The sequence below is a fragment of the Drosophila yakuba genome, chromosome 3R, assembly GCF_016746365.2.
Source record: "Drosophila yakuba strain Tai18E2 chromosome 3R, Prin_Dyak_Tai18E2_2.1, whole genome shotgun sequence".
In the NCBI taxonomy this organism is placed as follows: domain Eukaryota; kingdom Metazoa; phylum Arthropoda; class Insecta; order Diptera; family Drosophilidae; genus Drosophila; species Drosophila yakuba.
The window spans coordinates 3397720-3954887 of NC_052530.2; the positions used below are offsets into that span (position 1 = coordinate 3397720).

At 41.6% G+C, this 557168-nt stretch overlaps 62 protein-coding genes, 4 long non-coding RNA genes and 2 other non-coding genes across 154 annotated transcripts in view; 28 read left to right on the forward strand and 40 right to left on the reverse strand.

Moving 5' to 3' along the window:
* The first annotated feature begins 246 nt into the window (after positions 1 to 246).
* Positions 247 to 2115, forward strand: LOC6535360 (geranylgeranyl transferase type-2 subunit alpha). The gene has a single exon (XM_002095975.4). The coding sequence runs from the start codon at positions 326 to 328 to the stop codon at positions 1877 to 1879; it is 1554 nt and encodes a 517-aa protein (XP_002096011.1). The 5' UTR covers positions 247 to 325; the 3' UTR covers positions 1880 to 2115.
* Positions 2116 to 9144: 7029 nt separating this feature from the next.
* On the reverse strand, positions 9145 to 9723 carry LOC6535362. Its single transcript, XM_015191597.3, has one exon. It carries the CDS (start codon positions 9721 to 9723, stop codon positions 9433 to 9435), a length of 291 nt encoding a protein of 96 aa, XP_015047083.1. The 3' UTR covers positions 9145 to 9432.
* Positions 9724 to 23530: 13807 nt separating this feature from the next.
* Positions 23531 to 44656, forward strand: LOC6535365. 4 transcript variants are annotated; one of them, XM_015191600.3, is made up of 7 exons: positions 23532 to 23873; positions 25852 to 26045; positions 41786 to 42282; positions 42486 to 42834; positions 43243 to 43469; positions 43531 to 43636; positions 43925 to 44656. In XM_015191600.3, the coding sequence occupies exons 1-7, from the start codon at positions 23758 to 23760 to the stop codon at positions 44041 to 44043; spliced, it is 1608 nt and encodes a 535-aa protein (XP_015047086.1). In that variant the 5' UTR covers positions 23532 to 23757; the 3' UTR covers positions 44044 to 44656. The 4 variants fall into 4 exon arrangements, with proteins under 4 accessions (XP_039232032.1, XP_015047086.1, XP_039232031.1 ...); XM_039376097.1 differs by having other exon boundaries at positions 25867 to 26045; XM_015191598.3 differs by having other exon boundaries at positions 23533 to 23873; positions 25490 to 26045.
* LOC6535364 lies at positions 30351 to 33438 on the forward strand. The gene is made up of 2 exons (XM_002095979.3): positions 30351 to 31707; positions 31776 to 33438. Exon 2 carries the CDS (start codon positions 31904 to 31906, stop codon positions 32897 to 32899), a length of 996 nt encoding a protein of 331 aa, XP_002096015.2. The 5' UTR covers positions 30351 to 31707; positions 31776 to 31903; the 3' UTR covers positions 32900 to 33438.
* Positions 44657 to 46588: 1932 nt separating the features above from the next.
* Positions 46589 to 96427, reverse strand: LOC6535367 (afadin). 7 transcript variants are annotated; one of them, XM_039376091.2, is made up of 20 exons: positions 95936 to 96417; positions 80929 to 81145; positions 80755 to 80863; positions 79887 to 80080; positions 79294 to 79812; positions 77247 to 77328; positions 62291 to 62643; positions 59305 to 59426; positions 58624 to 58681; positions 58331 to 58566; positions 57838 to 58044; positions 56486 to 56951; positions 55470 to 55994; positions 55158 to 55405; positions 54979 to 55097; positions 51686 to 51934; positions 51344 to 51560; positions 48393 to 50355; positions 48190 to 48311; positions 46589 to 48124 (listed from the first exon to the last, which is right to left on the reverse strand). In XM_039376091.2, the coding sequence occupies exons 2-20, from the start codon at positions 81031 to 81033 to the stop codon at positions 47932 to 47934; spliced, it is 6087 nt and encodes a 2028-aa protein (XP_039232025.1). In that variant the 5' UTR covers positions 81034 to 81145; positions 95936 to 96417; the 3' UTR covers positions 46589 to 47931. The 7 variants fall into 7 exon arrangements, with proteins under 7 accessions (XP_039232025.1, XP_039232026.1, XP_039232027.1 ...); XM_039376092.2 differs by lacking the exon at positions 51686 to 51934 and having other exon boundaries at positions 95936 to 96418; XM_039376093.2 differs by lacking the exons at positions 58331 to 58566; positions 58624 to 58681.
* Positions 70192 to 70315, reverse strand: LOC6540381. The gene has a single exon (XR_005561871.1). It is a non-coding gene; the product is annotated as a U4atac minor spliceosomal RNA (small nuclear RNA).
* A 552-nt stretch (positions 96428 to 96979) lies between the features above and the next one.
* On the reverse strand, positions 96980 to 98879 carry LOC6535369 (proteasome subunit beta type-2). 2 transcript variants are annotated; one of them, XM_002095983.4, is made up of 3 exons: positions 98672 to 98879; positions 97993 to 98172; positions 96980 to 97889 (listed from the first exon to the last, which is right to left on the reverse strand). In XM_002095983.4, exons 1-3 carry the CDS (start codon positions 98761 to 98763, stop codon positions 97187 to 97189), a joined length of 975 nt encoding a protein of 324 aa, XP_002096019.1. In that variant the 5' UTR covers positions 98764 to 98879; the 3' UTR covers positions 96980 to 97186. The 2 variants fall into 2 exon arrangements, with proteins under 2 accessions (XP_002096019.1, XP_015047089.1); XM_015191603.3 differs by lacking the exon at positions 97993 to 98172 and having other exon boundaries at positions 98672 to 98763.
* Positions 98880 to 99036: 157 nt separating this feature from the next.
* Positions 99037 to 100972, forward strand: LOC6535370 (RAB6A-GEF complex partner protein 2). Of its 4 annotated transcripts, none has more exons than XM_015191604.3 (5): positions 99037 to 99185; positions 99243 to 99460; positions 99588 to 99859; positions 99920 to 100069; positions 100171 to 100972. In XM_015191604.3, exons 1-5 carry the CDS (start codon positions 99040 to 99042, stop codon positions 100711 to 100713), a joined length of 1329 nt encoding a protein of 442 aa, XP_015047090.2. In that variant the 5' UTR covers positions 99037 to 99039; the 3' UTR covers positions 100714 to 100972. The 4 variants fall into 4 exon arrangements, with proteins under 4 accessions (XP_015047090.2, XP_002096020.2, XP_039232033.1 ...); XM_002095984.4 differs by having other exon boundaries at positions 99246 to 99460; XM_039376099.2 differs by having other exon boundaries at positions 99588 to 100069.
* A 1170-nt stretch (positions 100973 to 102142) lies between these two features.
* LOC6535371 (saccharopine dehydrogenase-like oxidoreductase) lies at positions 102143 to 103774 on the reverse strand. The gene is made up of 2 exons (XM_002095985.3): positions 103638 to 103774; positions 102143 to 103587 (listed from the first exon to the last, which is right to left on the reverse strand). The coding sequence occupies exon 2, from the start codon at positions 103532 to 103534 to the stop codon at positions 102242 to 102244; it is 1293 nt and encodes a 430-aa protein (XP_002096021.2). The 5' UTR covers positions 103535 to 103587; positions 103638 to 103774; the 3' UTR covers positions 102143 to 102241.
* Positions 103775 to 103801: 27 nt separating this feature from the next.
* Positions 103802 to 104774, forward strand: LOC26536037. The gene has a single exon (XM_015191605.2). The coding sequence runs from the start codon at positions 104472 to 104474 to the stop codon at positions 104772 to 104774; it is 303 nt and encodes a 100-aa protein (XP_015047091.1). The 5' UTR covers positions 103802 to 104471.
* Positions 104775 to 105735: 961 nt separating this feature from the next.
* LOC6535372 (vacuolar protein sorting-associated protein 37B) lies at positions 105736 to 107109 on the forward strand. 2 transcript variants are annotated; one of them, XM_015191606.3, is made up of 2 exons: positions 105736 to 106513; positions 106877 to 107109. In XM_015191606.3, exon 1 carries the CDS (start codon positions 105814 to 105816, stop codon positions 106453 to 106455), a length of 642 nt encoding a protein of 213 aa, XP_015047092.1. In that variant the 5' UTR covers positions 105736 to 105813; the 3' UTR covers positions 106456 to 106513; positions 106877 to 107109. The 2 variants fall into 2 exon arrangements, with proteins under 2 accessions (XP_015047092.1, XP_002096022.1); XM_002095986.4 differs by having other exon boundaries at positions 106926 to 107109.
* On the reverse strand, positions 106833 to 111506 carry LOC6535373 (katanin p60 ATPase-containing subunit A-like 1). 2 transcript variants are annotated; one of them, XM_039376532.1, is made up of 6 exons: positions 111348 to 111506; positions 110348 to 110602; positions 109252 to 109855; positions 109001 to 109122; positions 107838 to 108397; positions 106833 to 107725 (listed from the first exon to the last, which is right to left on the reverse strand). In XM_039376532.1, the coding sequence occupies exons 1-6, from the start codon at positions 111357 to 111359 to the stop codon at positions 107527 to 107529; spliced, it is 1752 nt and encodes a 583-aa protein (XP_039232466.1). In that variant the 5' UTR covers positions 111360 to 111506; the 3' UTR covers positions 106833 to 107526. The 2 variants fall into 2 exon arrangements, with proteins under 2 accessions (XP_039232466.1, XP_002096023.1); XM_002095987.3 differs by having other exon boundaries at positions 110348 to 110569; positions 111348 to 111505.
* A 744-nt stretch (positions 111507 to 112250) lies between these two features.
* On the forward strand, positions 112251 to 116001 carry LOC6535374 (MMS19 nucleotide excision repair protein). The gene is made up of 6 exons (XM_002095988.3): positions 112251 to 112424; positions 112490 to 112873; positions 113268 to 113617; positions 113682 to 115127; positions 115195 to 115617; positions 115744 to 116001. The coding sequence occupies exons 1-6, from the start codon at positions 112340 to 112342 to the stop codon at positions 115933 to 115935; spliced, it is 2880 nt and encodes a 959-aa protein (XP_002096024.1). The 5' UTR covers positions 112251 to 112339; the 3' UTR covers positions 115936 to 116001.
* LOC6535375 (MORN repeat-containing protein 4 homolog) lies at positions 115992 to 117541 on the reverse strand. Its single transcript, XM_002095989.4, has 3 exons — positions 117368 to 117541; positions 117009 to 117309; positions 115992 to 116722 (listed from the first exon to the last, which is right to left on the reverse strand). The coding sequence occupies exons 1-3, from the start codon at positions 117393 to 117395 to the stop codon at positions 116455 to 116457; spliced, it is 597 nt and encodes a 198-aa protein (XP_002096025.1). The 5' UTR covers positions 117396 to 117541; the 3' UTR covers positions 115992 to 116454.
* A 248-nt stretch (positions 117542 to 117789) lies between these two features.
* Positions 117790 to 136136, reverse strand: LOC6535376 (putative cysteine proteinase CG12163). 2 transcript variants are annotated; one of them, XM_002095990.4, is made up of 6 exons: positions 135824 to 136136; positions 128493 to 128909; positions 121350 to 121477; positions 118595 to 119341; positions 118356 to 118537; positions 117790 to 118299 (listed from the first exon to the last, which is right to left on the reverse strand). In XM_002095990.4, exons 1-6 carry the CDS (start codon positions 135929 to 135931, stop codon positions 118034 to 118036), a joined length of 1848 nt encoding a protein of 615 aa, XP_002096026.1. In that variant the 5' UTR covers positions 135932 to 136136; the 3' UTR covers positions 117790 to 118033. The 2 variants fall into 2 exon arrangements, with proteins under 2 accessions (XP_002096026.1, XP_015047094.1); XM_015191608.3 differs by lacking the exon at positions 128493 to 128909 and having other exon boundaries at positions 135824 to 136132.
* On the reverse strand, positions 123656 to 124449 carry LOC26536268. 2 transcript variants are annotated; one of them, XM_015191610.3, is made up of 2 exons: positions 124330 to 124449; positions 123656 to 124257 (listed from the first exon to the last, which is right to left on the reverse strand). In XM_015191610.3, exon 2 carries the CDS (start codon positions 124244 to 124246, stop codon positions 123986 to 123988), a length of 261 nt encoding a protein of 86 aa, XP_015047096.1. In that variant the 5' UTR covers positions 124247 to 124257; positions 124330 to 124449; the 3' UTR covers positions 123656 to 123985. The 2 variants fall into 2 exon arrangements, with proteins under 2 accessions (XP_015047096.1, XP_039232467.1); XM_039376533.2 differs by having other exon boundaries at positions 124326 to 124446.
* Positions 136137 to 137617: 1481 nt separating the features above from the next.
* On the forward strand, positions 137618 to 139785 carry LOC6535377. The gene is made up of 3 exons (XM_002095991.4): positions 137618 to 138041; positions 138215 to 139244; positions 139299 to 139785. Exons 1-3 carry the CDS (start codon positions 137828 to 137830, stop codon positions 139726 to 139728), a joined length of 1674 nt encoding a protein of 557 aa, XP_002096027.1. The 5' UTR covers positions 137618 to 137827; the 3' UTR covers positions 139729 to 139785.
* Positions 139770 to 141135, reverse strand: LOC6535378 (enolase-phosphatase E1). Its single transcript, XM_015191611.2, has 4 exons — positions 141041 to 141135; positions 140505 to 140960; positions 140004 to 140260; positions 139770 to 139944 (listed from the first exon to the last, which is right to left on the reverse strand). Exons 2-4 carry the CDS (start codon positions 140858 to 140860, stop codon positions 139787 to 139789), a joined length of 771 nt encoding a protein of 256 aa, XP_015047097.1. The 5' UTR covers positions 140861 to 140960; positions 141041 to 141135; the 3' UTR covers positions 139770 to 139786.
* A 755-nt stretch (positions 141136 to 141890) lies between these two features.
* Positions 141891 to 152028, forward strand: LOC6535380 (egl nine homolog 1). Of its 3 annotated transcripts, none has more exons than XM_015191612.2 (5): positions 141891 to 142896; positions 150289 to 150568; positions 150695 to 150775; positions 150837 to 150976; positions 151036 to 152028. In XM_015191612.2, the coding sequence occupies exons 1-5, from the start codon at positions 142370 to 142372 to the stop codon at positions 151412 to 151414; spliced, it is 1407 nt and encodes a 468-aa protein (XP_015047098.1). In that variant the 5' UTR covers positions 141891 to 142369; the 3' UTR covers positions 151415 to 152028. The 3 variants fall into 3 exon arrangements, with proteins under 3 accessions (XP_015047098.1, XP_015047099.1, XP_002096030.1); XM_015191613.3 differs by lacking the exon at positions 141891 to 142896 and adding an exon at positions 143235 to 143707; XM_002095994.3 differs by lacking the exon at positions 141891 to 142896 and adding an exon at positions 148647 to 149152.
* Positions 146695 to 148370, reverse strand: LOC120321746. Its single transcript, XR_005561459.2, has 2 exons — positions 147232 to 148370; positions 146695 to 147161 (listed from the first exon to the last, which is right to left on the reverse strand). It is a non-coding gene; the product is annotated as an uncharacterized LOC120321746 (long non-coding RNA).
* A 5340-nt stretch (positions 152029 to 157368) lies between the features above and the next one.
* LOC6535385 (TLD domain-containing protein 2) lies at positions 157369 to 241838 on the reverse strand. Of its 35 annotated transcripts, none has more exons than XM_039375571.2 (20): positions 241343 to 241838; positions 226084 to 226791; positions 225927 to 226030; positions 224645 to 224899; positions 183910 to 184013; positions 182553 to 182840; positions 180503 to 180967; positions 180228 to 180331; positions 180012 to 180166; positions 178774 to 179332; positions 178428 to 178600; positions 178007 to 178138; positions 177572 to 177723; positions 177351 to 177513; positions 176813 to 177014; positions 176186 to 176275; positions 159279 to 159400; positions 159025 to 159184; positions 158505 to 158674; positions 157369 to 158441 (listed from the first exon to the last, which is right to left on the reverse strand). In XM_039375571.2, the coding sequence occupies exons 4-20, from the start codon at positions 224800 to 224802 to the stop codon at positions 158306 to 158308; spliced, it is 3333 nt and encodes a 1110-aa protein (XP_039231505.1). In that variant the 5' UTR covers positions 224803 to 224899; positions 225927 to 226030; positions 226084 to 226791; positions 241343 to 241838; the 3' UTR covers positions 157369 to 158305. The 35 variants fall into 35 exon arrangements, with proteins under 35 accessions (XP_039231505.1, XP_015047125.1, XP_015047110.1 ...); XM_015191639.2 differs by lacking the exons at positions 224645 to 224899; positions 225927 to 226030; positions 226084 to 226791; positions 241343 to 241838 and adding exons at positions 188631 to 188702; positions 198442 to 198944; positions 199239 to 199606; positions 208395 to 208570; XM_015191624.3 differs by lacking the exons at positions 224645 to 224899; positions 225927 to 226030; positions 226084 to 226791; positions 241343 to 241838 and adding exons at positions 188631 to 188702; positions 198442 to 198944; positions 199239 to 199606; positions 208395 to 208568 and having other exon boundaries at positions 178774 to 179308.
* Positions 159970 to 162275, reverse strand: LOC6535382. Its single transcript, XM_002095996.4, has one exon. It carries the CDS (start codon positions 161891 to 161893, stop codon positions 160193 to 160195), a length of 1701 nt encoding a protein of 566 aa, XP_002096032.2. The 5' UTR covers positions 161894 to 162275; the 3' UTR covers positions 159970 to 160192.
* LOC120321765 lies at positions 168150 to 171669 on the forward strand. Its single transcript, XR_005561491.2, has 2 exons — positions 168150 to 168718; positions 168779 to 171669. It is a non-coding gene; the product is annotated as an uncharacterized LOC120321765 (long non-coding RNA).
* LOC6535386 (probable mitochondrial import inner membrane translocase subunit Tim17 1) lies at positions 184062 to 185977 on the forward strand. Of its 3 annotated transcripts, none has more exons than XM_015191645.3 (3): positions 184062 to 184967; positions 185239 to 185435; positions 185717 to 185977. In XM_015191645.3, exons 1-3 carry the CDS (start codon positions 184646 to 184648, stop codon positions 185771 to 185773), a joined length of 576 nt encoding a protein of 191 aa, XP_015047131.1. In that variant the 5' UTR covers positions 184062 to 184645; the 3' UTR covers positions 185774 to 185977. The 3 variants fall into 3 exon arrangements, with proteins under 3 accessions (XP_015047131.1, XP_039231510.1, XP_002096036.1); XM_002096000.4 differs by having other exon boundaries at positions 184069 to 184967; positions 185499 to 185977; XM_039375576.1 differs by having other exon boundaries at positions 185239 to 185977.
* Positions 199805 to 208114, forward strand: LOC120321764. Its single transcript, XR_005561490.2, has 2 exons — positions 199805 to 202755; positions 202938 to 208114. It is a non-coding gene; the product is annotated as an uncharacterized LOC120321764 (long non-coding RNA).
* Positions 241839 to 245958: 4120 nt separating the features above from the next.
* LOC6535388 (stromal cell-derived factor 2) lies at positions 245959 to 247027 on the reverse strand. Its single transcript, XM_002096002.4, has 2 exons — positions 246825 to 247027; positions 245959 to 246696 (listed from the first exon to the last, which is right to left on the reverse strand). The coding sequence occupies exons 1-2, from the start codon at positions 246883 to 246885 to the stop codon at positions 246107 to 246109; spliced, it is 651 nt and encodes a 216-aa protein (XP_002096038.1). The 5' UTR covers positions 246886 to 247027; the 3' UTR covers positions 245959 to 246106.
* Positions 247028 to 247352: 325 nt separating this feature from the next.
* Positions 247353 to 249097, forward strand: LOC6535389 (uncharacterized protein CG1161). The gene is made up of 5 exons (XM_002096003.4): positions 247353 to 247519; positions 247611 to 247843; positions 248196 to 248304; positions 248363 to 248488; positions 248784 to 249097. Exons 1-5 carry the CDS (start codon positions 247451 to 247453, stop codon positions 248937 to 248939), a joined length of 693 nt encoding a protein of 230 aa, XP_002096039.2. The 5' UTR covers positions 247353 to 247450; the 3' UTR covers positions 248940 to 249097.
* A 401-nt stretch (positions 249098 to 249498) lies between these two features.
* Positions 249499 to 250696, reverse strand: LOC6535390 (proteasome subunit beta type-4). The gene is made up of 3 exons (XM_002096004.4): positions 250441 to 250696; positions 249877 to 250378; positions 249499 to 249751 (listed from the first exon to the last, which is right to left on the reverse strand). Exons 1-3 carry the CDS (start codon positions 250590 to 250592, stop codon positions 249599 to 249601), a joined length of 807 nt encoding a protein of 268 aa, XP_002096040.1. The 5' UTR covers positions 250593 to 250696; the 3' UTR covers positions 249499 to 249598.
* Positions 250697 to 251623: 927 nt separating this feature from the next.
* On the reverse strand, positions 251624 to 259934 carry LOC6535391 (ceramide kinase). The gene is made up of 4 exons (XM_002096005.4): positions 259558 to 259934; positions 253563 to 255323; positions 252106 to 252308; positions 251624 to 252045 (listed from the first exon to the last, which is right to left on the reverse strand). The coding sequence occupies exons 2-4, from the start codon at positions 255270 to 255272 to the stop codon at positions 251916 to 251918; spliced, it is 2043 nt and encodes a 680-aa protein (XP_002096041.1). The 5' UTR covers positions 255273 to 255323; positions 259558 to 259934; the 3' UTR covers positions 251624 to 251915.
* Positions 259935 to 261536: 1602 nt separating this feature from the next.
* LOC6535392 (trithorax group protein osa) lies at positions 261537 to 262489 on the forward strand. The gene is made up of 2 exons (XM_002096006.3): positions 261537 to 261645; positions 261705 to 262489. Exons 1-2 carry the CDS (start codon positions 261642 to 261644, stop codon positions 262307 to 262309), a joined length of 609 nt encoding a protein of 202 aa, XP_002096042.2. The 5' UTR covers positions 261537 to 261641; the 3' UTR covers positions 262310 to 262489.
* Positions 262380 to 264056, forward strand: LOC6539828. The gene is made up of 4 exons (XM_039376341.2): positions 262380 to 262480; positions 262539 to 263579; positions 263638 to 263704; positions 263892 to 264056. Exons 1-3 carry the CDS (start codon positions 262477 to 262479, stop codon positions 263676 to 263678), a joined length of 1086 nt encoding a protein of 361 aa, XP_039232275.1. The 5' UTR covers positions 262380 to 262476; the 3' UTR covers positions 263679 to 263704; positions 263892 to 264056.
* On the forward strand, positions 263945 to 264548 carry LOC6535394 (DNA-directed RNA polymerases I, II, and III subunit RPABC2). The gene is made up of 2 exons (XM_002096008.4): positions 263945 to 264067; positions 264129 to 264548. Exons 1-2 carry the CDS (start codon positions 264039 to 264041, stop codon positions 264493 to 264495), a joined length of 396 nt encoding a protein of 131 aa, XP_002096044.1. The 5' UTR covers positions 263945 to 264038; the 3' UTR covers positions 264496 to 264548.
* Positions 264549 to 264777: 229 nt separating this feature from the next.
* On the reverse strand, positions 264778 to 266807 carry LOC6535395 (protein downstream neighbor of son homolog). Its single transcript, XM_002096009.4, has 3 exons — positions 266631 to 266807; positions 266414 to 266571; positions 264778 to 266362 (listed from the first exon to the last, which is right to left on the reverse strand). Exons 1-3 carry the CDS (start codon positions 266676 to 266678, stop codon positions 264871 to 264873), a joined length of 1698 nt encoding a protein of 565 aa, XP_002096045.1. The 5' UTR covers positions 266679 to 266807; the 3' UTR covers positions 264778 to 264870.
* A 591-nt stretch (positions 266808 to 267398) lies between these two features.
* LOC6535396 (transcription factor Ouib) lies at positions 267399 to 268874 on the forward strand. The gene is made up of 4 exons (XM_002096010.4): positions 267399 to 267596; positions 267660 to 268297; positions 268360 to 268473; positions 268528 to 268874. Exons 1-4 carry the CDS (start codon positions 267471 to 267473, stop codon positions 268658 to 268660), a joined length of 1011 nt encoding a protein of 336 aa, XP_002096046.2. The 5' UTR covers positions 267399 to 267470; the 3' UTR covers positions 268661 to 268874.
* A 340-nt stretch (positions 268875 to 269214) lies between these two features.
* Positions 269215 to 270390, forward strand: LOC6535397 (neuroendocrine protein 7B2). The gene is made up of 2 exons (XM_002096011.3): positions 269215 to 269377; positions 269437 to 270390. Exons 1-2 carry the CDS (start codon positions 269359 to 269361, stop codon positions 270225 to 270227), a joined length of 810 nt encoding a protein of 269 aa, XP_002096047.1. The 5' UTR covers positions 269215 to 269358; the 3' UTR covers positions 270228 to 270390.
* A 102-nt stretch (positions 270391 to 270492) lies between these two features.
* LOC6535398 (chitin synthase chs-2) lies at positions 270493 to 287011 on the reverse strand. Of its 3 annotated transcripts, XM_039376340.1 has the most exons (12): positions 286920 to 287011; positions 278402 to 278595; positions 277685 to 277928; positions 276357 to 277586; positions 276026 to 276296; positions 274041 to 275971; positions 273061 to 273237; positions 271970 to 272170; positions 271485 to 271850; positions 271319 to 271420; positions 271023 to 271209; positions 270493 to 270964 (listed from the first exon to the last, which is right to left on the reverse strand). In XM_039376340.1, exons 2-11 carry the CDS (start codon positions 278542 to 278544, stop codon positions 271030 to 271032), a joined length of 4845 nt encoding a protein of 1614 aa, XP_039232274.1. In that variant the 5' UTR covers positions 278545 to 278595; positions 286920 to 287011; the 3' UTR covers positions 270493 to 270964; positions 271023 to 271029. The 3 variants fall into 3 exon arrangements, with proteins under 3 accessions (XP_039232274.1, XP_002096048.2, XP_015047134.1); XM_002096012.4 differs by lacking the exon at positions 273061 to 273237 and adding an exon at positions 272790 to 272966 and having other exon boundaries at positions 270493 to 271209; XM_015191648.3 differs by having other exon boundaries at positions 270493 to 271209.
* Positions 280070 to 281090, reverse strand: LOC6535399. The gene has a single exon (XM_002096013.4). The coding sequence runs from the start codon at positions 280911 to 280913 to the stop codon at positions 280104 to 280106; it is 810 nt and encodes a 269-aa protein (XP_002096049.2). The 5' UTR covers positions 280914 to 281090; the 3' UTR covers positions 280070 to 280103.
* On the forward strand, positions 281719 to 281791 carry Trnar-ucg. Its single transcript has one exon. It is a non-coding gene; the product is annotated as a tRNA-Arg (tRNA).
* Positions 287012 to 287967: 956 nt separating the features above from the next.
* On the forward strand, positions 287968 to 290880 carry LOC6535401 (ubiquitin domain-containing protein 1). The gene is made up of 5 exons (XM_002096014.4): positions 287968 to 288134; positions 288262 to 288404; positions 288460 to 288709; positions 289526 to 289766; positions 290020 to 290880. Exons 2-5 carry the CDS (start codon positions 288320 to 288322, stop codon positions 290191 to 290193), a joined length of 750 nt encoding a protein of 249 aa, XP_002096050.1. The 5' UTR covers positions 287968 to 288134; positions 288262 to 288319; the 3' UTR covers positions 290194 to 290880.
* A 505-nt stretch (positions 290881 to 291385) lies between these two features.
* On the reverse strand, positions 291386 to 293301 carry LOC6535402 (odorant receptor 83a). Its single transcript, XM_002096015.4, has 4 exons — positions 292637 to 293301; positions 292381 to 292580; positions 291755 to 292295; positions 291386 to 291683 (listed from the first exon to the last, which is right to left on the reverse strand). The coding sequence occupies exons 1-4, from the start codon at positions 293195 to 293197 to the stop codon at positions 291624 to 291626; spliced, it is 1362 nt and encodes a 453-aa protein (XP_002096051.1). The 5' UTR covers positions 293198 to 293301; the 3' UTR covers positions 291386 to 291623.
* A 1790-nt stretch (positions 293302 to 295091) lies between these two features.
* On the reverse strand, positions 295092 to 299414 carry LOC6535403 (alpha-tocopherol transfer protein-like). Its single transcript, XM_002096016.4, has 3 exons — positions 299295 to 299414; positions 296047 to 296351; positions 295092 to 295940 (listed from the first exon to the last, which is right to left on the reverse strand). The coding sequence occupies exons 2-3, from the start codon at positions 296349 to 296351 to the stop codon at positions 295319 to 295321; spliced, it is 927 nt and encodes a 308-aa protein (XP_002096052.1). The 5' UTR covers positions 299295 to 299414; the 3' UTR covers positions 295092 to 295318.
* A 2556-nt stretch (positions 299415 to 301970) lies between these two features.
* Positions 301971 to 305748, reverse strand: LOC6535404 (odorant receptor coreceptor). 2 transcript variants are annotated; one of them, XM_002096017.4, is made up of 7 exons: positions 305497 to 305723; positions 304774 to 305082; positions 304164 to 304678; positions 303592 to 303817; positions 302943 to 303147; positions 302388 to 302543; positions 301971 to 302316 (listed from the first exon to the last, which is right to left on the reverse strand). In XM_002096017.4, the coding sequence occupies exons 2-7, from the start codon at positions 305079 to 305081 to the stop codon at positions 302266 to 302268; spliced, it is 1461 nt and encodes a 486-aa protein (XP_002096053.1). In that variant the 5' UTR covers position 305082; positions 305497 to 305723; the 3' UTR covers positions 301971 to 302265. The 2 variants fall into 2 exon arrangements, with proteins under 2 accessions (XP_002096053.1, XP_015047136.1); XM_015191650.3 differs by lacking the exons at positions 301971 to 302316; positions 302388 to 302543; positions 302943 to 303147 and adding an exon at positions 303194 to 303329 and having other exon boundaries at positions 305497 to 305748.
* Positions 305749 to 310100: 4352 nt separating this feature from the next.
* On the forward strand, positions 310101 to 350315 carry LOC6535407 (ras-like protein family member 10B). The gene is given in 7 exon segments (XM_002096020.3): positions 310101 to 312518; positions 331521 to 332058; positions 337429 to 337551; positions 345916 to 346029; positions 346096 to 346209; positions 347122 to 347189; positions 347265 to 350315. Coding segments are annotated over 6 exon segments (966 nt in total). The 5' UTR covers positions 310101 to 312518; positions 331521 to 331671; the 3' UTR covers positions 347425 to 350315.
* Positions 320332 to 322155, reverse strand: LOC6535405 (casein kinase I). Its single transcript, XM_015191651.3, has 2 exons — positions 320579 to 322155; positions 320332 to 320516 (listed from the first exon to the last, which is right to left on the reverse strand). The coding sequence occupies exon 1, from the start codon at positions 322032 to 322034 to the stop codon at positions 320592 to 320594; it is 1443 nt and encodes a 480-aa protein (XP_015047137.2). The 5' UTR covers positions 322035 to 322155; the 3' UTR covers positions 320332 to 320516; positions 320579 to 320591.
* A 692-nt stretch (positions 350316 to 351007) lies between the features above and the next one.
* LOC6535408 (eukaryotic translation initiation factor 2-alpha kinase) lies at positions 351008 to 356832 on the reverse strand. Of its 2 annotated transcripts, none has more exons than XM_002096021.4 (4): positions 356323 to 356832; positions 354123 to 354858; positions 352903 to 354063; positions 351008 to 352818 (listed from the first exon to the last, which is right to left on the reverse strand). In XM_002096021.4, exons 1-4 carry the CDS (start codon positions 356544 to 356546, stop codon positions 351448 to 351450), a joined length of 3492 nt encoding a protein of 1163 aa, XP_002096057.2. In that variant the 5' UTR covers positions 356547 to 356832; the 3' UTR covers positions 351008 to 351447. The 2 variants fall into 2 exon arrangements, with proteins under 2 accessions (XP_002096057.2, XP_039231544.1); XM_039375610.2 differs by lacking the exon at positions 356323 to 356832 and adding an exon at positions 355862 to 356183.
* Positions 356833 to 357739: 907 nt separating this feature from the next.
* Positions 357740 to 359387, reverse strand: LOC6535409 (60S ribosomal protein L35a). Of its 2 annotated transcripts, XM_002096022.4 has the most exons (5): positions 359310 to 359387; positions 359220 to 359248; positions 358309 to 358537; positions 357907 to 358134; positions 357740 to 357841 (listed from the first exon to the last, which is right to left on the reverse strand). In XM_002096022.4, the coding sequence occupies exons 3-5, from the start codon at positions 358528 to 358530 to the stop codon at positions 357818 to 357820; spliced, it is 474 nt and encodes a 157-aa protein (XP_002096058.1). In that variant the 5' UTR covers positions 358531 to 358537; positions 359220 to 359248; positions 359310 to 359387; the 3' UTR covers positions 357740 to 357817. The 2 variants fall into 2 exon arrangements, with proteins under 2 accessions (XP_002096058.1, XP_039231549.1); XM_039375615.2 differs by lacking the exon at positions 359220 to 359248 and having other exon boundaries at positions 359310 to 359330.
* Positions 359388 to 360032: 645 nt separating this feature from the next.
* On the forward strand, positions 360033 to 361766 carry LOC6535410 (polymerase delta-interacting protein 2). The gene is made up of 4 exons (XM_002096023.4): positions 360033 to 360381; positions 360435 to 360855; positions 360915 to 361256; positions 361312 to 361766. The coding sequence occupies exons 1-4, from the start codon at positions 360272 to 360274 to the stop codon at positions 361663 to 361665; spliced, it is 1227 nt and encodes a 408-aa protein (XP_002096059.1). The 5' UTR covers positions 360033 to 360271; the 3' UTR covers positions 361666 to 361766.
* LOC6535411 (39S ribosomal protein L44, mitochondrial) lies at positions 361710 to 362897 on the reverse strand. Of its 2 annotated transcripts, XM_039375614.1 has the most exons (3): positions 362738 to 362897; positions 362228 to 362685; positions 361710 to 362107 (listed from the first exon to the last, which is right to left on the reverse strand). In XM_039375614.1, the coding sequence occupies exons 1-3, from the start codon at positions 362802 to 362804 to the stop codon at positions 361787 to 361789; spliced, it is 846 nt and encodes a 281-aa protein (XP_039231548.1). In that variant the 5' UTR covers positions 362805 to 362897; the 3' UTR covers positions 361710 to 361786. The 2 variants fall into 2 exon arrangements, with proteins under 2 accessions (XP_039231548.1, XP_002096060.1); XM_002096024.3 differs by having other exon boundaries at positions 361710 to 362685.
* Positions 362898 to 363221: 324 nt separating this feature from the next.
* Positions 363222 to 365109, forward strand: LOC6535412 (SWI/SNF-related matrix-associated actin-dependent regulator of chromatin subfamily B member 1). Its single transcript, XM_002096025.4, has 2 exons — positions 363222 to 363613; positions 364180 to 365109. The coding sequence occupies exons 1-2, from the start codon at positions 363342 to 363344 to the stop codon at positions 365018 to 365020; spliced, it is 1113 nt and encodes a 370-aa protein (XP_002096061.1). The 5' UTR covers positions 363222 to 363341; the 3' UTR covers positions 365021 to 365109.
* A 73-nt stretch (positions 365110 to 365182) lies between these two features.
* On the reverse strand, positions 365183 to 366715 carry LOC6535413 (histone deacetylase 3). Its single transcript, XM_002096026.4, has 3 exons — positions 366558 to 366715; positions 366412 to 366500; positions 365183 to 366330 (listed from the first exon to the last, which is right to left on the reverse strand). Exons 1-3 carry the CDS (start codon positions 366713 to 366715, stop codon positions 365261 to 365263), a joined length of 1317 nt encoding a protein of 438 aa, XP_002096062.1. The 3' UTR covers positions 365183 to 365260.
* Positions 366666 to 367017, reverse strand: LOC120321771. The gene has a single exon (XM_039375616.1). The coding sequence runs from the start codon at positions 366881 to 366883 to the stop codon at positions 366767 to 366769; it is 117 nt and encodes a 38-aa protein (XP_039231550.1). The 5' UTR covers positions 366884 to 367017; the 3' UTR covers positions 366666 to 366766.
* Positions 367018 to 367354: 337 nt separating this feature from the next.
* LOC6535414 (biotin--protein ligase) lies at positions 367355 to 378261 on the forward strand. 6 transcript variants are annotated; one of them, XM_015191653.3, is made up of 12 exons: positions 367377 to 367870; positions 367935 to 368272; positions 369432 to 369444; positions 369665 to 370659; positions 370715 to 370863; positions 372144 to 372300; positions 372363 to 372566; positions 372634 to 372819; positions 372878 to 373027; positions 373091 to 373234; positions 377455 to 377786; positions 377855 to 378261. In XM_015191653.3, exons 1-12 carry the CDS (start codon positions 367729 to 367731, stop codon positions 378030 to 378032), a joined length of 2988 nt encoding a protein of 995 aa, XP_015047139.1. In that variant the 5' UTR covers positions 367377 to 367728; the 3' UTR covers positions 378033 to 378261. The 6 variants fall into 6 exon arrangements, with proteins under 6 accessions (XP_039231547.1, XP_015047138.1, XP_015047139.1 ...); XM_015191655.3 differs by having other exon boundaries at positions 372162 to 372300; XM_015191654.2 differs by having other exon boundaries at positions 367381 to 367870; positions 369432 to 369588.
* Positions 373380 to 377103, reverse strand: LOC6535415 (kinase suppressor of Ras 1). Its single transcript, XM_002096028.4, has one exon. It carries the CDS (start codon positions 376832 to 376834, stop codon positions 373931 to 373933), a length of 2904 nt encoding a protein of 967 aa, XP_002096064.2. The 5' UTR covers positions 376835 to 377103; the 3' UTR covers positions 373380 to 373930.
* A 266-nt stretch (positions 378262 to 378527) lies between the features above and the next one.
* LOC6535416 (SURP and G-patch domain-containing protein 1) lies at positions 378528 to 382785 on the forward strand. Of its 2 annotated transcripts, XM_002096029.3 has the most exons (7): positions 378528 to 379233; positions 379285 to 379925; positions 380098 to 380224; positions 381122 to 381573; positions 381829 to 382387; positions 382438 to 382567; positions 382661 to 382785. In XM_002096029.3, exons 1-7 carry the CDS (start codon positions 378683 to 378685, stop codon positions 382685 to 382687), a joined length of 2487 nt encoding a protein of 828 aa, XP_002096065.3. In that variant the 5' UTR covers positions 378528 to 378682; the 3' UTR covers positions 382688 to 382785. The 2 variants fall into 2 exon arrangements, with proteins under 2 accessions (XP_002096065.3, XP_015047143.2); XM_015191657.3 differs by lacking the exons at positions 380098 to 380224; positions 381829 to 382387; positions 382438 to 382567; positions 382661 to 382785 and having other exon boundaries at positions 381122 to 381351.
* Positions 382786 to 382794: 9 nt separating this feature from the next.
* Positions 382795 to 396773, reverse strand: LOC6535417 (bumetanide-sensitive sodium-(potassium)-chloride cotransporter). Of its 2 annotated transcripts, none has more exons than XM_002096030.4 (10): positions 395878 to 396773; positions 392011 to 392104; positions 386667 to 387051; positions 386082 to 386315; positions 384971 to 386022; positions 384550 to 384791; positions 384054 to 384490; positions 383882 to 383993; positions 383327 to 383600; positions 382795 to 383259 (listed from the first exon to the last, which is right to left on the reverse strand). In XM_002096030.4, the coding sequence occupies exons 1-10, from the start codon at positions 396135 to 396137 to the stop codon at positions 383143 to 383145; spliced, it is 3207 nt and encodes a 1068-aa protein (XP_002096066.1). In that variant the 5' UTR covers positions 396138 to 396773; the 3' UTR covers positions 382795 to 383142. The 2 variants fall into 2 exon arrangements, with proteins under 2 accessions (XP_002096066.1, XP_039231545.1); XM_039375611.1 differs by lacking the exon at positions 395878 to 396773 and adding an exon at positions 392175 to 392230.
* LOC120321772 lies at positions 392116 to 395867 on the forward strand. Its single transcript, XR_005561495.1, has 3 exons — positions 392116 to 393834; positions 395090 to 395172; positions 395243 to 395867. It is a non-coding gene; the product is annotated as an uncharacterized LOC120321772 (long non-coding RNA).
* A 7718-nt stretch (positions 396774 to 404491) lies between the features above and the next one.
* Positions 404492 to 419174, reverse strand: LOC6535418 (glutamate [NMDA] receptor subunit 1). 2 transcript variants are annotated; one of them, XM_015191659.3, is made up of 15 exons: positions 419025 to 419174; positions 411617 to 411883; positions 411423 to 411545; positions 409872 to 410096; positions 409563 to 409765; positions 408253 to 408418; positions 408082 to 408187; positions 407849 to 408009; positions 407571 to 407787; positions 407244 to 407439; positions 406974 to 407186; positions 406377 to 406805; positions 405374 to 405546; positions 405063 to 405319; positions 404492 to 405007 (listed from the first exon to the last, which is right to left on the reverse strand). In XM_015191659.3, the coding sequence occupies exons 2-15, from the start codon at positions 411791 to 411793 to the stop codon at positions 404660 to 404662; spliced, it is 2994 nt and encodes a 997-aa protein (XP_015047145.1). In that variant the 5' UTR covers positions 411794 to 411883; positions 419025 to 419174; the 3' UTR covers positions 404492 to 404659. The 2 variants fall into 2 exon arrangements, with proteins under 2 accessions (XP_015047145.1, XP_015047146.1); XM_015191660.3 differs by lacking the exon at positions 419025 to 419174 and adding an exon at positions 418639 to 418776.
* Positions 412530 to 435092, forward strand: LOC6535420 (inositol 1,4,5-trisphosphate receptor). Of its 9 annotated transcripts, none has more exons than XM_039376309.2 (21): positions 420497 to 421126; positions 422614 to 422738; positions 422936 to 423267; positions 423343 to 423413; positions 423474 to 423589; positions 423658 to 424456; positions 424518 to 425737; positions 425857 to 426026; positions 426082 to 426237; positions 426293 to 426446; positions 426507 to 426648; positions 426719 to 426745; positions 426993 to 427639; positions 428218 to 428709; positions 429522 to 432287; positions 432346 to 432538; positions 432607 to 432729; positions 432789 to 432961; positions 433022 to 433186; positions 433247 to 433672; positions 433724 to 435092. In XM_039376309.2, exons 3-21 carry the CDS (start codon positions 423167 to 423169, stop codon positions 434288 to 434290), a joined length of 8508 nt encoding a protein of 2835 aa, XP_039232243.1. In that variant the 5' UTR covers positions 420497 to 421126; positions 422614 to 422738; positions 422936 to 423166; the 3' UTR covers positions 434291 to 435092. The 9 variants fall into 9 exon arrangements, with proteins under 9 accessions (XP_002096069.3, XP_039232243.1, XP_039232242.1 ...); XM_039376308.2 differs by having other exon boundaries at positions 422614 to 422725; XM_039376310.2 differs by having other exon boundaries at positions 422617 to 422738.
* On the reverse strand, positions 418265 to 418762 carry LOC120321953. Of its 2 annotated transcripts, none has more exons than XM_039376317.1 (2): positions 418639 to 418762; positions 418265 to 418582 (listed from the first exon to the last, which is right to left on the reverse strand). In XM_039376317.1, exons 1-2 carry the CDS (start codon positions 418652 to 418654, stop codon positions 418332 to 418334), a joined length of 267 nt encoding a protein of 88 aa, XP_039232251.1. In that variant the 5' UTR covers positions 418655 to 418762; the 3' UTR covers positions 418265 to 418331. The 2 variants fall into 2 exon arrangements, with proteins under 2 accessions (XP_039232251.1, XP_039232252.1); XM_039376318.1 differs by having other exon boundaries at positions 418265 to 418579; positions 418639 to 418743.
* A 181-nt stretch (positions 435093 to 435273) lies between the features above and the next one.
* LOC6535421 lies at positions 435274 to 443890 on the reverse strand. Of its 3 annotated transcripts, none has more exons than XM_002096034.3 (13): positions 443735 to 443890; positions 442374 to 442685; positions 442111 to 442318; positions 441601 to 441672; positions 440310 to 440631; positions 438940 to 440149; positions 438519 to 438878; positions 438004 to 438461; positions 437854 to 437952; positions 437483 to 437793; positions 437146 to 437428; positions 436918 to 437082; positions 435274 to 436829 (listed from the first exon to the last, which is right to left on the reverse strand). In XM_002096034.3, the coding sequence occupies exons 2-13, from the start codon at positions 442609 to 442611 to the stop codon at positions 436623 to 436625; spliced, it is 3933 nt and encodes a 1310-aa protein (XP_002096070.2). In that variant the 5' UTR covers positions 442612 to 442685; positions 443735 to 443890; the 3' UTR covers positions 435274 to 436622. The 3 variants fall into 3 exon arrangements, with proteins under 3 accessions (XP_002096070.2, XP_015047147.2, XP_039232250.1); XM_039376316.1 differs by having other exon boundaries at positions 436726 to 436864; XM_015191661.2 differs by lacking the exon at positions 441601 to 441672.
* A 461-nt stretch (positions 443891 to 444351) lies between these two features.
* On the reverse strand, positions 444352 to 445075 carry LOC6535422. Its single transcript, XM_002096035.4, has 2 exons — positions 444984 to 445075; positions 444352 to 444919 (listed from the first exon to the last, which is right to left on the reverse strand). Exons 1-2 carry the CDS (start codon positions 445012 to 445014, stop codon positions 444465 to 444467), a joined length of 486 nt encoding a protein of 161 aa, XP_002096071.2. The 5' UTR covers positions 445015 to 445075; the 3' UTR covers positions 444352 to 444464.
* Positions 445076 to 450013: 4938 nt separating this feature from the next.
* LOC6535423 (peroxidase) lies at positions 450014 to 471667 on the forward strand. Its single transcript, XM_002096036.3, has 10 exons — positions 450014 to 450473; positions 460909 to 461067; positions 465946 to 466028; positions 466320 to 466410; positions 468940 to 469328; positions 469475 to 469648; positions 469757 to 470687; positions 470742 to 471020; positions 471083 to 471179; positions 471251 to 471667. The coding sequence occupies exons 1-10, from the start codon at positions 450463 to 450465 to the stop codon at positions 471296 to 471298; spliced, it is 2262 nt and encodes a 753-aa protein (XP_002096072.1). The 5' UTR covers positions 450014 to 450462; the 3' UTR covers positions 471299 to 471667.
* On the reverse strand, positions 459076 to 459436 carry LOC26534758 (turripeptide Gsg9.2). Its single transcript, XM_015191663.2, has 2 exons — positions 459223 to 459436; positions 459076 to 459155 (listed from the first exon to the last, which is right to left on the reverse strand). Exons 1-2 carry the CDS (start codon positions 459434 to 459436, stop codon positions 459076 to 459078), a joined length of 294 nt encoding a protein of 97 aa, XP_015047149.1.
* Positions 463992 to 465758, reverse strand: LOC6535424. The gene is made up of 5 exons (XM_002096037.3): positions 465498 to 465758; positions 465212 to 465403; positions 464841 to 465152; positions 464319 to 464448; positions 463992 to 464258 (listed from the first exon to the last, which is right to left on the reverse strand). Exons 1-5 carry the CDS (start codon positions 465714 to 465716, stop codon positions 464173 to 464175), a joined length of 939 nt encoding a protein of 312 aa, XP_002096073.2. The 5' UTR covers positions 465717 to 465758; the 3' UTR covers positions 463992 to 464172.
* A 165-nt stretch (positions 471668 to 471832) lies between the features above and the next one.
* LOC6535425 (eclosion hormone) lies at positions 471833 to 474067 on the reverse strand. 2 transcript variants are annotated; one of them, XM_039375646.2, is made up of 4 exons: positions 473984 to 474067; positions 472558 to 472733; positions 472453 to 472481; positions 471833 to 472241 (listed from the first exon to the last, which is right to left on the reverse strand). In XM_039375646.2, the coding sequence occupies exons 2-4, from the start codon at positions 472664 to 472666 to the stop codon at positions 472086 to 472088; spliced, it is 294 nt and encodes a 97-aa protein (XP_039231580.1). In that variant the 5' UTR covers positions 472667 to 472733; positions 473984 to 474067; the 3' UTR covers positions 471833 to 472085. The 2 variants fall into 2 exon arrangements, with proteins under 2 accessions (XP_039231580.1, XP_002096074.1); XM_002096038.4 differs by having other exon boundaries at positions 472558 to 472737.
* Positions 474068 to 481259: 7192 nt separating this feature from the next.
* On the reverse strand, positions 481260 to 481760 carry LOC6535426. The gene has a single exon (XM_002096039.4). The coding sequence runs from the start codon at positions 481678 to 481680 to the stop codon at positions 481402 to 481404; it is 279 nt and encodes a 92-aa protein (XP_002096075.1). The 5' UTR covers positions 481681 to 481760; the 3' UTR covers positions 481260 to 481401.
* Positions 481761 to 490624: 8864 nt separating this feature from the next.
* Positions 490625 to 531720, reverse strand: LOC6535427 (Down syndrome cell adhesion molecule-like protein Dscam2). Of its 6 annotated transcripts, XM_039375420.2 has the most exons (35): positions 531646 to 531720; positions 530101 to 530252; positions 524336 to 524620; positions 523448 to 523667; positions 520156 to 520298; positions 518477 to 518638; positions 518064 to 518213; positions 517704 to 517824; positions 516236 to 516353; positions 515509 to 515732; positions 513841 to 513968; positions 513639 to 513739; positions 512682 to 512886; positions 510652 to 510783; positions 510430 to 510579; positions 510190 to 510335; positions 509674 to 509809; positions 509243 to 509362; positions 508698 to 508850; positions 508110 to 508632; positions 507550 to 507760; positions 507140 to 507395; positions 506907 to 507050; positions 505912 to 506220; positions 505680 to 505835; positions 505161 to 505340; positions 504501 to 504875; positions 504045 to 504170; positions 503033 to 503348; positions 502395 to 502558; positions 501931 to 502179; positions 501552 to 501779; positions 501142 to 501415; positions 500539 to 500802; positions 490625 to 500484 (listed from the first exon to the last, which is right to left on the reverse strand). In XM_039375420.2, the coding sequence occupies exons 3-35, from the start codon at positions 524373 to 524375 to the stop codon at positions 500388 to 500390; spliced, it is 6321 nt and encodes a 2106-aa protein (XP_039231354.1). In that variant the 5' UTR covers positions 524376 to 524620; positions 530101 to 530252; positions 531646 to 531720; the 3' UTR covers positions 490625 to 500387. The 6 variants fall into 6 exon arrangements, with proteins under 6 accessions (XP_039231354.1, XP_039231356.1, XP_015047150.2 ...); XM_039375422.2 differs by lacking the exon at positions 530101 to 530252 and having other exon boundaries at positions 531646 to 531663; XM_015191664.3 differs by lacking the exon at positions 531646 to 531720 and having other exon boundaries at positions 490625 to 500387; positions 530101 to 530342.
* Positions 531721 to 556829: 25109 nt separating this feature from the next.
* Positions 556830 to 557168, reverse strand: part of LOC6535428 (ubiquitin-conjugating enzyme E2 J2) — a 2375-nt gene continuing 2036 nt past the window's right edge. The window contains exon 4 of the mRNA XM_002096041.4: positions 556830 to 557168. This exon is cut by the window's right edge and continues 514 nt beyond it. The gene's annotated coding sequence lies outside the window, so the exon portion shown is untranslated.

Consider the following 557168-nt stretch of genomic DNA (forward strand, 5'->3'; position numbering starts at 1 on the left):
ATATGTTTTGGGTAAATTGTCCAGTTGTATTCCTTCAATTTTGCTCCCTGATATATATATTTTGAGCAAAAGGATGATATAGTTGGAAAATTTCAGCTATTGGGCTTATTTTTAAATGGTTGAACGAATTTTTTGATGTAATTTTTTGATAAAAAGATGGGCATTCAAATGTGTGTATTTTAGCAGAGGCAGCAAAATTATTTTCCTATTTGAATGGTATTTATTTTTGTGCCGTTTGGTATTTTCATCGTTTCCAGCGCGGCCACACTGATGACTAATTATTTTCGTGTTTTGTAAATATTGGACTTTTATACAATTCAAGGCAATGCACGGACGCGTAAAAGTCAGGACCACAGAGGAGGAACGCGAGCGGAAGAAGAAGGAGCAGGCTCTGAAAGTCCGGTCCTACCGTGCAGCTATGGGAAGGATTCAGAAAAAGAGGGAAGCAGGGGAGCTGGACAACGAAATGCTCAGCCTAACGGTTCAGATCTTGCTGCGAAATCCGGATGTGAGTACCCTGTGGAATATCCGCAGGGAGTGCGTCCTGGAGAAGCTGTCCAAGCTGAAGGAAGAGGAGGCCACATACGAGACGCCCACCGACGAGAAGCTAGAAGAGGAAAAACAAACCGGTGAAGAGAAGGATAAGGCGAGTGAAAAGAAGACCCTTCCAGAGGACAAGGCCCATTCCTATTTCACATGCGAACTGGATCTCACCGAACAGTGCCTAATGGTCAACCCGAAGTCCTACAACGCGTGGCACCACCGCAGCTGGATCCTGGAAAAGAATCCTCGAGCGGACTGGCAGCGGGAGGTGCACCTGTGCAACAAGTACCTCAAGTTTGACGAGCGCAACTTCCACACCTGGGACTACAGACGCTATGTGACCGAAAAAGCCATGGTGCCAGCTGCCCAGGAGCTGGACTTCTGCACCGATAAGATCAAGGTAAACTTCTCGAACTACTCAAGCTGGCACCACCGTAGTCTCCTGCTTCCGGGGCTATATCCAAACCAGCAAAGAGACCGGCCTATGAGTGAGGAAAAGTTGCAAAAGGAACTTGAAATGGTGCTGACAGCTGCTTTCACGGATCCCAACGACAGCAGTGCTTGGTTCTACCAGCGGTGGTTGCTGGGCAGCGGCGCCCAGTTAGATCGGGCTCCGAGGATAGCTGCTTTTCGACTGGAGTCACACGGAGCAGTCCTCGCCCTAGATAAGCCATACCCAGATATCAAACAATTGAGGACTGAGCTAGTTGGTGGAGAGAAGACAGTTTTACTGAACTCTTGGCTACCATTGGACAAGCTCGGAACCAGCTGGAAGTGCCAGCAAAACTTCGATTACCAAAGAAACTCATCTTACTCTCTGTGGCTTTCCGACCAAATCGTGAACCTTTCGCCTATGTCAGGCTCGGAAAACGGAGCCCATTACTTTGCGCCACCACATGGCACCACGACTTGCAGTAAGGATCTTCTGGCGGAGTTGCAAACGCAGCTGCAATCCTGCCTAGATCTTCTGGAGTTTGAGCCGGACAGCAAGTGGACCCTACTAACAAGTGCCCTTTTAATGCGTGCTATCGATTTTTCAGCCAATCACGAAACGAGTTTGACGAACTTGGCCAAGCTAGAAAAGGTGGATTCCTTAAGGCAGGGTTACTACAAGGACCTCGCTGCCAGGTGGACCTTGGAGTCGGAGCTGGCGAGGTGGCCTCAATCTGCCGGATTTCCCAAGACTTTCGACATCGCGGATAAAGTACTGCTGGAATCGCTTCCTTATGGTCAATACTTGGTCATCGCTGATGAAATAACCCTACCCAGCAAACTAAGAGAGAAATTGGGGGATTCACTGCCCAAAACGTTTGCAGACTTGAAGAGGCTGTCGTAGACTATCGGTGAATTCCATAATTCCATAAATAACCAATATTCAAAATTTGGTACTGAACCGTGTTTGGCGATTGGGTGCTCTAAAACTAAAAAGGATACAACCAATAGTTAAATTCAACTTTCAATTTTTCCTATTTATTCTTTAGTATGAGAATAAATGTTATGTATAAACATTATGATACCTAATTTTACGCTTTTTGTATATTGCTATGAAATAATACAAATAGTAAAAATGTGCATGTTTATTTTTCCAGTAAATTGTTACAATAAGGAAATAACCAAATCGGGATAGAAGTCCGCATACACCTACAAGCTTATTATTTCTAAATCTCATATAAAAAAAAATGAATATGAATTTTAGAAAAAAATGTTAAAGAGGTCGAAATTCACAGAACACATGTTTGCATATGTTCGCGGGGAGTGGCAAGTGAAATCGCTGACATCCGCGGCCATCCATTATCGAATGTTTCACGAGTTAAATGGGAAAACCACCAATACTGCTGCATGGAACCGCTGGGTACTTTAAGCGGTCCCAGAATCTGCCACAATGCTGGGGGTTTCTGCCGCGACGCTGCACTTGCTGCAGTTGCTGCTGCTTCTGTTGTTGCTCCTGCTGCCACTGATGTCGCGAGCTTTGCGAGGAGCTGCGAGATTTGCGGTTTTTTGGCGGCTCTCGTGGTTGTATAAATTATGCAAGACCCTCGAGATGGAGATACACTGCGACGGAATGGCGATGCGAGGAGCTCAATGTGCGTCCACAACATTGGCAGCCGCATGTTATTACGTGCCGCAGCTGCACGACGGAGACTCACTAACAGAAAAATCGGCCATTTTGGGAGTCTCGAGGAATTTTTATACAAAGTAAAATGAATCCAATACTTTATATAGACCGTAAATGTATTAAATTTATTCACAATTGTTCAGAACGTTTTGAATGATCGTGCAAACAGAGGGATCATTTGCTAACTATTCGCTACGCTAAATTTGTTTCAGATTCATCAAAACCGGGTGAAATCTGCCAGTTTTGTTAGGTGCATCGGGCAGCAAAGTGGGCGAGGAGGGGACTTTCAAGGCGGAAAGGCGTTTGACAGGCATGGGACAGGCTGCCAGACGTGCCTGGAGCTAAGCTCCTAGGAGGCGTCATACTCTCTTGCAGGTGCCCGGACAGGTGGGAGGGACTGAAGGTGCAGCTGTCAGCTGGCAGGCCACACTAGCACACATGTCGTATGCGCAATGTTTGGGCATGAGAATTTAATGGAGCCAGTCGAGTGGATGGTTATATCCTGCTATCATATTAACATTAGCAGACGCCTTGGCATTCAAATTTCCGCCTCACCCAGTCGACACCACATCCGATGTTGCACCACTCGACTGCAGCCCGTATGCAGACATAATCTTAATTATGCCAATGCCATTTCTTGCAAATATTTTGCGACGACTGCGGAAAACGTGACGCTGCCAAGATGCTGCTCATTAAAATGTCCGGGGCCAATTACTAAGCCAATGGCATGGCTACAGGCGTAGGGGTGGCACGTGGGAGGGGTGCCGCTGCAGTTTTCATTTAAATGCACAGAGTCGCAAACTAAATTAATGGGACAAGTCAATGAGAAAGGTCAGGAAACATGGCGGGGGAAAAGAAGCTAACAGATAGATACCCGTCAAGATGCAATCTCGGTGGTGGCCTAATAAATGACTTTGCGAGCCGAAACTCGCAGTTCACAGGTCACTATACGGGCACTGTCATAGTACATTAACAAGAGAGAACGCTATAGTCGAGTTCCCCGACTATCTGATACCCGTTACTCAGCTAGTGGAAGGGAGAAGGAGAGTCTTAAACACAGTTTTTGGTGGTTTGTAGGCGTTATAGTGGGCGTGGCAGAAAGTTTTTTGGCAAATCGATAGAAACTAATACAAAAATGAAAAAATATCAAAACATTTTTCAAAAGTGTGGGCGTGGCAGTTTTGGGCGGTTTGTGGGCGTTAGAGTGGGCGTGGCAACATGAATCGACAAACTTGCGCTGCTTCTATGTCCCTGGAGTCTGTATGCTTAATCTCAACTTTCTAGCTTTTGTAGTTCCTGAGATCTCGACGTTCATACGGACGGACAGACGAACGGACAGACGGACATGGCCAGATCGACTCGGCTATTGATCCTGATCAAGAATATATATACTTCATATGGTCGGAAACGCTTCCTTCTGCCTGTTACATACTTTTCAACGAATCTAGTATACCCTTTTACTCTACGAGTAACGGGTATAATAACATCATCAGAATAACATCAGATAGTACGAAAATGTTTAGTTGTTGAATAACCCACATATCAGGCTCCCTGTATTATGGCGTTTCAATGTAATATATTAAAAGGCAAAAAGATTCAACAACAATAAAAGAGTATGATGAGTTTTCAAAAACATAAATATTATAAAAAAGTCACAAGAGTCTACAATTAATCGAATTCATTCATCTTCAGATGATGCCAATCGACAACATTTTTTTGAGCGTGTCAAACTTTTGACACAAACTTGGACTGCGTCCAGTTCAATAGAATCTTCACATCCTACGTTTTACATGTAATTCCCGAGATCACAGCGTTCATACGGACAGACATCGGCTCTGCTATTGATCCTGATCAAGAATATATATTCTTGATAGGTAGTAAACGCTCCTCTAACCTCTTACGGGCTTTTCAACGAACCTAGTATGCGCTTCTACTCCACGAGTGTAAAGGTATACAAATATCTTTTGATCTCACTGAATCAATTCTACCCACACATTCCTCTCTTAAACTTAATGACAAGAGCAGAACGTGATTCCGATCTTTGGAAATGTACATATTTTGGCATAAAATAAATATGAATATAAATTGATGACGTCAATAACAGGTACTCACCAGCACTTGTGGCGAATTTGGGTTTCGCATGATTGCAGCGTCTTTCAGGCTTCTGCGACCGTAACTACACGCGCTCGTCCTACTAAAATTGACTTGAAATTTGTATTTGTTTACCAAGTTTGGACACTTGCCCCACGTAACTGGATCTGGCAAACTGTGCCACATACATATCTTCAACCAAGTCAAGTCATGTCGCCTCAGCTCTTATAATTTATTCGCCTACCATAGCAACTAGTGAAGTCTTCCTCCCCTGTTTTGCTCCTAAATTATGTTTATATATTGCCCGAGTACCCTGCTCTTCCCCCCGCCCCATCGAATAGACACTGGCAATGGCCTTAAGTCCAGACAGTGCACACAATCCACATGTTCCACTAGTAGACAGTTTTTAGACGTGATAATGCAAGTGGAAAATCAGAAAAATATCACGTGACTGCCTTGCCAGTCACCAGCAGTAGACATCGCAGAATGGAAAACAAAGGAGACCCTCCAATGCAAGGAAAAGAGTGCCACATGTACTATAAATACACCTGCAACAATTACGCTACACGAGAATGGAAAAGTGTATCCAAATTAGCTACTGACTGAAAAAGCTGATCATACATATTTTTACAAAATATTTCTAAAAAAAAAATGAAAATTTTGATATCAAAAATGACACATCTTGGTATTTAGCGCATTTATTTAACGTATTATTTGTTTTTTTAATGTGTTTAGTGTGGTGGTTCTTGGGTTTTTGGCCATCCCGTAAGCATATGCAGCATGGTTTCGTCCGCGCCGTTCGCTTCATTGGGACGGATGGGATGGATGTGTCGGATGGGATGGATATGTCGGATAGGATGGATGGCACATAGAAGGGCTCGAAATGATTTCTGTCTGCAGCTGTCACATAATGTTAACTTGGGGCTCTGTCTCGGCGGCCCGGCGCATGCATGAAAAACTCATTACGAGCAGCTGCAGCTGTGGTCACCCGAGCTTTTCATCCGATTTTCCCAAACCGGTTGATCCTTAAATAAGTTGCGGCAAATTGGCCTGCCGGTGGCCAATTGAATATCCGCATCGATTGGGCTTAGGGCCGCTTGCACTTTTAATTGCATAACACATAGTTTCACGCTTCTTGCTTACACTTCACTCCACTGCCGGCAACTTGGCAGCTCAAAAGTTCGCTTTTACAAGTGAACAACTTTCAATGGGCAATTAAAAGGGCACACAAACCGGGGACAACAAGAGTTCTGTGCTGTGGTGTGGTGTGGTGTTGTGTTGCGGAAGAGGTGGTCTCCAGCGCGAAGTCACCGGAAACGTTAACAAAATGCATAGCAGCACAGATTCTGCTAAAGTTTTCGGCCCGAAAGGCAATTAAAGTTTTGGCACCGACACAACAGAAAAGCAAGTTGTGCACTGGCCAAAATAATTTTGCCGTTTTACGTTATTATGCTGCAAATAAAACTTTTGAATATGTTCCATTGAGCTGCTGGTGGGTTCGAGTTATAATTAAAATAATCGAAATTTTCAAATATCTAGTACTGGTTTATCCCAAAGTTTCCTACGATTGGTTGCTGTGGAGAAGGTCGGGCAGGATAGCAGAATTTGAGATCCTTGACTGCTGACCGCCAGTTGCCGCACCTAAGGCTATAAATTTTGGTGCCGAAGCGCAGCAAGATCTGGCGATTGAGGATCTGCGATTGAGGATCTGCGATTGAGGATCTGCGATTGAGGATCTGCGATTGCTCTTCATTGATACACAGCAGATGCCCCAAATTACATGAAACGGTATTGTTCTGTGCTCTCCACCCATATAACTTATTAATATTTACGCTCAATTCAACCAGAACATGGCGCCACAAAGTCTGAGTCCGGTGACGTCACCACACACACACACGCACACGGATGGCAGGAGGAGCGGAGCTTATAAATTGCATATTTATGCACTATAAACATTAATTTACTTGCCATTTAGCTAGACGCATAGTTAATTGAAAACAACAATACCAAAGCAACGCAGCAAAGGCAGTGGCCACCACACACGCCCCCATTCCGCCTCTTTTGGGCATAATGCAAAAGCGGCAGCAGAGCAAACAACTTTAAATTATGCAAGGAATAGGAAAATTCAGGGTACAAAAATTGCAGCCATCGTTGCACAGGCGGAGGGAAACGGAATGCAAGGGGTTTTGGGAGAGGGCGGGAGAGTAATGCCAAATTTAATTTCAATTAATGCGCAGTAAAGCGGAAGTGCCGTAGAAACAGGGCACTTCCGGGTGGCGCCACGTTGGAGCCGGGTGGTTTGAAGTGGCAAGTCGAGTGGTGGCAAGTCCGATTCATAATAAGGAATGCTCTGTTCTTCAGCAACAGAGGTTATACAAATTGGGTAATGAGCACAGTGTGTGCTTTCCAGCAGGTGTTTAATCATCTTCCTTTTTTTTTATTGACCTAATTGTTTTTCGAACAAAATAAAGACCCATTTCAACCTTAAAACAGGAAGAATGGAAAGCGTAAGTCCTATTTCCGGACCAATAGGAGTAGAAGTACGTGAGAAGGTCGATGTTCTTCAAAACATAATGATTGTCATTAATCAGTTATTAAAAATTATATTTTTTCTTAACTTGTGAATACTGCAAAATATACATAATAATACAAATATATGTAGTAACTGACTTATCTTACAACATAACAGCGAATGTATAAAGTATTAAAATCTATAGTTTTTATCAAAAGGCCACAGTTAAATAAAATAACTGGAAATGAGCATCCAAAGCATCAACGCTCCAAAGATGAAGTAACCTATACAAACATAGAATGAGAGAAAGGGATGCACAAAGTAAAAAACCAAGTTTAAAGTGTCCTGCCATTTTGCAACATCGGGCCGACCGCGTGACAACCGATAGAGGGGATAGAGGGGCAAGTCCGAGTTACATGCTACCTGGTTTCATTTACCTGGCGCCGTCGTGAAATTCAATTACTCGTGCACCATAAACCGATTAACTTATATAAATATTTATATCGCTGAAATGCAGTCGGTCGCCAATGGCTTTATGGTTCGCGCCGCCCGTTTAAAGGGCGCTTCCGGTAGCCAGTGGAGGGGGCGGGGTACCGGGGGCGTGGCATATCTGTGGGCGTGCGCCTGCATATGCAAACAGTTCCAGCGCGATGTCGGGACTGTTGGTCGGCCATTCAGAGAACTGAAGCTGCGGCGGCAATAATTTCATTTGCATTTGCATTTGTTGCCGTTTATGGTCTACTCAAGTGATGTCAGTTGACCGGATCGCCCACTCGCACACCACTGCGGTCCACTTTCCGAGTGATAATGATAACACCCTAGGTGTCATCCACAGGCAAGGACCCTCGAGGCCACGACATAACTGAATTGAACTTAACTGAACAGAACTGTGAAGAACAAAAGCAGCAGCCCAGAAGGCATATCATTACAAAGCGACGATTGTGGCTGTTGCAGTTGCAGTTCCTTTGTACTGGAAAAAACCACTCATGGAGTAATCATTTATTACGAAACAGACATATGCCATAGGTATTCCATTTCATTTTAGGGTGGGATCTCTCGCTATCAATCCCAGATTCTCTCAGTGCACTGTAAAGCATGTAGGTGGCAAGTGACAACTAATTGTCTCCATAAATAGTTGCTAAACAGCAATGGGCCCGTGTAAGTGGCTGATGAGACGAGGAGCAAGAGGGTTCCATCCCCCATCATGCCGCACATGATTGGAAGGGACAGGACGAGGACGGGCCAGTCAATTAACCCTTGACTTAAGTTAAGTGATGCACTCGACCTCCGCTGGTGTCTGGTTAATTGAGTTACGCATTGTAAGGCGAGCTATGATTGCCATTACCCCAGAGCTTTGGTCTATTTGTTGTCGAGCTATGAGGACTATGCCGCGCACAGTGCACAGAGTGGTGTGAGTTAGTTGCATGACTTATGCACGCACTTAGGCACAAGTTTGTTCAACAATTATGATTGTGTGGACCACAAATCTGACCTTCCCGTTTGGCTGGGTCTTTGAAATATTGTGAAATATATATATTAAATCGTATATTGAGAAAATACTAGTGTGTAACGAATTGTTCGATTATTCATATGGCAGGAATATGATATAGTAGTCCGAGCAGCGCCGTTCCGCTTTAATACTAGCAAAAATAAAACGAAAACTTGTGGGAAAGTCATGCAGATGGCTTTAAAACAAAGAGACTGATTTGCGTTAGAAACGAATAGATGGATATGGCTATATCGACTTGGCTGTTGATACTGATCAAGAATATATATACCTTAAATTTTCGCAAACGTCTTCTTTACTGCGTCGTTAACTTAAATCAATATAACCTCTGCAAGGGTATAATATTTATACAAAGGAATAAATAAAGGACCTTCATTACGGTAGTTATGTACACGCTAAAATCTTTATAAGCCCATTCTTCAGTCAATTTCGTTGAAGGGTCTTACGTTTAACCAAAGTTTTAAAATTTAATATTGTTTTATAATGAATCTTGCTACAGTAACCTTTTAAAACCCTAATAACATTCGCGTCGTACAATTTGAGATCATCATGCCATCATTTTGATTCCTTTGTCATTAAGGATCCTCTGTACTTTAGAGCGTTCTTCACATCATCCTAAAGTGTTGGCACCCGAATTCCGAGCTCCATTATCCTTTGATTCCCCTACAGTGCCCACTGGCGTCCGTATTTCACCTGCAAATTCAGCAGGAGTCGCTGCAACCGCTCCTTTCCCTCGTAGAGGCTTCTTTGCCTGTCCAACCGAAGAGTCACCAGGCGGCGATGTAGGTGAGTCAACTGCTCCCGGATCCACACATGGTTCGCCTGCAGGCGCCGAACCATCGCTACCAAATACTCAGGCTGACTCACTTTCCCCAATACTCCGTGCTCATCCATATCCTCGCCGAAATCCAGTTCCATATCTATTATGGCGACGGCTGTGGAATGCGCGCCCATTTTGCAACCGATGGGTGCTACACAGTAAAGGTAAATTAGTATACAAAATAATAAATGAACACTTGTAAATAATTAAAATGAAAATATTTGATAAAATTTGAAAGACATGAATGTAATCGGGTGTTGGAAGCTAAGCAAATTCCTATACATTTTGCTGCGCGGGTTTCATTTTTTTCAGTGTGCAAAGCTGCTGGCGACAGAAGCGGAAACTTGGAATAATTTATGCGTGCCAACTGGGTGTAAACTTCCATCTAATCGCTTGATTCCGCGTTGTAAGAACTTTGGGCCCATAATCCAGCATTCCATGACGGAAACCTATACGCAAAGTAGTGACGCAACGAGTGAGTGCAACTTTTTTCTAGTTGATTGACTTAGAAATTCTACATTTGTTTCGTGTTTGGGTAAAACGTTTTATATTTTTTGCCCAGCTAATGCCCTCGATTGGTTGTGTGCCTTGGTAAAATTTGCAAATCGTTTGGGCTGGCCCTCGTCGGGAAGGGTAGAAAAGCGGCTGCTACTTGAGGTGGCTCAGAGCGAAATTGCTTTTCCGCTCCCTGGGTCGACCAAGCAGAAAAATGCCTGCCCCGCTCACGTTGCCCTCGGAGTTCGATTTCGCACTATCGATTCGTTTGGTATTCATTGGCCTTGCTCGCTTCCCACAGCTTTAAGCGCACATGTCGCCGCAACTTAGTGCCTTTGGTTCCTTTGTACGAGTACGAGTTGCATTGCACCGGCCGATCTAGTGGCATCGTTTGGGGTTTCTTTTCGGGAACGCAGCGCCCTCTGAATCGTAAACTGAAAGCACATTCCACACGGCAAAAATATTTGGATGCAGGCATCCACTAACGAAATTAAAGTAAAGTTCAAAAGAAACTTCTAAAACATAATGGTTTCCTAAGATACCTGAAGGTATTTAAGCACGTATTAAAATTTGCTTAAGTATATGTGGCACACAATATAAATTTAAACGAGAATTACGAAATCATGAATTGATTTCACCGAGTGCGCACTGCATTGCATAGCAATTTGCTGCGACTTCGCCACGGCTTTGATGCTAATGATGGGGCATCTCATCAAGAGACAAGGCCAGCGGCTTTTGTCAAAAGAATGTCAACAGGGAGGAAAGCTGGTGAAAACTGCAGCAGTTTTCACTTTTCTTTTACTCGGCTCACCAGACTACAAAGCGGGCTAACAGAAGCGACATTTAATGCACAGAAAAGACCTCAGTTGCGGTGTTGTGGCTGCCAGCCGTGCGTATGCGTAATATATGTACGAGGAATGTTTCGCATTTCCTTCTAACCGAAAAGTTCGACAAGCTGTCTATTTCCGAGGGAGTGGGTGTATAGGCGTGATTACTGTTTGTTTTCTATTTGTGGTGAAGGAACTTGGGGATATTTCTGGATATTTCTCAGCCGAGACGTCGTCAAGGCGACAGACAAAGGCTGATTTCTCACCCTTGACGTTTAACAATTTTCCAAACGGCGTTTTAAATGAATTTTAAAAACCGAGCACAGTAAAAACAACGCCTGCTGCTGATCCTGACAATTGCTGTCTAATTGAAAAGGTTTGAATCTAAGTGCATGCCTGCAACCCCTGTTCATTACCAACTACATATCTATTATATCTTGGCTGTCTCTGGATCGCTGTTGATAGTCTGCCTGCCGAGATTGGCAACTTAATTATTTCAGCGGCACGTCGCCGGCAACTGGCGCTTAAGCCAAACCCCTCGACGGCTGCAATAGCGAAAAACTGGCGGGACATAGAAAACGAATAAGAAAAGCTGCGAATAAACAGCGCTTTCAGAATGAACGTCAGTGAAGGAGATGAAGAACAACAGCTGCTTCTGAGAATCCGCGCCGAAAGATAAAGTTGCCAGCCAAAGGATTTAGCTGCACAACTGGCCAAAGAAACAGCACAAGAAAAACTCAGCGAACGATTGTATGTGTATATGTATGTGCGTGTGTGCGACTCCCCATTAGCACCAACCGACTTCTGCCACGCGCACTTACTTCCGGCCCACCGCACATTGCCATGCCACAGCAAAAGTAGAAAAAAGACCCACTTGCGGCTTTATTCATGGACTTGATTCATTAAGAGACATTCACATGCGAGCATTCCTATTTACGAACAGTGAAGCTTCCGTGAAAACCTATTTCAAATTGTGGGAGGAAAGGTTTAATGTATGTATGTGGTTTAATGCAAATATGACATTTAGATATCAATACTTAGGTTCTGCAGCAGGTTTTAAGAATAAAAGGTAAAATGTTTTATAATCGGGAGCAGGCTATTGTTTTATTTAATTCAACATGTTTTTTATTTACGGGTTAATGACAAAAAACATTTAAGAATGCTGTATCATAAACCGGAAATTAACCCCTCTTCAAAGATCAACCACTTTTTATGATAGCTGACAAATTGATTTCCGGAACACACCCACTCGTAGTTGACGAGTTTTTCATATTTGTCGCGTAATATCTGCGCTCCCGCTTTTCCAATGACTGAGGGAACTAGGACGGTGCAAAAGTAATTAATTTTCGGCAGCTAACTCAAAAAGGCACCAGGCGCTCGAAAAAAATCTGAAAAAAGCCAATACAGGCGGCACAATTAACGCCTGCAACTTTAATTGCGTTTTAATGTGCATCAGGCCGCAGAAAACCCGCCTGTTTGGATGGTTTCTCGATGGCTATATGGGCGGGGCGGCGGGTGGCTAAGTGCACGACTCGAACCCCAAACGGAATGGGTGGTTCAACGTGCTCTGTCAACCGCAGGCGGTGGCTCAAAAGCGTAACAGGCATTTGCCGCGCCTCAGCAACATGCCCGTCGTCCTGCACTCACACTCACACACTTTCACACGCTCTTGTTCCCAAAGAGATGACACAAACGCGCACGTGAATTCGTCCTGTGACTATGGGCTCTGACTATGTGAGTACGGGACTCGGGATGCTCCTGTGTGTGGTCGGGCCTGTACCTGAGTGCCTGCCTCAAAAGCGGCTTAGCAAACTCACACCGACCAACATGCAGCCACAAAGCAGCGCGCACTCGAAGGAAAAGAGACGATGGTCGTTAGTCATATTTTGGTCAAAACTTCATTTATAAAATACCTTTGAAATATTTAGACACTTAATGGATAGTATTTTGTGAAGCCTGATCAGAGCTATAAACTCCATTGTTAGGTGCTTGTTCTAATATAGTTTTGCTTGAAGTTTTATTTGCGGAGGGGAATTGCCTTAATAAAAGGATACGGAACTTAAATGTCTAAGACTAAACTGCCCATCTAGTTAAAAACGTACAAAAACACAACACAGCAGTATATTATGCTTTTTAGGCAGGTGTAACGTTGGTGTACTAATAAATGTTACAAGCGACTTTCTTATTTTTTGTTTGCCCCACTTATAATGAGGCCAAAAATCCGCCGTTTTCCTAAGTGCACGGCCTCGATTCCGCATCCGGAAATGGGGCAAAACCGTGCGCCTCTGTCTGAGCAGACTATTTACATGGAACCCATAAAGTCCGGACTTGTAGATGCTTCTTTGTGATGTCGCCAGCCTGGTTCCCCTTCCAATCGCCCGTTCTAATGACGTGATTTAAATTTGTATGCCGTTTTGAAATCTTGCTCCGCTTATCGCTGCGTGGATGCAGCCGTCTTTCCCCGTCTGGGTGTCCGTGGCTCCTGTACCGATGTGCTTCCGGCGGGCACGGGACAAATCACGTAATCTGGCCTTAGCGGGTCAAGCAGCTGAAGCGGCAGTAAACTGTGAACCATAGCCGTAGTGTAGCAGCCGCGCGGAGAGATACAAAGATACTTGGCTGTAGAAGTAAATAGATGTAAAGATACACGACATGAAAACCACTATCAACATGGAGTCAGATGCTGGTATTGTCAAGTGTGGACATGCGGACTAGCCCAATTCCCGAGCACATCCAGCAAATCGAGAGTGCTTCCATTCAAGGGTATTCGACCTAAAAATACTCTCTAACATAAAACGGATTTGATGGTCGCCGCAGTAACCAGATGTGCACAAGTAAAACAGCGAAAGTTTTATTGACCTACATCTTTTGGATAGAATTGAATAATAATATTAAAATATTAATAAAGAAAAGTTCAAAATGATATTGTTGCAAGGATTATTATTATTATTTATTAACCCAATTTAAAACCTCCCACACTATTACATTTACTCATTTGCAACATATTAGTTTTTAGACCGCATCGAATTACTTATTTTAATTCCCCTTATATTCATTGTGACATTCCGAGCATAGAAATTATTTCTTTGTAAGAAATTATTTCTTCTCTGAAAAGACCCCGCCTGTTCAATAGAAACTATTCCCCTTGGTTGTCATCCCTTTACGTTGTTATGTTTCTGAAGAAATCATCTTTGAAAAGAAAGTGATTTTCCTGCGTAATTGCTTTATGCGATGTTTTTTGGCTTTCCACGGTCTTTGAAGTGCGTACTTTACCAGCAAATAGTTGTGAATTAATCCGATTACTAACATGTCATTTGTTGTCAATTGAACCTCAATTAAAGAGTGACTTTGGAAAGAAACGTGCAGCGGGTTTAAACCGCGAATAGTTATAGTTAATATTATATACAGTAGGCAGCACTGATAGACAGACATGTCTAGACAGTTTATACCTGCTTAGTTTCAGCTTAAGTGTCCCAATGATTACTTACTGGGTCCCTAGGCATCCGTTTACCGCGCAGTTACTTACATTGAGTTCCTATTACAAGATTAATCTCTTCGGTTTCCGGCAGGACAAACATCATCATCGCCCCGAGTATCAGTAACTGTCGTCACGTCCGCTTGAAGCCCCGAGCAAAGTGACATACCAACAAACCAACAAACCAGCAAACCAGGAAACCAACAAACCAGGTGAGAGCAAACACCAACGAGGGCCGCCTGTTCTCGAGGGCCACTGGGCGAGGGCAGACAGGTGCAAAGTGCAAAGGACGACTGATTGAACTGCGCTGACAATGCCTCTTCAGTCGATTATCTACTAGCCACCTCGCCAGTTCGCGCCAAGGACGCGTTTTGGGCTGCGACTTTAAGCTGAAGTGTTTAAAATTGTTGGCCATTAGCAGCGGCTGTCAATAAGCGCATTAAAACATTTTTGCATGTCGCAGACACGCGGCTGTCAGGCAGCCGAGGAAACTGGAAAGCGTAAAGTGCAAGCGCAGAGCTGCTGCACTAACGAGTCCCATTGATTTTCCCTCGCCGGAAGGGCGGCGGCACGCGAGAGGGATGGGAAATGTGCGCACGCTGCGTATGAGTAATGGGAAAATTCTTAATGGGCGAAGAAAATTGGTTGGGCATAAACAATGAGATTCCTGCGAGCGGGGAGGATAATGAGTTCGCCGAGCAGGGACCACCGGAAAGTGTGCGATGGAGTTCGTGTGCCAAACGCACCAAATATTCTATTATAGACTTTTCAATCTTATTCAATATTCAACGCATCGGGAAGAATTTTCCTTTTTCTTAAGAGCCTTATTTGAGAAAACACTGGTGGCTGCGAGATATTAAAAAAAAAGCACCTACTTGCTTAATTTACATTTATGAAACCAAAGAATTGTTTATATTGTGTCTGTGTCAGTCAAGTATTGTACATATAACACGCTATCATATTAGATACGATTTTAATTGACCACCAGTCCCTCCACAGAGTTTTGTATGTTAATTCGTCAGATGCATGCTCTTTTGAGTCGCACCAGAGTCTCTTTAATGCGTTGGTATCTTTACGCAATCAAAAAATTATGATTCATATTAATGCCGCATCGAAGCACTTATTGCAGCTCTCTGTCCTCTGCGTCGCATACTCACCGTTGTAATCCTTTATTGATGCTATATTTAATCAGCATTTTCCAGGGAGCTCGACCGTCCTTCTTCTCCGCCTTCTTTATTTAATTGTTTAAATTTCTTTCAAAGTCCCAGCAGTCCCGCATATTTATCGGCCCCTTGTTGACCCAACGATTATCGAAGCCGTTTCCACGAAAAATTGTGCGTTATTCGAATAAATTCACGCAGGACTAAGTGGCGCAGAACCTGATTTCCATAACAAATAAAAGATAATAGGGCGATTCGCCGAAGGACTTATCAGCCAATGTGGACGTGGGACATTCAAAGTAATTACGTGAACTGCTAATTGTACACGAAGTAAGAGGTTTATAAAACTCAGGAGAACTAACTCAGGAAACTAAGGAGTAAGAAAACAAGAGAGAATGCTATAGTCGAGTTTTCCCTACTATCAGGTACCAGTTACTCAGATAGTGGAAAAGGAAATAAGAAATTTTCACATTAGGGAAAGAAAAGAAATTAAATGAAAAAAAAATTAAAATGTTGCGTCTATGTCTCTGGAATCTGCATTCTTAATCTTAACTTTTTAGCTTTTATAGTTATCTCAGGAACTCGACGTTCATACGAAGGGAGAGACGGATATGACCGCATTCGCTCCTCAATTGATCCTGATCATGAATATGTATATTTTACTTTTCCTGAACGAGTAACGGTTATAATTAGCATTGGCATTTTTGATTTTATTTTTTTAAAAAAAAGTTCATTTGTGAGAAGTCTGTAAACGCTTAAAAAACACAAAACTGCGAAAAACACAGCGACACCTGGAAACAAAATTGCGCAAAAGATAAGAGATTATTCATTAAAATTAGTTAAAAAGTCTTTTGCAACATTATGACGCTTCTAAAGAACTTCAAATAAACAATATGAACACTTGATTTTATTTCTAATGTTTTAGAGTTGAAAGGTTTTATACAAAGCACGGCCACATTACCTTTACTCGCGCCAGAAGTGTATCCCACTATGTGCCACCTACTATCACCCGGAATTTATGCTGAACAGTGTAATATTTTATTTAAATGCGCTGCTGATGTTTGTCCTGCCTATTTGTCCTCTTCGCCAATATATCATTTGGGGAGCTGCCGAAAAAAGACACTGACAGACGACAAATTTGTACGCTATTTATGCGACGGCAAGCAGGAGGACATCGACCATCCGCCATCGGGGCCTCGACCCATCGGATCCCAAGTAGGTAAACATATTTAACATACACATGGGCTACATGTGTTTATAAAAACATATATGCAAATTGTCATGGCTTGCCTTTGTCCCTCTGCGCTTCGCACGGACAATTCGCATTATTTATAATGGACAATTCTCGTGTTGTTGTTTATAATTTATTTATGCAAATTTTTATATGGACAAGCCACCGCACTGCAGCTAGAATCCAGAAAGAGGAGAGGGGAATGGCTGTATAAATAGTTATAACCAGCGAAATCAAAACTAAAGCAATTCCAAATATAATTAATTGCAATTGACCCGATTTGATATTTATTTATTTAATCCGCGCATATACTCCAGGGAGCAAATAAAAAATGCATTAATATTAATTTACATGTGCGCAAGGCGCAGCATTTTATTCCTATTTTCCAAACTAGTTCTCCTCTAACAGCACCTTTGGGAACTAAACAGGGCAAATTAAACATTTTCCTTGGCAAGGAGGGATTCCCACCATATTGCTCTTCCAGCTCCATTGACGGGGATATAATTAGTGTCAACTATTCAAGTGAGACATTTAAACAGGCACATTGAAAGCCTTTAAATTCTGACTTTTCGTGGGGCATTCAGACGGATTCCCCTGAATTTGGGGATTCATACGCATGCCAAGAGATGAAGTCCCCGAAAATATGAGAGAGTCGCAATTGATAATTAATACAAAAGACCTTGCAAGGGTCTAAGGCCTAAACAAGGCTTTAAGCACGAGCAGTAACAACACAGCTTCTTGTACATTGTATTATATGTTTAAATGTGTTATGGTTGCACCTACTGGCTACACATGTTACATTTAACTGACTGTTCGTTCATATGCGGTATGTATGATTTAGCAGCTCGACGTTCGCCACTTGGCCACAACTCACTAAGTGCCTGGTCCTGCCACAAATGGCCATAATATTCCAGCATCACCAGGCAGGAGCAGAGGCAGGAAGGAATGGGGATCAGCAGCGGATGGGATGGAGTGCCAGAGGTGGCTCAAGCGAATTTATTGCAGCCCCATCCCAGAAGTCGGGCAAAGCCAACTCGGTGTCTGGTCTCGAAGGGCTTTTGTATTGAAACAAACCTGACACAGACCAAGGCAATCAGAAGACTTTAAGAGTTGGCCACAATTTCCGCAACATTTGATTGGCCCTTGCACCGGAACAAAAATCGTTTAAAATGGGCTGCGGCTAGAAGGAAACCCAACATAAAAAACATAATTTTGAAAATCATAAATATTCAAAAAAGTCTGTTAACGAATTTTCGAATATTTTAGCAATAGCATGCATATTTAACCCATATAAATACACAAAATACATTAAGGAAAATCGTCACCAATAGCTTGTTCTCCCAAGAACTTTGTTTTTCCACTCATTACTTTTTTAAGACTCAAACAATGAATTGCTGGAGTGGGGTGCCTATCATTTTGCTATTTTAAACTCTGCATCAAACATCTCAACTTTAATTAATTTTCGGGTCCACTCTGTGAGGCTGCTTAAAGCAAAGCACCCTCGAATTCAAATACATTCGGCAGCAGGAACTGACTGGGGTCTGGTCAAAGGGGAACAAGGATCGGGAACTGGAAATCTGGCTACCCGCAACACTCTGGAGTGTGTCATAAAATGCCAAAACAAATATACATTTTCACACAATTCAATTTATATGCCCGAAGCACAGCTCGAGCTCAAGCACCGAGAAAGGATTCCGGATTCGGGATACGGGATACGGTTTCAAGAGCCCGGCTGTATCGACAGCTCCGAAGTAGTCCCAAGTCGGTTGGGGGATCCTCCCATCGACTATCGCTACTTCTGCTCCTGTCAGCTCCTTTTGCCGGCTTTCGCCAGCCATTTACTACTCATTTTACCACTTGATTGTGTTTGCACAACATTTCAGCAAGCGTCGCGGCATGGGCATTTTGCACTGCAGCAAGCCAGCAACCCAAAAATGAAACAACAAACCACAGAAATTTGAATCGCAAAGGCGTCACGGGGAGCCAACATTTGAAGATGTGAATTGGAGAATAATATAAATTTTCGGTAATGTATCGGTAATATCTAAAACTGTATATTTACATTTTTGCTGATGGCAAGATGAATATGTACCAATTTTCTGATGACCCGTTTCACAGTCATTACCTTTTTTTATACTTACGCAATAAGTTGTTTTAAATTATAACTTTAAGCAACACATTATGTTATTATGTACATAGTAGGTTATTATGTTAAAATAAAAAACTATAATCCCATTCACTCATTCAATTGCAATCAGTTAAAAAAAGTTAATTTGCGTTTAGTTACCTTTCCCTATTTTGCTTACGTTTATTGCTCATCAAACATAGACATCGAAATTTAACCAGGAAAATTAGTGTTAAAAGATTTGCCTTGACCAATATCTCGACACGCACCATTCATCACCATTCACTTACGTGTGTATAAATACAAACTTAAACACATGTCTTAATGACGGAAAACGAAAACAAAATTCAATCAGAACTCGAGCTCTGTCGGTAAATCAAATAAAATCCAAAAACATAGCAAAACCAGCCGGTAAAAGCGTAAAGTCGCAGACCAAAGTTTGAATCAACCGCTAGTCCACAAGATGAATCAAAATAGATTTGTTTGTTAGCTGAAAGCCAGCATATAAAAATAAAACAAGAGAGAATGCTATAGTCAAGTTACACGACTATCTGATACCCGTGACTCAGCTTGTGGTAGTGCGACGGAGAAATTTCAACACTACAGGTTTTGGCAGTTTGTGGGCGTTAGAGTTGGCGTGGCAGTTTGTCTAACAAAAATGTGAAAAAATATCAAAACATTTTTCAAAAGTCTGGGCGTGGCAGTTTTGGCGTTAGAGTGGGGGTGGTAACACGAATCGACAAACTTGCGCTGCGTCTGTGTCTCTAAAGTCTGCATATTTAATCTCAACTTTCTAGCATTTAAAGTTCCTGAGATCTCAACGTTCATACGACAGACGGACATGGTCAGATCAAATCTTTTATTAATCCCGATCAAGAATATATATACTTTATATGGTCGGAACCGCTTCTTTCTGCCTGTTACATACTTTTTAACGAATGTTACTCTACAAGTAACGTGTATGATAACGGCCAGGCCTACTTCAATCATTTTGTAGGGAGTACAAAACTCTGAGTTTTTGAAATGTTTGCCATTTTTAATAAATAATTTTTATTATTACCTGAAAAAATACATTTCGTATGATTATTTGCCTCCAGTTCTTAAAGTAAAAGCAGCATTCGCATTGCGCATTCTTTGTTTTGTCAAGCAATCATCAATAGGCATTTTTAAGTAAATATGGAAATTACGATGTTTCCCCAAACTTTGACCTTGTGGTGATAATAAACTAGGAGCAAAGTCAGGAGTTTTAATTAAATTTGCATGCCAATTTATGCAGTAGTATCATCAAAAGTTATGGCAATTGCACGGCTCCAATTGTTAAATTGAACGGAAATGCACTGCCATTTGGCCTTCTTAAATGGACAGGTGCGACAGGTGCGGGGGGATCGAATAGCTCATATGGTTTGGCTCATCATAAAATGCAATGGCTCAGGACATTGCGTATACGCAGCGTGCGACGCGACCTATTTAAAATGCTTTTAATGACGGCGCGGGTAGTTTCAATGTGAGTCACTGACTGGGTGTAAGCTGCCGACAATCAAACAGAACATGATCCAGACATATAGTGCATATATCATCAGAGATTGTAGGAAGAAGCTGCTCCTTTCCATTTCCCCCCACTTGGTGTTTTTATACCCGTTACTAGTAGAGCATAAAGGTATACTGGATATTTTGAAAAGTATGTAACATGCAGAAGGAAGCGTTTCCGATCATATAAAGTATATATATTCTTAATCAGGATCAATAGCCGAGTCGATCTGGACCTGTCCGTCTATCCGTCTGTATGTCTGTCCGGACGGACAGTTTACATGATGTGCTCGATAGGGATTCAAAAAACGACTAACCAAAGGACGTACTTACTGGATTGACAATACCCTTTGTAAAGGTATGCAAAACCTCTTTGGTGGCTTAAGTTTCAGCGACTGCCATTTCAGCTTTTGTTTTGTGATGCCAATAAAACATGCATTTCCCTTTCAAACCAACCGTTGGCAAACAATGGCGAACGGTGGGAACCCAGGGGCGGGCCAGGACGTATCACAAAAATATTCTTACCATTGCAAAGCGTGGATCCTTTGTAAAGCGCGCACTCAATTATTTGGTCGTTACTTGTTTCTTATTACCTTTTGCCTACCGACACTACGAAACATAATAACTGCGTCCCAAAAGAATGAAGAGATGGCTTTGTTTGTTCGGGCCGGCAATGCAATTGAGTTGCGGAATTGCGGAAATAAATGCGAATTTAATATGCAAAGGAATTGGAAGGAGCCAGCACGAGTTTACTCAACGAATATGAGTTTAAGTTTACTCTACAAAACGATTTTGCCACGCATAGAGGCGAATATTAAAAGAAAACAATTTTTAAACAAGAGAGAACGCTATAGTCGAGTTCCCCGACTATCTGATACCCGTTACTCAGCTAGTGGAAGGGAGAAGAAGAGTCTTAAACACAGTTTTTGGCGGTTTGTAGGCGTTATAGTGGGCGTGGCAGAAAGTTTTTTGGCAAATCGATAGAAATTTACAAGACCAATATAAAAATAAAAAAATTTCAAAACATTTTTAAAATGTGTGGGCGTGGCAGTTTTGGGCGGTTTGTGGGCGTAGCAATATGAATCGACAAACTTGCGCTGCTTCTATGTCTCTGGAGTCTGTATGCTTAATCTCAACTTTCTAGCTTTTGTAGTTCCTGAGATCTCGACGTTCATACGGACGGACAGACAGACGGACATGGTCATTTCGACTCGGCTATTGGTCCTGATCAAGAATATATATACTTCAATGGTCGGAAACGCTTCCTTCTGCCCTGTTACATACTTTTCAACGAATCTAGTATACCCTTTTACTCTACCAGTAACGGGTATAATTACATAATTACGCATCAATTTATTTCTAATAGAAATAATGATTAATACTTAAAAAAAGAAGAAAATACTTTGCTATCACTCTAATGACAAATACTGCGGTTCTCTGAACAAGGAAGAACGCTATAGATAGAGATTTGAAAAAAAAATTTAAGTTACAGCACATTTTACAAAACTGTGGGCGTAGCATTTTTGTGGGCGTGGCAATATGGGTCAATGCGTTTATGTCTCTGGAATCTGCATGCTAACCTAAACTTTCTAGCTTTTAAAGTTCTTAAGATCTCGTTCATAGGGACGGACAAACGAACAGAAATGCGGACGGATAGACGGATTTGGCCATATTGACTACGCTAGTGATCCTGATCAAGAAGGTAAGATAAGATAAGATTAGATTTTTAGGGTCGAAAACGCTTGCTTATATCTGTAACAAAAGTTTCTAGGGTCTCCCACATTCAAAAAACCATTTACGCTTTGAGTTCAATCAATTCAGATCCACTGATGTAAAGTAGTGTGGTCGCCATTTTCAAAAACCGTTTTTAAGATGTAATACTTTATCCATTGTTTAAATGATATGTATAATATCTATCCAGCTTTTTAGCTGTAGTATATGTACCGTTTTTATCAACTAATAGAATTTACACAGATTCAGTTCCCCCAGTACTTCTATGCAAAACGAAACAAATTCAATAAACTTATTAAGGATCAAAATCATAATTGGTCAAGACTTCTTTTATATATTGTTAACGTAAGAAATAAAGAAATTAAAAACCTAAAAACACTATAAAGCTACCCGTTAATCAGCTAGTAGAAGTGCGAACGAGAAATTTCATCATCATCAGTTTTTGGCGGCTTGTGGGCGTTAGGGTGGGCGTGGTAACGTGAATCGACAAACTTGCGCAAACTTGTGCATAGACGCAGCCTCTGTCTCTGGAGTCTGCATGCTGAATCTCAACTTACTTGCTGCTTTTTCAGTTCCTGAAATCTCGACGTTCATACGGACAAACAGACAGACGGATAGACGAACGGACATAGCCACACCGACTCGAATTTAGTATTTATTTAGTTTATTAAACCTTACCTTACCTTATACATTAAACGCATTAATATTTACTTGAGAAACTGTACAAGAGGAACAAATCATTTCGTTTCTGTGATGCACATGTGGTTGTCCAGATTGCACGGCCAATGAAATTAAACTTCTTAATGAATTAAGAAGAAAAATGGAAATTGCAACCTGTAAGTTTTTCATTAAACATTGGGTTGATACATTTCTTTGAGTTCGTTTTTACAAGATATTATTAAAAATTTTATCATCAAGCCTCCGTTTATAAGTAAAAGTCAGAAAATACTGGTTTTAACTGCCTGTTGATTCGAAACGGTTAACAGATTTCCTTAACAGCAGACTGAGAACAGCGACCAGACTTACTGTCCTTCGTCCCTGCCACATCGTTATTCGTGGCGCTCCCCTGCCGAAAACGAGAAGATGGAACACATCGAAGACATGCGGGAACAGGACCACAGGGGAAGTCCTCTGTTCCGATTCCCACATCTTCCTGCAGGACGGTGCAGAACGTCCGGGCCTGCAAAACTTGAAGTAAGCAATAGGAGACATGTGGGAAGAGGTCCACAGGGGAAGATGGGAACACTGAAAATCGGAACTATGAGGGACGGAACGAACGAATCGCGAAGGACGAAACGTTCCGAATCAGGAGGAGCATAATCATCCCAGTTGAAATGGACTATTTGGCACAGGCACACTTCGAATCGCGAAATAGTCCGCATTCAGTTTTAAATTTGCATGCCGTAGTGGCGAACGTAGAGCGGGAAAAAGCGCATAGTTCGGAAATCTTTTAAAAGAAGGCATAAGTTTGGATCACTTCGCGTTCGCGTGATTGTGATTGCGGGCTCCGAGAGTGAATGCACTTTTCCCGTATTCAAAACCTGATTCTAATGTATCGGTGGCCGGTATTTGTTTGTGCGTATCTGTGCCAACCAGAATGTGGGCGTGTCCGCCCCCGTCGCGCTATAAAGTAAAAGTGTCGCGAAGTGAAGTGCGAGAATGTCCGCCCCCCGATTTCCGAAAGGGCGCTGTAAAATCCTGTGAGCTACGATTGTGAGTGCAATGTGTCTTTTGTAAATCAAGGAAAATCACATTTTAAATTGCTGCGCATTAGAACGAATACAGATACAAAGACAGGGCCACAAGGAGGCAGCCAGGCAAGATCGAAAGTCAAACGCCGTCAAGCATTGATTGCGTTGTCGTCTATCCACGAAACGTGGGGAATAAAAAAAATAACGAATGAGGATGTGAACCATTTGACTGATGTGAATGGAGTGAAAGATGTGACCTGGCCAAGGTTCCACCTCTTCCCTTGCATGGTGGCACGTGCTATTGTCTGCCCCCATTTATTTCAATTTGATTATATTGAAGAGCATATGATGTAATATATGGAAATTTAATCTGATTAGAGGCTGGCTAAGCTAAGCCTCACCTTGGAATCGTGCTCCTCCATGGATTTAAAAACTCATTAATGCACAAAAACATTAGTCCTCCCATCTTTGGTATCATTACTCAGGCAGAAGGTCGCAAACCAAAGGAAGGTTGGAGTTAGCAACGCTGCCAGCAAAGCAATAAGGTGTTGAAACAGGTGCCGTTATTGGCCCCGATATTGGATATTGGAAAACGCAAAATGGATTTGATGCTTGCCAGCGCAAAGAAATTCGGGAAAAGTATCAAATATCACAAGGTTGAATTTCAAGAACTCTTAAGTATTTCTTTAGAAATTCAGCTAGAAAAGAACACTTTGCCTGATAGAACGACAGTTTCAGTACAGTTTAAATGTCAATAGTGAAGGAGTGGGCGGTCAAGGTTCCTCAGTATTTCGGAAAGTCGATATTGATGATTCGGGAACATTTTAAAATTAAAAGGCAATCAAGTTACGAATTGTTTAAGGCAGGATTTTAAACAACATTTTAAGGCATTGAAACGATATTTTTGAAACTTTTGCTTTGTTGAGTAAAGCGTATAGCCAGTAATGTATTACAAAAACTTTAAATTTGCATTGTTGTGTTTATATTTAATATTTCATATTTGTATTCATTGAGTAAATAATCGTCTTAAGATCCTAGATTCGTTGAGGTCAAAAAAAGCGGCTTAAAATACATGTTTAGAGTTCGTCGACCAGAGTAGTCTGTGTACCTCCCTAAGAAATGTTTTTTATTTGTTGAGTTTTGCGGCTTAGCTACCCTAATTACACAATGGTCAGCATCGCCTGACATCCTTCTAATCGTCCCGTGTTATGGAGTGCAATAATGCATAAGGATTTTGTAATTTTTTGCCATTTAGGGACTTTGATTTGGATGCTCGGGTGACTCTGAGCTGGATAAATGGGGATCTGGCATTCATTTAGAGAAGTCGACACAGATTTGTGAGCAAAACGACTATTTGGCCAACAAAAAATAACGAGCAAGCCATTAAAAATTTGCCAAACTCAGCAGAAGTGGAGAAACTAGAACTCATGGAAGGTGCAAGGGAAGAGAATTGGGGCCATGCAATTCATTAATTTATTGACTTTTAATCAAGCCAGCCCGAAACTTACGCCCAGAGCCATAAGCGGATAAATATCCATTTATCACATAAATAGAATGCCAAGAGTAGTGAATCCTGCTAGTTTCCTCTTTTCTGCTCTTTGTGCTTCTCGAACCAAACTTATTCTTTTGCGTTTCTAGTCTGGCTGCTGCGGTTGGCCTGCCAAATAAAGCAAGAAATAAGTTAAAACATACGTTCTGTGCGGTCTGACTCGGTGGAATAAAACAAATCCTGGCCAACTGGCGGAGCAGCCCCAGTCACGTCCGCACTACCACAACTACTGCTCCGCCGGCACAGTGCGGTATGCAAATTCAACCGACAAGACTTCATAAAAGCAAGGCAAATAATTAAATAACAGCCCGGCAGCAAACAGCACGCAGCAGCATGACATTCTACTTGAGCCGAAGAAACTTGCATTAACTAGCTGCGCGAAATAAATACGAAATACCAAGTACCAAGTGCCAAATACGAAATCCGAACGTTAATCTCAAACCAATCCCAGCTCCGTTTTGCCCAGGTGCGACATCCGACAGATGCCCACTCCCAGCGGAATGTCCTGGCGGCAGAAGGAGCGCAGCGCGGGAGGAGCAATTGCACAAGGGGCAGGCATCCTGGACGGGACCGGGAGGAGCTCGGGATATGCCAGCATACTGCTGGCGTTTCTGGCAGCTGCCAGCTTTCGTGGCATGCGAGCGCGTAAGTGTAAACTTCTTTTACTTGAGGTGATGCTGATACGACATTCCGGGATACACATCTACGAACGGATTTCGCGAAAAGTGGTGGCCGAATTATATTCTAAAAAAAACATATATTGAGTTTATAGAAGTAACTAGATAAATACTACATTTTATCTGTTTTACAATAATACCATTGATACCATTGATAATGGTTTGCTGAACTTCTTTGTATTTACTAGGAGCACTTAATCTAATATTGGACCATATAAATCATGCGGTTTTGAATTAAGAAGCAAACTTTTTATGATCTCACGTTAGTTTTTCAAGAAACCAATTATAATCGCATGCGATCATAGGGCGCAAATCGATGTTATGAAACACCTGATTTCCCACCGTTCGCACAAGGAACTAGCCGGTATAGGTTGATCCCTTTGGCATTCAAGTCATTCAAGTCCGCGGGAAAATCGCTTCCAGGAAGGCCCCAGAGAACTGGTGTTTACCATGGGAGTCCGTCCCAAGTCCCATATACTAAACACTGAACACCGAACACAGAATCCCTGCACCCTTGTCCAACTTTTGGCTACGTGCTCGGCTCCTTTCCGAACTGCTGAGTTGAGTTGAGTTTCATGTTTCATGGCTTTGCTGTTCTGTGTGGCGCTAAGCTTTTGTTTTTGCATGCATAGTTAATTCAATTTCGCACATTTTTGTGCAAGTGTCGAGTGAAGCGTTTGCCAAATTTAATTTACATGATGAGATTTGCTTGGCTGCATTGTCGTTGGCAACTCGTTGGCACGATTTTTATAAGCTTGTCGAGTTAATTTAATCGTGCAGTGCAAATTTTCATTTAGAAGAGCTCACACACGCGCTCCTATGAATGTCAGACACCTGTCACGCGAGAGGAAATCTTGCTTTCGGTGCCAGGAACTCATTACGCATACGCAGCGTGTAGAGATTTTGATTTTTGCTTAGTTTATGAAAATGCCTGGCATATTTCTAGGCCATCCTAAACGGAAGGGGTCGGCTAACCCGTCCCTGTTTCTGAGTCTCCAGTTGATTAAATTTCATGCGTGCATGGGGGGAGCGGGGTGTCCGTTCAACATGTCGGATGCGTCAAGGAACTCCTCTCCCTTGTAAAATTACAACTGGTCCTGGCCGACTGTGCAAATAGCTTTCATAAAATTGTCGAATTCATGCTTTGGTTTTACCTTGATTCTCGATTTTTCCCGAGGTTTTGATACAATAAATTATAAGAGTTTTCTTTTTCAGCCTGAAAGAAGGCTTGCCTCGGATTGTTTCCCCTTCCGAGAAAACCCTTTAATATTGCAGCCTCACATATTTATTACTTATTCACTAACAACTCCAAACAGTACACTTAAGGCGACAGCAAGCTTTAAGTTCCTGGGGTTGTGTAATTGTTTAATAGTATTTATTATATTTTTTTGTGCTGCCACATCTAATCAATCTCAGTTGAACTGCTGGCAATGCGAAGGCAATATCATTAACAACACATGACCCAGTCCCCGCATCCGGGCTCATATGTTATATAATTAAATTGGGCACCAGCAAAAACGCACAGGACCACCCACACACTCACACACACTCAAGTAGACCGAGAGAGGGTGAAATTTGTGGGAGACAGTGGGACAACGCGAGAACAGAAATAAGTAGACACTCAAATAACACTTAAGCCATCAATCAGCGCACTAGCCAAGGTCAAAAGCCCAGCCACGCCCATGTCCATCTCCGTTAATTATGCCACGACCATACCGCATACAAAACAACAGCGGGCGAATCAACTGTTTTATATAAGAGATACAAGCAATTTCCATAGGACGCTGCTTCCAAGACAAATGGCGGTCAAATGTCACGTTTAATTTATTTATGGCCAAAACACATAACCGTTGGAAGGACCGCAGTAAAAATAGGCACTCGCCCAATGGGCAGTCGAGGGAGGAAGATGGGCGTGGCACAAGGACCGAGCTTTAATTAAATAACTGCGCTAAGTGGAGCCAAAGAGTTGGCGTTGCTAATACAGCCATTAGCTAAATTCGCTGAGAGCCCATAAATTTCACGGTGCAACTCAGGAATCACAAAATAATTCCCGTGCCCTGTACTCCCTTGAATAAATTCTGGCTTACCCAATGCGGAGCTTGGCGATACTTCAGATAAATAAATAGCTCCTGGCAGTAATTAATGAAGTCCGGATTGTTGTCCTGCCTCAGTTTTTATATGCAAGCCATATGTTTTGCTCTAAAGGTGGCCTCACCGACATTTTCGCCTGGAGCATTGGTTTTAAGTAAGCTTATAAATCATAATAGAATATATATACGAAAACCGTTTATTATCCAGCATTGGCAGAATTCACTGAAGTAAATTTGTAAAAAAAAAAGGTTTCCGAGTAACTATACACTCATTGGCATTTCCGGCAGCATATATAAAAATTGTTATATAATTGTTATATTCATTTCGAGTTTCTATAATAGCAGTGCAAGGCTAAACTACATTATATGTTGAATGCTACTCCAATTAAAGAGGATCCACAGGATTCTTTTCCTCGTTTTGATAGTAATACACCCTTTAACACCTCCACTTATTTCGAATATTTACTGAGGCACTAAATTCGGTTCCGGACAAGTGGACTATACATAGTTGTACTTAATCGGCCCACACGAGAATGTTTGGGCCGCGTTTCGCATGAAGTCAGTAATGAGCACCCGGCCTAACTCGATTGTTTCGCGTTGAATAGTTCCTGTGTGCAAATTATGAGCAATATCAATGCGATAGAAACAATCGTCAATCAGGAGACGCGGTGGCGAAGTGCTGTGAAAATTCGGGGAAAAAAGCTGTACAGCATGTCGAGTTTTAAATGGGCGGGCCCTGCCACGCCCCACCGCTCAACGCCCCGCCCCCATACTCTCCATTTAAGCCCTGTAATTGCTGTGTACGAGAACTGAATACCGCAAAATGGCGAGGCGGCCAATGTCGGCAAGTAAGCGATACGACGTGTTACCATTTGGCTAAAACAAAAAATGAAACGTACTCTTAAGGTAGCGATGTATGAAACAAGGATTGCGATGGGACACTCACATTCACTGTCTTCAGAATTCATTAGGATCTGAAGAACTTAGTTAATACTTTCATAATTTCCATGTAACCAAGAATAAGAAATATTAATAGACCTCTAGACTTTTACTGACGTACTGATCGCCGTCGACTATACATCAGAACCTGTACCCTTGTCAGAAATCAGCTGTTATCGGGACTACATGGCCAAGATGCCGAGGTGGCCAGTCGCAGTAAAAGGGTAACCGCAAGAAAACGTGCCACCGTTGATAAAATGTGCGACGGCTGCTGATGTAGGTCGGATCCGGACATATTGTGCCGGATTGGAGTGGCGTTGAGCGCGGCACGGGTAGGTGATGTAGGACATGGCCTATCCCAATGCAGGACCTGGAATTTATGATTCCATTTTTACGTCTCTGCTCGTTCTTGCAAAGAGCCTTCAACCATGTGAAGAGTTTCTTTGGGAATGCGGGCGGTAAAACTGTGTGGGGAATGCAAATGGTTGTGGCTTGTGAATTTCTCTCGCAACAATGAGCAATGCTTCCCCGTGGCCGGAACCCAATCCAATCCAACTGCGCCCATGCTAACTGTCCCCATACACATGGAATCAGATGGTTTCATAAAAATTAAATGGTTTTAAATGATGACCGCCTTTATTGAATGAAGTTAAGAAGAATTAAAGTAAAGTCGACTTATTAAATAGTTTAAATAATGTGCAAGTGAAAAATAATCATTATCCACCTCCATATATGGGCTAGAATAATTGGTTAGATACCTCCATTGTCAAACACATTGGAACATAACATGTTTCTTATTATACACGTTACTCGTAGAGTAAACGGGTATACTAGATTCGTTGAAAAGTATGTAACAGGCAGAAGGAAGCGTTTCCGACCATATAAAGTATATATATTCTTGATCAGGATCAAGCCGAGTCGATTTGGCCATGTCCGTCTGTCCGTCCGTCTGTCTGTCCGTATGAACGTCGAGATCTCAGGAACTACAAAACTAGAAAGTTGAGATTAAGCATACAGACTCCAGGGACATAGACGCAGCGACAGTTGTCGAATCATGCTGCCATCCCACTCTAACGCCTACAAACCGCCCAAAACTGCCACGTCCACACTTTTAAATAATGTTTTGATATTTTTTCATTTTTGTATTAGTCTTGTAAATTTCTATCGATTTGCCAAATAACTTTTTGCCACGCCCACTCTAACGCCCACAAACCGCCAAAAACTGTCAGTGTTGAAGACCTCCTTCGCACTTTCACTAGCTGAGTAACGGGTATCAGATAGTCGGGGAACTCGACTATAGCGTTCTCTCTTGTTTTGAATTAATTTTCGTAGCATACTTGCCTCTTTTTCTCTGCGTGCGTGTGACAGCCATTTGAATAGATCGATTGTGCATGTTTTGAGTCTGGAGCGACATAAGAGGATTAAGGAGTTGCTAATATTTGCTGAATGCTGCGAACCAATAAATGACATGTTATGCCCTCTAATTAATGCGCCTCGACATGCGACACGCGTGTGCGGCTTCTGACCAAATGATTCTGACTAGTCCCTTCTGGGTCTTGACCCAGCCTGCACATCCCAAAACAGGCGCTGTCGGCTTAATTTATGCACATACATAAATACCAATGAGCCACACCTCGAAGGCGCCATCGCAAGAAACCGGGTGAGAAGCCAATTCTTGTGGCCCCATCCTGGCCGGTCCGGCGTTTCATTTTTCAACTGTCGCCTACCACAAAGCCAGTGACACCTTCGACTCCCCGCCTGAAGATGGTGCAGAAGGGGTTATCTGGAGGCACTTCGGGCGTGAATACATACATGGAAATTAAAATGTTGTTAGGTCAGGCGATGGTTCCATTATTTTTTTCAGATTTAATTCTATGAAAGTAACTGTGGAAATTTATCTTTAACGGACACTAGCTCCAGGCAAGGAGAGGTACGGATTCCTAACAGTTTATAATAAATCAAAAGCGATACAAATCTGAACAAATGGCACACGAAGTCAAATAAGTGAGGTCCAACATTCGACAGCAACTTAAGTCACTGTATATTCTCAAAACTTCTACCCAGGCAATCAAAGTAAAATATGGCGTCAGATTTGAACTCCAATTCCAATGTATATGCAGTGTTAAAATGGAGATTTTAACTTTGTTGTAAGCCAACACGTATCATAATCCTGTAAAATGCTTAACCTACCTTCTACAGATTGTCATATATTTAATATATTACACAATTTCATTTTCAGCGTATTGCTTTTGTATTTTTAAAAGACTAAACAGTCACAGGCTTAAAGAAACAAACTTTGTTCCTAATACTAAAACACTGTGAATCAAAAACAGTTAAAAAATACAGCCATGAGTTCCGATCAAAGTTATTGCCCTAATTGGTTCCGAATCGGATCTAGTTCGTTAGACCTGACACCTATTTTGTTTACACAAACCCGACTGGTGTGGCTTAAGAATGTTAATGTTAATATTAACTGTTAAGAATTGATAATAAATTAAAATAGTAATTAATCGATATTAAGAACCAACATTCACACTCATTTCATCTTGACAACCCTAAAGAGCTGGATAATTACTAGGAGTTTAACAAGCGCTATTACAGGTATTATGTTTGAGATTATTGGATAAAAGCCGAATGCAAATTATTTACTCTTATCGTGGGTACTTCAGGCTGGACTTGCTTTTAAATTAAACAGACTGATTTGGATTAGCAAACGGGTAAACAGTCATAAACATTTTAGCTTAGTGATTCCTGGAAACAGCTGATCTAAGAAAGTTCGAGAACGCAACCGCTCAGAATGGCCGATAAACTTAGTGCGCAGAGGAATGATTCCCGGTTAAGGACGCAGTGCCGCATTCTCCATTCAAAGCAGACGGACCTGCTCAGTCAACTGCTGCCCAACACCCAAGTGCTGCGAAAACTGCGTTCCCTCTCCATCGGGAGCATTTCCCAAGCAGCTCTGGAGGAGATCTTTGCTAACTGCAGTCAGCTGGAGAGCCTACTTCTGTGCGACAGGACGGGTTCCGGAGTCCTTTATGATATTCGGAGCATAGGGCTCTGCTGGATGTTGAAGGTGCTGCTACTGCCGCTGAATGTAGGGACGCCACTGGCCATCTGCTCTCTGGTGAACCTCACCCATCTAACCCTTCAGCGCCAGAAACTTAGTCAGGAAACGGACTGGATGCCTACCGTCCTGGCCATCATCCATGCCAAGCGATTCAATCTTCAAGGACTCAGCTTTGATGGCTCCTGGCTGATCGCTCCTCTGAATCTGTCCCACCTTCAGCTGGCTCAATGTACAGCCCTCACCGATCTGAAACTGAGCAACTGCAAACTGGGTGAGGCAGACAGCCCCCCATTGCCCTTCTCCTGCCAAAGGATCAGCTTCCGGCGATGCTCCATGGGCAAACCCCTTTGTTACATAGGGACCCATCCGCTATTAAAGAAACTGGAGCTGTTTGACTGCCGGATTTTGTCTGAAATTCCCATTCTAAGTCGCATCTTAAACGTAAGGAGGCACCAGCCTGTCGACGGACCACTCCTGCTCACTTTTAGCCAGTCCATAAGACTACATTCTGAGCTCACGAAGTGGACCCATGAGGATGTGAGTGCCCACAGCAAGTGGCTGCAAGTAAAGGAACTGGAGCCCCACCAGGCAGATACATGGCACCAACCAGTCGGCACAGTTTCCATGAAGTTTGCCCGTTCCATAAATTATCTGCCCAATCTCAAGCTCCCAGAGGAGAGTATCCCAAATGCGGCTGATGTTGTCAGGAAGCTGGATCCTTTATAAGGAGTTAAATCCGAGTAGTAATTACAAAAATATATAAAAGGGTAATGGCTGAACATCTTAAAAACTTGGTATGGTGAAAATGTAGGTATTAGCATTAGCAACCTCCAGCTGTGCATCACTGAAAAAGTATTTTTATCAAGTTGTAATCAAAATGGAATGCAGTACAACTTTCATAATGGAATTTTCCAATTTAATTGTGGAATTTTTGAGGAAAGCACCTATAACCCCTGCTCTCTTCAAATAACAAATTTCTTTACTCCCACAATTTAATGCATGCAAATCCCACGTGAAATACCTTCAGTCGACATATGCCCCCAATCCCTTCAAGTGGCACACAACATATTAAATTTATCAAATATAAACTCGAAAGGCTTCGCCATGTTAGCCCCATATTAGCATTAGGATTGCCATTATTCCAGTCGGATGAGTTTTGTTTATCATCGAGCACATAAATTACAAAAAGTTGCCAAAAACAAGGACTAAAGTGAAATTTATGTGTACCGCATGTAATTAATAATAAAAGAAATCGCGCAAACGAATTAAATGGTTCTGTGTGTGTTTAACTTGCTTGTTAGCCCGTCCAGAACGGCGCTTAATTAGACCAAGTCCCCGCTGCCCCAGTCCTCCCATCACTAACTTTATGTTTGAGCCAACTTAATTGGGTCCGAGCAGCAGTGCACCAGCTAATAAGGTTAACCAATTCCAGCAGCAATGGGTACTTGGGCGAAGGAAATTGAATCGTACAGGTGGAGATGGAGGATAGATGGTGGTACAAAGCAAAGATCGTAAATGGTATTGATGGGCTGCGGAGTTCGTTGAGATTGATTCGCTGTCTTCCTTCCGTTTCCAAATGCCAATGATTTAATTCTTAAATTAATTGTCGTAAGCTATAAGAAAAGTCAAAACTGATTTTTAAATAAAAGGAAGATCATTTTAATTCGAAATAGATTAACTTAAACAAAACATAAGTTAGAATATGTCTAGAACTTACTCACAGTAATGTGAAATGCAAAAAAAGCAAACTTTTAAATACTATTTAAGTCATTTAATAACCGCAAATATCGTTCTCAGTAAAGAATTTCGGAATTACCTAACTATTAAAGGTGATTTAAAAGTTTTAATACTTTATTAATTAATAACAAGAATAGGAGAAGTCGTTAAACGTTCCGACGTAATCCCTAAAATTTTAATTTCTGCAGAATTGAAATGGTTGTTTAGTTTCCAAACGATATAATCCATGCATCATCTCATGGCAGCAGTCCGATTAGACATGAACCCCTGACTGGGTTTTTCCTTTTTCAACTTTGCACTCGAATGAATACGAAATTCACGCGAAATTCCCTGACAGAAACCACGACAATGATAAAGTTACCCCAGCAGCCCCACGCCTAAAAGCTCCCACTTGAATTATTATGTTATAGCCATTGGGTGGAGGTCTCCATACTCTACATACTATACTCGGTTTTCTGAGCTCTGAGTTCTGAGCTTAGGGTCCTGTGTTCCGAAGCCGAAAAGTTTGCACCAATCATTGCTCAACCATTTGAGCACAAATTTTAAATTTATTGCCCAAACAATGCGACAGCAAACAATAACATTAACAAACTAATAATTCAAGACCCTTTAAATGGTTTCAATTATGTGCCCAAAGTGTGTGACGAGTGCCGGAAAAAGGAAAGGGATGGAATGGATGGGGAGGTAGTCAGCCCCATGGCAGAAACCAAAAACCTAAATCAGTTTATTTGATTTACTGAACAGTTAAACTAATTACCGCACAACAAAACTGCGGCTCTCACTTACCGGTGTTGTTCTTTCACTTGTGCTGCTGGTTGTTGTCGACTACTGTCTATATAAAGCCTTGTGTGCAAATAGTTATACCCGTTACTCGTAGAGTAAAAGGGTATACTAGATTCGTTGAAAAGTATGTAACAGGCAGAAGGAAGCGTTTCCGACCATATAAAGTATATATATTCTTGATCAGGATCAATAGCGGAGTCGATTTGGCCATGTCCGTCTGTCCGTCCGTCTGTCCGTCTGTCCGTCCGTCCGTCTGTCCGTCTGTCTGTCCGTATGAACGTCGAGATCTCAGGAACTACAAAAGCTAGAAAGTTGAGATTAAGCATACAGACTCCAGAGACATAGACGCAGCGCAAGTTTGTCGATTCATGTTGCCACGCCCACTCTAACGCCCACAAACCGCCCAAAACTGCCACGCCCACACTTTTGAAAAATGTTTTGATATTTTTTCATTTTTGTATTGGTCTTGTAAATTTCTATCGATTTGTCAAAAAAATTTTTGCCACGCCCACTCTAACGCCCACAAACCGCCCAAAGCTGCCACGCCCACACTTTTGAAAAATGTTTTGAAATTTTTTCATTTTTTTATTAGTCTTGTAAAATTCTATCGATTTGCCAAAATACTTTCTGCCACGCCCAATACAACGCCCACAAACCGCCCAAAGCTGCTACGCCCACACTTTTGAAAAATGTTTTGAAATTTTTTCATTTTTGTATTGGTCTTGTAAATTTCTATCGATTTGCCAAAAAACTTTTTGCCACGCCCACTCTAACGCCCACAAACGGCGAAAAACTGTGTTTAAGACTCTCCTTCTCCCTTCCACTAACTGAGTAACGGGTATCAGATAGTCGGGGAACTCGACTATAGCGTTCTCTCTTGTTTTTAATTTTTGTACTGGTCTTGTAAATTTCTATCGATTTGCCAAAAAACTTTTTGCCACGCCCACTCTAACGCCCACAAACCGCCCAAAGCTGCCACGCCCACATTTTTGATAAATGTTTCGATATTTATACCCGTTACTCGTAGAGTAAAAGGGTATACTAGATTCGTTGAAAAGTATGTAACAGGCAGAAGGAAGCGTTTCCGACCATATAAAGTATATATATTCTTGATCAGGATCAATAGCCGAGTCGATTTGGCCATGTCCGTCTGTCCGTCTGTCCGTCTGTCTGTCCGTATGAACGTCGAGATCTCAGGAACTACAAAAGCTAGAAAGTTGAGACTAAGCACACAGACTCCAGAGACATAGACGCAGTGCAAGTTTGTCGATTCATGTTGCCACGCCCACTCTAACGCCCACAAACCGCCCAAAACTGCGACGCCCACACTTTTGAAAAATGTTTTAATATTTTTTCATTTTTGTATTGGTATGGTAAATTTCTATCGATTTGCAAAAAAACTTTTTGCCACGCCCACTCTAACGCCCACAAATTGCCAAAAACTGTCAGTGTTTAAGACTCTCCTTCGCACTTCCACCAGCTGAGTAACGGGTATCAGATAGTCGGGGAACTCGACTATAGCGTTCTCTCTTGTTTTTTATTTGAAAGCTCCATCTAACGAGGAAAAAAGTTTAAAGCTGTTGAACTCGTTTGCCCAGTGACCGATTGGCCCAGACTACATTTAGTTCAAAGCTTGTCTCCTTGAAGGTGTAGGTAAATGAAAGGTGTAACTGCCTTTCTATCCAGAATAAATAGTATTGACTACCTTAATTGGAGAAGTATCCTTTTGTTTAATAAAAACATATTTAGATTTACGACACGCAAGCAGGCAGAAGGAAGCGTTTCCGACCATATAAAGTATATATATTCTTGATCGAAATCAATAGAGAAGTCGATCCGGTAATGTTCGTCAGTTCGTCCGTTCGTAGATCTTAGGAACTATAAAAGCTAGAATGTTGAGATTAAGCATGCAGATTTGAGAGACATAGACACAGCGCAAGTTTCCACGCCCACTCTAACCCTCACAAACCGCCCGAAACGTCCACGTACGCACTTTTAAAAAATGTTTCGATATCTTCTTACTTTTGTATTAAATGGTTTTAAGGGCGCTTGACCTTTGAAATGAAAAATGATACCCGTTACTCAGCTAGTGAAAGTGCGAGTGTCTTCAACTCTGACAGTTTTTGGCGGTTTGTGCGCGTTGGAGTGGGTGTGGCAAATTTTTTTTTGGCAAACACCTATAGCAGAGATATATGCGAAATTTTTATACCCGTTACTCGTAGAGTAAAATGGTATACTAGATTCGTTGAAAAGTATGTAACAGGCAGAAGGAAGCGTTTCCGACCATATAGAGTATATATATTCTTGATCATATATATATTCTTGATCTGTCCGTCTGTCCGTCTGTCTGTCCGTCCGTATGAACGCTGTGATCTCAGGAACTACAAAAGCTACAAAGTTGAGATTAAGCATACAGACTCCAGAGACATAGACGCAGCGCAAGTTTGTCGATTCATGTTGCCACGCCCACTCTAACGCCCATACACCGCCCAAAACTGCCACGCCCACACTTTTGAAAAATGTTTTGATATTTTTTCATTTTTATATTGGTCTTGTAAATTTCTATCGATTTGCCAAAAAACTTTTTGCCACGCCCACTCTAACGCCCACAAACCGCCCAAAGCTGCTACGCCCACACTTTTGAAAAATGTTTTGAAATTTTTTCATTTTTGTATTGGTCTTGTAAATTTCTATCGATTTGCCAAAAAACTTTTTGCCACGCCCACTCTAACGCCCACAAACCGCGAAAAACTGTGTTTAAGACTCTCCTTCTCCCTTCCACTAACTGAGTAACGGGTATCAGATAGTCGGGGAACTCGACTATAGCGTTCTCTCTTGTTTTTCATTTTTTTATTAGTCTTGTAAATTTCTATCGATTTGCCAAATAACTTTTTGCCACGCCCACTCTAACGCCCACAAACCGCCCAAAGCTGCCACGCCCACATTTTTGATAAATGTTTCGATATTTATACCCGTTACTCGTAGAGTAAAAGGGTATACTAGATTCGTTGAAAAGTATGTAACAGGCAGAAGGAAGCGTTTCCGACCATATAAAGTATATATATTCTTGATCAGGATCAATAGCCGAGTCGATTTGGCCATGTCCGTCTGTCCGTCTGTCCGTCTGTCTGTCCGTATGAACGTCGAGATCTCAGGAACTACAAAAGCTAGAAAGTTGAGACTAAGCACACAGACTCCAGAGACATAGACGCAGTGCAAGTTTGTCGATTCATGTTGCCACGCCCACTCTAACGCCCACAAACCGCCCAAAACTGCGACGCCCACACTTTTGAAAAATGTTTTCATATTTTTTCATTTTTGTATTGGTATGGTAAATTTCTATCGATTTGCAAAAAAACTTTTTGCCACGCCCACTCTAACGCCCACAAATTGCCAAAAACTGTCAGTGTTTAAGACTCTCCTTCGCACTTCCACCAGCTGAGTAACGGGTATCAGATAGTCGGGGAACTCGACTATAGCGTTCTCTCTTGTTTTTTATTTGAAAGCTCCATCTACCCCATTTTGAATGGAATATGAAATCATTCAAATGGCCACGTCTTCGGTTGGTGGCGCGCACACGAAAGGTCCTTCTTTTGATGACTCTGTCAAACAAATCGGGCTGTATTTGATCGATGGCGTGGGGTATGTTAACTTTGAGGGCATCGGTGGTTTGCAGCTTGTTGGCATAGACCTGTGCCTTAAGAAAACCCCACAAGAAAAAGTCCAACGGGATCAAATCGCACGATCTCGGTGACCAGTTCAAGAGCGAGATGACCATGGCCGGAAATGGCTCGTGCAGAATATCCATCGTAGCGTGTGCTGTGTGGCACGTAATGCCTGTTGAAACCACATGTTGTCCAGATCCATATTCTCGATTTCAGGCCAAATAAAAGTTGGTTATCATCAACAGGTATCGCTCACCATTGGTACCGGCCACACCATTATCGTTTATGAAAAAATACGGACCAATCCGCACCAGACAGTCCCTTTTTAAAAATGCATTGCCACTTGGTGATCCACGTGTGGATTGGTCTCGTCCCGAATACGGAAATTTTGCTTGTGGACATAGCCATTCATCCAAAATTGCCGCTGAAGGTGATTTTTTTTTGCCAATCGGTGTCAAATTCCAACTGCTGTAATGCCTAGTCAGCGATCACACGGCGCTGTCTATGGTCATTTACCTTAAGCTCCTGGGTCAGCTGGATCCTGTACGGGTGCAGGCCCAAGTCCCGACGCAAAATTCGCCAAGTTGTCGTCTGCGAACTGAAGACCCATTTTCATAAACAATGTGCACGTGCTGCTCGACACTGTAACCTGCCATGTTGGCTCGGGAGGACGGAATGAATATAACCCACTGCATTTGACATACATATGTCACACAACATGGCCGCGATGAGCAAGCGTTCCTATTGGATAACCCTTTAGTTATGTCAATTTTTATCGATTTGCCAAACAACTGTTTGCCACGCCCACTCTCACGCCTACAAACTGGCCAAGCTTCCACTCTCACAGTTTCTAAAAAATGTGTTAATCGTGACTATAGAATTCTCAATTGTTTTTAAATTAGACTGCTTAGGCGCATATACATATCTGAGAAACATTAACATATTTCGACCTGATCGTAGGGGTGAGGCACACCCTGGAACTAATCGATTTAGAACTTACGGCAACAACTTTGCACAAAATTATGTTACTTAAAGCCACCTGCAGCGGCTACTAAGGCGGAGCAAATGCATGCAGCTGTGCAGCTCGCAAGTGGAAAAAGGAAACTATTTCTGCAAATTGTTCTCGAGCGAATCGTTTAATAAAAATGTAAGCTTGAGTGGAACTTCTCTGCAGTCTCCGCTCACTTTATGTTCGCATTTGGCATACTATTATTTACGCCCGAGGCGCAACCGTGGAACGGGGGGCGACGTCCGATGGTAGGCAAGCCACTGATGGGGATGGAAGGTGGATCTTTGGAGGATGGGTGCGTGGATAGGTGGTTGGGTGACCCCAGTCCCCACCGAGAGTACAATGTGGAGGGCATGACTCCGTATTTCAAGGCCCATCTGCGGCATAAGCTCTAATAAAATCGCAATGTGGCCGCGAGCTTAATTGGATCAGGAAAGGGACCAGGGACAGTGACCAGTCCGCCATTGTTTCATTGAGATTTCCAGAAGAGTCGAGTACAGTAAATACCCCAAAGAATAAATTCTTATTGACGACAATCTGTGCTGCAGAAAGCTTAAATCAATGCTTATTAAATGGTCCCTTCTTGCTATTCATTCTATAAACCATAAAAAGATCCTGAGAGTTTTAGAGCCTTTAATATAGTTTAATTGAATCAATCATAATTGATTGATGGACGCATTTCACACAGTGAGAACTAATTAAAGGCACAAGGTAGCCAATCGGGTGCGATAGCCCATTACGACGAAGGACATAAGGAATAGGCCAAAGGAGTTCAGGACAATCGCAGAAACGCTGAAAACCAGCTGAAACAAAGTCAGATACATAGGGAACTGGAAGATCCGTCCGTCGAACTTCATCAGTTGCTCCTGCTCCGAAGATGCGGCAGGCCTAAGCCTCCTTGTCCTCCACATGCAGGAGCAGAAGGAGCCAAGGAGCGATAGTTTTAGCTGCAGTGTCACTTCGTATCTGTTAGCCTGTGTAATACTAAATTTAATGGGGCAGGCTGAGCTCACGACTCCAAACTTAACTGAAGCAGAACTACGAGTATACCGGCCTGTAGGAGTAGGACCAGACCGCTGACCCAACATATTGAGCAGGACTACTGCCGCCGGTGGAGCACTGGATCTGGTCCTGCAGAAAGACCAGCTGTTCCACCCACTGGACCACATGCGCAGCGCGCCTTCGAAGAAGGTGGCCACCAGGCAGAGATGAAACACCATGAGCGGGGAGACGGCCCCGCCGGTTGACTTGCCCCATATCCACCGCCCTTTCTAGAATGGGGTCCCAGCCTGCGTCAGGAGCATGCTCTCAGATTCCGACTCCAAGCCGCAAGTTCACTTTAAGCTATGAGTATGACAGTCGTGGCAGTGATAACAAACGGCCCACGCCAGGCTGAGTAATCGGTACGGTCTGCCTCTAGTTTGTGGCACATCCTGAAAAGATTGCTGCGTTACGAGCCGTCCTAAGTAGTCCTTTTCCGGGCACAGCTGTCGTTTCGGGAATTTCACTTCGTAATGCGTTCCTGCCCTATTAACACACATATTTTATCATAGAAAAAATGGGTTATTAGTATTGTATTTAAACGAACATTTTTTAATATGAAATTTAAATTGTGTACTAGACTTTCTTGGACAACCATCATAACATAAAAAACGAAAATACAACTTTTAAACCCCTATACACTTGACCTCAATGCAATTGACCAGATGCTCAGAGTAAAAAAATTTGCATTTTCCATGATATATTGCAATATGCTGCTGGAAAATGTATATTTTCTATAATATCTTGCAATTTTACAATTAAAATACAAAAAGCTTTCCTAATGCGCACAATTTATGGAAGGTGACAAACAAACAGTTTCGGTGGGCTATATGCAAAATAACTTTACCCTTTGCATTGACCTATTAAATATTATACTAAAAATGCTTTATATTACATTTAAGACTTTAACAAGTATGTATGCGTTCGAACATGCAACATGTAGGAAGGCGAGTTTTCGACTTTATTCAGTATATATTTATATAATTATCCCCTTTATAGTTCCTAGTTTTTCCAACTGAAACAGCTTTACTGTTGTAGCAATCAGTTGAAAAAAACTGCTGAGGCTCATTAGACTTTACAAATGAAACTTTAAGGTAAATTGTATTGTCAGGTAAAAATTATCCATTTGATAAATTGTAATTATCCATTTGATAAGTGTAAGCCGACATATTGTAATTGTATAATTGTATGTACATATAAATGAATACATCAGAGGCAAAAGGTAGTTCCGAAAAAACTTCCTATTTAACTCAATTGACAGCTGCATATCGATTGTCAGTTTGTCTAAACTAAAAGCGTAAAACAATTATTTGTCCAGCAAAAACTTCGATAGGGTCCGCCAGCTCATGTGCCCATCATTCTTGACCTATTTTGCAGCACTGGCAGCCACGGCCACTCCGATGGAGAACACCTCCCTAATTTCCTCGCCTGCCAGGGGCACAACCACTATGGAATCGGCAGGATCTCCTGTCCTGATGCTGGGCAATGACCAACAGCAGCAGGAGGACGACACAACGGTGGTCGATCCCTGGAGCGACAGGCCCGACACTGCGACGCTGACAAGGGGTTTCTCGATTCCCACGTACTTGCCGCCCTTTCCGGAATTCATGCCAGCCGATTTGCCGCACATGCTGCGGAATGCCTCCTCTAAAGCAGCTCACCCCGCGGACATCAGCCCGTCTGGCGGTCCGATGCCATCTAAACCCAACGAGCAGTCCCGTCTCTACGCCTACGACAGCGAACAAAAGGCCCAGCAGCTGCGGCGCGAAAAGGAGCTGGCCAAGGAGCGGGAGCTCCTGCCCCGGCGCCAGCTTAGCCTACTCCCGCTGAACGCCACCGTCCAAGCTGGCCAACATGCCTATTTGCCGTGCAAGGTGAGTGAAGGACTGGGATTGGGGTTTTTTCAGAGTGGGTTCAACATCCAGTTGACTGGATTGAAAGTTATTGAAAGCTCCTAGTGGGAAATCGGTTTCTAAATCACATAATTTTAATTCTTGTTTGTGACACGAAATGCAGCAATAATGAATACATATCAAACAATATACAAATAATATCCATGACAATTTGCCCCTTGCAGCTCAACCAGCACTCCGGAAAACCGCTCTCATGGGTTCGGTTGCGGGATGAACATATCATTGCTGTGGATCACACAACCTTCATCAACGATGCTCGGTTCGCCTCGCTGCTCCAGTCTTCCACATCGACAACACTTGTATCCGGAGGGTTCCTTTCCACCACTGCGACGGCCCCGGCTGTCCTGGAAAACTCCTCCCACGCTATTCCTGGGGGTCACGAGAGGGGCAATAGCAGCAGCCTCAGCTGGACGCTGCAAATCAAGTATGTAAAGCTGGAGGACGCCGGCTGGTACGAGTGTCAGCTGGCAACGGAGCCCAAAATGAGCGCCAAGGTGCAGCTGTTTGTGATAAGTAAGTGAAACCACTGCTAACCTACAAATCCTCATACACCACAAGAAAAAATTAAGTAAAAAGATAATAGTTTAGATCAGAGCCGTATAACATGCATCCAACATAATGAATACCATATTCATACTAAAATATTGAGTTTTAAAATTAATAGGTAAGATAAGTTTTTCTGTCTGGTTAAATCTATTATATATTTCCAAATACGAAAGCTAGTTTCAAACGTAACCCTCAACCAAATGTAACTTCTGTGAACATCTAACAATCAGAAACCTACAATGCTGCACATTTCAACTCAAGCTCAATAGAAAGTGGGTTGACTTTTGGTTGAATTAATTTCCTGCGCAAGCCGCGATAATCTCTTTTATTTAATAAAATGAAACACCCATATACTACTCCTATCCCAAACCACAGCACCCCGAACCGAGCTAATCGGCGATCGGCAGCGCTTCGTGAAGGCCGGCAGCAGGGTGGAACTGCACTGCATCGTGCGTGGCACCCTGGAGGCCCCAAAGTATATATTCTGGTACCGCGGCGACCAACAAGTGACTGCCGAAAACGAGGCCAGCGGCGCCCAGAGCGGATGGTACACGCAAATCGACCGGAATATCTTCGGCAGCACCGAGCACAATCGGAACACAGTGAGCAGATTATGCAGATCCAAAATTCTTAAGCGGATTTCTCACGATATAAATTTTGCAGATTGGTTCCCTGATCATTCCTCTTGTGCGCAAGATTCACTCCGGCAACTATACGTGTGAGCCGGAAAACAGTGCGGCCGCTTCTATGCAACTGCACGTCCTGAGCGGTAGGTGACGAAAATTTTTGCAGGTCAGCTCTCCAGCCGATGTTACTACTATGGGTTCAGAATGGGTTTATGGAAGAGTTATTTTGTTCAAAACCGAAAGAGCTTATCAAAAATGAGACAGGACATACAGTTACCTTCAATACCAGTTACTTACCATACAGTTCCAGTAAACAGACGGACATAGCCAAATCGACTTTGCTGGTGATCGTTGCCTTTTCCATACATTCAACTAAATCGTCTACTAGCTCGATTCATCTGAAGTAATTAATTATTTATATCTTATTTCAGGGGAGTACTCCGCCTCCGCCATAAAATCGACTGCTACTGGGCGACATAGACTGGGCCACGGATACACCAGTCTACACCAGTGGCTAATCTTTCTTTTGGTGGCCCTAAACAAGACATGAGTAATCCTGGGAGAAGTCCTGCCATGCAGAGCGCTGGAATTATATGATCGGGTGTTTTGTCTAAGACATTAGTTCTATCTCTAGATAAAATGCACTTACACTCAAGCGATTACATTGTTTATTAAGCTTACTTCTTAAAGTCTAAGCCGAACTTAGGAAAAAAAAACTTTTTTATACAAATTCTAGACTTAACAATGTTTCCTTTCCTCTGGTAATAGGCCTTCATCACTAAGTATTAAAATAAGCATAAAATTCTGAATACTATTTATTTGTTATTTGCGTTAATAAATCCAAAGGCATATTATTTTCAAATTTTTGAGGATTTAATTTCTTTGCAGGTTTTCATAATATATATTCATTTGTATTGTGTTTATTAAGAAATCCTATAAATCATAAATAACATTCAATCATATATAAAATTGGACTCAAAAAGGCAGCACTTTCTACATAATACTTAATTTTCCCCATTTGTAAAAATAACAAAACTTAAAGAACTTAGCAAGAACTTATTTTATGGATGTAAAGCAACTGATACTTATTAAAAAACTAATTGTTAAAATATATATTTTTTAAATTTTTTTCCTTTTTTAAATAAAAGAATTTTTACCATTTCTGCATAACCTTTTTTTTTGTTGAGTCTCTCAGATTGGTTTACATTTTACATGGGCCCACTAATGCTAATTTGTAGACATTTAAACTGCGCCTCTAAGTTCCTGCCATATTCTCTTACCCCTTTCAAAGTAAGTTTCTTACCCTAATCCTCACTTATTTTTCATCCCATGAAGGCCTAACCCTCTCTTAAATTCCAGAAAACAATATTTTGAAATGCAAATACGAGTACTTGTCATAACTCATAGGAAGATGAATAAGTGTGAAGGCGTTTACTTAGCCACACGTAAATAAAAACCAAGAAAAGGGGAACATTTTCTTGGCCATTGTTTTATGGCCTGGCCAACTATAATTTTTTGCGATATTTCTGATTGCTCGCGGACTTTACGCTGCTCATTTATCTAGCCGCTAGTGAATAGAAAATGGAGCCTCAGTAACCATGGCCAAGATGCGGCGAAAGTTTTGTGGCCAAGTTTGAATCCTCCGGCCAAAGCTGGCCCACATTTCAAGTTCGCACACCTTGGTCTCCTGCCCTCACCCTGCTGCATCGGCAACTCAACAGACAATTTACAACTGGACGGATGGCGTGAGAAAGCCAGGAGTGGCTGTGAAGGTGGGAAAAGGATAGGCGGAAGAGGAGACTGGGCTAATCACTTTTTGATTTATTCGCCATGGCCGCCGCTGCCTAAAACTTTTCCCCACAGTTCATATTTTTCTTTTCACTCTGTGGCTGTTCCGCATTTTTCCTGCAGTTTTCCCCGTTGCTTCTGCGGTGTGGCCACTGTCAGCTGGGGGATATTGACAGCGGCGGATCGGAAGTCTGCAGGGGATTAGCTCTCGCCAATATTAAAAAATTCCGCGGCTGGCTATCCGAATGCCTCGCAGCAAACTGTCAACAATTTCTTAAAGTTCATTCCGCCCAGCCAACTGATTATGACCCAATCCCCAGGGGTTGTGCTGTATCAAAGAGATTGGCGCATTTTAATAATTCACATGGCACACTGCTGAAATATAAATTTCGGCCGCGCACGCAACGCCGAGAGGGATGCGTTTTAAAGACACCCACGCTTTTACATCGGCAATTCACCTTACCGTAAGCACAGACTTCGCATTTCGGGTCCTCGCCCGGTTAGTTATTCTTGTTTGAGCAAGTGGTTTAAGTTTGACAGCTGATTTTTAAATTATATTGTAGTAGGCCTGTGAAACCATCTATAACATACTTGTCGAAGCGGCCTTAAGCCTAATATTACTGAAGTAAAATGTTTCTAACCAATGCTGAGGTAGTAATACTTGATGCTAGTTCTAATGCACTGAGCCAGCGTAATTCAAATAATACAATTTTTCACAAATAATTTGTTTATTTTATTATAATACTAAGACTTACCGTGTAGTTTTTCTTTTCTAAAGTTTAGATAAGTCACGTTTTAGCTATAGGGATTAAACAAATATTGTGTATTATTTAAACAAATTCTTAAACACTAAAGCTAATAATTCAATCACAAAAAATGTAACTTTTTCTTTTCTATTTGAAAGTTTTGGCATGAATCCTGTTACCTGGACACTGGAAGTAATGTAAGAAGTTTTTCCTTAGTGTTGATTTTAAATTTGAGTAATTTTTTGGAAAATCAAACCAAGAGTATTTAGGAAGGTTGATGGCCGGGAACGGCTGAGTAGGTGCGTAGTGCGCAGGACTCTAAAAATTGAAATTTTTCTGGGCGCGAAACTAAAACTGTTCCCATGAAACAGCTGGTTATACAATTTTGTCACACAAATAAAAATTATAATAAACGGATTATTGCCCCATTTAAGTTGGTTTCGTTGCTCTGCAACATTGGTCCAAAAACTTTTGTGCAAATATGTAAACACCAAAACTTAATATTTAACTTTCTAACAACAAAATAGATTTGCGTTTAAAACTTCGTGGTAACTCAGAGTGTTTAATGTTGATGTAATTAACGTTTATTTCTCATAAATATGCACAATCGCGTTACAGAACTAATTTGGGTTTTGATATACATATGTAACTGTATTATGTAACCCTAAATGCGTTTACCATAAAACTAAACGCATTTCTTTTTACAGCATTTTTTCGAAGATCGATTACATTTTGTTTTACTTTTATATTAAATTAAAAAAATATTTTTGATTTTTTTTAAATAAATCTCGTTTTATGAATTAAAGTTTAGTCTCGATTTAAAATACTTGGAATGCACAAAAATATTTTGTCACCTGTGCGGTCGGTTTTTAAATACATTTTAATTTTTTATAGCCTTTCAATGTTTTTTCCTGAACATTTAGTAAATATATTTTTCTTGTAGTTTCCTAAGTTTTTTGACCAAATGGAAGCAAATAGTGTACCATATTCGACCTACTCGGTTGCAGGAAAATGGTCCTAAGTTTTGGACATATCGGACTCCTACATCATAAATTGATCTGATTTGTTGCAAGGATATATACTCCTCGGCCTGCCGATGATACACTTTTATTATAATTTTAAAGCCATTAGGGTATCGTGTAATGAAATCCTATTTAGTTTGAATTGGCTACTCTCTATTCGTATTCGAACCTTACTCGCTCTTGGTTTTGCCATTGTCGCATTCAAAAGATGTTTAAAATGGTTGCAGCAATTAAAAATATATACGTGTGCTCTAAATTTGTTATTACTTGTTAGTTCTTGGTTTGTAAATATAATTTTAATAATTGAATAATTGGACCATTTGTTTTACCATTGTTGTAGCTTTTAGTTTTCTAATGGATACAGTTTATATATATCTATATAACGTTTCTTGTTCCGCGCGGTTCCCAGGTAAGTATATGAATATCTAAACTAACTTTGCTCATTTACATTGCCGTTTAATCATAAATTTTATGTTGTCTGATGTAACAAATTGTTAATCGTAGGGTTAAGTTTAAAGTTACTTGTTTCAAACGCTTTACAAATGTGGCTCGCTTTGCTTTTGTTGCCCTGTCTAGGCTCGTTAAAGTTTTGTATATATAAACATAGTTTATATAGACTTATGAATATAAACTGACATTTCTTAATAATTGAAATCAGTTACCATTTTGTGTATCGTAATTAACTCTGAAATGCGATAACCATGGTATTGCCTTGTTTGTTTCTAAAGTTTTTCGACATATGTAACATTACCTATATGTGTGTCTATATGTGTGTTGTGTTATGTAGAGCTAACGTAACAACTTGGACCCCAATATATTGAAGTGTAAGCTTTGTGGGTTCGGATATGTATATACATAGCAATAGGCAACCATCTCTTTTGCTTAGTGCACCGCGTCTATATCTCGTTGGGCTCGCGATATTTTCAGTTTGTCCTTGGGCGTGTTATCTTCCCCCGACTCCAGGGCAAACATTTTCATCTTCTCCTTGAACGATAGCTTCTCGGGCACCGCATCTCCAGCACGTTGTTGCTGTTGCTGCTGCTGTTTCTCCGCCAGTCGACGCGTACGAGGATCTCTGCGTAAACGGATAAAATCCATCAGTGAAACCCTTATGGACCTCGAAGTTGAAAAATATCATACCTATACACTTCTTGAGCTCCAATGACGCCTGGAGTGGATTGCACTGAGGTGTTCCAGAGGGCAGCATCTGGAGTGGCTGGCATTGATGGCAGTATGGAGGCATCGAGATTGTGTTGCAGATACTACATAATAAAAAATTTTAATTGGTTTAATTCATTTCAGAACACATACTATGACGGCTTCTAAGGAACCAATTTACTTACACCTGGATCTTCTCTGATGGTGTCCAAATCGTGATGCTCTATACCATAACTTTCGATGATATATTGCTGCTGCAGCTGTTGTTGCTGGCTATTCCCGCTCATAAAATTATTATCTTCATCATGGAAGCTCACTCGTTTGTTGTCCCTTTGCATCAACGGGGGCGGAGGAGGTGGTGTCCCCACTCCTCCAATTGTTCCTGTTCCCGTGGCCGAAACATAGGCTGCATTTAGTTCCATGGCGCTGAGTGGTGATCCCTGTATGTTGTTGTTGTTGTTTAAGCTGCCACTCAAATTATTGTTTTTATTGGTTTGATTGTTCAGAAGAGATGTCTTAATCTCCACGGTAGTTGCGGCCTGATTGCTAGTGGCTGTTTTCTGTAGGCTCATGGACGAGATTGCGCTTCCAGTGCTACCCCGCAGTTTCTGCTGTGACATGATTAAATAAGAGCTGTTCCTTTCTGGTGGAGGAGGTGGAGGCACAACAGCATCCAGAGTCTCGTTGTTATTATCTTTATCAAGCAATGTGAGCTGATTGAGCTCTTTTGCCAGATTGGATACCGAATGCTCAGTGTGCAGGTGTCGTTCGTCCGCAAAACTTGCGGATTTCTGTGACTTCGATGGCGACGAGGGTGCCCCACTGGGACCAACCCCGCCTTCGGAATACCGATTATGCTTAAGTATGCTCTTCGGCTGCTGGGTGTTGCTGCTCAGCGACTGAGCAGTTGGTGCTGGTGGTTGTGGTGGCACTGAGTCCAACATACTGTTGCTGTCCGTCATCTCCGCCAGTTTTATATCCGTTTGTCGGTAACTAGTAATGGGTGTTTGTATGGCACTCACCTGACCGCCACCAGACAGTCTGATCAACTCTTGGACGTTTTCCTTGTCGTACTGCTGTTCTTGATCCTGTTCCTCTTGCTCTTGTAGTTCTTGTGCTCTTCGTTCAAAATCGCGCTCGAGGATCAGGGTTTTTAGTTGTTCCTCTTGCATAGCGGAACGGGGTAAAATTTGGGAAAGCTCTGATATCTGCTGCTCCCGCCACTGGCGAATGTGTTCGCGCCGCATCTCTAGATCCTTTTCACGTTCCTCTCTTTCCCATGGATTGCTACCGCTGTGAAGAGGACGGTTGCTCGCTTGATTAGACGCCACATAGCTGCCCTTTGGCGGATCCAATGTACTGGCTACGTAATTTATTCCCGGACCAATCTGCTGCGTAGCTTTAAATAGCGGATGTGTTGCGTTGGGCGGTAGAGGAGGTTTGTCCTCTGCCTGCAGGGATTGTCCTAGATATCGCTGTTGTTGCTGCTGCGGTTTTGGTGCTGTACTTGGTGGAACATTTGTTTTATTGGGAGACTGTAAGCTACCCAATGGTTTCGGCGGCAGGGCTATAAAATTCGGTGATGCCTGTTGCTGCTGAATTTCGTAGAGCGTGGATGGATCATGAAGCTGACTGCGCCTGTACTCCAGACTGCCATTCTGATAGCCACCCGTGAAATCGTTGACATTCTGCATGCTCTGACTGCTGCTCATTAGAGGTTGCTGCTGTTGCTGCAGTGGCAGCGGTTGCTGTTGTTGCTGCTGGTGATGGTACATGTTGCTAATGTTGGGCATGGATGGAGCCATCATCTGCTGCATGCGAAGAGTGTGCTGGAAATTCTGCTGGCTCTTGGTGCGGTTGTTCAAGGTAAGCTGGTGCTGTTGCTGCTGGCCATTGAGATTGCTGCTGCTGAGTGCGAACTGCTGCTGCTGCAGGGAGTGTTGTTGTTGTTGTGTCTGCTGTTGCTGCAGCTGCTGCTGCGTTGACTGCTGACTGTGGTAATAAGCTGAGACGGGTCGCGTGGGCGGGAGGTTAGCATTGGCTTGCACGTTTTGCTGCTGCTGGTACGGCGATTGCTGTGGCGGCAGCGGTGCAAGCGGGGAATTGCCATTGTAGGCGTTCATGGCGGCATGTGCGGCGATCGGGGGTCTAAAAAAAAGGAAATTAAAATAAATGAAAGCAAAGTATTTGGAGTAATTTATAGTTGCTTTAACTCCCAATCGTTTACACTTATTAACATAAACGTGTCGAGTGCTGCAAAAACAATTGCTTACGCTCTGTCCTCCTCCTGTGCAATTAGTTTGTGTTTATTGCAAAGGTGGGTGCTCTGTACACCAGCAACATTTAATAGGGAAGGACAAGAGTTAATTACTCACGTACTTTGGACATTTCTACAATTTCATATTGTTTTTTAATGGGTATAAAGCCATAAAGTAATTTCTTTAAACGCAATGTCATCCTTACACACACGAGAGCTAGTAAAATTGGAAGCCAGCTATATTTCTACATTTTTGTGGTCACACATAAACACCTAGCCTCAAGCCACATCTCCAAAATACATACTTAAAATTGTTTTAAATTATTAATATGACCCTTTGCTTGATGCCTCCTTAAAGTTTGTGGTTGCGATATTACACACCTGAACTTACTGCTACCCAAAATAAGCTTTTTTAAAGTTTGATAAAATAAATTGAAAAATTAATTAATAATTACATAGAGTAATTGTAGATTGTAGTTAGTTACTACAAACTATTTTTGAATTTCTTTCCTCTTTCTTTTTAAATTTAATTTTAATTTAATTTAAGAGCGATAGAAACTTACAGGACCAACACAAAAATGAAAAAATATCAAAACATTTTTCAAAAAGACTTAGTATACATTTTTACTCTACGAGTAACGGGTATAATTACAATTTTAAGTCATTATATATGTATGTGCATTAACAAAATAAACCACAGTACCGGTCGAATCAGTAGAAAAAAAAGGTTGTAGTAGATATAGTTTGACAGGATTTGAACAAACGTGGTAAAAAACGCATTAATAATGCATCCTTAATATAATCGGTTGACTTCTAGCGTTCCGAAACTCATCCACATATGTACATATGTACTTATATGTATGGGACTGATAGTCTTACCTCTCGTTTAAAATCGCTTGGCTCTGATTTTGCGCCCGATACACGCTGAGATTCTGGTAGAACCCCTGCTCGTTGCCGTTGCCATTTCCATTTGCGTTGTTGTGGCTGCCATTCGGCTGTCCCAGCATTCCTCCTGCTGCTGCTCCGCCGATTCCGACCATGCCAGATGAATTGTTATGCAAACTGTGCGTGCTGCGTGACTTGGAATTGGCCAGAGCTATTTGGAAAACGAGATGGATGCGGGTTGAACAAAGTGAATTAGTCTCGGGCTTACAAATCGATTGGATTGTGCTTCGATTACAAGGATAGGAGGCAATGATAAGGGGTGTGCAATTCACTTACATATGGTACCCGATCCCGTGTGGTGATGCAGAGCCGGCACCGATTTACTGTTGGGCAGGTGTGCAGCTAGGGGATTGATAATGCTACTATTGTTGCTATTGCCTAAGGTATTGTTGTGGCTGTTGTTCAGATGTTGGCTAAGACTAAGGCTATGATTCGGATGACTGTTGGCTATCAGTGGACCCAGAGATTTGGTCGATTCGGCACCGCCCATACGCGTCAAATCACGTTCGGACATGCGGCGATTACCTGCGGTTTCCATATTCCCAGCAACAAATCATTATCAACGTCAGCGAATTGAGTGCATAATTCGGGGTTTGGTGGTGGAGTTTAGTTCGATTGGTGCGCATAGGGAGAGAGAAAAGTTGTTAGATAGGCATATTGACATTTTAATTTTCTTTCGATTTGAACATTTTAAATGTGGGCAGTATCTAATTAAAAGACTACAACAAATTTAAAACGAAGATATAAAACCAGGGGATACAGCTATTCAATTGTATTTACACACATAAATATGCACAAAACCAATAAACATTGCTCGTGCTCTTTACAAACTTGTATTTCATCGAAAATAAGAGAAAAGGGTAAACAATTGAGTTTGGCAACGCCGCTGCAAAATAAAATTAAATAGCACATACATACACCAAATACGTAAAAAATAAATACAAGTATGCAGTTGAACAACTAACTAAATATGAGTATTTTTACAGGTTTGGTTTTCCTATGACTGCATAATCTAATACGGTTTTATAAAATGATTATATCTTTAATATTAAAAATGCTAATAATAATGTTAGGAAGAGGAGAATGTATTTATATAAAAGTGCAGAAACACAAATATAATACACAATCGAAAAACTTTAAGTAAGTTACCCTAATAATAAATAAAACCTGAACAAAAAACAGATCGACGCAATGTTTCAACTAACTAGCCAAAATAAATATAAATTGCGGGAAAACTGAATGCCTAATATGTACATCTACGAAGAGAACAACATGAACCTCGGTGCATCTTGGTTGGGTTGTCATCTGTGTGTCGGAAACACTGTTGTAGATGTGGTTCCCGTTGAACCGGGCAATGGTCTTTTGACGCAGTGCCCCGTGCTGCCGTCATTGCCACCACCACCCTCATAGTCATCATTATCATCACTCAGAGAATGTCCACGAATTTCCAGATCTTCGCAATGAGCAACACAACAGGTGGAGGGGGAATCACAAGACTCGACTTTGCTGCAGCTGCAGGAGTGGCAATCATCAAGGGCATCTCCCCATTTTAAATAGCTCCGTGAATTCCGCACGTTGGCGCTGCATTTGGTTTTGTCCGTGGCTGGCACCCGAGAACGTGGCTGCTTATGACAGTGATGATGATGATGGCGAGATTGTGAGCTTGGCTTAGGTCTGAGTTGCACATGCTTTTGCTGTTTGTTGCGCTTCAGTTGCCGCACACTGTGAGATTGGCGATTGCTGCACATGACACTTTGTCGGTAGGATGCATATCGGTATAATTCCGGCTCCTGTTTGGTCGTCTCTGCCTCATCGTCCTGGCAACTGTCGTAGCATTTAAAGGTAGCAACTACCTGGTGTTGCTCCTGTTTCCCATGCTGTTGCTCTCGCTTGCCACGACAATGAGCGCAGCATGGGCACTCGCAACTGACTTTATCGCCGACTTTTTCCGCTTCATCAAAGTCCTTTCCCGCACTGCCATTCAGACTCCACTCCTTCAGCTGCATAAGGATCCGCCCCTGTTCCGCCATTGAAAGCTTGGCACACGGCTTGCTACCTGTTTCATCCAATTCCGAGGTGGATCGTGATTTATTAATTTTAGGCGGGAAATTCTTGTTCGCATTAAAGTACTCTGCCATCTCTCGGACTTTTCCCTGACCCAGTGGCAACAAAAAGCGGGGACTGAGATTGACCTGGCTCGAGGCCCTTCGACTGTTAGTTTCTGTAGTAGTGCTGGGGTTGGTTTTGGTTTGGAAGGTGGTGCTGGCACAATATTGATTACTTTTATTTACAGTAGGAGAACGGGTGGAGGAACTTTCGATTTCACACACACTAGGAACTTGGATGCTGACAATTGGGGCACTTGTACCGACTCCTGACCTTTTGTGTGAACGCTGGGTGTTCAATTGCCGCTGAAAAGGTGAATGATTCTGCCGGAGCAGCGGCATGCGTTCGATGGATTCGCTGGATGAACGCTGGCTATTGGATCCCGATCCTCCTGAACTAAAACCATCAGCTGAGCAATTTGTTGCTCTCTTGCTATTTAACTCCCTACGTATTTTTTGTATCAAAGGAATCTTTTCGGATTGCTCTGTCATCAGAGATTCCGTCGAGGAGGCACTGGCTGCGAAATGGCTGATGGCTTCATGGGTATGGTACTTTCTCTCTATTCCAATGGCATCTGGTTCGCCGTCTTCTGCTTGTTCCAGGTCAAAACTTACTGTTTTTCTATATCTATATGCAGGATTTCTTTTCCCGGTGGAGGAACAACTAGATGCGGACATGCACGGTCGCTGCATGCACTGTTTCTCCTCCTCTTCGTCATCTATAAAAGGAATCTCATCTGATAGCGCCATGGACGCTATACCTTCTTCATTCAGCGGCTGATGGGCATCACTATACGAGGCAAAGTTTCCAAACGACTCCTGTGAATCCTTGGCCGGCTCTTCCTGGTACTCCTCAATATAGATGGAAGGTGGTGGAGTTTTCCTCAACGGTCTCATGGAACTAAAGTGGGTGACAGAGGGTGCTATCGGAGGCGGATAGTACCCACCCTGATCGTTACCCAAATACAAACTGCTGGCAGATCGAGCAATGGGTCTCGTATCCCGATACCTAGGGTCAATGTGCAATTGGTGACCCAGTGCACATAGTTCCTCCTGCAGACATGAGGCACTTAAACGTCTAACCGGCGGCGAGGAAGATCGCATGCAGGCAAAAGATTCACGACGACTGCGATTGAGACTATCGTCCGAGATTGAGTTGTTGTAGTACCGAGCCTGCTGTTGGAACGAGGAGTGACGACGCTGCTGGCCAGTATTTAGAGGCTGCAGAAAGTTGCTGGGGGAGGCTTCTAGCGATTCGAGCGGAGCAGCATGGGGGATGGGTTTGTTACTTGGTTAGCTTACACAACGTGAGTACGGTAGAGTAGAGTAGTGGGTAAATATCTTGGTTGTTTGAGTGAGTTGAGTGTTTCTAGCGTCCTACCCAGCACCTGGAGTCGCTCTAATATGTGTGTTTTGTTTTGATATGTGTGTCTCTACGTATGGGCTCCTTTGGGAGCTACTCACCACGCTGAATGACCGGACTAGGTTGCTGCAGTAGCGTAGCCAGCCCATGATAGATGGCTCCCTGTTTCGCCACTTCCAAGCTGACTACAGGACCTGTTCGCACCAGGTAGTCCGCAGCCCTAAATCAAGAAGTGAGGGAATAAACCATGATCTCCCTTAAAGTTCACTAATATACATACCTCTCTTGGGTGATGCCAATCAAACTCTGTCCATCCACGCGCAGCAGCTGATCACCAGCTTGCAGACGTCCATCTGCATCTGCCGCTCCGCCAGGCACCACACTCTTGATGTAAATACCCAGCTTCTCTTGACCAGCTCCCTTGGCAGCGACGATGGATAAGCCCATGCCGTTGCTGTTCTTGTGCAGTTTAATGAGCTGCAATTCCGGTTGCGAAAGTTTGTTAGACATGGCACTGGAACTGCGAGCCTGCAATAGTTAAATAATTAATATCATCTACCATAAATTAATAAATGATCCATGAGTAACTCACATTAAACTGATGCATATAGACCGTCCAAAGGCCAATGGAGGTGGGCTGGGCCGCCAGACGGCACATGCCCTGCTGCTGGAGAGGGTTGAGGAAGTCGACGAGACCGGTGGGAATGCCTCGCACTACATCACAGCTGAATCCATCGTCGGGAAGCAGAAGCGCCAAATGAAGCTCTGGTGATTCTTCCAACCGAACCTCTCGTCCATCGGCACGGGTTAGTTCGTCAGCCACCGATTCCGCCATCCTAATAGCTGTATCAACAAGGTTGCGGGGAAGCTTTTCCTGCTGCAGAAGCGCAGACATTTGAAGAGAGTTTAAACGAAAGCAGGAGCAGGCTAACTGCTGGATCTCCTCCACAGAGGATTTCGGTGCTTGCAAAAACTGAGCACACTGATTAATCTTGGCCAAATGGCAATCTGCCGCCAATTCCAATCCTTGCCGTTCTGCCCACAGCTCCAGCAACTGAAGCCGCTCTGTCATTACCTTGCCCCAGTCAGCTGTGCACATTTGAGAGTTTGACACAATCTGGGAAAGCGGGAACAACGAAATAAGTGGATTTGGACGTGAAAGTTGTAAAACAGTGGTGCCAATAGATATTTCACGAAAGAGGTATATTATATTTTTTAGAAAAACAACTGCTATTAATTAAATTAAGAATCAACTTGAGTAGCGATTTCATAGAAATGGATATGAAACGTTCTTATGAACAACAAAACAGAACCCTATAGTCGAGTTAACCGACTATCAGATACCGGTTTCTCAGCTAGTGGAAGTGTGAAAGAGAAATTATAAAATAAAAATATTCAAGTTAATTACAAACTACTTTCTTCTTAAATGCTTTCGAATTTTTAAGAATAATAATTTTTCGAAAATGGCTAACATTATTCTTACATATTTTACTTTATACACTTTTCTTAGAACAGCCTTATTTGCTCACATCAAAATACTTTAATCTATTTTAAAAGCTATATTGGCACCGCTGTATGCACATAGCCTGGCCATTTTAGGCCGCTCACCGTATTGAAACATATGACATTGATGTAGTGGAACAGCTGCGAAAACAACTGGATCGTTAAGGCTGCATTTACACGGCATCGTCTGAGAAGGGCCATTGCCGATCCCAGGACGGTCAGTACGAGACCCGCCGCGGAGTCGTGATCAATGTTCTCGGAAAGAAACTGGTTGAGGGTTTGCGAGAGTTCCAATCGGAAGCAGTTGACCACGTTTCGAAACGCAGTCTGCACAGCCTCGGCTAAAACCTCTTGAGCCTGAACGCTAAATGCGCTTATGTGGCGATCTGATTTAAGGAAGTGCAGGAACTCGGAGCTGTTGGCCATCCAAAAGGCTAGGATTCGGGGATCTGTGTACTGCTCCTGGACTACGCTGTAGACCAGATTAGCCACATGGTGCAGGAACATGGTCAGCTTGTGAGCACGCTCCGTGGGCTGTAACTCCGGGCGGTAGTGTGTGGAAGCTCGATATCTGAGAAAAAATATGTTATTATATGCTTAATCAGTCGCTATCAAAGAGCCCTGTAGCCCCACTTGATTGTATCTATTGATTTTCAAACGCGCCAAATGTCAAAGCTCCCTTTTCCCCAAAAGATTTGCCAACTTCCTGCTCCAGTTGTTTCTGCTAGGCCAATTCCTGTTACTCCACATCCCGCTGTCAGAATACATTAATATTAATAGCTTACTAATTGGGTCAGCAGCCAAGATAAATCATCATAATTGATAATGAATTGTTGATACTGGCTGCGGCTCTTCAAGGTTGTGTTTGAGGGCAAAAGGATTTGGAACTACAGCTCTCAAGTACATGTCTTTCCACTCTATATCTGGACATTTGTCAGCTAGTGTAAGCTGGTTGCAATTTATCAGTAATTTGCCATGTCCGGGGGGTCTTGCTAAATGAAGCCCTGACTGGAATTAAAATATATAGGATGCCAGAGTGCTTATGCAATGTGGCACAAGTTACATATCAGCATCGGGTGATGTAGGTGAAATACACATCAATTTCAAATAATATTATAATAAATAATGTGAAATGTCTATAAATTAACTCAAACCCTACCTCAATGACTACCATGTTGTGGCTTTTAAATAACTGAAAGCTAAATATAATTTACTTATTCGATTACCAAAGGTCCTAAAACAAGTATATTTAGTTCTTTATTTGTTGTAGGTTATTGGCGGTGGTCTGGTCTGGTGGTCCAAAAACTTTCGGTATTTGAACAACGCATTATATGGTGAGCGATAACAAATTTCAGTATTCAACACCCAAACATTCAAACAAATAAAGCCAAACAAACGCAGTCGCGGCTGCATTCATGCTGCTCCCCACATCAATGGCCCCATAACAAATTACCCACCTAGCACACAGGTAGAGCGAGTAGACGGGTGCCAGCTTAAAGTGCGGAACGTTTACGTCCAGTTCGCTGATAATGTGACGCAGGAAAAGTTCCTGGTGAGTTTCGGGGAACTCTAGGACAGCCGGCAGGATGGGCTCCTGTCCCTGGGTTTCTCCAGAGCCGCTGCCACCTCCGGCTAAAATGCCAGAGCCGGTCATTTTGGGCGACCTATATAACGAAGAGGGTTAATCGATTAGTAGCACTGTACAACAGAAGATCAGATAATTTAGGAGTTAGAAAAGCAGTTGAGACAGTGCATGGGGAAAGTATACTATGGCATAACTTTAAAGCGCACACGAACACTAAACAAAATTAAAATTAATTAGACAGTGATGCAAATGCAAATATGCGTATGCTTGATAGTTAAGTGTAGGGAAGTTGTGTTGGCTTTCCTGTTTTGTTTGAAGACAGAATTTAAAATTTTTAAGTTAGATCGATTGACTCCGAATCTTACCGATCTTGACTGTTGGAACCACCTGATTTCAAGCTGGAAATCGACTTGGTTTCGTTTTCCAGGTTACCCTCCAGGCTTTGACCGTCGTAGTTGCCAGAATTGGCGCCCTGGTCCTGTCCTGCCTTGTCCACCACGTCCCGCTGCGTGCTGCTGAGGGGATCACTGGAGTTATTATTATTGTGGTAGGCGCTGGAATGGTTCGCTTGCTGGTGGTGGTCGTAGTCGCCTTTGTGAGTCTACGAATATGCTACCTATTTTAGTACAAATAGAAAACGTTTTAATAAAGTACCCACCGAACTCAAGCCTCCTCCATCCTCGTCGTTCCAAGATCCCGGGGAAGTGGGCGAGCGGCTGTCATTGTTTAAGAGCCATTTGCATCGTTCAGTCGGTGGATGGTGTTGTTCAGGTGAGTGTGTGGGTTTGTGCAATTTTTTTTGCATATTTGTTGGGTAATTTTTTCGGTTTGGTGAGTGCATGAGATTAATGTATTACACAAACAATAAAAACAACCAACACGTAACGAGACATTAATAAACAGCACAATAAGTCGTGTAAATAAAAACAAAAAAAAACATGAATATACATAAATAGCACGATATTAAGAGAATTATCCTCGAATGAATTTAAAGTTCTTTGAATGACCCACATAACGTGAATTAATATGTTTGAAATTTACAACCTAAGTATGCAAATTCTAAAGTCATATATTAGGACACTCATTTTAATAATGAGTTCCCGAAACATTTCCCACTAAGCAGATGTGAAATGTTCGAAGTCATTTTACACTTGTAACCTACTTTAAAAAATGTTGTCAAAATAAAATCTATCTACTTTTAATAGCAAGAAAACTTAAATAAATATATAAATAATATTACTCAACATTTGCTGACAAAGCATTGGCGATATAAGCACTGGCTTAGCATAAATGCTTGCTCTTAAATCAGGAAATTTTTTATATTAGCCGGATTACTCACCTTTCATATAGACATGCCGAGTCCAGCTGGGATTGCGACAGGGCCAGGTTGTAGCGCCCATCGGTGGGAGAATCGAGGAATCGGTACGAGGCCACCCGTCCAAACATTACAACCGATCCGTTCTGCAGATGGAAAACGCGAAACATATATAAATGAATTATATTTGCATGGTTAAAGTGTTAAGGTGACTCATTACTAATTTTAATTGAGATCTGCTATTACTTAAATATTTTTACTGCGAGAGAAGAGTGAAGCACACCGACTGACGGATTCTGGGGCACTAAGTCAGCGATGGGAAATATTTTGGGGCGTTTTGAAATCAAAACAGGCCAACAGAGACGCCCCTCTCTGGGGGAAAATTCGAGTGGAGGACAGTATTAATTATACCCGTGACTCGTAGAGTAAAAGGGTATACTAGATTTGTTGAAAATTACAGGCAGAAAGAAGCCTTTCCGACCATATAAAGTATTAGTATTATTGATCAGTATCAATACCCGAGTCGATCTGGCCATGTCCGTCTGTCTGTCCGTCCGTACGAACGTTGAGATCTTAGGAACCATAAAAGCTAGAAAGTTAAGACTCAGCATGCAGACTCTAGGTACATAAAAGCAGCGCAAGTCTGTTGATTAATGTTCACAAACCGCCAAAAACTGTCAGTGAGGAAATTTCTGCTTCTAGCTGGGTAAAGGGTATCAGATAGTCGGGATTCTCAACGATATTCCCTCTTGTTTTTTTATGTTTTTGTTACTGCCTATCTCTTTCAGGGTTTGTTTACGTTTTTCTCTAATGCTGATTAGCTCGGTAAACAAATCTTTGACACACAAGAGAAAACTCGATTTGCATTATTTTTGTTCAGGTTCATCGGACCGCAGCCAACCCTAGTTTCCCAATTTGAAAACTAAAACTAACACAGCCGAAGTCAAAAATGAAAAAGTAAATTTCCGTTCTTTAATTTGAGCAAGAGACATCTTTGTTTTCTTTTTTTCCAAATATTCTCCAGAGACTCTTTGAGGGTAGTGCCGTTATGAGAGCTCAACTTTGCTTTGGTCTTTAGCAGAATATTTGAGGAACTGTTCATTTCGCATCGATTTCATCAAGCGGAAAACCAAATACAACAGAGGACAGAATACATAACCCTGCGAAATTTCAGATTTTGATTTGGTGGCGTTTGCTTTGACTTTTTCGTTAATGCGTGAGAGTTCAGAGCCCCAATTGGATTCAGCTGCTGTACTTGTCGCTAGCTTTTTGTTTGTGTTTCCGTTGTGTGTCGAAAAGTTGTCAAAACAAAAGATAAATCCCCGGCGATTTAAAGCCTGTGGGACGTGCACACACACCCGTCACATTGGTATCTGCGGATTTATTGCCTTTCGAACTAAAAATTCAAAGGTGGTTATGAACTTGAAGTGCAGATGAATGGGAATTGAAAAGCGGAGCTTGCTATAGATTGCAAACGTCCCATGGCGATATTTACACTCAGAAAAAACATTTTTAAATATATGCAGCTAGATAGATGTTCTATATATAATTAAACTTTAAATGTGGTTTCACTTTCAGACCCATTTCCCTCAATCCCGATGTTCATTTATCTTTCAGTTGACTCTAAGCCAGTGCGATTATTGGCTTGGGCCTGCTCTGACAGTTGGAGCCACAAAATCCGCAAGGGCAAGGAAGACAAAAACAGGCGGTGCAAATAGGCAGCTTTTAAACCCTTTAAACTTTAGCCGGGTCAAGGTCGATGGTAAAACTTTTCCTTGCCACACAGCCAGCCGCTGTCAAATTAAGCACAAGCGTCGGTGATGGGCACAAAAATTCAACTAATTAAAACGAATTATTTGCAATTAGGCAATGAGGGGGTACATTAAAGGTCACCCTCAGAACAGCACACTTTTATGTAGTGCAGGGAAGCTGCAAATATCTGCTTGAAACTCAACATTTTACATATTTTAAACAAGAGAGAACGCTATAGTCGAGTTCCCCGACTATCTGATACCCGTTACTCAGCTAGTGTAAGTGCGAAGGACAGTTTTTGGCGGTTTGTGGGCGTTAGAGTGGGCGTGGCCAAAAGTTTTTTGGCGAATAGATAGAAATTTACAAGACTAATACAAAAATGAAAAAATATCAAAACATTTTTCAAAAGTGTGGGCGTGGCAGCTTTTGGCGGTTTGTGGGCGTTAGAGTGGGCGTGGCAAAAAGTTTTTTTTGCAAATCGATAGAAATTTTCAAGACCAATACAAAAATGAAAAAATATTAAAACATTTTTCAAAAGTGTGGGCGTGGCAGTTTTGGGCGGTTTGTGGGCGTTAGAGTGGGCGTGGCAAAAAGTTTTTTTTGCAAATCGGTAGAAAATTACAAGACCAATACAAAAATGAAAAAATATTAAAACATTTTTCAAAAGTGTGGGCGTCGCAGTTTTGGGCGGTTTGTGGGCGTTAGAGTGGGCGTGGCAGCATGATTCGACAAACTTGCGCTGCGTCTATGTCCCTGGAGTCTGTATGCCTAATCTCAACTTTCTAGCTTTTGTAGTTTCTGAGATCTCGACGTTCATACGGACAGACAGACGGACAGACGGACGGACAGACGGACATGGCCAAATCGACTCGGCTATTGATCCTGATCAAGAATATATATACTTTATATGGTCGGAAACGCTTCCTTCTCCCTGTTACATACTTTTCAACGAATCTAGTATACCCTTTTACTCTACGAGTAACGGGTATAAAAATAAGCCAATATGCGCGAATAAAGCCTATCGGAAACTAGAACAATCAGACTTTCGGAGTAGGAGCTAAATGTGTATTATCCCTAGACACATTTCATATATACATATGTACATATAGACCTAGACGCACTTCATATCGTGTGCCTTAAATAGCAGTAGAATCTTAGCAGGATAAATTCTCTAGTTCGATGATTTCGGGATGCGCAGATTTCGACAGAATGTACAATTTTAAATTAGACTATATTTTGAACCGCTTTTTAAACTTACATGCAAAATGGTCGGTTGACTAATGTGGTGGCCGTTGACAAAGGTCAGGGCATCGGTGTGCAGCGGGGTCACGGTGCAAACCCCCTCCAGCAGCGAAATGAGACAGTGCCTCGGCTGGATTGAGGGTCCGAAAAGCTGCAGGCAGTTAGTGTTGGCCGACCCCACCTCCACCGGGTCGCTGCCCAACTTAATCCGCCGACCGCCGTCGCCGCTATGAGTCACTTCTACTAGGACAGGTCCCTCACGATCTCCGGATATGTGGTTGGCACCATTGGCTGCCCCCAGTGGTTTTTTCTTTCGTCTCCGGGGCTGTGAGTCCGCCGGACGCCTCCGTACATGGAACATAATGGAGCCTGAAAATATAATAAAATATAAGTTAACAAAACAATGAATATTGGCTAGGACTTAATTTTAGTTAGAGGTATATTTACTCGTTACATTCATAGTTCGGTAAATGGTATTCGAATACGTAAACAACGATAGAAAACAAAAATTATGCAACCGCAGTTTTTTAGCCGCCTTTTGTATTTTGTGTCTCGCTGGGAAATGCAGTTTAGGCTGAATGAGGCAAAATTGTAAATCTCTGTCGTGCAAAGGAATGATGACTGACAATGGCAAAAATCAATGACGTGCGCTTATTAAAATACTTATTTCAATATACTTGTAACTTTTCTTGCTTAATATTATGTAATTCAAATTGAAATAGTTTCTATAAATCTTCCAAGGAAACTATATGGTACAATATGGTATAAAGTTCTGCCCACTAGTGTTGGAACCTCGAAAACGCTCTGTGCAATCGCAACCCATCTGTTCGCGTCGGAAGTATGTAACTCAGAAAACGAAATCCACTTCGGACTGCATCATCAATCTCATTTCGATATTAGATGTTCATATTAGATGTGAGCCAACGAAAAACAATATATATTCCAGGCGGGGGTTACTTGGGGAATATATGTACAATATACCCAAATAGCATTCCTGAACCCAGACTGAACCGACTGACTAGTTGCCAGCTGCCTGAATATCTGGGCGATGTCAGACGACAGCCCAGTGGAAAAACGTCGCTTGCTGGTTCTTTGATAAAAAAAATGTATATACATTTCGTAACTTTTCATAGACGACAACTGCAACACCAATCACAGCAGGCACACACACAATTTTTTACTCTGAAACGTATTACCATGAAGTGGGTTACTACTTGAGTTAGCTACAAATGGTCCTGTTAGAGGGTCTAACAATTTTAAAATTACAAACATTGGTATCTATTATTTTGTTAGTGATTTAAATATAATATAATAAATTATTATCGAGATTTCATCGAATCCAATAAATCGAACTATACTCCTCGGTCTCCCTTCGTACCCTAATCTCGGATGCTGCTGCTGGAGCTGTTGTTTATTGTACAGAATGCTTAACGAAGCATGCAAAATGCGATGGCAGCTACTGCAGCACATCTCCCCCTGGTGCGACATAACCCACTTTTGTCCCATGGTTTTGGGGCAAATTGCAGCAGATGATGGCGAAATGCAAGACCAGACTTGGCATGTGCCAAAGGCATTTGAGCAATGCAGGCTAAATAACCCATGGCAGGGCGTGGTATGTGCAACATATTGGAAGGCAAGGGGGAACCCTAGGGAAAGTTAGTCTCCTTTTCAACTAGAAAAAAAGGGAGGTGAGAAAGAACAATTTGTTAAAGAACAACGTATAGCCAATTGAACTATGTTTTCGTTTCATAATACCTTTCTGCGATCCCAATAAACCCCAGCTGCATTTCTGGCGTTGTTGATACACACGTGTAATTATTTCATGGCTGACACAATGAATTTAAAGTGCGAACTTCGTTTTGATGGCGTTGGGCAAAACTTTTTTCAGAATAATCTATTCCAGAATGTGTGCTGCCACCAATCGAAAAGCAAACAATAAAGCAGCCTAAGCTCAAGGAAAAAATAAGAATGTACACGCTTCGTATACTTGGTATAGAGAAAGCCTTGAGTGGGATGACTGAATAATTTCCTTGTTTGAATTGTAGCTTGATTAGAGTTGAGTTTAGAGTTAGTTGAAGGCTAAGAATTTGATCACAGATAAAAAGGGGTTGAATTTTTGGGCTGAAATTACGCTTCGGAATTTGCCTTCAAACTAACTTGCTGCACGGAATTTATTTTAATAACTTAGAATAAAAATCATTTCCATGAATCCATATAGTAGCTATATCAATTATGTTTTGCATTTGAAACGAAGCGATTTAAATTGCCATTCAAATAAAGGAGATGTTATTTCCCAACTCTTTTTTAACCCTAAACTTTCTTTTTCAACTGCAGATGACAGTTCCCATAACCGTCTTCACCAAACCATGTAATTTATAACCGAACCATGCACAACATACAATTGTTAATCAATCAGTATATGGACAAGTTCGACATTTAAAGACAGCTCAGCAACGAGACTGGCAATCAAAGTATGCATATGGACACATGCACAAAAAATATTAATCTTAACCTTTGCTTGTGAACATATTTAAAAAATTTTTGTTCCAATCAATAAAATTATTATCGTACATAAATAATAAATAGGCTTAAATAATAAACAAAACATATTAATTTCAAACATTATAAAACTTTTTTCAGTGCACTTGCGACTTTATTTCTAGCAAGGGAACGAAAGCCAACAACGTTTCGTCCTTGGCAGTTGACATTTGGAAAGCAGAAAGGAGGGTCACATTGATAAAGTGCAGTGCCAAACGGATGCCAGAAAAATCGTTTTAATTGTTCCTACTTGGTCAACAGCTTGACCGTTCCAAAGGTAGCACCACCAACCCATCCTCTCGCCTACGCACCACCAGTACCATTGTTGACATAAGAAAACGGGCAAATTGCAAAAACCATCAAAAACAGGTGGTGAGGAAACGACAGGTGACCAGGTGGAGGTGTAGTTAGGTGGATGGGTTTGGGTGGGAGGATGGTTCGGGCGTAGACGAACGAGCCATGAAATTGATTCGGCCAACAACGTGCCAGGATCATGTGTGTAGCCTCCGACTGTCCTTGTGTGCGGCTGTATTGACGTGGCTGTATGCACGTGCATAAGTGCGAATAAATTGGCAACAGAACACAAGGGATGGGAGGTGGTGGCACATTTTACAGACTGAAAAACAATGCAGGGAAATTGCATAACGAGTTGAGTGACTGAATCTGTACCAGGACAGGAATGACCACCCATCGCCGCCCGTTGGGTAATCCACAAAATGCGGAATCTGGGGTCAACAAGCGCTGGGCGCATTCATTTTTATTAGCTCAGCTTGTGCTCTAATGGTCAAAGCGATTAGAAAGAGAAAAGTGGGTTGCCAAAGTGTCCCATTCGGGTTGGTTAGAAAGGCATTTTGCACGCATAGGCAATAGAAACTATCTTGACAATCATAACCTATACGCAGTGATGGCTTTATTGAGCTGTTCCTAACTAATATATTTCTACTAAATATTTAAAACACACCCTTTTTGGGAAAGTCCATTCCTTTCTAAGACCGATATTTTGTTTTATAGAGCTGTTTTCAATTAGCCCTCAAACTTCGCATCAGACCATGCAAAATAGCGAACAGAACACAAACATGCATTTAATTAAAAGTGTAGTATGTAAAAAAGATACTTTAGAAAAACAAACTTTTCACAGTTTTTTTGAACTACATTCTCAAACGCAGGGCCCTTGCTCAAATTAGCCAAATTAGTCGTAAAACGTGGCGGCTTTGATTGTAAAAACCTAAGGAACCTATGCAACCACATCTCCGCCAATGCACGTCCACATAGAGAACTCCAGCTACATAACCGCTCTCTTTACAGACCAACCTCCATTTTCCTGTTCCACAAAGGGCGAGATTGTGCAGAAGGCAGCTTTTAACGTTGTGCAAATTAAAACAATGAAAATTTAATGAACAAAGTTTTCCTCTTGTGCAAGAAGTTTCCTCCTTTGACCAGAATCCGACGCCTGCAATAAACAGGCGGTACCGAGAATAGTTTTATCCTCGTGTAAGCCTCAACGCAGATTGTGTAAACACCCCTTTATCGGACGGCCATTTTGCCATACAAATTTTTTATAGATGTCACTTCTGCGCTGGACTAAAACAAGGTGGAGACTTAAAGTCTAAATGGGATGAACAGCTTGGCAAATCAAAACATAGTATTTAACTTAAACAAACACAGATACGGATCTAAATCACTAAATGCTTTTTAAGTGATTATTCTGGATTATTCCCATTCAGTTATTCTATTTACGTTTATTTTTCTACTACCTCAAATGCAATTCAGCTATGGACAAATATGTTTTTCAATATTTGTCCCACAATGTGAACCCCTGTCAGCGGCCCAAACTAGATATTCATAAGGAAGTTCTAATCGTAATCGATGCACAAAATCAAATTATTCTGCGGCTTCTCATTGTGCCCAAAAACAACTCCTTTCAAGCTGGGCGTCAGCCAACATTCAAGTCAAGTGCTGCCCAAGGTGGCTATCAGCATTTTTTGCTAGACAATTTGGCAACAATAAAGATATAATTGCCACATTAAATGTTAAGCAAGAGAGAACGCTATAGTTGAGTTCCCCGACTATCTGATAGACGTTACTCAGCTAGTGTAAGTGCAACACTGATAGTTTTGGCGTTTTGTGTGCGTTAGAGTGGGCGTGGCAACATGAAAAGACTAATTTGCGCTGCGTCTATGTCTCTGGAGTCTGCATGCTGAAACTTAACTTTCTCGCGTTTATTGTTCCTAAGATTTCGAAGTTCATACGAACGGACGGACAGACACACTTGGCCAGATCGACTAGGCTATTGATCCTGATCAAGAATATATATGGTCGGAAATCACAGCAGCTGAGAGCGGGAAATCGCGGGCTGTGAAAAGTCGAGAATGGAAGTGGAAAGTGAGACCAGCTGATGGCTTGATTGGATTTTCCATGTTATCCGTGACTGCGAGTGAGTCCTTCTACTTCAAGTACTATTCCTTAAGGAGCGTTTAAAAAGAAATAAAATGAATATTAAACTGGATGAGATGATTGGGGTATATTTAAAGACATTATAATAATAATTATAATTATAATGTCTTTGGTATATCGGTGTATGAAGTAAGACCTACAAACTAAAACATATTTAATGCGTAGTAAATACACTGACAATTTATGAGCTCCACTTTGTTGTAATCGCAGAATACTAATGGGTACACCAAATGCTTGGGTTGTACTTCGTACGTTTCGGTTTGACTGATTTTACTTTAATCATTATTTAATATGTTGTGCACCATTGGTGACGACAGACAAGGCAGGACATCGTGTCCTTTTATACCTTGCAGCAGCGTCCTTGTCATGCCCATTGAAATTAAAGCCCATAATGGCCAACACACACATGGGACCACGAGAAAAAACGTTTAGCTTTTGTAAATAACTCCTGAAATTTATCGATTTTTGTCTGTTTGTTTTGGCAGGGTCCTCAGGAACTGAGCAATCGCCGTTGAGACCGACATTTTTCCTTTGGATGTACATACATATATGTACATATAAGTACACAATTATATTATATTGATGTAAGGGTTTTCTAAAAAATTATGTGTTTTATGGTTGGCTCTCATTCCTCGAAAAAAGGACAGAACCAAAACGAAAAAGCCAGCTACGTGTGAAAGTTCAATTTGCGCACTTGGTAATGCAGCAAGAAAGTACAAATCGAAATCAAAGTACGGCAGACTGCGTAAATAATGAAATCAAATAAATTGCCATCAAATTGAAAGGCAGAACGCACGGACACACACCACACTCCGGAATAACCGCAAACGCGTCGACCGATGAAAATCGTCCCAAAAAGGCACAGTTTAAATTCATTTTTTTCAATAATATTGTAACTAACTAACCGTATGGAGACCGAGGAAGTCAGGTCTGGGCCGCAGCTGCCAGGCGCCGGGTGCCCACAACAATGCTTTGACAACGCGCAAGGATAACTGAGAGCACACTGAGCGTATGAGCAATGCCACAAACGCGAGTCCTTCGCCGACTAGCTCACTGTCGGACTGGGTGCGTGAATGAATGAATAAGACACGAAAAATCCAATAAGAACACTGAGCTAAGGTCTTTCAACTAACAAATACCCTGGAAATTTTGATTTTGTTGTTGCTTTAAAGAGAAAAAAATCACTAAAAGGATCGCATGTTAAAAAAGTATAACGTGACATAAAATGTGTAATTTATAACAATATAATCTTATGTCTATACAATATATACAATGACAAATATACAAAATATACAATTACAAAATATTGTGTGTCTGTTCCCTATTTTAATTTTCAATAAGGTACGTGTACACTTTTTTCTTTTTCGATATCAACCTTTTTCGTTTTATTTTTCAAGTCCAATATATTCTCTTTTTTTGCGTAAAACTGCACAAGCACGCCCTAAAGCACCCATAAAGCAAGCAGAGTAAATTATGACTGTGTTGGTGAGTGAGTGGTGTATAAAACAACATTTAGTTTACAATGTTTTCAACGGGCGTATGCTGTGTGTTCGCCTGCAAGTGTTTGAGCTCGGCGCTGGTATTAGTGCTGGTGTGTCTAACTGCGTTTGCTCTTTGGTCCTTGCATGACACACCAGCACCATTACCATTACGCCCCCAGTGGCATTGGCAACTTAGGCATACAGGATACAAAACGGGGAAGGAACTGGCACACATCCTTTCGATTGCCATCCAGCAGCGACATGCGACCAGCCCAACCAAATGGATGCACTGACGTCCTGCCGAAAAGCCTGCTCGAAACCCGGACATGGTCGTGGTTCGCTGTCCGATTTAGTGGGGTGCGATAAGCGGAGCTTAAGGTGCTGTGTAACTATGCACTGAGTCATTTAAAATATATTTACGTTTAATTACAATTTAAAAAGAATCCGCTAACTGCATACAGTGCACAAACTGTATGGATTTCGGAAGAATCGCGGTATGAAGGACTTTTTATTGACCTTTTGTTTAGTTTCAAACCAATAATTGCAACGAAAATTGAAATACAGCCACATTTTAAGGATAAATAATTCAAAGTACTGCATTCCGAAAAAAAAGGATACAAACAATAAAGAAAAATCAAAAACTACTTAATATTTCAGTACGTGAAGCAACATTCTAAACTTTTAAATAAGCTGAATTGTATATGGTATGGCCAAGTATTGAACACAAGTTAATAGTAATAGAATGCTAAACCGAAAACTAGTCAAAGATGAAGATGGGACCGTCTCCAAAATACCTATCGAATTACGAAAGCAAAACAGAAATAATGGGCTTTTACCGGGTAAACCACAAACGCCCGACAATCATTTTTCTCACATTTCCACTTTTATTTCCATACGCATTACCGCACAAATCCACTCCATCAATCGGGCCCCAAACATTATCTCCTCCCCCACTTTTTCTCTTATTGAGGCAATCAATACGCCCAACCGACTCACACCGGCAGCAAAAAGAGCACAAGTGTAAGACAAAGGATATGTGTGTTCTGTGAACACATAAAAACATAAGATATACTTGAAGCTACTTTTCAGCTAACGAGCATCGCACAGTCAACGTCTTTATTGTTGCCCAACTTGCGATTTTTTGCCTTCACTTTCCTGAGTTTGAGGTTCTCGCGGGTTGCCTTTGGTCTGAATGGATGCCTGGGAAATGAAAAAAGAAGCCATTTAACCGAAACGCAAGCTTAAGTCTGCAACATCAGCGGGAGCAGGATTTTTACCATAGCTTACATAGCTCACGAGTATCCATAAAATACAGCCTTTACGTTTATGTATTTTATACCAAATCCTAGGCATTCCATTCCATGATCAGTCCACGAAAATAACTACTTTCAACATCTAGTTTTATATGCATTAAAGAGGCGGCTCCCTGTAAAGTAAGGAAGCCTAGTCCAAAAATTCCGAACTCCAATCGCGAACGATCGACGAGCGGGGGTAATATCATTGGTGTCAGCAACAATGTCCTCACTAGACGTTCATTGAACATTTCTGCTCCCCAAGACAAGGAAGGTGGAGTGCTGGAATGCGCCTTCACGTCAACCAAGTGTGGCCAGTACTAGTTGGGAATTATAGGAGCACCAACTTAAAATCTGCAAAAGCAAATCTTGCGATCGCAAAAGCGAGCTTAAAGGGTTTCAAACCGGTTTTCTGCAACGTCCGTTTTTTCGCGGAAGTGGGGTAATTTCAAGAGCAACCCTTATCTGAAAGATTTATGACGACTAGTTCAGGAATGCACGACTTATTCAGCTGTGATGCCTGACTGGCGACTCGTGGTAATATGATTAATTTCCGTTTTGGCATCTTTTTGGATCCTAATCGAATTAGACATATAAATAAATGGGAAATTTCCTTTTAGTAAGAAACCTCAAGGACGCTCGGAGGGAGTTAAGTAAAATCACGAAGCTGAATAATTCACTTGAAGAATGGAATGCAGAATACGGCATACACATTCATCCTGGCAAGGAGCCAGCTTCCCCCTACCAAAGCACTGTGACATGTGTGTCTGCTCCTAAGTGCTGCCTTTGTCTCTAATATTTAGGAGCCCTGAGAGGAGAGCTCACTTGCATTTTCCGTTCGCACTGGCTGACTATCTGCCAACTTGTGAGGCAAATGGCTGGGGAAAGTAAAAAGTTGGGTGAGGCAATCGAGAGGCGGTATCATGTAAGTAACGATGATTACTGCTTCGGGCTGTGGATGACTGTGGATTCTGATGTGATTCGGCTGTGGCGCTACGTTGCCAATTGAAAATGTCAACAGAAATAGGAAATATCAAACTGGAAATGAAAATCGCTTTTCAGATTTGTCTTTTGTTTGCAAGTAAAATATTGCATGCACTAAAACATCGTTTGTAAATAAAGTGTAATAAACAATGTTCAGTCGAACTTTTGAATGGTTAATATCCTATAACGAAAATATAGTGTAAGCATATGGCAACCTTGCCTGTCAAGTACGGTGGTAGCCCGGGAGAACAGATGGCCACGCTAATGTGTGTTCGCTCAGTCGTCGTCGAAGAGCAAGCCGTCGCGGAGCGTCTGTACGCGTGATTATATTTAATTAATTTAATATTTCATATATCTAATTTCATTTAATAAACTTATATTTGCTCAATCTCATTGCCTCACCACTCCTAAAGCCATTCCTCCATACAATAGCAAATATTATAAATGTAGCTTTCTAGTGGCTATTTAAAGTATTTTTCCAGTGATACATACCCGAAAAGACATGAAAATTAAATACCTAAAACTATAGCTTTAAAGATCCATATATATAGAAGCTTCTAGCTTGCTGAAAATTCACATAATAACTTCTAGCTCTCATTTTATACATAACCGAATTCCCTAATGAAAAGAGTAGGGCCAGCAATAAAACAAAAAGCGAACAAATTGCCAACCCAATTTTGAATGACGTTTCCCACCCTCATGTGGGATGGAAAGGACAACAACCATGACCAGGGATGACCTTCAGGCTTTCAGTATCTGACGGCGACGCTTGCCTCGAAATAAACTGCACTTCTCGGGCTTCGGTTGGAGCCGTTAAGACCGTGGCGTGAAATAAAGTCGACAGCTCCCAAGTTCCGAAAAAGATTCAGGCAGCAAATTATGCTCTGCAGTTTGCAAACTTTATGAAGAACTTATCTCACAGAGAGGTGGAAAAAGAAGGGCAATATAGTGAATGTCGTGTCGGCGGGCGGGGCACAATTATTTATGAGCAGCCATGGACCAAAGTCTACCAAGCAGGCGTTTGAGCTTCATTAGGTTTGACCTTTTCTGACCGAAATGATTATTGTTCCTGTCGACAGTTTCCTTATATTTTTTATTGGAAAAACAAATGTAGCGTTAATTCCGTGCCGTTCGAAAGGTAAATGTCATCGAGACAATCATCAGGACAATGTTCCGCTCGGTATCCGGGAATAATATAAACATTCGTTCAAGGAACGAAACACGATAGCCAAAATTATTAGGTATTTCCCAAAATGTATATTTACAGGAGGATATCTCGTCACAAACTTAGTAGTTCCTATTTACGATTCCGATCAATTGTGATTAGCCCATAATACTTTCAAGCACTACAATAATAACTTAACCCGTACATTGAATAATTTCTTATCTTTTACCTTAAAATATTCGTTTTTACGAATGTTTTTATTGCGATACCTACATGTAGCAAAACGGTATTGAATGTAACATACATACATATATGTCATATATTGTATACAGAAAAAGGCACTTCACATTTATGCACGATTAATAATTAATTACTGGGTTGTGATAGGTGTAATGCTTTTTTAAGTTTTTAGGTCTGGGCTGTGAGAGAAATTATTTGTTTAAATATAGAAATGCGACATAGGGGTAAAATTAAATGTAGTTACTGTAATTCATTGCTTTTATTAGGTAATTTAAATCTATCTGTGAAGAAAATCGATCGAATTTTATTACCATAGTTCCAAATCGAATTAATAACACGTTTAAAATGTTCCTTTAAAACATCGAGGACACAAGGAATGGAGCCCCTTCTGTATGAGTGTTTATAATGCACTCCAAGCGACACTCTCCCCATTAAAAACATCGTTTTGACGGTCTCAAGCTTTTAATGCCAAGCCCAATCAATCTGGCAATCAATGAATGCTGCTGAGAGCCGGAAAATTGCCAGCTAAGTTTACACGATAAAATTCCAAATACGCAACCGCTTAATAACTCACAGTGACCAAACACGAAAATCGAAAAAGTTGTGACAAAAGTATTTGCAAAATATTGCCAACGAAGTTCAAGGGGAAGCTTTCTATGACGGATTCCGTGGCATACTTTTTAGGTCGCTCTGGGAATACTTGATTGTCCCACCACTCATTGCCGGTGGTGGAAATATAAATAAATAGGTAGATCCCTCTGGAAAAATAACTTACGTCGTATGCCCCAATCCATCATCTTGCAGGCTTCCCGCAGTAATTTCTTCTTTGATTATTGTTACTACTACTTTTTCTAATTGGACCACATAGATTGCCCTTGTCGGGACAAAATCACTTGCTTGTACACAGCAAATTGAATTGAACGACTCTTATTTTGACAATTTTCTGTATGTATGGTGGGCGGTGGAGGACGAAGCGCGGCGGCACCCAACGATGGGCGCCCAGCCATTACCCGACCATCGTTTTATCTTTGTGAAAAACTGCTGTCGCCGTAGCTGGTTCAACGTTTTCTCAAATACAACGGCGACGTGTCGCGGGTTTCCCGATAGCGCAGCGTCGTGCTTTCCCGAGCAGCATTATTTCATGACTGAATCTAGCGCTGGGTGTGAACCCATTGCCTTCGCTGTGGGCCCAAACACAATGCGGAAAATACTGAATTCGGCTTCTCGTCGGAAAACTCTGTCGGCCAATGGAATCGGCACCACAGTTTGAGAGTGTCCAGAGAGAATAAAATTTGGGACTGAAAGCCGCCACAACAATAGACTATTAGAAAAACCCCAAACAGGGTTGCTCAGCTTCAACGACAGTTTCCTTCTCAAAAACTCTTGTCAAAAACAAAACAATATGTTTTTATAGCATAAATGTCACTAAACTTCTTTTCGAGTGCAAGTGCGCGTGTCTGTGTGACTCCTGTGACATGCGACGTTGAAGTGCACGGCGTAGACAATGAACAATGGGATATGTGTTGATGGGGAATCCCCATTACGCCACCTTTGCCTCTTCTACCGGCAGTAGGTCGACATTGCAAAGGACTCTGACAGCGGGTGGAAAACAACTATAACAGGAATCAGTAGAATCCAACCACAACCAACAACATTAGTCAATCTTATCAGGCTAAAAACCATTTCACTTAATTTCCTTTGATGCAGAAATCTGTTTTTTAATTATTTGATTAAAATCTCTTACAAAAAAAAATAAAATTAAAAGATTTGCATGGTAACCCCATTAACTTTAGTCGATCCCGAAATTCCTGATATCGACGCTGCACCGTACATCGAACTTATAATCACATTCGCTTCTACCATTGGTAAACGGTGAGTGCCCAAGACTGTGGGATTTCTGTTGCCGACCCACCAAAAGTATGCAATTATCCTTGACAGGACGTACACAGGGAAATAAACGGACGCCAGAGACACCAAAAGAAACCGAAAAGGCTGGACTGGGTGACTGGTAAAGTCACCCTGCAGGGAGCTCCACACAGACACGCATAGTTTGAAGTTTATATTCTATTAAAAATGAGAAATACAATTTAAAAAAGCGCGCGTTCATGAGAATAAGCACATCCAAAGAATCTTCATAATAGTATAAATAAAATATATTCCCTACTATCACCTTTAAGTAGTATACTCTGCGTGCATAGATTAAATAATTAGTAATTAATTAATTGAGTTACAAGTTAAGATGAAAACAAAAAATGTATAAGTTTGCTCCTAAATATGTAATTAGAATTCATTTCTAAATATTATTGTCATGACTGGTGTTGAGTTATTGCCAAATTATAATTTGTATTATTATTATCATCCACTGTGCAGTAGAAGCACTGACAAACAAACATAAATATAATTGAATCGAGGGCGAAACTCAAAACGATAAAACCGAGACACAAAAGATACGAGCGGAATAGACTCCACAACAGAGAGTCAAAATTTCCAATTTCTCTTTTAGCTATAGATATTGAAAGTGAATTAAGAGAGCGTAATGGCCCACTTTCCGCACAAGAGAAATACTGTATCAAATCGACAAAGGCATCAAACTTAGGCTGATATTAAAAGGAAATAAAGTTATGGACAGCGAAGGACTTTCTTTATCCAATAATTAAAAAAAAAGGTGCATTGCGAAACGTTAAAACCTGACCTGGGGCCTTTACATCTCATTTAGTGACAAGAAAATTAACGAAATAGCTCACACGTTCTTGGTTCTCGTTGTATGGTAACCCACATTGATTGTCCACAGAAAAGTACAGATAAACCATAACCTACGGCGGTAAACATTCGCTAGGTTACACTAACACGCAGAACGAGGTAGCGGGGAAAATCGACCAACAATTAGCAGTTTCAAAAGGCAAAGTCAAGTAAAGTAAAGTGCGGTTGTTATTTACATTTTACACCTCTCGAATGGCCAGTGGACCAGGCATAGAAAGAGAAAAAGGCAGAACGAGGAGCACACTCATGTAGCTACCAAGGTCTGGAAGCTCGCATCCCAACACTTAAGCCATGCAACAGGGGGAAAAAAAAGAAAAGAAACCCCTGCCAATGCCGTCATCATAAGCGATGTGAGGATGTCGCATATACACCGACAAAAAAAATATTTTTGGCAAATCTAAAATAATTTAAAATTAAATAAGAAGTAAAAAAAAATTAAAAATATGAAAACATTTTTCTAAAGTATGGGCGTGGCAGCTTTGGCCGATTTATGGGTGTGGCCAAAAGTTTTACTGCAAATCGATGTAAATTTACAAGACATAAAAAAATTAAAAAATATCAAAACATTTTTCTAAAGTATGGGCGTGGCAGATTTGGGTGTTTTGTGGGCGTTACAGTGGTCGTGGCTAAAAGATTTTTGTTAAGTCAAGAGAAATTTACAAGACTAGCAAAACTGTGAAAAAATATCAAAACATTTTTCAAAAGTGCCTATGTTTCTGGAGTCGTCATGCTTAATATCAAACTTTCTAGCTCTTATAGTTTCTGAGATCTCGACGTTCATACGGACAGACAGACGGGCAGACGGACATGGCCGGATCCCCTATTGATCCTGATCAAGAATATATATACTTTATAGGGTCGGAAACGCTTCCTTCTGTCATTACATTCTTTTCAACGAATCTAATATACCCTTTTAATCTACGAGTAACGGGTATAAACACATTTTTAAGTTTTAGCAAATGCATGGTTTAGAATGTTTTTATAACAGCTATGAAATATATACTTTCCGGTTTGATCTGTTTTTAAGAGAAGAGTCCGTTTACTAAGGCACATAGCTAAGTTCTAAGCGTCGGATCGTCTTGCCTAGTTGTGCTGTTCAAAATATTAAAACAAAACTTCTGTTTACATTTGCAGAGATTCAATATCCTAAATTACACAATCCACCTTTGAATATTGTCCTTGCTAACGTGGTTTATGAATGCACTAAATGCTTTGTCCCACGAATGAAGGAAAGTTTGCGGCAGTATGAGTATAAGTCTAATAAGCTATATTCCGAGGCAGGTTGACTAGAGTCCGCAAGAACATGGAGAGTTTTGTAAACTTAATAAGAAAGCTTTATTCTTGAAAAAACCGAAAGTTTGACTTAATTAAAAGTATGTTAGTTGTATATAGTTTCTAGTTTTCCATTCGTAAATGAATTGCATTGATGTTTCCTTTTTTCCAAACCTGAAAATTGCTTTTACGCAGTTTAGTTAAGGTTTAAACGGCTCGTTAACGCAAAGATTTGATTTTTAATTGAATTTCGGAATTTTCGGTTTCCGTAAACTTATCATAAATATGTTTAAATTATTATAAATTTCTTTGATTTGTGCACTTGTGCACAACTAAAGGTAAATATATATTATGCACTTACTTAGTTTTTCACAAAAATTGTCTTTCATCTTAAATATAGTTAAAAGATTCTTAAACACTTAAGAAACCACTTGTATTCTCTATATGCATTTATATACTTTTCTATTGAAAAAATACAGTTTTTTCCAATAACAGATCAAATTTTTCAAGTGAAAAAATACTTAGCCCCAAAAAAAATTCCGTCGCGACGATAAGAATTGCCAACCGATACAGAGCCACACAGAATTTATGAAATAACAAAATATCAACAGTGAATGTGCTTTTTTATTGCCTTTCTTGTTGTTGTCAGTTTGTTGAACAGTGAGGTAGCATAGTTATTGATAAAACAAGTCTTTACCTAGACAATTGCGTGAATATTTATAGAAGAAGTGGCAATTCCTCACAAAAGAAAATTGATTTTAAATAGTTATATCAAACAGCACTTACCTCGCGACGTAGGATGGTTCATTAGTATCGATAGCGGGCACTCGTCGTCGTCGAGTATATATTCTGTTCCGTCGCTGTTGACCTGCATTTCGTAAAAAAAAAATTAAACTGACTTCCAACGATACATAACTAAATGGTTGCGATGCTACACATTACAGCTAGGGGTTATATAGGGATTATTATTATTTGAGTTCTGACGGATGTCTGATAAGTAAACCATATTGGCAAATTCCCAATAATAGTTAATAAACTTTACAAGATAGAACAGCATGTGATAATTAATTCAATCAAAGATTACAAATATCTTCAGGAAAAAAACCAAAAAAACCTATACTCCGTCAGTATACTATATACAGCTGCGAAAAAAAAAATAGCACCACTTGCCCAGTAAAACTTTGAATAAGTCTCCTACCTACAATTTTGGGTTTAAAAAGATCTGAAATACCTTTTTAGAAAGGTTAAACAATTCACTTTTTAGGAAATAAAAAAAAATCACAATTGTTCTATGAATTCTTAACTTATTTAAGGAACTTTATGAAAAATGACAAAAAAGGGCGAAAAAAATAATAGCACCACTTCATAAAAAATGCTTTAAACATAAAATATAAACTTAACAGTAACAAATTCATTAATAACAAGTGATTGTATATTAAAACTACGCCGATCCCATTAATTTAGTGTTTGGTAGTGTATCCTTTATTAGCAATAACACCTGCGCAACGCTTTGGCATGGAGTCAACCAGGTGCTGGCACCGTTTTGGGGTTATATTGTTCCAGGACTCCTTAATCACGGTCCATAGGCTTTCGTTATTAGTTGGCTTAAAAGCTGCAACTGCCTTTTTAATATTCGACCAAAGGTTTTCGATGGGATTGAGGTCTGGCGACTGCGCAGGCCACTCCAGAACATGAACTGATCTATTTTGGAACCATTCCTTGGCTTTCCTGCTGGTATGCTTGGGATCTTTGTCTTGTTGGAAGACCTATTTTAGCGGCATATCATATTCAGCAAAGGGTAGCATAACCGTTTCCAAAATATCCACATACACATGCTGATCCATTATGGTTTTATCCAATGTATTGTCCCAACTCCATAGTAAGAAAAACATGCCCATACCATTACACTGGATCCGCCGTGTTTTATTGCTTCTACTGTGTCGTTTGGCTTATATTCGGTGTTCCTAGGGCGCCTTACATTCGATCAAGATCCATTGCCACCAAAAAAAACCACCTTGCTCTCATCTGACAATAAAAAGTTCGTCCATCTTTCGCATGGCCAATTTAAAGGTTCCTTGACGAACTTAATGCGCTTGGGTATGTGTCTCCCATTTAAAAAAAGGACCTTACCTTGGACTACAGCCTTTTAAACTATGTTCCCTTAGACATGTGTGAACTGTTTGCACTGTTGCGGATATGTTCAGATCCTTTTTCAGTTCGGTAGGAGCTTTAAATGGATCCTTCTTGCTCTCGGGCACTAGCCTTTTGAAGAGATGGGTGCCCAATGATTGTTTTTTCCCACGTTTTTCGGGATTCTCGTTGTAGGTGATTACATTTCCTATAATTTTGTTTGAGCATTGAAGGATTTGGCCAATATTTCTAAAAGATTTTCCTTCAGAAATGAGTTTTTTGATCAAGTCACGTTTTTCTTCAGTGCAGTGCTTTCCACGTCCCATTTTAATGATTTTTTAAAGGAAATTGTTTAAAAATCATTTTCGAAATAATAGATTAAGTGTCAAGTTTAATAACCACATGCTTTTTACCAAAGCAATCCTTCGATAATTATTGATTATTTGAAAAAATCGATAGTGGTGCTATTTTTTTTTTCGCCTCATTTTAGACCTTGCCGCGCAAAAAAAATTATAAAAAATTAAGGTATAAACAATTCAAATTTTTTTTTTCATTTTTGGATGGGAAAAATATCTAGCATTATGCGAAAAATCAGTATTTGGTTCTATCGGTACCTCAACCTTAATTTATTTGATCAAAAACAAAAAAAGGTGTGGTGGTGCTATTATTTTTTTCGCAACTGTATATAATTTACTCATCCCACCTGAACCAGGCAATAGTGCAGAGGATCGGCCCTTTCTAGACCGTATTTTGCAAGCATTTCTCGAACAACAGCCTGCGCACAGTCCCGGATGGAAAGCAACAGCGTTTTGTAGGGCACGTCCTGGCAGAGGCTTTCGCCGTAAATCTTCAACGTGCCCCCGGTATCCGGACCACCATCCCTGGAACGGAACTGCTGCAGCTTCTTTTCGAGCTTCTGCTGTCGACGGCGCCGCATCACGGCCTCCGGGTTTGAGATCGATCGGGTGAACGAGGTTTCTGGCAGTTCCGTGTACAGTTTTCCTGCCACGGCATCGCTGCCGTCGCCGCCGCTTTCACCGGCGTTGCCATTCATGTGAGCAGATCCCGAGGAGGCTCCAACACCATTTCCCAAGCCCAGTTGACTGGCACTGGAGTTTGGCGGATCGGAGCTCAGCTTTGACATCTTCTCTTTTTTTTTCTGTTCTTTTTTTTCTCGCTTCGAAAGTTTTCTCTTAAAGTTTAGATCTGTCTGCTCGATGGGCTGTGGATGGTGGCATTATTATATAAGTTTTAGTAATAAATAAATCTTAATGTAAATAATATTAATTTACTTACAGTGGTCTTCTGGTCTATGTTCTTGAGCAGAAATCGACCTTCCCGATCGTCAATATGCCAATTCAGCTGCACTAGCAGTGGCTTCTCATCGGCATTAAGCCGACGCTCCTCACCATTAGCATGAACTTCGTAAAGAGCGTAGTTAGGCACGGATAGCATCCGCATATCGGGACGGAATTTTTCAATGAGTGTGTCTAAGGAAGAGAAATTGATTTAGATATTTAAAAAGGTGTGAAATGTATTTGTAAAACTTTTTAAATCTTTATTTAAATTAAAATACTAGCAATTACAACAATAAACTATTATTATATATTATTATTATATCCGTTACTCGTATACGAGGTCGAGATCTCAGGAACTATAAAAGCTGGAATGTTGAGATTCAGCATACAGACTCCAGGGACATAAACGCATCGCAAGTTTGTTGACCGATGGTGCCACGCCCACTCTAACGCCCAAAAACCGCCCAAAACTATCCCGTCCACACTTTTGAAAAATGTTTGAATATTTTTTTGATAGTATTGTACATTTCTATCGATTTGACAAAATGTATTTGCCACGCCCACCTTAACGCCCACACTTTTCAAAAATGTTTAGATATTTTTTCACCGTTTTGTTGGTCTTGTAAATTTCTATTGACTTGAAAATAACATTTTTGCCACGCATACAAACCTCGTTCGCACTTCCGCTAGCTAAGTAACGGGTATCACATATTCGGGGAAGAAGACGATAGCGTTCTCTATTGTTTTATATTAAAAGAAGCTTAAACTCTTTAAAATATGTTTTCAAGGAATTTCAAGTTTTTAAATTAAATTTTCCTTATATTTAAAAATATTGAATAATTTAAAGTTGCTCAAAAAATCAATACCTATGACATCTGTGACGGTGGCGTCCGAAGCCACGCGAATGCATTTGGTGGCCACTTTCTGGCCAGCATCTTGGAAGTAGAAGCGCATGACGCCATGGAAGAGCAGGTTCTGCAGTTAGAACAATTAAAATGATAATTAAATAAACTTATTTATTTATTCATAACATAACTCACCTCGTCTGGCTCGGAGAGCGCAAAAAGATCCAAACGATTGGCGTTCCATTGCTGTATCACTGAACGTACTGCCTCGCGATCCAACATCTTCTTATCATGTGACATACTGTACAGGTTATATTCAAGGTGGGGGAAGTCACGTCTCAGTTCCGGGAAAATAGATCGTGTTGTGACTCCAGTGTGACGTCGTTAAGGTTTCGTTAGAGCTATGAACTATCTGTAAACAATAAAGCATACATTTTTGATAAAATTAGATTCTGGGTTTACAGCTTCCATGAAAGCATCGTAAACGAAGACGGAATCAGAAGCGAAAAGTAAAAACTAGACGCAGATGTGGCAAACATTAACTTTTCGTTGCCAAATATAAACACCGATGCATCAAGGGGTCACAATACTAAGAGACAATGTAAATGTTCGTCTGTTTACCTACAAACTTTAACGAGAAAATAACAAATATTTTCTACATTTCACAAAAGAAATTTGAGTGCATAATATGTATGGTACTGATAGAAATATTTGTACCTTATTATAAGCACACACACCCAAATAATTCAAAATAAAATAAATATGCTTAATTGTATGATCAACATCACAGGCTAAGTAAACCTAAGATTTTTTATTTCCTAACACAACTTTTAATGATATCAAGTGAAAGGGACAGTTTTGATTACTGGTCGGGACAACTTTTCCGAAGAGTTGGCCGCTTGCCATCTACACATACATATGTATATGACAGTATCCTGTTCCTCTTCTAACCAATAGAAAGTTCCATTACATGATCATATCCACCAGAATTTCCCTCAGCGACCCTAAACAAATAACTTCATCAAAGCAGAAAATTTCAGACGTTATTTAGGGCGTGTTCTCTGTTGGCTTGTGACGAGTGGAAAGAAACGATTAGAGTTCAGCAAAGTTATTTCGAAGAGAAGTGATGTCAAAGAGCGGAACTATGCCTGAACTAAACTATTCCAACCCTATTTTCTTTTTCAGTTCTTTAATAGTTCAGTTCTTTTGGCATTATATTCCCCCACTACGGTGCACTGTACTGTTTCTGTTTCTATGTTCTTGTTTCGTCTTATATAGGCAGTTTAATAATTTTCAGAGGTTCCGCCTGGGAAAACACGTCGTTTGAGTACTAAAACTTGTCGATATACAGGCTACTCGCTCCTTATAGAGGTCTACAGAATGGTAACCATATAAGTAAAGCTATTTCAACAATTTCCGCGAGGGCGTGCGTAGTCAGCTGAAATTGCATTTCGCAATGTTTAAGTATTGTGCTTCTAGAGTTTACATTGAATGTGTGTGTAGAAAGGTCCTCGGTGCATTCAGGCATAACCAAAAAAGGGTTCTGGTAAAGCGCTCGGGTATTTTTCGCTGTCTGTTTTAAAAATTGCATTTTAATGGTTGCAATGGGCATTTTTGTTTTTAGGGTTGATTCGGCAATAAGGAGAAAGGTTGTATCGATATGGGAATTTACTGTTCTAGAGGGAAGTTGAAATGATTTCAAACTATATTCGAAAACATGAGTATAATTTCTACAAAGAAGTTTGAGTTAACAATTTATATTTTTTGTTAATTTAAGAGATAAACTTTTTCAGTTAGAGAAGAAGAAACTTAACTATATAATCGCTGCACACCATATTAAAAAGACATAAAGGTGATTTTTCAAGAAGATTAAATTTCTGTGCAACTGATTTGGGAGGAACAATGCCGTCAAAAAGATCGCAAGGGGAAAGAAAATAAAAAACAACAAAAAAAAGAACGCTCTAGTCGAGTTTCCCGACTATCTGATACCCGTTACTCAGCTAGTGGAAGTGCGAAGAGAAATTTTAACACTGACAGTTATTGGTGGTTCGTGGGCGGTTTGTGGGCGTGGCAACATCGTCAAACTTGCGCTGCGTGTATGTCCACTGTCTGTATAAATATTCGAAAAACAGCAGGGAAATAGAAGTGTGTTTTGATGGCTAAAATGAGACGAAGAGTGAGAAGCCCAAAAGGGAAGTACCGTAATACAACGCGAATGAACAAAACAAAGCCCATTAACCGAAGAAGAGGTGAATGTACGAAGACAGCAAACTGCAAGACCCAGATACTTTATCATGCTCAGATACAGAAACAGCTGAGCTTAAGATAGCGACAGACCAGTATGTATTAAATAATATTATGAAGCATTACGCGATTTTTCTTATTGTTAACAACTGAAAACGCTTGTATTATCGTCCATATTAAAAGCACACATTACAAAATCAAAGCATAGGATGTTTTATATCAAATATAATTTTTAACAAGTAGTATCTTTTAAATAAGTATAATTCAACCACATCTGCGAGTTTTCGGATACAGATGCAAAGTTTCTGAGAAGCTCCAAACCTCACGAAGTGGGTCTGGGACATGTAAAATTGTTGCTGGCCTAGGCATAACTACAAGTTTTTTCTCTTGCAGCTTTTTGTTTCTTGTGCAGCTGTCGTTTTGGCACCTGCACCTCACATGACTTGCTCCTCCCCTTTGACACCCCTTCTTTTTCCACGGTGCATGTTTGCAAAACTTGTAGCCGGTTGCAGTTTTTGTTTGGAGTGTGTTTGTGTTCTCGTGTTTCTTTGTGTTTCAATTAATTTCGGGGTCGATGGGTTTGTGAAACAACCGGAAACAGCCGGAGGATGGACAATTTTTAATACTCACGATGTGGGGAAATTGCTAATCTGCAGTTCCCCAAGCAAAACTTCCGAAACAGTATCTGCCCAGAAAAAGGAAGTCATCTAAGAGCTGAGAACTTATCTTACTATCTGAAACTAAAGCGATTCATTTTAGAAAATACCGTGCAACCGAAGACGAGATAGTTATGTGGACTAGGTAGATTTCAACTAATTATACCTGTTATTTGAAGGGTACACGACCCAATAAAGTATAAATACTAATAGTCAGGATCACTATCTGAATAGATCAGGCTAAGACAATCTGTCCCTCTTTCTTTTTATACACGTTACTCGTAGAGTAAAAGGGTACACTAGATTCGTTGAGAAGTATGTAGTATGCTGAAGAAAGCTTTTCCGACCGTATAAAGTATATATATTCTTGATCATGTCCGTTCGTGTGTCCGTCTGTCTGTCTATGAACGTCGAGATCTTAGGAACTATAAAAGCTACAGAGTTGTTGAGAGTTTCCAGAGGCAAAGCTGCAGCGCAAGTTTGTTGACCCATGCTTCCACGCCCACTCTAACGCCCACAAACCGCACAAAACTGCCACACCCACATTTTAAACAAATTTTGAATTACTTTTTCTAATTTTTGTAAGTCTTGTAAATTTCTTTCGATTTGCAAAAAATCTTTTTGCCCACCGCCAGAAACTGTCAACTTTTAAGTCGGGAAATCCAACTACGCAGTTCCTTCCCGTCTTGTTTGTCTTTCGGTCGATTGCTTTTGCTAGCCCTTTTTTCCTGGTCACTTTGAGCTGCCCTTTTGGGGTTTCCTACATTTTGGTTATGACTTGGTTTTGCCTCTTAAGACGGCGATTCCTTTACCATACACAAATTACGAAAAGTATTCAAATTAATTCCTTTTAGGGCTTAAAAAAAGTATTAAAATTGACAGGAGTTTTAGAAAAGTATATGAGTCGAGCTTATTTATTTAATGCCTGAAATACGTTCATATGTGACGGATAAAACTAATTGTCATATTTATAATTGTACATACATATATCTTAAAGACATTACTAAAAATCGTTATTAGAGAATTTCAAATTGTACCGCTTTTAGTGCGGGGACTTTCTAGCTTTTAATAAGAAGTGCTTAGAAATTTTTTAAATCTTTTGGCAAAAATACAAAAACAGTTTTCCCCGAGAGAGGGAAAGAAAACAATAACTTGACAAACGGCGTCAATAGGCATACCAACGTGGTTAGTGACTCATATTTTCTATTTGTTGCTGATTCTGTTATTGTTATTATTTGCTTAACGCTTTTGCGTTTGGCTCGGGCTTGTTAACCACTGAACTGAGCAGGAAGCGAGTGATGAGACCCAAGAGGCACACAAAAGTCCAAACACAGCCACTATAAGTCAAGTTGGTGGTCATTGTTGTGGCTGAATTTTCTCCGCTATTGGGCCACGCTTAATTGCTCGGTGAATTTGGGTTGAACGCAATTTTTAATGATCTCCGAATAGCTGCTAGACGAAGTGTGGCGAGGGATTGGCCGCCTGAGCCAGCGTAGGTGTACAAGAGCACACAGAAATATATCAAATAAATCAGAACCATTCCAGAGGAAGCTATGGCGAAGACACTGATGGCATGATAAACTCTTAGGAGTTGGAAATCAAGTAAAGGCAATTAGTCATGCCACTTAATAAATAAAATGTATCACAATTAGAAAAACTATCTTTACCAGATAATCAGTTTGACTTGAATCATGGGGTTAGAATCCGATTGCCAATGAAAACTTCAATCAAGTGCCGCAGCAATAAAGATAAACACAAATATAAGCCAGATCACGATAAGACCACAGTCCGTAGTATCAGTCAATAACCTATTGCCTTATTAACAAAGCCGTTAGCGATGGAGAAAATTGTGGTCAAAGCATATTTAATATTTGGCCCAGTGTGGGCAAACTCCACTAATTAACACACAAACAGGGCTAAGGCCCTAAAATGTCGTATGATTCAAAGGCATAATCACGTTATCATTTCTAAATCATAGCTGCACCAACAGCATCAATAGAATGGGAAAAGAAGCTACAAATAAACTACAAGTGAAAGTTTACTAATAGTTTCCGCTTTGGTGAAGTGGTTTCTTTATCAAAATATCAATGATTTTTTGTCTCACATTTTCTGTTTCAACAAAAAAACTATAAATTTTTTTCTCGTAATTAGCACAACGAGCACTCGACTCAAAAATCGAATGAGTAAGGGGAAAAGAAAAGAGGGCTCTCTCCCCAGTTATTCATTGTTTAAAATGTATGGATATTTGTGCTTGTAATTTCTCTTATTTATACGGTGCGTGTTGGCAAAATGTAGGTCATGGTTATAACCAAAAATATACCCTTTAATATAACGTAAGTGTTGAAGAAACTTAACAAACGACATTTTTGGGATATGCTGATGCTAAAACTATTACGACCATATGAAACACTTGACTGAGGATTTGATCTAGGCATTACGTTTAAGTACCTCCGTGTGAACAATTGCATGTTATCACGAACGAAACCGGCACACCCGGACACCTAAGCAGAAATGTAAGAAAAATTAACTAATTAAGTATGCATGGATCATCGTGAGGGGCGCGGCATTAAGGGTATACTATGGATGATCTGGCATACATAATATTGACTTGCTGTTACTGGCGAATGCAGAGAATCTTGGGGATCTCAAAAATGGTTACCATATCCACACCGCCCAAGGATTGGATAAGCACGCTTAAGCTTAACTTCTGTAATTCATATTGTAAGATAAAAGATAACGATTTATAGAAAATGCTTTTTTTTTAACTTAATATAAGGACGGTAAGTTACTATAAGATTTTGTTCATACAACAAAATGAATTATCTTGACCGCGTTTGAAATAAAAGATTTCTCCGCATAAACCGATTACGATTTTATGAATATTCCAAAAGGTTTGCTCAGGTGAAAACGAACAAAAGAAAAGAGCTTTCATCTTTCTCTGCGTAATGTGACCGAATGAATGAAAAGTTTTTCTTCCCGCTGGTCAAATGGGGTCCAAGCCGTCCGGTTTTGGCCACCATTCGGGCTATTAACTAGCCTCGAGTGTGGTTATATATCATGTTGCCATTTTGCATACCATTGAGTTTGTTGTGACTGTCGGTTTTCTAATTAGGCCAGGAAGCAATTAACCGGTTAACAGAGGCGACTGCCAACGCTTTGTTTAATGCATCCGATGTGCAGAGTGGCCTACAGTGAGCGAGAGAAGTGAAGACCACGTATCTTAAAAATCGGATGCAAGAGATTTTATTTAAAATTACTATTACGTTCATATACATTACAAAAGTATAAGTCTTTAGAAATGGGTAATTCCAAGAAAAGACACTCACCAAAACTGTAAGCAAACATAGTCTGAAGGTTTTAAGGTGTACAGACTCATTCTCTGCGTAAAGTAAGTCAGCTTAGAGTACATATTTAATGTGGAAAAAAAATTCCGGGGCAGAACTTGATCCTCCCTGATTGTCCTAATCCAAGAAATAGGTAATGTAGCAACAATTGCGGTTGCTAAATGATCGTGTACTTGCTTCTAATGGCAAGAACGACTCAGAGGCATATTTCAGGGCGTACTTCTTGGAATTTAGAGCTTTCACTCGACCGAATATCGCCCATAAAAGCAACACACGATACAAACTACGAAGAGTACTAATTAAAGATGACGATAAAGACGACATCGGCAATCGCATTACAATTTGCAATATAATTCCAATTATCGGGAAAACGTTGTGTTTAGAAAGGAAATAAAAACCATAAAAGTTAAAAGGGAAATTGTTTTACAATATATAAATGCTTTTCGCCCACTTTCTAAGATGGAATTCGAATTCAGAAATTCATGAAGGGAAATGACTATATGAAAAATCATTTTAACATATATATATATGTATACATATCGTTTTAAGCCAAATGAAAGCAAACTCAAATATTTCATTCAAAATATTTTTCAATAATAAATCTATTACAACCATCCATGTTTCTCGAATTCGGTCCTAAATCTAGTTTCTGCCTTTAACAAATTCCATCGATAAAGTGGCAGCTTTAAATATTACAATCCAGCCGCATACTGAATATCCCAACAGTCCCACAGTCGCAAGCAGCTTTGCTTGGGAAACTTAATTAAATGTCATAAACAATTTGTAAGCCGGTCGCTTGACCAATCACCAAACAGACGCAAGCCGCCATGTCACAGCTCAAAGAAGCTGAGTCCGCAAAAATCGAATTTTTGAAATTTGAAAGTTGGAATCGTTTGCCCATTGTTTGCCCACCAATTAGTTTTTTTTGCCCACGTCCAGTTTTCAAGATATGAAATTTCGAAAATTTTCGAAAATTTTCGAACTTTAAAAAGTTGAGTTTTTTGAACTTTTTTTTTTTTAAATCGCAATAACTTCGTTTGCCCACGTTTGCCCACCCTTTAGAATTTTGAAAAAACTTTTAGTTTAGAAAATATAAGCACTTAAAGAATTAAGCATTTTCCATACCCCAAAACTAAAAATTTTCAAACAAAATCGTTTGCCCACCCTCTAAAAATGCTTTTTATCGTTTGCCCACCCTTTAAAAATTGTTTTTTTTCGTTTGCCCACCTCTTAAAACTAAATATTTTTAAACAAAATCGTTTGCCCACCCTCTAAAAATGCTTTTTATCGTTTGCCCACCCTTTAAAAATTGTTTTTTTCGTTTGCCCACCCTTAAAAAAAAATATTTTCGTTTGCCCACCTCTTAAAACTAAATATTTTTAAACAAAATCGTTTGCCCACCCTCTAAAAATGCTTTTTATCGTTTGCCCATTTGCTTGCCCGATTTTGTTTGAAAATTTTTAGTTTTGGGGTATGGAAAATGCTTAATTCTTTAAGTGCTTATATTTTCTAAACTAAAAGTTTTTTCAAAATTCTAAAGGGTGGGCAAACAAAGTTATTGCGATTTAAAAAAAAAAAAAGTTCAAAAAACTCAACTTTTTGAAGTTCGAAAATTTTCGAAATTTCATATCTTGAAAACTGGACGTGGGCAAAAAAAACTAATTGGTGGGCAAACATGGGCAAACGATTCCAACTTTCAAATTTCAAAAATTCGATTTTTGCGGAGCTCCATGTCACTCATAAATGCAGATATATTGTGGGAGAAAATCGGGAAACACGGTGCAAGATGCACAGTGCACGAGTTAGCAGTGCGGAATGCCACATGGATTCGACGATTGGCATGTCTATTTTTTAATCGTGCTGCGTTGTTCATTGCGCAGGCGCAGCTGTCAACTGCCAGCGATGGCAATTCAATTATGTGAGTTTGGGCAATTTATGTAGTTTGGGTCATTTGGAGGTGTTCTCTCACAAGACACTCCCCTTTCTAACATTTTACAAATGCTTCTGACCGCATTGACCTGCGCTTGGTTGATGGAAATTACCTAGCTCAGCAGTTAACATTTAATTAACAATTGTAAACCTTCACTTCCCTTCACTGTTAACATTTTTTAAGGCTTTCCCTACTTAAGCACATACATACATATGTAGGTATTGGGAACTCAAAAGTTTTGGATGTCTGAAGTGAATAAGTACAATTATTTAATAATTACGAATTACCAATTACATTTGGTAATGTTAAAAAAACAAATTCAATTTTGTTTCAAAAAATTTTATGTCTCAAAAAAATTGAGCTCTAATTTTAAGGTTTTTACCACTATTAAACTTTTTGCATTTAATGAATAATTTCATGATTTTATCAGAAGTATTTAAATAAAATTCAATATGGCTGGAACATTGCGAAATTATGCAAGCAAGACGGCCCGAAAAACAGCTACTGTTTAAAATAAATCTCATAAAATCTTCGACAACATCTCACAACATCTTTGTAATTACGGGCACAAGCAACCAAAAAAAACAGCAACCGATGTAGAAAGGCGTTAAATTAGCAGCCGTTAAAATAGGACACAGACATGGCCAAAAGACCGCCGCCATGTGAAAACCAAAACAAATAGCTGGTAATCAGCTGTCGCGGCTCACAGATTCAAAGACGACAAATAACTAGTTTCAATGTTGCGGTACTTAAAAAAGGTATAGAAGCAATTTCTTTCAAACTCTTAGATATTCAGGCAGACAGACGTAATGACAGGCCGTCGTAGACACATTAAAACTCCATTATACATTCATTTGTGTGACAGTCGGAGAAGTCTGAGTGCCTGCGAATCCCATCCTGCTCAAATAATAAAAACAATTCGAAAATCCACCAAACAAAAGGCGCCAAGACAAAACTGAAACATTACCGAATTCCGCATAATCTTCGTGCCACAAAAAATCATCTGAAGTCACTCGACTTTGATGTGCCACTGTAGGCACATTTCTTATTTTCTTGCTTTCATAAATGTATGGTTTAATTATCTTAGTTATTACTTCCATAGCTGAAAATAAATCTACTGAAATAGTGATAGTTTTTTAACTTTTATGTTTAACAATACAATCCCATAAATCTTCTAATCATATTCCCGAATAATCCGCCCAAATCACCCTCAAATAACTATCCCTTGAACCGGGTACTGGCTTGTTGCCAAGCGCATTCTAATGGTATTTCTCGGTATGCTTACGCCAGGGGTGGAATTGTGTTGCACCAACACCCCTTATATGTATGTACATACGTACGACAACGGATTCGAGAGCATTCCCAATTCCCATACTCCTATATAGACAAAGGGGCTAACAGTCCAAACCAGGTAACAAAATCAAGATCATGCAAAGCAGGTAGCTAGCTAAGGGCAACACACGCACAGGACAGCTTGGGCTCATGGGTGCACTGCAAAAAACAATGCTGATCTATAGAATAAATTTAATTTAATGTAAACATGTTTTGAATCTTGAGACAGTATGCTGACTTTAAAATAAGCAACTTTTGATTTAAAAACAAGAGAGAACGCTATAGTCGAGTTCCCCGACTATCTGATGCCCGTTACTCAGCTAGTGAAAGTGCGAAATGAATTTTCAACACAGACCGTTTTTGGCGTTTTGTGGGCGTTAGAGTGGGCATGGCATGTCTTTACAAGACTAATATCAAGAAAACTAATATCTATCAAAAGTTAGAATGGGCGTAGCAAATTGATAGAAATTTACAATACGGCCCCCTCAGTTCGTTAATTTGTTCAAATGGAACTTAATGTTTTCAATGTATGCCCCGGGGCACAGAGTTGTGCACTGGCCCAGAACGCGGTTGAAAAACAGTTTTCCCTTACGAACTACGCCAATTGACAAATTCCATCTCAAACTCCTGGCTCACGGTTCAATAAAACCGCGAGAGAAATTTAGAAAATGTACAGTCAGCTCGCGGAGGACTGCCCTTTGTTGCACCTCTATGTTACTAGTATGTAAGGCATTTCTGAACATCGATTGCAAGGGTAGCTTGTCAATAAGCGTCGAAAAGGACAAAGGCCAAAAAAATGGATCTTCTTGATCTAGAGAGGAAAAGTCAAAGAGTTCAGGATTGTGGGCAAATGAATCTTCTTTGTTTTGCGCGCAGGTTTCCATGTCGGGTTATTATGCGATAGGAATGCATAAGCGGTTGGTTTGTCGGGTTGATGTAGCGATCACAAAATGCAGATTAACACGGGTAGGCGTTTCCATTGCACTATGGGAAATTTGACCACTTTTTCTGGCCTAAATTAATAACTCCAGAACGGGGAGAGATATTCAATTGGTGTTTTTTGTATGGGGTTACACTAGTCCATATCTTTTATGGTACCAAAAATTGTGGGCGTGGCACCGCCCTTTCTATTATTTGTAATTTATAACTCCAGAACGAATAAAGATATTTCATTTTTTTTTTTTGCAATAATTTGCACTAGACCATATTTAAACGTACCCCAAAAACTGGGGGCGTGGCACAGTCCCTTATATTTATATTATTAATTTTCGAAGAGGCTTTCTTTCTTTTTGTATGCTTTTTCTAATCTCAGCAAAAACAACTGATTTCGTGATAGAGTTTATATACTTAATTATTTCACAGAAGTTAACAACAATAGTACTAATAAAAATAACGAAACAATTCAGCAACCGCCTTGTTTAACTCCCGTTTAGCATGAGATTACTCTGAATTTGGAAAAGTAGGGTTAAGTCTAAAATCTATAAATTCTCCCAGAATCGGTAAAAGTGGTTTTTAAAATTACAATAATCTGAACAAGAATTAAATAAGCTACAATATGAGGTATATTTTATTGATGCAATCTGCTGCAATCACTTTAAATCTCTATTCAAAGTTAGGCATTATAAAAAAAAATACTTTTGTAAAGCAACTAAGATTTTTTACCAAATTACTGGGACAACACTAGTTTTTTTTTCTATTGAATGTTGCAAACGCCTAATAGAAGGCCCACTGATTAAAATACTTTTTACAGAATGAAAATTAACGCTTTGGTTCCAAAGATATTAGAGCTTTTGTAACGAAAGAAAAACTTAATGTTGCAGATTGTTGTTTTGCGTACGCGCAACAGCTGTTTTAAACAGCTGATTTCTTTGTTGTGGCGCCATCTATTAAAATTTCTGGTATGCACCACTAAAGATTGGTCAATTATGAATGCGTACACTAAATATTATTGTAATATTCCGACTTTCAGAAAATGGGTTTTGGCCAGAAAAAGGGGTCAAATTTCCCATAGTGCATTGGCCCAAGTGTCAGATAATAATAACATCATGATTGAGGAATTCCTGCATTGCACCGCGATTTGGAAAAAAAACTGCAGCGGCGCTTTTATAGATGATGTGGACGGATTGGCATGCCTTTAAAGGTTATTTTGAGATAGCGACAAAGCAGAGCCAAATATTCAGATAAATCTTCCTAAACTTTTATTGATCAGGCAACATGCGATCTGGCCGATTCTTCTGATGGTTCTCGATAGATTCACTATGAAAGCCAAGTACGTTTTTCTCCCTACATTTTATGGTTTAGCTAGAGTTGACCGCGTGCAAATGTACGGGAAGGCGCACGAAACCGGCAGCTAATGTGGGAAGTTTCTGCAGGCAGTACGAGTATACAGGCGTGGGCCAGCGGGAAATTCGAACTCCAACTGGACTACAAACTTTCTCACATTAATTGCAAACAAAGTGGAACATACTCTTCTCGGCACACACACACACCAGCACTCATGTTTGATTGCTCTACAATAACAATAACTCACTCGCAAAAATAACAAAAGCACAAAACACAAACATAAACAGAAAAAGAGCACGCTGCAGAAACGGCAGCAAAAAGCACACAAAACCAAAATAGAATCACGGTCAGGCGGAGAAGAAAACGAGTTTCTTGGCCTATCGAGCGAGTGAGCCATAGGCCACTACTCGGCAATAGTGAGTGGCTGGCGCGGTATTCGATTTGCAAAACGGGTTTCCGCACGTTTAACACTGGCAAGGGGCGGTATTAAACGCGGCCCAAAGATGGGCGTGCCAGACCGCACCCTATGGATCAGCGGGAAACCCCGTCTAGTCCCAGTCTTATTTGAGAATCATATTTGTAATTTGGGAATAACAATTAGCTATTGCAAGCTTGATCTTGATTCCCGGTCTTGAGCAACTAATAATGTGATTTTAAATTGTGCTTCAGATGCATATCAAGCTTATTGACTACCTAATCTAAAATGTCCCAAAACAGCATTTTCAAAGTTCAAAACATGAAAATTATACACATTGTTCGAAGATTATGGGTACAGGAAATCAAATTTTTGACATTTGCCCATAAATTTTCAGTTTTAAAGTTTTTTGATTTCTTCTTCTTCGTTAAAAGATAACATAATTTTAACTATGATTTTATTTTGCTCCGATTATAATTAAACTATAGCTTGTTCACATGTATAATCCAACGCCTTCTCCGATTAAAAAACTAATATTTATGATACCCTAGAAGTACTATTAGCACATCAATTGGAACACATGCTTTAATTACGCATAATATCCGAGCATCAAGAAAACAACTCCAAAACAGCTGCACGGACAAAAGCTCGGGTTTCCAGTTAAAACTAGAAATGTGCGCAAAGCGAATGCGCCGGGGCAGAACCCCGAAAGAATCGCTGAAACGCTGAAAAGAAAAGTAAACAAAAGGAGGAACAGGGGGCGGCGAACGTGCGAACACAAAGCCACAGCCAAAAATATACATTTAGGATTTGGAAACACAGAATCGCAAAAGGAGTTCAATTACGCTCCAAGCGGCAAATGGGGAATTGCCGAATAGGCGCAAATAAAAGATCGGACGGTAATTTAAGTGGGGGACTGGGGGATTATGGGGTTGTTTGGACGCTACATTGCAGCAGCGCCAGCGGACTGCGAATGCAGATTAGCCAATACAGAACCCTAGCTAATTCGAACTTACCACTTCCCACACAGAAATATAATACCAGAGACATTTTTAAACAGTTTTAAAAACTCTCATTTCAAGAACTGCCTAAACGGAGAACTAATGTAAGATTTTTAAAGTATGTATTAACTATGTATGTGGAGCTGATGACGTTTTATTTCTAATTAATGGGTCAAGTATGGCTCTTCCTAGTACCGGATACACATTATAAAGTTTGTACCAATAGTAAGGATTGCGACCTTAAATCTTCACTAAATAATGCCCTATATTTATAAGAAATTGTTTGATCTTCTATTTATTTATAAATTTGATTTTGGAAGTACATAGTTTAATTTTCATTATAACGGATCCTAAAAATGCCTGTTTTTGAGGAAAAACATTTAAAGAACGAACCCCATTATAAACCGACGCCCTGATCTACGTTAATTTTAGGGCCGCTGTTATCGGGGGCCCAATATTCCACTTGCTGTTTGGATTGCGGCTCCTTTGCCGTGGCGTAATTAGAATTTCTTGCACCTGTGCTCGCGGCCCAGTTTCCCCATCTCTTTCGCTCTGCATGGGCGGTTGGGGATCGACGTCCCACATTCAGTTTCTCTCCGCACTGGTTTTTGGTTTTGGTACTTGTTTGCCTTGTTTGCTTGGCCCTTGGTATTGCTTTAGTGCATTTTTTGAGGAGTGGTAATTTGTTGGCTGCTCTCATTTGGCCCTTATCAGCCGATGTCAATGCAACTGCATTGTACCATTACAATTTTGGTTTATCTCGCTCGGCTGTTTGTGGAGCAAGAGAGCCAGCGATAAGTTCATTGGAATGTGGAGCGTGCCCATTGATAACACTGGCATCAGGTAACTCTGTTTACACCCAAAAATCTAGCTCATTCAAACTCGGGTAACACGAACCAAAATAAAGAAGGAGCATGAGTCATGTGAGACAAAAAGTGCAATTCAGCTGCACAAATTTTCAGTCGCATGCTTGAGGTGTCCGAATAAGGCGATAATGGAGCTGACGCGAACGAAAAACAGAGAAAAAGAGAAACAAGCTTCAATAAGTCAACTTAATTAATTGTAAACAGTGATGTCTACTTATCACTATATCAAAGTCAAAAAAATACCGTATACAAATTTCAAACCCGAAAAATAAGATTTTTTTAAACAACACTTTTATGACAAACAACAAATATTCAATTATCAATTAGTACACTTGAAAGGCGAAATCACACCTGAAAGACAAATCAAAATTATAGGTTCTTGTATGGACTGCCCCACTGTACATCGCTATCCGTGTTTCTCCAATTGTTTTTGTTCTCTTGAAGGGCGGGCAAGACAACAACAGTACAATGACCGAAAGTAGCCATGCAAAAACTGAGAGAGGGAGTGGAAAAACAGAATTGTTGGCCACGACAAAAAGTCGTATTAGAAAAGTAAGCACTACTACTAAAACCTGTTAGTCGGAGCAGAGCTCTAAAAATTCCGATCTTCCAGTAGCGCTCTCCACTGGAGATTTTTCTGTTGCTTGGTTTTATCACCCTCTCTCTCTCTCGCGCACGCTCTTTGTGAAAACAGGTATAACTGTTTGGCTCGAGGGAGCACGAAACTCCCTCCAGTGGAGACTTCTTCTCGGCAGCGAAACAAACGATCAAAGTAAACACTCTGATAACGTGTGAAGGTGAGCAACAAAATAAAGTATAAGAAAAGTAAAGTATACCGTCACAAAAACAACAACAATAGAACTGTCGACGCACCCTTTTTTTTCTCAGAGAGCCAGGGAATGGACAAGAAGCGCAAAACCACATCCCGCAGCAAGCGTCCCTTTCCACCGCTGGAACGAAAGGCAGCTTGAAGAGGAGCGGGTGGCTTCGAGTATATGGAAAACAAAGTAGACGACGCTGGAATGCCGTCGTTGTTTTTGTTGTTGTTAAGCCGGACATGGCAATTTTTGCTTATGTTTTCAAGAGGGGTGGCGAAACTCATAAAGATCAAGAGGTCTTTGTGTGCCGTACCTTTAATTCCTTGTCGCCCGGTTTAATCCAATTTATCCAGCTTTGAATTCCAGGTGGGAGCGCAGAATGAGCAGCGTTTTCCTTCTTTTACCTTTTCCGTTTTTTTGCACTGCACTGTGGGGCTGCTAATTAAATTATGCCCGCAATTAAATATTTGTTAGCTTTGCCGATGTGTTGCTGCTATGTAGTTGCTGTTTAACTTGTTGCACATTTCGCGTCGCGGCAGCTGCGCAGTCGACGGCGGCGTCGAAGAAATCCAAGAGCGCAGGGGAAATGAAAGGTTGCGCAGAAGTCGCGCGGCTGACCAAATCAAATCGGAAAACAAATTTCACTTTTCACAGACTATTATTTCAATGCGGGCGATGCACAAAGAATATCCAAGATCACCGCACTTGTTGCAAATTCGTTTTCGTTTGAAATCAGAATTCAACAAACGCGAGCGACGCCCGCCTTCGACGTTTTTCCGCGGTGTGACCACAGATAGGCTTGCGTAGAATGCAGGCAGTATGACCGCACTGCCATTTGTGATAAATGTCAAATGTTTGCATGTCCTAAATTTGCCACTAAGGGATAGCCCTCAACTACTCAGCAAAGACTACAACCCACCGATCTAAGCCGCTAGCAACACTATAAAAGTTTGAAGATTTCCACAAGATTTCTATTATCTATTTTTGTATAACACAGTATTCATTCACGTTAAACAAGAGAGAACGCTGCAGTCGAGTTCCCCAACTATCTGATACACATTACTCAGTTGGAAGTGCGAAGGATTAATTTCTACGTTGACCGTTTTTGGCTGTTTGTGGTCGTGAAAAAATTAACAATACTAATAATAAAATGAAAAAATATGAAAGCATTTTTTAAAAGCCTTTTATTTCGTTGATAGCTTGTATCTTTATTGCCTTTATTGATGGTGATTTTTTGAACGAATTTGCTCTTTTATAAATTTATACTCTTAAACTTGGAAGTACTCCACTGTCCAATCCCTCTACGTACAAATCTCCTTTCGAAAATTCAGCTTTTCCTCCTCGAAAACAAAAAATGTATAATTAGCACAAAATTTGTTGGTACTTCATCAAAATGTTTAAGGCTTCAAGTACAGATATTTTTCGTTTTCCTATCGCAACAACCGGATTGCTTAAGTCCCTATATAGTTCAGACGCAATTTCAAGGTCTGAAAGTTCAAAATCACATCCTTAGCCCAATGAAACTCATGCAAATCAGAATCCTCATCAAGGACATTTTCTGTCTTTAACTCCCTTCCTCCCTCCCTTCCCCTTTCCACCTTTTGGCCCCAGGGGGAGACAGACTGGGCGGTCTGCGCCGGGCCTCCTCCTCTCTGGAGGCTCTGCCACTCCCTGGCACTGGACACTGACTGCCTCCTGGCTTAGGCCCAGCTGGGGCGCCTTGCCACGGAACCACCTGGTGCACGATAGTGGACAGGACGGTGGTGCAGCCCGGCTTGATTGTCATGCGGTTGGTCCGACTAGGGGAGTCCTTGAGGGGGAAGTGCTCCTCCCATTGCACAGAGAAGTCGCGGCGCACGATGCAGAGGTTGACCATTCCGCCAGAGTTTAGGTCGTTCTTCATGCCCACGGCCACGGCGTCGCACGCCAGAGCACAGGCGGACTTCTCGGAAAGATCCTCCGACCACCGCGACTCCAGTATGGACATGGCCGACAGGTTGCCGGAGCCAAGTGACGTGAAGGGCGCTGGGTCAGTGGTGCCATCGAACCGGGTGCAGAATAGGTGAGCTCCGCTTGCGTCAACGCCGCCTATGATCACGTTGGCCTGCATATTCCCGTTGAAGCGGAACAGCAGCTGCCTCATCATCTGGTTGGCACAGCGCACAGGCACCCTCCGGAAACCAGTGTTCATCCGATGTAGCGCAAGCTGCGCACGCGTCAGTTCCATCAGGGCGTTCGTGTCCCGAGCGACTCCAGCACCACTCGCACTGAGGGGTTTATAGTAAGCCCAATTAAAAAAAAAAAAAAAAAAAAAAAAAAATGGATAAAAGGAAATTAAAGGAATGCTCAAGTGGATAGCTGAATTCTTACAAAATGTTGGTCTGCAGCTCGCAAACTTTGCGGCTTTTCTTCGAGGGTATTATGTTGCCGTTGGTTGCCCTGGATTCGGCGCCAATAATGACGCCGCCATCGAAGACGATGCCAACTAAAGTGGTGCCAGTGTTAATGCGATTCGGCTCCGAAAGGCCATTCTCTATCAGTCTTTTGTTGCTGTGGGCAAGGAATTAGTTCCTTCGTGGTAGCATATAATCAAAAAAAGCTGCTAAAGCCGGTGCCTGGACTATAAGATACCCAGCATTGCGCACGAACTACACCTAGCGGTGGTCACACTAACTGCAAATACAGCGATTCCAACACGTACATACATAGGTACATATTGATTGGCAAAAATAAATGCGATTTACTTTACGTCTTCAACCAAATGAGTGTCAGATGAATTTAAGGGGAGTCAAAAGCATTTCTCGAGGAAAAAAGGATCGATTTAAAATCAAATCATTCGGCAATGTTTTGAAACAAACGTGCTGTGAAAGCGCCACTAGAATTTGCGTGCCTAGTTGTTGTAAGTAATGTTTTCCGTCGCAAGTTTCTTGGTTATCTTGGACGAGGAGGTTCAGTTTGTGTATGGTTCTGTATGGAATGTGGATGTGTAAAGTAAGTTTGTCTTCCAATTGATTTTAAAGCGCTGTAGGTACAAACACAATCAACTCACCGCAAACAATTGTCGAAACTAAAACCGCTTGGACCGCACAGATAGGGCGAACGTGCAGGGTATTGCATCAGGGTTGGTATTCCGTTGAACATTATCGGTGGAGTATATAAAATATAGAAGTATATAATTAGGATCGAATGACAATGTTTAGATTTTATACCCAAGGCCTATTTGGCATTCGTTTAAAGTAAAAATAAATTTGAATAAAACCCAAGTCCCATCAGAGATGGGACATTTAAAAATGGTTGGCGAATGCGACCTGGCTGCTATCGCTATCGGCGGGAATATCGAACTGTGCCTACGCGACATTCCGACTTATTCCACAAACGGTCACTTTGCGGGTGTCCCGACAAAATAAACGTAAATAAATGATTGAAATTAAGGCGAAACTGCTGCGGGCGGACTCGGCCATTTACGCTACTGGCGAAAAAGTCGAGTGTCTGATCGAGTTCACCAACAAAGTCTTCTGCGACGAGCAAACCGCGTCTCAGGCCCGCGATGCCAACGAAGCAAAGTGAGCCGATCTCTTGACTTGTTTACTCCCCTTGATTCACCATATAAATCCGATCAGCAGCCGGGAAAACCTGGCATGGGCCTCGGCACAGCTGCACTGCTACCGGAAAACCAGCTACTCCACTTCCGCTTCCGACAAAGCCGCGGAGCTCACGGAGATGATCGGCAGGACGGCCTTAGATGCAGTGACCCAGGCGCCGGGAGATGTGATTGTGGCCACTAAGCCCAAGATCCTCTTCTGCGACCTCCGCCTACTCCCCGGAGAGACCAAGATGTGTGAGTAAGCCAAAGATGAGTGATCGGCTTGCCCTTCTTTAAATGCGTTTAAGAACCCATCTGCGGACCCAAAATCTGTGCTTACGTTTAGTCATTTAGTTCTATTCACGAGTACGAACCCTTGCAGATTTTTTTAATGAATTCGTTCCACGCGATGGCCCACCCACATACAGAGGTCACAACATCAGGTACTTCTACAAGATCACCATTGCTACCCAACGTGTCAAGTCCAAGGTGCAAACTTTGACCGTTCCCATCCGGGTGTTGCCCATTCCCATAATTTCCCGGCCCGATGAGCTTCCCGTAACCGTAGAGACTAACGAGGAGCTGGCGCCCACTAATCCATTCCTGGAGAAGCGCGAGATTAGCGAACTGGAGATATCTTGGCACCACCTTAAGGTTAGAAAATCATTAATATTTAGTGTTGATAGCCTTTCCCGTTTTATATGTGTTTTTCAGAACGTAACCGCTCGGCGGGCACCGAAGTTCTATCGCATCTCGAACAAGCATGGCTTTGTTGGTCGCTTTTGTTTGTTTAAGCCTGCCTATAAACTTGGCGAGGACATTGTAGGTAGCCTGGACTTTGCTCCTGGCGTAAACCCCCAAAAGGTTAGTGGTATATTTCGGCTTTCTTTTTTATTACCCTTATTATTATTTATATTGTTTTTATTATTTATTTCGCTCTTTAACGTCTTATTGCATATTACCAGGTGCGCTGCGTCCAGTTCTCGGTAAAGCTGCAGCAGCAGGAACTTTCTATCCGACCGCAGTCAGTGCATAATCACCAGCTACAATCCCAATCCTCGACGGGCGATGATGGCTCCTCGATTAACTCCTTTGATATGGCCAGCATAGCTAGCGGAGTGGTTGCCGATAACCTCCAGAAGTCGGCCACATCGGCGAGCTCACGGGATAAGGAGGCGCCTGAGCCAACAGGGAAACTTTCGACCATTTCCACCTCCCACCAAGTGTGCTACGCCACAATCCAGACCCAAGTCGTGGTACCTATTCCGCTGCATGTAACACCCACATTCTGCACTGACCTCGTCGACGTCCGGTGGCGACTGCATTTTGAGTTTGTGACCACCACTTTGATGGACTTTGGCATTCCAAATCCGGAGTTTGGAGAGCTAAAAGCACCGGCCGAAATACCCGTGGAAACGATGGTATGGAATCTGCCCGTGACCGTCTACGCTGCGAATCCTCTCCAGATTAATGCTCCAAACCAGACATTTAACCTGCTTATAAAATGAAAGCAAGGCACTGTTACGATACAGAATTGGTTGGGCTAAATTTATGTAAAACTTTTTCCTTTCTTTACGTAACTAAATAGTAAGAAGTATGGTTTAAAAATATAAGAGAATTAATTAAAATGTTATTTCAAGCAGTGGGTACATTACTTTTACCGAAGTTTTTTTTTAAAGTCTTCTTAAACCGCGTCCATCCGCGTCTTTTTTAAATACAATAATCGTTATTAAATAAAATCAGCTGCCGCTACACAGTTAGTAGAAATGCGTGAATACTGTACAGCCGTATTCTTAGACGTTTCCCAAGCACTCGACTTAGTCTGGCTTGGCGGCTTAATGTTTAAACCTAAAACAGCTTTACCCGAAAGCACACATAAACGTCTAGGGTCATACCTCCATGACAGAAAGATTGCAGTTAAAATTGATGGTGGAGTACGCCAAGGCAGCGCTCTTGGTCCTACTTTGTAACTCATCCCGACATCCCTACAAAGGTCCGTTCATGGTCCACAATCGAAGCTACAGTACATCTGGCACTGCACCTCATAGACATTGAGAAGTCGCTCTCTGACTGGCGAATTGAAGTAAACGAGGAAAAATGCAAGCACGTGAAACAGACAAGATTGCCCACCACTCTTTTAAACAACATACCACTCCCAAAAGCAGACGAGGTAACGTACCTAGGTGTACACCTTGACAGAAGACTCACATGGCGCAGGCACATTGAAACCAAAAAAATGCCTCTTAAACTTAAAGCCAACAACTTACACCGGCTCATCATCGCTGACTCTCCGCCTACAGGGGTTACTCTATAATTCTGTATTGAAACCCATCTGGACCTATGGCTCACAGCTAAAGTGCAACGCCAGCAACAGCAATATAGACATCATACAGCGAGCACAATCAAAGGTTCGGAATGAAAATATCCAAAGAGACTTAAATATTCCACCAGTCATCAATGCAATTACCGAACTTAAGGAAAACTAGAGAGAACGCTATAGTCGATTTCCCCGACTATCTGATACCCGTTACTCAGCTAGTGGAAGTGCGAAGAAGAGACTTCAACACTAACAGTTTTTGGCGGTTTGTGGGGGTTAGAGTGGGCGTGTCAAACAGTTTTTTTTAACAATTCGATTTGCTAAATTTGCATAAATAAAAAATGAAAAATATCAAAACCATTTTTAAAAGTGTGGGCGTGACACCTTTGGGCGGTTGGTGGGAGTTAGAGTGATCAACAAACTTGCGCTGTAACGCCAAACGCTTCGGTAACCAGAATCAAACAGTCATGTCCATATTGACTATCGTCTGACTATGTTAACCATGATAATATTTACCTTGTACGGTCAGAAAATTTGTTTCCCGCATCTCAATTTATAATAAGGTGCAAAATTCACTGAAAATTATCTAACCTGTTTCTTCTGAACTTTGAAATCGGCAATTATTTTAGAGGTACACAACCGCAGCGGATGTGTGGGTAAATTTAATAAGTGCTTAATTACAGTTCAAACCGCCATTGTGTGAAGGTGGATTCTGGGTTTCACTTGTTCGCTAGAATCTCAAACTTGATACCGTGGTCATGCTTCTCCAACTCGCTAATTAGGCCGGTCTTAGAAAAGGCAGCAGCTGGAGTCAGCACTCCGCCTGTGCTAGGCATCTTGTCTGACTCACGAAGAATGGTCAGTGCCGTGGAGAGCAAAGCAACGCAGGTGGCACCATATCCAGGATTCATGCCCGACACACGGACCATTAGCGTCTTGGTCGGGTATTCCGTGTATTGGTCTGAGCACTCGGCCAGACGATCGCTTTTGGGCCAGCCGGTGGCCTTGAAAGTCATCTTAAAATAGGTGCGACTCATCGACTCCTCGCTTGGGCCGGAACGAGAGGCCAGTCCTCCGGAAAATAGGCCGGGGTAATTAAGCAGCAGCGTACGCCCCAGCCGGAACTTTGATAGCAGACCAAAGATGCTGGCAAAGAGGATCACAACGCCAGCGACCACCCAAGAAGGAAAGCCCACGTAAGTGTGCATCTGGACCGGCCTCTTCTTGTCCTGCTCGTAGAGAAAACGCTGGGACCTCATCACCACCGAGCGGTCAGAGCCGGGGAAAGGTAAACACACTTTGTCAACCTCAGTGGAGCGAAAGACCAGCGGTCGTGGCTGGAGGACGGGAAAAAATTTGGGCAGTCTCTGGGAATAGAGCTGCGTCCGGATGCCGCGCAGCTCGTCAGAGTGAGCCAGCCCATAGACGGCGCTCTCCCAGGTTCCGTAGTTAAGTCCGGCAGTGCCTCCGCCACTGTCGCCCTCTTTGATTCCGCTCTCCAAGAAGATTTCCACAGAGTTAACCACGCCGTCGAAGTTCTTTTCCACAAAAATGACCCCCATGTCGGCGGGGATGGAGTCAAAACCACAGGCGCTGACCACGTAAACGCCTTTTTCCTTTGCCCGCTGGTCGTACTTCAGCTGCATGGTCTCCATGTACTGGGGCTCTCCGCTAACGTCCACATGGTGCGTGCCCGATTCTATGCAGCACTTCACGACGTTTTCGCCGTGAAACCGATATGGTCCTGCTGTGTTTACCACAATACGACACTTTCTGGCCATCTCCAGCAGGGAAGTCTCGTCGTTGACGTCCGCGATAAAGATGGGCACCTGTGAGAGGTCCTTCTTGGCCTTGGCGCCCATCTCCTTTAAAACCGCCTCCAGCTTCTCACGGTTTCTGCCCGCGATTCCCCATCGCAACCCTCGCAGCACGGTGACCGCCTCGAAAACCGTATACTTGCCGGTGAAGCCACTAGCCCCAAAGATAATCACATCCAGACGATCACCAGACATTTCGCAGAAAGTAGCTTCCAAAGATTCGTTATCAGATTGCGCGATATTGCGCCCTAGAAATGCAGGTGTGATTTAACGCGCTGTATAGAATAGACTTGCTCACCTGAATCGCTGAATACTTGTTCCGCCTACTGAACTGTAAATCGGCGTTTTATTCAATATGTACATATGTAAGTTTTATTCAAATACATATGCGTATACATACATAGATGAAAAACCCAACCGGCCAAAGTCGAAGCTATGTATGTTGTATTGAGTTAGGGGTATTCCTGGAAGAGCTTTATAGTCCAACTTCACTAATTCTAAGGTTTGAATGCGTGTCTCCACCGCGTGGGATTTTTCGGAGTCGGAATGTGAATGCTTAATTCGATTTAATTTTTACTCTTCTGTAAATTCTATGACTCAAATATATAAATCAGTTAGAAATAGGGTATAAAGATGAAAGCAATGTGTTTCATCTGCAGGTGTGTGAACAAAGCCAGTGCTTTTATTTAATGAAATAAAGGCGGCAGATTAACTTTTCAAAATTTCGAACTTACAATTGAAGCGACTCCATTCTACTGCAGGAACTAAGAATCACATATGTAGGCGGTCCCCTGCGATGCCTTTGATTTAAAATACTTGCATATATAAGGACATACATATATTGGATATCCTTCTGTGAGTTGTCCAACATATGTAGGTATGTCGCCATCCAAGTACTCCTCCCGGGACTTTGCGTTCGACAGGTTCCTGTGTTTGTACATCAATTAGATGACATTTCGTTAGCAAATTACTGAAGTATGAGGTCTGGCCATTAACATTACGTATGCCAAATCCAGTATCGACTGCGTAACCGGTTGAGCGGATATGAGCAGATGTAATTAAGAATTGCAGATCAATCACCCCATGCTTGCGGAAAGAAGGGGACTTCCGAAAATTCCTGGATAAGTATAAAATGTGGAGTTACAAGTCAGACATAAGCATTCTGCTGCATCAACTCAAAATGAGGCTACAAATTATACTACTGGTCGGGCTCCTGGCGCTGATTATGGTTCAATCCCAAGTACTCCTCCCGGGACTTCGCGTTCAACAGGTTCCTGTGCTTGAAAATGCCAAGATTCGAGTAGTGCAGTACCTGGACGCGGCGTCCACAGTCACACCTGACTTGGTAAAGAATCAATTCAGTAGGCGATTCACTACGCTGGCCAAACCTTTAGTTAGTGGTGCTGCACCCCAAACTCGCCTCCCAAATTTGTAATTTATTAAAAGTCATCCTGTGATAACTTTTGGTAAGCGATTATATAAACAATATAGGTATCTTTAAACATGCATCTTCATGTCATTAACTCTAGTTCCTAAGCTCCTTGTAACCTACTTTAAATTTACTCCATTTATTACGAAAAAACTGAAAAGTCGTGTTAAATTATCAGAAACTTACAAAAAAATAAGTGTTTATCTCGTGTTCAAGCACAGTGGGTGGTATGCATAAACATTTGAATGGCGGATATAAACGCGTTTTTAAATGAAGATAAAATGATTGGAAGACTACAGGTGTGTGCTAATCCAGGATTAGTAAGCTCTCTGAAATGCGAAGGTAAGACTTAATAACGATGCAAGTTGAAATATCTGATACTCGCCGTAAAGCGATTAGGTTCATTCTATCATCTGCTAAGTAAAGAGATGAAATGTATCTTCTTTGGGATCAAACGCAGCCGTTCTTATCGGAAAACGTAATTCAAGTTTACCGAATAAGGCACGGTGATAATGCATCTCGGTACCATAATCAGCGGTCATGTAAAATTCAGAATATTCAGTTGGCAAGAGCACAGAAACGGCAACGAAACAGCACTACAAGCTCTGTGGTGGAAGAAAAATGCAATTTGAGCAATTGCAACACATCTGCCCAAATTATGCAAGCTAGAACACCTGCAAAAACGACTGGCCAAACTGAAGAGCTCAGTGGTCAAAGTAATGTATTTCTATACGGCATCATAAACTGCATAAGCAAAAGCACCTATACTGGTTTTTTGTTTTATGTTCGCCGTGGGCGATACCACATTGAAAGCCAGTGTTTTAGTTGATTTTAAACGTATTTTTAACACGTATAAATTAACACTGGAGGTATACCCCAAGCGTTTAAATTTTAAAACCATATTTGAATGTGCGCTCGGAACTGAATTATTTAGTGATAACTTGGTGGAAAAATTGGAGCATCTGGTCACACTGCTTAGTAATAGTCATTGAATTGAGTGAAAATAAAGTCGCACTCTTGTCGAGAAGTTACAGAGTCAGCGAAGATGTACCAGGAATACCTCAACCAATTGCAGGCCTCTATCGCTCCAATGGGCTCCGAGGAGCTAAAGGAATTGCTGAACAACGATGACAAGCTGGACGAGAAGGTTGACGAAGTTCTCCAGGGGCTCCGAACACAGAAGACTAGTGTTTTCGAGGACAACAGGAGTCGGGCGGAACGCAACATCGAGCGGGAGCCCCAGATCATCGAGCTGCGGAGCCGGCTGGCGGAACTCTCGGAGGAGGGACGCTCCAAGTGCTCCTCTGTCCAGGAAAAACTTTCCCAGCTTAAGGAGAAGTCGGGCGCAGTGGGTCCGGATACGGCACTGGCCCTGCTGCAGACAGCTGCCTCCGAGAGCGAGGAGCAGACCGAGGAGATGGTCAAGAAGTTCAACGACAGCGATATTGGGGTGGAGACCTTTCTGGAAGAGTTCCTCGCCAGACGGCGGACCATGCACCTTCGTCGCCTCAAGGCCGAGAAAATGCAGGAATTGATGCGGAAACAGCGACAGGGTCCGTCAAATACTTCATTGCCAGCCTACGGAAACGTGCCCTCCGGCGGATTTTATCCCGTGGCGGGGGGCTCTGCCCCTTACCCAATGATGGGTCCCCTGATGCCCATGCCACCGCCATCCAGACCCTACTGAGATCTCGGCCAAATTAGATCTCTCAAATTAACTGTCATGGCGCATCAATCTGCAGCAGGCAAGTTTTTGCAGTTGATAAACTGTGCACAAAGGGTGCTTTTATCAGAAAAATGTTTTTGGATATCATAATAAAGTGTTTTTCCTTTTTTTTTTGTTAACGTAACTATTTTTTCGCGTTTACTAGACAAGATTGAAAATTGCTGTGTCATACCAATGTATATTATGGTATCTTATTTCTCTTTGACCACTGGAATCCATATAACTGGCATCAAACGATTTTATTGTAACTTCACTCAACCATTTTTGATTATCACCACCATTTGTATGAGATCTGTATGATTTATTTTTGCAGATAGCATCCAAATAAGTCACAAAACTTATGCCTTATAGTTAAAAACTGCTTTATTGTTTAAAATTTCAGAATCCCCACTTTAAGTACACATTGCTTCAGTTTCATCTTCTGATTACAGGGGGTGAATTGCAGATCAGAGGAAGCTCTCCGGTGCACACATCTGCCTGCACTAAACTATGATATATATATATATGTATAAATTAAGCGAAAATTAACATTTCTATTAGACAGTGGACATTTCTTGTTAAAATATAAACTTTTTGGATAAAAAATTAAACGGATTGGATTGGAGTGTGCTTATATTGGAAGTATGAGGCCAAGGCTAGGCGGCGATTAAAGCGATTCCTTATGCATAGTATGATTGTGGGTTAACGATTAGTTGGAAGGATTGTGCTCATGGAGTGTGTGGGTGTTTGTTATGTATACATAAACGTATTGCCTATCTCTCGATTTCGATTCAATTTTAGTTTTGCATTTGTGTTTCCTCTTTGAGAACGGTTAGTCTTTTTTATTTCCAGCGGCCTCCGATTCAATATATATATGTAAATATATAGATTGTATTGTGTTTGCAAAATGTTATATATAAAATATGTTCAATTCTTCCATTCGGCTTGGGTCGGTTCGGTTCTCACTTAAAAAGCTTTATGACTTAAGCAAGTGTTTAAGGCTATTCAAAAATATATTTCTACAATCGCAAGCCATTCTCGTGGGCAACACCATCATGATGATCCAAACTCCTTCATCCACTTTTCGTATTTGTCCAAGTCCGCCCGGGACACGCTTTTGTTGCAGCGACTCATGGCCTCGTTAAAATCCTTGTTGGAGACGGGCAAATCCACCTCTTCCGTAGCCAGCTGCCGAATCTGCTCTGGTGTGAGTCCCGCAATCTTTCTCCGCATCGACATCATGCTGGCCTCCCTGGAAAAATAAGAAAACACATTACATTAATTTTTAATGATATATGTACATAAGATTTGCTAGAAACCTGAATTTGATTAAGCCAGTTTAAATAAGACCACGCTGAACTCACCTGCACACGTTTGTGATGTCAGCTCCGGAATAGCCTTTCAGCTCATTGGCTACGTAGGTAAGATCAACGCTATCATCCACCTTAACCTCGCGGAGATTAATCTTAAGCAGCGCCTCGCGACCTTCATCCGATGGCAGTGGTATGTAAATTCGTTTTTCCAAACGACGCCTAAGAGCTTCATCGATGTCCCAGGGAAAGTTGGTGGCGGCCAGCACCATCACAACCTTGGCCTGTTCCTCTCCGCCACCCACGCCGTCCATTTGGACCAGCAGCTCCGACTTCACTCGTCGCGAGGCCTCGTGCTCTGATTCCGATCCTCTGCGAGAGCACAGGGAGTCGATCTCGTCGATAAAAATTGTGCTGGGCGCATAGAACCTAGCCATCTCAAACAGAAGCCGCACCATCTTTTCTGACTCACCGCGGTACTTGGATGTTAGCGTGGCCGAGCTCACGTTGAAGAAGGTTGTTCCGCATTCGGTTGCCACCGCCTTGGCGAGCATTGTCTTGCCTGTACCTGGAGGTCCCACCATTAACACACCCTTCCAAGGTCGCCGGATACCCTGTTTTTAGAATAGAAAAAGTAATCATTTAATATTGCTAGAAATGATTTGCCAATAACGAGAATAAATTTTTATTACACATTCCTATTGCTTTGATCTGCACCACTTTTTAAGGCTACCATCCATGTTCAATGGTTTTGCTATGGTTCAGTAGGTTCAGGTTTTACATGGGAAATTAGTTGAATATATGGTACAAAGTAGTCAGCATAGAAGTCGAGTGCAGACTCAGGTGTTTGGATCAGTGAATTTTAATGGTGTTTGATGGCGTTAGAAACATATGGTCAGCAAACCAATTTGAAATTACCTTCACTTTGGATGAAATAAACAAAATATTCTTTTGAGCACACTACATAGTTTGATAAGATAGCATACATAGAAGTACATTATAATCAACATCATTTTATCAATGGAAACTTTCAAACTGTCTCAAATAATAATAGAATGGGCTGACAAGTGCCCACCACCTAGTTAAGAGGGATACAAATGCAATCCTATCAGACGCAGCACTTCGAAATATAGCCCGTTTGTTGACCCATCGCCGGACGAGATAAACATTTGACAAAATGTGATTCACATCTGCAAGCAAACAGCGAAGTGACGCACCTTGAAGTAGTCCGGCATGAGCATTGGCAGCACGACAGCCTCCTCCAGCAAACGCTTGGCGTCGTGCAGGTCAGCAATGTCGCTCCAGCGCACTTTGGGATCCTTTTGAAGAATATCACGTTCTGAAAAAAGAATGTTGGCCTGTATAAACTTTGAACTTTTTTAAGTGATCTTTATTACTACAGAAATCGCCACAAATTTTAATGAAACCTTGCGGCAACGATTTCGTTATAAATACATAGGGCACGTACCAAGAATGTCGACTAGCTCTGCTTCGATGTGGTTATTGGGCTGAAACTTGCGCTCGTCCTCCTGGGCAGCCTGCGGTTCGCCGTTTTCTCCGTCGCCGGCCGCTCCACCATTGATGCCTGCAGCGGTGGAGTCGTCGTCCCTGGCCTCGTTGGTGTTCGATGTGGACAACTTGCGACCGCCAGCTCTTCCGTTGGTCGTGCGTGCTCCGCTGTTCGATGCTGCGGCGGACGTTGAGATGCGGGAGTTGCGTGTAGAGGACGGCCCGTTTCTGGCAGTGCTCTGTGTGATTGTACTGTTTGGGCGACTGTTTTGAGTTGCCGGAGTGGTGCGGCGGTTGTTCGGTGCAGCTCGACGGCCAACAACCTGTGTGGGGAGTGCTGGTTTCGGCGGACCCCACACATCTGGGTCCTTGGGCGGAGGCGTCCAAATGTCGGGGTCCGGTTTGAACCAGGCGGAAGGATCTTTACGGGTGGTGCTTTCTTCGCTGAGCTGGTGTCGCAGCTTGTGAGCAAATTTGGTTGACTGCAGGTCCAGCGAGATGTCTTGTAAGCTTTTCTGAAGGGCCTTGATTTTGGCGTGTTCCTGGCTAATCTGCTGGTTGATCTGCAAATCGATAGTTAGTTAAAGGTATCATTGGAATCGTTGAGGTCGAATGCTATGCAACCTTTTGAAACTTATTGTTACAAAAGTTCAGTATGGCATGAATATATATTATTATGCTATAAAAAATGGGCTGTCTTAAAATATTAACAATAAATAATAACTGGAGGGCAATGTGATGATGAATATATAAAATTTTACTGTGATTCGTTGAACTCTAATAAATTTTGGTTTTAGACTAATAATTTAACACCTTTTTTTCACATATAATAGAGCTTTAGCTGGTGTAGTACAAGTAATGTGCTTCCTGCCCAAGATCTATTTTAATCATTCGGTAAGATTTGGAGTTCTTATGCAGCGTTGTCATTTAGGTATTAATGCAATGGGTATATAAAACGATGCCATAACTAGGTCCTTTGTTCTAACAGTCATTACACGCTCTATTAAGAGGGTAGTTCGCAGTACTCGTTAAAGGTGGTGATAGGAATGTCTTACCATGGTCCACTTGCCCTTGCGCAGCGGATCCGCGGTGGCCTTTAGTTGGCGAGCAAGCAGCCCCTGAAGGCCCTCGTAGTAGATGCAGGCCGAGTCGTAGTTGCCCGTCAGAGCCATATCCCGTGCTAATTTGGCATTCTCGCATATTTCTTCGAACGTAGTTTTGGCCATTACGGTCATTCCTACGCAAGTGGATGTCTTTTGCTTGCCACCTCGCAGTAACTGGCGATCGGAACAGGTTGTCGTCATTGTGGCCAAAAACGAGAGACAGAGAATAGTTCCAATTAAAGCGTTAAAGTGCGTGAGTTTCTCCAAGTGTTTCTGGGTGGAAAGGGGAACAATAGAACGGAAGCGACTTCGTTGGCTCGCCTTGCAGGTAAAAATGGAAAGTGCGCCTCCGAGCAAGAAAAGTATAAAGTGGAAAACCAGGCGACAGTTGCGAATAATAGAAGATACCAGTGGCAACGACCCAAGTGCGCTGCTAAATATAAATTATCAAGCGCACAGCCGCCGAGTTGTCACCAAATCTAAGCGCAACGCGCTCCCATTTTAAATTCCGCCTTCAAGGCGGGACGTGGGCCAAATGCCGATTGGAAAATGTTTGAGTAGTTATGAGCCTAATAAGGCGCTCGACCTTGTTGGCGTTCAATAATTCTTTCAACTCAAATCGTCGTATGCAAAAAACAAAAGCCAAAACCAACAAAATTATCGCTCGCACACGCACACGCAGCTCAGGTTTCAGCGGCACACAAAACGCTCGCACACAAGCACACGAGCGCACAATGAGGAGAATTAATGCGATCTAAATAGATTTTGGGTTAACTTCAAGCCTTTGGTGACCGCAAACTGCACGTTGCATCGGCACTTCGTCACATTTCTTATTTTTCCTATTTTAATTCCAGCTACGTGGGGGCGTCTGCAGCTGCAGCAACAAAATCAGCGCTATCTTCTCGCCGCCGCACAACTACAATTGCAGCTGAGCGATTCGCGGACGACTTACGGTTATGGACATTAGTGTTCTGGCTTTGTTACGCGGCGTTCCGAGCGCAAAACGAATGCGTAAACTATTTACTTAAGAGTTTAAGGCGCTGCGGTATCTAAAACAAACTGCTGTCTGACTGTTTTTGTAATACTAGCGATGTGACTGCTCTGGTGATGCGCGGCTTATTGATTCATCGGTCCAGACACTTGACCACCCTGTTGCGTCAGGGTAGTGCAACAGTCGGCGGTTATCGATAGTTTCCAGGAGGGGCCGAAAATAATGAATATTATTATAATTATTATTAATCTATAAATATTTTGTAAGTCATTGATCCGTTTTTTTAGGGGTGGAAAATAAAAATCAATTACGCTTTCCGCAGTGGACTTCATTAGATTTCATTAAAATAAAATGTATTTTAAGCAAGCAGTAACCATGTAACAAAACCATTAATTAAACGATTGAAAATTTGTTGTTAGTGTCCGCTTCGTTCTACTGGTGTGTTCCTAGAAATATTTGTATTATTATTTATTTAGGCAATGGATCTTTTTTGTCTTACCATAATAATTGGAAGAATGAAAAGAATAAAAACAGGGGAAACAAAACTATTCGTGTGAGAATGATTGGAAATCAAGACCTTTAAACGCACTTGTATCATTGGGACCCTCATCTAGTTTACATATATGTAGGTACATTTTTTTTACCAAATCTCAGGCATTACATTTAAGATAAGAATTGAGTAGAAATAAATACAAAAACATATATGTATGCATATTTTTCAATAATTCAGTTGTCATGTTTTGCACATAAATAATCCATGAGGACGTTGCCATCTCTAAGCGACTCTTTCAATAAATAGGTATAAATTTTGCAATACGTTAACAGCAGTCTGGCATCGCTGCAATATAGATAAGGCTAGTACGGCAATTCATCGGTTATCGGTTCTTAACATTTCGGCTTAACGTGCTTAAACTCATTTAAATTTAGACTCCACGCCAGCGACGGTGCCTGCAATGACAACGCCCACGCGTGATACCCTGGAGAAAGCTCTGAAGAGCGACCAGAAGCTTGCGAAGGCAGCCACACAGATAGCCAAGGGCAGGTTTATACCGGTATCCGAACCGAGACTACCCTTCTCACATAGATTCCTTTGTTTCCTCCAGATCTGACTTCCAAGGCGTACGACATATCTGATCTGGCCCTCGCACTGGGCTTCGCCTTGTCCTCTCCGGACATGGAGGAGCGAGTTGCCGGAACCAACCTGCTATCCGCCGTATTGATAGTAATACCGCAGGATCTGCTTCAGGAGCGGCAGCTGGAGTTCCTAATCTCATTTTACATGGACCGACTTCGCGACCATCACAACGTAATGCCAGCAATCATCGATGGAATCGACGCCCTAGTCCATATGAAAGCTATACCGCACGCCCAGATTTCCCTGATTCTGGAGTCATTCTTCGAGCACACCACCTGCCAGTCGCAGACGCGGGGCGACCGCACCAAGCTGTTCCATATTTTTCGGTACCTGACGACAAACTTTAAGGACGGTGAGCCCTTATTTTCCCTAGTAGGAATGATAGTTTGTTTGAAACCACATGATTTGCTTTTATCTGATTTTAGCAATGAGTGCATTCATTTTAGTTTGCAATAAAATAGTTAAAAGTTGATTGAAACTCATAAAAGAGATACTTACGACAATGTTACGTAAACATGATGGAGCTTAAAATTTGTATTGATATCTGAAGATTTTTACTGTCACCCACTTAGTCCGTGCGTTGCTGTATTTAAAGTATATAAACAATAATTTATTTTAATTTCGCTGAATATGAATATGTAAAAGATCACAAAATTAGAAACTCAAAGTAATGGTTGTTTCCCTACGAATTAGCAAAAAGGACATAATATTATAAAATAATAAAATCCATTTTCTTCTCTATACAGAGCTTCAGGCGATGGCCGGTGACTTCGTTTACGGCCTGATCAATTCCATTGACGGCGAGCGTGATCCCCGCAACCTCGATATAATTTTCAGTTTCATGCCCGAGTTCTTGTCTACGTATCCGCTGCTGCATTTGGCCGAAGAGATGTTTGAGATCTTTGCGTGTTACTTTCCAATTGACTTTAACCCCAGCAAGCAGGATCCGGCGGCCATAACCCGCGATGAATTAGCAATGAAGTTAACCAACTGCCTGGTAGCAAACAACGAATTTGCAGAGGGCACAGTGGTACTGGCCATAGAAAAGCTGGAGAGTGAGCTGCTGGTTGCCAAACTGGACTCCATAGAACTGCTGGCAAGAAAATATAACATTTTAAACATTATTAGTCTTTTGTTATAATTGCTATTTGTTGTTACAGCACCAAGCTGCCTTGAAGTTTCCGCCTTCCGTTCTGGAGCCGCACTTCGACCAGATCTGGCAGGCTATAAAAACAGAGACATTTCCGGGAAATGACAATGAGGAGATATTAAAGTCCTCCCTTAAGGCTTTGTCTGCGCTCCTGGAGAGAGCTTCTCACATACCCGATATAAGCCACAACTACCAGAGCTCTATTCTTGGCGTAATCCTGCCGCACCTTAGCGATGTCAATCAGCGGCTCTTTCATCCTGCCACCGGCATTGCCTTAGTTTGCGTATCGGGAGATGCGCCCTATGCAGCGGACAAAATCCTCAACAGCTTTTTGCTCAAGCTTCAGGCCGCAGATGCCAGCTCTGAACAACGAATCAAGATCTATTACATAGTTAGCCAAGTCTATAAGCTGTCTGCGCTGCGTGGCTCTCTGCAGAAATTGAACACCACGATACGTGAGTCTGTGCAGGACGATGTAATCGCCTCCTTGCGCCTAATCGAACAGGAAGAGTTTGATGCCGAAAAGGAGGACTTGGAGTTGCAGAAGGCAGCCCTTTCTGTGCTAAATGAAAGTGCTCCCGTTCTCAGTGAAAAACAACGCGCTTTGATTTACAAAGCTCTGGTTCAGCTTATCACCCATCCGTCAATTGACATTGATTTCACCACACTGACAATCAGTCTTGGAGCCCTGCAACCGGTGGAAGTGCAGTCAAATTTCATTGATGTTTGTGTGCGGAATTTCGAGATTTTCTCCACATTTGTCAAACGAAAGATATACACCAATTTGTTGCCGCTCATGCCTCAAATAGCGTTTACTCAGCGCATTCTAGATCTGGTTATCACACAGACGTTTAACGATAATACTGCAGAGCCCGTGCGTTTATTGGCCCTGGAAGCTTTAAACAAACTGCTTCTTCTACAGGACCAGCGCTTTATCGTGGACCTGCAGCAGGAATCCAATCTTCTTCACAAGCTTATCGAACTGGGCCAGAGGACCGAGGGTCTGTCTCTGCAGTCGCTAGAACAGATTGCGGGTGCTTTGAGCCGTATCACCCAGCAGCTCCCGCTCTCCGAACAGAGCGCTATAGTAAGCGAGTACCTTCCTGGACTCAACCTGAGTCAATCCGCTGATTTGTACATTACCAAGGGGCTCCTTGGCTACCTTCATAAAGACATAACCCTTGATGATCACTTTGAGCGGCTTTTGACCGATTTGACACAGCTTTCTCTTAATACGGATAACGAACAGTCGCGTGTAATTGCTCACCATCTGCTTTGTAGCATGGTCAACAAGATGGAGTATAACCCAGCTAACCTAAGCAAGGTAAAAAAAATCACGGATCAGCTGAAAGTGGCAATTAAAAAGGGCGATGTGCGAGCTGTGGAGATCCTTGCCTGGGTGGGGAAGGGATTAGTAGTCGCAGGATTTGATGAGGCTGCCGATATTGTTGGCGATGTATGTACCACTATAAACTTCTTGATTCTCCAGATTATATACGTGAATTAACATTGCCTCATTAAAGCTCTCGGATCTACTGAAACATCCCAGCTTGAGCACTGCCGCTGCTTTAGGATTTGACATCATTGCCGCCGAGTACCCGGAACTCGATTTGCCCGTCGTTAAATTCCTCTACAAGCAGAAGCTTTTCCACACTATCATGGGAAAAATGGGCAGCAAACTGGCCAACTACTGTGTGCACCATTTAAAGGCTTTTGTCTACGTACTAAAAGCCACGCCACAGGCGGTTATTAAACTAAACATTGAGCAGCTCGGGCCGCTGCTTTTTAAGAGCTTAGAGGAGCACAACGAGGCGCATTCGCTGTGCATTGCACTGGGCATCTGTGAAAAGTTTGTGGCGCAGCAGGATACGTACTTCCAAGGGCACTTGGCCCACCTCATACCCAGCTGCCTGGAGCTATCAAAATACAAGGCTCAACATACAATGGTAAGTTCAATATATATGTAAAAGGGATCGCAACGATTGCTCTTAAGACTCGATGCTTATTGAAGAGTTTCTTAACTTTTCAAACTCAATATTAAAAAACAACACTAAAGTTCATCTTTCTTATAGCAAGTTCGAATTGCGGCACTGCAGTTGCTTTACGATGTTACCAAGTATCCTACCTTCGTCCTGTTGCCCCACAAAGTGGATGTTACTCTGGCCCTGGCCGCCGCCTTGGATGATCCCAAGCGACTGGTGCGGAACACTGCGGTTAAGGCCAGGAATGCTTGGTACCTGGTCGGTGCGCCTAGTACAAATTAGTAAAATAACAATCCCATTCTTGTTAATACTTGAAATCCAAAAAGCGAACGCACAAATTCTTCATAATTTCCTTGTTGTTTTTATTAGGGTTCGTTGAAGAACATTGGAGGAGCATTGAATGGTGCTAAATGATCAAGGTCTATCAAAATGACAGTAAACGCGAAATTCTATGCGTTGTATATTTCTTAAATACACTTACAAATGTATTGACTCAAATCTATTTAAGATTAAAAAGTTAGGAAAGAAATGCTAAGGCGAACAAATTCCCATTGGAAAATGGTATACATTTTTAAATACTCGTGCTTTTTTTAAAGCTAGAGCAAAACTTATTCCTTTTGTAAGACTTGAGACTCATGTGTCGGTTGCTTAAATTTGTATTTTTAAACTCTTTATACAGATGAGTGAGCCTATTTAATTTTCTTTCGCTATATTTAAGTGTTCGATTAAATCTACAAGAATTTTGTATAGATTATTTATGTGTGTTCATGAATTCCAACTGGTAATTACTCTGAACTCTGTTCAGTAGGGGTGTTCGCATTGGGAACGGGCCATAAGAGCGCACTTTTGAGCACGCTGCACCACCTCGGGACATCGACGTCGTCTCATAAAGCGACAGTCTTGAAAGAATCCCTCGTTTCTGGGGAAGCCGTGCGTAAAGTCTTGGAACGTCAGCAATCCCAGGCCCCAAATCTTGCCGCCTCGAAACTCACCCTCGTACTTCATTCCATCAGCTCTCCAGAAGATCCCATTACCATGGAACCAGCCCTGATAAAACTCTCCTTCGTATCTGCATTAAAAATGTGCAAGAAGAATCGTAATATACAATTTTTTTGATTTGAAGCAAGCCATAGTAAAATTATAGGTAACACATTTGTTTGCAAAAAGACAATTAAGAATAAAGAATATAGAGATACGTTATGGTTCCAGTTATCCCGACGTACATACGGAATGGTTAGATCGATTCGAGAAGTGGTTTCGATCAAGAATATGTGCACTAGCATACCCTATTACTCTACGAATAATGGCTAAATATTTGCAGCGTTAAGGTTTGCATCATTATTATAAAAACTGACTTTGCTCCATCCGCGAACCAGAGGCAGCCCACTCCTTGAGTAAGACCTTCCTGAAACTGGCCATCGTAGCGGGTGCCATCGGCAAACTGCAGATGCCCGACGCCGTGTTTTTGGCCACGCTGGTTCCACTCGCCGATGTAGCGACTGGCGTCCTCGTATCGCCATCCTCCCACTTTTACTGCCCCTGCGCTGTACTGGCTTTGAGCCTGGCCCAGTTGGTGGTGTACATGCTGACCCTGCTGGTGATGGTGTGGCTGATGTTGATTTTCGATTCGGGCCGTGGTCACGCCCACGCTGCTCACTGGGTAATATTTTAAAGCAGTTTTCTATCTGCATCCTTTTGTCCTTCGTTCACTTACTGTCATCATCATAGTCGTCCATGGCCATTGCTCCGCTACCGCACGCGATGCGCTTCAAGCTGCTACTGAGCTTGCTTATTCTGCACCAGAATCCAACACTTTGTATGGCTTCCAACGGTGCGACGGCCCTGTTCTAAATCTAATTAACATATTTCACTTTTGCACAGTGAGAAAGGGTTTACAAATGATTTACCAAAAACACCGGCCCAATTGTACCAATAATTGGGAAAATTATAATTATTTCGTAACTTTCAATCATACAGTAAGCCTTAAAACCGAATAGTTTTAACACTACTGTATAAATACTTACTTTATACACATTTTAAATACTGTTTGATCCAATTTTCTATGACTAACTGTTGCTGCGGCCAAGGCTGCCTTTGATTCAACCTCTTTTGTGCCAAAAAAAAACCCCTTTCAAGTTTAAGTTCTTTTACAATTTGTTATTTCAATTTAAAGCGGAATATTTGGATGTAGATTTTTTCGTGAGATTACAGATGCCAGAAATGATTATACTATATAGGCGAAGCCTTAAAATTTACCGACTCCCTCATCGTGTCGGTTAAAGAACAATAAAACGGAATTGCACACAAAGATAATGACTGAATTGAATATATTAACCTAGATGTAGTCGTATGTATGTATATAATTGGACTCAAATCAAGTCTAGGCAAGCACAGCCGAAGTGGCCATTTCACTGACCCCGCAAGTGTTGTCACCACGATAGACGCGATAATAGCCCTGCTCTCCCCAGCGCGGACCCCACGAGTTTTTCACAATCCAGTAGGGCAGGGTTTTATGGAAGTTCGGATATTCGGAGACGCCATACCCCACAACCAAAACTCCGTGGTCTAGGTTTTTCTTAGAACACAGGGCTTTCCACGGATGGGACACACCGCCGCGATAGAACTGCATAGCATTCGCATTAATGCCTAGAAATATCAACTGTTTTAGTGGGCTTCAGAGCTTATCTTTGTCATCGATTTACCGATCGAAATGGGACCATTGGTGAGCAGCCACTCCTGCATGGCGGTCTCATTTCCCTTGGGCAGATCCACAAAACCAGCAACCTGAACGTGAGACAAAGTCCTGTTGAAGTGGCACTGATTCTTTTTGGCCTTGTATGGATACTCAGCTTCGTATTCTAGGCCGCCAATATCCTTAATGGCTCTGTAAAAAAGTATTGCATAAGTAGTACATTATAACGTCCATTTGCGCATAACTTACTTGTAAGCATTATCCATGAGGCCGCCGTTGCAGGCACTATCAGTGGTATCACAGTCAAGCAGCTCCTGCTCGGAGAACTCTTTTAAATCGCCTGTTTTCACGGCGTGCAGACCTTCAATGTTTCCCGTCACACTAAACGCCCAGCATGAACCGCAGGATCCCTGGTTTTTTACCTGGGTGACAGCATTCTTCTGCCGCCAGTCAAATTCCTTTGGCAGTTCACCATGGTAAGCCGGTACGACAGCCACTGATCCGCCAGTGGCCTTTGCTTCATTGCGCTGCCAGAGTCCCGTGCGTTCCTTATATTCCGAGCTGGTCATGTCAGCAAACTCCGTGATGCCGTACTTGGCGCTGCCCATCTCGTTGACGTTTAGCTGCTCGATAGTCTTTAGGTTCTGACGGAAAATGCGCAGGCGCATCTGGCGCTCGGCGGTGCTCACGTAGCGACGGCCAAACCGCACCTGAAACTTATGAAAGAGGTGGTCCGCCTTGTCAAGAGCACGATGGCTGTGCTTCTTGTGGGTTTTTTTTTCGGCCCACTCCGCGGATCGCGTGTGTCGGGCCTGGACCACCGGTTGGTTGCGGCACTTAAAGGTGATTTCGTGTTCATCCTTTCTCACCCAGACCTGTGTCCAGATATCCACGACGCATCGGTGCTGCTCTTCCGAGCCATCGATTAGATCCGCATCGATACGAGTCAAGATGCCCGAAGCCACTTGTCGCGAAGCTGAGTATACTTTAACGATTCTAAAATACACAAAATGGGCGAATCAATTATAATCGTAAATTATAATGAAGCAAATATAAAAGCATTCTATAAAATTTTAAAAATAAATCTAAACATTTTTAAAATGTTTGGACGCGTTATATAGTCAGCTCAAAGAAGCTGGGTACGCAAAAATCGAATTTTTGAAATTTGAAAGGTGGAATCGTTTGACCATGTTTGACCACCAATTACTTTTTTTTGACCACGTCCAGTTTTGAAGATATGGAATTTCGAAAATTTTCGAACTTAAAAAAGTTGACTTTTTTGAACTTTTTTTTTTTAAATCGCAATAACTTCGTTTGACCACCCTTTAGAATTTTTAAAAACAAAATCGTTTGACCATCCTTTAAAAATGCTTTTTATCGTTTGACCACCCTTTAATATTTTTTTTTTATTTGCTTACCCTTAAAAAAAATATTTTTGTTTGCCCAACTCTTGAAACTAAATATTTTCAAAAAAAAAATCGTTTGACCATCCTTTAAAATTGCATTCTATCGTTTGACCACCCTTCAAAAATTATTTTTTTCGTTTGCTTACCATTAAAAAAAACATTTTCAAACAAAATTTAAATCTCATAATTTAGGCAAAATACTCTCTCTTTCTCTTTCTTTCCCCAAGAAACGAATAAGGACCGGAGGTGTATTTGCATAGAACCAACACATGCATATAAATAAAACCCAAATACACGTTTTCGGTTCTGCACTGAAAAAATCAAATTGAATAAAAAATGAAATGCTTATGAAAACTCCAAATTATGTTGGATAACAATATGGTAAAGCAAACACAATTGTTTTTTTTCTGGTTCATATAAAATTACTTTCAGTAAGCTGTGGCGCCAATTCACACGCACACGTGGTACTTGCCGCTTTGACAATGCATACATACGTACATATGTATGTATTACAAAAACATTATTGTGTATTCTGCTTATTCTTCACTAGTTCCTTATGCTGAGCAACAACAATTTCATATGAAACAATAAAATTAATAATAAAAACAATTTGTAGAAGTGGGCAAACGATAAAAAGCAATTTTAAAGGATGGTCGAACGATTTTTTTTTGAAAATATTTAGTTTTAAGAGGTGGAAAATCGTTTTAATTTTTTTTAAGGGTAAGCAAACAAAAAAAATAATTTTTGAAGGGTGGTCAAGCGATAGAATGCAATTTTAAAGGATGGTCAAACGATTTTTTTTGAAAATATTTAGTTTTAAGAGGTGGGAAATCGTTTTTATTTTTTTTAAAGGGTAAGCAAACGAAAAAAATAATTTTTGAAGGGTGGTCAAATCATAGAATGGAATTTTAAAGAATGGTCAAACGATTTTTTTTGAAAATATTTAGTTTTAAGAGGTGGGAAATTGTTTCTATTTTTTTTAATGGTAAGCAAACGAAAAAAATAATTTTTGAAGGGTGGTCAAACGATAGAATGCAATTTTAAAGGATGGTCAAACGATTTTTTTTTGAAAATATTTAGTTTCAAGAGTTGGGCAAACAAAAATATTTTTTTTTAAGGGTAAGCAAATAAAAAAAAAATATTAAAGGGTGGTCAAACGATAAAAAGCATTTTTAAAGGATGGTCAAACGATTTTGTTTGAAAATATTTAGTTTTGAGGTATGAAAAATGCCTAATTGCTTAAGTGCTTATATTTTCTAAACTAAAAGTTTTTTTTTTAATTCTAAAGGGTGGTTAAACGAAGTAATTGCGATTAAAAAAAAAAAGTTCAAAAAAGTCAACTTTTTTAAGTTCGAAAATTTTTGAAATTCCATATCTTCAAAACTGGACGTGGTCAAAAAAAAGTAATTGGTGGTCAAACATGGTCAAACGATTCCACCTTTCAAATTTCAAAAATTCGATTTTTGCGGACCCAGCTTCTTTGAGCTTATATAGTCATATGGTCGGGAACGCTTTCTTTTACGCTGTTTGTAAGAAATCTAGCATACCCTTTTACTCTACAGAATACATTAATACAAACATTTAGGATGGTGACTTACTTGTAATGGGGACCCTCACCCGCGGTCAGTTTGTCAAGAGATTTTTGCAGCTGCGCCTTCGCCGCCTCTTCATCGTAAGCCTTATGCCCACCAAAGATATCGTTTGCGCTACGTCTACTGCGATGGACCTGGAAAAAAAATGTATACATAAAAAACTGGGATAATGGGCTCAGACTGTAAACATATTATTCTAGCTTATTTATATAAGCAGTAACAGCATCGTCGTATATCACTTTCAATTTATAAAACATAATTTGGTTACAGCGATATAACATTTAGAGATTCTATTATTTTCCGACTATTTCTAGTATAACTTTATATTATATGAGCAAATGCTTGAACTTTTTTGGTTTATGTTTTATAGAGTTACTTGATAGTAATCACTATCACAGTATACAGTATCACTAGTCGATTCGATCTGAATATGTCCGTCAGCAGGTCCATCCGTCCGTATGTCCGTAAGAACGTCGAAATCTTCGGAACAAAAAGCTAGAATGTTTAGTTTGGGCATCCACATTCCATTGACGTAGCACAAGCTTATTACCTCCATTACACATTACAATTACAATAAATGTAAACGCCACCAGGTTCATATTTTCTAGGTCAATTGATAAGTCCCCGGACTACCACAGTAAAACGTATTTTATAAAATCAATCCATATGATTTTTACTGAACCCCAAACTTTAAAAAGCATGTTTATGAATTTGTCAGCTGTGGGTTCATTAGTATGTGAGATATAGCATTTTGAGTGCTATTGTGAAGAAAATGGATAAAAAAGAATTTCGAGTTCCCCGACTATCTGATACCCGTTACTCAGCTAGTGGAAGTGCGAAGGAGAGTCTTCTTGGGGTTTTTGGTCATGAGAGTGGGCGTAGCAAAAAGTTTTTTGGCAAATCGATAGAAATTTACAAGACTAATACAAAAATGAAAAAATATCAAAACCTTTTTCAAAAGTGTGGGCGTGGCAGCTTTGGGCGGTTTGTGGGCGTTAGAGTGGGCGTGGCAAAAAGTTTTTTTGCAAATCGATAGAATATTACAAGACCAATACAAAAATGAAAAAATATCGACTCGGCTGTTGATCCTGATCAAGAATATATATACTTTATATGGTCGGAAAAGCTTCCTTCTGCCTGTTACATACTTTTCAACGAATTTAGTATACCCTTTTACTCTACGAGTACCGGGTATAAAAATACTTTTTTTGAAGGGAAAAAATACAGCTGATACAAAAACTTGGCTTGATAATGAGTTTTGAGGCACTGCCCTAGAAAAATTAACCATTTGGTATTGGTATACTAAGTTTTGACGTGGTAAAATGAGTCAGTCATCCGAGTGGACTGCACACGATGAACCCTTTCCAAAGCGAGATGGGAAGACATTTTCATTGAATAACAAGAGAGAACGCTATAGTCGAGTTCCCCGACTATCTGATACCCGTTACTCAGCTAGTGGAAGGGAGAAGGAGAGTCTTAAACACAGTTTTTGGCGGTTTGTAGGCGTTATAGTGGGCGTGGCAGAAAGTTTTTTGGCAAATCGATAGAAGTTTACAAGACCAATACAAAAATGAAAAAATATCAAAACATTTTTCAAAAGTGTGGGCGTAGCAGCTTTGGGCGGTTTGTGGGCGTGGCAAAAAGTTTTTTGGCAAATCGATAGATATTTACAAGACCAATACAAAAATGAAAAAATATCAAAACATTTTTCAAAAGTGTGGGCGTGGCAGTTTTAGGCGGTTTGTGGGCGTTAGAGTGGGCGTGGCAACATGAATCGACAAACTTGCGCTGCGTCTATGTCCCTGGAGTCTGTATACTCAATCTCAACTTTCTAGCTTTTGTAGTTCCTGAGATCTCGACGTTCATACGGACAGACGGACAGACAGACGGACGGACAGACGGACATGGCCAGATCGACTCGGCTACTGATCCTGATCAAGAATATATATACTTTATATGGTCGGAATCGCTTCCTTCTGCCTGTTACATACTTTTCAACGAATCTAGTATACCCTTTTACTCTACGAGTAACGGGTATAAAAAGATGATTACCAAAACTGAGGTCTATTTTGAAGCAAAGGACAAATCGTACTACAAAAATGGTATCGAAAAATGGGAGGGTCGCTATATTCAGTGTATCACTCTTGAAGGGAACTGTTTTGAATAAAAAAACAATTTTGCCAAAAATATATTTTTTCCTATGGTAGGCCGGGTACATCATGGTTGCACTTCCACTAGATGAGTGGAATGGAATCTAATAAACGAGGGCTTTGAAGGCGTTTTTAATTGTCATTAGTTTAAATGGTTAAAAATTTAGTTCATACTGACAGACACATGCCATTTAATTCTGGGCTAATTCCAAATTTGAAAATGGAATAGCAGAACTATTTTAATCACAACTGAGAAACTATTATTGTTTAATTTTGAATTCGCTAACGCGAACTTATTTTGAAAATATAAACTGTACATTAACAAGGACTGATATTTTTTTGACTATTTTTTCGATTAAAATTTATGTTATGTTATGTAAATTTGGAAAAATGGTTTTACGAATCAGACCATCGAACTAATTCGAATGCGTAATTAACTAACTACGCTCTAGCGCACAACCAGATCGGTGAACAGGAGTTGCAGATCAAGAATCAAACACCACATTCAAAGGGCAGGATGTAGTCGTCTAGCAGCCGCACACGCCGTAGTCTTCCTTGCGAGTCGACACCCACGTCGCCGCCACTGGGTGCAGCCTGCTGTCCGACTTCGAGCTCCTCCTTCTGCTCCGTCAGTTCGACCTGATGTCGCTGCACCACCAACATGCCTGCTGCTATTGCCGCCTCCTGGCGCAGCCATCCGGACATGATCCAGATGCGACGAATGCAGGTTGTCAGTGCGTATTGCTTCATCATGGAAGGAATTTCTGCACAAACCGTATTTATAAAAATAAATTTATCAATCTATACAAATTTAAGAAAATAGATATCTTACCCACCTTATAAAATAATAGAAAAAGTATTGTCTAGTGGCTTCGGATTGAGTTTACCGAGTAATGTGGACTGAATTTGGACTGGGACGCAAACGACACTGACAACTGCTTTCGCCCTACTTTGACCTTTATTTTCGAAATATTTTGCTATATGGAAATGAGGGGGTCCTTATATCTAATTTTTTTTTAATATTGGAAAAGAAACAGTTTAGTGAAGATTTCGATAAGCCTTAGAATATTATCCACACAGGCATTTTGCGGATCAAGGCAAAAGACAGGCCGAATCAACCCTTTGCTTGCTGTCTAAAAGTTCGTTGATCTTTTCCTAATTACGGAACACGGAAACAAACAGTAACACAGCTGTCACCACATCTGAGCATCGACACCAAGGGGAGTGGGGTTATGAAGGAAACATAAACAAGAGAGAACGATTTACTCGAGTTTCTTGACTATCAGATACCCATTACTCAGCTAGAGGGAGTGCGAACGAGAAAGCTCATCAATATTTTTGACATGTTGATAGAAATTGGCAAAAGACAAGTAATAATTAAAAAATAAATCAAAAAAATTCAACACATTTTTCAAAACTGTGGGCGTGGCAGTTTTGGGCAGTTTGTGGGCATTAGAGTGGGCGTGGCAAACAGTTTTTTCTGCAATTGTGGTATCGTGGGTCAACATATAACAACAAACGTCAATTTGAATGCTTAATTATAGCATGCTTAATTAATGCATTCAAGCTTTTATAGTTTGTGAGACCCCGACGTTCATACGGACGGACAGACGGACATAGCCAGACCGACGTCGCTATTGATCCTGATCAAGAATATATGTACATATATACTTTATATGGTCGGAAGCGTTTCCATTTACCTGTTACATACTTATCAACGAGTATAGTATACCCTTTTAACTTACTCTACTGTATAATTATATACGAATGTAGATGAAACAAGGACATGTCTGAATTTACATTACTGAATCTGACAAAACGACCCATCGTTCTAGTACACGTGGCTGGAAGAGTTGGGGCGAGGAACATGACGGTCCAAAGACATCCCCCAAAATTGTGATATACGGCAACAGAAACATCGACAGACACATGTGACCCATAAACCATTCAATGCGGAACACAAAACCAATTAAACCAAACATTTTGGCTGGATATTCGTTCGCCGATTTGTGTCTCTGACACATCCACAGCCAGGAGCCAAATGTCTGCTCCTGCTGACGCATCCGATCAACGGGAATGGCGAATGCGAATGAGGACTGCAGATAGAATGACACTAAAAACATGGCCTACAAGGGCTAGAAAAACATATATGTTGGGGAAAAGGTAGAATTATAATTTTTACATTATAATATTTTGAAAAATGTTTTACAATTTTTTTATACTTGTAAATTTTTCTCGATTTGCCAAAATCCTGTTTGCCACTAGCTGAGTAACGGGTATCAGATATCCGGGGAACTCGACTATAGCGTTCTCCCTTGGTTTTAATGTATTTGCGACTTTGTATACTTTCTAACGGAAATGCAGTGGAAGAATTTTTGGAGTACAGGTCTCCTAGCTGCGACAACAACACCGAATGGAATGTAATGGCCATGACGTGTGTATAATTAACAAGAGAGAACGCTATAGTCGAGTTCCCCGACTATCTGATACCCGTTACTCAGTTAGTGGAAGGGAGAAGGAGAGTCTTAAACACAGTTTTTGGAGGTTTGTGGGCGTTAGAGTGGGCGTGGAAAAAAGTTTTTTGGCAAATCGATAGAAATTTACAAGACCAATACAAAAATGAAAAAATTTCAAAACATTTTTCAAAAGTGTGGGCGTAGCAGCTTTGGGCGGTTTGTGGGCGTTAGAGTGGGCGTGGCAAAAAGTTTTTTGACAAATCGATAGAAATTTACAAGACCAATACAAAAATGAAAAAATATCAAAACATTTTTCAAAAGTGTGGGCGTGGCAGTTTTGGGCGGTTTGTGGGCGTTAGAGTGGGCGTGGCAACATGAATCGACAAACTTGCGCTGCGTCTATGTCCCTGGAGTCTGTATACTTAATCTTAACTTTCTCGCTTTTGTAGTTCCTGAGATCTCGACGTTCATACGGACGGACAGACGGACAGACGGACATGGTCATATCGACTCGGCTATTGGTCCTGATCAAGAATATATATACTTTATATGGTCGGAAACCCTTCCTTCTGCCTGTTACATACTTTTCAACGAATCTAGTATACCCTTTTACTCTACGAGTAACGGCTATAAAAATACAGGAACACAAGTCCCTGCGAGTCACTGTGCCCGACCATGAATTCATTAAGCTGCCTGTTCACCACTCCCTTTTCCAGCCTCAATTCAACTGGCCTGGCCTACTACTCGTATTCAACCCGTTCCAGCCCATCACATCCCAGCGCTGCTGATATCCCAGCATCGACACGAGAACTGTTAGTTCAAATCTGTATTTTAATTAGAATTATATCGTAAATGATGTTTCCTCGGTCCTGGGGCCACAGGGGATAGACTAGGTGGCTCCTGTGGTTGGGAGCAGTGTGCAATGATCCGTAAAATTTATTTGGATGTATAGACAGTTAAGTGCTATACTTCCTGACATTTGCCATAAATCCAATTGAATGGTTCTCGTTTTCAAAGCACTTTATTAATTTATTTCGCGATGACTTTTCCAAGAGCTCATTAGGCACTCATATGGGTTGGAAATAATGTGGCTAAAGGAATTTCCGATTGTTGAACATGTCCAACACAGATTAAAACGAGTTACCGCGTTCAGATATAATTTATATTTATATATAATTTAGGTATGTGAATTTAAACAAAGTAATTAAATGATGTTAAAGTTTCAGTGATTAAGTATTAAATTACTAAATCTGGTCATGACCAAATGCCCTTTTAGTTTGAATTCAATATGCTGCAATGTAAATACTTTTGCTCACATTTTTGCAATCTATTGATTGCGATGAAATGGCTCACACATAGAAAACCCATGCGCTAGAGTAGTGTCGTTACTATTAAATTTTCAGATTGGGTCATTAATTTTTTAACCCCTTATGCTCTCACCGTTAAGTCGGGTGGAAAGTAGCCACCGCCGGGGACAAATCGCCCAGACCCACTGTGCGTGGCATCACAGAGTCAACCGCTGAAAAAGTAGAGCACGAGGATAATGAGAACACTTGCCTCGCACTCGGTGTATTTCTGCTTCTGTCGACACCGTGGGCACTACACGACGAGCAGGAGGGGAATCCTGAGCCTCCAAACGCTTAACTTTTCATACATAGCGACACTTGAAATCCCTCTCCCTAGCCAACACATATAGACAGGTGCAGATGGCCCCTACACAGGTGCCACGAATACAGCTAAGATACGGCGGGTTAAACAGATTGCGGCCGTAATTTGAGAGCAAAAACTCATTTGATTATTAAGGTGAAATAAGTGTTCTGCGGGGAGCTAAAACGCGCAATGCCGACGAACACAACCCTCATCATCGTCATCAGGTGAAAAGGCAAGCTTAAATAAATTCAATTAAATAACATTTTCCTTTTTTATTGTTCGCTTTAAGGTGAGTATGTATAAAATATGGGTATTTACGTGTAAAAGACAGATACTTTGCACAATGGGACTGTGTGTGTTTGGGATGATAATGAGGATATTTATGATAATGCTGTTGGTATGGTAGTAGCCTCCACATCATGGTCCTTCTGCTCCCGGGAGGTCTCCTCCTGTTGCTGCCCCTTCTCTTGGCTTTTCTCAAAATTATACGCACCGACCGATAGGAAATCGTCGAGCCAACGCTTCTCATTTTCTTTTAGCTCCATGGCGGTTGCGGTGGTGGCTACGACATTCTCCGCCTCATATCTCTTTTCTTCCACATCACCATTGCTAATTGCCGTGGCCATCTTATTATTGTCATCAGGTGGACTAAGCTTTGTGACTGTTATGGTTGCGGTTAGGGCAACAGGACCTGCGGAATTCAGAGAGTCAACCTCACCAGGAGAAGGAGCAGCAGGAAAAGGCACAGGAACAGGAGCCGTTGGAGCAGATTTGATAGGACTGACCTTCCGCTTCATAGATCCCAGGTTAGTGAGAATCTGTGACTCCAGATTGGTCATCTCTGCGTCGTTTAGTTCTTTCCTCTGACCGCCATTAAAGATGCTATTACTCACGTATTTCTCGTTAAGCAGTCGTGCCTTCTCTGCTGGATCTGCGGCCACCGAGTTCTCCGCCGTGTCGGTGCAATTGGAGGTGACCAGTTCGCGGTGCTTGTCTCCCCATTGGGTGTGCAGCCAAGGCTTTTCCAGGATGACCAGGCGGCAGATTATGTCCGCATCCGTCGGCTGCATAGTCTTTGTGTTTACCGCATTTAGCAGGATCTCATAGCGCACTCCGGCGGTGATTTCCCGAAAGGCATCGATGATATTCACAAAGTTCATCGACAGGGGCAGGAAGGTCATAGCAATGTTCTGGACACCAATCAGGTTGGGCGACAAATACTCCCGCTCGCCGGGATTCAGAACATGGACCAGCGTAATCGGGGGCTCACTGACCGTCTGATCCGTTGTCGTTTCAGAAGTTTCCGTGCTCTATTTATTCGGGTTTCGATGATTTGAACGGATTGTGGAGTTTGCGTATTGGTGTGTGGTGTAGGAAAGGACGAAACAAAAGGCAAAACTCATTTGAGGATACACACATAGAGAATTCGGTTGGAATTGTAGCGTTGGTGTCCAGATGCCAAATTGGAGTTAGTGCGTCTTTGTAAAGGTGTGGGTGATGTTTTAATGGTGTAAGCCAAACCGTGTGGTGATTGTACTATACAGTGTGGCTAACCAGCTTAAGCCAGTTTTCCAACACGGTTAATCGAAAGATTCCAAGTTATTATACCAGTCAAACCAAATTAGTTCGCAATTCAAGCAAGGAATAAAACAGGCATGGTTTTTGTTAAATTAAACACTTGATTATCATTATGATTTCTAATGCAAAATAAATAACATACAGATTTCTTATTGATAGGAATGGTATTCTGGTGGGACTAAAGTGACTAAAACTGATTAATGCGCGTTACACCTTATAAGCATCCAAATGCGAGAAAATCCCCTTAATTTCTAATTCAGGAGAGAATTACGCCACATGGGGGTTTTAGGTTAGTTTTAGATGAAACCACATGACTACCTCCCCCAAAAGCCCGTTAATCGATGTACACCTGCTCGGTCAGCCGGTCCTAAAGCCTAATGAACTCCGCATGATTGCAACTGCAATTGCGGTCAAGCTGCAGCAATAGATCGGGACATCCGACGACCAATCAGGTCAATCACTGGCCAACGCTTGACTGGGCTTTTCAGGTCACAAAAACTAATTAACCGCCGTAACGAAACTTAAATTAAGTGTGCCACACCAAACCCGTTGGGTAGCATTGCAGCACAATCCATCGATAAATGATGAGACACAAATGCAGAAAGCCTTTGACAGACAGTTAGTCAATAATTTTTAAAAGTGGAAATCACAATAAGGCAGCCAACTATCTTTTAGTGTTGCTTCGGTTGGACCACTTAAAAAATTAAATATCTTAAAGTATAGTGACAGTACGGCTTAATGGCTGATGTGAAAACCCCTAATTATACCCTTTACTCGTAGAGTAAAAGGGTATACTAGATTCGTTGAAAAGTATGTAACAGGCAGAAGGAAGCGTTTCCATATATTCTTGATCAGGATCAATAGCCGAGTCGATCTGGCCATGTCCGTCTGTCCGTCCGTATGAACGTCTAGATCTCAGGAACTACAAAAGCTAGAAAGTTGAGATTAAGCCATCCAGAGACATAGAAGCAGCGCAAGTTTGTCGATTCATGTTGCCACGCCCACACTTACGCCCAATAACCGCCCAAAGATGCCACGCCCACACTTTTGAAAAATGTTTTGATATTTTTTCATTTTTGTTTTAGTCTTGTAAATTTCTATCTATTTGCCAAAAAACTTTTTGCCACGCGCACTCCAACACCCACAAACCGCCAAAAACTGTCAGTGTTGAAAACTTTCCATCGCACTTTCACTAGCTGAGTAGCGGGTATCAGATAGTCGGGGAACTCGACTATAGCCTTCTCTCTTGTTTTCTGAGTGTATTTCTGTTATTGCTGCTGAAACAGTGCAGTTGACAGCAGCCGGCAGGGTATGAGGATAAGATGTGGGACGGGGTCATCGGGTGGTTCGGGGGACTGGAAAACTAGGCGTCTTGTTGACATTTTGGTCGTTCATCCTCATTGCCGCTGACGTCGTGACAAAAACCGAAAAATGCATAAAAACTTTTGACAGCGGTTGCGTCACTGCAAGCGACGTTGATGCCTGCCTGATGCTGATTATGTTGAGTCGGTGAATTGAGGGACCGGGGATAAAAACAATAGGACGATAGAGGGATGGAGCAATGGAAGGTTTGTGTTATGTACTGTTCTGCCGGAGTTTGTTTTTCAATTAAACTTTATGGTATTTTAAAGAACATCACAAGCCATTCAAAAACATTATAATAGGTTTTTAAGTTCTGCGCAGCGCCCACTGGTCACTTTGATCCGTTTGTTGTCCTGGCAACTCCTTGGTATAAGAGCAACCAATTTATGCAATACTCAGTTGGGCGTAAGCCTGTTGCCATCTTGTAGCACACTCGTCTGCACTGAGCGCATCTAGGGATTATAGATAGTGGTGACTGTCACCCGACCATTCTGGTTGATGCCAGAAAGTGTTCCAAGTACTCATTCGGTAATGGTACAATGGATAAAAAGGTTAGGGCTCGATGCTTAGACGCAGTGCATTTCGTGTTGCCGACCAGTGTAAAAAAGTGTCTTCTTAAAAACTGAAAGTTTTATTTCATTTCACTCAGTTATTCAGTAACTCAAATATAATGCAATAAATCAATAAATATAGTGCAATAGTGCAAACCTAAATTATGCAAAATTGATTTAACTGAGAAGCGCTTTTAAAGTCCCCACCCGCCATAAGCCGTATATGTACTTAATGCGTGAGTTTTGGTGCGCTTTCCGAAACACTTTCCATCAATCAGCCCATTGAATTCCCTGATCTGGGCAACACATCGTGCCAACACCATAAGCTCCTGTCCAGTCAGAGGCTTACTGAACTCGCGTGTAAACACAAAATCTGCCGGAGGAAACGGTTCCGGGTAAGCATTAAACGAAATGCCCTCGGAACGAGGGGACTTGGTATTAACCCAGTGTTGAAAAACTTTAATTGAATCATTGCAAACATTAGCGAACAAACACTAGTAGCGGCGCAGTCGCTGAGTTGCTTTTAATTAAAGTTTAATTAAAGCGATTGGCCCGCTCGGCGTGCAAATAAATGCAGCGCTGCATCATCATTGCGGCGATATTCTGTCATCGGCGACATAATTTTTTCACGCAACCCACTAAAAATTTTGAAATCCACTTGCGCACGACCGGCTCTGTGATTCCCATCTCCACCCCACATATTCACAAGTCGAGAAACCGGTATGAGAATAACATTTTCGGGGGGTTTGGTTAGCTTACTAAATCCGTATCTGAGTAGGAGTCTGAGTATATGCGTTGTGCAACACACTTGAGCCCAAGGTGAAGACGCTACGCTTTTGGGCTTTGATGAGATGCGCACGGTGTGGGAGTGTTTTAGTGTTAGTAAAGACATTAACCATGAAAGGAGGTCTCTTCCGTAACCTGCTGTGAATCTGAATTTACATAATACTGTGCTGTTTTTTTAATAAAATCTAGGTTTTTGCTGCTTGTGCTGGGCTCTGAATACATTTTGGATGCAGTGGATCCTTATAGAGTAGTTTTCATTTTCTTTTGCCTAACTCATTTGCTTAACTCATTCATGTTTGTTAGGGATAAGAAAACAAAATGCTAAATATAAGAGAGTTTTTTTCATTGCCGTTTTTGTACACGTAAGCAACCATAGCTGTTCAATTCAACTCAGTTACTTCTCAGCTGATACATACTATACATAGATGTCTGGAAATATACGATATATACATCGATTCCGGACTAATACATTTTACTTTTTGACCATAAATCAATCCCTTCGAAAATCTTATTTTCTCCAGGCAACTCCGCCAGAAATAACACATTTTATGTACTGATTTGGGAAATTCTATACGTTGCACCAACTAATAACAGATAATGAAATTTTAAATTCCGTCCACGCCTCACTCAACCATCTATGGAATGATATTGGCATAATTGGCTGCTCTCAGGCATCAGGAGCCCTGCAGATTCATACCTGCATACCTGCCACCCCATGATAGCATAATGGCATGAGGGCACGGCAACCCAACCCTCAGTCAATAGACTCCGACTCCTCCACTCATAGTTTTAAGCTTATGCATTAACCATTGCAATCCGAGTAGCTCCACCACGGCACAATGGCACAGTGCTGGCAGAAATTAAGAGGTGGATATAGCAAAACTTTTTTAGTAACCCAACAATTAAATTTACATATATAAGAAGATATAAGCAATAGGAGTCTTTCAGATAAACAAATCTAAACTTTGTTAAGATTCTATATATTCAATTATATAGCTTATGTAACAGCACAAGGGATGCCTGCTTAAATTTCCAATCAATTAATGGAGACACAAGCGCACACATGCCGCACTCCCCTTCATTTAACCAAAGATGGACCCCCCTGGCCAAGCTCATTATAAACTTTGCCTTAACAGTTCCACTGGGTAGTAATTTGCGCCCTCTGTATAGGGGCGGCGTTGCTATAATGAGAGGGATTGGGGCTCGTTATCTTGGGTTGACCAAATCATTTAGTGAGTCCAGTGCCGTAATTTTCTTTGACATTTCTATTAGGCGACAAATCATGCTCAAAATTATACGAAGGATGTCCAGAAAATGGATGGATCAATGGATGGTCCTCGACGAGCGGATTCAGCACTTCCAGGGCTGATTTGAATAAGGCCAAACGACAGAAAGAAGAAGCCCAATTGACAACCGCCGACAATTTGCTGGCAGAGCCGTCGATAGATCCACCGCATCTTTTTTTTTTTTTTAATTGTTTTTGTGGTTTGTGAATCATCCAATTTGATTTTTTAAATGACAGCACCCAACCACTCCAGTCCGCTGGCAGAGTTTGATAGACAATAGTGGCCCGTAAGTAAGTAAACATGTTTTGTGCGAATCTTGCCGCTAATTTGACTGAATGAATATGTATATTATGTACGCATATTAAACTCGTGTGTACCCATAAGTATTTGCGCAAATGTGTTATATGTGCCTCTTTATACGCGTATATAGTTCCGCAATAATATTCATTTATGCAAATTTTTCCATGCATTCTTTCTAGTCTCCGTGCTTGCTTTATCGTGCATACCATTTGAATTCAGCACACGGGGAATCTTGAACGAGTGCCAAAACCATAATATATATTTAATTCTAGTCCTAAAAATGTAACGTAGTCAACATACAAGTCAAGGCAATGCGGTAGAAAGAATATCTAGACAGCATAATTATTTATTGTTCTTTTAGGAAACTTGTTATGTTTGTAAATGGTCTTTTTCATACATTTTTTGGATTGACATAGTTTCTAGCATGAGAATATAGTTGAGCGATGGGTAATACTCTGTTGACTCCAACACCGCTAGCTCTCAAACTCCGTTTATTTAAACTTATTTTGGCTATCATTGAGGCATGCGTCAAATTAAAATTCAACATTTTAAATGCAACGCTTGAAATTAATACAAGTGTCCGAACTATTGCAACCCCTCACACCAACAATGCTGTGGCTTTAATTCGTTGAACCATTTTTACGTTATATTTAATTATTTGCATATACAAATATTTTGCTTGTCGGAGTATGATGAATGCTATTTTTATTTTGTTTTTTGGTTTTCGTTCTCGCCCTGCTGGATACCGGCAATTTAATTGATATTGATGACGATGCTCCAAATGGCATAACCCCAAAGCCCGGCCAGTTTTCCTTCGATGGTAAGGGGCACCATGCGGTGCTCTCTCTTAGTCATTAATCTGGCCCATTACTTGGTGGCACAGGGGCGGGGAAACGGTCATTTTTAAGTATCACAAACCGAAAGTTTAATTTATTTAAATTGAAATCTGTGCCCCATCTGAATCATGGATCGGTTAATTACAGTTCCAAATCTGTTCAGGTTTTCGCAATAGTGTGCCGATAAGTTTGGACAAATTTCTCGAATTATTTATTTTAGTTGATATCATAACTTCGGTCATATTTACTACCTTATTAGCAGTCAATTGGCTGCCGTTCAGACTGCCTAATAAAGGTTACCCCTCTATTTAAATTTCTACGAAAAATAAATTTATACTTTAAAATGAAATAATACTAAAGTTCAAATGTTACAGACAGAGAAGATTAGCCAAAGGAATTCTTTTAGATTTATACAAAACATAAGTTGCATATCATATAAAAAAGTTAAAAATATTATTTATCCACAAAAATCTAAGTGTTTTCTATTATTTATTTATTTCATTTCCGCTTAAGTTTAAAATTAGCTGCAAAATTTATGTTCAGCCTGTATTATCATTGTATTTATTAATGCAAACAAGAAACACTAATAGTAGGTGACGGTTGCGAAACTAAAAAAAAGCCTATTGTTTGGTGAGATACTCATGGCTTTCTAAATACATTTGTTTACGTAACAATTTACTGTAGAAGCTCCGGACTTTAAACAAAGATATATTAAATACGCTCATTCAGCTAAAAAAAACTTTAAAATAATCAGTTGAATCGGTGAGTATGCTAAAGAATTGCTAACCTTATATACATACATACATATATTGAGGTAGCAATTAAGACAATAAATATATATAGATTGTTCGATTTTAAATTCCTTTTTCGTTTGTGGGAAAGTGCACTTACAGGCAGACATTAAAACGCAATTCCGGGGACACAAAGCAATTTGAAAATACCTCGATAAGAAGCAGTTGCAAAAACAACGCAGTCTGGGGATCATTAGGTTTTTGTCGGTAAAAAATAAGCAAACAGCTGATATGTCGCAAAATAAACAAAGGCATAGATAAGCGGAACAATAAAAGCACTGAATAGAAAAAAAAAAAAAAATAGAGCCCATCAGAGAAATACAGTTAAAAGAATGGAATATTCTTAAAACAAGCAATTAAACATTTTTTTTTAATTTTATCGCAGATTTTAAAACGTGAAAATCATTGTTCAAATGAAACTTCAGACACTGAGGCTGGACAGTTGACGTTTTTTTTGTCCGTGTAAACGAGGAAAAAAACAAGGGACATCAGCCAATATGGCGAATTTGTGTGAGTATGGGTGTGTTCGGTGTGGGTGAGCAGGTAAACTTATGTGTATGTGATTTTCAGCAAGCGGGTGAGAGCAAATGAGAGTTAACTGTAAAATTGCATATTTTCCGCCTAATGTCGAACCGTTATCCCGTCTCCCAAATCTTAGTCATTTTGAGGGGATTACGTTACTTCTTTTTCCTCACAAAAGCTGAATCATAACAAAACAACACACGCACACTCACCTCCGCATCGCCCTGTGCCTGTCCCGCTCGCTCCTCCGCGAGCTCCTCGCCAGCTGCTTGGCACAGAAGCAATACAAGCGCAACTGTTGCTGCCGCAAACAGCCTCATTTTAGCGTGTGAGTGGCTGCGATGGGGCTTCAAAAATATCCGTCAGAAAATTCGCCGATTTTCGGTGCGCTCGTTTCAGAATGACGTTAGCACAAATCACGCGCACAGGTGAAGTCGATTGTTTCACGTTCCGCTTACGAAATACGCCGCCTTTGCTGTTTAGTGGTTTTTGACCTTTGTTTTCAGCGAGTCAGGGGTGGACCGATGATGATTGTTACTCAAATTATCGATTTCTTGAGCATCGATGTATTCTCTAAAGTATCGATTGCGTCGGATTTTAGGATATTTTTAGATCTATTTAGCTATCGATATTTCTAGCGTCCTTTTTTGATTTGATAGTGTTTTTTATATTCTTGATCAAGATCAATAGTCGAGTCGATTTGCCCACGTCCGGCCGTGCGTATGAACGTCGAGATCTCAGGAACTATAACAGTTGGAAAGTTGAGATTAAGCATGCAGACTCCAGAGATATAGATGCAGCGCAAGTGTGTTGACACGCCTATAAACCGCCCTAAACTGCCACGACCACACTTTTGAAAATTGTTTTGATATTTTTTAATTTTTGTATTGGTTTGGTAAATTCCTATCGATTTGCAAAATATTCTTGGCCACGCCCACACTTGAAAAATGTTTTGATATTTTTTCACATTTTAACTAGTCTTGTAAATATCTCTCGATTTGTCAAAAAACTTTTTGTCACGCCCACTCTAACGCCCAATAGAGTAAGTAACGGGTATCAGATAGTCGGGGAACTTGACTATAAGCGTTCTCTCTTGTTATACCCGTTACTCGTAGAGTAAAAGGGTATACTAGATTCGTTGAAAAGTATGTAACAGGCAGAAGGAAGGGTCTCCGACCATATAAAGTATATATATTCTTGATCAGGACCAATAGCCGAGTCGTTATGACCATGTCCGTCTGTCCGTCTGTCTGTCCGTCCGTATGAACGCTGTGATCTCAGGAACTACAAAAGCTAGAAAGTTGAGATTAAGCATACAGACTCCAGAGACATAGACGCAGCGCAAGTTTGTCGATTCATGTTGCCACGCCCACTCTAACGCCCACAAACCGCCCAAAACTGCCACGCCCACACTTTTGAAAAATGTTTTGATATTTTTTCATTTTTGTATTGGTCTTGTGAATTTCTAGCGATTTGCCAAAAAACTTTTTGCCACGCCCACTCTAACGCCCACAAACCGCCCAAAGCTGCTACGCCCACACTTTTGAAAAATGTTTTGAAATTGTTTCATTTTTGTATTGGCCTTGTAAATTTCTATCGATTTGCCATAAAACTTTCTGCCACGCCCACTATAGCGCCTACAAACCGCCAAAAACTGTGTTTAAGACTCTCCTTCTCCCTTCAACTAGCTGAGTAACGGGTATCAGATAGTCGGGGAACTCGACTATAGCGTTCTCTCTTGTTTTTATTTCTGAACCATATAATTTCGTAAAGACTTGGTAAGCTTAGATTTTACGCTACTCCACGACGATTGGTGTATAACTATTTAGCGCCATAACAGATTTTCGTTTTTTCGTGTATATATAGTAGAATCCTTGTAGAATCCTTTCTGTACAACTAGGTCTGCTTTCCAGATGGATAGCCCGTGAAACATTTAAAAACATTATTATATCGATCAATGAATATATTCTAGGGAAGGGTATATAACTTTCTGGGACCTTAACTAAGGTTTTCCCAGCCCTTGCGACTGCGCAGACGAAGTGCATTCGAAACCAGGACAGCAATGTGGTGCGTGACCTGGCGAATGGTGTGCCCAAAACGGAAGTGCACAAAAACAAACAGTGCAGGGTTACCGCTGGCAACAACTGTATATTGTGGCTGATATTGATAAAGCGGGTTGAAGCAATTCCAGTGGTAACTCTTTGGCTTCTCGCAGCATGAACTCGCACATTCTGAATTCCTGTGTGAAAGTGCCCATCGATCCGTGCAATAACTGTCCGGCGCCGGTATACAATCGCCCCAAGCTTTGCTCCTTTGGTGGAAGGAAGCCGTCTGATAAGGCTCCCACTTCACAGGCGGATGCAGAGACTCCTGCTTGGAGAAGCCATATGGGGGTCAGGTCCCTAGCTAAATTTTACGACAGTATACCTGGTGAGTTCGACTTATTTTTTTGAAATTGTTTTGTCAAAAAGAATGTTGAACTTTCTCGTTCGCAGTCCCATTAGCTTAGGGTATTTGATAGTTGAGCAACTCCGCTTGTTTTAAATCATAACTATAGATAATTAGAAAGTTCACAATTCTCACATTTTTTTTGGTTTTTCTAGACTACTGTGATGTTAAGCACCTGCACCAAGCTGAGTTCTACTCAACTCTGGAGAGCCTGCGAAGCACCAGCCGAGAATTGCGATCTCAGTCAGCAACTGCTCCAATTTTAGAGCAAAGTGCTAGTGTCAGCAGCAGTTCTGTCTGTCATGGAAAGTCTAAAAAGCGGCCTTCCAAGGTGAAAAAGATAAGAAAACGTCCTTTGGTGCTGGATTCTGCTCCTTCGCCAGAAATTTTAGTGATCCCCAATCAACAGGATAGATGCGTTACGCATCCAGTTGTGCATACTCCCAGTTGTCTAAGCGATGAGTACGACAAGTGCCTTAGGGACTTGAGTCGCCTAAAAAGCTTTAAAGAGGATTTTGCTGTGGAGGTTGCAGATTTCAAGAGGTCCCTTAAGAACTTTGAAGCGGAGTTCCGCAGGCCAAAGTCCACAAGCAGCAATGGGACTCAAACACAACCCAACAAGCAGAGTCAGACACAAAACCGCTGTCAGAAGACTGCCAATCCTCCCCAGAACACGGCAGAACGGGCGAAGTGCCGGAGGGAAATGCTACGCAGGTGCTTCAGTGTCAACGATCTTCAAGGAATTAGCTCAGAGGTTCATTCGAAGCCTTCCAAACTAGTTCAGCCTGCGCGAAGCAACTACTTTCCGCCCAGTAAGCAGGAGGAAGTTCCCAAGATTCAATCGCCCTCCTCAACGAAGCGAAGTAGTAGTGCTTCCACCGCAGCAAGAGGTCGAGAAAGACGCGGCAGAATAAGGAAACCAAAGCCAGCGCCTAACGCAAGGGATGAGAAACCACTACCTCCGCTGTACATCTATGAGTTGCCAGAGGGATCGGTCCAGAGGAGAACGCCCAGTGTGTCACCGCTGCACCCAGTATCTCGTCCTAATCTAGCGGCAACTTTGAGAGCTGAAGTCTCTAGGAAAAAGGTTAAGGAGCTGAAAAACAACTGCACTTATCATGATCCTCGTCCGCAATTCGATTGGGAGGTGAGAAAAACTCCTGCTTGGAAATCGCTGTCCTTGAAGTAAGTAGTTCGGAAATATTAAGTTTCCCACAATTTCATTGTTTTATTCTTTAGCGAATCTCACAAAGCTTTGTTATCCATCCGACTGGCCACCCGGAGGGCAGAGCAGGCTTTTCAGGAGCGCCAGTACGAACTACATATGGAAATGATGCGCCAACGGGTAAAATCCGCTCCGCTTCTTCTTGAAGGTCCCACATTCTGGGGCCCGGAAGTGGGCAAGCTCACCCACACCTGCCGGAGTGAGGAATTGCGTCATTCCTGTGAGGAAAGCCGGCAACGTAGAAAGAAAAAGTCCGACTGTCCAGTTCCAGATGCGGATACTAAGCTGCAGCAGCTGCGCAAGATCTATGGTTCTGAAAAGTCTTGTTCGAGGCAGTCTCAAAGAAGCAAGCGGTCCGGACGACGACCGCAAGGGCTGACGACTGACACGCCCATCCATGATAGCGGTGACGACCTGTGCAGCGTAGATCGAGCTTTCCTCTAGAGATTCACATAATTTCCAAGCACATAGTCACAATATATATATACTCTTTTGAAATGACCTAAGCCTGGTATTTATTGATCGGCAGTTTCAGATTTTGAAGTGATTTAAAGTCCGGCATCAATTCAAAACTAGCTTTTTGATCGTCCGCTAAGGCGGCGTTTCCAGGACGCTGCAGAATGACGGCTTGCAATCCCGCAGATCGAGCGGCAGCCGCTTCTGAAATATAATTTAATGTAAATATTGTTATGGGGAGTCCGCGTCGATCAGCCACAAACCTCCTGGAATATCCGTGAGAAATAGAATCTGCTTCGGGTCCTCCTTTAATAGGTTGGCAATGTTTTCATAAGATTTTTGATCCTGTTTGTGGCCCACATGGGTATCGAAATAAGCACTCAAGTGCGGCTGCAGGTTCCCCACTAAACTATGTCCGAATATCAGCTTTTGGGCAGCCACACTGCCACTGGAGTAGACGGCAATCTGAAGACCAGCAGCACGCCAGGCCTCAAAAGCTGCGGGAACATCTTCGTATACACTATAATACAAATTATAGATAATTAATTAAAAACGAGTAGATATTTATTATTAATAATATGTCGATGTCAATATTAAGTACAAATATGTGTGTTATAATTTAATTAGGGTTTAATTATTTTTGGTGAACTTGGAAAGACTGAAGTTATTTTTAAGTAAGAATTTTTTGATAACCATTGAGAGATCGGATTGTTAAGCTTATATGGCCATGATAGGAACATATTGAATGGTTTTAGTAAACTTACTGGCCCTTCAACTCTCCATTAGTGTAGCCCTGCTCCCAAATTAGGCCCTGAAGCGTTTTCATTGGCGTGACCTTCAGGTCCTGATCAATTAGATAGCGCACAAAGCCTGCAATCAGTTCAACATCCACTTCCGCTGGTGGAGCTCTTAACAGGACCTTGTATTCCTCAAACTGGGGCAGTTGCTGCATATCCTGGACAATGCGCTGTATATCATCTACCTTCCAGGAATCCCTCAGGAACTTTTCCACATTCTGCTTGGCGTAGGGAAACAGGACTTCGTGCACAAAGCTAATCGAAGTGGTGGTGCCCTCGATGTCCACCAGTACCACTTTGGCCACTCGTTCACTGGACGTCATTGCTCTTATCAGTGGGATTACGTTACCCGGAACCAGTTGATTTTCCAGCACAGCATCTGTTTGTGTGTCTGATAATAAAGATGGTAAATCGCGTGATCAACTATCGACAAGAAAAGGAATCGGTCACTGAAATAAATACATGGAAACAAACGATAAGGGTATTTGCAAGACATAAAGTACCTTCTCAACTGTATTGAAGAACTTCATTCTTCATTCTCTTTGAGTTAATTGAATTTCTAGATAACTTTTTTGTTTTCTAAGGCTTGTGTAATCAAATATTTAAGCTAGTAAATGAAAATGTGCGTCAAATTAGCGTCGATGAGTTAGCGGCGATGGCGGAACGGTGGAATTTGGAATATGGGGATTTTTATTTATTTATTTTTTTGTTATTTAGATATGAATTCCAAAGAATAAAAATGTAAAAATGTAAAGAAAAGAAAGATCTAACTATCTATGTGCGACTTAAGTTTATAAAAGTTCATAAAAGTATACAAAATATGCAATTAAAAAATTTGCTCCCCACTAAGTAAGGAATATCTCCACTCGCAGAGCGTGTTCCATAATGCACGCCAGACCACCGTAAATGACATTGCCTTCAGGAAAATTTCATAAAAAAATGATCCCCAGTTTTTGAGACATGCCATACATAAATATGACCTTAAATTTCATTTCATATTGTGGCTGTTTACAGAGCGTGTCCCAGAATGCCGTGCTTATAGGCTTATGTAGGCCTAATTAAGTAATGATTCTGGAAATCCCCACTTTTGCAGAAAATCGCGTAACAGTGGGAGGAGTTTTAAGGCATTTGCCGCCTTCTATCATGAACCGCTTTATTAACAATGCGCAAACTCATCGCGCTAATTTGACGTACATTCAATGGGTATAATAATGAAATAATAAACTTTGATATCCGTTCCCAGAAATGGGTGGTATTTAAGTGTCGGTATAAAATTATCACCACTAGCGTTATCGAAACCGATTGCCAGCCAGTAACAGTGCTGTACAACGATTACATTTAAATGGTTCCACTATGGTTATCGGTTGACGCCCATCGCTAGAAAATATAAATTTTATTGCTGAGCTAAGAATTCTCCCTTTTCTGCACAGTGCGCTTTCTTTTTTATCAATTGTAGTCCAAGACAAAGCATTAAACAGTATTTAGGGTGAAAAGGTCCAACCTAAAAACGGCTTGCAAATTTGCATATTCGCAGGCAAAACCAACAACACCGCACTTATAGCTGCGTCTGTGTGTGTGCGTTGTGTGTTTTTTTTGTTTATTTCGCTAATTCGGTGGCCTACGTGATTAAAATAAGCGCAAGCGGACCTAACTGAAATGTTGGCTAAAACGTCCAAGTGCAGTAAATCGCATTGATAACAATTAGTTATAATCTGAGAGCGCGTGTGTGTGATTACCTCAGTGTCAGAAGGCGAGGAGGGGTAAACAAGCTGGGAGAGCTTACAAGGTTAAAATCGGTCGTCGCCTTTGGCTCTCCTCTTCCACAAAATGCTATGAGCAGGGGTCGCGGAAAGGACAGGGATTCAGTTAACCATTCCGGATCCAAATCGGCAATGGACCCGCCGCGCTGTTCCATTTGCAGCACTCAACAGCAGCTGCTGCGCTGCGCCAAGTGCAAGGCTGTCTATTACTGCTCCCCCGCCCACCAGCTCCTCCATTGGCCCGATCACCGCACCGAGTGTCGCCTCCTGACCCGCCAAAAACTCAACAGTAGCAACAACAACAAGCAGCAGCAACTCCAGCCACTGCCACAAGTGGTGGCATCTGCTAATCTGGAGGGCAGCGGCGCCGGCGCCAACTGCTCCACCGCCCAGATGATGACGCCTGCCCACCAGGCGCAGAGTTGGCCCGCCGAAGTAGACAATCTGCTGAATCTCCTCGGACAGCCGGGCATCCAGGAGAAGGCGGCCGCAGCAGAAACGGAAGCTGGTCAAAGGCAGCAGCAGCAACACCATCATGGCGAAAAGAGCTCCAGCTATCAAATCGGACTTGCGGATGCCAGCTTCATGGGATCAGGAAGGTACATATGTTAGATGTTTTAGTATAATATCAGACTGACACAAATACTTATCGGATAGTTCATATTTTCAGAGTTTACCATATTTTTAGCACAGCAAGTCCCGAGCACGGCAAAATTTAAATCCAAGTGTCTCGCCATTGTCTCTAATCCGTAAATGAGAACATGTTTCTTTTCCCTCTTTGCTATCATCTTCTCTTTCTCTTGCGCGACCAGGCCTCACTCGACGATTATGGCTCTCCATTTTAGAGCTGGCAACACCGTAACGTAACTTTGTTACCTTCTAGGAATTGCGATGCAGCAGCGTTACTTAGCTACTCACCGCCAAATAATTCAACGGTTCTCAGAATTTTAAAAATGCAAGGAGTGCATTGGCTTCTTCAGTTGACCCAGTTCCTTATTCTCAACTGCATACATACATACCGCATGTACTGCAGCGTCTTGATCTCGACCCTGTATGCCCGACATTTATCCAGCACCCAGTTCGATTCTGAGTCAAGGGAGTAGCTGACTTTTTCGAACTCATTACGGATGTCTCCCACTGGGATCTCTGCATTTGCTGGTCATCAATGATTAATTAGCGATTCCTCCGGTTTGGCTCCTCTATCCGATGCATCCGATGCTCCTCCAGCTTCTTCAAGCATGTCCAAAATAAGGCAGCACTGTTGGCCATGGCCCGATTTCCTTGAGATACTCGGACAACGATCCTCCCAAGGTGCCAATCATCTAAGCGCAGCCGCAAACCTCTACAATCCTTACAGGACACGGATGGCGTTCGTACTCCAAGTTCGGGTTACCGATCCAAAGACTCCGTGTATGTAATGAAATTAATGTAGAATGTAATTACAATGTTACAATGTAATGTTACAATAGTATGAACATTTCAAGCAAAAAACAAGAGAGAACGCTATAGTCGAGTTCCCCGACTATCTGATACCCGTTACTCAGCTAGTGGAAGGAGAAGGAGAGTCTTAAACACAGTTTTTGGCGGTTTGTAGGCGTTATAGTGGGCGTGGCAAAAAGTTTTTTGGCAAATCGATAGAAATTTACAAGACTAATACAAAAATGAAAAAATATCAAAACATTTTTCAAAAGTGTGGGCGTAGCAGCTTTGGGCGGTTTGTGGGCGTTAGAGTGGGCGTGGCAAAAAGTTTTTTGGCAAATCAATAGAAATTTACAAGACCAATACAAAAATGAAAAAATATCAAAACATTTTTCAAAAGTGTGGGCGTGGCAGTTTTGGGCGGTTTGTGGGCGTTAGAGTGGGCGTGGCAACATGATTCGACAAACTTGCGCTGCGTCTATGTCTCTGGAGTCTGTATGCTTAATCTCAACTTTCTAGCTTTTGTATTTCCTGAGATCACAGCGTTCATACGGACGGACAGACAGACGGACAGACGGACATGGTCATATCGACTCGTCTATTGGTCCTGATCAAGAATATATATACTTTATATGGTCGGAAACCCTTCCTTCTGCCTGTTACATACTTTTCAACGAATCTAGTATACCCTTTTACTCTACGAGTAACGGGTATAAAAATAGCAAAATGTTAATCAGATATTGATGTCTTATGTTCAAAATCAGTTGGGGCATCATTTTTTGCATACTTGAAAACACTTAAACGACAAAGCTGGCTCCGGTAAAATCGAATTTTTGAAATTTGATATCTGGAATCGTTTGCCTATCTTACTCCTATACTTGCAACCAATTAGTTCTTCATAAATCAAAACGTTGACTTTTTAAAATATTGTTTTATTCGAACGTTGAACGTGCTTATTTTGTATTCAATCACCTATTATTTTAAATAATAACTAACCAACTAAAACAAACGCCTCGATTAGAAAGCCGACCGTTTACTTAGAAGTTGCGTTTGCAATCAATTAACGATAAGCATTTACGTGCCCACTTCAGAAAAACCACTCGAATCAAAAGCAAAACATCACAAAGATGGTGGCGGCATATCGCTCATATGTGGTTGCAGTTTATGGCTTTTGTGATCCTTAAGCTTCTTAGCACCTAATTTCTTTGTTGTTGACATTCAGCGTGTACCTTCTAAAAAGGTTATATAATGCAAAGCAGAAGTTTGGAAACACTCATTGAACATAACTATCTGATGTTACCACGTTTGCGTGCTTACTCAAATAGTTTTAAAACTCTCACAATCGGCTTTGATTGTCTGGGTAGACTAGTATAACAGTAAAGGTTATTTTTTTCTTTTCGAATAGTGAAAATATTAGTATTCTCTCGTTTTCGGAACTGCTGTAGAAAGACATACAGATCATTATTGTGCTATGGGTGTTCAATACAATTGGGAACTTGGAAAGCACTCATTAGAAGACAAAGACTAATATCAATATCTAAAATAAATTAATATCAGAACAATTCACCAATCTGTCCCGAGATGGCAGCTCTCAAGTCGAGTATTAACCTTTGGCATTACGTGCCCAGCCGCATAGTGCATATGGCGCCCATGCCCGATCTAAAAGCACCTGTAATCGCAGTCGGAGACGCATTCTTCCGGGCGGAGGGTGCTGACTTTGTAATTATTCTGTTGCGCAGTTTGTTGCGTCTAAAGTTTCGATACTCGCTTATTTATTTTTGCTTTGCACCGGCATTAACAAATATAACAAAAATGAACTGAAAATGATGAAAAATAAGTGAAACATTTATGAATCTAAGATTAGGTAAATTTCCCCTCCAACAGTTTCGATATTTTTTTTCTACTGGTATCCTTCATAATTTTGGTTTACTGTCCTAAATCGGTTTCGTCAGGTGCAGTGTAGCCGCATTGTTTTCTACCTTCTTATCGCCAGAAGTGGGTGGTCCGTTCCGCAGGGAGGTCTGGAGCGTTTTGCCTACGTGCCGGGTATACGCAAGCGGATCGTTTAAATCGTGTTATCAAAGTTAAGCGCTTAACTTAGCTCATGGATTTCAATCTGCGGCGGGATTTGTTGTTCTTTATCAAACAATTAGTGCAGTCACCCCGACGTATTCTCATTTTGAGGGGCTTGCAAAATTCCGGCATTGTTTATAAATTTGCTGGTCTGCCTGTCAAGCAACTCTCTGGGGAAAAACAAACAATACTGTTGCGCATTTAATCCATTCTCAGGTGGTTATATTTGCTCTAGGACTTTATAATTATACCCGTTACTCGTAGAGTAAAAGGGTATACTAGATTCGTTGAAAAGTATGTAACAGGCAGAAGGAAGAATAAAGTATATATATTCTTGATCAGGATCAATAGCCGAGTCGATCTGGCCATGTCCGTCTGTCCGTCCGTCTGTCCGTCTGTCTGTCCGTATGAACGTCGAGATCTCAGGAACTACAAAAGCTAGAAAGTTGAGATTAGGCATACAGACTCCAGGGAAATAGACGCAGCGCAAGTTTGTCGAATCATGCTGCCACGCCCACTCTAACGCCCACAAACCGCCCAAAACGGCCACGCCCACACTTTTGACAAATGTTTTAATATTTTTTCATTTTTGTATTTGTCTTGAAAATTTCTATCGATTTGCAAAAAAAACTTTTTGCCACGCCCACTCTAACGCCCACAAACCACCCAAAGCTGCCACGCCCACACTTTTGAAAAATGTTTTGATATTTTTTCATTTTTGTATTAGTCTTGTAAATTTCTACCTATTTGCCAAAAAACTTTTGGCCACGCCCACTCTAACGCCCACAAACCGCCAAAAACTGTCCTTCGCACTTACACTAGCTGAGTAACGGGTATCAGATAGTCGGGGATAGTTGTTCAACTTAAAGCTTAGTCGCGTATTTTTCAGTCTTTTTTGAACTTTCTTGGATGTTTAATGTAGTTTTTAATGAAGGTGAAAGTATTTTCCAGTATAAATCTAATCAAGTTTACTCAGATCAAAATAAATTCTGTCGATTATCCATTTATCCAAGAAAGAACCTTTTTGTTGCAATTTCTTTTATCTATGTACATGCATACATCTGTATGTAATCCAGTTCCAATTGCGTGGAAAGTATTGCCTTTAGTCTCCCGAAGCGAGCCAGAGCGAGCTATATACATACGTAGGCAGACGCACGTCACCAAGGTCGCCCAGCTGGTTCTCCGCCCACTAAAAGGGCTGCGAGCTGGTGTGGTACACGTGCCCGAGTCGACGTTGTCGCACGTAATACATTACAGACGAAACGGGCGCCAATCGATCATTACAATGTACACGGAAATATGTATGTATGCATGCCCTTAAAGAAATCAGTTTAGTGGCCATAGTGCTTGTGGTCTTATGGTTGTTGCGATGCTAAGGGTAGAACCAAAAAATAAAGTATAGAAAGAACTGAAAATAGAAGGGTCTTTATTCCATAACATACTTCTGATCTTAACTTTTATCGTCACCAATTGCATAACTGATTTAAGACGTCTTTGTCGACTTTATATTGGCTTTAGCAAGTTGGCAGATTTCAGAGAAGTTTATTTATTTCATGGTGAATTGAAAGGTCTCCCCATTTTCTCCGTGTGCACTTTGTTTGGCATCGACTTTGAACTGGGCCGTTGACCCAATTGTGTGGTTTTTGTACATTCGCCAAGCTTCCGCCGTTCTGTAGCTCTTCTTTCTTAGTGTGTCTTTAAATCATTTTTAGCAAATATTTGTATCAACCTATTTAAATATCTATAGTATCTCTGACCTCCTCGCACTCCCTTAGCTGGCGACCTTCTCTTTCTGACTCACTTGGCTATCGCATTAACGCTTGTGCGTGTGGCTTCTTTGCGTTTGTGTGTGTCGCTCGCATGTGCGTGTGCCAATTGCGCATTGGTGTGTGTGCTGGGCTACGTGACGATTGTTGCGCTTGTCTTTCTGCCTTATTGTTTGCTTTTCCGCTTGCATTTGCTTTGCATTGGCAGAGAGTGTTTGAACTCTCTTGAAGGGCAAGCGGGACGAGTAGCTTCCCTCGCTTCCTGGAACCTTGCGAGTATCGGATCCTTAAATTTGCTCATAAAGCATGGCATTTAGCTATCTGCAGCTGCCTTTTATCTATGTACGTACATACGAATTTTCCTTATTTTTCGTTATTTGCTCACACCTTGAAGGTGCTGCTTATCGCATCAAGCGACTGCTTCTCCTCCAATTTTTTAGCTGCTTCCCAGGCTCTGGGAGGCGGTTAGAGAATAGCTAAAGCAAATTAACTTAAATTAAAGCTTTTTCTACGGGTCTGGATGTTATCATATTAAATGATCGTATTCTAAAATCCTAAGATTTACAATATATGGGCGGAATGGGGACATAAAATTAAAAAAGGGTGACAAGTATTAAGATTGTACATATATTCCATTTGAAACCAATATACTAACTAACAAATACTGGCTTAGTTTTAAGCTATTAATAAAAATTTAATATACAGTTACCTTTCCCAATTCTCAACCGTCTTTTTAAAACATCGAGGGGTATTGCTTGCACATACATATGTATTAATTCAATTTATGGAACGTTAACTACAAACAAAAGTGAAATCGAGCACTTGTATACTATTTTTGGCCATAAAATAGCTAAATTCATTTCACCAGCTCTCAAAACTCTCTGGCTCTTTCTTTTGTTACAAACGATATCGGGCGAGAGCAACCTGCGGTGCTACCGCATTCGGAAAACGAACGGCGACGAGTGCGGTTCGTTTTAGCTGCTTCAAATTTTCACTTATGTATATTAGTTAACCGAAGCTGACCGATAAACAAACGTGACTAACTGTGCATAAACCAAGGCAAATCAAAACAAACATATGCTAGTGAAACAAAGCAAAAATTAAAATACGCATATAGGCAGCTGGCCCCAACAAATGCAAACTGCAATTATTTGTACCTGCCCACCAACACGACTGCACCAATATACGATATAGCCGCCGGTATCCCTCTAACTTGTTCTCTTTCACTCTTGTAATCGAGACTCCCGTTTGCATAAAAGTCGCGGGTAATTTCAGTTTCTTCATTTGTGCGTGAACTTCTTGAAAACCCCTTTGTAGAAAAGCCACCAATTCGGAGTATCGAAAAGGGATTATGGAACAATTTAAATGCTAGAAATTTAATTCACTACCCTTTTTCTGCTCAACAACGACCGAGACCTCTGTGAAGATACAAAAATATTCTTCAGACTTAAGAAATTCTTGTGATAACAGTGAAAAGCAAGCTGACTAATCAGGACAAAATGATAACCTCCACGACCACGGACTATAAAAACTTTTTTAAACACTCTGCACATCCTGCCAATGCTGAGCAGTACTTTCGGGAACTTCTGGACAAGCGGTAATGATCTTTGAAATATTGAAATAAAGTTTCTAAGCAACAAATGTATAATGAGGCTAGAATTTATGGGAGCAACTAGCGAAAGAAATAATAGTTGCCACATGATAGTTAAGGATATTAATATTTATTTTCCTTAGGTAATCAAATTTAAATTAGTTAAGTTTAAATTTGAATAATACTTTTAGAGTTATAGGGCTAATAAAAACGGTTTTTGTAAAAAAAAATTTTCAATACTCATTGTATAACATTTTAAAATCCCTACCAACATGCTTATAAATGCACATCATATTTGTTAATGGTTGTGTTTGTCTTGGCTGAAGTCGCCGCACATGCTTGATACATTTAAATCTAAGGTCACAAACTTTTATAAGAATAACTGCTTATAGCGCTGAGTATCAATTATTTTCTCTTCTGGATTATACACCTCTTATAAACTGTTAATTATTATTTGCATTAGCCTGGACACTGCGAATGTCAATAAAACCGGTTAAGATCTTTGTGATCTTCAATGTCGTCTTTCGTGTATCTTAAGCTTTAGACATATATTGATTTGGAATTCGTATATTAATACATTGGTGAGACCGAATTTGATTTCTTGCGTTGGGTGCTTAAAGTTCTTTCCTTTCCCATTCCGGGATTCTTAAAAATATTTGTGTTTTTGCAACAACGATTTGACTTTATGCTTTAATTTAGCCTGTGTGTTTATTTCGAAATGTGTAGTTTTGCTTTGCTTATCCAGAATTTTGTGATAGTCTGGGACAATCGGCGGGGTGGGTCAGTTTACTTTTGGATGGCCTACGTGACTGGGACCCACCGACATGTATGAAAATATTGGTTTTATGGGCGCATCATAAAAGGGTTGTAAAATTGTATGCATTGTAGTACCAGTTTCTCAAATGCGTGTAAAAAAGCTTAAGCGCTATTGAACTTTTGTGCTAAAAATAGCGAAGAAAAGCGTCTAGATTAATTAGATGCAGGGGTTTCCCCTTACTCACATCGGCATCTCTAATTCTTTTACAGATTATCGGCCTTGAATAGTTAATATACTTTTTTCACTTCGTCTCTCTACTAAAAGGGAACGTTATTGAAATGCTTGGACTGACTTAATATCTATTTTTCCTTCCGATTTTTTACAGTGAGCGCCGCTATGAGGATCTGTGCCGCAACATCATCAGCGACATGAACCAGTATGGCCTGTCCGTTGTGGACGACTTCTTGGGCATGGAGACGGGTCTGAAGATCCTCAACGAGGTTCGAAGCATGTATAACGCAGGAGCCTTCCAAGATGGACAAGTGGTGACCAACCAGACGCCCGATGTTCCCGCGGTGCGCGGTGACAAGATCCGAGGCGATAAGATCAAGTGGGTTGGTGGCAATGAGCCGGGCTGCAGCAATGTTTGGTATTTGACCAATCAGGTGAGCAACGAAAAAAAATACTACTTACTCGTGCTTACTTAAGTCAGAAAGCAGCTACAAGAGCTGATTTTTTTTTATTATTAACTCTGAATGCCGAAATATGTTTAATCTAATTTTTCTTTTCAGATTGACTCTGTGGTGTACCGTGTAAACACGATGAAGGATAATGGCATTTTGGGCAACTACCACATCAGGGAGCGCACGAGGGTAAGCGTAAGCGAAGGAAATACAATTGGGAAAAAGCTGATATATGATTCCTTAATCTTAGGCAATGGTCGCCTGTTATCCAGGATCTGGAACTCACTACGTCATGCATGTAGACAATCCTCAAAAGGATGGTCGCGTTATAACGGCCATATACTACCTGAATATAAACTGGGATGCGCGGGAAAGTGGCGGCATTCTGCGGTAGGATTAATCAACTTATCTGTGCCTTGAACATCAACCTAACTCTTATCTATGAACAGAATTCGACCAACACCTGGAACCACAGTGGCGGATATTGAGCCCAAGTTTGATCGCCTGATATTCTTCTGGTCCGACATTCGAAATCCCCACGAAGTGCAGCCCGCTCACCGTACCCGCTATGCCATCACCGTTTGGTATTTCGATGCCAAGGAGCGCGAGGAGGCCCTAATTAGGGCCAAGCTGGAAAACAGCAAGACGAACAATCTGGTAGCTCAAGTCCAAGCCCAACGGACTGAACCAGACTCCACCACCACACCACCTGCAGCCATAGCTTCATCCTCACCCAGTCTACCGGCTAGCATGTCCACGGGAACAGGAGCGCTGAACGCGAATGTGTCGAGTAATTCCTGCGCCACCAGCAACGAAATATGCACGTAACCCAAGCCAGCAGCTCAGCTATAGGGCAACCAAGAAGTGTAAATTATTTCCAACCAAACACACATGTATATAAAGCTAGTTAAAAACTATTTATAGCGCCGTACAGGTCGCAGCGCCAAGCCCGCATTGCGAAAGTTATTCAAAGCTCCTTTAATCGTAAAGCCTCCTAGCTTAGTCTCTAAGTCGTTCCCTTAGTCATTCTCGCATTAACCATTAGCTTACTGCCATGTCAGCGTCCGAGTTGGTTGTTTATTAATTTTACGTTGTTGCATCTTTGTCAGGACCTGCCAAAGTATTATACCTAAAAAGAAGTTAACTAGATGCAATCACATATGCAACTGCTTCGACGCTCATTGCATCTTATCTCAAAATTATTTAAAAAGCTAGTAAATCGTGTGGAAATTCGGTTACTGGCTACCTCTAAGTCTTTAGACTCTTATGCATCTTGTTAGGCATATTCTTGATATCGTTTACAAATAATAACACACCGAAATAAATGTTACTCCGTAACATGTTCTCTTGTTATTTGTAAATCATGAAATAAGTATATCTATGTCATATACATATTGTATGTGTATTTTTTATATTAAACAAAAGCTTGAGCTAATAAATCACGTGTGGCCTACCTTTTTTGTATATGGTTGGAGAGGTTTAGATTTTAAAAGAGGTTTAATTTGGTGCACGTCTTAAAGTTAAACGTCGAGTCTTAAATTCAACATCTTTAAAACTGGCCCACTCTTATTTTCGCACATATACATTTTTTTTGTATTATAGTTTCTTTAATGAAATGTACATACATATGTATATACATACACCGCCAAAAAGACGTCTTTTGAAAATTTTGTTCTAAGCAAAAGCTTGAATGTAAAAAACTTTAAAAAACTTTTACATACTTACTTTTTTGATTAGTCATGTAAATTTATAACGATTTCTCCCCCCTTTTCTTACACCGACAAACTGCCCAAAACCTAACCTAACCTATACCCGTAGAGCAAAAGGGTATACTAGATTTGTTAAAAAATATGTAACAGGCAAAAGGAAGTGTTCCGACCATATAATCAATAGGGTAAATTGCCGAGTCGATCTGGCCATGTCCATCTGTATGAACGACGATTTAGAATTAGAAAGATAAGATTCAGTAAGCAGACTCCAGAGACATACACGCCGCGCATGTTGACCCATTTTGCCTAACGCACTATGGGAAATTAAACCACTTTTTCTGGTGTAAATAAATAACTACAGAACGGTTGGTTTTTATACCCGTTACTCGTAGAGTAAAAGGGTATACTAGATTCGTTGAAAAGTATGTAACAGGCAGAAGGAAGCGTTTCCGACCATATAAAGTATATATATTCTTGATCAGGATCAATAGCCGAGTCGATTTGGCCATGTCCGTCTGTCCGTCCGTCTGTCCGTCCGTCCGTCTGTCCGTCTGTCTGTCCGTATGAACGTCGAGATCTCAGGAACTACAAAAGCTAGAAAGTTGAGATTAGGCATACAGACTCCAGGGACATAGACGCAGCGCAAGTTTGTCGATTCATGTTGCCACGCCCACTCTAACGCCCACAAACCGCCCAAAACTGCGACGCCCACATTTTTGAAAAATGTTTTAATATTTTTTCATTTTTGTATTGGTCTTGTAAATTTCTATTGATTTGCCAAAAAACTTTTTGCCACGCCCACTCTAACGCCCACAAACCGCCCAAAACTGCCACGCCCACACTTTTGAAAAATGTCTTGATATTTTTTCATTTTTGTATTAGTCTTGTAAATTTCTATCTAGTGTTGAAGACTCTCCTTCTCCTTCCACTAGCTGAGTAACGGGTATCAGATAGTCGGGGAACTCGACTATAGCGTTCTCTCTTGTTTTTGTATGGGGTTAAACTAGTCCATATCTTTAATGGTACCAAAAATTGTGTGTGCCCGCAAACCGTCCAAAACTGCCGCGCCCACACTTTTGAAAAATGTTTCGGCTTTTATACCCGTTACTCGTAGAGTAAAAGGGTATACTAGATTCGTTGAAAAGTATGTAACAGGCAGAAGGAAGCGTTTCCGACCATATAAAGTATATATATTCTTGATCAGGATCAATAGCCGAATCGATCTGGCCATGTCCGCCTGTCCGTCCGTCTGTCCGTTCGTCTGTCTGTCCGTATGAACGTCGAGATCTCAGGAACTATAAAAGCTAGAATGTTGAGATTGGGCATACAGACTCCAGAGACATAGACGCAGCGCAAGTTTGTTGATTCATGTTGCCACACCCACAATTTTTTTGCCACGCCCACTCTAACAAACCGCCAAAAACTGTCAGTATGGAAATTTCTCCTTTGCACTTCCACTAGCTAAGTAACTGTTATCAGAAACTCGACTATAGCGTTTTCACTCGTTTTAACATTGCATTAAGGACATACATTAAATTACTACCATAACGTATAATTAAGCGGAAATTTTTCCTATGAAATCTGTTTCCGCCACCATGCAAACGATCTTCATTAACTTAATTTTGTTTTGAATTACATTAACCTTGGGAGTGCCAAAGAGAAATACACATCATTTGTGATTTCTGGTAAATAATAATACACAAATCCCTGATAAATTAAACCCCTGCTAACCGACATTTTCTCAGTCATTAATTCATTATTATCTATTTATTTCTAATGCTCTAATGAAACCGACATATATACTTGTCTGTTAACCCGAACCCTTTTTATTAGGATATATGACGATTACTGCAGCTTCGGAGCTGATGTAAGTTGGAATCCGAACTGGTGAGCTTCGACCGAGGAATTCGACGCTGTGGCTGGGTACTTAAAAATCAAGAGAGATCATAGGGCATAGGGCATCTGGAAATGGTCTGAGGAAATAAGGCACTCACACTTGATTTATAGATGCTACACCTATTAAGAGATCAAAACATTGAAGTCACTTATAGGTATTTGGCGTCAGTTGGAATAAGAGATGGTTATTAAAATATTTAAGCCCTTATATACTTACCAAATTACTTCAATAGTTATACCCGTTACTCGTAGAGTAAATATATATAGTATATATGGCAACAAACTTGCGTTGCGTCTTTGTCTCAGGAATCTGCATGGCTAATCTCAACTTTCTAATATTTATAGTTTCCGAGATCAAGCGGAGGGACAGGCGTTCATACGGACAGACAGACGGACATGGCCAGATCGACTAGGCTAGTGATCCTGATATACAGTTGTATACTTTATATGGTCGGAAACGCTTCATTCCACCTGTAACATACTTCTCTTCGAATCCAGTATACCCTTTTACTCTACAACTAACGGGTATAGTGAGAATTGTAATACTGAAAGTGCACACTAAGTTGATATTTGAATATACAATTTATTTTTCAGAAAAGTTCATTTTTTTAATGATTTTACATTTACATATAGGATATATTTATATATATTCTCTTGCGTTCTGCTAATTTGTTTTTCTTTCTTATTCAGTTTGCTTTTGTTGGAATGCAATATAATAGATACGATACAAGTTGCACACATGAATTAATCCGATATCTGTAAAATGTGTTAAGTATAAGTGAAAACAACAAATGCATTCCATTCAAACGAAACAACCAAGGCAAACTTTCCAATTCTCTTATTATTTTAAACATTTACTCTGATCACTATCCATTGCAAATATGCATACTTAGTACTTGGCCGCGGCCTGAATACAGCTAGCCGATATCATCGAGACACACTAGATTCGCTTTCCAAAAATATATATATATATGTATGCATTTAGGTAGATATATGCCTCTCGTATATATACCACGATTAAGGTAATGGCTGCTGTTCGTGTAGTAATCAACTGTGTTCTCAATTGCTTGCAATCTGTCGGTAGAAAAATAAACCACCTGCTGCACTAACATCTTTCTCTGTCAATATCGTTTGTAAAATCCTCCCTTTCGTCAAGTCATAGCTATGTGGCATGGACCTTTAGTTATGGCCTGGGTAGAGTGGTGGTCTCTAGTAAGTGGAGTTTATACAATCGCGCGGTTCTACAATCAGCATTCTATTAGGTGGAATCGCAAATCTATCTCTAAGATGGTGTATATGGTAATGCCAGCATCTTCCTTGAATTGTGCGAATTATATTGTGTTTAATTTTCGGTGCACAACAACTAGAAACGTTTGCAATCTACTCAACATTGTAATGGGCAAGAGCACTATAAATGCGGACACTAAGTGCAAAAATCATTCGCAAGGGCTTGGATAATTCCACACCAATTAACTAACCATGAGGTTTGATATACATCTGGGTACTTATTTATGAATTACACATTACACCAATACTAAGCACTTATTGAACTCACAACAAAACTGAAGGGAGCAAAACTATCGTCATCAATAAATCATGCATTGATGGCTTAAACAAGTGCCTGCTGCAACAACTATATATGCGGCATATGTGACGCTTGGTATATGCACCAGTCTACAATTTAATTGACAGAAGTTACAATATAAAATTATCTCCATTCATTTCTTCTCCATATGGTTTGCATATTCACTTTATTACTGCTTAACGCACAACAAAATACATAGCTATGAATTCATCAACAAAGTTTCATAGTCTAAGGAAATAAACACTTCTTGACTTCATATGTATATTCCATAAAGCTTTTAGGTCGCGTATGTGAGTTTTGTTTGGGACATAATTGACTGGTAGTCAACAAACTATTATGCTCGACCCAGTACGAAAGTGTTAGCGGGTAGTTCGACAACATGCTATATTTTGTAGTGAACGTATTTTGGTCTCAAGTTTTTAAATGAAGTTTGCCTATAGTAAAAGATGATCGATCTGTCGATTTCAGGTTATCGTAACTTTCGATCAGTAAACAAGCCTTTACATTGCTTGGTTTGCATTCTGTCTAGAGTCCTCAAAAGAAAGTGATTTGGTTTAATGCGTGCTGAGAGTTTTATATCCCACTCTTAGAGAGATTAATGTTTGTAGGTGTGTGCGCATGCAAACTACACAAAAATTGTTGGCCAATGTCATTTAAATAACATCTAAAACATCTTCACGGGCGTGTGTTGCATGGTTCACCATTTTCTTAATTTTCATATGTATATTTCCATTTTTAGGGTAGAGGTGCGTGCAAATTTTCAGCTAAAAATTTCTCTAAAGTGTTGCATGCTTAGATGATTCTCTGGGTTTCGGTTTGGGATTATCTTTACATTTAATATTTTCAATCTCTTAGTAATTTCACAATTTTCTTGGCTTGTGTGCGTTGATTTGTGACTTTGTTTCACTTTTAAACCAGTAAAAACTTGAACTCCGATGAAAAGTTTTTAATACCTTACTTTTTGTTAGTTTCGAACTCTGTTCTGTGTAAAATATCAGCAATATTGTTTCGTTTGTTCTTTGAAATGTACCTCCCAGCGTCTCGTGTGTATTTGAATATTTAGAATATGTTTCTGAGTCGGCTGTGGTGGCCGTAAGGTTTTTGGGAGGTCACAATACAATCGATTGGAGGAGCTGGGGCTTGGGGAGACCGGGGTTTTGAATTGGGTCGCAAATACACTACAAAAATTACACTTACATATACCTATGTTTGTTTCTACCATTGTACACTTATATATTAGCGTATTTATGTATATACATATATGTATATAATTTATTTATATATAATTATACTGAAATTGTATCTCAAAAGGGATATAAAGCCATTTAAGTTTGTTGGTTTGATTTCCCCAAAACCTATTACACCAGCATCGAGCCAACGTTCCTGATTCTGATTTTGCTGTGGAAATATCTGCGTATATGTATGTGACCCATATTTGCAAAGAAAAGTTACGACTACAAAACAAATGTGCGCCTGCTTGGGACCCTCATATCATATCAAAATAGGTGGTGGGGCGATCAAATTATTTTGAAGAGATCTATTGGGAGCTAAATTTCTGGGTCTCGGAGGAAGTAAAACCTCTGTTTGGCCAGTTTGGTTGTATAATAATGTGTATTTCATTCTGGTGTTGTTTCTGTTTTAGTTTTAGTATAATTGCGTAGAAGTCAACATCATTAGCATAAAAATAATCATAATTAAATATATGTATATCGTGTAAAACTAAAAAATAAAACGCTCGCTCTCATCTTCTTTTTTACATATACATAAGTGTCAAATTGTTTAAAGTTATCTTTGCTTTAGTTTTACTTGCAATCAGCATTTTTGCACTAAAAATATATCGACATTCTTTTTATTTTTCTCATCTCCTTGGCTTGCTCTTTCACAATGTTCTCAATAACTTTAGCAAGTAATCGGTCGAAACTAAATTCAAACTGAAATCAAACAAGAGAAATTTACACGATAAATGATAAAAACCTGCTTTTTGCTATAAGTTTCTTCTCAAAATTTGTTGTTTATAATTTTCGTTAATAAGAACTAAACTTAATGTGTTTGTGTGAGCGTATGTGGGTGTAAGCGTGTGCCATATTATTCATGGAGATGTGTGATGACCTCTAATTTTATCCTCAACTGTTTTCGCTAGTCTGCCTTTTCGGTTTTTTCATGTTTTGTTTTGTTTAAGTCTAACACATAATTTAGTTGCTTTTGTTTAATAATATATGATATAAAAACTAAATAATTAATACGTTCCAACGCATAGCTAACTCGCATTTGCTTCCGAGAAGCGAATTTTCAGAAGCATTTTTCTTTAAAGCAGATCCTTTTTTGATGTGGTGTTGGTGTATTCAAGTGATTTAGGGTTCGGGCTGTGTGGACCGCTCCGACGGATTCTTGGACGCACACCAGCTTTTGACATCTTTCTCAGGTTGTTGGTTTTTAGTACAAGTACATATAATTATTTAGATAGATAGGTCGACAGGAGGCCCTCGCTCCCATCCTTAAATATGTTTGTTGACGACAACAGAAATTCACTTAAACAAATGCCCAGCATTCGAGTGTTTTGATAACAAAGTCTTCTTGTGGCGCCAGAGGTTCATTGCCGTATGTGCTGCATTGCTGCGATCGTCCCTGGTTCAGGTCCCCATCCAGCCAAAGGCCAAAACGACCGCTGAAAATAGATTCAACAACAAATTAGCACTTGCCAGGAGTGCATCAAGTGCATCAAACTCACTCTCCAGCGCCAATCGAAAGGCTTTCCATGTTGCCTTTGATGAAGTACATATTCTCACCAGTCCAATGGAACACCTTGAAGCTCGGGTTAAACTTGTAGAGCAGGGACTCACCGGTGCCGTAAAAGTGGTCCGACACATGCAGTGAGCAGGAGGTCAAGGCACCAAATACCTAAATTAGAAAAAAGAATTTGTGAAATCGATATGACTTGCTTTTATAAAACAATTTGTGTAACATTTCTTAACTGCTCTCATCTTTACTACACTAAGCTTGAGTTCGATTAATTACCACTTCAGACTGAATAATCAATCAAAGCCATTTTGTAATTTATTAAAAAAAGAAACTAACTAATGGCGAGAAAATTATTCATATTCTATATTTAAAAGAGCGCTGATTTATGATCTAATACACTTTCAACTGTGGAACTTGACTAACATGTAATAGTTGTTCTTTTAAACAGGACAGTAAACTTCCTGACCTTTTAAAATGTCATTCTACTATGAGGTTGGGATTGAACTTACGTTGTGCTCCGTATCCTCAATGACAATCAGAACTGGACTCTCCAGACGAGCCATTTTGCGGTACAGGGAGTTCAGTGCGAAACCATGTTGTGAGGTGCTGAAGATCAGGGACCAGGAGTATCCCTCGGCTCTAGCCGGCAGATGTGAGCAGAGCTTCTCGCTGTAGAGCAGCATTAGTTAAGAATCAAAAGGGTTTAATAAAGGCATTTGAAAGTCAACAAAACGTGAAAAAATCTAACCAAGTGACAACTTACCGATGTTCCTCTGTAAGAATTTCTGTCTTGCCGATCAGGTCTGGTATGGGGAAGTCCAAGTCGAAGGATCCTGTGGCAAAGAGTGAGGTCTTGCGATATTCATCTGTGCTCATTGACAGCACCTAAAGAACGATTTATGAAAAACGCAGATATTAGCAAAACAAGCAAGACATGAATGTACAACTATTAAACATTATCTAGTAAGTAAAGTAATCAAATCCAAATCAAAATAAAAATACATATTTAAGAGGTATTTAAATAAGTTTCTGCTGTTTTTTGGAAAGGGTTTTTGGGATTTAGCATTTTAAGATTGGTGCTTTGATTTGGTTGTTGGATTTTCAATTGAATGTAATATACTTTTATACTTGGAGTGCAGTGCCAGTTTTTTGAGTCTGCCGTCTTTGTGGGTGTCTCTTGTTGTGATTTAAAACTTAACTACAAATTAAAACGGCTCGACGATGCCAAGGCACTAGCGGAGTGAAGAAAAGTAAAAGATAACACAAGTCCACGAGAAAATGGTTATTTTACAATGCTGAAAGATGTTTCGGATAATTTAACCCGATTTTCTAAAAGACAGGGTTCAGAAGAAGCCTGTACAGAAAAGATTGGTTCGAAACAACGAAACTCAATCTAGAGACGACGTTGCGATAATTGAAAACTTTCTTGACAGAGCAGAAATTAAAGGTTGTCCTTACAGTAATTTACGCAACAGTAATCAATTTTATTTAAATTACTTAAGGTTTGCGGGGGATATACTACACTTGGCGGACAAGATTTCCAGGCCTCAATTTGGTTGACTTTTATGGATTTTGATACCGAATTTGAATTTCCAAATGGCTAGGCGGCTATCTATTGTGGACGATGGTCGAAATTAAAGTGAACTTTCAGAAGTGCTGAGGTCGTGCCACAACTGCTTAGTAGCTGTTGAAGGCGCGGCTGTTGTGTTTGGAAGAAGCACTTCCCAGGCGTTGGACGGCCGACTCCTTTTTGTAACCCGGCGGCATCGCGATTTCGTTGTCCTCCACGGCAGGTTCAGTGGCCGCCGACTTTTTGGGGCCCCGCTTCTCGCCCATGACATTCCGACAACGCGACCTGTTCTCCGTTTGTAGGCGAGAATCGCTTCGAGAGGATATCGGGAGCACTGAGTTACTGGGCGACGGCCAATTGGACTCCCTGAAATCCTCTTTATCGACATCATCTTTCGCAGCTGGTTGGCTGTCACCCCCAACAAACCGAGGTGCAGCCTGTCGTTCGATGCCCTGTTTCGCAGTTCCGCGTCTTCTTCGCGTATCCCGGGGCTCCGACATGGCTCTTTGATGAGGCTTGAGCTGCGGTGTCGGATTCACCGACTCTATAATTTGCTTCTGATTGCCCCTTGCCGACATGCGGAAGCCGGCGAACTTTTGGTTAATCACCTGCTGGGAGGCACTAATCTGGGCCGTATTGTCGGCCGCCTCGTAATGGGGTTCGTCCAACTGGGGTTGTCCCAACTTCCGGCGACTCCTGGCTCCGCCGAGGAAGTTCTGCTTTAAGAATTCTCGCTCTGCTTTGGGCTGCTCGTACCACGAATCCGTTTCGGCGGGTGCGTCCTCCCCGGACTTCCAGAGACCCCTGGCCACTGTGATATCTGGGCGTTCTGCTCGGACCATAGACACGTCCATAAGCCGATCCTCGGGATTGTCCTCGGCGACTGGCTTTGGGCTGTGCCAACTTGTCTGCGGACGCAGTTCGCTGCGCTGCTCCGAGAACATCTCCTTAGCATTGGAGGTATGCATCTCGAACCTGGGTCCGGAAGTGTGCTGAAGCGGGAGATGGGATAGGACATCGAAATTGCGAGTGGCATGACCCATGATCATCTGGCGGCGACGGGGCCTCACTTGCCGTTGGGCTTCCTCCTCGGGTTGGACTGCCGGGCTACTGGTACTTCTCTCGGCCGGGAGATTGGAGAGATACTTGAGGTTCTTTGGATGCTTCCAACCCTGCATGGGGTCGACAGAGTTTTTTGACCGCTGGGTCATCTGGTCGTGGTAGTCGCGCAGCGCCTTGCGACTGGGATCGCAGTTAAGCATGTCGCGCGTGTCGGCGTCCACAACCATTAGTTCCTCCTGAATGGACTGGCTGATGTCTTTGGCCGTTTGCATGGCTATGCCCTTGCCGAATCCTGCCGCCTGACTGTACCGCCGCTGGGTGGCGGACAAAGAGGCCGTGGTGTGCGGGGGCTGGGAAACCCGGCCCGAGTACTCCTCCTCGTCCTCCTCTTGCTCTAGCTGCTCTTGCTGCAAGCGACTTTTAAGGCTGCTTGAGGAGGAGAACAGCCGCGACTTGCCGTAGAGCTTGTAGGGCGCCACCTTGTCATGTCCCAGGCTGGGGCCCATGCCCTGCATCTGGTTGGACATCGTCTTCCTCACCCCGGCGATCTTTCGCACCCGGCTTCGCTCAAAGTTGCAGGGCTGCGCCGCTGGCTTCGAACGTTGGCCTAGCTGACCCATGCTCTGGGCCACATATGGCCTACTCCGTGTGTGGTATAGACTCCGCATCGTAGCGGCCAAAGGAGTGATCTGCAGGCTGGCACCTCGGCGGGCCAGCTTACCCAGGCTGCACTGATGGGTACTCATAATTGGAACCAATAAATACACGCACAATTTAGCAAAAACCTGCGAAAACGAAGCACGCTTCTTCACGGACTAAAGAACTCACTTTCACGAATTCGCAAGACCAACAAAACACGGATTAAACCCCAGAGTTGGGAAAATAAATTCGAATTTTCTACTTTAGAGAGCTCTGTACGAAACGAAATAAAACAACAACTGGCAACGAAATGAAACTGCTCAACGAACCCCCAGATAAAAACCGATGAAGGCAAGGGCAACGCCTGCTTGATAGCAAACCATACATAATACCTGTTTTCAGCTAGAGGCTTACCACAGCTACCACAGAGTTTTGGGAATTTTGTATTATTTTGCGTATATGTATGTTGCATGCAAATGCTTCTTCAGAACCCCAAAATGTAAAATTTAAAATAGAACCACATTCTTCGTTTCCAATAGGTATTTAATTAATTACATCGCCTATTATTAGGCATGATCATAAAATATGGAATTTTCAAAATGATAGCAATTGGAGATAACTATCTAGATCCCCTAAGCTCACTCTAAAATTCGCTGGCAGGAACCTCTGTGATGATGGTGAAACTTTCGTAGCTTTTCGTGCAATCCCATGATGGACAACCGATTAATGGGGGCTGTTTTATTGAACTGAGCCATATCACTGCAAAACTGGGTGCTAGTGTCCCTTATTTAATTTCAATGAAATCTTATCCGCAAGGAATCTTAGTGATAGGGCGACGCTGCTTATGCTGCCACCGATTAATAGCAGCAAAACTACGCCATCATGTGAAATTGATTTCATTTGGGCCCATTGATCCACGGCTAATTTTGCGTGCGGACTTTTTTTTTACCTGTTACATTTACCAGTACATTGTGCTTTGAATTGCTTCTGGGTGTGACAATGTCGTCTTTCCCAGCGTGTGAACATTTTGCTTGTGACGTCAATGATTGTGCTAATTGTATTCGTGGTGATCGAGTATGAATTACCAAAACAAGCTCTCCCTTATTTCAGACATTTGCATGTTTTGCACACAAGTAGCATTACTAATAGTTAGGAGGTAGATAGGAGTTATCAGACAGCACCCACACTTTAGTTACCAACCCACACCTGCTGCTATTCAGATGTGAGATCATTCGCATTGCTAAAATCATCCAAATTCAAGGCAGTGCCTCGCATGTCTCTCGGTCTTTAAAGGCCGTGATTCAACCATTAGCAAGTCTCGATAAGGCCCAAAAACAAAACCAGCTCGAAAAATACTACACCGTTTATATCAGAGCAGCAGTTGTAGTCATATGTATATGTAATTCGGCGTCGCAGCTGGTGGTTTGATTAAATCTTGATAATCTCCGGATGATTGATTACCTTTTTGCCAACACTCGAGTTGAAGAGCCCCTGAGTGGCGCTCTGCGAGTATTGCGCCATGACTTTGATTCGCCATCGAGTGTCGAAATACTAGGGTTCAATATAAATTTAATTAGAAATGAATTCGCGAGCAATCTCAACAACGATACACGGCCTTGCTGGCAATTAGTCTGATTTAAAATCTGCTTTAAAATCGTTCGTCGAAGATACCTAATCCGTATGAAAGGTCGAGAGATCTGTGAGCTTTCAGATCAATTTGGGTCAGTGAAACAGATCGCCAACTCATTTTGATCACCAGACTGCGCCAATTTTACAGATGTATGCGCGGTTTTTTGCGACAACTCAATGGGAACAAGAGTCTGGTAATTGAAGCGTGACTGCAATTTTCAGAGGACCCCTAAAAATGAAAATACAGAACGCAATTTCACAGACTCCGCAATAAAATAAAAAGCAATTTTTAACGCACTTCAACGAGGGTCCTCGCTCAATCGCAGATCGGAGCGGGTTTTTTGAAGAGGATAGCCAAAGTCAAACGTCAATGACAGTAAGGCTGGTACATTGCATATAGCTTTATATATTTGCACAGCACTTAAAAACACGATCTCAGTTAAGCTTAAGTTGAGCTTAACTGATGAGCGAAAAGTAACCGCTTTCGAAACTAATGAAAAACAAGAGAGAACGTTATAGTCGAGTTCCCCGACTATCTGATACCCGTTACTCAGCTAGTGGAAGTGCGAAGGAGTCTTCAACACTGACAGTTTTGGCGGTTTGTGGGCGTTATAGTGGGCGTGGCAAAAAGTTTTTTGGCAAATCGATAGAAATTTACAAGACCAATACAAAAATAAAAAAATATCAAAACATTTTTCAAAAGTGTGGGTGTGGCAGTTTTAGGCTGTTTGTGGACGTTAGAGTGGGCGTGGCAACATGAATCGACAAACTTGCGCTGCGTCTATGCCTCTGGAGTCTGTATGCTTAGTCTCAGCTTTCTAGCTTGTGTAGTTCCTGAGATCTCGACGTTCATACGGACAGACGGACAGACAGACAGACGGGCGGACAGACGGACATGGCCAAATCGACTCGGCTATTGATCCTGATCAAGAATATATATACTTTATATGGCCTGTTACATACTTTTCAACGAATCTAGTATACCCTTTTACTCTACGAGTAACGGGTATAACCAGAACAGCTGGAAAATCACATGAATCATGTGTTCGTGCCTGCAATAATGATGTTTATACCTCGCGGTCGAGTCCATGACTGACCATTAATTCGCACATCTTCATTTAGTTTGGCACTGAGTTTGTTGTCACTTTCAATTGATCTTTTCACACACACGACGGCGCATATAGTTATGCTCAAAATCAAGGCACTTATTAAGCCACTTGGGCACGTTCTCGGCACAATTGTTAACCTGAATCTGAATCAGAATCAGTATCAGAATTAGTATCGTTCGTTGCTCTGAATGAACAGAGATGCTGGGGAGATTAACTCAGCCGACTTGGCGTAGCGCGTTCAAAAGCCAACTGCGAACGGGTTCAGTCCAACCGTTTTTTTGGCCGTCAGCGAAAATATATTTATTTGCCGCTCGCTCAATTTGCTCAGCTCAAGTCGTGAGTTTGCTCGGCGAAAGAGAGAGCCAGGCATATTATATTATTTATAATATATGCAGAGAGGGCTAATATCGGGTTTGTGCTTTTCGAGATCGCATCCCTCCGATCTAAAATAGAATATATTACAAAGAGTAGACAGTGACGAACTGTCACGCTTGATTCTTTCACTTCAAACGCAGTTCTTTCGTGTAGTTCTTAGTTTTTAATCAGTTTCTTTACAAATTTTGTTAAATATATTTACAGTTGTGACATTAAACTTCTGCGACTGCTGTTCAACTTCAATTAACCCCACTCTGTCTTCCTTAAATAAGAAGTTAACCCCGGAATCACCGCACAATCTGCACTGCGATGAAATTAGAAATAATTGGTTTAGTTAGTGATAATATTCAGTGTCATTTTGTTACTGGGCAAACTTTGACATTTAGCCATCATTGGCCTGATAAGTCCGTTCAAACATCTTTACAATGTTTGCTGGAAATCATTGCATCCATGAAACGGTAGCACTCCGGAAAAGTTCATATGGTACTCATATACAAGGGACTAATGTTTTCGACCTCTTGTTTAGTCGAGAGTAGTAAACACAGTCGGCCAGGGAAAAAAATAATTCCCAAGGGAGTTTCCCTCGGCCATTCAGTCACGACACGAAGGTTTGAGATTCATTTGAACAGAATTATATGCATAACAAAATTTGCAATTTGTTTTCGCTTTCTCCACGGTTAAGATAAGATAGTTGCATTACCAGCTAACTGTTTTTAGTAATTAGTTAAGAGCTTGGTAAAGCAAAAGTCGAGTCCCTCGACTACAAACTGTTGGAAAATGTTTTTTTAAATTTTTTTTTAGTTTTGTATTCTTCTGTAAGATTCTATCGATATGCCAAAAATTTGATACGCCCACAAATCGCCCAAAGCTGCCACGTCTACACCTTTCAAAAATGTTTTGTTATTTGTTATTGATATGTGACAGTCGTGGAACTCGACTTTCTCTCTTGTTGTTTTTGTTTGTTAGATCGATTAACTTATTTAAAGCCCTTTTCGAACATATAGAATTATAAAGACAGCGTACTTCAGCTGGGGGACCGGCGGCGAACATATTCCGCAACGGCTATGCGTCAACTGGTTTCTTTGCGCCCAAACAATTTTAAAGTGTTTGGCAGACAGTCAAATCCACAGAACCGGCCTCAATACAAAAAGAGGTAAAAACAGCAAAACATACAAAGGGCGAAGAGCAGCTACAGAAAAGAGCTTACTGGCCAAACGGGTATTGAAACCTGATACGCGCGAAGGAGCCAGCAAAACAAAAAGCAGAAAGTTAGTAGGTAAGCAAAAGAATAAACACGTAAGAAATTCTTAGCTTAAATGTGAAGGGCTGAAGGGGTAGTTAAATCTGCGGTGGGATTGGGTGGTAATTAAGGTGTGTAAGAGGCTTGGCACAGGTGCGAATGAAAGGCAGGGTAAAAAATCGCCTCGTTTGTGCCTGGTTTGCCAAAATGAGCAAAATAAGAAATTTGAATGGAAACCTTTCATAGCTCTACCTAAACAGTTTGTATTATTTATACACCTATTCAATTAATTTTTCTAAAGCTATACGTTTACTATCATTTTCTCTGACCAATAAATTTTCCATTCCATGTGTAAAGCTCCAGAGAATTAGCTAACTCCATGGGCAGTATTGAAGTTTGATAACCTAATTATAACCAGAGCTAATATCGTTTTTATTTTTCCGTTTTTTTTCCGCATTCCTTATCAGTTCATGTTACTTCAACCACGCTATTTAAATATATTCGTTTTTGTGACTTTAAGGCTTTTTATATATTTTCTAATTATTTCGCCTGAATGCATAAAAACAGCAAAAAAAGAATTTTTGCGCAATTTATCATTTTGAAGGTTTGTTTAGATATTGCATGTCCATTTTTGCGGTGTGCTTTTTAATTTGTATGTCTAAGCAAATATTTCGTTGCTCGCACAGAATAACTTAGGTTAGTTATCATGTGTTGTGATGCCACATTGCTCAACTAAAACAAGAGACGTGTTTGCCAATGTTAAATAGCAACTAGCAAATCTTTGAGGGGAGCCGCGACTTTGGGAAGTGTCAACCCATTACTTGTAATGCTTGGGATTGAGATTCCTCCGAAAAGATCGTTAACCCGAGGCAAGCACCAAAGTTCAAAAACCTGACAGATAGATAAATGACGTTCGCTCGAGATGATCCGACTCTTAGCCACATTTGTATCTTATAATGTTGTTAAAGTTGCAAATCGGTTCGAGCAATTAATAGTAGTTTGGAATAGGAGAAACGTGTGCGATAATGGGTCAATAATAGACGTAACCCTAATATTCTTGACACTAATTACTAACCGCACTATACTACAAAGCTTAGCCTCAGAAACGGGGAATTTAATTTATAAAAATGGGGTGCCAAAAAAGTTAAAAAAATGATTCTTATTTCGATATACATATGTATAATTATTTAACCTTCTTATGGAAATAGTTTTTGAAAAATAAAAAAAAAAACCCTGCCTTATAAATTGGTACATTCACACTGATCTCCTTTGGATACTTTGCCAGATCCGATCCTGATCGGCACTCACCGTTTCGTGCATTTCGCCGCTCTCGTCGAGGAGAGCCTCCAGGCTCTGGTCGTCCTTGGTGGGCGAGAGGGGGGGCGTGGGGGCGCGGTTCTTGGCCGAGAGGAGGGAGCGCGGCAGCAGGTGGCGGCCGTAGTGCAGGTAGAGGTAGCGACCCCACCTGCGGCCGGCCAGCCCGCAAACGGCCAAAATGGCGAACACAGAAATTGCGAACCACATGTTGCTGATGGCTAACAGTGGCGGTAGCAGCTGCAAAAGCTTTCGTGTGGGGATGTCCCACTTTTTGGGCTAGCACTGTGAGAAAGCTTTGGCGCTCCACATATCGCTTCTCTGTCTCTCTTTTGTCTCTCTTTCGCTTTTCTGAATGGTCTTGTGACCCACGATATTTGCTTCAACTTTTTCTCCGATTATTTGCGTTTCTGTTGTCGCCACCGCTTTTATCACGCTATACGTTTTCCGCTCTCCGCCTTGCAGTACTGCTTTTGGCCTTTCTTTGTTACACGTAAACACTTTGTTCCTAGTTGGAACATTCAAATTTGTTTACTTTTCATCGTGTTCTCTGCAGATGTTTTATTATATCTTACATCTTTTCTTTCACATTAAAAGCTACTTTTGGGGGCGGCTGTGTGTGTTTTCAAACAAGTTGCTCGACCGACTAAAACTTATTGGACTCTCTTTGGAGCCTCGAAAAAACGGGCCGCTGCTAACACGCAACCTACAGTGAGTCACGTCACACTTTGGCCAGCCCACAGCCACACACTTTATAGCCTATAAAACCAGAACTGAACTAATCAGTCCTAATAAAGCGCTCTCCTTTTTGTTCTGTGGAGTTTGCGAAAATTACATGAAAAATTTTCGACCTATGTGGTTCTGCTTATTACTTTGAATAAAAATATTTCTTTACCATTTTGGAAGTGAAAAGTTTCCATCATGAATTAAGTAAGGCAAGTACTACATTATTATATTAAATAGTCTTGGCACACAATAAATAGTAATAACTGTGACACCACATAAGTTTGTAAATCTCTTTAGTCAAGTTTTTACAAACTAGACAGTGCAGGTCGATATATTATGATTGCCACTGTTGGTACATTATGTTAGCAACGCTGTTAATCGTGTTTAACAGTCTAGTGTTGAGAAACTTTGTTTCTGCAACATGTTGCTAGGATTATTCCAACTAGAAGTTGCGTATGCGTAATATTTACTTTTGTGCTTTATTTTTCTTCGAGGTTTTATGTATTGCCCACTACGTCTGCATCTGCGGTTTAAACAAGGTATTTACCTTTTTTTGGGTTGAGTGCGTAATTTTACTAACGGGTTTTGCATGTCTGCAGCTCGGATGAAGAGAAACTGGATGAGTTTTATTTAAAAACAAGAGAGAACACTATAGTCGAATAGAAGAATATATAAACTTTATATGGTCGGAAACGCTTCCATCTGCCTGTTACATACTTCTCAACGAATCTAGTATACCCTATTTGCTCTACGAGTAACGAGTATAAGAATACAGATGAACTTAATAAATATCAAATATGTTGCTACAAACTTTTTATACAATGCGCATTTTGAAGTTATTGGTTTTATTTTCGGAAGTTTGACTGTAGTAAACGCTTTGTACAAGTCGGAGGAAGAAGAGGACAAGGGGCCATACTTAAACGGATTAGTGGGCGTGTTAAACGCGGCGACAACGGCAGCAGGCGAACAAAATACCAAGACGAAAACAGCATGAGTTAAACTACTCCCCATGTAGTTCGTATTCTAATTAGTTACGCAGCAAACCGGCTAAAGTATGTTTTTCAAATCGCGTAAGCAAGCCCCTCAAATCGTTGGTGTAGAGGGTACATAAAAAATACTGAAACCGGAATCGCTTTTCCCAACGTTGCTCTACTCTGGAATGTATGTGATATTTTAAAGAGACCAATCAACTGTGAACCGGTTAAAAACAGATAACTTTTTAAATTGCTCTTGCTTCAGAGTCCACAGATGCTTTTGATCACATGATCGTACCAAAGATTAAGTTTGCATCACCCACAGCTGTTTGAAATATGGCTTATAATTCCGATCCTGGGTCAGCCTACTTGCAATTGGTCCTCTCCGGTTAATATTTGCGTCTGGTTAAAAACACCGCAGATAACAGCAATCGGTAGGTAATTCAAATCTTAGATTCCCTTAAATTTCTTGATTGGCTTAACCTTTATCCAATTAATTTTAATAAACAAATTTTTGAGATGTCCATTTGTGTCCAACCAAAACATAGTTACCAAGTTGTCTAACGCCTTTTCTGCTCCTCAATTTGTATACTACAACAAAATTACTACACGCAATTACTTTTTGGCGACCTAAATGATGAAACAATCACGTGTCTGCGAGTATCTTTATATCGCAGCCGTCGATGTGTGCGATTTGATTTGTTTGTTAAAGTGGGCTCGATGTGTGGCCACTTGTCGCATGTTTGTTGTTACGGGAGTACGTAAAACGCCCTCTCGACAATGGCCTGGTAGTCGGTATTGTGTTACCAAAACAACCATGCTCATAATGAGGCAATAGTTGTAGCTAGATGCTCGTAATCCAATATCCCGAATAGGGGGACAGAAATAGGAACTTAAAAGTCTGTGAAAGCATTCACTCAGCGCTGAAGTTCCACTACATAATATGTATAATATATGGTTATTAACAAAGAAGTATTACGATTTGGGAAAAGTAAAGTTACTAACTAAACTTATCATTTTGATCTCTCGTAATCCATTACAGAGCATCTCCTGTTTTTGATTCGTTTCTTAGCTGCTAGTTAGCCAGATCTCAACTAAATTAAATACAAAACAGACTGTATAGTTCCAGTCAACCATTTGAAACCCAAGTGGGAAAGCAAAGTCTACATGGTTATATATATGGCTCTTCACAACTGGCTGATTTCTTTCCCCCAAACAGAGCCCGTTGTCGCATTGAATTTCGATTCGAGCAAACACAAAAAGTGTTTATATACTTAGTACATTTTTTTTTTTCAATGAAAAGACCTATTAAAAAGTGGGGCCGACCTGGGCAATGCATTTTGAATTAAACCTAACTACAGACAAAGGTGGGTAATTAAAGAAAGGTGACCCCGACCCCTAAAACAATGCCGAAAGGTGAAAGTAATGTCAAATGTGCCGCGATATTGTGGCCGAAATAAAATCTAGCTTGTAATGCAAATTAAAATGAAACCGAAAATATTTCGGTGTTTTTTAGACCGAAAGAAAATTAGGAATTCCTAGACAATCGTAAAATGTCATGAAATAGGTGCTTAGCAGCTGAGAAAAGGGGTAGCCCAGGCTAACAATAGTTCCACTTGGTTGTCGTTTTTTCCCATCATCATTTAAATTTCTTCGAAATATAAAATTCATTTAAACGGTTCCGCGCACAATCAAAACCCTCGGATCAATCGAGGGTGGGAGATAAGAGTTACAAGTGCGTCTGATAACCGTGTTGTATGTGTCGAAGAAGTCGAGGAACTCCATATGTTTCTTAAGGCTCCTTCGGCAAGAAAACCGTATTCTGAGCTTGGATGGTTCAGACTTTGCAATCACTGAATTCCGAGTGGAAAAGTTTTTCGCTTAACTGAGCTCAGATTCGAATCACTGTCTTTTACAGAAATCCTCGTACAGAATGAGTTTATATGAACAACTGCTTGGCGGACATCAATTTGCCGGGCAATTTGACCAATTTTACTAACAATTCACATTTATTTCTCAGATAATTTACGAGCACACACAAGGATTGCCCAGATCATCTGGTATGCAATATAGTGGCTACTGTGGCATCGATTCACATTCCACCTTCGTGGCAGCGGCATTTACATGATCATTATTGTCGGGGCTGGATTTTTTCGGTAGAATCGGACCCTTTGGGCGGCAATTGGGAACTTTTTCGATCGATATGGCCATCGTTTATGGCCGTGGCATTGAATACGTTTGGTTTTTGGTTTTGGACGCGCGCGGATTACAAATCTAACTGCACTTTGGTTTTTTATGCGATTTCGCTTTCGGTTTCACATTTTTTCTGTCTTCTGCAAACACTTTCACCCCGGGCAGAAGTGTCTTACGTCCCGCAGAAGACTAATATTTTGCTGGCCTTTGTTGATTCATTAATATTTACCCTTTTCTTGATGTATTTTGCTATTTTTGAGATTTTTATTGTTTTGGCGCTCATTTTGGCAACGTTTTCAGATTGCGGCCGCAGAAGAATCGCAGAATCGTGGACAGCTGAAGATAGAGAGAAGAGTGAGTCGCTTCTCTCGCACTCTTTCTTCTTCTATTTTTCGCCGTATCTAATTTTGAACACTCTTCTCTGCGCGGAAAAACCCGAATGCTGTTTGCCCGACTGCAGTTATATTTCTATATTTTTTTGTTTAAAATAGAGTCACATTTTCGGTAGACTTCTAGACTTCTATCATCTGGATCGAATTCGAATTTTAAATATTCAGAATGGGACTCGACGGCGACTGTCCGGCTTGGAAGTGTTGCGAAAACTAAAAAATCAGCCATAGCTGGCTCAGTCGACACGGTCGCAGTCGTAGCAGGCGCCGCAGCCGCAGCAGCAGCAGCAACAAATAAAACAACATTGCCAGTAGAAACAATAACAATAACAACAAAACGGGGCTCAGCTGCTCGCGGGCTCGACGTTGCTGCTGCTTTTCAGCTGATATATGGAGCTGTGGCTGTGGTCCGTAGACTATGACGATCCGAGGGACGCGACTGTAGGTGGCCCGGATGATCTTACATTTGAAATGCATGGAAATCGTGGGGTTCCAGTGCCATAGGGGCCACACTGGAGCTTTCCGACGACTTTCGACTCTTTTGTGGATACACTTTGTTATTACAATCAAACAACACAGGGAGGCCTTTTCGTTTTCTGTCTTGGTTTGTTCTATGGTTTAGTCTAGTCTTCAGCTCGGCTTCCTGCCATCATATGTTTTAAGGCTAAAGCACTTGCGATTTTCCGGGCAGGCAGTCGTATTGATTATTGATCATTAGCATGATAATTCTCTGTACAAGTAGTTCTTTGAATAATACAAGTTTGATCGAATAAGATGAATTACGATTAAATCATAGAAATCACAATCTGTGATTTAAAACTATAGATCGATTGTAGCGTTCAAAAGTTTATCTATTTCGTTATAGAGTCGGTCTTTTGAGAGTGGCCCTGCCCGCTTTCCCCCGGCGCGGTAATTGCTTTTCAGGTGTTTGCTGCGCTTTGCTTTACAGCTATGCAAACATATTAACTGTCATGCTAATCAATCGATTGCACACCGCCTATATGAGTGTATTTGTTGCCTGCCGAGCGATTTGTTTGCCGCATTTTAGCGGCTTGCCAAGTGTGCGCGTACACCTTTTGTATGCATTCCCTGTAAGGCAATCAAAACGGCTGCACAAATTTCCCGCATGCAGCTGCTAAGGACTTACGACACACCTTGTACCAAAGGGAAAATTCTAGATCGAATCGCAGAAACAACGTGTATGTGGATCAGTCACTTGCAAATAATCAGGATCAAGACAATCAAGATCGAGACAGGTTAAAGATGCTTTTTGTGTTTTAGTTATTATTTACTTATTATTTATAGATGAGATTAAGGTCGTTGCAATCTAATAAAACCTCTGATTTAAGCAAGTACTACTTTTTAAGCAAACGAGTTATCATCGACTTTATTCCGGTTCCAATTAATTAAATTTCTTTTTGTGAGTTAGAGATCATAAAAAGTACATGAAGCTCCCTCAGTTTATTTTTATTAAACGTTTCTATTGGAAGAGCATAAATAAATTTATATTTAGGATTATTACCTATTAATTCGGGTTATTATTTGTTTGAATTGAATCAATACCGCATATATCTTATTTAAATCAGTAATTTGAATGGGACATTTTGATTACTATCCTAAGTACTGGCGTCCATCACAAAAATCCATTTTAGCATCTCCTTAATAAATGTTCCACGGTAAAAATAAACTTTCAAACAATATCAGTGCGGCAACTTAGCAGATTTTATGTATTGAAAGCCGCACCCACGATTCATAACTTATATGAGAGAGAAATTAAATTGTCCAGCAGGAATACTAAACACCCTTTACCACTCCCACTTCACCGCCACCCCACAAAAGTTAAGTAAGTGTTTATGGAACCGCAGTAATAAAGTGCGCAATTTAATACAAGAGTGCACTTACGGTGAACCGTTTTTTGATAACCCGAGAGATAGAGGGAAGATGCTGAGCGAGGGAAATGCAAGTTGGAAGAATATTACGATGGGGTTGGAGGTGGACTTGCGAGGAGGCCTCTGAGCAATACAATTTCAATTGTCCTCCCAGCTCGTTCGTAAAAATTCATTGAAGCCAATTGATGGTACAAGTACTCTACCAGGCCTACCAAGCCTACAGACATACATACGTACAAACATATGTACGAAAAAGCATGAGGCGTCAAGCAATTGGAGACGATGTTCATTTGGCTGGCGTCACCGGCCCCTGAGAATTGGGGGCGGGGCTAGAGAGCTCCACCGTTTAGGATTTGGCATCTTGTCCGCTAATTGAGCGTTAAAGCAAGGCGCATCGCGCTTTATTTTTCACATGGTTTTATTCTGATATTTGAATTCACCCGAGCCGGATTTAGATGATGAGACCCACCAATCAACTCGCTGAGCAAACAAAATAAAACAGAAATCTCAAACCGGCTAAATGGCAATCGCTGTGGAGCGCTTTAAGTACGTATTTAATTAGAATATACTTGTAGTTAAATGTAGTTGGCAGTCAGCCGTTGCTCCACCTGATGCGACATATGTTTAAACTGTGTTTATATTAATTGATTTATAATTGAAACATCTAACGCGAGGCACGCGCTCAGCGGTTTGCAATCTAAGCTAATCCAACCGGTTAGGGATAGTGACAAACTGATTTGTGTAAAAGGGTAGCATAGTTATGTATGTGTGCAAATGAATCATGTCAATTACTTTTCTAATTTAAGGCAATAATTTGCTTATAGTTTTAGGTGCAGTAAAATGTCAGACGAAATATATTATACGAAATTTTTATATCCTTAGAAAGATAATCCACAATGAGGACTTCTTTGCTCATTATGAGCTCATCCATCAAAAATGCTGCAAGATACTTTTAAGTATTACGCAATTGATATGCATTATCTCCGAGCGGTCATTTTCGATTAACCCAAATATGACACAAAACACTCAGCGCATTTAACCATTTCTGACTGAACTTTAGGCACATCTATCGCTTGAGGTAGTTCCGGCCCAGCGGAAGTTTTTATAAGCCAAGTTTGCATCGGTACCGATTTGGTCACTCAAGGCCACCATGGGTTTTTGTTTACGAGAGATAACCTTTGAGTGGCAAGATCTATTGATAGCTTTCTGCTGTGGGTCTCTGTTTTTACGATTATTGATGTTTTGATGCGGCGCTAATGAGGAAACAATTTGCCGGTGCACTGCTACACTGGCGGCTGATAAGACAGTAAAAGTAACCATTCCGGCGATAAAGGAAAATTCAATTCGGACTTGGACAGTGTCTACTGAAAGTCGAGTGCCAGGCCCTCAAGTCACTGGAGTTACTCATCCATCGTGATCCCAAAACTGCACTTGGCACGCTTTCAGAAATGTGAAAACGTGCCCATAAATATTGAGCAAACAAATAACAAACAAAAAAGCGCTAATCGCTGTAAAATGCCGATGAATTAAAATGTGTCTACATATAGCAGGTGGCTTTTAAAATTGTAAGTATTGCGAAATAGACCCCCATCGAATCAGTCTAATTAGCATATCAATTCGGAGGTTCGAATACAGACCAGGAGAATGTGGTTAGTTCACAAGGGGCAGAATATCAAGGGGCCGGCTCTAGATTGGCTCATTGGTTTGTAATACTTGTCGATCGCAGGCAAGGTTGGACTTAGCTGTGGTCGTATATAATATATTACGCATGTAAATTGGTTACTTCGGCTGTTGGGCTAGGTAAGGTAATACGACCATGCATCTGCAATGATAAGGTATTCGTTGTGGTTGCTCTGCATTTGCTAGCTTTGTATTCAAAGCTTATTTGTAAATATACAATAGGTTCAAAAGTCCTTTGTATTGGTAGCTATGTTAATCCTTTCAATCTTTTTCAATCCTTTAAATATTCGTTTTTTAATCTTATTTTTTGTTTTAGGGTATGAATTTTCGTTGGTCGTTCTCTGTCCTTTTTTTATATTTTCAATATGAATTCGATTGAAATTTCGATGCAAAGAAAATGTTTGAATTTAAGATGCTCACTGAAAAAATATGAATATTTAAATTTTCCAATCTAGAAAAGATAATTTGTTGACTTTTTAGCAAATGTCGATATTAAATGCTCGCTTGATATCGAAATGAGCCAATGCAATTTATATTAAGATCCCGATGGATAATATATCAATGATGGGCGATTATAAACGAGTGCAGCAAACCAGTGCTTAAATAGGTGCAAAGATTTTTCGTGGAAAATGGTTGGTGATTAAAACACAACTAAATAAAGAAAAGTGCAACAGTACTTAGTTTTCAAAACTACACAAACATAAGGACCAGCGAGCACAAACTATTGAAATCAAAGATAACCAAATAGAAATATAAGTTTTCAAAAATTCAACATTTTCACACAATTTTGGTTTTAAGTTGTTTTTTTATATTTAGTTTGGTGCGGACAACACAGTTAGGTTTAGGTGAAGAATTCTTATAAAAGGGTTTTTGGTCCTAACCTCGCCGCCCAGCATTTCCAGGTCATGCGATGCGGCATGCGATGCCGTTTTAATGATCTTGTAGGTCTTGGCGAACGGTGCCTTTATAAGCTGTTGTAGTCATAGGAGGTTAAATATTATACGGTACAGATTTGCGTTAGGGCGAATGGAAGACTCATTTCGATGGATATTGTTTGTAGGTTTGGTTTTCAGTATCGATTCGATTTCGTTTGATATTATTTCAGTTGGAAAGTAAATGCAAATCAAATTTCAATACAAGAAAGGAAGAAGAAAAACAAGAAAAGGAGGAGAAGAAAGCGCATGTACAAAACACGAGGGGAAAAAATGTAAACAAGATTTACGATTATATAAGTATGTATAGAAAAAATTTTGCATATAAATTTCCTTATTTAGTAATCATTAAATCGATTTCTGAGGCATAACCTAAAGAAGCAGATGTATTATCGATTCGGTTCGTAATTCAAAAATATCGTGGAAAGGCTCGAGAGAATCTAAAAAAAATATATGTAGAACAAGTCGAGGAAAAAACTCAGAGCAAAGAGTTAAACGATATGAAATGGTGGATAAAGACATAGACGCGCATGGGGAGCCTCGGGTCAGGCCGGCAGTGAATCGATATGGACTCACCTCCCAGGACTCGCGGGTCAGATCGCTTATCTCCTCGCCATCCTGGCTGCCGCTTCCCATGCCGGCTTTGGTAGTGCCGCTTTTAGTCCACTCGGTGTCCTCTTGAATCAGCTCAAAACCACGCGCCTTGATCTGCTCTTCGTCCAGCTCACCGTACAAGTGTTTAACCCAGGTGTTTATGAAGCGATAGAGCTCATCAACGCTGCAATTGAAAAATATAATATTATATACACTGTTGGACAAGTTCCAGGGTTTCCCCGCTATTTAAACTAGAGGCGTTAAAAAAGTTTTCACAGGCTATGAAATCATCCGAATACTTTTTGTGTTGGGCATAGCTATTATTAACTAGATTAAGTCAGTATTCAAGTTTTGGTTGCCCAGTAATTTGGTTTATTAAACCGATATACTTATGACCTTTCTGATCGTGGAAATCGGTGTACTAGTGCCACGAGATTAGAGGCCACCGCTGCATCGTTTATAATAAGCTCTCCATAAATACGGAAATGCGTTCTTAGTTTGAAGATAACTCCTAACTCACCGATTCTTTGGCACACTGAACCAGTACTCAGCGCGCAACTTGTTCTTCCCGTAGGACATGACAGAGGTTGGCAGCGGAATGGCCTTGCCAATGGGCTTGCCCATGCGCAGGCGTAGATACAATGGTGGGTCAAGGCAGGCTCGAGCCGGTCGTGGGATGAGTTCTGTGTAGGATACAACATTAGTAGGCGTCTCATAACTTGGAAATCATATCCATCTTACTGTCCACACTAATAAAGAGTTCCGGTTTGTCGTCCATGGAGACCATGGAGCGGTAGTCCAGTTTGGGCGCCTGCTTGGCCTCCTTCAGCTTAGTGCTGGACGAAGTGCCCTCTGAAGAGTGAGGACGAATAAAGGTACCGATTGAGGAACGTCTGGGGAAGTACAACATAAATGTATTAGCATAGATCATAACAACATGGATCTAAATGTACGACTTGTGAACGATTATTGGAATTTACACTCAGAACTAAGGAATGAAGCTGACGAATCAATTTAAACCAAAAATGCGTAAAAGTGCTCGGGTGACTTCGTACTTCTTTGCGATTCAACACTACAACATCTATATCACTAGCAATGAAAAGAGCAACAACAACGGAAACGAATGGTGGAACACATCAAGAAAGTGGTGACAGCTGATCAGAGATCCGTCCTTACCCATAGGTCATGTGACCCTCGGAATGAGTCGAATGCGGAGTCAATGGCGGCACAGGTGAGCCACCAGAGTCCTCGGACGGTGTTTTCGAAAAAAGATTCCCGCCCAGCTCTGAAACCAGAGTAATGGGCGAGCTAAATGGTACGTAAGTGTTTTAAGTATATGTAGGCGGGATATCGGGTGTTGTATGTCGTGTTATGTTATGCCGTGTGGTGTAGTTGATGTTGTGGGATTTGGGGTGTGGAGTCATAAGCGAGAACAAGTGGGGTGTATATATTTAGCAAAGCAGCCGATCCGCATAAAACGAAGGTAAGCATTTGCGTTTTCGTTTTTTTATGTTTCGAAACGAAATAAACAAAATTTGGTACCAATTATAGTAAGAGATTGCTAAATGTGTACTCGTTGAGTTCGGGCTCTACTCACCTTGAGAATACTTTCGAAAATACACTTTGGTTGGAGTCACCCGTGTTGGGTGCCGAGTCTGTGTCTCCTGACTTGTTCAGGCTTCCAATACCCACGCCCCCGGGCGGCACGGCTCCACCCTCCCCAGTCAAGCCCTCCACCCATGTCAGGGGGTATGAGAGACGTTTTAGCATCTGAAGAGCAAGGAATGTATTAGTCAAGTGGTTGCGAAAGTATTCAATATTTCGATTCTCTACGTAAAATTCAATAATTTGTTTAACGTATATTGCCTTTAATTGTTACCTTTCTTGGAGTATAAATACAGTATTTTTAAACAAGCTGCATATCGAATAAATAAACACTTTACCTTGCTCTTTTTCTCCGCCTGCTTGTCAGTGACAGCCAGTGCAGCCGCCTGGGCCTGAGCCTGTTGAGCGGCCTCGTCGTCGACGCTAAAGCTCACGCTTGAGGTCTTTTTACGGACGCCTCCTGTGCCGGCGTCGAGACTCTGCCCGAGAACGGTGCTGCGAGGCGGGGACTCGCTGAAGTGCGTCGGCACAATGGTTTTCGGTGGTACCCAGTCGGAGCTGAGAACAATGTCCGCATCGCTGTAGACGGCTTTCTTTGGTATCGGGTGTACGTTCGGAACGGGCTCGCGGATATCGATGCCCGAGTCGTAGCACGACTGCTTGGATAGCTGCTCTAAATGCTCCAGGTCGATGCCCGAGGGAGGCAGAGGAGCAACGGCGGGTCCAACCGCTGCGTCAGCTGCAACAGCAGCCACAGGGGGTTGGCTAAGCGGTACTCCGCTGACCGAGCTATTGGCCGAGTGCAGATCCTTGACTCTTGCACCGCTGTCCACGGTTACGTTAGACTCGTTGTCGCCCTCATCTTCCGAGGATCTTCGGAAATTAGACAAACAATAGCTGAGTAATATTTTCGTGCGCGGCACACACAGATTTATGTACAAGTGGTTGGGGGTGTAATGCGATAGGTGTTTGGTGTAAAGCGGTTGGTTTATTAACACAAATTGCAATTATAGGTATGGTTTTTGGCGTAGCGTAGTCAAAATATGAAAATAAAACGCAAAAAAAGAACAAACAGCAAGTTATTAAAACAATTACAAATGGTCTTTGGCCAGCCAAAGTCTTATCTAAATGATTTTCATTGATTGAATAGTTCACCTAGTTGTCTTCCAAGTACTTAACTTTATGAAAACTACTTAAGATAATAGTTTCATGAAAGGAAGCTTTTTATTGTATTGAAAAAAATGCGTTTATAGTCCTAAGACAACAAATTAATTAGATTTATGGTAGCCATGAAAAACAGTTCAGATTTAAATCGCATTTTAATCAAAAGGTATTAATAGAAACTAAAGTGTTCTATCTTGTTACGCGTTACTCAGTTGAATAAAGTAGTAAAATTATGTAGATGAATAGATTCTGACTACTTTAAAATCGAATATTTATATAGATTCATAAAAAATTAAAAAAATGTGTAGCAACTGTACAATACCACACAAAATGTACATTATAAATGGATCAACAAAAAAAATTTCTGGATAATGTGTGAACACAAGCGTAAGGCAGCTGGGCAAACACTAACCGGTCTTTGCTCGGAATGGCCCAGTGGTGATCCAACAAACTCTTGCGCCGCTCCTCAAGGGTGGAGCGGGTGCTGGAAAGGCCGAGACCGGCCTTCTTGTCTTCATCGTCTAGACCGTCAGTCTTAGAGCTATCTTTGGCTTCCGTAGAAGAGTCCTGCAGAAAATCAATGGGGAATAAGTTGGGACACAGGAACAATATGATTAAAGTGCCTTACCTCTACACGTTCGCGGTCGAAGGCTTTGGGAAACGCGTCGCCATCGCGTCCAGTGCTGGAGCAAAGCGACTCTTGGTCGTCAGCGATCTCCAGCGACCCTATGTCTGCAGTTGTTAGATAAGAAAAAAAGCATTAGTACGCCAATCTCTTCTAAAGGGAAATTTTGTTAACGCTTTCTATACTTCTGTTTCCGATTGATCTTAGACAAGTTAAGCAGTTTATCATCTTACATGGATTTGTATTGAAACTTGATTATAGAAATGACCCGAACTTACCATCCAAGCGTTTATTACCGTCTTCGCCCAGCTCCTTGGAGTCTTCTTCGATTAATACTGGTTTGGGAAAGTAAATCTCCGGCTTCTCCGCGTCACCCGAGCCGGAGTTCAGGCTCTGACCTGCTCCTCCGGCCACTCTCATGTGTGCAATATCATGGAAAATGGCGGCGTTGACCACCAGCTCCATTGGCGCAATGACGCCGTAACTCTCCGGGCCGTGCTCGATGACCAGCGGATCGCTGACGTTGGGATCGAACATAACGGCGTTGGGCGTGACCAGAAGGACGCCGCCCACAACGCCTTGTCCGTCCGTGATGTGGCGCACATTGATCTTCAGGAAGCGCTGGGTGATCACCGGGTCGTCGCTTTTGTTGGCCTCCTCCTCCGCCTGCTGCTGGCTACTGCCGCCCACGCGCTCAATGTGTCCAGGTTTTGGGGATCCGGGGCGCAGGCCCTCGAGTATGTCTGCAAGGAGAGGCATTTAGTTAATATATTTGCTGGTTAGGTGCAAAAACGGCATTTGGTTATTATATTATATTGGGCGCTAGTGGTTTTAAGGTGCTTCTGCTGGGCTGTGATTTTATCAACTACACCCGTGGCCGCGATAAGATTGTGAAAGCAAAATTGATATATGAGATATTTTAAACTAAATCTACGCCTTGTGACCTCCCTTCGTTGTTTTAGGTGTTACGACCAGTAAATGGGAACGGCATATAAGGCTTTTCCAAACTAGTTCGGTTTGTGAGGGGATGTCGTAAAACGATTTCCTAAAGGGTGCAGCTTTTTCGCAGCGCCATGGGATTGGAAGAACGATTTTAGAAAAAAGGGTTTTAAATAAATAAGTCTAACTAAGTATATAACTTTTTAACGTTTATAGTGTAGTAACAAAAACTTGCATAGCTGGTTCTAGTTCTAACTAGTTTCGATCAACCTCGTGTACTAGGTGCTTAGAATCTTTTAGTTGTATGGGTCGTCACCCGCCCAGTTTTCTGGTGCAACTGCTGCATCTCCCATATCGAAGATGCGGTTTCCAGGGATTGAGAATGGTCAACGCGACCCTTGATTAACCAAAGGTTATATCGTAAAACGCCTTGACCTTCAATGCCAAAATTTTGTCAACCGTAATTAGCACTTATTCGAAGATCGGAGCGACAACAAAGGTAGGAAAAACAAACAATAACCTCCATTGCGCCAGAAGACAGCAGTGTGCATGCTGAAAGTTAGGATCTTGAGTACGTTCCGGCGCACTCTACGTCGTGGAATATCCGGTTCTCAGTACGTGGCTTTCCGCACTTGACCGATTCGATTTTATCGCCTTTTTAAAGTGAAAAACAGCGGAAAACACGTTCTATGAATAAGAAAACATTAGCCAGAAGTGTGGCCGCAGCTCGGTTCTTCATATATACCTCACGTTAACGGAATATACTGAAATATTCCCGTCAGCAATATGGGTATTCCTGAAACTGCAAAGCTCTACTTTTGGAGAAAGTAGAGTCAAATTTCGTGAAGTTATTACAGAATGGGGTCAAACATTAATTTCCCATATAAAAATACACATTTTTTTAACTGCTTTAAATAACTGAATATGGTTCCCTTATTTTAGAATTAACATATTGTAGCATTCTATTCTAAACATTTTTGAGATCTTCGAGTGTGTGTCTTTTAAGTGGTTTTTAAAGTATTTTAAAATGTAATGCAATAAACAAGAATGTACGAGTAATATTTTTTCCAAAATAATAAGGAGCATATAACTTCAATTTAGTAAATTTTCCCAAACACTTCAATTGCATTAAAACATTATTAGTAAAACGACGAAATTTAAATAAATAAAATCAAATAAGCAAAATGTTATCAATCGCGCGTCTAGTTATGTATGTATGTATGTACATAAAAGTATAAGAGTTTGGACTTTTAATTCTGAATATAGGAACACGCATGTTAAACTCGTGCAACAAAAAACTCAAGCAGCGATGATGGCAAACGCTTCACTATCGACGCACCAATTGCACCATTTCCACGGAGCAGCGCCTGGGTTAGCTTCCGTTCTTACCTTTCTCGCGGCTCTCGTCGGCGGACAGCTTGCGCTCGACCGGACTTGATTTTCCGGACAGACTGGCCCCGTCCGCGTCGTTGGTGGAGCTGCTGAAGGCGTCGTCCTTGGCGCTCTTGTCCGGCACCAGCAGCTGCTGGCCCGGGTAGATGAAAGAGCTGTTCAGCCGGTTCAGATGGGTCAGCTCCGAGGGCGTGGTGTCGAACCGGGCGGCCACGGAGGTCAGGGTGTCGCGATTGCCCACGGTGTAGGAAATGGTGGGTATGGTGGGCAATGAAGACTTTTGCCCTGCGGAACGAAAAGAAATAATAATTAATAAGGGTATAGCTGGAGGCACGTGCTCGCAGTTCTGTACTCGCAGGATCGGGCTCTTTTGGGGCACGCTGCTGGAAGACCTCGAAATAGTTGCCATCGGGTCGCAGTTGGGAGTAAATCACACTTGTGGGCGAAACTTGTTGCCGGCAGAGATAGATAACAGAAAACTCGTTGGTTGGCAGGTGCCAGTATATCTCAATCGCTTCCACCATTTCTGGCCTGGCATCACAAGATATCTTCTATCCTTCAAAGTGCTGCCTCATCTCTTTTTTCGAACTGTCACAACAATCAGCGCTGTTAGTTTGGGCGCGCATTTTCAAACCCTAACATTCTGCAACCGTGCCGTGCGAGTTTCAAAGCTCACTAGCTCGGCAAAAAGACAATCGCAGCCAAAACACTGTGTTATCAAGTTAACTATTCACTATTGATACGGAAAGGAGCGATAAGAATTTAGTTTATAGGTACCCCCACCTGCACTTAGATAACGATCGATAACAGGAAAGGTCGAATATTGATGTTGCCACTTAACCCTTACGTTTGTATGCTTTGACGCAGTAAGTAAAAATTATTATATAAAAAAATAATTATTGAATTAAATAAAACTATTTAATAATTTGATGAGAAATGCAAATGTGATTTTGTAAAATAATTAAAAATGTTTCATTACATTTGCAATTTACACCTATTTTACATAGAAAGTGAGCCTCAGCGGCACCTGGCGGCAGAATATCCTACCCGATTCGTCTTTACCTCTAGTGTAAGGTTGAAAAATCTACACACATTTTACATTCTGTCTTATTGGATAAGTTTAAAGCGAACTATTTTAAATTGAAAATTGTGGATACGAGGGGATTAAGCTGGGCAAGGTTCCTACCAGAAATAAGTATCAGTTTTCAGAAATACAAAGAAAATATTGTACAATTCGGAAAGGTCGCCTTGCATTACTCTACATACGTCTGCTGCTGCCCCAACCTAATTTATTCCTACCGAGCCTCATCGGTTTATTTATGTTAGTTTGTTAGTTGACGCGTGAAACACTTACTTGATAGTTTGTCGACGCTCTCGAAGCGCTGCTCCACTTTGGAGCGGAGCGAGTCCAAGTCGAATGGAGCCGCCAGGCCGTGATCCACGCTTCGCGATTTGCTCCTGGAAAAGTCAGAAATCGGTTTTAAAATCGAGAGGAACGGAATATTTGATCTTGTGGCGATCGGAGCGCAGTCTATTGCGATCGTTATCACTTACAAATTTCCAGCTCGAATTGTGACCATAACCGGTTAAAAACAATTTATTTATTGGCGGCCTGTTTGCCTTTTTAATTCAGCCTTTTTGTTGTGAATTTGCTATCGTTTTGTAAAGATTATCTAGACGATCAGCGTGTGTCCAAATAGGGCAAAACGACGCATTAAATATGTTCTTTTTAAACGATTTTTTTGATTAGCATTTATGGTTTAGCGAGAATTATAGAATAAGATTTTTCATGTGACTTGTCCTTAAGTGATTGATAGAATTAACTCAGAAAAGCATACAAAAATTTGTTGTGAAGGAAAATACGTTTATAAACATACATACTTGTCGAGTGTTTCTAATTTCTGATCTCATCTCAAAATGTTCGACAGAAAAAAATTAATTGCCTAATAAGTTTCTATTGGCCTTACATTTGGTAGTGAAAGTCTGAATTTATGCATTATTAAATATGCTTTGACTTGGCAATCTATACAGCTGGCTAGTTGGTGTCTGTCACCCTATCAATTTTATCCTGAATCCTATAATCAACTGACATGGCGGAGTACAGTCGGGAGCCTTGTCCCTTTCGCATAGTAGAGGATTGTGGTGGAGCCTTCGGAATGGGTGCCCTGGGCGGAGGAGTCTTCCAGGCGATCAAGGGTTTCCGGAACGCTCCCTCCGGCCTGAAATACCGGTTAAGCGGAGGATTGGCGGCGGTACGAGCTCGATCCGGCTTGGTGGGAGGTAACTTTGCGGTATGGGGCGCAACCTTTAGCGCCATCGACTGTTCACTGGTTCACTTCCGGAAGAAGGAGGATCCGTGGAACGCTATAATTAGTGGTGCGACCACCGGGGGCATTCTCGCTGCTCGAACTGGTGAGTTTTTTACATTTCATTAGCATTGAGTAATAAAGACTGGGTTTTGAAAATGATTTTAGTATCAGTGTTTTTTCTTAGATACCTTTTTGTCTTGTTTTTCTTTCTGATGTATTATTATTGCTATAAATTGTTTTTAAATCGGCATTATAATAAACAAATAATTGCTTTCTTGCTCATCTCTAGAGGAAGTTATTAATAGTTTTCTATGTTATGGCATTTGGAAATAGATAGTTGAGATATATTGAGATATATATGATCTCTTCCGCAGGACTAACCTCTATGCTAAGTAGTGCTTTGGTGGGCGGAGCGCTTCTGGCCCTTATAGAGGGCGTGGGCATTGCGGCGTCCCGTTATTCGGCGTATTCCTACCGCCAGGTGTCGCCCGTAGAGCGACAGGACTTGCATAAGCAGGAGTTTTTACGGCAGCATAGTGGCGATTCTTCTTTTGTAGCGAATTATGGACCGGTAAGTGAAATCTCCTGCTCAGTAATAGCCCTTTTTCCACCACTCGCACTCTTTTATTTATAGATTGATTCTTCGGCATTGTAGAATTCTTCGCTGCGTCATCGCCTAGTCGTCGTTATCCATCCGCGAACGTGGATCGACGATTGCATACCAATTTATAAAAGATTGCTTTGATTGTTGAAATCTGATACTGGCGGCATTCCCATTTCAATTTAAATTCAATTGTCGTACAGTGCAAGTTTTAGAATCATTAATATATTTTTTTCTTCGTTTATTGTTAGGTTCGGCACATTTATATCCACAGTCTGAAGTCCAGCCGAAGTATTGTGGCTTTTTGAGAGGCGCGTGTGCTTCAAAGCTCCATAATTGAAATTCCATATTTATTCAGGGCTTCCTCCTCCAAAGTTCCTTGGATCAAGCCTGAAGTTGGCCAGCAAGAATAATTTCAGTACCGCCTTGATAAATGATCAGATTGGCTCCTTTATGGATGAGCAAGGCTTTCGCACCTAAGCATTAATATATCTGGATATTCTACTTTATAATCCAAACTGAAGTTTTCATACCCGTTACTCGTAGTGTGGTTAAGGGCCTTACTAGATAACAGATAAAAGAAAGCGTTTCCGTTTTTTCATTTTTTATTTGCTCCCTACAATCGATATGCGAACATTTTGAAATTTTTACCTCGCACTCCCACTAGTTAAGTCACGATAAGTAAGGTAGTTGAAAAATTCGACTATAGAGTTCTCTCTTGTTGTTATCTAATGTTATGCCGAAAAGAAACCTGGTAAATTGTATAATATTACATTCTAATAAATTGAAAATTGAATCGTTCCTGTTTTAAAATGTTGCAATTTATTTTATCTTAATTACATCGATTTAGCACTACTTTCTTTTTTCTGCCTTTTTCTATATTATTGCGTTCTCGTTTGATTGGCAAAACTAATTTCCGTTAGAATTTCGGGCGGGTTTTCCGTTGCCAAGATAGTTTAGTTTGCTTTACAGCAAAGTGAATGACAACCAAATGCCCGAATCGACATATTCATAATAAATATTCATATTGATAAATATGAGTTTAAGAAACCTTCCTTCTGCCGATCACGGGTCTCCTCTTTTCCTTTCCACTGAGAGTAAAAAAAGTTTATTTGTGCGTGTCTCTTCACTGTGTCGCCAATTAGCGCAATTGGCGATAACCATAATTGAATATCAATGATAAAAAATAAATACGCGAGCGCGTAGAATAATTGTGGACTGAAGTTTTCAACTGGCAGCAGGCGCATGCAAAGTGCCTTTGTTCGCAGATAAACAACGGCGGCAAATACTAAATAATTATTTAACGCATATTTGTCGCCACTCGATATTTGCCTTCCACATTTTTAATTCCTAGCCATATTTACCCACGTTCGCCAATGAGAATTTTCCATGGAATGTCGTTAAGTAGCTGCGCAGCTGAAAAAACCTTTCTAGGCTTCGTTCTAGCACCGAGAATAGGCCTTTTCGCGTGGAAAACCATTGCAAAAACACGAGTCTGGTTGGAACAACTGTGTTTGATTTTAACTATTGAGTTCTACTGAGGCTTTGGAATCTATTTGCACAGTTGGCTTTCGCGCTCAAATGGCATGTATAGATATTTCGCTTTTGCTCGGCAAGTAAACATGAATAATTATTAAATAATTGTAAATGACACACATATTATTTTCAGAGGTCGAATCATTTTTTGCATTCTTCTATTTTTCTGACGAGGAGGTCAGCAAAAGATAGGTTGCGCAGGCTTCTATAAGAACAAAAATGCGTTTTCTTAACCATAATAAGGAATATTTATAAGGTAAGACATCTTTTTCTGCGACCTCTGCATGCCGTGTCACTGGGCAATTCCCAACATCTACCATCTACCTTTACTAATCACTGTAACCAATTGCCAACGAGTAGTTAAAGTGCTACAGACACGCTTCCGCATAAAGCAGTTGGACACACAAAATGGATGATATGGTAAAACAACCTATGGGTGCTTTGAGTAATCCCCTTATGTTTTCCATATTTCCCATAAGCCTCAATACAAAGTATGTGCACTTATACGAGTTGCACACGAAATACGAGTATCAGCAATGCGACGAGTCATATTTGGCCAGGGGGTCTTGAACAAGTCTGCCGAGTGGAAGTCAATCAGGGCTCGATCGCTGGGCCATACATATGTACATAGTACATGTATCTTATCGCTCTTGAGTATTGTTTACCTTCGGGAATGTGGCCCTGGGCGGCGATCAGTGGCATGAGCACCGAAAAAACAGAAGTGGCAGTAGCATTTTACTGGCACAATTCCACCGGGCCAAGTGTCAACAACCCACGGGGGTGTTACCTAGAGTGTTTACTTTACTTATATTTTCCCCACGCATCGAGTGACTCAGTTTCGCTACGTATACGTAATGTGCGACGAACAAAAACATGAATTATTTGCGATTATTGCAGTTGTGAAATGGTAAATAAAGCGAGTGCGCTCAATATTTATGTCTTCTTGTTCGGCATGAGTCATCAAAAGTTGCGGCCTCTTCTTGTGAGTAGGCCGAGAGAATATTCCCATCCTGGCAATTCTATTTATTATCAAAATGGAATACGTACTCTCATGTGTTTCCAAAACTTCCTTATCTGACACCCTTCAAACTGCTGATTTTATCTGTCGATATCACTTGAACATCAGCCATTTATTTACGCTTATACGCGACTAATAAATTATCAAATTTCGTTAATAAGACGCTGGCCGCCCTCCTTATAAATTATAAATATTTGCGGCCTGCCGATTTCGATTTAGTTTGTTGGCCCTCCTTACTTACAGACCGCAAAATAAATTTACTGTGGCAATCGGTTTTTTGAATGTTCATAAATTGGGCTGCTCAGTTATGGTTACAATTCGCTGAAATTCAGATAAATCGTTATTTCTTAAATCTACTTACAAATGGGTTATCAAATGTGTGTTAAATTCAGTCGGGCCATTCAACATTCAACATAGATACATAGATTCACAAAACATAAGGAGGCGGTAAGCGCTATAGTTATGTCATGCAGGTGCGTCAAAGGCTCTTTCTACATACATACATGCTATGTACTGATGCGGCTCTGGCTCATTTGCATTTGTATGGATGGGTGTTTTGAGTGGGGAGAGGTGGACTTAGGTGGAATCGTTAGGTGTTAGTTGCAACTTACCTGCGCACGGGAATCGCCAAATTGTCAACGCTGCGTGACAAACTGGAAACATCTTGACTAGCCCTACGTGACCTGGCACGTTTGAAAATCATAAGGAGCACATCGGGGCAGGCGAACAAAACCAATTAAATGGAAAATTGTGCCAAAACAAAACGGGAGGTCCAAAGAAATAAATGGAGAAACAATAAGGTAAATAAATATGTAATTACGAAATGGTAAATTTAAAATACACCCACACTGCAGCAAAAGAGTCTATCTGGCCTGTTCGCGCTGTTTAACAAACGCCGATTCACGGAATGTACACGTAGTATTGGGAACTCAATAATCCCAACCCCAAGCCCTCCTGTCAATTAGCTTTCTGCCGCTGGATATGTTTATGGATACATGTACTCGACATGAGCTTATTGCTTCGGAATCGTCACGTTCAGAAAACAGTCGGGTAAGGTCGTAGAAATAGGTAGGAAGGAATTAAGGGACACTTGGCTTATCTATTTTAATTTATATATGTATATATTTAACAACATCTTACATGATTGACTAGTTTGTATTTTCCCTGGAAAATGAATTTTCGGAAATGCTAAGAACCAGTACTCAGAAAAATGCTCTTGAGAATTACCATTTGTACGCAATCAGTTGATACTATCAGTTTGGTTCTACGCACTCGAAATCTTGTTGAAAACAAGAGAGAACGCTATAGTCGAGTTCCCCGACTATCTGATACCCGTTATTCAGCTAGTGTACACTGGTAGGCACAATTGTTTTGACGAAATGATCTTTCGTGTTTCTCAGTACTCTTTGATCAGCTTGAACTAAAACTCTTGCTACTTTTTTTTATATGCTATTAATAATATGCTATTTATGAACTTTTGTGCACTATTTGAAAGCTGCTGATCAAAGAGTACTGAGGAACACGATAGAACATTTCGTCAAAATAATTGTGCCTACCAGTGTAAGTGCGAAGGACAGTTTTTGGCGGTTTGTGGGCGTTAGAGTGGGCGTGGCCAAAAGTTTTTTGGCGAATAGATAGAAATTTACAAGACCAATACAAAAATGAAAAAATATTAAAACATTTTTCAAAAGTGTGGGCGTCGCAGTTTTGGGCGGTTTGTGGGCGTTAGAGTGGGCGTGGCAGCATGATTCGACAAACTTGCGCTGCGTCTATGTCCCTGGAGTCTGTATGCCTAATCTCAACTTTCTAGCTTTTGTAGTTCCTGAGATCTCGACGTTCATACGGACAGACAGACGGACAGACGGACAGACGGACGGACAGACGGACATGGCCAGATCGACTCGGCTACTGATCCTGATCAAGAATATATATACTTTATATGGTCGGAAACGCTTCCTTCTGCCTGTTACATACTTTTCAACGAATCTAGTATACCCTTTTACTCTACGAGTAACGGGTATAACAATGTCCAACTCGACGTGCAAATATACTTTAGCTTGTCAAGGGTATTCAATTTATATACCGATATGATATGAGTGCAAATAAAATTCCCACAATTCGCGACTATTTCAGTTGAGATTGTCAGAACTGAAGGTTTTGCATAAGTATGTTACAATCCGAAGCGCCTAAAAGTCTATGATATAGGCCACGGTCAAACCGTTTGGCATAGACAGTTTATCTAAATTTGGGGCAATTATGAGCAGCGAAAATAAATAGGAACTCTTCACGAAAGGCATTGTTAAATGGGACAATGAAATGGCCGGCACTTCAATCAACCGAAAACAGAAATATATATACAGCCGATTTATAGGTTGGACTTGTAATTGTTTGTAATGAAAAACAAGAGGAATTGCTATAGTCGAGTTTCCCGACTATTTGAAACCCGTTACTAGCTAGTGAAAGTTCAAAGGAGAACATTCAACACTGACAGTTTTTGGCGTTTTGTGGGCGTGGCAAACGGGTTTCTTTTTTTGGCAAATTGAGAGAAATTTACATGAGTAACAAAAAAATTAAAAAATATCAACGTATTTTTCAAATGTGTGTGGGTAGCATTTGGGCGGCTTGTGGGCGTTAGAGTGGGCGTGGCAATCGACAAACTTGCGCTGCGTCTATGTCACTGGAGTCTAAATCTAAACTTTCTAACTTTTATAGTTCCTGAGATCTCGGCGTTCATACGGACGGACAGACAGACGGGCATGGCCAAATCGACTCGGCTATCGATCCTGATCGAGAATATATATACTTTATATGGTCGGAAACGCTTCCTTCTGCCTGTTACATACTTTTCATCGAATCTAGTACTACTCTACTCTAGTTTTACTCTACGAGTAACGGGTATAATAATCAGCCAGTCTATTCAATGAATCCAAAATTTACAAAACTTGTAGGATTGGCCTAGCATTGACCCACAATGCCAAAAAGGGGAAACTCAATAAGCAAAAAAAGGGGATTCCATGATGGCCTAGTGGGGAATATGTGTACGTACTTAAGATCATGTTTATACTGCGTAATTATAATGGTCTCTGGTTTTTAACCACAGGAAGTTGGCTCAACATATTTACTTTTATCGTAAGACATACTTTTGGATTTACTTTTATCGTAAGACATACTTTCTGGTTTGTTTCTAGATCTTACGATATAGTGTAATGGTCCCCGAATTAAAGACTAGTTAAATTTTGTAGTCCGCATTTATAGATGACCTCACGCACCTAGCAAACAATTTGTCAAACTTGGCTGAACAAAATGTTTGCCATCTTATCAAAGGATCGGGATCTTATCGAATCAGTCATCATAAAGATACGAATTCAGAGCAAAGGCTGCCAATCAATTCGCGATTTTTAGTCATACGATTTTTGAATTAAAACCCCTTAAAGATCTTTAATGGAACTGTTTGATAAACGCATGTGGGCTTACCAATAATATTGCGATGTAAGTATAACGTTTTGCATTGTGTATTCAAATGACTTTAGGTATTCGCACTGAGTTCATTACTTTGTTTACACTAAAGTAGAGACCGTATCAACCCAAACTAAATGCAATTTCTGTAGACTAGGGCTAAAATAATTACAGGAAATTGATGTATGTTTTGTGAAAATATCGGATACCGATTAACTAGGCGATCAATCATAGCCCCGCCATTTGACAGATGAGTTAGAGAAAAGGGGTGGGTGACTAGAACAAGCAAAAGATAAATTCACTTGACACTGTTGACTTTTAATGATTCAATTTGGCTGTCACCGCTATGGGAGGTGGAAAATATTGATGACAAAATTAATTAGCTTGTCGAAGGAGCCGTAGAGCAAGGAAATACAAATATAAAACCCCAAAGTCGGCCCTTATCAGCAACCAAACACAGCTGACATCAACTGCAGCGGCTGTCTTCTAAACAGTGTCACGTGAATTAATTTCGTCTTTGATTTTGATATTACTCTATATTACGCTTTGCCTACAGCCCAACTTTTGATTGTCATATTTAAATTGCCTCTTTGGGCTCCACCCCCCTCTCACCATCCGCCTTATAATTAGAATTTTTATGCCGCATTGTTATCTCTGTTTGCCTTGGCTTTCGGCTGCTCTGGAAAAATAAAACGAGTGAAATGTTGTTTGTATTTGCCCGTCCGTTGCTACCAACTCAACGGCAAAGAAAAAGGTTAATTGGATTTGCTGACACTTTTTGCTTTTGTCTTGCTATTCTTTTTGCATCAGAAAATGTGTCATATTCAAGGGCAAGTCAGCACGTGAGGATTGCGTAATGGAAGTAGTTTGACTCAGAGTGGTTTTGCTAAAAAGTTAGAGAGCATGATGGTATTGTGCGAAAACATCCATGAATTTAAAGAATATCTAGTGGCGATGATATCCAAAAACCTAATTTAATCTGCTCTTGAAATAAATCCTCCTCCGAAAAATCAACATGAATCACATGGATGTGGGTTAAGGTTGGCCTTCACCCGCTGCCAGGGAGAAAGAAAGTTAAAAAGTCAACGACGAGGCCTCTTATTTGGATATAAACTTTTTTTTTTGCAAATATTTAAATTAGCGGGCGGGTTCTTAGTCATGTGCAGATGAGGAAACAGTCGTCGCACTTTTATATTGCAAGGCAGCGCTTTTGGACTGGCCTTAATTGAAACGATTAATTGCATTTTATATCACTTTTGTAATACCCACGGGTGTGAGCACGACTGATTGTGGTCAGTTGCCTTTAAATTCTCGGCGCCAGCGGCGTCGTATATAAAAACATCAGCAACTCGTTTGATACTTTTTTGTATCTGAGTATACGCGTATATCAGTCCACCCGATCGGTATTCAAATAAGTTTAGTTTGGATGTGTCGTGTTTGCCAGCTATTTAGCATGGAAGCCATAATTTTGCTTTACAATTTGTTAGAATCGTCAGCCCGTCTTCATTAGCGGCTCATTCAGGCAATTGCTATGGACACCTGGCCAAAGAGTTCGGGATTTGGATGGACAGACGAGCCCCTTGATGTAGCAATTCAAAAAAAGAGAGTCTACGCACTAGAAGCTGTTTGAGCTGCTGTTTCGACTGACTTAACTGACCTTCACTTTGTAAATTCCACGAGCAAAATACAGAATTAGAAGCGCACACACTAATTTCAATAAACCAGTTTGGGCAAAACTCAAAATATTTACACAAACTGACGCGGCAACAACACGGCTGAGAACTGTTATCTTTCATTTGAATTGAAACTTGCTTTACGTAAATTAAGATAAGAGCCGCGTTATCATGAGGAAAAACACGAGCAGCCAATAAACAAGGCATCGAACAAAGCGGGAATCTAATTGAAGCGAATGCAAAGCCCGATCCGAATGGGACAAATTTTCCTCAATCAACAATGAATTCTAATTTGAACGAGTACATCGAGTAAATGATTTTCACTTGAGGCTTCCATCTTGAGCGAGAGGCTCTAAGAAATTGCATTTGATTGGTTTTAAAGAGCGTCGTTAAATGTAATGAATATTTATTCATTGCTTTGCACATCTTGCAATAAATACATAGCAATTTGTATTGTATATAAATTATGAGTTATAATTAAGTCAGTTAAACACTTTGCCACTTAGCATTTGCATAAAATTACGATTTTTCGATATTTCGGGAGCGCTTCGATATAGCCGCGAATTCTGGAGAGATCGGTTCAAATGTCTCACGTCGCGAGTTTCATTTCCAACTGACAGACGCAAAATAAAAATCATCCCATGGGTCTGGGGCTCTGTCATTGTTAATGCCATGAGCTCTGGATGTTATCATTCTGGATGGAGACTAATGTGCTCCACTGCCCTCTTGTTCCGACATTTTACATACATACATATGTATACGTACCTATACCCATTCATTTATCAAATCAGCAGCCAGCGGAGCGCAATAAAGGCCTCTCCGTCCGCGGACTTTGTGCACTCACGCACGTAATCATTCAGACTGGAATTTAAGTTGGGAAAAATTCGAATACCCCGCCGATATACATACTAAATATCTATAAATAGATATCTATAAATCATAGGTCTTAATTGACCGCAGCTCAAAGATACATCGTTTATTTCAATCTCAATTTTGTTTTAGTTATTATGCTTAATAGGAAATGACAATAATCTAAGTAGTCTATCTGATCAAAAGAACAGTTTCTGACTTATGTTAGTGAATGACTTTCATGTTGATATTGCGGCAGTTTCGCAAAAATATGAGGTTACGTTTTCCTTAATTGTTACCATATGTTTAATATAAGCAAACATTTGCTAAAATAATTTAGAACCCCCGTTTTGTTGCCCAACTAACGTGAGAAGGGAATTTCGTTTTATAATGTCAAATAGCGATATGAACTAGGATGTTTAAGTAACTTTAGTTAGTTTACAGTGGAATAGCTTGACTATTCGGTTTTAATAAGTTGCCAAGTAACTTCCTGGTGAAAGGTTAGAATAATAGTTCTTAGGTCACAGCGACTTAGTTTCAATATGTCCCCTCACTTAAATAACACTTAACTCGATTGTAATTTTTCGGGTTAATTGCCGCATTTCTGGAAAATTAGCATATACGTCAAAAACCCAAGCGGTTCTTTCTGATCAATTATCCCATTACACCTGATCATCACTGGAGACCCGCCTGACAACGTCGAGCTGTCTGGGCCCTCATTCGAACTTAAGTGTATTACCTAGTTGCAATATTAATTATCTGGAAGAATTTCTCCGCTTGGGAGTTGGGTAATTAATATCCCAGAGATCATCGATTAGCACTAAAGCAAATCAGCTTATTGGATAACATTAACTTGTTTAGACTCTTATATACTCGTATGTATGGGAGAAGGCTTAAAATTCCCAGTGTAAACAAATGACGAATACGTATAGTATGTACATGTGGTGGGGGCAGGGTCGGGCTCAGGTGCTGGTCTAAAAATGAATTACGATTTAATTGGGTTTATATTGGGCGTCTATAAAGAGAAAAATGCTGATACCAAAATGTCAGGCCAGCCGAACCCGAGCCCCCATAAATCGTTTGATTATAAACAATATAATAAAGTGTACTTTATTAGGCATCGTGTTTGCCAAGTACCTGTCACAAAATTTGAGTTAACTTTTTCGTTCGACTCTACTGTTTTCCCTTGCATTTACTTTTGTTTGTGTTCTTCTATAAAACCCTCGACGTGTTTAAAATGGGCGTTACGAGTAGTGGATTTATATATACGAACTTGTAACCGAACATTGTGCTAAAGGGTTCCCGTGTTGGTTTTATTGCCGGTTGTTTTTGTGCTAGTTTGCTAAGCTAAAGTACTTTCGGGTTGAGAATGCGTTGGCTTTCTCAAATCTGATACTGAGACACTTTCAAGAGTGGAGTTGACGGGCTCTTTCCACCAACAAACGTTTCTTGATCTATGTATGTACCTTATAGAGAAATGAGTCAGGACATCTTATGCGTGAGGTCTTAGTTTGGAGAGTGAATCAGACCAAAGGTAGAATCCCAAGTTTAAACAATCTACTTATAATGTAAGTAACAGGTGTTAATGCTCATGACAAGGTGTTAAATGTTTAGCGCACGGTTATAATAAAGGGTTCTGCAAAGTGCTGTTTAAGTTATTTATTTTTATGGCTTAATTTTTTGGTACTTGATTTGATTTATTACTTAATTTGTAAGCAGAAAACTAACATGTTTTACTGTGACAACTTTATAGTTTAAAAAGGGCAGGGCGAATTGTTGTGTAGTTAAGCTGTATGTCACACCAAACGGTCACTTGCAGAAAAAAACACAAACCCCTTTATTCAGTGAAGTACTGCACCTTTGCACTACAGCTCTACGGTTGTTATTATGCAGTCGATTTGATTTTATTGCTTTGTTTTCTAAAACACCGTGCACAATAGAGGTAAAGTCAGAAGAACCTCTACATATCTATATCACACGATCTATGTAGTTTTCACACAGTCGCACAAGCATATAAACCGATCAAATATTTGCTGATAGTTTTGTGATAGTTAACTGTGTACTGTGAGGGCATTATCCAGGCTTGAGCTCGGAAAGACTGAGTCCAAGTCTAGACATCATATGGGACGATTGCCCGTGAGTGATAGCCCGACTGATGGAACTCGTATTTGTATAAACAGCGGGCTGAAACAGAAGCCAAGTTGGCACCACAAAGACACTCAGTCTCCAAGCTAAGCAAATATTCACGTGATCCGAATTCTGCCTTGTGACTGGAAGCTGTTGGATTCGTTGGGACCAGGCCTTAATTAACAATTTCGAGTGGGCAGCTTGTGGGAGCTTGTCGGTATTTTCAACGGATGCTGATGAAAAAAGTCGACAAAAGTACCAGTACTGTCGATTGGCATGATTGGATATTTTTCAAGCTTAGCTTCTAAAGTTGGTCATATACCAACTTATATTTTTGAAGTGCGGTTGCTTATATTAGTCTATTGAAAAAAATATGAAAAAATTTATAATTTTATCTAACCTCAAAAGCCTGATAACCAATAGATCATAGAATTCGAAAAGCTGGTGCCATTGGGCCTTTGCTTAAATTGAACGCCTTTTCAAGTGTAAACTATATATCAATCAGATCTATATCGCGTGCAATAAAAACGTGCTGCCATGGCAGTTAAAAATCGAGCTACTATATATATATACAAGTATTTGTACCGACGTGATGTGGGAAAAGGGGCGACCAATGCGGCAAATATGGCCAATTAATGTTATTGCCTTTGCTTACATTCCGTTGGACTGTTCGCTAAATTTTTGCGCTTCGTTAATTCTCTTTACAAGTTTTATTGACATTGCGAATTGTAAAACGCTGCTTTTTATTTATTCCCGAGTGCTTACGTAAAACAGAGAAATATACAAAAGACATAAGCCCTATCTGATTTGTAACTAATTTGCATTACTGGGTGGCAAGGTTTCCATTTATAGGAATAAGTAATATCCAACATTTGCTCTTTGCTAATTTGGCAACAAAGAAAAATGCTTGCAATCGTTTCGTATCGTTTGCTCATCAATTTTTTTTACCGAAAAGGTTTGTTTACCATGCCTTTCGGGCAATAATTGTCATTGTATCTGGTTTTTAATTAAAGAAAATGAAAACAAAACAATCACAAATAATCAAAAATAATTAAAATGCAACCAAGGCAGTTGCACAGGCTGAAGCACAGGCAAAGTCTCAAATTGAATTCGAGATGTGAGCAAAGTATGACAAGGAACGGAAAAACAATATGCTGGGTAATTAAAAGTAAGATATGGCGAGAACAACCGAAAAATTGTGTGCTTTCAAGGAAGCACAAATTGCTCCAAAAATACCAATTTCGATGTGCAATATTTATAATCTGATGCTCACAATTCCAGCGCTGATCATCAGCCAATTTAGATCAGGAGATTCCGGCTCTAATTGCCTTGCCGGCGGCCAAGACTCGAGCACCATTAAAATAATAATTATACTAATAATGTTCATAATGACGCTCATATTCCGATCCGTCCGTCAAAGAACCCGTTGGGCGTCTGAGCAACGGCAATGACTTGACCTAGTCGGCGGGTCGCAGTTAGTAAATGAACCCTACAGAGCCCCAGTGAAGGTCTCCAAGAGAAGGTATTTTTAAAGGGGAAGAGGAGAAGGTGCTAGGAGTTGCCTATATCACCGAAGCAACAATTCTCCTTTCTTTCTATTTTTGTTTGCGAACTAGGAAGTCGAATCGATTGTACTATATAGTTGAACAATTGTAATGGAATATAGTGGAATATTAATTTAGAGTCAGGATTGGATTTGGTGATTTTTAAACTATTAGGAAACTTGTTAATTGTTTATACCCATTTTTTCGCGTTTGTTAATTTAAATACTTTTACAAAGGATAGATTCAATCGAATGGTTAACGTGAATTGACTTGGCGATTGGTTCGTTGGTCAGTTGCGAGCTGTTGTGGCTATAAGCCATCGAAACCCGTTCAAAAAGTACGAATCGGAAATTTTTAATTAGAACCCTCGACGGTGATGAATGACTTTCGGAGAGTGAGTGAATCGTTATATTCAATTCCCAAATCAAGAGTTTCTGCCGGCAATGATCCGGCTGCGAGGAAGAGCTCCCCTGAGGAAATGTCTCCCCTTCCGACGCCTCGCATTAATTAAAGTTAGGCCCAGGGGCAGGGGCACCGGAAATGTAACTGAAAGAGTGAGTTTCGGGGGTAGGAGTGTTTCAAGCCGGCAATTAATCACACTTTCGACGGGTGTTAGTTCATTCGCAGCGAGAGCAGATTGGGTGGGTGGGTTGGTTGGTTGGTTGGTTGGTTTGGGGCAGTCATACGCAATCGATGCATTTTAGTCACTTGGCAAGGCGCTTGTTAAACACTCAGACGGTTTGGTTAAAATCAAACGAACGGAGAGGGCGCACCTGTTTTTAAAATTGTCGGGCACAAAGATGTTCCACCAGGAGTGGCGCTTCTCGCGTGGAAAGTACTCCCCGTGGCTGGGATCGATGATGTCGTCCTCGTCGTCGTTTCCGTTTCCGTTAGCAAAGCTGCCGGACGCCTCGGCCAAGCTTTCGTTGGTCAGGTCGCTCTGGGACTCGCTGCACATCATGCCGGAGTCCAGGCTCCTCTGGTTGATGTACTCCATCTTCTTGCGGCGATGCCGGTCCAGCTTGGTCTGCAGAGAGCTGCGCCTGCGCCTCTGGCGGTCATTTTGAGGTCCCTCGTACGAGGTGTTCAGCCCCTGGAGCACTGGACGCGGCGATTGGCTGCCGTCCTCAAAGAAGGTCTGCTTGCCCGGATCGTTTGGGGAGCTGGCCCGGATATTTTCCTCGGAGCTGTACACGATCTCCGGGCTGGTGGGTGTGCCGGAGCCATCGGACTTCTCGCTGCGCACAGCCGATTCATACGAGTCTTTGGTGGAGTTCTGCAAGGGATGAAGGAATGGGTTAGTTGATATGCATCTTTTTGGTGGAGCCAAGGCGAGTATAGGGAATAAAAAATCTAAATTATATAAAATTTGTTCCTTAACAGCTTAGATTACAAATTTACAAAAAAATCACATCGGAAACTTATTGAATATTTTTTAATATATATGTATGTATTTGTTCTTTAAATCGACTTTATCAAGGATTGCCGATTTGTGCGTGACTCTCAAAAATGTAGTTTCATGTGCTATATAATAATACTATTAATATTACTATAAGAGCATCCTACTCACCTTACTACTATCCCGCCGCAGGAAGGAGACGGCTATGGAGCTGCGGCGCTTTTGGTTCTTGTCAGATTTGCTGGAAAACAGTCCGAGGGCCAGGGAGCTGCGCCGCGGGGGCTTCTGTGGAGGCAGAGGGGCCGTGGCATTGAGGCTGACCTCCGTGTCCCCGGAGTCGCCGTCGTGCTCGTCGATGTTCACCAAGGACGGGATGGAGGCGCTGGCCCAGTCCTTGCGCAAGCGGTACTTTCCGCTGTCGATGATGCTCATGGCGGGGCGCTAAGTTCTCGATTCGGATGCAATCGGAGGGCAATTATCGGGCGGATAAATTGGTAACTGGGTACTAACTGCTAACTTAGACCGTTAGCCGTTAGGCGCTGCAAGTACTCCAACCGATTAATTATCGTCGAAAACATGGCTATGGCATTTTGGCTGTTAATTGCCGCGCTCCAATTACTTCCAAGCGTTGCCCCGTCTCTTTCTATCTCTCTCTTTCCCATTTTCCCTGCGCTTGCAAAACTTTTACTTTCAGTGAACTCTATTGAACCGGCATCAGCGTGGTAATTAACAGGTCGTTGTCGGTCGAGCGGAACGCTGTCGTCGTCGTCACTCAGCCAGCAACCGCTATGGAAAACAGGCAATAACAAACCTGCGCTGGAATTATTGTCTGTTTTTTATTGCATTGGGTAAAGGCTGTACAAAGCTGTATCCAACTACCGGGACGACTTGGGATTGTCATGGGAAGAATATTTAGAGGCCGATTCATTTCGGGTAGAACAGGGCGAGATCAACATTTGACAAATGTATTACATCGTAAAACGTTAAATGTTGGACCATTTTAACTCGTGCGAAAAAAATTTTTGGAAATCGATTGATAATAACTAGAAATCATTAATAGACGCACTAAATATTTCCTTTTATATTGAGCAAGTATATCTCGTCTACCACTAATCGCCACTTAGCTGCTTATCACTTTCAGCCCGCTTGGCTGCCCATTCCACAATAGTACTCGTACTTACATCGCGGCAGCAACCAGCAAAGCAGTTAATTATGCAAATTAACTCACAACTTCATGACATCATGGCGAGTAACAATGGGCAACAACCTACGACAACAAAACAGCAGGCCATACAGCACGGGTTATTACAGAAACCAGCACAAAAATCCAATGATGACGTTCGCTGTGATGATGATGATAATGTCGGCGATGACTGACTTGAATCAGGCGATGGGATACAGGGACTGCGGTACCTAAGGGGGCAGATACGCCACTTGATTGTGAAATTGAAAGTATCACACAATTTAAGGGGCGGGCGACCCCGGCATATGTTTTTGTAAACAGAAAAACTTTACAATTTAACGCCAGATCAAGTCGTGTGAGGCTGTTTAGACATCCAATTCTCACCCGTTCGGACCAATTATAGTTAATGCTTGGGGGAACAGGGGTAGCTAATTGAAATGAGTTATAATGACCCCACACGATTGTAAATCGTGCTAGGCCTGGCACCTAGAAATACGTTTTGTCAAATGGGACAGCCTGAAGCGCAAGGAATTTAATACATAGTGTCTAGAAGGATAGTACATTCAAAGGATGACATTGTCTTAATAATTGAGTTCTTATGACACTTCAACACAGTCAAGTGTCCTTAGTCACGATAGCTTCTTCCCACTTTGAAAGCAGGGGGTCAGAAGTGCTCCCAATTCCAGGTGATTAGATCACTGAAGTGGGCCAGACTGCTTACATGTGTCCCTGTCCTTATCTCTGAAGGAGCTGTTGGCCGGGAGTCTGTGTGTTTGTGCAGAAAAACTTGCCAGAGCGCAAGTACGCGCCGTCTTATCGGGCCGAATATATAGGAAGAGAGTAATTTGAATATACTGGTGGCTTACGGTGGAAAAAACGCCAACCTTGTCCGCTTGACAAGTGAGCGGAGCGGGAACTCAAACTGAGCGCAACCGGTCGAGCTCAAGGCGCTTACATGTAAGTCCAAGCCGACTTCAGTCGAGTCGAATCAAGTGCAGGTTCCGCTGGATCAGAGTGGACTGGAGTTCACTCTTCACGGCCGGGCACGTACACAAGTCACGGGTCTAGGTCTAGGTCTCGGTTTCGGCTTCGATTTCGGTTTCGGTCTGGATCGGGGCTGGGGCTTATGATTGGGTCTAGGTCTAGGTCTCCAGTGAGCCGCGAAGGTGGGATCCACTCCGCAATTTATGGCTCACATTAATAACCCATTGGGGATTCTATTATTCATTTGGTTGTCGCCTGATCAATTGTGCAATGCTCGCATAAATAAATAAACACAAACCTGCAGCCAAAGTCCGAATTCAAAGTCTTACTGTGTCAATGTCATGGCTAGTCAAGCGAAAAAACTGGTTGCCGGTAGCGGATCCCTAATAAATTTAAATAAATAGAAAATTAAGGGACTTACAAGAAATTAAAAACTAGTTGTTTGCTCCATAAAATATATACCTTTTTCTTTAGCCTTTCGGAACCCCCATTTGACCACTTTAGCCTACTTTTTAGAATTTTGGAGAATACCTTTAAAATTTTTTGGCATTTTCAAACATATGAAATGGGATTTTTTCAATACTTGTTCTTGTAGGAATAAAATTATCAAAGTAGCCAAAATTTTACTTCAAAATTTGGAAAATTAAAAAAGGTTTTCCCAAAGTATACATTTTTCTAAATTTTTAACAGTGGGCAAAGGTGCAGAAATTGTAAATTAAATTTTTATCGACCCATAAGATAGAATACTTGATCTCTAGATAACTATATGTTGATATCGAAAGCATGGAAATCGATGCACTTCAACAAATTTTCAATGCTTTTTCTTATTATTGTCTTATTCAGTTTTTCTGCAAAGTGCAATCTGTGTGAAACGAAACTTTCCATGCAAAACGCAGAAGAACGGAAAACTACAGCACGTGATAAGCGGGAGCTGCGCCTGATAAGGCGGCAAACCTCCTCGCACGAGAGCATAGACCTAAAAATACCCCGATGGGGTATCGGATTGGTTCTGGTTCAGACAAGAGCCCATAAAGCACACGATGACGAGGCCAACTGTCACATGGCAGAGGCTGCAGCTGCAATTTGCAGTGCATGGCGAGGTCCAGTGAAAACGTTGATAAACTTTGATGTGCACAAGTGTGAAAATTTTCCATAGTCTATGCTAGAACGCAATGGTAAATAAAATCAGCTCTGAGAATAGATTATAGCATCACAGGAAGTTTGAGGGAGCAAAGTGTGGGAAACACTTTTGGCTTAAAGCGAAACTTTGGACGGTTAAACTGTTCACCAATTTTGATTTATGGCCCACTTGATGTTACTAATCTTGAGGATTTGGCTTTACGATTGGGAAATCATAGGAATAATAACAGCGATAAAACGAAATTGATGATATGCCCACCCTAGATTTTGCTTTCAAGTGCAAGTCTGAAATATAATTTATTTATAGGTGCAATAGGACTATCTCTATCCGTAGGCTTTTCCCAGGGACGATCGTTGAACTACACTTACAAGATTTTTTACGTAGGTGCCATTTCATAAAACCTATATATTATTGACAATAATTTGTGAACTCATTATAACGCGACTTGAAAACATTACAAAATTCTTTCCTTAGGAAATAAAAAGGAAAACTGTCCTCTTTTGGATTTTATTCATTGTAGAATCGAGAAATCGTATTTAATATTTCTTGTTTATATTACTAGGAACGCAACCGATTTCAGGAATATTGAGTATATACACTGTGTAAGCTCCAAGAACAATAACCTTGTTGGCAATGCATTTCCATTGGGCTGCGAGGACGTAAAACTGCACTTTCGATTTCGATAGATACCGACCGGCAGCAAATGTATCTCGTAGATACACACGTTGGTTGTGCAGACACGTTATGGGGCCAAACGAAATGAAATGCGAAAAGGTAGAAGAGGCAACATACAACCGAACAGAAACTGAAACAGAATCGAAACAAGAGCCACACGATATAAATAAACCACTCAGACGTCGCAACAATGGTCACTGTGAGAAACAAATGTATCTACACACGACGCGATGTATCCGCCACATCGCGTGTGCATGGCATGTAAACGATATGTCTGCCGTTGTGTTCGGCAATTTGCTACAGTAAAGCCGATGTGCAGTAAAGTAGATGAAAGGGAAAACGAGCAGAAATTACAGTTTTAAAAAATGTATCGGAAATGCACAAGGCTTGAAACTAAGCAGGATTTCATTTCTTTTAAGTGATGATGATCTGCGAAGGCTTTAGAACTCTGCCCTTCTATTCTATTAGCAAGCCGGTCACCAAATAATCGTACTAAGTTCATAAACTTATACGTCAAGAAAATTCCAAGCCATTTGTCAAGCGCCCTTCATCACTAGTGCATGGGGTGTAGGCTGTCGCGAGCTCGAGTCAATAAATCACAAGCTGAAATAATTAATTCCTGTTACTGTTGTCTTTTTCGAAACGAAAACGAAACTGGTCGCCGGGAGTCGTTGAACTGACGAGTGGTGACACATGTATCTACGTGTGCGGCAAAGATACAAATGTATCTGCGTGTGCCACCGTTTCAGCAAGCATTGTCACTAGCGAAAGTGTCAAGTGGTCAACGTTTCTGCAAGATATTACTGCGTATACGTTCTGTTCACCCAATATCTCGGATTTTCTTTTCTGAATAGCCCGTTTTTTTTTAAGCCCAGTTTCACATGACAAGACGGCTGCGGCTTTATTAATAGACTCTGCTCGCATTGCTCATACGTGTTTGCTCACTGGCGAATTCCTGCCTGTCCATTGGATCATTAACAAACCAGTTTACACCTGGCCGACTTGCACACCTAATGCAGATTGTTGGGTGGGGTCGATCTACATCAATATGACGGTATTGCAGGCGAGGGCGTGTTCAGCGGCTCTGTGTTGCTATCAATGAGTGCTGGATAATGTATTAGTATACCTTCCCATGTACCTTCCCACATACATTTCCATATACCGTTGCATATACCATCCCATAATAACTTCTTGTTTGTTTTTTCTTTAGTCTTTTAAAGACACTCCTTTAAAAGACAGTTCGTTGTGCAAGTAGCGCTCTTGTGCACGATATATTATTTTATACTGACTATTATTATGTAAAATGTATGTACATGTTATGTAAAATAATATTAGAAGCACAATTTTTTCGATCAGTATTCATTGCTAGAATACATTTGACTCATTAATTGATTAACAGACTAGATATTTCCTCAATGGGAGCAAGTTCCCTTTTCCGGTGCAAGTTATTAGATAAATATATTTTTCTCCCCTAAAACTGTGGCTCAGATAAGCGTTTCCAGAAATACAAGTTAGGATACCTCCGCTCCCATCAGTAATTCAATATGTACACAACAAACATCTAAAAAAAAACAACGAAAATACTGATGTTTGCAAACAAAATAGATACCCAGTTCGATGACATAAGAAAATAATCTTTCGGAATGTTTAGAATAAAACCCAGCCACTTGGCTAAACAGACCACGTATGCCATATAAAATATAAAAATTCCAGAAAGGATTACGTAATCACAAACAATGTATACCCCGCGATAAGCTAAAATACTTAGACTCATCTCGAATTCAACGATTTTATACCAAAGTAGCTGATAATTGAGTATTATGTAAAGAGTAAACAACATATCTTCAGTTTTTTTCTAAGATTCCAACCACACCAGTCTCCCTGCTTAGCCTGCTTATCGTTTGACAAACAACCGATCAAACGACCAAACGACGTTAAAAGTCCGGCTTAGAATCAGCAAGCTAAATATACACAAATATCGGGTAATGTAACCAGAGAGCAGACAGATGTGGCGACATGAAGTGACATAATATAATCCGTAACCGTGACAGCTGAGCCCATATTTGTGTGAACCGCAGATGGACGGCAGACATGGTCTGGACATCCGAGTCCGGCTCTTGCCCGATATTAGTGCCTCAGCAATCAAAGTGTTCTGACGAATGTGGTTTGATTTGTCTGGTGCCTCGGCTCGATAATTACTTGCCGCACTGGAAACAAAACAAAGTGTCTTTCCATGGCGGAAGTAGCGCCGCCTTTGTGGGGAAACCAGTTCCACTGTCTACCCGCTCAATCAAACCCAATCAATCGTCAACTTTGTTTTCCGCAAAATGTGAACAGCTTAGAAAACAAATTACAAGTGCTCCGATCAAACCAAGACGGAACCGAATCACATGGGTGGGCCTAACGCCCCGAATCGCCGAGCCTGGAAAGACTATAAAAATATAGTCACCTGCCTGCGCTGATCAATATGCAAATCGGAATCGGCCGGCCATAAAAACGCAAAAAGCGTTGATTTGATGGGTTATGAGTGCGGTATATTGATTAATGATCGGCGGGGACCAGAGTCTGAATTCTACCTAGATAGGTGGGCGCGACGCACAGGAAGTGGAAGTGAGATTTTGAAACTATGTATTTAAAACTAGAACGTTCTAATTTATGTATTAATAGCGGATCTAAGCCGTGTGAATAATAATGAACAGTATAGTAAATTTTTAAATCAGTTAAGTAAAGCACATTTCATAATGTAACAATTTCCTACAATATTCAAAAACTTAGGTACATTTGTTCAATGCCCAAGCATGTGTTTACTGGTCAAATTCTAAGGCGTATTATATTTAATTGGTTTATCTGTCCAAGTCTTAAATATATACATTAAGAATTTATTGGGCATATTGCCGGAAAAGTTTCTTGGCAGCAGCTTTTGACAATTTGGCACACTTTGGGCGACCGAATCGTAAATGTGTAATAAACATTTTATAGACACTTCTTCTTAGTACATAAACTGGGAATTTATTAAATCATCGATTGTAGGCAACAACTTAAAATATAGTATTTGATATTCGAGAGTACTTTTTTGGTCTCGAATATCTGAATAAGATTTTACTGACATCTCGAGTGTCTTTGTTTGAATTTCGGCGCACCGACAGGTATGTGTATGTACCTATAAATATCTATAGATTTATATTTATTTGTTTAATTATGACACTGTTTTCACGCCGACTTGAGCAAACAAATAGCAGTAAGGCTCTTTGTCCGGGCCAACGAAGTAATGTACAGTGGGCAGGGCGAACAAAAGACCATAAGTAAATCACATGAAAAGACAACACTGCAAAAAGTACCTTATAAAAGTACGCATATATTTAATTATTGAGCCGGCAGATTTAAATATTCTGTCCTGTGACAAGCCTCCTTTAGGCAGCCATAATTATGTACCATAATACAAAGGCCACGTGACTCAGAGACTTCCTCGTTCAACCGCGTGGATGTGGACGTATCATTTAAAATCAATAAAAGTTATAACCAGATGCGGCTATGCGTAGATACCCAATGGGAATTTGCATTTCCGTGTTGATTTTTTTAAATTATTAGGTAATTGCGCATGCGTTTCGTTTCCAATATTCCTTTCTTCTCGTTGAATTTTCCAATTCTATTTTCTCTTCAACGCTTCCTGACAGTTTTAATTGATTTGCATAGTCAATCGCACTTTTACAAGAGCCACCCCGCCTTTTTTTAGATATTACTAACTAAATAGGTATAGAACTTTCTATTCGTTTGGTTTCACTATCTATACTGATGTCGGGCGACATCACGGGGACCCAAATTTATGCACACCTGACATCGTGACAAATGGCTTTGTCAATAAATATTATACGAACGCTTTGTGCTGAGTTGCGTCGAAATAGAAGCTGAAAAGTTAATCCGTTTAAATTATGCTATCAAGTGTTGATGAAGCTGGGATATGCCATAGATATAGTATTCATTTTGCGATGCATTTAATTGAAAATGCTTTACATTGTCTGATCCAAACCACACGATTTGACTTGAACGAGATATATTCTTGCATGCCCAGTTGTATTACCTATTTCTATTACATATGTAAACTTAAGCTTAAAATTTATTCTAATTATACTTTGTTTTTGCCTACTCTTTTTTATCGATTTTTGAGCTATTTATAAAAAAACATAAACTAGCGCACAAGTAAGACAAACCAAAGACATCGATTATTCTTCACCATTTTTCTCGTCGGAAAACCAAAGCATCTGGCGCTGTTGCCTTTCAGTCTGCGGGATTTTCAGCACTGGTTCGGATCTGCATAGATTTGCATTCATAGTTGGGACTTTGGAAATTTCTCTTAGTATGTGGATTCCAATAATTTTAATTATTTATTTAAGTTTTGGGCTACTTGTCTGCTAGTATACGAAATTTCACACCTCCCTCTTTACGTTTTGTAATAGAACTCATCAAATAGAAAATGGCGGTTTTGAAAATTGCAGCCGCAATTAAATGGTTAAATTCTAGAATAATATACATAGGTATAGGCTGTACCATCAACGCTGATTACAGTCCCAAAATGTTTCGTTGGTTTTCTAGGTTTCCTTTCCTTTCCAATTATTTGCGAGTATGGCAACTTTTTGCTGATCGAGGCGAGGAGGCTTTTAGGAGGGGAGCTGATCGAGCTTTTAGGAGGGGAGCAACAGTTCTTTGGATGTACAAGCATATATACATTAATGAGTGTGTGTGCGATCGTTACTTTTTATGCCATCGCCTGTTAATTCTCCACTCAAATGGCATGGAAGGGCCGTGTAGACAAATTCAGAAAACCCGAGGAAAAAAAATTCAGAGAAACTTGTTGTTGTCATAAGCACTAAATGCTGCTTCTTCCTCTGTCTATTGTAATTGTTGTTGTTTTACTGTGCTGATGACCTTAAATTAGGCGTAGGTCTTCGCTTCTTGTGTTCGCCTTATTCGTCATTGTTGGCCAAGTTTTTTCGTTTGTTTCTTTTGACGTGGTCAACTGCTTTTTATATGTTTTTTCAACTGCTGCAGTCGTTGATATAAGCGATATAAAGAAGTTATTACTCGAATGTCATGACCTGCAGCTAATGCTAAATAAATCTGAGATTATGCCGATTGAAATGGTTTTCTAAACCCAAGCGACTTTAGTAATACCGTTCGCTTCACCAAGAATCCGAAAAAAAACCGCAAGCAGCGCCTAATACAATCGCAAAACAGAATGGCAAAAGAGAGAAGCAGAGAGTCGAAATAAAGTCGAGCTTGTCCAAAAAACTAAATTGCAAGCGTAGCCATTAATTATTGCATCACATAGTGGCAAATATTTCTCTACCTTTTTTAATTTGTTGTCTTTCAACGAGGTTTGGCACAATAGATTTCCTTTGGTTTTTTAGTCACATTTCTCATTGGTATTGATTTCACAGTATTGACACTTGTTTGCTCTCAGAACAGCACCCGCGTACAATTATATTTTTTATTTTATTTGTATATTCTGTGGACATTTTTCGGTTAAAGACAATATATATACATTATCTTTTTTAACTACTTTTATGCACTCGGATTTATAGGCAGTCCAGAACTCAACGAAAATTTAGTCAGTTGTTCAAAAAATGGCTTTCAAAATGTATGCTTTGAATTAATTTATTGGTGAAAGGGTCTTTATGAACTCAAATGACTTTAATGTTAAACTTAATTTTGACAAGGCGTTAGATTTAAGCCTTTAAAAATGGTGTGCATTGTTATTTACAGTTGCAGCAAGATTTTTCGTAGAGACATTTCTGTCTCATTTTAAAAACTCGAAATTTATTCGCAGTACGGATGGTAATTTAAACAACTTAATATATTTCTTTTGCCAGAAAAACGGACACCAATAGCCGAATTGCAACAGACAATCGCGAAATGAGTGCAGAAAAATAATTAGCGTACTACATTGTTCGTCGTCGCACACGAGTCGAACATATTTTTAAAAATTATTTTACAATATTTATCGCCGATGCTCCACATACATATGTAGTATATGGTATATCTTATTATCAAGCACTGACTTTGAGCGCGCGTTGCTTTCGGTGCAAATGAAAAACTTAAACTGATCGAATCGAACGAAATTTTTACGTTTGCGTCTCACAATACAAATGCTTGGCAATGTTTAGACACATGTTGCCAGCGAGAGAATATGTTGCGAGGCAACATGAAAGATACTCTAACTTTATCACAGTTGAAGCGGACGGAGTACAAATGTTACAAATAATACGTTCATATGTCGTGGCTCGCGGGGCAGCAACCACAACCACATTCCCTCCCAACCACATCATGTGCTGCAACAAACTCGTTTTTGTTTTGTTGCAGGCTAAAAACCTGAACCTGCTTGGGCTGAGCTTATTTCCGTTTATTTCCACTTTGTGTGTGTTTCTGCTTGGGGATGTTTAGATACATGTTGCCAGCGAAACCTACGACTGCCTCTTGAAGTTGAAGTTTGGGTCGCTAATTTAATACCCTTTCGAGGAGGAGGGATTTGACACTGTGGTCAGTTTGCAGAGAAGCTTAAAAACACTTTATCTTATCTTATATATGTGTTACAAATAAAAACTTATATACAAATTATAATCTTTCAAATAGGATTAGTTTGATCCTTTGTTAATTTTATCAGTGCAAGTTGCCACAAATAGTTATGGTCTACTCCAATCCAAAAAGTGTATCAAAGTTTTGTTAAGTTTCCCATTGGATTTGTTGCTTCTAATGTTGGTGCGCATGTGCAATGAACTTGTTTTGAATTGCAATTGCAATACACTTATTGCTATTATTTTTTGGAGGTTAGTCAGTTGCGGCGACTTTGCAATTTCATTTAAATTACTCATACGCAATGTGACGCCGCTGTAATTATTTGATTTTACTCAAAGCTCCTCGGCCGCAAATGCATTTCCTTAACATTAATGTAGGTCACTGTTGAGGGGGTGAAAGTGCTGCAATTATCTGGACAACTCTCAGCCACCTGTGTTTTTCACCTGACAGGGAAATTACCGCCAAGGCCAGCAATTGCGCAGAGAGTTCGCCATAAGGTGAACTGCATTTCAGCACGGAGAAACAGAAAAAATGAAATTTCCAATCCGACCTTGAGAATTTCTTCCATTTAGTTGGCAACCTCTGACTTTTTCCTCTTTCTTTGGCTCATAAAAGACGCATGACTGGGCTCGAATTGCAAATTATGCAAATTTCAAAGTACGCAACTCGTCGAAATCAGAAAAGTGCAACATCATTTCGCTGCCGTTCGTTCTCCGTCCCGTTCGCACCCTCCATCTTCCCTCCCCGTCTGACTATTTACAGTTTTTCGGACTCGGACGCTTATAATTTTCAGCCTTCAATATTATTACACAATCATAAATTGTCTGAACTAAAATGTAAATGTTTCGAATGCGCCTTGGGGGCCACTAAAAACACTTTTGCATTTATAGCCAGCGCTTTGACTATAGTTATGAACGTGGATAAATCTAGGGCTATGGCTATGGGTAGTCTTATGAGGGTCTCTAATCAATCCACTCCCAGGCGGGATAATAATCATAAAACACCACTTACGAAAAATGCAAGAGCAATTCTAATGTTCATATTTTTACTGAATAAAGTTTGAGATATTACGAACTGAATTATCGAAGTAACAAATGTTAATCTGTAATTAGGCATTGGTGCTATTGAATTATAATAAGCCAGCTAATGTCACTCTACATTTATTAAGACTGTATGACACTATGCGTTTTGTTAAAACCCTTTAAACTTTTTTATTTTTCTCCTCGGTGTGCAAATAACTAATAATATTATTTAAATACATCCTCGATTAGCATTCAGCGGTTATGTTTCCGCCGAGTGATTTCCATAAAAAAATAAATAAAAGGAGCAACAATATTCTCTTTTAAGCAGCTTCATTTATATAACGAATGACAATTTCGCCGCTCAGCTTTGCGAACTGATGGAATCTTCAACCACTGCCTCCATCTAGCAGGCGAAATGCTAAGTCCATTGCCGCTAAGCTGTTGAATAGGTGAAAAAAAAAGTTCTTCATTTTCGATGAGATTTCCACTTCCCAGTTTGTGGCTGGATCCCCGGAAAATGACGGAAGGTACAGCCAAATCCGAATGGCAAAGTATCTGTCCACAATGTTTTGCGGGTTGTCGTTGCAGCTGCTAAAAATAGCCAGGTTGCAAGTGGTTTGGCTTGCCAAATGGCAACAGCATGTGTGTGCTGGTGTGGTCCAATAATCAAAAGTCGGCGGCAAAGCAAAAAAAAGGCTGGAAAACCGGCTTGACAGGAAAATGCTAATTTTGTTTAAATAAGGAAAAATTCAAACGATTTCGTTGTCGCCGTCGGCAGTTGAAAAACTCAAATTTTTGGGCCTCAGATCCCCTCTTTCGAAGTATCTCCATCGTCGTCCCCACCTACTAACCCGAAAAGTGTGGTTGGAGTCCATGCTAACCGGTTCGTTTCCCTGCTAAATTAGTATTATAAATTAGTATAATTAGTAGTATAAATTAGTATTTTCCTCCATTAACTTTTTATTTTGCCGCTTAATTGATCGCATGTATTAAAATTGAATTTATATGGATGCACTAACGGCTATTCTGCTGCTTTAATCAAATTTTTTATTTGTTTACTCCATTCTATTCTCTGCTGGCTGTACTTGTTGATTTGGCTTTTTCAATTAAACAAGTCGCTTGGGACTTGCCATTTGATTTTTCATAATAATAAAGGTACCTACAAATTCGCAAAGCAATTGCAAAACGTGCTGGAATTTGCCTGGATTCTTAAATGCCCTGTATATATATTGTATGTATGTCATATTGTGGAAAATTTAAAAAAAAAAACAATCAAATGAGAGAACTATTGGTGTTTAAATTGCAATGGGACTCGAGTTCCGCAACTAACTTCAAACTGCAAAATAACTTCGGTAAATATTATGTTGATTTTGGTTTTAATACATCGCGTTACAATTTCCAGGTCATTTTGTTTATTTATCAGCTTGAACATAAGTTTCGAACCTTTTTATTAAAACGTATTTAATATATTTATTGGCCTAACAAAATTTAAATTGTTCTTATTAAAATCTTGCGGCTGTTAGTAAGCTCGTTACTCAAGTAAAATAGTGCTCCATTTTCCATCAAATTTTGTAATAACAAAACCAGATTGTAATTAATAAATTTGTTCCATTCAAAAACAATGTCAGAGGCTGCCTTCTGAGTCATAAATTTTAAACTTAAACCGATACTGAATTCGAGTTGCCAAAGGAGTGACACCCCGATTGACATTTGCCGTTGGGGAGGATGGGGGAATGGAAGGCGATAGTGCTAAAACATTTGTCATAGAAGATTTAAATATTCATCCATTATTGTCCGGTTGGTGGAAAACTCAATTTCAATTCCAATTATTCAATTGGAATTGCACAGAAAGTTTGCTCGCCAAAAACGCATACAAAACAAGAGAGAACGCTATAGTCGAGTTCCCCGACTATCTGATACCCGTTACTCAGCTAGTGGAAGTGCGAAAGAAAGTCTTCAACGCTGGCAGTTTTTGGCGGCTTGTGGGCGTGGCAAAAAGTTTTTTCGCAAATCGATAGAAACTCACAAGACTAATACAAAAATGAAAAAATATCAAAACATTTTTCAAAAGTGTGGGCGTGGCAGCTTAAGGCGGTTTGTGGGCGTTAGAGTGAGCGTGGCAAAAAGTTTTTTGGCAAATCGATTTAAATTTATAAGACCAATACAAAAATGGAAAAATATCAAAACATTTTTCAAAAGAGTGGGCGTGGCAGCTTCGGGCGGTGTTTGGGCGTTAGAGTGGGCGTGGCAAAAAGTTTTTTGGCAAATCGATAGAAATTTACAAGACCAATACAAAAATGAAATGATCAAAACATTTTTCATAAGTGTGGGCGTGGCAGTTTTGGGCGGTTTGTGGGCGTTAGAGTGGGCGTGGCAGCATGATTCGACAAACTTGCGCTGCGTCTATGTCCCTGGAGTCTGTATGCTTAATCTCAACTTTCTAGCTTTTGTAGTTCCTGAGATCTCGACGTTCATACGGACAGACAGACGGACGGACAGACGGACATGGTCAAATCGACTCGGCTATTGATCCTGATCAAGAATATATATACTTTATATGGTCGGAAACGCTTCCTTCTGCCTGTTACATACTTTTCAACGAATCTAGTATATCCTTTTACTCTACGAGTAACGGGTATAAAAACCAACATGTTTTTTCCCCCTGGGGGGCATATGAATAATAAGTTATTTACATGGTAAATAAAAATCGTAGGAATGGTTGTTATTGTGCTATCAATATTTTTCGTATTTTTCCAACGGTTTTGCCTACATGAGGCAACGTAATTGGGGTCAATGTCAGGCGCGGTACACTCTTTCTTGCTTATTTAGTCTAGCCTGCTTTTGTGTTTATATGACAGGCTGAAGACTAGATAAACATTTGGTTTTTAATAAAATATTGTATTTTTATTTACGAGTCGAAACAAAAGATCGATAAGAGAACAACAAGATTCAACAATAAATTAATAATGTATCACCTTAATGACCGAATAGAAAAGTCTAGGAGAAAGAAAATAGTGGGCTAAAGTGACGAGATAAGGTAGTCATACCCGTTACTCGTAGAGTAAAAGGGTACACTAGATTCGTTGAAAAGTATATAACAGGCAGAAGGAAGCTATTCCGACTATATAAAGTATATATATTCTTGTCGATCTGGCAATGTCCGTCCGTCTGTGCGTATAAACGCCAAGATCTCAGGAACAATAAAAGATAGAAAGTTGAAGTTTAGCATGCAGACTTCAGAGACATAGACGCAGCGCATGTAGACCCATGTTACCACGCCCACTCTAACTTTTGAAAATTACCACGCCCACCCTAACGCCCAAAAACCACCCAAAACTGATACGCCCACACTTTTGAAAAATGTTTTGATATTTTTTCGAGTTGGCGTTCTATCTTGTTTTAAGTTTAAATGGTTATTTGAGCACAACTTATAGCACGGAGATATAACTACGATATTATCGAGTTGCGTTAAGCGCTTTTTAAAAACTTCTAGGAAACTTTAAAAGTAAAAGATTAACAATAACGTTAACGTTATTAAAACTTACCTTTGAAGTCCACCTTATAGAAATTATTTGGTAATAGTAGCAACTTATTTATGAGAAGACATTTTGGATTCAATTGCAACAGTGTTCTTTTTGGACTTTCTGCAAAATTTTGTGTACTGCATCAACTCATTTGAAAACTTTGTCTCTCAAGTCTAGTAATTATACCCGTTACTCGTAGAGTAAAAGGGTATACTAGATTTGTTGAAAAGTATGTAACAGGCAGAAGGAAGCGTTTCCGACCATATAAAGTATATATATTCTTGATCAGGATCAATAGCCGAGTCGATTTGACCATGTCCGTCTGTCCGTCCGTCCGTTCGTCTGTCCGTCCGTCTGTCTGTCCGTATGAACGTCGAGATCTCAGGAACTACAAAAGCTCCAGGGACATAGACGCAGCGCAAGTTTGTCGAATCATGCTGCCACGCCCACTCTAACGCCCACAAACCGCCCAAAACTGCCACGCCCACACTTTTGAAAAATGTTTTGATATTTTTTAATTTTTGTATTGGTGTTGTAAATTTCTATCGATTTGTCAAAAAACTTTTTGTCACGCCCACTCTAACGCCCACAAACCGCCCAAAACTGCAATGTTTTGATATTTTTTCATTTTTGTATTAGTCTTGTAAATTTCTATCGATTTGCCAAAAAACTTTTTGCACACGCTCACTCTAACGCCCACAAACCGCCAAAAACTGTCAGTGTTGAAGACCTCCTTCGCACTTTCACTAGCTGAGTAACGGGTATCAGACAGTCGGGGAACTCGACTATAGCGTTCTCTCTTGTTTTCCATTACTGACTCGCGAATGAAATATTTAAAAGTGTGCAAGCACTGAAAACAAGGAAACATCTTCTACTTAACTATCTTCACTGTATTCAAGAAAAGGTCAGCCTAGCTAGAACAAACGATTTTATGAGCTATGTAATTAGTGTCTTGGTTGGAATTTTCCCCGTAATTACAATGGAGATTCCGCGGAGAGTGAGGAGAGTTGGGTTTCTTATCGGCGGCCTTCTTTGCTTTGAATGGGTGGCTCATTATAAATACTGGCGAATATCAGGTAGCCAACGCGATAAGCAGCCCATGGATTTATAATTGAATAAAGTCAAGTGAGACAACGTAGGAGAAGATTAATAAACACCGATCCAAAAATCAGTACACAATCTTTCCGCAATACAAACGGAAAGCAAATAATGTTTTCAAATAGGATTTGTTTTGAGGTCGCATGTCAATAAATTATGCTGTCGTGCCGTGCTTAATTTCACATGTTTAGGCCGATTTCCAAAGCAAATCACAATGCGGATTTCGATTAGCAAGGACGACAGAACGAACAACAACCTGAACACAGATCCGAGAAAATCGATAACATAATTTGCTCGGTTTAACAATAATGACAGATAATTATTGATATATATGAGCAATTTCGTAGATTGAATGCCAAATTGATTGGTGGGGCAACTCATATGGCATGTGGCATTGAAATGGCCAGTGGAAAGGGTGTGAAAATCGATTATACAGTTTCAAACACATGCAGAATTCATCCCTGCGAGACTGCTGGAAAATTAATGCCCTTTCCTTTAAGGTATATTACTTTTAATTGCCATTTATTGTTTTTGATTAAGCCTACAAAGCCTTCATAAGTTAGTTAATCATTCACTGATTTCCCATTTGCGAAAATTACTCATGAGGCAAAGATAATTCCACCGAATTTACCACCGCATAAAAGTCCCAAAAAGCCATTTAGAAATGTTCTCGCCGTTATTAAAAATTAATAGGGACAATTTGCCTAAGTGCATTTGCCTAAGTGCATTCGCCTTCGTTTGGCGCGCACTAGTACGTATACATTTGCATGTCTTGTGCTTGGATAACAAATTTAATTCGTCGCAATTCATGAAAAGAATACGAAAATTGTTTGTTTACAAAGTATAAGCAAATGTCGGTACCAACAATGCGAGCAGACTTAGTGGCTTACACACTATAAACAGATACTGTATCGGAACGTCATATTTATGCATAAGTGCATGCTAGAACTTTCCGTAGAATATGTGATGCTTCTTGAGAGCCAAAGGCCAGACAAGTCTTTCGGTAATTGGGCTTATAAATACCAAAATTCCGAGAAAAGCGAATGCAGAGAAATTGAAATTGCGAAATTGCTGCTTAGTTTTCCGGCTTTAGGTGTTCCATTATTTTAAGCCATAGGTTGCAGTTGTAATATGTCTACTAAAAATAAAATACCTCTCCCCCAACATATCGGCTAATTTAGCACGATTTGCACGATGGCAATTAATATAAGCAATTATGGCATATTAAAAAGCCACGATAAAAAGACGCCTCGTCAAACAGGGGGTAGCTGGGCTTCTGTTTGACTTGACTGCCACTAATTTAATGAGGCGTAATTTCATAATCATTATGAAGAACCCAGTACCCATAACTGGTAGCCAAGCTACGGCAACGCCCACGTCGAATCTGCCGTTGAGAATGAGCAGTCCGAGGACGAGAAGCAGGAGCAGGACCCAGCGAAGACAAGACCACAGTAACAACCCCAAACGCGTAATGGAAATGCTCATCGGATTAGGGCTTTTATCGGCGGGCACTGTGGTGCAGGACGCAAATTTTGTGGATTAGATTTAATATCTGCCAAGGTCGAACGCGTGTAAGTAGGCCCAACACATTCATTTTTACATTACAGAATGAAATTGAGGACTGATGATGGTCTCTAAATAAGTTGGTTCCACAATTTACCTCTCGTATCGAAGCAAATTTTTTTAGAGAATACAAGGACCTGGATACTTTTTTTTGTATGTTCTTTCTTTTTTTTTATTATATACATCCTTGAAGTTTTCTATAAAATTATCTGGTGTTTTCCAAATATTTTTAAAATTATTTTTCACCTAAAGGTCTGTGAGTTCGAATCGACATAAGCAACTAATTACTATTTTGACAAACTCTTGAAAATTGCATTAAAGCACACTATAATTTTACAGCCTTTAACCTCAAACTTTCGACTACTGTGCGAGCAGGAGGGCAGAGGGGTGGAAAGGGGTGCACAAGGGGCGGAGATTCTCTTGTGCACCATTTCAGGGTCAACAGTTGTTTGCAGTCAATGCCAGCACAAGGTACACCAAAAAAAGGATTGTTCCCATTTTAAATATTACTTAGAGCTGGCAAATTGATACGACTAATTGTGATATCCCACAAACACAGATTGTGCATAAAATGAAGAAGCAAAGAGGCACAATTAAGTGCCTATGGCCTAAGTCGATTTTGCGAGTGAATCGAAATCAGGAGAGTACGCTTTGGTTGATTTTTTCGACAGATACCCATTACTCAACTAGTGGAAGTGCGAACGATAAAAATCATCTTCTATATATCGAATGAACTTGGCTACGGACAGAAGGACATGGCCGGATTCACTCGATTAGTTATCGTGATAAAAATTCCTGTTTTTTTTTTTTTTAATTTGATGCAAGGATTGGTGGCTTATGTGGATTGGCCTTTAAGTTCTATCTTTTGCACCATGCAACTAGAGTAGTAAGATACTTTTGGAGGCCACGTGCTGCCTCAGTGCCAGAACTGGAGCTGTACAACAGTGCAATATCGTCAGCGTATGTAGCGAGTAGGGCCATCCAGGGAGCTTCCATATAATACATATTTGGGCGAGGCAAATCTACAGTATAAATTGTGTAGAGCAGCGGTCCAAGGACGCTGCCCTGCGGAACTCCAACTTTCATGTAGCAAGGGGTCGAGTAGGTGTTTTTAACCCTGACCATGAACTTCCTTTCTTCCAAGTAAGACTTCAGGACACCATAGTATGACGCGGGAGCAATAATTTAATTTAGCAAAGAAGGCCGATATGCCAGACTCTGTCAAATGCTTACTGCATATCAATGAATCCAGCGTTACCTTATTCCAAATCCTCAAAGGCCAGTACTATGTGTTTAGTCACGATTCTGGATCCTCTTAAGGTTTCCCAGGTTCATGTATCACTAAAATTGCTGCCATTTTCCAATGCTTTGGGAAGGACTGCACCCTAAATATGGCGTTAAGTATTAGATAAGGGTATCTCGAGGCTCTAAGGCGTCTCTCGATGCTGCTCCATTGTAGCGAATTTGTAATGGGTGAGCCTAGTCTTCAAATGATTTTCCTCATTTTTAGCAAGTTTGCCTCCCGGACATCTAATGGGAACCTGTCTAAATGGTTGTCTTTTAAGCGAGTCGGTGGACTTCCAGAGCGAATATACTCCAAAGAAGCCAGCTTCTGCTCAAAAAAGTTACTTCCAAGTTCTCTTAATACAATTCAAAGTTGTTTTGCAGTACGGTTCCATAAAATACGGTCCAGGGGTCTTGAGATCGGATTGCTCGCCTTCTGAGCCTCTCTTGTTAGGGAAAGAATACCTGTAACATACTTTTCAAAGAATCTAGAATAACCTTTTATTTTACGAATAATTATTATATTACTGTGGTTTTAGTAATGAGTATATGACCAAAATTAAATATATCAAAATATTTTATATTAACTATATCTGCCTCAAAAACTATTTTATTTAAGTTATGCTATACTTAAAATCTAACAAATTTCTTGAACTCATAAGGTCATAAGCCTATACAAATAATTTAATAAAACTGCCAGAAATGCAGTCAGTCAACAGCTTTTGGGGAAAACGCCCACACATCCATTACCAATCATTCATTTTGGCCATTATCGTAATTATCAGCCACCAACACTGCGCTCCGGAACGTGCCCGGCATCGCCATAGTTTCTAATGCGAAATCCGAAAGTTAGCTGAGCCGCATGCCGTTTTGGCCCGACTTTATGGACGATCTTCGGAGCCCGTCGAAAGTATTTGCTCAGGCTTTTGCCTTTTGTGCGACTGTCTCGATTCTTTATGATTTTATTGGCATTGTTCTCTTTTCTCACTTGGGCTTGTGGCGGAATAAAAGACACAAGCTCCTGAAATTTCAATTAGCAGTTGAGTGAATCGATCGTATGTGGGCGTGAATTCAAGACCAGAACGAATTTTTTTCGGTTTCAGACAGTCATGCAAACTCAAAGACCAGGTCAAGGTCGAGTTAATATACGGATATTTATACCCGTTACTCGTAGAGTAAAAGGGCGTACTAGATTCGTTGAAATATATGTAACAAGCAGAAGGAAGCGTTTCCCACCATGTAAAGTATATATATTCTTGATCAGGTTAAATAGACACGTCGATCTGGCCATGTCCGTCCGTCTGTCTGTCCGTCCGTATGAAAGTCGAGATGTCAGAAACTATAAAAACTAGATTTCAGTTAGGTTGAGATTCAGCATACAAATTCTAGAGACAAAGACGCAGTGCAAATTTGTTGACCCATGCTGCAACGCCTACTCTATTTGCTTAACGCCACGCATCAGGTTCTGCACAAACACCTTGGTATCCCCACGTATGGCACGCATCCAGTTTTTTTTAATTTCTTCCATGTTTTCGGAGAGACTACAATTCTTCTTCAAATTAACAATAGCTTAATATCTCTCAATTGGACGAAGTTCTGGACAATTTTGTGGATTCTTCTGACACAAAATTGATGTTTTTTGTATGTAGTAAGGCCAAAGAGGAATGAGCATAGTGAGCTGTCGCAACAGCTGGCCTAAAATTGTTGAGACATTGCGATTTTCATAAAATTGAATCAAACGATTGTTAAACACTCCCTCATGTAAAGATCTGGGTTTATTGTGTCTTTCTGTACAAATTTTTATACCCGTTACTCGTAGAGTAAAAGGGTATACTAGATTCGTTGAAAAGTATGTAACTGGCAGAAGAAAGCGTTTCCGACCATATAAAGTATATATATTCTTGATCAGGATCGATAGCCACGTTCGTCTGTCCGTCCGTCTGTCCGTCCGTCTGTCCGTCTGTCCGTCTGTCTGTCCGTATGAACGTCGAGATCTCAGGAACTACAAAAGCTAGAAAGTTGAGATTAGGCATACAGACTCCAGGGACATAGACACAGCGCAAGTTTGTCGAATCATGCTGCCACGCCCACTCTAACGCCCACAAACCGCCCAAAGCTGCCACGCCCACACTTTTGAACAATTTTTTTATATTTTTCCATTTTTGTATAAGTTTTGTAAATTTCTATCGATTTGCCAAAAAACTTTTTGCCACGCCCACAAACCGCCAAAAACTGTGTGTTGAAGACTCTTCTTCGCACTTTCACTAGCTGAGTAACGGGTATCAGATAGTCGGTGAACTCGACTATAGCGTTACCTCTTGTTCTACTTCAATTTTAGACACGGACTCGGCAACGGTTTTTTAGTTTTGGTATAAAATTAAGGGCCGGGTAAAGTTCTCGAGTCCAATTTTACATAAGTTTTATCGTCCATAATAACGCATTGAACTTTATCAGAGAGCAATCGATCATAGAGCTTTCGCAAATCTCGTACTGACATCGACCTGTTTTTGGTGATCAAGACTTAAATATTTGTATCAATATCTTTATCCTTGGGACCAGTTATTCTTCCTCTTTTTGGCTTATCTTTCAAAAAATATGTGTCTTCAAACTACATTATTATGTTTTTAACACTATTGACACAAACTTTGTACCGTTTAGCCAATTCTGCATTGTTGAGAGTGAACAGCGAATAGTCAAAAGAGAATATGATAATTACGCAGAATTTATTAAGCTTTCTAACCTTGCACTGCGAGAAATTAGCAATTAAAAGTGTGCAGTTTATTTTAGGGACACTCCTTAGTTACCACAGTGGTATATTATTTTGCGTAAGGGAGGCAGAGTAGGTAGTGTAGTTATTTAATTAAATATAAACAAATTAGGTATATGTTAATATTTTTAAATAAGTGTGATAATCTAATTTAACAATTCATTCTTAGTTATTTAATTTAAAAATAACAATATCTATAGAAAAAGCTAGTTTGAGCGGCTAAGTGTTTTGTACATATGTATGTATATGAGGCATATATATTGTTTTTTTAATTTAGCTGCTGAGTAACGGGTATCTAATAGTCGCGGAACTCGACTATAGCGTAATCTATTGTTTTTATAAGTATTGTCAATTTCTACAAATTTGCCAAAAAGTTTTTGCCACGCCCACCCCAACTTTTGAAAAATGTTTGGATATTTTTCACAGGTCTTGTAAATTTCTCTTTCTCCCACGCCCACTCTAACGCCCACAAGCCGCCAAAACAGTCAGTGTTGAAATTTTCCTTCTTACTTCCACTAGTAACGGGTATCAGATAGTCGGGGACTCGACTATATTGTATTTGTTAAATTTGAGAGGAAATGCCACTCAGACCGAATTTTAAAACATAAACTTATATTCAAAATGGCATCGAACCACCAATAATAACAAATGCGAGAAACATACAGATCTAACCTGAAGTAACTCTGAACATATAATAGCGATACGTCGCACTGAACTTTGGATTTCGGTATGAGAGCAGTTTTTACTTCTAGGGTGTTTCCTTGTTAGTTTATTTGCAATCTTTCCAAAAAGTGTCCATTTATACTCGTTACGCGTGGAGTAAGAGGGTATACTAGATTCGTCGAACAGTATGTAACAGGCAGAAGAAAGCGTTTCCGACCATATAACGTATACATATTCTTGTTCAGGTTCAATAGCCGAGTCGAACTGGCCATGTCCATCCCTGTGTCCGACTATCCGCCGTAGCAATTTTATACTAAAAAGTTTCTACTTATTTTCCAAAAAGTATATATAAGTACAGACGGAGGAATACTACTGATGCTGTTCATAAGTATATGGGCATACCTCTTACTTAAAAATACGATGCATGAAATGTCGCCAAAAACAGCCTCAAATCAACAAGGGTTGATGTCTTTACCTGACATAAAAGAAGGAGTTGGAAGAGGAAGCCACAGGGCAGCAGGTAAACCAAAAAGCAAGGCCAGCTGAAAAGGGTTTCAAGGTTGTAAATAACCAGCTCAAAGTGGTTAAAGGAACTGCTCAGATCCAATCTGAAATCGCAGCTGTCTGCGCGAAGAACGAGTTTGAGGAGTATCAGATACAAGATACAAGTGTGTATTGGGTATAACCACTATGCAGGCTGTGGATGAAGTGAAAGTGCACATTGCTGGCAAAACTTTGAAGGTCAAATTGCTCAGGCGCTATTGCCGACGATAACTACTCTAGGGTCTACATAAAAATGTTATATTATGAAAATAAAAAAATTTTGTAGCATTTTTTTGGACAACGGAAAAATTGGCAACCAACTTTCCTTAACCCGGCAAATGAAATGGACAAGTTTGCCAAATCATTATTGTTAGCCCAACTGACTTTATAACAACTTTTTGCTTTAATTGTTTTGTAAATAAATTGCAGGTTTCCCTTTGTTCTCCGCTGTTTCGACTTATGGAAATATTTTGAAAAACTTACTAATGGGGGAAAAGTTCTCCAAAGGCAGAAGGTATTTATTGAAGGTATTCATTCTTTCTCTGAGAGGCAGAAGCTTTTAAGACTAAAACAAGAGAGAACGCTATAGTCGAGTTCCCCGACTATATGATACCCGTTACTCAGCTAGTGGAAGTGCGAAGGAGGTCTTCAACACTGACAGTTTTTGGCGGTTTGTGGGCGTTAGAGTGGGCGTTGCAAAAAGTTTTTTCGCAAATCGATAGAAACTCACAAGACTAATAAAAAATGAAAAAATATCAAAACATTTTTCAAAAGTGTGGGCGTGGCAGCTTAAGGTGGTTTGTGGGCGTTAGAGTGAGCGTGGCAAAAAGTTTTTTGGCAAATCGATATAAATTTATAAGACCAATACAAAAATGAAAAAATATCAAAACATTTTTCAAAAGTGTGGGCGTGGCAGCTTTGGGCGGTTTGTGGGCGTGGCAAAAAGTTTTTTGACAAATCGATACAAATTTTCAACACCAATACAAAAATGAAAAAATATTAAAACATTTTTCAAAAGTGTGGGCGTGGCAGTTTTGGGCGGTTTGTGGGCGTTAGAGTGGGCGTGGCAGCATGATTCGATAAACTTGCGCTGCGTCTATGTCCCTGGAGTCTGTATGCTTAATCTCAACTTTCTAGCTTTTATAGTTCCTGAGATCTCGACGTTCATACGGACGGACAGACGGACATGGCCAAATCGACTCGGCTATTGATCCTGATCAAGAATATATATACTTCATATGGTCGGAAACGTTTCCTTCTGCCTGTTACATACTTTTCAACGAATCTAGTATACCCTTTTTTAAAAAAATAGTGAAGATAAAAAGGATTCATATTTAACACATGTTTAAATCATAAATCGTTTTGCCATTACCACATTTGAACGGAACCTAAGATTATAAATTTAATTGTGCAGATTTCATACAACACCAAGTATTTTAATCATTTAGGATATATGTTTTAAGTGAATCCACTTGTATTTCCTGTTTGTAATTTTGCTTTTCCATGTTCTCTTTTGCTTATTTTCCCACCTCAATTGGGAAGTGAATTGCAATGATATTGAATATGTCACCCTTCCATCCCTCAATGAGCAACCTCCTCTTGATTTCTCGCCTTCTCTGACCGCTGCCTTCCTTAGTATACCATATTGTATTTATTTTTAAATTAATTATGCAATTTTTTGATCCTCTTTGGGTGATCGTGTACGCTTTAGTTCCCTTTGGTACGATGGAGAAGCTTGCGAAATTAAATTTGTCAAATTTAATTGATTTATGACCTGTGATTCATTATGTCAGTAAAAAGTTCACACGTGCTTTGTTTTTGCTAAAGATAATTTTTGTAATGTCAGGAATATTGTGTTTCAGCTTTCGCTTTTAAAGTTTTTGTATGTCTATCATCAGAAAAAACGGAATTAATCTGGAAGTAATCGTACAAAAAAATGGATTTGATATCTTACTGGGTTGCAGTTTAATGATGACTAAGTAACTGCTGTAATAATAAAAGGAAACTGAAGAAACGAAGAAGCATTAAAAAAACCATTATATAAATGTATAAGGAAACAAATTAAAAATTAAGTCCCAAAAGTATTTTTTTCCAATGCAGTACAAATTTTACCGAATAAAATATTAATACAACTATAATACTTTTTTTAACTATTGAACTTAAAGTAACACCTTTTTATACCCGATAAGCGAATTGCACTTCGTACAGAATATATATGCTTGATCCAAGTCCGTCCGTCTGTTTGGGATTTCAGCTGATGATTTTATACAAAAGGTGTTGTGCAGTCTAATTAGTAAATCCTTCACTCTGGCAAGAGATCATTTTGGATTTTAATTGCTTACTTATACGTTGTGCATTTATAAATCGTGTGGGTACTAACTAAATCGAATTCAAGTCTTGAAAGAAAGTTTTAACATACATTGGGGATTAGGCTACTAAAAAATAGGTCTACGGAAAAGAAAGAATTTCAATATTGGGAGCGTTAAATAAGAGTGGTAATAAATTTCACACATAAGTGGTACGAAAGAAGCATCAAAACTTCGATCTTGGCGTGACTTACTGCCAGGAAAAGCTACCGGTGATGCCGTCCTTGAGCCGATCCCTCAGAGATCTTTGGCGACTGGGTCCAGATCCTGTCAAGGGCGGCAGCTGCTGATCCTCCAGCACGGTGGCTATGTTCGAGGCGGACGTGGAGATCTGCGCGCCGGCGTGCTCCATGATCGGCGGCTGGTGGTGGTGGTAGTGCTGGTTGGACTGCTGGTGATGTGACGATCCCGCTCCCGATCCGGAGCCCGGCGTCCCTGCCGACGGATCTCTGCTATTGAGAGTGCGGCGGAAGGAGCCGTGACGAGGGGAGTTTTCGCGAGACATTACGGATCGATTTCAATTTGAATTGTGCGGTTTGGTTTGGCGGTTAGTTATCGATAGAAATTTCGCATAAAACAATTAGAAGCATAAAACAATTAGTTCAATTGGAGCCAATTATCTGAAGCTTGCTCTTTTTTGCTTTCGGTTAGGTATTAGATGAAGAAAACGAGCGAGCGAGTTGAACTTGCTTTGATACCTTGGTTTTAGTTTAATTTTGTTGCTTAGGTGGTGCGTTTATTGAGATTTTAATTGCACATAGAGCCAAAAAGTATTAACGGTGTGTAAAAGTTGGCTATTCGAGGGGTAGACATGTACCAAAGTAAAATATTAAAAAGAGCACAGTTAAAACAGTAGAGAAAAACGATTCTTAAAATATTGACTTTGCATACGCGACACTTAGAGATAAACATTCGTTGGGATATTCTTTTATGGATAGGGAGATAGTGCTGAGGCAATAATATTTATTAGCATTAATGTTCTTTGGTGTAGGATAGTAATAGTTTGTTATGGAATTCAAAGCAAATTGTATAGTAGGAGGATAACAGAGTTGGAAATATAACATTTAGAGGTTGTAAGAAATATTAAAAGGTATAAGGAATGTGTTGGTATTAAATATCTGTATATTGTGTAAAACTAAACTAAATAAATATTCTAAGGTGAGTAGTTTACGCACTTGTATGTTCAAAGCCCAAAGGAATAAAATAGGAAAGTATTTAAACTTGATATATATGTTATGCTTTCTTTAAGATGTAGAGTAGACTTTTATCTGGCTTTACAAGGTTAATATATGAACGGATTATAAAGTGTTATTAGAGCCGAATAAGAACCATAAGCGATCGCAAGCAGCATGCCTTTTATAGCTATAGTATAGTATAATTCTTGGGGGAGGAAAATATTTTGGAGAAATGTGGGAGACTGAAAGTTGATACAGGTGGTGGAAAATACTTCAAGTTTTGAAGGAAGGAAAAACGCACATTTCAGCTCTTGTGTCGTCGCCTTTCGCGGGAGTTCAGGATTCTGGGCTCGGAATGTGTGAGTGTATCGGTATCGGGAAATCCAATGGCTGAGAACTCAAGAACTGAAAATTGATCTATGATCTGATCTGTTCGGGTAGGTGTAGTCTGTATTTACATGTGGCTGCCTGGTCGAGTAGCTGCAGTCGGGTTAGCTATAGGTGGCATAGAAGATGTTAGGCATAGCGTGCTCGGCCGATGCAGAAGCTGCATTTACTGCACATTCGAAGGCACACAGATAGCAGGATTGGATGTTCATTACTTTCAATACGGGTTAAAACAATCAACATCTAGGTAGACATTTATACGGGGAGCAAGGCAATCTAGTTTGATATTGGTAATTCGGTTTTAACATCTATGTTCTCCTCCCGTGTTTGCTAAGTATGTTCTGTTTAGTGTTGTGGGCTTGCTGCTTAAAGTGGCGGTATACTGCAAGTTTATCTATGTTATTTAGCTGGGGCGAACGAGTTTTGGAAGGTAGGACTGGATATACGCTAGCCATGTGTGTGTCTGTTGTATTGTTGCTTAATTAGCTTTATCTATTTGTAATTTAATTAGCAATATGCACATTTGTTCTATTTGATATTTGTTCAGTGTGGATCTGTATTTGTGTTCTTATTCTAATTTGATAGTGCCGCAATTGGTTTTTGTTTTGAGGTCTGGGTTCGGTGTTGTCTCTGTAGCATGTTCGAGTTGGGTTCTGGTTATTTGTGTGCGTTATTTTGTCTTATTAGAAGCATCATCGTAAATTCATATTCTTATCAATTTATATCAATATTATATTATTATTTATTATTAGATATTGGGTATCTGATGGGAGACGAACCTGTAAAAAAAAACAATGAAAGAAAGTTATTGTTAGGTTTTTCGATAGAAATTTCAACATTATCTCAAAGAAAACAAGAGAGAACGCTGTAGTCGAGTCCCCGACTATCTGATACCCGTTACTCAGCTAGTGAAAGTGCGAAGGAGGTCTTCAACACTGACAGTTTTTGGCGGTTTGTGGGCGTTTTTTTGGCAAATCGATAGATATTTACAAGACTAATAAAAAAATGAAAAAATATCAAAACATTTTTCAAAAGTGGGGGCGTGGCAGTTTTGGGCGGTTTCTGGGCGTTAGAGTGGGCGTGGAAAAAAGTTTTTTGACAAATCGATAGAAATTTACAACACCAATACAAAAATGAAAAAATATCAAAGCATTTTTCAAAAGTGTGGGCGTGGCAGTTTTGGGCGGTTTGTGGGCGTGGCAGCATGATTCGACAAACTTGCACTGCGTCTATGTCCCTGGAGTCTGTATGCTTAATCTCAACTTTCTAGCTTTTGTAGTTCCTGAGATCTCGACGTTCATACGGACAGACAGACGGACGGACGGACAGACGGACGGACAGACGGACGTGGCTATTGATCCTGATCAAGAATATATATACTTTATATGGTCGGAAACGCTTCCTTCTGCCTGTTACATACTTTTCAACGAATCTAGTATACCCTTTTACTCTACGAGTAACGGGTATAACAAGAGAGAACGCTATAGTCGAGTTCCCCGACTATCTGATACCCGTTACTCAGCTAGTGAAAGTGCGAAGGAGGCCTTCGACACTGACAGTTTTTGGCGGTTTGTGGTCGTTAGAGTAAGCGTGGCAAAAAGTTTTTTGGCAAATCGATAGAAATTTACAAGACTAATACAAAAATGAAAATATATAAAACATTGCCGTTTTGGGCGGTTTGTGGGCGTTAGAGTGGGCGTGGCAAAAAGTTTTTTGACAAATCGATAGAAATTTACAACACCAATACAAAAATTAAAAAATATAAAAATAAAAACATTTTTGAAAAGTGTGGACGTGGCAGTTTTGGGCGGTTTGTGGGCGTTAGAGTGGGCGTGGCAGCATGATTCGAAAAACTTGCGCTGAGTCTATGTCTCTGGAGTCTGTATGCTTAATCTCAACTTTCTAGCTTTTGTAGTTCCTGAGATCTCGACGGACAGACGGACGGACAGACGGACATGGCCAGATCGACTCGGCTATTGATCCTGATCAAGAATATATATACTTTATATGGTCGAAACGCTTCCTTCTGCGTTACATACTTTTCAACGAATCTAGTATACCCTTTTACTCTACGAGTAACGGGTATAAATATAAATATAATCGTTTTAGAAAGATGCAGTGGGACTCCATTTGTGCTACAGTAAACAAATTAAGAGTTCATTTTTGTAGTCGAATTAATCTCGTTCATTAATAACCTGAATATGTTGAAAATTACTCAATGTCATGGCTCTGCTGCCGGGAAAAATACGCCTTTTAGTCTGGTGTCCTTTGGTTGAAATTACGCCCACATCAACGTCACTGCGTACGCCCCAGAAATGAGCTTTGTCTTGAACGCAGATACACGGCCAAGAGAGAAGGAGGAGCGGAACTGGCAGTCCTTCCCAAAGCATTTCATCTGTCTGCACTCGCACACTCCATTATGATTATTATGTGTGTTCTGAAATGTTGCATTCTGATGGATGCCGTTTCAAAAACCGGTGAGCATGGAAGGGGAGGTGGGGAAAGGTGCGGGAGTGATGGTGACAGTGCCATAATATGAGCATCGAGCCAAAAATTTAATAGTAATACTGAAAGTTGATGAGAATGGTAAGTAGATATATAAAAGAAATATGCTTCGACGCATTATAACACCATTTCGCTTGAGGGGTACTGACTGATTTTTACAATCCTATCAAATCCAAATCCAAAAACTGGAACCATTACTGATTGCCCATGTGACTGTGTTTTGAAATTACCAAAACCACTCTACAAGAATTTCCCTACAAGTATTTTCTTCCCGTATGCACTGTGCTGTCCTACGAGTTCTGTGAATTTCGTAGTCCTTTGCGCTTGCATGCATGTATCCGTTAGCAGCAGGAAAACGTGCACACTCACAGCCCTCGCAGGGCACAAAGGTAAATATGTGTGCATATCTTCAGCGGGACTCTGCACATGTGTGAGCGTGTGGGGGTGGATGCGGAATGAATAATGACTGCCTTCACCCAACGCGTTTCAGCAGTTGAACATTTCAGCATTGGCAGGGCGCTCCAATGTCCTTACACAGACAGTCGTCCGCTTGCTCTGAAGGCCATGCACTCAGGCGAGGTCATAAATATGCGGCGCAGGGGAATGGAGGTGCCAGAACGAAAGGGAGAGTACTAAAACGTTATGTAAAGTGTGTTAGCCAGCTTTAAGCCTTTAATAACCTCTAATTATTTAATATTCTAAAACCTCTCACATAACCTGTAACTATTTATAAAAACTTAAAATACAGGGTTTTTTTCCGAGTGCCATCAGAAAAAGGACATTTGTATGGCGACCGCGTGCCACTTCCGCAAACTCATTCGCTTGTGGCTGGCTAGCTTTCTCTTTTGGGGTTTCGCTAGCTTGGCATTCATTCATAATTGCAGGATGCAGTTTTGAGCACCACCCAAACAGTCCTTCCTCTGCAGATATCCTTGAGTTGGCCCTAAAAAAATATTTGCACTCTCCCAGCTGTTTTATTTCCTCGAGCTTCTCCAGCTATGCTTTGCCACTTGTCGTCCTTTCACGTAATTCCAACGCACAAATGCCAACTATTTGGCACAATTAAGCCCGCGGACAGAAAGTGTGCGACGCTTAATTTAGTTACTCTTGGCCCAGACTGCGCTGTGCCAGTGTCCACTATCGTGCGAATGCAAATTGCGTTAACATATTTTAAGCGCCCAAAGGGCCAACCGGGCTTGGCGTATACGTAATGAAATTGACAGCGCAGAAAATCGGAAACTCTAGTTCTGCTGCACAAATTGAACTGACGACCCAGTGGCTAGATGTGCCTGTAATTTATGCCTCATATGGTGCTCTGTCTCCGCGATGCGGCCTTTGTTTCCCCTTGCAGGAAAGAAGGAGACAAGTGACACATAGATAGGGACGATCAGCCAGCTTATGCTCTGAAATTGACTCCATTGAGCCGCGAATTAAAGTGGCTTCCGAGTGACTTTCAGTGATCACCCCGTAGTCATTGGATACAGCTAAAAAGTTATCATAAATAGTGTTGACTTTACCCAAGCACTAAAAAAATGTCCAATAAATTATCTTATCTATTTTTCATAAAAAATCCAAATGGTATAAAGAGGAATAATATATATATATATTACTTGTGCAGTTATTGAAAGTCCCATTGGAAGTATTCATACTGTAATATTTATCATACCAAGGGATATGCCGATTGTACACATAAAACAGCGATCCCCTTATATTTCAAAGGCTTCCAGTTAAATAAGTTTGTAAAAAATGATTGTTTAAAGAGGCAGCTTGTTGGTAAATAACTTGCAGTCGAGTATAAGTATAAGTATAAATTGCCCAGTAGCTAAGTAGAAAGAACGGAATTCAGCCAAATTAAGGTGTCGGGAACACAGCGTAATTAAAATGTTTGTTAGATAACAAGGCCAATACATTAGATGATTCGTGTCCGAAGGATCGGCAAGAAAGTTACGCAGCTGCAGAGCTCAACGCATTATACTGTACTGAGGCAGGACCCTCAATTTTCTTGGCAGGAGGATTCAAGAGACTAAAGGAAGGCAAACAATCGGCTGCAGGATAATGGAGCACTCCGCTCGCCCACTGGCTTAATCTCTTGCATTAATGCCAGCCTTGACACAATCCGAACAATGAAATAAAGCAGTCACATTACCAGACTTAGCCAACGTTGTCATGACTCTTCCTGGATTTTCATTTTCAATTCTTTCTGCATATGCATACTGGGTCTTGTCAACTATTCCCAGAGTCTGAAGCTGCGCTTTGTAAGTAGAATAGAGAAGGCGGGGAAATAAAGAAATAAAATGAATAAGAAATAGCAAGAGCGCATTACAAGTGTATTTAATTGGAGACTTAGTTTGTCGCACTGCGCACTGTTTGCCCAGCGACAGTGGCTCCACCTGAGGGCGAGTGTTTGTCTGTCAGGCAACGGGTGAGCCAACTAGTTAGTTCGTTATGCATTTGAAGGTGATAATATTATTTGCTATCAGCACAGTCTTAACAAGGTAGTCTTTCAAGGTAGGGCAGCCCAGGCCACAGCAAGAACTGAGTTGCATTACATACTCTTACGTATGTGGAAAATAGCAGGAGAAAGTGGTTGACTAACATTGATTTGTTCTAGTCAACTTGGTTGATATATGTGGATTGAATACGTGACTTCGTTTCTATGCAAGATAATTGGGATATGATCGGAAATCATTTGATATGATTTAGTCAAGGTCTGCTTTCGAGATCAGTTAGTTTTATTTTTTTCTTCAGTCATCCTTCACTTCATAGGTAATCATTCGCTGTTCTGCAAACACGTACACTTTGCACCCTGAGTGCCTGTTAATGCGACAATTAATCAACGTATTAATAAACATGCCTGGCTAGTACTAAAAACAAATTTTAAGCGGAAATTGCTTTAGAATGCGAATGGGCCTTAGAATTTTACTATCCCACAAAGGGTCACGTGCCGTGTAATTAAAGGTGCGATCTGTGAGTAGATACAAGAATGGGTCATTGCATTACGACTTTGGCTTTTGGGTACAAATAATTGACTATAATTTTCGAAGCCCCAAAAAAAGCGAAGGAAGATGGACCTCACACGGAAACACACATACAAACCATTCACCAGAAGCGTTTTCGCCTAGGAAAAGGTCAGCTTCCTCTCCTTTTTTTCTGAATGAAAATGGCGTAACCAGCGAAAAGCTGTGTTCTCTACCACGGCTTTCATTTCCTTCTCTATCTATCGCCATCTCCGTACTCAGCTCTCTGGAGAGCTGTCTCGTTTCTCCCCACCCAGGAAAATATGAAAAATGCTGAAAAACAAAACCTTGTCAAGGACAAAGCACTCAACACGGCCAGCAAACAGCTGAGCTGCATTTTGTTGCTGTGTGCGTGCTTTCTTTCCCGCTCTCTCTCGCTCCTCCTTTTTTGTACTAAAATGAAATGTAGGGCCTGCGCATGTTAACTTAAAAGGTTTTCCCTAGGCTGTAAACTGCTCTGTGGTTTTCGCTGCTGTTGCTGCTAGCCTGCTCATTTCCACGTATCTATTGATTTTCGGCATTCGCCATCGGGCCAATACTGTGAGGCCTGACTACAAGGTCCGGAATCCAAAACGTAGATATAGAGAGTATATTTATTTTCTATGAGATGCTTGCTGTCTAACATAGTTTCGCCCGTTATTTCTAAATTTAAAGAGTATAACTTCCGATTGTACCAACCCCATATCTAAAATCTATACATGTTAAAGAAAACAACAGAGAACTTTATAGTCGAGTTGACCGACTATCTGATACCCGTTACTCAGGTAGTGGAAGTACGAAGCTTGTGGGCGTAGCAAATAAATTTTTGGCGAATAGAGAGATATAAGTTAACACAAGCCAACGAACTAGAACAGTTGGCTCAGTGTGCGAAATATAATATCAAAATGTAAAAGTGCTGACCCAGCATTGGGCCGGAAACCCGTGCGCAGCCGGCAAACACAGCATATTTGCGTGGCCGCTGCGAGTCTTTGTTAGCTTTAAGTTTCAGTTTGTTTTTGACATTAATAAAGAGCGGCTGCTCGTCAATCCTATTACTCCGACTGAACGTCGTAAAATATATTTGTTTTAATTACTCTGCCAGACCACAAGGCTGGCAGTTAAAAGAGGAAAGTTCCTCTCAACATAAAATCCGTGACTGCAGCGAGGATCCCCCAGCCACACTTACGTTAATTGGCGCTCAACTAGTGGTAAAAACCACCACCCACCACCACCACCATCACCAACACCGCCCACACAGCTTCTAAATTTGCGGCAAAGCAAAAGACAGCGGCGCGGGAAAAGTGAAGGGAATTAGTGATAAAATAACACACACACCGAAAAAAATCATGTGAGTGGGAACCGATGCTAAACGCATTTTAAGTCTGTTAATATTTTTATGTACCACAAACCGCTGCACAGAAGCGTTTTTTTTAATAAAGCAATTGTTAATCAACGCCAATGTTACAGTAAAAAAAAATTATTTTCAGCAGAAATTATTTCAAACAAAAAATTATTTCCAACAAAAGTTAATAAAAAGAAATTATTTTCAACAGAAATTATTTTGAACAAAAAATTATTTTCAACAGAAAATAATTTAAACAAAAAAATATATTTTCAGCAAAAATTATTATGAACAAAAACAAATTATTAATCCAGCAGATACACTAAAACGTGGTCTCATATCAGTGTGAATAAGAACAAAAATCATGTAATTATTTTTTACAACAGCGCATACGTTAGCTTTTCATTTTTTATTGTTGTTTTATGTTTCCATTCGATTCAAGCGTGACACTTGACGCTGCAGCCTTTGTCTTTATTTATTGTTTGTTTGTCTGTGGTCAACTGCTACCCACACAGGCAGTCTCTGCATGCCTAGGCGAATTAAAACGCTCATGCAGCCCGGGTTCTCACAATATAGGAATAAAAAACCATACTCCAGCGACTCAGAGTCCGACAGCGAAAATCTAGCTTCTTCTCTAAGACGTGTAACCGCGAATCCCCCCGAAATGTCGATAGATCCAGAACAACTCAAAGCTATAATACAGGCAATTGTGACCAACGCTTTAGCGGACGAGGCCGCCAAAAACCAACTCGTACAAAATGAACTGCGTCAGACAATTCAGGGACTGGCCAGCCAGTTGGCAGCAACACATGTCGCGCCCACCTCAGCTGTGGCCCCCGTAATTAAAGCCTACGAGCCCATAGACATAACTAATAATTCTCAATGTGGCGTGACTTTAGACGCCGTTAAATATTTGCCTGAATTCTCGGGGTCACAGGAATCATATGTTTCGTGGCGACAAGCGGCGATTGCTGCGTATCGCATATTTAAAAATTTCAACGGCACCTCTCGCCATTATGAGGCAGTGACAATTATTAGAAACAAAGTTAGGGGCGCGGCCGATAACGTTTTATCCTCGTTTGGCACTGTACTGAATTTCGATGCTATTATAAATCGGCTCGATTTCACTTACAGTGACAAGCGTCCAATGCATGTCATTGAACAGGACATGAGCACTTTAAGACAGGGACACAACATGACCCTGCTACAGTATTATGATGAGGTCGAGAAAAAACTCACCTTACTCACAAATAAAGCTCATATGTCTCACGAGCCATCGACGGCAAAAATATTGTGCGAAAAATTCCGAGAGGACGCCTTGCGTATTTTCATCTCGGGACTTAAACGCAGCCTCACTGATGTGCTTTTCGCGGCAAAGCCGAAAGACATGCCGTCAGCTCTGGCCTTAGCGCAAGAAGTGGAATCTAACCACGAGAGATATGTTTTTGCAGCCAGTTTTGCAAGAAGTCAAGAAGATAAAGATCGCAAACCTACTGCAAAAGCGCAGGGTCGTCAACTTGACAAGCACGACCACCATGACCCACAACCTAATAATACCAAAAACCCATATTTCAATAGGCAGCATAAGGCACAGGTTCACGCCGAACCGCAAAGTACCAAAAATTACAAGAACAACGGCACACCAGAACCTATGGAGGTCGATCCCTCATTTTCTAGAGTGCTGCAGCCGACCCAGGCAAACGCCTACCAGAACAGAAGACCAGCCACCTCTGAGCGCACAGGCGCCGTGAGGAAACAACAACAAATTAACTTCATTACGCGGAATACGGAAGAAAAGACAGGAGCGTATGCCGCCGCCGCCTCCAAAGCGGAATCAAAAATAGACGACGATGCCATCGCCGAGTATGATTCTGACTACGTCAATTTTTTAGGGGAAAATCCCTGTTACCCGTCATCAGACGAAGAGTAGCAGGGGTACCAATGAATTTCCTTTTAGACACCGGCGCGTCAAAAAATTTCATCCGACCTCGCAAAGAGCTAAAGGGTATCCGCCCGGTGGACTCTCCTTTCGAAATTCACTCAATTCACGGCACCACCACTGTTACAAAAAAATGCTTCGTCTCGATTTTTAATCTGAAAGCGACTTTTTTCATTTTACCAGATTTTACAACATTCGACGGGATAATCGGGGCCGATCTGTTAACACAGGCCGGCACATCACTTTGCCTCGCTTCCGCCCAGCTCAAATGGGGTAACGAAGTTGAGAAGATTTCATTCCATAAATGCACTGACGTCAACTTCACTAACGTGGAGTGCGCAGATGCACCACCTTTGGTGAAGAAGGCATTTCTGGGAATGATAAAGAGCCGAAAAAACGCCTTCGCAGATCCCAACGAGGCCCTGCCATATAACACATCGGTAGTGGCCACGATTAGGACGACTAGCGAAGAGCCCATTTACGCCAAATTATATCCATACCCCATGGGGGCAGCAGATTTCGTCAACAACGAAATCCAAGACCTGCTTAAAAATGGTATAATTCAAAGGTCGGTGTCTCCTTATAACAACCCAATATGGGTGGTTGATAAAAAAGGAACCGACGAGGCCGGCAATCAAAATAGACGATTAGTCATAGACTTTCGTAAGCTAAACGAAAGAACTATCCCAGACAAATACCCGATGCCAGATATCTCCATGATACTGGGCAACTTGGGCAAGGCCAAATTCTTTACGACATTGGACCTCAAGTCCGGGTATCACCAGATCGTCTTAGCGGAAAATGACCGCGAAAAAACTTCCTTCTCCGTAAGCGGAGGGAAGTACGAATTCAAGAGGCTTCCCTTTGGCTTGAGAAATGCTGCCAGCATCTTCCAGAGAGCCATTGATGACATTCTCAGAGAGCAAATCGGCAAGACTTGCTATGTCTACGTCGATGATGTAATAATCTTCTCAGAAAATGAGAATGCTCATGTCAAGCACGTGGATTGGGTTTTAAAAACCATAAGCGATGCAAATATGAGGGTCTCAGTAAAAAAGTCAAGTTTTTTTAAAAAAAGCGTAAACTTTCTTGGCTTTATAGTCACCAGTGATGGCACTACCACCGATCCAGAAAAGGTCAGGGCCATAAAAGAGTTCCCCGAACCAAAAACAATATTTGAGGTTAGATCATTCCTAGGTCTCGCGAGCTATTACAGATGCTTTATTAGGGACTTTGCAGCCATAGCAAGGCCTATTTCGGACATCTTAAAGGGCGAAAATGGAAGTGTAAGCAGACATAGATCGCGACACATCCAAGTACAATTCAATGAGGCGCAAAAAAATTCTTTCGAAAAACTGCGCAACATTTTGGCATCCGAAGATGTTATGCTCAGATACCCGGATTACAAGAAGCCATTCCATCTAACGACGGATGCTTCAGCCTACGGTATTGGAGCAGTGCTTTCACAAGAGAATCGTCCTATTACAATGATCTCGAGGACATTAAAAGATAGGGAAATAAACTACGCCACAAATGAAAGGGAATTATTAGCCATCGTTTGGGCGTTGGCCAAGCTGCGACACTATTTATATGCGGTGAAAGATATAACTATCTTCACTGACCATCAGCCATTGTCATTCTCGGTATCAGATTCTAACCCTAACGCGAAAATCAAAAGGTGGAAGGGTCGCATCGAGGAAACGGGTGCGAAGGTAGTCTATAAACCGGGAAAAGAAAATTTGGTTGCTGATGCCCTGTCTAGGCAGCAAATTAACGCCATAGAAGAACAGGATGCAGAATCATGCGTTGCGACCATTCACAGTGAGATTTCCCTCACTCACACCATAGAAACAACGGATAAGCCCCTAAATTGCTTCCAGAACCAACTAATTCTAGAAGAGGCCCGCTTTCCGCTAAAACGCTCTTTCGTTCTCTTTAAAAATAAGAAACGACATTCGATCAACTTCACCGACAAGAAGTCATTACTCGATGACCTTGCGGATGCAATAGTCCCCAAGGGCGTAAACGCCCTCCATTGCGATTTGCACACGCTAGCAACGGTGCAGGACGACTTAGTCCGGAGATTCCCGACTACAAAATTCTGGCACTGCAAAAACCGTGTTACAGACATTTTTGGGGTCGAAGAAAGAAGGGAAGTCATATTAGCAGAACACAATAGGGCCCACCGGTCGGCCCAAGAAAATGTGAAGCAGGTTCTCACAGAGTACTACTTCCCAAAAATGGCCAAACTGGCCAATGAAATTGTCCAAAACTGCAAAACGTGCGCGAAAGCTAAATATGATAGGCATCCGAAGAAACAAGAGATTGGCGAGTCACCGATTCCCTCTCATGTAGGAGAAATGCTACACATAGACATTTTCTCAACGGATAAAAAGTATTTCCTCACTTGCATCGACAAGTTTTCGAAATTCGCCGTCGTACAGCATGTGCCGTCAAGAACAATCGAGGATTTGAAACCAGCCTTATTACAGGTCATGAATTTCTTCCCAAAGGCCAAAGTGATTTACTGCGACAACGAGCCATCGCTAAATTCGCACACGATCACGGCCATGCTAGACAACCATTTTGGCGTCAGCATCACGAATGCGCCACCCCTTCACAGTGTCTCAAACGGGCAAGTGGAACGTTTTCACAGCACTCTACTAGAGCTCGCCAGGTGCCTAAAAATCGACAAGGGCATAAGTGATACTGTGGAAGTAATCTTGTTAGCCACTACCAGATATAACAAGTCAATCCATTCGGTCATCGATAAGAGGCCAGTCGACGCAATACAAGAATGCACGGACGACACACAAGAACGGATTGCTGACAAAATTAAGAATGCCCAAGACGCGCTAAGGTCTCGAGAGAATGCTTCTCGACAAAACAGAGTCTTCGAAGTGGGCGAAAAGGTTTTGGTCAAAACTAATAGAAGGCTCGGCAATAAACTCACTCCCTTGTGTGAGGAAAAAGCCATACAGGCAGACCTGGGGACCACGGTCCTCATTGAAGGGAGGGTGGTCCACAAGGACAACTTAAAATGACTCTCTCGCTTAATTTTAAATTTTTTATTATTACTACCTATCATCAGCCGTTTGGCAAACTTCCATTTAGTAGACATTAAGTCCGTTGCCAAAGGCACGATGTTTTAGTTTATTATAAAATTAATTGGTGATGGGATAAACCTCAGCGAACAAGAAAAAGCGACTAAAAGAATACATTTCCACAGGTGCAGAATTTTCATCCTCCTTTCACTGTCATTGGTGTCAGCGCACATCACTAACTATTCACAAGCAAGGTATATCCCCATCATAGATGGAGAGATCCTGGTGTGGGAGGAGCTCGCGTATGTGACCCACTCGGCAAATCTTTCGGAATACATGCGCGTAATAGAAGAAACAAGCAGCATGAACGAGATGTTTCCACAGTCTCATATGAGGAAATTGCTAGAAGTGGATACCTCGCACCTTCGGGACACGCTGGATTCGTTAAAAGTCCACCACAGAATCGCAAGGAGTTTAGATTTTCTGGGCTCAATGCTAAAGGTAGTAGCGGGGACGCCGGATGCCGGCGATCTAGAAAGAATAAGATTCACAGAGTGGCAGTTGACACAGTCAAACAATAGGCAAATCAAAATTAATACTAGAATACAAAGTCGAATCAACCAATTAACAACAACTGTAAATCAAATCTTGCAAACACATAAAAATACACAAATTGACACCGGCCATTTATATGAGACACTGCTGGCTAGGAATAGAATACTAATGATGGAGTTACAGAATTTAATGTTGGCTGTAACACTGGCGAAAAACAATATTGTCAGTCCAAATATCCTAGATCATGCAGACTTAAAATCAGTTTGGTTGAAAGAACCCACAGATACCCCCATAGGGGATCTTATGTCCGCATCGTCTGTAAAAATACTACAATCCTCTAACATGATACACTTTATTATCAAATTTCCCAAAATAAAATTGTCTTGTAAGAAGGTCACTATTTTCCCAGTAGCTTGCAAAGGAGTTATGCTGCGGATAACCGACAACATGGTAGCAAAGTGTGGAGAAGAAGTCCATAAAATCAAAAACTGCACCCCAACACCGGGGGCTACCTTTTGCCAACTATCAACGGAAAGCTCATGCGCCAGGGAACTACACACAGGCGTCATAGCGCATTGCGAGTCGCAACCAAGCGACCTACACCCGCTTACCCGCGTGGACGAGGGAATCATCATCATCAATGACCGGCCAGCCAGGGTCACGGTGGACAACGGAACAGAAGTCTACCTACGTGGCACTCATCTCATCACCTTCAATGATCGCGTCGTGATAAATGACACCACCTTTATAAATCACGACAAGGCCCAAATACGAGCTCCAGGGGTAGCGAGTTCCCCATCATTGAATATCACCGCCAACAGAGATATTCTGAGTCTCCCCTATCTTCACCAGCTGAGTGAACGTAACTTGGAGTTCATCAAAGAGTTCGGGAGAGAAATTGATACTAATCATTCACATCGCATAATATTTATCGCAGCAGCGATTTGTTGTGCATTGATTTGCATTGGTATCACCTGTCTACGGTTCCTCGGAGCGCGGAGATCTGCAATCCAATTAAACGGGATGATCGCCGAATTAGGACCAGCCGAGGACGGCCGTAATCTTGAAGGGGGAGTAGTTAACACAAGCCAACGAACTAGAACAGTTGGCTCAGTGTGCGAAATATAATATCAAAATGTAAAAGTGCTGACCCAGCATTGGGCCGGAAACCCGTGCGCAGCCGGCAAACACAGCATATTTGCGTGGCCGCTGCGAGTCTTTGTTAGCTTTAAGTTTCAGTTTGTTTTTGACATTAATAAAGAGCGGCTGCTCGTCAATCCTATTACTCCGACTGAACGTCGTAAAATATATTTGTTTTAATTACTCTGCCAGACCACAAGGCTGGCAGTTAAAAGAGGAAAGTTCCTCTCAACATAAAATCCGTGACTGCAGCGAGGATCCCCCCAGCCACACTTACGTTAATTTATATACAAGGCTAATCAAAATTAGAAAATATATCAAATCAATTTTCAAAAGTGTGGGCGTGGCAGTTTTGGGCGGGTTGTGGGCGTTAGGGTGGGCGTTGCAAATTTTTTTTTGGCAAATCGATCGAACTTACAATACTAATAAAAAATTAACAAACATCAAAACTTTTTTTAAAACTTTGCGTGAGTGGGCGTGGCAATTAGATTTTTGGCAAATCGATAGAAATTTGCAAGTTTAAAATAAAATTAAAACGATTTCAAACCAATTTTAAAAATTGTGCGTGTAGCAGTTTTGGCTGGTTTGTGGTCGTTTGAGTGGGCGTGACAACATGGCAACTATGTCTCTGAAGTCTGCCACTTAATCTCAACTTTCTAGCTTATATGTAGTTCCTGAGATCGCGACGTTCATACGGACAGACAAGGGGACGGACTGACGGATTAATTCAAAGATTTAAATAGGTTTAATTTGACTTTTTTATTTGGCAGTTTTGCTTAATAATTTCAGTCGATAAGCCAACGACCATAGCGTGCTCTTGCTTTATATTGTACATAATTTAAAGATTTTGTTTCATTTGTTTAATATATAAATTACATTTCTTTTTAATCTTAATAAGAGAACTGACTTTTTTTATTTACGTTACAGTTATTAAATTAAAATGTAGTTCTTAAAATAATATCTCTGCTACTTTACACCTTTAAAAAACAACAAAGAAGCCATTGGTAAATCGATCTATCTATAGAATTGGGTCTTACTCTTCACCCATTCCTTACATTGACGGATGATAATCATTGGCCCGGGTGAGGAGCCTTAGGAGCCCCCCTCAAATCAATCAAACTCCTTTGGGATACAATTTTCTTCTCTACAACAAGATATTCAATATGGTGCTTCGACAAGAAGATTTTGGCCCATTCGGGTCACAAAGATTACAAGAAGCGGAACTAGAGATACCGAGAGTAAAGTGGGAGTGGCAAGCAAATAGCAAAAATACGGCAGAAATATATAAAAAGACGAGAAGAAACGAGCAGCTGCGTGCGTGGCGCTCAAGGAAAAGAGCAAAAAACGGTGCAGCCGAAAAGGCCAAAACGAAATTAACAAAGTTGGGACACAAAACAAAACGCAAAACGCCAAGTGTGCGGCTATTAAATTTTGCAAGCAATTGACTTGACCAAAAGCAAATTGGAGGTGGCGTTTGGTAGTTGGTAGGTGGGTGGGCGCCGATAATCGATAAATGTTGTGAAAATTGTAGCGCTGGGAAATTCCTACACATATTGCAGCTGATGACAGAAATTTACAAAAAGTGAAAAAACGATGCGGTTCAAGTTTCAATGGCAGTCGATTGGTCGAGGTCAGGCCCATAAACGGATGGATTTCTATATCATGCGGTGGTGGTTACCTAGTAAAAGGAAAAGTAGGCATTAACCCAGTGATGAAGTGGGGCAATGAGAACTTTTAGAACTTATTTTACTTTCGATATTTCTGTGTATTAGAGGAAATAAACATGATTCTACATTTTATTTGGCTTACATTGCTTCGACTGGCTGCTTGGCTGATTTCTAAGTGGTTGTTTCTCAGTACTCTTTTGAGTAGTAACTTTCTCGTAATTGACACCGAAACAGCTACTGGGCTCGTACCCAATTGACTAAGCATAAAGAATATACCGAAATCGGGAAGTTGCTCTTCTATAATTTTTAGGAAATTTTTATATTTTAGCTGCGGTTGCTGTGAGTCGCACACACACACACATGAGCACTCTCTCGCACACTAACACAATCACTGAGATTTATGTAACACACAGCTGGGGAACCGAAAAAACTTTGCGAACTCAAGAATGAAACCCCGTGTTCTTTACTAAGCGTGTTTTGAGGTTATTGAGCTGGCATTTTGATTTTTTTTCTTGCAAAAATCTTGAGCGCTATTTCTTTGCTCTTTTTCTATGTTTTGATTTATATTTGTTAGCCTTTCTGATATAATCGGCAGGCGTTTCTGGTTGCTCAAACATCCACGCTCAAAGGTCCACGATGTACTGTCCTAACGGTATTTACGTCGCTTCAGCCAGCAGGGCCCAAATACATGGCTAAAAGAGAGAGCGAGAGAACTCTCTCTTCCTCGCTCTTTCGTGACCATCACTTTTTTTAGTCTAGCTCATTTAACAGAGCTTCTGCTCTGCTTCTTTTTAAAAATGATTTAATGATTTTTGTAATATTTGCTTCACAAATTTATGAGCGATCGGTAATTGTTACGGAAAGTACCTTGAGATTTGTGAAGGCAAATGGCAATTATAAGCCCTTTTCTTTCATTTTGCTTAATTCACCTAAAGATGTTAAGGCACGAAATGTCAATTATTGTACAATACTTATTCTTTATTTATTCTTTAGTTTACATTTTTAATCGATGTTCTGCAACTTTATTAAAATATATTTATTTTAAATGGGGAATTTTATTTAAATCATATCACATTCAAACACCGATGAACAACAAAAATATAATTGCTGTTCAAAACGTGTTCCCCACTTCTTCGCCATTATCAAGTGTCTGTAAAAGAGTATTGCATACTGCTAGGGCGCCTGTCGTGTCTAAAAGATCTACTGTAAACTTCAAAACTTATGGACGATTGTTGTTGCCATAAAACTTTCACTATCACGATTCTATAGGTATGCGCCATAAATTTAAGGCCCTCTTTCTCGCCTTGCCCCGTGAGCTTGCACAGTGCGCGCGCGCAGAGAGAGATAGCTTTTATTCTTCTTTTTGGCGGATGGCATGCCTTTGTGGCCACTTGGGGGCTTGTTTTCGGTTTTCAATGTTAAGTGCGTAGGAGGCGCTTCGAGTGAGAGTAACAGAATGGTAGGCAGGGGGGTGGCGGGACCAGGGACAACGGAGAGAATGCGCAACACCAGCGATAACGGCCATCGGAGGCGATAACAGAGACCCAGACAGGCGAAAAGGGGAAAAGTGATGGCAGAGGATAAAAAGGCGTGTGGCAAAGCTGAGCGGGCTCACCAGCCGAATTTCAAGTCGACAATTCTTGGTTTTTGCCATATCCTATAGTTGCAATCAAGGCAAATATGTTTTATATGATTTTTGAATTGTTGCCGAGAATCGTGTTTCTGCGATTATAAATATGAGTATTTGGTAAATGGTTTTTAGTTTCTAGCCAACGTCCTTTTCCGAATATTAAAACCTCTCAAAAGTTTTCTAATCGTTCTGCAAGTTTCTTAATGATATTTGACCACGTTGGTTATAGAGTTTTAAGCTTTCCAGTCGCTCGTGCGTATACACAACGTACTTTTCGTTCAAAATGTTGCTGAAAAAGTAAAAGGCGACCCACTCGCAAACAAACAAAAATTGGAGTATTCAAACATTTCGTTTCAATCTTTTAGTCACTTAAGTATCGAGTCTGTTCCCAGTTTAAAGCGCATTAAACTTTGGCCGCTGTTGATTAAAATGAATCGATAAGGGCTAACGGACGCAAAACTATATACTCGTATGTACATATATTTCTTATTTGTGTTATCGAACGATTACTAAACACATACACATCAATGCATGGAGAAAAGGAGATTTTCCTTTAAAAAAAAACAATATAATTCATTTTTAGATTTATTTGCAGTAATACCCAACTGTATTAAATGCCGCTTGGCTGGCAATTTCTTGCCAGATTACAGAATTCTGCTTGGTTGTCCTAGAATATTTTCCTGTACCTAGGCGGATTTATATATGTACATAGATCTCTAAAAAAGCGTAATGGGTATTATTAATAGTGTAAATGTAAATCGTTGGTCACAAAGGAAGCGCAATACAAAAGGATACGATGAATACACGGATGAGCCACCGCTTAGCAATGGAATTCGGGAGGGAAAGACCTTCGAGCAGCGACACTTCCATATATGTATGGGTATTTGTTATGCGCGGAGAGAGTTTGGCGTTAACGCTTTAAGGGTAAATCAATAAACGCACAGAGCGGAAATAATCAACACCTGTAAGGGATAATTGATATGATATTATGTTGACACAGCAGGTGCAGTGCAGGTAAGACGTTCGTTGTAAAACAATATAACCAATAAGACTAACCTCTAGATAAACATTTGGTTCTTTATCAAAACTTCAGGTATTTTTTCTCAATTGCTAATTAAGAATTACAGTGTTGTACTCTGTGATACGTCCTTTTGCAAGAAAACTATGTTGTGCCAATATGACATCGTGAACAGTGTGCTATTCATATTCAATATGCATTTTATTTACATAGACGGGTCTTAAAAGATTGCTGTACAAATAAGTACTAAATTTTCAATTAGGAACAGTTGACACAAGCCAAAATTAAAGTGCATCGAATCAAAACTGGGTTGTTCCAGTATTTGTATCGTAAATGACATGAAATGACTAAATCGACTCTTCTCTTCAGATGGTGTATCTTTTCAGTGATTTCATGCTGGCGCAACATTGCTCATCAGAAGAACGAGTATCCTTGTTTCCATTTCTTATTTGTGCAAAATGGTTACAAGGACAAACCGATTACGAGAATCTATAAACGACTTTACGCTGGGTAGGGTCTTGCTAACACTTTGACCTTACGGGGCTCACAATCAGTTTGGGTTACGGGGATGGGAAGAAGGCGGTTGATGAGGACAAGGCCCGGAGGATGAGCAGACAAAGCGTTGACAATGTCCCAAACAAAAGAAACACAAAACAGACTAGCAGATAATGGACTTGACGATATTGTGCCAGCAAGGGAGCGGAAACCGCGAGCAATGGCAATTTGTATTTACATAGCTTGTATGGTCGGGATAAGCTCCTTTGTTTTATGCATGCAAACAAAAACAAGAGAGGACGCTTTAGTCGAGTTTCCCGACTATCTGATACCCGTTACTCAGCTAGTGCAAGTACGAAGGAGAGTCTTCCACACTGACAGTTTTTGGTGGTTTGTGGGCGTTAGAGTGGGCGTGGCAAAAAGTTTTTTGGCAAATCGATAGAAATTTACAAGACTAATACAATAATGAAAAAATATAAAAACATTTTTTAAAAGTGTGGGCGTGGCAGCTTTGGGCGGTTTCTGGGCGTCGGAGTGGGCGTGGCAAAAGTTTTTTGGCAAATCGATAGAAATTTATAAGACTAATGAAAAATGAAAAAATATCAACACATTGTGGGCGTGGCAAAAAGTTTTTTGGCAGATCGATAAAAATTTATAAGACTAATAAAAAAATGAAAAAATATCAAAACATTTTTCAAAATTGTGGGCAATGCAGTTTTTGGCTGTTTGTGGGCGTTAGAGTGGGCGTGGCAACATGAATCAACAAACTTGCGCTGCGTCTATGTCTCTGGAGACTGTATGCCTAATATCAACTTTCTAGCTTTTATAGTTCCTGAGATCTCGACGTCCATACGGACAGACAGACGGACATGGCCAGATCGACTCGGCTATTGATCCTGATCAAAAATATATATACTTTCAATGGTCGGAAACGCTCCCTCCTGCCTGTTACATACTTTTTAACGAATCTAGTATACCCTTTTACTCTACGAGTAACGGGTATAACAATCGGAAGGACTGGGAAGCACCTTTCGTGTAATGCGAGTGACGCTCTACGGCTGCATCTGCAAGGATACTTTCTTACTGCCAAACTTGCATGGGTTACCTTCTTTTGGATGGCAGTTCAAAGATATCGGCCTTCTACGCTCAGGCTAAATGCATTTTTCAAATTACAATCAATCTTAACCAGTTTATTTCTTAGAAGAAAAGTAACAAGAGCACTCTATGAGCTCTTAGGAGCGATAGAAACCTACACATGCCTTTCACCTCAGTATTTGTTAAGATCTACATTAAATAGATACATCACCCCTTCTATTGGACTTACCGGGATCGGAATACACCTTAAAAATATAAATACAAAAAAAATGTTTGAAGGCATTTGTGTGCGTTTTTAGGTTGGTTGAAATCTGCAAAATACTGCAATTAAGAAAAGTTAGATTGCTAGGTTAATAGTTAGGTTGGTCTGAACTAAGACGGCTTTATATACGCCCCCCATATTGCTCCTTTGCTGCACTGCATTAAACCTGACTGCTCCTTTGCTGCACTGCATTAAACCTGACTAGTCTATGCGGAATGAAAGCCATTCCCAGTGGTACTTAATATGAAAGCTTAGAAGTACCCTGAGTTTAAATAATTTTAATTTGATGGTTTGCTGTTTGGGTCTTCAATAAGAATTCAACTTAGTTATAAATTACTATAATTATTATAATTATTACTATTAGTTCAGTAGTACGAAGCTGCAGCAGTCAAGACCCGTAAGCACACTACAGCTCCGAGTGGGCGTACTCCTCGTGCGTTGAGCTTTTTTCCTTGGTCACGATGAAGAGTCCCTCCGCAGTGGTCCAGCGTGTCCCGTGCTGCGGTTTGTGGACGCCAACGATTTCCATTTGGCCGGAGATGGGTCTGCCGTAAGAGCGGCCGGACATGCCTAGGTACATGCCGGTGTCAATGTGGCGCAGTCTCACGTGGGCGCTCCGCATCCAGTTCTCGTTGGAGCAGACCACCTCCCAATGGTCGCCGGTGTCCCCGAGTCCATCCGTTCCGTAGGCGGACACCTCCTGCTCACCAGAAAGCGGTGAAGAAAAGTGGTGCGAGTGCAGGTTCTTCTTAGTGGAAAGGTGCTCCAGTCGGACGGTGGATCCGCAGGTGATGGGCTCGCCCCTTTCGCACATCTCGCCGGTTTGCGCCTTTATCACCCAGTGGCTGTTCACGTCCTCCTTCTGCTCCACGCCCGTCACCGATTGCTGCCCGGATCCGGATCCGTACTTGACGTCGTGGGAGTGCAGGCGGAAGGAGTAGTCCGAGTTAAGTAGCTTCAGGATGGAGCCACAGGTGACCACGTTGGATTCCGTGGCTGTTTTCAGCAGGGACAAGATGGAGTACGAAGATAAACATTACTGATAGCCACGAAAGGCTCAGAAAGAGGGGCGGCCAATCACAGAAGACCACATAGACGCGACCTTTCTTGAAGTCGAAACTTACCGGCACCGCTGGGAATTCTGACCACCAACAAAAGTCCTGCGAGAAGTATTGCGTGATGCATAGTGTCCCGTTCTAGTTATCCTATCCTAACCCTTGGACTTAAGTCAGCCAATATGTGCCGGTTGTGTGCAATTACGGTTGAAATCCGTGTTGAACACGCAAACAATTGGTTCTTTGACAGTACAGGTGTGACCAGACGGCAGTAAAATCTGTTTTATGGATTCACCACATACTAATAATACTGTATACATGGCGCTGAAAGTATTTACATAAACGCTTTAAACTTTTAGTATCTAATAAATGTTGGGAAGAGGAAAAATATTGGTAGTCAACAGTTCACGAATTTAAAATCTCTGTTTTGATCCTATTTTGAGAGACTGGAATCTATTTCTTGATTAATTCAAAATTTATTCATGTTTTATCGTAAAGCGAATAAATCTTTATTAAATATGTTTTTTAAAAGTTCTTTTAAAACTATATGTATCAAAATAAACTAGTTCAGAAAAAGAATGTTCGTTAGTATTTTCTATACACTAGTCAAGTGCGGTCACTCTGCGAAATTGCAAAGTAATTTTATACAATAAAAGGCAAGAAAACTGAGGAAAATTAAATTTAAAGAAAAATTAATGGCACACAAGCGCCTCTTCGTCTACGCTGTGCTACTGGCGATATGTTATTTGGTTGGCGTGACATGGGTAAGATGATTGGCCACATCCCGTGACTGCCCCACTAATCCGGTTGCATTCCCTCCTTCACCCCCTGCGCAAAAAAAAACAATCAACAAAGGCTGAGACTGCGGCGCAGACACTGCCAGTGATCGGCACAAACAGCAATAGTAATGTCAGCCAGATAGGCGCTTCACCTGTTCCAGTGGCTGCAACTGCAGCTCCAGCGGTCGCAGTAACACCAGCCCAGCAAGATCCAGCACCCACTGCGGGCTCTCCGCCTAAAATCATCGGCCAGCCTGAGCGCACTGCTCTTGGCCAGAGTTCTTCCAATTCAAGCAGCACAACCGATTGGTAAGTGCTGGTGCACCATCAAAAATCGCAATCTAGAAACTTACAGCCAGGTCCATTGTAATATTTATTATGATCACAATACAAAATGTAGTTTTAATCGTGCAATCTCTTTTATCAAAGTTGATTTTTCTACTTTGCAATACGATTAGTATTTAAAAAATTAATAATTTAAGGTGTGCTTTAATTTACGTGGCTTGCCAAAAATTACATATTTCAAAATTTTACCTTACAATTAAAACTTTAAAAATTACCTAACATTGATAAGTAGCCATGATTCGTAACACTAAACATTGTTCTACTATTAATATGGAGTTCATTTTTCTTAATCATCTGCTAAACATGACCATTTTAGCGTCTGTGCCGGTGCCCTGTTGCCACGCTTGGATGCCAATGGCAAGGAACTACCCATCTGTGCCGAGTGCAAGTGCTCCCATGTGGCGAGAAATACAACGCTGATAAAGGTTGGCCATTCGAATGTGCAAATCCATCCGTAATTAACTAGCGCTCTCCTCTATCCAGGTCGTGGTCATTATTGTGATTTGGATCATCTCCCTTTTAGTGATATACATGCTCTTCCTGATGTGCCTGGACCCGTTGCTGAACAAGCGAGTGAAGGCAAACTACCAGGAGCACACCAACGAAGATGTACATAACAAGAATTATAGATACAAGGGCATTCAGTATAGCCTCCTAGTTACAGCCCAAGGCGAAGATGATGAAGATAACGATGTTGATGCCGATGCGGCTCAACTAGTTGGCAATAAAGAAGCACCACTCTTTTAAATAGATTTTAATTTCCACAACCCCCTTTGTTTCATTTTATGTTTTAGATTTCATTAACTTCTTAACCAACACCGTCAATTCATTAAGACACTAACCACATAGCCAGATCTTGGACCACCTTGACTAATTCCAAATTTCTCCACCCCTTTCTAACCAGGACGAACCAGCCCCGCCTTTGCCCTCCGTTAACAACCAGGAGCTCAGTGCCAGAGCCAATGTCCTTAATCGTGTGGGCCATCAGCAGGACAAGTGGAAACGGCAGGTGCGCGAGCAGAGACGCCACATCTACGACAGGCACACTATGCTTAATTAACAAGGGGGTCAGTTTGCAGCTGGAAGAGATTGGAAGGAGCATGGGCGACTTAAGACACGTATTCCAAGCAGTTATCCTTAGCAAAATTCGCCTTTGTATCAAATTGATTATCTGTATATTTAGCCAGATTTTATGTTAATTAAATTATGTAACCAGAATATGATTAACAAGTTAGTTGTGGGAGGAATGAGCCAACAAATGAAATTAAATGTTCTTCAATATTTTCCGAATAAAATCTTTAAATGATAATAATAGATGTGTTTAATTTGGGTTGAGGAACCTTCATTTTAATCTGCATTGTTAAAACATAGATAGCTTTTATTTAAGGACTAAAATTTCGAACGTTAAGACGTACGACTCTAAGTTACAGGAAGAATCTGTCCTAGAACTGAAGTTTTGAACCCGTTTGCTGTTCCCAATGGTAAGTCCAAGGTAGATTTGGAATTACGGCCTAAACTAGGAGGCAACTGATTATTTCTATCAGCACAGTTTAACGCAGCTCCAAAACGATAGAAATAGTTTCTATCACATCAAATAATTAACATATTAAATATATATATAATTTTCAGCCGCATTTATTTTTAATCAATCATGTACTTAGAGAAGTGTGTTTTTATCCAAAACCGCCGGGCTAGACATAAACTAAGTTTATTCAGAATCTAGTATCCCTTTATGGTTTCGGCAAACGTCCAGTTTTCGTTAACCTGGAAGGGCCCCTCCACGCCGCATCCGTTGAGGCTGCATACGCCCACAGTGTATTGGGAAATGTTACGAGTATCGCGGTAGTATAGCACCTCCATGCATGTGCGAATCTAAAATAGAAAGAAAATGGTTAATGAAATCCATTTATGATTACTAATTATAAATCAAACGCAGACACATTTTGTAGAAACGCATGGAATCCCTAAACTATGTTTCGGAGTTCGGAATTACTTACCAGTTCAGCAGCTTCTACAACGGTAAAGTCTCTATCCTTGGGCTTCTTCTCACGAACCAGCGGAATGGCCAGATGGCGAGCAAAACCAGTGGCCACCACGTAGTCTTCGTGGGAGCGTCCACGAAGATCCACGTTGGCCAGGTACGGAGTTCCCTCGTTGTCCACGCCACCGACCACCACGTCAATGTAGAGGGGGTTCATGCGGGATCGACGGTTGTAGAGGACACGAGTCATCCAACTGGCCAAGGACTTGGGCTTCATCTCAATGTTGTCGTCGCAGCACTGGTCCTCGATCATCTTCTGGTCGATGTTGCGCTTGATTGACTGGATGTCAGCGAAGTCGCCGCTACCGCCGAGCAGTATGTTCTTGTTGATCTTGAAGACGCGCTCAATGTTTTGGTAGCGGGCCAGGGATCCGTAGGACACCAGGGTGTCGGCGGCGAGCATCACGCCTTCATCGTAGCGAATGCCCAAAACAGAGGAACCCGTGGTGATGGCAGCACTGCGGAATAAGTAAAGGGGTATAAACAAGTGGTACCACTAGAACTTATCCTCAGTCCCTACGTGCTGTGCTTGGTTCCATAGGGTCCCACTGTGGTCAGTTCCCGCGGCAGCTGCTGGACCGGCATCTGTCCGCCAGTAAACTTGTAGAACTCGCCGGGAGCGGGTCCGTTTTGCCACAGAGGCTGCGCCAGGCTGTTGTAGTTGTTCAACATGGTAATTTATTTTAGGACTGGTTTAATGCAAAAGTTTTAAATGTTTGTCGCTGCCGGAGAATGACGGGCACAAATAAAATACAGAGTCAGCGCAGTGTGGACAGACTTCGTGCAGCCGGCAATACCACTGTCGGCAAACCGTACCTAAAAATACCGGACATACGAATGCTGGATCTAATGCTAGCTTGGTCACATCCTTTTAAATTTATTTCAGTTATTATACCCGTTACTCCTAGAATAATAAGGCATATTAGATTCGTTAAAAAGTGTGTAACAGGTGGGACGAAGCGTTTCCAACCTATGAAGTATATATATTCTTGATCAGGATAATAGCGGAGTCGATCATACGATTTCCGTCTGTCCGTCCGCATGAACGTCAATTCTTAGCAATTGACAGTAAACGTGGCAGCATCAGTTAACAAACTTGCGCTGCGTATATGTCTCCGGAATCTGCTTGCAAAATCCCAACTTTCTAGCTTTTATAGTTCCTGAGATCAGGAACGGACAGACTTGGCCAGATCTTCCCTGCTATTGATCCTAATCAAGAATATATACGGAAAGGAGGAAACGCTTCCTTCTGTCTTTTACATACTTTTCAACGTACTACTCTGCGAGTAACGGGTATATTAATGGGCTGTCTGTAATCGGTATTTTTTAAAATTAAACGATTCATGCAGACCCCTTACAATTTGGTATTTTCTACTCCTTAAAACATATGTACATATGTTGGTCAAAATTTAATGAAACATAAAATAGCTGTTATTTGTTTTTGGGGCGTTCCATGGTCAATGGAGTCAGAGAAAGCAATAAATGTAAACGCCACTTGGTAGTGTTCCTGGTCAATCTAGGAAATAAATACCTCCATTGTAAAGCATAGCATAGCGACTTCCCATAGTTTTTATTGATAATATAATATACTTATCTTACTGATACTTCATATACCAATTAATATCTATATTAATTCATATTGGTGGGAACCCAAAGAAAAGGGTTTTATCATTATTTATTAATTAATAATAAGTAATTATGAATTTGAATACATAAAAACACATCTTTATTGCCAATATACCAGTACACAATTTGTAAATATATACATAGGTGTGTGAATAATGCTTCTGAGGGGAATGCTTAGGTTGCTGCCGCATCTTTTAGATGCCATAATACAGTCGATTATATCAGTTGCTTTATTGAGCTATGCTACAAACAATGACAGGGAGACCCGCTCTTTAATATGGTACATATACGAATAAGGATACCCTACGCAAAACTAAGAGCTACATGTCACGGCCAATGCTTGATGCTAATTCTATGGGGTTAAAGCTTTTAGTCTTTGCAGCAGCAGTAAACATTATCGCTAGAGCTAGCTGGAGTTGCCGGCATGGTGCCGCCCTTGAGGGGCTTGCTGTAGAAATTGGGACCCCGCATGAAGACCTCGATGAGCTGACAATGTGATCTGCAAATTATGGAACTGTTAGAAAGCGATTTATTGGATATAAATGTGCAAATAACTCACCTCATTGTTATGTTCAGGTCAGTAACCACCTCTCCATCACAGTTCCAGCTCGAAAACTCCGTCGAGGAGGAGTTGGTGGCCATTTCTTCAGGTGGAGTTATCGGCTGGCAAGAGCCTGCCAAGCTGTAGTCTTCCTCGCTAGCAGAAAACGTTCTGAACTGGAATTCCCTTGTGCGATATACCTCTACAAACGGCAAATTGCGCTGGAATTGAAAGATATTATTAGTATTTTTTGTTTTTGTTTTTTTTTTTTTTTTAATTTCAATTGGGTTCTTTCAATTTGTATTTATATATTTTACAGAAATGATAAAATCAGTATTAAATAGGTACAATATTAAATTGTTCAAACTGATCAATCACTAGGATCGTGTAACAGGTTGTTGTAACAGGTTGTTTTGATGATGACTAGTAGCTCAACGTAAAATAATTTATCATTCACAGGCTACCCTCGCTGGTTGCTGTATATAAGTTTGTTGTTTAAAAAGTACCACCACAATCTTTTGTATTTATTTTGCTCAAGTGTTTTTGCTATACACGAATTAAGTGAAGTTAGTCTACGAGTATAAGATTTGGGTTCGGTTAGGGGTTATTATACGTGCTATTCGAAGAGTAAAAGGGTATACTAGATTTATTTTTCACATTTTTGTTAGTCTTGTAAATATTTCTTTATAAATTAAATATCTTGAGTTGTGGGATTGTTGGTGGTGTTTTCTTGCATGCAGTGAGATATGCGGCCTAGTTCTGGGGTGTAGGGCAGATAAGAATTCTTTAAAGGAAATGTTGTTTACAAAGATGGTTGAAAAGATGTGACTATCTTTAGCTTCCTTGACCATATTCTTTCAAAAGTGTTGCATATTTCTGTTGGGCCTTTAATTATACCCGTTACTCGTAGAGTATAATGAACACTAGATTCGTTTAAAAGTATGTAACAGAGAAAAGAAAGGCGTTTCCGACAATATAAAGTATACAAATTCTTGATCAGGATCAGTTTTATTTTATTTTTATAATTTTATTTTTTATATATATATAGTTTAGCCAATTTTTATCGGTATACGAAGACCACTTCGGCCACACCCCGCCCACAAACTGCCCAAAACTGTTTAATTTGTTTCCATTTTATTATTGTTTGTCCCCATTTCTAGCAATGTCCGAGAAACATGTTGAAACTTCTCGTTTCTCATTAGCGTTTTAATCGTAATTGGAAGGTTTTTGTTTTACTAAGGACCTACACAAGGGCGAGTAAAGATAGTGATTTGGGTATGGGTAAATACGTGCTTTGGATTATGAAATCCATTCTTTTTGGCAGCTTCTTTATTTGCGTTATTGCTGGGGTGGCAATAGTGTTGATATCATTGATTATTTTGTTGTAAAGTTGGCAGCTTACTTCAAACAATTTAAAGAATTGCTTGAGTGTAAAAGTTGGAGGGTTTGCATGCCCATTTTAAAATAGTACTCACTATATCACCGCTCCTGCCCGCTGTGTTGAGCAGGAAACGCACGTTGTTGAGCAACGAGGTCTTTTTCACCAGAATCAGGTCCAGGCAACCATCACCCAGGTGACTGTAGCGGGAGATGCCATTGGGACTCCTGGCGCAGGCGCAGGTGATGTTTGCTCCGCAGATCATAAAGAAATTGCCGCGAACAACCTTCCACTGATCGTTGCCGAGGTTCTTCATTGATGAAATGGAGCCAGTGGGCAATCGAAGACGAGGCCTCAGCAATGCAGCTTCACTAGCGGTTAGATGAGAGTCCTCTGTTTCCTCTTGCGGGTTGCGCTCCGCCTCTCTGTACTCCTCTTGTATGAGAAATGAAGATCGCTGCTCCTGTATGCTGCTAGCGAAGCTGCAGCGCTGGCAATTCGCATAGCAGACGGAGGGCACTGACTCTCCCAGCGAACACACGCTGTCCGGACTCTGTGGAACGTCCTCCAGCGGCGTGGTCAGAAGGAGATCGGGCTCTTCCAACATTCTCAGTTCGGCGTCATAGCCACGATTATTCAGAAAGGCCTTGACGCCACTGTACTCGTACCGGCGCGGTCCCATCCAGCGGTAGTTCTCGCTTTGGGCTGCCACATCGCCCAGGTACCCGTAGCTCAAAACACTTGCACAGAATCTGAGCAGGGACTGGCCATTGGACACACTGCACACATCTAGGCCTCGATGCTGGCCCAGAATCACATGGATGGCCGCAGTCCTCACATCCGCCGTACCGTGCATACTATAAGCTATGGTGTCGGTGCTGCCAGCGGGGATTACGCCCACTGGCAGTGCCGGTCTTGGAATGTAAGGTGGCCGCTGTTCGTCCAGTCCCAACTCCCTCATTTGCCGGAAAATCAATCCGTTGATGACCTCTGCCACGGTGCCATCCCCTCCGACACAGCAAACCGCATCGTATACTCCCAGATCATGGCTCAGAAGTATGTCTTTCACTTGGTTTGCCCTCTGAGTGGTGATGCATGTGGCGTCCACGCCAGCAAGCTGGAAAATAGGTCTTACGTGGCGCTCATAGGTCTGAGCTCCCGCCTTGCGACCTCCATAGGGGTTTATAAAAACCAAAAGGCGACGCACTCGCATCCGTGTGGGGGAGGAACTTTGCAGACGGATTTGCAGCTCCTGGTCCCACTGCCTCACTATGTACGGATCCGAGTTAAAGAGAGTGAGTCTCTTTAGCTCCCACCGATTGCAATCCGTTTGGGACTTGCTCAGCCTCATGGCATAGTTAATGGTCAGGTACTGACTGGTTGGCTTCCCTGGCACAAGATCGCCACTGCATCCAGAACTGCGCTCCGAGCCTGGTGGCGAAGGCGGTTTAAGGGAACTCGCCTTGGTATCCGCGCTCCTTATGCTAACCACATCGTCTAGGTGGAGCACCTTGCTTTGTGGCCCATAAGAGTATATTCCGCTAGGTTGAGAAGGCGAGTCCGGTGGTAACGGTGCCTTGGTCTCGTTTCCTTGGGGCGGCTGATTTATCTTCTGCAGACGCTCCCACACCAACTGCTGGCCATGTAGCAGTACTTTGTAGCTCTTTTTCTTTAGCTGGAAGTTGTTCAGCAGAACATCGTGGGCGGAGGCGGAGCCGTGTGAGAACTTGGATGCACTCGTGGAGCTAACAGGGGCCACAAAATCCCCGGTCGAGGTGGACGACCGCCCTGCTGGCTGCTTGGTCATCTTGACTGGCCCTCGTCTCCGTGTCCCGCTATGGCGTCGGCTTTGTCGGTACTAAAAGAAGAAAACAGGTTTCCGTTAAAAATACAGTGAAACATCCTCAGGTCAACCTTAAGAAATTAAAAAAAAAAACTAAAAACTGTCAAAATTAAAAAAAAAATTTTTAATTTAGTTAAAGACTCTTTCATATTTGGGCACACAGGATCAAAGATAACGTTTTATTAAATGAATGTCCGATAATTGTGTTTATTTAGTTGAAGTTAAGGTGGAGGAAGCAGTGGAGTTGGGGGTTGGTAGTTACTCCTCAAAATAAATCTGAGCTGCGACGCTCCATTCTCTTTCCGTTCAATGTTCGGCCTTTGTGACTTTTGCAGTTCACGTAGAGGTGGGATTTTAAGCTCTTAGTTACTTACTGAGAGGTGTCGACTATGGAAATAGGACGGAAAACGCAGAGGGGACTGAGGGACAGGCGGGGGAAGCGGAAAGACTCAATCAACTCCACGGAGTCATATTCAAAACTCTGCCACGGTCCCCCGCACCTGATGTTTTTTTCATTAGGATAGACTCGTTAATATTTCTAAGAGATTTGAATTTTTTTTTGAGATAATGATGAGTAATTGATTAGGCCATTAGTAATAGTATAGTTGCAGACACAAATATGGCCCAATATCGCAACAAACTGATTGCGCAAATATTCTTTTAGTCTGAACATAGCTTAAAGTATTTTAAATGCTTATGATTCATAAACCGATAAAAATAATCGCTAGGAATTTAAAATGCTAGTAATTACGATAACGCTCCAATGCAATCATAAAGTAATTTAACGACAAATATTTTAAGGATTGTTTTCGTCAATAATAGATCTTCTATGAACCTCTATTAAATCGGGGCTTTGTGCCCATTCTTCTTGCAAAATACTTTTCGAAATACTGTTCAAAGGGTTCTTTGTTAATGGGTTTTCAATAGCAGATACATAAGTGCACATGTTCAAAAACGTATGCCTAGATTTATAGGTACCTTGGTACCTTCATATATGTACAAATATTGCGCGATTCGTGTTCATAGTCAAGTGCAAAAAATGGTTTGAAGTGTATGCCACTCAATGAGAAGGGAAAACAAAAAGTACAATACAGTAGGTACCAGTTTAAATGAGTTAAATGAACTCTTGATTGCAGTTTTCGAGGCTTTGGGCAGAGAAAAAGCTTTCGAGAGGTATAAATAAACAAAGATCGAGATAAACGTGTCAGAAGCCAAAGTTATAAAATACTTTAAAGTTGCAGTGTGAATCATAGCCCACTTAACCAGAACCAAACAGGTTTTAATCTCAATTCAATTCTTCGTAAACTTTACGGCACCTCTTTTACTGACACTGAACAATTGTTTTGAACTTGCCAAAGAGAATGAAAGCCACCATGCTCCTTAAAATTCAATATTCTCATCATATAGCAATAGACAAATCCTCTCCGACCAGTGTTCTTTATCAAAGAACGTCTATATTTCTCAACCGCGGAGAACAGTCCCCGCACCTTCAAACATGACTTATGTATGCAAATTAGTCTTTAGTTAGCTGACTAGCAAGGCAGACTGTGTTGTTGCTAATTATTGTCGCACACAAAAAGCAGAACTCGCGCAAACAAAGCCCGTCTCACGCGGCGAATGAGCAACGAATTGTCTCAAGGTCAACGACGATCGAAGGCACCCAAAACACGCGAAATCGGTTGTAGAATTGGAGTCAAAAATGCTGACCGGGGAAGCTGTGGCCGATTCCGAGGCACTTGGAAAACAGGTTCTGCCCGGTAGAGTTGCGTGCAGCCGGCGTGCGACCTTCGCCTTGAATCACTCAAGTGATCTTGGCCAGACTGCAATAACCGGCTGTTTGTTAAAATCTGGCATTAAAACCACCTCGTACCTTGCCCACCTTGCACCCGAGCTGCAGGCTGGTCAACGTCGCACTTCCTACCTTTACATCTTGACATTGGCGAAGGAGAACCGCTTTTGAGTTTGCTAATGGCTGGAAAATTGTTTACTTAATTAAAGTTGAGTAGGTTATTAAAACCTTTAAAACTTGAATTTTATATAACTAAAACATAAAGATGTCTCATGAATTTGGCTTATTTTCAACCCAAAGGTAATTCTTCATACCATTTATAGAACTCGCTTAGCGGCATACTTTTCCCTGTTCGATGCCAAAATTGAATTAACTTTTAGTTTTACACACTCGATAGAATTTATAAATATAAATTAAAATAATCATCAAAATACCAACATATGTACGTATGTACATATATGAATTAAACAAATATTCATCTCCCACTTCTGAGAGCAAATCATTTATAAAACAAATGAAATTAACACAAATTCCACTCACCCGAAAACAGGAAAGCAGACAAAAAACATAAGGCATTAATTTATAAATTTAATAAAATTATAGTACTAAACTTAAGACGATAAAAATTTTGCTATAACGAATCGTAACCAAGGAATTGAAGCGTTTTTCCTGGGTTGCAACGGTCTTGCTGTGCACAACACTGTAAGTTGTAAGACATTGAACTCGAGTGTGGGTTATAAATGTTAACAGTATAACAATTATAATACAGACCCTTTTGTTTTACTGATTCATTATAATTACCGTCAACTACTTGCGTGCCGCTAATGGCCTACACGAAAGTTTGCTGTTAGTTATAAGTATCATCCTAAATTGTGCTAAGTGGAAACGATTTGTATTTTGTACTTATTTCCTGAAACCCATTAGTTTTTCGCCCTATTATCTACACTGGCTTATCAGAAATTCAAACAATAACAATTGAGTGCTTTAGTACCCTATGTATAGACTGGGCTATCTTGCAAAATAGTACCGGCATCATGACACGTTGAGTTAAACTGGACAGCACTACAGGTACGAACACTTTTTAGTATATGCTATATAAGGATCGATAAGATTGATGACATCACGTCTTGGTTAACTTGAAACGTGGGAGTTATAAAGCCGTATTTTATATCAGAGCTTTGAAGTCCTAATCAATATTTTCATTTATCTATAGACCGATTTAAATGCCTGTACAATAGGACCTTTGCCATAAACAAAACTCAAAGAGCGGTGTCTAAATTCATATAACTTTGAGCTCGTTGACGCACTATAATATTTGAGCGAATGACAGCAGAAATATGTTAACAAAGCGAAAAAGTATAATACATGTACATATGTAGGTCCAACTCGGGTAATCCATGTGGAGAAATAAAAAACAGCTACATAGCAAAAATGTGAACTACATTCAGCGTGTAAATTGATAACCAGACAGAAAATTCGGTTGGAATGGAAGGGGACTATTGTCGGAATAAATATCAGTATGAAATACGAACAAACAAATACGTCAACCGTAAATTCAAGAAGTACTGTTGTTATTAAGCTTCTAGCATCGCCAGTCCCACTCCTTGAACCTATTTTTACCCTTTTGGGCGTTATCCAATCTTGGCCCGCTTTGTCGGCTATATCAACCCACGTCTGACCTTTTCACCGAAAAACCGCAAAAGCAGGTCTTCAATATATTATAAATAACGTGTGGTGAGTTACCTTTGACACGTGAAGGGTCATTAATCAAAATAAGACGTAAACAAAGTGGCTTTCTGCCAATAGGCATGCATATTATAATTTCCAGCAAGAAAATTCTTTCGAGTGCAATGGATTTGCAAAAGGAAAAAAATGCTAGAGTAGGTACTCTACTAAGGAAAATTTTATATTTTTGTTTAAGTATATCAAAATGAACTATTATTGTATGAGAAAAAATTAAATACAGGTAAATACTTCATAAACTAACGTACAGTTAAATTAAAAATTTATGCATAAAATCTTGTGCTCACAAGTGTGGACCTAGTAAACTTTTTTGCCCTGAGCTTCATGAAATCCAATTTAACCCATGAAAATTTATGGCACCTATTCATGGGTGGCAACACCCCCCAAAAAACCACCAAAACAATAACAATGCACCTATACACCGAAAAGTCCGGTTCTCTTGCTCTACCCGCAGTGCGTCAGAAGAAAATCACAGTCACAAGGGACATACTTTGAGTGCCGTTATCAGAACGCAATACAGCTGTGGAGCAGCAACCACTCAGCTGTTGACAAGAATATGAGTGTATGCAAGCGTGTGTGCGTGAGTGCGGGGGTATAAGCGTCTGGCTTGAGTTTCTGCGTTTAATTCCAACTTAGGTACTGGTGCACTGAAGCCCTATTTTCGTTCTTCCAATTGCCGTTCCGGTCTGAACTGTTCGTTCTGGTTGGAATACTTACCAGGTAGACAGGTAGATCCGTTTATCCATACAATTGCAGCACCTTTTTCGGATCAGTTGCACTGTTTTTCCTCCTTTTTATGGGGAAATCAAGAAAACTCGATACGGATGGGCATTGCAGTATCACACACTTGCACTTTTTCGATTGCACAGAAACACATACACACAATTGAAAAATCGGCGACCTGTAATGGGAGCTAATGGCGTTTCGGAAGAGAATTTCCCGCTCTTCAGCCAAAGTTTCAATCCCCTTTCCGCTGGAGCACAAAGAATTTACAAGAGCTCCAGAAATCCACTTTCGCGGCCGTTACAAAAAACACAAGTGTACTAATCGAAGCGAAGTGTACGTCCGCTCGCCAGTGTGACCGCACTGATAACTGTAGGAAATACAGTTATCACACATTTGGGTGTCCGGTATTCTCAAATCCACTAAACTAGGGCTGCAATAAAAATCATGGCAACTTAACTCACTTTACGCGATACTTTTTTTTAAAAGTTTGGATAAATATTTACTATTGTTGACTGTAGAAAATAACTAGGAATGAGAATTTTTGTAATTTTAGATTTTCGCTTTGGCTGAAGAGCGGGAAATTCTCCTCCGAAACGCCATTAGCTCCCATTACAGGTCGCCGATTTTCCAATTGTGTGTATGTGTTTCTGTGCAATCGAAAAAGTGCAATTGTGTGATACTGCAATGCACATCCATACTGAGTTTTCATGAATTCCCCATAAAAAGAATGTAGAGATGCAATTACATCATTTTAAGCAACCGTTAAATTCCAAAAAAATAATTGCTGACAGATTTGTTCGTCCCCAGCAGTTTACTATGTATGTCCAGATCAAATGCGCTCGGTCACACATTGTGGCTCCATGTTCATAAGTTACGCCGTGCGTGTTTCTCCCCAGGATGAAGTTAGTCTTCCTAGCATCAACAACATCCCTGGACCCCACTGCAGAGAGATTCCCCGGTGCCCAGATCCTGCCGCTTTTTGATTAAGTCCACTCTTCAATGTTATCAGTTTCGCAGTGAAAGTTAGGAACAACCTTAGTCTATTAGAAAAAAAAATAATAATCGTTACACATACATTGTACATTAATTCCCGAGGACTTTCTCTGCATTTATTTTTTATATTCCTCAAGGAATATAAAATTTCTCGAGAAAAAATCCTTGTTTTTTTCGATATTTCCCAGGACTACCCCTCTTCCAGAGGACTTCTTCGACAACTTCGAATTCTTCTCCACGAACATTCCTTGCCTTTTTGAATGGAAAGTACCCTAGGAATTCTGGAAGATTTCTGTGGATTCCTTAAGGAGTTCTTGGGGAATCCATAGGGATTGGTACTGAAGGGAAAAATTACAGTTTTTGAGATAAATTTTAAGATACATAAAGTATATTCAATCTATTAAATCTGTAATTTTAAAAGCTCGTTCGGACAATATTGTCCATTACTTTTGTAATTGTTTATTGTAGATTCACTACATCTTACCGTCCCAAACGCCTGTAGATTTTAAATACGTCATGGTGTTTCTGTAGTTCAGTATCACCACGAGGTTGAGAGTGATCGGGAAATCCCAAAGGCGGAAATCAGAAGGCCGACGGTGTCAGCCGCAAATAGCGCGCCCCTCCATGTCGGCGAGTCTAGAATCGTGGTGTCTGAAAAGCCGTAAGATTTTATCAATGCATTGAAGGACAGAACCAGGCACCACTTCTCCATCTACAAGTTTGGAATTCAGCTAATCTGTTTTTGGTATATTGTAAGCCTAATTATGTAGTAAGCTATTTAAACAGTAAATGGCCTTGACTTAAGACGTGGATAGGGAGCATATCTGCATGTATGTATATGTAATTAATTGGTCTGATCGAATGCTGTTAAAATTTAAACATGATTACCAATTTTCAGAAGTTAAATACAGTGGTTTATTTGTATTGCTATAGATATAAGGTACAAGGTATAAACTTAGGAAAGGTAAGTAAAACAGTAAAACCCGATTAGAGATCTCGACCCGGAATTGTCAGTTTAGATTTACCAGCTTGTAGGAAAGCCTGTGTCCCCCCAATTACATCTAAACCTTTACTATCAGAAAATGTGTGAGTATCAAATGGACTGTAGATGGCCATCCACAGAACGCTAATCCTTCCGCCGGCAGCGTCTCCGTGTGGCAAGTGCAACAACTGTCCTTGCGGCACAAGCGGCGGAGCCCCGTCCCCACAGCAGCCGCCCCACCGCCCACCCCCCTCTTACGCTCACCAGCCACAGCAGCAGCCAGATAGCTGTCCCTATCCGGGTCCCCAGGGTCAAGGAGCAGGCGGTTGCCAGGTTAACTTGCCCCAGCCGCAAGGAGAACCCGCAGCATGCAGCCTTTATCAAAGCCGAGGAGCCCCCACCGTGGAGTGCACGTGCACCCAGAACCGCAACCGGCCCCCTCCGCCCTCCATCCAGGCGGACCACATCACGTGCAGCCGGGGTCCGCGGGAACAGCCGCCTGTCCTGGAGACCCGCTGCAACTGTCGCGAGAAGCCCGCCAAAATGGAGTGCCACTGCTCCCCGCCGGTTGCCCCGCCCCCCAATCAACAGCAGCAGCAGGCGATGGCCCAGCCCACCTACGCCAACGTGACCTGTGGCCAGAGCCTGCCCAGAGGTCCGCAACCCTATCGCCCGCATCATGGCCACCACAGCCAGAACCAGAACTCCTGCGGTCACTGCCAATCGCAAAAGAAGCACAAGAAGCAGAAGAAGTGCGTCATTCAGTGATGTTAAGGTCGAGCCACGGGAGAACGTTGAGATCCCAGCAGGCACAACGGAGCAGGCTACACAGATTACTACACCACTCACAACATGACAGAACTCCAAAATTTCGGGATAGCCAAATTACCAGTTTTGCCCTGATTTCCGGGTCAATAAAGCCAATGTGACCGCTAATGGGCAAGTTAAGCAGGTAGCCGTGTGTCCGTTTAATACATCAGTATCTCCTTCCGGATAGGGAACAGTCCGAGCGCCGGTCAAGTGGGTCGAAGGCCATCGCAACCCTGCTGCGAGGAGGGCATTTTCCACGGAAGCCATCGGAATGCGGAGCGGAATCGCAGTCGCCACTGCTTCGTGATTCGCTCACAAAGGCCTCCTAAGAACGTGGCTATCCTTGGTGCAGAAACTCGGTGCTGCTGTTCTCCACCAACGACGATATGCCCATGCTCATCTGCGCCTGCTAAGCCCCGCCAGCGATGCTGCTGTTCCTCAGCTACGGAGCCTGGAAGGCAACGCGTTTGCTGCTCCTCCGGGAACAAGCCGCAGAGATGCATTAGCAACTGCCCTGGCAACGGACATGGCGGACCAGCGGCGCGGAGGATACAGATGTGCCATCCGGATGCATACCCCGTGCCTGAGCCTCTGAAGACGAAGCCGATGTGCTTTCATCCCATTGGTGCTAGATGCAATGGTGAGAATCAGAAAGCGGAGCAGCCCAGGCCGGCAGTGGCTTCGGAGGAGCTAATTCTCCTACAGCCAGACCCACAGTCTGAGATTCCAAACAGCGACTCCATACGATCCTTTCAGCCCGCTGTTCACGCGATAAATGAAAACTGCCAGGATCCCCATGATCCCTACTATCCATATCCCCCTAGAAGCAGGCGTCTGCAGGAAGTGGATCCTCTAGTCAACTTTGATCTGAATCGCTTCGATAGGGATGCTACCCGTCGAGGTCCCGCAGGCAGGAGAAGAAACGTCTCCATACGCACCTGCGTAGACTACGATTACGAACCGGGATATCCAGCTCGAGAGAACATATATTTAGTTCCAAATAGTCCACCCGGAAATCGTCATCCACAAACTTATTCCGGTCATGCTCGTCCTCAGGCTCCCTCCAAATATTCACCATTAAGATCACGACCCCCTCCGGCATACCAACCTTTATATGAATCGAACCCCCCTAGTTGTTCATCCCCTCCCGCTGCATGTCCACCCAGAACCCGACCACCCGCAAAAATGCAGCGTCAATATCATCCCAGAACTCTACCGGGATCATATGGTTTGTATTTTCCATATTATCCGAGCGCAGGCGATTGATTTTTCCATTCTCCATTAAGAAAATTCTGGGATCGACTACGTTAAGTGTCCGTATAGATGACAGGCCAAAATAGGACAAACTAATAAGTAAGTGTTTTAATTGTGGCATAAGGTTTTTATTACATTTTATTAACTAAAGAATCTAAAATTGGTTGGATATTGTGTATTCAGATTTTAATGTTCTACGCTTTACAATAATCGTTCCAATATCAAATATTCGCGGCACAGACAATTATTCGATATATATTCACTTTTACATTTGGTAAAAATGCAGCCCTGAAAGTTTGAGAAGTACTGGTAGGGCTGCGCACTGTGCTTAGTGTTGGAAACCGCAAGTCACAGTGCGGAAGAAGAAGACCTCGCGTGCAAAACACGCCGCAATATATTATTTTATTTCAATTATAATAAAATAAAGCCAGTCATGGATGATGCAGACTACGATAACGACGAGTTAGTGCAGGCGTTACATATGATTACCGTACCCTTTACTTACATACTCCACCAATTGCAGTGTTGGCGGGGATGACTTTGACGATGTCGACGAGGACGTGGACGAGGACATTAACCAGGAGGAGGAGGCGGACAACATCGAAATCATAGCCCCCGGCGGAGCGGGTGGCGGAGGTGTGCCCAAGTCCAAGCGAATCACCACCAAGTACATGACGAAATACGAGCGCGCAAGAGTCCTGGGCACACGAGCGCTCCAGATCGCCATGTGTGCACCTATCATGGTGGAGCTGGACGGGGAAACAGATCCCTTGCAGATAGCCATGAAGGAGCTCAAGCAAAAGAAAATCCCCATCATCATCCGCCGATACCTGCCGGATCACTCCTACGAGGACTGGAGCATAGACGAGCTTATCATGGTGGACAATTAGCTAGTACTCAACCCCTTTATCCATAATAAAACAAATCGACTAAGTACAATCTACATATGTGGTTGTTGAATTCCCCGTAATGACGAATGTCAATGGACAACATACTCCGTTTTTCCTGCATGCAATCCCTAATATGTACACTATAGTCTGCTTAATGGCCCATCTTTAATGAAATTTGTTCGCTTTAAACCTATTTTATACTAGTATATGAATATGGTGTGGACCAATGACTGGATAATATTGCTGCCATGCGTTTAGTACCAAGCAATAAGACCACGCTACTGTAGTACAATATTTTATTTCACGTAACAAATGTATAGATTTAGTAAACAGCTGCTTTTGAACACAAACCCATATTTGAGGAACTCTTGGTTTCTAGCTCCAAGCATATCCCTCATCCCTTTGATAGCAAACGCGCTCCAGAAGACCGACGGCATGCTTGCCAGTGCGGCAAATCGACCCCACTACTCCTGGCAGTAGACCACACTCCGAAAGATTCTGTTCGCCAAAGACCTGCCCGGCGGCATCTTCTCCTTCTGTATCTGACTGGGGCGTCTCCGAGCTCTCGAGCAGCTTTTGTGTGGCCTTGCTAAAGGCCAACGTATTGGTGTTACTGGCCAGCGTAGCGCTAAACATCTGACGCGTCTCGGACAGCAGCTCAGCCACGCTGGGTAGGAATGTAGGTAGCATCAGGCCCTTCATATCTATGCTGAAGTAGTCGACGCCGTCTAGGCGCACTTTCTTGGACCGCGGAACCAAGTGCTGCATGGTGGCCTTGGGAAAGGCCACTGGCGACAGCAGAGTGGGAGGCACTCCGGCCAGACGGCCCACTGTGCTGATGGCACTCTTGGCATTAAGGAGATAGCTAAAAAAGCCTTGGCACTCCACGCCGTCGACCAGCAGTAGAGAGTTGTCGCTAAAGTCCTCTCGCATTTCGGCAGCTTGTTGCTTCCTGGCATGAGAGGACTGAATACGTCGCAGCTCGCGCTCATCTACGCCCAAGCTCTCCAGCCAGTCCTCATCATCGTCCTCGTCTATCTGGGCCGGTGGAAGAGCATCTTCCCCCGCATCTAAGCCCAAGGTGGTCTCCTCGGTAAAACTGTTGTCGTGAACGTTTCCACTGGTCTCGCTTTTAAGAGGCATGCTGAACTCGATCCCCTCCTGTCGGAGAGCTTGCCGCATTCCCCGAGTCGAGGGCGTGACCAAGGCGTGGCTCTCCGCCCGACCCCCCACTCCTGCAGCTCGGAACAAGACCGTAAAGGTGTTGGCACATAGGTAGAAGTACGGGCACTGGCGGGCACGAAGCAGCTGGAATAGTCCCCGGAAGCTGTAGTCCCACTCCTCCGCCAAAGCCTTGCGCTCCCGCTCGCCCACCACCACGCCCACGTTCTCCTTGGAGGTGCGTGGAAAGAGAGTCAACCATGGCAGGTGCGGATGCTGCCAGTAGTAGTTACATTGATTAAACCGCGTGGCGTCCGAGATATCCAGCGTGCTTTCCGTCCGCTGCGGGTCCATGCAGCGCACGAAGCTGGTAAGTCCGCTGGCCAACTGCGAGGTTTTCAGTTGGATGGCCGGCAGCTCCGTAGGACAAAAAAAACGGGTCCTCGTCTTCAGGGACCAGTCCACAGGTAGGTGGGCGGTGTGCTTCTGCCGGGCGGCCAACTCCGCGTCATCTTCGTCCTCAGCGTTGATTTGGGGCTGCTGAAAGAGCTTGGCAAAGGCCTGGGGGTCGTATTTCTGCAGCACAAACTTGGTGGGCGGCGGGCGCGTGGGCGTTTCCCGCACAAAGCAGGAGGAGGCAGTGGCCACCGGTTCGAGGCCCGGCCGGTGCGGATCAACGCAGAATTTCTTGGCATCATCTGTGGATCTGGGGAAAGGATTGAATAATTGGGTTTTCGGGAGAGAGAGAGAAACTGACTTCGCGAACGGATTCTTTCGCTTCTGGGCGAGCTTAGCCTCTAGTAGTGTGCTCTTATCCGTCTCATCCAATTTATATCCTGGCCGCCTATTGTTGTTGTTGCTCACGCGGGCGGCCAATTTGTTCTTCTTCTGCTTAAGCCGCTGCAGTTTGATGAACTGGAAAACGAAACAGTAACATCAGTGGCGGGCATTTGCTCCTCCGGGTCCATACCTACGTCATCTGGCCGCGTCCATTTGGAAGCTACACTCGCTTCGCTGGACATGCTCAATGGCTTAGTTGCCCGCACTGGACCTTTACGGATTCTTAAAGTACTTTGCGGACTCGAAGTCTTCGAAGCCTTTGCAAATATCACAAAAATTAAGGCGCGCAATTAGGGATGTGAGATCTTTCGATTGATTAGCTCGTTATTCGCTATTTTCGCCAATGTTCAACCCTCGAAAATATCGTTAGTCGACAACTGAAACGAACCCCAAAATTTTACTGTGCGGGCTATGAATTTAATTGGAACATTTTTAAGGCTCTGTTACTTGGCCACTTAAAATATATAATTATCTCAAGCAGAAAATGTAATTAACAGACTGGTAAAAATAACAGAAAAATGAAAATTTCAAATATTTTTTTAAGCAATAAATTTTTTTAAATGCAAAGGAATAACCCTATTTTACAGTAACAGAATTTTTTTTAATTTTTAAATTATTAAATTGCATTTAAAGAAATTTAAATATTAAAAAAGCTTTAAGTCTTCATTGCTTTCTTTTGCATTTATTAATCCTTCGAAAAATGTAAAGTTGTTACGTTTAACCCTTAATACCGTTAAGTCTGAGTCCTTAGATGATGGGTTAGATATACTTTTTTTTAAGAAATAATAATAAAATCATGTCAATAAATAAAAATATTTTGCGCTATAAAAAATGTACTTGATTATGAAATCGCTTTTCTATGCATATGGGGAGGGGTGGTCGAATACATGATTTGTAAAAGCTGTTGCAGCATCTGGTAACACTGGCCGTCGCTACGTTTTATGTGATACGTAAACAAATCAATTTGATAAACAATGAGCCTCACCGATGTCTGTCGCATTTGTGCCAACAAAATCAAGGGCCACAAGCGTGATCGCAACATATTCAAGTACATGCGCGGAAGGTTGCTGGAGCAACTGAAGCTAATCACGGGAGTGGAGGTAAGTGGTTTGGAATCAGCTTCTGGCTTTGAAACCATTTGTTATAAACTTGGTTTTCTCCAGTTAACAAGGAACCAGGGACTGCCGGAGTTCGTTTGCGAACGCTGTTTCTCCGAGCTGGACCTGGCCATAAAGTTCCGCGAGCGGTGCATCTTCTCGCAAAAGTACCTGCTGGAGATCAGGAAGAAATCCAGGGTTCAGAGCATTGTTCACATAGACCTGAGTCCCGAACCACTGGACGAGCAAATGATCGATGCGGATCAGTTGAAGACGGACGACGACGAAGAGTTCGTGTGTTATCAAGGCACGGAAGAAGAAGACCCCCAAGATCTAGAGGAATTCCAGCCGGTTGACGACCCCGCCCCGGCCTCGGTGATCGCAGCAGCAGAGGCAGCGCACCAAATGGATCAACAGGAGCAGCATATGGAACGGGCCGCCAAGAGGCGCAGAAACTTCTTTATCTGCGACGAGTGTGGGACCCTGTTCCACGATGAGTACCTGTACAACGAGCATCTGAATGGTCACCAAGATCGGCGGGAGATGAACCAGTTCTTCCCCTGCTCGGAGTGCCCAGAGACATTCAAAAAGAAGGCACTGCTGAAGCTTCATCGTGCCCAGTGTCACTCATCCCAGCGCAAGTTCAAGTGCGCCATCTGCAACGAGGTTTTCTCGGCTCTGGGGGCCAAGCTGCGGCACGACAAGTAAGGATGCTGGGAGTTAATTGCTAAGTGGAGCCCTCTCTGCAACTTCTAATTAATTTCAGAGCCCATGAGAACGAAAGACCTTATCCATGCCTAGAATGCGGAATGATTTTCAGCAGCGTTTCCGAATTGCAGAACCACTGCTTGACCCACTCAGAGGAAAACCGGAAGTTCAGGTAATCCCACAACTTGCACAGCTTTACATATATCTTCATTTCGTGTCTTTTAAGGTGTGAACCTTGCAACAAGAATTTTATAACTCGCAGGGATCTGGTGGCCCATACAAAAACAGCACCGCACAAGCGTTTCGCTAAATATATGCAGGATGAATTCGATTTAAGCGAATTGTTAACCTACTCCTAATTATTACCACCCGTTTTTATAAATAAATTTTAAGGTCAGAATTAATAAATAAATTATAATTACAATGGCCTAGTTTACTTATTCGTAAGGTCCATATTCAATGATGGAGAACAACCTGCATATTATTTTTTATAAGTGTTCAAAATTGTAGTTTTAATTTATTTAACATAAAATTACTTCTGTTGTACTTTCAAGTAAGATACATTTTCTTAAATATTGATTCTTTTAAATGAAGGAGGGAATGCAATTGTAAAAGGGCGGTATTTTAAATGAATTACGGTGTAGGATGATTGGAACAATTTTCCGTAAACCGCTCTGTAAATTTCAATTTAAAAAAATAATATTTCCCTTAGCGATTAAATTTTCTTTATTTTGTTTCAGCATTTTGGACTAATATTGTTCAAAGAGGTCAGAAAAACTCAACTCCAGCAGCTTGGCGCTAATCTAATTCTCGGCCTCTAAAGAACCGGTCCAACTTAAAAGAGCTTTCGAATACGGCGCATGCGTCCTTTCAGCTGAAGCTGCCTTATATAGAGGTCTTCGATTGGGTTTCTGTATATACCGCGAATTCAACTGGTAGCTGCCGCACGAACCACAGAGTCCTACGTCACATTGGTATACACACGGAATCGGAGCATCTGCCGCCGAAAAATCAATATCTTACAAAACACCTACGTGTACGGTTGAAATCGGGCAATATGTTGTTCTGTTCGCAAAGTAAGTCTATTAAAATAATATTTATGGGAGGATCAGGTGGACAGTCTATGTTTTTCAAGATGTGTACATGATGGTTGCGATGCTTGTGGTCGCCTTAAGTGGCTACCAGGTTCAGTCCTATGGCTCCAAGGATATTTTGGCCGATGCCCTGCTGACGGATCTGCTCAATCGCATGGACAACGACATGCAGGTAGGCTACTACGATGTTGGCAACGAGGCAGCTGCTGGCTCCAAGGACAATGTGGACCTGGTCTCCCGATCGGAATACGCGAGGCTGTGTGATGGGGGAAGCGACTGCATCTTGCAATCGGGATCGGGAGCAGCCTCCCATCCTTCGTTGAGGGACCACGAGTTCCTGCAGCACAGCTCCCTGTGGGGTCACCAGTTCATCTCCGGCGGAATGGGAGAGGGTCCCAATAGGTATCCTACCATAGCGAAGAATGACGCCGGTCTGCCTGCATACTGCAACCCTCCAAACCCTTGCCCCGAGGGCTATGACATGGAGACCCAAGGTGGCAGCTGCATCGTGGACTTCGAAAACACGGCCATCTTCAGCCGGGAGTTCCAGGCTGCACAGGACTGCACCTGCGATAACGAACATATGTTCGACTGCTCGGAACAAGATAGTGCCGATACCGGCTCCGAGAAGGGTGACCTGAACTCCGCCGTGGAGCAGTACATCCTGCAGATGGGCCAGGAGAACAGCCTGAACAACGTGAACAGCCTGGTTAAGAAGGGCGGGTACCCAGTGATGCCCGATCCTCGTCTGGATGACGCGGTTATGAACCCGTTTCTCCAGGGCGATCGCTTGCCCATAGCCGCCAAAAAGGGCAACCTTCTATTCCACTAAGCTGGCTCGATGATTCTTTGAGCATACACGACCATACCTACATTGTTTTCCATATGGGTGTCTAATACTATTACCTATCATAGCAGGTTATTAATGTTGTCCCGCAAGCGAAGTCTAGTAATGTTTCTACCCGTTCCCCGCAAATAAAGTTATTATTACCGAATTTGCCTTCGGATTTAGCTTATCTTTTGCATATTCGTAGCCTAAGATTGGTGGCCCGAAAGAACCCGTCTTTGATAAATATTGAACTTATTGACACAATGTCTTCTGTATCTATTTCTATTTATTTATTGTATCAAAATATTCACATTTCATCAAATCATCAATCATCATTTATTTAAAAATAACTATTCTCGATAAGTCGAGTGCATAAATAGATCATTAACTCTCTGCTGCACTCAGCTGCGAATTAGCTCCACTTTGAGTATTTTGAGTCAGCATGCACTGGCCGCGTGTCCCTAAGGATACACGCGGGAATTGACTTAAACATAACCTAAGAAATGATAGTTATAGTACATCGTATGAATGTTGCTGCCACAATGGGCGATTACCCACGCACACGCATACATCGTTACTGGCAGTGTGATTAGCTAATTATTATGTTCGTTGTGTCGCCAGGATGCCTCCTGAACCCCAGTATATCTTGGATCTCTCTCGCGTCCCTATGTATACTTTACAACACAATCCCTTCTGACTACAACTCTATGTATTGGCTTAGTCTTAAGAGTAGGCAGTTTCTAAAAAGAGGCGGAATTCGTTAACAAGGTCTAACTTAGCACTACGTCTAGGATGTACGGGTATTTTATAGGTGGCCTGTGCCGTTGCCGCCGCCATTGGTATTCTGGCTCCAGGAGACCTGGTGATGCGGGTGGGGATGGGGGTTCCTGGTGGTCAACCGCAGGGAGTTGCCGTCGCCGTCCTCGTCAATCACGTGCTCATAACCCTGGTTGATCGTGCCGCCCCCATTCGAGCCGTAAATTTGCTGCAAGAGTAAGCGGACTCGTTAAATTTGGAATACGATAATCACAAAAAATAAATATTAGGAGTTATGATCATTTCATGAATAGATTTTTATATAAATTGGCTTTTACCTCTGCTGCGCCGCCGTTTACATTAAATACATCCTTGATGCTGATTCCCGCATTTGAAACTCGGGCGCTTCGCTGATTCGGCAGAGCTCCATTGTTGTTAGTCTATATACATTAGGAATTTATATCAATTTTTCTCAAATTTCTCCAAACGCTTTTGTAATCTCACCGGCGCCCCAGTCGTAATCCCGTACTCGTTCTTCGCTCCCAGAGTTTGCATCGCGGACTTCCGCCTTTCGGCCATCACCGAATTCTTGCGCACTTCCAGTGCCCGGATAGTCTCCGCCCGCATTGTCAGGCGGCGGGTGAGAATGGGCGTGGCTGGATTGTTCTCCGCGTCGGCAGTGAGTTTCAGGAAGCGCTTTTTGAAAGCCACATCCAGGGTGCCGATTTGGCGACGCGGCTGTCGCGCCTTCTCCAGATTTTGAATGGTCTTCCGTCTGGCTATGCGGTCTGGCCCGGAACCGGAGTCATTGTCGTAGTCCCCATCGATTCCCTGTAGCCTCTGCAAGTTTTTGACGATCTCCACAGCATGCTAAATAATAGAACATTGAATACATGTATTTTTTTAAATGTATATATCATATTATATAATTTGTTTATTATTCGTATTATTTCTAATGCATAAGGCTTTGTCAATTGCAAGCTACCTACTTTATCTATTAGTTGATCCTGTGTTAGATCCTCGGACTTCTTCTTGCAGAAGTTAAGTTCAGTTGAGGCCAAGATGTGCGAAATGGTTCCAAATCGATGGAACAGCATGGCCGTAAACTGAATTATCAAAATAAGAGCAAAGAAGAACACGAATACCAGTCCAATGGGCTCTAGCTGAAGGTACTCCTTTGAGATGTGCACCTATAGGATAAGTAATACGATTAGTGTGGCTCTGGAGGACTTGGGTTTGGGTTAGTGACACTGAACGATTTGGTTGGTTTGGGCTTTGATAATGGCTGATCTTGATACCAGTTGTCGGTGATTGTGGCATGTTGAGGTTTAGGTGTGATACCATTTGGGAGGTATGTTATATGTCGGGCTGGTTTATATTTATATATTTATTGAACATATTGATGTCGGAGGAACAATGAACATGCTTGCCGAAACAGTGTACAGAACAGTGATTACTCAGAAGGGGACTTATGTATGTGGCTTACAGTTTACCGTGTTTTCATTTTAGGGCTAACTATTAGACCCGCGAAAATTCCAAGATGTTGTTCTGTTGTTTTTACATGATGTATTTGTATGATACAGCCTGAACCATTAGAATGGGGCTAACAAAATAAACGGGAGTACCGCGAACATAGAACATCATTGGTGATGCGACATGTTGGACGGGAAGGGTATCAAACATTTAGAGTGAAACAGAGGACAGGTAGGAAGTTAGAGGACCCCACCGGAGGTTTTAGGATAAGACAAACACTGACACTGACAGTTGTGGTAGTTGTGGTATAACATCAAATAAAGCTTGTTTATAAACCTCAGATGTCTCTTCGATATAGGTAATGTTGGTTTTGACGCCCAACGGCCAAATAATGTGTAGCTTGTCCTTGTTTAGTTGCAACAAGAAGACAATCAGCACGAACAATGCGTTGGCCATGAAAAAAGCAAAGACCGACTTGTTTCGCAGCTCAATCAGGTCAGAGGCAATGCGGGCCTTCGTTTCGTTTCAGTTCATATTCATATCGTGGTGCCAAAGAAAGAAAAAGACCAAAATAGTTGTGTTAGTTTGGCTTGAAACCAGCAATTACCTCCTGGGTGGACTCGTCGTAGGTGATGTTCGTCCGCACTCCAAATGGCCACTTTACGTGAATGTTGTCCTTGTTCAGCTGCAGCAGGAACACGATCAGCACGAACAGCGCGTTGATCATAAAGAACGCGAACACTGACGAGTCGCGCAGCTCCTTCAGATCCTTAGCTATGCGGGCCTACAAGAGCGTTATCCGATCCGGCGATGGGGTTAAGATATGTTTGGTTCTCTTAAAATGATGGCTTTTCCGGAGAAAATACTCACAGCGAACAACGAGGCTGGCTTCGGCGGGCCGAAGTTGAAATACTCTTCATACTCTATAAATATACTTATGTTATATTATATAAATAATATATAAAAATACTCTATTCGAATTCCTGTATGGCTACCTATACATATCTTTATATATGTATTATTTAATATCGTTCAAGGACCTTTATTATGCAGAAATAGACCCATCCTCTCTAAAAGTAAATATCTACTTATCTTATTCGATGAACTTCCTAACTGCTTTTAAAACATTAATTCATTTCTCTTAATTTGCAATAAAATATCTAGCCTTTGTTTTGCAAATTCAAGTCGTATTTACTCAAGTTGTTTATGGTCTCTAAATCTACGGCGCCAATAGTGCTTAATCTCAACTCTCTAGCTTTTACAGCTCCAGAGATCTCGACGTTCATACAGACAGACGGACGTACAGAGGGACACGGCCAGATGGACTAGGCTATTTATCCTGATCAAGAATATATACACTTTAAATGGTCGCAAACGCTTCCTTCTGCCTGTTACATACTTTTCAACGAGCCTAGTATACCCTTTTACTCTACGAGTAACGGGATATATGTGCTATCTATGACGTTACTGAACGACGTAGGAAACTGACCACAGCTTAAAATATAAGATTACATATTACATACATACATATTACATAACAACAAAGAATGTTTAGTTTAAAATTAATAAGATGTAGGGGTATCTTACCTGTTCCACGGGATCGTTGTCGATAGGGTAGAGATACTGGTCGATGAGATCCTTCCAGAACTGGATTTCGGTGCTGGAAAGGAAGTCCACCTCGCCCTTACGCACATCTGGATCCTCGATCCAGTAGGGGTTGGTAAGAAAATCTCGCTCCTGCTTTGGTTCCGCCGAAGTGTCTGAGTCTGACTCGTCCGATTCATCTCCTGACTTCTCCGCCACCGAGGTCAGCAAGTGGTGATCCTTGGAGCCACTGGATGTGGTTCTCCTCCTTCCATGTCTGGAGGCATGGTGACCATGGGGATCCACAGCACTCTCGATGGTGTCCATTCGATTTTTGATCGTGTCCAGCGATTCCGCGATGGAAGTCAGCTGCTGTTTCTCATCGGAGGTTTTTCCGTGGGTGCAGAATATGCAGCGAAAGAGCCCAGCCAGGGAGAACTCCACGGAGCCCTCCTCGTCGCCATTATCCCCGATTCCACTCTGAAGAAAGCTCAGCATGCTCTTCTGCTTCACTCTCTTCTTAGCCTCCTCGGCGGCCTTCTTCTCCGCCTCGAGTTCTTTCTTGGTTTTCTTGGCAACCACTTCGCGGGTTCCCCAGGAGACGACGTTCAGGTTGATGATCGAGTACAAAATGAGCAGCAGGTACATGGACGGAATGGATAGCAAATAGATTAGGCCGCATGTAATGCACCAGAACTCTTGTGGATGCAAACATGCGGCTATGAAGAATGAGCCCACCATGGATATCAGGAAAATGGCCGAAGGGGAGCCTATTCCATCCTCTCCCAACTGCAAGGCCGTACCCACAATCACCGCCATCATGATCAAGGCATATGCCGTCGAAAGGACTTGGGCCACGAACAACTGGATATTCGATTTACAGGTGAAGCAGATGACCATGAAAGCCAGGATAGGCACGATGTTGTAGTGAAAGGAGGTCCAGTTATCGATGCGGAAGGCTGCGACGAAGGCACCCACCAACATAAGGAAAATGGTTCCGGGTCCCAGGATAGTGCCCCCCATCAACATCATCTGGTAGAAGATGTACAGCAGGGAAATGTTATCATTGATCTTGATCGTGCGCTTCGCATCCGCCAACAGATCCATGATGTTAGCAATGGTCGAGGGCACCCATCTGCGCCGCTGGTTGTAGAACTCATTAAATCCCTCAGGACAGTGGGTGTACGCATCACTGGCAGCCGAATACTCCACTCGGTATCCCCTCTGGAGGAGCAATGTGCACAACCATCGATCTTCGCCCTGATCGTACTGCACATAGTGACGAGCCTCATCCGACCGCGTAGTGTATTTCTTCATTACATTGTCATCCATGAGGGCCTTGCCCCTGAACAGGGAAAAGCATCCAGGTGAACAGAGCACGCAGCCAATCATGTGCTCCGTGGCCTTTTGTAGCCAATGACCTATTGCGTACTCGAAGAGCTGGTACCAAACCATGGGTCCAGATCCCACCGGATGAATGCGACCACAGGCGGCACCTAGGTTCTTGTTCTTCTTCATTAGATCCACCAAAAGAGTCACCGCATTCGGCTTGAAGTCAATGTCTCCGTCCAGGGTCAGGAGGTAAGTGTTTTCCGCAATCGCATCCTTGCGATCCACCGAAATGGGCAGCTCCATGAGGCGATGTCCTAGCAGGTAGTACATGTACATCACCTGAGACCAACGCTTTCTGTGACGAATGCGGTCCTTGTCCTTTAAGTGCGTAATGAACTTGGTCTTTCCCGGAAGGGTCCACACCAGGCGGCCTCCGTAGGGAGTCGGATACTTCTTTGGCGGACGCAGTCTGATCGTGGTCTGATGGATCTCGGAGGCAGCCTCGTCCATGGTGGCTATTAAAAGCTTGACGAAGCGATTGCATTGGATATCGTCGTCGCTGTGATCGGAGATTTCGAAGGCGTCATCGAAGAAGATGTGGGCTGCAACGTAGTTGTGGTTGTTGAATCTCTAACTGAATTAGCAATCTTACTCACTCTCAAATTCGTAGTAATCCGGATCGAGAACCCTCAGATACTTTTGAGCCACACGACGAGCACACTGGTCCTCGTCCATTCGCATGATGCTCTTCAAGAACTCTATCATCTCGTCTTTCGTCTCATGCCACATAGTCGCGCAGGAGTAGATTCTTGTGATGTTATCGGAGGACTTAATCGATGGCTTGTTGGGTGCCGAAGAACGATCAGTGTGCACAGAAATAGTCTCGTAGTACTCATCGCCTTTTTCCTTTTCGATCTCTGAAAGATCCTGTAAAAGAGGAATTAGGTATTTTTTTGGATTAAACGAGATTCTCTGTAGAAAAGTTACCTCTGTTTTCACATCTGCCTGGTCATCGCGCCTTCGGTTGAGGGCCATCGACTGATCGATCAGCAGAGAGGAGTACATGGGTTGGACAAACAGCTTTTCGGTGGTGGCCAGGCGCTCGCACTTTGGTGTCCAGATGTGCAGTGCTATCCAGGTCTGACTCAGGAGCCAAAGGATCCAGGCCCACGCCATTTGCTCGGTGACAAAGTTGTTGAAACGGAAGTTTGAGGGGCTCGTAAAAAACAGGTAGTCTGGAATGGTGTCATGGAAGAAGCAGGGATCGTCGATTCGTATTCCACAGGCTGCGATCAGGAATGTGACAGAGAGCGGAACAGTTAGACTGACGGGAAACGCGTAGCTGAATCCCTGGATAAGGATCTTGCAGGCGAACTTTCCGAAGATGTAGCACAAGTAGGCGCCGAAAATCTGTAGAAGCAGAACATACACCACTGTATTGTAGGCGGCATCCACATCCACAGTGTCAATGTTGGCCGATTCCAGGGTATCTGGAAGCACACCGCCCAGTCCCGCTGGCAGTTCGTAGACTATGATCTTGTGAGGTCCAAAAGCGTCCCCGTACATGGCAAACAGATTGCCGGGTTCCTCGCCTTCCGCCCAGTAGATACACAGTGTGACGGTGAAGAAAAGTAGGATCTTCCAAATGGAAAGAAATATGTGGCAGAAGTAGCGAGTGTACTTCATCTCCTCCTTTATGCGACCCAGAGCACGAACCAGGCCGAGTGGGGACTGTGGCGATACGTAATTCTCCCACCAGCCGCACGAGATCATGACACAGGCCACTGGGATGACCCACAGCTCCCGGCGGTTCTCCAGTAGCGGCCAGATCACCAGACCAGTAACCTGGGCGGTCACCGCCGCCAGGTCGATGATCACCTTCACAAACCGCTTGCCCTCCTTGGAGGTGCGAGACAGGAGGCCGAAGATGCCCGGCACCACGCACAGGCAATTGGTCAGCATGGCGCCTTGGATAGCGTCGATCTGGGGCAGAACCACGAACATCAGCAGTGCCATGCCCACGGCACTTAAACTCTCCATCAGCCAGACGAACAGGAAGTGCCCTGTCTTCGGCACCTTAAAGGTCTTGAAGAAGCAGATGCGGACGGATCGGATCAGGGCTCCGATCTCGGGAAGGGCGTAGGCTATCAGCAGCGCCCAGATCCAGGCCACTCGCTCCTCTTCTGGCAGCCGCACCACAAAGCTTTTGTCCCGACCCTTATGGAAAACACAAAAAGGTCGGTCAAAATTGTATGAGGTTCATAATGTTCTTGATGTTTGGGTGTATTTTCGAAAGATAGGTTTAATCATCTTACCAAGTCTTTGTTGCAGTACTCCATCTTCTTATCCTTGCGCACCTGCGAGGTCATGAAGAGCATTGTGCCCTTGGCGATGACGCCACCGGTTAAAACTATGATAAACGTAATCACATAGGCGAAGATCTTTAAGATCTTTACGGTTAATTCTAAGCACTCTTGGTTTGCCGTCGACCCGGTCTCAATCTTGATCGGCGGATCCCGGAAAACATCCCAACCCTTCGTCTCTTGTATGGTTCGTTGGCTGAAAGTTGAATGAGGGTGAATTAAATTGTGCCGGAGGGATTTGTAGAAACAGCGGGCATACAGTTATTATGTAGCATATGATCTAGAATGTGTCTCCTACAAAACGATATATTCTATAACAAGTTGCTTAAAGTGACACTAAAAAATAAAAAAGTATAAATAAATAATTAATGTTATTCAAATAAAAGAGTAAGTGTATGGCAGTGTAAGTCGTTTGCACTTAAGTAACATTGGCATTGCTCACTCGACTAGATGGTCTCGACTTCCGGCACTTTATAAACCCGACTCCGCCCTAATCGAACCGCTCCGAAAGTGATTGTGAAGCAATGGCGGTCGGAGCTCGTTTAATTACAGCTTTTTTGCTGATACGCTCTCGTTTTGGTTGTCGTTCGCGGTAGTTGGCCACCACAATACACTTGGAAGACACTTTTGTCCCGAAATACCTGGTCGAAGACCGGAGTAGAAACCTACCTGCCGCCATAGATGTCATGTGTGAGGGGCGAGCTCTCGTCGTCGGTAAAGTTGTTGTCATCGCTGTCGCCGTGCTCTCCGGCGGCTCCCGTTCCGGATCCTTGGCCCGGAGGGGCCATCGGGCGATGCCGCATCGCAGACATCTCCCACGGTTGGTGCTAGTCCCAATCTTGGATTGGGTGGCCAAAGTTCGGCTGCAAAGATTCGGGGGAGAGAAGAGAGGTAAGATTAACTATAATTGACTCCAGGCTGCGGATGTTCGATAAGCAAGATTTAATGGACAAGCAATTTATGGCCATGGAACTAGGCTCTCAAGGACAGGCGTCCTTTGACTCCGTCACTAGACCGGTTTAGGTTTATGTATTCAAGTCCCTCTTGGGACCTTGAACGCCTCTGTTACATGAACGCATTTCCTAAATACGATTGTTTCGATGTGACTTGCTTTATGTATTTGCAAGAAATGTATGGATTCTGAAATATTACAAGCCGGATAGCGTTAATTTAAAAATGGATCAGTTATATATTTCTTTTTAGTGTAAACTGATTTAGTGACTCATGGCTTGTGCATCTAGGCGATTAAATTTACATGTTTACATGGCTTCGTGCGCTTCTGGATTTTTCTCATCATCTTTTCACTTTCACTTTTGTAACTTTCGGCGTGAAGTTATTTAGGAAATGGCTGGAGCTTCGCAAGTAGCTTACTACACCCGAGTCTCGGATTCGCCTCACTTGTTCCACATGTTGCATGGAACTGAGACTGATCTTGCCTGGGTCTTTTATGGTAATTATGTACGATTACTTTAAATTGCCGTCGCAGTTTGCAGCACTTCTCGTATTGTTCTGCCAATGAAGGCCTTGTACCAGATTCTCGTCCGATCGCAATATTTATGGTTAGAGGCAAATCGCAGACGTTTCTGGCGGTTTGTGGGCGTTAGAGAGGGCGTGGCAAAAAGTTTTTTGGGAAATCTATTGAAATTTACAATACTAATACAAAAATAAAAAAAATATCAAATAACATGGGCGTGGCACCATCAATCGACAAACTTGCTCTGCGTCTATGTGTCTGGAGTCTGCATGCTTAATCTCAACTTTCTAGCTTTTGTAGTTCCTGGGATCTCAGCGTTCATACGGACGGACAGACGGACGTACAGACGGACATGGCCAGATCGACTCCGCTATTGATCCTGATCAAGAATATATATATTCTTTATATGGTCGAGACGCTTCCTTCTGCCTGTTACATACTTTTCAACGAATTTTCAATTCTACGAGTAAAAGGTATATCAAGAGAGAACGATATAGTCGAGTTCCCCGACTATCAGATACCCGTTACTCAGCTGGGGAGTGCGAACAAGAAATTTTTAATTTTTTTGGCATATTGATAGAAAGAGGGACAAAAAGAATTAAATGAAAAAAAAGGGTTTTGGCAATTATAAAACTAATAATATTAGGAAAAAAAGGCAACAAATTTTTTCGCTTTGGGCGTTAGAGTGGACGTGGCACACAACTTTTTGGCAACATTTTCCAAAAGTGTTGGTGTGGTAGTTTTTGGCGTTAGATTGGGTGGCAACATGGGTCAACAAACAGACAGAGCGCACCTGTCTATGTCTCTGAAGTCAGGCAGTGGAGGGGCCAAATGATCTTGGCATATCGATGGAAATAAATAACTTGTAATCCGAAAAGGCAGTATATTATTTCATGTCTAAAAAATAACTATATCTGGAAAATCGTAAAATACGTCAGAAGAACTCGGCGACACTTGAGCCGATAGATCGTTGTTGACACACCCCAATAAATTTTGATTGGTCGGAAAATATTCTTTAACTTGGGGACGTTCAAAGTACGATATAAAGGTTTCCTGCAACTTGTAGAGCTTCTCCATGAGTCGCGGGTTCAGATTTCCAGGCGTTACGACATGTTTGCACACTTTGGGCAGGGATCCTCCACTTTGTCGCTGCCTTGTTCGTATGTCATGCTCGTTCTTGCGACTCGTGGATTTTTGTATAGCTTTGTTGTCCTTTGAAGGAGTCTCGAGAGGATTGCTCTTTCGTGATGTTTTGGACTTGCTTGGCTGGGCGTCCCCAAGGTGCGCAGCATAAGGTACACACAGATTGAAACGGCTGTCCAGACTGAGCTTCACCACCAAGGCGGATCGCTCCGTCTCGTAGTTCCGACGCAGGGCCTCCAGGTGCCGGATGAGCTTCAACTCACCCGGATTAGCGGGGCGCTTCGAGGTTACCTTCCGTAGCCGCTTAGTGATCTCCACCTCCGACATGAAGCACTTGACCAGCCGCCTTATCTGCGCGTTAAATTGTTGATGGCCGAGGGGATGACGATCGGCCAGGACTACCCTGAATGTGGCGTTCTCTACCTGATCCGGACGGATCTGACCCTTCATCATCAGCGGCGGCAACTGAACGCCCCGATTGGTGGACAGTTTGAAGCAGCTCAGCTGGGTGACCTCGAAAGTGGGTCCTACTGCTTGTGTCCTCTTCACAGTAACCCCAACCATGGCTTTATTGAACAGAGTGACGGAATTGGCGGTTTGTATAATAATCTTACGGACTTATAAGAACAAGACAGGGAATTTGGATCCTCTTATTGCATTGCAATGCTACACGGAATCTGTACAGTTGACTTGACAAATTTTACAAAGTTGAAAGTTAAGGGGCAGAAACCAAGAAGAAGACTAACGCAAAGATATCCTCTGTGATTTCTATTTTTATGAGGGAGCTATGTATTGTAATCGTAACATTGTGTTTAACCTACTGCTGGTGGTAGTTAAGGCTTATAAAAGTAAACAATAAGGAGGTAGCATACTTAAAAATGAAATTTTATATAAAACCCAATGGACAATTATCGCTAGTATGTTTGCAAGGCAGTGAAACCAATTAAGACCAAATTGTAGAAAGATAGTGGTTCTAAATTGATATTAAAAAACATAAGAGGACAACTTGGAAATAGATTGATGACAACATGGAAATGGATTGAGAACAACTTGAAAATGGATTGATTTTGATATTTAGTAATGTTATTTTCCAAATCTCAACCAGCTGAAGTGCTTGCACCGAGTTGGGATGCTGTGGACTGCATCTGTTCCGTTGTGGAGGATTCTGCGCACAACGCGACCATGGCGTCATAGGATGAACTACCCCAAAGGACAGGGACCTTCCACTCCCACGCAAAAAAAGGAACGCACAATTTAAGCTTATGCCGGCAAGGGTGGTTTTTACTGACACATCCTCGGAGGTGGAGTATATCCTCGTAGTGCTCATTTTGTGCTTTATTAGGCAGGGACAAACGTTTAGTGTCAGCCGGACCGTGTGGCCTAAAGGATAAGGCGTCGGACTTCGAATCCGAAGATTGCAGGTTCGAGTCCTGTCACGGTCGATTATAACTGCTAAGTGCATTTTTTGCAATAAGTGGACCGTTCTAACTTTTTTAGCTACTACTTTTACATTGTTTAAGTACTCAAAAATCATCTTGTGTATTTTGAAATACAATAAAAACCAGTTTCTTTGGACTTTGACTTTTGAAAAAAAGGCAATTAAGCAACCATCGGACAATTCAGAAAAAAACAATTGGACCACAACTTTCAATGAATATCCAAAAGAAATCTCGTCTTCCCCTATTCTTCCAAATATCAAATATCCACTAGAAATGATTCTTTGAGACAGTTGAACTTGTCAATTCTTTGAGACAGTTGAACTTGTCAATTACCTCAAAAACGTGTCATTCAATCTGTAAGCTAAGTTAATTGGTTGAAGCTGAATAACACGGTAGCTTAAATGTTATTTAAACGTAACAGCTTAGATATATTCGTATCTATAAATATATATACATATGTTTTAACATATTGTGGATTGGATAAAAGATCGTACCAATAATCTAACAATTATTTTGTTTGACAGTGTGTTTTTTGCGTTCTGAAAACTTAATACCAATATGTTTTATTCGAGAAAAGCAAATTAAAACAAGAGAGAACGCTATAGTCGAGTTCCCCGACTATCTGATACCCGTTACTCAGCTAGTGGAAGGGAGAAGGAGAGTCTTAAACACAGTTTTTGGCGGTTTGTAGGCGTTATAGTGGGCGTGGCAGAAAGTTTTTTGGCAAATCGATAGAAATTTACAAGACTAATACAAAAATAAAAAATATCAAAACATTTTTCAAAAGTGTGGGCGTAGCAGCTTTGGGCGGTTTGTGGGCGTTAGAGTGGGCGTGGCAACATGAATCGACAAACTTGCGTTGCGTCTATGTCTCTGGAGCCTGTATGCTTAATCTCAACTTTCTAGCTTTGGTAGTTTCTGAAATCACAGCGTTCATACGGACGGACAGACAGACGGACAAGGTCATATCGACTCGGCTATTGGTCCTGATATATATACTTTATATGATCGGAAACGCTTCCTTCTGCCTGTTACATACTTTTCAACGAATCTAGTATACCCTTTTACTCTACGAGTAACGGTTATAATAACCAAAAACAACCCAGCCTTATTTCATGATTGAAGGTTTCTAAAGAGCTCGTTAGTCAAAAAGAGCATAGCTTAAATTTAAAAAAGCATGTAAGTCGCCGAAAAACATGAACCTAGTTGACCCTAACAAACCTCAACATTAGAGTACTTTTACCCACACACGAAACGTGCTCACCATACCAAATATGACCCAAGTAAAAAAAACAACAATTACTAATTCCATTAGGAATTCAAGTCCACGCGTTGAATCAACGCACAGGGCCAGAGACTGAGCGCAAAAGGATTATTGAGTTTCAGAGACGAAGAAAATTACACATTCGTGTATATTCTCGTTGGCTGCCACAGATCATCGATAGCCAACCGGTCGGACATGACAGAAATCCGGAGCGGGCCAACTGTAGGTCTTTCCCGTCGAAGTAGACAATGGGACACAGCTGCAGGCGTTGGGCGATTTAATAGCGAAGTGAATGCCTATTAGCGAAGTGAATGCCTATTAGACCAAATATCAAAGGCGCTAGCTGCGGAAGAATACATTCAAACGGGTAATGCTGAAATACACTGATAAAGAAAATTCCAAGATTTCAAATTCAACAACAAAATTTTTACTTAGATTTTGTTATGTCTAAAAAGCTTGGACTTTAAGACTTAAACATTGTATAAAGTAAGGACTTTTCTATAAGGTTATGCTTGTATCCATAAAGCAAAACAGAATTGTCTGGAAGGAACTGTCCCAAGCTCCGCAACTGAAAAACAAGAGAGAACGCTATAGTCGAGTTCCCCGACTATCTGATACCCGTTACTCAGCTAGTGTAAGTGCGAAGGACAGTTTTTGGCGGTTTGTGGGCGTTAGAGTGGGCGTGGCCAAAAGTTTTTTGGCAAATAGATAGAAATTTACAAGACTAATACAAAAATGAAAAAATATCAAAACATTTTTCAAAAGTGTGGGCGTGGCAGCTTTCGGCGGTTTGTGGGCGTTAGAGTGGGCGTGGCAAAAAGTTTTTTTTGCAAATCGATAGAAATTTACAAGACCAATGCAAAAATGAAAAAATATTAAAACATTTTTCAAAAATGTGGGCGTGGCAGTTTTGGGCGGTTTGTGGGCGTTAGAGTGGGCGTGGCAACCTGAATCGACAAACTTGCGCTGCGTCTATGTCCCTGGAGTCTGTATACTTAATCTCAACTTTCTAGCTTTTGTAGTTCCTGAGATCTCGACGTTCATACGGACGGACAGACGGACAGACGGACGGACAGACGGACATGGCCAGATCGACTCGGCTACTGATCCTGATCAAGAATATATATACTTTATATGGTCGGAAACGCTTCCTTCTGCCTGTTACATACTTTTCAACGAATCTAGTATACCCTTTTACTCTACGAGTAACGGGTATAATAATCTTCCCCTTTGATTTAAAGGTATGTAAACAATATATTGCATAAACTGATTTTTCTGTGCACCCATAAAGGTAAGTATCCGTCCGAATATTTTGGTTTTGCTGTCCAGCATAATCAGAAGCCAAGGAAGGCAAACAATTAAAACTTGCTCTGCGCGGATTGCCAGCCAGACACACCGAAAAAAGTGAAAGTCAGAAACTTGTAAAAATGTTATAGTAATAAGCGAACCAAGTCTATGCGATACCGGGGCTCAGATACCGAAGTGGTTCAGATACAAACTCGAGTTGTTGCTGCTTGGAGTGGCGCACAAACTGATTGCTACACTTAAGCCATCTAGTTAAAACGGCGGCCCCGCCAACCAGCTGCCTACTACTCTTGCCGATCGCCGATTGCCGGACAACCAGTTTTCGGCGGACAACAGGAAAGCCAGCGAGGTACGGCCAAGAAATATGCGCCAATATGACTGAAAAAGCAGGCATTATGAGAAAAATTGCAGGCGAACCAAGCCGGAACGAACGGCGAGTGAATTGGTGACATGGCCAAGTCGGGACAAGTTTTGGAGTGGAGATCCGGGGAGGGACATCCATGGGTGTGGGTTCGAAGCGTAGTGGTTAGCTTGCTGGGATTGGCTATTGATTCCTTAAGCCATTGATTTCTGCTTGCCACAACGGAGAGCCATAATTGCTTGAAGGTTACCTGCAATCCGATTGCAGGAATACCAGCTGCTATCGACCCGGATGATTCATGGCTACGGATACCAGACAATCCATCTTGGAGCCGCGCATAGCACCCAGCTCGAAAGATCGCTTATGAAGCTATCAAAAGAGCTTACACTCTGCTTTAAGCAAAGTTTTAGTTATCACATTTTCTTGCCTAACAATTTGAAATTAACATACACCGATAATAGGTGGTGAGTTAGAGTGTCTGGACTGAATCTTTAAAATACTTCTTTTAAAAAACCTTTTACAAAAACTTAAAAACAAAATATTTTCCTAACCTTTACTAAAAAGATGAAACATTGGAAATTATTTAAAATGTGAAGTTTTTAATATTTTTTATCAAACATTCTATATTTTTTTATAAGATAAATTAAATCATCACATTCCAGCTCATTTTATTTAATTTTCAGTTCATACACCTTTTGGTATCCTGTTTGACTGTTAACTGTTCTACTGTAATACACTCTTGCAATATAGATTAAATTCAGGTACATATTTTGATTATGTGAAATGAGTCACAGTAGTGCTTAATATTTGGATTTTACGTAATGACTGAGTTGAATCGGACTGGCACTTTATTTTTGGGTTTTTTTGGTTTCTTTTCAGACCGGTGAATGATTTGTCTTTTGTTTGGGCTTTAATTTGAGCGCCCATTGATGGGTTTATTTTTGGTTTTGGAAGAATTATCCATTGACCGATGAGTTGTCATGTTCAATGACACACTTTTTTTGGGCACATTTTATGCATTGGATTTTAAATCTGAAGTTGGATATGTACAAGTAATGCCAAAAAAGATTTTTAAATATTTTGGACTTGTTTTAAATTTGAATAAACCACGTTAGCATTGAATTTGAAATTTATTCTTAAACTGGCGATTAAACTCTTCGATTAATAACTCCAAGCAACAGTTACCTGCTATATGGAGAAACAAATTAACATTGACTATTTGCAGAGGCCTTATTCGGCGCGCCAATCAAAAATGTGAGCGAAATTTAAATGAGCAAGAAGTGGGAGAAGAATCGAGAGAAGAGACCTCGACTTTTGAGGACAGAATCTTGCAGACTGAGCGCGCATCTCGCTGGAAATGCCAAGCGGATGAGCGGACGTACTCGTAGGTAATGAGCTGAGCCAGGTGAAAACCGTCGTCAGGTGACCTTTTCCGCTGGTAATTCCATGTGAAAGCCTTCGAAAACAACTGAGCTGCAAAGAAATCTTAACGCTGATTCTCCTCTGCTGACTAATTTAATCATAATTTATTGAACAAGTTGCTGGATTTTGGGTGTGTGACTTTATTTCGGTGAACGGGTTGTGTGATCCGCAAACAACGCAAATTGTTTCCAGCTCCGAAATGCTAAGTAGCCAGATTGGATGCAGACAGTAAAAAGCAAAAGTGTTGCTAACAAAACCCGTTAGCAGCAAGAGCAGCCGCAGAAGAAAAAAATGAAAAGCGAAAGGCTGGCAGTGGAATAGAAAGAGATCCATAACTTTCACATACAGATATGTCTGTATTTTTCTGGTATGAGAATTATACCGTTGTTTTCTTGCGATCGGCTGACGGCGATGAACTGGCACAATGAAAAAGCCAACCAAATGGGAATTGTCTTCCGTAGATAGCGAGAGTAAGCCACTTGGCCAGGCGAAGGTATCTACGATTTGTTGGCTATAAGAAAAGTCAAATTCCAAGCGGACGCATTTGTTACACGCGGATTAGGGACTTGGCCAACTTCCTTTCTCTTCCTTTTCTGGTAGCGGAATCGCCTGCGTGGCTCACTGATTTAAAACTTCATTTCGTATTTGATTTCTTTTCATTAACTTTTTCTCTTTGTCCGTGGGTTGGTAATTGTTGCTGTTGCTGCACTAAACTTTTGGCCCAAACACACACACACTCGCATTTGGACACACACAGAAACACGCATGCGCGCACGTACCGTTTTGTAAGACTCTCTCTCTTTTTTGCCGTCGTCCGCGCAGCTCTATTCGGGTTCGTTGTCTTTGCCAAACTGAAATGAAGTCTTTCGTTTTAGCCACTGGAAGCGTCCGCTGGCGGAGTCGCAGTCGCCGCGGTGCCGCTGGAAGTGAATTTTTTATGAGCGCTTAAGCTTGTTATTCTTGTTCTGTCACTACCGCCGCCTGTTTTCTCCAGTTTCGGTAGCATGTCCTCGAAATAATTGCGCATTTGCTATTCCATATTCTTTGTTGTTAAAAGAAGAGAAAGTTTATCTACTTTATCTAAATTGCTCTCGAATGTTCACCACCTTTTTCGGCAGTTTCCCACTCCATCCCACACTGCATGTGTGCTGGATTTAGTTTGCATGCCATTTTTTTTTTTGGTTTTTGTGACAACTTTGTTCGAGGTCGTCTTGTTTTGTTTACATCTTGGTCGCTTTCTGCAGGCGTTTTATATTAAAGCTCATCTAATATTGCAATCAAAGAGAGCAATGATCTTAAAAGCTTAGAGAGAGCGCTGCAGTTGGAAGCACTTAACGATTGCACTGAATTGCATATACCGTTTAAAGCATGCGCAACATCGGAGGACTTTAAAACTGTGATAATTGGCTAAAACGACTTGCTTTTGGTTAGGAGAACATATTCTTCTGATGTCTTGTATTTCATTTTCAAGGCCAATTTTTTAACATATATTTAAAAAATTCATGTCATGATTTATAATACGATTAAATGCAACTTTTTTAAAACTCCAAAACATCGATTGATCGAATAACACAATTATTGAAAAAATACTATTTGAAATACTAGACCCCAACCATTGTATTTTTTATTAATAAAAAAATTATTAAGATTCAAATGAAAAATTTTAAATGCCATTAAAGCGGAACTATATCGATATAACAATATAAGATGTTTTTCCCGGTTCCATCGAAAATATCTATATTCCAAATGAGGCCAAATACTAAAAACTTATTATATCCGGTGAAGTATTTTAGTGCCATTGGCCGGCGGTCCAAGGTATTTTGTCGTTTTGGCTGCGGTCACACTGCTCGTGTGCATAAAATAAAAAGCAGAGGGCACTTTAGGCAACAATAATAATAATAAACAGCCGATCGACCGATAACTGAGTCCCAAAATAAGGCGCACATAGTATAGACGAGCAGACGAACAAGGCGGCTGTGCGGGACGGAGTATCGGTGAGTATCGGATATTGTCAGGTTCCGAGAATCCCAGATTCTTACCTTCCGGAACTGGCGTACGAACATGTCCCTCTGATGAGTGCATGTACACTATGTGTCATGTATATATGTCGTATATCCGTAGATCCTTTTTACCGGAGCGGAGTGGATTGGAGTACAGTGCAGTGTCGCTAAGCGTGACAATGGGCGCCTGTGTGTGTCGCATGAACCCCGACAACGAGACGATGAGCGTCTCCTCGGCGAGCATCTCGCGTCCCACCAGCGCAGGTGAGTGGCCTTCGATATATGCGTTGACACCTTCTATATAATAGCGTCAATTCAGGCATTGCCATGGGTGCGGCCCGCAAGAACCGACCGCTCTGCCACGAGACCATCCGGTGGCGATCTGACGTGCCACTGACCGAGGGACAGCTGCGGTCCAAACGGGATGAATTCTGGGATACCGCGCCGGCCTTCGACGGTCGAAAGGAGATCTGGGATGCGCTGCGGGCGGCCACTACCGCAGCCGAGGGACTTGACTTCCAGATGGCCCAGGCCATTCTGGACGGGGCTAACGTATCGGTCCCGAATGGGTGAGTTGCTCTTAACAAATCTGACCACTGGACAACTATATGTATCTTTTCTTGGCAAGAAAACTTAACATCATGTAGTAAATTATAGTCTGAGAAACTCTTACTAACGTTATCTTACTAACAATTTGTACTACAAAAGTGAAAAGTTTCTAATGCTAATTACCATCGACCAGAAAATCAATAATATATACAGTGATTTTACCATGCCATAACTCCATTAATGCATGACAGCGATTTGCAAGTGTCCTTTGCTGGACACCACAGGGGTATCGTAAATAAGTGATGAGCCAGGAAAATAAGAAACTTAACTGAAATACGAAGTACGCACTATTCAAATGAATGTTATATACATGTATATCAAAATGGATGTTACATTGTTTTATTAACAGAACGGTTTTGCCGGAAATTATTTATTTAGCCTGCTTTCGTTACCAAATCCACGTTTTTTCCACGTTCCTGCCTAGAGTATTTGCACCCCCTTCACTTTTCTACTGAACTTCTTCGCGCTAACGTGTTTATTATACATCGATTTTTGACTGACATTCCGACACTCGCCTCGGACTGTTGACCACATTTATTTAAATGCAGCGCTGACCTTTCCACCACTTTCGGCATGGCATGCATCAGTGTCCTTGAAGGGAGCTCCCTACGTAATTCCGCTATTATCTACGCCCTTATCCGACTTGGCCCACTTGGCATTAAATCATTAGCATTAGGCCATATTGAGTGAATCATTTTTGGGCTAGATGGGGGTTTACGATAAGATAATGATAGTAGGGCCGCCCGGTTACTGATCACTGTTGTGCTTTTCCACAGCTACCTTACAGAATGCTACGATGAGCTGGGCACCCAGTACAAAGTGCCCATTTACTGTCTGTCATATCCCATAAATATTGTAAAGGAGGAGAATGGGCGCGACTCGCCTGCCGAATACTCTGAGCCCGTGGATGGTGGCACCGACATCTTTTTGAAGCTGCGCATATCATCCACCATGACTGATGTTAAACTACCGGTTTACTCTAAGGACACCGTAGGGCAGTGCAAGAAAAAGCTTCAGGTGAGTCCAGCAGTCAACCACTTATTGAATATCACTAAATGTTCTGTAAATGTAACAAAAAAATCGAAGCGGTAACAACGAAAGAATTTTTTTTAAATTTAACTTTAGAAGTGTACATAATCTGGCACGATAAAAATATAATTTTTTTAAATCGTTGTTACTGTGTATTAAAAAGCAGCATTATTAATACATATTTAGTTAACCGCTTAAAATGATTGAAGTTCTAACCTTTACTTAAACTCAAACTTTTCAGGCCGCCGAGGCTGTCAACGCCTGCTGTCAGCGATGGTTCTACAGCGGCAAGCTGCTGGGCGACAAGGTGCCAATCGACGAGTGCAGTATACACCAGGGATATGTGGTGCAGGTGATTGTCAACACGGAGCACTACAACCACGACAATAGCACAAGTACATCGCACGCCAGCTAGCGGCGCAGTCTACGCACACTAGTCTACAGCAACAGCATCTGCAAGGAGCCACGGCAGCAGCCGCAGGATCTGCAGCAGCAGCAACTTTTGGCCAAAGCGGGCAACGTTATCTTGAGGAGGGGGATTTTCATATACTCAGTTCATGGCTCAAGAAACCATACGGGAAATGTACAGAAAACAACAGCATCAACAGGCACAACAGCAACCGCATACTCATAGCATTTATCGAAACAAGCAACAATTGCAAATTGTTGCCCTGTCTGCCTTGTTGCTGTTGCTTTTGTTGTGGCTGCTCGCCTTGTTACGCTTTGTTTAATATGTCTATATATAAATTGTAAAACAAAAGATGGAAACTAAGTCGCTGAGAAAGGGAAATCAGAATGAGATACATAAATCATAAACTTAAATATATTTTTTTGATGGTAATTACATTATAAAAAAACTGATTTATTCAGTTCACAAACCATATACTGTCAACTGTATATGAAAGGAACTATATAGAGAACAGTAACTATGATCTTGGCCACTTGTCTATTGAAAACTAAAAATGTGTACAATTTTATAAAAACCAACATAGAAGGCCTCTATTAACTAATTGTAAGCAAGTGTTTGAGCATTTGCCCGATGTATATGTAATGTAAAAATAAACGAGAATTGTAGTATTTGGCCGCAATAGAAAGCATGCAACAAAGCATTTTTGATACTGTACAAAATGCCAAGCACAACACTGAGAATGATCATAATTGTGAGAAAACACAAAGAGCACACAGATTGTTAACCAAATAATTTGCTCAAATGTAGTTAACAAGAATGAAGGAAACACATCGTGTGTAGTTAATGCGGGGTAGGGAGTTGGAGAGTTAACCCAAGTACCTTATTAATGTATATGATTTAATTTGCGTTTAGGGTCAATAATTTATCTCTAAAGCACACAAATTACTTGTATAATTTTTTAAATAAATGAGGATCGTCAAATGACCGTTTTAAGTGCGCATACAGCATACAGCATTTACTCCAGCGGTATATAAAATGTGTGTTCCACATTAATAATTATAATAATACGAGCAATGGAAAAGTTAAGGCTAAGGTGTTTTCTTTTAGAAGCTTTCTTTTTTCATGACTTTTATATATTTAATTTTAAATTGTTATATTAAATTAGCCATCTATTATGTATTCCGATTCAATAATTTTGTTCTTTTGCATTATAAAGGCGTTATTTAAATAATAGCGTACTTTTAAAATGTCGATGCTATGAAGACGTCCACTATTTAAACTATTACTGTAACACACTGCTCGAACGTGTAATGCCAAAGTTGAAATAAATCTTGATGGGGGCAAATAACAAACAATTGAATACATAGATCGTTAAATCGTTTTGAATGACTTCATTCAAATGCATCATTATTTCATAATCATGGAAAACAAGTTTTTTATTCTCGTGAATCCATTTTTTGCAGCAAGGTGAGAAACGAGAAGGCAGTAGTGATAGTCTTAAATAAAATAAAGAAAATAAACATATTTTTAGTTTAGTTGTAATTAAACTCTATGTAAGGATACCGACCCCTCTGAACCGATCCACGTTTAGATTGGTTATTTTTCCGGCAGTTAGTTGGAACTGCCTGCGGGAATTCAACATAAAAAATATGTAATCGCTGCGAACCTCCTTCAAATGTCGCTGCCATGGACTTCTCCACAGGGCTTCACCACACCGTTGACTGTTCTGGAAAACGATGTCCGCGAAATAGCAGATGATAAAGAGCTCGTAGAGAACTAGGAGTAGGTACTGTCCCAAAGAGACCATCCGCATTAAAGAATTGGCCGACGTGCTCTTCGTAGAGACGAATGCCACCAGACACATGAGGAAAGTGACTTCACCAATCTTCACAAACCAGATGGGACTGTAGAAACGCTCAATTTTTTTCAGGGCCGCCACTATGTATCTGTGGTGCTGAATGCACCGTACAAAAGACAGCCCGAATGCTGAGGAGAAGTCCATTGAGCTTCCCACTTCTAGAAGTTCTCGCAGAGGGGTCTCCTCTTCCATAGAGTACGTATATTGACCTAGCTCGGCATCAGCTGCAGATTGCTCAGCCTGCAATTGACTGCAAGCATGACAGATTTTAGTAATTTAACGAATTCTAATATATAGTAATAAAGTCTTTATCATCATATACTCAATAAAATTACTTCAGTTCCGTCATATTGGCTCCCATTAGTACATAGCTGCTGGCCAATACATTCTTGAGACTGCAAAAGAGGACATCGTATTGCCCAGATATCAGGACACAAAATACCATATGCAGACCACTGGAGGAGGCGAACGATGCGGCCACTTGGATCTGTCCCATCGCCTGAAGAAGGAACACTAGCTCATAGACAATAGGTTGCTGGAGATGGCCCCTTAACTCAGTATTTCTTGTTTATATGCATATCATAAACTCACCGTGTAGTCAAAGGGATACCAGCAGGCGAGAGGAAGGCTCCCATCCCTGTAAGCAATGGGAAGAGCCAGCCAAAAAATGGTGCCGATGTAGCAACAGTACACATAGGTTTTTATCCATAGCCTGGATATCCGATAAGACCCCCCCATTGTGACGAAACTGAATCCTACAGCGGAACGTGGCTCGTACTTATCATTAATGTTGGACAAAATTTCATTCAGTAATGCAGGTCTGAACCTTCGAAAATAAAGCTTCATCGCTATGGTCCACAAATAAATAATAGTTTGTATCAAACAGTTTACGAAGAAGTCCAAGTCGCCCTGTCCGTAGTTGATGTAGATGGTGCAGATGTACAGGCCAGCTATATGCACCGATACGAAGTAGTTGAGGAGTTCGTAGGCCAAGTCACAGACTCGGACCAGATCTGCCAGGACTCCAGAGCCCTTCACATAATATCCGAAAGGATACATGGCCGCTACACACATGGTTTGCCTTACAAATACGAACAGGTCGCGACGCTTGGAGTCGGCTTTAATCCTTTCTTCCTTGGATGTGCTCTTCATTATGACCAAACTTAGAATTTAAATCCAGGGCTTTTGTCTAACCCTTTTATAGGTTTGTTGCTTCATGCCTGAATTTCTATGAACTTTTCAAATATGTTTTCCCAGCTAAATAAACTTTAAATTACAAGTTGCAGCCAACACCAAAGAATTAATGTTCATTCTTAATGTTCATATGAATAAGTGATAAGCTAAATGATAAGCTTGGTTTGAAAAACTTTGGTTTAAATAGATACATTTTAAAGGAATTATTAATATTTTAAAGGGCCAAGGCCATGCTTCAAAATATTTATTTAGTGCCCAATATTTGACCAGATATACTGACCTTTATTTTACATGTAAACTATATAAACATAGAAATGAAAGTACCTAGTTGTAATAAGATTTTCCATTACTTTTCACTAACAAAACATGAATGAGTATCAACCGAATTGCTTAGTACCAAATAGTGGATTTTTGCCAAGAGAAGTTTACTCAGTTGGCCAAACGAAATGTGATGTAAGTATGGCACTGTTTATACCCGTTACTCGTAGAGTAAAAGGGTATACTAGATTCGTTGAAAAGTATGTAAAAGGCAGAAGGAAGCGTTTCCGACCATATAAAGTATATATATTCTTGATCAGGATCAATAGCCGAGTCGATCTGGCCATGTCCGTCTGTCCGTCCGTCTGTCTGTCCGTATGAACGTCGAGATCTCAAAAACTACAAAAGCTAGAAAGTTGAGATTAAGTATACAGACTCCAGGGACTTAGACGCAGCGCAAGTTTGTCGATCCAGGTTGCCACGCCCACTCTAACGCCCACAAACCGCCCAAAACTGCCACGCCCACATTTTTGAAAAATGTTTTAATATTTTTCATTTTTGTATTGGTCTTATAAATTTCTATCGATTTGCAAAACAAATTTTTGCCACGCCCACTCTAACGCCCACAAACCGCCCAAAGCTGCCACGCCCACACTTTTGAAAAATGTTTTGATATTTTTTCATTTTTGTATTAGTCTTGTAAATTTCTATCTATTTGCCAAAAAAATTTTGGCCACGCCCACTCTAACGCCCACAAATCACCAAAAACTGTCCTTCGCACTTACACTAGCTGAGTAACGGGTATCATTTAGTCGGGGAACTCGGCTATAGCGTTCTCTCTTGTTGGCAACTGAGTTTTACAAGTCATAACGCCACTTACCTACCCAACCAGATGGGTTCTTGGCAATTCCCTAGCCGGACGGGCCATCAATTCCAAATAAACCCTGCCATCGAGGAAGAAAAGCGCTTCCCTTTGAAGCCCAGTTGACCATGTCCGAGGAGTCGTGACTGCGATATGTTCGCAGCACTTGATTTCGTACGCCGAAGTGCGCACCAACAATGAACGGAACTAATATGTCGGAGAAATAAGTCAGTCGGGAGGAATCTGTCATGGGCTCCCTCTGAATGCGACATACTTTCCTTTCCGCTGAAAATGTGCATGTTGCACAAAGTGGGGACATGCGACGAGTAAAATATATGGCTGGCATTGTGCACGGTGGCACACGCAATCAGACATCGGCAGCGGGTCCTGGTCTGTGCTCTCATTCCTTGCTCGTTCATTATTTTAATGGGGCGTTCCTGGAGAAACGCTTTCCTCCTTTGACATCCATTCCTCCCTGATTAGTTTATTCCTTAATTTAATGCATTCTCATTTCCTATGCATTTTAAGCGGCGTTTGAAATATCTTATATCTATAAAAGAAGATATAAAGGACATCTTTCTCTTTCTTGAAATATTTGCGGGAAAATTCTATATAATAAATAAGGAATTACATTGTCTCCAATGCTAACAAATTGTGCTATCAGTAGTTGTGAGCCTTTTTTACCTGAGATGTGGATAACCCATTGTAGATCAATAAAGCCGCAATTTCAAATAATTTATTCATTCCTTAAAATGCTGGTTCTTTATTATTGTAATTACTGCAATGTACTGATGATATTAGATAGATAAACAATGGATTGTGGCGAAAGAATGAAGCAACTAAGCAAGGGTCATGCACACGAGCTTGGACTAATCAAATGAGCGGCTGATATAAACGGTTAGACAAGCTAGGTTAAGGTCGCAGGACCTGGATTGTGAATCTTGAAGGATCCTTGGGCCCTAGTCGATGTTCAACTGACGGAAGGTGCCTTCCATGCCGAAGAGGTCGTCGCTCGTCTTGGGTGCGCCGGGGCGCAGGGACTCGTTGGCCTTCTTGTCCTCCTGGTCCTTGAACCACTGGGTGTTGTCGACCAGTTTCTGCTTCCACCACTGGTTAAGCTCTACGACGCCGCCGGCCTTGCCACCGTACTCGTTGGGCAGGAGGTCGCGGGGTACCACCTTGTAGAGGCTCTCCACGTCGTTGTGGAAGGTGATGCGGCTACGGATCTTCTCCTTCACGAAAGGCTTCACAAAGTTAAAGATGGTATCCACCAGCGGTGAGATGTTGATCACGTGCACCTCCTTCACCTTCACCGGATACGCCTCTTGCACGGCGATCAGGAACTTCTTCACCACGGTGGGCGAGAACTTGGCGAAGTGGGCGGCGCTGGCCACCGACGCGTCCAGGATAAAGATGTCGCCGGCGATGCCAACGCTCTCCTCCGCCAGGCGCACATCCCCGATCATCAGGGCCACCTTCATGGCGTCCAGAATGTGGTGGGGCTGGAAGTCGCAATCGATGCCCCGGATGAATGTGATGCGGCGTCCATTAGGCGTAATCCCTGGTAGAGTGGGGCAGTGCCTGTTAGGAGATAAAGAATATTAGAGAGCCATAGAATTAGCTTTCTTACGTTTCCGTTATTGACTTTAGCTAAAGTTATAATACTTGTTTTCTGTAGAATACTTACACATAGTCCAGTACAATGTTTAGTTCTTCCCGATTGATGTCCCGGTTAGAGAAGAACTCTGGCACCGCATTGCGCATGGTGTAGTACATGTCCAGCTTCTTCTTCACCTTCTCCAGGCTGAACTTGCAGCCGCGCAGAAAGGTCGTGAGGCGCATGTCGTCCATGTCCTTGGGCAGGTGGGGCTGCGTCTCCAGCCACTCGCGGATCAGCTTAATGTCGCGCTCAATGTCTGCGGGATCCTCCGGCTCACGGAGCTCCTCGCGGATGCTTACGCGCTGGTCGGGTGTGGGGTGTAGCATCATCATCTGGAGGGAGGTAAGGTGTTAAGTGATTCATTTTAATATTTACTATGTATTTTTGAATTGAATACTATTGATATGTACAACTATCGATACAAATTTATCTAAAATAATTAATCATCAAAAAATTATTTCAATGCAAAACTGATTCATTAATAGCTAAATTAGTCGTAAATTTCGTAAATGTCGTCGTAAATTTTAAAGTTAAAGCAATTCCAAACGTTACGATCTTCAACTACAAAGCCTTATTGCGTATGTATTGGAAAAAAAAAGTTTCTTTCTATTAGGTCATGCCCACTGATTTAAGATAAAGATAAAATGGGGGAACACTCTGGTAAAGACAATAAAATTGCAAGCCACCTTCTTCTCTGGCCATTTCGACACAATTTTTAATAAGCCATTCGCAGTAAGCAGATATTTTTGACATTTTAATTGCGCGCTTTCAAAACGATGGACTTTCGTGGGTCTCGCGGTTACACGTCAGTGCCCGGATTCATTAGCATGGGCTGTGGACAAATATGTATCCAAAGTAAGTACGTATCCCGCCCCTGAAATCAAAATAGACATATAGTACTTGGCTAACTTAGAGAGTTTGCGTAATGTCCAAAGCAAAATCAGCTGACATCGACCTCGAAAATTCGAGGGCCCATCTGCTTTAAATTTTGGCCATCTGCCTGGCCTTTTGTGGTGACATGTATATTGGTGAATGCAGCGGGGAATAAGTAATGGAAATGTAAGTGTATGCTAATAGAGAAAAGTGACTCCAAGGTAGTTATAAAGTATATTTTGGCCCAAATCTCGCTGTTATGTTTGTGTCCATTGAGGCATACTTTTTGCTCAGCTTGATTGTTTACTATTTGATTTTCTACCTTTTCAACCTTTCTTAGTGATGCGTGAACGTGAGGTAACTGACATTTAGAGTGTGTACGAATGGTTATATTAGGCAACTTTGGGAATTGCACAGAATATTTCACTGCAATCAATGGGCTATTTATACCCGTTACTCGTAGAGTAAAAGGGTATACTAGATTCGTTGAAAAGTATGTAACAGGCGGAAGGAAGCGTTTCCGACCATATAAAGTATATATATTCTTGATCAGGATCAATAGCCGAGTCGATTTGGCCATGTCCGTCTGTCCGTCCGTCTGTCCGTCTGTCCGTCTGTCCGTCTGTCCGTCTGTCCGTCCGTCCGTCTGTCCGTCTGTCTGTCCGTATGAACGTCGAGATCTCAGGAACTACAAAAGCTAGAAAGTTGAGACTAAGCATACAGACTCCAGGGACATAGACGGAGCGCAAGTTTGTCGAATCATGCTGCCACGCCCACTCTAACGCCCACAAACCGCCCAAAACTGCCACGCCCACACTTTTGAAAAATGTTTTAATATTTTTTCATTTTTGTATTGGTGTTGTAAATTTGTATCGATTTGTCAAAAAACTTTTTGCCACGCCCACTCTAACGCCCACAAACCGCCGAAAGCTGCCACGCCCACACTTTTGAAAAATGTTTTGATATTTTTTCATTTTTGTTATAGTCTTGTAAATTTCTATCGATTTGCCAAAACACTTTTTGCCACGCCCACTCTAACGCCCACAAACCGCCAAAAACTGTCAGTGTTGAAGACCTCCTTCGCACTTCCACTAGCTGAGTAACGGGTATCAGATAGTCGGGGAACTCGACTATAGCGTTCTCTCTTGTTTAAGAATATAAACTTGCAACATCGCACACCGCACACCGCACACAGAGCTCATTGGGGTCAATTGCAGCTGGTGGAAGAAAAGCTCTTGAAAAGCTGAAGGGGATTTGATTTGACGCCCGTGTGTTGCACATGCCGCAACCAGCTGGAAATGCAACCGCTGCAGTTGCAACCTGCAACCTGTTAGCATTGTAATCACCAGCGGCGTATTGGACGAGGCTCGACCACACTCAAATTGCTGTGTGTGCACACTCGTATGGTTTTCCTCTGTTTTTTCCATTTTTTGTTGCGCTAATGGCCGCTGCGACTATTGCAAATTTTTCTTTTAGCCTGCACCTCTATTGCAGATATTGCGAAAAGCTTCGGAAAAACAAAACATCGCGAAATAGAGTGATTCGAAAAAAAGCGACCAAGTCGCGAAAAATATTAACAAAAACTGGTTTTAAAATGGTTGTTTTTCTTTTTTTTGGTCGTTTGGCGCCAGTTAAAGTGCTTTCGGTTTTATCTTCTTTCGGCCTTTGTCTTCTGGTCCTCATCTCGTTCTAAAGTCTGCCATTAAAATAATTTTGTTTGCCTATTTGTTTAACAATGTGTTTTTTTTTTTCAGAACACCATTGCGGGCATAAGTGGTTTGGGAAATGGTTTGTAAGCAAACGGCTTACAGGAAAAAAAAATGAGCTTTACGTGCTCAAAACAATTTAGATATAATAATTATATAATGCATTTAAAATATGTATATATGTTTGTTTGTGCCAATTAAATAAGATAACCAGGTATCATAGGTCGATTTTGTGACAAAAAACTATGGGTTCGATTTCGTTGATTTCTTCGTATCTCCTTTATCATCTAATAAGTTTGGGTATAATTAAGGGGTGTTGTTCTTATATCACTTCTATCACTTTAGTGTCATTCTTTACACTTTAATATATTCTAAGCATGCCGCTTTTATTATTTTTAATTACTCTCCGATCAATGAACTCTTTTTCGTGAGGATTCTTCCCTGAAATGATTTTATTCAAGCATTCTTGGGCCATATAAGCACGGCCTTCTTCATTATTCGCTGCCATTGAGTTATTCGCACAATTTCAAGTGAAGTTATTGTCTCCTCAACATCTTTTGTATTTCGGGAATGCAACACATGATTTGCACACTTTATCGTGAATATTTCGGCGCACTAATTTAAATTCCGGGCGTTGTCCCACGAATTGTAAGCTCAACATCAGAGCAGAGGTGCATATCTGATAGGAATGCTCACCTTGGCTAGAACGAGATGATTAGTTGGTCAGAGGTAATCCTTTAGAGAGTGTATCCAACGGACAACGCGGCGTATGATAAAAAAGGCACACAACCGAATCGCTCAAGACGATAACAGAAACTGAATGTCTGCAAACACGTTTCGAGCCACTTAAATACCCGCCGATTCCGAAAACGAAAAGATCCGAAGAGCGCGGATCGCACTTCGGGGAACGCGATGAAAGAAAACCGAAAGCCGTAAAACAGATCATGCCATGAAAATCGGTCAAAAAGAAAAATGCACGCGCCGGCTCCTCGGAAGGGGGGAGCGGGGGAGGAAGTCTGTTTGCCATTTGCGCAAGATGGGTTCAATGAGCGGCGCGGTCGATCCACGCTACACGCTCCACTACCAAACGGCCAGATAGGCATAACCAGAAATAAGTCCCAAAGAAGTCTCCAGTCCCAAACACCTGACCCCTAATCAGCTGATAGGTTAGTTGTTGTCCTCAGACTTTAGCTGTGCCCATTCAATCACTCGCAAATCTATCCACCACTTAAGCTCGTGTCCTAAGTCTTTTGCCTGCCACCCACCAATCCATCCAAATCTGGTGTTCGTGCCTTCAGTCTTTTGTCTGCTGCAGCTGGGTGAAAAGCTGGTTGTGCCTCGCCCCCTGAACGCCATCGTAGTGCGTGCAACAAGTTAGTTGTTAACTTTCGAACGCGTGTGTGGCCCAATCTATTGGCTGGGAATTGCATTAGTCGCTGCTTTGCTGAAATAATTTTGGCTTTAATTGTTTCTTTATACTTTTTCGACATTTCGTAATTAAGCAATTTAGAGCACATGAAATTGGCGCTGGATTCGCAGCGATGCCTCTTACTAAGCAGCCGCGAGTCGTTGAACTTGTCTGCCGTTTCCTCATTTTCATTTAAATGAAAATGAACATTTTCCATAACTTTGTCTTGGCTTGCATTGCGTTTTGCTCGTGTTGCTTTAATATTCCTTGTGCCTTTTTTTTCGATTTTTATTGTTCCAGCTAGCTGATTACTAGCAATTATCGTCGCCCGACGCGCGGGAAGGGGCTGCCGGAGGGGGCGGGGGATTCCGACTTTGACTTTGCATGCATTAAACTTGGCTTGCCCTTTTTCTAAACCAAACAATGCGAGACGCGGCCAATGTGGCAATAAATATCGACCGAATGCGAAAAAAGTTACCAACTAACCAAAGCTGACGACTTCTATAGCAAAAAAAATTAAAACACTGATTCTAGCGGTTCCCCTTAAGACGGTTATGATAAATCGTACAGTAGATGATTTGTAAATAGTTTAATATTGTTCACTTCAAACAGAATCGTTTTTATACCTTGAATCTCCCATTGGATGAATTATATTTAAGACATTTCACTAGCAGGCTTATGTTCAGAATCACTAGTATTTTACCAAATAGTGGAGATCTCTTTTGACATCCATGTAAGTGAACAAACTTAATATTAAATTGTGGTTTGTCTTGCACTTCCTCTTTTCATCCAAATGCGTCCGTGCTGAAATTAAAATAAAATTTCTACACTACTCATTGACACCGAGCTACTGCGATTGCCGAAAATGGGAAGAGTTATGTAAGCTAAAAAGTTAACTAGCTTAGGACATAAATAAAAATGTCATAAACAGAGTGTCTTATTCAAACTGAGTGGTACGATGGCATGTTAATGACTCTATTCGTGTAGCGTTATATTAAAAATCCAAAAAGAAATCGTACTGGCAACTGGAAAACAGCAAATGAGGCTAAAAAATTCGCATAAATTACCGAAAAGTGCAGACAAGAACAGGAAGATGTACCTCCGTGGCCCCCAGATACAAAACAAGCTTGAAAGAAAGAAAACTAATTAAACCATAGACTTATAAATTAAGTAGTTTCAGTAGCCGCTGTTGTTGCATTCCCAAAGCCAAAGCCAAAGTCAAGAAACTTTCATTGGCAGACGAAAGTGTGCGCAATAAAGAAATTAACAGTAAGAAGCAGTTGGTTGGTAAGGGGTACCTGGGGGTAGAAGGCAGATACAGATACTACGCTCCACCTCGTCTTACCCCATCTGGCGCACACTCTTGGCGCAATTTTAGTTATAGTCACTTTTCGTTCGTTTTTGTTTTATGAAAGCTTCAAGAAATAAAAACTCCGTCGAATGTACAGAGCGTGGCCGCATTAAAATTTTGCGCTGTGGAGCGAGCGTTTTCTTGTTGTTGCTTAAGTTTTAACCCGCTGCGGAGTCAGACAGCCCAGTTGGGCAATTTGGAAAATCATAAAGTGCGCTTTCAAAACGGCACAGATATAGGAGAGGTAAATGGAGCTAAGTGTGTGGAGATTCACGTTCGAGAGTGTGATTCGGAATTACACTTTTGCCACTTTTAATTGCTCGCTGCAACTGTGGATGATGGTTGGCCGTTTCGACTGTTTCTGCTGCCAAAGAAGTGCTGCCCAAAAGACTTTGATTATAGTACAATTTAAATCCAAAACTTAGTTCGTTTTGCACATAGCCTGAAAAAATAGCGGCATGCAAGCAAGCCAGTGATGCGTTACACACGGCGTCTAGCCCATTAAATTCCACGCTTATCATGTGAGCAGCCTTTTACTCTACGAGTAACGGGTATAATTACATATTAGCAAAGAACTGCCACTATTTCTCCCATTACCTCTCCCATTAGACTCTCTAGTTTCACTACACATTTATTTAGTTTGCATCTTGGGTTGACATTGAAAGCTCTACACGTGTACAAAATCGATAAGTATTTGCATTTGCAGGCTTCTATGTGCCCAGAATGTCTTCATGATGCTCCACGAGGCTCGCTCGTCGCTGGTATAAAATATATAATTTGCGTTATAATTGCTCTGTGATATTGCTGGTTGCAAAGTGCAGAGGGCGGTGTGGGTTGGGGTTCGTCTGGCACGGTGGCTCCTTGGCATTCGCTTTCCTGGTACAAAAATCCGCCGGTTCCTCGACAGCCTACTTGAGCTGCACCAGCACCATGAAGTAGGTGACAACAGCACCAAGAACCTGCGAATCGGAAAAGTTCGAGCGGACTTAGATTCAGATTTCCCGCCTTCATAAACTCAAATGAAACGCACCGAGGCAAACAGATCCAGGGAGACGGTAAAAAACTTCGCGCCCGATATGCTCATTGCCTTCTGGCACTGCTGGCACACGATCTGGACGAAGGTCTTGGCTTCCTCGGAGCCATCGTACCAGTGGCACGAGTAGGCCGCCTCCATGACAGATGAACTCTGCGAAGTGAAAATACTATTTAGGATACGCCAGATAACTTAGTTCATTTAGTCGAACAACGTGCCTATAATTATCGTTAAAAATTAATGAAATAAAGTGGTAGACACTTACACTATTGATATAAGCAAAGAGCATAGCACATTGCACTTTCAGCTGAAGATGATTAAGACTAAACATTTATAATAAATACATATCTTGCAAAGAACCTTTTGGTGAATGCAAATCTTGAATGCGTTCACATCTTTAACACATCGGCTGGGAATGATTTTCAATGTATAAAGTCTTGATTCAATTTAACCTTATTTGATCGTAGAAATGGTAAAAATGTCTGACGTACTTATAAATTTATCTGTGCCCAACACGTAATTTGCCAATTTAATACCTCTGCACAAGCTCACCTCTTCAATTAAGCGATTGCCAAATATGCAAAAGTGGAACACCTGAGCCAGGGCATATCCTAGGTATCCGACGACTGTGAAGGCGTAGACATTCACTCCGTTGATCTTGGTGGCCTGGTACGCCAAAAGGGTCAGCTTGATGGTCGAGGTCAACATGTGAAGCAGGAGGGCTGCTCCGTAAGTATCGCCGATGGCAGCTACCAGCCTGCCGGAAAAGGGCAACGGTGAAAAGGATGAAGGATTGCCGGCAGGACTCGAGTCAATATTGGGATCAACAACTGCACACAACATTGCGAGGCCAACTGTCGGACAGGACAAACGAGGACATCACTCTAGGACCCCAAACAATGATTGCAATTGAGGAAGTAGTCAAGTAAATCAAACAAGCTGCAGGGATAGGGATCTGTTAAGCTTCTAATAAATGAGAACACATGTTTCGAAAAATGCTATTGAAGTGTTAAAAATGTAAGGGAAAGTGTGTTCATTTTGGTGCTCTGTTCAAGGTAAGAATTTAATCAACTGAAATAAAGTGTAAAGATTTTGTGCAATTAGGGGACTTTTCTAGCCGCACCAAATGCCCAAATGCAATCATCAGAGGTCGTAGCCCTCTTGAAATGGCTTGCCAAATTTGGCCAGGATTTGAACTCACCGCACCACGTGCTTGTGCCGCTCGACCCAGTACTTGATGGCACTGCGCACCATCATCTCCTGCTTTTTGGTCAGCCCGTTGGGATTAGCCCCGTTCACCATCCCATTGCCTCCGCCTCCGTTCCCGCCGAAAGATTGCAGCGTCGAGGGTGCTCGAAACTGGGCGCCCCAATCCGCTTTCGAGCTGTAGATGCCCGACATGTCCATGTCGGTGGCGGGATCCTTTTCTGTAATAATGGTACAGCTTACAATGGCACTTTTCGATTCAGTGATCATTTCGTTGATGTAAAATATTTTCCGATTTTTAGATGAATAATAAGAAGAATGGTTTTACTGAATAACTGGTTAAAAGTGTTAAAGGCATGTTGCAACTTTAAGTGCTACTTTGTTTTCCAATTATCTGACATTAAATTGAAAAACTGCAAATATGTTTTATAGTTCGAATTTGTAGTAAAGCATACATTTTTGGCGACTGTTAGACTCAGTATTAGTTAACTAAATATTTGACTTAAAGCAACAATCGTTATATTATATGAGTGTTTGTATTTCGTCACACTATACTTATCAAATCACCTTCATTATGAATTAGCTCCGACTTTGAGTTGGCCGACAGGGACCTGAAGAGGGCCGCCGAGTTCGGCCTGTAGGTGTCCAGTGAGGCGGACAGCTCCATCAGCGGCTTCATGATCCCCTTCAGGTGCTGCAGCTGCTCGCAGGCGAAGATCAGCCAGGAGCAGAACATCACGTCGCAGAGGTTGGAGTGGATCATCGAGAAGAGCACGTAGTAGATTTGAAAGACGAAGCTGATCATGTAGAACATGCCGTGGCTGGCGTTCCACGGGTAGAAGGACTTGATCGGCAGCCGGGGTATCTCCACCGGAATGCTGGAGTTCGTCTCATGGTCCACCACCATCTTTACACTGTCCCCGAAGAAGGTGATCGTGGTCCAAGCGGTGGCTGAGGCGACTGTGGTCAGCATCACCAGAAAGAACAGCTTCCTCATCTTCGCCAATGCAATCGAATGGTACCGAGCATCCGACTCGGCAAACAAGGGATGCGTGTTCACCTGGTTCCATATATTCAACGTTCTGTAAATACAACATAAATATGTAATTAATATTTTATTCGCGTTGTGCGCGTAAACTCAGTGCGATTTTTTCCACTATCGTGACTTTCTGCTCACCTGTAGAAATTCTTCTGGTTGACAGCTAGGTAGATGAACTTCGTAATGCAGTGGGTGAAGAACAAGGTCGTGATCGTGTTGCCCGACAGCTCGTTGACCTCCTCGGCATTCAGGGCCATGTTGACCAGGATGAAGGTAAACTGCATGAGGAGGAACACCAGGTGCGCGGAGGAGTACACCTTCTTCATGAAGGCACTGCCGCCCGTGAAGTTGTGCATAAACAGGCCGGAGTACTTCATCGCCCGGATGTTAGGCATCAGGTCAGCGACCAGGCCCGTATACTTGCTCGGCTGCATCGAGGTTGTCATCCTATGGAGCGGCGAAAATTTCACCACAAAATTAATAGGTTTCGCCAATATAATCAGCTACTATTGCCGAGGTATCTGTTTAATATTCCGTGTGTGTGATTAGTCCATGGTTTGCTTGCAGTGCAAAAAAGGAATTTTGCTCCCCAAAATGAATCGATTTGGCATGTTTAATTCATAGAAGGATAATGTATTATGCGAAGTTTATCCCCGCTTACCATTAGGACAATATTGAATATTCTGATTGTCTGCCCTCAAATAAATATTAAACCAGCTATTTATTGATCGTAAAATATACAGTTCGGAATTTGGAATTGTAATTTAGGTGACCAAATATTGTACTAAATGAGCCCAAGCACAATAACAATATGATTATTTAGTATTTTTATGTAATTATATTAAATAACCAGGTGATTACCTTGCTGTTGAACTTTAGAAATACAAATGTAATTGTTGTCTGGTACACTTGGGTTTATTGAGTCCCAATTAAGGCACTCCTAGGCAATCATTTCACTCTAAAAGGATATACCAGGATATTTTAAGTTACAAAACAGGAACCTGGCCGCAGTTAACCTGCCAGCAGCGCGTTGTCTACGGTAATGAAATGTGAAATCCGGAAGGTTAACAAGCTCCGTCGACAAGTGCCTGCTCCTTCTGTCGGCTAGGTACTTGCTCCGCTGTACATAAGGACGTGTACTTTGAGGACGAGTTCCCACGGCTGCAACAAGGCCACATTGAATCCCAGCCCGTAACTTTCCCTCCGACCCACACATGTTAATGAAAATGAAAATATACATATGGGTCTCGGGCGCCTTGAAGCGATTAAAAATTCAGCTCTCCAGCCACGTCCATCCATGTGAAGGGTGCGTGGCAGACACCGAATTCCCACAATTAAATCGAACGCCCCCGAACTTGTCCACCGCGACTGCTGCCGTCTCCAGGTCTAGGACTCCGGTTTTGGGCCATGGCCCAATCCTGTGCCAACCCCGCGGCGTGTGCGCACTGGAAGATTGGGATTGGAGATGGGCTAATTCCCTGGCATCCCCTTGCGTGGCATCTGCGGTATCCAAACTTATGCAAATTTTAAAAGCATCGATTATTTTATTATGCCTGCTTGTATTTGTTGGCCCTAATGCCGCTGAGCAACGGGGATAGGCCATTCCTCAGACAACCCATTTGGCGCGGATCCCTCTGCGAATCGCTGACCCACAAAAATAACCCCATTTCCTTTTGCATGAAAATGTGTGAGAGGCCGGCCTGATGGATAGTTGGTCCTTAATCGTGCTAAGTTCATGAGCACTGGAGTTCGATAGACGCCTCAACAACAGTCTTAAATTTTGTTTTGGCAAATCCTCAATATCACACTCTTTGGCAATAGTAATAACATGAGAAAAGTCGAACTCGACGTTAAAATAATCAGTCGTCTTTTGCGTGAAATTGTTATCAGCTAATATATGAAAGAAAATGGAATAAAACAATTATCGAAATGAAAATTTAATTTGTAATAAACATAAAATTCGAATGGTGCTGAGCAGCGGATTGAATGCTTGTCGAATAAAAAGCTCGTTGAACAGCCTCTACCATTACTTATTAAGCAACATTAAACAAATCTGGCTTTAATACTACCATTCCGTTTTGATCAAAGTAATGAGCAACTTTGATCAATTCTGCTATAAAATGAAATGATACAAAGAAGACAAATGGATTAATGGAGTAAATGAATGTATACTCAAACTATACACATGTACTATGTCATGGATTATTTAAATGCGGGACACTCACGAACACCTATTAGTTGCAGAACACTCGGCTGTGTGGATTTGTTTTTTTGATGCAAGGATTTAACAATATTAATTTAACTTTTAATCGTCCTGAACTCATTCATGCTAACCAAGTCCCCTTCTGAAACTGCCCCTTTCTGCCCTTTCAGCTGTGGTTGATTTATTTTATGGGCTTGTGGCTGAAAGTTTAATTACGCGGATGCGTTTGGTTCAATTAGCTAACCGCGGACATCGTGAGCCCTGCAGCCTTTTACCATTAATTATTAGGCACCATTAAAGTGGAAAGTGGAACTTGCTTTATTTAATTTACAATTTAAATAAATAAGCAAATCAGGTTTTATTATTACCATTTCGTTTTTGTGCCCATTACTTTGATCAATTCTGATGCCAAATTAAATGATTGAAATGGCACAAATGGGTCTATGGAGTTACATAACAATTAGAATTTATATAGCCCACAGAAAATACGTTTTGTTAACTTAAGCGCTTTCTATTAGGATAATTTACTTCATTTTAACCATTTGCTAAATGATTTGCATTAGGGCTTCCAAAGGATCTCCACATAAAATACCACAAATTCCAACCAAAGCACCACAAGCTGTAAAACAATAAAAACTCTAAAATAAACATAAAAATTTATTCGAGCAATCCATCAATTCGCTCATAAATTACGAAATCAATGCATACACACACATAATAAAAATCGCTTTCGGGCGCACTCACACAGGCACACGGCGCAAAGGCTTTTTATAAAGCCAGCGAAGGAAAAATTCGAAATCAATACCCAGCAAGGACACAAAAATCTGTTAAGTGACAAACAAAAACGGCCAGCACAACAATTGGCAACTGTGTGTGTGCGAGGTCCTTTCTCTCCCACCCTTACGCTTGGGTGTGTGCGTTATTGCCAGCATCATGAACAATTCCATTATTTTCGGACCGCCGTAGTCCTCGACCTACAGAAGCTTTTACCAGAATTTATGGCTATGCATAACCGAATCGGAAAAACTACAAGAGATCGAAAACACATTTATGTAGGTGCGTGGGGTGTGTGCCAGTTTGTTAGTGTGCGAGTGGTCTGTGTGTGTGCTTTCTTCAGGCCATTAGGGAAGAAAAAGAAGTGTTGAAATGTTGTCATAAGAATGGCAGAGAATGCGGGAAATTCGGAAAATGCGAACTGCAGCGGACTGCCGCGAAATGCGCAAGAATTATTATTATTTATTCCCGAGTTGTAAAAGATTTTGGTAGAGGTGCTGGGCGCTCATAAATTCAACCAACCAAACAGTTTCATTTTACGAGACAACTGAAAATATTATTTTAATAAACAGAAAGAAAAAATGTTTTATAAGTATGCTCATATTTTATCACTCATATTTAAAATTGTCAATATTTCTCAGCTCTAGTTATTTCACCGAATTAATACAATTGTTCCATCGTGACCAAAACAATTTCTCTTAGTGCACTTGTGCCTGTCTGTGTGCCAGTGTCACTTCTTCTGTTGCCGCTGACAGGGCGACAGATTTCAACCGGAAGGCGAGGGTGGCGGAGGGAAATGCCTTCGTGGCTCCTTGCCGAGACAGTGTCAAAAGTTTAACTTTAGATTTATTTGCCATTTAATGCCGTTGGTCCCATTCCCCGATCTGCAGTACTCCCATGAGTTATATTGGAGTATAGAGAATTTCTCAGCTGTCTAAGCAGGTCAATGCTCAGGCCACATCCCCACCAGGACACTAAATTTGCCTTCCACAGTGCAGTTGCAGCTGGGTCCCCGCCCCACAACGGTCCACATTATGCACATTCAGAACAAGTGTGAGGTTTGTTTGTTTGCCGCCTGCCACAAAGTTGTCAACGCGGCAACTAAACGAGTTTTGGTCTTGTGGTGCTCTATATTAGTATGAAGAGTGTTCTTTTTGTTGGAAGGCTTTCTTTGTTATCCTTCTGTGAATTCAAAGAACCAGATTGTTGTTTATCTTATTGTAAGTGTAAGTGTAAAATGTATTAAGTTAAAATCACATTGACACAATGATTAATAATATAGCATAATAATATAGCATAAATATTTATAATATAATTATTATGTAATCAATGAGAAAAACAATAAGAGATAACTGAAATGCAGAGAGTTCACAGACCCAGATTATTGTTAATCTTTTTGTAATTGTAATTGTAAGTGTAAAATGTATAAAATTAAAATCACATTGACACAATGACCAATAATGTAGCATAATTTATTTATAATATAATGATTATATAATCAATGAGAATAACAATACAAATACTTCTCAAATTCAAGAGCAAGTGAACGGCATTTTAAAATCCGCGCCACCATCTTTTAATTTGCCGGTTCGGTGATAGGGAGTTTGCTCTGAGAGAAAACTCTCTTTCCATCAAAAAAAAAAATGGGAATATTGGAAAAGAGAGAGAAAATGGAATATGGGAAATATTGGAAAAGAGAAAAAACAAGACTGCAGAGAGTAACATTTGAAAGAGAGGGGGAGTGAAACAGTGTTTTAAAATATAAGAGATGTGGCAAAACCGTTGACGTTGCCACTATATTGGGAATTATGTAAATACATATTCCGTATGAAAAAAAAAACAGTTTCTTTAACTAGGAAGGAATAAATTTCCAAATTTTGTTGGAAAAAAAAGATGTAAAATTAAAAACAATTATATTAAAATTAAATACTTCAAGAAATCCAAACGTATTTAAATTTGTGGGCGTCGACGATTCTAGAGCTTGCATGCCTTATAAGTTTTTAGCTTGATTTTGACGTTCCTACAGCCAGACGGACATGACCAGAGTCGGTTAGTGTCTTTATAAAATAATTGCCTTAATCTAAAATTGATTACTCATTAAAATGTGAAAAGATTTTCTGATCAATGACAAATTAACCCTAGATCAGCTTTCGATTTCCGAAATTTTTCCAAACATAAATATATATTGTTGCATGTCTGGCTAATTATATAAAAAAAATATATATAAATTAAATATACGATGTATTTTAATTTTTAACGACATTTGACATTTTATCTTTTAAGGTAAGCACCACAATCTGAAAACATCTGGTAGTCCCAGTAACTCACGTGCATTATATTTGACTCGTGGAGCCTGTGAAATGCAACTGAATGCCATCTAAATGCTCTCTCTCTCTCTCGAAATCCTCGCTCTTTGCAGGGATTCGTATAAGAAGTGAGCAGAGCAGGGCAGCAGAGGAGAGCAACACAGCAGCAGAGCAACACAGCAGCAACCACAGACACTGTTACGGGATCTGCGTTTGGCCAGGACGAAACGAGTGTGGCCAGGACGAAAGGCAGCCAATGGCTTCGATTGGGAGCCAGTCAAACATGGTCCATCGACGTGAGATGAACAGCACCGAGATCCGCATCCGCCAGCAGATTCGCAAGTCAGTTGAGCCAAAACCCAAGGCAAAGCCAACCGAACCGGGCCAATTCTAAGAAAACGCGAGTGTGGTAGTGAAGTGAAACAACCGTGGATGTGAGTGTGAGGGATGGTGCCAGTGTGTGGTCTCCCTCCCCCAACTCCCTCCGCCAACTTGAAGTCAGACATCGACAAAGGCCCACTCCTTTGGTTTTAGTTCTTTTGCTGCTGGCTTGTTAGTGTTAAGGGCACGCAGCAGCTCGTGCGCCAAAAGAATTACCACGGCTGCAGACACAAACTGCCCCACATACACACTTGAACAGCAAGGATATGTCTGGGGCGAGTGAAAAACGCAAAAAGCTTCAATTTGAGTAGTTAAGGAGCAGCCAGGACATGAGTAAATCACAAAACACAAGCATTAGGTTGGCCTCTGCCCGAATTGCGCGTGTGTGTGTTTCCTGGCTTTATGCAGCACTAGTTACATAAGCCATCATACTTATCATCGGCAGCAGCTTCTGAAGACGGCCAAAGGCTTCGGTATCGTTAGCGCCAGCCAGCTGCCATCAGAATGCTATGAATTTCGCTCTCATGATGGCGAGAAATAGGGTAGGCAGTATTGCTCTTCGCAAGAGGAGAGGGTAGGGGTGAATCCGCTGATACAGCAATGCTGATACCAGCAATGAAAATCGCATTAGCATTAGGATGTGATAAGATAACAGCTAGGCGCCCATCAGCTGGGAAGGACAACAGCACTCGCTCTCTCTCCCCCGCAATTACCACGAACACAACTGTTGTTCAAATTTTGGAGAACGCATACGCACAGATGCACCCGAGTTTGGGGAGAGGGAGGGAAGAGGCTTTTTCAAAAGGCTCGGCCCAATGATTCTTATTAGGTGCCAAGGGTTATCCCAGAAATGCAGAGCGCCACATTGTCCAATTAGCCATTGAGAGACAGTTTCGGCGGGGGACTGTTTTTATTGGGTAATACAGACAAAGGAAGGCGATTAGTAACTACTACATTTATTTTTAGTTTGGTGAAACTTTTTACGGAGCTGCATTATGTCCTGTAAGAGTACGGACTCTGCTTAAGTATGAAAGAATTTGGGCAATTGTTGGATTACAGACTAAATTTAAATAAACATATATTTGCAACCCGAAGGTAAAATAATAATTAACGAAGTACCTTTTTAAATTAAGTGAAAGTGTGATAGAAATTAATAAATATTGAAATAAAATAAGTATTTTGCACCTATTAAAATTTGTATCATTATGTGCATTGCATAATCTGCCCCTACACTTATTGCACATGTGTAGCAATGAACTGCACCAAAGAAAGGAATAAAGTGAACGCAATCAGATATTTTTTACTAGCTGTAGTAGTGCAGAAATTAATCTCCCATTCAGAAATGGAACTTATACTTATATGAATTTCTTTACCAATTGGATCCCTACTTAAGACGGGCAGTTCTTTAAGGACATGACTAATTTCCGCAGGTGGCTACTTGCCAGGCCTGCTGCTCTAAGCAGCGTCATTTGGAGTCGGAAGTTGCATGGCTTTCCCATTTTAGCCACAAGCAGAAGGGAGCTCATTGAAGATAACAGCAACAGCTGAACGTTTTCCTCCAGAAGGAAAGCGGCCTCGCGGGGAAAGTGGGCGGAAAAGTGAAGCAAATGTGGATAGTCCAGCTCAGCGGGTGGTTGTGTGTGCGTGCTGGGCGTGGCAAATCGGGGCAGCAGAAACATGATAAGGTCTCAGAATAAAACATACATTCGGAAGTACAGAACATTTGCTTTGCGGTCGAGGAGTTGGGAGGAATACCGCAATTAAATTTGCATTAGACAATAAAGACAGAGCGGAGTGCCCACTTGTTGTTGTACTCAGTGTAGTCCCAGCAACTAATTACGAGAATTTCGCAGCAGTCGAGCAGAGCGGGATGGCAAAAACACAATAGATAAGCCAGGACTGTAAATGCTTTTTTAAAAGTGCCAGCCGGAGCAGAACATTAAGGATATTATGTTGCTGCCAACATGAACCAACATAAGCCAACAGCACACCCCGAAAAGTGAACTGAAAAAGTGTTTTCATCTACAAAGCACAACTAAAAGCGGAGCCAAAATAAGAAAATCATAATGATGATAAATTAACAGATCCCAGTAGTTGTTTATGTTGTGCGAGTGAGATAGCGAAAGCGTGGGAGGAGCACCGGAAGTGCTAGCAGCAGCAGCAGCAGCATTTGCACCGCAGCCACATTGCAGCAGCAGCAACGGCGAAGTCGAAATAAGGTTAGTAAAGTCTAGTTCTGGCCAACTTTTCCCGTTTTCTTTTTCTTGTGGTTGTTTACCGTTTCTTCCGACATAGTGGCCCACTCAGCGACCAAAGTTTGTGTAAATCTTAATTTATGCATTACTAAGTAAAATATACACACATAAAAAAATTAGCAGAAACTGCTACCGTCGGCGAGTGGGAGAGGTCATTCATCTTAAACAGCTTACACGGAGAAATTATGACCGAAATCGGGTACGTGGCCAAAAACTGGTGGAGTGGGATCCGAGTGGAAGGTATCCTCTTCTGCCTTCATTTAATTGAAAGTTGGTGAGCTGATAAGGCTGCTTGCCACTCGCAGAATCCCTTGTCGGAAATTTATAGGGGAAATCACGGCAGAAATAGAAATTCCTGCGAGGAATTACAAATGGAAATTGGTTCAAAATTTGCTTGTCCAAATCCATCTGAAATTAAATGAAGCTATGCCAAATCAAATCAGTCTCGCCTCGTTACCCCACAAACTCTTCTGGGAATTCCAAAGTCCTCATTGCCCCAGGCTCGAAACATTATGATTTGGCCAACTAATGAATTGTAATTTTGATACGTTGCAGAATAATGCACCAGTTCCAGTTCACTTACTCAACATGTAAATGCTGAAGAGCAGTAAGTAATTGGTAAACACTGGAAGTATATATTCAGCATACATGTACGAAGCTGGCAAGGAATAGTTATTTTATTTGATTATAACCCAAAGTAAATGTAACTTCGATGAATTTCTTAAGGTCGCTGTGATCTTCGATCTTTGCGAACTATATTTTAGTGCAATTTATTTCATGTCCATTTCATTTTAATCTCAATATTTCGCCAAGCTCGAGTTCTGAGCCACATCCTCCACCCCGCATCCTGGTCTTGAAAGCTCTAGAGCAGACTGTTCTCGCTGCAGGACACCAAAAAGTTTTCCTGAAAGAAGAAACTTGTCCAACTACTCTAGACACTTATTTGCGAATGTTTCGTTTTCTGCACTTTCTAAGCTAAAGTTGCTCAACCCCAGATGAAATCGAATAGAGTAGAATAAAATGTGTGATAAAAACACGCTGTGAGTTTGCTTTTTTGATCAGCAATCAAACACGAAGCCCACACATGCGACTGCAGTTTCAGTTCGAGCCAGAACTTTTCCACTAGAGAGGTGTGTGGTATCCTTACAGCCAGATGTATTGTATTATTTCAAGCATTTATCTTCAAGCTATGCCCACCACTATAAAAGTGCTTAAACTTAAGTGATTACGGTCTGTCTTGCAAATTACAGCTTTTATCAGACTCTTTTGTTTCTCACTCTGAAAAATTAATATAGACAAGCGAAGTGGTACCCCAGCTTAGACAGCTTGTTATAACTTTTGAGGCCGCATCCTTGCAGCCATCTGTATTTGCATTTGAAACTATACTGTCGCACTGTTTGCCATAGCCAGGTGAAGCTTTTAATGTTATTAATTCCCAAAAAGGCAGACTGCTTGTCCAAATTCGGTTTGGAGCTCGGCCAAATGTGATGCAAGCCAAAAAGTACATCTGCATATGTAGCACTGGAGGTCCCCCTGGAAGTGCATAAATTAGGTGAATAACGACTCTCTTCAAACATTCATGCTCTCTAAAGCCGAAAAGATAGTATGTAGTCCTGAACACATCTCTTCTATATGCACAGCCCCAACCGTACAAAATTCAACCGAACTGAGCGAAATTATTAGAATCCAAACGCCTTTGTATGCCAAACCAAAGCCTCTTAGCAACTTTGGATGGTAGAACATTTTAAGCTGATTCAATGCGTTCAATTTCAATGCAATTGACCCGAGTTCGGGTTTGGCTAGGAAGCTCATTATTCGGATTACGCAAGCGGATAATGTCTTTTATCAACTAAATCCTATTCTGAGCTCATTGTGACAGTGCAAATGAGAAGTGCAATGCAGCTTGCCAAAACGGGTGTGTATTAATGAAGAGACAGGGCTCCTCTGAATAATGGTGTATTGTTCAAAACTACTTAGTTCATTTAAAACTGCTTGAATCGTTATTTCCATCTTGCATTGAATCATGTAAAGTTCTGGGCCATAATAAAGTTACTACAAATCAGCTAAGTACAAGCGCACCTATGAATTTTATAAATCAATACTGAAGGCATTGGGAACCAACAACAGCTGTCGAAGCCATATCCTTTCCAAAAATCGACATAGAATTATTGGTTTAAGATGTCGCTATGTTGGCAATCAGAGGCAATTAATAGGACTAAGGACCCAAAACCGCCAAGGAAATGACAGGGTTCTAGATCCTTCCACTCACACCTATCCTGTTATTATGCTTTCCCCTAAAACTTAACTAATTTGAGCTTTGCGTCCCTCTTTGTAGAATACAGTGAAACTTCCTAAATGTTTGAGCAATTAAAAAGGGTCATCCCCTGCAAAAGAAAATGAAGCCCTTAAATATTTTTTGTTGTGGAAAACTGAAAAAGAACCCAGCCAACGGTACAAAAAATTAGATTAAATGGACATCTATATACCCTTCAATATATACATATGTACATCCATTCAAAGAGTAACAATTATTTTAGGTTTAAATAAAATTGAGTGATGTTTTCAAAACTTGTTTTTTACTTTCGTAGTTAAGTATTGAAATATGATTTATGTAAATTATGTATTTATTTCAAGACATTATATTCGTTTAACTTGTTAAAATGTTTATGGAAAAGCAAAGAAGTTGAAAATATCATTTTGGATTTCCAACTACAAAGTTGCATAAACCTTTTAAGGTTATTTTTTGGAGTTCCCCGGATACCCATATCTGCGAAGCTAAGCAAACATTCAGTTTTTGCTTCGGCCGCTTCCAGCCTTTTCTACGCTTTTCCTTTTGTCCACTCTTTGTTGGCCTGAAAATTGGTTTAATGGCCAAGCGCTTAGCAAACACACACACATATTTGGACTATTCCGTGGGAAAAGCGGGATGTGGCAGTCCTCTGTCAAAGAGCAAATGTGCGGTGGCACTGAGTAAAATAATAAATAAAACGAAACAAGCTCAACAACAACATGAAAACTTTACACAAACTTTTTCCCTGTTGTTGCACTTGTCGTTAGCTGTTGCCCGATGAGCCTGATAGATGTGTCAATAAAATCAATATTAGCCTTGCCTTTGCGACTGTTCAATTAGCGCATCAATCAAAGACGCTTGAGCGAATAAAATGGGTGCTCGCTGCGTATTTTGGACTTAGACTGGTCTTATGTGATGATTTAGTAGTGAATATTTATTGTGCTATTAGAGCGCAAATATTTGACTAATTAGCTTATAAGTTATGACCACAAAAAACTTTGCCCATTGAGTTCAGCTCGCTTTGATTAAAACACGCTGGTTCTAGAAAAGCAGAGTTTGTGAGAGTTTGTTTTTTTTTTTGCGCTGTCTACCTTCTTTCGAAATTATAAGTTCCCCGACTATCGGATACTCTTTTACTCTACGAGTAACGGGTATATTATTCAATTTCAAATTTCCCATTTAAGGCAATTCTTAGGTTGAGCGAGCAATCCAAAATCCTATTTAATTATATTCCTGGTTAAGAATTTTGTACATGTATTAGTTTCCGTGTGTGACTTATTTAATATATTATTTTCGTTGTTTATAGAAAACCAAAATCCATTTAGACATGCAGTTGCACCACTTAATAACGTGGTCATATAATCATATAAATGGGTTGATCAATGCCTTGGCCTCAACTCGATTGGTCAATTCGCTGTGATGCCCATTGCACGTAATGCGATTTTAGATGCATAAACAGGACAAGCGAAATGGCAATCATTTATGTTCACTTAAGAGCGTTAAGCGCGCACCAGACGCATTAATCATACGCCCCGTGTCCCCTGCCGTGGCGTCTGCTTATCGACATGGCTCGCCTTATGGCATGCGTAATCATTTGCCTTGCTGACTGAATTGCTGGACACTCCCTGGACATCTGCTGCAAACCACACAGAATCACTTTCGCTACGACAGCGCTCAAAATTATAAATCTATACAGTAAAAAGGCTCTTATAACCAGCAATAAAGAAGTTTGAGTCCTTTACCTCTTCTATGATCATGGTCAACCTTCCAAATAATAATTACAACTCTATAACATTAACTCTAAATGACCAATCTAAAAAATATGTTGTTGACCACTGTGCTCTCCAAAGCAATGCCACAAAGTCACACAAAATTATGCAATGAAACTTGCCAACTGAGTGCGAGTGGTCGTGTGTGCCCGTGGTTTCTGTATTTGTGTATATTTGTGAGGGAAGGCAAATTTATGGCTAAATGTATGTGGGCGAAACCCCTCAGAGGTTATCAATGGGGCCGTTGGGTGTTCGACCTTATATGGTACACTCTGCTGTTCGAAAAAATATCCTTGTACACTGAAAAGGGTCTGTGGCGTAAATAATTCACTGTGAATTTTTAACATATTTTCAATTGAATAATTTATGGGCACCAGAACAGCCTTCAGCTGTATAGGTAGGTATATTAGCCAGTTAATTTGGTAAATGTAACAAGAGAGAATGATATAGTCTGTTTTTGGGTGTTAGAGACAGAAGTCGAGAGAAATTTATAAGACTAAAAAAAAATTTGAAAAAATATGAAAACAGTGTATGCGTGGTGGTCTTGGGCAAATCGATAAGAAATTTCTCTGGAAACTGTATACTTAACCTAAACCTCCTAGCTTCTATAGTTCCTGAGATCTTGACGTTCATACGGACGGACAGGGACATGGCCATCGACTTTATATGGTCAGAAAAGCTTCCTTCTGCCTGTTACATCCTTTTTATTAAATCTAGTATTCCCATTTTACTCTTTGAGTAACAGGAATACAATTTTTAGTCTTTACTGTTTGCATATCTTTGTAATGAGAAGATATGTAGTTATTAATGGCAATCGTTTGTTACTAATTTAATTAACCAAACTTACTTAAACTTTACTAACGATTTGCATATCCTTAAAATGAGAAGATATGTAGTTATGAATGGCATTCTTTTGTGAGTAATTCATTGAACCAAACTTACTTAAAATTAATTGCAAGACATAATTGATTTAAAGTGAGCATGCAAGGTAATTTCTTTTTATAAAGGGAAACATTTTAGGCCTATACGACATTCGGATGGAGCGAAAACTTAGTCATTATACCCGTTACTCGTACACTAAAAAGGTATATTTAGAATTACTGAAGGAGGTCTCGTTCTAGCCACAGAAATGAAGGAATCAAACACACACCACCATAAAGTTACAATATTGCTTATACGCAACGTTGCCACAGTCTTAGTTATCCCCATTGGACAATCATAAGTAAGATGGCCCGACCGGACCTACTCACATGTCCACTCGCATCCACTTGATATTCGGATTACCATCGCCACTTGCCATTGACCCACAAATTGCACAATTTTGTTAACTGCCCAATTTGAATGTCACTGAAGTTCATCGAGGACCCATCAGTGTAGAATGACCGAGTTCACTGCCTTCTGTAATGTGTCTGCTCGCTCGGCTAGTGTCACTTATAAATAAAACACAGATTTGTAGCCATTTTGTTCAACGAAAAAAATTAACTTCATTTGAAATGCGGCGAACGAAAGAGAATGGTGAATGGAGAAAGCCGAAGCCATAGCCAAAGCCAAAGCTTGCAAAAATTTTTACGCTTCAGCACGTTCTGTTCGTGTACGGAAAAGCGTATGAGTGCGTAGGCTTGGTTTTCATGAGTATGCGTGAGCTGTGTGTGTGGGTATGCTCCTCTGTGGTGTAGGGATTTCGACATTAGGCATGCATTCAACTTCTTAGGAAAGTTACCCAGAGTATTTCGTAGGTGGAATTCCCAACGACCGAAACTGCCTCATATCGCAGAGCTGGGGAGGTTATATGAGCGTGGCAGAGTCTGCGCTACGTACACGGGAAATCCCGTCTGCAGGAAGAAAAGTAGACTATTTTTAGAGAAGCACTTATCAAAAGCTGCAAAGAAGGTGGCTTACAGCTAAAATGTAATTGAAGGATATATATATATTATACCCATTACTCGTAGAGTAAAAGAAAATACATTATTCTAATGTCTTGGTAAAAGGGTATACTCGGTTCCTTGAAAAGTATGTAACAGGTAGAAGGAGGCGTTTCCGAAACTATAAATGTCCGTCCGTATAAACGTTGAGATCTCATGAACTATATAAAGACATAGACGCATGATCCATGCTTCCACGCCCACCCTAACGCCCACACTATTGAAAAATGTTTTAATATTTTTCCACTTTTTTATTAGTCTTGTAAATTTCTCCCAATTGGCCAAAAAAACTTGTTAAGCCAAAGACTGTCGGCGTTAAAATTTCTCCTTCGCACTTCCACAAGCTGATTAACGGGTATCAGACAGTCGGGGAACTCGACTATAGCGTTTTCTCTTGTTTAATTTTATATATGTCTTGTGCCTTTTTGCCACGCCCACTGCCACGGCACTTTTGAAAATTTTTGTATTTTGTCATTTTGTTTTAAGTCTTGCTAGCTTTTATCGAAATGCCAGAAAAATGCTAAATTTCGTTCGCACTTTAAATAACGGATTAACGGGTATCTGATAGTCAGGGTACCCGACTATAGCGTTTTCACTTGTTTATACTGAAAAGTTTTCATACGCATAGAATTCTGCAGCTTAAAGAAAAAGATGGAGACTTACCAAAAAATTTTAGAAGTTCGATTTGGCCATGTCCGTCTGTCCGTCTGTCCGTCCGTCTGTCCGTCCGTCTGTCCGTATGAACGCTGAGATCTCAGGAACTACAAAAGCTAGAAAGTTGAGATTAAGCATACAGACTCCAGGGACATAGACGCAGCGTTTGTCGATTCATGTTGCCACGCCCACTCTAACGCCCACAAACCGCCTAAAACTGTCAGTGCTGAAGACTCACTTTCGCACTTCCACTAGCTGAGTAACGGGTATCAGATAGTCGGAGAACTCGACTGTAGCGTTCTCTCTTGTTATTTTATACATTTTTTAAATTTAAATTTATATTATACGAATAATTCCAATTAAAACAATACATTCACTTTCACAGCATTTTGTTTAGTTTTAGTTGTTGGCTGCTAAGCCAATGAAAAATTGATCTCGTTTTTTGTTCATCATTTATTATTATTCTTCCTTTTTCGCTCAGTGTAAGCCTCGGCGAGGCGAGCTATTTATAGATTTATGCACGCTCACACCCATACAAAAGTCATCATTGCCGCCGGTTTGGGGGTTTGGGCCACAGCGCTGTCGGCCAGAAAAAAATAGGTCTGCGTATTCTTTTGGACTACTTGGATATCTTGGACCCGTAAGTCCGCATTATTGCTGCGCCACTGAGCAAACTACTTTACCTTAGCTGCGATGACCCTATTGCTTATAAACCACTAGGGGAGTCCTCTGGTCTTAGCCTTCTCCTACCGCACCGGGGACACATCCTGAAGTCGCGTCATGAATTTCGTAAGGCGTTCTGGCTGGGCCAATATTTAACCCCTTTTTTAATATCCAGGCTTTCGAATGTGTGTGTTGCTCTTTCCGAGAAACTTTTAAATTTTTTACTGCAAAAGGTGCCAGCAACGGAAAAGCTAAAAAAGGGGTCCTAGAGTTAGTAATAACCCTGAAGCAAACAGTAAAACAAACTAAATTTAATCTAACATACCTTTCCAACGGAAGAAGACAAAGACCCGTTACTCGTAGAGTATCAACAAATGCTGAAAAGTATGTATAGCGTTCTCTCTTGCTTTTATATTGTTTTCATCTTTTAAAACAATTTTATTTTACAAACTACTACTACTTAATAATGAAACTAGCTATTAATTTTTTTTAGAACTATCCATCATCTTTATATCCCTCGATTTGCCACGGTATCGATTTCACCGTGTGGGACGCCCCGCAGAGTTGGCTCCCATTGTTGGCTAAGCTGCCAGTTGACTTCTGTGGGCGCCCAAAAGCTTTCCCAATTACCCAAGACGTTAATTTGGCGAACAAAGGATCTGAGCTGGGGAAATATAGTTGCTAAATATAGTTGCTCGGCAGTTAATTAGCGCGCGAGACATTTACAAGCAGCGTAATATCAAAGGCAGGGCGGCATTTGATGGGACTCCCGCTGCGCATGCTCCTCCGGAAAGATCCTTCGCTCGGTCATCAGAGGCATCCTCTGATCTCGATCCTGGGGACGCTTCGTCTGGAGGTGGTAACTGCAAGAGCAGGCCTTGGCATTCTTGTTCCGGGGCTTATCTCCAATTGGGTCTTCCCCATTAATACTTTTATTTTCCTCGACCTCGAGCAGATTTTCCCCATTTTTTTTTCGATACCTCTGCGTATGACAATCCCTACCCTTATCCTTATTTAGGTGTCTCTCCTTCTGCACCACCCCACTTCTTTTTCCTCCTCTGTCTCTTTCCGTACCCTTTTGCTTCGCCTGTTGTGTCTCAGATCCCCTCTTCAGAACGAACCAGTCGAAGAGAAAGTCACACAACTTGTACTGGTTCCGGAAGAGCACCTTGAACAGCTGCTGTAAATACACGTAGTCCGGCTTCTCGGCGAAGTGCAGCTTCCGGCAGTACTTCAGGTACATGAAGAACTCAATGGGCAATCCGGAACAGAGTTGCTGAAGTGGGATGTTAGACTTGTACTCAGCTATCTTCTCGTACTTCTGGGCCTGCGACTGCGCCCGAATTCCCTGCCAGGGAAGACGTCCCCGCTGGAAATAGAGGAGTAAGTAGCCCACGGACTCCAGATCATCCCGACGACTCTGCTCTGCATAATGGGCCCGCACACTGGCGTACCGGGCCGTACCTACTAGATCCCGGTTCTCCGTGTAGCCAATGTGCTTCTTGGAACGCAGGCTGTAAAACTTCTTGGCTAGTCCGAAGTCAATCATATACACCTGGGTTTGGTGGCGGTTCAGGCCCATCAGGAAGTTGTCCGGCTTGATGTCTCGGTGGATGAAGCACTTGCGGTGGAGGAGCTCTACGCGGGCCAGTATCTGGTCGGCCAGCATCAGGGTGGTCTTCATGCTGAAAGAGCGTGAGCAGAGGTTCAGCAGATCCTCCAGAGTGGGCCCCAGGAGGTCCATCACCATGACATTGTACGCTCCCTCAGTGGCATAGTGCCGCACATGCGGGATTCCCAATCCGCCCTGCAGAATTCCATAGATCCTGGCCTCGCGGGGCAGCAATGGGTACTTGACCGTGGAGCTCTCAAGTTTTATGGCTACCTTCTCGTGGTACTTGAGGCTCTCGGCCTGAAACAGTTCTCCGAAGGAACCGTTTCCAATGCGCTTCAGTAAGCGGTACTTTCCCGCCACTATAATTTCCGGTAGAGCTTGCTCCAACTCAGAGGAGCTCCGAGTTTCCATTAAACGACGATCTTGTCGCTGGTCTTTCTTATGAGGATGATTGGCCTGTGGTGAAAGTCGCCGCTCCTTTCGGATCTGAGGCTTGGATTGGTGAACATGGGGACGGCTTTGCCAAAGGCTGTCGTCCTTGGCACGCCCCTTTTCCGGTTCCGCCATGCGATTTTGTGTTTGCCAAACTTCTACTCAGGCAGAAAATAATGTTTATGGCGATCTATTTTTGCCACCTTCGATAAGTATGATGTGGAGTATGACTGAATTTTCTAAGTTCTGCGATCATAATTCGTACAACAATAGAAAAAACAAGAGAGAACGCTATTGTTGAGTTCCCCGGCTATCTGATACCCGTTACTCAGCTAGTGGAACTGTGTGCGTGTCAAACGAGGTTTGTGGGCGTTAGACTGGCTGTGGCAACTTGCGTTGCGTCCATTTCTCTGAAGCCTGTCATTACGTAACTCGGCTGGCTCCATCATCTTTACATCCACCTTATATCAGTCACTCGACTTTCTAGACTATACAGTTTCAAGTTCGACCGGGAATAGCTGCCAGTTGGGCTCTGCAAATTGTTCCTTCCATGGCATGCTATTTCGTTCCCAACTTTATCCTTTATCGTAGCTCTTGTCACATTTTGCCGATCCGATAATGTTTCGCTTACGGACAAACCGATTATACATATTCATAATTAAAATGCCTGTGCTCAGATCGTGCTGGATAAGTTTATTTGTACTGAACGTAATTAGACCAGGTTCAGCTGAGGATCGACATAATTTTATTTTAATTCCTATGCATATTGTAACATCCAATAAATTCATTTGCTAGGAGGAGCACATGTGTTTCCTTTAGCTGATGGTCTGTTTGGTAGTGTTTTTATATACACATATTACCTGGATAGTGTTATCCTGTTATCTAGGTACCTAGAGTAGATGGAATCACAAATAAAGTCACAAATCTTATGAACTGCCATTAAATAAATTAACTGAACTCAGTGAACAGTTGTACGGTTTTTGCGAACGTCCTTTTGGGACTTGAAGCAGTGACAATCCCGAGAACTAAATGCGCGGATCCATCCATAATCCCTTATTTATACAAGGCGAATGAACAGAACGAGGGGATGGAATATTGCTCGCAAAGCCGAGTAATTCCGGACTAGATGAGATGGGGATCCCACCCTCGCGGAACAGTTACAGCTAAGCACCCACATGGACCTTCCACACCCGTGCAATAATACTACTTTGCTCGCCAAGAGGCTCTAGGACAAAGAAGTGGCATTTATTTAAAGCTTATGTCGCAATAATTTTAATTAAAACACTATTTTAGCTAGCAGCAATAAAACTCTGTAGTAAACTATACAATCCACTTCACTTCACCCTTTCTCCCATTCCTCATGAAGCTGGGAATGAATAGCCATTTAAGGTGACTGCGTACTTTTTGCTATTTATCACACCTTGTTGTTTACTACAGAGTGTCCCATCAATGTCTCGGGCCACGCCCCACAATCCTTTTTGATGGCTTGTCAGAGGTTATGGTCAAATTGTCTGCACATGTTTCGCAAATTCCTCAGTTTTCCCTTGTTTGTTGCCAAATTTTTCAGCTGCGTTCGGTTCAAGCCTTAAAACTTTTCGGAAAGCTAAATCATTTACATACATGCTCGATTGCCGCACAGCTAGAAATTGTGGTTCGGCTGTTGTCTTGATTTATGTACATATGTACGCGTAGGCGTAATTTTAAATGTCTTGTCTAGTCTCTAGATCGATTTGTCAAGGAACGTTGTCCGCAATCCCAAATGAATATATAAATGTCTAAAATAAGAATAATTTCCTTTCTTGGCGTAGACTTATGGCATTCGGAAGCCACATTTGTATCCTTAACTATGTAAAATAATGATGGTTTCTCTTCCTATTTTCAAAATTAAAGAGTTAAATGTACGGCTTTTTGCTATATATCTTCATCTCCGATGAAGTTTACTTTTCGCGCTAGCTGCCTCTCGCTTGGAATGCAATATGACTTGCTTGGCGCCACTTACTCATCTCATACTAAATTGTCTTAATGGAAATTATATTCATGGTGACAATGCGTCATTGCCACGACCACGACCACGACCTTCGAAGGATGTTCGCCTGATTATCAGGGGTGGTGACAATTTCGCCGACATTGTTGCCAGCAAGTTCCAGCCGGAATTCAAGGGAACGAAAATTCTTGCACAAGAACTCATTAAAAGTGACAGAGAGATGAACAGGAATTGTTAGGCAGAGCCCTCCTTTGGAATTTATACACATACATCAAACACATGACAAAGGCAAACGAAGTGATGCCAAATTTTTAGGATCCACTTTTTTTCCACCTCTCTGCAGCCGCAAAATAAAGATATAGATGCCAAATTATAGATTAAACAATGACGCGTTTCCGATAGCCGCCTACAACCAACATTAAAGCTTAAATATATATTCAATTTGCTGGCCGCCTTCGGGACACGTACATACAACATTAACATAATTTCGCCGCGTTTCGGCAATTTGAACACGTTCAAAAACCGCATCCAAGCGTCCTTCAGCCTCTAGCCTCATCCTCCCACCCATTTCTCAACCCGAAAGCCATAGCATCCACCCATTCCCCGATTTTTTGCTATTTTTAAATTCCAGGGGCGTAACTAGAATTTAATTTCTCAACTGCCTAGTCGTGGCTTTGCGATGACTGGGCCTTTTGGTGGAGCACGTACACTGGCTTGTTCCCCAAGTTCTGTGGAACTAGTAGACCGGAATGGGATGAGATGTCATGGCAGTGCGGGTCCTTTAAGTTAAACACATCTCAGAACGTAGCGAAGCCCAAAAACATACATTTATCGCATCATTGTAAAGTCTGTTCGATATCCCTTTATTAAAATGTCCAAGTGCCACCATTAATAATGCAGGACGGAGGGACTTTATTAAATTTATTTTAATTATTTAATTTTTATGCATCCTGGCTTATCAAAAATTGTTACTTTCTTCTGGCTACGTATAACTTAAATGTCTATCCTGCCTTCTCCTGCTTGCTACTTTTATGTCAACCAGGTCAAAACATGACCCCAGCCATTATCGAGGGCATCTTTTCCCAGCTGCCCCAAACTCCTGCTCGAAGCGAAAACGTTTTAAATTTTTTGCTGTCCTGTATGATTTTTCCCGCTTTTTTATCCCATCTGCTGTGAAATTCCGATGAAATATCTACTTAGGCACAAGCACGCATGTGTGTGTTTAGGGACATTGGGCGTGTTTGTGTATGGGTGCTGTTTGCATTGGCATGTGTGACTTGGCATCAACTCGTGCGCAAAACAGTTTAAGAAAATTTCATCTGCCTCGCATTTTAATGATTTAATTTTGCATAAGCTTATATCGTCGCATATCAGGACAAGGATGTGCTTAAGGATATCGGCTTGCCTCGACTTTTCCTGATTGAGTGACACGTCATTTGATGATATTAGCCAAAGCCTGCTTGGGTCTAACCGACATGGGTAAGACTAATCCGGAGGAATATATGTGTGAGTCTGAGTCCTGGTACTGGCCCAATTAAGTGTGTGCAATGGCCAAATCAGGTTACACTTTCCTACTACGCACCAAAGTTTGCCATTCTGGTGTACACAACGAACAATCTTCAAGTGTTGATATAGTTTGGCGCAAACTTTGCAAGCAGTTCATAACTTCGTTTTCCGCAACAATTTATCAAAGGATATGCGTAATTTCCGACTCAAGTGACATCTGCCGTGTTCCTGCTAATGATGTCCTCCATGTCAACTGTACGTTTCGGATTGCTTCCTGTCGTCTTCCATTTTGCGGCCGGACACCAAAGTTCAGCCACCCACGACCCACAATTCGCACCTTCCGTTGACTTTGGCACGCAACCGAAATGAATCCGGCTCATCAACGTGGAAATTCTCTGCTGATTTCTACCGACCACCCCACACTTCTGAATCACCTCCCCCGTTCACCTGAAACCTTTCCATTGATTTTTTCGGTGCGTGTCCAAGGCGAGAATTGGGCCTTTCATTTGGGTCTCACGTCCACATGTGCCCACTTTTCAACACCCTTTTCGACCATCCAAAGTTTGGGGTCCACGTGTTTGGTGCCTGGTTTTATGATCCACAAATGTTGTTCCTGCATCCTTATGGTTACTCCATCGTGAAATGCCATCATGTCGTTTGAGAGATCATATCCGTTGGGATGGGTTAATAATACTCAGTTTCTAGGGTAAAGTCGCGTAACAAACTTATGCTTAATTGGATCATAGAAGTTACTTTTTGCTTATTGACGATGTTTACTTTTTATGTGGAAATCCCTTTTATAAAAATCAAACAAAAGTAACCTCCCTTTAGCTACTTAAGCTAAATAAGGAAACCTCATATTTAAACGAACAGTAATAAGAGGAGATATTTTTCGTAGCCCCGCCATAAAATGCCGAATCGGAATGCTTCCACTCAAAATCCTCGCCATCGCCTCTTCACGGTTAACTCGTGCGGTTAAAGCTGCTTCCTTCCACTCAATTATATAAAGCTGCAGCTGGCAAGGTGGAGGACTTCAATAAAACACGGAATCCCTTGAAATGTTGATAAAGTTTTGCCCGCACCAAGATCAAGTGGAGCAGGTGGTATAGTAAACCAAATACGAATCCATTTGGCGATGCACTTCGAACGGAAGTTAAGTCCAAATCGGACAGTGCTCAGATACCTCGCCCAGCCAACTGAAAGCTACCCAATGGGGCAAGGAAGTAGGATGAATCCGAGAGGAGCTTAAGATGGGTGTGGCAATGTGGGGTAGAGGTGGATACTTTTCCACTGCGGTAAGCCCTGCTAAGCACTCGCATATTTGCTGAACACTCAAAACGCGCCCTTACTTCGACAGGAGCCACCTTACAAGGACGCCAGTATAAATGTATGCAAAGGCAGCCAAACGGCGGAAAACTTTAGCTGCCACACCACCAGACTAAATGGCATATATGGAGATTTGAATGCGAAGAGCTCTTATTACACGCGCAGCCGAAATCAGCAAAATCCAAACACATTGACACTGCTTGAGTGTTTAACTAAGGTAACGAAAAAAAAGAATTCAGAATGAGATACAGAAAATGCACACCAGGTTTACGCCATTAATGACAATAAGCAAGAAATCAGGGAAAAAGGTAAGGGACCTGACCTTTCTCCTGCTATTCAAAGACATTTAGTTAATGTTTAGTAGGTACATACACGCTGATTACGAAACATCCGCAAAAAAGGGGTAAATGCTATTAAATAGAAAAGTATACATTACATGTTTAAAGAGGGAAGACTTTACAGAACTCAGCTATAGCGTTATCTCATGTTTTTTTGTATTTACAGGAAAAAGTTAGTGTTTTAAGGACGATTTTGGGTGGGCATTCATCCAAATCAATACTTAAACCTTAAAAATCTTAAATTAACTTACCGGTACGGATAGTTAACGATCATCAATCAACGACTTTCAAAAAACAAAAATAAAAAGGACAGGTCAGCAAATGTATTATAAACTGTTTATGCTTTGAAATGATAATCCTGCATCCTCAAAAACACCGTCCTCCTAAGTTCATGGGTCATGTAGAACATCCTTATAAACATCCAGATGAGGTTTACTGATGGAAAAGATGCCAGTAAATAATTGGTGTTATCACAAAAGAAGATGTGCTCAAACAAGCTATCCTACACACTACGCTATCACAGTAAAGGGCTATTGCTATTCTGTAAGCTATAACAGCAGTAAGAAACGCAAGGAAGCTTACATATACATACATTGGACCCATATCCACATTAAAAGCGATACAATTCATGAATCATTCACTCACTAAATATCTGAGATCCGGGGCTTGCTCATCAAACCAAACCTCATTACCAAACCAAACCTCAATCGCAGCGATATCAACAAATATTTTAAAACGAAGATTCTTTTTGTAAATAAGATCCTAGTATAGAATACATCTTTCTGATACAAAAGTGTAAAACCTTTCTTTCGAATATCATCAGACTTTGGTGGATCACACGAATATGGGTTCTCTCAACCAATGAACATCCAATGCACAGCCAACGACATATCGACTCCACTCATATTTTAAAACTGGATCGCGCTTCAAGTACTTAAATCTAGTAACACATATCTGACCAATCTCCTAATTAACCATATGTTTGAAAATCTCCAGGATATTAAAAAATAGAAATTTACTAAATTTTCGTTAAAATATTCGTATTTATATAATAATATGGTTAATTGGTAAATTATTAAATATACGTAAAGGTACATTAGGTTACTATTTTGTTTAATTACATTTAAACAAAGTTTCCCCAACCATTAGATCAAAGGAGTATTTTTGACCTCAACTAATAAAAAACCGAAAAGACAAAAACCTTTCCTAGCTAAAAACAGTGGGTACCTCAATAATCATATACAGACTATATTAATCTGTAGATCATGATTTAACCGATTCATATGGAGCTATTCTTTTTAGTTTCAACTAGACCTGGTTGTTGTACGACACGATCTCATTAGAATTCTCGTCGGGAAATCCCTGTTAACCCATGTGGACACACTTAACAAAGGAGAAATCCGAGTCCAGAGGCGCCATGAACTTCCGCTGCGCTGTGCGCTGTTGGCGTTGGTGGTGATGGCGCTGCCATCGCTTCCGGTGCTCTAGCTTAGATGATGGCCCAGCTAAGCAGTCGGCACAGCACGTGACGGGGGACCAAGGATGTGGATGGGGACGAGGATGGAACCTATATGCTGAGTCTCCGAGCATAGATTCCTTGGCACCCCTTATTGCAGATCCACGGGCGATGGCTTTTATTAGGCGCATATAATCATAAGAAAATTAGCTAGCATGAAAAACGCACTTAAACTTGCGTTTAGCTGGCAGCATGGAACGGGGGTTAGGAGTGCTGTACTTAAAATGTAAATAAGGGACTCAAGTCACCCATCCTCTGCGTCCTTTCCTTTCCAGGAAATTTACTTGAACGTTTTGATTAAACGCCCTGTTTTGCTTTATTCTCGTCATAATTTGAAATATTGTCGGAGCTTAGGGCGCAAATTGCTTTGTTTAGCTAGTTTTGAATGGATTAGTTATCCACTAGCAGGAGGGACGCCAGTGCTTGTAATTAAAAACGGGTTGGAAATCCATTAGGATGGCAGACTGTAGCCTCAATTGGAGGTACAGCCTTATTTGAAATAATGAAATGCTTGGGAATGGTAAATAAAAGGACGCCCTTAGAGTGTTGATACTAAGCCTTGCAAATTTACTTTTACGGATAGGTTTGTCAGCTGAAATGAATGAAAATGTTGCCAGTTCTTGGCACAGTGCGCGAACACACACCAAAATCAATATCCGCCTAGAGCTGTCATTCGCTACCTGAATTTCATTTCCGACTGTCGACAAGACATATCCTCATATGCAGATTTACGCGTGCTATGTGGCCCATTTTCTGTAGCCTCAGTTCTTTAGTCGCCGAATGCTGCAGGATGTTGCCCCAAATAGTTTGAGTAAAGGGATCCAAGGGTAGTTCCTTTCGCAGTTCCTTTTCTGGTCCTTCTGTCCCTAATTTTATTATTATTTACCCAACTGAGGGAATCTCTCAGAGAAACTGTGACTACAGGCCGTTATTAAATTGGCTAGAATTTGTAATTGATTGTCTGCCGTTAACGCTTGATTCAGTACATATAAGGGGAAACAGCAAAACTGGTCGAGAAACAGCTGTAGAAAGTAGCTCTACAAACAATAAATAAAAACAATGGCACGTCGCATAAAAAGCTATGAGCACAGAAGACGAGCTGGGGCTTAAAACAAAAGATGAGGAAACCCCATCAAATGCTCGAAAATCGAACTCGGACTCTTACTCGGAAAAGTGGGAAAACTCTGAGCGAACATGTTGTATGAAATTGTCGAGTGCGGATGAGGGTTAAAAGCATTACATTACACACAGCTCAAATATATAAACACAAAAACTGGACTACAATTGTCTGGTATCGCAACCGCGGCGAGGAAAAGCACAGGGATAAGGATGTGGCCAGAGCCTTGGAGTGTTGCCAAAAGTGGAAAGTTTTCAATTGCCAGGATTTCTGTCTCCGGGCCACACCACGCCCACTCACCTCGGCCTACACATCCACATCCACCTCAGCCCCAGACACTTGTACATTACGTACTTAGACGCTCGCCGAGAGCGTATCAATCAACTGGGTCTTGAGATCGGAAACAAAAGGCACCTTACTCCGCTCAAAGTACCATAACATGTCCGACCAAATGTGTTGTTTTTCAAATTAAATTTACTCCGGCCTTCAGAATTTAATCAAAGTGCTAGCCTGCAGGGCTGCCATCATGAATTTACGAGGTAGATGCAAATATACAACTAGTTCAGGGAATCTCTATTTCGTGTGGCCCTTCAAAGGCCACCTAATATCATCGAAAGTGCACTTTAAAAAATTTGAGTCACTAACTCTGATCTCAGAAGTGGCACACGTGATGCACACTATAGGGTATAAGTTATTCGACCCTGAGCGTTCACCCACGAAAACGCTTCCAAGCGACGGTTTCCTTGTGTGGGCGCTGCTTAAGACGCTCTCACTCATATCTGATCAAATCAAATCAGCCGACTCGCCATCTGTGCTCCTGGCATCCTCACAATAAACCCCACTACGGCTCCATTTAGTTGTGGGTGTCGCCTTGATGACGCATGATTCGACGAAGGAAGTGGGCCATAGGCCATGGGCGAATGCGGAGGCTGATTTTTAAGGAGATGTGGGCTATAAATACGCCAAAGATGTGTGGCGATGTGCGAAGGTTACGGCTGGCTGGCATTTTTAGCACCCTGGTACCACACTCATCGCCGCGGGCATATTTGTGGCTATTAAATTTAGTCAATTTTCCTGCTCTGAGTGATGATAGATGAAGCTGTAGTCAGATGTCTAACTAATTATAAGTAGGCGCAAACTTTTGTGGGTGATTAAAAGCACAAAACGCCTTTTCTGCAATTTAAATTGACTTTCAAAACGCATTCAAAACGCAAAAGCGGCGTTCATCGAAGTTTTTCAAAACTTTTCTAATTATAAATTTCTTCTCGTGTTATTTATAAGCGTTCCACCTGAAACCAAAAATAGTGCAGACAGAGATCTGAATTGCAAAACACTTTTCACGCCCCACTTGCTGTTATGCTCGATTTAAAAAAATAGGCAGTACAACTTTGCGCCCTTGGCAAAAGGGAGGCCCTTAAATCAACTTCCCTTGCGCAGCGGAAGTGAAATGTGAAATTTAAAATTTATTATTGGCAATGAAAAGAGACCCCAAAGAGAAACACACAAAAAAATCCAGAAGGCGATAGAGGGGCCCAAACAATATTTATGTTATTAAACTGAAATCAATGTGCAATATTCGCTGCCGACTTTATAAATTTAGTCAGCCGAATGCGATTTTTCCGTCACTTTTGCAATTTATTTAATTTTAGATTACTTGAAAACGGCACTTAATCCATAATTTTAAAATTATGTCCTGCTGCTTTTTAATTGATGTCCTGCTGACATTTCCACACCGGGAAATAGCTATGCTAGAGATAAGAGTGAAATTAATAATACTCGATCTCAGTTTATAGATACCAATCCATTTTATATATGTTCTGTTTTTCTCTTTCAGTAAATAAACAAACGAACCATCTAGCATTATCACAAAACGGCAAGTCTCATTTTTAACCCGGCTGCCTGGCTTCACTTTCGCCTTCTTCACCCAACTCGTCCTCCATCCCAACCGATCCCCAAAAGCTGGCAAGCTGGCGTCGTTCAAGCAGATGAATATCAATAGCACCATAAGCAATTACAACAACAATATAATGTGGAGTAGTACTATATCGCCAACAAACTCTAAGAAACTGTTGATCGGAAGCACACGAAGCGTTGATTATGTCGGTGATAGTACGAGGACAGCAGCAGGCAATATCAAAACAGGAGCAGCAGCAGCCGCAGGAGCCAAAGGATCAAAAGCCAAAGCCACCGCCATCGCAGCCACAACCCCCACAACCAAGATCTCAATTGAAATGGAGCTCCACATACAAAATAAGTGCATCTCGGCATAGCGCATCACTCTGGAGGGTGGTGCGGAGCCGCCATGGCTGCAGGGCCCCCTTAAGGCCGCGTTTTTGGGGGCTACTGGGGTCGGCAAAACAAGCATACTACAGGTGAGTCCAAATTTACCATGGTTCACCTATGTATAACTAAGAAGCACAATACTGAAATTCATAAAGTTTCGGGGGATACCTCCCAAATCGGTTTCTTTATGAGTGTACAAGTTCCATGAGGTAAACATAATCCAAAATAATTGATTTTAACTGATCGATTAAGTGTTTCCACTTAACACGTCTCAAGGCCTCGCTGGCGCAATATTTAATACGGAATTGCCAATGATAATTTAAATGTTTGCTAAGTGAGATTGAGTGCCAAAGGAATTAAAACGTTAGTCCGATCCGATGCAATCAACGTCGCATAGAAGGGGTCCTTGTTGACCGCTCGCATTAATCAGTTGCTCAATAATAAATTGCATTTTCAATTAACACAGTTCCCGATTAAAGTTTCCCCATTGCACACAAAACGTTAAATGGCGAGGGGTTGCAACAGAGAGAAGGATGCGAACGCTGTACATTTGATGCCCCAACTTAGCTTTAAATTATTAATGGGCCACGGGCGACCCCGTGGAAAGCTGAAAGCTGGAAAGTTTAGGGCAAACTTTTTAATAGACCATCCCACGACAGTTGGCCCTCACCATCTACCTCCTCACCTCCTTCCCCACCCGATCCTCTCATTGCGTTTGTGTGCGTGTGAGAGCCCCGTTAATTTGATTTGCGCAGTGCATGGTATCGTATCTTTTGTGGCTTATCTTTTGTAATTAGACAATGGCAGGGCACAGAGCTTGAAAGGCTCACATGTGTTTACCGTGGCTGCCTGCTACTGTGGGGAGTCCATCAGCAATTGTGGTCACTGTAGCACCAAACATGAGGAGTTCTTAAGATTGTATCAAAAGGAAAGTCAAAACCAACAAAAAGTGTAATCAAGTACTGTCCATTTCACAATCTTATTTAGTATTTATTAGCTGTACTGTCAATATGAAAAGGTCCTAAGTAAAAGCAACTTTCGTTACCATATGCGGAAAAACATTTATTTAGTTTCTTTTAAAACTATTTTATTTTCCCAGTATTAGACAAGCGAGAAGGCTTTTGTAGGTGCATGACTAGTAGATATACGTTACTCAGCTAATGAAAGTGCAAGAAAGGGGGAAAGCAAGTGGAGTAGCAAGCTGAAATGGAATACTTTGCCTTACAGTAAGGAGACGGCTTTTAATAGCTTTTAATAACTTTAGACAAAATACCATTCACTCATTAGCTTAATACTTTAAGCGTGAGAGTGGACCGTCTTTAGCTTAGTGGTATTTGCAATTCATTTGCCCCAATTTAAGCTTCTATTAAACGTACACAGTTCCCACAGAATCAAAACACATTCTATCTGATATACCATTTTAGTCTACGAGTAAGGGGTATAAATAATTTTATATACATAGTTGGGCTACCAAACAAAGAAATATAACAAGAGGCGTAAACGCCCTGGCAATTTTAATTAAACTTTCAAAACAATAAAGTGTAGGTTTATTTGGAAAAATTTAAGTTTTATTAAGCTGCAACGGTAAACAACAACAAGTTTTCCAATTTATCTCAGACAACGAAAAATGAATTCGATTTTGTTTACCTTTCGCTAAGTGACAGCCTCTATGATTACCCTTCCTTAATACCCTTTGTTTTCATAAATATCTAGGAATTTATCGAATTCCCCACTTAAGTGCCTGTGAACGAATACTGGAAAAATATTTATAAGGGTTATAACTGAATATTTCAAAATATCGAAAATATTATTTGTATAAATTGCAATCTTTTTCCTCAAGGGGGAAAAGAGTATTAGCCTCGTTGCGAAACACGTCCCATTTTCCATTCACTACCGACCTACACGCCCCGGCTTCTCACCTCTCGCTTGGCAAATTCAATTACCTGCGGTTGCGAGTTGGCCGCTATGCCATTTGCTTTCCGCTTTTCCCGCTGCACGGTCCATTATTTTCCATGCATTCGTTTGTGTGTGCTATACATAGCTGCGTTTAATTTCAACGAATGCTATTGAGAGCGTGTATGCATCAGCTTTTAGGATCGCTTTTCCAGGAAACCTCAACCGTTTTCCGAAGTCAGCGGTCCAACAGCTTTCTCAATTCCCGGTGGGTGCCTTTTATTGCTTGTAATGCGAGATTTGTGCATTTTTATGGCATTTTAAGCACTGCAAAATCAATTACGTCCTGTTAAATGGCTGTTTGTGGTCAAGCTGGTGAAGGAAATCCTTTTTGGAGTGAAAAGACGTTAGTCTCGCACACCACGCATCCAAAAACGTTTATAGAAGGCAATCTTACACAAGAACAACGTAAATCGAGATACGGAAAGGATTTTTCCATAAAAAAACTTTTAAACTGTAATACATTTTCTAGGGCTTTTAAATATAATTACCTGCAAAAGAAATTTTAAAAGTAAGCCCTTTTTTAAAAATGCATGGATCGTTGCTGTTTATAAAATATAAATTTAGATATAGATATATTTTATAAAAAACAAGAACTTTACATATTTTTCGCTGGGTTATATTTTTACAGGGTCTCCCCTGTAAAACGCAGTACATCATATCAGTAAAGCGTGCGTCATGAATATCTATTAGGGTACACATAGAAAAGCAGCTCGGACCCACGGCGAGCTGATTTATATGGCAGATTATGTACTGCTTTTTATGAGGCAGCAAGAAGCATAAAGAGGCGCAAAGCTACGAAGCCCTAACCTTAGCATCTTGGAGCAAGGTGCACGAAGCTCAAAACTAGGATATGGAAACGGGACCTGGATACAACGGAGCCAACATCAATGTCATTTCTTATTCAATTACCAGTTCAATGAAAATAAAAGTCAATGATATGCGGCGTTAACACATAAAAGCGACGCAATGCGAATCGCTGTCATGAATCGATGTCTGACCCCTTTGCCACTCCACACGTCCCCGTGCTCAGAAGGGGAATTGCCCGTCGGTGCAGCGAATGATTTGAAAAAAAGTTATAGGCCATCCAGCGGTGGCATCTTCGCTCTTTTTCTCCTAACGCGGCCACTTCCGCTTCCGGTGCCCTTGCTGCCTTGCTGCTTCCTTTTTGGTGCCCGTAATTGAATAAAGTGCGCATAAATTGCATCTGATTTCATTGCAGCGAAAACAATGGGTGTGGTGATTGGAAGGGAATGCAGAAGGGAATTTGAATTTTTATTAAACGAGCTGGGATCGCTCACTTTTTCTAGACTTTCTTATTAGCAACGCCTTGAGCAGGATCATGAGTTGAACATTTAATGGTTTTTTAGAAATCTATAAATTTCCATTCTACAAAACATTCACATTCAAATTTGTGTAAATTGTAGGTCAGAAATCTGAATGGGAGACTTTTTTTACACAGGAAAATCGCAATGTACCCATTTATTTCATGGCTTCTTGAAGCACAAAAGCATCACTATAAGTGCAATCAGGCGTTAAATATCCTTTGAGCCTATAACTTACTCTACTCAATGCCAGTACGGCATCCCCATCCAACCGGCCTCAGTCCCAAGCACCCCAATGCCCATATCCCCATTGTGTCATTTTTTCCGCATTCATTACCAAAAGTCTTTTTACAAACTGAGTTTTGTGTGTCCGATGGCCTTGGCTTTATTTGTTAAGACTCTGCTATTCCCCTTTGCAACTCCGGATCCCAGATTAGCCCCAATAAGAGAGTAAGTAAAAAGAGGATACGGGTTAAGAGGGTCATTACGACAACCGCGCCATGTGAAATCCAAATAAGTCTCGCGTGTGCGTTATGAGCTTTGGATTAGAGTTATGGTCCTCTTAAGATACTTAGAAGAGTGGGTATTAGGGATGTCGTGATATTAAAAAAATATCGTATCGATGATATTTTTTTTATCAAAACAAAATGATGATAATATTTAAAATATCACAAAAAAATATCGATATATATGATATTTCTGATATTTTTTTTTTTCAAATAAAATTTTATTTCCCCTCAATAAAAATATAAAAGTTTCTTATTAACTTAATTTTCATATTTAATTTCATATTTTCATTTAATCTTAATATATCCTAACTTAAATTAATGTATTTCTAATAAATTCTCAGTGAAATTTTGAGCTTCTGAAATTTGAACATACGCACACATACATACACCTTATGACATACCTTCTTTTTCTCACATTTTACGAAAACATCTTTATGTTTATTTTTAAGGTGCGAGGACATGTTTGAAGTGTTTCCACAGGTTTTTATTATTCTTTCGAACAATTTGCATTTTGCAGTCCCGTTTTTTATATTTCTATATAATTTGATTTGATATTTATTTTATCACGTGCTCGTATGGTTGGTATCGCGTCGAAATCAAAGTGAGCAAAGAGAAAATATCAAAAAATATCCAAAAAAAATATTGCAATACCGATATTTGGACAAATAAAATATCACGATATAAATATATCATTTTCAGAAAAAATATCGATATATTGATATTTTGATATATTATCAACAACCCTAGTGGGTACGAGTATTAACAAATTAAAGCGGAAGTTAAAGCTCGTTTGGAATTTATAGAAAAAAAGAGAGAATGTTATAGTCGAGTTCCCCGACTATCCAATACCCGTTACTCAGCAAGTGGAAGTGCGAAGGAGAAATTTCAACTCTGACAGTTTTTGGCGGTTTCTGGGCGATAGAGTGGCTGGGTTCTTTTTGGAAATTCCATGTCTTCGAAACTGGACTTGGGGAAAAAAAAATAGTTTTCAATGTTATTAAATGAATTTATTTATTTTAAACGGGGTAAATATCAGTTATGAAGAGTATATGTTGTTCAACAAAATCTGATAAAACCTTAAAAAAATGTAGAATCTTTTTGTAGCCTATAGTAAATTTGCAACAATTGTTTGTTGTACAAAATTTAATTACTTCCATTTATATTAAAATAATGTTTTTAGCTGTCCCGATCTAATGCCTTCTTTAATTGCATTTCCCTAAGCTCAGTCCTACGCCTCGATGGACACACAGCTTATACAACCATTACCAAGCACTCGCGTGCAGTTTATTTCCCAGTAATTTTTATGATTACATGGGGAAACGTAAAATCCAAAGCATACATTTAAGCGCTTACAATTTTAATAAGCTAAAAATGTCCATGAAAAATATGTGGCTGCTTTTGTGGGTTTTACCGGCCAAAGGACCTCATGCAAAAGCTCGGAGCGCATATTTAAAATGTTTGCTTGGCATAGAGAACAGAAAAGCGAAAATTGTGTACAGTGCAAAGGAAACTGGAAAAATTATAGCTCGGTTTCTAATTCTCAAGGCTTTTATGGAGTAAAACCATTTTCATTTTTAATTAAATTTCCTAATAATATAGTTCTAAATACTTAATGCTATATATATTTTACTTTCATAATAAACTGACTTGGCTCTTTCATGCTTATTTACAGCAATTTTTCTACCATGACTTTCCCAGAACACATCAGACGACAACGCATCGAAAGATTTACAAAAACTGTTTGGTCTGCGACACCTGCATACGTGAGCTGATGGTACTGGACGTTCCTCCCCAGGTGAGTTAGCTCCTGCCACCTGGAAGCCCCAAATCTGCCATAATTCCATCCCCGCCACACCCTTGCCATAATATCCAACTTTCCATTATTCAGTTAAAAGTTTCTGTCTGTCACAGCGTGTTGAGGAATTTTCTAAAAATATGTACAAACTAGTTTTATGCAATTTTCCGGTAAATTTCATGCTGCTGATATATAAGAAAATACTCCCCTTGGCCATAATAAATTGCTAATCTAAATTGCCCCAGAGACACACACCAGTTGCAATCTTCCGCCTTTCCTCGTCTAGTGGAAATATTAACCCGAGGATAATTTAAGTCCTCCCACGATGTTTTCGTGGTACTGGCACCTTCAGCACTTTCGTTACTTTTATAAAGCTTCTGTGAGATTTCGTAGATGGAAAGAGACATATCGAAAAAGATGTGATAAGTGATATGATGCTAAGGAAGTCGTGACATTAGCTGTTACGTAAAAATATTGTGTATTATATGAACTTTTTGGTAAAATTAGCTCTAAAAAACAATATTACCAAATTATGGCTGGCCATAAAGACCAATCTATGTCAATATTTATATCAGATTATCTGGCAACTCCAGTTTCCATGTAAAATGCCCAAAGGTTGCCCCATATCTCTATCTATACTTGCAACTTTCTTTCAATTGGTTCCATGAGTTGGCTAAGGACTTTGGCAATTAGGGATTAGCTTTGCCGTGCCACAAATCGCAAACTGACAACGAAAATGGGTAAAATGACTTTACACCAATGCCGAGCACTGTCTTACATATCACTAGCAGGACATCCCCGTCCCACCAGTTTTTGTCTTTCTGTTTGCCTCGTTTAACTCTTATAAAATATTTATGGAACACACTCTAAACAAGGCCAGTTGCTGTTTGACCTTCCGCCGGGCATTCTGGGATCTGCAAAGCACGAGCTGACAAGTAAAAATAGGATTTATTTGGAATTACTAAAGAGTTTCGTACCCTCGGAAACCAGAGAAAGCATACAAAGATCAGTTATCAAGCACGTAAATTTTTAAATATGATTCTGCAATTGCGAAGAAACCCAATGTTGAATATCAGGGTAATCTTTTACCTAGCATTTTATATTATTCAGGTTATTACCTATACTTAAATGTACTTAACGCCTGTGGAATGGAACTATACATTTGATACCGATCGAGTTAATAGTGCCCGTTCTTTGCATATGTACCTACATCAGTTTAAGCATCACTTCTCTTTATTCCACGGATGAATACATTTGGGGCAGTCGTTGATCTAGGAAATTGTGAACTGGGCCAAGTGTGTGCTGGGCTGACAAAGTCGCCAAAAGATATGGGTTGGGGAGGATTCTGTGGAACGCCATGGATACTCATCCCCTTGAATTACCCCAGATTCGCGAATAAAGGGGACGAAACGGTAAGCGGAGCAAAAGAGTTGACAAGCAAACGTCGGGCAGCCAGCCAACCGCATCTATTGTCATATTAACTACGTGCCGAGCGACCCCTTTTCGACAGTTCGCCAGTTCGCCAGCGCCGCCCATACCGCCTCTCGATGCTTTTCAACTTATTCATGTCCATTTTGGCGTGAATTTGTTTTCGAGCAGAGCTTTTTTTGCACCCTTTTGTTGTTCATCCATTGTTGTTGTTGTTCATCCATTGTGCTGACCAAATGGCTGACTGCTGTCTAAAAGCGGACCAACAGGGTTTGTGCTGACCAGGATTGGGGTAGGATCGAGGAGAAGCCCGCAGGTGGGGAGACTTCACTTCGCCGTAGCCTGTTTATTGTGCAGCATTTTTCATCGTCAAGCGCACTGCCTGGTAGTCATAACTCAAAGTCCACCTTAATGGTTCCAATTGTACAAACAGGATTTTCGCTCATATTCACCAGCTCCAGGGGAGAACAGGTGTTTTTGTGGGTCTGTGTGGCTGTGCGAAGTAGAGACCATTTGGTTGGCCATTGTTTCCTTTGCTTCTTAAAGCCACTTGAAATGACAATCTAAAGAAGAGGGTTATCAAACAAGCCCATGGGGATTAGTAGGCACAAACCTCACAGAAAATAAATCACCTTTAACAAATTATAGTTCATGATATTATAGTTAATATCGAGTCCATGACATAATGGGACTGTAGTGAACTTATTAGGAAAAGTTGGTCGTTATATCGTTATTTTTCTATTTCCAACTAAAGAGTCCCAAGAAGTACATAGAAACAAGAGAAAATGATATAGTCAAGTTACCCGACACAGGTAGTGAATTGCGAACAAGAATTTTTAACAATTTCTGGAATATTGGCAGAAGTTGGAAAAAAAATAGTAAAATTAAAAATTTGTTTGTGGGCGTTGGAGTGGGGCGAAAATATTGGCGAAAAACATTTTTGACAAATCAAAAGAAATTTACAACACAGTTAGAGTGGGTGGGCAGCATTTGGAAACAAACCTGCGCTGCGTCTATGCCACTAGAAGCTGCATGCTAAATCTCAACATTCTAGCTTTTATAGTTCCTGGGATCGAGACGTTCATACGGACAGACAGACAACGGGCGGACAGACGGACATGACCACTTCGACTCGGCTTTTGATCCTAATCAATAATATATATACCTTATGTGGTCGGAAACGCTTTCTTCTGCCTTTTACATAAAAGGTCGATAACAATCCTCAGAAAAAACAAAACAACTTAAAGAACTTGGCTGGAAAAGAAAAAAAAATCCAATCATACATCATACATATACGTGTGTGTATACATCATGTATGGATTACTCGAGGAGTCCTGGGAACTCCGTAGGAATTCCTTAGGGAATCCTTAGAGACTGGTACTGAAGGGTACATACATATATGTACATATGTACTTTATAAAATCTCACACACTTTTGAAAAAACTTCACAGGTTTAATGAAGAGAAGTAGCCCATGCCTAAATTGCTAAAGAGAGGTTATAAAAGGCATAAATGTGTTACTTTGTTCATGTCTACATTCCAGTGAAATCTATTAAACTACCTTTTCGTCATAAAGTTAAAGTACAGTCACTATGGTCGTGACTGTACTTTAACAAAGATCTGTGAAAACATCGGTGTCACTATTAACCCCTACTCTCGTTTGTTCAGTTATTACAATAATACATAGCTGACACATTTAACATATCTCTTATGCGATTGTACGATATGCTTAATTTAAAGGTATAAAATCGGTTGCAAGTCTCGACTATTAAGTTATCGAACCCATACCTAGGTAGTCCTCTACTGAACCACAGAATACCTAACTAAAAATAATCGATCGATAACAGTAAGGCAATCAGGTCGCCAGCCAGACGGGAGCTCAGCTTATTAGCTTGGTATCCACCAAGTCCCTCATGTGTCCCATCCATCGTGAATCGGATCCAAGAGGGCAACCGTACGGCAATTACAGACGTCGAGAATGGAGCTGCTCGCATTTCAAGCCAGCTAGCAACGCACCCTGTTAATTAACAAAGCTACAATTATCACAATAGACCGAAGAAGCGGAGAAAGCGTAAATTAAATTAAATTTAATCAAAAACGTAAATCTAGCTATGTAAGTTACTGTCCGACGCGAGTGGCGTCGACTGTCTGCCAACCGGAGTGACACAGCACCCGTGCCCAGAAGGTCGCGAAGGGGATGAACCTAGAAGCTGAGAGCTAGAAAGCTGACAAGCCAAAGAACCAGACGCAAAGGCGCCAAGGAATGCGAACCCCAAAGCCGTCCATCCGTGCATGCGGTCGAAAATCGGAATATGGAATCTATGGGGTGGCATTGGAGGTGTCACTGATGTGCCTTAAAAATAAGCTAGACCGTGTGTGTTGACTGTATTCATGTATTTTGATGCACATGGCAGAACTTTTTAAATTCGAGCCCAATGAGGATTTATCAAACAGATAGAAATTTACAAGACTAATTAAAATTTGAAAAATGAAAAAAAAATATTTTTGAAAAGTGTGGGCGTGAAAGGCTTGTGCTGCTTGTGGGCGTTATAGTGGGCGTGTCAAAAAGTTTTTTTGGAAAATCGATAGAAATTTACAAGACTTATTAAAATATAAAAACGTTTTCAAAAGTGTGTTCGTAACAGTATTGGTCGTTTTGTATGCGTGGCTAGATGAAACAATAAACTTGCGCTGCGTCTGTCTCTAGAATCTGTATGCTTAATTTACAACACAGTGTAGCTAGGCAGTCAGCACTAGATTTTTGTGATTGTTCTTCCGAAAAGTCTCGCCTCGTGTTCTTGTCTAGGCCGCTTTTGACTTTTTTTGTGAAAAACGATGAGACGTAAATTTAATTATAACGTTTACTTACTGTCTTTCCACCTACCAAATCCTGGTCATTAGTGCCCTGAGTGGAAAATGTGGCCACCTGCCTGCGGTGGAACATTGTCTGCTGATTTGCGAATCGACGCTTCCGGGCTCTTAAGGATCAGGCGTATGCCAGGTAGTAGCCAAATAAAAAAAACGTTTTTTTTTAAATTATGTTTCTGTGCACCTAAACATGTGGAAAGTATATTAAGTTTATAATGGAATACTCAATAATAGATGCATATACGTATACATTGCGTATTACGTATATTTTTTAATCAGAAAAGCTAACATATAACTCGATTTAAAAAATTGTACGAATCAAAGGGTCCGAGTTATAATACATTGAACCCAATCACCTCAATCCTTAAGTGCAATTCTATAGTTAACGACTAATAACCAACATCGCTGTTGACCAGGCATCACATTTTAATGCACTAATTGGACAACAATTATTTACTGGCACGCAGGAAAGTATCAACTGCTGTCCATTAACGTGAAGTGTAACCTCTTTAGCTTTGCGCCATTGCAGACCAGAATTCGGTTTTTTAGCATAAAGTCAAAAATGTTGTTACATGGTTCAACCTTGACACATTTCACTGTAATTGCATAAATATTTTGTGAAACAAAGTCTAGGCCAGAGCGACCACGCTCACGATTGTCGTCCCTGCAAACTGTTTGATAGTGGATTAAAAACAAGAGAGAACACTATAGTCGAGTTCCCCGACTATCTGATACCCGCTACTCACCTAGTGTAAGTGCGAAGGACAGTTTTTGGCGGTTTGTGGGCGTTAGAGTGGGCGTGGCCAAAAGATTTTTGGCAAATAGATAGAAATTTACAAGACTAAGACAAAAATGAAAAAATATCAAAACATTTTTCAAAAGTGTGGGCGTGGCAGCTTTGGGCGGTTTGTGGGCGTTTGAGTGGGCGTGGCAAAAAGTTTTTTTGCAAATCGATAGAAATTTACAAGACCAATACAAAAATTAAAAAATATTAAAACATTTTTCAAAAGTGTGGGCGTGGCAGTTTTGGGCGGTTTGTGGGCGTTAGAGTGGGCGTGGCAGCATGATTCGACAAACTTGCGCTGCGTCTATGTCCCTGGAGTCTGCATTCCTAATCTCAACTTTCTAGCTTTCGTAGTTTCTGAGATCTCGACGTTCATACGGACAGACAGACGGACCGACAGACGGACATGGCCAAATCGACTCGGCTATTGATCCTGATCAAGAATATATATACTTTATATGGTCGGAAACGCTTCCTTCTGCCTGTTACATACTTTTCAACGAATCTAGTATACCCTTTTACTCTACGAGTAACGGGTATAATAAAGACTGTTCCAAGCATCGTTCTACGGTTAGCTAAGAAGGGTAAGTTAATTAACATTAATCTACTTGAATAGGGAGGTAATCTAAGGTTTGCATCCCAATTAAGGCGCCGTAAGGCAAAAAGTAAAAAGTTCTTTTGAACTGATTCGATGCGGTCCGAGTAAACTTTATATTGTGGACTCCAAACAGGTGATCCATACTCGAATAAGGTTTTGGTCATGTAAGGATCATCAAATTCCTTTGACCACCGTTTTATAAAACCAAGCACACCTCTGGCCTTATTGACAATAGACGAAATATGGTCTGAAAATTTAAGTTTAGGGTCCAGAAGTGTAAGTTGCGTGCATTTAGTTGGCACGATAAATAGTCATAACTTTACACTTAGAGCCATTTAAGTTTAATACGTTATCACGGCACCAGGTTTGAAAGCGATCTAGATCGGATTGTAAGTCCAAATGGCGAGAAAAGTCCTTATATTGCAAGCATAATTTTACATCATCAGCGTACATTAGTACACGCGAATGATTTATTATTAAGGGAAGGTCGTTAATAAATAAGGTAAAAAGGAGCGGACCTAGGTGGCTCCCTTGTGGGACGCCGGATGTGACTCGGAGAATACAAGAAAGAGAATTTTTAAAGAGGACCCGTTGCGTCCTGCCATTCAGATAACTTAGAATCCAATTTAGGAGATCAACAGGGAAACCTAATAAATCAAGTTTTTGTATTAAAAGTGGATGATTAACAGAGTCGAATGCTTTACTAAAATCCGTATAAATGACATCTGTTTCAAGATTATTTTTGAACCCCTGTATTACGAAGGAGGTTAGCTCCAGAAGGTTAGTAGTTGTTGATCTGCGTTTCATGAACCCAAGCTGACATGGTGATATAATTGACCTACAAAGGTGCTGCAAATGAGGAGTGATAACGTTTTTAAAAAGCTTAGGGATAGCAGACAATTTGGAGATTCCTCTGTAATTGCTTGCGTCCGATTTTCTACCTTTTTTATGGAGAGGGATCACAAAGGACTCCTTCCATATTTGGGGGAACTGTGTAGATTCCAGAGATAAGTTAAACAGTTTTAGTAGAGGCTTGCACAAGGCTTCCGCACAGAATCTAAGGACACAGCCAGGAATTCCGTCGGGACCTGGCGAATAGACAGGCTCAACTCGCTGAAGATCATAAAGCAGTGAGCTCTCGTTTAAAGTGGGACAGAATATTAAATTTGACTTTGATACCGCGTAAGAGTAAGGCCGTTCAGAATGAGGTAACGTAGAATATGTGGTTTGAAAAAACTTGGCAAATAGATCGGCTATTGCCTGATCCGATGTTACCGAAGTATTTTCAAAAAATAGCGAGGAAGGGTAACTGGTTGTTTTGCGCTTAGTGTTAACGAAATAATAAAACTGTTTGGGATCCTGTGCGAACTGGAACTTACAACGGTTTAAATAATTCTTATAACACTGAGCGTTAAGCACGGTAAAATTTAACCGAGCTCTTACATATTTAGAAAATATAGAGTGAGAACCGGTATATTTAAATTTTTATGGTCGAAAACGCTCTCTTCTGCCTGTTGCATACTTTTCAACGAATCTAGTATACCCTTTTACTCTACGAGTAACGGGTATAATAAATATACATTAATTCCTGTTATATTGAATTATTTATTTATTTAAAATTTTTTGTTCTTCTTCATTTCATTCAATATTAAAACAAGAGAGAACGCTATAGTCGAGTTCCCCGACTATCTGATACCCGTTACTCAGCTGGTGGAAGTGCAAAGGAGAAATTTACATACTGACAGTTTTTGGCGGTTTGTGAGTGTTATTCATTGTTGTGGCTATTCTTTAGTGCATACCAGGAAGAATTAACGCGTTTAGCACAACAGAAAGCAATTTAATATTTTGGCGCATATCAGCTGATCGCTAGCTCACTTTTAAAAGCTGTCAAAAATCTTCGGTGGCGCTTTTAATGTAATTAATTTATTTATTATTATTTATTTATTAACTTTTAGATTAGGATATGAAAACAACGCTATATTAACATGGAAAAATCGACTTTATACCAACAAAATCGAACCGCTTTGTGCTTTGTCCTCTCATATTCATATTGAATAAATTTGAAAGGGAAGATTGCTAAAGCTCCAAGTGTAAATAATAAATAAATAAGTTCTAAAAATAATAAGCGACAAAAAATGTGTGTTCAGTGCACTTTGCCCCAGCGAATTTTTTTGGAGTGCAACCAAAGTGGATGAATTAATGGCTGAACTTTGTCAAATTTTGAAACTGAATTTTCTAAAACTTCTTGTACTAAGTACTATAAAGAGTGAATTTAATGAGGTATCTAAACATTACTGTAACATAATAAAGGTTCCATTAGGCCCCCGACTGATTGAATGCAATCAAACCCAAAACCAACAAACTGCTTTTGTCCTGCTGGAAAACAGCAAATAATACCCTGTAGTCGGTAGATTGGCATTTCGAAATAAGGTACAGCATCCATCCATTTCCATCCATATTCATGCCATATTTCTGCCAGTTGTGAGCCCGATGAAACCTATAAACCTTTGTCCCAATTCCATATTTTTTTTTTACACGCGTGCAAAAATAATGCGAAACGGAAACACAACTCAACCGTGTGGACACATGTGACTGTTTGTTTGTTTATCCGTTTGCTTGCGGAAATATGCTGTAAAAAAACAAACACCCGCCTAATTGGCACGGCAATCGTAATCGCCATCCGCCAGAAGCGATTTCCGGCTGACAACTTCGCTGAGTGGAACAACGGACATCCGCTGGGGCTGCGAACGGTGCACGCCTATGTCTTGGTCTACGACATGGGCAACTTGGAGACCTTTCAAGTGAGACCCACACTTCGATATACCTTATCGACATCCCTTACGATCCCACACTTGTTCCCATTCCAGTACTGCCGCTCGATGAGAGATCAGATCTTGGACAGTTTCAGTCATCGTGATTTTAGCATAATTGTGGTCGGCAATAAATTTGACAATGTGACTGTGGCGCAGGCCAACTCGCAGGTGAGTGGAATTGAGGTTATTTCTCTACTCGGCAGCCATCAAATCACTTAAATTCATCGAACTTCTTTAGGACATACATATAAATACAAGTATAAATAGGTACTACGTTAGAAAGATGGTAGGTCTGGTAATCGCTTTACTTTAATATAAACCAGAAAGTATACAGGTATACTTCCGTAGTACAGGTTAAAAGTAACATAATAATTTTATAAATATATTATTTTGAAATTGATTACTTTTAAAAGATATCAAACCTGAGAGTTTTCCAAGTCGAAACCAATTAACATTTTGTGGGCGTTAGAGTGGGCGTGGCAAAAAAAATTTGGCATATCGATAGAAATTTATAAGACAAATACAAAACTAGAACAAGATGATGAACGCTATACAGTCGAGTTCCCCGACTATCTGATACCGTTACTCAGTAGGTATGTCGGGTAGGGTTTTGGACGGTTTGTGGACGTTAGAGTGGGCGTGGCAACGTGCGTCAACAAACTAGCGCTTCGTCTTTGTCTCTGGAGTCTTTTCTAGCATTTCTAGGAGGCATTTCTAGCTTTTATTCTTCCTAAGATCTCGACGTTCATACGGGCAGACAGACGGACAGACAGACATAACCAGATCGAATCCGCTTTTTATCCTGATAAAGTATATATATACTTTATGTGGTCGAACCTTCTGCATGTTACTTACTTTTCAACAACTCTAGTATACCCTTTTACTCTACGAGTAAAGGATATTAAAATATTGATACGTCCCAAGATAGACAATTTGTTTCATCGTCAAAGTCGATTTCCCGTAAAGGACGAAGGAATCGGCTATTTACGGTTGGGAGCTATTGGTTTTCTACAGACTTTCACTCAATATCGAATCCTTTCCATTATCGCACACCCACATATCCTTTCGATGGACTGGCAGGAGCTCAAGGATATTTCCACTCTGGTGCGCAAACATTGGCGTTGCGGCTACATCGAGTGCTCGGCGCAGTGAGTAATCAATAACCTCTTTGCCATCAGAAATGTGGGCTAACCGGGGCTTCTCTTCTTCGGGGTCTTCCGCAGATATAACTACAAAATCGGAGACGTTTTCCGTGAGCTGATGGGCTGCACCAGCGCGGGAGGAGGAGGCGGCGCCGGCGGAGGCATGGCCGGGGTCGGTGGCCTGGTTGGCACTGAGTACTCACAATCAACTAGGAATAAAGGACGCTGTACAATACTGTAGCAAAAGTTGCATAAGTTTTATAAGCAAACGCGCTGATCTGGCGCATTAGATCCAAGTTAATTCGTTGCGAGCTACCGCAGCTGGGACACGGTGGCGTATACGCAATCTACAGGGAGGAAGCACAAAGACGAAACTGTTGCCCGTTGCCAACGCTTGCTGATGCATATTTTACCATATATTTTTAGTGTCCACACTCCGCACAGCTTCTGCTTTGTTTGCTATTATTACAACATTTTTGTGGCTGTTTCCATGAGGACACGGTTGGCCAGCACCCAAATCCCGATCCTGGCGACAGCTTTTGTGACTCCGCATTTGCAATTCAATGCCGTTAGGTTGCAGGAAGTGCAGTGGTCATGAATATGCAGCGATATCCGCAAAGTGCACCCACAATTGCCTGCAAAATTTTATTCCTTTGCGTTTCCTATTATCGTTGGCGGTATTATTTCTGTCGTGGATCGTAAGTAGGTAATTAATCCCACCATAATTTACAATACGTTTCATGAAAAACGAATAACCTTGTTATAAAATGAACTAAAGACGTATAGGAACTAAAGTAGTTGACCTAAGCTATACACATATACTTAAACATATATGTATACATTAACGTTGTGATCATTTCAAGAATTAGTTCTTAAGGCACACCGACCCAGAACGTCTACTTATGTCAAGTAAAATCAAGTATTCGAAACGGGATAACCAGAAATATTTAGCTATAGGACTACATACGAGTAAGAGCAATTTAATAAAAAGCCCTAAGTGATTGAAAAGCGATTGAAGGCGGTAAAATCAAACAGTTATAATCATCCCATAAAAAACCTTAACAGGCCTTCTCTATAATCCATAAATATAATTTGCGCACAAGAGCAATTGGACGTCCTTCGAAAAGTACTTGAAATTATTTACAATTATAATTTGTCTATGTTTCGACATCGAGGAACCGTGATCCAGAAGCCAGAAGCAAAGACTTCATAGAACAACACCTTAGAGTAAAGTAAGATTACAACTCGATTGAAGCGCACAAAAACCGAGGATTCTGATACCATCGCATTCTCGAAGCTGTCACACCCCAGATTAATGATCGAAAGCAACATTTGGGTAGAGTAGTATCAATATGGCCGATCTATTAGAAAGGTATTGAGACACCCTACCGTACTATCCACAGTCAAGTTAGTTAGGTTCTGTGCTGATCTACGAAACACGTACATACAATTCTGATCTCTTTCTTTACCTCAAGAAAACAAATTACTCAAAAGAAAAGCAATCAAGGCTGACTTTGTACATAGGGATTTCAATGAAAGAACTTGGCGAAAAGCTATGGAAACCGACTTTTACAGCAATATAAGTAAGCTCTAACTGATGCAAGGTATTTAAGTGGGCGCACTGCCAAGATTGGTTACACTCTTAGTTGAGTGCTCGGCTTATATTCTAGGAATAGCTGAGGTAACAAGTATCTTAAAACAATTTTACGGCATTACTATACTTCAAGGTTAAGCAATGGAAAGTTAATAATAATACAAGGGGACTAGCCCATTATTGTTATATACACTATTATTATACATTTGGCGGCATTAAGTTGGAGGGGGTAAGATTTCAAAGATGCTTCGTTTTAGGATGTCATTAGGAAAATTTGTAATGTGCTTATTTTATGTATTAACAACGTACAAAATAAGGTACACATAACCAGTTGTCTACTCCTCCTACATAAATAATGTGTCTTGCGTCAAATATAAATTATATCTCGTTTAATGAGAAATAAAATTTCCTTTGTAATATTTTTTATATTTAAATTTTTGTATATTTTTTGTGGCACTTGAAAGTCAAAATGTCAAATATCTTAAATATTTTAATTTTTTTTTAATATAAAATTTTACTTTTTTACAACATGGATGATTCTGGTGCAAGGATGTTCACCGACTTCAGAAATAATACAAAAGCGCGGTCATCCTTGTAAAAACTTTGCTGCTGGAGTTTGCTTAAACTGCTGTAGCTTTGTTAATTTTACACAATATTCTTGAAAAATAAATAAAATTAAAAAACATTACCATCTCCGTAATAAAGGATGAGGTGTCTAATGATATAAGCAGCCTAAAAACCGGGAATTTTCATACTGTACCCATTACCGAACTGAAACCAACTTGAGAAATGTGTTTATGATATGCCTCTATCCAAACTGAAACCCCATTCCAAACTTGCATTACTCTTCGCATGTAAGCAACAAAAAGTCCGAAGTAGACATACTTATATAAGATACCTATATATACACATATTTAAATGTAACGATAATTGTACTAGTTTGGTTCAGGTTTTACTTTGATTTCCAACTTTACGGATTCGTCAAAATGGCTGTTAATTTTTGAGAAATAAAATGCTAACGCAAAACAGTTGAGAGTTAAAAAATGGTTAAGCAAGGACAATTGTTGAATTATTTACATTCAAGCAACGCGAAGCCCGCGACAATTTAAAAACAGGAGAATGTAGTGTAGCAAATATAATAAAATATATACTACGAATCAAATGCTTCAACTGCTTGTTGTTTGTTCATACCATTCAAACGTAAATAAATTTAAGTGAAGCCGCTAGGTTTAGATAAATATTACCAACGGCGTAAGGCGGTCATGATCTCTATTATTTTTTTTATAATAAAAGGCATGACGCTAATGCAAGTAGACAAACATTGTTAATTGGACAGAGTAGCAAGAGAAACGCACCGAACAAAATGTTAAGCAATCGTTTATAAAATGCCGCCGGAAACGGAAGCTGACAAGTTGTACTTAGTGTAGAACGCACAACGATGGCGTATGTTCGACGACAACCGTTAGCAAAGTAGATAATGTTTTTGGAAAATGCGCTCCGGCGCTGATAATAAAAGAAGTGATATATAAAAAATAAAATCGCTGACAATTGTATTACTTGGGCAGGGGACACATCTTATCATTGCGATCAATACAGAGATCTGAAACTTTAGTTTGTAAAAGCACTAAGTCAAAGCACTAGACATCATGCCCATGGAAAGTTTCCTGTTTTTTGCTAGTTAGTTTGTCCGCGTTAGAGTGAGCTCGGCAAAAACATTTTTGGCAAGTCGAAAGAAAAATCAAAAAAGAAAAAACTAAGAAAAATTTGAAAAAATATCAAAACGTATTTTAAAACTGTGGGCGTGGCAGTTTTGGGCGGTTTGTGGCCGTTAACGTAAGGGTTGCAACATGAGACAACAAGCTTGCGCTGAGTCTATGTCTCTGGAGTCTGCATGCTTAATCTCAACGTCCTAGCTTTAATAGTTCCTGATTGAGGCGTTTAAACGGACAAACGGACACACGGACATGGCCAGTTCGTCTCGACTATTAATCCGTCGGAAACGCTTCCTTCTTCCTGTTACATACTTTTCAACGAATCTACTATAGCTTTTTTCGTTACGAATAACAAGTACGAATACGATTAATTGGTGGATCTTTACTAATTTTATTTATGCAAGATATTTCAGCGTAATTTTATTACCCTTTCATTGCTGTATACAGCGATTACATTAAGAAAAGCCAAGAATTAGTCCCAACCATTATCTCATTTTGGCAATTAGAAAACAATTTCATTTCTTATTTAGACATTTTTATTTTTCTCTTATCAAACTACGACTAAAAACAAACTCTCGCATTGGTTGGGCGGCTACAAGGGTAGAAACAAACTAACACAAACAATTTAGTATCGTAGGTCATCAACTTAGGCTAACGACTGTTTAGGAGTACATCTTTAGTGTATAATTCCTAGGGTTAAGTCTTAAAAACAAAAGGACATTTTGTTGGTAATTTGCGACGCGCAAGAGTAAAGGTAGACGTAATACAAAACTTATTGAATCTAGAGTTGCCCGTTAATGAATCTTCGACTTTTACGGGTCGAGGTCACCAAATAAGGAATAGCCAGATGAGGAATAAGCGAAGGCGTTTAGGGATGATTTACACGCGAAATGCTAGTGATTGAGTTTGGCGTTGACAAACTGTATATCAGAGCTCATGATCTATGTGGTCTGGTCTATCATTGATATGGCTCGCTGGAGTTGCTGAAGGTGCGGCTGCGACTTAGGCGCCTTGCCCGCTCCGCCAGTTCCGCCTGCTCGCTGCGTCCTTCCGAAAGAAGATGAGGTAGCTGAAGGATGTTGCGCAGCTGGCTTTTCAGCTGCTTGGTCTGCGGGCGTTGCTCTGGTGTGGCGGATAGCATTTGTTGGAGTAAGTTGTACTGCTCCGGGTGATTGACAGCGAAATCCTTGGGATATTGGCCGTCCCGAAGACTGCGCAGCGTCTTGATTCGCTCCATTTCAGTGCTGAAGTACACGTGTAACTCGAAGAAAATCAGTCCCAATGAATAGATGTCCACCTTGTAGTCGTAGTGCTGGCCCAAAAGCTGCTCCGGCGACATGTATAAGTGGGTGCCCACCTGCTGGGTGTGGCGGGCACATGAAGGCAGGCCATTCTGATCCCCACACTTAGCAACTAGGTTGGGAATATCGGCCATGTCAGTGACGAGCCCGAAGTCTCCAATCTTTATCTGCCCATCTTGCGAAAAGAATATATTGCTTGGTTTCAGGTCCCGATGAATCAGTCCCTTTAAATGTACATAGTCAACGGCATCAACAATCTGATGAAAAATGTCAGCAATGTGGGCAGCCCTAGCTTCCGAACGGTTGTCCCTGAGCCAGTCGCGTAGACTCTCCTTACGGCATAGCTGCATTTGGATGTAGAGATACACCTTGCTGGGCTTAACCACCGTTCCGTTTAGAATCGTTGCACTGGAGGGCGTCGGATGGCTTCCGTTCTGGTTGTTATTGTGTTTCTGGGCCAGTGCCAAGGTAAGGGGCTTCCTTCTAGCTTTATTATCGTCATTCGCATCATCACTTCCACTGCTCTTGGGGCGCACAGATTCAATTTGAAACGAGTTGGAGACCAGTTGGTGCTGTGAGTAGTTTATGTTCTTTAGGTCAAACGAGGCCGAATGGATGTCAATGGACACGGAGCTGCGATGGCATCTCTCATGGTCGCCCTCCTTGTCGTCCTCTTCATCGTCATCATCGGTATCATCCTTTTGTTCTGCCCGTAAAGCGGCTGACTGGGACTCGCTGCGGAATTCAATGAGCGAGTCCTCTTCCTCATCTTCGTCATACTCCTCTTTTATATTCCTGAGTGATGATTCGCTGGGTAAATGAAAGTCATGACTGCAAGCCGTGCTATTGGCTGCATCCGAAACCCAAGACAAGAGCTGTTGGTGGCGTTTCTCCTGTAACTGCTCCGCCAATGAAGGCATAGTACTATCGTCCGGGGTCTCTATCTGGATAGAGGTGGACAGCTCGTGGGCGAGCAGCTTGCGATCCTCTTCTTCCTGCCAACCGGTCGGCGGAGTCTCGGTCCAAGACTGGAAGGTTAACAATAACGAGTTTTATAATTAGATATTATTTAAAAACTAAATTTCAACTTTTAACTTAATATAAAGACTTACATGGAAGTATCGCACGATGTTGTGGTGCTCACAACTGGCCAAAGTTCGGGCCTCCCGAAGGACCCGCTGTCTTGAAGCTTCCTTATTGGGTAGCGTTATGCGCTTAATCGCGTACCGGTTCTCATCCAGCTTGTTCTTAGCCTCGAATACCACTCCAAAACCTCCGCGACCAAGGCATTGCATCAACTCGAAGTCGGACTGAAAGCGGGAAGTGTAATGCTCGCCTGAATGAGTTGTAGACTCCGAAATTGTGCGCTGATTTCTATGTCCAGGTGGGAAGCTAAAACGATTTCCAGGTCGGTGCATCGGAGCCACGGGACCAAGTAAAGCCTGTGTGGATGCTTCGGTGGCCTCGATGGCCGTCTGAACGGGCACATGGCGTTCAATAACCAGATACTCCCGCTCCACGCGTTGGTTTCGTTGTCCCATAAAAATATTAAGGATTACAGCCGAAGTAAATGCTATGACCACGATTTCTTTCCACCAGAACCACAACGACAATATCACAACCTTTACAGGTGCATCGATGTCGTCCAAACTAAAGCCCAAATCGTCATTTATGCTATAGTTGCCATTGGGTTCCTTTCCTTTAGATGTAGGATTGGTAGGCGATTTTGGAGGTGTGATTGCTGGGCGTTCAATTGGAGTATTCTGCGTACCGCACTCTTGCGGGTCCTCCAGTTCGCCAGTGGTGTAGAAGTAAAAACCATTGCCATTAACAAACTCCGATGCATTTAATACGGACTGCGCTGCTACAGCGAAGTTTTGATCATCATATGGCATTAGTTCTCCTTCTTGTGCATCAGTTCCCTCAGCAATCATTTCAGGGTTCTCCTGATCTTTCCGGAAGATGACCAGCGAGTTGCTAGTGGCGGCTATCGGCTTCCAGGGAATCTTGGGCATCAGACTGGTGTCTCCTGTAAGCTGCTGATAGACCTTTGTTTGGTCCATAATCTCCTGGCGTAGACGGATTGACTCCTGAATATATAACTGCTTATCGTACATACCCAAGTAGATGGATGGCGGGCTGTGTGGCGCATTGGGCAACTCATTGTCGTTTTGGTCCTGGTCCCAAATCCACTGGGCCGAGCTAAACAAATCAATAGTGTTCAATTCGTCGGCGGCATTCGTGTTCCATGCACTGACAATTGGGTGATCGAACTAAAAAGAAGACAGAAAGAATTAGCTATTAATTTAATATTAAAGGCATTACCATTTACCTTGTACTTCCACAGCATAGTCTGTGGCTCACTTTTGCTAAAGGCGCAGATTATTCCCTCGGGCACTAACACCTTGATATCCACATCCAAAACTCCTAGCTCCAGCTCATCGCGCGGACGTAGTTGGCACTCAGAAGGTCTCACCAGATCCAACTCATGCTGACCTACGCTAAAGTTCCAACGCTCCATTCCGGTCCGGGATTCCACGGCCCGAACCGTCTGCGTCTGGCGGCGAATGACTATAACGTCGTCAAGAAGGGGATCATGGCGCACTATGTAGCCGGCCTTGTCCTTTAACTGTTCCCTGTCCTCCAGCTGATCCTCGTCATCAGGCTCCCTAATGGTGTCGTCGATTGCAAGTCCTTCCTCCGTAGAGTTTACACATCCGTTTAGAGAACATTCATACAACAGCTGGCCAGTGCGAACGGAAACGCCGTAGGATCGTGTCTCCTTGCCTCCGGATATCACCAGATCGTCGCTGAATTTGGCACTCGAGCTGAGTAGGTGCTCCGCCGTAATTGGAATGGGATCGATAGAGTCGCCATCGAACTTGTAGATGCCGCCACTCAAAGACGGAATCATGCGTACGAACTGCCCATTGTTGGTCAGCTCCAATCGATGGATGCTGGACGAGATTAGAGGCCCTGGTCCGGTGGGCACACTCCAGCGCAGTTTCCCGGACTTGGCAATGTCCAGAGCGCTTAGTCGTCCATCAAGTGTGGAAATGTATAGGAGTCTGTGGATAAAATAAATACCAAAACAATTACAAGTTTGACTTCTTCCATATCCTTTTTCAGGGGTGGTGGTGGTGGTGTTTCTCCCCGGGCCCGTATTCCCTGTCGCCGGGCCTGAGTGTGTCTGTATTGAATTTTGTAACTTGTAGGATTTAGAGTGGTCGTGGCCAACATGTTTTCGGCACATTGAATAATGGCGAAAAAGTAATGAAGATAATAGTCAATTGTCATGGACGAATTCCAATGATTGTTTGGGACTCGAATCATTTTAAAATTTTTGTTTAAATATATAAAATAAATATATACATATATAATATGAATATAGATTTAAAAAAAAAAACCTAACACAGCATACATTAACATTAAAAATGTTAGGCCTTTTTTTGTTTGTACACTTAAGTACACTGAAAATTCTTTATTTTATGTAATAAAGTATTTTTTTATAATGTAAGTATCCTGGATAACCGGCATAAAATATTTAAATTCAGAACATTAAATCCTAATACAGTAGAATCCGGTTATAGCGACTTTGAAGGGACCGACGATTTTACGTCGTTATACCCGGAAGATGCACTAACAGAAAGGTGGAAAAAAATATTTTTTTTGTTTATTTTATGGCTGCCATTTTCGTAATATGTTTTAACATAAAATAAATGAACAACTTTATCACTAGGTGCATGGGGAAAAAATAAAGTCATCCAGGAAAAGGGTCACACTGGCAAGGTTAATTGACAACGGAGAAAGGGAGAAGGGTGGTAAACTTGCCAAGAAGAAAAACTTAAGAAACAACAAGTGCCAGTTTCCCCCTTCATTTCCCCTATCACCATCTCTGCCTTGCCCACCGAAAAGGGCGAATAGAGCAAACGGGAGGAAAATGGTGAAATTCGATGAAAACCTTATACAAAGCAATCGAAGAAACCAGTCCAGATTGGCATGCATGCCAAACAACATATCTATGCGTCTGCCTCAAACATAAATTGAGTTAAGATCTTGCAAATGACTCACCGCATGCTTGATAAGAGCGTCCACTGATTACTGTTTTTGTAGTTGGCCAAGGTGCAAACATGTGGGTTCATATTATCAGATCGCTTCCAATCTTCGAGTTGAACAGAAGCTTTCCAAATAGTCCCAGGATTAACTACTTAAAGTAAAAGGTCCAATCCAAATGGGAGCAAGTTTTCGGATCCGCCGAGAATTTCGAGCTGTATTTACTAGGCCCTTATCGTACCACTGTCCTCTTTGTCCCCGTTTTAGCTGATTTCTTCACTTTTCGAGAAGTTAAATCAAAGCTCAAAAATGTGTTTTTTTAATATTTGCCTAGGTGCTGGCTACTGGTTTTCCCACTTGCGCTGCGTTTTAGCGAATGTTCGAGAACATATAAACACAACACACATAACGCACTCTTCTTCTTCGATCCATCCGATACCACGGCATCTCTCTTTTGATACTTTGAATAGGGTACCTACCTTCTTCCAATGCGGCGCTCCACCTGATCTACGCAGTGCACAAGGCCAGGGGGGTGGGGGGATCCGGCAGTCTGTAGCTCCCAATCTGTAGTTGGGTGATCCGCTCGCACCTGGGCGGAATCAATGGCCACCAGGCCGGCCATGGTGAGCGCCACGATCTGCAGAACGCTCAGGTTCCGACGAAGATGCCTCACGATGCCATCCAGGTCGTGCTGCATGCCCATCGTGCGCGCATATAACGTAATCCTGGTCGATAGCGATCGCACGCGGAGAAGGGTGCGGAAATGCAAGTCTCTAATTGGCGGTGACGTGTTGACCTCACTTCAGGGGGTCGGTTGGTGGAACAGCGGCGGCAGTGGCTCCCGGCAAAATCGGCGCACATCTCCGCATCACTCTTCGTAGTTCCTGTAGCAATCTATAGCAAATTCGCTATATAATTCCACTAAAACTGGAAAGTTTGTGTTTTTGTTCCGATTGGGCCGCAAAACGCGCAGTGCGACCGAATTTGGAGTACGGTTAAATAACAGTGATTATACCGCATTTTAGTATATTTCGTGATAACGTAAAAATACCAAGAAAATACAGCTTTCTCAGGCGGGTACAGTAAGCACTAGGTGGGAATAGTTTTGCCAAACTATTACGATTAAAAATGTTTCCAATTATTAATTTGAAATACGTATCCGGTCCTTGTTTTTACAGGCATAAGCACAATTAAACAATAATGATTAAAATATTTTAAATTATAGTATTATTTTCATAATAATATAATATATAAAAAACTTAAAAATAAATTTTTTACGGAAAACACTTTCTGACACGATAAGTGCTGTAACATTCCATAGAGCTTTAATTTGAATATCATCTACTTCCTACAAAAATGTTGGTGTTGTAATATAGAAACGATTAGAAACCAGATTATTCATCAAAAAAAATTTTAATTCCTACGATTATTCTAATATTTTATTGGGTGGACTGATCTAAAGGGACAAATCGTGTTTATTAAATTTTAATTAAATTTTGCGATGTTTTGAACTGCAAGGCTACGCATAAACCTGCATAAATCACCGCGAACATATTCCTCACAGTATTCGTTCACTGTGGCAGTATAAAAACTAGGTTTACAGTTTTCAAAATTATTTGAAACCGTATTTTCGACCATGTCATGTTTGAACTCATGAATCGGAATTAGCCAAGATCCTCAAAAAATAAAAATTTTCTGAATTCGTATGAGTATTTTGAACTATCAGCTACTTAAGATCCGATTTTAGGACGATGTGGTTGGTGCAGCCTATAGCAAATTTGTTGCAGTGTGGAGAGTTATGGCTGCTCACATCAATAGATTTTATAGCTAAACAGCCTACCGTCACCTTCATTTACACGTAATTTTACCTTAATGAAAAGCCAAGAGGGGGTTTAATTAAATTTAAAGTGTTTCATTTAATATAAAACGGATTTTTTTCCTCCTGCAGATCAGTAATTTAAGTCGGCTATTAACTTAAATCCTTGATGGGTACAGCATCTGTAAAAAGAATAAGGGCATGTTAATGTTACGTAATTGTTGGCTGGAGAAAAGTTAGAACTAACGATGCGAATGCGGTGACCCATGGCATGACCGGGCAGGTTCCTGTTGAAACGGGCACGCACAGCGCCGGTGTTTCCATGAATGCGAGTGACCTTGCCCCAGACAGCGCGGACGCGGGTCTTGCGCTCGGGATGCTGTGGGACGCACTTCTTGGTCTCGGCCTTGTAGACATAGACACAACGCTTTCCAACGTAAAAGGATCCGTGTTCCTTGCGGCGGGCGCCCTCAATCTGCAATGGAAAAAGTATCGGATAAATGTTGGTCAAACAATTATTACAAAAATTTTTTTACATTGTTGATTGACCGGCTGACTTAATTTACAGAACTGGAATACAGTCCTCTATTAATTGTACTTTGAAGAACTTAGTGAGGTGTGGACTCATCATATTGATGTAGAGACTTACCTTGAGGATGGCCTGGTTCTCGTGCTGGTTCCTCAGACCACGCTTGTAGCCGGTGAAGACGGCCTTGGCGAAGAGGCGTCCGTGGCGCTTGTACTTCTTGGCCGAAACTTTAGCCTCAGAGGCGGTGGGCTTCTCTGCCTTGGGGGCTTTGGCGGCCTTAGGAGTCTTCTGGGCCTTGGCGGCCTTGGGCAGAGCAGCGGATTTGGTTTGTGTGTCGGCCATGGCTTACCTGTGATGAGAAAAAATAATCGTTTAATCGTGGGCATTCATTATAGCTATTCATACGTTTTGGGTGTGGGGGTTTCGTTCAGTTCCATACTTTTGATTGATTGAACGAAAAGTACTTTAAACACTTGATATTGAGATGCATAGCTATTTTGGACAACGGTACCAGGCACTAAAAACATAATTTTATAGATAACAATGCTAGGAACACATTGAACGGAGTCTATTAAGGCTTCATAAAGTAGAAGCTTTGAGGAAGCGATCATATGAAAGAGGCGATTAAAGTTTGCGCCCAATCGTCCTGAGGCAACATTTACTACAACGCGGAACACTTTATGATTTGCCACAAAACATTATTGAAGTCTTGTTAAAAAATAAAGAAAAACAGAAGACACTACTGAACGCTGGTAGAAACACAACGCTGAACGCTAGGATTTTGCAAACTTCTAATGTGCCGTGTGTGAAGTACGAAAATTGCGGCAGCCAGCTGCCATCACGAATTTGGTAGTGCCTTTAGGATTGTCCTTTCATGGATTGGCGCAAAGAAACTATTTAGACACAAACAATCACATATCAACTACGCCAGCCGACTTTGGGCACGTGGGCTGGCGATTTCAGGTTATTCCACGACTTTTTACTGTTTTCCCGATTCTGAGTGTTCAATTTTGGTCTCTGCGGAAACCCACCTTGTTGTTCGATGAATGAATTAACACCGCTAAAAATGAAAACAGAATATTTTTAAAAGGAAATCCATCTAAAAAATTTATTTTACTTACTTCGCCGGAAACGAAAGCGAAAAGAAGGAAATAGTGTGGCTAAAGCCAGACGCCTCAAAAACGCGATATGTTAAAAGTAACAGAGTGCCGTTACCTAAAAGAGTGCTGTTAGAGCAAAATATAGGTAATTAGTGTTATTAAAAATAAGATATGTATAACATTCTTTAATGTTTTATACTCAAGAACGAACATATTGAAAAAATCTTGTTGAATAAATCATGTTATTTTCTTGGCAATGTACCCTAAGTAAAAAAGGATTTTTAGTCATTATGTATTCAATTTTTAATGTATGTAACTTACTAAACTGAAATATAAGTGTTTTCTTAGCGTTTACTTCGGTAAGGATTTTACCAACCTCATAACCATTTTTTAATGCCTTACATTTATTATAAAAACCAAAAAATTTGTCATTTATTTCTTTCATTATCCTTTAATTTAATTTTAAAATGATTTAGGTAAGAAATAAAATTATCTTTTAAAATAGGCTATTTATTGCGCTGAATGGCTAGCTTAGTCGTGGAGTAAAAGGGTATACTAGATTCGTTGAAAAGTTGACCCCATAAAGGTATGTACATACATATATTTTTAATTTCTTTATCACCAGCATTAGTGCGCTCTTGTTTTATATCTAGACTTTATAACTACATATTTTCAAATTGAAATATCCATTCCGAGATTTGCTTGTAAACGGTTATCGATAATTGAATGTGATTATCGGCGACTCGGCGCAATCGCGTAGTGTTTTTTTTCAGTGCCGAAAACAACATCAAAATTTTCATAACAATGTTGGGATTTTAGAGACGGCTACAAAATTAAGAAGCACATGTGCCCTGTAAGAGCGAACCGAAGCTGAGAATCGATCGCTAGAAGAAGCCGCAGATTGTTGCATAAACCGCGCATCTACCGCGCCGAAATCGAAGAGGTGCTCCCCGGAATTCCAAGCGAACTTTGGATGCGCCGTAATGAGCCTGCTGGTGCAAGTGTTCAAGTGGGACCAAGGATGTCGCCTGCACCACCGGGTGGGTATCCTGCTGTGGCGTGGCGTCAAGAAGCAGGCGGTGTATCCGACTAAGTGAGTGGGGTCCTGAATCTTCCTGAAAATTGCATAACACGTCATATGTACAGACTTGCTGAGGTGGGTCGTCTAGTGGAGGCACGCGACGACCGGTACGAGACGGGCCAACTGTTCCTGCACCGCATCTTCGGCTACCGCGGCGTTATACTATTCCCCTGGACAGCGCGCGTTTACGACCGGGATCTGCACAATCCCGGCAAGATCAGCGCGACCACGACTGCGAGCGCCAGTTCGACGCAGCAGCACCGCACCAAAGAGGATTCGCTTCGCGTGAAGGCCAACACTTCCGCTCCCCCGACGGCTGCTACCGCCCAAAGCAACGATGCCCCCACCTCGGCCGCCTTCCAGACAAACGCCGCCGAAGGCACCACCAACGTGGGAACTGCCTCCCAAGTGGATCCAAAGGAGGTCAAGGGCAAGGTGCAAACCTTTTATCAGGTGCTCATAGACACCCGCGACTGTCCGTACATTGTAAGATGAACCGAGCCTTGCTTCCTTCGTTTACTAAGTAGGCATTTTGTATTTTGCAGCGCGCCCAGACCGAGGCGGTCACCTTTCTGGGCAACCAGGACTCCAATCGCAGCCTGTACGCTATCCCCGGGTTGGACTACGTGGCCCACGAGGACATTATGCCTTATAGCTCCAGCGAGAAGAGTCCGCTGCAGCACGAACTGTTCGACAAGTTCCTTACATACGTTCCGGAAGCGGACCCGCCATTCGTGGCCCAGGACACGCTGAAGGCTTGGCAGGAGAAGAACCATCCCTGGCTGGACATGAGCGATGTGCACAAGGAGACCACGGAGAACGTCCGTATTACCGTGATTCCCTTTTACATGGGTTGCCGCGAGACACCGGCTAGCTCGGTCTACTGGGTGCGTTATTAAGTAAAGCCTTTGTTTATTATAACGTAATAAAATACCTTTCCAGTGGCGCTACTGCATCCGGTTGGAAAACCTGGGCGAGATGAGCGTGCAGCTGCGCGAGCGACACTGGCGCATTTTCTCATTGTCCGGAACCCTGGAGACGGTGCGTGGAAGGGGCGTGGTGGGCCAGGAGCCCATTCTGAGCCCCCGGCTGCCCGCCTTCCAGTACAGCAGCCATGTGAGCCTGCAGGCGCCCAGCGGCCATATGTGGGGCACCTTCCGGCTGGAGCGCGAGGATGGCTACTCCTTCGATTGCAAGATTCCGCCCTTCTCACTGGAGAGCAAACCGGACGACCTGGGTCCGCCCACACCGGCCACGCCCAGTGCCCACGATAAGAAGCGCGGTGATAGCGATTAAGAGGCAATTGTTGACCCGTAGTTAAATGATTTCAAAACGCAATCTTTTCTGACAATGCATGCGTACATGTGTTTAGTGCAAATTACAATATTCAACAAGGACGCAGGGTCCATTTCGTTTTTCAGTCAAGTCGCACGCTCTTGGGTTTTAGATGAATTGAAAAGTCAAAGGGTCTTCGGTTGTCGCGGGTGTCAAAGAAGCTCTGTAGAGCGTCGATTGCCGCAGTCTCTGTGGCTGTTTTTAGATCCTCGCCGAATCCCTTTCCCAGCAGCTGGCGATTGGCGTAAATGCCTACTTGGTAGGCTCCTAGAACCGTGTTCTTTCCGCAGTCTGCAAGCAGGCGGGGCTCCGCTTCGCCCAGCTTTCGCTCCTGACAGATGTTTTCCAGCAGCTGGATTGGATCCTGGGGAGTCCACACCTCCAAAAGGTCCCTTTGATTCAGCTGCGTGCAGATAAAATCACGTACAAAAAGAAAAGCCTTCTCAATTCCACTGGAACTCGCTAGAGCGCCAATAACTGCATATAAAGATTTGGCCAGACTTTCGGCCGAGGGTGGGTATACCGTGGACTGAATCAGATCCTTAGTGCCCAGGTGAGAGGAGACGTGGGCAAGAGTTTCGGTGCTAAGTAGAAAACTGGTGATCGCGTGGTGTCCGTCATTAGGGACCTTCGGGAGCTGGTGCTGCAGGAAGGCCTCGACGTAGGCATGGGCAATGTGCTGGCCCTTCTCGACCAGATCGCTATTGTGAGGCATCTGGAGGTCAGACTCTTCAATGCCTAGCTGACGACGACGATCCTCCTCCCGCTGAGCAAACGATTTCTCTGTAAAGGCACGCTGCAGCTGCGATACCTTAAAGGATTCGCCCAAACGCTGGCTGAAGGCAAAAAGTTCCGAGCGCTGGTTCCACTCTACGAACCCTGCACGCCGTTCTGGTTTTTGTGGTCCTAGTTTCTTCTGCCGGTGGGCGAGTTCACGTAACGTTGGCGAAACCCATCGCTTGATGTTGCGCCTTGTTTGCTCTGCCCAAAATAACGATTACTGACTGGTATTAAGTGAATTCAGATTGCTCACCAGTGGTGGAGCCCTCCAAGAGCTTGACACGAGCCAGAAGACCAGCGGCAGAGCATAAAAATGACATCTTTGAAGCGATCTTAAAAATAATTAACGAATATGTTTTCACGTTTGGGTGCCAGTGTTGAAGGTTATACGGATTTTTGTAGCAGTGATGGCAAGCTATATAACTATGTAAATATGTAATATATATATATGTAATAATATATGAACCTATTTATTTCAATGGATGGAATTAACCGTTTATCATTTTATCCACAACAATAGTAGTATGAATGTGCAGTATGAATCCAGCTTCGCAAATCCAGATATGAGCACTTAATAATACATTACTTGTATCTTTAAACATGAATTTATTATTTAATCAATTAATTTTAATGCAAAATGATTCCGGTTGCCCCTCTAACTTTTTGTAGCTAGAAGGCGGCAGCACTGGATTGCGTTGGTGGCACCCGCTCGTTTTCCAACACTTACGCGATAGACGCCATTTATGTATATGGCTGTGTTTGTGTGTGCGGCAAGAAAAATTAAGCTGTCGAATATTAACAAAGAATCCCGCTGATAAGCCGCGTATTGAGAGCCCAAGAAAGAAAACATACCCAACATGGCCCTACAGACGTACGGGGACAAGCCAGTGGCCTTCCAGCTGGAGGAGGGCGGCGAGTACTACTACGTGGGCTCAGAAGTGGGTAACTACATGCGCCACTTCCGAGGCATTTTGTACAAGAAGTACCCGGGCATGACCCGCATCGTCCTATCCAACGAGGAGCGGAAGCGGCTGGCCGAGTCCGGCCTAAGTTCCCACATCCTAGCCAGCTCTGTCTCGCTGCTCCGCGCTGTGGAGGTGGACGATATTATGGCCGGCAACGATGAAAAGTAAAAGTCTTACCTAAGTAATATCCCAAATAACTAAGTAGAAAATTTTCGTTGAATACCATTTAACTTTATACCCGTCCTTAATTTCTTAATGTTGATGCACATTTTGAAAATGTTACTTTTAATCCTCTTTAAGTTTTAAACGCTTTAAATGCATATGTAACTACAATACATGCATACCATAGAAAACACCTAAGACTGAGTGGACTGCAGTAGCATTTAGTGGCAATAGTAACAATTGAATCCTTTCATAATATCTACATAATTCGCTGCAGATTTTTTTTTTTTTTTAATATTCCTAATAAGAGTTAACGTACTTGTAAAACCACCTAAAATTCTAAAGTGGAGACACTCCTCAATTTTTTTAAATATTGAAAAATGTCATTGTGACATTCAGGCAATTAGCCATTATTAGCAAAGATTCAACTAATTCGTATGATTGACAACAATTTTTAAATAAGCATGGTTTGTATGCTTGTCAGATACCAGGTCCCTTTCCCTGTCTGTAGTGCCAATCAGCCAATTTGCTTATAGTTGTTTTAACTAACCATGAAACTCCGGCCCAGATATCGCGCTGTCTCCGTGAACACCTCCGATACGCCTGTGCCGCGGGAGAGCAAGTCGAAGAAGCAGCCACAGTATGTGCCTACGATGCCCAACTCCAGTCACCTAGACGCAGTACCCCAAGCCACGCCAATCAACCGAAACCGAGTGCACACTAAGAAGGTTCGCACATTCCCGATGTGTTTCGACGACACGGATCCCACGGCCAGCCTGGAGAATGCGGCGCAGAAGGAATGCCTGGTGCCCATTCGACTGGACATGGAGCTGGAGGGCCAAAAGCTGCGCGACACCTTCACATGGAACAAGAACGAGAGTATGATTACTCCGGAGCAGTTCGCTGAGGTTCTGTGCGACGATCTGGACCTCAATCCCCTGCCCTTTGTGCCGGCTATTGCACAGGCCATTCGACAGCAGATCGAGGCCTTTCCCAACGATCCCCCTATCCTCGAAGAGAGCTGTGACCAGCGGGTGATTGTCAAACTGAACATTCATGTGGGCAACACCTCGCTCGTCGACCAGGTCGAGTGGGACATGTCCGAGAAGAACAACAACCCAGAGGAGTTTGCCATAAAACTCTGTGCAGAACTGGGACTGGGAGGAGAGTTTGTCACAGCCATTGCCTACAGCATTAGGGGTCAACTATCATGGCACTGTCGAACATACGCCTTCAGCGAGGCCCCTCTGTCAACGATTGATGTGCCCTTCCGGAACCCCAGCGACGCTGACGCGTGGGCCCCATTTCTAGAGACGCTTACCGACGCCGAAATGGAGAAGAAAATCCGCGACCAGGACCGAAATACCCGCAGAATGCGGCGGCTGGCCAATACAACAACTGGTTGGTGATCTTCCGCCGATCCAGCAATATGTCACTAAAGTAATCCTATTAAGACCATTATAAATCTTAAATAAACGTGCGTCTGTCGATTTTAAAAGGAATAGTCTTCTATGTTAATCCCAGAAAATATTTTCGTCTTTTGTGATTAAAAAAAAAAGTCCGCCCAACAATGTAGTTTCCAACAATGTTATAAAATAACATGCTGCCCTTTACTGCTTACACAAAACTCCAATTCTTATTCTACAGTACTAACTCTCTGCCGAATCGGCCTTGTCCTGGTCTTGATCGCCGTCGTAGAACTCGTTCTTGGTGTCAACCATCTTGTCTTCATCGGCCACGGACATTCGAACGTCGGGATCACTCGCCTCTTCCCTGCTATTGCGCAGCTCCTCCAAGTCCACATCAGGCGGGGTCTGCACCATTTGGACGCTGGGCGAGTGCTGGCACATCTTAAGGTTTTCATATACATGCTTTACGATTAGTTCCAGATACTGCTTTGAGTTTGCATTATCTTGGCGTGAGTTAATCTCTGGATGGAGTGTAAAGTCGGGGGCGAAGAAGTCGTAATACTCTGTGGCAGGCAGATCATTTTCAATGTCTTGGTCCACCAGCAGTGAGGTCTCGTGCGTCCAGCAGCGGGCTACGTTCCGTAATGTGTAGCCACCGCCTCCAACCACCAATGTGGGTACGTTTAGTTCTTTCACAAACTTGACACACTCTCCATGTCCCTTGGTGCTCAAGGAGAAGCAACCCAGTCGATCTCCTGCTAAAGAATCCGCGCCACACTGCAAAACGATGGCAGTGGGCCGGTAGAAGTCCATAATGGCCGATATGATTGGTTTAAACACCTGGAAATAGCTCTGGTCATCAATGCCCTCCTTTAGCGGGACATTCACGCTGTAGTATCGTCCCGATTCGGCGCCTATTTCGTACATGTCTCCCGTGCCAGGGAAAAAGTAGTTTCCATATTTGTGAAACGAGGCTGTCATTACTCGGTCCGTAAGGTAGAAGGCCTCCTGCACCCCGTCGCCATGATGAACATCGATGTCGATGTAAAGCACCCGGGGATGGTACTTCAGCAGCTCCAGAATGCCGATGACAATGTCATTTACGTAGCAGAACCCGCTTGCCTCGAACTTCTTGGCGTGATGCAGTCCACCTGACCAGTTTATGCATATGTCGCTGTGGTTGTGGTTTAGCTTTTGGGCTCCCTCCAGCGAGGCACCTGTGTACATTGCACAGAAGTCGAAAAGGCCATCGAACACGGGACAGTCCTCGCCTACGCTGAAGTGCGCCAGGTACTTGGTGTAGGCCACCGCTGAAGGAGAGAAAATAACCCGGGTATTGTACATATAATTGTATGTTGCGTTCCAATGAGGCGTGTGTCTCTTCTACTTACAATTGCACTGGATGTTTTGTGGAGTCACTTGCTGTAGGTAGGCGATGTACTCGTCGCTGTGGAAGCGGAGCATGTCCTGCGCACTGGCTCTGCAAAGGATTATGAATTAGGATATATTAAAGAATACACCTCTCTGACAAACCTACTTGTACGGCCTGTAGATCTTCATTTTCTTGTGCAGTCCGTAGTTCATCACTAGGCTGTGAGTGACCGCCAGGCGCTGCGGCTTCATTGGATGCCCCGCTCCATAGTGGAAGTTGCCCACGTCCGCGTTGTAGAAGTATGAAACCCTCCGGTCCGTCATCGCGCTAACCTTTTTAAATAGGGTAGGATCCTGTAGGGACACCGTAATCCCCTAGTTGTAGACCAAATCCTCGCCGGGCAGCAAGTACGTCTTCGCATACAGGACTATCAGCAGAACGGCCACAATGAAAAGGAGTCGCCGGGTTGTGTCGTATTCGCCCAACAGCATGCCGCCTTTGTGGTCACTGGACCCACATAAAATCCACTTATTATACCTTTATTTAAGCGCGGGAAATCAATTTGCAAACTTATTGCTAATTGAAGACAGCTTGAATAGGCGTTTGTCGATAATTTACTAAAAATACCCACAGTTAGTGATGTCAAAACGGGCATAAACAACGCACACTCACGACACGAAAGCATCCCTAGCTTGGTAAGTAAAATATCGAAACCCACAAAATATTTAGTCTCCCAACTAATTTGTTTTGTTTCATGGTTTCGTCGATGCAAATATACCTTTACCAAAGGAATAGTGTGTGCAATTTGATAATCAGAGTTATAAATTAACATTTTAATTGCTTGCATTTAACCCTACCATTGTAAAATATACTACGGGTATTATTGTCTTTTAGTATTACATGTTACGCTTAAATTTCATTTCCAAATTTTAAGTGATAAATGGAATGAATACAAGAACTCAACCCAACCAGAAAAACCCGCTAGACGTGACCGAAAACCGCCTGGCCGGCAGCACTGTGGCCGCCTGTCGCGCTCTTCTTATCGGAAACATTAGTGGATAAGCTTCATCCAGTTGGAGTGGAATGCAGTAATCAACAATAAAAGCCAGTGTGTAAAGGAATAAAGAAACTGTGTCAACTGGCTGAAAACGGCGAAACAGGAAGCGCTTCTTTGGGCCTTAGCAACCGATAAATCCGCCAGGCGAGCAAAATCGAAGCAAATTACGAAACCGCCATTGATTTTGGTTCCAATCAAAATGACACTTGTGCCCTGGCGCAAATAGTCTTCAAAAAACTTTAAGTCCACGGAGAAAGCTGAACCCTTAAGAAATCTGCGATGTTGACACTGTATTACGTGAGTGCTACCGTCCTGCAGTCCTGGCGCATTCAGAAGGCCTGCTCCAAGATCGCCGAGCACCTCGCGCATCCCTCGAGCATCGCCTTCTATACCCTCCAAGCGGGCAGCGATGACGGGTTCGGTAAGTGGCGGTGTCACTTGAAGGCGGTCGCCCTTATATATAAAGGGGGGCCCTTCTTCCGCAGATCCCGCCCTGGCCAGCTCCGAGCTGTGCGGCAACCGGAACGCGGCCAAGGTCACGGACATCCTATGGCTGCACGCCAACCAGCGGGGCTGCTGCCTGCGTCCGCGGCAAACGCTGCACATCACGCCTTGGATCAGCTTCCCGCCGGCACCCAGTCTGCTGCCCTTTTCCTATGCCCCCGACACCATTACGCCCGTGTCCACGCCCACGGAGGCGGACGTCCCACGCAGGCAACGGGTCTCGCTTTCTGCGCCAGACGACGGACGGATGCAGCTGCTTCTTGAGGCCCACATAGAGCCACTACAACGGCCCAGCTCCGAGGACACAACAGCAATACGGGTAAGTACTTACTTTACTTAACCCTATTACTGTCACTTTGTGATATATTTGTAGGATTTAAACTTTTTAAGGACATAATTTTCGACATGAGTTCAAATTATATTGTACTGATTCTTAGAATCAACATTTTTGACCATCCTTTTACGGTAATCTTGTTACGTTAGACAACTAAAGTAAAGTACGAATTCGGTACATTCCCAATTCAATCAATAGAAGCAGTCCGTCTTGAGCAAATTTAAGTTATAAATATTTTGTTGGCCACTGGATGTATTGCTTTTGATTCATATACATTTAGGGGTAGCTTTTTAATGCATTTTTAACTAATTTGTAACTCATCAATAAAGGGGGATTTTGAATAACAAAAAACTCGAAAGTATTTTAAGAATGCTACTAAGAGGTTTTCGTAATTTAAGTTAACCCACTCCGTAACACCATAAAAGGACCAGATAGTGTTTTATACCCGTTACTCGTAGAGTAAAAGGGTATACTAGATTCGTTGAAAAGTATGTAACAGGCAGAAGGAAGCGTTTCCGACCATATAAAGTATATATATTCTTGATCAGGATCAATAGCCGAGTCGATTTGGCCATGTCCGTCCGTCTGTCTGTCCGTCCGTAAGAACGCTGTGATCTCAGGAACTACAAAAGCTAGAAAGTTGAGATTAAGCATACAGACTCCAGAGACATAGACGCAGCGCAAGTTTGTCGAATCATGTTGCCACACCCACTCTAACGCCCACAAACCGACCAAATCTGCTACGCCCACACTTTTGAAAAATGTTTTGATATTTTTTCATTTTTGTATTAGTCTTGTAAATTTCTATCGATTTGCCAAAAAACTTTCTGCCAAGCCCACTATAACGCCTACAAACCTCCAAAAACTGTGTTTAAGACTCTCCTTCTCCCTTCCACTAGCTGAGTAACGGGTATCAGATAGTCGGGGAACTCGACTATAGCGTTCTCTCTTGTTTTACATTTCAACTTAAGGGCAATCAAATTTTCTGTGACGCCGCAGTGCGGACGTTGGTGCGTGCGGTAATCTTATTAGGATGTACATATTTGAATCGATAGGGCGCTGGCGCCATACATATGTCTGCTAACCAAGGGTATCCTTTCGTGTGTCCTTTCTTCTTCTTGCATGTTGGGGACTCATAAATTAGCTGGAAGATTACGGTAAGCTAATTGCATGGAAAATAGACTCCCACCTGGCGGTGCTCATCGAGACAGACGTCGAGCACTTCACACAGCTTTTGATAACGACTTTCTTGCGAAATAACTTATGCATTAACGATCAGCTGCCACTTTTGCGGATTGAGTGTAAGCTGCACCTGGAATTGTTTTAAGGATTTGACTTCACCTGAAATCACACTGATTTATTGTTTCTCCCTTCTAGCGGTGCAAAGGGAAGGAGATCCGCAGCCCTTTGAGTTGCTGGCCAAGCATCTAAAGCGGCAGTCTCGCATAAGCGTCGGTCTGGACAAGGATGGCTGGAAGAAGCACATGGAGGACTTGCGAGCCGTAGGTGTGCTGGCGCACCAGGCCACCGAGTTCGAGTACCAAAGGAATCGCTCTGAGGGAAGAACGAAATCGGATCCCATAACACATGTTCATCACCCGACTTCGGAGGTCGTGGCCAAGGCTGTGGCTGTGGTGGAGCCCACCCACAAGGCATATCTGTCTCCGGCAAGGATGGCAGAAGCTTGCCTTAAACCTGAGGCCAAGGGACCGCCTACAAAACCTCCTCCTACTAAAGGCGATGACAAACCCACTCCTGTTAAGAGCGGGGAAAAGCCAATCACAGGCAAGGACGACTCGAGATTAACGCCAACTAAGGGTGAATCGAAGCCAAGTGATCTACAGAAGCTAGCGGCAGCACAGCAGCAAAAGATAGAGGGCGTGCAGGTTTCGCCCGTTAAGCCTCCAACCTCAACTAAGCCACCTATACTAAGTAAATTTGATGAGCCTGCTAAGATATCAGATCAGCCAACAAAACCCAGGAAATCTTTTGAGGCGGTAAAGACCTTAAATTCTCCTCTGTCATCTAGAGCCTCTCCTTTGCGTCCTGTGCTGCAACGCAACAAGGATAGCCTGCAGGATGCCAAGCCACTGAATGTTTTGGTTTACTCGGACAGTGCAAGTTCCCGGGAATCTACATTGGCCACTATTCAGCAGCTACTGGAGCGCAATGTGTACACCATCTATCCTCTGATGCCTCAGCAAGCGGCTCAAAAATATTGGATGGAACAAACTGCATTGCTGGTCGTATGCGGATCAGTGGCACCCGGAATCGGGCAGATATTGGTGGACTACTTTCTGCAGGGTGGCAAGCTGTTAAGCCTGTGTTCGGATATTCTGCACTTTGTACTTCCCAACTATCGCACAGCGGAGGTAGAACTCTTTTCTGTTCAAAAGTGCGAAAACTTTTTTTTATAATTTTCCGCAGGTACGAGAGCACGAATTGGTCCAGTTTTCCTATGACAAATGGCAACGGGTCAAGATGATGCACCACATCTTTTGCTACCAGCCTTCGCCGGTCAAGAAACACTTCTCGACGGACAGCGAGGAGTCAACCAAGTCCCACTCCCGCAAACCGTGAGTAACTATTGCTGCTTACACTGAGATGCAGCATACTGACAGTGTCCAAGAAATATTACAAAGTTTGCCGACCTATTAAATAATGCAAAACCCAATAACTGAGAATCAGTGCACTTGAGACCGAAATATTGCATGTTATATACAACCGAAAGACCAAATCAAGTAGCTTATTGCACATGCGGCGGGTAAAATTATTAGACGCTACTTTTTATAACCCTTGCAGTTGATTTATACATTCCAGTCAGAAGCTGGCAGCGCAGTAGATAATGAATTTGCGACCATATAAATTATATATATTCTTGAACAATTCCAACAATCGGGTACGTTTAGCCAAGTCCCTCTGACCGCCTTTCCGGTTCTATGCAAACTAACCTCTCAGTTCAATAGCTGACTGCCTGAAACTTTCCTGAAACAATTATTTCTATCTCAGGTAGTTCTTATATAATGTAGAAATGGACGGACCTCTATATTACATGACTGGAATAATATAAAAATAAATCTGTATTATTGGAAGCTAATTATAATAAATAATATTCCTTTGAGTATATTCGTATTATAAATACTATGAAGCTGCCATAGGAACAGTCGGAATTATTAGGAGTTCTCATTCGATATTAATCAGTTGTTTTTCTGAACATATAACTACTGCAAGGGTTTATGAGTTTCGGCTTGCCGAAGTTAGCTTCCCTTCTTGTTTGAGTTATACTCGTTATATTAATTTTCCTAAATGGCGCTTGTAAGCCAAAAAAGGCAAGGCAGAACATTAGTGTGATCCAACATTTTCTAATTATTCGTACTTGTACTACACCGTTTCTAACCAATTCTCATTTTATTTCTCAATTGTTTCATGCTAAAACTGCTCCTATTTACTCTAAATATGGCATAATTTCTTATGATTCGGTGTGCACTATAATTCATCCGAACTCCGTATTTAATACGCATAACCAACTATCCGATCTATGTTTTCTGTAATCTCTCTTGCCTTCTCTTTTAAATGGTTGAATGTACCATTCATGTAAAATTATATTTTATGTAACTTAATTGATCAAATGTGATATATACATTTGTCATTTCAAACTTTTTCATCTTCCTACTAAGTTTCCTTTGCGGTCTGCGTGATCGATTATTTTCCTGCCTGTCTATATCCATAAATTACTGCGTGTGCTTCTATATGTGTGTGCTATCACTATTATAATCCTACCTACCATTAACCAAAATAAAAACAAACAAAATCGATAAAAAAAAAACACAAAATCAAACCACGAAACGCTGCTCAGAGCTCTAGTATGTCCAAGGTCCATGGAACTGAAGGATCTGGCCGGTCACAACCACAATTTGGATGTCCAGGTGCTGGGAACCGAGGAAACCTGGAATACGCCTAGCTTGATATTGGCCAAGAACCTGCAGAGCGGCGGACAAGCCGTCTTCTCCCAAGTAAGTGTAAATAAGTATGTAAGTACTTAAATTAAAACACGCCGTTCCTTTGCAATAAATAGGTTCATTTGGAAATGAATCCCAGCGAATTTGAATCAGATGAGACTATGCACTTCATTCTGAAGCAAAACGACCGAACTCGCCTCGAGATATTTGCGGATCTCTTGGGAAAGTATTTGGATGTGCAGGTTCGCGGTGGAGAGGGTGCCGACCAGCCGCAGTCTGGAGTGGTCTACAAGCACGCATATTTTCTAGGTCGGTACGAGGTTAGTTCGTCTTTTTACTTGTTTTGTTATCGGAATCGAACACCCTTTCTATTGCTTTATTTTTCAGGCTAAGTTTGAGCTTCTGGAAAAGCTGCGTCTGCGCTGCAGCGGATCTGACAACGTAATAGCAACACCAAATCTGACGATGAAATTCTGTGGCAAGGACGATAAGCCTCCAATTGCCAACGACAATGTACTGCCCATACTTATACATTCCTGTCCTGAGGACTTCTCCACCGTGGATTACTTTGATGTGCGCGCAATATAGTCAATTGAAGAATTCAATCTAATAAAGTTCTCTCATTTTAAAGAAACTCAAAACGGAACAAATTGGACGACTGGTCATCTATGCACCGGTAGTAAGCAGCTCCATGCATCTCATAAACAACCTGGAGCTCATTAACGGTCTGGCTGTGCTTCCCGTGCAACAGACCTCTGGGGTGGGTCGTAGAAATAATCAAGTAAATATTCTAGAAGTCGCCAGACTTCAGTTCTTGTTGATATGATCCCTTTGCGCTTTTCAGTGGCTTAGTCCCCCGGGCTGCGCCATGTTCTCGCTGCAGCTGCACCTGGCCATGGACTCCGCGTTAGGTTCTCGTATGCCGCTGTTGCAACACCTAATCGGAACTGCGATTGTCAACTCCCTCCGGGGTCATGAACAGTACGGGGTGAGTAAAGATTGTAAATTTGTAATTTTAAATGAAGCATAAAGCTGAGCGGGTTGTTTCGATTATCCGTATGTGGATAATAAAGCCCAATGAGACAAGCCTCAGATCTGTAAATCTTCCAACAAAGTGCACAAGGATTGTTAAGTTTTATAATTTTATTTGACATTTTCTTGATTTCGCATTTAAAGTTCATTTACTATATACACTTGACCATACATAATTCACAATATATTTTTAGTTAAACACTAATCCGTCATATACATTGATGTATATACATGTACATATATATAGAGCTTCACTTACACATAATTAACAATTTACAAATTGCTCACCTGATTAACATTTACATTTGTTTATAGTGGCATATATGGCTTGTTTGTTTGTATATATATGTCCATGCCTTCTCAGTTTGGCTTTGCTCTTAAACACTTAAAAGTTTTGTCTTTTTCGATTTATCATTTGATTTTCCTTTGTTTTCTTTGCTAACAACTGCAACTGAAGTGCTCCCTATACTACATAAGTAGTTTTAAAATCGATTGCTATAATTTGTTAATTAAGTTTAGGTATTTACAATCTTCGCTCGGTTTCGTAGAACTTCGCTTGGGAGAGTTTGTGAAGAGTGGGAACAAAGCGAGTTAACTTAGTTGGTAGGTCAAAATTGTACTAGACAGTGAATGTGACCAGGCTGCAGCTCCCTCAGAACACAGACTCGGCGGATCGGGAAAGGTTGACTGGGTGGGAGGGACTGCGCGCCAGACGCTTCTTGGGAAGATGCTCCAGCAACGACAGCAGACGTGCGAATTGTGGTCGGTGCTCCTTCTCGTACGTCCAGCACAGCATCAGCAAGTCTTTGACATCCCGTCCAGACTGCAGGTTGGCCAGCGACTGCTTCATCCCACGGCCCACCTGCCAGATGATCGATTCCGCCGGCTGATCCTTGAACGTAAACTCGCCGCAGATCAGCTCGTACCAAACTGTTCCAAAAGAGTATACATCGGAGTATGGGGTAAACTCCAAACACTCTCCACGCGGCTTTTCCGGCTGCAATGCTCGGATAAGCTCCGGCGCCAGGTAGCACAACCAGTTGTGTGGCACCCCTAGTCCCATATCACAGTAGAGCAGCTTGGTTGAGCTGAACAGCCCAAAGTCCGTGATAATTACCTTGCCGTTCTCGATAAAGATATTCTTGGTGCGTAAATCCTTGTGAATGATCTCCCTCGCGTGCAGGTAGCCCATACCCTGGGCGATTTGCTGAGCAATGAGGAGAGTTCGGTTCATGGCAAACTTCTCCCGGCGCTGGTGAATATAAGTATACAAGGTGTTGCCCTTGCACAAGGAAGTCACAATGGCCAAATATGGTGGGTTCATGCAGGCTCCCATGAACAGCACCAGATTCTCGTGTCGAGTGTTTTTGAAGTTGGCTACTTCGCTGCGAAAGGTCTCTAGCATGTGTTCGTCTTGCAGATAGTCCTCGTTGAGCAGCTTTACCGCGACATCTCCGTGCCACAGGGCTCGATGCACGGTTCCAAAGCGTCCTTGCCCTATCCGCTCGAGCAGAAGCAGATCACCATACGGGATGTCCCATTCCTTGAGTGAGATAGAGTTCTGACGCCAGTGTCCCGAGTCACCGTCTTCTGTTGAATCCACCCGAACGGGTGTCCGGTCCGAATCCGTGCTCGCACTTCCAGACAAGGAGACTGTTTTGTCGCTGTCATTTGACTTGTGCGTGTCCGTGTACTCGCTGGTGAAAGGCGTCCTCTTATCCACACCGGCTGTGCTTAATTTCCGCGGAAAGAAACTGCTGGTGCTGGTTGTGGTTGTGCTATTCACCAGACTGCCCGTCAAGGTGCCAGCACTAGAAGCGGTTGAAGTTTGGCTACCGATGAGGGAGCTCATGTGCCCATTAGAGCTGCTTACCAGACTATCCAGCCCTCCATTGGCTGTTACAGGCGCCGTGGGAAATTGGTCTGCCACTGGTTCATTCGAGATGAGCGACACACCACCGCCTCCGCCACTTCTTGTCACCGTCACGTTTGGAAAGTTGAATTGACTTGGCTGGTGCTTGCCAAGCGAAGGTGTAGGTAACAAATTGGCGCTAGAGCTGCTGCCAGCCTGATCCAGTTCGCGCTCCCTTTGCTGGAACAGCGCCGGACTGCTTGGGGTGGAACTCGTGCAGCTGGAACTCGGCGAACTGCTGTCACCGTGCTGTTGATGCAATGGCTTACCCAAAGTGCTCTTCTTTACCAAAGGTGATCCTTTCGCGTGCACATGCGGCAGACTGGCGTATCCGCCCTGTTCTTTTATGTGCCGAAACTCGTCTACATATTCTCGTGGAAGTCCACAAGAAGGCGGCACGTGTGGGGCGCATGACTTGTGGCAGATGTACTTGCAGTCGGTGCACTTCATCCAGCGGTGGAACACCTGCTTCTGGCATAGTGTGCAACTGGCCATGAAGCCCAAAGCCTTGGTGAAACGATGCTTAATGGCATGACCCATGCCCACGTGACCCACGCCCGGGGAGCACGGCACCATTAGCACGTTTGAGGAACTTCCTCCGGAGGTGGCATTAGTATTTGCGTCCACAAAGATGTCCGAGCTGGTTGAGCTGTGACTATCGGGGCTGGGATCAGTAGGCAAACGGTTGCGGGTTAATTGCTCCCCGTCCACTTGCACGTGGCTCTGGCTCAGCAAGGTCTGGTGCTTTCTTGCTGGTGGCGGGGTACCACGACCCCTCTGCGGTGTTCCGTTAAGACTGCTGCTTAGCCCACTGGAAGGCGTGAAGGGCGAGTTAGGGGGCGAGGGCGTGAGGGTTAAGGTCAGCTGGGAACCCTGTGTGCTGTTCAGCTCTTCCATCGCTAAGGGCGAGTGTCGGCCACTTTTGGAGGTAGTGGAGTTGGCCAGAGTGGAATTCTTTCCCTTAATACCATGCTGGCGATGATGGGTTCTCGGGGAGGCGGTTGAATTGTGACCCAGTCCAATGTTTCCCACACTGCCGCGGTGAATGTGGATGGACCTGTCCCAGGAGTCCCAGTGCCACTGCTCTGGATCGTTGTTGGTGGCCGCAGTACCGCTCTCCAGCGACTCCATGCACTTCCTTAAGTTCTGCATGGCCCTGGTCAGACGTCGCAGTTCCTCCTCCTCTCGCTGGCTGGGGCTGCCGGCCAGAATCTGACGGATTTCATCGTCGCTGAGACGCAGGCTTTGCTCCAGAGTGTTTAGGCGAGCAAGACAGGCGGTAAGGGTCTCCTGGCTAAGGCCCACTACGCGGAGCCATTGCCTCAGTTCGTTGCCCGTTGCGTGGGGCACAAGCCCATTGGCTGGGATGCGCTCGTTTAGCCGCATCTTCGCCAGCAGCAGCTCGGAGAAGTAACGAACTAGCTTAGACTCCAGGCAACGAATCTCCTGCTGCGTCAGCGTGGAGCTGATCGCACACTGAGTTCGCAGGCCCTCCAGATGGTTAGCCGAGAGTTCAATCATGTCCTGAATGATGACCAGATTGCTGTCCACGGACAGCGAACCAGAGATGGTATCGTTGGCGTTGGTGGATCCGGTGTCTGGGGCTGATGCGGGGGCATTGTTGTTGCTGCTCATCCTGCTCATTCGCGGCAGAGTGGAGCCCGATTGATTTTTTCAGACGTCCCCTCGGGGACTCGACGATACGATGGAAACAGTTGCTGGGACTCCGCCCCGCATTGTTGCCCCCTTCAAGCGACCTTGACGTTTCTTGCTCCGGCTTTCGCACACTTACGCCCGCAACTCGAGACGGCTTAGAAAATGCGAAAAGAGGACAATTTTTACAATTTCCTCGACTGTTGTTGAAATTTCTCTACACCCAAGTAGCGCATGAAGATAAGTGTAACCGTACCCTGGAGAACTTCTTAGCTCGGCGCATTAAAATGTACTAAAAACACTTTTCCGAGAAAATACGTTAGGGGCACTCCACAGTATTAAAGAAATATATATATAAAAGAATATATCATAGAATATAATTATGGTTTCATTTTAATTATAGTATGTCTTCGTGTGTATATAGTTATATATATATGTATATTCGATTTGTAAAATGTTCAAACTAGCCAGATATTTTTGTAACATTTTTATTTTATTAGTCGAAGTAAGAAATTAAATTAAAATTTGTATTTTATTCGTAGATCTCTACGAAGGTATATGATACTACTAAGAACTGCGAGTAAAATTTGATTTTTTTAAACTACCTTCAGGTGCTGGATATTTCTTTAAAGTGGCCGAATGACATATATGCAAATGGAAATCAGAAAATAGGCGGTCTCGTCATTAATACCACACTTCAAGGATCCCAGGCCATCGTCAATATCGGAAGTGGAATTAATTTGGACAATTCAAAACCAACAGTTTGCATCAATGACTTAATAAGAGAATATAATGCCCGCGTCCCAAACAAAAAGTTACCTATACTTAAGTATGAGATACTTATTGCCATGATATTCAATGAAATCGAAAGACTTCTGTTAGAAGTACAAAACGGAGACTTTGATAGTTTTTATGACTTATACTATTCGCTCTGGTTACACAGGTAGAACAAGCTTTATTTAATAATAGTTTATTCGCATTTTATATTAATGAAATTATTTTTATATACAGCGGACAATCCATAAGAATTAACCTAAAAAACGATAAAGAAAAAGAAGCTGAAATTGTGGGAATTGATGACTTTGGATTTTTGAAGGTGAAATTACCAGCTGGTACCATAGAAATTGTGCAGCCCGATGGAAACAGTTTTGACATGTTGAAGGGATTAATTATACCCAAGTACCAATAGTGAAATGAACCAGATATGAAAACATATATTTTTCCCCGAATCCACTAGTGTAATTGACCCTTCAGCAACTTGTACATTCTTATTATACTGTACTTAGTGCTCTTGCTTGAATTGAGGAAAACTTTAAAAATAATATGTATTCCACTAAATTTAATACTGCCAAAGAGAATTATATGTTAATGGAAGTCTTCAATTATTAATAATTATAGATACATATGTTTGCTCCCTATTGCACAGTGTTTTGAAATTGCTTCGTAAACTAATCGTTCGTTACCATTGTATCGATTCCTCTGCATGTGGGTGTTTTTGAAATTTGTATTTAATAAATATGTATTCGATCATTGCGGACCTTAGAGCACTGGACTTTAACATTTTGTTCATATTTTCGAATGAAATATATAAATGTTTATAATCAACGTAATCCTAGTTTTAAAATGAGATTTTATTTTTATTTAGAAAACAACCTACGATTTAAATATCCACGTTTTATTATTTTTGAACTGAGAGCTCGTCAGTGTACTTTCCTGTGAAATTGCTAACACTAGTGATTCTTAGACTTGGTGTTATTCCACTTATGTAAGCTGGTAACACTGTTGCTTCGTTGGAAAAGAAAATTGTGGAATAAATCGGAGTCTGCGGCATTCGAAATTATGTCACAGCGAAATCACAGAGTGGACCGCTTCGCCCAGATGACGAAGCAGGAGGAAATCATTGCCAAGAAGCGCCAGGAGATCCTCGAGAAGCAGAAGACGGCACAGCTGGCGAAGGCGGTAGCCGCGGCGCAGAACTTGGCAGCGCAGTTGAAAACCGAGACGCCTGCAGGAAAGCCAATTTGCAACGAGGTGGAGGTAGAGGAGGAGGATGCCCGATACCTGGACACCGCCACCCAGGAAACCTCTCTAACCGTAGGCGAGGAGGGTAATAGCCTAGAGGATGTTCACAATGAGACCATGGGGAGCAAGGGAAAGTCTGATGAAGCGGTGGCCACAAAGACGCTGAATAGCTTCACCGGCAAAACGGGCAAAATCACATCTGGCCTGAAGCGTCAGCATCTGCCTCAGCCCAGTGTGGAGCAGCCACCACCAAAGGTTAAGAATACTTTCTGCAACGATGGTTCCTTTTTAGAGAATTTCAAGAAAATTCTCGAAAAACACGAAAAGCCTCCACAGCCCTTGATTGTTCCGCCTGTTCCTGTGTCCAGGTGAGTGTGCTATGAAAAAATATATGTATATTTATTTGTCCGTAATTATAGCGCCGAGGAGAATAATGCCGTGGAGACGGAAATATCAGAGCAGAACAACAGTCCCCATCTAGAGGCGGCCATTGCCATCAGCTCGGCAGCATCTATGGCTAACTCCATTACGGTGACCAGCTCGGCGCCAACTCACTTAGCCTTTGGATTACCCGTGCAAGCAGTACAGCCACCACCGCCGCCGCCGTTTGCCTTCAATACTACGCTTCTGCAACAGGGACCACCGCAGATGCAGCTCCCAGCTGCCTTCTTTCACGGCCATTTGCCTTTGCACCTTCATCCGGCAGTAGCTCCTCCCCCACCTCCACCGCCTCCACAGCTGCCGATCGCTCTGGCTAACATGGGACCGATTTACATGCAGCTTGGACCGTCTCCAGTTGAAGCTATGCAACTAAATGCCATACCGGCGCCCAAAGAATTTGACTTGAATGCCATACCTAAGCCGCAAATAAATCTGGAGGCTATCCAAATGCCCACCATCGGGGGTCACTCGGCGGAGCAGCTTGGCCTCCTGCCGGACCGCATGCCAGTTAATCCACACCCACCGCCTCCGCCGCCACCTGTAGTGGAGGAGATGGAGCAACAGCACCAGCAAGTGGCATCTCCAAATTCAACTCAGTCAACAGCTGTCCCGCCACAAGGTGTGTAACACTTGCAAAACAGTCATCTTTGCCTGTTTTGTTTTGCCATCGCCATGCCCTTTCCATTTCCAACATCTATCCTCGCCCTCATTCTATCCACTTCCAACGTCCCACTCATTCAATTTGTATAGAACTTTAATCGTTGAGCACGATTTTAAAGCAATTTATGTAGTTTTTTCAGAAACATGCATACAATTGCCAACGTGCTTAGAAAACCTAATCGCACTGGTCGTGGAAAATGGTGAAGATTATGAAGATAAAATACGTTTGCATAGAAGCGAGTTGCATCCGGCCTTGTGGTAAATGACCTAAACATGTTATAACTGGGCCTAGTACTGGTTAGGAATACAGTACAGTTTAGGGATTTGGTTTAGTATTTTATAAGGAATCAGTTATTATAAGAGTCTAGGCAATTTTTCACATTAATTTATTATTTTTACGATTGTGCCAGCTCTATAGGATAGTAATTCTAAAAATCAGTCCGACTTATGTTTTAGTTTTTTTTTTTCAATTATCATTACACCTATAGTTACATGACATTACACATGGCATAGTAGTTGGCCGCGCAAATTTCGTTTCGCTTACTTAATTATAAATTTAAAATCACAAATGGACAATACAAGTCTATAGGATAGTAATTCTAAAAATCAGTCCGACTTATGTTTTAGTTTTTTTTTTCAATTATCATTACACCTATAGTTACATGACATTACACATGGCATAGTAGTTGGCCGCGCAAATTTCGTTTCGCTTACTTAATTATAAATTTAAAATCACAAATGGACAATACAAGTGTGTACATATTTTCCTTTGATGCGTTTTAAGATATTTGTCTGATGAATACTACCATATGCTAATCCAAGAGAATGTTGTTCGCTTCAAAGTATTTGTATTTAGTTTCCTTTTTTTTTTGCATTATATTTAAATATATAACCAAACGAAGCAGCTTGGTGGGGGTGTAGTGTAGGAGGATAAGCCAGACCAGTCTCGTGGACTCATCGAGCGCGCAGTGTTCCGTCGTTCCTCGATCCTCATTTAAAGTCTGGAGGAGCCAGCCGGCGGATGCCAACTAAAAATCTCTGAATAAGCCGCTATTGGGGCGCCTCAAACAGTTTTTCATATAATGTATTTGTACACGTGACAAACGTCGAGCACTTTTCATTGTACGTTTTACTTCTTTTGAATTTTGGTAATAGGTTTCTTTATGATAAGAGCTGCGAGCAGTATCGAAGCTATCACTCCCAACTCCTCGACTACAAACGTCAGCGCGCTGAGCGACAGCGGCTAAGCCGGGACCAGCAGCCCCAGTCAAAGGAACCGGAAGCACAACAGCACCGCGAGGAGCAGCACAGCAACTCGGCGGCTGACAAGTACGACCCAGAGTCGGCCATTAGTGCGGACTTCGACTCGGATGACGAGTACATGCGAGGCATGATGGATCGTAACCGAGACAACATCAAGCGCCGCATAGAGTGCCGCAACGAGCTAAGCGACGAGGAGAGGCGCGAACGGGAGGAGGCTGTAGCCGGCGAGCTTGCGGATGGCGATGACCAGGATGATGAAGACGACAAGGAGTCGCAGAGACAGCGACGGAGGCGCGAGCGCAAGAGCCGATGGGGCGAGAAAGAGCAGCAACTGCCATCCTCAAGTAAGTTTCTGTGCCATAAAAGTGTACAGTAGATTCGTTGAAAAGGAAAGAGGCGGTGAAACAGGTAGAAGGAGGCGCTTCTGACCCTCTACTGTATGTATCAATAGCCGTTAATGTGTTAATGTCTGTCTGTCCGTCCGTATGAACTATGTGATATCGGAGACAATAAAAACTTAAAGACGTAAAAGATGGCCACTACCACAAATAATATGTACACCTAAGACGATATTGACAATCAATCCTTACTATTTACAGGCACTTCAGGTAACTTTGGTAACCAAAATAAACCCATCCTAAGCAGCATCACGCGAACAGATCCCGCGCTGTTGCAGTATGCTCGGCTCAACTACGGATCGACTCAGTTGAGCGAGGATCAGTGGAAGCAGTGCGAGGAGCACTACAAAGTAAACCTACTGTATCAGGACATGATGCGCAAGCGTCAGGAGATCGATCGGCTGGCCCGTGGCGGTAAATTTAAGTACGAATATGACTCGGACGAGGACATCGAGGGCGGAACGTGGGAACACAAGTTACGAACAGCCGAAATGGAGGCCACATCGCTGTGGGCCAACGCCCTGACCAAGCAAAGCGAGGGCAAGCATCACATTGGCGACTTCTTGCCCCCTGAGGAGCTCAAAAAGTTCATGGAGCAGTACGAGGCGAAGAAGAACAATAGACAGCCGGATCTTAGCGACTACAAGGAGTACAAACTAAAGGAGGATAACATAGGTTTCCAAATGCTGCAAAAACTCGGGTGGAAAGAGGGACAAGGCTTAGGACAAGACGGAGCTGGAATCGTGGACCCCGTCAACAAGTAGGTTATTGCTATTGTTTAACACATCTCACTGTATAATGTGGCAACAGGGCACCGCAACGCGATGGAAACCAAGGACTAGGGGTCAGCAGCACTGCCCAGCCAGAGGAATGCGACAATGAATATGACGCCTACAGGAAGCGAATGATGTTGGCCTATCGTTTTCGTCCAAATCCTTTGGTAAGTAATCTCTGGAAACTTCAAAGAGAAAACGGACCAAGCAGATGGTTTTGTTATATCTATCTCTATCTATGACTTTTTATTTTTTTGCAGAACAACCCACGCCGCGCCTACTACTAGCACTACCTAAACTGATTACTACCCCCATTATACCAATATCCTAGGTCCGCTTATTCAACTGCAAATTAGCTGAATAAAATTTCCTTGTTTAAATTAAATAGCAAGTGTCACTTTATTTAAGGGGCTCGTTTATTGAATAAGTAGTTCGTAATTAACTTAAATCTATTGCATGTGAAACAGGTCTTGATATCGATCTGGATCCGTTTTGAAAACGAGTAAGAACTATTTTACACAAATCTTTACTAGGGACTACCATCAAGCGTTTAGGAGTTCGATCGTACAAAAGAGCAAGTAGTCTCTTAGAACGAGAGTCTGAGCTCTGGAATTCCATTTCAATTGGGCTGCTCATTGCAGAACTCCTATTCTAGGGACTGTCTCGATCCCATCGGGAACTGGTCGGAACACCTAAACGCTAATAATACTAAGTTGTACTCGAACTGGAAGCAAGGCCTAGTCTAGGAGTAAAGCGTTAGCACAGGCGTCTGGTTGCCGCGCGCCAATGCCACCGGACACTTCATGTCCGACGTGAGCATCTCCAGCCAAGACATGTACAGCGGTGCCGAGATCGCCTCCTGTGAATAGGGATATGTTAGTGGTCAACTACGTTCCATTACTAGGTAGCATTATCAAATGGTTCACCTTGCGCGGCATGGGCAGGGACATGACCACCAGGGAAGCGTTCAATGAGTGCTTGACAACCAGCTCATGGATACGCAGCTGTCGGTTCGTCTTCTCTGACATGCTCTGCAGCTCATCGTCCGTGATACCGAACTCGTTGCGTGCTCCGCGGCGGAAGGGCTCGATCAGGCGCTTGTGCTTCAGCAGAGTATCCGGCCGCGGCTGCTCGGAGACGCCCTTCAGCATAATGAGCTCCGAGTACTTGATGCGGAACTTGGTGAGCAAGCTGGCCATGCTGTGGGTTAAAATATGCCATAGATACTTAACTTATTTACTTCTTTTGTTTTTGAGTGTGTTTTAAATTATTTCTAATATGTGTTTACAGATTAAACAAGAGGAAATGTCATACTCGATTTCCTCGACTATCAGATAGCCGTTACTCAGCTCGTGGAACATTTCACTACATGGACTGTCGTCCAGAAAGACATTAATTTATTGGAATGACAATCTTTTTTGGCTTCCTTTGGCGTCGTAAACGCTTTCTTTTACCTGTTTCGTGCTGTCTTAAAGTCTTACCTCTTCTCTTCCTGCTCTTCGTCCTTTCCGTGGCACATTGCGAACACCCTTAGTTTGCAGTTCTGCCAGTGGGAGCGCATGGAGATTATGTAGGGCAAAAGAATAGTCAGACCTATATTCCCAGAGATTAGTTTATTAGTTGCAAAGAGGCAGTTCAAAACCAAGTACCCACCTCCATCGTCGTACAGCCAAAAGACATCAATTGTGCCCTTGGGCTGTTTGCGAGTGAATATGGTCATGGCGTCTAGAAGGTTTTGGGGTATGTCCGATCCGCCCTTGGTGTGGTAGGTGACGGCGGGCTCATCCGAGCTGGTCACCTTGTAACTGCGGGCGTTGCGCTGCATGTTGGGCATCGGTGCCGGTTGGGGCATTGTGAACGAGGAGTTGGGACTGTCCATGCTGGCTAGGTTCAGGTTGGAGTCAATGTGCAGTAGCTCAGAGGCGGCATTGGCCGCCGGCATCAGTTCGTTGGTGAATCCGTGGGCATTGGCGGTGTGCATGTGACCCATTCCGTTGGCCGGCAGGGTGACCTCGGAACTCAACTCCGAGAAATCCAATCCGTTGGGCAGGCGGAGCAAGGCTACGCCCATGCGCTGAGAAAAGGCATTGCTACGGAAGACGTCGAGTTGGTCAGGCATCCAATAACATTATGGAGGGAAATCACTTACTACAAAATGGAAAAGTAACTCTCCACCTCCTCTTTGCGACAGCGATTCCAGTCCGGCTTGTAACCCACCAGCACAATGTTCGGAGACATCTTGCCGAATCCCGTTGACTTTGTCAAAGCATTTATTCCGTCCTCCAGGCTGAACCCATCAATCACATTGTAGAATCCTTTGATTTTGCGTGCATCCAAGTACTTTTGTCCATCCTTCACCAGGTGCTGCCGGTTCTTGTAGCCCACTCGTACCTGGAAGGAAAGAACGTTACGGCGATAAAGTATGTCCTAAAAAGGGGTATATACTATGTAGGAGACATTTGTCAACAACTAAATGTTTAAGGAAGCATGTTTTCTTTTGAAACCTGTATTATGAAACCTATTTCTTTCTCTAAATGAGTTTTACCTAATACGGAAATCTATTGACTTACCGGTATTATATTTGCCACGAACATGAGGGAGTTGTTCTTGGTCAATAGGTAGCCGAAGTCCACGAGTGGCGGTCTGGTCTTAGGATCGCCGGAGAGCACCAGCACCTGAGGATGGTAGTTCTTCACGTGGTCCGAGACGTTCTGTAGACGGTGAACGGCCATAAGAGCAGCCTTGTACTGCTGTGCCTGCGTGGTGGATCCCCAGTTGGCGTCCGGCTTGCGGTACATTACCACCAGATAGAGGGCGAAGATGATACCAAAGGTTATAATGGCGGCCACGTAGTTGATCAGGAACATGATGGCCACGCACATAGCGAACCCGAAGAGGCTGAGCCAGGCGTTGTAGTACTTAAAGGTGGGTCGCCATCCCAATGGCTTTACGAAGGCCGCGTGGAATGTGCAAAAGTTGATGAGAGCGTATGAGGCCAGGTAGAAGGTTGAGATCAGAGGAGCGATCAGGTTGAGCTCTCCGATCAGCAGAAAGCCAGTGGTAATGAAGAAGGTGAGTACGTAGCCGCGGTACGGTTCCCCGTGTTTGCCGTACGGCTTCGAGAAGAAAATTAGGCCTGGGTAGATCTGGTCAATGCCCAGGGCCTGGACCAATCTGGGAACGGAGAGCAGGTTGGTCAGGGCCGTACTCAACGTGGCCGCAAAGCATCCAGCGTAGATCAGTGGTCCCCACAGCGACATCTCCTGCATCATCTCGTACGAGTTGAAGAGACCCCAGGTGCAGTTGCCAGTGGCCAGGCACGGCAGCTCCGAGGAGACAATAGTGCCGTTGATAAGGTCGGCCGGTATGCCGGAAGCATCCCTTACAGCAGCGCCGCCGGCGAAGAGGACAAAGAGAGCGTAGGAGGACATCGAGATGAGCAGGGACCAGAAGGTGCCCTTCGGGATTGCTGCTCCGGCATCCTTGAGGTCGCCACAAATATTCGCTCCTGCCTGAATGCCGGTCACGCTGGGGAAGAAGATGGCGAACACGCTGAAGAAATCGTGGTTTACGCCCTCCGCATACCGATAGTCAGCGCCAAAGTTCTCCTTCAAAGTAGCCCCTAAAGATAAAGATAACCAGTCATGAGGCAATTACTCTCTTAAACTTATTTGAACTCACATGAAAAGCCCACAAAACCCCTCGAAATGTGTTCCTCATTGCCCTGAGGTCCAATGGCAGCTCCAATCAGGAAATTAAAGATGGCCAGGACAATCGTGACGATCAGGAAGTTTTGGGCCTTCGTCTCCCACTCCATACCCACGCAGCAGATCAGGATCAGCACCAGTACGGTCACCGATCCAACGATCCGGATGTCATTGATCCCATTGTCGACAATCTTCAGGTCATTGTTCTCTGGAAATGAGTTGTTGGAAAATAAAAAAGAATGGATTAATCCGGAACTAAGTTTAGGATATCCTTATTCTGTTATGCCAAGTTTGGATCCATGAACTCTTTTACTACGGAAAATAAGTATAGGCAATTTACTAGTCGTTTATGAATATACTCATATAATATATAATTATACCCTAGTTATTGATTATATTTGGAATTTGGAACTATTATTATTAATTTAATTGTAAAAAGTGAATATAGCGAAAGTCGTATCTATTTCGACCTTTAATTTTATATCCCATGTCGAATTTAAAGCTGTCCCAATCCCAATAATCAATTAGCCCCTGGGTGCACAAGTAGATTGATACTCACTCAGTAAAACATTTAGCGATTCGCAGAAGCCGATGGTGTTCATCGATGCCGAAACGGCGTTGGCAAAGGCGAAAACCACGCCCACTGACGCTCCAAACTCGGGGCCGAGCGAACGGGATATGATGAAGTAGACCCCGCCTCCCTTGACCTCGCCGTTGGTGCTAATGGCTGACAGCGAGAGCGTCGTGATGACGCAGACCACCGCGGAGATCGTTATTATAATCAGCGACTGCAGGATGCCCGACTCGGCCACCACCCAGCTGAGGCGCAGGAAGAGCATGACGCCCCAGATGTTCAGGAGGCAAGGTATCAGCACGCCGACGATCCATCCTAGCTTGATGTGTCCGCCAGTGGCTTCCGGTTCGGGTTCGGGAATAGTGATGCTCTGCAATGGAGAAACGAACTTATCATAATCAAGTCCTGCGGATTACTTACAACATAAATGTATGTCGGTTGTCCTAATACCTTTCATAAGTAAGCCACATATCATTAACTTTTCACAAATGTAGGTCATGTTCAATCTAATCCGTTAATGCTTTAGCCATACAGGGACATGCTAAAGGCAGCTATTATTATTTGTCTGATAATGGGATCTTGAAATCAGTAGCATTCAATCGAGTGTGTGCTAAGTGTTTGATTGAATTGACTTCGGAAGTTTTGTAAACTGCGTTCGACTTCTACAGCTGTTTGGGTGAGAATTTATCCGGAATTACTCATACGTCATGTGTGCAATTTAGTACTCGAGTTCAATTAACGACCCGTCGACGCCAGCCGAAATACAAAAGCAACAGCAACCAAAGGCACGGCAACAACCAGATTATGAGCAGCTTCATACTGCTTTCCATTCCAATTAAATTTCATTACAGCCGCACTAAGACTCGAAACATTATGGAAATGTTCACATAAAAGTTGAAACCGAATGAGATGCCATCAAGCTAACTACTTATCGTAGGGTTTACTTTGTTCGGTTCGGATATAGTTCGTCCTATTGGGTATCAAATGGGTAGCAAATGTAGAAACAAATACCACATCTAAAAATAATACTTAAATTACTTGTTATTTTATGAAGCCTCTGAAAGCCCAAAAATAGATTTTTATTTAGCTTGTTGATCTTCGATTTTCTGTAAATTAAATTGAAAGGCAGGTGGTGGTCCTTTAAGAACACGTGCTTTTGCAAGACTTTACGGGGCACAATCCTAAACCAATAGCCGGAATTCAATCAGATTCAAAATAGTCTTTTAATTTAACGGCTCTGAATCGATTTTAATTGAATTCAATCAATAATTTTAGTAAACAGCAAACAATGTTTCCGTATGTATATATTTATTTATCACATGCTGTAATATACGGGCCCAAAAACTTCCACTGGCACTGATCAGCACAACTTCTTGTGATTGTGATAATTTAATAGATTTACCAAGAAATTGCTCCCATGCCCTTGCTCGGTTTTTGTTTTGCATTGCCGCACCGGTGGAATGGGGCTTATTTACTTTATTGTTTGCCCACATAATTGAGTGTTTTTTAAAGCTCCGCCATTTGGACACGTCTCACGTGGCATGTGGCATGTGGCGGTGGAGATGGTGAGTCCAGTGGCAGGGTTGGGCAGGACGACATCGATTCGGAGAGCACACAACCCCCAGCCAGCCGCAGACCGCCCCGTTCGCACACGCTGCGTATACGCAATGCTGGTTAGTTAGGCTTGCTAGGTAGGTGGTTAATGTTGATTGCATACACATTTTTGGCGGTTTCGAGCGGACGGCAGCTCAGTCAGACGCAAACAAAGGCATTTGTACACTTCAATAAAATGAGCCAATGTTGACGGGTGAACTTAAAGTATTTTACTCACTCATTTAGGCACAAACATAACAACAAGATAATTCAGTACTTTAAGAAGGATGCCCTATTTAGTTATAATAAATATAATTACAAACATTGAAATATATTCTCCAAGTGTATCAGCCCACTCAAGGGTTTCCAGAGCGGAGGACCAAGGGGGTTTTGCGGTCTCACTAGTTAGATCCTCTGGCGCTTCCTTGCTTTTCCATTTCATTTAATTTAGCGGAATACGCATTTGGCTCTGCGTTTGTTTTCCCCGTTCGAGTTGTCTTTGTTATTGTGCTCGATATGCGTGGAAAATTTTCGCACCCGAAATTGGAATTGGTATTTGTGCTTTACGACAAGGGAAAGTGGGAGATAAGCCACTTTCTCGGATGGCTCGTGCCACTGATTTAAGCTTAGAAATAGACAAAGAGGAGACAAATTATGGATACGAAAATAAGGATGCTGCGGCCAAAGAGTATGTTCTCAAGTTCATAAATAGATGGAAATGAATTCAGCCGGCAGAAATTTATTATTAGCTTCAATTAAGCAAAGTCTCTGGATAATTATGGCGACTTGTTACGAGGGACATCTTGGAGTCCTACAGTCCTTAAACAAATCTTTAGACCGCTGGATATATTCATTGATTCATAGTGAACTCGAATGGTCTCGAACTATAGCACAATAAGGCAAATGCGCATAAGATCAAAAGGCCAAATGAGTTATCCAATAAATTTAAGAAAATGGAATTTTTCTCATTAAGAAGAGAGATTTTCCACAAGTTTTCTGCCCCCTTGCCCATTCAAGCAATATCGGGAAAGTATCAGAAATGCAATACAAATGGGGTAAACATATTGTTAAATGCGCCGATAACTTAATGGCTTGTCCGGGGCAATGGCAATGCGGTAAACAAAGATTTTGCAGTAAGACCTTCTCATTAGGAAATCAATAAATGTTACGAAAATAGCAGCCAGCTCTTTGGCTACGAATTGTAAATTAGAATTGATATTACAAGTGCAATACAAAAGTAATCTAAAATGGCAAATACGCCACAGGCTGCCCCTTGATGATGCAAACAGTGCGCGGCAAAACGCTCATACGCCGTGTTGAACGACGAAAGATTTCGATAGTGCCGTTCGGTTTGACAAATTACTTTATTTGAGAGGTTCGATTTTAAAACTGCCAAGAACTGGAAATGGTTTTTGGGTGTCCGATTAATCTTGAGTGGGTTTTTTGTCAGCTTAATTGATTGAAAGTAAAGAATAATCCATTGCTTGGCCGACGTTTATAAAAATTACGTCTTGTCAGCACTTTTGACAGGTTCAAGACTCGCGCACTTGTGCACCCGGCGTTTCTGGAGGGGATTCAAGCCTCCTCTATGATAAGAAAGGGACGTCAATGGCAACAGCCACATCTGCACGGCGTTGCTGTCAATTTTAATGACACGACACACTTGGTCTGCATTATCGCTACCCTCTGCTCATCCACATCCCCATCCCCATCTATTCTGTGACACATATGTTACGGTGTTGACTATAGACGCCACATAGTGAGCTGTTTACCCACGCTTGGAAGGTTCCGCTGGTCCGCCCTTCGCTTCTTAAAACATTGTCCATGTGGCCTGGCCCATGCCAGATGCATGGCTGCATCAAAGACATTACAATAATATATTATATAATATATTATATATAATATTACATATAATAATAATTATTCTAATGTCTTTGGCTGCATCTTGTTGACAATTAATTTGGCTTTACCGCTGTTATCGATATCGCCATGTGCCTCATAAGCCATGGATGGATGCAGAAAAATCGACTTATCGTGTTGATTGTGTCTATTCCCAAGAAGAAAAGTTGAGCAAAAGCAAAAGGAAAACCAGGTTTTGATCTCCTGAGCGCGTTAGCGTAGTTTGTACTTACAACTAAAGCCGAAATCGATGTAAAAAAGTTATATACTCCTGCACGGATAATAGTTTAAAAACATTGAAAACGGTTTGTTAGAAGTGAGGACCATTTCATGAGGTTGGTATGGTTTTGGCAAGGCAAAAGGTTTTAAAGCATAACAAGTTTTCAAAAGAATAGTTTCGTATATTTATCAAAACCAATATATTTTTCCGTGTTCCAACACAAATAATTGTCGATTGCATATTTGCAAATTTTGATGAATAATTTTTAAGATTATAGGAACCCGTTAGATAAGTATTGATATCCATCTTTAAGGAGTCGTCATGCTATTGGAAATCCCCCTAACGAGCCAAAGCTCGCTTGTAATGCAATTTTGACGATATCTGTCACGCCGTGGTGGCCCGCGGAAGACACGTAAAGTGAATTAATTAAACAATACACAAAACTATATTAGGAGGAGGGATGTTCGCGGAAAACTGCTTGGCCACCGGCCATGAGCTCGCTATAGACGCATCAAGTTTATTACTTCGACGATAAACATAAAGAGCGTAACACGGGGAGCTATTTTAGGGCTCCTCCTCCCCCTTTAATTCCACCTAAGCGATAAGCCAAGATGGACTGAGAACTGAGGGCGGTGGGTGGTGTTTGCTTGGAAGGTCGGTTTCGGAAAGTGGTCAACATCGAGAGATGTGTGTTGCTGCTTATCTTGAGTGGCCACATCATCGCGATAGAAGCGCTCAAGTCTGTTGGCACAATACATCAATACATGGGATGCCTGGAAGACGTCATGGAAAACTCACAATTTGCACGTCGGAAATGTGAAAATTGCCCAAGTAAATAAATCAGGCCGCATATTAATGAATTTCAGATATAGAAATATTGTGCACGCATGTAGATGGGCATGTTTCTGAGTTTTTTGTAGGCCAAAGTACGCGCACAAATTGGAAGCAGACGAGAAAACGTTTCGATTTCTGGCTGGATCCATATTTTTGATTTTGGTTCTGGTTCGCTTCATGCTACCCAAGGTATTTTCGCTGTGCTTTGTTTATTTGCCGGGTACTTGAGATGTTTTCAGAACTGAGTAGACTACGATTAAAGTGCGCTGCAAGGATTCTGCCATGGCCAACAGAAAGCAGATTCCTGAGTGCGACACTGTAGCAGATTGAGATACTCCACGATCACCAACGTCACTTTGGCCTATCACTAAACACGACAAAAAACCCATTTCAAGTGCGTTCCATGCCTCATCGAAGACCGATTGTTGGGCAAGGTCGAATGTTCATTAGCACAAGGCCATTAAGCGATTAACCGATTAGCCACCAAAACTTAAGGCTTCTACGGACTTGTAATATGAAAATAATGTATAATATTTTATAAGATAACGTTTCCTTTATGAAACTCATAGTTTTAAATCCTATTTCTCCGCACATAGTAAGTTACCTTTTTAGACATTTGGTTTCACTTGCAATAACGTTTTAATACCCATTTTATGTGCACTTTATTTCGATGCTATGTAAATCGACTGTATAATCCCCAATTGCCATTCACGGATTATGCAAACTGCTTGGCACTTGGATTCGCTTACGTCATGGATTCCAAGTAGGGGGTTCAGAACTCACCTGATCGACCGCCTCTCCTTGAAGTTCGCCAATGGAAGGACGCTTCAGGTTGCGCATGGAAATGCGGTAGTTGTCCAAGCGGGGCAGACTCTCCCTGCAATCACATGGAACAGAAGGTATCTGATTAGAGAAAGTCACTTTAACCCAGCGGTTAGTGTCCGTACTGGTGGAACGGAAGCAGCACTATCACCGCCTCGGGCAGCATGACCGTCGCCTGCAGCGTTCCGAACAGAAATACCCACTACGCCGGATTCCAAGTGTAAGAACCAAGTTATTTGTGTATACACATTAATAATAAGACAATAAAATCGGGCAGTCGAGTGGTAAAGGTATCCGGGCAGAAGGTCAGGGGCTATACGCCGAAATCGAGAAAAATCAAGTTTTATCGGAACATTCTTTTGGTAGGGGAGAGAGTATGCTATGATGTATATTTACTGATCGCCAACGAAAACAGAAGCGAAAGCAACAAGATTACCAGCAGCAGAAACAGCTAAAGCCAAAGCAATGCCAAAATATAATTTAAAATCTTAAAAAGGAAAAAGCGGAATGAGGAAGGCAATAATCACTGAGCACAGTACGGCGCCACGAGCACACAGAGGCGCCGATTCAAAGGGATTTAAAGGGGAGAGGTGCACGGTGCACGTTGCTGGAGTGACAGCCGATTGGAGGACGCACAGGGGGAAAACTGAATGAAAGGCGTTCTACAAAACGACCGCATTACTCATTCGCAAAAATTTTACAATTTAAATGTACATACGTGTGTCGGCTTATTTTTAAAAAATTAATAAATAAGGCAGGCCCAAGAAATTGACCCCAAATTTTGTTCGATATTGCGAGAAACTTACGGAAAATTGTATTCTTCATTTTCTGTACCTTAATATAAAAAAATATGTTTCTGAAACACCAAAACTCGCTTAACAATTTCGGAAAACTCATGAGTTTAAAGTGACAAAATGTAATCGGTAAATTTGCTGAAATACGAATTTCTTTGTAAGTTCATTCGCAACTTTCTGATGGTCCACTAGCCCAGTTCCATACAAACCTCGATCCCTTCGCAAATCCTGATTATGGTCGACAGCCATTAATATTCCCTGTGCTCGTTCTTAGTACTGTGCTCGTTCTTAGTACACCCCTTTTCTTCTGACTTTTAGCGCAGCTGATAAGTCCAAGTAAAGTGCAATCCCCACTCTGTAATTCGATGTATTTGATCCCCATCGCTTTTAAGTCGCCGCTCGGCTCGGGAACATTTTATGAGTATTTATTAATTATAGACAGAATCTCTGGAGGGCGTTTTTCATTGTGCTACTAAATAAATTGCAAGCATTCAGCGAGCCGAATCGGACGTCTTGTGGCTTTTCCTCCGATTCCATTTTCACTTCCAATTTATTTGCCAGGCGGCGTAGATGGGGCATGCTAAGATACAGATACATTCTGCGAATATATGTTTATGTACAGCATGTAAACACGGACCCGCACGCTCGTTCATGGCGTATATGGAGTCCAGTCCATTGAGAGGCATTGATTGCTGGCCGGTTTCGTTGGGAATCAGCTGGTACGAGTTAGTTCAACAATTGGAGCCGAGCAGAGTTCGATCAATTGAACTCATTTGCGCACGCACTCCCCAAACGACAAGCCGTAAATTTATTTGTTGACTCGCGCATCCTCTAGAGAAACCCCGAGCTTACGGCTCCGGAACTCGCATAGTGCAAGTGATCACAATCTCCGATGACGATCCTTCTGCCAAAAACGGCTGACCGCGAGCTGATCCCACTAATCAGCAATTCCATCATTGATTTCATTATTATTTGGCGAGCGATGGCCAATGTAAGTTGCTTGCCGTGTGAAAAATATCAGAGAAAACAAATCATCGGCTGTCTTTAGTCCGGAGGTCAGAGTTCGGACAGATCTTTGGCAGCCTTTAATTAAATTTAATTCCAGCACGTGATTGCCAATTATCGAGAGTGTAACCATTGCAAAATTTAATTCGGAGGCTCTGACGGGGTGTGTGTCAAAATCGTTAATTTAGCCAACTGTCATGTGGCAAATTTGAATAATATGAATTTAAATATGAACAAGAGAGAACGCTATAGTCGAGTTCCCCGACTATCTGATACCAGTTACTCAGCTAGTGGAAGTGCGAAGGAGAGTCTTCAACACTGACAGTTTTTGGCGGTTTGTGGGCGTTAGACTGGGCGTGCCAAAAGGGTTTTTGGCAAATCGATAGAAACTTACAAGACTAATACAAAAATGAAAAAATATGAAAACATTTTTCAAAAGGGTGGGCGTGGCAGCTTTGGGCGGTTTGTGGGCGTTAGAGTGGGCGTGGCAACTTGTGCTGCGTCTATTCTCTGGAGTCTGTATGCCTACTCTGAACTTTCTAGCTTGTGTAGTTCCTGAGATCTCGACGTTCATACGGACGGACAGACGGACAGACGGACGGACAGACGGACAGACGGACATGGCCAGATCGACTCAGCTATTGATCCTGATCAAGAATATATATACTTTATATGGTCGGAAACGCTTCCTTCTGCCTGTTACTTTTCAACGAATCTAGTATACCCTTTTTCACTACGAGTAACGGGTATAAAAATTCGAATTATTGCAGATTCTGGTTAAATTGTACTTACATAGGTACTTAAAATTTTTCACATGATCTGTATATACATATATACCTATATTTATATTGGCAGTACCTTTTAATCACACAATTACATTTTAATAACAAGTGAATCCAATTAAGCGAACCTACCCTAATTTTTTTAAAATTTGGTGATAGTTAAACACCAATCTTTAGGCGGTATTTATATTTACATATGTACATATAAGCTGCGATTCGACCTAGTGAAAGTGGAGTGTAACAATCGGCATCAAGTGCATCCAGTGACGCTTTGCTCCAATTTTGGATGATGTTGCTCTTGATAAGCCTTTCGATCTGCTGTCATTTTGGGTTAATGTGCCAAACGTGATTACAATAAATTGACATAATGTGGCCTTCGTTGCGGTTATACAAACGGAATATTTTTTTTTCACTTTTCATGTATCAGAAATTTTGACGTGTTTTATTTTCTGTTTTAAGGCATTTGTTTATCGTGCACCGCAAACAAAAGCTGGCTAAGTTTAAACATGTGTTCGCACCTCAATTGAAACTCATTACGGAAAGTAAAATTAATGATTAATTTGCCTTGGGAAAACTGTAGTTAATTGCTGTATTATTCCTAAATTGTTTTAGATGCCTGTGAAGACCTCACGTGGATGAATATAATGTATCGCAGGCACCTGGAAGTCATGAGTTGAATCGCAAAAACTATTATCTTGCCAGTAAATCCCCCCAATCGAAGCAATTATCAAAAATTCAACAGCTTGTAAAATGGAACGTAGGAAGGAAAATTTGGACACGCTAATCGCTGAGAAAACAGCAGAGAATGTGTCTTTAATTTTTTCGTAATATACATCTTAAGATCTCCAGAGTTTATACACATTAAGGTTTTTTCATTAAGACTCTATGAGTACTTCAGATTAAAACAATGATGATGATGATTAAAATACAAATTAATTGAGTTATAACTTTAATATGTTAGTTGCAAAACCTTTACATCATGTTACTTAAATTTTTTTTACAGATTCTCCCAATAATAATTATAATTACTTTTGTAACTCTTTCTCGTAATCAAAAACGCTGATACATTTTAAATTATTCAAATAAATGGTATATGTATAAGAATATGTTTATACTGATAACAACAATCAACAACGAAGTACCATTAGTTTTAAACGACGTTCAGGGTTTCCCCCTGTATCGAAACACTTTAAAAGCAAATCGCTCGCATTTTCGACGGGAATGCGTTAAATTCCAATTAAACTTACTTTGTTAGCTGGGCGAGACTAAACTTGCGCTCGGCATCCGATTTCCGCAGGAAGTTTCCGAATCCGCGAAAGGAGAGCCGGGAGCTGCGGCGGTTCTCGGACGCTTCTCCCGGAGCCTTGGGGTGCAGGTGTTGCTCGTTGCTGGTCGGCGGATGGGGATGCGCTGAATCCGTCAGGTCGGATGGAGATGATCCAGTTTCCCCATCGTAGCCAGCATTCGCGGTGCCGTTCACCTTTGAGATCTGGAAGCGATCGGTCATTGTGTGGCTCTGGGGAGTCCTTGCACTAGGTTGCTAACTGGACCCTGGACACGGATGTTATCGATTGCACTAGCACCTTGTCGCAAGCTAACGAGCTGAGGACATTTGCATTTTACACACTTGGCAGGATGAGTGCTCCCTAGTGGGAGTGGATGATTTCACAGGGACCGCGAATCGAAGAACCCGAGTTGGCACGTCCGACTGCGCTTCACCCTTAACTGCGATTGTGCGGATATTCAAAACTCATCGACCACGTCGGGTTGTGTTAGGTGTTTCGGGTTTGGTTTCGGGTTTGTCTATATATGTTTCCGATTCTCGCGGAGAACACATCGATTGTTTCTCCGTGGCGGCAGAGCAATTGCAACTTATCGCGCCGACTGTCACACGGGGTTTGAGCTTTGTCAAGTGTTTACCGCCCGGATATTATGGCTTTTTGCGCCAGTCAGCTGTTCCTCCGCTCCACTGCTCTGCTGCTTCCGCTGTGCTGCGGATTTGGCAGCGGCTGCTTCAGTTCAAACCAACTTGACGCCCGCGTGGTGAGTTTCCAACAAGTGTTCGTGGCGAACCCAATACAAGAGCTCTCTCTCTGCGGAGCAACAAAAAAACTGCGCGATTCGGGGAAGAACCATTGGACGGGTCCGATGGCGGGATACCCGCTCTTTAAAGCGTCTAGCGGGCGTATTAGTAATTTTGCAACGAGGTAAGTAATTTTGCATATGCAGAAAGTAGTTCGCTGTTAGATTACAGAAACAAAAAATATTGTTTTATGGGCATAATATTTATTCCGTTTACAATTCCATGTAAATTGGTCACAATTGTACGTGATATACATTTGGGCAAAGGTTTTGTTTTAATGAAATGGGTAAAAGTTCGAAATTTGGAAATATTTATTAACTTAAATCAAAAGGCAACTATATAAAAAACCAACTGTATAGAATTTTTTTTAAATTTATTTTTTACATACTTTACTTTTACTTTTTTACTTTTTACTTATCGGAATATTTCAAAATCTTAACAGCTTGCAAATTTATGTGTGTTCTTGGTAAGAAAAAAAAACCACTATTGTCAACGTTGTCACCAACGCAAACGAGATTAGCGAATCCAATCTTATTATTATCGTTCCATTTCAGACAGGCATTTAAACCAAAGTCTAAACGCCTTTTAATAAAATGAAAATTTTTATTGTTTATTTTTTTTATTCAAACGCAAATACTCATTTATTAATAAAATATTTCATATTCGTTTATCTTAGAACTGCATAATAAAGCAAGGAGTGCTTTTTGGGTCACCGATGAAGGCGAAAAGCCTCGAAAGTCCTTCGTTTCTGTGGTGCTAACTATAATTTTGCTACTAATATAAACACAATTTTCTCGATTTGACTCGGGAAAGAGTTTAGCACATTGGCACGTTCGTGGTTACGATTCGTTTGCGATTGCGGCTATTAGCTCGTTTCGTTTGTTTACCCAATTCATACAATACTCGCGACTCTCCACACTCATTCACAATCGTTCGCACACTAAAACTTAGACACTCGTAACATCTTCACTATCAGCCAAGTCAAGTTGTTTAGCCAGGCAGCAACAACAATCGGGTAAGAGCATGCGAATAACCCCCTTAATCGAATTAAATTCGGTTTTATCTGGTTTGATTGGCCGGCTGGCTTGATGGTTGGATAGCTGGTTGACTGGTTGGTCGGGCTGCTTTTTCCTCTGCACCACAGAGGGGGGTTTCATAAAGAGCCGATCTCGGCGAAAAAAGTTATTTTTACTGAACCAAGTGAAGGTTCCCTCCTCCGAATCATTAACCAGTACCGAGAAACGAGAGAATCAACCCAATGACTTTATCTTGTTCCCTCCAGTGTTAAGTCTCACATTGGTATATTTTACTTCTTGTCATGAATGAATTTTTGACACTTTTCGATATTGCTGAAAATGAATAGATTGCCTATTAACCTTTCAAAGTTAAATAAACAAAATATTCATGAACATTATTAATATCATATTAACAGCTGGCTGGTATCGATAATTCAGAACATGTAATCATCCAATTAAAATCCCAATTTTGTGACTCATGGTTTTTCCATTCTACTGGGAAACGTATATTTACTCGAATAATTTCAAGATTAACAAGAGGGAATGCTAAAGTCGAGTTCCCGACTATCAGATACTCGTTACTCAGCTACTGGAAGTACAATTTTTCCAATTTTTACTGGCATATTGATAGAAAAACGATATAACAAGAATAAATTGAAAACAAATTAAAAAATTTTTCAAAACTGTTGGCGGGAGAGTTTTGGGCGGTTTGTGGAAGCGTGCTAAAAAGGTTTTTAGCAAATCGATAAAAATAGAAAAAATTTCAACACATTTTTTAAAACTGTGGGAGTGACAATATTGGGCGGTTTGCGGACGTGGCAAACAAATTTTTGGAAACGCTTTCTTCTGCCTGTTACGTACTTTTTACCGAATCTTTTAGACCCTTTTGCTCTACGAGTAACGGGTATAAAAATTCAGTACCCTCGAACGCAATTAACACGGTAATACCGAACCCTTTGTTCACCACAATAGCGAAGCACGAGCAAATTAGTTGATTACCCTTTATAACTGTTTTGATATCAGTTTTTTTATTGCTAATAATACTCAAGTGGTTTACGATTCCTTATTTATCAAAATTTGTTTAACGTCTTCCAAATTTGTTTGTTGCGTTTATTAAAGTAAATTATTCGGATTGTTGGTACTTTGCGGTAGAGAATTGGTTTACCGCTTCCAATGATATAAATTAATTTTGTATGCAAAGATTCTGAAACGAATAAATACGAAGGTGTCACCAGAATTTGTGATCTTCCTTCCTCTTATAATTTTTCAGATAACAACGTTCTAATGGAAATTTTTTTCAAGAAATGTAATATACCTTTTTACTCTACAGTAGAAAAATGATGTGATTCACGAATCCAGAAACATCATACCATGACTTAACATTTTGAAAACAGCATCTGGTACTGGACTATTTTTAATGCTGGCAATCAAGGACCTGTATTCGTCGTTCAGTAACTACGATTAATTCCTTTCTTACTTAAAAATTTTCACAGAAAACTTACTTTTATCAAGACTGAGACTATGGCCATGTGTACCATCTACCCTTAAGCAGTTACAAGCGGTTTTGGTTAACCCTCAACTGCACTCATTAACACCTCGCAATAGCGCTTGTATTTGGACTACGGACGAATTCTGTCTAATTGAACGAATAAACATCGCGAAGCTCAGACAAATTGATTGTTTTACAGCTAAAATTAAATATTTAAGACTTGACAAGCGTGTTGTATAACAATAGTTCACTGCTAATTAATTCCAACCTAATGGGTGCCATATATATCCGATTACATAGGGAGACGATATCGTCACCCCAATGACAATCAAACTAGTCTTGGGCTCTTATTATGGGGAAGACTCAAAACAAGACGAACATGTGCTATCGCAGTGGCCAGTGACATTATTTGACACTCGATTAGTAATTGAATTAACTGCTTCATACCACTTTAAAAAGGTTTCGATCGGACCGCGTGAAGGAAGTTTCGCAAAAAGCGGCAAAATTCTAGATTTGATCGCCAGTTACTGGGTTTTCGAATACCTGTCCTTGGCGTCAATTGTGGTTGATCGCCTTAGACTACTTAACTTTGAGTTTTAATTAAGCGACTCGTGTCACGGTGTTAAGTGTGTGAATCAGTGAATATTATATATCAGTCCACATAATGTTACTATTTTCAAATCTTAACCACATCCTTATTATAAACAAACTGAGCACTGGATCCCAGATCATATAGACATGTCCGTTTACGTCTTTGCTTTTTGTCCCTTAAAAATGGTCTTCTTATTACGGCCAGCGTTAATCGCTGTGACGAAGCGCACGTAAAACATGATAGGTGTAGTTTAAAAATTTAAAATTGCAAAAAATATAGATTCACTTTTCTTAAAATTTTTAAAAATATGAATGCTATTCAAATTATAGTGAAATAAAACTAGAGAGTTACGATCTCACATCCAGTTCACGAATTGAATTGGTATTAAAGTCTACCGAAAATATAAATAAGGGCTGTCAATTGCGACGAATGCTCACTGTTACAGAGGTCTCTCCCCGATGTTAGCCGGTTACTACTCTTTGGTGCCTCTATATATTTTACAAGATGCAGTTATGCCGTCGATTTGGGGGGTTTCACTCAATCTCCCATTGCTGGAGCGTCGTCATCATCACCAAACATTCGGCTCCGTCATGCCAAGGCAATATTAAGAGGCAGAACAGAACCGCTTCGTGGCAGTAACAACTTGTTCAGCGCCAGCCAGTCTCATTGACTATCCATTCGCCTGGAGTCTCAGAGATCGAGCCAAATTTTGCGATCGGGGTGCCGCCTTAAGTGCGACAATTGATTATAGGCAGACAGATACACATCCGCACTTGGAAATTCATTTGCAATCAAAATTTTAGTTGTAGTAATTGTAGGAATTTATTCATTTGGCTCGGTATTAAGCAAGAGTCCATTGATTGTGCAATATCGATTTATCATTTCGTAAGGCGGTCACTTTCCAAAGTACCAGGAAGTCGCTGCCCTAAATTCGCTTTGTTCTTTTATTCGCTCTTCAATTCAGGTAAATAAAATCATGCGAATAAGGGTCATCTCTATAACGAATATCAGCGTGATTACTAAATTATTATTCAAGCTGGCGTCATAAAAGTCAATATTTGTACACTCTTAAAAAAAAGTTCTGTATTTTAAAAAATCGCCCTAAAAAGAAATACAGCCTTAAAACTAAGAACAATTTTATATTTCCAAGTTTGCCATCAATTTAGGATAACGCAACCTAAAAACAAGGCTACGCGCAATGAACATTTTTATACCCGTTACTCGTAGAGTAAAAGGGTATACTAGATTCGTTGAAAAGTATGTAACAGGCAGAAGGAAACGTTTCCGACCATATAAAGTATATATATTCTTGATCAGGATCAATAGCCGAGTCGATCTGGCCATGTCCGTCTGTCCGTCTGTCTGTCCGTATGAACGCTGAAATCTCAGGAACTAAAAAAGCTAGAAAGTTGAGAATAAGCATACAGACTCCAGAGACATAGAAGCAGCGCAAGTTTGTCGATTCATTTTGCCACGCCCACTCTAACGCCCACAAACCGCCCAAAACTGCCACGCCCACACTTTTGAAAAAGGTTTTGATATTTTTTCATTTTTGTATTAGTCTTGTATATTTTTATCGATTTGCCAAAAAACTTTTTGCCACGCCCACTCTAACGCCCACAAACCGCCCAAAGCTGCCACGCCCATACTTTTGAAAAAGGTTTTGAAATTTTTTCATTTTTGTATTAGTCTTGTAAATTTCTATCAATTTTCCAAAAAACTTTTTGCCTCGCCCACTCTAACGCCCACAAACCGCCAAAAACTGTCAGTGTTGAAATTTCTTCTTCGCACATCCACTAGTTGAGTAACGGGTATCAGATAGTCGGGGAACTCGACTATAGCGTTCTCCCTTGTTTATTTCTTAATTTAAGTTCGATTTTCTTCAAATACGGGCGATTTTTTTTGTTGGCACCCTAAAATTACCCCAAAACAAGAGAGAACGCTATAGTCGAGTTCCCCGACTATCTGATACCCGTTACTCAGCTAGTGGAAGCGAAAAGGAGAGTCTTAAACACAGTTTTTGGCGGTTTGTAGGCGTTATAGTGGGCGTGGCAGAACGTTTCTTGGCAAATCGATAGAAATTCACAAGACCAATATAAAAATGAAAAAATATCAAAACATTTTTCAAAAGTGTGGGCGTATCAGCTTTGGGCGGTTTGAGGGCGTTAGAGTGGGCGTGGCAAAAAGTTTTTTGGTAAATCGATAGAAAATTACAAGACTAATACAAAAGTGAAAATTTCAAAACATTTTTCAAAAGTGTGGGCGTGGCAGTTTTGGGCGATTTGTGGGCGTTAGAGTGGGCGTGGCAACATGAATCGACAAACTTGCGCTGCTTCTATGTCCCTGGAGTTTGTATGCTTAATCTCAACTTTCTAGCTTTTTAGTTCCTGAGATCTCGACGTTCATACGGACGGACAGACGGACATGGCCAGATCGACTCGGCTATTGATCCTGATCAAGAATATATATACTTTATATGGTCGGAAACGCTTCCTTCTGCCTGTTACATACTTTTCAACGAATCTAGTATACCCTTTTACTCTACGAGTAACGGGTATAATAAAGGTCGCATTCCCTTAATCCCAAAACAAAGGATATTCGACCATAAAGAATAGCAAAAACAAAATGAAAGAGAGAGAAGTCTCTCTTGTTCCTGATTTGCGCTTCACTTTATTCTCAAAAAGCACAAAGAGAGAATAATAGATGTTCTCCCTTTTCGTCAAGCTTCCAGGAATATTTTTTGTGCATTAGTTGTTGTGATAACAAGAACATTACAGCAGACATGGAGGGTGGAAATGGGAGGATAATCGGCGATTATTTTTATTTTTAGGGCGATTTTAAAAGGGCATTTTTATGAGTGTACTGATTGCACGGCAAGAATGTGAATGTGAATGTTAATAAACCAAATCTACAATAAATTGTAAAAAAAATTGATAACTCAGTAGTACCTTGCATGCCCGTAAGCGGTGTTTAGTTTTCTTAACCATCTTAGTTAAATTATAAAGAAAGGTATGAACGTATTTGGACTTTAATGTATGAATTTCGCAAATACGAAGAATATGGCCAGAAAGCCGAATAAAACCAGTAAAATTGGGTTTCGATTGGAACTGGTTTGCTTACAACAACGGGGTTGGACAAGTTTATTAATTTATTATATCTTTATCAATGTAAGAGGTTTATGTAAACAGGGTGGACGATTAATCATTGAAAAATAAGTTCATAAAGCGAATGAAGTTATTTTAGGCTTCATGTGAGTTGATAATTTGTTATTTCCAAGATAAAATGGGTAATTGAAATGCTAATCTAGCCAATTGAAAATTATCTTATTAGCCAACTAAATCTTACATTTACTGTGTGTACCTGGTAATTACACAATCTAAAGAAACTATAAACGATCTAAGGAGTGTTTTCATGTACACTATTGTTATTGCATTAGAAAAGGGTATTATAACAAGGGGAACCAATGCATGGACCTTTCTTATTGTTACCAGCACAGCTCAGCCATTCTTTAAGTTTTAATCCATTCCATTAATTCATTCTGTTAGTTCTAATCTCAAATGCTATTGATCACACATCAACGTGACTGATTCGTGACTACGCCAATGGACGGCCACCTTGACATCTCGAGAAGGATCGTTTAATGGGGCACTTGTAGTGCGATCTTATTGGAAAGATGAAGAAAAGAAGAAGAAAAGCTCATAAAATATTACGTTTGTGAAATGAAGTAATGCAATAAATAAATAAAAGCTTGTTATTGATTGGTCGGCTGCAACACTTATTTACGGATTATTGTGTCACATAAAAATAGTTTTTAGAAGGTATTATTACCATAAATATAAATTAAGTGCATAACATCCAGATCCGAAACAAATATACATGAAAGGATCGATTACAATAACAATTTTTAATTGAACTACTAGTTTGTTTTAAATATTTATTTTAGTTGCATAAACGGTTTACACATGCAAAACATTTTAAGTCCAAATTTCACTATTTATTATTGTTTGTTCTTGAATTTGTTTTTATGCTACACATTTATGCTGTTAACTTTCACACTGAATCTTATTAATAAAATAAGTATAAATATATGTATATTTATAATCTTGTTTAAAAATTTTGTTTAAGCTTCCTTCAGTTTAATTTTTTTTGTCTAGTGAATTGCTTTTCTTGTGATTGCCTTCTTGGTTTCCTGGATCCACTATTGTAATCAATGAAATTTATGTTGTTTAAGCTTTCTTTTCAAGACAAATATAAGTTGTATAGTTGTACAGGCTATCGGAGCTTTCAATTGAGGCAAAGGTATGCCCAGATCCAAAATCGGGTTTGAGATTTCTTTGATTGAGAATAGACTTTGGTAAACGGCTTGCAACAATGGGTGGGTTTTGTGGTGAATTGTGTGTTGTTGAAAGTTTCTTGTAATGCATTTATCGATTTACGTTCCATGTATCTATGTATCTTTTCCTTTCCACGAAGTTATATAAAAAGCTGAGGAAAGCTAAAGCGGAGATTTAGTAGGTAGGAGTAGTTAAGAATATGCACACTAAAAGCAAAACCTAAGATTGAAATTAACATCCAATAAATCCGGCGAAAATACAAAAACTTAATAGACCCCGACCCTGATATAACAGACAATCGCAAAGGACCAACGTACGAATATTGCAAAAATTACAGAAATGTTGTGTAAGATTTAACTAATCGAATTGCTAATTGTCCTTTTGGTCCTGTCCATTTCTTTCAGCGATAACAATCAATTTGCTATAAATAAATTCTCCTTATCTGGCAATCGCCATAAGGTAAGCTATGATAACTCTTGATTTCCAAGTTCTAGCTGCTTTGCCAAAATGTTAACTTAAACAACCAGATGCGATACATCGCTGGTGTATCCGGGCGAGTAGCGAGGGGGCAGGACACTCTGCTGGGGCCGTGTCTTGCCCAGCATGGGCATGGGCATTCCCGGCTGGTTGGTGGCAATCACCTTCGGACTCTGGCCAGGCTTGCCCAGTTCGTAGGGCCGACGGATGCGAAGCACGTCGGCCGCGTCTCCTGGCCAGGCTCTCTCCGGTCCCAATCGCTGACCGAGGCGAGGATAGCGGCGCTTGTCCACTGCCAGACTGATGGTGCCCGGGGCATGGGTGGAGTTCAAGCCCACGTTGTACTGTCGTTGCATCGCAAGGGAGGCACGAATAGTCTTTCGTTTCTGGGAAGATAAGTAATGGCCTATTGCTCTTGTTAAGAATGTGTTGAGTACCTACCTCTATGGTGCCCCGCCACTTGTCCGCCGCATGTCGGGCAATGTCCAGGCGCTTCTGCTTCTTGACCTGGTGCTTCTTGTAGATGACCTCGATGATGATGAGGCCCACGCCGCCGGCAATGCCCACACCCACCAGTATGAACACTCCCGCCATGTTTTTAAGACCCAGAGTGTTGGGCGTCTTCTCAAAAAGCTCGCAGTTTTGCTGGACGTGCCCGTGAAATATCCACTGTTTGTCCAGTTTTTCCATAAACCCGCCTGAAAAAAGTCATAAGATGCCTTTCAATGATACAATGTATGTGTAACTCATACTTTCGTGGAATTCCAAGATAGCTAGCGTGACCGCATCCGTCCAGGGAGAACCCTTTTGGAGTCCAATCCCGTAACCACTTCGTCCGAACAGCTCTCCGGCAGTAACCAGTTCACAATCCTTCGAGGCTTCGTACTCCAGGCGAGATGAGTCCCAGATGAAGGCCATAAGCTTGCTGTGGACGTAATCGAACGTTATTGTTATTGCTTGTACTGTATGGATCGGGATGGGGTTCAACATGTAGAAAGAAATGTTTAAGAAACTAGAAAGATAGGGTAGCTTCGTTGGCCGAAACTTCAAAGATGCTTCAAAGGATACTATCCCTATCAAAACTATACAAAAATAGCTTTTACTAATTCGTTACAGATGGCTTTTGTGCACACTTTTACATAGCGATCGGCTTATAGCTATTTTCCCGAGTATGTTCCCAAAATCCCAAAGTTCATGCGGACGGACAGACAGACAGATCGAATCGCCTATTACCTATCAGTTATTTTTCAACCAATCTAGTACAACGGGTTAATACAACTACAGATATATAATATGTAACTAATTAAGTTAAACAAAATAATAAAAAATCAGTTGTATTGTAACACTTGGCAATTATTAGGTATTTTTTGAAAAGACCAATAAAAATTCGATATTAATATACCCCACTTTCAAAACGATCTGCGAGGACTTCAGACATAAAGATGCTACGATATGGAAATTCAATATCGTATAAGTGCGGATAATAAGGAGGCAAAACCAACACAAACACTAACGATTACAAATCATATATCATATCTAATAGATCGAAACAGAGAGTGAGAGAGCAAGAGAGATAGAGAGACAGACAAAGATAGAGACAGTGGCGTTAGGTGGACTAAATCGAACTGAAGGTGGCATATTGGAGAGTGAGTAAAAGTAGTTGTATAGTTGTAGTCTGGTTCTGGAAGGTGGTGCCATGACATGCGATGCTACGCTCAGCTACGATAAGGATCGGCGGCCTGATGCAATCGTTACCCCTTCTTCACATCCTGAATAGCCTGCTCGGCGGTGGCGTAGTTATTGGCCTCCATGGTGCGGTACATGTTGGAGAGCTCCACTTGGCGACGGAAGTACATGTCCACGGAGGAGCCCTTGACGGTGGCGCAGGTTAGGTTTTCCATAGTGTTTCGCAGCCGGGCGTCATTGATGCCGCTTAGCTTGGTCTTGGGACGCTCCAGCACGAGGAAGGCGGCGAGGTTGGCGGTGTACGAGGCAACGATGATCATGGCAAATCCGGCCCATACCATACCCAGCACCCGGGCGGAGAAGCTGCGGGGCGTGCCCTCGCCTATCCCGCTGTTTAGCAGGACTCCCCAGGCAAACCACACCGCGGAGCTGAGGTTAAGGGCTTTCTCCTCGTTGCTGTCTGAGTGCGAGAGCTTGAAGCGTCCGAACGGCGAGAATCTGAGTTCGAAAATTTGGAATTGGAAACGTGTGGTTAATAGGATCCGGATCTCCAGTCCAGGCGAGGTTTAGCTGCCATTCAACCGTCCAATGCAGCAGCCCTCTACTTTGCTTCACTTTAGCTTGGGTGGGTGTTTGGGAGATGGGTTTACCCTAGGATTCACTCACCTGTCCAGCAGGTAGAGCACGAGCGCCACAACATGGACCGACACCATTACCAAGATCCATAGCGTGTTACTAAACGGCTGCAAGAAAGACACGAGAGTACTCGATCGTGACGGTTTCTTCTCGAGTATTGTAATGCCTTGGTATTTGAATGGCTTCGAGAATTCAATGTACTCGGCACGCTCCGGATTGATGGTTAGTGGTGCCACGATCATGCTAAATGGAAGTCCTATTAGTAGAAGTCGCATGCTGGCAAATCCCGCATGAGCTTACTCGGCACGTTCGTTGACCAGCTCCCCGATGAGGCCTGTCCACTCCTTGCGCAGCGTCATCGCTCCCGTGCTGTTCCGCAGGATGTAGTGCCCGAACTGCCCATCCGGCGAAAGGGCTAGGTCGTAGGTGAAGTTGATCCGCTTGGACAGCTCGATAAGCAGGTCAATGCAATAGCCGCGGCAGCAAAACTCGTTGGCTGTCGGCGGAAAGGGTAAGTTTATATAAATTAACTTATGCAACTGATATTTAATAAACAAACAATTAAGAAGTATACATTTTTTCTTGTAGACCTGTTTAATGAGTTTAATGAGGAGTTGAAGCACCCACCTGTGGCATCCGAATTGTTGAACAGCGGACATGGACGCTCATCCGGCTCACACCGAAACTCATCGTCGCCCATGCGCCGCACGTAGACAAAGGGCTTTTCCTCGATGGTCAGCAGCTTTAAATGGGTGGGAATCATGATGCCCTCTGGCTTCCGGCGCTGCTTCCCCGGCCAAATGATCTCGCTGTCGTTTATCCTCATCCTCATCTTGGCCCGCATCTGTTAGTTATTTTAAAGGGATCACGTCTTGATAACTTAGAAAATACAAGAAGTAACCTACACTGTCGTAGCTGAACTTTCCAACCACGTGCTTTTTCTGCTGCTCCCGAATGTTGATCACATCATAGCCGGCGTAGATCCGATCACCATTGTCATCGAAGGCAACCTGACCCGTTTCGCCGGTGATATTACGGCTCTTGAGGTACTGAAACAGCCGCTTGCCTGTCAGATGTTAGGGATGATATAAACTTTAAAACACCATGACCACATCAAAGTACCATAAAGATTACGAACCCGATTCCCAGTTCACAGCCGAATCGCCGCAATCCTTGGGAGCCTCAGCAATGGTCTCGTTGGAAATCATCTCCTTGATGGCCGACGCCAATACGTAAACGCTGTCCTGTTGGTTACCAAAAATAGCACTTAGCACTTACTAAGAATCTTAGGAGCAGAAGGAGCTCTTACCCTGATGTGTCCCTTGTCACTGTGGGCGTGCTCCAGCTGGAGACCCAGCACTCCGTCCGGAGTGTTGTTGGAGAACAGCGCCTGCTCCGTCACAATCCACACATGACCCTCTCCAGTCATATTGTATTCCCCGGCATCGCGGAAGATTACCTGGGCATCCTCCGTGCTGCGGATGAATGTGAAATACACAAAAAAACCATGGAAATTATAATGTCGGAATTCCATACATGATTTGTATAGACTTGCTGGATTTGTATCGTACACTAAAGTATTCCAAAAATTCGTTCACACGATACGTATTTGAACATTAAATTTTAACCAATAGAAATCACAAGCTGTGCTAATTAACCAGCGAACCTTTTTTTTTTTTTGATTTGCAAATAGTTATTGTTATATCCATAGATAGACCTTAGCAAACTCTGTTTATCATTTGCTAACCAAGAAAACATCCCACGCATAATATTCATTTAATAATAGTAATAATAAAAATACGTAAACGGATAGAACATCGTTGCCTCCTTTTGATAAAAAGCAGAAACGACCAGTTGCTTAGTCAAAGGCACTCGCATGCTGGAATTTGATCTTAGTAATCTTGTGTACGCCGCTTTTCCATTGACAATAATTTACGGAGCACAACAAAAAAACTTTATTGTGAATTGACAATTGACTGATGGGCTTCAAAATAAAACAAGACAGAACGCTACAGTCGAGTTCCCCGACTATCTGAAATTTACAAGACTAACAAAAATGTGAAAAAATATGACAATTTTTTTCATAAGTGTGGGCGTGACAACTTTTGTGCGGCTTGTGGGCGTTAGACTGGGCGTAGCAACATGAATCGACAAACTTGCGCTGCGTCTATTTCACTGAAGTCTACATGTGAGTCTCAACTTTTTAGCTTTTACAGTTCCTGAGATCTCGACGTTCATACGGACGGACAGACAGACGGACAAACGGACGGACAGACGGACATGGCCTGATCGACTCGCTTAGTTGTGCCTGTTACATACTTTTAAGCCAATCTAACCAATCCCTTTTACTCTACGATTAACGGGTAGTATTAAACAGTTATCCGAAGTAGGTAATGCGTCTGCAATGCAGCTGCAATAGTTAACTGGCATGTCTTACATATAATTTCCATCCGACATTAAACCTTTAAGGCATTAAATCATTTAGGACTCTTAGGATTCGAAAGCTTGTACACAAGCTTATGAATTTAATTAAGTATCGTTTCTTGGTAAAGAAAAACTATGTTCGGTGAACGGCAACAAAATCGAACGAGATTTCTGACTCGAGTTAGAGGAACTCACCTGGCGTACATCAGGTAGACCCTGGACTGGGCGGTCTTCATGTCGATGAGGTGTTCGGTGAAGCTCTCCAGCTTGGGCTCGAACTCGACAATCAGCTCCACGGTGGCACGCACATCCACGTCGTCGTAGTAGGTCTGGGAAGTGGTCTGAAAACGACCCAGGATGGCCCGACCATCCGTGTCGGAGCTGTGGATAATGATAACCTGTCGCCAGTGGAGCAGATAACGGAATAACTTAATAAGTCAATAATTCAAATTTGGGAGCAGCCTTTCAGGTGGCAGATGCCAACTCGGAGACCCTGGAACCTACCTTCGTGTACGCAAAGTGGCTGAGCATCTCCAGCCAGACATCCGCTTGGTGGTAGTAAGGGGGCACCGTCCGCAGGAAGGAGACGTGGATGTTCTTGTCGGAGAAGGCCGCGTCCCGCGAGGAGATGCCAATGACGGGAATTGAATAGAATCCGCTTGTATAACTCACGGCCGCCGGCGACAAATCACCTGAGGTTTGCTCATGCGAAACGACTACGGCGTACACCTGCGGATGGAAAAGAAAAGGGTGCCGGGAAGTGGAAGAAGGGGACGGGGACGGGGACGGGGACGGGGACGGGTGACGGAGTACAAAATCAGTGGAAATAAGCAATGAAGGGAGGATGCCAAAGGGAAGGACTACTGGCAATGGGTCGATGTGGGCGGAAGTGTAAATGGCGCCGAGATGTAAATGAAGGTGTGAATTGTGAATCCGCATAAACAGACATTAGTTGACTTCAAACAAATCTCTAATACATGTAAATGAATTTCCGAATCCTACAGTTTCGAAACGCACTTTTCACATCTTCCATTCCATGAAGTCAATGGCAGTTCATTTGTTTATCTGGGTAATAAAAGGTTGGCAGTGGACGCGCATTTTGGGTACTGACATGATAAATTCATCCTTACATTTATGATGACAAACGATGACACCCCGAAACAGATATTGATTTGGACCTGGTCCAGTGGGCGTGAATGGTCTGCTTAGGATGGCCACCCCAATAAACAGACGCTCATGAGAAATGTGGTATAAGATTTGAAATGTGATGGATGGAATCCTAAGATAACCAATATGGCTTGCCAACCAGTTTGCCGGAAATTGGCTGAAAAAAGTGTTTCAGCTTTCAGTGACGCAGTTTTGAACTGATGGGTGCATTGCACTTTAAGAGCTAAAATGCTTTTTGTCATTCGGATTTTTCGGACACTCTTTGTGCATGACAGCGATAATTTATTGCACGAGAATCCAGTTTGTGAGAAGGCCTGTATGTTGAGTTGATTGATTGCACAGTGCGTTACGATTAAAAACCACATTTCATTTGAATAGATCTTTAAGTTTTTAACCAGAAGTTTGTAATCGAATAAACTAAATAATTGATATTATTTAAAAGAAGTGACCAGTGACTACTGTCTACATTCAAACTTGACAGCATTAATATTAAAAAACATTATAAAGCACTAAGCTTAAACAGACCATGAATAATACATTTTTGACAGCTTTTTTCTCTTTGGAAATGTTCAAATAAATCTCAGCTTGCTAATAGCTCGAACTTGCTAACCTGTTACATAAGAACTAAAAGTAAAGTGTCATATTTATATTTCAATTTGCACACTTAAGCATTCTTTCGCTCTAAGAGTTCCAGTTGATTAGCTTATGGATATTGAAATCTGCTGGCGTATTACCGTTCGTCATTATCCTGTTTCCGAGTCTTTTCTCCTTGAATCATGGAAACGAATCGGATCAGGTCGGGTTAAATATCTACACACAGATTTTGTGTAATTAAAGCGATGGTGAGGTCGGAAATGAACAGGCAATTGCATTTGGACACCGACTTACCCGATTCTCGATTAGCTTGTCGCACACATTAAAGACGGTCTTGATAGGATTCTTATCCATGCGGATGGTCTTATCATAGTAGGTGACCTTCCGCGGCACATACTGCTGATCGAAGTTGAGGTGCTGTAGTTTGATTGGAAACAGTGATTATCGCATTTAGATATTTGGAGAATCTAGTTAGTCAATGGGCTTGCCTTTATAGTGGTGCTAAAGTGCTCCTCGCTGTCGGAATTGCTCAGTACGCCGCCGATGTTGTACGTCGAGGGATTATCCGAGGCAGTGTGCCTCTGGGCGGCATCAATTGGCGCCACCAGAAGAACAATGGTGAGCCCCAACAATGGCCAACAAAAAACAAACCCAGCGACAGCCATTTTGCGAAATTCTATAGTTTTTGGGGGAGGATAAACGAGGTGTATTGTGCGACGATTTCAATGGATTCTCAAGCAAACATCCAGCATTTTCTGCAGGTAAAAAAGTTGAAATACCAATATTAATGTCATTATCCTTTTTCCCATACAGCAAGGCTATTTCTAAAATACCAGATTTCTTAAAGTTACCCCAATTCAAATTTTTGTATCCGCATTGCTTAAAGGGCTTGACTTTAAAAGCGCGGCATGTTATGAAGACTTCGAAGCTGCCAGATCGCGGAAAATTGAATATAAAGATCGTTGGGGTGACCATTTCATCATATAAAACCAAATATTTGTTGGAAGCCCCTGTCGCTTTATTAAAATGTCAGTAAGTAAAATTGATCAAATGTATTTCAAGCTGCAGATGCGGGTAGGCTTGTCAACATTTAATAAGTAATATTTACTTCGTTTCAAAAAGATATCTTGTTGCTGCTATGCTAACATTACGATGTTGGTATATATAGTTTTGTATGTAAGCAATTTTCCGTGCTCTCCCAGCTAATGTATTATCCGAATTTTAGGCACATATTGATACCCTTTCTTATCTATGGTAGATGCAATTGACTAGCTCAAAACAATAATTCTATATATCTGTAATAAAAGAGTTCAAATCCAAATTATTTACGGTAGTACTTTTCGCGCGGTCACACTAATTGATCATATGGTGAGGCGGCTATCAAGCACTTGTTGCTCGACCGCGCTTTCAGTCGGACGTGTTTTTTCTGTGGTTTGTTCGCGTCGGTCCGTCTTATCTGCGCTGCGCTGGCACTTCGTTGGAGTGAGGGAGACGGAGGAGCTGAGCGGTACGGTACACGACGTCGCGCATGACGCGGCGCCCTGGAAAATTGCATTTTCGTACGCTTCGAGAGGGTAATTTGCCCGAAATGCTGGCCAATTTGTTGGCCTGAACGCCACGGGCGTGTGTGAGAAAAGTGCGTAGAAATCGTTTTGTTTGCTTGTGCTGCTGCTGCGCTGCGACTTCGCTGCTAGAGTGTGTTCCAATTGTTGACGTTTCGCATGCTGTATCTCTTTCTCATAACCGGAATTGTTTGCCGCTGCTTTTGCCGACGTCGCGACGTCGCTGCCACGGCATTGTTATTGTTATTGTGTGCTGATTTTGCCGCTCTTCTTATTCTTCCTCGCTGTATTCCCACTTATTCTTATTCTCTCTCTTTTCCTCGGCTGAGTGCGCGCACTCAAGGTGAAAATATATACAGTTCTTTCGAGTGCCCGCGAGTGTTTACATTTTTATAAAATAAATATAAAGTCAAATTCGATTTATGATCGTCGTCTATTGTCGGATGATTCAATACCAATCTCAATACATTGCCGCATTTCTACAAGGGATATTTTCACATTCTGCGGTGAGTATTCCACGACAACGATAACCTGTTGCCAATCGAGCACAGTTACTGGTTTTTCTGGTTCCCAAAGGGCTTGCCGCCCATTTAAGTAGGTCATAAGGCAGTAAGCCTATCGAGAACACACCGATAGGCTAATTACCGCGATAGCTATTATCTAGCAGTCACGGCCTCGCTTTTCGGTTTGATTTGATTTTGATTTCGCTCTTGCCTCCGCTTTCGCAGAATAATTGAAAGTATATCAAAGCGAAAGGGCAAGAAATCCGCTGAGATTCAATTACGTTGCAGTGGCAGTTGCAAGACGAGGCCGCAACCACTTCTTTCTTACTCAAAAAGAAAAATAAAGGAAAAAATATAAATCCAACTGATTTATCAGGGGATAGAGGCGGCCCTGCACTGTGCTCTAAAAGTCGGGAGATAAATATCATATTAAATATACTATCAATAGATCAATCTTTAGTGTTTCATACCAGAAATAAACAACATATACATACCAGAAGAACCATAAACTAAATATTTTTCACTTTATAACTCCAGTCATAAACTACAAAAAATATGGGGGGCAGTGCCTAGCCTTTTTGGAATTATAATAGAGGGTGGCTAACGTAACCCAATACAAAAAAGTCAAACCAAATATCTTTCTACGTTCTATATTTATTCATTTTCGGCCGAAAAAGTGGTAAATTTTCCCACAGTGCACTGGATATGGTTTTCAAAGTAGCATACTTACAGAACTGTATTTTGGGATTCACATTTGTATATGTTACTTAGCCAAGCTAAATAAATCCTTAACTAAATCGGTCATAACTACCAAAATTCTAATGTTGATTTCAACTAAAACATTTCTATATACCTAATGCTTAAAAAATTGTTTTGTGGTGATTAGGGTTGCTTGTTGTTATACGAAAACTGTTTAAATGAATTTATTTAAGAAATATATAATAAATATATAAATATAATTAAGAAATGACTAAGCAATATAGTCATACTTTTAATTTGCATTTGTTCATAGTAATATCACTGTTTTATACCCGTCACTCGGTGGTAAGGAAAAGGGGTATACCGGAGTCGTTGCAAAATATGTAACAGGCAGAAGGAAACGTTTTATATGGGGTTTTTAAGGTTTTTTTTCAATAATGACATCTGTCGAGTGCTTTATGTTTAGTTTGGTTTGGCAATTCACGATGAATAGGTTAACAGCTGAGCAGCGATACCAAATAGTTGAATTTTTATTCGAAAATCAGAAGTAGTCTGTGAAAGTTCACCGCTTGCTTCGCTCGTTTTGTGGTGCTCCTGATCGGCCATCAATTCAGACTGTGCGCAATACTATCGTGTAGTTTCGCACCCAATTCACTATTTTGGACCTCCGGCCACCGACTAGACTTCGCAGAGTGCGCACTAAAAAAAATATTGCGGCGGTTGAGGCCAGTGTAACAGAAGTCCCAAAAGCACCAATTCGTCACCGTGCGCAGAAGTTACAGTTCTGCCCATCGACATAGTGAAAAATCATTCGCAAATATTTGGGTCTCAAGCCATACAAAATTCAGCTTGATGCTTGAAAAAGTGGTCGAAAAACTCACGTGGCGGTCGTTTGCCTGAAGTTATATTCAAACATTAATGCCATCGAATTATCTTTGTAACAAAAAAATCTGCTCTCTACCGTACCGTAACCTGTGAATTTTTTTTTTCAATTTTAAAACATAAAGCTCCGAAAAAAAAGAGAAAATGCGACTAGAGCATTACGCTATGAGTAACGGGTATAAACACACTGTATATTCTTGATCAAGCCGTTACCGTGTTCGTACCTCTGGACGTCCATATGAATGTCAAGGTTTCAGGAACTATAAAAGCTAGAAAGTTAAGATTCTAGTGACTGATTATGATGTGCGTGTTTGATTTACAAACACTTAGATTTTAGATTTTTTTTAAATTAATCAATTTTTATACCCGCAGATTAAAAGGGTATACTAGATTCGTTGACAGGTATGTAACAGATAGAAAGAAGCGTTTCCGACCATATAATATATTCTTGATTTCTTGAAATTCTTGATTCTTGAAATTTTTTGATATTTTTCATTTTTTGCGACGCATACTCTAACGCCCATAAACCGCCAAAAACTGTAAGGGCTGAATTCTCTCCTACGCACTTCCATTAGCTTAGTAACGGGTATCAGATAGTCGGGGGTCCCAAGTGGAGGGTCAACAAATTGGACATGTTGAGCCTGCTGCATAGGTTGATTTTCATTTAACTGCCTGGGTTAAAAATATTGCCTTTTATGGCAAAAGTGCTCTTTGGCCTCATTTTTTTTTTTTTTGAATTGGCACTTGGGTTCTTCTGGGTTTTCATTTAATCATGATTGGGTTAATGGTTAAATTATTTTCACAATATAATATATGCATTGTCCAACAAATTACTTTCTTATAAAAGTGGAGGGACAAATAGATAGTAAGTTTCGTTTATTAAAGATAACTAGTCAATTAAGAAGTAATTTGCAAGTTGTTTGATCAACAGGCTAGAAAATTTACATATTCCTATTTTGAAACGCTAGTGCGCAACAGTATTTAATTGTAGTTTTATTTTTTTGGGCAGTTATTAAATAAGAAAGTTGGCACTTAACAGCTATATCCTTTTTAATAACAAGCACCTAAAATGAAATCAATCATTATTTGAAAACCTAAAAAATGTGCAGAATGATTTTGTTATTCATATGAAGTTGAAACCCCTGTTTTAACTCAATTTATACAAAATGTGCAAAGCCCACTTGGCTGCAATTAAAGAGAGTGTTTGTGTTCGGATGCAGAGGTCGGGTGTTATCAATGAAGCGGACTGAATGAGGAGCCGAGTGCTGTCATCAGCGCCAGTCGAGTGTCAGTGTGTGCCTGTGTATCTGTGTGCTGCAGGTTTTTTTCTGCCCAGGTGAGCCGAGGTCTCTTAGCTTTTCAATAGCTTTGAGCCACCAGACAGGGCCCAGACCTTTATTGAAAGGCCGAATTGCTGAAAAGGACGTTCAGCACGTGTGCCCTGCTCCTCATTACTCATGATAAATGATTCTTAAAGGATTCTTACTTTACCCGCACTTCCCCGTTCTGCTGCTCTCATATTCTATTAATCCCCATAAATAGTTGATTAGACCTCCACAGTTTAAAAGCTTCCAGCATACATATGGCTGAACAGCGCACAAAATTTCCCCAAGGAAATGTGCTACTTTCTTTTTTGTTGAAGCTAACACAATTCCCAAATTAAACATTTAATATATACTGTCAGCTATGTGTAAAATAAATCGTATATATCTCATTAGACACGGGTTATACTTTCGACAAGGTTTCTTATGAATTTCACACTTCGATTTGCTCGCCATTCGAATTTTTGCACGTCCATTGATACAGCAGGTATTAGGGTATTCGCGATGTAACGTCGCCATTTTAAATGTAATTGAATTTAATATTTGCTTTATAAATTAACGATTAGAATTAAAACATTAGTTGTAACATATACAAGGGACGTGAAATCTATCGAAAGGTTTTGAACTTATGTAAATCGAAAATATTTAGCAATATAAACAGGCAGATTACTGGTTCTGTGAGATTTATAGGCTAAGTATTGCATGTTTATTGCATTTACATGCAGAAACTATAACACCTTACGATTTGAAAGGGCATTCTAACTTCTGCAGAGCCTCAGTGAGGATTTCCCTCGTGAAAATTTTCCTTGTGAGATTTTCCCTCGTTTGTTCAACTATTTAACATAGCGAACGTGCTACGTCCGGCATTTTATTTAATTTTCGTGTTGGTGCAGAGTGTGCGGGGATTGCAGATTGCTGGTGTGGTGCTGGTGCATAGGGATTTGTGTGACGAGGAGGACGGAGCAGTTGGGGGAACCGGGGGCGGGGGCGGTGGTTTCACCAGCTCCAGTGTAATTCGAACTGGCAAGCTCGGCGGCGGCTCGCATTTGATCATGCCTCGTTAAAATACTTGCAGCGGTTTTCGAACTTGGGATCCAGCGACACGCAGGTAGCGGTTCCAAACAGCAAAAGTTGCCAATGAACATGCAACCACAATAGGGGTTCAGATTGTTTGACTCCGCCGTAAATCGGTTAGAGCTCAATTGGGACTATATTGATCGGTTCGCCGAGCGAATGGCCGAGTAATTTCTCCCGCTGGCCAATTCAAGATAATTTAATTTGCCCTCCGTAGACGGGAATTGTTTTATGTGCGATCCGACAGGCAGAAAAACTCTCCAAGGACTCGACCGCAGACAAAAGCTTCGATAAAAAGGTCCAAAACTTTGAGCCAAACACTGTCGCCCTTAGCCCTTCGCCCGCCTCGTTCGCATTCACGCCCTGTTTCTATGACCTTTATCCCTTTAGCTTCTGCCCATGCCAATTCAGTCCTGCCACTTTTCCATTTAACGGGAAACCCATCTGAGCCAATAAGCAAGTCGAAGAAGTCCCTTCTCCGCCTGGCAGCTCCGACATTCGTGGCCCATTGTGTGCGATTCCCATTTTATATTTTGTGTACTTTGCAGCATCTCTTCGTAGGCAATTTTCGGGGGCATTTTTCACACACGAATTGCCAAACAGATGTACGAAAGCGTGTTGGATCTTTCAATGCACGATTTTAAGCATTGCACATTGATGTTGCTCACTACCCCGAATTTCCCATTCGGGTAATCGTTGGTAAGGTGCCTAATGCCCAACAATTCGATGGGCTTGAAAAACTATTTGGATTTAGGACAAAGGAAAGGATTCAAGAAATATTCTTATTTGCTCAACGGACTTTCGAGTTCTTTGGGAGTATTTATATCTCGCTTCTGAGGATGAGGTTTAGATGTAAGATGTTTCCTATCAAATACCCCTTATATTAACAATTTTTCAAATAACTGTGTTAAATATACATTTACCGTATATATTATATTAGATTATCTTATGGTAACGAATTACCATACTGACCATAACTCATTTATGCTCAAATAACTTAGTTATGCTTAAATATTAGGTAGGTGTCAATTAAAAGTCAAAAAGTCAACTAATTGACAAAAATAGGATAATTCTAATGAGTACAAAGTCAATTATTAGAGTGAATATCTTGAAATCTTTAATCAAAAATTAAACAAGTATAGGGAAAGTTTTCCCTCCAGCTCAACTATAGTCGTAATCGTAAATGGGGTCCCTCTCTGTGGTGGTCACATTAGTCTCTATAAGACGGAGCTGCACCTTATCCATAAGGGGGGCAAAGGCATACACACTTAGGATGAATATGAGGAACCCCGTGATGATGAGCAGGACGCAAACGACGACGGAACACACGATACACTGGGCTGTCTGGACGGAATCCATGACAAAATGGCGCGACCACGCCTCAACTGGCAGTGCCGCCACACTAAAAACTACTTGGGGTCGTATGTGGACTTTAGGTCTTGTCCTAATACACATTGCTTTAATTTACCACCGTGGATGTTCATCCCGCATATCCATTTCTTCAGTCCTTGCCTTTGTTGAGATTTCGGGGCATTTAACCAAGTAGTGGTTGGCTATGGCGAGTTAAGTTATGCAAACACTTTGTGTGCCACTCCTTCGGGATGCTTTGCTTTCTCTATTCTTTTTGCGCGCACACACACTCACACACTCACACAAAGAGGAAACTTTTATCCCACGCACACGGTACGAACTTTTATCCCTTTGTTTCACTGGCAATTTTCGGTTGTTTTAAACTGGGTAGAACTAGCGTTAATTCCGTTATTTCTGTTAATTTCGATTCTCTGACATATTTCGCCCAGGCTTAGCTTTCCGTATCGGATTTCACTGGCCCTGCATCAAATTTCGCGTACGTACCGTGGCACCAGACAGCAAGAGCTGTGTTGCCTACTTTTCGACGCTCGCTCAACGCGTCGCCTGGCTTTTTCGCTTTTCCTTCCTAGCTTTTCCGGGGCTGCAAAGGACAACGTGGTGCTTTGCGCGCTGCTCGACTACTGAAAAGGCTCCTAGGCTCCCCTAAAAATCCCTAACTTTTGGGCTTTAAGCTCCCCGAGTGAGCTTTCCAAGCTGGTGCAAAGCTAAGCCACGCCTGCGCAGTCTCATGTAAACAAACGCTCTGCCAGGAGAGCGGCTCTCTGCCTCTGTCTCCCTCTGTCTCGCAGCTGTTTGGCGGCGCACGCGATTGCGGTCAGCTGACTGCCACCGCCCGCTGCGTCGCTGCTACAAAACCAGCAACGACATCGACGTCTGCATCTGTTTGCATGCCAACCACTTGTGGCTGTTTGCTGCGTTGTTTGGCTTTTCCCACGCATGTGACTGAGCCCAAGCTTTTCCTATTTGTTTGACCGTTAGACGCTGATTTACGCACCGGTTAGTCGGTTAACTGATGGCTTTTAGAGCCGTTTGCAATCGTCTGACTGGCTTATATCGCCCAAATTGACAGGCCGATAGCGAACAATCCTCATCCTCATAAGACAATAAATTTGATTACGAAAGTGAGCTAGGTCAGTCCGTTGGCAATAAAATTATAATGGGCAAACTGAAAAAAAACAACGTTAGGGCGTTAGAGTGGGCGTGGCAGCATGGGTCAACAAACTTGCACTGCGTCTATGTCTCTTGAAACTGTAAACTTAAGCTCAACTCTCTAGTTTCCATAGTTCCTGAGAACACGACGTTCACAGACGGACAGACGGACATGAAAAAATGTCAAAACATTTTTCAAAAGTGTGGGCGTTAGAGTGGGCGTGGCAACATGAATCGACAAACTTGCGCTGCTTCTATGTTTCTGGAGTCTGTATGCTAAATCTCAACTTTCTAGCTTTTTGTAGTTCCTTAGATCTCGACGTTCATACGGACGTACAGACGGACGGACAGACGAACATGGCCAGATCGACTCGGCTTTTGATTCTGATCAGGAATATATATACTTTATATGGTCGGAAACGCTTCCTTCGGCCTGTTACATACTTTTCAACAAATTAAGTATACCATTTGATTCTACGAGTAACGGGTATAACTTTTAAATGTATTATCAGTTAATGAAGGCTAACATAAAATTAAGAAACCGGTTATAAGTCTAAAAAAATTAATGTTATTACATGAGGTGTAAGGATAAGTTATTTTTACGCAGCAGCTTAGACTTATAGATAATACACGATATTTGGTCGGGAATTATACTCGTAAACTTGTGTGGTCATAAGTGGTATTTATTCTGAAGAAAACATAATAACCTGAAACTAACATAGCAGGCTAACTTTTATTTTGTGTTAATAACCAACGCATTAGCTTTGGCAGACCGAATCCCTTTACTGCCAGGCCACACTCATCTAAATAAAACAAATTTTAAGAAATGCTCGCAATAGCTACCCAAACGGTGTATTGTTGGAGCCCAGTTTTCGTTGGAGCTGAAAGCGAAAGCCGCACCGACGACCTTGACCTGGTGGAGAATTCGCAATAATGCGCTTTTGCAAAAAGGGAAATCCAAAGCCAAATATGCACAACCCATGTTAAGCAAATGCATTCAAGTGGAGGCACAAAGAAGGGTTTATCAAATGTCCCACTACTAACCCAGCTAATTCGCAGCGCTGATGCGTAAAGCATGTCAAAGGGGCGCGGAAAGGGTTGGCCTAAGGAGAAGCCATAGCCATGAATGAAAAGAAAAGTTGAGCGAAAGTGGACCGGATTCCACTCGAAATGAGAGCGGAAAAGAGGAAAAGCGGAAAAGCTTCTGCAAGCTCAGGGCCAGCTTTTTGGTCTGATTGCGGCGAACTTGGGCCAACATTTTCGCTCCAGCGCTCGGTGTTCGCAGACCGTTTTCGTTTCTCAAAGAATCGCCCCCAGAATCCCCAAAATTAATCATCCCAGCTTGCTTTTTATTAAAGCTCCACGTTTTCTTTTGTTTACGAGATGTCCAAATATTAAAAAGAGAGTGTATGTGCTTGTGGGCCACTTGGTGATTGGTGAGGATGAAAATGTGCACCTGGAAAAACAAAACCCACGGAAACCTGGCTGTCCCAGCTTCCGCATATATAAAAAAAAAAACGAAAAATAGGCAAAATACCTCACACATACTGAGGGCCCTGTGTGTGTATCCACATTTTGAGTGTGATTTTGATTAAAGCGCTTGTTGTCCTATAAGTTTTGAGTAAATTCGATTTAATTGCCGAGCACCCGTGGTCAATGGCGGGCCACGGATTTGGTTTATTGTGATTAAAACGTAATTGCTTTGTTGGCAAACAGATTATGGCGTCATCTGTAGAATGTGAAAATCCTCCGCGCCCCAAGAATCAATTCATTGAAATGGCTGACGAGGTGGCACAGCCGCCTCCCTTTCATCCGAATTCCATGGTCCTTGTCGTAAAAGGTGGAGGTTCTTGTTTCCTGCCTTCGCTCAGCTGCTTCCTTCCATCACTACTAACGAGATGATCATATATGAGCAGATGGGTGTGCCACGCTGGTCTGACAGCCGGATAACGTTGAAGTTATAAATTTCTCATTTCCTCAGGATAAGTAGTGTTTTTGGCAGAATTCTCGAGGTTGTAATCCCTGTGTTAACTGAAGCTTGGGACGGAATTTCGGTAATTGTTATGTCAATCAATCAATAACCTGGGACCACACAGCAATCAAATGGGTTCTTCCCTCAAGCATGTGTTCTGCTTATTAGTATGCTCATAAAGTTTCCACATAAACCGATCTAATCACCAGAGACCAATATATTGAAACAATAACAAATGAGGAATAAATAAGTCGTTGCAATATTCCAGAAAGAAGATAGCCGGCCCAGAAATAAACAAATAAGTAAACTTCAATCGGCATTTAAATCATCAAAATAAAATAAACAGTATAACAATTTTTATTTAACATATATATGTCATATATTTGACGAGTTTGACTATTGGTCCTGATTAATAATAGCATATAGCTGTATATAGTCGAATACGGTTCCTTCTGTCTGTTACAAACTTTTCAACAAATCTAGTATACCCTTTTACTCTACGAGTAACGGGTATAAATATCTTAATTGCTCAAACGTTTTCTAAGCTCAAAGTTATATGCTTTGCTTCCATGTAACTTGTCAAACAATGAAAGCATTTTTTTTCATTTAATATTCAAAAGTACATTCGTATTTGTTGCTGCCATTCGCGGTACAACCATTATAGGAAGACAGCAAAGAGGAAATAATAAATAAAATCGTCAAATGTGACAAATTTCGTGGGTACACCCAGAACCTTCAGGAGTAATGTTTATTAGAAGTATTAGGCAGTCGACTTGATATCTCGGCCAGTGGAAATATTGCCCATACGGCAGGGTGTCCCACGATATACAGTAATATCAAGTGATTTACCGACTTTTCATACATATTCCCTATAAACTATTAGTTCCTGTAACTTTGTTTCACATTTTATATTTTCATTTTCCCTTCACTTCTTTCATTTTAAATTCAAAGTAGTTAAAAATAAGCGGTGTGGCTAGTAATTGGTCTAATTAATGAACTACTGGAATTGGATTATTTTTGAAAATACTTATGAGCTCTACTTGGATTCCTCTCTGACAGTACGGTGCGTGTCGTCAGTACGTAAACCAATAGGCATCGCTTTCTAATTCCCATATACACCGTAAATGACAAATTGGCAAATAAATTACCTAATCTAATTTTATAAACCATAACTATTTTTACATTACATATATTTTATCTTTAGAGCGCTCTTTATTTTCTCCCTAAATGAAAACGAACTCACGTTGATTTTTTCCTTTGCCAAACCCCGCAGGACCTAACGAGGTCGACAAATCATTGCAATTAACTCGCGTAACCGACTACGCCCCCAAACAATAAAAACGGCTCCGAGCTCATAAACAGGTACACCAGTAGAAACAGCAACAGGCGCAGGCACGTGGAGAGCATCGGGTTGAGGCCCTTTGTTGCGCCACCTGACGAGAGCTACTGTACACACTTGGATCCAATTCCCTTCTCGAGCCCCAACCCACAGAGGGCTTCCGCCATGGGCGACAATATAATTGGCTCGGCGAGTTTCCTGCACTTGGGGGACATTGTGTCCCTGTATGCGGAGGGCAGCGTTTGCGGTTTCTTGAGCACACTCGGGTAAGAACCATTGAAGGATCTCTTGGGGACACCTGTTGTCGAGTCCTGCACTAAACATCTGATTTCTTTTACCAGCCTAGTCGATGATCGCACAGTGGTGTGTCCCGAGGCCGGAGACCTCAGCTGTCCACCTAAAAAGTTCAGGGGTAAGTTGCAATATTTAATACTCGTAGTTGATATTCACTATCTTTGTGATACATTTTTAGACTGCCTCATTAAAATATGTCCCATGAACCGCTATTCTGCCCAAAAACAATTTTGGAAAGCAGCTAAACAATCGGCCAGCTCCAATACGGATCCCAATCTCCTCAAGCGGTTGCATGTAAGCTCGAGAATATATATAAGATAGTTAACATTTAATTTGTATATAATATATATGGTATTTCACAGCACGCGGCGGAGATCGAGAAGAAACAAAACGAGACGGAGAACAAGAAGCTACTGGGGACCTCAATTCAATATGGCCGGGCTGTGGTGCAGCTACTGCATCTGAAATCAAACAAATATTTGACAGTAAACAAGCGTCTGCCGTCGCTGCTGGAGAAGAATGCTATGCGCGTTTATCTGGACGCCAATGGGAACGAGGGCTCGTGGTTCTACATAAAGCCCTTCTATAAGCTTCGCTCCATCGGCGACTACGTGGTGGTGGGTGACAAGGTAATTTTAAGTCCGGTGAACGCCGATCAGCAGAACCTCCATGTGGCAGCCAATTACGAACTGCCCGACAATCCCGGATGTAAGGAGGTCAACGTCTTGAACTCATCGACCTCCTGGAAGATCTCACTATTCATGGAGCACAAGGAGAATCAGGAGCACATCCTCAAGGGCGGCGACGTTGTGCGTCTATTCCACGCCGAGCAAGAGAAGTTCCTCACCATGGACGAATACAAAAAGCAGTACCACGTATTTCTGCGCACCACGGGACGCACCAGCGCCACGGCTGCCACCAGCAGCAAGGCGCTCTGGGAGATCGAGGTGGTCCAACACGACTCCTGCCGTGGCGGCGCCGGCGACTGGAATTCTCTCTACCGTTTCAAGCACCTAGCTACAGGACACTATCTGGCGGCCGAAGCGGAAATCGATGCTTCGGCGATTTCCGCCGCTTCGACATCAGGTCACGAGCTGCATTTGGGGGATTGTAGCAAAGACTCTGGCCTTAGCTGCTCCACCATGAACTCCACCATTAATGGTATGTGGTATTGAACTTTATTAACATGTTACTTTTACTATTAATTATAAATCCAATTTAGACAAGCCCAAGGGAAAGCAATACCGCCTCGTGTCCGTTCCGTATTCTGCGGATATTGCCTCGGTGTTTGTTCTGGACGCCACTACAATGGCTCGCCCCGACAGCCTGGTCCCACAGTCCAGTTATGTGCGCCTACAGCACATTTGCTCCAACACGTGGGTCCATGCCACTTCGGTACCCATCGATGCCGACGACGACAAACCGGTGATGTCGATGGTCTGCTGCTCACCCATCAAGGAGGACAAGGAGGCCTTTGCGCTGATTCCTGTCTCCCCGGTGGAAGTTCGCGACCTGGACTTTGCTAATGACGCCTGTAAAGTGCTGGCCACGGTTACCAGCAAGCTGGATAATGGCAGCATCTCCATTAACGAGCGACGGGCACTGATCTCGCTGCTGCAGGACATAGTGTATTTTATAGCCGGAATGGAGAATGAGCAGAACAAGACAAAGGCTCTAGAATTCACCATAAAGAATCCTATCAGGGATCGGCAGAAACTGCTGCGCGAACAGTACATCCTTAAGCAGCTGTTCAAGATCTTACAGGGTCCTTTTCAGGAGCACACAGCCGGAGACGGTCCATTTCTACGGTTGGATGAGCTCAGTGATCCGAAGAACAGTCCTTACAAGAACATCTTTCGTCTGTGCTACCGTATCCTGAGGTTGTCGCAACAGGATTACCGGAAGAATCAGGAGTATATAGCCAAGCACTTTGGCCTAATGCAAAAGCAGATTGGATACGATATTCTGGCAGAGGACACCATCACGGCCTTGTTGCACAACAATCGAAAGCTACTGGAGAAACACATAACAGCCGCAGAAATTGAAACATTCGTCGGTCTGGTGCGTAAGAACATGCACAACTGGGACTCGCGGTTTCTCGACTACCTCTCAGACTTGTGCGTGTCCAATCGCAAAGCTATCGCGGTCACCCAGGAGTTGATTTGCAAGAGCGTGTTGAGCGACAAGAACAAGGACATACTGATCGAGACACAAGTAAAGGCACTGCGGAGCGGATCCGGACCAGCGCGCTGCTACAAAGGCACCTCCGAAGACGTGTGCCTGGCCACGCTCACCGAGGACGCTGGCGACGATGATGATCGCTCTGATGTGCAGTCCACGTCCACCACGACCACCTGGGACAGTGTCAGCCTAAACGAGGACTGTGGCAGCCCATCTACGGGGGATAAATACGAAATCCACCTCAAGTGGACGGGACAACCGGTGGGTACTTTTACATGTTTCTTATCAGTTGATTTAAGTGTGTGATTTGTAAGATGAAAACCGAAGAAGATATTCTAATATATAGTATAGAAATAATTATAAAAATCGTTGACTTGCAGACATCCCGGTCTATGGCTGATTTGGCCAGTTGCGATGGCGGCGAGCTGGAGGCGGCTATTCTGAACTACTATCGCCACCAGTTGAATCTGTTCTCGAACATGTGCCTCAACCGTCAGTACTTGGCTCTAAATGAGCTTTCACCTCGCCTCGATATTGATTTAATCCTGAAGTAAGTCTGGGAACAGGTGAAGCGACTGAAATTACTAACCATATCCTTTTTGCAGATGCATGTCGGATGAAACCATGCCATACGAGCTTAGAGCTTCTTTCTGCCGATTGATGTTGCACCTTCACGTGGATCGCGATCCCCAGGAACCAGTGACACCTGTGAAGTATGCCCGCCTTTGGAGCGAGATACCCTCAAAGATGTCCATAATGGAGTAAGTCAAAATGAAAGTTCGCTTGATTAGAGGTGCTATCTACTTCCTCATCCAGCTACGATGGCAAAAACCAGCAGCCAAATCAAAACAAGCAAGCCTGTCGGGCTAAGTTCAACACAACCATTGCCTTCGTGGAGAACTATTTATGCAATGTGGCCACCAAGGTGTGGCTCTTTACAGATCAAGAACAAAACAAACTCACCTTCGAGGTAAGTCTGCCCTTAGGCGAGAAGTATTAATTAGAACTGTTCATTAAAGTGAACTTTCAGGTTGTTAAACTGGCAAGGGATCTGATCTATTTCGGGTTCTACAGCTTTAGCGATCTTCTACGACTCACAAAGACGCTTCTGTCAATTCTGGACTGCGTATCCGATAATTCATCAGGTGCTTTCGCCAGCACGGATACTGATTGTAAGTCCTGTATATTCTTAAACAGATGATATCTTTAGAGTTTTAAGCTCCATCGTTTTCTCTTAACAAGCTATCGAAGAAAAGACTAACACGGAGGGTAAGAAGTTTTTATAGTATGAAATTTTTTAAAAAATGGTAAATTCTTTATATTTAAAGAATTTTACGAAACATTGAAAATATTCTTGCTTAGGATAAGCGCAGTTTTAAAGTGTCAGCCATCTGTATTTATGACTTGCTTATGAAGATTAACTTTATAGATAATGTAATTAAAACATACTCTTATTTGTATTATTTCCACTTTGATTACTTATACTTACACACTTGTTAAATTCCATAACTTGCAGCCGAAGGTGGAGTTCTACGCTCGATTGGGGATATAAACACAGTTATGACATCTTTGGCCCTGGGATCAGTTGGCCAGGCCATAGCTGCGCCCACTATCTCCCTGCAGCAGCGGAAGTCCGTCTCCCAGTTAATGAAGGAGTATCCATTGGTGATGGACACCAAACTAAAGATAATCGAAATACTGCAGTTTATTTTGGACGTTCGTCTGGACTACCGGATCAGCTGCCTGCTCTCCATATTCAAGCGGGAGTTTGACGAGTCCGAGGTGGCCGCTTCGGCTGGTAACAATGAGGCGAGTCAGCAGCAAACCCAACAACAGGCCCCGCTGACGCCTGGCAGTGCCAATGAAACTGACCCCCTTGATAATTCCGAGTCCGTGGCAGCCGGCGCTGCGGCAGCCGCCGCTACTGCAGCCCGCCAGAAGAACATCGATCTGGAGTCCATCGGCGTGCAGGCGGAAGGAATCTTCGACTGCGAGCGGAGCGACGCAGCTAATCTGGATTTGGATGGCCAGGGCGGACGTACTTTTCTGCGTGTCCTACTCCACCTGATTATGCACGACTACGCGCCCTTGGTCTCGGGTGCCCTGCACCTTCTCTTCCGGCACTTCAGTCAGCGCCAGGAGGTCCTCCAGGCTTTTCGACAGGTACGTTGAATGTGATAGGAAGCAGAGTTGTTATATTCATATAATTATATCATGAAATATTTGCGGTTCTGGTTAGATTATTATCTGACTTATCTTTAAGTTATAATAATCAAAAAGTAATTCTAGGTATATACTTAATTACTTATATAACTGACATTTATTCAAATATTCATTGAAGCTCGCTTTATTTAATTATTTAGATTAGTTATACCCTTTACACGTAGGTCTCACAAAAAAATTTCTTCCTCAAAATATTTATTACTAAAATAAGTAGAATAATTTGCTACTAACTCACTGATTGATCTAATGCTCATCTTCTCTCTTGTGTTTGCATGCGCTAACTCTCTATCTCTTTTTTAAATCGAGACTCGACCTTACTAATTCGATACCATATAATCGTATAATTACGCAATTGAACTCATGATCTAGTTTAAAAAAACACAACTAATAAAGTGGACTTACACCGCATACCGTACCGACCGATCTTTTGATTTTGTATGTACCCATGATTTTGAAAAGCTTCGATTAACCAGGCAGTTCCAGATTAACCAAGATATATCCTCTGCCTCCGCTTTCAGGTGCAACTACTGGTTTCGGACAGTGACGTGGAGTCCTATAAGCAAATCAAGTCCGATCTGGACATCCTTCGCCAGAGCGTGGAAAAGTCGGAGCTGTGGGTGTACAAGGCAAAGGCCACGGATGAATTAGGGGCCACCGACGCCGGGGGAGATGCTGTCAGCCTGGAGTACAATGCCGCCCTGTCCCAGGAGCAGAGAAACGAGTACCGCAAGGTCAAGGATATTCTCATCCGCATGAACAAATTTTGCGTAACTGCCTCCGGTCCAGGCTCTGTAGTCAAGCCACGCAAGCATGAGCAACGACTGCTCCGCAATGTTGGTGTCCACACCGTCGTTCTCGATCTTCTCCAGAATCCGTACGACGAGAAGGACGACGAGTTGATGAAGGAGCTCATGTGTCTGGCCCATGAGTTCCTGCAGAACTTCTGTCTGGGCAATCAGCAGAACCAGGTCTTGCTGCACAACCACCTCGATCTGTTCCTGAATCCGGGCGTAAGTTTCCTAATAATTCCCAAATATAACAAACTCGCAAAGATTTATGTATACTTGATTTGATAAAAAATATGTTACACGCAGAAGGAAGTGTTTCCGAACATATAAAGTATATATATTCTTGATCAGGATCACTAGCCGTGTCGATCTGGCCATGTCCGTTTGTCTATCCGTCTGTATGAATGTCGAAATCTCAGGAACTATAAAATTAAACCCGTTCTGGCAAGATCTTCAGGGAATAAATTCCTGCACTAGAAACTGCCATTCTGGATATTAACGCTACAAAATGTTTAAATTAACTGAGGAGACTGTAGAGTCTAATGAAGCATTTTGATAAGTGGTCCAGTTTCTTTTATCTCGGATTCTAATACAATCATAAAAATCGGATTGTGGAACGCTCGGCGACTAGCGAGAAACTCTGATGAGATACGAGTCTTCCTAAATGTGCGTAATATATGTAGATATCATGCTTGTAACCAACGGTTACGTCATAAGTAGGTTCACTATCCGAACGCTTTATGAGCTCTCGTCGCATTTACTTTTAACATAATTGAATCCAGGCTAGTATACCCTTTTAGTCTACGAATAACGGGTATGTTAAAAACCGTTCACTGGTTCTTTTAATATTAATATATATAATATAAATATTAATATATAATTATTGGCACTTGTAAATTGATCCTTTGTGGATCTTTTAGAATATTATAAGCATTTAATAATTGAAAATACAAGTGCCAATGTACCTATGCCCTCATCTAAATTCCTCGTGCTTTCTTTTATTGATGTCCAAAAAATACTTATTGGTCTTACAGATACTGGAGGCGAAGACTGTGTGCGCTATCTTCAAGGACAACTTGGCACTGTGCAACGAGGTGACAGACAAAGTGGTACAGCACTTCGTACACTGCATTGAGATTCATGGCCGTCACGTAGCCTACTTGCAATTCCTGCAGACCATAGTGCGGGCGGAGAACCAGTTCATCCGACGCTGCCAGGACATGGTGATGCAGGAGCTCATTAACTCCGGCGAGGATGTGCTGGTCTTCTACAATGACAAGGGTTCTTTCAACCACTTTGTTCAAATGATGCAGCAGCAAATGCTGCGCATGGAAAAGCTCAGCGACGACAGCGCCTTGAAATACCACGTCGAGCTGGTGAAGCTCCTGGCTTGTTGCACCATGGGCAAGAACGTCTACACGGAGATTAAGTGCAACAACCTGCTCTCTCTGGACGACATAGTGACAATCATCTGCCACCCCCTGTGCATGCCGGAGGTTAAAGAAGCCTACGTGGACTTTCTCAACCACTGCTACATCGATACGGAGGTCGAAATGAAGGAGATCTACTCCTCCGGGCATATGTGGAGCCTATTTGAGAAGAGTTTCTTGGTGGACATCAACCAGCTCATTACGAACCCCGCCGCCGCCAGCAACAAGACGCTCCAGGCGTACGTCCTAAATGGGGTAACCAATCTTTTGGGCAGCTTCTTCGCCAGTCCGTTCTCGGATCAGAGTGCTATAGTGCTGTCCCGTCAGTTAATCTTTGTACAGCTACTACAGGCTGCACACAGAATCACCCAGTGCCGTTGGCTGTCGCTAGGAGATCGTTTCAACGTGGAAAACTGCATTCGCACGCTCACAGAGTCGGCCAAAATGCGTAGCATTGCCCTCCCCCCCGAGCTGGAGCAGCAGGTGGCAACAATGTCCAGCAAGACGGCTATGCTGACCCGACAGACTACAAAATGGCTGCTCGCATCCAAACAGCCCAAGTACGAGGCTCAGCAAGCAGCTAGTCTGATGCGCTGGGATCGCTCAATCATCGAGGGCTTACAGGACATAGTGTCCCTCTTAGAGGATCAACTGAAGCCGGTGGTGGAGGCGGAACTATCGCTTCTAGTGGATATTCTGTACCGCTCAGAGCTGCTCTTTCCCGCCGGAACAGAGGCTCGGAAGCGCTGCGAAAGCGGTGGTTTCATCCGAAAGCTGATAAAGCACACCGAAAAGCTGCTAGAGGAGAAGGAGGAGCGCATGTGTGTAAAGGTTCTTCGTACGCTGCGTGAAATGATGGCCATTGATGTGAACTACGGCGAGAAGGGCGATGCACTGCGACATACACTTTTGCTGCGCTACTTCCATAGCAAAAACACGTCAAGGGTACCGGACGATGAGGTTCCTCTGTTGGCCGCTCCTTTGATGGATCCTACAAAGCAAAACCACCTAGTGACCCACGGACCTGGGGCTAAGTACCTGCAGCGAGCGGGCAAAACGCTTCACGAGATGCAGAATCACTTGGACAAAGAAGGTGCCTCAGATCTTGTGGTCGAGCTGGTTATCAAGTCCGTACATTCCCCAAATATTTTTGTTGAAGCTGTGGAGTTGGGCATTGCACTTCTTGAAGGCGGCAACCCCATTATACAGAAGGGTATGTTTCAGAAGTTCCTCAGCGACGACCTGAACCAGGCCTTCTTTAAAGTCTTCTTTGAGAAGATGAAGGATGCACAGCAGGAGATCAAGTCTACCGTCACTGTAAACACCACCGACATTGCGGCTAAAGCCCACGAGCACAAACAGGATACCAATCTGGAACTAGACAAGATCGCTCGCAAGCATGGCCTCAAGAGCAACGGAGTGGTAATCACAGAAGAACTAAAGCGGGAACTGCACAATGCCGGACTGGCAACTGCCCGTGCCTACGGGAATGCCCGAAACATCCACTCCGGCGAGGAAAGCTCCGCTATCAGTGTTAACAGTCCGCTTGAGGATATACTGGCCGAAAAGCTGGAAAAGCACAAGGACAGTCGCGATCAGCGCAACCAATTGTCCAACAAGGTGCTGGTCATGCAACCTATATTACGGTTCCTTCAGCTGCTCTGCGAAAACCACAATCCGGACATGCAGAACCTGCTGAGGAACCAGAACAACAAGACGAACAACAACCTGGTATCGGAGACGCTTATGTTCCTGGACTGCATTTGTGGATCTACTACAGGCGGTTTGGGATTACTAGGCCTGTACATAAACGAGCACAATGTGGCCTTGATCAATCAGACGTTGGAGGCCCTCACAGAATACTGCCAAGGACCGTGTCACGAGAACCAGAATTGCATAGCCACCCACGAATCAAATGGGTTAGACATCATCACGGCGCTTATTCTGAACAATATCAATCCGCTTGGCGAGAACCGCATGGATCTGGTCTTGGAGCTGAAGAACAATGCCTCCAAGCTGCTCCTGGCCATTATGGAGAGTAGGGGGGACAGCGAAAACGCGGAACGCATTCTGTACAACATGAATCCCAAGCAACTGGTAGAGGTGGCCTGTAAGGCATACCACCAGGAAGAGCTGATTGACGAGCAGGATGATGGGGATGAGCCGGACGCAGGGTCGGACGATGATGATGCCACTGTGAGTCCGCGGGAGGTGGGCCACAACATATACATACTGTGCCACCAGCTGGCTCAGCACAATAAGGAGTTGGCCAGCCTGCTGAAAGCCTCCGAGGATCCACAGTCCGCCAGCTTCGACGCCAAAACAAGTCAGGCCTTGATGTACTACGCCACGCACACTGCCCAGATAGAGGTGAGATACGGCATGTAATAATCCCTATATCCTACGTATAAGTCCAATATGTATTCAGATTGTTAGAAACGATCGCACTCTGGAGCAGATAGTCTTTCCCATTCCCGAGATCTGTGAATACCTGACCACGGACACCAAAACTAAAATCCTAAACACCGCAGAACGCGACGACCAAGGATCTAAAGTGGCGGACTTCTTCGATAAAGCAGAGGAAATGTTTAACGAGATGAAATGGCAAAAGAAGCTAAGAAGTATGAAACCTTTATATTGACGGAACTAATAAGTAAAATAATTCTTTATTTTTTTTTTAAATGCATAGGTCAACCTTTACTATTTTGGATAAGCAGTTACATGTCTCTTTGGAGCAATATCCTCTTTAACTGTGTGGTTGTTATCAATATGATTGTTGCCTTCTTCTATCCCTTTGATAATAGTGTGCCAGGTGAGACTATTGGAAAGACATCAAAACCATTTTATAACAATCTTTGTCATATGTTTCAGAGCTCAGTTCACATATCTCCTTGTTGTTCTGGATTATAACGATATTCTCACTTGTCATTGTGTTAACGCTACCCCGCGAGTCTGGAATTAGAACCTTTATAGGCTCCGTCATTCTTCGATTTATATTTTTACTGGGGCCGGAGTCTACCCTCTGCTTACTGGGAGTCGTAACGGTATTTAAAATTTACTATATATGCCTAGGAATCTCGTTTATTTTTATACTTTCAAAATAGGTGACCCTCAAAAGCGTTCACATAGTGAGCATTATGGGCAACAAAGGCACTCTTGAAAAGCAGCTAATTAAAATTATAACTGACTTTCAGTTACTTTACCATTGCATTTATATAGCATTTTGCTTTTGCGGTCTGATATTTCATCCCTTTTTCTACTCTTTGCTGGTAAGGTGGATCTATTTTATACAGAAGGAACATTTTTTTATTTTTTTGTTTTGTTCACAGCTCTTTGATGTGGTCTATCGGGAGGAGACCCTGGTCAATGTTATTCGATCCGTAACCCGCAATGGTCGCTCTATCGTGTTGACAGCTGTCCTGGCTCTGATTCTGGTCTACCTGTTCTCGATCATTGGGTACATGTTCTTCAAGGATGACTTTCTGGTCAGCGTGGACTTTGAGGAGCAAGACAATGGGACTCCTCCGTCAGTTCCTTTGACTCTATCTATGCCGGTATTAGGAGAGACCTGTTCTGCTTCAGATAATGTGGAAAACTGCCAGGCAGCCAAGGATGTGACACCACCGATTGTAGGGGGCGGTGAATTGAAAGAGCGTTCGTGCGACTCGCTGGTCATGTGCATAGTAACCACTCTTAACCAGGGCTTGCGAAATGGCGGCGGCATTGGTGACATACTCAGGGCACCTTCAAGCAAGGTAAATTTCATCCGTAGATCTCAAAAAGTTTTACTAATTGTATATTTTTAGGAGGGCTTGTTTGTGGCACGTGTAATTTACGACTTGCTTTTTTTCTTCATTGTGATTATTATTGTCTTAAACCTGATATTTGGTGTCATCATCGATACATTCGCCGACCTGAGATCGGAAAAGCAGCAAAAAGAGGCCATCCTGAAGACAACCTGTTTTATCTGCTCACTCAATAGATCCGCCTTCGATAATAAAACCGTAAGCTTTGAAGAGCATATCAAGAGCGAGCACAACATGTGGCACTATCTGTACTTCATCGTCCTTGTAAAAGTGAAGGACCCCACTGAGTTCACTGGTCCCGAAAGCTATGTATATGCGATGGTCAAGGCCGGAATCTTGGAGTGGTTCCCTCGCCTTCGCGCCATGTCTCTAGCGGCTGTGGATGCCGATGGAGAACAAATCGAGTTGCGCAGCATGCAGGCACAGCTTTTGGACACCCAGCTTCTCATTAAGAACCTGTCCACCCAATTACACGAACTAAAGGACCATATGACGGAGCAGCGAAAGCAGAAGCAGCGGTTGGGGTTGCTCAACACAACGGCTAACAGCCTCCTGCCGTTTCAGTGAGTCTGTAAGAAATAGAACTGCATACCAGTTTCGGTACATCATTTTGATAAACATTCTTTGTGCACGCGCATAAATGTGAACCCAAAAGTATTGGCTTCCCTCATTACATGTATCCCATTCGAAACTCATTCTCAATATATGCAATGAGAAATGAACAAGATTGTAGGTATTCAAAAATGAAATCTCCAAGAATAGTTGAATACCACAAATAAATACCAAAAATCATTTTGTTTTAAATTGGAATTCCAAAACCCACACTTATATTTTCTCAAATATCCTGATCGATAGAATTCTACATTTTGAAAGGAGTACATTATTATGTAGGAAACTCACTCAGAGAATCTAGGGCTGTTAACATGTTAATAACGCATTTTTCAAAACCTTAAAATCTTAACCTTAACTCTCCTCGATGACTTCATAATACCTGAAACTAGAACCTCGACCTATGTCATTAACTTAAAAAGGTTCGCAGAGCGACCTCAATTTTAAAGCATGTTCTATCTTGTATTAAATTAAGTATATTATTTAATTGTCAATACTGTATGAATAAAATTTCATAATATAAGCATACTTGAAAAATCTAAATATTGTGATTACCTTATAATATTCCGTTTTTAATTTCTGAATGATTTACTTATTCGATACGAGTTGTGTTGGTTAAATTAGTTTTAAGCTAACCGTTAGAGTATACATCTTAAGCGCAACTATACTATTGTCAAGTGAATATTAATATCTTTACATGTAAAATGGTATATATGTATGTTTAAAATAAATACTATCAAAATAACTTTTTGTACTTACATTTATCTTGATTCTTTGATTTTCGTATATGAGTAATCATCCAAATAAATAAAAACAGTAAGCACATAATTTTTAGCCAACATTTTTATTATTACATATTATACTATTATCGTGCTTGCAACTCTATAAATGTCGCTAGAACACTTTTTGTATTCGAAATTCCCGCATCTAAACATTGCTTATAAAGTTGCGAGCACACATTCATTCATAATTTATTGATACATTTTTCATTAATATTAAGAAACATTTTACATAAAATTGTTGAATGCATTTTCATGAGATTTACCGTTTTTGGGGTTTCCATCGTTTAATTTGTATAACTACATATGTATGTAAATGTTTGTATATTTGTATGTAGAGATTCATTCCATTGCTGGTGTTTGCATTTTGACATTTAAATTATATAAAGATTACAAAATCAGTTGAATGGCTTGAACATAACACTGGAAGCGACCGAAGACATAAAATGCTGAACTGATTGTGAGTAGTGCGTGGATTAAAGAAGTAATACCTGGATTTGTGGCAGTTGAACAAATTTTTTTCATAATTCTGTATGTGAAATACTTGGAGGGCATGTTGCTCTGGGGATGGAGTCAATTTGGTATTTAGAATGTTACGCCAGGTTAGAAAATGTTCAATACAAATGCATTAATAGTTTTATTTTACGATTATGTGATCTAAATACATGTATGTATAAATGTAAAAATGTTTTATACATGGTCTATTATATTTTTGTAAAAGTTCTTTACGCTGAAATTTTTGAATTCTGTTATCTATGCTTTCGATTGATGTGTTCTTGCAACACTGCAATTCTACGCATTTTTATTAATATTTTGCGTTTCGTCTTTTGGAAGAATAAGTATTGGAGACGATAAATTAGTATTCTTTTAGGTTGCGTTTATATAAATAAATTAGTTATTAATCAACAATATTTGTTTAACTGCTCGTGGTACAAATCGTGGCCTTAAGTGTGTTGTTGGTTAGGTACAAAGAAAAATCTCATGGCTTATGTTGTATACCTAATTAATAAGTATTTTTCTGTATTTTCTTTTATAACGATTATCGCAATAAACTAAACTCGGGTGGAAAATGGTCATGAAGCTTCGATTAGTATATGCCCATAGTTGCATAAGAAAACGAATTAGATTGCTGCATAAAATTTGCTTGCGACTAGATTGAATTTTTTGCTTTTCGACTTGCCATTCGGTGTAGATTACCGAATTAAATATGTATATCTTAAACCGTAAATATACTTAGATAAATTTGTTCTTATTACACTTTAGCTAGCGCGGCTACCCTGGATTTTATATTGAGAAGAGGATAACATTTTAAGTATTTACGATTGTTCCCTGGAATTTGTTCACAAGTGCTTAAGTTCGAACTCCTTTTGTGAACAATCGGATCCCTTTTTAAAACATCGCATACTAAGACCATATTCGAAATTTCATTCGATAAAACGTATTAACAGCGAGCAGCCACGCAAAATCGACATGGTTTATATATTCTTGTGTGCCCAAACAAATGAAGTCTCTTAGACAGTTGTGCCGTACGCGTTATTAAAAACGGCACGGGAACTATCCGTATCCAAGGATATATCTTCGGGACTGGCCAAGTCCACGCGCACATTCGAGTTGGTTCGGCGTCGTGCCGTTTGCGCAGCGCCCCAATTGCTTAGAGTCCAATGGAAACCAGAAGAGCTTGCAGCTGGTTCGGTATCTACCTTAACCTGGGTGCAGACCTGCGGATTCAGTAAATACAAACCAAATAATTAATCTTTGAAGAAATATTTCGTCCACATATGCAATAAGGTTTTAAATCAAAACTACCTCACGGTTGCCGCATGGTAAAGTTTCTGTGCCGTTGCCCAACGCAGAGCCCGAAACTGAACCTGAGCCAGAGTCGCGAGTACTGCCAATGCTGCTGCTGCTATCCAGGGAATCATTGCTCGATTCAATGATCGCTCCTCGATACCGCGCCCCAACCTGGACAGCCTGAAAAGAATAAAGAAAAGAATGTATGAATCATAATCATTTTGCCAGTAAACAAAAACATACCATGGCATCGCCGCCTTGGCAGTCTTCTATGGATTTTAGGATTTCCCAAACCAACTCCGAGTCCAAGGGGATAGGCTGTTCGGTGTCGCGATTGTAAATGGCAATAGCAATGTGAACGGGATGGGGGACTGGCAACGGAATGAGCAGCTTTTCCGTAACGCTATTCTCCCCGCATTGCTGCTTCCACGGTCGCCATGACTTCTGAGCATCTTGTAAAGTCTTCGGCACATGCTGGGCACGGTGGGCACGCACCCTCGGGGTGGTCAATCCCACAGACATATCCCTGTTAAGAATTTCACTATCATCAGTTAATCTAACAAGTATATATATGTTTTACCTTTTTTCGGGCTTGCGGAAAGTGAGCGTTATGCGGGAGCGTGGATTGAATGCAGTCACTTCTAGGAAGGGCAGATGCACCTGTACATTGCCACGCGGCGCATATACATTGCCGAGCAGATCTAGGCCCTTCGAACCAATTACATCGTTTGCATTCTTCACCATCTCAGTATATCGCATCAGGTCGAGCGAGGCATGTGGTTCTAGTTTAAAATGTGTATCATGTTCAGTCAATGGCGTTAAAAAATCTAGACTAAATATATCGGTGTATATAAGACCAGCTAGTCCCGGCCAGTCGTTTACCGTGAGACCCTGGAAATTAGTAATCGAATTTATCAGTGTAGTTCAATAATTTTGTTAACATCTCCATACTTTATTATCCCAGAATTCCTCTTCGCTAATGGACAGTCTGCCGATGACATGAGACGGATAATATTTCTCTAAAATATGGGCGGCCAGTTGTATAGCAATCTTAAGAAAAACAAATTCATTAAATGTAAAAAACAAATTCTTAGCACAAACCTTCAATTCTTTGGTATTTAACTTTATGCGCGATTTGACTTGGGTAGTCAATGCGGTCTGCAACTCTCTTCGTCGCTTCTCTAATTTCTCGTGTAGCGTACTCATCAGATCTTGCGCTTCGCGATCCAGCGATAAGTACGGACCAGTTTTACTGATCTGCGCTGAAAAAGGCCCAAAGCAAGCCTCAACAAACTGGAGGAAATCCTGTTGTGGCTGCAGAACCACTCGCTCCGTGGCATGCTGGTAGGCCTGCAACTCGTCCAGTTCCATTTTAGCCTCCAGTGCAGCCAAAGCCTGCTCTGGTCTGATTATAAAATAATAGTCTAATGCCAGTCCAGGTCCAGCAATTCGTTTTACAGCAATGCTATCTGAGGCCGGTACACGTCCACACTTCTTGATAAACAGATGGTAGGTAAGAGAGTCCCACACCAATCGTAGGGAATATCGAATGACTCCAACTAAGTGATTTTGAAAGCGTTTAGACATTTAAAATTCTATATGAAAAGGCTACGCACCTATTAAAACGACTCCTGCTGCCAATGGACAGATCACCGTGGCCATTAGAACCGCCGCCACCGGCTGCAGCAACCCCTGTATCAGAAGATTCCAAACTATGGCTTCCAATAGGATGCAGTATCGATTCTTCATATTATCAGGCGCATCTAAATCATATATTAGGATCATGTAGATGTGGAGTAGTAGTACAAACAGCGGAATCCATAGAGGCGCAGTCACAGCCAGAATAATGCTCAGCAAACTTGCGGCCAAACATAGAAGGGGAAAGGCGAATAAAATGACCATCGTTCCCAAGAATCCTTTTACAAAATAGTTCCAAGTTCGATTCAGATTTCTTGTCAGTCCCTTTCCAATAAAGCCTTTAAAGAGTTATATAACATCAAGTTTTATGAAGTATGATCTAAGAAAGTGAAACCTTACCCGTATCAGGTTCTGTCTCGAAGTGCGTTCGTGATTTTGATATATGACGCCACAATTCGATTAGACGTGACGCCAGAGTCTGAGTTATGCTCGTCTTCCTTGGGAACAGTGTGCCGTTGATCTGCGATAGCTCAAGGTCGGGCATAAAAGGTTTCACACAGCACAGGGCGCGCAATCCGAGTGGACTGCACCACGGAACTAGTATGCCAAGCAGGAACATCATATTCCAAGACCAGCACCATATACGCTGTATCATGTTTAGCAGGCGCCAGAAAGGCCAGCGTGTGCTCGTTGTGCGCAGTATCTCCTTTTCCACCAGAAACACCGGCTGGCTAGGATCCGAGCGGGGAGTAACAATGCTTGTGGCATATTGGCTAATCACAGTGGGAATCACGTCAGACTGGCCCTGGAAGTTGCGACGGATGATCCACGACTGCGGCGACCAAATGCGACACGCCCATTGAAAGCTGCGTGTAGGAGTCTTAGCGTTCTTCAGCTCTTTAAGGAGTACTGGCTCGCGTTCCTTCATGAAGATTAGGTCACGGGACAGGAAGTATGCTGTTTGGTGCAGGTTATGTTGGGTGCACATTTTCAGCGCTTCCTCGTGGGCTGACCAGGCGCTCTTGTGGAGCCGATTCTCTTCAGCGTGGCGTAGCTTGGAGCGCAACCAAGGGGCAACCCGCGACAGCACGGAATGGTCATTGGCCAGACACTTCTTATGGTCCTCACGAATACGCTTGATATTCTGTTCCACCTTGTCTACAGCCTTGTACATAATTACCACCGACTGGGCCTGTTGCACGAGAAGTTCCGGCACTCCGTCGCCCAGCTCCGCCAGCTTTGCATTGGAGACGATGGAGCTATAGACGCGTTGTAGATACTCCTTCATAACAGCTTCGTTCACCTCTTCTTCGATCTCCTTGTCGTTTAACTTCTTGGCACGCAGCTCGGCAATCAAACGCTCGCGGAAATGCAGGAACCAGCCTCGCGTCTCTCTCTCCAGAATGCCAATAAGAATTGGAAGTGCCTTGCGCATAATGTCGCGGCAGAAAAGGCGCAAGTCGATCTCCTGTCCTTTGGGCGTAAGGAATAGGTACGGCACAGGTTGGCTGACCTCGCAGCTGTTAAAGTCGAATTTTTCCATCGTAGCGCGACGCAGCATCTTCCGGACATAGGAGCACAGACCGTGTAAGCAGTCCTCGTACTCGGGCTAAAAATCAATAATTCGAGAGTTTACATATTTATATTTTAATATTAAGCAAACATAAAGGATAAACGAATTCGAGAATTTCAGTGCTGTCAGTAAAATTTGTAAAAATTCCCAGGATCTTACTACAGTAAAATATCAAAACCAGTTAAAAATTTCTTACCCGACAAACCAACTCGGCTATGAGAAATCGGCAGCGCTCCTCCTTAATCTTATAGTCCAGGTTGTGGGCCAAAAGAGCCGGTACACCAATGAACATGTCTGCAAGTCTGGTGAACGCTTCCAACAAGCCGTGCATCGCCTGTTCTACCGAAAAGAAGTGGGAGAGGATGCGAGCTCGGGCAGTTACCACCACGAACCGGGCAGCCAGGGCTAGATCGCTCAGAAAGGAGTCTTGTGCCCGCAACTTGCCCTTTTGAAGTAGTTGGGAAAGACGCCACTTGTGCACCTGACCAGGAAAATGAAGACTGGGCACATCGAACTCGCTGTGGAGGAGCAGGAAAACGAATTAGCTATTGATACTCGCCACAAATGGAAGATCACAGCGACATAAAACACTTAAATGATATAGATTTTAGATTAATGACAAATTGTCGGCATGCACAAGCGTGTACCAGATTCAGAATTATGGTTTGCCCGATTCTAGGTGAATATGTTTAAATGTTTGCGTGCGAAAATGAGAATGCGTTGGGGCAAGGATGATTGTTTTGCAAAGAACTTGTTTTGAAGAATAGTTATAGTTATCAGCACTTTGGAGAATTTTAAGATTTTTATACCCGTTACTCGTAGAGTAAAAGGGTATACTAGATTCGTTGAAAAGTATGTAACAGGCAGAAGGAAGCGTTTGCGACCATATAAAGTATATATATTCTTGATCAGGATCAATAGTCGAGTCGATCTGGCTGTCTGTCCGTCCGTCCGTATGAACGCTGAGATCTCAGGAACTACAAAAGCTAGAAAGTTGAGATTAGGCATACAAACTCCAGAGACATAGACGCAGCGCAAGTTTGTCGATTTATGTTGCCACGCCTACTCTAAAGCCCACAAACCGCCAAAAACTTTCAGTGTTGAAGACTCTCCTTCGCACTTCTACTAGCTGAGTAACGGGTATCAGATAGTCGGGGAACTCGACTATAGCGTTCTCTCTTGTTTTTTTTTAGAAAATCCGTCGCAAATGTGCAACAATTATACTTTTCTCGGATTGTGTTCATTTCCCCTAAATATTTTGTGTATTTCTGAACATGCAGACTCGCTTATGGGCTTAGGTTTCAGTTTAACGAGCATGCTAATTTATCAGAGCGTCTTTATAATAATGATAAGATAATGGTTTAACATCTAGACAATCAACATCGATTATAAAAGAAAATGTATGTACAAATAGAAAAACACCGACTAAACAAATTTGAATGCAATGGCATGCTATTTTCTATGCCTTCTTGACAGTGTTTATTTACCCATTTTTACGTATGGTTTCCAATTGTTCCAAAGTTAATTTCTTCGGCTTTCCATATTTATCCTTTTGCAAGCTTTACAAAAATATGTCACACAAATTTTTGTTTACCGTTTCATGTTTCATTGGCAAGTAATACACCGAAATAAAAACAATTGTAGTGGGACATGCGTTTAGTTTGGTTAGGAAACAAATAAACAGACCACGATAGCTATCGTATTAATTTTGAGATAGATTTGGAGCATGCCTTAATTTGATTTTTGCGTTTGCTGTGTGCTAAGTGTCGCGGAATGATTGGCAATAGTTATGGAATTGAAAAAAACGAAAGAAATCACTATCAGGTGTGGTTATGTGACCAAAGCGCGGTTAATCAGCAAGTTGTTAATTGCTAGCTGCACAATTGACCTTTTTGCATATTTAGCTAGCAATTTCACATCTCTCAATCCAACATCAGTCATCCATCAATCTATCCATCATCGAAATGAACGGCGCTGTCTCGTGACTGGAAACTCACCCAGTTTCCCGCAGAGTCTTCAGCTGGGCGCTCGTCAGCCGGCGGGGCTCTCCACTCCCGTCAGAAGCCACGGCGTCCAGCTCGTCAAAGGGAGGCGCTATAAAGAGGTCGCGCAAATTAAAGGGACGCGTATTGCGACTGCTCACGCTATTAGTCGCGTTCTTCGCCGTCAAATTCAGACTACTGCTTGCCAGCGCCTGAGGCAAAACTGAAATAGAGTTCGGTTAGTATAGTTCATCACCGCAACATTTAAGGAAACTCACCAATGGGAAAGCTCTTCCAGTGGTAGAGGAACTGCTCGGCCACGCTCTTGATCTGTTCCACCAGCTGCTCCACTTCGGGAGGAGCTCCCACCAGGTTGATGTTAAACTCGATAGGCTCCCGCTCGGGGCCAGCCAGAGTCTGAGGACGCAGCATCTGAGTGTCGGATGCACTGACCGACAAAGTGGCAGGCACAGCAGCCGTGGGTGGAACCGAGGAGGCTTGCAGTGACATGGGCATGGTAGTCGAAATCCGCCTTTCACTCTAGTATTGCTTCCATTTTTGATACTAATGAAAATAGTCTACAAAGCGGACTGGTATTGCGAAATATATAGTTAAAATGTGATCACTAATGTACGATTTACTAATATATAATATTTGGTTACTACAATTTTGGATATATAGATGTAGGGATACACATTTATTAGCTTTCAGCACAAAACAAGCCCTTCTAAGAGACTTTTGTGTTCAAAAGAATTTTATATCCCATTTGTTACACAATATTTCAATAGTTAAGATGTATTAAGAATTTCAATTAAAATAAAAAAAAGACTAGATGTTTAAATTCAATATCAATCCATTTATATAAGAAATATAATTCTTTTTTTTTTGAGATTATTCAATTATTCATTTCTTACTTTTAATTGCACCCGTTTGACAAAGTACTACTCCCAAGTCTGGTGTTAGTTTTCTTAACGCTGATTCTTTAGGCTGATAAACTTTCATTCTTTTAAAGAAAAAAAAGTATTGCTAGAATCAGCTAGTACCAAGTGCGGATACTTTGATGGCTGACCAAGCTAATTGAAATCACACAAGCGCGCGCAATATTAAAATTAATGATCTAATTGAAAGTTCACTGGCGCATGTGTAATAGTGAGAATAGTTTAGATTCCAAACAACTCGGAGAGGGCGGTCCAGATATAAACAAAAGTACACTGCTTGGAATTCCGCAGCTCCACGCACTTAGCATCTGCCCATACATACAACAACGAACTTTTCGAGTTACCAATTACCAATTAGCTACAGCTGCAGAGGGTCGAAACGAGTTCCGCCTGGAATCTCGAGTTTCACCTGCAGGAGAGGAACCTGCCCACCTCAGCCACCTACCACGACCTGCGCCCAGTTGGGCGCTTCGCTTGCGTTGATGGGGTCTCCAAGTGTGCGTTTCCACGCCCATCAGTAGACACTGTACTGGAGTGTCCCTGTCAGTTAGCCAGCCCCATGCCGCTGTCCCAAAGATTCTTATTGTTTAATTGCCGCACACACACACTAGCACGAGCGACGAGACGCACACGCACACCTACAAGCATTGCGCACTCAAGGCGTTCTGTGTTGTCGGTTTTGAGTTACAACTGCCTTTTACCTCGCTACTGATATCAAATTCCTGGAGCCTCGCACTCTGTATGCATCGTAGAAGCGGTTCGCTGGATCGCAGAGTGTTTTTCCGTTCCTCGACTTTATTGAGCGACCAGACAAACAATACACATACGCTCTTTTCAATGCACCCCTGGGGCGCACTTTTCTGAGGATGAGAAGGCAGGATATCGATGTCTCGTGACTATCGATGGCTCGTCAGTAGTACCATCGATACTGACAAGCCATCGATTGACCAGGGCTAAAATCGCAAGTGTATTAAAATTAATATATACACCTTTTGTAAGAGATACGATTGTTGTAACCTATATATGTCATTAAGTTAGGAGGCAAAAACAAATAAACGGGTATCTGATAGTCGGGGAACTTAACTCTAAAATGTCTTTAAATCGAATTCACATTCCTAGCTTAACTGGCTACTCGCTTTTCGGAAACTATTCAAGAAATGTTTAAATCATTAGGTGAAGCCGATTGGGTGCTTGACTTGTCGCTATAGTTTAATTGGCACATTGACCAGTTTAATTGATTAGTTTAATTTCAAGATTAAATTAATAGAATATTCCCCAATATACAGCATCCTCACCATTTTAAAATAATCAAGTAAAATTTGTTGATAACATTTGTTATTACTTGCAATAAAGAAAGGTGTAAAAAAGATTAGAAATGGATTAAGAAGGATGTAGATATATGTTTGGTCAATTGCTTATGAGTACTGTTTCCTAATAGGGCTTTTGGCTGCGATGGCTATTCAGGTAAGCTTTTCCATGGTCAGCTGCACCGGCATTTGGGCGACCATTAGCGCCAGCAGACGGACGAAGAACAGCTCCACCATGAGTACGAGATCCCGCCACTCCCACTGCGGCAACTCGACGGGATCCTCCAACAGAACCAGAGAGGGATCCATGCCCAGAGATGGGACGTTGGGGCTGTGAAGCAGCGGAATGGCCGCGGGTTATTCCACCAGCCGGAGCTCCAGATGAAATAACTCCAGAGTGATGCACTCCCACTCCAGTTTCCGGATTCACCGACGACAAATACGATCCTTGGGCGAGGACGAGCAGTACACTGATCACCAAAATATAATAGAGTGCCATTTTGATATTGGTGCTTGATTGTAGAATGGGAAACATCTGATGCTTAGCTTTCAAAAAGTGAATCCTTTTATAGCAGAAACCTGGGTAGTTAAATGAATATATTTTATAAAAAAAATAAAATAATTATATGACAATTTTGATTACGATGTAATGGAGGAAGGTTAGATTTTATCATCGAAGTAAACTCCGATGATCCAGTTTTGTTATTCCGGTTATTAACTGATGATAAATTAGAATGATGAAGTTCAACAACCAGTCTGCTATTATTCATATAAAAACAAGAGAGAACGCTATAGTCGAGTTCCCCGACTATCTGATACCCGTTACTCAGCTAGTGTAAGTGCGAAGGACAGTTTTTGGCGGTTTGTGGGCGTTGTAGTGGGCGTGGCAAAAAGTTTTTTGGCATATCGATAGAAATTTACAAGACCAATATAAAAATGAAAAAATATCAAAACATTTTTCAAAAGTGTGGGCGTGGCAGCTTTGGGCGGTTTGTGGGCGTTAGAGTGGGCGTGGCAAAAAGTTTTTTTGCAAATCGATAGAAATTTACAAGACCAATGCAAAAATAAAAAAATATTAAAACATTTTTCAAAAATGTGGGCGTGGCAGTTTTGGGCGGTTTGTGGGCGTCAGAGTGGGCGTGGCAACCTGAATCGACAAACTTGCGCTGCGTCTATGTCCCTGGAATCTGTATACTTAATCTCAACTTTCTAGCTTTTGTAGTTCCTGAGATCTCGACGTTCATACGGACGGACAGACGGACGGACAGACGGACAGACGGACGGACAGACGGACATGGCCAGATCGACTAGGCTACTGATCCTGATCAAGAATATATATACTTTATATGGTCGGAAACGCTTCCTTCTGCCTGTTACATACTTTTCAACGAATCTAGTATACCCTTTTACTCTACGAGTAACGGGTATAAATATGAATTAGTAAATATGAATTTAAGTTAGAACATACGTTAGCAAGCGTTGATAAATGTAACTCAACACAGAAATTCAAAGAAATAACCAAAGATTTATCCTACATGTGCGTGCACATGTACATGTTCAACTCCTAAAGCAATTTATGCATAAAAAATGACTAGCACGACTCAGAAGGCTATTTTTCACAAAATTATGGACTAACTAACATTACTAGCAGCTATCGATTTAATTGGCATATAGAAGACTTGATTAAGCCGTCCATTTGGTAAGCCAAAAAAGAAAAACCCATCATTGCGGTTGCCAGAAAGTCAGGAATTTGGAAAAATAATTTTGAAAATTAGGCTCAAGTGCTAGAGACCCAAAATAATGGTTAACCTTGCCATATATAGCTCAGGGTCTGCTTAATATCCATAACAATGAAAGCAAATTAGGCTTACGATTGTCTAAGAAATGGCAAACCCAATTGAGGTTTGATAGGTGGGCAATAATAATGAAAAAATGGTAAAAAATTAAATGTCATGGTGGCAACATTAAATGAAGTTACGTAAAAATCATTTTGCAATTTAGAAAGTAAACCATTTTTGTGTGTATCGCTCATATGTACAAGTATACTTTCAATAACAAATATATATTTATGATTATTCGGTAAATCAGTTTATTAGGTTTTATTAGTTTCTAACATTGGGCACTTAATTTGCAACTAATGCAAACTCTACTCCAGTGCAACATGAGTCATTCGCACCGTTGTCACACCAGCTGTGCGATCTAGGTGTTAACAATTTTTATTTACCTATTTTTCGTTTGTCAATCTGACATGCAAGCGTTGGGGGTTTCCAGTTCTCGTTTTAATTTTAATTACATTTTTCGTATACAATTAGCCAACAAATCAATGGGAAACCGTTAGACAAAAAGAACAGACAGAATATATCAACAATTGCTCAATCGATCCGATCAAATAACAAATAACTTTGTGCCGAATATTGACATTTCGTAAGCATTTGAAAAGTGAACGCGACAACAACAAACCTAAATACAGTGCGTTGGTAAAAATCTTGAACACGTTAAGAATGTTGGCAAGGTTGTCTGCCACGGCAGCTGCTACTTTGTGATTTTGTAGGCCTCCATCTGAGTCTCGATCCTCCGACTGCGTCTCAATCCGAGAGTCCAACTTAATTAAATTGGATTTTATGTGCCGGATTGGATCGGCCATTTGGGGCCCCGACGACGATGACGAGGTGAGGCTAATCAAATGGCCAAATTGTAGGCGCGTTTGCCATGCAGCCACCAGTCGCCAAAGTAATGAGCTTTTTGTCGGCTACACGACTCTATTATGATGAACATAGCAATCGTCCAGCGATAAATATCACAATTAAGTCAAATGGCTCAAAGGCAGCAGCAAAATTAGTAAACTAATACTGCCGAGATGCTAATGTTTTGCTCTACATTGAGGCTGTGCGTAAACAAAAATGTCACACGCCATTAAAAATTAATAGCATGTTTAAATAGCAAAAAGCCAGGTAAAAAAACAAAACATATAGTATTAAATAGAGAAAAAGCTGTCAGCCGGACTCGAGGCAGTCAAACCGGGCCGGTAATACAAAATTTCGGCATTAAATGCTCATACAACAACGTCAACCCCAAGCAAAAATTGAGTTAAATAAAAGAAAAAATCGTGGCACGAACAACTTTTCTAAAAATGCGTGGTACATTGTTAATACTGATCATGTTTTTTGCTGCTGCTCTGGTCCAAAAATGTTGCACAATATTCGTGCGTTCATGCAAAGCAATTGTCAAACCCAACACAGCCCAAAGCCAAAGGCCAACCAAATCGATACGGACTCTACTGTTTGGCACAGCCAAAATTTATCACAGGAAAACTTCATTCGACGGTGTTTTTGGTGAAATTAATATCAATTGCCCCCCGTTCTGACGTTTTCTGGTCGACGCTCATTATTTTCAGCCTCCTTTGCATTGCTTTATTGTACTGTGCTCCCTCCGAGTTCTGACTTTTGATGAAGGCTCGTAAGATTTTTATATGCGGTTTGACAAATTAAATTAATTGGCTCCTACTGATTTGACGAGGCTCGAAAAAGTTTGTCTGTCGAAGGTGCAGCTCGGTTTAGCAAATTGAATAGGTACGTGTAAGAAAAAGAAACGACTGCAAATTGAGATTTTATTTTTACATGGGCATTGAAGATCACAGATATCGGAGAAGGAGTTGTGGGGCTTTGTGGGGCTCAGCTGTTACTAAATAATTACCGAGTGGTTAGCTGTTAAAGGTGAAATGTGTTTTATTGTGGGGGCGTATATGGTTTCACACACTTTAATAGCTTAAGATTAAGATATCACTAAATTAACCAATTTCGTATTAGTTAATTTAACTGTTATTATACCCGTTACTCGTAGAGTAAAAGGGTATACTAGATTCGTTGAAAAGTATGTAACAGGCAGAAGGAAGCGTTTCCGACCATATTAAGTATATATATTCTTTATCAGGACCAATAGCCGAGTCGATATGACCATGTCCGTCTGTCCGTCTGTCCGTCTGTCTGTCCGTCCGTATGAACGCTGTGATCTCAGGAACTACAAAAGCTTGAAAGTTGAGATTAAGCATACAGACTCCAGAGACATAGACGCAGCGCAAGTTTGTCGATTCATGTTGCCACGCCCACTCTAACGCCCACAAACCGCCCAAAACTGCCACGCCCACACTTTTGAAAAATGTTTTAATATTTTTTTTTTTTGTATTAGTCTTGTAATTTTCTATCGATTTACCAAAAATCTTTTTGCCACGCCCACTCTAACGCCCACAAACCGTCCAATGCTGCTACGCCCACACTTTTGAAAAATGTTTTGATATTTTTTTATTTTCGTATTGGTCTTGTAAATTTCTATCGATTTGCCAAAAAACTTTCTGCCACGCCCACTATAACGCCTACAAACCGCCAGAAACTGTGTTTAAGACTCTCCTCCCTTCCACTAGCTGAGTAACGGGTATCAGATAGTCGGGCAACTGGACTATAGCTTTCTCTCTTGTCTTTTTTTGTAAATTCATGTACTATTTGTTTTATCACGACTCTATTTCGTAAAAAGTAATTATTAAGAAAATATACGAATGTCTATCGATTTACCAAAAATCTTTTTGCCACGCCCACTCTAACGCCCACAAACCGTCCAATGCTGCTACGCCCACACTTTTGAAAAATGTTTTGATATTTTTTTATTTTCGTATTGGTCTTGTAAATTTCTATCGATTTGCCAAAAAACTTTCTGCCACGCCCACTATAACGCCTACAAACCGCCAGAAACTGTGTTTAAGACTCTCCTCCCTTCCACTAGCTGAGTAACGGGTATCAGATAGTCGGGCAACTGGACTATAGCGTTCTCTCTTGCCGTTTTTTTGTAAATTCATGTACTATTTGTTTTATCACGACTCTATTTCGTAAAAAGTAATTATTAAGAAAATATACAAATGTAGATTACTTATAAGCGCAACTGCATTTTTTTGAAAAGTTGTTAGGCCTTATAAATAAATTGTATTCTAATGCAATGTAATATGATACAAGCCTTGAACTTTTTGCAAAATATTGCCGTCAGCCATAAATTGTATTTTGCTTATTTTATTGCTTTTTAAGGTACTTAAATAATAATTTATTTTCCTACCAATAGCAATTTTAAATGCCATTCAATAGACTCCGGTTCAATTTTTTAAAGGCAACAAAAATATTTCGTGTATATTAATGTGCTCATTAATGATATATTCAGATTAATATTGTGATGAGTTTTTTAATATAAGGTTTTTATCACCGCTTAAGATTTTAAAATGTCTATACTATACACAATATACCTTAGTTGTATTAAAAATAAAATTTCATAAAATTACTTATTTTTATAAACTGGAATTTAAATTTTCTAATATTTTTGTCATTAAAAACCTTGTTTATCTAACGCTAAAATCGAAAGACTTAAGACACAAACTACGCGCCATAAAACCCTCCACTGAAATATTCACCTCACAACAAAGCACACGCAGCCAAACTTGACTCCACTCAAACTGTCACTCAAAAACGAGTCGCGTTCGGGGCGTCTGAATATATTTTGCTTTTTGCCGCTGCAGCCGCCGGCACTTGGCAGCTGATAACCAAAGTTGTTGACTGCTATCCCTGCTCCGCTGACGCCAACGTCGACGGCGGGCCGGCTGCTTTTGCTAGCTTCTTTTTGGCTTTTCTGTGGCAGCATCGGCTGGCTAAGCTCAGTTGATTGTTGGACACACTCCGTGGTGGTTGTGCAGGCGGAAAAAAGAAAAAGAAATCGGGGCCCTTTCGTGTGAGTGAGTGAGCGGGCAGGAAACAAAGTGCATTGGAAAAGAAGTTGAAGTTAGTGACAAAAGGGTGAAATTCAATAGTAAAAGTTACCCGCAGCCGCGACAAGTGTTCGTTACTTGGTAAATTCTGGCACCAAACAAAAGACACAGGCAACGAACTCTTTCGTGAACTCCCCGCGCCTCGTCCGTTATTAATTGAGGCCAACTAAGCGTGGGTCATCGTCTGCTATAATTGGATTAATTCACAGCTTTAAGTATTCGCTAACCAAACGTAAGCCACTACCCACCCATATACCCAACGCATTTTGAGACTTCATTAACAACGGCGGCTAACGGCCAAGTGGGAACGTGCAACGTCAACAAAATGATCTTAAGGTATGTACGCTGGCTATTTTTTAATGAGCCGCATTTTCAGATTAGGAACACATTTTTCCAGTTGATTTCCTGTGTGTGGCAAGTGAGCGTTTGGGCGTCTCGGAAATGTCTGGACCAAGTCGTTGACTGGTTCTAGCCATGTTTCTGCTCATTTTTATGTAATTTTTACGTGCCTGCTGCTGGTTCTTGACAACTTTCTGTAAACATTTCTCCGGCATTCTCGTTCTGTTTTGTCTTTTTCATTCTTCCCGTGTATGTGTCAGCTGGAAAGTTCTGAGTCGTTGGCACAAAAAGCTTTCGTTCAGCTTGTGCGGGGAATTCTTGTGATTTTTGATGAGTGATTAAATGGCATTGCGCCATATATGTGTTTTGATTATTTCATTTATATTCAGGCCAACAGCTTCAGCGAGTTAACCGACTCAGTTTTTGCTTGTCTAACAACTGCCCATGCTAATGGCTTCCTGCCACTTTCTATCTGACCATCCACGAGCCATTCCTCGTAAGCCAGCTTGTAATGATGAACAAATCAGCGCCTGGAGCAACGGAATTAATGAGCGTATAGGTCACGCTCTTGGCCATTTCAGCTTCCGCCGAAAACCTCCAAGTCACACCTCCAATGCGGGCTTAAAATAGAGCTTAGCGGGAGATTTCGGTTTCAATTTAAAAAGCAATTATGTTTGGGGCAAAATATAAGGCTTTAAGCGCCAGGCAATTTTCGAATGCAACACACAACTGTTTATTTATAGATCATTATAAATAGTTTAAAATAATTAAAAAGAAACATATGCTCGGCGATATCTTTGCAGTTTAAATGAAATTTTCTGATCGCTTTCTTGTAAGGGTACGAAGAGCTGTCCTTTCAGATAATGATAAAAACAATATTAATGATAAAAACAATTATTTATTGAACGAATTGAAGCACTTCATGTTTTTTTTTTGGCAACAAAATAAATATTTCTAACTGTTGCTCATTAATTTCTATTTACAAAGCAAGTGTGAGATTATACGTTTTATTCTCCTAACTTAAACTATTGTAAATAATGAATGAAAGTAAACACAAAATCGACCACCTTAGTTTTATATATTAGTCTCGATTTATTTTGAAAATGTATTGAACTCGTATACAGATAGTTAATTAATTAGGTTACATCATGTATCTATTTGTCTCACTTGGTTACTAAATTTTGGAGGATTCAACGTATTATTAAAAATTCGTAAGTAGGCTTACGAGTACGTAGCATATTTGCTTTTCTATACTTAGTACAAGGCGATCGAGCCGTAGTTTATCCGCTTTAAACCAAGGCTAAGCCGAAGCTGACCCTCGTTTTAATCGGCCTTAGTCGAGACGGGTGTGTCCAGCTGATTTGTCATGTACCTGGGAACATGGTTAAAAACTCCCGGCGAGTTCTATTGGCTAACGGTAGTTGGCCGGCAGCTGCTCACACCTCGATTACCTGGCCAACGTGGCACACTGCAATGAACATAAAATCCGGCTGGGTGGAACTTAGCGAGTGCCTGCTAATTGTCCGTTGTGTGCTGGGTCGCCTCGTTCGCTGATTTGTTTTTCCGAGTCCCCATAAAACATAGTTATGACCAAGAACCGAACAGCTTACCTCTTTTTTCCGTTTTGGTCTTTTGCTGTTAGCTGTTGGCCAAACGGGGTCATTAACATTTGATGCGAAGTTCAAAGCGAGTTGCACAATGCCTCTGGATGGATGTCGAACTTCACGTCCAACCAGCTGAAATCGATCAGGCAGCGATTTACTTTCTCCTTTAATGTAGAAGACCAGAAACGGATCAACCTGTTGATTTCCTGGCTTTCCCGCCTCGCAGGCCACATCTGCCTCGTGACTTGCCACCAATCCGGTCCTGAGCTCTGAGCAAACTGTTATAAAATTAAGACATAATTGCGGCACAGGAGAGGTAAGAGGTGGACAACAGGGGGCGGACGGCGTTAATTTGCGCTCTCCTGGGTAAATTTGTGTCAAGGCTGCCGGCACCTTTTGACTCGACTAAATGCACTCCAGCCATTCCATTTGCATGCTCGCATATAAATCAGACAATCGTGGCAGGGCGTTGGTGCCAATTGAGAAAGCGGCATGCGAAGTGCATTCAAAGATCCCAATCGAAATCGAACTCAAATCGAACGAAGTCGAGATCGGGACCGAACGATAAGGAGTCGCATTAATGAGGGCCAAAGTCAAAATCCGTCACAGTCAAGCTTTCCTAAGTTGAACGGCACTCAAAGTTCAATACTAAGTATAGGACAAAAATGTAGCTCATGTGCCTAACGGGGAGTTGGAACTCTATGGTAAGAGACATTGTAAGGAGCTGGACATAAAGGCATATGTCTTATTTTCATTTAGGCCATTAAAAATATTTTAACTAGTTCGAGATGCCAGAAATGCAGCGTGGGGTGTTCACTTTATAGAAATTTTACCGTGCTCATATCGCTCAGTGTTTTTGGGCCTTTGCTCGTGGCAATATCTTTGGCGCTGGATTTGTTACATAAACCGCCTTACAAGGTTCACAAGACAAGAGGCAGCAAAAGCCATGACTTGTGGCAGCATATTGCCGTTGTTTTCCCCATATTTGGGCAAAATGTCTGTCTGATGTGTTTGCCACAATTACTCGCACAGCTCATGCAATCCCTTGCCCCAGAGAAGAGCGGTGGCAGCATTGAAACAAATCATTTGGAGGCCTTACAATGATGGATATACATATGTACATATGTGTGTATCGGTGGGTACACAATATTTTGCAACTGCTCGATTTCTTAGAGTGAGCGCTGGTCAACATTCACTTTTGACTCGAAGACCTCCTTCTTTTCGGATGCTGCTGATGATGCGCCATTAATGCGCTACATTAACGGAAATTACTCAAAATCATTTCACTTTCAAACTACGAAATCACGTTATGCCTGCCCGCAACGATCACCTCTTGAATGGGTTTTCTATCTTCGGTATATTTTTGTAAATTAGACATTTTTGCGCCCTGCACGTTGATGTTGCTTTGATTTCGCGAACATTGCTGATTGATGTTATAACAAAAGAAAGTCGAACGAGCAGGGATCATGGATCATGAAGAGGACGGTGGCGATGGTTTGATTGAGTGGACAAGTGCTCAAACGTGCTGCTCTTTATGAATGGACGCCTCCGGTGGGCCGCCAACTTACGATGATTTGAAGATACAACTACGTGCCTCATCGCGATCTTTAAGCCCCTGAAAAGTGATCGAGTTCGGTCTGCTGCTCGGGTGAAAAAAGTTTATTTATTTATTTATGTGCCGACTCACAGGTCGAGAAAGTGTAGCGAATGGGTACGACAAAATGGTACATTGTGGGACAACGAAGCTTTCTAAAAGGTATGTTCTGTGTCTAAATGGAAAGGTTTCTTATTATTTTAAGGAATTTGTAGTATATTTTATGACAAGGGAAAACTACAAGAGGTTAATAAGCACAAATAAAAATGTGTAAATAAAATAAAATAATTAATATTTCTTATAAAAGTTAGCTATGATTCGAAAAGGCGTTCAAAGAGACGCATACATTTTTCTCAGTGCTCCTTTTAATTAACCCGCCCACCAGCGTGGGAACCGAAAGTGAACAGCTGCGATCGGGGCGGCGCTGTCCGCTTATCAGAGAACCCACCACAGATTGCTAATTGAAATGCAGGGGCTGTCGACGCAATTCGCAGCAGATCTCTGGTTGGATCTTGAATGGGATCGTGAGAGCCCTGGTAACCCAAATCGCGTGATGCCTTTGATTTGTATGTGCACTCGTCAGAAATTATGTGGCAACTGGCGGCAAAGCTGCGATGCAGCGGTGCAAATTAAACAGTAACAGATGCAACCGCCAGTTACATATTTTGTGTCTGAGCACATAGATATTTTTTGGAAAACTATTTAAATAAAGCACAAGTATGCTGCATGTCGGTATGCTGGGCAACGCAACATTCAAATACAAACCGAATCCGAATATTCACTTGGCTCATTTTTAGGCAGGCCAAGTGGAGTGCTCATGGGTTTCCATGTTTTTTGGCTTCCTATTTTTGTATATATTCTGAGCTTGCAACATTCGCACTCAAATTGATGATGATGACGATGATCAAGCTGATGTGCCAATTGGCAAGCAATGCCGAGCTATTGAATGCCTTCGCCGGCCGCACTAAAACGAAGTATGAGCACAACATTTGGTAATTGTTGCAGCTATTTCGGGCAACCTGGTGGTGGACCCAGGTAGGTGAAAGGCGTCTGCTCACGTGGCCCACTCGCAATTCCCTGTCATTTGCTTTTGAGGATGCTCAGACGCCGCGGTGAAGTGCACTTCAGACTCGGCTAAGAAAGTCAAGGCGGACGGGTTGTCGCCGAAAGCCAACGCACACAGAAGAGTTTACTGAGAAAAAATTATCTACATAAAAGTGGGAGATTTATAAACAAATAATAGAAAGAAATAATGCTCCTTATCAAGAATAATTAGGTTATATGATTTGGTTGCACAAAATATATAGTTTGACTTCATATGGTTATTTCAATGTCAAATTAACTAGAAGTCAAACAGCACTTTGATCTTAATTATGTCAAATTTTTCTCTGCGTGCAAAATTAATGTCAGACGCAAAAGTTGTTTTCGTTTGATTTATGTACAATCAATGGCAGGCTGCAGCCACTTTTGCATCGAGCGTTTTCGTTTTCGGTCAATAAGCATTGGCATTGAATTTGCCGCTGACTTTGTCTAGCTGATGTGACTTAGCCACTGCAATTTGTTTGCAATTAGCCGCAAGTTGGCCAGGTATAAATCTGCAAGGGGCGGCCGCCCAATTAATAAGCTGTTAAAAGCGTCAGATTGCCGGCTTCGGATATCAGTCACTTGATGTGGAGATCAAAGCCGACTTTATTTGGTTTTTCGACTCGCTGGCCAGCTGTAGGTCGTTTACATTCTATTCTAATCTATTCATGCAGTCCATAAACTGCACGTTTGCCGTGTCCGATGCTATCGCGATTGCGTGCCGTTTGGGTGATATATCAAAACCCTTCACATGCCAAAAATGCTGCACAGAAAATATGTAAATTGTAGGTCTAATAATTCCAAAACTATGCCTTGCGATACATATACGTCTTATATTACTTTATATTACATATATTGGTTAAGCATATTGTTAGGCAATTAAAGCAGTGTCTAGTAAAACTATTACCCCAGATCTTTGGAATAGTTTTCAAGTAGGTTTGTAACTTATTATTAATTATTATTTTTCCCGTGTAGCTTCGCGAACCCAAATAAATTTTCTCGCAGCGATAGGATCGCAAACGTTTTGTGGGTCAGAGAGCGAATTAAGGCAGCTATGGCCCGCTTATCGTGTACTGTGTGCCATCTAATCTGCATTGCCAATTTATGGTACAATGAAATATCGGAGGCGACACTAATGCCACATAAATGTGCGTCATGTTGCAATTGCTCTGCCGTTAATCAAGTATGCGCGATGTGTGCTCCATCGTTTCGATATGTTTCGCACAGTTTTATCCCAGCTGCCTGCGAAATGCCAGGCGGATATGAAGACATTGGACATTAACGCTACCTGTCCGGCCAGAATCAATTAAGCAATTGGCCAGAGCTCTGAGTTGAGCAAAGGCAAGTGCAACAATTAAAGCAGCATGCTCTGGCATTAGCAATCTGGCCCAGAAACGAGATCCACTCAGCATGGGCTAAGAGAGTGACTAGAAGTGCAATAGTACACAAACGCGATATTTGCACAACGTCAATTATCGGCACTCGGGCTCGTGGCGGTCGAGTGACTTTTACTTGAATATATTTGAATGCGATTGATTTATAGGTTCTAGTAAGTCAAATGATAAATGATCTCTAATGAGCGGATTGGAATTGGAGACTGGCGCTCTTAAAAATAACAAAAGTGAAGTTGAGGCAAGCAGAAATATATATTTAGATAGGACAATATTCTGGAGAATAATATATTCAATGTATAAGAAGTCTTTGACTGCCATGTCTTTCTAGCTGTTTTTAAACAAATATTAATATATCATAATTCCCGCATTTAATTCCACTCAGTTATCGCAATGTCATACATAACATCTGAGTTAAAGCAGAGACCTTCCCACAAACCTTTATTGGCATGTTAAAAACTCTATCAACACACTTTTGAAAAATGTATAAGCCGCAGTATGCTAACTTTCCTATTTCCACCTAAATACACATAATCACCATCAACGTCACATATTAAAACAAGAGAGAACGCTATAGTCGAGTTCCCCGACTATCTGATACCCGTTACTCAGCTAGTGGAAGGGAGAAGGAGAGTCTTAAACACAGTTTTTGGCGGTTTGTAGGCGTTATAGTGGGCGTGGCAGAAAGTTTTTTGGCAAATCGATAGAAATTTACCAGACTAATACAAAAATGAAAAAATAGCAAAATATTTTTCAAAAGTGTGGGCGTAGCAGCTTTGGGCGGTTTGTGGGCGTTGGAGTGGGCGTGGCAAAAAGTTTTTTGGCAAATCGATAGAAATTTACAAGACCAATACAAAAATAAAAAAATATCAAAACATTTTTCAAAAGTGTGAGCGTGGCAGTTTTGGGCGGTTTGTGGGCGTGGCAACGTGAATCGACAAACTTGCGCTGCGTCTATGTCTCTGGAGTCTGTATGCTTAATCTTAACTTTCTAGCTTTTGTAGTTCCTGAGATCTCGACGTTCATACGGACAGACGGACAGACGGACAGACAGACGGACGGACAGACGGACATGGCCAGATCGACTCGGCTACTGATCCTGATCAATAATATATATACTTTATATGGTCGGAAACGCTTCCTTCTGCCTGTTACATACTTTTCAACGAATCTAGAATACCCTTTTACTCTACGAGTAACGGGTATAACAAGTAGACAACTTTAAGATAAGCTTTAGAGATCTTTTCGGACTGCTGTCATAATTTCTTTTCACAATACTTTATAATTTTCAACGAAAACGCAGCAAAGATAAATTATAAATTTCTCTGTGCATTACAAAAGTCATTTCCACACATTTTCATGACATTAAATACTAAGTAAGAAGTAAGACGGGGCAATTTACATACGAGCCAGACCTCAACAATATGAGTGATGTGGCAAGCTGCAAACAAAGAAAGATTTGAACAAAGAGTCCTATGCTCTTGGCACGCCCCTTTTCGGGGGCTCAGAGGTGGGCCCTGCTTCCAGCTTCAAGATGACATAAGTGGCATCAGATACCAGATACCATTGGCAGAGCTATCCACATACAAAGTCAAACAATGCACCGGGCCATTAACGTGGCGCTGCCTGTGGAAAAACATATTTTTAGCAAATGTCAACTATTGGATGCGCTTTAAAATATGCACAGATATGGCAGGGATCGCCCTATATGGCGACTATAATTGGCAACTGCGCCCTTGCTTTGTTAGCGCTGTACACACTTTTCGTGTGTATTTTTATTTATGTTTTTATGAATAAATATGTGTAATATTTTCGTGTTCTACATTCTTGCATAATTTTGATTCAATGTATGTGGACTTGCATCCCCGTTAAGCGGTCAAATTTCCCGGCATTCGAGTATGTGTGTCATCCGAAAAAAACGTGGTGGTGTGGCCAAGTGCCTTAGATAAGCCAGTGGTGCGATTTATGTAAAAGTGGTTTGGCCAGCCATCGACGAACCGAAATTAATTGACTCTTGCGGGCAGGTGTAAAGATTGCATATGCATATATGCAGTGTGCATAAAGTGCAGATACGTACATATACCTGTTGTGTGGATATTGCCAGGTTGCCAGGTTGGCCAGAAGGACGTTGCGTGCTGGCCTTTCACAAAAGCTGTCGCCCCAAAGGCGAGCAACAATTAATTGACTTTACGCAGTGGCCTGCAACTCTGATCTGCATCTGGGGTCCGGCAATTAAATCTGCAAAAAGCCCACTGCCCCTTGTGGCACGCGTGTTTGTTCGGGCGTGGCACGATGTCGGCCCGATAAAAAACGCCATCTGTGTGGGCGAGTGCGTTTTGTTTGCATTCTAATTGCCCTGTCATTATGGCTAATGAACTAGGCACTCCGAAAGCGATCATAAACACGAAATACTTTAGGGCAGCCTTGAACCAAATTCACTCTTGTGCAAAAACCGAAATGAAAGCAACTAGCTGGTAACCAGATTTAATATTCATTTAACTCAGTTAAAGCGAGGAGCGTAAAGAGTTGCAAATCGTGTTAGCCGTAAACCCAAAATTATGAATGCACATTGGCCAAGAGTCAGCAAGTCTTCTGTTGACTTATTGAGCCAGTGATTAATCAAAGTCGAATGTTATATGAGCGGATAAAGTTAAGGGTTATTCCATGTGAAAATGTCTTTAAGGCATTTCAATGTTAAGCCAATTCACGCAACCTATCACAGTTTTGACGTAAAAAAGGGACTCTTCTCTCTTAACTGATGACAATCCACTCTATTTAGCTTACTTCGATATCTTCGCCATTATGTTCGGCTACATACTTTCAAAAGTACTGCATTTCAAAAAACAAGAAGCACCAGGCGATAAAAAAATTCTTTTAGGTAAGCTCAGGATTAATCTTTATTGTATGAACAGATGTTTTCAAGAGATTTACTGGGACGCTTTTCGCAGCTCATCGCAATCCGTAGTTTCACTCCTGCATTTACTTCTCTCGTCGACGACAACCCATTCTATTGTTAAATGTTGTATAGTTCGTTTGTTATATAATATTAAACTATAGAAAGAAATAACACTTACTTCTATTGGTTCTGCATATTTGGTTGCTAAGAACGCATTTAGTGGGGAAAGTGCACCGACTGATTATGGGACGTACTATGCCCCTACGCCATTCGGCGCACACTGGACTATATTCCCTTGTGCAAACCTGAGGACACCTCACCAAATCTGAATCGGCCTCAGCCAAGGCCAGAAAGCTCAAGGAAACGATCAATATTGCAGACGCAATCTTCATGTTGTACAATATTAGGTTCTGGGATTTCGAATGATTTTAGAACGTACAGAGTAACCTTTTTATAAGCGAGAACGAAACTTTAGAGCTATTATCTAAAAAACATATGTTTATTTCACTACAATAAAAATGGAAGCAGGTGAGCTGAGTTCAATAAACCTTTGTAATGGGATACACTTAAAAGGTATCTCACTTGACTTGGTCAGCGAAAAGAAAACCAAACTGTCAAACGAAAAGTGAAAGGACTTAAGTGCGTTATTGTTTCCCCTGGCGATTGTATAAGCAACTGTGCCCTTCATTATAATGAAACCCTTGATAGGAAGCGGATAGCAAAATACTTTCACCATTGACTGCTGAGTATAAAGTCATAATTTTGCCACGTTATTGAGCCTATCTCATTGAAGAAAACTTTAATTTAAAAAAATATCCAAATAATTTAAACCATACATTCTAAGCATTTTTGGAACAATCGCCACTAAAAAACATTGGGTTTAACCGCCAATAATTCGCATTAAATATATGTATACATTTGCTTTGGGAGTATCATTTTCGACTTACATAAAAACTTTCTCAATCGAGCATCACATAATTAATTCTGGGCTGTGTGGTTGAACGAGTTAGTCAGATATGTGCAATAAACAAAGTAATTAATTGTTTTCAAAATTTTCAATTAATTCCAGTTCGATGCCAATGTGTTAAAGGGTATTTGAGCTGAACCTTGTTTTTGATTACATAAGAAAAGGGGCATGGCACACCTATACTTTACTTTCACAGTTAGCCGGAGGCGGCAACAACAATGGCAATCAATATCAATACTTATCAAAAGCCGTTAACAATTGCCCGAAAATATGGGGTTTTTTGTTTTTGGCCTTCGCTTTGTGTGCGGCGACTAAAGCTAACAAGCGATAAACACGCGCTGCAAGTCATAAATCAGATCGCATTAAAGCCGCGAAATAAAAGCAAGGTTGCCAGTTGTCAGATGTCGAATTCCCCAACCGCCCCAACAGCAAAAGCTGACAGAAATAGAAACGCCCGAAACAATGGGGAGCCAAAAGGGTTACATGCAACTGGGGATATGGCATGCGGCATGCGGCATATGGGCTCCGTCGACTGCCGATCGACCGACAGCTGCCACTTACAGTTGGAATCAAAGGAGTTGTATTTGCGTATAGAAAAGTGCATATATAGAATTTGACTTTATTGCGCTAGTCACTATTACTCTGGATTGGCATTAGATCCTTAAGTTCTACAATACCTCCACTATAATATTAAAATAAAATAATATATTTTCCAACTGTTACATGCCTGACTTTTTTCTCAGTGCCTTACTATCTTACTATTCATAGTAGCTGACTGACTGATTAATGCCTTCGGCCGCAGGCGTGTTGCCATTTGTCAAAGGGGCGTGACTGATTCCCGCATGTTTGCCTGCATAACGTGTTAATTTACCTACTTTTGCCTGCTTTTCTTTGCAGAATACTTCTACTGTCTCTGGCGGCGGTGGCGCATGCGCAGTACCATCAGTTTGGGGAGCAACTCCAGACGGCCCACGGATCCGACTGTGCACTTCTGTTGGCCGGACCAGGTCGCTCCTCCGTTTACGACTACAATGTGAATCTATTCCGCGGCACCTTGTGAGTACAAATAGAAACTAAGTGCCTTGTCTGCTGTGGCTGAAAAAGTGGCTTGGTGGCATTCTGGGTTATGTTTGATGCTCAAATATTTGAACGTTGACACCGAAACGTTGTGCAGAGAATAAAAAACTGAAGTCATAATTACAGACCAGCTGATACAATCCTAATAAACTTACTACACAACATGTAAGTGATTATATGTAAAGCTAAAAATGAATAGCGAAGGCCTGAAAAGTTGCATTGCATCTTGTAATTCTGTATTACTCCACCATTTTGTTTGCAGTTGTTCGCATTTTGTTCGCAGTGTAGGACTGCCCGAGTGACACCCATAAATCTTGGTTTCTGCTGTTTCAGCTTGTTTGAGCGGTGGAAACATGGCTCTACACCTACGACAACACGGCACACGAGCTTTGAGCCAATCATTAGTAGCACGAACAGCAGTGGAAATCATTCGGCAACCAGCTTTTGACGTTGACGTCTGCAAGTTGCAATGCCTAGGGATAGATATTCCCATACTATCCTAACAAATATATATATTTCTTGTTCGGAAGCCCGCTGAGCGAACTGATTGCATCTGTTGCCGCTCACGGGTAACTGAGTTAGTGGTAGCTCTTGACAGTCAATATCATCATTAAATGCAAATTTCTAACTATAAATATTTCTTAGTTTTTAGAAACGGATTCTTTTTTTTTTTTTTTTTCTAAACAGATCCTTGTTCTTCATCCGTTTCTAATTCCCCTTGTCTGCTGCTTCAGCGCTGCAATAATTGGCAGACTTACCACCGATTCGAAAGCACAAACTTTTTTAATTTCTATGTCCTCCTTAGTTGAACTCCAATCAGTGGTAGAATTACCAGAGATCTGCACTTCAATATGAGTTCCGGCAATTTTCCGCGTTATATACTTCACTGAGGGTGTCAAAAAACATACTAGTGGAAAAACATATGCCTCGGAAAAAAGGTTCTCAAGTGTGATGATGGCTTCTTATGTTTCACTCGCTGTCACGGCGGCTCGTTAATGGCGATCAGCAAATGGTTTTTGGCCTCGAATCGACGACGACAGCCTTTTGGCTTTTCAGAGTCATGCGATGCAGACGAACGCATCATGAAGTCACCTGACAGACCGGCGCGATATTAGTAAAAGAAAAAAATCAAAACCGCACGACAAAAAGCCGCAAATAAAAATAGCAAGGCAACAGCGGCAACCCAAAACAAATGGCATTGCAACACTTGCAGATGCCAAAGGAAAAATAAACGAAAAATAAAATAAAAACACCTGAGCTGCCGTGGGTCTGCAGCAGCCATTGATGGCAAAGTGACTTTGAAACGCTGGCAACTCATGGAGCCTCCCGAACTGAACTTCAGTCTGCACAGGAAAAAAGAAATAAACTGTGACCACGTTGCTATAATTTCTGAAGAATAATGTTATTACAACATTTTTTCGGCTCAACCTATTTTTTCCGCTTATTGAAGATCCTCCAAATACAAAATGGTCCAGATTTTTTGCCGTGCAGCACTTATGACATCATATAGAGAAACATACATATTTTAAATGTCACACGATCCAGATTGAGATTGCAAATTGTTCAATTGCCGATTGTCTTTGAGTGCTGGGGGTCACAGTGAAGTGAAGCTAATTTTTGGGGTCAGTCGGGCCAAGTCGTTATCGCTGACTTTGGCCTGGCTATTGAACCTGGCTGACCAGAGTCAGTTGAGAAAAATGCAAGCAAGAGCAACAAAATTGTTCGCTGCAACCTACTTAAAAGTTAAATACAGGTTTTGACTGGGGCCACTTTCGTTGTGGCCTCTGCTCTGTCTGCTAAAAGTCTGCAATAGTATCTGTATCTGCATCTACATCTGAATCTGTTTTCTGCATCACTGTCTGCGTAAGCGAAGTAGCTCCCCATAGTCTCTAGAGAAATATAACCGAAAAAAGATTGTAAAAGGCCGCATAGATAAATGATATTTGAATATTTCACTGCGAGTTTACGACACGCTTTTGCAATTATTCACAATATTACGCATACGCCGCGTGTACCAGACCGCTGCAACTCAATACCGATCAGGAAGTGTTGGCGTTTCGGGGCTCGCAACGCACCTGCGATCCCCAGCCCGGGACTCATAACATTACGTTTTACTTTACAATCAGGATAACAAGTACAAGTCCGTGTCTGGGGCGGGACGAGCCGCATCGAAAGGAGTGGACTGGACCCAAAGTGGCTTGCAGCAAGAGACGCAGTGCGTGCCGCATGCAAGCCACTTTCTAGTTGGCATAAAACTCTGGCTATGCGCACATTGAACTTAACCGGGTCTCGTAAATTTTGTGCGAGAGTGCCTCGACTGGCTTTTTGGTACAAAATTAACGGGCGCACCAGTTAAGTGCCAGACATTGCCATTTTCGATTTCAATTTGACAAATTTGCCCAAGAAATATGCACGAAATTTGCTACTTAGGCTAGGCGATAGCTAAATGCCCTGCTTAAACAAAAATAAAATAAAATCGTAATATATTTAACGGAATACATCAGTTAGGAACAAACTTTAGTGCTTAGATATCTGTTCAGATAAGTTGACACAAAAACCTTAAAAGGGAACTGAAAGGCGGAGGAAAATTACCCAGTGAAAGGGTAAAATGACTGCAAGTTCGTGAAAAATGTTGCTTTTAGCCGAAATGGTTTTGGGTTGCGTGAGTTCGCAATGCTGCTGCAGATTTTGTGGACAGATTTTCGGAATATGCTGCTGCTGCGGCTGCTGCTGCAGTTGCTGCAGCTGTTGTTGTAATTACTTAATACTTACGCATTGTTAACACGCATCGTTGTCGCCTGACACGCGTTTTACATGTCGCACCATTCGAGGAAGTGACAGTGGCCCCCCAATTTGGTTAGATTTTCCCGGGCTGCTAAGTCGCAGCTGCTCGACATAAGAAATTTGCGTGTTTTTGGAGTTTAATTAAAACCGGCTGGCAAAAGCAGAGTAATATGGCAATGTTAAAGTTAAGTTTGTTACTGTAACAGTAACAGTTGGCCATATTTTCGTCCGACTCCAAATGGAGATGTTTGGAGCAGCCGTTTCCCGTCACGAGGAAAAACCGCATGCAGCCGGTTAACTCTAGTCGTACTCAGCTCCAATCGTCAGACTGATGGCTCCCGGCTGCACAAAGGTCTGGTGGTACCATTTGTTCGTGTCCAACACAACTGGGAAATATGGTTATAAGTAGAGGGTGCACTTTAAGTACAATTCGAGTGGCTTCTTACTTATGTCGCCCTGCTGGACCACCACGTCAAATCTCCGGCACTGCAGGTAGCACTCGGGAGGTGGAACTAGTAGCCACCGCTTGCTGCCCGCCAGCTGAGCCTGCCACGATGGCAATCTCACGTTGTCTATCTGCAAACCACATTTGACATACATCAAAACGAAAACGATATTACACTTCTACATTTATGTAAAATAACATTGTAAGTGGCGTTTCGAAATAAAAGTGTCAGAAAATACACTCAAATCTGTAGGGTATGTGATGTGGCCTAAAGGAAAATAAATTTATTTGATTGTTATTCGACTGCAGTTAAAATTTTTACGTGAATTTAAGCACGGATAACAAATTGACAGTTGTAAAATGGTGGAAAGATTTAAAAAGTTGCGTTCGCTATCCAGAAAGGAAAATATGGGGATAATAAAAATAAACCCTAATAACGGAATACGTCTCACTAAACATCCCATATTCATTTCATCTATTTCATTGTATAAAATGTCACCTGACGGTAATATTCGGAACTCACATGCATTTGAGCCCCCAAGCCGGATGAGCCAATGAAAAACCAATCGACTGCATTGTTTTCCGAGCCTTCGGGCAGAAAATATGGTCTCCCATAGTGCCTACGGAACTCTTCGGCGGTTTCCGCATGACAGTTGCTCCAGCCGAAGTACCAGGGCTGTTCGTCTGGTTTAAGCTTCACCCGATCCTCGGGCATATCCAAGGCGTCAAAGATATCAAAAAATCCGGTTTTATATGGCAGGAACTGGCATTCCCTGATGTGCTGCTTTTGCTTGGCCTTGGTATAAACATCGCGAAAATACCAGTAGTTAAATAACTGCAATATACATATACCATTAATTGAAGGTGGTTTTATAAGACTCCATGGATAGTTACCGAAACTGCTGTCCAATTTTTGGTGGCATCACTTATTATAACTGGCGCTGCACTGTAGGCGAAACTTTTCTCAAACTCCTGGGGGCTAATATTTTGAAGACGCGGCACATTTTTAATATTCGCACAGAAATTACAATTTTCTGGCGGTCGGAAGGCGTAACGCAAGTTGCGTGGCAAAGACAGAGCGCAATTCTAACAAACGCAATGAAATTGAAAATGACCGAATTATTAGGTTGTCTTTAACACATTATATTTAGGTCAAATAATATCATTACGACTTTCATACCTTTCCCTGAACTTCCTCATAGTAGTATTTCACTACTAACGAAATAAGAGTGCCCATTAAAACTATTTTGAACCACTTAGCAAATTTATCGCTTAACAGGGAACTTTTACAGCAAATGGGCAAATGCTCTTGAAAAGTACAATCCAGATAGTTTGGACTGTGGATATTAAGTATTTGCTCTAGTTTTCTGCGCGTCTGTTCCACTTTTCCCTGCTTCATTCTGACGATGTTACTTTGACCAAGTTATATGGTATACTGAATAAAGAACTTGGCTGTTTCCTTCCGACGCGGCTTTTTAACCCACTGGCCTGGCAATAATTTCATTATCTGTCAGTGCGCAGGCACAGTCCCAGAAGGACTGAATGGGGTTGGTGTGGTTAGCATGTGATAAGCGACAAATTGCCCGTTATTGCCAATCTAAATCGCTTTCTCTTCAATTTACTTGCAGAAACCCGTACCACAATGGACCGGGCACTTGCATCACCTATGATGCCATCAACGCGGCCTACTTGGATGCACGCAAGCGTATACGTGAGTGAATCCTAAATTCAATACAGTACTTTCTTAGGAGAACAAATTTAAAATATATTTTTTGAAAATTTAAGCCGTGTTTAAAATATATAAAAAATAATTAAAGCTAATAGAAAATAATTACCTACTTGATTAATATAATATACCATTGTTTTTGAATTGAAACATAGGACGATTTATTTTGGAACTACAAATTGCGGCTTTAAGCCAAACTTACCTAAGACTCTACTCATGGAGATTCCATGGTAGACTTAAATTACCGACTATAACGCACTTTGCACTTCATTGCAGATGTGGCCCAGCCAAAGTCAGACTGGAAGCCGGAGGAACTGGCCACCGTGGGCGAACTGCTGCTCGACATTTCCATTCAATTGGCCCGAACGTAAGTAATCAGCGCTAAACGCATTTGAAAGTTGCCCTGGCACGCCCACGATCTCCATCTCCCTCGGCGCTAATAACGATTGCCAAATCACGCATGACAAGGCAGTTAAGTCGTGCACCACCGCACTAGCGCACCACGGCAGCACCGCACTACTGCACCACTGCTCTACCAATAATTGCACCACTGAACCACAGAAACGACCCCCTGCAGTCGTCAAATATTCATGAGTCTTTTCTTGCCTCCAAGGTTCTATGCTCGCCACGAATCGGAACCTAAACTCGAATTCGTCAGCACAGAAACAAAATAGTACAATTTGTTGGTAAAGCATTTGGTGAACCAAAAACTATTTTCAAAGCAAATGAAAATATTTTAATTTAAAATGTCTTCAATTAGTTTTATTACTCGCTGAATGTTAAATAAAAATTTCAATGGCTTTAAATGTATTCATGAGTGAAATTTCCTGCCACAAATTTTTAATCACAAGTCCCCACTCGTTTACATAAATATTTTCACCAAATGGCAAAAAGTCTTCCATATTAAACGATTTTTTCACTTAATCCGATGCTTTTTTCTGTGTGTGCGACAGTTCTTTTTGAAAGTTCGCCACATGCAAATGCTAATTGTCTGGCGTTTTTGACTGATGGCCAGTGGCTGACAGCCGAAGAAGTGCATTCGAGAGCCCGTCGAAGCCTTCTTCCCAACTGGCGCAACCGCATTTTTGCCAAACAAAAAGTATCTGCAGCTATTTGCGCAGCTCGCATCGCAGATGTAAACAAACGGAGATTATGCAATGGACCGCTTAGCAAACAGCCAGTGAGCAGTAGTGAGTTGTGAGTAGTGAGCCAGTAAGCCAGTGAGAGTCCGCGTGACTGTCTTGCCCCTCGAAAAGAAGCTGCGGAAGATGCCGCACTGCATTTCCAGTTTGGTTTTTCCTTTGCTGCCATGCGATCGGTTGGGCAACTATTGGCCCCTGCTGCGGATTCGACCGCTGCACAGGGGGAAATATATACAAACAAATTATATTTTTTGAACTTAATCCAGACATTTAAGGAAATACAGCTATTTGACCCAAAAGTTCGGCTGAGTATGGTATTGAAATAATTGCTAATTATATTAACAATGTAATATATAATATGTAAATATCATATAAATATTAGACTCTGCAGTCAGTTAATAAGAGCACATGGTAGTGTTACAAGTTTATTATTATTATTATTACAAGTCTCAATAAGATTTAAAAAAATATTTTTCATTTCCTCAAGTACCACTACTAAAAAAACATTCCCTTGTTTTGAAAAATAAAATACATATCATGCTTTATTTTAATACAAAGTATTCAAATAGTATCTTACGATTAAATGCATTTTATTGGCAATTTAGTTTTTTTTTTTGGTTTGCTTTTCGGGGAGTGGAATCTGGGTATGCGGGTTGGCGAGTCAGTTGGCCACAAATTGGGAGTCTCGTCGAGTCTGTGTGTCCTAAAGCTCAGCATCATCACCTCCCCATGTGCGACTTTCACTCAGCCCGACGTCTATGCTGATTTTCGGACTAGGGGGGGACAGCTTCTTCATCTGTTGCACCTGCAGCATCTGAATTGCCGTTGTATAATCTTTTGATTATGGCTAATAACATGTTGTAAACGGCCAGTCTGGCAGCCGCCTGGCTTTATGACAATGATACGACTTAAATCAGCAAATCACTCATGTAAATCAATGATGGACGACTGAAAGATATCGCATTTCAAGATCTCCCTTCTTCACTTTTCTGGTACTTTCACGTGCTGCAACCCTGCAACCTCGGCGAGTAAATTGCCGACCCAATTGACTGTGAAGCCTCACAGTTTTCCACTTCCCATCTTCACACAATGGCCAGCCGGACGCAGTTTCCCTTTGGCTTTCCTCGCTTTTCGCGCTTTCTCATGCATCGGGGAAGAGTTAATTTCGGTCCCTTTGGCGATTTATGTGCCGGCACACACAACTTCCTCTGACAGCAAATACCAGTTTGTCAGCACTGAAGTCTTAGACCGAAATACAAAATTGTATTGGAAACCAATTGAAAGTATATGAGACTGTCAACGCCAGACAACATAAATATCTGCGAACTTAGACGCGTTAATTGCGGTACTAACTAGGCTAATACGATAATTTTGCAATTTTCCAATAAAAATCTTACGAGCACACTGACAAAAAAGCAAGACCTTAGATAATTAGATTCGGATTAATTGCAGTACTTGGCACTTTGATTATGATTTTTATTAAAAACTTAAATACATAATAATTTGTATATATTTAATAAACTCAATTTCCACTAAATCTGAACTGGGTTGTGTTGTGATTACTTTGTGTTTTTATATTTATTGCCTAGTTATTTTTACTACTGTTAGTTTAACTGGGGTGTTAATTTTTTATGTGTAAATGACTTGTTTGATTGCCCGAAAAGTTGGCGGCAGGAAATAGCCCAGCTTAGCGATAATCGCGGTTGCTATTAGATGAAGTGTCGGCTAAATTCCATTCGTAATTATGTTTTCAGATATGGCTTATCGTATGAAGAAATCGAAAAAGGACTGCCTACGATCGACACCTCGAAGACCCTGATCCGTGAGGTGTGTCCACCCTTCTTCGCCGGAGTTGAGTGTCGTCCTGGAAAATACCGGCGATTCGATGGCCTCTGCAACAACATCGAGCACCCGACTTGGGGGGCAGCTAATGCTCCATTCCAGCGCCTGATCGGTCCCCTTTACTCGGACGGAATCAACGCTCCCAGAATTTCGGTGACTGGTCGGGATTTGCCCTTCTCTAGAGTGGTTTCACGCACCATGCATCCCGACGACGGTTTCCACGATCACGCAGGCACCGTTATGGTCATCGCCTGGGGTCAGTTCATGGATCACGACTTCACGTTGACGGGAACACCGTTGGGTAGGTTAAATAATAATACACAGTAATTGGCAAGACAAATTTGATTACAAAATGTTTCAAAATTGTTCCTGCATTTCTTAAGTAAGAAGTACAATAAGTTTTTCTTAGAAATTCTAATAAAATCATTTAATATAACTTGATTTCAGATCCCATTAACCGAAACGATCCCGAGGAGTGCTGCAAACGACCATTGCATCTGAAGCATCCGTACTGCAATGAGATTCGCATTCCCGATGACGATTACTTCTACCGCCTGTTTAATGTCAAGTGCATCGATTTCGTGCGTGGATTCCCCTCCCCTCGTCCAGGATGCAAATTAGGTAAGTAAATGTGTATTTAAAATAAAAAAAAATTTTTTAAAAAAAACGGTTTTCCTTTTAGTAATATATATTTAATGGTTCTTAAATGCTTTTATCTCTCTTACTTAGGATCCCGTCAGCAGTTCAACACCTTGACTGGCGTCATCGATGCTAATACCGTTTACGGAGTAAAGGAATCATTCGCCCGCAAACTGAGAACCGGCTACGGAGGCCTGATGCGCATGAATCCCGTGTTCCAGGAGTACGGTCTGAAGGATCTGCTGCCCCTGAAGCTGGATATCCCCGATGAGGGATGCACGCGTCCCAACAAGAGCATGTACTGCTTCGAGGGTGGCGAGATTCGCGTTAATGAGCAGCTGGTGCTCACCTGCATGCACACCTTGATGGCGCGGGAACACAATCGATTGGCCACTGGGTTGGCGCAGATCAATAAGCACTGGGATGATGAGACCCTGTTCCAGGAGGCCAGACGCATCAATATCGCCATAGTTCAGCACGTCACCTTCAACGAATTTCTACCCATTTTACTGGGCAAGGAAGTGATGGAGAAGTTCGGCTTGGTTCTCCAGAAAGATGGCTACTGGGATGGCTACGATTCAACAGTGAATCCCGGCATCATTGACTCATTTGCGGGAGCTGCCTTCCGATTTGGCCACTCCCTGCTGCCAACTGCCGTGGAACGTTGGTCTAAGGCCCACAAGTTCATTGCCTCAAAACGTCTGTCGGATTTGATCAGGAGACCCTATGATCTGTACCGGGCTGGAGTGCTGGATGAGTACTTCATGGGTCTGATGAACCAAGTGGCCCAGGCAATGGACGACTCAATAACCCAGGAGGTCACCAATCATCTGTTCAAGAAGGAGGGCGCCCGGTTTGGAATGGATCTGGTGTCCTTTAACATGCAGCGCGGTCGGGAGTTTGGTATTCCCGGTTACATGGAGTTCCGGAAATTCTGTGGTCTGCCCACCTCAAACACTTGGGATGAGATGTATGGATCCATGCCCAACGAGACTGTTTTGCGATATGGCAGCATATTCGAGTACGTTTCAGGAGGGGATCCTTTGACTTATTATATTAATCAAATATTTTTTAGGCACCCTGCTGATATTGATCTTTGGTCTGGAGGAGTTTCTGAAAAATCACTTCCTGGTTCCATGTTGGGACCGACTTTTGCCTGTGTAATCGCCACCCAGATGAGTTACTTGCGTCGTGGAGATCGCTTTTGGTATGAATTGCCCAACCAGCCGTCATCATTTTCTCCCGAGCAACTGCAGGAGATTCGCAAGGCGAAGCTATCCCGATTGATCTGCGACAACACCGACTTGATTGATACTGTGCAGATTTACCCCATGGTCTTGCCGGATCATGAAATGTAAGTATACGCCGCCTCAAAAGCCTTTATAAATATTTTATAATAATTTCTAATATTATTAGCAACCCTCGAGTACCCTGCAAGAGCGGTATCATACCATCAATTGATCTGACTAAATGGGCGGACTTTGGCGGTCATGGCGTAGATCCTTCCCTCTATGTAAGTAAACCATTGTGGGATTAATATAATAATATCTTAAAATAAGTATTAACGCATCTTATGATTTTTAGAACTACATCAATGAAATACCCGACACGCTGCTGAACTTTAGGAAGTAAATGCCATTTGTGTTTCTCACGATTTGTTTAACAATCTCGATTCATTTTGTTTGACTCCATACCTTCTGTCTTCTATAGTTCAAAATCTATTCCCTTCTCACTGCTTAGTCCCTCAACTAGTCTTTGCTCACCATCCGCATTTCTATAGTGAGTCAGTAGTTTTGACACTGCCATTTCTTCAGAGCTCTTTCCAGCATTTCCGTGCATGAACCATACATTCTGTATATATTAATATTAAATAGCAGAAATAGAGCCTTTAAGTTAAAGCATATCGAAGCAATCAATCCAGAAAACATAAATAATTTTAAAAATATATCTCGATGTAAGTTTTTGTATATGCAAGTATTTTTTAAATAAATCTAAAATCAATATTAGTTTATTTTTATGGATGATTAAGGTGAGTATTATATAAAAATATAATGCTGTACACATGGTGAACAAAAAGAAACACAGATCAATAAAGTTTGCAAGAGCTAAATGATTTAACAACCCCCTCGATGCATAAAACTCCCTTTAGTAACACAACAACAAACATTTTTCTAAAGTATTTGTTTATTCACTACACAATTACAAGTTAATAGGAACTCTTTGGTTTCGCGCTGGAAAGTCAGTTGTTTAGCAAAAGTCATGTCATCATCGTTGTGGTCGACATCTGCAGCCAAGATCGCCAAGACTTGATCATCGTGTTGAGCATCACATTGACCCAAATCCACACCTGAGTCACAGGCCGTAAAAGCACACACCACCACACACACCGCACACCGCACAAGAGGCGCCTCTTATCGCTTTATTCGAGCGCATTCAGAAACGGGGCTATGGAGGCTATATCCTCGCAATCCGGGATGGCTTTGCCCTTGAACTTGAGGCAGGAAAGGGCACAGGTCTGTCCCTGGAAGTAGTCTCCCAGCATGGTCTTGCACTGGACGCAGTTGTTGAGGCACACCTGTGTGAAAAATATATGTGTTTTACACTATTGTCAAAATAATAGAAGAGTTTTTAAGGATAATCTCAGGAGCAAATGATTGAATGTCAATTTAAAAGACACCTTACTTTTAAAAGGCAAAGTTCCTTTCTACGTGATTTTAAAAAAATTCAAGAGATAGTAGCTTAATATTTATTATTTAAAATCAATAAAGCTTATATTGCCAACCCACCTGAACGAAATCAATGCCACCCATGGAGTCTGCAAGAAATTAAAAAATATAAATGCTATTTTAGTACATTGGCACATATGACGGAAGGGAATTTATATAGCTTACCAAATCGCTTGTGCGTATAATGGCTGATTGCGGGCAATGCATTTCCAAAATGCACCAGGCACATTGCAACTGCCACAAAGGTGCACAAAATCAAGGGCTTGCAGTTCATGGTGATGGTTTTGGTACTTTGATTCCAATCGATTTGTTTGGGGAGCTGACTAGCTAGCGACCGTTGTCTGTCTAGAGCGGATTGGAAATAATTATTATCGCTCGTTTGTCTTCTTATTTTATATACATATGCTCTCGGCCCAAACGCAGATGCGAAAGCTTAACAGAGTAAAGAAGCCCGATACGGCAGCAAAAAATAAAAAAGCAACTATTGAAGCCGGTCGCAGATGCGAGACAAGTCGACACGACAAGGCAGCCCCAGTGGCGCTAAAATACGTCAGATCTTTGAGTCAATTGAAATCGATACGAACCCAATCAAATATCCATTTTATTTTGTAAGCGTATGCAAAATAGCGGGCGCTACGAAAATTTACGCGCGTTTAATGTGTTTCTCCTTACAAAAAGTTTGTTCCATTTTGCATAATTATCTGAACAGATTTTATTACACTTTTAAATGGGCGATGAATAGATGATATTTATTAAATGGAATTATTGGAATGTCAAAAGATGAGCTTCATTAAAGTACTAAAAAAAAATTTGTTAATTAATTTTTAGAAAAAAATATAGATTACCTCTTAGATTTTTTTGTTAGTCATAAGGGCAAATAAAGTGCTCATACATATTCCAAAATAAAATTTAAAATAAAACGTAAAGCCTTAAAATAAATACCAAAAGTCCAGAATGGCAAATCCCTAAGACACATTACTTCGAAAAAATTTCCCCGACTTTCAAGAGCACATTAAAAAAGTCACCGGACTTCGTAAAGAAAGTAGCTATGGCGAAAAGCTCTTTTGAAAAACTGCTATAGTATCAGGAAGTGTCAAGCGAACGGACACAGCCGAATCGAACTGAAATCGTAATGAATGCAAATCGTATGCGACTGGCGAGCCCATTAATTAATGGCGCTGTAAATGCAGTAAAAATATGGTTAAAATGTAAAGCGTAGAACGGATCCAAGACCAAATGCCGCCCCAGTAAAATGTAAATAAAATAAGAATTCTTTTGTCCTGCCTCCAACCGGACACGCTGCCAACTGGTTTTTATATATGTATAATTATATTCCAGCGAATCTCACAAATTAAAACATGAAAAAAAAAACAAACAAAAAAATCAACTTTATCGTGGGAAATTTTGTAGTTATGTTAATTTTATGCGGCACAAATTGCATGTTTCCTAACTAATTGGCAACACGCGCCACATATGAGTAATGAGTTAAGCCAAGTGGCGTATACGTCATATAAACGGAAATTTGTGGGCGTGACACATTCGAGACAGACTAAAGATTTTTTGGCCAGTGACGTAGGAGCTCGAAACTTACCGGTAGTTGATTGTTTGGCAGCAAAGGTGCGGGCGTTTTGGATTACTCGCCAAGTACTTGGCAACACGTTTGTTTGCTGGAAACTGGTTCTAGATTGCAGAGTTCTTGTTGTATTTATACGTTGGATCTCGTGCGATTGTTTGATTTGCACAAGCAAATTAATCAATTTATCTTGCCAGCAAGTCCAGCTAATTGAATATGTGCAAAATGGCAAAATGTCACTTCCGCTGGCTGGCTGGCTGGCTTTCTTGAGTGCCGTTCACAGCGGTGTTCTGAGTAGAGTGGATGTTACTTAGCCAGTTTAATTGCTTTTCTTTGGGCTCTGGTTTCGGGCTGGTCAGCAGGTTGTAGCCCAAAACAGGAAATGATACTGCCGAAAGGAGTTGTTCTTCCTACAGCACGCCTTGTGGGGTTAGATTTACTTCTCAGTTGCTAGCATTAACAAACTAATAAATACGTTTTAGCCAGCACAGTAAGTAAATCAGGAAATCGTGAAAGGGTGGGAAAAACGAACATTTGTTTTGGAATAACTTTAAAAAAGGCTGTTCATTTATTTTTATATGTTAAAGACGTAGGAAGCATTGGACTTAATTAAATTATTTTAAAAGCAACATAAGTCAATATTAACACCTGATGTGGAAGGATTATTATTATTTATCCTATGGCATGTCAACGAAAATTAATTTAGTTTTTATATTATATTATTATCAATTTATAAAAACTCCTTTTTTACATGTACTTTCGTTTAAACGAAAGCCATAAACTTGTTATTTTGGATCCTTACGTTAAAGCAGTGCATATCGACGTAAAGCAGTTCATTTATTTTACCGCCTTAAATTTATATGTAGAGAAACGGTGTAAAATATGTTGTCTGTGAGCCAACGGCAGGTGGCGACACATGCAGAAGATGTCAAAATTAAAATTTAGGTTTATAAATTACTTAGCAGATAAGAGCTTATGTAAGTTAAAATATTCGTTTTTCTATGAATTACACGTATTTCCAAACTTAGAAAGGAATTTACATTTATTAAAAGTTTCCTCTGCGCGAAACATTTCGTTTTAACATTGCGAACTTGAAAGATATTGCGAGCGTTTCAGGAGCTCTTCGCATTTCCGCCCCTAGTCTTTAGGTTTATGATGACACTAAAAGAGTTGGCTCTAGGAGAACATGATCAACGAGATGTTTATTGGTTTATTTATTGACTCCCTTGAAGGCAATCAATTTTGTTCAATATAAATCTCATTATTAAAGTGCAGGGCGGATTGTGCCCCCTGGACGTGCGTTGAAATTGCTGAAAAGCCACAACAGCAAACATTTCAACCGATGGCTAGGAAGCGAGAGTGTGTTGGCGGGCGTGGCACACCACCGAACGCGCCGTCGAAGAGCAAAAACTTTTATTAGTTGCAGCGTTTTCCCTTCCCAGTTCCCACATTTCCCCTGTTTACCACTGAACAGCAGAGCGAGTAAATCAGTAAGCGATTTTCTTTATAGCGCTGCATTTTCGAAAGCAATTTCTCCACTCTTTTCCGGCGACGGCAAGAAACTTTTATTTTAAACCAAGCCAAAAGTCGAGATTTTTGGACGCTTTATTTATGAACTCTGCCCGCAGAGTCGATGCGCCTCACATACGAGTATCCCTTTCATACATTGCAATCGCATCCTTTGTGCCTCGGTAGATATTTCAGGCACGTAAGCATTAAATTTTTTAGCCACACAATATGCTCATTGTGCCACTGATTTTAGCTCCAAGATATTCGACTATATATGTTGCCAGCTTCTGCGGGCATGACAAAAGAGCAATGAAGCCTATTTTGTAGCTGCAAAGTTTGCCAGGTCGAACAAAAAACTTTATTTAAATATATACCTACAGTGGTGATGGAAATAATAGCAATGATGGATCTGGCGGTTTTCCTTCAGCCAACAATTTGATAAAATCGGCTTATTAATAAGTATTACTATTGCCTATGTTTCTTAAATATAAAAACTTAATTGATTTAATGTTAAGGAATGCTATTGTAAGTAGTGAAGTTGTGTAGCTTGTTTTACTGGCTGAATCTGTTCTGTCGAAAGTCCTGCTTAATAGAGGCCATCAGCATTTAATATACTCTCACTTGTTAATAATAAACTTTAAAGTATTTTTAGCCATGTCCCCGAAAATAAAGGCTAGCCATGAGTATAATTAGTGTAGTAAGCCTTTTCACACGGCTCGCTGCACACGGGGACAAACTAAAGAACTAAAGGCTTCCCCGCCCGGCATCGTGTCGTATGCGTAATGGAGCTTGGGTTCCTGAAGTTCCCGTTGCTCCCTCCTTTTCGCCACCGGCATGTGAAAAACGTGTTAATCCACGAACTAATTTGATGTTAATGTGCAGGGCTGGTGGGTCGACAGGTCGGTGGATTGTGGGACTGGGCTTCCGTGGGTGGGCTTCTGAGCTGACTTAATTGTTTTTCAGCTCACTTTACACTCAACCGTCGTTTTTGTGGGGCTTTAAGAGCCATTCCAAGTGGCCGGGTCATTAGAGCGTAAACAAATTATTGTTGTACAGAGACAAATATAAAGACGTTGGTTTCACTGTTGGAATAGTAAATACTATAAAAATCAGTTGCGAATTTTTCATACAGAAGATTGTATTTATATAGATAGCACGCACTAAGACCATCAGAAATTGTTAGCTATGAATCTGAATTTAAACAATATTTTACTAATGCAACATGCTTAACAATTGAAAAGCAAAACAAAACTTAAATTCTACTACAGAATATTTAGAAATTATTTTAGTCATACATTCATATATTTATATTACTGTTTCTTACAAGTAACACTTTAATTGGTTTCATTTGGAAGTCTGATAAATTTCTTTATCTCGAAAAATGTACGTAATTCTCGCAGTGTGTCGCCAAGACAACAGCCTGGACAGAATTATCCGAGCTGCGAATTAGTTGCGTCCCAAGATCCTCCGTTCTGCATATACAGCAGGTTCGAATTGCGTCGGGATTACGGAGTGACTTTCTCCAGAGTTTCTTATTTTTCCGGCCGGCAAGGCGACCGCCCGTCGCGCTCGATGTGCTCGAAATGAAATCAGTGAAATGGTAGAAATTAAAAAATAACGAGATAATTAAAAGCTACCCCCGCAGTTATTTGCGTGTGTGTCTCTTGGCTCACGTAGCGCTGCTTAAGTGGCGGCATTGAGACTGGATCCTCGGTGGGTGGTTCGGTGGCTCCTTGGCTGGGAAGTGTTCATGGAAACCCACATGAGCACATAAATATACATCCACACACGACAGGGGACAGAATGAGCCGTTTTAATCCTGCATTTACTTTGTGCCACAATGCTCGTTCATGTTTAATGTCCTTTCATTTTGTGTTTGACTCGAAGCTGCTTTTGTTTTTTCGATTTCCTGCTTTCGTTTTCGTTCGGAATTGTGTGTCCTGCTGTGCTTTGCTTTATTTGATAATTGCTTGTTGAGGTTTTTGTCAAGTTTGTTGGAAGATCTTCTGAAATACAAACTAATTAGGTGCAAGATAAGATTTTAAAATAAAATTTTAAACAATATTGGAACATATCTCACTTTGGTTTTAAGCCAAGTAGAATTGCCTAATTTCAGTTCGACTCCTAATCCACATAGATTAATAGGTTACTGCTTTAGTATCTAAACACGCGAATTAGTACTGAATTTCGATTTCACAAATTTAACAGCAAACTGATTAATTAGAGCAAATATATATAATATTAATTAAATAAATTAGTGCTGATAAGGACTCACCAACATCACACTCAAAAAAACCGTCATAAACGAAATAAGACTCAAAGTTAGGCAAAAGCATAAAGTAAATTTAGTGACTTCTACGTAGATGACTTAATAGATTATCACATTTTTAAAAAATTATCTTAGAAAACAATATATAAATAGGAGTATACTACCACTTCTACCTTACCTAATGAGCAATAATTAATTTGTATAATTATAAAATAATGCAATAATAGAGTGTAATTTAGTTTTACACTTATCCAGCTTGATATCAGGAGAGGGAAACGACAGCCCGGTAATTTACAACCAGTAGTTATTGCACTAAAAGTGCGTAATTCATATTGATGTGAATTGAAACGCTTTAACTTGTATGATTTTTTGCTGGGAGCTTCCGGCAGAAAACTGCATTTCCACGGCTAAAACGATGATATAATTTTAAAATAATTAAACTCCCTTCATTGTGTTATTCAACTACTGCCGCTCAAAGGCTTGTAATAAATTTTGAAATTTAAATCAGCTCGCATTACTACAAAGCGGCAATAACCTGCGGGCTCACAAAGAATAACCTTCTACAGCCATGAAATCAACGAGCTGCGGCATTATTAAATGTAATCATTTTTAAACTTTTTGCGCACACTTTACTAAACAATTTCTTATATGAACAGTACCTAATGTAAACTGTTTAAATAGAGCATTTTACCGCTGCTGATGAAGTGGACTATCCGTGTCACTTCATTACGTCGCGGTGTAATTAGTCAGTTTGGACCACAAAAAACCGCCACTGGCCGGCAATGAGACCAAGCGTTTGTTAATTAGCAAACGCAAATATACAAGTGCGTTTGCCAGGATGTGTGACATAAATCGAACTGACGGATGGCTCAACTGGGCCGTGAAAAGTGGGCGGACGACGAGGTGGGCGTGGCTACGTTGGAAGCCCAGCCCTGACATGCACATGGCCAAAATGCACAGCTCGACAAAATGTCAGCTAGCCAAGCATCCTTCTCCCCTCCCCTGCCCTTCCCCCTCCCCAGCTCATCCTTTCTCTAGGTACGGAAATGTGTTGAACTCTGCCGTGTTGCGATACGAGGAAAATTGGGTCGCATTTCAAAAATTTTTCGACTCCTGCTGTCCGCTGAAATGCAGGTCGACAGTGCTGAACGCAGGTTGGCAAAAAAGCCCATTAGGTCGGCAAAAACAAGGTTTAAAAAGAATACGAAAATAAGAGTGGGTCAAAGTATCGTTTGAATTTGCTAAACTTATTTTTCTTGTACTGGATATTAAAGGTGTATTTTTAAATACCAAATAAAATGTTAATTTGAAAGTGTAGATCCTCTTTCTCCTATTTAATATACTTCAGACGGCGGATTTATTCTACAAAGTCGCATTTTCAAGGCTCCCCTTATTTTCCACGTTAATAAAAACCGCGATTTTCTAAAAATATTTTCTTTTATTTTAGGCCGAAATATCGCTGTGATGTCCAAAAAAATGACAACACAATCACGGTAGTCGAAAAAGTGCACAATTCGCATATTGCTCGATGAATGTGTGTGTCAGAGAAGGTGTATCTGTGTGACTTTGCGTTGACATTTCAACTTTGCTCCGAACAGGCTAATGCAATGAAAACTTCCAGTTTGCCATAGTTTTTAGCTCTTTTCCGTTGCTCTTTGGGATTTTTCCCGGTGCCTTTAAGTCGAGACAAGCCAGATGAAGCCGAAATTGCAATTAGACGTACAGAGTTTCATAATCGGAGCTCGACAAACTGTGGTCCAGCAAATCGACCAAACGGATGGCTATAAATGTCAAGCTGCCGGCCATTTGCAATCAAAATTTATGCTGACTTCAAAGAGCTGATGTCGCAAAAATAAATCCTTGCATAGCCTAAGGCGCAACGTTAATGCTTCAAAGGCCCACAAAAAACGGCGGCAAATGCCCCCATTATATTGCAGAAATCCTTCTTATTTTTCGCTCAAAATAAAACGTGTATGCGGTAGCTAAAAAAGCGTTTAGCAGTTCACAAGATCCGTTTTAGTGATAAATCATTTTAAAAACCTTGTTTAATTCTTTTGGCAGCTGATTAGTCGATTTACTGTGCGGAAATTACCTTTAAGATCTGCAAACCGTTGATTCACTGAATCTGAGAAACCTTGAAGTTTTCCGATGCCCAAAAATAGCCCGACCTCGAGTTCCTTTTGCATTGTAAAAGTTTGCTCCTTTTTTTGGGTAGCCCTGCCATTTTTATTTGAGTTTTCACTTACCTGGCCCTTAAGTGTTTCTTCTACCAGGCCATTTGCCATTTGTTTCGTCGATGTGAAAAGTTTTTGCGAGAGACTTGTGTGCGGGCTACTTTTATGATTATTGCCAGCCTCCTGCTAGCTCAGCCTTGGCGAGAAAGTATCCGTTCTGTGAAGTATCTCGTATCGCGTGCCTCGTATCTGTGCGCAGTGGCTCGACGGCATACTTAAGCCTTAATGTTAATTTAAAGCAGCTTGCCCATAAGCTTTTGATTTAAGGCAGCCACAACGACGCCTATACTCGCTTTTTTTCTCGATTGAGCTCCAGATTCCTTGGCGTGCTGCCATACCACAAAGTACACGCCCGACATGGACATGGACTTGGACATGACAGAACAGTTGCCATTGCCATTGCCACTGCAGCTGGAATTGCAATTGCAATTGCACCCCCAATTCCAGTCCCGATCTCCATCCCTATCCCTAACCACCAGCCCATGTGCAGCTGCTGTCCGTGTGGAAGTGCACTTCACTTTGTCTAATTGTAAAATAAATAAATGAGATAAAAACGCAAAGTGGCAGGGGCGCGTAAAAAATGCAGAGGGAAATGAAAAACTGCGCTCTGGTTGCGTTCTTTCCAGAAACTGGATTCACTGAGAGAAAAATAAGCTTCATATGTTGATGTTTTAAATTTTATCAACAACAAATTTGGAAATTTTTTGCAACTTATAAAAATCATTAAAAAAAACGTGCGATTTTATTTAAAAAAAAATCGTAAGTTTTTTTTTGCTTATGTTTTGTTTATGTTTGTATACGAATCCAAATAGTAAATAAAAATGTACACAGCATGAACAAGAAATTTTGAACGGGAAATTATAAATTTTAATGATTTTTAAAAAATAAACTTTTTTGTTGCTGCTTAGACTCACAAGTCCTGTAAGCTGAGTTCCGTGGGGAGGGCTGTCGAAAATAATAAATCAAAGTGACACATTGAGAATGCAAAGGGCCGGGCCCAGGCCCCCCATTATATTCCATCTTCGCCCCACCTGGCCAAAAGATAAAGCGAGCGGAGCTTTCAATTTCAACGCTCCACAACGCCAAGACTGACGTTTGACAGACACAAGACGTTGCAGCAACAAGGAGTGCACCTTTGGAAAAAATGTAAAAAGAATGGAAAAGGGGAAAATTATGTGGACTGGGTGCAGACACTTTACTTTGCGGGTAGGGCTGGCATTCACATCAACCCTTTCGTCATTGTCAGACGAAGGCGGGCGAAGTTGTTCAAGTACTTTGCGGATAGAATAGCTTGCTGTCGCAATTTAGATAAATTTTAATTTTAATAAAGTGTTTGCTCTGCTCTTCTCGGCCACTAGAGCGGATACTCTCGGCATTATGAATTAATTATGGCAACAGTCATTCCCTGTCTTTGGTTGCGCTGTTTAGCATTTCCGACGTCTGGCTGTCGTACGAGGCGCTTTTGGTGGTTTTGGCGGTATCTCGTAGAAGAGTCCACCAACTTGGCGAATGGTCTTGCAGGCCATGGCCTCCTCGAGGGCCTCTGTGATAACCTTAAAGCAGACTTCGCCCGGAAATCCCGTCTTGCGCGTCACAAAGGTGGACAGATCGCGCAGGGAGGTACCTGTGCTGGAGTCCTTCAATCCCGCCAGGATGAGCTCCTCCGGTGAGTTAATCGTGCGATCAAAGTAAATGAGAGGCATGTTTGACTAGGGGGAAACGTAAATTTTGAGCTCTCTCTAAATACAGTTACTTGTCAAGACTCCAAATATAATATCTAAAATTCTGAAACAATTATTCCCAAAATAGAAAAGCAAACTGTTAATTTAAAAAAGGTATTATTTTAACAAGCTGTGCGTATAAAGTTTAAGTGAGCTGTATACGTTTTTAACTTAACTCTGGTATAAATACCTTGTTAGGTATATTCAAATGTACCGCAAATGAGCTTTTAATTATCTTTCCTAGTGACTCGAAGCTATAATATCTCCCTGCCGTTTTCCAATTTCAGCGAATTGAATCGCAGGCTTGGCACATGATGCGTTATGTTGCTAACGCTATTCTTTTTTTTGGCCAACGGCGACAACTCTTAACCCCTTGACGCCCGCACTTTCGCTATTTTTCCACACATGCCTCTGCACCCAGACGTTGCCTGTCAAATTAACGCCGCATTTTATGCGCCCCGTGGCGCTCCGACTTAACTTTTTCGGTTTTCGCCTTTCGTTTATTTCACTGCCTTCAGTGAAATTGAAATTAAAGCAGCAGGCTATAGTTCGGCTTAACTGGCTACAAGCCTGGCGATTTACAGACTCAATAATACAACAGTGGCGAGTGCCAAAAGGTTCAAAAGGCGACCAAAACTTTTGCACTTCTTTCTCTACTTCCCTCGGCGAACAATTTGAATGAAGCGCGCAAATTGAATAAAAGGCCATTGCCACAGTTCAAGCTGAAAAACTGCTGGCTGTGATAAAATCATCAGTTTTCATCCTGGCTCCCCGTCTTCATTTTTTCACTGCTGAAGTTTTTTACGGTTCAGTCTAGGTGGAATGAGCCGGATTGGGTATGCTGGTAATAAATTTTTATTGCCTGAACGAAATCAATGAAACGAGCCAAGGAGGAAGAATTGAGCTAGAGATTAAATTGCCCGGGCTTTTGTGCTTCTTAATTAAATAATTTTTTTGCCTTGTATGGATTTGAAATATGTATTCTTTGATAGAGGCATTGCAAATTTAGAAATTTCACAGCCAGTGCATTCTAGGCCCTCATGGATATTCACTTATTGTAGAAATTTTTAATTTTAAAGGCAACCCACTCTATACGCTTAAGCTTTTTAATTAAAATATATAGATGTTTTCGTCTAGATGGACCATGTGCTCCTCATTATTGCCGCTTGATTCAAGCTTATAGCAGAAATAGCCGAATTAAAAACCAATATTTCCATTTCCAAATTAAAAGTTGAAACGCTTTTATTGAAGCTGGCATATTTTTATCAATTTGTCGACACATTAGTAAAACATTCGTACAGCTTAGAAAAGCGCTTTGCCGTTGATTACCGACAATTATCCAATCAGGCACGTCTGAGTTTGATTTGCATAACCCGATCTCACCGAGGCATTCATATCGATATGCAGCCAGTATTAAATGCCATTTATGCAAATTTCTGCCATCATTTGCTCTAAGCTAAAAATAGTCACTGCATTGGAAGGGGATTGGCCGCGTTGGGAATTACATTAAATCAAAATTGAATGCATTCGGAAAACTTAAAAAGGATGGGCGAGTGTGTCTATGTGAATTGAATTTAATTTTATGCATTTGCCGTATCAACGCATAAATTATGATATAAGGCATAAAATATGCGCGCTGGGGTTTGAGTGAACCAGAACGGAAGTCCGAGTAAATTATGCTGATGGCGGAGAGCGGAAATGCGAGAAATAGAATTGAATAAAAGCTATCTGTGGGATAGCCTTCCCTCATTCCCAATTTTTTCCATAGTACGTACATATGTATGCAGCGCCATGTCAAAGATCCGCTCGACACAGATGCTCACTGAACTAGCCAGCGCAAATATTTATGACCATCCCAAAGGCAGTAATGGCACGAACACTTTACGTAAATGTTTGCCAGCCACCTGTTCGCAGTTGTCAGCGCCCCTAAAATGCAGCAAAAAGGTGAAAAAACAGAGCAGTTGCAGATTGTAGCAAAAAGCAGCTAATCCGACTGAGCGCCAATTTGGGGCACATGTAGACGGTTTGTGCAGTTGGCAGTTGCTAGTTGCCAGTTGCTGGCATTCCACTCCCCGTTTACCTTTGAAACTCATTTGGCGCAAAGCTGACAAGTCCTGGAAGGATTGGATAGTCCGACGCTCGTCGTTCAATTAGCAGACGGTCGCAGGACATTCCCATGGTCGTCTGTCTTTTATTAATATGTCCCGGGCCTTTTTGCCCTCTGAACAAATAAAAGCGGAAGTAACCAAGCATACAGACCATTAGATACCGTGTCCATTCTAGTAGTAAACCCCAAACAAACCTATAATAGAGACTGTGTGGCCTCTCCATAATAAAATTATATGCATAAGTTTAACTCTGTAGAAAACTGTAGCTCTCTTTACATTTGTATTGCTATGTTGATTTTCCAACTACTTAATAAGACACGAACCTCTTTGCATACAATTTTATTCAACCTTTTTACCGTCAAATACCGGGCATAAAAAGAAGACCGCTGCAAGAAACCAAGAAGTGAAGGAAACGACAAGCGAAATGCAAACTAATTGAAAACACTTCAAAGGACATCAATATCAAAAGCATAGACGTTGACAGAGGGCAGACAAGAGATAGTCAACCCGTTCTTCAGTCATCCGGCAAATGTCAGCTGAACAAAGCGAAAAATTGTGTCCAGCCCGCAGAATGTACAAAAAAATGGACAGGACATTTTCAGGACGAACAGCAAGACTCGCCTCGACCAGACACAATCAAATCAGAGCTATGCCAAAATTAAAAATATTTCCACACAGGAGATCAGTGATTCATGCAACCTTCGGACCGCCTTTCTTCGACCCAAATTTGTAATGTAATATATAAGCAGCTGAAGTCATAAAGATATCAGCTTCTCTTGTAAATTAAAAGTATAATGGCTAAGTTGTTAAGCATGGATAACTGAGACTCTTATTAGAATTTTTAGTAAAGTTACAACATATTATGAAAACAAGTGAAATAACGTCATTCCTATTCCCCAATCATACGACTGCGACCACAGCTGTACTCACGAAGTTGGGCAAACGAACTTGTGTAGTTTTAATTTCACGTGGTGGCCAGGCACGACCCCTGGCAACAATAAGTGGATAAAATCCTTTTCATTTTCCCTCAGTGTGTCCGGCTTTGCTACAAAATCAATTTACAACGGAAGCTTACTTACATAACCCCCCGAGACACATAATCCTGTTTATACGAGTGTGCCTGTGTGTCTAGATGGTAACCGCCCACCCAATCTCCAATCTCCAATCGCCCAATGGCCAATGCATATTGGGGCTGTCTCGGTTTGGTCCTGTGTTTTCCTTTGGAATTTCACAAAATATCACAGGTAACTGTCTCTGGACAATGTCAGCACATCCTTTCGTTCAACTTTGCCGCTGCTGTGGTCGGAACTTTTGCATATCGGTCACATTGTCCTCGGGGCGGCACGTGTCCTGCCCTCTCTGCGAATCGTATTTTCCCTGAGTTCTGTAACATCTCTTCATTCTCGCCCATCACCCTTTGTATGTATGCGTAAGGGATTCGATTGCAGTTCATAATACGGCTGTGCCTGCAAGCATTTATTTGCCTTAGTTAGATTTTGTTTGTTGTGAAAATTCCATAAATATTTACGTGCTGTCAGCTGCAGTTTCACTTATTGTTTATGGCCCCTTTAATACCTAACTGAATAAAAATCCCATTCGTGTGTGACGTGTGCAAATGTGCGCTGAAAGTAGATTTCACTGTGCATTAGGGCACTTAATTACAACTCCCTGCTGGGGCAACATTGCGTATACGCAGTATATACAATCATCTCGTCATGTGACTTGCGTGATATTGAGGCCAAAAGGATTAATAATTATCGACAGATGTCCGAAGGGAACTATTTTCATTTCGAATAAAGCTGCTTAAAAGCGTCTTTCATTTATTTATATTTCGAAATACAATTTGTTTAACTTTGTGCACTTACTTAAGCTGCAAATGAAAATGGCAAGGTTTGCTTTTCCCATCTTGATTATTATACCCGTTACTCGTAGAGAGATTCGTTGAAAAGTATGTAACAGGCAGAAGGAAGCGTTTCCGACCATGTAAAGTATATATGTTCTTGATCAGGATCAATAGCCGAGTCGATTTGGCCATGTCCATGGACAGACGTCCGTCCGTCTGTCTGTCCGTCTGTCCGTCCGTATGAACGCTGAGATCTCAGGAACTACAAAAGCTAGAAAGTTTAGATTAGGCATACAGACTCCAGCGATATAGACGCAGCGCAAGTTTGTCGATTCATGTTGCCACGCCCACTGTAACGCCCACAAACCGCCCAAAACTGCCACGCCCACACTTTTAAAAAATGTTTTGATATTTTTTCATTTTTGTATTGGTCTTGTAAATTTCTATCTATTTGCCAAAAAACGTTTTGCCACGCCCTTTCTGACGCCCACAAACCGCCCGAAGCTGCCACGCCCACATTTCTGAAAAATGTTTAAATTTTATTTTATTTTTGTATTAGTCTTGTAAATTTCTATCTATTTGACAAAAAACTTTTTCCCACGCCCACTCTAACGCCCACAAACCCCCGAAAACTGTCAGTGTTGAAGACTCTCCTTCGCACTTCCACTAGCTGAGTAACGGGTATCAGATAGTCCTTTAATAGTTCTTTAATAAACAAATATTTTTAGTCAGCCTGGTGAAAAATTACTTAGTCCTTTATCCTAATGTTCCAAGTTATTTTGTTTAACTAAACGCATCTATTGCTTTGTTTAAACTTATCTTTTGTTTTAAAAGTACAGTTTTTAGTTACTGCAATCCTAATTACTTCTCAATAAATTGAAAATAAATTTTTAATTTGGGTTTTAGATGTCAGCAGATGAGACTAAAAGCTTGATACAAATTGGGGATTAGATACAGAAAAGAACACTGCGAATGTGCTCTTAGAAGGTAAAAGCATATTACGAATTTGGCAACTTAGAGTAGGCTTCTGGGTTAGCAAATTCAAACCTTTCAAAAGCCAAAAAGACTGCCTAACTTTTATGGCTTAACGAAACTTAAGTGCTGGCCAAAAGGGGGAAAATCAAATTGTTAAATCAAATGAGAGCCAGCAAAATGCATTTCAAATGCAAATAGAACATCGAGCAACTTTGATTTGAGTTTCAATGTAAACCAAGGCCCAAAAGTTCCCGCCCGTTGAATATGCCGAATGATTATGTCTGTCTGCCTGAACTGAAGTAAATTAAAGTCACCCAAAAGCCACTCAAAGCCAACTGGAGGGCTTGGGCGAGCTGAGTGAGTGAATAAAGTCGGATGGGCACTAGAAAAGTTTTTAAAGTTTGTGCGCAACAATGAGATCCTTGTGCTGCAGCTGCTTTGCTCCTTTTCCTGCTGCTGCACCTTTTATCCTGATTTTGCAGTCAAAGTTGCTTGGCAACATTGCGCCAATTCAATTGATTTGCTCTTCGAGCGCAGTGCGTTTTTAAGCGCAGTGCAAATAAAACTAATGCAATGTGGGCACTGAATAGTTGAATGGTTACAGAGTAATCCAGGCCTTAATTAAACTGATTGGATCTTGGTTTTGCCGTGGCCGGGTTTTTCATTAGACTAATAGTTGGGTTTTGCACCAAATTTAATCCAGACTTAGTATTTTATAAATCATTTTTGAATACACTAAATGTCAGTTTAAGAATACAAAATGTTTTCGACTAAAAACCAAATACCTATTGATTTATCTGGAAAATTTTATAAGATGAAAACAAAGTTATCTCCGTCTTAAATCGCATTTTTTCTCTTTTTCTTGGACAAGTGTAATCCTCCTTGAAATCGGCGTGGGTGTAGGTCAATAATTTATTAGCCTCTGTTTTTCGCAACGCATTTTTTATTGCCATTTTCAGTTTGCGTAACAAGTTTGGCTAATTTATTACACCCGACGACTCGTAAATTGTGCGGAGAAGTCTCTCGATTCCCCATCCACTATTTCCGCTGCCAAACTCCATGATACTCGTATTTCTGGATTGTGTCCGGCAGCCATTCGCTGAGCAATGAGCCTGTTAATGCTGGAATTTACGCTCGGCAAACAACTCACGAATTTCATTTATTTTCGAGCAGAGCGTTTTCAACAAGCCGGCTGCATAATCCCGCTTAATTAGCTTCAATTGTCGCTGTCATAAAGCGCATCCTCCCAGGATACTTAAGTGCCCAATTTGCAAATAAGTCAGTCTGTTTCGCAGGTGTCCTGGTCCGTCTTGCCTCCTTGGGATAACCTAAAGATCATTGGCAAATTAATTAGCTGTCAATTTGCTGGAAAGTTTACTTCGGTTCCCTCGCTTGGCCCAAGTTTAATTGCTTTTTTGTGCTTGAAGTGTTGGGACCTGGGCGCCTCATTATGACCAACTTTGAGGAGTTTTATTTGCACTGACAGCGAGAGCGGAATGCGAATTCTCCCATCAAACAGACGCCACATGAATCAAACCATTAAACTAACAAGACCCGAAAAACACACGCAACCCACGACATTTGCTAACGAGAAACCAGGGAAACCTTCGGTGGCAGCGGGGCATTTGGGTTTATTGAAGCGTTATGAAATCTTGAAAGGCGGAAAATGTTATTTGTCTTCCAGGATGAGCTACAACAAGGGCAACAACCACGATTACAAGCGACATGCTCCTTGCGTGAAGGTGTCGGATTTTACAAATCGGTGCGATATGGGATATGGGAATAGGCATCTGTTTTCATGCGGGTTACAAGGATATACACCACTGGGAGTGGAGAAGTAACCCAGGGACTTGAACATCAATAAAACCAAATTTATGCTGAAATGTTCCCACACAGTTTGTACTTTTATTTTTAAAAAGACCCCTAGGGTCTCGAAGCAAAGTTTGTGAAATAGTATCAGTATCAACCACTATAGTTAAAAAGAAAGAAAAATATGTATTTCACATGGTAAATGTTAACTCAACAAAATTTAGAGTATCGAAACAGCTCCACTTTAAATGTTTCGATAAAATAAAAATAAGGTAATACCTAAATACTCGCCATGGGAGAACTTCCTTTGATCAGAGTAAATGTTTGCTTAATAAGGACTCAATCGAATCCTTTCGGAGCACAAACTTTTACCATCAGTTGCTCTACGTGCATTTGAACGACGTTTTTCAATTAAACTTTGGCCCAGAACGTGTCACATATTCGCCTGGAAACTGAACCGATTTAAGTGCTGTGGCACACATAAATATGCACATACTAATGGTCGTTTTTGTTTGGTATATAAACGTATTTACGACACGTGCTAACTTTGATTGTCTTTGCAGCAAACACTCGTACTTCTGTATAGATTCTGTCAATGCCGAGTGGCAAGTATCTCACGTTTTGTTAGTAGACGATAAATCAGACGTCCTTGCAGTCCGACTTTCCTGCCGTTTTCTTCTAGTCAACTTAAGTAACGCAATCAGCGTGAGTGCTTTTTCCAATTTTCCTCGGGTGCCTTTGGGTGCCACTTGGTCCTTAGTAGGTCCTCTCCAGCTCGCTCTGCAGTATTGCATTTAAATAAAATACAAATCCAATTCTTTGACCAGCTCTAAAAGCACATTGAGTTATTTAATTTGCTTGGCAATTACTAAACTGACTTCACCGAACAATGGTCTGCAATTTGTTGCGTTGCACAGCGCTTTTATTCCATTGTAACAATAATTCATATCCACCATTGTTGCAGCTAATGCGATTTTGTTCATTAGGATGAGGGCAATGATGAGAAAAAATGTATCTACGACTGATGTCTTTTGTAGGCATTTTTAAAGAGTGCACTTAAATGTTATTTAAGCAGTAAGTTATGCACAATTTAATGCTGATTGCTGTTGTTAGTTCACTTTTTTAAATATTTACAAAAAGCTCTTTATAGACCAGAATGGCCTTTACTCCCCAAATCCGCTATAAATAGACGAAAGTTAGATGGGCCAAATGCCCCGCTGCACAATTCGCGTTGCATAAATAATGGCAACGAATTTCGCCGACTCCCAGCCACTTCCATTGCCTCTGACACACCCACATCCACATCCACTTCCGCTGCTCCAGCGACAGCTTCCGCTGCAGAATCGCAAGTGTGCATTTCCGTTTGTTGCTTATTGCTAAAAGCATATCACTCCTCGATTGACAATAAGAAATGAAATTTGCTGACAGCACACTGGCACACAAGCTCCGGCACAAAGCTCCATTTGCAATGCCATCAAAAATGTATGAATTTGTTGATTTGACGGAAGCAAATATTTGGCAAGCGGATGTGTGTCGTGCTGGATCGTCCTGCTCCTTTTGGCCAGGAGCATCTGGAAAATGTATTTCATTTAGCCCGGCAAGACGCAAGCATTCCTGATGCATAAAGCAATCGACTGCCAACCCTTTGGCTCTTATTGATCGTCGGCCAAATGCCCATTTATCCAACCTCGCATGCAATTAGTTTGCACTGCCAGCCAAATGCATTGGCCTCACTAAGCCCTGTATACATATGTGTAAATCTATTTTTCGTAAATATATCTAAGCGTTATCGCCGCCGGCGGTCGTGGCCATAAAATATTCCAACGCATATGCATAGTTGGATGATTTTGCCATCCTCAACGAAATGCAATTTGCGGCGCGGCGCGTGCCCAATCTTTAATGTGGCATATTCCAATCGAACATTCAACCCATATGCTCGCTGAGAGCTGACAAAACGAAAACTCTAAATAAAACACTAAAAGGATCGAAACGAGCGGAAGAGTCGTTACATTGAGAGACTGTGTCCTTGTAGTTTCATGCGATGGTGACCCCGATGCATTCCTCTAATGAGGCTAATGTAGCGTCGTGTTTGTGCGTTTCTTAGAAATGGGTAGCCTTGGGGATATGTGTATAAAGATTTGCAACGAGTCCCTTTTTATGTTCTCAAAAAATGTATAAAACTCGGATCGGATGCTACTAGGAACTCTTTTTAATGTTGTATCATGATCATAAATTTTATAGAATTTATTTAATTACTTAAAATTTGCAATATCTCGGATTCTATTATAAGTCTGGGTATCTGTTCGTCGTGTTGCCCTCCACCAACTCCACCGTGCGACTCGCACGCACACACTCTAAAAATGGCTGCTGCACACTGCTCAACTAAGCATATCGACGTCAATAAATCATCCAATAATGCGCTGATGCTGATGCAGTGCATGGCGCAAATGGCGCTGGAAACTCTCTGCTGTCTGCGGGATAGAAAAATGGGTGACATGCAGTAGGGAGTTGTCGGTTACGAGGTTGGGCAAGGGCACCCAGATGCCGATCCCGATGCTGAATGCTGGGACTATGTCTTTGGCCATTTCCGTAGTAGTTACATACGAGATGCTCCTGCCCGCGTTGAGTGCTTTTTAACTTCATGGTACAACTGATGCTGATGCTGGTGCTGCTGCTGATGCTAAGGCTGAAGCGACTGGCTGGCTGTGCTGCACTTATGTTTGCAGATTGTCAGCAGAAAATGCGAGAGCGCAGAGCATTCCACAGATTGAATTTTATTCGGTTGCGGTTATTGCAGCCATTACGACTGCTCCCTACGCACAGAGAAAAACTACGACATCTTAGAGACAAGCTTAGAGAATCTGTATATAATTCAATTCTTTGAAGTCATTTAAAAATAATGCTATGTTTTGTTTTCAGTACACAAAGAACATTAAGCACTATAAATAAAAACTTGTTATCTTATTAATATTAATTGGGGAATACAATGTGTGAGAGAAGTCTACTTTTTTGCTGGTACGTGCGAGTATGTGAAATTCATCGTTATTTTTATAGAACCTCAGATATGTTGTCAATTTGGTTTACTTTACTCGCAGTATTCTTATTTTTTTATGTTGATCCTTACTTAGAGTGTACGCGTGCTCTATGCTTTCGAAACTCGCTGGTGGGTCGAGTTCTTGCATCAATTTACTGGATGGAGCTTATGTGCTGCTACTGCAAAGTGCCTGCCATTTGTTCGGATGAATTTCGCTGGCGTCAATTTTGTTTAGCCAGCAGCCACAACCCAGCCACTCAGCCCCAAACCCAACCCAACCCTAACACCACCCCAACCGAACAACCGCCCACCCTCCGCCAAAGTTCATTAAGTTTCATTTGTTTTTTTCTGTGCAAACGCCCAGCTACTTAGCAACTTGTCTTCTCCAACGACCCACACTGATGGCTGCGAAGGGGTGGTTGGCTGGGTGTTTAGGTGGTTGGGTGGCTGGGGAATTCGCTGGTTAAGTGGTCGGGTGGTGCTGTGGTGCGGTGAGGTGCTGCGGCAGCTAATCATTTTATCGTTAACGTCCCACTGCATCGAATTGGCCCCATTGGGTTAGTCGCGTGAAAAATAGTTGCGTTATGGTAGACTGACTGACAATCTTCACAGATTTGCTGGCGCCATTAATGCGATTTTAATGCTGCGATTTGATTGAGGCCAATTGACAGTTTGTTCCTTGCATCCTGATTCCTAGTAGGGAAATCCAATGGAATAAATAAGTGGCAATCGTAAGCTGTCTTAAAGCAGTTTGCTATATATGATTAGCTCAGGTAGGCACACCTCAAAATGGGTCATTAGCTTTAAGTTATTAGCTTGAGCTGAAAGGGTGCTGAAAATTGTGGAATTTTAACTAGAATTAAAAGAATGCGGACAAAGCCTTGCCTAACTATTCTTTATAATTTAGAGAAGTACAAACAAGTATAAAATATAAAGTATATAAAAATCTACCTACGAACATTGCTCATTGTTGAAGAACGGAGTAAATTGTAAATGCATAACAGTATGCTTATGGCCTGCACAAATGGATTTGAAGCATTGACCGACTCCTGCTGCATCCTCAATTTAGACGTACACCCAATATTTTCCAGTTGCATGCGCATTCCGCACAGCTTTGCACCTTCGGCCGTGCACTTGCTGACCGCAGCATCTCGACCAGGTGGGTCGAACGTTTAATTAGACTAATTAAGGCCCGGCAGGGGAAGCTGCATTAATCAGCTGCACTCTGCAGCTGAACCGGCCAACCGCATTGACCTGCAAATCTCCGCTCGACGGAGCCAGGACGGTTATGCAAATCAAGACAACGTCTCTGGATCAGAATGACAGTGTGTGGCAGTGACTGTGACTGTGGCCAGCGCCTTTCGGTTGCAGCCAGAAATTGTCAATTTGAGATGCGCAATACAGGGAGAGCTTTGGCAATTAACGGAATAATTGTCCTCCGGCTTTTGCATCCCACTTAAGCGTTTTTGTACAGCCCGACTTGGCATGCGAATAATGCTTGAGTAATTGCATGCATATTTCATGCATATTATTAGCATGTAATGAAATGAGGGCTCTTCAGAACGTTGGGGATAATCGGAGCCTGCAGAAGGCGCAGTCCCTTGAAGAACATTTTATACAAAGGCCTTCTGCATTTAGCTTTTTCAGCTTTTAAAAACATTGCGACTCGTTCTCAATTTCTTGGAATTTGCATTTCTGCCTTTGACAACACTTTTTTTTCACTTTTGTCTCCGTTGTATTTCTTTGGCAGTCGCTATCTATTGACATGGGACTTTGTCCCTCCATCGCTATTTCAATCCGTCCGTCCATCTGAGCGACCGACCTTCCCTAGGTCCACTCGTCCGGCGGAGTAAGTAGCCAGAGTCCTGGGCCCGGCTGTGAACTTCCGTTTCCGGTCGCCAGCGACACGCTTTGCAACAGCACTCAAGCGCAAAAAGTGCCTTTCAAGTTATTTTCCTGTTTCCACTGCGCCATCTTTATTCGATGGTCTTCTTTGGGGATCTCCTCTTTTCCCTCGGAGTGAGTAAGTGTCCCTTTGTTTCGCATTTTTTTCTGATTAGATTTTTATTCCCATGAATTTTCATTTCCGTTCGTGAATTTTTTATACGGACATACGTCCATCGTTTTATCTGCTTTTGGTAAATTCGTTCACAGCAAAAAACAGCGACTATCTTATTGATTTTTGATTTGTGAACTATATATTAGCAGGAAAGCATCATCATCTATGTTACATTAGGAACAGCGTAATTAAATTCTAGTATTCAAATTGTAATCTCATATAAATGTTTAGTTAAACGACAAAGGATTAAAAACGAAGGAAAAGTTTTTCTGAGTGCCTGAATTGCTGTTGATAAAAACAAGATGTGCTAGGTCAAGAAAATAAATAAAAAAAGTTTGCTGGAATGTGTATCTGGCGGATATACTTCTTATCGATAACTGACTACGTATTTGTATCTGTTACTGCGTGTGTATCTGTATCTTTAGCTGCATTCAGTCGCTTCGTTTGCTTTATTCCCTGGCGTCCGACTTAATGCACATTTCAAATTACCGGGCAGTTGTTGACCTGATTACAAAGCCGTTCCCTCCGGCGCCACTTACTTCTTACATTTTGCTGCTGCTGCTGCTGCAACCGTCTATTAATTTAGTGCCCCTTTCACTAAAAAGGTTCAATTTTTTTCTATAATGATTTTGTGGGCAATATTATAATAACATTGATTGCAAAAGCGCCGCAGGATAAGGTCGATATGGAAGGGGCAAGCTAGCGTTTACAAAACATTCCACCCATTGTGCACCTTGTTTATCGAACCGAAATTAATTAGGGATTTTAAAGGCCAAGGTAAAAGCATAGTTCGCCAGACCGTTCATGAAATTTAAGTTAATGGAGCGGATAGGAGGATAAAAGGGCCCCGCATGGGACTCTTCACAAGAGTTCTTATTTTTGGAATCTCTCTTTAAACGTTTAATTAAATTTACCTAAAGTAATCTAAGCCTTTTTTCCTTTTCTAGTAAACTTGGAGTATTGTGAACAATTCTTGGGGATAACTAAACCCATAGTCATTCATGAAGCGTTTTTAAGCTGCTGTCCATATTTTTTCAAGTTGAATTAGCCGCTGTACAGTCAATTGGCTTAACTCCCAGTTGAATCGATTTCCATGCGCCACAGGCAATCGAGACTACTACCAGATGCGGTATCATCGGTGACAACTACACACAAGACGAACCCACATTGAACTGGAAACTTGGAACCGATCAACGTTCAAATGAGCAAGAACAATAGTCTCAGTAGAGGGGTGAAGTGCAGGATATCAAGGAAAAAGTTCAGGGACGTAAAAAATCTGGAACAAATTACCAATTCTAAGTTTGACAATAGTGTTCCATCTCATGATATTTGGTCATGATGTACGCACAACTTTGATGCACTCCAAACACAGTTTCTCTCCGAACGCCTGGATCGCATCCCCATTTTTTCTGCGCCATTTGCAACAGTTTAATTCCATTGAATGTTTAAACGAGGACCAAACCAGTGCGACAAAGGCTTTTGTGTTAAATAGTTGAACGGTGCCAGAAATTATAATGAATCCAACACCACACATGTTGCTCGCTGTGGGTGGATAAACCTGTGATAATTTAAATAATCAGGGAGCGGCAGCATCCGGCATTCCCATTCGCATTCGCTTTTGCCTCGCATTCGTATCCGCATCCGCATCCCGACAGCCAGTCAGCCAGTCAGGCAGGCAATGCAAAAGCACTTTATTTAAGTGAGTCCCACATGAATTGCACTTGGCTGTGCGTCCCTCTAACCGCCGTCTGTATGTTTGTCTGGCCGTCTGGCTCCCCTGACTGTTTGTATTTGTAACACTTCTTTGCATTTTTTATGCCCTGTCTTTGTAAAGGATGCACACAGGCAGTCAACTCTTTGGTTCGTGGTGCTCCATCTCCAGCTCCACCAGCAGCACCATTGCCATTCCATATCCCCAGAATGCACCATCAAGTGCCTTTGGCAGCAGCTGTTTGGCATTTCTGTGGCGGCGGTTGTGGCGGTCTCTGTGGCGGGATCTTCTGATTCTGATTCTGAATCCGAATCCGGCTCTGATTCTCATTTCGCACCATGTCCCGATCCCACGGTCCACGCCAGCTCATTACGTTGGCTTAGCTTTGGTTCGACTGGGCGCTGCTTGTTGCCTTAAAAGGGGCTCACTTGCTGCCCAGCGAATTGAAATGCATTCAACAATGGTTCAGCAACAAAGTTAACAGTAACAATAATAACAGATTTAAGGGTCCAAAATTAACTTATACAACTCCAGCAAATGCTACCATTCAAATCGCTAGGGAATTCGTACTACTACGGTGTTACAAATGCAATTAAAAAAACAATATGTGGCCCTTTCAGATTACTACTTTCAAATAGTTTTTTGCACTAAACATGCTTGAATTCATTATGCAATTACAATGGAATGCGTTTGAATGCATGCATTTGCTCTGAGTGAATTCCATTTCGAGGGCTGGGGGCACATTGAATATGCTCGAAGCTCGAATAATATTTATGCTTAGTCAGCAGACAGTCAGTGCTGTCGTACGGCTACCTATTTTGCAATTTCTTTCGGGCATAAATCAACAGGATGTCGTCGGCCAGCCACATGCTACGAAATGCCCTGTCATTTCGTATTTAAACAGTTGCAGCAATTTATGACAAGACGTGCACTAGGTTTACCTTTAGTAATTTGAGAATTTTAATTAAAGGCACTGGTCAACAGCAGGCTGCATTTCAATCTACGCACTCAATGGGGTGGGGGGATTAAAGGAGCGATGGTGGGGATCACACAGTTGGGCGTCATGTGCAAATGCATCAAAGGACATTTGCATTTGCCCGGCATTTGTAGATAATGCCCTGCGTCCAGAAAAGACAGCCGAACTGGACTATCTCGGGCATACACACAACAAAAAAGCACACCTACTATGTGTGCACTTATGTGCATTTATGAAAACTGCTAATGAGCTTCATTTTTAAAGTATTCAAGTAGATTTTCAATTTATATTACTTCGATTATCGAAAATCCTGTTCAAAAAAATACTCCCGTGTTCTCTGAGTGCCAAAGACCGAAGGCCGGTCTATCGAGGTCATTATTAAATGCAAGTGCATCAGGAGTACGGTTGCCTAGCATCCTGATTTTGTGTGCCCTGCATGGGTCCTGTACACTGAACAAAACCAGAAGATGATTTGAATGCGCTGAAAAAAGCAGTTCAAAAGTTTTAGATACACAAAACTAATAACTGCAGGAGATCTAAGTCTTTTTAAAGTCGGAAATAATGTTTTAAGTTAATTCGTTGTGGATTGGTAATGGAAATGTTTCTCCAAGTGCATGTCTATCCTGCGAGTGTGTTGCAGTGTGGTGGCTTCCTGTGTGCATTACATCTACATGGGAGCAAGTGGGCCGCTTGTACTACTAACCTCTTGCAATTTTCGGTTTTGAATTTGCTTAAATTGCATTATTGTCCTTGTTGTTGCTGCTACTGGTGTATCTGCTCTGTGTGCTATCGTTGTTGTTGTGGTTTTGTGGGTTGATGATGGTGGCGCCCCCACAATCTGATTGCCTTCCATTGTGTTTGCTGCTCAAATTTATCCCCTTGCAATTTTGTGCTTATTTGTTGTAGACTTGCCAGGCTTGCAGCTTTAACTAATTGAAATCGATTTTGGCCATGTCCTTAGCCAGCGACGCATAAGGACACGGCCAGAAGGTTTCCGAGATCGCTCGACGGGAATCGAGAATCATGTCAGCGTTAAGCCTAAATACGACAAACGCAAAGTGACTCTCAGGATTGCGGTTGCCAAATCGATTTTTGGGGATTTTCGCATTCGGTTGCAAATGAAGCAAGAGCGTAATAAAACTTGCATGTGCCTTAAGTGCACTTCAACTTTCAACTACTAGAGTGGAGTGCCGCTCTACACGTAGAATAAAATCAAGCTCGATTTTAATAAAGTACTGCATTTAATAGAAAACATTAGGTTATGGAAAAGGTTCCTAAATTAAAAATTTCCTAACTAGGAACGTTGAATAATTGTCCACAATGCAACTTCTAGTGATTGCACAAGAATATGGATTTTTAGAAATATTATAGTCTTTAGAATATTTAAAAGTTTTAAAAATGTGCGTTTTTTTTATTGCACTTTCTTATGCTGTAATCAAATTTAAAATGTCAAACATCCTATTTATACTGTAAGTATAAACTAGAATATTCTAGATTGCACTTGGAGTGTACTCTTTATTGCAGAGCCGTGTGTTTTCATGCGTAATTAGATGGCAATCGAAGCCACAGAGCGTAGGGCCTTGCCATAATTAATAGCAACAGAGCAGGAAAGCAGGATTGCACAATGGCCAAACATGCACTCCATTTCTGCTTTGATTACGAAAGTTCTTGTAAGGCATGGGGAGCTCCGAAAACTTTGCCTATCCAAATACACACGCCTCCAAAATGTGTGGACTCTATAACCAGTTCGATACGTGAACTGTAAGCTTTGTGATTGGCCGTATGCTAATTAGCATAAGTTTTGCGCTTGGCTTAGAGTTAACAATCTAGGCATCGAGTTAATTGGTTGGATTTCGTTGGCGAACAAATATCACTGGCATGAATCGAACCGTTCCTATTAAACTTAGTTTTCCGATATCTTCAAAAATGTTGCATTTGCCTGGCAACACATTCTTGAATGCTATTAAAGCTTATTTGTCAAATTATTCAGTTTGCATTGTTTCTTAAGCTGAATTAATTAATTGCCTTAATACATTTCACAGATTTTAAATTTGTACTGCTATATAAGAGGAGTGTTATATTTCAGGTAAACCGATACATAGCTAAGCCCAGAGCTTTCCCTAATTCAATTTAAATGGCGTGCGCCTGCAAGTCTGGTTTTCATTGTTAAGTGGTCACCTATGCGTATACGAAACATCCGATGCAAGCATTGATGTTTCACCTCTGTATCATGTGCCCCGAACTATCTCGAATTTCCATGTCATACACACACACATCTTGGATGTTACCTTACTGACATGACTTCAAAAAAGTTTAAAAACATTTGTGAAAATTGACAAAGTTTCAAGTCGGCAACAAACAGATGGTAAACAGTGCAGCAGCCTGCCATGCATGTTTAATATCTCTCTGAGTGAGTTTGTGCACTGTAAAAAATGAGCCAGACCTCTTGTCGATTATTAGTTTTAAAAGTTTAGATATTATTGTATCATATATATTCTTAACTTTAAAAAATCGAAATCTATCTTTCGTACTTACTTTATTTCGGAAACAGCAATAGACAGTTTTCATTACCAGCGCACTTTTCTTATGGTTTTCTTTTGTTTATGATGTAAGAACAGCTTAATTGATTATCTTTTATTCGTGCGTTTTTCAGTGTATCTGTGTGCGCGGTGTTCGGTATTGGTGTCTGTGTGTGTCTGTGTGTCAAAGGCATCTTGTGGTTGAGTTTACCTAGTGAAATTGAAGCCACATTGCGGCGGCCAGCGCCAACTCCAACTTCCACTGATTGCCTAAATGGCGTGCGTTCTCCCTTGCCAGCCGTGTATATTGCATCTCCCAGTGGGGCTTGGGGCGGGGTGGAATAGAATGGAATAGAATGGAATGGATTGGAATGGCGGAGTTTGTCTGGATGGCGACCACTGGCTTGTGGTTGGACTGCACTGTATTTGATTGATTTGGTTGGCTCTCATTTGCTTGCATAAATATTTGCACAGCTCTGAACCAGGGAGAGGAAATAGAATACTGACCAGATAAGTGGAACATTTTTGCCCAACAGCCGGCTGGCACTGGGCAAATTTGGTTTTTAATGAAATTACCACAGTTTGATTTTGTTTATTTTTACACTTCTTTTATTTAATTAATTTGCGTATTGGTTTTCGCTCTCTGCCGCACTTCATCTCAGCATGTATATTAATTTAGGTGTATTTCGTATGTATATATTTTACCTATGGTAGCAATACAATTTAATTGTTGATTATCTACTTTTAATTAAATTCCATAATTATTACTTTTCCAATAAATGCAGTATTAGATTTGTGTACAAATGAATGAAAAGGTCTCTCGAAAAAACCAAACGACATCGATTAAATAGCCGGCATTTATGAGTGCTGCGAAACTGTAAATCAAGTTATGCAGTTCATTAACCTCACATGTTTTTTGCATCAACGCGTACTTCAGAACAATTTAATTTATCACAACAAATTGAATTAAATATATGCGTGTGTATATATGTATATTGGTACTTTTACTAGCTAGCAGATACAGTTCAACTCGTCTCGCAACGATTATCAGTTTTAATATCAATAGAAATCGCTGGCAACATCAGTTGGGAGCATCAGTAATCAATAGTCAGTTAGATCTCTATAGATATAGTCTCTAGATATAGTCTTTAATTTGCTCGATCGAGTGTGCGAGAACTTGGATGCCATCTTACAGACTAAGTTATTCTATTTATACACCACGTTTATGCGCTTGACCTTTTTGCATGAAATTGATTTACTCATGCGTTCTCAATTATAGACACGATTTTGTGTGCCTATAAATTAGTTGTGATTTTTTGTATGGCAATTCTAATTTGGCAACAAATCATCAAATCATAAATATATATAAAACTTGCTGGTATTTAAAGAACAATAAAGTGGGTCAAACCTACTGGTTAAAACGCTTTGTTTTTCTAATCATCCCTAACTATTTACAGTTTTATAACAGCCTCATAAACGTGGTAATAGTGTACACTTATTGAACAAGGCTTAAGATCTGAGCTAAATGCATTTAAATGCCACATTTCGTATGTCATCGTGTGTGTATTTTTCTGAGTGGCACTGCCATGTACAGTGAGAACTATTATACGTGTATCGTGTATTCTTGGCGCTCCTGCTCCTTCTTCTCGTGATACCTAGAGGTTCGCAGTACTGGTTAGTATTGGCTCAAGATCAAGAACAAGTTCAAGTTCAAGTTCGGGGAAGGTAGACGCTACAGGCATGCAACACAAGCTACGGTCAAGCACTTTTGGGTGGCATTGTAAATTCAAAGCGCCTATACGTTACCTTGCCAACAGTGAGGTCAACTCCTCGCGGTCCATCTTGGCCAGCTGAGCGTCCCCGGTGCTCTCCATCACGCGCTGCACCTCCAAGTCCAGCGCCCGCTGTTCCCGCTCGCAATCGCTGTGGTCGCCTGGCTCCCGGCCATCGTGGAATCCTGCGGGCGGGCGAAATCCACCGGAAAGGTCGGCCCCCGCCCCCGACCCCGCCATCGCGGCTATGGAGGCTGCCAAAGAGGCGGCGGTCTCCGCATCGACCTCACTGTCTAAACTACAGATGGTCGAAGAATGTGGGTTTTTTAAGTCTAGGATCGAGTGAGCTTCTTGTTTGCTATTCTAATCTTCAGCAGACAAGACATTTACTTGAAACCCAATCATGATTGTAAATATAAATTTAATATGGAGCGAAGAGAATTTTGCAACCACAATGCTTGGCTGGAATAATTTAATTACAAAAAAAAATTTTATTGCATTTATTGGATGCCCAAGTAAATATCATTTATTGGATGCCCAAGTAAATATCTTGCCTTACTTAACAACTAAACATTTCGATTGTTTTTCGTGTCGCTAGTTTAATTTGGATTGGTTAGGGTTTAGGTACCTGAACTACCTGTTGCTACTACCAGGGCACTTTCTTCGCTCCAACGTTTGGTTGCTGGGCTGTTGTGCGCCGCTTCCGTGCTTCCGGCTGCGCTGTCCGGCACTCCGCTTCTCGGCCGGACCGCTGCCTCCACCAACGCCCCCTCCACCTCCACCTCCACCACCACCCAACCCCAAGGCCATGCCCATCCCAAGGACGTGGCGCGGGGTGTTGTGGCGACGCTCGGGCGCCGGCGAACCCTGGTCATTGTTGGACTCGGTGCTGGAATCGGGTCGGAACATATCTACAAAGTTATAGGAAAAATATAAAATATATAAAAATACTGTATTAACTATGATAAGCATCATAGCTGTTTAATTGGTCAAATAATGGTAGTGGTGAATACGTATGTACATATGTTCAAAATTACGTATACGCACCCACGACCGCTCGTCCGTCACTGCTGCGCGATGACTTGCAGGGCACTCGGTAGGTGGGCATGTTGGAGAACTCGGTGCTGGGACTGATGCTGGTGTCCGACTCCGATCCGGCCACCACGCCGCTGCAGGCAGCGCTGCTCTTGGCGCTCCGTCCTCCGTTGGATTTCTTTGAGTGTCCTGCCTGCGAACCGGCCACTATGGTCATCGATTTGCTCAGCGTAGACTCATCTTAAATTTAGAAGAAAGCGCAACAATGTTTATGCATTGACTACATTACTAGTTAAAGGGCTTCCTACAGCTGATCCTACTTGGTAGTGATGTCGTGTAGTCAATTAAGGTGGTAGAAATCAAATGATTTCAGTTTTCCGATTTTACTCACCTTCCGTGTTGTAATAGCGCTGTTTGTGCCAGCTGGACTTGCTCTTCACGTGGCCGAATCCCGAGCTGGGCAAAAGCGGGTAGGCGGTGGCGTTCAAGTTCTCCCCCTCCGGGTGCCCGAAGGTTTTGAATTGCATGGTGTAATCGAGGGGCGTTTGGGCCGCGACGGCACGTGTGGGCGTCTTGGCAGGAGCTCCTGTCCGTCCGCCATTCACGCTGAACGTGGCGTAGGGTGAAATCTCGTACATTTCTAGGTGAGACACGCAAGCAAATACGAGTTTATAGTGCACTCAGAGAAGATGGATTACTTTGAAAACATACAATTATTTACTGCCTTAAAAGACGATTTCGCATTTTAGTTTATTTTTATAGCAGGTTAATGTGTAGCAGGTGGTTTAATTGCCATCTTTAAATACAAAACCCGTTTCGCACCTGTAGATAGGTTTCCTTACTCAATCGACTTACCCGACTCGTTTCCCTTGTCTACGGTTTTAACAGGCGAGGCACTGTACACCTGCTGATTCCGCCGATTTTCGTGGTCCTCCTTGTAGTCGCCAGGCAAAGTCCTGGATTCGTAGCCCTCGGCGATGGGTCCGCAAAGAGTGCGTCGATGTTTGATGGTCAGAGCTCTGGAAGGAGTAAGAAAGAGGAATTTGACTCCATTGCGACTCTAATTGAAAGATGGGGATTCCCTTCTCTTATCCGGTTTCGCTGCTTATAACTCAGAATAAATTGGTTAACTAAATGATAAAATCGTAGATTTATTTGAAACCTATTGAACTAGTTTTATACTTTAGAGACTAACTATAAGCTGCGCGAGTATCCATTAAAATCCTTTTGTGAAAATTCCGGATTCAATTCATAAGGGGATTAAGGGGCAGCGCTTTATAATGCCTGGAGAGCTCACGCTCGTTACTCTTTCATTCGCCTGCCAGAGAGTTAATAAATCCTTAATTAACATTCGCAAGCCATTACGACAAACGACTTCGTCCTGGACAGGCCTGAATTCCCAATTCAATTCTCTCTCTCTCCTCGAAAAATTCCTGGATCCAGACCCACCCAGCCCAACCTCCCCCATTAGTTCAAGGGCCGGACGCACTTACATCGTTATGATGGAAACCGTGATGATGACGACGACAATTAGCGTTGCGAACCAATCACCGCTGGTCGGATTTGTTGAGTTTATCAGATTGTTCATCAAATCGTTTTCCGAGGGGAAAACCGATGGCGGCGGAATGGTGATGCCATCGATGTTCGTCGTGCTGAAATGATAATGCTCCGTCGTTTTTCCCGCATCGTTGGTGGCAGAGATACGCAGCTGATACCACTTGGCTGGCAGAAAGTCGCAGAAGATTAAATTTTCACGGTTTTCCTCGGCATTCGAAATATCCGAAGTGACAACTGTCCACCGTATGTCGCCTAGGGGCAATGTCCGTTGGAAAACACACGCAAAGTACACGCGAACACGTTCCGGAAAAAGAGAGATGGAAAAAAGGAAATTATGCATCATACGCCACGTTGCACGCGGCGCGGGCTACGGAATAAATTTGATAAATATTTATAAATACAAATGGCTGTAGATTGGTCAGTTAATTGAAAACAAAAATAATTATATTAACTGTATTTAATTTAAAGCCAATTAAACGTCAGCTAATAAGCGACACAAGGCCATTTGGATACTCTTAATTAGGCAAATGAAAATTTTAATTAAAAGCTTGTCGCAGCCGCATTTCTTGGAAAATAGGTGTTGTAAAATAGGTGTAAAAGATTAATGAAAGTTACTTTCATGAGGCAATGTCAAGTTTTGCAAATAATATAAAATTTTAATAATCAAAATACCACCGTTTTTATTCCCCTTGATTAGTATAATATTTTTTTAGAATATCTCATGACATTTTAAATGAAATATCAAATTCCTTTTCGAAAATTGGTAAAGAGTTTGGTTATGTCTGTCCATCTTACGTATTGGCTTTATGCTTATGGTTTATGGTTATGAAAATGTTGCTGTCTGCGTCTTCGGTAATAATATTCGTGGCTTGTGCATCAGTTTTGAAGAACTTGGGGTGCCCACTTCAGAAATGGCCACCCATGCATTCAATGCTAATTTGGACTCACCCAGCGGTCTGTGCTCGATGGAGAAATGATGAATGCTGCAGCCACCATTTTGCCATGATGACAGCTTCAAATTCACGCACGTCGCATTTGTGGCAATTAGTTCGTTGGCGTTTGGAGCTTGAGAGGCTGTGAATGGGAATCGATCATTTTAATGGAATGAATGAAGTAAAATGCCCATGTTGGAAGTACTACCATAGTCAGAATATTCAAGCTATAATAAAATAAAGGCAATTATAATAATAATAATGTCTCTGACTTGAGTTTTTTGGATCTCTTGATAAAATAATTTAATGCTTAATAAATATTCTCTAATATATTCCAACAAAGATTTCCGAACTGTTTGTTTATTTTGCCCATTTCCACTGATGCCCCCTAACACATTGCCATTTGCGGCCACCAGACGAAATTTGAATTCAGGACAGGACAACTGGGGATTGCCATCCAGTTCCGACTCACCTTTACCCTTGGTCCAGACGTTAATTTCCTCACTGGCCACCCCGGAGCCCACCATGTTGTGTGCGGACATTTTTATAATGTACTGATTTCCGCACTTCAATCCCGAGATCGTAAAGGCATTATTCTCGGGCAGCAGCTCCGTGATGGACCAGCTCTCTCCGGCCGTGTGGTACGATATGGTGTATCCCTGCAGCGGAGCCCCACCATCGTCGGGGGCATCCCAGCTGATGCGAATGCTGTCGGCGGAAGCGTACTGCACGATGATTTGCGGTGCGCTCGGTGGCTTCATCGCAATCACCTGGTACTGGATCTCATCACTGCCGAACAGATTGTTCGCCGTGCATGTATAATTTCCGGAGAGGCTGCCTTCGACGCCTGCAAAGGGTAACGAGGAAATGGAAAAATCAGTGGCACATGTTCAGAACGGAAAAAACAACCTGTTTCAACTTTTAGTAAAACTAATTTAAGCAGATTTGAATAAACTTTGTCTTAACACTTTAACTTATAATTCGAAAACGTATTATTGTGGCCATATAAATGTTACCAACATTTGAAATTTCAAGATATAGCATATTGAATTGCAAATTTCGTTATCAAGTACCAGAAAACGTTTTGAAAATGTTTCAAAATATTTGCATAATAACTTGCGGTATCACTTACGGTGAATCTTCAGGTTGCCCTCGTTGGTCACCTCGTAAAAAGGACTGAAGGTGACGGGACGATCGCGGGTTAACCATCGGGCGCGGGGCGTGGGATTGCCCACCGCCAGGCACTCCAACACCAGTCCAGTGCCCACAGCCTTGCGCACCACCTGACCAAAGGAGGCGATTCTGGCGGGAGCTGAAACAGGGAAAACGCCGAGGAAAAACACAAAATGAACAACAGAAAGGCAGGACATTTAGTTAGGTGAGCGAAATTAAAATGTTGCGGCCGATGCGGCTTTCCGCCAGCACGATGAATAAATGTCAATTTTTAATTAAAGCGACATTTACCGGCTCATTTATTTACGTACACTCGGAAAAACTGTTTATTTGTTTTGCTAATAGTTTGCTTGAACATATAAAAATAATATTTTATGCACATGGTTCCATTGAAATCGAACTTGTCCGGTTCTCCGTTCTCCGAGTGCATGCGTGCAAATATTTGTACGTATATAGTATTTATCTGGCTGCAACCTACCTCGTGTATTGGTGGCCTGGGCAATCACAGATGTGGGCTCCCCTTCGCCCACGGATGTCGACGCCGAAACCCAGAATTCGTACATTTGATTCTCGGCCAGGCTGCGTGACTCGAATGTCACCGGATACCCGTTCTCGTCGACACGCACCATGTGAGCTGGACCGGGCGAAAAAATTAAATGACCGTATGCATTTCAGCGCCCCGCGTTGGGCGCCATTTCTTTGAAACTTACTCTTAGCCTGGCCTTTGCGACCCGCCTCCCTGGAATAAACCGTGTAGTGCGAAATGATCCCATTGCGATTTTTCGGCGTGAGCCAGGAAATCAAAATCGAATCTGCCGTCAGGGCTGCTGCCTTAATGGCCGCCGGTGCATCGGGCACGTCGTCATCCGTCTGGCAGAAGAGCGGATGACTGGCCAGGCCATCGCCAGTGGCCGTGTAGGCTAGGACTCGGATCGAGTAGTTGCTGGCCTTGTGTAGGGTATGCAGGTACGTCTCCAGGTTCGATGTGCGCTTGATCTCCAGCTTGGCGGGAAAATCAACTGGCAGAATATAATAACAATTTAAGACAAAATGTTGCATTAAAGGTACTGTATCTAACGATTTTCTTGAATAAATTTAGTATGCTAGCCAAATTCTATAGTCAAAAGTACTTTGTTTAAGCACTATATCATCTAATCCTCTGCATATCAGAACTGTCTCTCCAACTTTCCTAATTTCAACGCACACTCCAATGCCATGCATCGCCAGTTGGCGTTATTGATTTGATGAGATTTGAAAAATCAGTGCCAAAATCAACAACTTGCAGTGTCATTAATGGGCCCCAGCGCCAACCCATTGAACCCTACGCCAAAACCAATAAAGTTGAGCAACTCTCTTCACCCTTTCGCCTCCCTCGACCACTTCATCCTGGCACATCTTGCTGCCTGGATATCGTATCATATCTATAGCTGTTTGCACAGCGCTCTCAGGCTCTGGCAATATCAACAAAATCAGCGTCATAAAGTGCCAACTGCAAACTGACGCAGCTGTAGTAAGTGGAGGTATACAGCAGTGGCTGAAATAGTAGCAGCCAGAACTAAAATTGGAATTTTTCCCTTGGCTATTTCTATAAATTTTTTACACGACTTCGTAAGGTTGTCTGTCTCTTTCGGAAGATTTAAATATAGTGATTTGATAGTGTAAGCCTATAATTATGACCACAGTTGTGCTTGCCACATATACTCACTTTGATGCACAATCGGGCGATATAAAATTTTATAGCCCTGTATAATGCCGCCGTGGAACTGCAGCGGTGGCTCCAGCCACGAAATCTTCAGACTCTGCGATGACAGGGCGGTGCAGTTGACGTTCTGTGGCGCTGCCTCGGGAACTAGAAAGAGATTGAGATACACATGCCGCGTTTTGCAATACATGTATGCATAGTGTCTGCGCATCGCTCTCATTAGCTACTCAACCCACCTCCCTCTGCCGTCGTTCCGAAGATGGCTGCACTCCAAGGACCGGAACCAAAACTGTTCATCGCTCGAATGGTGACCGCATAGCGGGTGTACTTCCGGAGACCCCTCAAAGTCGCCTTAGTTGTTGCCCATCCGCTGACAATCGTAGACTTCAGCGAGCTGTTCACCACGCTGATGAAGTTGATGTTCTGCTTTTCTTCGCTGCAATTCACTGTGTAGCCGATGAGCTCGCCGTTCCAGGATTCCCGCGGTGGGATCTGCAATTATAACACCCAGATACAGATACAAATTACAATAGGAGATAATGGTATAAGTAAGCTTATGGTAGCTAACACATTACGTTTCTAGATACAAATCCTCGATTCCAAATCGACCTTTTCCCACAAGTACATCAATGCACACGACACTCACCTGCCAGGTGACAATCAGCTCGCTCTCCCCACCCGTCTGCACCTGCACATTGGAGGGGGCCTCGGTGGGCGCCTCCTCCTGGGTCTTGAGGACAATGGCCTCGGTGTAAGCGCTCCGCTCGATCTCGTTGATGGCCTGCATGCGAATCAGAAAGGTGGTCGCTGGGGTCAGACCTGCCACAATAGCGCTCTCCCGCAGGTCGCTGTCATAGCTGTCCCAAAGGGCAAACAAAAGGGCAATGCAAAGAAAAACGTCAGCGTAAGTGCCATAATATTTCTCTTTTATTTTTTGTGAAAATGTTTTCGATAAAATACGAGTATGTGTCAACATCTAATAATTAACTTAAACGGACGACTATTGACTTTCACTTATTGTGATTGTCGAACGAAGTCAAAATCATAAACATTTTTATTAAATGATATGATTTTATTAAATAATAGTTTAGTAATAAGGGCGAGAAGCGAACATAACAATGAAATAATTTTCATTGGCAATATGGTGCCTATTTTTTAAGTGTAGGAAACTGTGATGCCAAAAATATTTCTAGCGTGAACACATACCTGCGACTAATGCTCGTCGACGGCAGACTGACGTTGATGACGTTCTGCCCATTCCAATCCCCTCCTGCGGCGGCCAGGGAACCATGTGACTGTAGGTACTTCAGAGCCTGGTACTGCACTAGATAGCTGAGCACAGGGGAGTTTCCATCGAAGGGTCGACGCCAGCTAAGCTTCAGTGTACGCGAACCAACTTCGAAGATCTCCAGATGGGAGGGCACATCTGGTCGCTCCTGAACGGCGAGGAAGATAATCTGCTCCGCCCTTCCGTAGGGATTCTCCGCTATGCATCGATAGACTCCGGAGTCGTGGCGATCTGAGTGACCAATGGTCAGCTGAGAGTCCACGCCCTTTTCCGTTTTCATCTCCGCTATGCTAAACCGGAAGTTATTCAGGTCGATGCGTCCATTATTCTGCGTCCAGCCAATTGTGATAGGTTCGTCGCCCTTGGCACGACAGTCCAAGGTCACGGGATCGTTGCGACGAGAGCTTATATTCCGAGCAGATTGCTCGAATCGAGCGGGTTCTACATGGACGGATTTAATTATTAAGCTATTACTGCTCGCACTGAAATTTTTTATCTTTCATTACCATTCACATTTATTCGAATGGTCTTTTTAAGACCAGCTCCGATTTCATTGGTGGCCTGACACATATAGTAACCCTCATCATTGTCCGTCGCCAGATTTAATAGCAGTGAGTGATTACGCATACTCAGTGGCTTAAAGTCCTTTGACCCTTTGCCTACACAGATGAAAATGTTGTTTCGTATTTAATTACAAGCTGAATGAAATAATAAATAGTTCATAATTGTACAAAAAATTATTAAACTATTTTATGTGAATAAGTATTTACTCATTGCCAAAATGAGAAAATAATTATTTAACATTTTTTGGAATGTCCGAATGACATTTTAGACGCATGAATTAAATAATTGATTTTTGATTAGCTAACGCGTTACAAATCCTTTAAATTCTTTCTTTTCGTATACATCTGTCAGCAAGTCTCGAAATTTTAATTGATTGGACCGAGTGGGCGGTTTCTGGAGGAAAGCATCCACTTGGCCTCCTTGAACCCATTTAATAAACTGTATATCGAAGTCCCAAGCCAGCTGGGACTGCGATTGGCAAACTTACCCTGCCCTTTGAACCAGGTAATAGTCGGAATCGGATATCCCTCCGCCTCACAATTGATCGATATTGTGTTGCCCAGCATAATGGCCGTGTCCATAGGCTCGTAGCTCCAGCGAGGCGCCACTGAAACGTGACCGGGCCACAGGGCGAATGCGTAACGAAGGGAATGGAATGGAATAGAGAACAACAAAAACGGCAACAAAATTAACAACTCTCGACCCGTGTGCATGTGTATCTTTGTTTTGGTGGCCCAAAAAAGGGGCAAACTTCGCAGCCAACGGCGCACAAATCCTGTGTGATTTATTTAGAAACAGCAGCGCATCGCTTCAATGGACCCAGGCACACACACATCCAGCATCGCATTCCAACCCATCTGAAATCCGGAATCCCAAGTCCTGAATCCTGAATCCTCTCCAGGCTCCCCGCCCACTCACCTCGCACCTGCAGCTCAGCCGTATAGTTCACCTTGGCAGCAGCGTTGCTGGCATAGCAGGTGTACTTGCCACTGTGCCTCGCACTGATATCCTTGAAGACCAGCAGCGAGTAGAACTCCTCCTTCTTCTCGGTAATCTTGTAAATTGAAAGAAACACAAGTAAGTTGGGCGCTTTGGAGCTTACAGACTATGGGATACCCAGTTGTTAAAGAGTTCATAAGAAATACATTTAAAATATATAGCTTTATAAAAATAAGTTCAATACGTTACCAATTTAAGGCCATTGAATCAAAAAAGGATATTAAAATAAAAACTAACTGCTAAGCTAAGTTTTCAAAAAGTTTAACAGCAGAAAATAAAACCAAATAACCAAAAAGATAAAACCTAAATGAAAACAGAAAAGCAGAAGCTAATGAAAAGTGGCATTCAAATGCTGCAATCGTAGATATTTCCGGAGAAGCAAGGACAAAAATATACAGGAAACTTTTTCGTTGCACTTCGGAGTGACAGGCTTACCTGCAAACTGCTCGGGATGGAGCTGTCGTCCTTCTTCCAGCTGAAGTAGATGGGCATGTCGCCGGAGGAGACCGCACAGGTGATTTGGGCCCGTCCACCCTCCTGCAGATTCTTGGGGAACTTGAAGGCCTCGATGACGGGCGGACCTTGATGAGCGATTAGCCGCCAGACATTAATGTCGCTCGAAAGGAGCAAAATAAAAGGGACATCGCCAAGGAGCTGACAGTCCCCTCTACTTACTGTTCACATTCAGCTGCATGTCCCGGCGCGCCTCCTCTCCCGCCCGACTCCTTACGATGCACGTGTATATGCCCTGATCCCGACCCGGCTCCACATTCTTGATGACCAGCTGCCCTCCGTCGGCTACCGAAGCCAGTTCGTAGTGGTTGCCTGGTTGTGCGGTTGGACAATAATGTGTTAGACCCTCAGGACTCTGCACTCTCCCCTTGCCATTTGTCTTACTCGTTGTCAATTCCTGGTGCACCTTCTCCCATCTAATTTGCTCCACGGGATAACCAGCAAACGGACAGTGCACAATTATATCCTCGCCCGCAACGGCTTTAATCGGTCCAATGGCTCTCACATACGGAGGTCCTGCAAGTATGCAGTGGAAAAATTTGATTATGCACTTGTTCAAGTCAATTTCAATAAAACTATATAAATGAATACATATTTAATTTAAAATGTGTATTAATATCGTTAGTATCGACTTATTTTTAGCTAATTTATTATCCATCCAAAGATTCCGATAGCCAGATAAGTAATATGCTATTACTTTGTTCCTTAATTAAAATAAATTATTATATTGGTTCCTCTACTCTTAATTGGTGTATATTGCAGATAGTTTGTAGTCATCTAGTTTGATTATTATTTTAGGTGTGTGTGCTGATTTAGGGGCATTATGAAATTTATTAAATTAGTTACAAAATGCAATTAGGCAGGAATACGCTACGAATGCTGAATAATTCCAATTATATTCGTTTGCCGCACATGCGACGTTAGTACATAAAGTGCAGATGCGGCGCACGATGTGTGTGCGTGTGCGTGTGTGTGAGCCTGTGCATTTTTAGTGCTGCTAATGCAACTCGTTGCATGGGTGAATGCGTTGCATAAATTGCAATATTCATAATTAAACAGGCGAGCCGAAGCCTGTGGCTTCATCAATCCTCAACAGGCCGAAGTGAGTGTGAGAGTGAGCTGGGCGTTGTGGGCTGTGGGCGTGGAAGGAGTGTATCAGCTTGTGGCTTGAATGTTCATAATCGAAATCATTTTATTATTTCGGCAAAAATCGCGTATAGAAGGATGAGTTAAGCCACCAGCGCCAAAAGTACTATTGAGTGTCCACTATAGAGGATTAAATTTCAATATTTCTATACAACCCATTGACCGTCTTATGTACTCAATCACATATTCATCACCATCTTCAACCCCTTGCCGTAGGTACCTAATTTGATTTTCAATTTGATTCTGGTGAAATCTCCTGGCTGCAGGCCAGCATTCAAAACATCATCATTTATCATCAATACGCACGCCCACTTAAATATCAAGAATACGCACACTGAGACTCAAGCTGCCTTTGCTGCATCATCAGTCATTCGGCATATAGGGCGTATGATTTATATCTGTCCCACATCCACTTCCTTGTCCATTATTAACACATTAAGATTACGCTCTCCGAACTGCTTACAATACGCAGAAGCTCAGCATTTATGTGACGTTAAATCTTTCAGACGTCGAGGCAAACGTGGAGGGCACTCTTATCGCCTGATATTCGTATATTTGTGAAGTTTATACACCGATGCGACAGTGATTATCCTGCGAGATACTCAGGCATTCGCCAGGCAATTCGCACTCCTAAACTTGCAAGCAATGCCTTCAGTTCACTCAGAGAATTGGCAAAATTGGATTTTAGGTTGGTATTAATATCAAATTCTTTTTAAATGGCCATACAAGCCAAAATATCTGATGCAGGGAAAGTAATTTTGATTAAAAGTGTCGCTTACTTGACATAAAAGTTACGACAAGAATAGCAATTTAAATTTAGGGATTTTTCTTGGTGTACCCATGTGCTCCATATCTTGCGAATTGATTGGACTGAAAGCAACATCGTCATCGGGGTTCTTGTTGCTTTTGCCAATGTCTCTGCCCCAGGAGATTTTCTTTGAGGCGCAGCCAAGCATTTTCCCCATGAATAGCGGAGTTATTTTCCCCATATCCTGCACTCCTTTTCCGCGATGTTTTTGTTTCGTTGCCTTGGCATTATTTCCAATCAGCTGCCGTTTCGATTGCCGATTTTGTAGCTTCTTGAATGGCAAAGTTCGCGTCCCAGAGACTCGTCGTCTTTTGTGATTTGCATTGTTTGGCCAGCGCACAAAAGACGCCTTTCGGCGGCTTTTGCGATAACAAAATGGACGCAGAAACCCATTTTAGGGGCCACAATTAAGGCGGCCCGGTGTGGGTAATTGATTTTCCGAGCCAATTTATCAACTCACCGTAAACATTCAACCTGGCCGAGTGCTGTACGCTGCCCATCGAGTTGCTGGCCACGCACTTGTATAGACCCCCGTCGTCGGGTCGCACGTGCGAGATATTTAAATGGCTTATCACATCGCCAGACATATCGACAAATTGCCCGATCGCGAACCGATGATGCAGCGATACGTCCATGATGGGCTGCGAGTCCAGCAGCCATGCGAACTGCAATTATATGGAGGTGGAGATGGTTATGGACACCGCAAAAATCAATAGCAGCACGAAGAGATGCTCCTGCTGGAGGGCAATAATTTTCGGGCTTACCCAGGGTATCAGTTTATGTAAGCAGCCGGAAAAATACATACTCAAATAAATAAATAAAAAAAAAAAACAAGAGAGAACGCTATAGTCGAGTTCCCCGACTATCTGATACCCGTTACTCAGCTAGTGGAAGTGCGAAGGAGAGTCTTCAACACTGACAGTTTTTGGCGGTTTGTGGGCGTTAGAGTGGGCGTGGCAACATGAATCGACAAACTTGCGCTGCGTCTATGTCTCTGGAGTCTGTATGCCTAATATAAACTTTCTAGCTTTTGTAGTTCCTGAGATCTCGACGTTCATACGGACAGACAGACGGACGGACAGACGGACATGGCCAAATCGACTCGACTATTGATAAGAATATATATACTTTATATGGTCGGAAACGCTTCCTTCTGCCTGTTACATACTTTTCAACGAATCTAGTATACCCTTTTACTCTACGAGTAACGGGTATAATAACATATAGAACAAATGTGATTCTTTGGCTCACAGAATTTCTTCGTAATATCTTTTTCATATTCTCTTTATAAAACAAATAAAGTTCCAAACAACAATTGCAGTATCATATTATGAATGCATTTCTCTCAGTGCTTGCTTGTGCGTTACAATGATGCATAATAAGGCCAATAAAGCATTCGAGAGTGTGCTCTACTCACTTGCGGTGGCGGCGAGCCGCTGGCGGAGCACTTAAGCGATATTAATGGCCCGGGACGAACGTTCTGCTCAATGAAGGTGTAAATCAATTCCGGCACAGTGTCTGCGAAATAACGTGAAAAAGAGAGGGGCGGAGGGTGAAACGAAGCCTTGATAAATGCCAAAACTCCGACTCATAAACTATGCACTCCCTTGTCAACTTACCGCCCAACTTTAGCTCAGCCATCGCCTGGGCACTGGCACGTTGGTTTTCCACGAGGCACTGATAGACACCGCGGTCCCTTCGTCCGACATTTTGCACCAGGAGCGAGCTCTTCGACAGGAAGCGTATGCTGCCAGCGACAACATGGGTTAGGGTTAGCACAGGGGTTAAGGGGTCGCAGGAGTAAGAGTGTTAAAAATGCCGACTGCTGAACTGCTGAAAACTGACAACGTTGCAAAATGGACAGCGGGCTCCACAATTTGCCATAAACTCACTCCAAAAAGGCACAGGAGTGCACTGACAGAAAAACATGGCAGGATACTGTACCCCCTCCTAAAAAAGCTTTAATTTCTGTGAGTTTGTTAAAGCTAGTTTACTTGAAAGGATAGAATACCCATCAATCTAAACCCAAAACATCTCTATTGACGTTAATTTGCTGCCCATGACGAATTAATATCCTTGGTTTTCTTTGAGTGCAAAGCATGCTTGTGTGCTTTTGTGTTGGATCGTTCAGGCGAAATTTGTTATTTATTTTATTAGCATAAGCATAAAAATTTCTGCTTGATTTGTAATGCTGATTCGCTCGGTCGCATGCTTATCCTTTGGGCGGTTTTCCTTGGCCAACAGCTGGGCAAGCTGATATATTTACATATGTAGATATGGCTATATATACGATGTTAGGTACGCATGTATATAGAGATGTACATATGTACATGCGAATGGAGCATGCGATGTTTGTTTTTGCTGGCCGAATTGTTTGCCAGCTGCTGCTGTACAAATTTTGCGTGCGAATTTAGTTTGCCTTCGGTTTTGCTTTGGCCCAGGCCCCTGCCATCGTATTATGCTGATTTCATGTAATTTGCATTAAATTATCAAGATGTGTCCAGGCCATTCGGGCGAAAATATGCACAAAGCAAAGGATTTCCCAGAGGCCTAGGTAAGCAATGCCAGGATTTGCATAAATTAGTCAGAAAGGGTGAATGTAAGGGGGCGGAAAGCTTGATTAAAAATAATATAATATGTATCTCCACAGCTTTGAGGTATGCTGCAAACTAATTGCAAACCAATCGACGCAAAACTGTGCACAAATATTTTAAATAATATTACCAGCGCCAGCAATCAAAATCTTTTGAGCACTGACCTCATACAGACTTTTTGTATGTTCTCGGTTTCCCAACCAAACAGCGCAAAGCTTTTAAACAATAAACTGAGCTGAACTGTTCAGTACAGAGCTGAACTGAACTGGACTGAGCTGAACTGAAATCTGAACTGCTGTTAAGGGGGTGCAGTAAAAATACAGAGCTCCACGCTCGCCGCCTCCCACGCTCATCAATAGTAATAATAATAACAGTAACAATAAAACATTTTCGCCCGTCGAATGCCCTAACAACGGAGGAGTGTAATCTATGGATTTTTCCACGCTCCTGTTTGATTTCCATTTTTTATTTCATATTTTCGGTAGGGTCGGAAGGCTTTTCGCAACTGGCGAAAAACTGATATAAATCGAAATAGGCAATACAGCGTGGCATGTCCGTCCGTTTTTCTGAAAGTCTGACTGTCTGCCCACCCCGTTGTTCCTATTTCACACAATCCCCAGCGGAGCTCGTCCGTAAAAGCCCCAATACCCAATTCCAGATGTATGTATATTTTCGGGCTCCGGCTATACTTACTTATCCCTGCCGGTGGTGAGTGCATTATTCGCCTGCAGCGGCTTGCCGTTGTGCAGCCAGTCGATGGCATCGATCGCTGAACCCGTTGTCGTACAATTGAAATTCGCCGTTCCCCCCGAATTGACAATTTGAACTTGCGGCAATATATGCACCGACACATATGAATTGACACTGAGTCGGATCTCGATGCGCTGCTCCCCAAACTGATTGGAGGCCTGGCAAATCTGCAAAGGGGCGCGGGTATTTAGATGCATATATGAGAAAGTCCCGGGAAAGTAGGGGGAATACAGTCGCACCTCTAAGTCAAGTAATATCTAGGGATGTGGCAGTTGCTTCTTTTTTATATTTACGGAAATAACACATTTAAAAGTGCATATATAGTAATATTTAGAGAATAACTAAAATAGAACTTTAAATTCGCCGGAATAGGTGTGTCCAATTGAAGACATCTCAGATTACAATGTTTCTACTTTTGACACATACATAACACACTAAATGAAATACTATAGAAATAGGAATTCCAAGGAATTATCAGTTGCACTTCTCAAAAATGAATATAAACTGTGTGGATGGGAAATCAGTATGCCTAATCTGTAGGCTTAAACATTTAAAGAACTTGCTTTTTAGTATTAAGGCAAATGCTAGCCATTCGGCTTAGCGAGGCTCGACTGTATTCAGCACCCCGAGTTGAGGATTGTCAGCGGTTGACAGTTGGACGGTTACTTACCCACTTGCCCGCATCGCGCTCGTCAGCATTTTTGATGAGCAGCAGTGTGCGCGAAAGTATCACTCGCTGTGACGAGGGTATGGGATAGAGGGCTGCCGAGTCGGAAACGCGATACCAGCTATAAATCAGAGTGAGTATATATATGTATATGCAAAGCTGTCTGGAAAAGCCTCTACGAAGGCACAAGCGCTTTATTGATTTAAGTTCGGGCTTGCTGCTCGTCGAGCGCTATCTGCAAACAGTATCTGTCTCAAATGCTCGCTAGCTTAAATCAGTACACTTGATTTTATTTGCTAGAAGCACTGCACTTCAATACTTTCCTCAGGTATGCTTACACTAACGTGGCCTAATTGTAGACAGATACTAACAAAATTCGAATTGAAAATAATAAACATTTTGATTCAATTTTACGAATGCAGTGTTATAAAAACCTATCTAATAGGGAATCCAATCCAAACGTTAAATATGTTTCTGATTACCTAAGGAGAAAGATTAACTGCATTTTGGCTTGCTAAATGAATGTACTATTTTGGACAGAAACTCTTTATTTGCTCGAAACTCCGTTTCTCTACGGCAAACACAGGCTGGAAACTCAATCAGTTACAGAATCACACACGAAATCAATAAAACCAAGGGGCCTAGTTTGTTATTCCAGCCACTCCTGAACTTATGCCGAAAACAAAATTATCGCCCTTATTCTGCGATTATAGTAATCAGCTGGGAATTTCCTCCCCTTTTCCCTTGGGAAGTATTTCAGCCACTTTTCCCGTCTGGCTCAGCATTTATGTGTTATGTGCTCGCTTGTTTGTCTTGGGTATTTTGATTTTCGAGCTGTCTGCGTCCTTGCTGCAAAAATGTCCTTACATCCCACACATACATACGAGTATGTATGCACTTACTTACATATATTCGTGAGGGGCTCATCAAGTGTTTAGAACTGCGTGAAATTTTAATAAGCCTCGCTAAGTGAAACAGACTGTTAAGTTATGCTACCCTATTAAGGTCCGTGCAAACTCTTTTATTTTGCTAATTATCTGTGAAGAGTTCTCAAGTCAGGGGTTACTTGATGTGTTATTGGCCCACCATCTGTGGACCGAAATAGCTTTTTATTGTTCGGCCAACAAAGTGTTGTCCTTTAAGTTGGTTCCTCTAAGTCAATCCATTGTGAATGGGTAAAAGTTAGTGTCCGGATTGGCTTTCCAGTCTGTTCCGTTATTAGTTTGTTAATTTTTTGCCCGCTATAAGCACATGAAGTCACCTAATTAGCACTAAAACATCAGTCCCTAATATGCAATAAAACCAGCATCCCCAGGCAAGCATTCAAATGCACTTAAGGGCTGTCTATAATCTCCAAGCCGGAACCTCGTGATGTTATTTTATTGTCAGCTGCGTAGATACTCGGATACAGATACTTCCACCCCACAGAAAGCACAAGAGCCCATTTTGGCCTGGAAATCAGTTGACTTACGTAAATATGGGAAATGGGTTGCCCTGGATGTTGCACGGCAGATGAACGTCGTTTCCACGCTCCACGTGAATCTCCATCACCGGTTTCTGGGTGGTCCGGGGAGCCAGATTCTTGCTTAGCTCTGTGGAATGTTACGGCATGAATAAGGCAAATAATTATCACTTACGATTCGGCTCGAAAAGATGTTGTTACTTCTAACAAGTATACAATTATTGCTGAAGTATTATATAATTTGATTTTATTCATCATCGTAGTGTTAAAAAAATTTAATTTTACTGTCCAAAAAGTGTAATTAAACAGGCCATATATACAGGCCAGGATCCTTTTTAAGCTCATGAGCAAATACTTTTTGAAACTCACCTTTGACCTGCAGCATCACCGCATCGCTGCGCTGTCGCTCGCCGTTCAGTGTATTTGTCACCAGACAGCTGAACTTCATCAGTCCGTCCTCCGAACGCACGGAGCGCACATAGAGATCCCCAGAGGCGGCCAGGACCACATAGCGACCCGCTGTTCGGAAATCATACACTCAGGTCACATAGATGACAATAGCAAGGAGAAATCAAAGCTCGCCGCCCGGCACCCGCTGCGTATACGCAACATTCGCCAATAAATGTCATCCGCCCCTTTGCCGCCACCCGCCACCTACCAGCCGTGAATGCTGCAGCAAAAAGTGCAGTTTCATTGCTGGCGAGCAACAAGACCGAATCGTTGGCACATAAATTTCAGCTGCCGATAAACTCCCCCGCCCGTTAAAATGTGGCAACACTCACCGACATCCGACAGATCCGGCAGGAGTATCTCCTCGCCGCGATGCCAACTGGCCACGCGCACATAGGGCCGCACATACTCCGGAATGGCGCACTTAATCAACGCCGAATTTCCCAAATAGACTTCAGTGTTTTCCACGTGCACATGGAATTGACGACGCACCACTGGAAGAGCGAAGCAAAAAGAAATCGCAACAGTTACAGGAGTAGTAACAGAAATCAGAAAAGGACTTGACGGGACTGCAGTTGTCGAAATAGAGATATCTTTCGTTTCATTTTTGAAAAGAATAATACTCAATTAATTAACTTGACATAATTTCATGAGCATTTAATTTAAAGAATATGCTCCAAGTTTCCGAAATTATTGAAAGCTGTAAATATTCGTTAAATCGTTTTATTTGGTTAACTCTGAAGGCCTTCAATATCTAATCTGATTATTATTTCGCTGCTATTCTGTTGACCACAGCTGTGCGTGCTGGATTGGGAAACTAAAGTCAACAAACGGCAGGACTGCTGTCTGCTCTCCGGCGCAAACTGCGCATACAGATGAGCGCATAAAACGCTTTCGGGCAGCAGAATCCATGGCTGGCAGCCCCGATGGAACTGGGCCCAATAAACGGGAAACAATGCAGAATGGCTGCCGTTTAAATGAATGAAATTGCTTGAAATTACATGCAAAGCGGAAGTTGAAGAGCAGCCAAAATACTCGAAGGAAAAGCGACGGGACTGGCAGAGTGAAAAGCGGAGCGACACAGATGATACACATGGAAAATGTAAAGTGTAAATATTGAATGAGATTTTAAGCGACTATCATGCAGCGTTGGTTTTTTCTGTGGGCCCGCGGGGTATTGGGCTGGATTGCCGGGACGGGAATTGTGTTTACTTAAGGCCAGGCTGCGCAAATTCGACCGACGTGCTGCGTTTTCGAGGTCAAGCATTAAGAGGCAGCGCAAACAGCGAGTGCATAAAATAATTAAGTTAATTTTCAGAGCCTCGAGAAAGTTGCAGCTGGCCAAGTTTGTCGCATCGATCACTGCTCAGGAGCTGGCAGGACTCTCACAGGATATTAATGTTACATGAAGTGGGAGGGGAGGGAAGGGTGGAGAAAAATGGCGCACAGGTGACATCCCAAGGGCTGCCAGTAAGCAGAGCCGTAAAGAATGAGTAGTTTTAAAATGTTGTCAACACAATGCACACTATCTAACTGTCATTTAGTTTTGTCAATTTGGCTGTTTTCCAGCCTGAACGTGTTCATTATAATTATAAAACTAAAATCTACACCACTTTCAGCAGCTGAACGTGTATTTAACAAAATATAATATGATGAAACAAATAAAAGGAAATCTTAATAAGAATTGTTCTCTTTTTCCCCAGATGTTTCCAGAGGCGTTTAATAAAATGTCGACCTGGCATGTGGCCGGTACCCAAAACCGAAAAAGTGGTTTGGACTTTAATGCAATGTGTATTTGGGTATATATGTATTTAACTGTTGTTTGGCTACTTCTTTTTATAATCCATAGCTGGAAGCACGGCTCTCCTCAGCTCGATGCTCCGATGTGAATAATGTAACTGATGGCAGCGCATTCCGCACTCCACGCCAATGGGCGTTTAGCCACTTGGCGCTCCGCCCGCTCCCAAGCCAGGATCCATTCCATGGCTCCACTAAAGTACATTACACTCACCTGCATGCACCTGAACATTTCGACTGAGGACGGTGCCCGCCTCGTTGCTCGCCCGGCATCTGTAGGTGGCCTCGTGAACATCCGTGCGATAATATTGGGCCAGGAATGGGGGGAAGTGCAGTGTGCCGTTGCCTGATATTTTCCTGCAAGTACAAAAGCATCGCCGGCGAACGGCGAAATGCAATATTTTAGTGGGCACATTCTTTCGAGGTTTTCTTCTACATATTTATTTATTTATTTGCATTTGGGAATGGCGAACGTGGCGCACAAATTTGCTCCACAAAAGCGACAGCAAAGTGGCTGCCATTTGCTTTCTTGAATTTTTATAGCAAAAAGTACGAGGGGCGCAAAGTGGGAATTTACATAAAAATGCAATAAGCTTAATGCTGGATGTGTGCATGTTGATCTCCAATGATGCGAAACGGCCTAAGCTTCTAAGCATTGCACCTGCATTCCTGGAAATCCCTTCATAGTTCAAATAGTTTTTTAATGTAGAAGAAGTTGCTAAACAAAACTTGTAGTGCCAACTAAAATTAAAAGGCTCTTACTTGCTGTTAAAAGAAAATAATTAACAATGCTATACGAAATTTCCACATTACCTAAAACTAACGTCAAGAAATTGTTGCTAAAATCTGTTTAAGTTGCTTGCAAATTATATTCCGTCAGAAATTTCTGACATAACTCGGTTGCTGTGCTGTCATCTAGTTGCCAGTGCATTGCGGCTTGCTTCTGACTCCGAATGCTGCCTAACATCATTTTCGAAATCAAACTTTAAGTCCCCGCAGGGGTTAAATGCATTTGATTAGCTCTCTGGCTTTGGATCAGCCCAAAACACATCAACCTCCCATCACACAGGTCAAGAAAGTCGCCGCAGAAACTACTCATTCCTACACTGCTCTGTACTCCGAATGCAGATGCAGTCTCAGTACCGCTAATCATCTCAACTGAAGTTGCATACGGGCTAACAAGCTATGACAACGATGAGTGCACATAAAGAAACTCCATTGCAAATTCCTTCAAATTAATATTACCTATATTACCCATGTAAATTAGCATTCCTAAAAGTATGCAACAGCTTATTTTAATCCAAGTAGGGCAAAGTAGAAGATCTGTTTCGCTGCATAATTTTTCGCACCTTTGTTGTCATCTGTTTCTTTTCTATATTTTTCATGATTCCAAATATTTAAAACCAAAATTTATTGCAGTGAATACGAATAATGTTTACACCGTTCAGCATAGATCATCATAAACTAACACAATTTTTCCTGGTGCAGCTGGATGGGATTCTGGCTGCGCTTGTCCTGGTGTGGCATACTGAATGCTGACGCGAAGGACAACGAGCAAACCAACATCAACCGAAAAAGGGAAAACTTCATCAAGCGCTGTTTTCAAACATGTTTAAGTGCCAGCAATTTGTTTACGTCTATTGCGTTTGCATGGAGCACACTGAAAAAAGAGCCAGATAACTCCGAGCTCTATGCTCTATACTCCGGCTCCATGTTTCCTGTGCTGTCCGCTTTCCATTTTCCGGAGCCAGTCCATCCATCCAACCGTCGGTGCAGTAGATAAGTACACGTCCTATATTCTCGTCACTTGAACTCAGCCATGCTCTTTAGTAGCTTAAAATAAATTTTGTTTCATTTCTATGCACTGCCATCACAACTCAGTTTTGTCTACTTTTTGGCTTTTTCGGGTTTGCCAGACTGACAGTTGTTGTCGACTATATAAATATACATATATATCGTATGGCTGTGTGGAATCCCCGGCTTTCGGACGCGGGTATGTGTGCGAGATCACGTATTTGAAATGACATTTCATTTTGCGAAACATACAAATTCTTTTAGTACATTTATTGCCATATGCGAGCGGTGAGTTTATACATTTTTATCTTCGTATTTATTTTTGGTTCGTGCGCTATTTTTACGATTTATCTGCTTTATGTGTTTGTCTGTTATTTTCACATATTTGATTATTATTTTCTCTCGTTGTGCAATAATCTGTTTAAGAGCCCGTTCAATGGATCAGCGCCAATTTGTTAAAAGAGCTCTAAACAAAACAAATAGTTCCCATATATTCATTTGAGCAAAAACCCGTAGTCCACGGGCAAAATGCGTTAATTTTTTTGCCTCGACTAATGGATTTCAACAAAATAACCAAATTAAGGTCTTACTTGTGTGAGAAACTAATGTACTAATGCTAAACGCGTGTGTACTTTCCCATTCAACTTGTCATCTGCGAACGTCTGCGTTTTTAATATTTTAAATGCTAGCGCACATGTCACAAGCAGACGCAGTATATAGAAAAAGTCACAAGAGGGATAAACACCCAAGGACAAAATAATAGCTCTCATAAATAGACCTCATATATCTATTATCCTTCAACTATGGTATTAGTAACTACTTTATGAAAAATATTTGTATATGCGTAAACAATAAAGATACAAAGTAAATATTTTCAATGAGTAAAACTACGTCAAACTTTACCTAATACAAGATAATTTGCAAAACAAATATTGAGTGCTAATTATTTAGCCCCGCCTGTGTGTACATGAGTATTGCTCTGTCGGCAACTTGCTTGCATTACTTTTGTGTATTTCCTTGGCTTTTTCAGGCAGCAAAACCAAAAGTGCATCTTTTGTCTGGTACCCCGCAGTGCTGTTCTTGTTTCCTTTTAAGCATTTTTATTGAAAATGTTCCCACCAAATGGGATGAGGTCCGTGGAGGAGAAGCAGGAGGAGACGAATGTCTGTTAACATTGATTTTCACAGCTTTTCGCGACGGCGTCTTTGCGCAATGTCAATTAAAACGAAGCAATTCGGAAAATACAAAATTAAGACAACCCGCAAAACTGAAGCCGCAGGAGTGTGACTTTCAAAACCGCCGTCAGGAAGCCAAACGACACATACTTGTACAAACTCGCAGCCATATCGGGTACACACAAAGAAATTACTTAAATATGTTCGGAAAGTTGCTAAGATGCAGGCAAATATTATTCGTTAATAATAAATAAAAAGCCCTTAAACAAAAATTGTAGTCCTAAGTTGGTAAAGAACTCAATAGATACTTTAAACTATTTTCTATATATGTACATTGTATATTGTATTTTAACTTTGATCTGAAATTCTAAAGAAACTTTTTGTTAATTCAGTACACTATAATTGCTGGTTTTAAGTGCTAATTTTGTTACACCAAAGCGACTATTAAAATGGAGAGCCACACGTTTTCCCTCAGTGGAGGCTCGCATCCGCTTATTACTTGACAAGTGCACTGTTGGGGAGACCGCAGGAACTTACCTGAGGCCCGGCACCTGGGTGGCCAGCGATCCGTCGCGGAGGACCCACGTGACGAGGGGCGGCGGGCTGCCGTGGGCGGTGCAGGTTACCTGGGCGCCCGTGTCGTTGCCGAAGAGCAGCCGGGGTGCGGGCTCCAGCAGGAATGTGGGCACCCGTAAGCCGCTTGTGGCCAGAAGTGGTGTGGCAAGGACGGCCAGCAGCAACGCTCCCAAAAGCAGCGCTAGAAAGAGTGAAACGGGGTGGGGCAGGTTAATTACCAACATTGTGGCTGCATAGCTTGTTTAAAACTTTAATGTCGCCGCAGCTGCCGGCACTCCAGCACATGTACATATATTTATGTATATATTGTGTGTGTGCGTGTGTTGTAGTGCAGCTCGAGTGCATCTCATAAATGCGGTTAATTTGGATTCGGTTTCATTTACCCGCCGCCAGCGAGCCCTTGATTCAGATTCGGATTCAGACTCACATTTGGGCGCCACTTGACTGCTAAGCCGAGCCACTTGGAAAGCGGTTTAGCGGCTGCAACCTGCAGCAAAGTTTTTGATAAACACACGCAGTCTCTGCTGTTTGCTCTTATGGCTGGTTGGAGATGCAGCTGGAGCAGAAACAATAATAATGACGCTGTAATGTGGGACACAAAGAGCATATTCGGCTAATAGTCAACCACTGCTTTCATTAATAGCTCTTAAGTTTGTTTCTCACATTTAACATAGCTTTGTTTATCCTTCTCATACATCAAGAGGATGTATGCAGTTAGGATATATGTTTTTATTTTGCTAATGAACTCACACATTTTCTTTAGGTATTTAAAGGTACAGTGTAACCATGCATATTACTTTTGTTGGCATAAGTGACCTCAGTGTGAGGTGTGCTTGCTTTGAAACTTACCCTTTTCCAGGACTAGACAAGGAGGCTCTAATAAACCCATTTCGTTGCATGAAAATTCAATGTGTGGGTGGTAGAAAATTAAATTTAGTTTCGTTTCGTTCAGTTTAGTTTTGCAGCAGCTTCTTCTTGTTTCCCGGCTTGTTTGTTTATCCAATATGAACGTACACTGCTCTTTCTACGTGGCTTTGCCTATATTTGGCCTTTGTTTAAGCCCTTGCTGCTGTTATTATTATTTCTGTTTCTATTTGGAAATTTTCAGTTCAGCTTCTGATGTTGTTCAGCCACCTGAAATACATGGAAGATGAAAGCCAACAGTTTAATTTACATATGCATTATGAAAATGTTATCCTTTTCATTGATTGGCTGCCGAAAATGTAAAAGCTTGCATTTTTAAAGCAAAGTAAGTTAGTTTAGAAATTAAATGTTGCATAAGTCTGGATGGACTTCCAACTTGGAGTCAAATTAAAATAAATACGCTCAAAAGGATTTCGTTGCGTCGATTTTCGTTACGTGTGTGTTGAAGTTGTTAGGAACTTTCAACAATAAAAGATTATGTCTACAATAGAATACAATTAATTGTATAATTAATTGCACATTGGAATCCAGATCGCAGTTCGCAATTCAAATTACAAATTTAAGGCCGTCAGACATTGCCAAATTCTAATTTACATTTTCATGTCAAGTTCAAATGATTTTCGCTGCAGAGGTTCGCCCTTCAGCGATTCCCCACTAAAGCTTCGTAAACAATGCAAAGGACAATTACAACAATTCGACATACAGCATACACAAAGTGCTATATAAATATGTCGAAAGTGGAAAACACATGACGACAGAGGCGAGAAATCAACATGAGTCCTGTGAATTGGGGAGCTCCTATCCTTGTAATGCCCCCAACAGAGTCAACCTTCGCATACAGAAAACATACACAAATCCGAAATACACATACATGGAGGGAAATCCTACGTTTGCATTGCTGTAGAGCTCTTGGCAAATACATTTAACGTGTATTTATGAGCGAGCATACGAAATGAATGACTTTGCCATCATTCAATTTTATTTCGAATGGCACGGCCCAAGTTTTCCCCTCGCAGGAGCTGCCGACTACAATGAAGAAGACATAAACATGTTTTGAGGTCGAGAAGCAGGGGTTCAACAGCCGAGCGAATAGCGCCCAGCAGAATCCTTTGCCGCCCATCTCGATTTTCCTGTTTCCTTAGCCAGTCGGGCACTTAGCCCAGCGACTAAATAAACATCATCATGACACCCATTACACACAATCGACAGGCATTGGGTTTTACAGTGCGAGAAATTTATGTAATAGGATAGGATTTAAGTTCATTTTCGGGTTAAACAAATGTGTCTATAGAGCTTGACTATAAGAATTCAGTTTACAAAGTAATGCTTGGCCACTAATACGTTAGTCTAGATTCAATGATCTGTTGGTCCTATTAACAAAAATCAAGTGCAGTACCCGAAATTTATGGATTTATGTAAAATTAATGAGCTAAGTAATGGCAATCCGTATTTTTCTGTGCATTGGATGGAGCGCGTCTGGGACAGCGGGGCGGGAAAGTAGGCGTGAGGGTCATACTGAAGAGTTCTTTGAATGTTTGCAACTTGACACCTTTTTAGCCGGCACATATGGGTGGAGGCAGTTCTGTTTGCATTTAATTGAGAATTTGAAATGATTTGTTTATTCTGGCAGCGTCTTTTGTTGAGCGATTTGCCACGAGCAATTCGTTTCTTTGCTCAGCACTTGGACGGCATCCTTCTCCGAGTCCTTCCAAAGCACACACACACAGAACGGGGAAAAGACTGTGTGTGCTGGTGTTAGCTCTTTATTTTTAATGAGTTTTTATTTTCCACGCCTTTGTGCCGTCCAACTGTCTGACTTCGCGATCCTTTTGCCGGCGGAGGTGGACCACCTTCAGATGACAGGATACAAGCCGCATCCGCCCGACATCCTGCATCCTTCGTCCTACGTCCTTCATCCAGAGCCCTCGCAAAGCGATTACTTTGGCTTGTGTGTCGGGTGTCATAACTGCTAACTGTCAGCAAATTTGACACTAAATATGTGGACGGCGCTTTAGTTGTGTCACTCTGGATTATATAAGCTTTTTGTAACTGGGTGTTGCCGTTTGGCGCAGTTGAACTCTTGTTTATTTTACTTCGGTGTGATGTGTGGCATTATTATAAACCTGTTTATTTGTTTTGATAATCCAGTTATGGGAATTCAGCGGTTGTGCAGTTGCGTGCTGGTTGCTACCAACATTTGGCTAATTGGCAATGAATAAAAATTTTAAATCTAACTTTAAAGCTTATCAGTTTCCCTGTTTCCCGATTTTTCGGCCAACATAAAACTGCTAAAAAATAAATTGCTTAAAATTAAATGATTTAATTAAATGTTCCCGTTTCAGAAACATAATACGTGAAGCTTAGTTACTAATACAAGAAGTTAAAGTACATAGAAACTGAATGTAAGCACATATATTTAAAAGTGCGTCGTATTTGTCATATTTTAACCTAATAATAATAAAGTGCCCAAATAGGATTTCTCTCCGAAAGGTGCAGACATTTTCCCTTACCCTCCCCAATTACGTTATTCCCCTCGCATTGAACTTATCCATTAGGAACATTAGGTTCATCTCCGCAGCAGGCAATCAATCCTTCACAATGGAATCCCCGAAAACAGGGCACTTCCCATTGCTGCAGCTCGCCAATGCAACGGATACTCCTTGGGAGTCCTTTGCTCAGCATGCACCTTGAGCTCACGAGTGGATGTTTTCATTTTTACTTCACACCTCCAGTTTTCCACTCCAGGATTTGTGTGGCGTGAAAGGCTTTAAGTGCGGAACGCCACAACAAACAACAAAAGCAATAGCAATAGCAATAGCGACGGCAACAATTGAATCGCACCATGGCCATGTCTTCATGTGTTGCCGAGGCAGTCGAGCGAAAATCACCCCCTGATACCAAAAACACTGAAGGAAATCAGTGCACATATGGGCAGAGTATTTAATTCAAATCTGAACTGTAACCGGGCTTCTATATTTCTTAATTTAGGTCCGATGGACCAAGGTATGTAATCTTGTATCTATCAACTACATTGAATTTTTTTCAGTGAAGCATGTCCTGGCTGAGGTTAAACGTTGTTTCATCCGCCACTGCCACGCCCTTATCCGGTAAGAGGAGTGGGAGTTGGTCCTTGCAACTGGAAAGTGGGGGAAAGTGGTGGGCCGATGGGTGCCGGTGGTGCAGGCGTTAAGCAATATAATTTTTCTTGCTTTGAGACGGAGCTGTTGAATCGTTTTAATGCTCGTCACCTGCAGTGTTTGCTTTCTTTTTGTTCTTGCATGCAAAAGGTGTTGCATATACGGTCATGTATAAGTAGAGTACATATTCGCAGCACTTTGGGGCGGATGTGTTTGCATTTAGCGCTGGTTGACAGCTTGGCAATTTATATGCCCGACTTCCTGCCAGCCGGGAATTAAAGGTGACTTAAAGCCGTGCCCCTCCTTGCTGCGCCTGCAATTTCCTGCTGCCAGCACCCACGGCTGGATCCCCGTGCTCCGGTCTAATGCGAAATGCCCGGAACAATAGATCCATTTGCACTCGCCGAGACTGAAGTGCAACTCTTTGGTTATAGCCAACAAAGGCTCTTGGCCGCAAGTCAAAGAGCATCCGTCGCGGACCACGGCACTAGTAAATGGCCGGGCTATAGCTCCTAGTACGGCTGCGAAACAAAACGGACTCTGAAACAACGTGCTCCCAACCTGGACAATAGTTCAGGATGAACTGAAACGAGGCTAAGACTACACTTGAAGCAAAATAGCAGACTGATACGAGCTATCCCACTGACTGATTTGAAATCTTCAATTCAAAATGGATAGGACACAGAATGGAATTCAATGAAAAACTTACATATTATATAGATTGTGTACAGCACTTTTTATTAAGCTTATTCAATTATCAGCTATGGTAAATTTTAATATAATAAAGAAGTGCCAGCAAACCAGTGAGCAAATGTAAATTGAATAACAAACAGTTCTTATATACGTATACACAAAAAATAACTTTTAATTAGCTTCTGAGAATATTTAATTGCATTGATAAACAACAAGAAAATACAATTTAGAACCCCGTTTTTTTACTATTTAATTAAAATTTTTTTCTATGTGCTTTCGGAGGGGCCACCGGAAATGCAAAGGCGACGAGCCACCTAATAACATTGCGCCCTGCCCGGCCCATTGAAAACGCCCCCGCTTCGTCCCCCTTCCGTCCATGTAGGACGCGTGCCCCTACAAATGTTTGGCCACCTTTTATATAACATCAATTCGGGCACAACAGCGGTTGTCTAGAAGGCCAACAAGAAAAATGAGGCACGGCAACAAAATGTAATGGGCGCGCATATTTTTCCTGCCATGGCAACTTTCTATTGTTCGCCGTCTGGCGCTGCAACCGTCCCCTTGGGATCCGGATTCTACAGATACCCGTACGTATATCTGCGATGCGATGGTTCCAACGGCTCCAGCGGTTCGGCGATGCTGCATTGTCACATTGACAAACCCCCGAGCTTTCTGGGCTGTGTCCCTCTATCTTTGTTCTTGGCCCTCTGGCGTTTTCGAGTGCCTTTGTTTAGTCGCTGTTGGATGCACAGTACAAATTCAGGCATTCTTGACAACATTGAGATTTGCATACGACAAGCCTCTTTAACATTTAAGTGTAAAGCATTAGAAAGAAAAAAAACATTTCCTGGTCCGCTATTAGTTCTAGTAAAATTAAATTGTTAAGAGTTTTGGTTGCAACTCTTTTTTTTCAGTGCACTCGGGCTACTGTCGTGCAGCACGGGGTACTTGTTGTTATTATGAATAAAGTTGACTTGAGTGTATTGCGAGGACGTTGGCCATGGCGGTGACATCGTTGGCTCGTCTGACAAATAAATTTAATTGGTACAAGCGCTGCCAGCGAACTCTGCTCACAACTCTTTAAAATTTTCCGCTTAATAGCAGGTGGAGGTGTCAAATGAGGAAGTAATTTAGCGTGAATGTGGAAGACATAAAGACGTAATGAGACCGCTAAATGCAGCTTTAATGACAGCGACGATTATGTCTTCTAGGAAGTTCAGTGGACTGGATGAAAAGTGAAAATGTCACTCCTCTGAATCCTCGGAGCCATGCCTTTCCAAAATATGCAAATATGTATCCGCTTTCAGCACTGCAGTCTTTAATAAATGCTAGAAACCCAACTGGCATCAAACAGAATTGCAGAATGCAGTAGTACTCGGGAGAATGGGAAAAAGGTGTGGTTTTTTTGTGAAACTCAACCGAATCGAATAGAATTTCCAATAAAATGTAAATTTTTTCCTTGACCACATTCCTTTTCCTTTGTGCACCCGCTATTCCAGATAACTCTTCAAGATTGGCTACACAGTCGCACCCGCTGCATACAAATGTTTTCCGAGATTAAAATTTAATGGACACCCCACCGACAAAGCCACAGCCGCAGCCAAGGTCTCCGATGGCCGGTCGAACTAAAATTGGCAGCCTTGTGCAACATTTCCAGCTTATCTCCGGGCAATGCATAATTCAACAGCTTGCGGATCCCAGAAGCAAAAAGCAAAAACCAAAACCCAAAAACCGGAAAATGCGAGAAAGCATGGCCGAAAAAGCAAACCAATTTTTGTTGTCCAAGCGAGCAGCTCAATTTGCTTAGACTAAGCAACAAAACACAAACGGCGAATACTGCGAATCATTCAGTGAAATTACCTCGTTATCTTGCAGTTCTGAAATTCTTCGTCCTGGCTACAGTACGGCAGGATCCCTCGCTCATATGAAGTCGTCTGACATAGGATGGTGATTTTATTATTTTTGGCAGCTTGCCCGGAACACTAACACATATGTCTGGCAGCTTACACATGCTAGACGGCGGAAAAAAACATCATGGCAGATTTTGCGGCTGCATTCAACAATTGCCAAAAGGTGGTCCTCAAAAAAAAGGAAGGCATTCGCTGGAGAAAGGAGAACGAATCGCGGCCATAAATTATGCGCAGTGCATAGACGGTAAATTTTTATGGACTTGTGACTGGGTAGCGATTCTGGACCCGTTTCTCTATTTCCCTTCCCATTTCGAGCGTTTTTCCGCCTCTCCTTTCTGCCATTGTTGCCGCACTTTTATCACACTTTGATAATCGCAAGGCACATGCTTCACGGCACGTCATCGCTGACAGCTCAGTGGCCATTCGATTCAATTTGCCGCTTCATAAATTTCCTCAAAAAGTCACCGCCACATTTGCATTTTTCCCGACGAAAATACTCGCCGGTGTTTTCCCGGTCTTCTTTTTCGCTTGCTTTTTATCGGAGTTTACTTGGCCAACCTTTTTCACACTTTTCCATTAGCCAGCATTCGGCCTGCTTAGCGCTCAAATTATTTCACCTTTTATTCAATTTACTTTATCCACTTGCTCGGGGGTCCTTTTCGGGTTCGGGCTTGAGTGTAAGTGTATGCACCAGCAGCTTCCGTTTCCGGTTCCGGCTGGGATGTTAGAAGTCCGCGTGCACACAAAAGCGTAAGCGTTTCAGCCGGCCCAGTGAAAATCCACTTTTGTTACATTTTTTATGAACACATTCGTGCGGACAAATAACCCGTGAAGTCAGTAAAATCTACGATAAAACCAAACAACACTCACACCAACACACGCACGTATAGAAGCAAACAAACAAAATGTCAGCTTCAAAATTGCGCTGCACAGTTTTAGGCAGCGCCACACATACACATCAAAATCTCTAGTTGCCGAAGCATTGACGTATGCACTGAGAGAATGTGTAGGGTATAAATAATCCATTTGCGCGTTGGTCACCATAAATTTGCCAAATTAGATTATGTGGAAAATGGAATTTAAGTGCCCGTATTTGACTGATTCCCTTTTATAACGATATATTTTATATTACTTATTTATTTGAATTCTGAAAACAGTATCTTTCACTGGTTTAAATGCGGTTTTTATTTTGCATGAATTTTTTAAAGTCATGTTTGCTTGACTTCAAATCTTTAAACTGATTTAAAGATTTTACTCAATGCTTTCTTTCTGTGTACTTATCCCTTTATGCCCACACATACTCGCCCCCACACACTCGTGCACTGGCCACTATCACCGTTGGCACTATAGTCATTCCCCGAGGCAGCATCCATTAATGCTTTTTCCATTAAATCCCCAAATAGTGCCTAACACACACGCACACCCGCTGGATAGGTTATCCTGGTGTTAGTGACTGTGTGTGTGAGCCGATGCTTAACCAATACTAAAACACTACCGCTGGCTACTATTGGCAATTTCCCGATTTCATCCGCTTGACACGTCCAAACTGTTCGAATCGCCGGCAATGACTGAATCCTGAAATCGTCCTTCGCTGACGACGTCGCTGCGGCGTCGCAGCGCTGCCCTCATCCTGTCGCTTGGGCTTATCTCTGTCAGCGTAATCGCTTCACACACACACTGCCCCCCCCCCCCCTTTATTGCACGAGCAGCCACCCAACCTCCCAGCGCCTCCCACTTTTGGGGCCGTTACTGCAACTGTTGCCACTCTTGGCCCACAATCGAACGACGCCGACTGCGACGCCGGCTGAGCAGTCGACACTGCGTCGGCGTCAGCGCATCCTTCGGCATTTCTCTTCTCTCGCAGGACTTCCATTCTCTTTGCTATCTGTCTGGCTACGTCCCTCGAGAAAATAAAAAGAGAGAAACAAAGTAAAAGGTCCTCAAAGAGAAATGGAACAGAGCAAGGGGGTGGTGGGTGGCTTTCACTTGTTGTTGCTCATTCGGTTGTTGACATTCCTGCAAATGACCAATAACCAGGGATATCCATGTATTTTTTTTAAGTTCTGCTACAGCATCAGGAATTCCCATTCAAAATGAAAATAAGGATAATAAATTAACCATTATATATGGTTATTGAAAAATGTACAAAGATGAATAACTCATTTGTATTTTTGCACCTTTTATTTATTCGTAAGAAACATAATATTTAAATTATGTTTTTTCCACATATTTAACCTTTGGAAAATAAGTCGTAGTTACATATCTAAGCATATGATAAAACTGTCTTTCATATGTATAAAACAAGAATTTAAAGGTAAATAGATATCAATTGAATAATTTACAAAGTTTATACTTAGACTGCGCCAACTCTGAAATATTGAGCTGGGAAGTATCATAAATATGTAAGCGAAATATATGATTTCACACTTTGACAACAGTGAATACAAAATAAAATTTTATTTAAAACTTTTCATCCAGGCACTGGTGGTAATATAAAATAAACACAGCATATAAATCGTATATCTTGCATCAGTCTTCAATTCTGTTGTATCTCGCTGAATTCCCATTGAATGCTAAATCCGCTTTTACTGCATTCCGACTGCATTGGGCACTTCATCACCTCTGCGGCGACATGTGACATAATAAATCACGCCGTATGTCCGCTGCACGAATGCCACTTGGGCGCCAAAAGTTATGCTACGTAAAGCATGATGCACATGCCAACGAAATGGAACCACTGCACCACCCATTAAAAAGACCCACCACCACGGCACATTTTTTTTTTACATATTTTACTACGCGACTTTTAGCGTAAACTGTCATTCAGTTTTGCGCTCACACACTCAGTTCTTGTTTATTTATTTGTTTACCCTTCATTTTTCCCACCTAAACACTCGTAAAATATTGGCAGGCACGTGTTGCTTCCCTGCGATTTTCTCTGCTGTCAACAAAACCCTTGCGCATGCGCGCTCTTTTGACGTCGGCGACGGCAGAGAGTTCAGCTGGCGGCTATTCAAAAGTTTTCAAAAAATACTTGACCTAGGGCAAGCGGAAAGCGAACGAACCATCGCGCTGCATGCCACCTATTTACACACAAATGCGTCCGATTGAGAGGCTCTCGAGGGATACGGCTGTCAAAGCGCATTATGATTTTCATATATCATGTCGAATGTATAACCCCCCCGATTTTCCCGCTACATCGTAATAGCCGAAAGGTGAAAGGCATTACTATATGCCCTGCTCACCATGGCCAAAATGATGAATCAACTCGATTTCCATTATTGCTGCAGGCCAGGAGGCTCTGAACTCAACGAAAAGCCTGTTACCCATTCATATTATTAATAAATGGCAGTACATTTAAATCAGCTTGAAGCCCATTTTCAAATATAAAGTCTATCTATACATATGTATATTTATAAATTTACATAACCTTTTTTACTTATATATTTTTCAAGCTTATAAGTAAGTACGTTTTCAAAAGCTATGCTCTATGTGTTTTGCAATTTGCTCATAAAATAATAAATTAAATAAAATTAACCACTGGATTAAGCATTTCTTTCGTAACTTATCTGTTAAATTTATTTTCAAGAGCTAAATGTAACTTGAAATCTGTGTCATGAATGTGAAATGAAGCTTCCTCTTTTTTGTGCATTAAATTGAACAAGGAATGTATAAACATTTATTAAGATTGATAATGTAATAAAAAAACATCCCCAGAGTAATGTTTTTCCCAGTACACTATTTGGCCGATAAATCATCGCCGTGCGGCAAATGAAGTTGCATAACTCGATAGCCTGGCAAACATATTTGCCGTGTCATTAATATTTCTGCCAAGTACTCGCAAGGCTATGTTCCTCGTATGTTCTTTGCTGCTTAGCAGGGATATTAAATATACGCCCCAGTGCCGTGTGGGTAAAATGCTTTGTAATTAAATTTAAAAGCATTTCTTGCAATAGAGCTTAAGTGAATTATTAGCTGACATCCATAAACAAGAGTCAGAACACCAGTTAGCTTATCCCATAATGAATGTATGTGTGTGCAGGTTTAAACAAATGACTTTGGCCATTTATGAGCCGCTCTCGGATAAATGGCTAAATTGTTATAATTTGGCGGCGCTGCACATTGGCAACAGCCCCAGAGATTCCGTCGCACAATAGAGCTCTTGGAGCTGTTTTTGCCGCATTCCTGTTGCTTTTTGCCAACTTCTAATATAACGTTTTGTGGCGTGGTGCGTGGCTTTTTGCGCCTTTACGGCTCGGAAATTGTTTGGTGCGAACCCAGGTCTTAGCAAATGGCATAATTTACGTAGTCTGCTTATCTGGGCATTTAATTTTAGATTTACGAGCCTTATGGCTCCTTTGCAAAGAGGTCTTGTTGCCTTTAAATAAGTACAACTCAAGTCGGCATACGTGAGTTCTATGGCTAGCAAACGAATTATTTATCATCCGCTGGCAGACGTCCTTATAAACGAGTTTAGCATAAGGTTTAGTTCTAGAGAAATTGTGTAGTATGTTCGTTTTATGGATGGGAGTAAATTAAAGTTGCCCAAAATGAAAATCTTTGACTTTATAAGAATAGGAATATATGTGTACCTCGAAAATAAAATGATTAAATCGCCTTTAAATAGATTGGAGTCCTTGCAGTAAACATAGTATTGCATTTAAACATTTTATTACTCTCTGCATTCACCCCCAAATTTTGCTTAGGTTTCACACCAGAAAAGTTGCGGAGTCAAAAACAATTATCTCCAAATAGCTGCCACCGCTTTCGAGTTTCAGAAGTTTTTCCAACTCATTTAAAGTTGATCAACGCACACACTTTGTCCCTGGAGCTGTCATAATTTGCTCTTAAAGTGTCATTAAGACATAATTATACCACAACAATAAAGGAGACCAAAAAATAAGCAAATTATTCAAGTTGCCATTGCAGGCAAGCACAATGCTAATACCAACCACACCCACTTGGATGCTTATCCTTTTGACTTTTCACGGCCCCGCAAATTTTCCCCAGCAATGGATACCCTGAACTTTTCCCGGTCGCCACAAATGCAACAAGAATAACAACAGCAGTCAGGGGTTGTGTAGGGAAAAAGTGTTTGCCAGTACACGAAAACTTTTTCCAGAGGGTTGGGACTGGGCTGTGGATGATGCGGTACTGAGTGTGGGTGCGGATGTGGGTGTAAGGTCTGCTTTCCTTGTTGAGTGGTGCAGACCCCAACTGATGGGCTGTGGTGCCGATGATGATGGCATTGCCGTTTCCCGGTGCCAGTGCTCTTGCCCGTGCCCGTGCCAACAAAAAGCCATAACAAAACCGCATCATTATCATGAAGCCAAGAAATAGAGCAGCATTTGCCATCCAGCACCCGGGAGCCGGCATCCCAGTATGCCAGTTCCCAGTATTCGAGTATCCGAGAGCCAGGAGTAAGAGTAAGGAACCAACTGCCAGATGGAGGACGAATCGGAAGCGTGGCGCTGCGGCGACCCAGGGCAGCAATTTTGTGGGCTGTGCTTGCTCAGCTTGTTATAACAGCGGCAAAATTTAATAAGCGTTTTATTATATTACAGCAGGAACAACAACCACAGGAGCAGCAACAGTCCAGGAAAATCACACACACTCGGAGAATTCTCGGTCCTCTGGTTATTAGTTTATGCACTGAGTGGTCATTCTAAACACTTGAGCATTTTATTAAGGATAGGATTTCTCTTGGGATAGATTGTGTCATTACTTGCGAGTGTTATTTTCTTGTTATTTTCTTAATAATTGCTAGGACTTTAGATCTATTATTTCTGCCAGTGCTCTTGGGCAGAGAGTCAGCGGGCAAAGTTCGTTGCCGAAACCAAAGGAGCAACACTTGTTGCTGCCGCCAACGTTGGCAAGTCAAATGTGTTAATTGTGAAAGTTTCAAAGGGTTAGCAGCTTACCGATTAAAAAGTCACAAACGGTCGATATAGTTTGCGATAACTTTCCTGCGTAGGTCAGATGATAGCTGATGCTTACCTCCCTCCTCGGCGAAATTAATCGTTTTTGGCAGACTTTCTGGGCCCGTTCAACTGGTAAATTTTGACTCGCTTCGGCAAAAACTATGCGAACAATTTGGTCCTGTGAAATCGAGGCAGCCAGACTTAATTTAGCACACTTCATTGACTTTTATTGGGACTCTAGAAATATAGTGGCCAGTCATTTCCCTTACCTGTGCCCATTGATAGGTGGCAAATTGGTTAAACCATAAATCATTAAGCCTACATTTAATATGAGTACTTGGGCATGGGATTAATTAAGAGTAGAGAGTTAAGCTGAGGCCATTTGCCGGCATAGAGCGCTGCCAGAATGTTTGTTAATGAAACTGCAATAATTTATCGGCATACTGCGATTTTAATGCATTTTTGTGGCTTTTAAATTGCCCGACCACAGCATGAATGCAGCTCGGTTACGCATACGACACGTTGGCTGGGTGGAGTTGGTGGTGGATGGCGGTGCGCGGAGCGCGAGTAGCGAACGGATGACGGGTCGAGATTGGAGGAGGAGCATCGGGCGAAGGACATCGACTGCCAGGCAATTATTGACATCGACTTGTTGGCGCCGCACAATTTCCGTTGATGCGTGGCAATGCAATTATGAAAATTATGCGACAGTCAACTCTACGGCGTCGATTATTCTCTTGTTTTATGTTCTTTACGAGGAATTATAATGTTGTCGTTAAAAAGAAGCCCTACTTAAAAGTACATTGTCTACCCTATAAACGGAGTGCAGTTCTAGCCGCATCTATTGCATTAATTTTTAAAGGGACCTTTCTATACCATTGCCAGCAGGCGTACAAGTGATTCTTTAAATTAAATTCTATATATAAGAAAATCTACGTAATGAAATTATTTTTGAACTTATAGGCCTCATTCGAAGTAAGCTAGGCAACTGTAAGGACAACAAGTTTAAGCTGAACCTATGGATCAGCACACCAAGGATTATTCAGGGTATTAACGGCTTCGCTTTCTCAAGCTACCTCGTCTTTGTGGTACTCCTCTCCAATCGCTGGCAAATTACTCAGGCCCACAGATAATGTCAATCTTCCTCAGCCCAGGCTCAGCCAGGGAAAAAGCTAGAACATTTTGCCGCACACACAGCGAGTTTTATAAAGGCAAGACGGGCTTTGGGGCTGTTCTGTCAGCGTCTGCTGACATGGCTTTTGTGTAGTTGACTTAAGTTAACCCCCTTGCCAGGGGGCTGCACATGCATACGTATAGTTGAGTGGGGGCTGGTTGTGTTGCGCCAGCATTACTTGTCAAGTGAGCTTCAATTTCAATGACATTTAAGTGTGCCGTCTACTTCTCGGTATGGTTCCGTCTCCCTGTGAATCCTACGAGTCCTGCCGCAGCCACTGCTGTGTTGCATTTGACACATAAGTGGCCTTTAATGATATCAAACTTCATGTTCCTGCTTTCACTGCCATCCACATCCCGGTCCTTAGTTTGCATGCCAAACTTTTTCATTGAGTTGTCATTGCGAGCCTTTCATTTGTCGAGTTCTGCGTCAGATAAGGATGCTTCAGGACGCTAAGCGGGACAGATGGGGTTAAGGGAGCGGCCAGCTTGCGGTGTCAGTGTCGTGGGCGTGGGAGTGGAAGTGGAAGTGGGTCGTTCGCAACTCAGGAATCATTGTGACGAATTTTAAGTCAAACGATGATCTCGAAAGGTCACGATAAGTCGAAATCTAATAACTAAATCTATAAAAACGAAGTGCTTTATGTGACCGGAATCGGCAGTGCCCCTCCGAAATTTGCAGGTGCAAAATTGATTTGCAGGCATAACTACATTCAAATCGATTTACATTCAAATTTTTGTGGATTCCTGGCCTCGATATCATTACACTACAACAAAAGTATAACTTCATACTAAATATTACTGTGAATGGTTTTTATATTAAGAAAGAATAATTTTCACACCAAAAGTCGCAAGAAAGAAAATTAAATGTACCGCTCAACAAGTATAATATTTTAAATCTTTACACAATTTCTTACAAAGCTTGTTTTGACTTACTCAGCATTATTGTTTTACCATAAGCACTTACAGCAGAGGTCTATCTACCAGATTCTTTTATCATTAGCTCTTGACCAGAAGTTTCAATAGCCTTGGAGTCGTCAGTTTGTTGCAATTATAATGATAAAACTTTTCAGCTCAGCCGCCGGGTTCCCTCTCGGCCATAAAATCAAAATGTTTAGGCCATTGAAATCAAAATAAAGTTCTATGTGGCTAAACTCTTAACTACCCTGGATTAAAATGTAAGGGAATAAAGATATATAACTGTTTTGTTTGATATTTTTACACACGAACTGACATTATTCCTGCATCTGTAGCAGTTTTACAAATATGGGGGAATTTTTATAATTGTGCAAATCAGTAATATACATATATCCGAAAATTTAAAATTTTGTGTTTAGCGCCGTTCCTAAGAATAAACAAACATTTTCGGTTGTGAAGAAATTAATTTAATTGGGATTTATTAGTAAATAAGTTAATACACACAAGCTCTAAAGTCAGCTTTTACAATGGACTCTATTATAAAACAATTGTTGCCTTAGATAGTAAGTATTTCCCAACGCCCGTTATACCCTAGTAAGCTGCTGATAAGAGGTACAAAGGGAGGTGAGACGAAAGCCTCTTCGCGGTTTCTGGCCTGTGGCCTTTGGTCTCCGGACTACGAAAAACGGACAGTGGGCCTCCGGAGTCCGGAAAGCATCTGCCGTCGTCGTTTGTGGGCGACCCTTGTGAATTTGAAAAGTGCTTAGCCGTGACAAAACCTTTTTTCCACTTAGACAGCGGCGGCGTGGGCGGATGCTAGTGTGTCCAGACCAAACTGGACCGGACTGGCCCGGATCTGAAGAAGGCGGAAGGCGACGGAAAGAGCGGACCGGAATCAGGCAAAGCGTGGCAGTTCGCGCCCCAAACGCATTATTCCAAAGGAGCCAACCCGGCAGATACTTTCCATGGCCCTTTAATGCGCTAGCCCCAACTTTTTCCTTTCCCGCCTTTTTAATAATGGAGGAAAAATAGTACGAGCCCTGAATTTCCAAATGATAGACGGCGGAGGACTAGAGCCGCAGACAGATTTATATATACATTTTTATATATATACATACATAAAAACGGGGGCGGTCTAAGCAGCCAAAAGCTAAGTGGCAAAAGCTAAGTTTGAAAAGTGGACGTCGAAGTGGAAAAGGCAAATTAAATTATTTCTCATGAAAATGCAAGACGCGCCGGGCAGAAATTGAAAAGAGCGCAAACGGAAATAAAACTAAAATGCGTTGCGCGTGTTGGAAAATTACAATTAAATTGACTTTGCCGGCGAAGCGATAAAAGAAAATTAGCATAATTCAAAGTCGTCCGTCCGCCAATCGAATCGAAAGCGTAGCGAAAAGTAAAAAAAATTTAGTAGAGTGAAGAGACAGATAGCGCATACTTTCAGGTGCTTATCCCGTATCTCTGAGATGGCTTTTGTTATTAATGCCACTTGACAGCTTTTCGCCCTGTCCACTTCAAGGAACTCAAGTGGCCGGGTCACCTGCATTTCCCCCAACTCCCACTCCTTGCCGCGTCCTTTCTTCTCGCACTTTTGCAATCCAAAGATGGCATCATATCTTGTAGCTGTGATGGTACTTTAGCCATTTTGAAGCTTATTCCTATAAAACGAAATTTAGTAATTGGGCTTTGCATATGTAATTTGTTAACAGAATATTAGGAACACAGATATCCAGTAATTTGATACCTTATATTCGTTGTCAGTGTCTTGGTAATTTATAAGACTTAGTATTCGTCAATATATTTATCTTAATTTCAATATATGATTAAGTGGCTTTTAAACTTATTAAACTTATAAATGTACTTATTATCTCAAAGGCATATCTGAATCTTCAGTTTTCTGTATAGCACTGACATAGAATTTGGAAAACCAGTTAAGTTATACATTTAAATATTTCGGTTCATTGGGTGTATCTTAACTTTGGAGGGATCCTTGAAGGGACTGAAAAAATACCTATTTATTACGACTGATTGTGCTACTACCGAAAGTTCAGCCGCTTTAATAAAGTGCAGCAGCAGCAGTGGCAGACATTCGCCGATGGTTTCGGGCGAACAACAGAGCGCAAACGGTGAATAGACTGAAGAACTGTGCAACTGTCGCCGGGGGCGACTGAGTGGGCGTAAGAAGTGGGCGTTGGGCAGTGGGTGGGGCGAGGAGGTGTGCCGGGCATGCAAAAAACAAAAGGCAGCAAGCGTGTCCTGACTGGGTAATTGAAAGCAACTTTGCGACGTTGCCCGCATGGAATTGGCTACAGTATTTTTTTTGTTTCAGACTCCCACTGCTACTGCTAGTGCTCCTGTTTCTCTGCTTTGTTGTGAGTTCTCGGGGTGCATGCGGAAATTGAAATGTCAAGTGTGCAGTGGCATGTGTGCTGAGGCACTCCCACTCCACTCTCCTGTTTTTCCCATGCCTTTCCCTTGGCTTTCCTCTGGCTTTCCCAGGATTTCCCTACCCCACCACGTGACGTGGCATTCAAACTGGGCTTAATGGTCTCGGACTGGCTTAAGCGCATCAGCTGATACTGCCATTGATGGGTTTAATTGTTGGAAATAAACGAAGATCCAGGGACGTGGCAACAGGATCTGATTCATTTAAAGCCTGAGACTATCCGCTCGGCGCCCATTTGCAACTACTTTTTGAAAGGAAGAGCTGCTAGCCATTTCGAATTGCTTTGCACAAAAACTAAAAACGACAGTTATGTAAGCTTCTGCAATATTTTTATAGGATGCGACACTATAATTTGCAAGTTATGTTGTTTATAATTTTTTTCCAATTTATATTTCGTTTATTTTTTTGGATTTTTTTACTATGCCTCAGTCGAAATTTACTTTAAAATATTGTTTTTATCCTTATTCATTTACTTTTTTTGACGTTATCCCAAACCGTATGTTTGCAGCTAAGGCTTCTCGGCCCTTAAGCAACGACTATACACTTTTCATATAAGTTCTTGGAACGATGGCTTTATTAGTAATGTATAAATGCACTTCAATTCGCCCATTGTCAAGCTGGCCTCCATGCAAAACTCGTCTGAATTCGAATCAGGAACGTGGCAGTGTACTACCTTGTGCCCATAATGTGCTTGTGGCTATCTGACTGCTATCGGCTGGCCGCCATTTGCTGTTTGCTTAATGGAAAATACGTGCTTGGGCATAATTGGATTTTTGCTATTTTTGTTGCCATTCGAACGGCGGTGATCGCAAACCATACATATACTAGCATGGTTTAAAACATATTGCGTGGGCAGCGCTAATGGGGTTCAATAGCAATTATACTCTATTTGTGTTAAAATGCGAACTAAATAAATCGATGCTGAATGCTTACAAGCGACTAACTTTCCCTAGGAGAAAGTTCACCGATATCACGTATCTGGTTATAATTAAATTTAATCGTTCTGATAGCAAATTAATTCAATTTTATCTCCGCATCCATCCCTCAAAGCAGGGAGGGCACTTAAATCTATGTAATCCAGCGACACCTACAAAGATACAAATGAAAAAACGTGCAAACAGTCAAGCAGCCAAAATAAATGTCGTCTCGGCAAAAATGATAAACGAGAGCTGAGAAGAAAGTTTTTATTTTTCGCAAAGGGAAGGAAATTGCGAGGATTAATATTATACATAAAGAGATGCTCAGCTCCTTAAACGAAAATTGTAACGCCATAAAAATAGTGAAATCTCCATTAAAAATGTTTTCTTTTATATTTATTTTCCGTTAAATAGCTCATATTATGTATACTTATTTAGTTATGTATGTTTTGGACTTTTACTCAAATCTACAGGATTGGCTAACAAATTTTTTTTTTAAATACATTTATAACTTACTTTTTATGAATCTCAGTTTATATTTGTAAGCATCGCTAATCACTCCTCATTCCAAAGAGTCAACTTTGAAAATAGAACAAACACTACCTTGATTTTTGCACGCAAATAAATGCCACAAATTGATGGGACTACTCTCTTGCTTTCACTCTTATTTGGTATTGGCGTGAAAAATAAACCACTTTCTTCTTTCGCACTCATTTTAACTCGGCGCAGCGCTTATTGCAATTTACTGACTTCGCACGTGAGGAACGAGCCGCACGTGTCGCTCATTCCACACATACGCACCGTTGGCCGCCTGGCTTATTTATTGCCTAAAGAACCAAAATTCTTGCTGGCAGTGTAAGCACAGACATTCATTTGAGGCTTGTGGCAAGTTGCTCCGTCGGTCATATTGCAAATTGATATTATCCTACGCATTAATTAAAACCATGAAACCAGAATTGGAGACAGAAATTCTGAAGCCAGCGGTGTGGGGAGATAAATCACAATGGAAAATTACTTAGAGTGTCAGGCGTATTTGTTAGTTGGCATAGAGACAAGGATACTCGTACACAAAAAAAAATGGCTTATGTCGCATTTAGAAGAAAGACAAAATCCATACAACTTTTCACTCATAATATTTATGAGTATGGTATTAATTTTTTTTTAAGAGAAAGGTTCTTTTTTTATGCTAAGTAGTAATTTTGTGCATCGTCCTTAGTAAAGAATTTTTCTGTGTGCACCTTTTTGACTGATCACTAAATTCAGTTTGGCCGGCCTGTAGAAGACGCCCGAAGATGCAGGCATGCATCAGCATCTTTGGTTTAGTTGGCGTATAATATGATACATATGGCAGCTTGTTTGTTGACCAGCTCTCATTTCTGTTTATCTTGGCATCATCGATGCTTCGGAATCATTAATTTGCGTTACGGATTTCAGCTGCAGAATGCTAACTACGTGCCCGGGGCCATACAGAACAGCTCAGAGACGCATTAAAGGCGTTAAATATCGCACTAATAGTCACGTTGCCTCGGCACCGAAAACCAATGACAACAAAGCATCCAAATAAAAATGTTGCCGTATCCCGGTGTTAGCCCGAGGAAAAGCCAGAAATTGGCCCCAGCATTCCGGCCGAAACGTGTGAATCGCCAGACGCGAAAAGTCACGGAGCACCAAGCTGAAACGGAAGGCGAAGACGGAATGGAAAGGGATCCGGCGGTACAAGGCGACGTGTCTGCGAAATATATTACCAAGGCTGAAATGGAGGCGAAACAAGGAGAAATTTGCGGAGCAGAACTAGCTCACACCAAGATGAAACTGAAAAAAGGAAGTTATCCAGATGAGATTGACAACCAAATTGAAAACAGCCCACGGACGTTAAGACACGGATTAGCATGGGTGAAATAATGGCTCTAAAGCATGCATTGCTTATTTTGAGCATTACACTTACCCTTATTATCACTGAATATGTATAAAATGGGACTTCCATTGAGCAAACTTATATTTAAAAGTTTTTGTAAAAAGTGATCCGGAATTTTCGAGAAAGTAGGCTATCGATCGGAGCGTATCTTATTGAAACTCACATAGGATCGGCTCAGCAGTTTACACCACAGTGCACAGAATCAGTCGTGGTGTCCTTTAGCACTGGCTCACCTATAATTGATCGTAAAGAGAGTTTGCATGTGAAAATTGAGGTCTGGTAATGGCAATATAGTAGTTATGGAGAAAAATCTATCACGTTGTCTAGTCGCCGAAAACACCTCCAGGTGTTTGTAGCTCTACTAGAGTTCGAGGTATTCATACGATTTTATTATAACCGATTTTAGTTACAAATTAAACCATTAGTTCAACGCAAAAAGTAAGCATAATACAAAATTTATTAGTTTTAGAAAAAAAAATTTTAATTAAAAGGAGTAGGTCCCTTAACTATGATAGTACCTAATATATTTTCAAGCTCAGTTGTTCTAATCTTAAATTTTAAAGATACTTTAGTTCACGATCACCTAAAGTATATATCTTCCACAGAAAGTGTCAGCAGCAATCTTTAATACCGCCTGCCTTACCTTAAGCACCATAGTACGGCTTTAATGCAATAATGCTGTGCGCCACCACATAGTCGCCGCTTCGCATTTTAGGAATCGCTGAATATGCAGGAGAAAAAACGTGCCCCATAAAAGCAGCACCGGAAAAGGGGAAACAGTGTGCTAGTTGGTGCTGGCCATGTCTTCAATCAACGGAGCAGCTGGAGGAGGTGGTGTGGGGTATGGCAGTGGGGGGCGGAGTGATGGAGGGGGTGGCAAGGACGTTTTGCACTAAATTGAAATACTTTTTACGACTTCCGGTGTTTTGCTGAGCTGCAAACATTTCTTTGTATGGCTCGGCACAGTGTGTGTGAATAAGGTATTTTGAGAGTTTTCTACACGACAAATAACTGCTTATGTGTGTCTTTCCCACCTCTCACACACGCACGCACACACACACCCACTTGCAAAAGTCTAACCATTCGCACACACACAGATACGCTGATTCGTTGCTTTTGGGGCCGCAGCAACAATGTGTCTTCGTTTCCGTCATGGCTGCCATTTCCGGCTAGCGAATTTCAGCAGCGCTACACCACCAAACCTTTATTAAAAAAAGTTGAATCCAGCCTGCACAGGAAAAGAAATGGCAGCAATACAAGTTCCTTAACGCCAATCTTAGCTTGTTATATTGTTGAAAAGCATAACACAGCACAAACTACAATAAATTCCAATTTATTTAAAATTTATTTATATATAAATACCATTTGCAATTTAGAAAGTGCGAATAGATGATAAGATTTTAATTGCGTAATTTCCCGCAGTGCACCTACCGCCATGCATATATGGAACCATCCGTCTGTAGCTGCTCATGTGAGTGTGTTCGGGTAAATTGATTGAAATGACCAGCGGCGGATGTGCCCGGAGCGGAGCTTTCGCCCAGCGGAAGGGCATCAACTGCTGTTCGTTCATTTCGTCTTTCGACCGCCTTTGCCGCCTTGGAGGATGTAGCTTGTATCTCATAGGATGCTGCTCTTATTTTGTATCTTTTCTACTCTTCGGCTCGTTGCTGGTCAGGCTTTTATTTTCATTTGTCAGGCAGTTTATTGCCTGCTTGGCTCTGTTGATTTTTTGTTCTCTTTGACGGCCCTTTCCTTAGGCCCTAAAAACGTATGTATATATGTTTTCCTGGTTTTCTTTTTTCCGTTTAACACCCACCCACCCAGCCCACTCTTCACTTCTTCCTCTATTTCTTCTTTGTTGTGGGCCCCAACTTAGCTGTCCAATTTCCATGATTGCCATTGATGTGTGGGGGCTGGTTGGTTGTTTTGCTGATGTTTTTCGTGTTTCCGGTTGCAGGGTAAATACCATCATTACCATCTACTGGACACCAGCTGAGACTTGGATTAGGGACCAAGCTGCGACTGCTTAATTTGTTCCGAATTTATGAGCTTTGATTGTTTGCAGGCTCTACAACAAAAGGATTTGTCCGCAAATTAATTAACATTCGCTGCTATTCTTGTTTCAGTTTCGTTGTCAATTTAAGCTAACAACCCCAAATGTTAAGCTCAATTAGGGAACTTGTTCGCAGAAATTCGGTGAATGGTATTCAGTGCAATTTAATTGTTTAAATTTTTCTTCGAAATAGTAAAGTGAACAGCTTGGACGATAACGAATCAATGCACCTAATTGCGCAATACTCAAAACCCCTGGTAAAAACTTGCCATACGCCCTGGATGCTGCTGAATTTTATGGATCAACAAGAAAATAAACAAAAATAATACCAAAACTTTATCATGGCCTTACTCTGCAGAGGCGGAAAACTCAATTGAAAAGTTTGCTGTTCATTTCCGGTTGCGAGTGCGGAAGCCAAGGGGCGGGAAACAGAGGAAAGGTGGGGGTGCAAAATAGGAGAGAACCCGGCAGAACCGGAAACGGGAGGTGTCGACCAACAGGGAAATGCATTTGAATCTAATATGGCGTTCAGTTTTCCGTTTCCACGGTTCGGCGACAGTTTCAACTATTCCGTTTCGTCCTGTCCCTTTTCGTGCTACATCCTTGTTTGTATCTAGTTGTGCATAAATTACTTTGTCGCTTTTTATTCCCCGTTTTAATTCACTTCTTGTGCGGACATCGTCGACGTCATTTAGCTCGTTGTTGGCGCTTTGTTAATTCAAAAAGTTTTAATAATTTTACTTTTCAACAACTCGTGCTCATGCTGCAAAAACGGAGCAACAAGTTGGCAATCATATCTATGCGCATGTTTTGCTTTTGACCCAACTTCCGGTTGCTTGTTTTTGCATACTCTAGAGGGCAAATTTTTTTTACGCGTTTCTCTCTTTGATGAGTTCTAAAACCGGAAATGTCCTTAAATGTCGCGTGACGAGAAGGAAACTTTTCGACTGGGTGAACAGCAATTGAAATGATAAGAGTCAACATGCTAAACTTAGCTTAGGGTGGGAATTAGGAGAAGAGTTTTCGCACAAAACAAAATACATAGTTTTTGCCCCTAAAATAACTATTCAATTAAATTAGGCAGTTGTTTTGAAGTGCGTATTCTAGATTTAAAATTTAAACTAACGGAAATGAAAATTAAAATTGTGCAATTCGGATTATCTACCAAACTATTTCCTTAACGAAAAAGTAGTTCAAATTTTGTGCACTGTCCCTCTGCAATAACTACCAGCTTCCAGTTGTTTGAAACTTTAGTAGAACTTGCTCAGCCAGCTTGATCCATCAGTAAATGAAAGCACTTGACAAATGTGCTACCTCTGACAGGCTGATCCATAAATGCCATCCACTGACCACACGAACGCCCCAGTTCGCCCTCCACTCAAGTTAATTCAATGCGAAAGTCTCACACATGGCCATAAAAACAACAAGTAAGCACCAGCACTCGAGGCTCGAGCCTCAAAGTCCCCGCGCAGCAGAAGTAGGAACAGGAACTGGAACAGCAGAAGAAGCTGGAACTGCCCTATAGTAACTAGGACTGGAAGTGGTTGTGGATATGGATGTGGATGTGGAGCATCTGCTGGCCGGAAGTGGCTGCCACTTGTGTAAGTGTCGCGTGCTGCATCTGTTGTTGCCGCTCATGTAGTCGCACTCGTTCTTGTTCCTCTTGCCACTTTTATTGTGCTCATAATTTGTTGGAGTTAGGACAGCAGCAACTCGACACTGCACACAGCGAGAAATTATTATAGATTTGGAATGGGGGGGATTTTGTGCATGGAAAGCAGCAGAAAATAACTTTTTTCTATTAATATATAAATTTAAATGTATTTTTTTTTTATTTTAACTAACATTTAAAGAAATGTTCCAGTTTTGAAGAACAGTTCCAAAACTGTAAGCTAATTGTCCTAAAGCACTTTTAGGTAAAATACATTTTAAAACATAATTAAATAAAATATATGTATTTCATATTACTTTTAATATCAATATCGCTGAACATCCCTTTCTTCGATTACGCCACGACTCAATCTCTTATTTAAGGCACGATAACTGAATCCCATAGACTCCTATGACTCCAATCAATGTGCACACCAGAGAACTGCAAGAGTGGCATTTTTTGCCACCCTGATCATACTCAACAATTTTGAGTGCGGGTGCCACTCACACCGGTTTTCGAGGGTACATACAAACACCCGGTCAAAATATTCGGGTGTCTGCAAACACCCTGGTGCCTGCGCACCCGAATCAATGCGGCACCCTACGTCGCGGGTACCGATCACACTCGCCACTCATAACGAAGGGTAGAGAAGGCAAACATGCAGAAAAAGGCAAGTGCCTTTTTCTCGGAAACACCCGGGTGTCTTGGTAAACACCCGGGTGTTTTGGTGAACACCCGGGTGTCTGGTAGACATTTGAGTGCCTGTGGTAGGTATTACCTACTAGGTAACATACGAAAAAGAAAAGTACAGTAAGTACTGAAAAACGAAATATATTATGCAGAAAATCTGTAGAATTATGCATTCTATTTACAGAAATTTAACCAACACGAAATAGACATTTCTTTTTTATATCTTATATTATTTGCTTTGTTCAAATTTTTAATATTTAATTACCATATTTAACTTTGTATGTATAATTTTTCTTTTTAAAATGATAAAAAAAAAACAATAGAAATAGAATTGTGTTAATTAAGTATAAATACTATTTAGTAATAATTATGTATATTACTTATTTAATAATACATAAGTTGATTTTTTGTTAAGACATTAGATACATCAAAACGCAAAAACACGTGCACGACCTTTTTCTTGGGTGTTTCCATTCACCCTAAATTTTTTAGACCGTGTCTCGCTTCCACCCATACAATTTTTATGCATACAGAAAAGTACCTGCGGCCGATCGTTGCTTGCGCGTCACTCACCCTAAACTTCTTTGCATAGCAGACACCCGGGTGTTTTTGTGCAAGTACAAATACACCCTGGTGGCAAAACACCCGGGTGTTTGTCATTGCTAAATTTAGGGTGTCTCCAAACACCCGGGTGCGGAGACTCCCGGTGTTTAGCGGGTACACTTAGGGTGCCGGTGGCTTGCTGCAGTTCTCTGGTTCACATAATACACAAAAAAGGTATAATCCATCAAAAATGTACCAAATATGATAAATCAATTTAATGAATTTTACAATAAGAATTTATTAAAGTAAGTTAAGTTAAAAGACTATCAATCGCACGTTTGACCACTTTGAAATTAACTTTTGTTGAGACGAAAAGCAATCAAAACTCCGCTGTGCTGCAAAAATGAACAGTTGTTCTCACTTTACACTATATTTTTAGTCGAAAGTCGAAACGGTTTTGCCATACACATATTTAGACATTTTTAAGACAATCTTGTTACTCTTCGTAAATATTTGGAAACATTTTTTTTTTCATTTTTGGCCAATGTTGTTTGCGCCTACTGTGCTGTGGTAACATTAGTATTGAAAAACGAAACCAAAATCTGTAGATGTATGCATTCTTTTTACAGAAATTTACTTAACACGAAATAGACATTTCGTTTTTATATCTTATATTATTTGCTTTGTTAGAATTTGTAATATTTAATTAACTTTGAAAATTATAATTTTTCTTTTTAAAATGATAAAAAAAATACAAGCAAAAATAACAATAGAAATATAACTGTGTTAATTAAGTATAAACACTATTTAATAAAATATATAATATATTATTTAATAATACATAAGTTTGTTTGTGCAAAATGTGCACGACCTTTTTCCTTGGGTGTTTCCATTCACCCTTCATTTTTTGAACCGTCTCGCTTCCACCCATACAATTTGTATGCATACATACAATTACCTGCGGCCGATCCACTATAGGAAATTTGACCACTTTTTCTGGCCTAAATTAATAACTCCAGAACGGTGAGAGATATTCAATTGGTGTTTTTTGTATGGGGTTACACTAGTCCATATCTTTTATGGTACCAAAAATTGTGGGCGTGTCACCGCCCTTTCTATTTTTTGTAATTTATAACTCCAGAACAAATAAAGATATTTAATTTTTTTTTTAGCTGGTGCACTTAGGGTGCCGGTGGCTTGCTGCAGTTCTCTGGTGCACACCGGCACCCTAAGTGTACCCGCTAAACACCGGGAGTCTCCGCACCCGGGTGTTTGGAGACACCCTAAATTTAGCAATGACAAACACCCGGGTGTTTTGCCACCAGGGTGTATTTGTACTTGCACAAAAACACCCGGGTGTCTGCTATGCAAAGAAGTTTAGGGTGAGTGACGCGCAAGCAACGATCGGCCGCAGGTACTTTTCTGTATGCATAAAAATTGTATGGGTGGAAGCGAGACACGGTCTAAAAAATTTAGGGTGAATGGAAACACCCAAGAAAAAGGTCGTGCACGTGTTTTTGCGTTTTGATGTATCTAATGTCTTAACAAAAAATCAACTTATGTATTATTAAATAAGTAATATACATAATTATTACTAAATAGTATTTATACTTAATTAACACAATTCTATTTCTATTGTTTTTTTTTTATCATTTTAAAAAGAAAAATTATACATACAAAGTTAAATATGGTAATTAAATATTAAAAATTTGAACAAAGCAAATAATATAAGATATAAAAAAGAAATGTCTATTTCGTGTTGGTTAAATTTCTGTAAATAGAATGCATAATTCTACAGATTTTCTGCATAATATATTTCGTTTTTCAGTACTTACTGTACTTTTCTTTTTCGTATGTTACCTAGTAGGTAATACCTACCACAGGCACTCAAATGTCTACCAGACACCCGGGTGTTTACCAAAACACCCGGGTGTTTACCAAGACACCCGGGTGTTTCCGAGAAAAAGGCACTTGCCTTTTTCTGCATGTTTGCCTTCTCTACCCTTCGTTATGAGTGGCGAGTGTGATCGGTACCCGCGACGTAGGGTGCCGCATTGATTCGGGTGCGCAGGCACCAGGGTGTTTGCAGACACCCGAATATTTTGACCGGGTGTTTGTATGTACCCGCGAAAACCGGTGTGAGTGGCACCCGCACTCAAAATTGTTGAGTGTGATCAGGGTGGCAAAAAATGCCACTCTTGCAGTTCTCTGATGTGAACGTAATTTTCCCAGTTTAAGTAAACTTTTAGATATATTGCCCCCCGATACCCCTTAATAAGTGCTATCGCTGTATTTGTCAATGTTTTAAGGAAATAAAAATCGTAAGTCTAGCTGCAAATATTTGCAAACATACGTGTAAACAATAATAAGCTCAAGCTGTCTTGCATTCTTCAAGGTAAAGTTTTTGCCGTATTTTGCTTGTCCTATGTTACGCGTTAAAAATAAAGTGTTTTTAAAATGGAATCATTTAATATTACAAATAAAGGTATTTACTGAAACTTTTTGCAGTTTTAGAGTTTCTGACGTGTTGTTTTAGTTTATTAAGTGATTGTGAAACCTGAGTATTAAATGTTAAGTGAACTCATTTTTTACTTAGATTTTCAAAAGTGATAGGCACCTGATAGCACGATGAAATTAATTTTAAAATATTGGTGCATGTTTTTAGATAATGTTTCAAAAAAGATAATGTTTCAGCTGCAGAACTTTGCAGATGGCTGAGTTATCTTACACAAAAGAATATACACGGGCCTGCCATAATTGAAAATGCTCTCATATTGATCGGCGAGTTGTCAGAGGAAGCTGCTGAATCCAGAAATAAGGATACAAAAAAATTTCGACTACAAACACCGATTTATTTTACCGTCTATTAATAACTTCAGATCCTTTAGTAACGGGTCAGCGAAAATTGCCACCCAAACACAAATCAATTCAAAAACAAGAGAGAACGCTATAGTCGAGTTCCCCGACTATCTGATACCCGTTACTCAGCTAGTGTAAGTGCGAAGGACAGTTTTTGGCGGTTTGTGGGCGTTAGAGTGGGCGTGGCCAAAAGTTTTTTGGCGAATAGATAGGAATTTACAAGACTAATACAAAAATGAAAAAATATCAAAACATTTTTCAAAAGTGTGGGCGTGGCAGCTTTGGGCGGCTTGTGGGCGTTAAAGTGGGCGTGGCAAAAAGTTTTTTGCAAATCGATAGAAATTTACAAGACCAATACAAAAATGAAAAAATATTAAAACATTTTTCAAAAGTGTGGGCGTCGCAGTTTTGGGCGGTTTGTGGGCGTTAGAGTGGGCGTGGCAGCATGATTCGACAAACTTGCGCTGCGTCTATGTCCCTGGAGTCTGTATGCCTAATCTCAACTTTCTAGCTTTTGTAGTTCCTGAGATCTCGACGTTCATACGGACAGACAGACGGACAGACGGACAGACGGACGGACAGACGGACATGGCCAGATCGACTCGGCTATTGATCCTGATCAAGAATATATATACTTTATATGGTCGGAAACGCTTCCTTCTGCCTGTTACATACTTTTCAACGAATCTAGTATACCCTTTTACTCTACGAGTAACGGGTATAAAAATCTGTTTTCTTTTTGTTATTGTAACATTATTATATACGTCTTTATTAAAACTTTTGCTTAAATGCGAAATCGATGTTCCTTAGTATCTCTAAGTATTTTTTGTATTTCTTGATATGGTATATACATATATTATCCTTTTGTTGGATTTTTTCTTTATAAAATTAAAAAATTTACAATTATAATTTATAATTATAATTTAATAATTTATTACACAAAGGGGCTCCAAGATTTCCCCGTATGCCTTAATAAATAAAATTATTAAAAAAATTATAAAAAAATTATAATCTTTATTAACAAAATTGAAGCATACTTTTAGGTGTATTTTTTGGTTTTTGCTTTTTGGTGGGCGTAAAACTAACGACCACACCCATTTTTTAGATTTTTTTCAATTTTTCAATTTTTTTAAAGAACTTACAGTAAAAAAACGCTATGTTAGCTAGAAGTATTTTTGGCCGCTCTCCCCATATAGGCGCAACCACTGTGCACAGGCACTCGAATGTCTACCAGACACCCGGGTGCTTACCGAAACCCTTCGTTATGAGTGGCGAGTGTGATCGGCAACCGCGACGTAGGGTGCCGCATTGATTTGGGTGCGCGGACACCCAAATTTTTTGAGCGGGTGTTTGTACGTACCCGCGATGACCGGTGTGAGTGGCACCCGTACTCAAATTTGTTCAGTGTAATTAGGGTGGCAAAAAATGCCACTCTTGCAGTTCTCTGGTGCACACACCCTTGACTTGCAAATTTTGGCAGTTTGCCGCTTGTTCTCCAGAACTTCAGCCAACAGAATGACCTAATTGCCTCTCGTCCCCGTCAATAATTAGACATTGATTGGTAGATCCACTAAACTGGCAAAAGACCAATGCCAAACCCAATCCAGTCCCAAGCGCAACTCAATCAGCAATTAGTCAGTTGGCCAAATCCCGAGTTCATAATTCAAAATTGGCACATGCAAATGCCCAAGTGCATCCGCACTAATTGAAATTTGTGGTGCATCGGTTGAGTGGTGAGTAAACTTTTTCCACAGGCCTCTACGCATCAGGTCGCATTAGAATCGTCCTGCGAATTCCGCAATTACAATTTGCAGCACAATGCGCCCCAGCAATGATACTCGACCTGATGATGATGGAGCAGGACACATCCAGTCCATAAAGCTCATCGAGGGGCCATAGATTAGCGACCAAGTGCACTCCTCCCGACAGTTAACGAGTTGCAGACCGTTGACAGGATGAATTAACACTTGTCCAGCCCTCCAATTGACCATCCCTACCACTGCTCATCCTTTCGTGGCACATGAGTACACATGTGACCACTTGGAATGCCCATAATCATTTATCGATTTATGCAAATATAAGGCAGAATAATCAAGCAGGATATATTCTTTAATAGCTGATTGAACTGTACGTCTAGATATGAACGTATGTTTGAAGATTGGCAAAAGCTCTAAAAATATTTCAATAATATGATTATGGCTAACGATTACCTAAATAATTTCAATTTTTTATAACCCCAACTGTAACCCATAAAATGTAATTATGGAAATCAAGCTCTTATGAATTGGTTTTTCCATTGTACTAACAGATTTGTATTTAATATAAACAAATGCTTAGTTAGTAAAATTAGTCAATAATTAATAATAATAATAGTATATAGAAAGGTACTACAGCTGAAGAAGATTGTTACACAGACTTCATCCAAATTCAGCTTAATTATACCCGTTACTCGTAGAGTAAAAGGGTATACTAGATTCGTTGAAAAGTATGTAACAGGCAGAAGGAAGCGTTTCCGACCATATAAAGTATATATATTCTTGATCAGGATCAATAGCGGAGTCGATCTGGCCATGTCCGTCTGTCCGTCCGTCTGTCCGCCCGTCTGTCCGTCCGTCTGTCCGTCTGTCCGTCCGTCTGTCCGTCCGTCTGTCCGTCCGTATGAACGTCGAGATCTCAGGAACTACAAAAGCTAGAAAGGTGAGATTAAGCATACAGACTCCAGAGACATAGAAGCAGCGCAAGTTTGTCGATTCAGGCTGCCACGCCCACTCTAACGCCCACAAACCGCCCAAAACTGCCACGCCCACACTTTTGAAAAATGTTTTAATATTTTTTCATTTTTGTATTGGTCTTGTAAATTTCTATCGATTGGCCAAAAAACTTTTTGCCACGCCCACTCTAACGCCCACAAACCGCCCAAAGCTGCCACGCCCACACTTTTGAAAAATGTTTTGATATTTTTTCATTTTTGTATTAGTCTTGTAAATTTCTATCGATTTGCCAAAAAACTTTTTGCCACGCCCACTCTAACGCCCACAAACCGCCCAAAGCTGCTACGCCCACACTTTTGAAAAATGTTTTGATATTTTTTCATTTTTGTATTAGTCTTGTATATTTCTATTGATTTGCCAAAAAACTTTCTGCCAGGCCCTCTATAACCCCTACAAACCGCCAAAAACTGTGTTTAAGACTCTTCTCCCTTCCACTAGCTGAGTAACGGGTATCAGATAGTCGGGGAACTCGACTATAGCATTCTCTCTTGTTTTCTCTCTACTTATGTATACTGACACCATTTTTTTAAAATTTCGACAGGCTTATGAGGTCCTTTCTCCGGCTAGTCCCACTTACCCTTTCAGCCAGCCAATCCTACCATAACTCGCAGCTGATGTCCATTTGTTTATGCATAGATAAAGAGAATTCTCATATGCCTGCGCACACCCACACACTGACACACGCGAAAGGGAAAACATAGCATACATTTCGGCTGTTGCTATTTTCGCGTGGCCTTTGCATATTAAGTTTATGCTTTATCGTTTATTGCGCACACTGACACAGGCATAAACGTATATTGCCCACATAATTTAACAAACATTTCATTTATATGCGGATCTTCCTGCGTTTGTGTGGGTTTTCTGTATGCGGATGTGTAACATTTACGACCCCTGGGTGGTCAAGTCATATCACACTGAGCAGAATAATTAACAACTTAGTAAGATAGTATACATTAATAATTTAATTTTTTAACCTATGAACTTTTTATACTCCAGAGTTTAATGCTTTCGTATTTTTTAGAGCAAGAATCTAATATAACTTTTTTCCATACATGTTTTAATTAACTTAAATTGACAAAATCTTAACTAATATACCACATTACACTTTTCAAGGACTACAAATCTACATTTTAATTTATTTAAATACATGTTGAACATGAACAGTTTGCTTTAGTAAATATTATTATTAAATATTATTTAAATACAATTTTGTTTAGAGTTATGTATTTATACCATCTCGTAGGGTTTGCCTATATATATTTGCGTTTATATATTTTTTCTTTGGTGCAAAAGCGAACGCATAAAGGCAGTTCCAGATGGTCAGGAAACTTCGGGGCACATGTCCGCCATGAGGCGTACTTAATGATTATGGCATTTGTTGTTTTTATTTATTTACATTTACTTATCTGGCCGGCCGTCTTGGCCGTGGGCACTCGCCTTTGTTTTGGCCATTATTTTTATAGCCCAGTGGTCCGACTTCCCCTTGTGGCCATCGCATCGAATAGCCGTTGACCGCTCCATTTATGTTTTGTTTTCGGAAGCTTACCCGCGCATATTTATATTTGCTGTGGATAAGCCGCTTAGCCCGGGAGCATCGACATTCATTGCCGTCACCTAATGTCCTGCAGTTATTTGTTGGACATTTAAGCCTGGAACATTTTTGGGGATTTGAGCTCGGCGGCGAACAATGAACTCCTTGGAGCTCCGACGCCAGTGACCTCTTTTCTAGCTGCTGAAGCTTATAAATGCCAAGAACAAATGAGCAAAAATTCCACATCCGCCCGAGCATCAAAAGGATAATGCGGAAGTGCAGGAGACAGTTTGGACTTGGACTCCAGTCGCCATCCTGGTGGGTACAAGCACAAGCGATTTCGAAATCCCCGCCCATCGGCACCCCGCATAAAAATACTCGATGACAGGACCAGAAATGTCTCGGTTATGGGGTCTGTGTGTCTTGGATTCCCTGGCCATCCGGGATATCACTTAATGTTGTGTGTCTTCTGGTGGTTTTCTCCCTCTGTGCTGCCGAAATTGGCTTAAACTGTTGCAAGTTCATAAAACAAACAAGCGAATTTGAAAAGTTGCGAGTGCCAGCCGCAGTCGAAAACTTTGCCGTGCTGCCTGAACTTGAAATTTACGTTAGTTAAATTATCAACTTCAGCGTCTGACCAAAAAAACTTTTTGTGCAAAACAAAGTCGTCGTCGTGTCATTTTATTTTAAAGGAGTTTGCGCGGCTGCTGAATAATCGGATTTTCTTTTCATGAAGTTTCTTCAAATTAACTTTATACTCTAAAAATTTCTTATTGTTCGGAAATAAAAGATGCATTTTTATTTGAATCCACAAAAAAAAATTACAAAACGGATACATCCTATAAAAATAAAACTTGGAAGTCCGATTTTTATTTTCTTTTAAATAGAGGTATTATTTCTCTCTGTAGTTTTTACTTTCAGGACATAGATTGTTGTAACAATAATTCACTGAAACCAACGAACACTACCACCACTAATAAGCGTCATGTGTGTAATTTCGGCTTAAGATGGCCAACAATGTAAGCGGTTTAAGTGTGAAACATTGTTGGCCACACAGGCATCAGTTTATTGGATTTGACCATACTCACCAAGTGTGAGGAAAAATTATAGCCGACTGCCAGCGGACTTTGCTTTACACTTAAGCCGCTTAGCCAGCGAAAAGCCAACTACAAATACAACTTATTATACGAGTGGAATTAACACCAGGCAATTTGTGGCGGCTGAAAATTAAGATCCATTTTAAAAGCAGGAAACGCACATATAAGTTGGCTAATTTGTACACGAGCTCAAATTTTTCTGTTCTTCTTTATTCATTTACAAACATATTTCTGGCTTTATTCACGTTGCATTAAACTAGGCGTTAATAGTATTGAATACATAACAAAACAATTTATAAATTTCACAAATCGAGCTCAGAAATGTGTGTTCTTGTATTTCTAATATTTGCTGCTGATAATTTCAAACTAAGTCAGCAATCGTGGGAATCGTGGGAATGGATGCCAGGGGTCTGGGCGGTAGTTTTTGGATCAAGCGGCGTCTGTAAATACTTCTCTTGCGGTATAGAATCCACGAAGACTATTTAAGAGTAAACTAGATTAAATATGCACACGCATACGGATGTGTAACTATA

Excerpts from the sequence above, each read along its gene's own strand:
- LOC6535360 (XM_002095975.4), top strand. The coding sequence starts at position 326 with ATGCACGGACGCGTAAAAGTCAGGACCACAGAGGAGGAACGCGAGCGG.
- LOC6535362 (XM_015191597.3), bottom strand. The coding sequence starts at position 9,723 with ATGGGCGCGCATTCCACAGCCGTCGCCATAATAGATATGGAACTGGAT.
- LOC6535365 (XM_015191600.3), top strand. The coding sequence starts at position 23,758 with ATGTGGGCGTGTCCGCCCCCGTCGCGCTATAAAGTAAAAGTGTCGCGA. Across the intron at positions 26,046-41,785 it reads CTTTCGTGGCATGCGAGCGC|CACTGGCAGCCACGGCCACT; the intron begins GTAAGTGTAAAC and ends CCTATTTTGCAG. Across the intron at positions 43,470-43,530 it reads CCGAGCACAATCGGAACACA|ATTGGTTCCCTGATCATTCC; the intron begins GTGAGCAGATTA and ends TAAATTTTGCAG.
- LOC6535364 (XM_002095979.3), top strand. The coding sequence starts at position 31,904 with ATGGCCGATAAACTTAGTGCGCAGAGGAATGATTCCCGGTTAAGGACG.
- LOC6535367 (XM_039376091.2), bottom strand. The coding sequence starts at position 81,033 with ATGTCACATGATAAGAAGATGTTGGATCGCGAGGCAGTACGTTCAGTG. Across the intron at positions 79,813-79,886 it reads ACATAGACCAGAAGACCACT|CCCATCGAGCAGACAGATCT; the intron begins GTAAGTAAATTA and ends CACCATCCACAG. Across the intron at positions 55,995-56,485 it reads ATGTCATATGTTTCAATACG|ATTGTGTCAAACTCTCAAAT; the intron begins GTGAGCGGCCTA and ends CCGCTTTCCCAG.
- LOC6535369 (XM_002095983.4), bottom strand. The coding sequence starts at position 98,763 with ATGTTCAACGGAATACCAACCCTGATGCAATACCCTGCACGTTCGCCC. Across the intron at positions 98,173-98,671 it reads AGTTTCGACAATTGTTTGCG|CAACAAAAGACTGATAGAGA; the intron begins GTGAGTTGATTG and ends CCTTGCCCACAG. Across the intron at positions 97,890-97,992 it reads GAGCTGCAGACCAACATTTT|TGCGAGTGGTGCTGGAGTCG; the intron begins GTAAGAATTCAG and ends TAAACCCCTCAG.
- LOC6535370 (XM_039376099.2), top strand. The coding sequence starts at position 99,040 with ATGATTGAAATTAAGGCGAAACTGCTGCGGGCGGACTCGGCCATTTAC. Across the intron at positions 99,461-99,587 it reads CCCCGGAGAGACCAAGATGT|ATTTTTTTAATGAATTCGTT; the intron begins GTGAGTAAGCCA and ends GAACCCTTGCAG. Across the intron at positions 100,070-100,170 it reads CTGGCGTAAACCCCCAAAAG|GTGCGCTGCGTCCAGTTCTC; the intron begins GTTAGTGGTATA and ends GCATATTACCAG.
- LOC6535371 (XM_002095985.3), bottom strand. The coding sequence starts at position 103,534 with ATGTCTGGTGATCGTCTGGATGTGATTATCTTTGGGGCTAGTGGCTTC.
- LOC26536037 (XM_015191605.2), top strand. The coding sequence starts at position 104,472 with ATGTGGAGTTACAAGTCAGACATAAGCATTCTGCTGCATCAACTCAAA.
- LOC6535372 (XM_015191606.3), top strand. The coding sequence starts at position 105,814 with ATGTACCAGGAATACCTCAACCAATTGCAGGCCTCTATCGCTCCAATG.
- LOC6535373 (XM_039376532.1), bottom strand. Across the intron at positions 109,123-109,251 it reads AGAGCTAGTCGACATTCTTG|AACGTGATATTCTTCAAAAG; the intron begins GTACGTGCCCTA and ends TTCTTTTTTCAG. Across the intron at positions 107,726-107,837 it reads GACATCACAAACGTGTGCAG|GGAGGCCAGCATGATGTCGA; the intron begins GTGAGTTCAGCG and ends TTATTTTTCCAG.
- LOC6535374 (XM_002095988.3), top strand. The coding sequence starts at position 112,340 with ATGACAACGCCCACGCGTGATACCCTGGAGAAAGCTCTGAAGAGCGAC. Across the intron at positions 112,874-113,267 it reads GACGACAAACTTTAAGGACG|AGCTTCAGGCGATGGCCGGT; the intron begins GTGAGCCCTTAT and ends TTCTCTATACAG. Across the intron at positions 115,618-115,743 it reads ACAAGGCTCAACATACAATG|CAAGTTCGAATTGCGGCACT; the intron begins GTAAGTTCAATA and ends TCTTTCTTATAG.
- LOC6535375 (XM_002095989.4), bottom strand. The coding sequence starts at position 117,395 with ATGGCCATGGACGACTATGATGATGACA. Across the intron at positions 117,310-117,367 it reads GGACGACTATGATGATGACA|TGAGCAGCGTGGGCGTGACC; the intron begins GTAAGTGAACGA and ends AATATTACCCAG. Across the intron at positions 116,723-117,008 it reads TGGTTCGCGGATGGAGCAAA|ATACGAAGGAGAGTTTTATC; the intron begins GTCAGTTTTTAT and ends TTTTTAATGCAG.
- LOC26536268 (XM_015191610.3), bottom strand. The coding sequence starts at position 124,246 with ATGATGAAGCAATACGCACTGACAACCTGCATTCGTCGCATCTGGATC.
- LOC6535376 (XM_002095990.4), bottom strand. The coding sequence starts at position 135,931 with ATGAGGCTGTTTGCGGCAGCAACAGTTGCGCTTGTATTGCTTCTGTGC. Across the intron at positions 118,538-118,594 it reads CTCATGGATAATGCTTACAA|AGCCATTAAGGATATTGGCG; the intron begins GTAAGTTATGCG and ends ACTTTTTTACAG. Across the intron at positions 118,300-118,355 it reads CAATGGTCCCATTTCGATCG|GCATTAATGCGAATGCTATG; the intron begins GTAAATCGATGA and ends TGATATTTCTAG.
- LOC6535377 (XM_002095991.4), top strand. The coding sequence starts at position 137,828 with ATGAACTCGCACATTCTGAATTCCTGTGTGAAAGTGCCCATCGATCCG. Across the intron at positions 138,042-138,214 it reads ATTTTACGACAGTATACCTG|ACTACTGTGATGTTAAGCAC; the intron begins GTGAGTTCGACT and ends TGGTTTTTCTAG. Across the intron at positions 139,245-139,298 it reads TGGAAATCGCTGTCCTTGAA|CGAATCTCACAAAGCTTTGT; the intron begins GTAAGTAGTTCG and ends TTTATTCTTTAG.
- LOC6535378 (XM_015191611.2), bottom strand. The coding sequence starts at position 140,860 with ATGACGTCCAGTGAACGAGTGGCCAAAGTGGTACTGGTGGACATCGAG. Across the intron at positions 140,261-140,504 it reads AATGGAGAGTTGAAGGGCCA|TGTATACGAAGATGTTCCCG; the intron begins GTAAGTTTACTA and ends TTTGTATTATAG. Across the intron at positions 139,945-140,003 it reads TCTCACGGATATTCCAGGAG|AAGCGGCTGCCGCTCGATCT; the intron begins GTTTGTGGCTGA and ends ATTATATTTCAG.
- LOC6535380 (XM_015191612.2), top strand. The coding sequence starts at position 142,370 with ATGAGCAGGGGTCGCGGAAAGGACAGGGATTCAGTTAACCATTCCGGA. Across the intron at positions 142,897-150,288 it reads AGCTTCATGGGATCAGGAAG|TGAGCGCCGCTATGAGGATC; the intron begins GTACATATGTTA and ends GATTTTTTACAG. Across the intron at positions 150,776-150,836 it reads ACATCAGGGAGCGCACGAGG|GCAATGGTCGCCTGTTATCC; the intron begins GTAAGCGTAAGC and ends CCTTAATCTTAG.
- LOC6535382 (XM_002095996.4), bottom strand. The coding sequence starts at position 161,893 with ATGAGTACCCATCAGTGCAGCCTGGGTAAGCTGGCCCGCCGAGGTGCC.
- LOC6535386 (XM_039375576.1), top strand. The coding sequence starts at position 184,646 with ATGGCGGAGTACAGTCGGGAGCCTTGTCCCTTTCGCATAGTAGAGGAT. Across the intron at positions 184,968-185,238 it reads CATTCTCGCTGCTCGAACTG|GACTAACCTCTATGCTAAGT; the intron begins GTGAGTTTTTTA and ends TCTCTTCCGCAG.
- LOC6535385 (XM_015191639.2), bottom strand. The coding sequence starts at position 199,499 with ATGAGCATCATCGACAGCGGAAAGTACCGCTTGCGCAAGGACTGGGCC. Across the intron at positions 180,332-180,502 it reads CGGTAATAAACGCTTGGATG|ACATAGGGTCGCTGGAGATC; the intron begins GTAAGTTCGGGT and ends TAACAACTGCAG. Across the intron at positions 177,015-177,350 it reads TTCAGTGTGCCAAAGAATCG|CGTTGATGAGCTCTATCGCT; the intron begins GTGAGTTAGGAG and ends TTTCAATTGCAG.
- LOC6535388 (XM_002096002.4), bottom strand. The coding sequence starts at position 246,885 with ATGCATCACGCAATACTTCTCGCAGGACTTTTGTTGGTGGTCAGAATT. Across the intron at positions 246,697-246,824 it reads CAGAATTCCCAGCGGTGCCG|CCACGGAATCCAACGTGGTC; the intron begins GTAAGTTTCGAC and ends TGCTGAAAACAG.
- LOC6535389 (XM_002096003.4), top strand. The coding sequence starts at position 247,451 with ATGGCACACAAGCGCCTCTTCGTCTACGCTGTGCTACTGGCGATATGT. Across the intron at positions 247,520-247,610 it reads ATTTGGTTGGCGTGACATGG|GCTGAGACTGCGGCGCAGAC; the intron begins GTAAGATGATTG and ends CAATCAACAAAG. Across the intron at positions 248,489-248,783 it reads AGGAGCACACCAACGAAGAT|GACGAACCAGCCCCGCCTTT; the intron begins GTACATAACAAG and ends CTTTCTAACCAG.
- LOC6535390 (XM_002096004.4), bottom strand. The coding sequence starts at position 250,592 with ATGTTGAACAACTACAACAGCCTGGCGCAGCCTCTGTGGCAAAACGGA. Across the intron at positions 250,379-250,440 it reads TATGGAACCAAGCACAGCAC|TGCTGCCATCACCACGGGTT; the intron begins GTAGGGACTGAG and ends CTTATTCCGCAG. Across the intron at positions 249,752-249,876 it reads TTGTAGAAGCTGCTGAACTG|ATTCGCACATGCATGGAGGT; the intron begins GTAAGTAATTCC and ends TTTCTATTTTAG.
- LOC6535391 (XM_002096005.4), bottom strand. The coding sequence starts at position 255,272 with ATGACCAAGCAGCCAGCAGGGCGGTCGTCCACCTCGACCGGGGATTTT. Across the intron at positions 252,309-253,562 it reads CGGGCAGGAGCGGTGATATA|CGCAATTTGCCGTTTGTAGA; the intron begins GTGAGTACTATT and ends TTTCAATTCCAG. Across the intron at positions 252,046-252,105 it reads GACCTGAACATAACAATGAG|ATCACATTGTCAGCTCATCG; the intron begins GTGAGTTATTTG and ends CATAATTTGCAG.
- LOC6539828 (XM_039376341.2), top strand. Across the intron at positions 263,580-263,637 it reads AACTCTACCGGGATCATATG|AAAATTCTGGGATCGACTAC; the intron begins GTTTGTATTTTC and ends TTCTCCATTAAG.
- LOC6535394 (XM_002096008.4), top strand. The coding sequence starts at position 264,039 with ATGGATGATGCAGACTACGATAACGACGA. Across the intron at positions 264,068-264,128 it reads GCAGACTACGATAACGACGA|TGTTGGCGGGGATGACTTTG; the intron begins GTTAGTGCAGGC and ends CACCAATTGCAG.
- LOC6535395 (XM_002096009.4), bottom strand. The coding sequence starts at position 266,678 with ATGTCCAGCGAAGCGAGTGTAGCTTCCAAATGGACGCGGCCAGATGAC. Across the intron at positions 266,572-266,630 it reads AATGGACGCGGCCAGATGAC|TTCATCAAACTGCAGCGGCT; the intron begins GTAGGTATGGAC and ends TTCGTTTTCCAG. Across the intron at positions 266,363-266,413 it reads CGAAAGAATCCGTTCGCGAA|ATCCACAGATGATGCCAAGA; the intron begins GTCAGTTTCTCT and ends TCCTTTCCCCAG.
- LOC6535396 (XM_002096010.4), top strand. The coding sequence starts at position 267,471 with ATGAGCCTCACCGATGTCTGTCGCATTTGTGCCAACAAAATCAAGGGC. Across the intron at positions 267,597-267,659 it reads AGCTAATCACGGGAGTGGAG|TTAACAAGGAACCAGGGACT; the intron begins GTAAGTGGTTTG and ends GGTTTTCTCCAG. Across the intron at positions 268,474-268,527 it reads GAGGAAAACCGGAAGTTCAG|GTGTGAACCTTGCAACAAGA; the intron begins GTAATCCCACAA and ends GTGTCTTTTAAG.
- LOC6535398 (XM_002096012.4), bottom strand. The coding sequence starts at position 278,544 with ATGTCTGCGATGCGGCATCGCCCGATGGCCCCTCCGGGCCAAGGATCC. Across the intron at positions 272,967-274,040 it reads ACAACGATCCCGTGGAACAG|GCCCGCATTGCCTCTGACCT; the intron begins GTAAGATACCCC and ends AACGAAACGAAG. Across the intron at positions 272,171-272,789 it reads ATATCGAAGAGACATCTGAG|GTGCACATCTCAAAGGAGTA; the intron begins GTTTATAAACAA and ends CTTATCCTATAG.
- LOC6535399 (XM_002096013.4), bottom strand. The coding sequence starts at position 280,913 with ATGGTTGGGGTTACTGTGAAGAGGACACAAGCAGTAGGACCCACTTTC.
- LOC6535401 (XM_002096014.4), top strand. The coding sequence starts at position 288,320 with ATGGGCGCCTGTGTGTGTCGCATGAACCCCGACAACGAGACGATGAGC. Across the intron at positions 288,405-288,459 it reads CTCGCGTCCCACCAGCGCAG|GCATTGCCATGGGTGCGGCC; the intron begins GTGAGTGGCCTT and ends GCGTCAATTCAG. Across the intron at positions 289,767-290,019 it reads AGTGCAAGAAAAAGCTTCAG|GCCGCCGAGGCTGTCAACGC; the intron begins GTGAGTCCAGCA and ends CAAACTTTTCAG.
- LOC6535402 (XM_002096015.4), bottom strand. The coding sequence starts at position 293,197 with ATGAAGAGCACATCCAAGGAAGAAAGGATTAAAGCCGACTCCAAGCGT. Across the intron at positions 292,581-292,636 it reads GGTATCCCTTTGACTACACG|CAACCTATTGTCTATGAGCT; the intron begins GTGAGTTTATGA and ends GGCCATCTCCAG. Across the intron at positions 292,296-292,380 it reads GCCAATATGACGGAACTGAA|TCAATTGCAGGCTGAGCAAT; the intron begins GTAATTTTATTG and ends TCATGCTTGCAG.
- LOC6535403 (XM_002096016.4), bottom strand. The coding sequence starts at position 296,351 with ATGATGATGCTACACCCCACACCCGACCAGCGCGTAAGCATCCGCGAG. Across the intron at positions 295,941-296,046 it reads AACATTGTACTGGACTATGT|GCACTGCCCCACTCTACCAG; the intron begins GTAAGTATTCTA and ends ATCTCCTAACAG.
- LOC6535404 (XM_002096017.4), bottom strand. The coding sequence starts at position 305,081 with ATGACAACCTCGATGCAGCCGAGCAAGTATACGGGCCTGGTCGCTGAC. Across the intron at positions 304,679-304,773 it reads AACCAGAAGAATTTCTACAG|AACGTTGAATATATGGAACC; the intron begins GTGAGCAGAAAG and ends TTGTATTTACAG. Across the intron at positions 303,148-303,591 it reads CGGCACAAGCACGTGGTGCG|GCTGGTAGCTGCCATCGGCG; the intron begins GTGAGTTCAAAT and ends CTTTTCCGGCAG.
- LOC6535405 (XM_015191651.3), bottom strand. The coding sequence starts at position 322,034 with ATGGCGGAACCGGAAAAGGGGCGTGCCAAGGACGACAGCCTTTGGCAA.
- LOC6535408 (XM_002096021.4), bottom strand. The coding sequence starts at position 356,546 with ATGGGCATGCAGCACGACCTGGATGGCATCGTGAGGCATCTTCGTCGG. Across the intron at positions 354,859-356,322 it reads GAGCGCCGCATTGGAAGAAG|ACTCCTATACATTTCCACAC; the intron begins GTAGGTACCCTA and ends TTTTATCCACAG. Across the intron at positions 354,064-354,122 it reads CTATGCTGTGGAAGTACAAG|TTCGATCACCCAATTGTCAG; the intron begins GTAAATGGTAAT and ends TCTTCTTTTTAG.
- LOC6535409 (XM_002096022.4), bottom strand. The coding sequence starts at position 358,530 with ATGGCCGACACACAAACCAAATCCGCTGCTCTGCCCAAGGCCGCCAAG. Across the intron at positions 358,135-358,308 it reads AGAACCAGGCCATCCTCAAG|ATTGAGGGCGCCCGCCGCAA; the intron begins GTAAGTCTCTAC and ends TTTCCATTGCAG. Across the intron at positions 357,842-357,906 it reads TGGGTCACCGCATTCGCATC|ATGCTGTACCCATCAAGGAT; the intron begins GTTAGTTCTAAC and ends TTCTTTTTACAG.
- LOC6535410 (XM_002096023.4), top strand. The coding sequence starts at position 360,272 with ATGAGCCTGCTGGTGCAAGTGTTCAAGTGGGACCAAGGATGTCGCCTG. Across the intron at positions 360,382-360,434 it reads CAGGCGGTGTATCCGACTAA|ACTTGCTGAGGTGGGTCGTC; the intron begins GTGAGTGGGGTC and ends TCATATGTACAG. Across the intron at positions 360,856-360,914 it reads CCCGCGACTGTCCGTACATT|CGCGCCCAGACCGAGGCGGT; the intron begins GTAAGATGAACC and ends TGTATTTTGCAG.
- LOC6535411 (XM_002096024.3), bottom strand. The coding sequence starts at position 362,804 with ATGTCATTTTTATGCTCTGCCGCTGGTCTTCTGGCTCGTGTCAAGCTC. Across the intron at positions 362,686-362,737 it reads CTTGGAGGGCTCCACCACTG|AGCAAACAAGGCGCAACATC; the intron begins GTGAGCAATCTG and ends TATTTTGGGCAG.
- LOC6535412 (XM_002096025.4), top strand. The coding sequence starts at position 363,342 with ATGGCCCTACAGACGTACGGGGACAAGCCAGTGGCCTTCCAGCTGGAG. Across the intron at positions 363,614-364,179 it reads ATGGCCGGCAACGATGAAAA|ATATCGCGCTGTCTCCGTGA; the intron begins GTAAAAGTCTTA and ends ACTCCGGCCCAG.
- LOC6535413 (XM_002096026.4), bottom strand. The coding sequence starts at position 366,715 with ATGACGGACCGGAGGGTTTCATACTTCTACAACGCGGACGTGGGCAAC. Across the intron at positions 366,501-366,557 it reads AAGATCTACAGGCCGTACAA|AGCCAGTGCGCAGGACATGC; the intron begins GTAGGTTTGTCA and ends AATCCTTTGCAG. Across the intron at positions 366,331-366,411 it reads ACAAAACATCCAGTGCAATT|CGGTGGCCTACACCAAGTAC; the intron begins GTAAGTAGAAGA and ends TCTCTCCTTCAG.
- LOC120321771 (XM_039375616.1), bottom strand. The coding sequence starts at position 366,883 with ATGCTGTTGGGCGAATACGACACAACCCGGCGACTCCTTTTCATTGTG.
- LOC6535414 (XM_015191654.2), top strand. The coding sequence starts at position 367,729 with ATGTTGACACTGTATTACGTGAGTGCTACCGTCCTGCAGTCCTGGCGC. Across the intron at positions 372,820-372,877 it reads CCACCGTGGATTACTTTGAT|AAACTCAAAACGGAACAAAT; the intron begins GTGCGCGCAATA and ends CTCATTTTAAAG. Across the intron at positions 373,028-373,090 it reads TGGGTCGTAGAAATAATCAA|TGGCTTAGTCCCCCGGGCTG; the intron begins GTAAATATTCTA and ends TGCGCTTTTCAG.
- LOC6535415 (XM_002096028.4), bottom strand. The coding sequence starts at position 376,834 with ATGAGCAGGATGAGCAGCAACAACAATGCCCCCGCATCAGCCCCAGAC.
- LOC6535416 (XM_002096029.3), top strand. The coding sequence starts at position 378,683 with ATGTCACAGCGAAATCACAGAGTGGACCGCTTCGCCCAGATGACGAAG. Across the intron at positions 380,225-381,121 it reads GAGTTGCATCCGGCCTTGTG|GTTTCTTTATGATAAGAGCT; the intron begins GTAAATGACCTA and ends TTTTGGTAATAG. Across the intron at positions 382,568-382,660 it reads GTTTTCGTCCAAATCCTTTG|AACAACCCACGCCGCGCCTA; the intron begins GTAAGTAATCTC and ends ATTTTTTTGCAG.
- LOC6535417 (XM_002096030.4), bottom strand. The coding sequence starts at position 396,137 with ATGACCGATCGCTTCCAGATCTCAAAGGTGAACGGCACCGCGAATGCT. Across the intron at positions 387,052-392,010 it reads AAGGAGAGGCGGTCGATCAG|AGCATCACTATTCCCGAACC; the intron begins GTGAGTTCTGAA and ends TCTCCATTGCAG. Across the intron at positions 384,792-384,970 it reads TCGTGGCAAATATAATACCG|GTACGAGTGGGCTACAAGAA; the intron begins GTAAGTCAATAG and ends CTTTCCTTCCAG.
- LOC6535418 (XM_015191659.3), bottom strand. The coding sequence starts at position 411,793 with ATGGCTGTCGCTGGGTTTGTTTTTTGTTGGCCATTGTTGGGGCTCACC. Across the intron at positions 408,188-408,252 it reads GTGACAAGGGACACATCAGG|GACAGCGTTTACGTATTGGC; the intron begins GTAAGAGCTCCT and ends GGTAACCAACAG. Across the intron at positions 405,547-406,376 it reads ATTCAGGATGTGAAGAAGGG|CAAGCTTATGGCCTTCATCT; the intron begins GTAACGATTGCA and ends TTACGTCCACAG.
- LOC6535420 (XM_002096033.4), top strand. The coding sequence starts at position 423,167 with ATGGGCGACAATATAATTGGCTCGGCGAGTTTCCTGCACTTGGGGGAC. Across the intron at positions 426,238-426,292 it reads TCAAAGATGTCCATAATGGA|CTACGATGGCAAAAACCAGC; the intron begins GTAAGTCAAAAT and ends TTCCTCATCCAG. Across the intron at positions 426,746-426,992 it reads AGAAAAGACTAACACGGAGG|CCGAAGGTGGAGTTCTACGC; the intron begins GTAAGAAGTTTT and ends CATAACTTGCAG.
- LOC6535421 (XM_002096034.3), bottom strand. The coding sequence starts at position 442,611 with ATGCCCATGTCACTGCAAGCCTCCTCGGTTCCACCCACGGCTGCTGTG. Across the intron at positions 437,953-438,003 it reads TAAATACCAAAGAATTGAAG|ATTGCTATACAACTGGCCGC; the intron begins GTTTGTGCTAAG and ends GTTTTTCTTAAG. Across the intron at positions 437,083-437,145 it reads GCCAAGGCGGCGATGCCATG|GCTGTCCAGGTTGGGGCGCG; the intron begins GTATGTTTTTGT and ends TATTCTTTTCAG.
- LOC6535422 (XM_002096035.4), bottom strand. The coding sequence starts at position 445,014 with ATGATAAAATCTAACCTTCCTCCATTACATC. Across the intron at positions 444,920-444,983 it reads TAACCTTCCTCCATTACATC|GTTTCTGCTATAAAAGGATT; the intron begins GTAATCAAAATT and ends TTAACTACCCAG.
- LOC6535423 (XM_002096036.3), top strand. Across the intron at positions 461,068-465,945 it reads AATCTATTCCGCGGCACCTT|AAACCCGTACCACAATGGAC; the intron begins GTGAGTACAAAT and ends ATTTACTTGCAG. Across the intron at positions 470,688-470,741 it reads CGATATGGCAGCATATTCGA|GCACCCTGCTGATATTGATC; the intron begins GTACGTTTCAGG and ends AATATTTTTTAG.
- LOC26534758 (XM_015191663.2), bottom strand. The coding sequence starts at position 459,436 with ATGAAGATTGCGTCTGCAATATTGATCGTTTCCTTGAGCTTTCTGGCC. Across the intron at positions 459,156-459,222 it reads AATATGCAGAACCAATAGAA|AATGGGTTGTCGTCGACGAG; the intron begins GTAAGTGTTATT and ends ATTTAACAATAG.
- LOC6535424 (XM_002096037.3), bottom strand. The coding sequence starts at position 465,716 with ATGAAGCAGGGAAAAGTGGAACAGACGCGCAGAAAACTAGAGCAAATA. Across the intron at positions 464,449-464,840 it reads GCTTGGGGGCTCAAATGCAT|ATAGACAACGTGAGATTGCC; the intron begins GTGAGTTCCGAA and ends TGTGGTTTGCAG. Across the intron at positions 464,259-464,318 it reads GGTCCAGCAGGGCGACATAA|TTGTGTTGGACACGAACAAA; the intron begins GTAAGAAGCCAC and ends CATATTTCCCAG.
- LOC6535425 (XM_039375646.2), bottom strand. The coding sequence starts at position 472,666 with ATGAACTGCAAGCCCTTGATTTTGTGCACCTTTGTGGCAGTTGCAATG. Across the intron at positions 472,482-472,557 it reads TTATACGCACAAGCGATTTG|ACTCCATGGGTGGCATTGAT; the intron begins GTAAGCTATATA and ends AATTTCTTGCAG. Across the intron at positions 472,242-472,452 it reads GTGGCATTGATTTCGTTCAG|GTGTGCCTCAACAACTGCGT; the intron begins GTGGGTTGGCAA and ends TTTTTCACACAG.
- LOC6535426 (XM_002096039.4), bottom strand. The coding sequence starts at position 481,680 with ATGCCTCTCATTTACTTTGATCGCACGATTAACTCACCGGAGGAGCTC.
- LOC6535427 (XM_039375420.2), bottom strand. The coding sequence starts at position 524,375 with ATGGGTTTATTAGAGCCTCCTTGTCTAGTCCTGGAAAAGG. Across the intron at positions 508,633-508,697 it reads CATTCGAATAAATGTGAATG|AACCCGCTCGATTCGAGCAA; the intron begins GTAATGAAAGAT and ends CCGTCCATGTAG. Across the intron at positions 501,416-501,551 it reads TGACGGACGAGCGGTCGTGG|ATATGTTCCGACCCGATTCC; the intron begins GTGCGTATACGT and ends ATAACTTTGTAG.